Below are 418,284 nucleotides of genomic sequence, written 5' to 3'. Positions count from 1 at the left end.
CTAGTCTAAAAGCTTTCAAGAGTGATCATTAGCTTCAGCAATGACATCTTTGTCGAATATAAAAGGTATGCAAGATTTGGTAGCAGATGATTTGCCTAGTCCATAATACCAGAGGACCCACAGTAACACATTATGCCTTTCCTATAACATCCTCATGCAGGTGCATCAAGGACTGGGACCAACATAAAATTATAAGAGGCACTTCAACCCGCTGCTGTTTACTGTGTATATCAATCTGCGTAAAACTTTTATGATGAAATGAAACACTGGCTTCCATTATCTATTAAAATGAAGCCCCACCCACTAATTAATCATTGGGGTGATCCTTTTTGTCGAAGCACTATTCACTTTTCTATTGCCTTTAAATACCAAGTCTACTAGCTATTGCTGCAAGTCTAACTAGTGTTTAAGCTGGCGCTGTGCTAATGCCTCTCGCCATGATTTGCTTTCGCTCAAAAGTATAGAAGAGGAAGTATAGAAGAGGAAAAGTGTATAAAATAATCTGTCTAAATGCATCTATTCATTATGGTGTTATAGTAGTTTCTATAATGAATTTTATATTAAAGTTAGCTTATCTATATAAAGTCACTGAGAAGAAAAGACTTATTAACATGCATCTATTGTTGTTGTATTATGTGGCTAATTACCAGGACCTCAAGAAAGAAGAAAATTGATTCTTCCAGGATCTGTAGTTCAATGTATATAATATCTAAGACCTGTGTACATGCATATTGTTATCTATATTGATATATGGTAGTGTTTTGTGGCTTACCAGGCCCTCAAGACAAAGATGATTCTGCCAGGATCTGGATATTATTTTCTCACACATGGGGAATGAGCGCGCATGCGCATTACATCCACAGGAATAATTAAAGGGTGTGTCCAAAGAGATAAATGGCTACTGCTAGCTAGCTGTTTTAACAGATATTTTCTGAGTATTGTAGCTAACAAAAAGCTAGCGCTTTAGTGCAAGGCTAACTCATATGTTGAATAGAAAGTTTGTGCGGACAGATGATGCTATGAAAGATTCTGAAGAGACTTGCAACAGCCTTCAATGTGAGTCAAACTAGCCATAACTCGAGAAAGAAGCTTTAGTTTGCTAATCCACGAATCAAAATCCAAGAGAACGTGGCTAGAAGCCTATAGAAGCTGTTAGCTTTCGTCGCATTGCAACCGTTGAGCAGTTACAGCTGGAACAGACACACACATACAGTCAGCTTTACCGTATCCCTCCTGCGGCTACGCCTCGAGGCATAATGAGCAGCATGCTGCTCATTAGACTTGTGAGTCTGTTGCCTACAGTGTATATATATAGGGGTAGCTTATCTCTTAATGACTTCGCTTTACACAATAAAGGGTGTAAGTCAAAGCAGGACTCCGTCATCTATGCACAAAACTTCTAATGATGTAACATCATAAACTATAACTTCAGAATTAATTTTACTGATAGAACCCTCGCTAATCCGGACCTCCTTTAGTCCGAAACCTCGCAAATCCGGACAAAATGGCAAATGAAAAAGAGGAGGGGCTGTCAATAGATTAGACTACTGCGCTGATCAGCAATAATAATTCCTCGCTCAATACAATGGCCACAGCGAAGAAAATGAAGAGAGCTGACAAAATTCACTGTATTGGAGAGAAAGTTGAGATAAAAGACTATTCTAGCTAGCAGCTTCCCTTCTGGCGACAGTAATATCATAATACATGTACACAAGTGTCTTCGTCAATGATCACTTAATGACATCCGTTAATCCGAAAGTTTCATGTATTCGGATGGGGTCTGGTCCGGCTCTAGTGAGGCTCTACTGTATCCACAAATATACGGATTACCCCCTTTTTGGGGGTAATATACGCCATACGCATATCAGGCAGCAATTCCAAGTTAGCCTGTAATCGAGGCTAGCATGGACTAGGAGTATACATTTTCGGTCCATGTGATTTAGAAGCCCTCGGGATGCTAAATCAGTGCCTTTGGGCTTCTAAATCCAATACACACCTACGACTGCGCGACTCATTGGTGTACTGTACATGTGCCAAGTGTAGTAGTACAAATGTAGTAGAATGTATTGCAGATAATTAACAAGGTTCTAGATTGTGTTAGATACGTAGCCTCGATTAAACCCCGGCGTAACGCGGACATAAATCGAGGTAACTTCCATTTCCAATTCCCCTCCTCTTTAATCTTATAGCCTCGATCCCAGGCCCCACTTCATCAGGGAAGTGGGCCTGGTATCGACTGCTTGCCCATGCACTAATATCCCCCCGGATAGGGGGGAGCTTTAGATATCATCGTTTATTGCTTTTTAATAAGTGCTGACATCAGCGTTTTACATTCAAATTGCGCAGGAAGCGACTTATCACCAAGTTTGCAGATATTTTTCCATATCGCACACCCGGAAGTATTATTGCACACTTGTTATTGCACACTAGGAAGTGATTCTTATTTGGAATGAAACGTTTTTCAGCAGTGAGAGAACAAGAAAAACAATAAATTTACACACTTATGATCATGCAATGCAATGTTTATCCGTCTCTTTTCATGTTTTCTGATGCTCTCTGATGCTCTGTATAACTTCTTTGTTCCAGTCATATTTAATGCATCTAACAGGCATCAGTGTTGGGAATGAGTGCTTTGAGCGGAATATTGCACATGTAGAAGTGTACTGCACCACCATTTTAAGCCTGTTCAGGCTCTTGTAAGTAGTTTTTGCTTCAAAACGGTTGTCACACTTTCTTTTGCTATAGCAGTCCACGTTTCCTCTTCTGATACACTGGAGCATGATAGAAAGCAAGCACACGCTGTTTATCCTTCAGAACTATCCATTTTCAAAACGGGTTGCTGGTTGTCAACGTTTTTACAAAATCTTTAGTAGCCTTCTGCAAGCTCTCCTGGTGTTCTAGAGTCTTTATTTCTTTGTCTTTTAGCCGTTTTCGTTCTCATGAACTCGTCTTCAACTGGGAGAAACTCAATTTTGTTGCTACGCATCCTTCTGGTTGACAAAGCAACCGCATGTCGCGCATGCGCAGATTTAACCTGCATTTAGGTTGCTTAGCAATAAGTGCATTATCCCATGGATAATATTATATGCTCATGCAGTAAAACAATGACACACAACAAACGGAAGTGGACTGAAGGAAGTAGATAGAAATTTCGATTGAAGGTTTCTAGCCCATCGAATAGCATTTTCTGATAACTATATATACCCTTAGCTTGCTATGTTAACAAAAGACTCACAGCCTTCAACAGTGTGGATGACAATTGTCTGAACAGAGTGATACGCTTATAGTCAAGTAAGCGCTAATAATCCAGTTTCTACACGGTACACACAAAACCAGATATAGTTTTAACTCTAGCACACAATATTTGCTGCCTAACTGTAATGTAAATCATACCTTGTACAGTGACATTGTTCTTCTGACGCTTTGACACAGTTTCACCTTCTTTATCTGCTGGCAATAATCTCGTGTGCTGTCCTGAGGCTAGAGGATCTGTACGTATGCAGTAGGAATAGATACAGGCTATACGTAATCTATAGTGAGCAATGAAATGGCAGGTTAGCGAGATCAAATTACCGAGTTGTTACACTACCGAGATGACTAGCTAGCGGACACATTTTATGTGCTACGAGAGACCTAGGTACATATGGTATAGAATATTTACAGTACAGGTAAGCATTGTTTCACCTTTGAGTTCACAAGCAGAGACCCAATCTTTATGACCATCTTCTAGCCTATACGTCATCTCCTTGCATAGAGTACACCTCATAACATTGTCCTCAGACATAACACAAGCTGGGTGGTGGGGCACTTGGGGACTTGTTTCAGTTGAAAGTGGTTGAAATTCGAGAAAATCATGGGGACACAAAAATGATACTTTAGGATCCTCATATGTGTATTTTAGGGCTCGGTAAGCAGATCGAAGACCAGAGTGAACGTTTTCATATATCAAAGACAACATTTCTTTTTGATTGTTACTGGAATGAATTTCGAGGAATGAAAATCCGTCAATTAGCGTGATAAAACAATCTTCCTCTCGATGAACGAATTGTACAAAGTTTCTACTCAACTGGTGATCCTCCATTTCAATTTCCCATTCACATTCTTTAATCAGGTACACTTGGAGACAACAAAACACTCCACAGCACTGCCAGTTATTTTTGAAGTGTAAAACGAGTGGGATCAAACCTGTCTTAAGCAATTCAGCTCGTTTGTCATTGACTTGAGTTGGTGGGAGCAAGGATAGAAGTGATGGCATATAGAAACGCTTATCTTGCCTTCGCGAGAATATACCAAATGGGGTGGCTATCAGCAAGTGCTTGAATATTTCAATGAGATGAGTGGGTGCAAAAAGTCCATCGACATAATGTTTTTCAAAATTCTTATCAGATAAAAGTTCAATGGTAATAATTCCTTTATCAGTAAAGTTTAACCAGTTTCCTAACCCATGTATTGAAGTGGTACTTCCTCGCGAGTATGCAGCAAACTCGACAACTTCCGTTACCTTATCAAGTAGCACTTGAGTATCACAGAATACCACATTTGGAAGAATAGCAGGATAGTAGTGAAAGATGTGATGCTCATGGAAGAATTTTAAGGCTTCACAAAGTGCATCTTCGTGAAAATTATGTAATGCTTTTGCAATTTCTACACATTCGGTCTTGCTTAAAACTTGTCTGTTTTCATCGTTAGAAACTTTCTCGACTACAATTTCCAAAACAAACCACCAAAAAGGGACCAGGACTTCATTATTTATATTCAGATTTTGAGAGAGTTTATGAATATATGCACGGATTGTTTGTGCCACATCGTTACTGTCAGGATCGCAGTGCTTGCAATCCATAGGAAATATGACATCTTTTTTCCCCAAATTAAAAAACGCAGTGAAATTCTTCTCCACAAAGTTTAACAAAGTTTTATTCTTCTCAGATAATGTTTCCTTGCATTCAGATTGATGGTCTTTGTGAGTACCAATGCATATCAGCTTGCAGTTTTCACTGTGAGATTGAATTGACTGCACGAGATATTTGAAGTTATCGAGAACTGAGAGATGTGACTTGAAACATTCACCAACTGGCTTACTGTCTTTGTAGTATTCAACCAGTGGATGGTCGTCTAGGCAGTCAGAGAGACGAAGAATGTACAGAGCTACAGAAATCTTCGGCATGAAGAGTGGCAGTAGATTATGAAAATGTGGTTGGCCACCACTATCGATCATGTAGATCCAATGAGATCCAAACTTTTCTTGAACAGCAGTATGATCATAATCAGAAAACCGCTTAATATTCGCCATTACATTCGAAACAGTGTTGAGAGATTTACTCCTTTCTCTTTCTTGTGTCATTTTTGCTCCAGCTCCAGCTGAACGAATTGTGTCAACTTCCATATCGGATTCATTGATAGCTTCAAGTTGCTTTAGAGCAATGCTGAGTTCTTGTGGGATAGCAGATAATTCAGAGTTAGGATCTGAGCTGGATACATAATATTTAATAGCATCAGCAACAATGCGTTGTAGGTCATCACTAGTCACTGGTTTCCATGTTCTTGAGGGATCTTCTTGAGCTACCATTTTCAGCGTTGTAGTGTCACGAATTTTTCTATTAATACGTATCCTCTCTGCTGTGCTAGCTAATGGAGTGCTATTTCGATCTTGATAAGGAGGCACTCCCAGAAGGAGATGCTTAGTGGAGGTTTTACCAGTACCGGCCATTCCAAAGAATAAGATATTAGTAGTGTTCACATGGACAAATCCAGCCTTCATGGCTTCATTAAGGACTTGCTCAGAGTTTGATGATTCATTGACGGCCTTTGCTTCTGAAATAGAATGAATTTTTGCTCCAGCTACTGATACTTTAGTTGAACCAGCTAAACGAATTGCGTCAACTTCGGTATACGATTCATTGATAAGTTCAAGTTGTTTTAGGGGTTCTTGTGAGGCAGCTGTGTCACCTCTTAGTTCTCTTAGTGGTTTGAAGATAACAACGTGGTGGTCCTTGATGAGCTTCCCTTGTGCCCAATCAATGCATATCTTCCTGCTGAGTGTGGTTTTGCCTACTCCTGGGGCTCCGTCCATTACAAAAATGTACCTGTTTGGTGCAGCTATTTCAGAATCGCCACTTAAAGGCTCGAAGATCTGTTCTAGCGTAATCGCTTTCTTTCTCTCAACAATATTGTCCACATTACCAGTAGCGTAATCATACTGGATTGATGGTTGGTGTTTAGCTTGAATTAAGCGAATCTGTTTCTTTCTCGCTAGTTTTGTAAACTTCTCTTTCAATGGTGGTGGCCAATCGTCTGGAAAAGGTGACATCTGTTTGTACCTGGTTTCACACTCTTTATTATCGTGTTTAATGGTAGTAGAAAGTGTGACAACCACTTTGAAGCAAAAACGACTTACAATGTAGTGGCCAGTAGGTCTAATTTTTTCATTCACGCTATCTTTTTCTGTCTGTTCCAAGGAGACTTCACATCGTTTTGGTTTGAACTCTTTTGGTTTCAATGCAAGTATCGCAGATGTCAACAGCTGCTGGCTTGTGTCTTGCTCATTAATTACATTATAGTCTCGAGTACTTGTCTGGTTATTTCTGGAAATGGCCTGGTTCGAAAAATTTTCCTGAAAAATTGTGATACTGAAGTGTATTACAGGCTCTCTCTGCAGTTCCATGAGGCTAGGATTATTTGGAGTATCTTCATTTCTGGAGTCACTAGCTGCATACATGTTGTTTCAAGATGACTTGTCAGTGTCAGACGTTACCACGTCACAGTAGTAGAATTAGTTGCTGTTATGATAAGCAGTAATCATAATAATATAATAACGATAAGCATAATACTAATGCAGATGATGTAGAATCAGTATAATAACAGCATAATAGTTTACTACAGATGATGCATGCATGCAGAATCAGGCCATAATTATATAACAGCAAATGCAGATGGTGCAGAATCGTAAGTAATGCAGAATCAGCCATCAGGCCATTCATGTAATGAGATTCATGCATTGGCGTGGCCTTTTAACATTCCTGTTCTGCATGGGTTTCTTGACCTTTGCTGTAAAAATTATACCGTATGGGGAGGTGCAACATTTCGCGTTTTTCGAGGGCAGAGCTGTTAACGAGCAAATTAAAACTGGGATAAACTTTCTACGCACCAGTATTTCACAGGCAAATTGGTGGGTGTGGTTTCTTGACATTGAAACGCAAATATTAGAACCCACGAAAATTCTGCTAAGGGCTCTTGAGCCATAGTGAAAATTTTCCGCTATACGGTAGCTAGCGCTTCTGTGATTGTTTATTTGCCTGCTTGAAAGCTATCCAGTGCAGCAAACCAGTACGTTTACCACAGAAGCTAGGCTAATGTTCCTTGTGGTTTTAAAGAACGCAATAAAAGGCATCCCTCAAGCTGGTTTGTCTGCGAGGGTGAACTCAGTTTTATATGTAAAACATACGGCCACCACGTAGTTGACCCTGGCATGCATTCCTCCTCTGGACTATTTGTGACGAGTGTCCGTCCAATTGTCTAATTATTGAGTGTTAACTGATGAGTGACCAACACTCACGGACTAGTGGGTGGTGCTGCTAGCAATAGCTCACAAAAGATCTACAGCCTGCTAAATAAAAACCCATGCAGTCCCAAAGTATTACTTACGTCAGGCAGTACTGTGTTGGTGAAGAAGAGGGAAGGAGGGGGGAGGGAGAGAGGCGATTTTTATACAGGATTTGTAGCTGGGAGGAGGAAACGTTTAATTCAGGGGGGTCTGATGGGGGTTGTTCCCCAGACAAACTTTTTATGAAATGATTATGTGAAGTGCAATTTGGGTTTTTTTTTTCAGAAATTTGAGAAAATTATTATGACATCATTAATTTTTCAGATTTCTATAGGGGGGAATCCCAGGGCGCCCCCCCCCTCTCTATGAAAACCCTGATTATAAATATCTTTGACACTTGGCATGGCGTAATTAACAAACGATATAATAGGTAGACTATATCTAAGCTTCCTCTTATGGGGAAATACAAATTAATCAGTGCAAACTAGCCAGCCGACCGTTGAGAGATTAATACATGTACCATTGTGCTCAATTATTATATTGCCTTCCACTGATATCACTACAGTATGCAGGTGCTAGGCGTAGACTGTATGATATGCATAAAGAGTTGCGAGATCTACATATAAATATTAATAATTGTTTATGTATTAGATCTAGCATGCATGCAGGTTTATACAAAAATATACTACTAGATCTAAGTAAAATTTACATACAGCCTGCTGTGTAGAATAATGGTGATGATCCTGTGGTTGTTATCCTAGCTGGGGATGATGCAACAGTTTCGCTAGGTCGATCTCCGGCTCCGCCATGATTAAGCTGTGTTAATACGGTATATACCCAGGAAAGTCCCCTGGAAGACCCCTCTAGCAGCCCTGGGAAGCCCCTTCTAAGCGGTATATACCCAGGAAAGTCCCCTGGAAGACCCCTCTAGCAGCCCTGGGAAGCCCCTTCTAAGCCCATAGTATCTATGATTAAATCATAGATACAATAATCTACATGCAGTCTAATTGTATGTCTCTAAATGACGCTCTTTATAATTAGAGAAAAATCCGCCTGGGAATGGTCTGCCAGAGGTCTGTACTGTACTGTATAATCGATCATAGTCAGTACAGTATTAATTATCTGTAGTCTAAGTTAAGTTGTGGGTCTATCATTTATGGGTCAGTCTCAAGGCCATGAACTTCCATTTGACATTGGGGACAAGTTCAGTTGTCTCTCAGGAAAGAGTGTATGGAGTGTCCATGTTGGGAAAAGAAAGGTAAATCCTTCAGTGTGTTCGAGATCTCATGTTTAAACAATTCTATTCTCGCTCAATAATATTATTACACGTGTATCCAGGTCAGTGGAGATCCAGTGACTGTATTTGTGTTTGATTACACTGACAAATCTCCTGAGGAAGTGAGTATACTTATTAAATACTATGACATTTCAATGCTTTTGGATTTATACACGCTCGTTTAATACAGATTAAGTGTGCCCAGTCGGCTCACCTCAGACTAAAGACCCTCAGGCACCCGAACGTGCTCAAGTACATTGATGGCATTGAGGTCAGTCAACTGTCTGCTTTTTGCTGTCTCGTTTAATTTTATTGTTTTCTTTAGCTGTCGACTACTATTTACATGGTGACGGAGGTGGCCACACCCCTTGAGGAACACCTGGATATACCTGAGGGCCGCTCCAACTTCAGCACCTCGTGGGGTCTACACCAAGTTGTTGTAAGTAATTGTGGCTGAGGGAGACTATCGTTAGCCTTACATTATATTAAAGGGGAGGGGAGATAAATGATTTAACTTGGCTACCTATGCACATGGTTAATGTGATAATATGAGTGGTGCTTAACTAATTAAATTTATGATTTTAGAAAGCGGTCGGCTTTCTGTCTAAGGACTGTGGTCTGGTCCATCGCAACATCTGCCTCTCCTCGGTGTTTGTGGACTCAGCGGGGGAGTGGAAGCTGGCAGGGGTGGAGTTCATGATCTCCCACAGTGATACCAGCCCCCCTCCCAAGAGCCTGGGGGCACTGAGGAGGTACGACCCCCCAGAGGCAGGAAAGCCTGGGGCAGCTAAAAGAGGAGAGAAATGGTGAGACTATAATAATTAACCAAAATGACATTGTATACGTCATCATCAGGTGCATGGTATGTATACTGCTTCAATGTTTGGGTTTACTTTGAGTTTGTGTGCATTTGTGTAGCCTTTAAACAATTTCTGTTAGTGTAACCAGGAGTGCATGAATATTCATGCACTCCTGGTGTAACCCATAAATTAAGCTGCCTGTTATGAGAGATGCTCAAAAAGCCACAACACAATCAGTCAATGGAATGCTTTACTGTGTCAACATTTTTATTATTGCGTCTCCAGGTCGACTGATATGTGGGGCCTTGGTTGTCTGGTGTGGGAGGTCTACAATGGACCTTTGTCCCAAGTCTCTGCTCTCAGGAACACTGCCAAGGTATGTGTAAGGCACTGTATGCTCTGCACTGGCAGAATATATGATTTTTCAGCTGGTGTTTTGGAGGCGTGTATTTTGACCATAACTATCAGCTAAACGTATCATTTTATTGAAGAGTTGCATGAAATTGACGTTAACTGCACTTATTATGTTAACTTGAAACTATGTTTTTCATACAGGTTAAAAGTTTCCTTTGGTCGTCTTAGAATGTTTACGTACGCCTGCCATATTGTTGCCTTATAAAGGAACGGTAGACCTCAATGATAATATTCCCCCACTGCAGCTCCCCAAGAACCTGATAGCCCACTATTGTGAGATGGTCAGTGCCAACCCAAAGTCTCGGCCCAACCCGTCAAACCTGCTCAGCCAGTTGAGAGAGCATGGTAGTTTCCTTGCCAACCATCACGTCAGCATCGCACTCAGTATCGAGGAGGTACAGGTGAGAGCTATGTGACATACCGTATATCTTCTAATTTATCGGACACTTCTAATTACCCGGACACTCTTTTGGGCAATTTTCGTTGTTCTAATACAACGGACACTCCAGTACTTTAATATTACATTTGTTCTAAATATCCGGACAATACCTTGAAAAGTTGAGTTACCATTCATAGACGGCAAGTAAGACTTAGAGTGCTGCACTTAGATAGCCTTTGAGTAGCTAGTTTTAGATAGCTAGTGCAACTATTCAGTCGTACCCTGTTCTATTAAACTTAGCTAGCTCGCATGCAGCTGCTTGCTTGTTCTAATTATTCCAGACACTTCGCATGCTCTGTTCCAATTATACCCGGACAATTTCCAAAATAATTATTTTTGCTGTCCGATAAATTAGAAGATATACGGTACTCCGGGTATAATTGGAACAGATTTTTATAGAGCATGCGAAGTGTCCAGAATAATTAGAACAAGCATGCAGCTGCATGCGAGCTAGCTAAGTTTAATAGAACAAGGTACGACTCAATAGTTGCACTAACTATCTAAAACTAGCTACTCAAAGAGCTTTCTCTCCTCTTTTAGCTGCAGTTAGATAGCTCTATCTAACTGCAGCACTCCAAGTCTTACTTGCCGTCTATGAATGGTAACTCAACTTTTCAAGGTATTGTCCGGATATTTAGAACAAATGTAATATTAAAGTACTGGAGTGTCCGTTGTATTAGAACAACGAAAACTGCCCAAAAGAGTGTCCGGGGTAATTAGAAGTGTCCGATAAATTAGAAGATATACGGACCTAATCCTGCATCTAAAAAAGACGATGTCATTTACATGTACATTCTGTAACACTAGAGTGACGTAATGCCTAGAGCTAGATCATGTTACATAATCTTATCAAGTGAAGAATGCTTACTGTACTTATGCAGAAGTTTTGGGCAATAGTAAGATGCAAAAACAGCTTGAGAGATTGTAAAGTACATTGTTTGTACATGTATCAAAACTATGTCCTAAAAAAGCATTGATGTTTATACAAGTCACCTTTAAAATCATGATAAGATTAAACATTGTTGCTTTTAGGAAATTGCCCGGAACAGGAAAAGTGAGCTGCAAAACACAGTATCTATGTTACAGTTGTGCGGTTGTTGTACCACCAGCTACTAATTGATAAGTGAACTGGTTCTGAATATAATTATGGTGTCAAACGAGATATCTGGTGTGACCTTTGTACTCTCTCTCTCATGCAGATAATGGAGCCAGCTCAGAGGAATGATTTCTTCACTTACCTCAACAAACACCTCGACTCCTTCCCAAAGAGCTTCTCAAAGTGCAAGATACTCCCTCAGTTGATCAACGCCTTTGAGTTTGGGGGGGCGGGGTCATCGGTCCTGGCCCCCCTCTTCAAGCTCGGCAGTCTGTTGGACGAGGGAGACTATCAGAAGAGAATCGTTCCGTGTGTCGTTAAGATGTTCTCCTCGACTGATAGGGCCACCAGACTCAATCTATTGAAACAGGTGAGTTTTTCCCAAGTATGACATGTCAACTTATATGAAGAGTTTAACGTTTGCATTGTATTAATATGCATGCGTAGCTACATATGTATAAAACCCTATTTATTATTCTGTCCATATCCAGGATTTGTGTAGGCGTTCTACTGACTAATGGGCCCAAAAGTCGGCATACTATTGTGGGCATATTAGTTGATATATACAATTATTGTTATTGTTCAACCCTCCCCCTCCCCCCCCAGCTGGAGCACTTTATTGGTCACCTCCACTCGTCCACAGTGAACCAGATCTTTCCCAAAATTGCTGACGGCTTCTCTGACACGATACCTGCCATGAGGGAACAGACTGTCAAGGTGAGCAGAGAAGCAACTGCACTAATGCTGCACATTGATTTTTTTGAATATTTCTACCCCTCACAGCCTTGATTCCCAAATTAATGTCTTTTCCACAATTTTTTTATTATGATGTCTGCTGTATTTGTTCTGTCCCTCTCACAACTTCACCCCCCCCGCCCCCCAGGCGATGGTATTAGTTGCTCCCAAGTTGTCCGGAGCTGCGGTGTGTGCTCAGCTGCTCAAGTACCTGGCCAAGTGTCAGATGGACGATGTGTCCGCTATCAGAGTTAACACTAATATATGTCTGGGGAAGATAGCTCCTCACCTAGAACCAGGGGTAAGTCAGTGTGTGTGTGTGTATCATTTCATTTCAACGTAGCTTGCCATACACTCCTGCTTGCACTGATAGTTCAGTGGATACAGAGAGTTGCATCAAGGGCGTATACAGAGAATTCTCTGTATATGCCCTTGGTTGCATGTTGCATGTTTGAGCAAAAGATTAAAGAAACCACAGTACAAATATTTCATATAATTATAATGCTTTGATGTTCCTTATCATACAAGATGTTTATTGGCAATAATAATTATTGCATGGTAAAGCCATAAACATCAAAGCTGGTGAGTAACCACAGTCAAAATAGATAAGAGTACATGTAAGAGTGTTGAACCGGAAAGAGAGGGAGGATCTGTGTTTCCCTGCGGTTTTAATCGTGGCTTACTTCTAACGTGGGAGTTTAAATATGAATAATTCATGAGAATTGTTTTTGCTGTCTGTGAAAAGTCTACGAGCAGTTCTGCTGCTAAACATCAACTTCACCTTATTTTTATGGCCATTTGGGACACAGCACACTACTTAGTAACACAACCTTAGCTATATATCATAGGTGCTATATAGGGATACAATATGAAAAAGCGCTCTGTGTACCTCTAGCTACTTACGAAAATCAATATTATATTTTCTTCATTTCCAAATGATACGTACCATCAGGGGGCATGTGATTTAGTGTTGGCAGGATCTTTGAGAAGCGTGTATTAGACACAATAAGTTTCCCGGGTTTTTGCAGGAGTTTTAGAGGCGAAACACGGATGGTTTCAGAGCTACTACGTAGACTTCATTGTAGAAGCATCATGCATGTGAATCGATTCCGTTACCAATCCCTCTCTCTTCAATCTATGGTTTGCAAAATGTTATGGCTCTGAAAACATAATGCACTGTAAATGATGGGCCTCGAATCAATAATTGTGCCATACATAAGTGTGCGAAATGATTTCCACTGACATAAATAGTATCACCCATTAATTTCTAGCTCTACGGTATATGATTATTACGCCTCGGTGCGCATGCGCAAGCGAGGTATACTGAGGTATACTGTAGTAGTGTGTTTGTGTGTGTGTCTGTCTGTCTGTTGTCAACAAGTTGCAATACAACAGATTGTAGGCAATTTGTAACATACATACACGAGGTAATTCATTACCTACAACCATTGTAGGCACAATGCCTGAAAGTTGCCTGGTGTTATGGTAGCCTAGGCGCTTATTTGTAGCTAAAGTAATCCCGTATCACAAACAATGGAAGAAGGTCACTAAAAGGGTACAGCTAATAGCTACATTGTAACTTGTATTGTTGTACATTGTATTGTTCAACAATACTTGTCTATTGTGTGGTGTATGGTTTGTATGGTCAGGTGCTACAGACCACAGTCATACAAAGGGTTTCCGTTGTATTGACTAATGCAGTTTAGTGGTTGTTTGGTTGTACTTTATAATGTAAAAACTGGATTATTATGCCTCGAGGCGTAGCCGCACGAGGGATACGGTAAAGCTGACTGTGTGTGTGTGTGTGTGTGTGTGTGTGTGTGTGTCTGTTCCAGCTGTAACTGCTCAACGGTTGCAATGCGACGAAAACTAACAGCTTCTATAGGCTTCTAGCCACGTTCTCTTGGATTTTGATTCGTGGATTAGCAAACTAAAGCTTCTTTCTCGAGTTATGGCTAGTTTGACTCACATTGAAGGCTGTTGCAGTCTCTTCAGAATCTTTCATAGCATCATCTGTCCGCACAAACTTTCTATTCAACATATGAGTTAGCCTTGCACTAAAGCGCTAGCTTTTTGTTAGCTACAAGACTCAGAAAATACCTGTTAAAACAGCTAGCTAGCAGTAGCCATTTGTGAAATTGATCTCTTTGGACACACCCTTTAATTATTCCTATGGATGTAATGCGCATGCGCGCTCATTCCCCAGATCCAGATCCTCCTGGCAGAATCATATTTTTCTTGAGGGCCTGGTAAGCCACAAAACACTACTATAGATAACAATATGCATGTACACAAGTCTTTTCTTCTTAAATATTATAATTATACACTGCATGAACTACAGATCCAATTTTCTTCTTTCTTGAGGTCCTGGTATTAAAGCCACATAATACAACAATAGATGCATGTAATAAGTCTTTTCTTCTCAGTGACTTTATATAGATAAGCTAACTTTATGAAATAATTATGCACTTCCGCTTATAATTAATTGAAAACAAAATCTTCTTCTTTGTTGCTTCCTAGATCCTTGAGGTCTTGGTATAAGCAGCCACAAAACACAACAATGATACCATAATTATACAATTGCAAGTCAGTTTTAGACAGATTATTTTATGCACTTTTTCCTCTTCTATATTTTCTCTTCTATACTTTTGAGCGAAAGCAAATCATGGCGAGAGGTATTAGCACAGCGCCAGCTTGAACACTAGTTAACCCTTAACTCGATTATAAGCGTAATTTTAGCGCATGCTCAACTGCAGGTTTTTTGACTATAGAATTGAAGCGCTCTTCCAACAAGATGCTCATGGAGTATTCACCCGTGCGTTGGGCTTCACCGCACACAACGGCAAAACGGATACGATAACTTTTTACTGTAATAACCTCATTATCATTATGAGGAATGATCGTGAATCTATAAAGCAACGATAGAAAAAAAAACACTTTTTTGTGGCCTTCAAAGATCCCCTACAAGTCTCAACTACCGTATAGAGCGGAATTTTCGACTCATTAGCAGTTAAAGCAGTCCATGAAAGTGTCCACACACACATGCTGTTACCTTGTCTGGTCATGCTGAGAGAATGTGAGACATAGATGAGGTCCTTTTGTTCCATTTCCTTGTCAATATGAATGATTTATAATAATGTTGTAAAATGAACTGTAGCATATATATATAGTGTCTAGTTAGGGTTGCCTGCTTGCCTAGCTTGTTCACTTTCTAGCTATGGAGTCATTACTCGTCACAGAGATATCCGGTTACTGGGTGGGGCTCAAAATGACTGCATTATAAGCGCATCCTCGAATATAAGCGTATAGAGCTCTGCTATTGATCCCATTAGTGCATACGCTAATAATCCAGTTTCTATGGTATAAATGTAGCATATATCAACATCATATATCTTTGAACACTATAAAATGAGTATCTGTTATCACTGTGTACCCCCTCCTCCTCTCTAGACTCGACGGAAGGTCCTAGCAACAGCCTTTATCCGAGCTCTCAAAGACCCATTCCCAGCTGCCCGTATCGCGTCCATCAACTCAATGGCTGCCACTCACCCATTTTACTCCACTGCTGACATGGCGACCAAGCTCCTCCCAGCTCTGTGCGCCATGACACTAGACAAAGAGAAGGAGGTGAGGGATCACGTGTTCAAAACTCTCCATCTCTTCCTGGACAAGCTTGAGCGAATATCAGATGACCCGGAGGCAGCTGAAGAGCAGGAGAAGACAGAAGGTACGTAGGTTTAGGAGTTAGTAGATCTATATGCCCCCATGCAGAAAAACCGTGGGTATTTATTGCGTATGCTCTTGATACAAACTAGGATGTTGTACTGTAGGCACTAAAAAGTAGCTGTGTCAGAATTGACTCCCTGGTTCTCCTGCTGTCTAGTTTTAGTTGACCACTTGTTAATAAACTCCCTGAGGGGAGAGGAGGGGCTGAGAGGTGCACCAATTTTTGCATTGGGGCACATGGATAAGCACTTACTGATGCTATTATTAATCCACGGCCAGCGGGTTATAGTGGTCGTTTAGTTTGTTTGAGTCTACTCACCTGGATGCCGTAGCGCTGCGTTTACAGTTTACAGCATGGATAGCCTCTAGACAACAAATCAAATTGTTAAAGCTTCGTTTATAAAAGAAAGTTTGAACTTACACGTTGGCTACGTAGTCTTTATTCAAGGTATGTATTTACAGCTGAAGTGATCCTGTACCAGGAACTATGGAAAAGGGTCACTTAAGTAGAAGGCTAGAATTATTGCTTCTCTAACCCCAGAACATACCAGGAGCCATAATTCTAAGTGGCAGGGTTAGCACTTCAGTGTTCTAGTTTGTCTGTTTGTGATTTCTCACCTGGATGCTATAGTTTAGCATGGATAGTAGCCTCCACACAAGTGGCAGATTTTGTTTTGTTGTCAAATAAAAGCGAGCAAAAGCTTAAGAAGCTTGAACTTACTTGTTGGCTGCACTTGGAGGAGGATAGTTAAAATCTGCTTCCGCAGGATTAGTACTGTTTGATTGTCTACTCTTTCTTTATTACGTCCAACCACAATGACAGGGTTGGAGGTAACAAAGAAAGAAATTAGACAATCAGAATGCGTTTAATTAAGAACTTTTGACCCTATTCTCCTCTGGGCTGCTAGCTTCCTGGAGAAAAGGTATACAGTTGATCTTTGTAAAATGACAATGATAGGCTAGCTACGCGCACCTTTTATTCGCAGCTAAAGTGATCCTGTACCAAAGGAACAATGGAAAAGGGTCACTAAAGTAGAAAACTAGAATTGTGATTGTAGGTTTGTTGGAAGGCTTTCTGCTGGAGCCATATTTCAGCAGGCTTCTTTGCTGTGATATCCTAGTCTATAAAACAGCCGTGGGTTTAGCACTTCAGTGATCTAGTGTTGTACATGCATGTAAGCGTTAGTAGATCCACATTAATGTATCAATGGTGCTTATGAAATTATGTACAGTATGACAGTAGGATCTTTGCCTTATAAAAAAAATGTTCTGCTGACTCAGCTCATTTTTGCAAAGAAACTTGCTCGCAAAATGTTGTAGTAATATGGTGTACGATGAGACAATCGCATGTCTCTTTGCTCATCTGAGGCCGGTAGCTGCATGAATACTTCTCTATTGTAGCTGCTTGTAAAGTTTATGTTTCTCCTCACAGCTGCAGGCAGCACCAGCTGGACTGGATGGGCCGTGAGCTCACTCACCTCAAAATTCTACAAGGCACCCACAACCACTGCAAGCCAGAAGCAGCCAGAAGTAAAGCCCAGAGGTGATTGGCGTATGTACATTTTGTGATACGTTTTGTGATACGGTTAGCTGCACTGGTGAATTTTTGGTACACTGCAAAGCATAAATAATTGTGTTTGTACATTTAGTACATTAACTGCAATAGTTATTCCCTGTTGTCATATCTTGCTGCTTTCATCACTTCAGCTCCTGAGCCTACAGCCAAACCAGATGTGAGTGGAGGAAAGCAAGAGAGAGAAGCTGTTTCCTCACCCCAGAGGCCACCACCTGATGAAAGTGGGTGGGATGACGACCAATGGGAGGTGAGACCAATCCTACTGATACATGTAGCTAAAAAATATACATAATGTAGCTATCCTGTAGAGTATCCAACCTTGACAGGAGGATTTCACTAGCTAGCTTTAGATGCGCATAACTCGGCCTAAAGTGGGCAAAATTGGGAGCAAAATTTTGGCCTTTGTACAGAGGCATAGTTATTTTGTACACAAACTTCTCAGTTGACCCTTTTTTCAGGGGGTGGTGATTTGGAGGGGTTCTTTATCCCTTTTATTTTCACAGGACTTCAATACAGACAGCCAACCAGTTGGTAACCAGGGTCAACCCGAGTTCAGTCCCGATATTGAAGCTAAAGAGGACAGTGACATGGAGGGTTGGGACGATGACGAGTGGGGTGATATTGAATCATCAAACACCACTCAGACTGTACCCAGCAGTGGGGCTGACTTCTTTGATGCGTTTGACAGTAAACCCTCTAATGCTAAACCGAAAACTGAACAGAGTGGTGATTTTTTCGACAACGTTCCAGGGCACTGGTCAGCAAAGAATACTAGAACTGAGAAAACACCACCTCCTCCTGTGTCGGCATCGCTGTTTAGTGGAAAGGGCGGGGCTAGTGAGGGTGCTGGTGGGGGTGATGGGTGGGACAGTGGTGGAGGTGGTGATGGATGGGGAGACTGGAATGAGGACTTTAAAGAACCACAAAAACAGGTAATTGTTTTGGGATTTGAAATAATTTATTCTGGAGTGTGTCAGCTTAATTAAATTTCTTCTTGTAGGTTTCCAATGCACAATCGGGGGGATTAGAATCAAGACCAGCAACAAAAGGTACCGTATAGCGGGCAGGGCTGCATTGAGGGGGGTAATTTACCCCCCCCTGGGCACAGTTTCGCCCCCCCTAGGATCTGGCAGATTTATTTGTACTGCTATAAATAATTCTGATGACTTCGCCCCTCCTATCGCCCCTCCTACATTTTAATTTGCCCAATTCGCCCCCCTGATCCAAAATCCTGCATGCAGCCCTGACGGGTAACTTTTGTTGGTGCAAATTTGCGTATGAACTGCCCTATTAAATAGTTTTATTCGTACAGCTCATGATAGTGTTGTTATTGTAGTTTTAATTTTCGCTACAATACGAAAATTTCCACCATACAAAAATGACCCTCTATACGGTAACAACTGCACAATTACTATGTATACATTGATTTCTCCACCAGGAATTTCACCATTCAGTGTTACTAAACCTGCTGCTGCTAGCTCAAGAGGTGATGGTGACGGATGGAATGACTTTGATGAACCTAGTTGGGGGACTATGGATGAAACTCCATCAAAAAGTGAAAGCAGTGGCTCTTCTAAACAAGAACAGTTACAAAGAAAGAGAGAAGAGAGACGATTAAAACAGCAAGCAGCTCGTGAGAAAAAGGCTGCAGGAGTAGGACTCAAACCTAGTGGATTAGGAGCAGTTAAAAAGAATTGATTTGTGCAGTATAATTTTATGTGGTTGCAATCGTTTTTGCGTAATTTTTCGATTAATAAAGTATTAGTCTACTGCTGCGCATGCTCAGATCTGGTCACATGATAGTCACATGCCAACACAGTGCACGCAACGACAAAATTTGCAGTGACTTGGCAAAATCAGGAGAACAAGAACGCAAATTGTAAGTAAACAGGCATGTTTAGTAACTTTATGCTGTTGTAACCTTTTAACCACTTCAGATTTGACAGCTCAAGACACTCAGTGCAACCACAAGTGTGTGTATGTCGTTCTTCCAGATACAAAGTAAGAGCACTTTTTCATGTACAGTATACCACTGTTTAATACTGTACCTCTCTATTGCAGACTCAATTCTGGCCTTATCTGACCACTTACCTAGAGAAAACTCGGACTCAACTGTAGCTACAGATGCGGATATAACTTCTTTAGTAGTTACGTCCAACCGACCTTCATCAACCAGTACTACACTGAAGTCCATTTGTATGACGTCTAATCCCTTGGATAGCAAACAAGTGCTTCAAGTTGCTCCCATTTCATGTGCAATCCCCCAAAAACACTTTACGTTAGACACTTCTAGCTCTCTCTTCTCCCCTGAAAGTTAACCACCAGGCTCGCAAAGATGGCAATGGTGAATGTGAACAGAGAAAACCCCGACCAATTTTATCGTTATAAGATGCCTTTAATCTTGGCCAAGGTAGGTTCACAACCATGTTATCACGCATTACAATAGTTGTTATACTTTACTGTCCCCATACGTGGATACCTAATTATCTATTGGACTCTCTCCAATTCCTAATGCTAGAATATTTAAAGGTCATACATGTCAGTGTGTACGTGACGCTTGAGTGGAACTGGTGTTAAGAACAATGTACTGTAGTAGATGGTATTATCAATGTGTGCACTGTCCAGGGTAATTTACAGTAACTGTGTTGTAACTGTGTTGTTGCTATCCACAGGTTGAGGGAAAAGGTAATGGAATAAAAACAGTGATAGTCAACATGGTGGAAGTTGGGAAAGCCCTCGGCAGACTACCATCATGTGAGTTACCTTAGTGACTGGAAGCTAACAGTAGACTAGTGCATCAGTCATGTATATCCATGGCAATTGCTGGAGCTTGGTTGGAATGTCCCCATAGAAAGTCTGGCGTATTCGCCTGTCACTGTAGTATGGATTCTTTGGAGGGATTGAGTCTATTGTTTAGTGTATGCATGTACATGTAGTGTATTGTGTGTTAATGTGCATGTAACCAATTTCTAGACACATTTTTTCCCCACAAAAGCATGTCTTTCCGTGCTTGTCTGTCTGTTATTTACAGCTACAATTGCATTAGCACCTTCTATTAGTTACACTGGCATATGAATTGTGATGTGAACGCACGTCCTCTGTAGACCCTTGCAAGTACTTTGGCATTGAGCTGGGAGCACAGACCCAGATGGATGCAAAGTTAGGCCGCTACATTGTCAATGGCTCTCATGAGGGCCCCAAACTTCAGGACATGCTCGACGTGTTCATCAAGAAGTTTGTACTCTGTCCTGAGTGTGACAACCCAGAGACTGACCTGGTGAGTGTGTTTCAATAGCTAAACAGTGCTAAACAGTACAGTACAGTGATTAATGGTGTGGATTTCCTTTGTGCTTAAGTGTCCATTCAACTTCATTGCGTATGGGAAGTTGTGGAAGTTGTATTCGTGGTGTATACCTGTAGTATGAATAATTATCTGGAGTCTCTTTTCTGGAAGCATTAGATGAATATTAGTATTGCATAATGGCTGCAAAGAGAGATAAATTTGTGCAATGTATAATTTGTATGATTTCTGTTTCTTTGCAGCATGTCCAAGCGTCCAAAGGCAAGATCCAGCAAGGCTGCAGGGCGTGTGGTAACCTCAACATCATAGACACTCGTCACAAGCTCTCCACCTTCATCATCAAGAACCCACCCAATGCTACCACTGAGGACAGCTCTGGGAAAAAGTAGGTCACTTGTGTAGTTAATAGTGCCCTTTTGACAGTTCGTGCTCGTGTTGTAACCTTTTAGTGTTAGTTGATTTATCTACTTGTTCTTTTACTTAAGCTTGAATACGTTCACTGTTTCGTGTGTTTGAGCACAAGTCTAATCATGTGTATAATTTAGAATACACTATAGAGCAGTCCAGTGATACTATTATGCCTCGGTGCGCATGCGCAAGCAAGGTATATGGTAGTGTCTGTGTGTGTAGACTGCTACAGCCGCTCAAGGAAGTTAACGTTTCTATAGGCTTCTAGTCATGTTTTCTTGGATTTTAATTCGTGGATTTGCAAAATAATACTTCGTTATCAAGTTATGCCTAGTTTTGCTTACTTGGAATGCCATTGCAGCCTTTTCAGAAGAACACGTAGTCAAACTTGTTTACCGAGTGTTGCTACTCTGCTTAGTAGTTAGCTCTGCACTAGAACGCTAGCTATTGGTAGCTGCTGCAAGAGTGAGAAGAGAGCTGCAAGGCTCTGCTGATGGCAGCCATTAATTTTAGACTTGAATTTTGGCATCGATCGTTTTTAACAATGATCATGGTCGTTCATTACCCACTCTTTGAGTTTACATGCAGCAAATTAATTAATGAAAAAATGTTCATCATGTGTAAGCTATTAGTAGCTTTATGTTATGTAGCTTTGGCATCTCCACCGAGGCATCAGCACCGCAGGTGCTTTCATGTATTTTGTTCCCACAGAGACAAGAAAAGAGGTCGTGATAAGAAGGGAGGCAAGAGGGACAAGAAGCAGGACTCACCCACACACACCACCCAAGATGGAGCCACTGAGAATGGGGACGATGACTTCTTGGATGATCCCCCCGTACAGGTGAGAACACAGCGACTTATCAAATAGGAGAGCATGAGTTTTACTGTATGCTTCATGTTTCTACTGGCTGTGATATCCTTTTTTTTTTTTTTATTGATGCTATCATATAATGGAGAGATGGATTGGAAACGGAAGTCAAAACGCCTACTGTGAGTGGTGTGTGGCTTAATTCGAAACTATCCGCGTTGCCAGCCCTAATGGGGAAAACAAGTTTATTTAGCTGTTAAAAGCAAATCCAGACCCTTTCAAAGCTTCGATACAATGCCCCTCCATGGTAGGCTTGGAAATCAAAATTAGATAGTTGTGAAGTTGCTAGAGGATAAAAAGTATTTTGGTCTCTATACCGTATAGCGGGTAAGTTTCATGGGGTAAAAAATTCGTTCAACTCGAGAAAAGGTGGTTTTCATGAGTAAAAATTTCGTTTAATCGCGTGGCTGCAACGGCATTCTTACGTTCCGATAAGCCACACCTACGTAAAAATTTTGTGGAGGTCAGCCTGCCCACGAAAATAACGAATATATTTTACCCCACGAAAATTACCCGCTATACGGTAAGTACTCTATAGCTAGAGCTGTAAGTCCACGAAAATTGTTCTTTAATTAGAATTATTATGTGCAAAGATATTAAGGCGTGGTTTCCGATAAGCAGTCATTCCGCGAACATTGTGCAACGAAATGCTATTAGAGGCCAATCCACGAAATATAAATGCCTCGAAATTTTCGCGCTTTACGGTATGTAGTGTACTACGTCACATAATTATTGTCTCAAGTATTGCAAGATATGCAGCAGATGGCAGTAAGACAATCGTTTGTCTTTTTGGCTATTTTTTCCAACATTAAAAACAGCGGCCTCGATTAAAGAATTGGCAACGCGGTTGTTTATTCAAAGGTATTTTCCTTTCCAATCCCTCTCTCCTTTATCTGTGATGCCGCGGACCTGATTGTAAATGTAGAACTGGATGTATTGATCTTTACCTAGTTTGTAAGTATGTAATGTTTATGTCCTCCCCTAGAATGGTGATGATGGTGGTGATGACGACTGGAGTGCTGATGTGACGGAAGATGCAGTGAAGGCTCGGATTGAGGGCTTGGCTGGTCATGTGACCAACATCACGCTCACTAGTGACCTTGAGAAGACCATGGTGGACAGGGTTGACAGCTTCTACAAACTGGTGGAGGTGAGTAGCATCATTGCGGGCAGTACTTGCAGTATATTACCAGAAATGTTCCTTTGTTACAATCATAATGAGAGGTGACCTTACATTGTACCACGTACTATATTGTTTCAGAGGAAGTCAGACACCACTTGACCTTTCTGCTAATAATTATTATTATGACCTTTTAATTAAACCTTTTATGCTACTCAAGTTATGCTACATGTAGATGCGCCCAACTAGTACAATAGTGGTCGTGGCAACACTATCTAGACTCTGGAGACAACCAAGGTAGCCTAGCCTAGCCTCTCGATCTTCTAGCTCTGTCAGTTCCTTTAATCACTGTCTACTGTCAGAATATAGCACACGACAGGCTATTGTTTGGAAATAGAATCCAACAGACAGGAAATACTCAAAAGCTATAAGATCGAGAGGCTAGGCTCTTGGGTAGTCTCCAAACACTAGATTTAGTGTTGTCTCAGCGTGCTGATACAGAGCGTGGGTAGTATAAGCATGGGGATTAAAAGGTCATAATTAATAAGTGGGATCCTGGTAATTAGTGTTGGGAAAAGGGTTACCATAAAAGGTAACTCACCCTGGAATGTACATATTCACTTGTCAGTATACCACTGGTCCTGTTTTGTCCAAATATGGTGATGGCCAGGCTTTCTTGTACTGTCACGTTTTAGCAATTAATGTTCTTATACATGCATGAAGACAAGGTATATTGTATAATTAACAATTATGTCGGTCTGTACAGTAAATTGTGCATTCATGTATGCTATCTTGTTTCCTCCCCCTTCTCCAGGGCTTCAAGAACACTGGTGGAGCTAGTGCAGTGGGGTCCAACGTGGCCAAGATCAAGGCTGAGGCTGAGAAGTTGGACCTCATGGACAAGGCCGCTGGGATAATGGGGGAACTACTCTTTACTGAGCAGATGATCAATGAGATCAGCGAGTACCGCATCATTTTGCTGCATGTGAGTGAGGAATGCTTTTGGGGCTGGTTTGTACTACGTGACATGTTTATGTTAAATTTATGTCATATCTACATCACATGTACAAGTAATTATGTAAACTTTATATTGGCTAAGTAAATGACTTCACGTATGGGAAACTTCGTCTCATCCTTTGGGTTTTCACGGTGATGTAATATAAATAGTAATCTAATCACGCATAGTTGGTGCATGACCAATATACAACATAGCATTTGTAATGTCCCCTGACTGTAGTCACAACCATATTCACCTTTCCCTTCAGTTTGTTGTGGAAAACCGCAAGGGTCAGAAGTACCTACTGATTGGAGTAGAGCGTCTAGTAGGGGAAGTGTTCCCTTCTCTCCTTCCCAAAGTAGCCATCATTCTCAAAGCTTTCTATGACAATGACATTCTCGAAGAGGAGGCCATATTGGAGTGGGCTGACAAGGTAATAGCCATTCTCTAAACTAGCTGTGTAGGACAGGTGTTTAGTTTGTCAGCCATGATTTTAGTGCAGGTGCACGGGCTTTTTCCCCACACGTGCATCTTTGATACAAGATATCTTAAGGAGTGCGATATTGTATTTGTATTGATGTGTGGCTTCAGTGTATGTACGCTTTTCCAGGTGGCCACCAGAACCTACTAAATCACTATCCCTTGTTTATTCTAACTTCATGATTAGGTACCCAAAAAGCATGTCAAGAGTGATCTTGGCAAGTTGATCCGTGAGAAGGCTGCCCCATTTGTAACGTGGTTGCGTACAGCCGAGGAGGAGGAGTCCAGTGATGAAGAGGTGGAGGTGGTCTACTCTGAGGCTCAGGCCGGGAATTCGCTCATTGTGCAGGAAGAGAAACCACCACAGCCAATACTGGTGAGGGGTGATTACATTGAAGTGTTTGAGGCAGTATTGTATTGCGTACTGTGCTGATGCTGATGCTGATGCTGATGCTAGCAGTTTTTGAGTGATGGGTGTAGCATCGTGTCTACATGGAGGTCAAAACTTCTTAAGCTTACTTGATGTTTGTAGTTTGCATGTAGCATGGTTTAATATTCTGATATAACTGTGTCTTTTTTCTTGTTCCCTACAGGCTGAGGCTAGCGGCATTGACATAGATGCTATTTAATCCCCAATCCTCAGTCATCCACAATATTCTAAAAACTGTTGATATACATAATATATTGCCTTAGCTACCGAGATACACTGTGTAGATATTGTTTATGTAGGTATTAATAATATGCACACTAGTACACTAGTATGTGCTAGTGTAGTTTTGACAGTATTCTTGTTAAACTGTCTGTGTTCATTCATTGGTTGTGTTTTGACATGTACAATGCAGTATAACAGGAGTGCATGAACTCCTGAGTATAATTAATTCCATGGTGTTTGGTTGGTAATAATCGTTAAATAAACCTGAATGCTCAATTTGAAACAAAATGATAATTATGCATGTGAACTTTCAGGGCCTATATTATACCTGCATGCATGCATGCAAGCTAGTTCAGTCCTTTGAGTGTATGCACAGTAATTATACAAAATATCAGTATGCACACTAGCTAGTCTGTTAATTAATAATAACAGCAATTTGAAAGTATGATCATGATCATGATACGAAAAGAATTACAAAATAATGTTAAGAGATCAAGTGACAATATCCTACTAATATAGTCTATACATTCTCAGTTCTTCACATATCTCCTAACTGCCATATCATCAGTACCGTTGGAAACCAGGTTAAATACAATATAGAAAACGGTCCACAATGCATAGAACCACCAGTAGAAATACGATGTAGCCAACGAGTAACCAACCCAAGCAAAAAACACCACCCAAAACCCAAGCAACCATTTCATCTCCCCGTAGGCCTCAACAATACTGGCTGCACTCATATAAGGTGCATTGAATCTGTTCTTTGAGTAAAATTCCTTCAATTGATGTTCTTTCTTCTCCCATACATTTGTCAGCCAGTTTTCCAGTTCTGTGTTGTCTGTTGGAATATCGCTAGGGGGGATTTGCTCCGAGAAAAAGTGGATCTCTGATGGCCAATTCCCAAAAGCCATGTCACTTTCATTCTGTGGAATTCCTCCAACATAGCCAACTGACATGTTAATTATTATAGGGGCAACCTTGAATTTCCTCATTTCGGTCATACAGTGTACAAATCCTTTCGTTCTCGGGTGGAGCACACACTCGTACGGTGATAGTCCATTCTTTTTGGCATATTTTTGTGATTTCTCCTTGTTTGACTGAGAGAGGTCGGTACCCTCAGGGAAGATGAGCAGCTGTAGGGGGTAGTCGAGGGCCCTAAAGTAGGAAAAATTATCCGTGAGATATTTTTGGTCCTTAGCCCAGTCGCGAGAGATGAAGAGAAAGTGAGCAGCTTGCATCGCCCAACCTGCAGGGGAGAGAGTGGCATGAAGAGCCCATAAATAGAGAGAAGAGAAAGAGAGTTCTATAACTATAAAATACGGGGAACACGTTCAGTAAATGGTTACAACTGCATTGCCATATATGGAGAGTGCGAAATTGTACAAAAAGTGGTTGAATTTTTACAAGTTATACAAAATACAGCGCTGCAGTTTGCAAGCACTTGTGGCTTTCCGTGTAAGGAAATGCGATTTCACCGGTAATTATGAAACGTAAGCCTCGAGTATACGAAGTTAGACGCTCCTTTTCCATATTTAGGGGATCATGAGGGCATGCATATAGGTCATCTATCGACTATATTCGGAGGCACATGTTATGATAGTTTAGTTCCAGTTCCAGTTCTAGGGGATCATGAGGGCATGCATATAGGTCATCTATCTATATTCGGAGGCGCATGTTATGATAGTTTAGTTCCAGTTCCGAATAGTACATGAAGTAATAGATGTTGTTACTATTATGAATACTGTTACACATGCGCAATATATAGACAGATTTGCATGACTATGAATAAGATTGCCTCACAAGAGATCATATCAACTTTCATGAGATCAACTCCCATGAGATAATTATGCCTCGAGGCATAGCCGCACGAGGGTTACGGTAAAGGTGACTGTGTGTGTGTGTGTGTGTGTGTATGTGTGTGTGTGTGTGTGTGTGTGTGTGTGTTGGAGGGGTTGAAACGAAAAAATAAATTGCGAGGAACTGCCTTATCTGACCGTAGAATTGGGTAACCACCTCTCCTATTTCCTTATAATGCATTTACAAATTAAACTTATGAGACATGAATGGTTGCAGGAATAACTAATTTCAAGCTGGTAAGCTAGCTAGCTATTATTTATATTCATGCTTCTAACTATTATTATACTAATATGTAGTTTTATTTATTTGTACTTTATTACCTTCAACTCTTGTGATCTAGTCTTTACTTGCATGAATTGTGTTTTTTGGGTCTAATCTGCTGGTTTTAACTACTCTCAAGGGAGGCCAGGGGGGGGGGTTTGGGTAATTATATGTACATGTAGATGTAGTAATTGATAGAATTTGACCTGTTACATGTATGTGTCTTTCTGTGCTTTTTTAAGAAAAATGCTGTCAGCGCTGTGCCTTTTCTTTATCCTTAGTATTACTTTACATTATTACACATCCTACTATATTTATAGATTACAGTACTGTACTCATAATTAGTTATCTATGTACACATGTATGTTACTGGGGGGTGGTCATGCTGATCTGATTTCTTTAATTGACTAAAGGTACACACAACACAGAAACAGACAGAAACAGAAAAGCACACAGATGCTCGGCCTGGAGAGCCGAGAATGATGGGTTAAAGAGTCTTTAATGGTGCACCAACTCTCCCCATTCATCTGTTGCATTCAGTCACATACACATGCAACTACAGTGCTATATAACACCCAATAGTTATTGTACATCTATTCACATTGGGGCCATGCTGAATAATTATTGTAAAGCTGTAAAATGTTGAGGTCAAGCTGACATAAATTATAAGACTTATCTTCTAACTTGGACTTGATATTGGTTGCTGTGATACTTCAAGTTGGCTTTTAAAAGAAAACTTCTGAGGGGGGCTTAGGTATAAAGTACAACCCTGTATTGTCTGGGTCAGGTTTTGTGGTACATGTAGTTGATAGTGGGATTGGGGAATGTGGGTTCTTCTATGTGGTTAAACTGAAGCAAGCATACAACAAACATTAACCTCAAATTTTGGTTCTTAGAATTAGCAACAGGCATCAAATAGATAGTAGTGTGTGTGTGTGTGTGTGTGTGTGTGTGTGTGTGTGTGTGTGTGTGTGTGTGTGACTTTACCCACAAGGGTGGGGGATTGGGACCCCACCCTTGTGGGTAAAGGTCCCAATCCCCTACATGGGGAACGGTACGCGCATGCGCAATCTCAGTATCTGTTTTAGATTTTGCACAGCTATCTTTTTAAATGGATCGAGGTGTATTTACTGCAAGTCATGTGACTTAATTAAAAACACGTGGATACATTATGATAATACATTTAGTCCATGTGGAATAATTGTTCTAAGTGTAGCTATCCAGTAGTGTTCTAAAGCTTGGAGTTCTGTGAAGGACGTTGTTGCGTCAATACACTGTACTTTCAGGTTTCTGACAGAGTGATCGGTAAAGTTGAAGTGGTTGCTTATATACGTTCTTACTTTGTTGAAAATATTGCTACGATGATGATTGATTCTAGTTCGAAGCGTTTGAGTGGTGTAACCCACATACTGTTTCTTGCAATGTGAGCATGTAATTAGATATATGAGATATCTTGAATTGCAGGAAAATTGGTGTCTGATTGGATACGTTTTTTCTGATTTCGATGATCTGAAAAATCTATTACATACTAGGTGTTGACATGTTGCACAGCTCGGTTTCATACACTTACTTATTCGAGTGTGTTGTGTGAGAGTGGGAACGCTTCTTGTAATTGTGTGTTGGTGGACTTGATCAAAGGTTATTTCAGTTCTGAGCGTTTGTTCTTCGTTTAAACTGATTTTGGCCCTAACGAGTTCTTTACCGAGATTTTGGTGTTTCAGATTGATTATTCTGGGACTGGGTAATAGTAAGCCTTTGTAGTGCTGTAGTGTGACACTTTTTAGTAATTGGAAATTTGGAGGCGAGAGGCACTTGAAAATGGGTGGTCTTACTCTGGCAGGAGGTTTTTTCATTTTCCGAAGTAACTGAGGTCTTCTCTCATATGACACGGAATTGATGGTTTTGTCAATGAGGGTTTGGGGATAGTCTCGTTTTTTAAGGCGTATGCTAAGGAGCTGAGTCATGGTTTGAAACTCCTGGATGGTGGTGTTTGTGCGCACAAGTCTGGTACATTCTCCGGTAATGATGGATTTGAAGATGTGTTTCGGATGGTTTGATGTATAATGTAGGTACTGGTAGAGATTTTGTTGTTTTTGGAAGGTTTTTGTGTCTAGTTTTCGAGATTTGTGGAAGTGGGGACCTTTGTAAATTGTCATATCTAGAAACGAGACTTGTTGAGATGAGTAGGAATATTTGTAACTTAATTTTTGGTGGGATATATTGAGTTCGGATAGGAAGCTGATTAGCGAGTTTTCATCATGCTGCCACACTATAAAAATGTCATCTATGTATCTTTTAATCAGGAGAGGTTTAGCTGGTTGTTTTTCTAAAAATCTTCTGATGATTACCGACATGAATATGTTAGCGATGGTGGGTGAGAACGGGGCTCCCATTGCTGTACCTTGTATTTGTTGGAATGTAACTGGTCCAAACTCGAAATAATTGTGATTAACGCATATTTGTAGAAGTTGGATGATTAGATTTGGGTCTAGCAGCGACGTGTACCTATGACTTAACATTTCGGTGTATATTATCTGCAGACATTCCTCTTGAGGAATGGAGGGATACAATGAGTCGACGTCAATTGCTACTAATAGCGCATTGTCGGGAATTTGTAAGTCTTCTAGAATTAGTGACAAACAAGCGGAATTTTGTAGGTAATCTTCGTACGTTTGAGCTAGGGGTTGAAGCACATGATCTAAGAGCTTACTAGCTGGCGTTAGTGGAGAATTACAGTTTGCAACTATGGGTCTGACTGGTGGCAGTTTTTTGAATTGTTTATGAATTTTCGGAATGCCGTAAAATTGTGGAATTTGGAAAATGTCTTTATTGGGGAGAACGAATCGTTTTAGCCGCTTATCGGTACTAGTGAGTGTGGTATGGTATTTTGACAGAACTTCTTGGAGTTGGTTGGTGATTTTGGTGGTGGGATACTCGGCGGTTCTTTTATATACCTTATCGTCTAGTAAGATTAGGAGGCATTGTTGGACGTAGTCTGTGGTGTCCATTATAACTACGCCTAAGTTCTTATCTGCTGGCTTAATGGTGACTCGATTTTTTTGTTTTTTGAATTTTTGTAGTGCTAAAGATTCTGCGAGTGTGACATTTGTTTTGGGCTTGAAGATTTCGTGTAACTGGTCATTGATATTATCTTTTGTGACGGAAATGTATTGTTCGACATTTCTGTATCCACTATTGTATGTATCATTAAAAGAAGAGTATGTGGTTGTTGGTAGGAATCGCATTGGTCTATGTACTTTTTCTGTCGTTGTGGGTATACCACTTTTTACTGGTTTCGGCGTGCGATAATATATAGAGTTAGTGTATATTCTTCTAAGTGACTTTGAGTATTCGTTAAACTCTCGTAACAGTTGTAATTTGGGTTCCGTACTACATAAGTTTTTGGTGAGTGCGAAGCTTAGGCCTTTATTTAGTAATTGTGATTCGGCAGTGGTGAGGGTGAGTGAGCTCAGATTGTGGACGCACCTGGTGGGTTGTGTTTCGGTTGGGGGCCTTCCCATAAAAAAGGAGTTTGTGATGTTTTGGGAATTTTTTGGGCTATTGGGTGTTGAGACATTTCTCTACACCGTTTTCTGCGAGTATTGCGTTTCGCACCGAGAGAAAGCCTTGGCGGCCGATGTTTTTTATTTAGTCTGATTTGCAACTCAGGTGTGGGGACGTGTCCGTGGATCTTGTTTTCTTTTAGGAATTTTCTGTATTGTATTTGGATATCTGTGTCACGTATTTCAAATTTAAGTAAATCTCGTTCTGTGTCATTCACAAGAGATTCTAGTGCCGTCTTTGTTTGGGCCAAACTCTGGTTGTTGCTGGTTATTACTGCTTCTAGATATTTTGTGAAGATGTGGGAGTATTCTGATAGAAATTGTTGATGGAAAGTGTCGTTTTCGCAGGTTAAGTTAGGTTTCGGTATGAATTCTTCCGGGATCGCTCCTAATTTCAGTTGGTTTTGCCTTTGAATGTTTTCCTCTAGGATAGAGACAGCTGAGCGAAGTTTCTGATACTGAGCCGATTTGGCTTTTAGGAATTCTTTAGCTTGTTTATTCATGGCTGTGAAAACATTTAAGTGTTGAAATTCAGTATGTATATAGCCGATATTCAAGTAGCCATTCAGTCTCTTCAAATTAATTGGTTTTCAGTTAAATAAATTTCAGTTAAATAACCTAGGGTTGTGAGAAGTGGACCACATAAACTAAGGGCAGTGACTTCATATCGAAACCAGATTCCTCGACTGAGCCCGAAACGAGAGGCCCAGCCACATAAGGCGCAATGCCAGAGGGCATAGACCCAACGCCACAGACTCAGCCCCGTACTCGAGGAGCACGTGTGTGTTGGAGGGGTTGAAACGAAAAAATAAATTGCGAGGAACTGCCTTATCTGACCGTAGAATTGGGTAACCACCTCTCCTATTTCCTTATAATGCATTTACAAATTAAACTTATGAGACATGAATGGTTGCAGGAATAACTAATTTCAAGCTGGTAAGCTAGCTAGCTATTATTTATATTCATGCTTCTAACTATTATTATACTAATATGTAGTTTTATTTATTTGTACTTTATTACCTTCAACTCTTGTGATCTAGTCTTTACTTGCATGAATTGTGTTTTTTGGGTCTAATCTGCTGGTTTTAACTACTCTCAAGGGAGGCCAGGGGGGGGGGTTTGGGTAATTATATGTACATGTAGATGTAGTAATTGATAGAATTTGACCTGTTACATGTATGTGTCTTTCTGTGCTTTTTTAAGAAAAATGCTGTCAGCGCTGTGCCTTTTCTTTATCCTTAGTATTACTTTACATTATTACACATCCTACTATATTTATAGATTACAGTACTGTACTCATAATTAGTTATCTATGTACACATGTATGTTACTGGGGGGTGGTCATGCTGATCTGATTTCTTTAATTGACTAAAGGTACACACAACACAGAAACAGACAGAAACAGAAAAGCACACAGATGCTCGGCCTGGAGAGCCGAGAATGATGGGTTAAAGAGTCTTTAATGGTGCACCAACTCTCCCCATTCATCTGTTGCATTCAGTCACATACACATGCAACTACAGTGCTATATAACACCCAATAGTTATTGTACATCTATTCACATTGGGGCCATGCTGAATAATTATTGTAAAGCTGTAAAATGTTGAGGTCAAGCTGACATAAATTATAAGACTTATCTTCTAACTTGGACTTGATATTGGTTGCTGTGATACTTCAAGTTGGCTTTTAAAAGAAAACTTCTGAGGGGGGCTTAGGTATAAAGTACAACCCTGTATTGTCTGGGTCAGGTTTTGTGGTACATGTAGTTGATAGTGGGATTGGGGAATGTGGGTTCTTCTATGTGGTTAAACTGAAGCAAGCATACAACAAACATTAACCTCAAATTTTGGTTCTTAGAATTAGCAACAGGCATCAAATAGATAGTAGTGTGTGTGTGTGTGTGTGTGTGTGTGTGTGTGTGTGTGTGTGTGTGTGTGTGTTTGTGTGTCTGTTCCAGCTGTAACTGCTCAACGGTTGCAATGAGACGAAAACTAACAGCACACCTATGAATACATGTATGACTAAAGTTGAGAATTAACAAATGTACAGGTACAGGGTTAATCACTGACCAAAGGGTGGGATTTTCTTTAGTGATTTCTTGAGGATAATTTTGTGCTTGGTAAGATTACCCATCCTCAATATGAAACTCCACAAAAACAGCCAATCAAATCGTGTTCGATGATTTAAAATAATCAGGCATGGCCCCTCCAACCGCTTCAAGTCTCCACAGATTTTCACCTTCACACCAAACACAACCTCTGTAGTGCATGAAGAGAGAATAATATAGTTTATAAAAATGCAAATTTTAGCATTCACACGCTATGGTCCATGAACAATTCACTAAAGATTATATATAAGTACAGTTATACCTAATAGAGCCTGATTCAGTCATATGAGGTCCATGCATGCAGTCACGACACATGTGAGGAGAGATGGCAAAGGTCGAACAACCACATGATATTGGTATGATAATACAAAAGAATAATCATTATTATAAGCTATAAGCACGAGGAAAGGTGATACATTCCTGTGCACAGTAATAGCAATACACATTATAGTTATTGCTTGGGCCTGAAACACTACACTAGCCATTGCATGAGTCATACATTACAAAAGTTACGATGCAATAGAGTTGATTTATTCTGCACTGTGGTTACTCTACCTTTGATGCGTAAATATTTGCACTGTGGTTATACTCACTACCTTAATGTGCTTTTTCACAACACAAAAGGGAATATTGTTATTAACAGGGCTAGGGAGTAAACTAAAAACCACTTGGGAGAAAGGGACTGGCAAGCTGCCGTGTTGAGAGTTGTCCCAGTGCGTGAAGAATGTCACTTTTTTATCAGCCTCGAGTATTAAGTGCATCACTGGCGATCCGTTATCGAGGCTAAAGTGATATCACCCACGCATTACGTTTGTTCTAATTGCATTCCAACGGGACAACTCTCAACACGGCAACTTGCCAGTCCCCAGGAGCCCAGAGCGAGGGGAGTGGTTTCCAGTCTAGCCAGGGAGAGGATAGAGTGATACATCCTAGTATGTACAAGATAATGATTATAGATTTACGCTTCAAGTTCCTTTGCTTTTTTAATAGCAGGAGTGCATGTGTTGAAAGAGCACATGTTGTAATCGAATGGAATCCTCTATGCCTGTTATGCACTTGTCAAAGTAATGCCCCACCTCCCTCCTACCGGGGATAAGTGGGGATTAGTTGGGGATTAGACTTGAATTTGCTCCCCTACCTAGGGGACTTAGACAGATCACTTAGAGATCACCTGATGCATACATTGGGTCAAAGGTCAATTAAAGATCACACGATATCTGCCCACACTCTTCCTTCCAACACGTATACAGTGACAGCAAAATTTAATCCTGAAGCAATCTCTGCCTCGACTTCACTAGCTCTATAGGAGTAAGCTTATAGCTGTCAATGTAAAAACATATTTATATAGTGATTCTGTACTTGTTATCTTCTCGCTACAGTGAAACCATGAAGAAATAGCTATAGTGTGATACAATGCCGGTCTAATCCCCACATAACCCCCATGTTGCACCAGGGGATTAGACCAAATAAACATGCCCAAAGGTAGGGGTATTAGATCATGTGATTGGTCTAATCCCCACCTATCCCCGGTAGGGGGGGGATGGGGCAGTGCATTATTTGTCATACTTCAACTTCGGGTCATAATAATTATATGGGGGGGACTCACAGGCACTAGCCGTAGCCATAGTGATACGGTATAATCATTGATCCTCTGGGAGAGTCTGCCACAATAAGGACTGAGCAAGAAGAGAAACCCAGGGAAGAGAAAAAATATTCCACCAACATAGGCCACAAGGAGGAGGACCAGAGCAAAGGCAACACCCTTTACCCTCTGGAACAACATCATGGCATGACAGTGACTCAACTAGCCTCGACCTCGTTCAATTCACAGAATGAGAAGATGCTAGCGCTAGCGCTGCATACCGTATAGCGCGAAATTTTCGAGGGGCTTAATTTTCGCGGATTTCGTGGGTTAGAATTCTACACGAAAATTAGGTCCACAAAAAGTGTTCTTTAATTAGAATTACCTGCTATCATGCAAAGATTTAAAGGCGTGGCTTCCGGTAAGCAGCCATTCCGCGAACATTGTGCAACGAAATGGTTTTTAGAGGCCAATCCACGAAATATAAGTGCCTCGAAAATTTCGCGCTATACGGTATACTATGCTTTAATAGTTGGATCTCCCTATTCGGGTTGAAGGTCGATCAGGGACGGTCAAGCCACGCCCAACTACTGCACTATACAATGTACTGTGGTCAAAGGAAGGGAAATCCCCCAACTTTGAATTTGCCAGCTAGCTAGCTAGCTATATTTGTTTGGTCTATAAAAGAGGATGCTCTTACATGGTATGTATGTAGTAGAACTAAACAGTTAAGATTATTAGGGCCTGTGAGCTCAAGTAGGTAGTCAAATTCATAAAGTTAGATTATTAAACTGGAATGTTCTCGTTGATACAGGCCCCATCCACATAATTAGTAGCCAATGATGGTGCTTGTGACAAACGAAAATAAAGAATCAGACAAACCAAGTAGTGTTAACTTCAAGAACGTTCGAAGTCTTTATCAAACAAGAGCTCGAAAGTACACCTTCACACTTGTTACCTTGGCTACAATTTAGTATCGTGATCAGCAATGACGGAAAATTTGAACGCTAGTAAAGCCGTCAAACCAGATACGTCAGATTACAGTGGTGAGTTTGATATACTATAGACTGAATGAGGTATAGGTAGACAATAATTAATAATAATCTAGTTCCATTTGTACGTACATACATGTGTGTTCAAATAATTATCGGTCGGCTATAGATAATAATTATATCTATATATCGATAATCATAATAATTCATGCACTTTTGATAGTGAATATAAAGTAATTAGTTTCAATTGCCATGGGGAAGGGGTAGTTTGCTAGATATATTATACATGTACATTGTGCATGCACTTACTGTACATTTATTTTATTCTTAGCTCAAAATTAGCCTCGGTGTGCATGCGCAGCGGGGTATACGGTAGTGTGCATGTGTGTGTGTGTATTCCTGATGTAACTGCTCTACCGTTGCATTGCATGCAGGTGCAAGTGATACATGCATGTAGCTTCTATAATTATAGGCTTTTTCTTGGATTCTAATTCGTTAGTTCTCGAGTTATGGCTAGTTTTGGAGGCCATTGCGGTCTCTTTAGTCTCGGTTTAGACTCTTGCGTAGCAAAATCTATACTTTGTAGTTGTCTCTGCATGCAGTAGAGCACAGCTACCGTATAGCAGGTTATTCTCGTATGGTGGAAATTTTCGTATTTTTCGTATTGTAGAGTGTCATACGGAAATTATTCTATACAAAAAGGATACCCTTGATAGAGGGTTCTTCAAAACAGACCAAGGTGGCAGGAAGAGGTACCTGGAAAGCTATAGATCTCATCAGTGGGCTTAATCCTTCAATATGAGATCTGTTGGCTTATGATTCATGACATTCTCAATTTTGTATGAAGAAATTGCAGAACAGCAAAACACCAAGATATTCAAGCCTTTCTCGATGCATGTATCCGGCTACTCAGCTCAGATGTTACTTGGGATTCGCACAACCACGCCTTCTGCAAGGGGTCTATGCGTTATATTTACAATGATAAAAAGATAAAAGAGTTGCAAAAGTTTCAGCAGCCAGCATCAATTAGTGCATCATTGCTGCACATACCGTATACTTAGTCTACTACATGTTACTTTTAGCATCCTAATAGCAACAATCACAGTCGATAATTTCCTACTCATTCCCTGCATGCAAATTATTCAATTCCACCGAGGTATTAGTCTCCTTCACAAGGCCTCAACAAGGAGGCCTGCTAGCGCATGCGCAAAATTATTGGACAATTTCCCCGTAAAGTTTCCCATTAAACAGAAATTTTACCAGAAAAAAATATCCTGAATACAGACAAAGAATACAAATTCTAAAGTCATACGCAGATCTATAATTATAGCTAGCTAGCTAGAGACAGATCTGTACGTCAGCTATTTCTTTCTGATAGAGTCTGTACATGTACACTTTCACCAAGGTTAGTATAGCAGATGGGCGTGGCCTGTCCATATAGGCTATTGTCAGCCTTCACTCCGTTCCGACAATTGTCATCCACACTGTTGCAGGCTGTGAGTCTTTTGTTAACATAGCAGGATATTAGAAATGCTATCAGATATATAGGCTAGAAACCGAACTTCTATCTACTTTCTTCAATCCACTTCCGTTTGTTGTGACGTCATTGTTTTACTGAGCATTATACAATGTTATCCAATTCCCCAGTTTCTTGGGAATAGGTAGCGCATGCGCAAACAGTCGATACCAGGCCCATCTTCAGTGCGGAATCGAGGCTACCGAGGTATCAGCACCCGTGGTGATTTATTATATTGATTTATTATGTTTTATTATATTATTATGTTTGATGAAAGGATGTACATGTACGTGTACCTATAGTCAGACTAGAAACCACTACCCATGAAAAGGACTTGCCAGCTGAGCTGCAAATTTACAATACAATATAAACTGCGTGGGCGGTGACAAACAATTGTAACATCTCTCAGTGACCAATCAGATTGCATGACAAGCATGATAATCGATGATGTGCTATTAGTGACTGGAGAGTGTACAGCCGTATCACATCCGATCTAGCATGTTGTCACAGCGTGCAATTACCTGTCAAGCTAATTACTCACAAGTGGATTTAAAACCACTGCATCTTGACTTTAGTTTCCCGTCAGGAAATTTTGATGAAAACGAGCTGTCTATTACCATTATGAATAAACAATACTCTCACAAATAAACTGCAGTCAGCATTAGCAATTAAGAAGGCCCATTTTTGACATTACGTAATGCATAATATAAATTCATGAGGTGATCAAGCTACTGAGCATGAGGGAGCTGGACGGGAGTTCAAAACTAATGTCAAAGTTGCAGTGGCCTAATGCAATTTCCAATTATCTGCGAGTACAAATTTTTGCGATTTTATTCAAAATAGCAGAAAGAAAATAATTATGTCACTATTATTTATGCTAGGGGAATCCCCAGGGTATTTCAGCATAAAAGATGCACTTCAAACACTGTTGCTATATTTCACTGTTTCTGTATCATGTTTGCATCAGTGTCTGTTCAAGAGAGCCATGGACCGGAGGAATCTAATTCGAAATTCGTGGTTGGTGCTAGCGTCCTCATCCCTTCTCCTCACACCAGGCCAACGATCTCACCTGGAAACTATGGATACATCCACGTAGTCACCTCAAACGTCAGGAGAGAATCAACTCCAGGAGAAAACAAAGGTAAATCATTGTATGGTCAGGAAAAACTGGCATTCACTGCTGTCGTTCCATTACTGCAGGTTCAACTTCAAATTCGTCGAAAGCCTCACCCAATCTTCAGACAAATCAGAACGTTATAGCTAGTAGTAATGTAGGTAGTGACGTAAAAACTTTATGTAAACATCATAGTTCACCAGATTCAAGCAATAGAAAACACTCCAGCAACTCAAGGAATAGGAGCTCAACCAGAAGCCACGATGTATCTTCTGAAGGAAAACACAATATTCCAGAGCCTCAACCAATGAGGGTGTCAAGCGATTCCCATAAATATTTCAAGCAACAGCTCGTGCTCCCTCGCACTCACGATTCTTCCTCAACAAGAGATACTACATTAGTCCATCCAGATGACATTCCTGAACCAACTTACTCCGTAGCACACTCCCAAAATGTACCTACTAACACCTCTCTTTCACAATATTCCAACACATTCGATGTTACTAATCTTCATCATCCAACTCAAGCACAGAATGTAGAACGTCAGCCACGATCACAGAGTTCACACCAGCCACAGTCGTTACAGCAAGCTTCTCACTCCACCACCTCCATCACCACCCCTCTTCCTCCCCCTCGCCCACTGATTTACAGCGAAAGTGATCCAGATTATCAAGCAGTGAAGAGCGCAGCTGAATGCCTCCACGCTCACGATTACACCAAGATGGCTAATATTCTTGAACGGGCACCAAATAATTCAATTCCAGTATTGTTTGGCAAAGGATTGGCCTATTATAAGCTAACCAAATACTCTGCAGCTAATCGAGCTTTCGAGCAAATGCTCCATGAGTCGGAAAATGACCCTGAGCTGTTAGGAAATGTGTACTTGGCTCACTACTACATCGGTGAGATCGATCTAGGTCATGGTCGCTATGAGCAAGCTTCTCGTCATTTTGAGCAAGCTGCAGATGCTTTTTGCCCTCTCACCCTAGCCAAGAGATATCGAATCATTGCTCCAAGTCTAGCCATCCTCTACTCGAAAAAAGGCTCTGCACTAAACCACTCTCATAAAGTTATGGCTGCTGTCAAGTCGTACAAGAAAGCTATTGAATTAGGCATCACTGCTAAAGACAAGCTGGCAGCGTGTACTAGCCTGGGAAATCTTTACCAGAGTTTGGGAGATAACCAGAATGCTATGAAGCAGTATGAAGAAACCATCCAATCGGCTGAAGAGCTAAATGATTTTGTGTACCTCGGCTGGGCCCATGGAAACATGGGCAATGCTTACCTGGGTCTTAATCAGAAAGACAAGGCCTTGTTCCACTTGGAGAAGAGTCTTGAGTTAACCATTAACAACGAACCTTCACCACAAGCCATTGGCCGTGCCTACAATAATCTAGGTGAGGTTGCATATACATGTATGTCAGTATCAGGTGTTTGACAGTATCATGTGTCAGCAGTCAGGTGTTAACTAGGTGTGCATAATGGTTTAATTTTGCCCACATATGCAGTGCTAACACTTATGGTTTGCAAGTTAGCAGCAGTGTCACCATGATGACACTCTTGTCAGCAGATTCTTTCTTTTATGGTTTTGTCAGCAGATATGGTTGCAATTAATAATAGCAACTCTGCATGTGATATGTCTGCAAATGAGAGTAAAATGGATAATACAATGAATAATTTACCCCTTATTTTTTATTGTGCTAAGCCAGAAAAGAGTATATGTCACCATTACGTACATGTAGGTATGTATTTTGATATGGATCATCCCACACAGGTACTGCTCATCAATCTCTGGGTGATGTTACGAAGGCAGAGGAATATTATGACCTCGCTTTGAGCCAAGCCATCTATGGAAGAGACGTAGGTGGACAGGCCCGAGCTTATGGAAATATCGGCAACCTGCTCATGATTCAAAAGAAGTTCGAATCGGCCATTCTCCACTACACTGAAGCCATGACCATCAGCAAAGACCGTGCTACAAAGTCAACTGCTTTCCATAACAGAGGCTGTGCAAGCTACGAAAAAGCCGAATCCGACAACAAAAAGTTTTTTGACCGACTGCAAAGTCAGTCAGAGGGTACACCTCACAATGGTTTGGCCCTGGTTACGTACAAAGGTCCGAATGTTAATCGCTTGCCCCAAGCCCCCTCCCACCTTCCCTCGTCTATCAATGATCTTTACGAGCAGGGGCGGAATGATTTGTTGAAGGTGGTTGAGCATCACGAGGAGACGATTCAAACCATCAAAGGCTCTACCCAGGGACTGACACTGTCTGTATCGCTGTCGGAGACCAACTCAAGAAGTTTCCATAGATTGCAGGACTGCCTGTACAACCTGGGAGAGTGGGGCAAAGCATTGGAGTGTGCTGAGCAAAGCCGAGCCCGATCACTGGGTAACCGTTAAACATTGACCGAAATGTCAACCGTACTTAAATTGCGTAATTTCTAGTGTTGTGTGCACTCCCTTGCAACGGAAGTGTATGCTTTGGAATGTGTTTTCTCAGTGCATGGGTGTGTTATTTAATATACATTCTGCATTTTTCTGATCTACCTACCCACTGATACATTACATGCACATAATATTATTATACAGTATTATGTTCTGTAGTCATAGCACCACTTTTCTCTTCCAGGCGAGCTGATGCTGGAGAGAAAGGGTCGCTCACTGGACCTCCCCCTCACTTCTCCACTCAACACCCAACAGATTAACCAGATAATCGATCGCGTTGGCACCACGGTGGTCTACATCTCTTATACTGGCTCCAGGCTACTCATTTGGGTCTTCTCCCCTGTACATGGTCACATGACCACCAACATGCTGCAGGTGACCCTCTCTGACGACCAATTCGAAGGTAAATCATTGGATTATTATCTCCGCTATTCACTCTCTGAGATACTCATTGAGAGCAACATGGAGATGTACTCTGTGTCAACATACGAGGAGACATCACCGTTGACGATGCTGTTTGATCTACTGGGCAAGCCACTTCTCGATGTTTTGGAGTCAGTTCATTCACAAACCAACTCACCAGAGCCAAAAGATATCATCTTGATTCCAGACAGCTATACCAACCTTATGCCTGTGCTAGCTTTCTTGGACCACGCCAACCAGAAGTTCCTCGGTGACAAGTATCGATTCCGCTACATGCCCTCACTACTCACACTGGGAATTCTCTGGCAGCTGCCGGAAGTAGTTGTTGAAGTTCTGCTAGAGAGTCGAAGCTTCTGTATCGTAGGTAACCCGACTATCCCCACTTTTAATTACCAAGGAGACACATGGAGCCTGGGTAAACTTCCTCATGCCACGAAGGAAGCAGAATGGGTGGCTCACATTCTCAAGTGTAACCCCACCCTCCACGACCAAGCCACAAAGATGCTTGTTCTATCGATGATGAATACTGCTAAAGTCGTCCATCTTGCTACCCATGGAAGTGCCGTCACTGGGTTCTTAGCGTTTGCTGGCCGAGGCTCAAGTCGGAGTAAGGAGGTTGTAGACGACAAGAAGGTGTTGCTGTACCCAGATGAGGTGGAGAAGCTGAGTATCTCACCGGCACTCGTCGTTCTGTCCAGCTGTGACTCGGGAAGGGGTGTGGTCAAGGCTGACGGCATCCAGGGAATGGCTAGAGCATTTATATTAGCAGGTATGGTAATATGGTAAAGCAAATGTTATGTATTTGTGGTCCTTCTATTCACTTTCTACATGTACAAGGGGTAATCTGTGGTTTTACCCTCCGAGTTTGTGTATGTGTGCTTTTCTTTTTATCGTAAGGATACATGTACCTATGCTAATTTTGTAGTTACCAGATGGAACATAATACCATGTATGCTTATGTTATGAATCACTGTATGTATCATATGACTCTGACGTTTCTCGTTTGGGTATAATTAGTTTGCAAATACAGCAGTGCATGTTAGACAAACACAGTGTCGTATCACATGTTCGATGTTGGTTCCCATATTCAGTAGAGTAACTATATATAGGATGTACTGTATCAATCATTCCAAGCAAGAATGGTGTTATCCCACGTTAACAGTATGTCTTTAATTGTACCTGTATAGTCTAAACTTGTTTTGTCTGAATACTGGTACACTGTATATAGCCAATGCAGACATATACAATAATTATATACACCACTTTAACTGTCTATACACTCAACACAATAGCCTATTCTCTAACTTCTAACTTTGGCTAAAATCCTAGTGTGAATACAAAGTATTCATATAACCTCCCATCACCACCACCACCACCATTTCAGGTGCCCAGTCTGTGCTGACGTCCCTGTGGAGGGTCCCCGATGAGTCAGCCTCTACCTTCATGCAGTTCTTCTACCAATATCTCATGGACGGCTTTAAATCGTCCAGTGCTCTGCAGAAAGCTATCTTGAGTGTTCGAGCGTTCTCAAAGTACTCGCGATACATTCACTGGTCAGGGTATCAGCTCACAGGACGAGAGGTGTGTCTGGTCGCTAAGAAAACAGCTGCTGACTTGGAGATACGAGAGAAGGTGGGAGTTACTGCTGTGTTCCCACGGTTGAATGTCATCAAGAAATTGGAGGCTGCTTTTATGAAGGAGCCACGCACACCTACAGATGTACAGGTGAGTGGGCCTACTTGGTTGTTGATATATGTAATGTACATATGCCGTATTGAAACTATGTGTATGTAACAACATAACTTTTATTACCGTGTGTTCTGTAATGGATACATGCTGGTACTCTCATGCTTGTTGTGATACAGCATATGTTTGTTGTGTGGTAACCAGTACTGTAACATAATATCCATAGCAAAATGTGTGTACATGTAAGTCATGTACGCATACAAGACGTTTTGGCTAAGTCATGCATACAAGTTATGACTGACTACGGGGAATTAGTTGAGTGATGACTTCTTTCCGAGCAGCCCTATCATGTGCACTTCCTTAATGTTTGAAGTAGCATACACTGAGCTATGTGTGGAGCATATCTCCATTTCTGTTCTTCCTGCTAATATCCCCCAGGAAATCCAGGACAAAGTTGTATGCCCAATTATAGACTATTAGGCTGCAATTAGGTTGATACCCCTATTGTGGTAATAATTTTATTGCTGTACACAGTAATAAAGCTCATTACTAATGTTGTTGTCAGCTGTGAGTCAAAGTTCGATCACTACCTGGTACAAAGTTTATACCCTGAGCTGTCATAATTATTGTTATAGTACATATTTTTATTGATCCCCACAGCTGATTCACGGAGTGCATGGACTGAAACCCTCTGAACCGGTCATTGACTTCATCACTAAGTATCACATTCACTTCTCGGGCGGAGTGTTTTGGGTCAACGGGTCATCACCTGAGTTCATCAGAGCAGCTGAGCTCCTCATACAGAAGGTCAGCATAAATTATTAACCCGAAGCCGCACCGGGGCAATTCAGAATATAGTAGTCGGTCAGTCTGTCTGTCTGTTGTTCTGTGTATTCTAGGTCTGCTTACCTGGATACGATAGCGCTGTGTTTGTACCTGAACACAACAAGGTAGTTGTTACAGAAAATTTTGTTGTCGAATATAAGTGAGCAAAGGCTAAGAAGCTAAGAATTTGAATCTGCACATTGGCCTAGATGTACACGCGGCTTTGGTTCGAGGCTGTAGACTACACCAAATTAATGGGTTTGCACTTTAGTGCTCTAGTTGTTGATATTTTGATATTTTACCCAGTCATGCAATTCCCCAGATGTGTTTGTGCTGCGTTGTTGTTACCAAGTGCTGATAGATCACATGAATATCTTTGGCAGTCTCTGTGATGTAATATTGTTGCCAATGTTTATAATGTTGTGTACACAAAACAGATCATTACCACCCCCCCCCCACACACACACAGGCCCTAGCGATAAGCTCCTCCCCGCTCATGGAGCCGACCCTGGTGGTTCTGGACAACCTCTTCAGTCTACCAGAACCTGGTTCCCTACTGACACTACTACGATCAAACCACACACACATCATCACACTCAGCCACACCCTCTCACCTCCTGAGAACCTCCAAAGAGAATTCGACCTGCAGCTGATTCGAGGACTCAACGTGATTGCTCTGAAACCGTTGTCTCGGTTACACTCGACACAGAGAATGGTGCACTCTGTTGCTCTAGAGCACGATTTCGTACCGCACACAGGGGAGCAAGAAATATTGGCAAAGATTGCCGATAACGTAGGTGGTTCACCCCCTGTGGTGGACATTAGCTCCGCCCTACTCAAGCGATGCATACAAGAGTGTGAGGCTGGCAGGGGAGAAGAGGAAGATTTTCTGCAAGAATTTGAAGGAAGAGTTTTCAAAAAAGACACAAATTCTCTCACACAAAAAAACGATCAGTCGATCACTGAATTCACCTCTAACCTGATTGAAGGTTTCAAGCTCACTCAGAGTGAACAGCTGTTACTGACTTCCCTGGCCATGTTTGGGCCCGTTCCAGTGCCAAAATCAGTGGTTGAGAAGGCACAGTCTTTCGTGATGATGGCCAAACCCAGTACTGAAAATCCCGGCAGTCTCATGCCCATTTCCAACTTGTTGTCTGCGAAGCTGCTCCTGGTTTACCCATCTCCAGTGATCGCTGCACCTAGCAACAACTCTACCACAAGAACAGCTGCCCCTCGTCTTACCAACAGAAGAGGGAGCACAGATTCGGCACAACTCGACGAAGAAGCCGACTACTTCTACGTGCCACAACTAGTGAAGGATTCATTATGGGAGAGCATGAGGCCATTGGATCAAGAAATTGCTATTACAACGTCGTATAAATGCTTGGAGCAATTAGATTTCAGTAATAATTCAGGAGATCTAAACGTGCTTTTTGGAGGTGGACTTACACGTATGCTGATTGAACTACTCGAATCTAAAGGAAGAAACGTTGAGGATAAAATTCTTCTAAGCTTGAGTTGCTATCAGGAACTAGTAAAACTATATGTAAATTTTAGAATCGGAAACTATGGCAGCATTTAACTTTGATATTAGGGTTTGTTTTGAGCAAACTTTAATGTATTTATCACAGGACCATTGGATCCTAACTTTGTGTACCTTTAACCTTAACCACCAGCTAATTTTTATTTTGAACTGTGTTGTAGTTCTGTTGACTCTGCATTAACTTATTATTTTGTTCCTATTATCCATACATTGCAAATGCACACACGTGGTCATAAAAAATTGAACTCAAAAAAGATTTGATATTGCTAGCTATAGCTAGTTTATAAATAAAAAAAGCACAATCCTCTGTACAGTCATGTCTGAGGCTCCCGTAGCTGCTGAAGGAGGGGGTGAACCAGCAGCAGCCCCCGCCGCTAGGACAGGATGGGGTACATTCAGATCCGTTCTACTTCAACTAGCCATCTTCTACTTCATCAGTAGTTACTTCAGAGGAGGCAAGCAAACTGCTGCTCCACCCACTAACCCTGATGGTACCCCATCCCTTGTCGGACGAAACCTTTTCTTCAAAGACGAGAAACTGGTATGTACATGTAGGGTACCAAAAGATTATGATGATCATGGTGTTTCTGGTGGGACCGATTATTAATGTGCATGCGCTAAGATCTAGGTGTAATATCGTAGTACTGTCTCGTTTCAAGGGGTTAAGTTTTAGTGTACTAGGATTATAATTAGCAGACAAATAAGGTATTATGTTTGTATTTCTAATGTGGTAATGATCATCTTCTTCAGAATATGTACGTGTTCTTGACTGAGGAAGAGGACTTTGACTTCAACGAGGACATGAGCAAGATGGTATGGAACGAGGACATTGAGTATGGGAACTGGTACGATGGACCTAACAGTGATGGAACCTGGACCAGAGAAGTGACGGTCCCAGTTCCAGACGGTGTGCAGCAGAATGGAACCTGGATTATTCATGTATTTATAGCCAAGGATGGATACCCCCTAAACCCCAGTGATAGCGGATACAAAGAAACCACTATTACCTACCAATCTAAATGTAAGTGGTACTAGCTGTGCTTGTCAATTAATAGCTGCGTGTCTTCCATTTTTCTGTGCGGTAAATGCCATTGTGTTTCATATCATTGGATGCGTGCATTGTGCAACATGTAAAACTGCAGTGTTGATAAATTCATTGTTTTAAATTCATTGTTTTAATGTTTATTCAAACACTCACTGAACACTGAATCTATTTGACACTGAATTGTCACCCATGCAGTATTCAATAGATATCGTAAGAGACGAGTCCACAACACAGCCAATCTACTCACGGGGCAATCTGACGTTGCCCCCGGCTCGTTGAAAGTGGAGCAAGGGAAGACAAACGCAGTGCCTGAGATCATCTCCTACTGCCACCCTAACCTCACCATCAACCTTGTGGATGACTACACAGTGTGGACCAGGGGCAGCGTACCTCAGCCTGTCAACAAGTGTGAGTGCAACGGGTAGCTAGGGTAGCGATGAAATGTTAGTCTCATAGTAGTATAAATTATAGCTGTACATAAAATAACAGATACCTAATAGAGTGCATGACCATGATAATCCGATTGAGTCACCCGATTCAGCATTGGCAACGATGAGGGTGGGGTTGTCATGGGAATAGTGTTAAGAGCCCTTAGCAGGTGTGGAATGATCACTAGTCACTGCTGTGTTAAGAAGCAACAGTCGGTGGAGCCCGTACATTTACAAGCGTTTCTGAAGAGCTTATATGTGCAGTCAAGAGTTCATTATGAACTCTTGGTACAGTGTATATATATAGTTACAGCTGTACTGATGACCTTTTACCTAATCCATAGATGTTGAGTTTGACGATGAGACAGGTGGCTATTATCCCGTTCTGTACATCAACGAGTACTGGAACCTGGCGCAGGACTACATGCCTCTCAATGACACCGTCACGTAAGCTCCACCCACTGTAGACTCACTGCACGAAGAGACTTAACTGTTATTAATATGAATGTACTTATGCTTTATAATGACTGTACTGTACATACCACTGGTGAGGTTTATTATTCTTGCAAATAGAGCAGGCTGTAGTTATTTGTGAATCTAAAGCAACCCGCTCTCTTAGACTATTGCGGTCCATTACCGCTTAGAGGCTATTGTATGCAAGTGAGTGTGGCCCATTAATTCATCTAATCATGCATGAAAAAACCAGTTCTGCAACAATTTGTCTGGTGAGTGATTCCTCTGCCTTTATTGGGAGTCACTCATGCATACGGCTCAATAATATCAAGATGATCGGTATCACATACGACCGCTAATGCAACCCCCCTTACAGAGAGTTGAATCTGACGTTGACGTACGAACCCCTCTCCCTGTTCCGGTTCAACATGTATGCCTCAATGACTCGAGATAACCCGTGGGCGTCCATGATGGGCGGAGTTAACGACCAGTCAGACGAGGACCAAGACACTATTAAGGTGTGTATCAGCTGCTGTTGTCCCGAGAAATAATTGTAGCTATTCTTCTATAACTTGATGAGTTTTATACTTACTGATGTTTACCGTTCTCATGACTGCCCCTCCCCCTTCTCAGACAACCCTCCTAGACACCAACCCTTACCTGCTGGGACTAACGGTGGCTGTGAGCATACTACACTCTGTGTTCGACTTTCTAGCATTCAAAAATGGTAAGTTATTTTACCTGTGAATACAAGTCCAGTGTAGGAACCTAGAATGACCCTTTGTGCAACATACCCATGTGATATCCAATTACATTACCTAACCAGTGTGTAATAGCTAGCCTACATACCGTATGCAACCCAAGTGATAATTGGTTTTGTACTGATGATCCTTTACCAGCTTGAGGCAAGATATTCATGGATTATCCTTTACCAGTTGCCAAATTCAGCCGCAACCATGTTTCAGAGGCACCAAGATATCCATTACCTTTGGCCTACAGTGTTATCATTAATCCTCCCTGAGTTTAATCACACAAACTTTATTAGGTTGTGTAACTCCTTTAATTAAAACCTATGAGCTAGCTGATGCATGTCCCTATTACATTGATAGAAGGTCACAGAATACAGTATGTAGGTTACTGTACAGCTAGTACGTGTACGTGTACGTGTGTTGATGTAACGACTGTTTTAGTGACTATCTTTGAGCCCGGCCACTACATCACGCCATTATACCTACATGTTCCACTTTCCCCAGATGTTCAGTTCTGGCGTAACCGCAAGTCACTGGAGGGTCTCTCTGTTCGCTCCGTGTTCTTCAACGTCTTCCAATCGTTTGTTGTCCTCCTCTACATCCTTGACAACGAGACCAACTTTGTTATCATCGTCTCTGTGTTCATTGGTGAGCCTGTCTGATTGTGAAGACCAATTAAGTACTGCCTGTGTAGTCTAACTGGCTAGGTGTGTGTTGTTGGGCCATATTTGGGTTAATTGTTTTTAGTGGGTGTTCAAACTCTGGTTTCTGTGTGTGTGCTTGTAACACATGCAGGAATGCTGAGCTGTATACAGACAATAATGCTGAGCTGTATACAGACTATAATGCATGCAACTATTAAACTACTGTACGATCACCAATCAAAGTGTGGGATTTTTCAGACAAACATGCATGCAATAACTATAAATGCACTGACCTAATAGAGCCTGATTCAGTCATATGAGGTCCATGCATGCAGTCAAGACACATGTGAGGAGAGATGGCAAAGAGTAACCACATGATATTAGTATGATAAAACAAAGGTGCGTGGCAAGACCACAATGTAAATATTTCGTATATTGCACTGATGTGCGTGGCATACATGTATATAAAATATTTGCACTACAGTTCTTTGATCTTTTGCTCAAACATGCATACACGGGGATCTGTTTGTCTGTGTATACTATTGGAATTAAGTATTTACAAGATTACGAAATAACTTTCAAGTTCCGTTTGAAAGTGTGTGTGTAAGCAAACTTTAAGTATTGAATGAGAGTGTATGTGTTTGCTATAGTGTAAGTATGATTGAATTCCTGTTTATAGTAGCCAGACCAACAGTGGCTGTAAATAAAGAGGTGGCCTGTTGGCATGCACATGAGGTGGGGGGGGGGGGGGGGGGGGGCTCACTGGCACACCAACAGTGGCTGTGAATAAAGAGGTGGCCTGTTAGCATGCACATGCTATGGAGACTTGTGGTACCTTTTTAGGGTGATCTGTTGATGGGGTGATGTACGTACCACGTCCAACAGATTATGTTTCACTGTATTATGATAACATTTTTCAGGGTATCTTAACGAAACAATTAGCTATCAGACTATCAATAACAGCCTAAGGCCAAATAAGACTATACATGTAGCTAGTTGCAGTCCACCAGGAACTGTCGTTAATTAGTAGTGTCTGCATGATGACTTGTTTGCCCTAGCTTGACAACTGACAGGTTTTATTGGTATGTGACCATGTGATGTTGTTTTGGTTCCACTCTTCATATATTCTTACAGAAGATGTGCTTGTAACGTAATGTTGTGAAACTGGAACACCAGGGATGTGTACGTGACAGATCACCACTAAAATACGTTTTACGCTTTGGTAGTAGCAGCCTAATACCAGTGAATTATATCAACACACATAAAACTGTCATTGTGTACTGCTCAAGAAATTTCTCTCCAAAAAATCCCCCCCCCCCATCTGAATGCTACAATTAGTCCACCCCCTGTCACAGTTTTCTCATACCCTCTCCTCACCATGCAGGTTTGCTGATTGAGCTGTGGAAGATCACCAAAGTGGTGGACATACGTGTGGACTGGAGCAGCCGAGTGTTGGGACTACTGCCCAGAGTGAGGTTTGTGGACAGAGAGTCTTACACGGAGTCATCCACCAAGAAATATGACATGGTGAGGATAGGGGGCTTACTGGCTAGACAGTCGATTGGTTGCAGTTATATAGGACATCACAACATCATAATGTTGTCGTGGATTAGCTGAGGTCATTTAGTGCGCACACAGTTATAACAAGGGCTTCTTTAGGTTGGAGTAGTTCAGTGCGTACACAGTTAAAACAAGGGCTTCCTTAGTTCAGTGTGCACACAGTTATAACAAGGGCTTCCTTAGGTTGGATTTGTTCAGTGCCACACAGTTAAAACAAGGGCTTCCTTAGGTTGGAGTAGTTCAGTGCGCACACAGTTATAACAAGGGCTTCCTTAGGTTGGAGTAGTTCAGTGCGCACACAGTTAAAACAAGGGCTTCCTTAGTTCAGTGCGCACACAGTTATAACAAGGGCTTCCTTAGGTTGGATTTGTTCAGTGCGCACACAGTTATAACAAGGGCTTCCTTAGGTTGGAGTAGTTCAGTGCGCACACAGTTAAAACAAGGGCTTCCTTAGTTCAGTGCGCACACAGTTATAACAAGGGCTTCCTTAGGTTGGATTTGTTCAGTGGCACACAGTTTTAACAAGGGCTTCCTTAGGTTGGAGTAGTTCAGTGCGCACACAGTTTTAACAAGGGCTTCCTTAGGTTGGATTTGTTCAGTGCCACACAGTTATAACAAGGGCTTCCTTAGGTTGGATTTGTTCAGTGCGCACACAGTTATAACAAGGGCTTCCTTAGGTTGGAGTAGTTCAGTGCGCACACAGTTAAAACAAGGGCTTCCTTAGTTCAGTGCGCACACAGTTATAACAAGGGCTTCCTTAGGTTGGATTTGTTCAGTGCGCACACAGTTATAACAAGGGCTTCCTTAGGTTGGAGTAGTTCAGTGCGCACACAGTTAAAACAAGGGCTTCCTTAGTTCAGTGCGCACACAGTTATAACAAGGGCTTCCTTAGGTTGGATTTGTTCAGTGGCACACAGTTTTAACAAGGGCTTCCTTAGGTTGGAGTAGTTCAGTGCGCACACAGTTATAACAAGGGCTTCCTTAGTTCAGTGCGCACACAGTTATAACAAGGGCTTCCTTAGGTTGGATTTGTTCAGTGCGCACACAGTTAAAACAAGGGCTTCCTTAGGTTGGATTTGTTCAGTGCGCACACAGTTATAACAAGGGCTTCCTTAGGTTGGATTTGTTCAGTGCGCACACAGTTATAACAAGGGCTTCCTTAGGTTGGAGTAGTTCAGTGCGCACACAGTTAAAACAAGGGCTTCCTTAGTTCAGTGCGCACACAGTTATAACAAGGGCTTCCTTAGGTTGGATTTGTTCAGTGGCACACAGTTTTAACAAGGGCTTCCTTAGGTTGGAGTAGTTCAGTGCGCACACAGTTATAACAAGGGCTTCCTTAGTTCAGTGCGCACACAGTTATAACAAGGGCTTCCTTAGGTTGGATTTGTTCAGTGGCACACAGTTTTAACAAGGGCTTCCTTAGGTTGGAGTAGTTCAGTGCGCACACAGTTAAAACAAGGGCTTCCTTAGTTCAGTGCGCACACAGTTATAACAAGGGCTTCCTTAGGTTGGATTTGTTCAGTGGCACACAGTTTTAACAAGGGCTTCCTTAGGTTGGAGTAGTTCAGTGCGCACACAGTTTTAACAAGGGCTTCCTTAGGTTGGATTTGTTCAGTGCCACACAGTTATAAAACAAGGGCTTCCTTAGGTTGGAGTAGTTCAGTGCGCACACAGTTAAAACAAGGGCTTCCTTAGTTCAGTGCGCACACAGTTATAACAAGGGCTTCCTTAGGTTGGATTTGTTCAGTGGCACACAGTTTTAACAAGGGCTTCCTTAGGTTGGAGTAGTTCAGTGCGCACACAGTTTTAACAAGGGCTTCCTTAGGTTGGATTTGTTCAGTGCCACACAGTTATAAAACAAGGGCTTCCTTAGGTTGGAGTAGTTCAGTGCGCACACAGTTTTAACAAGGGCTTCCTTAGGTTGGATTTGTTCAGTGGCACACAGTTTTAACAAGGGCTTCCTTAGGTTGGAGTAGTTCAGTGCGCACACAGTTATAACAAGGGCTTCCTTAGGTTGGATTTGTTCAGTGGCACACAGTTTTAACAAGGGCTTCCTTAGGTTGGAGTAGTTCAGTGCGCACACAGTTTTAACAAGGGCTTCCTTAGGTTGGATTTGTTCAGTGCCACACAGTTATAACAAGGGCTTCCTTAGGTTGGATTTGTTCAGTGCCACACAGTTTTAACAAGGGCTTCCTTAGGTTGGAGTAGTTCAGTGCGCACACAGTTTTAACAAGGGCTTCCTTAGGTTGGATTTGTTCAGTGCCACACAGTTATAAAACAAGGGCTTCCTTAGGTTGGAGTAGTTCAGTGCGCACACAGTTATAACAAGGGCTTCCTTAGTTCAGTGCGCACACAGTTATAACAAGGGCTTCCTTAGGTTGGATTTGTTCAGTGGCACACAGTTTTAACAAGGGCTTCCTTAGGTTGGAGTAGTTCAGTGCGCACACAGTTAAAACAAGGGCTTCCTTAGTTCAGTGCGCACACAGTTATAACAAGGGCTTCCTTAGGTTGGATTTGTTCAGTGGCACACAGTTTTAACAAGGGCTTCCTTAGGTTGGAGTAGTTCAGTGCGCACACAGTTTTAACAAGGGCTTCCTTAGGTTGGATTTGTTCAGTGCCACACAGTTATAAAACAAGGGCTTCCTTAGGTTGGAGTAGTTCAGTGCGCACACAGTTTTAACAAGGGCTTCCTTAGGTTGGATTTGTTCAGTGGCACACAGTTTTAACAAGGGCTTCCTTAGGTTGGAGTAGTTCAGTGCGCACACAGTTATAACAAGGGCTTCCTTAGGTTGGATTTGTTCAGTGGCACACAGTTTTAACAAGGGCTTCCTTAGGTTGGAGTAGTTCAGTGCGCACACAGTTTTAACAAGGGCTTCCTTAGGTTGGATTTGTTCAGTGCCACACAGTTATAACAAGGGCTTCCTTAGGTTGGATTTGTTCAGTGCCACACAGTTTTAACAAGGGCTTCCTTAGGTTGGAGTAGTTCAGTGCGCACACAGTTTTAACAAGGGCTTCCTTAGGTTGGATTTGTTCAGTGCCACACAGTTATAACAAGGGCTTCTTAATACTGTTACTGTAACAGAATTTCATAGGAATAATTTGCAGAGAAGCCTTTTCAGGGAATTTTTTCCAGCAATGCACTCTTGATATAATATAGCTACTAAATGATACCTGCATCATTAATCCACTACCCCCCACCCCCCAATACCTGACACACACACAGCTGGCGTTCAAGTATCTGGGGGTGGTGTTGTTCCCACTGTTCCTCTGTTACGCCGTCTACTCCCTCCTCTATAACGAGCACAAGGGATGGTACTCATTCATACTCAACTTGGCCTACGGGTTCCTGCTAACCTTCGGTGAGCCTCCATTGCCAGAAATTGATTATAACCAAGCTGTGTGTGTCTTTGACTTGTTGGCTTCTTTGTCTAATGCTCCTCATTCCTTCACTCTGGGGTTTATTAGGTTTATTATACTTTCCTTCTGTTGCTGAAATAATGCTGTTGCTCATTTTGGATGCATGTTAGTGTAGGGCTTATTGAAATAATTATTTGAGTGCATCCTAGTTTGGATACGTCTGATACTTTCCTTCATCTTAATGCATGCACGTACAGTATGGTGGTACCTTGAAATCTGTTTGTTGATTAAATGTTTGTGCCATGTGATGTACACACTACAGTACAGGCTCCTAGCAACTGGAACTGCATTATGTGTCAAGAGACTTGGCAATTAAATAAATTCCCAGATTGCCAGATTGCAAAACTCTTCATGAACTTTTGATCAATACAGTACTGCTGTGTTGCTAGGCTATTAAGCCCTATTCTTGTCATGTCAATGCATATGTGACCTTATTACTGTGTGATACCCCAGATTGTTTATAGTTGTTGTATATCTCACTTCAATTTGTTTACTAACAACGTCTATGGTAACAGCAAGTGCATGTTTTCATCATTTCATGCTGTAGGCTAGGGAAACTTACAAACACTGTGTGTTAGTATTATTGCTCATAAAGCTGTCATTACTTAGCAAGATGACAATGTGGGTTCATCTAGCTATAATAGTACAATATGACACATGAATTTCCACTCCATGTATATAAACACAAACCCACACTCACGCGCGCGTGCACACACACACACACACACACACACACACACACACACACACACACACACACACACAGGATTCATTGCTATGACTCCCCAACTGTTCATCAACTACAAGCTCAAGTCAGTGGCCCACCTCCCCTGGAGGATGCTCACCTACAAGGCACTCAACACCTTCATCGATGACCTCTTTGCCTTCGTCATCAAGATGCCCACTCTATACAGACTGGGAGTGTTCCGAGACGGTGAGGGTGTGGCCTACTTATATAGCTCCTTGGTAACAATAAGTCACTACACTGTATGTATGGTCACAAAATAGTATACAGGTGTATTATACAGTACACTCTCGCTATTCCGGCTCTCCTGAAATACGGCCATTTAGTTTGGCACGGATTGCTAGCTAGATGTTTGCTGCACATGCAAAACTCGCCCTGAAATGTGGACACTCGCTGTTCCGTGTACTGGCTGCCCCAAGCTTGGTATTTTATATTACGGTCGGATATGACGTTTTAGGTGTGGTTTGGCAGATAAAACAGAATGATTCATTATCCTCGAGACTAAAATGCAAAATTAGTCGTTAGATTCGAGGTAGGGTCGTTTTTTAGCCATGGCTATTTTCTGAAATACAGCCACCTTGCTGTTTCGGCCAAGCTACACTATCCCAAAGGTGACCAGATTAACGAGAGTCTACTGCACACCACCACCACCACTCCCAGCCCCCGCTATTAATTATTACATGTAATCAATTTTTAATTTGCAAGCACTGTATAACTTAAACATTGTATAACTTTAACATTTATTTCAAAATCATTTCCACACACAGATATTGTGTTCTTCATTTTTCTCTATCAACGCTGGATCTACCGAGTGGACCCAAAACGTGTTAATGAGTTTGGAACGACAGGAGAGGGCTCTGAGAGGGTAGCTGAGCCTCTGGGGGGCAGTGAGGGAGATGAAGATAGTGACCCTCCGATTACAGAAACTGGTGAAGAACCTGTAAAAAATGAACAGAATAAGAAAGATGATTAGCAATGTGTTCATTTGTACCAAATCAATTGTTGCAGGTTTTGTAAAATATTGAAAGCTCAATTGTATTAATACACTGACCTATTATTGTCGTCTCCACTTGGCGATGACATCTTCAAACTTCAAATACCTGTGTGAAAGTAACGTGGAATTGAACTGCACAATGTCTGCCATTTGTTAGCCAATTATGTATAGGGCATTAAATTAACATAACTATAGTATAATAGCATATGTACATGTAACTAAAATTAATGCATGCTTAACGAACTATTGGTCATAAATGTAGGGAACATCTCGCTGTGCGTACATTTTCAAGGAGTGTGGTATCCAGAGGTGCTGGACTTGAGGTAGCCAGTGGGCGTGTACCAGCCCCACCACCCGGTGTCTGGTCAGGTGGAGCAAAGTGGGGACAGTCTCACCTGTGTGTGTGTGTATGTGTGGAGGGGGGAGGTAATTGATCATTAGTGAGTGTTGTGAGCTTTAATTCCAAGATTGTAGTTTGCTTTGTTTTGCTTTCAAGCAAAAGCTTAGAACTTAGAACTCCTAATAATTATTGTTTAACTGTTTCAGCTACCGGTTATACAAACACTTTATTTGTATTATGTTAACCTACAACGAAATTAAGATTGTAATGGGCTTACAATAAATGTTCATAGCCTCCAAGCACACACTATTGTTCTGCCTCTGTGCCAGATCCCTGGGTGTGCATCGTGAATTCGTCTCGGCTCTGACATCAGCTCCGAACTCTATCAAAGTCTCGACACACTTCAGAACACCATCACACCTCTCCACTCCTGGACTGTATATTTGACATACATAGTGTAGCGGTGTGTACCCATCTTCATCTCTAGCATTCGGATCAGCCCCGTACACCAGGAGCAGTCTAATGGAGTCCAAGTGGCCCTCTTTGGCTGCATAATGGAGAGGTGTTCGGCTTTGAGACGATGACGCCCCCCTCAACCAGCACTGGACCCCTCCATGAAGGTTGGGAGAGTTACCCTGCTTCAGCAGCTGGTGGAGACTGTCTGTGCTGTTCTCTGAGGCAGCCTGGTGGAGCTGGTGGGACCAATGGTAGACAGATCTGTCTGGAGAGGTCATCTTCTTTCGTGTTCTTTGTACAGTACGCGGTGTTGATGAGTGGGTGTGTCTACTGCACTGTACATACACAGCCTAGCGCCTATAAAAACTCTTGTCTGATTGCGCAATATCAGTTGTCAAAAAAAATGTAACAAGATTGTAATAGTTGTTAGCATACAGTTCTACAAAACTGTGTCTTATATCTCACATTGAGACAATTTACTCGGAATGGATCAAGATCAGGATAGAAGACTGTCCATGCAGTTTGCTCAACCTGTGACCGCGAGCGATCTAGAAGAAGTCGACCAACCTGATGTTAGCCACGGTTTGGCCGGTTATGTTAGCGGACCCTCTACTCCTCTGTCCCTCATGGAGGACAGAAAAAAAAGCCACGAAGAAGCTGTTCGTAACATTGATGATCCTGTGGATGTGAAACCAAAGCTTCTAGTCGCTGTAACAGACAAAGATCAGGATGGTGAGGCTTTTGCACAACTAGATCTAGAGTGGTGTACGTACGTACTTTTAGTATAATGGCTGGTACTTAATAATTATACTGATATACCATAGATACTATTATAGTATCTATGGATATACTGCCTTTACTTTTGGCTTTTAATTTATAGTGCCTGTAGAATATAGCGTGTGTACTGCTGTCAAAGTTGCAGTAACAATAGCTACTGACACAACAAACAAGTGCATATGGAGAGACAGTATTAGGCAATGCAAAGTTGATGTAAGTTTTCTCAGGTTACAATGCCTAACATGGCATATGGAGCGGCATGCGTCAAATGATAAACATTAGGGATAATGAGAACACACCCGATGTTTTACTATGGTTGCACCAAAGATCAAAGGCTTCAGTTGTAGTTTATACTACTTATACAACCTGTCTGACCACAGCCATGGTATATGGCAGTTATACCCTAGTGTATAACTGCCATATACCGTGGCTTGTGGTCAAACTACATGTACAGCTAGAACTGAATACAGTATCCCACCTTTGCAACAAAATTGACACAATTAAAACAATGACACACTACTCAATTCAATCAATATTAGAGCTAGAGAGAATTTAATACAAAACAGACTACTAATGATTTTAGTAAACATAAAAAGAGCCAAGTTTGAGCGATGAATAGTTCCAAAAATAGAGACAAATTTGGAAGAACTCCGTGAACGATACTGGTTTGTTTGTGTTGCTTTTTTTCAACTTTCAACATTGGTTGTCACAACCTGCTTATTACATTGCTGCATGGGACCAGGAGCAGTAAGAAGGGTCCAGACTGCCAAGTGTTTATCTGGTTCCTTCACAATTCCTCAGACTAAAGAGAATGCACTGCACTGGGCCAGTACAGTAGGCTTGTGGAATGATATTTTCGGGTACATTTGCACTCTTTGTAGACAAGTAGCACCAGTGTACTTTCTTGAAGTGCCTTCTATAAAGATGCAGAAACACAGCCTTCACAATTGCTTGCTTGAATCATAGACGCTTGCTTGAATCAGCCATCGCTTTTTTAAAAAATTAATAATGATAGGCAAATTCATTGCATAGCTATAGCAACAGTGCCTGCAAACAGTAGTTATACCCCATATTCATAGAAGCATGACAGGAAGTAGCTAAACATAGTAGTACAGTTCTAAACATAGTACAAGCCAGTTAAACTATGGCCTCTCGTGGTATATTTGCTTTACATGCTCGAGTAATCATAACCCAACTTGGCTGCGCCTTTGGTTTATCAGATTACTCTCCCGGTTTATCAGATTACTCTCCCCAGATTACTCTCCCGTGTAAATCAAATATACCACTCTGAGGCCATTGTTTAACTATAACTAATAATATGATCGGTATTTTCTCCCACGTGGTTATTCTTTTCTATTGCTTCTAAATTGGATATTTATAAGCAGCCAAATGTGTGATGCAGGCGGCATTAACTTTGCATGGCTTTATATCTTGTTCATTTTTGCAGATGGTGGCAGTATGAAAAGCTTCGGCTCGCTAGAAGATCTGCTGGTTAACGAACTCTATGAGGTTGGATCAGCCCCCGAACCTCAAGAGAGTGAGCTGACCGAAGTGTCTACTGCAGACCATTGTAGTGAAATTTCTGAAATAACCGTAGACTCTGCTCCAATAGACAATGGAGGTGAGCTAACAACTGCGAGCCACTGCATTGAACCAGGAGACCAAGTGGAAGCTAGTCCGCAGGATAAGACGTTAATAGCGGACAGTAAGAGTGATGACGAACTGAATGCCACAGTCGTTGCTGCTCAAGGAGCTCAACCAAGTGTTGCTGATACAAGTGCCATTGGAACTATGTGGATTGTTCATCCTCATAGGGAGCTCAACCAAGCCGTCGCTGAAACTTCCGATGAGCTATTGGAGGTTGTAGAGGAGCGAGTACCCCACACTAACCTTTCCCCTGAGGCTATCGTCAATGAGGTGGAGGCTGTGCAGGTGGCAGTCCCAGTGGAACCTCACGGAGTCTTTAGTATTGTGAGTTGTTTGAATAACACTTCTAGTTACCAATATGCGTTTATGGGATCGCACACTCTAATTTTCTGGTGTTATACCTTTGAATTTAATCTCACGCAAAGAGAAGCAATTGTCTCTTTACTAATTTGTTTTGTTATGTGTTTGTGGGGGGAGGGGGTCAACTTGCTATGAATTTACTTCTTACATGCTAAATTTGGCGAATACCAAATATGACCTATCATATCACACGGTTGTCATTATAATCATGCATAGTGTCTAGCTTAGGGGAACGATATCGTGTGTTTAGAGACGCTGATTTTGTCCTATACAGATGATTCTTTTCGGGAAAAATCGGTATCTTCTCACGAAAGATAACGGCACTTCCCTAAGGTATGTTGTTTTAAGTGTACAAATTAGTCATTTCATGTAAGCCACTCTTTTGAGGTTTCCGAGTTAAGCTGTAATTTCATTCATGCCTAAGAGGCCTGGAGCTGGTACATTACTATAATTATGCCTCGAGGCGTAGCCGCACGAGGGATACGGTAAAGCTGACTGTGTGTGTGTCTGTCTGTCTGTCTGTCTGTCTGTCTGTGTGTGTGTGTATTCCAGCTATAACTGCTCAACGGTTACAATGCGACGAAAACTAACAGCTTCTATAGGCTTCTAGCCACGTTCTCTTGGATTTTGATTCGTGGATTAGCAAACTAAAGCTTCTTTCTCGAGTTATGGCTAGTTTGACTCACATTGAAGGCTGTTGCAGTCTCTTCAGAATCTTTCATAGCATCATCTGTCCGCACAAACTTTCTATTCAACATATGAGTTAGCCTTGCACTAAAGCGCTAGCTTTTTGTTAGCTACAATACTCAGAAAATATATGTTAAAACAGCTAGCTAGCAGTAGCCATTAATTTTGTGAAATTGATCTCTTTGGGACACACCCTTTAATTATTCCTATGGATGTAATGCGCATACGCGCTCATTCCCCACGTGTGAGAAAATAATATCCAAGATCCAGATCCAGATCCTCCTGGCAGAATCATTTTTGTCTTGAGGGCCTGGTAAACCACAAAACACTACCATATAACAATATAGATAACAATATGCATGTACACAGGTCTTTTCTTAGATATTATATACACTGAACTACAGATCCTGGAAGAATCAATTTTCTTCTTTCTTGAGGTCCTGGTAAGCCACATAATACAATAAATAACAACAATAGATGCATGTAAATAAGTCATTTCTTCTCAGTGACTTTATATAGATAAGCTAACTTTAATATAAAATTCATTATAGAAACTAATAACACTCTAATACTTTAGAGCGAAAGCAAAAACATGGCGAGAGGCATTAGCACAGCGCCAGCTTGAACACTAGTTATATAGAGCATTGTTTTGCGAGTGCTAATGGCTTTGCAAAGATCAATACAGTACTTGAATGAGAGCAGGATCCTTAATTGCCGTAACACAAAAATTTGATCGCAAAGTTATCAAATTAATGTTGTACTGATTGGGCTCATTTGAATACTTTTCACTCGCTAAACGTTACACATGTACTAGTAATAATCATGGTAATTTTTGTGTGTGTATGCATGTGTTGACAGACTTTATTATTTTCTGCAGACTTGTGCACACTAACGAAGATGACACAGTTAGAATGATCATGCAAGATGATCAAGAAGTGCCCTTGACAACACCGTTTCCATTCGATACCACCTTCGTTGGCAATGGAACTTTCCCTCAGCACTGCACTTCTGGCACAAATGACTCTATGCAAACTCTGCACGAAAACGCTGCAATCACACAACCACAAAACCAAGAAGTCGCCAAGTAACGAACCGATACCGGAGGAGGAAGAACGCACTTGGGCCTGGCACTAATTACAACCTTTCAATTAAATTCTTTTATCGTTTCATATTTTATTTCTTTATAACTCTGTGTATTGGACACACCCACTCACTTAACCAAAGTAAGGAGACATCCATATTTCCCACGTGTTGTATAAAATATACAGGCACAAGCCCTGAGGGCGAGCTGTCTGTATATTTCATACAACACGTGGCAAATATGGATGTCTCGTTAAGTGAGTGGGCGTGTCCAATACACGAAGTTATAAAGAAATAAAATGTGAAACCTTAAAAGAATTTGATTGAAAGGTCGTAATTAGTGCCAGGCCCAAGTGTGTCCTTCCTCCTCTGCATAAGACTGTCCATAGTAACAAGCTAATAGTAATAACTTTTGCTCATTGAAACATTTGCATATTATCCATATTCGTATCTAGTATTATATGTTCATTATACCTTTATACTTTGTGCACTGTACGTCTTCATTATTATTGGTATATACGTTAATTATAATTATTTATGCACCAAAAAACGTATCCTTGGCATAGTAAAATCATACTAAATAGAATCAGCCTCGATTGAACTTATGGAAATTCCCAAAAGAGTCTCCTTAATTGTTTTTACAGCACACTCCCTGTGGCCGCGGCCCCACAATAATCATTGGTTGCAAATACAGGTTCTCGTGTGATCACTACAAAATAACTTCCACATAATTATTGTGTTTCTTTATCAATGCTGGATCTACCGAGCAGACCCGAAACGTGTTAATCAACAGGGAGCAATTATTAAAGATTGTCGAATGTTAAATACATGTATCTATAATTATACTGTACAAAAAGCGATTGTGTTAGACACAACCTATAATCAACAAAGTATAACAACATAATATACTCAGTTTCACATTCTGTGGTACTATTAGCATGAAGAGGCTTACAGCTGCCACTATAATGATGTCATCATTTGGCAACATCTCGCTGTGTGTACATTTTCAATGAGTGTGTGGTATCCAGAGGTGCTGGACTTGGGGTAGCCAGAGGGCGTGTACCAGCCCCACCACCCTGTGTCTGGTCAGGTGGAGCAAAGTGGGGACAGTCTTACATGTGCGTGGGCGTGTGTGGAGGGGGGAGGTAATTGAGTGAGTGCGTGTCTGAAGTATAATTATATAGATCTAATATACACACAGTGAACATAACCTATATACCGGGGGTATTGCTCGGTTGTGCCACCGTACACCAGAAGCAGTCTAATGGAGTCCAAGTGGCCCTCTTTGAGACGATGACGCCCCCCTCAACCAGCACTGGACCCCTCCATGAATGTTGGGAGAGTGCTTGCTTCAGCAGCTGGTGGAAACTGTCTGTGCTGTTCTCTGAGGCAACCTGGTGGAGCTGGTAGGACCCATCAATGGTACATGGCAAGGTACCTCTGCATTCTAGTCCTAGTTGGGCAGAGTCCAACCACTTGGCACTGCCAAGTGGTTGGACTCCGCCCAACTAATCTAGTCCTTGATATCTCAGCTGCTAGTTGGGCGGAACCTAACTCCACGCTCCTCCCAAACTACTCCCGGAGGCGGCTGAAAGGTGTAAATTTTTAAGTAGATAAAGTAGATCTAGACCATTGTAAACTCTAGTCAAGACACTTCTACAAAAGGTTTCTCACATTGATATTGAGACATACCAGTTCATACATTTTCCTCAGCATGGATCAAGATAGAATACAGTCTAATCAGTTTGACCAAGCTATGGCCACCAGCACTCTAGAAGTGAACCCGGCTGACGTTGCTACTACTACTAGTCGACCCACCACTCCTTTGATAGTGGAGGACATAGGAAGCAATGATGATGCTCGGGATGTTACTGCCCCTGTAGCTGTGGGTATTGAGGCGACGCTTCTGTCTGCATTAAGAGACAAAGATCATGATGGTGATGAGGATTTTTGTTTCTAGATCTAGCTAAACCTAAGCAGACACTAAATGGCTAAATGACTAAAATGTCCACTAGATCTACTTACTACCACCCATGCTGTAATAGTAAATAGAGGTAGTCTTCACGTGTTATAAGATTCTAAGCACAGGCAATACTTATGTTTTTTCACAGATAGCAGCAGTGTTCGAAGCTTTAGCTCTCAAGAAGATCTGCTTGACAGACTCGGTGACCTGGAATCGGACCCTGAACTTCAAGAGAGTGAGCCGCCTGAAGTAGCTGACCACAAGATTTCTGGTAGCAAAACTTCTGAAATAACTGTCAACCCTGCTCCATCAGGCGATGAAGAAGCGCTAACATCTGAGGGCCACGAGATTGAGCCAGGAGACCAAGCTGAAGCTAGTCCGCAGGATGAGACAATAATAGATTATGATGCAGATAATGAGAGTGATGACGAACTGAATGCCACGGTCATTGCTGCTCAAGGAGCTCAACCAGGTGTTGTTGATACGGGTGCCATCGAAACTATGCACATTGTTCACCCTAACGGGGACCTCAACCAAGCCGTCGCTGAAACTTCCGATGAGGTATTGAAGGTTATAGAGGAGCAAGTACCCCACACCAACCTTTCCCCCGGGGCTATTGTCAATGAGGTGGAGGCCGTGCAGGTGACGGAACCTGACGGAGCCTCTAGTATTGTGAGTTGTCCAATTAAATTTAATTAAATTTTCTCACACAAGAAAATGCCTACATGTGTTTTAGGCTATGAATATCTTATGACCTGTTTTAATCGGAACTAATTAGTGCTGTACTGTGTATGTTTAGGTTGCTTGTGATTGCATTCTATGATTATTAACCCTGCTAAATTTGGTGAAGTTGTACGTTATCCACAAATACCATTTTAGTATGACCTCTATCCTCTGCTAAGTATTAAACGCACTCTTGTAGTTATTTATCGTCAATTCTAATGTTTTAGAGACTGGTTTTCCTATACAGATAATGGTATCCGGGAAAGACTGGTACCTTCTTACGGAAGACAACGGCACTTCCCTAAAGTATGTTTGTTATGTGTGTGTATATCTATACAGATCATTTAAAAGGTTTCCGAAGGTTAATTTCATTCATGCCTAGTGTTCCATAAGAGGCTGTTTTAGCTAAGGAGGCCAGGCTAAATATTTAGGGTTACTATTTATAGAGCATGCACGGCTAGTAATTATAATTATTCCACAGTTTGTTATGTGCATGTTGACGGAAATTCTGCTTTTCTGCAGAGTGATACAAACTAACGAGGATGGCACATCCAAAATGGTCTTGCAAAACGGTCAAGAAGTGCCCTTGACAAAACCGTTTCCATTTGTTACTACCTTTGTTGGCGAAGGAGATGGCTGATGTCTTCTATCTTCATCATTAATCTTCATTTGATTTCTGCGCTCCTCTCTATCTCTGCGTGTGTGTACTATCCAAACACACACTGCACCTTTTGCACACTCCGCACACTGCACTTTCTGCACACTCCGCACTCAGCACACTCTGCACACTCCGCACACTACACTTTCTGCACACTCTGCACGCCAACTCAAAGAGCAAAGGTCGTGTGCATGTGCAATGTTTAGTGCCAGACGAATAGCAATGCTAGTGATGTTTGGTTACTGGACGTACCTTCTGCACACTCCGCAAACTACACTTTCTGCACTTTGCACACTGCACACTCTGCACTCTCTATTGAAACCGCACTTAGGACGAAGACAAGAAGATGCCAAGGACAAGGACGAAGACAAGACAAGAAGATGCCAAGGACAAGGACTTCCCTTCAACGTGAAGGCGAACTGACATTGGGTGTATGTGGAAAGCATAACACAAAAATTAATGTAATGCTGATTGAATGTACTATAGATATCTTTTCTTTTTCGACAAAAAGTCATCACTTGCCTTTCTTCCAGTTTTCGAGGAACTCACGCATAAAATGGATTTTTGTTCATCGAAACATTTGCCATAATTATTATTTTGCATCCAGTACATTCCCATTCATTATACACTCATTCTTTTTAACTTTTATGCTAGTCATTTGATACATGTCTGAAGTTTAATGCATTATATTTTTACCTCAATACTGCTTTGTGGTTTATGTGGCTTGTTATTGTGAGTATTTTGTATTGTCTCGAATTGATCCTAGGGAAATCCCCATACATTAGGGGACCCACGCCGCCATAATGCAATTATGTCCACGTGTTTTCTCCACAATAAAACAGAGTGTTAATATTAAATTATTAACATTAATTAAGGTTACGGTATACTGTTCCACCCACGCTCAAATTTGCGTGGGTGTTCAATGCAGTACACTAAGTAAAATGGCTCTCATCTGGCAATGGTCACTTGGCGTCAATTATAAGCATCAGGAAACCCCTCCTTACCGTATAGTCTGCTGTTTCTTATTATACGAATAAAGGGGCAGGGCGACTCGAAGAGTTTTTCTCAAGAGAGTAAGTTGAAACAAAGTTACGGCCATTTCTAGCTGTTTTTGTAGGCCAATATGGCGACTGTAGAGTAGTAACACGGATATATTTTTTGCTGTAAGGTCTCTATGAACAAGATCTCTTCGAGTCGCCCTCCAGTAAGTCTTTAGGCATCGAATACTGGTCAGAAAGACAACCTGGAAGCTATGCAGTCAACAAAACTTGACGCCAAAATTTTCAGTTTTTTCCAGCTGACCTCAGACCACTTCATTGGATTACAATACATAGATACTTTTAGCTACAATAAAAGCTAGCATTGTTTCATGTTCTCTTTTCATTGATAATCATTGAAAGTAACAAAAATAATGTTGTGATGAGAAATAAAGAAAATAAATATCTTATGAATTATTCATGAGCAATTAGTATACCGCAAGATTTTGAGTAGAGATCGATGTCCGAGAAGGAGGTTCTGAGCAGAGACCAGAACAACATCCCCTTTGAGGGGGGCCTGGCCGCCTTCCCTCCCGCCAGTCACCAGGAGGTTGGGGTGGGAAGCGCCCAGACAGAGAACCGTGGAGATCGAGAAGAGCCTGAACCAAGTATGCAAACATGTATAAAAGCTAGATCTGTTGTTTGTCCACAGTCTAGTCTTGTCATATTAACTTTCTATTATTAACATAACAGATTTTATCCAAAAGCCTTTTTCCTTGCCTCCTGATTCTCCACACTCCAACACTGACTCCCCTTTTAATTTTTTGGATCATAACGAGATTGTAAGTGTACAAGGTGTACTCCCATACTTACAGCACTTTTTGCAACGTCTGTTTTTCAAAGACAAGGTATTACGAACACGTCATACATACAGGAAGGAGACGAAGAGCTTGATATTGAAAAGTCTCCTCTGCCTTCCTCAGGGGATGCTGAGACAACCTTGTCCAAGGTAGGTGGAATCATTATATAGAGAAGCTTGACAATTCCTCTCTCAGTAGACAGTAGATTTAATAGCTCACTAGATTTAGGTAGATACGTATATACATGTATGTAGATGTCGTTACGAATAGTAGTAATTATGGTCATTGTTTTCATAATTACATTTTGCCTAAGTAAATTGGCCCCATTACGTGTTACATGCATATGTGTCATGTGTGTCACTTTTGGATCGACATTATGGTGCCATGCTGTTATTGTAGTGCTCGCATTATTTCCTTACAGTTGGTTACTGGCAGTAACAGAAACTTTGGTCTGTCTTCAGACTGCCATGAGTGGACTCAAGTGGAGCCGTAAGTGTACACCCCTATTAGTGCAGTCATAATTATATGCAGTGATATGCCCATAATTTTTGAAATGGTGACTATTTTCAATGTGCCCTTTTATGTTAGTAAACAAGGTGGTTATTTGAGTGGTTAAGTACCAACCAGTGCGGGCACATCCATGTGTATGCTGAGGAAAACTGCTATGTATATTCCATGATTAAACATCTCCCCACACACACAAATCATTAGGATGGTGTTTGTTCCAAGTTTCGGGAACAAGGTGTTCCAAAAACAGGTACTCCTTCACGAGTACTGACGTTTATTATTATAATCAGATCTTTACTGGTCTTTAGCAAGTACGTACATGTAGTGTCAACAAAATGAATTTTGTCATTTCCCCATATCAGCATTTTGCTCGTTAGTCAGCTTTATTGTACCATTAGCTAAACTTGACTGTTGGTGGTGTATTTCAACACTGAACTATGTACTTCTAGTGTTTGATTTTTGTAAATCTGCTAATAATTATAAATCGTTGATTAGAGTTTGTATTGACATGCATGTATTTGTTGATTGTTTTGTTTTGTTGCACAAATTTACTGACAACTGTACATAGTTCCAATTTCCCATGTCAAAGTGAGCGCTTGTGAACTAGTACTTAGAGTAGCTGCATTCCTTTCATTACCTTTCATGACATGAATATCGTACATCCCATAGCTTTCTTATGAGACATCACATGTAGTCTGTTTTCTAGCAGTTTGAATCCCATGCAGATGACCTAGCTGACACAAGGCAGATAGTGCATTGTTAGTGGACTTCATTAGCCGACCATAGAAGATCGACGTTTATTATGCCTCGAGGCGTAGGCTAGCTCTACACGCGACCTTTATTCGAGGTAGAAGAGGATCACATTTGCAGCTAAAGTGATCCTTTACCGTCTCTAAAAGTAGAATTGTAGTTTGTATTATTGTATAACTGCAACACTCCTCTGGTTTTGATCTAGCTGAGGGTTAGCACTTTAGTGCTCTAGCTATTCCACCTTAACTAGATCTAGGTATACGCACGCACATGATTAGCCTCTCGCATAGTTACAATTTTAGGAGAAAGAAGAAGAGTAGACTTGCTAGAGAGTATAGAGAATGAGATTTGAATGAAATAGCAAGTGCATATACATTTTTGATTAGAATCAGTATCAAGAACTCTGCTATCTCTTTTTCCAAGAGAGTAGTGTCGTTGTTGGCTTTGTTCATGTGAGACTCTTAAATGCTAGAGTTAGAGAAGAAGATATGTTACGAAGAGCGCATTAGGGAGATAGAACACGGCTCGTTCACCCCACTGGTTCTCTCTGCTGCTGGAGGAATTGGCCCAGCCGCAACCATCGTCTACAAGAGGTTGGCATCTCTAATATCCGAGAAGCAAGGAAGACCATACAGTTCTACCCTCCATTGGGTGAGATGCAGACTAAATTTCTCACTGCTAAGATCGGCTGTAATGTGCATCCGTGGCTCCCGATCTACCTTTGCTTCCGAACCCAACACAGTCAGTTCTGACTCTATTGACCTGGCCGTCCACGAAGGCCAGGTGCAATCTTTTTAACTCAACCGTATAAACATATATAACTTTCCTTTACAATGTATCGTCACACGTACATGCATTATCATTACTCAGCCCTCGGGGCTTATGCAAAAAAATATAGCTACAGCCTAAGCTAGCTCTTCCCAGCTAATACGTAGCTTTTATTCTCTGCATAATTATCCCAATAGTAGTAGTAGATCAGTTTGGAGGTACGAATGTAGCCACACCCAATTCCGCATTCCTAAAGCGTGACATTCCTGACATACATACAGTTTTCTGAGGCTCTCGGCTTGTTATTATTGTTTGTTTGTTATGTGTATATGACATGTGTGACGGAAATGTTCTGCTTTTCTGCAGAGTGATACAAACTACCTTAAGGTGACATGTTTTCGCGTGTATTAATTTCTGCTATTTCTGCGAATGAGAGTAAAATCGCAAAAATTAGTACTTGCAAATAATTGGCTGCCCTCTTGTTTAATGTATCCAGATTGACATTTCGCAAAAATTATACCGCAAAATGTACAAAACTGTAAAAACGCAAACAAATCTACCTGTGAAAATATGTCACCTTAAGGTAACGAGGACGACACGTTCAAAATGGTCTTGCAAAACGGTCAAAGAAGTGCCCTTGACTAAACCGTTTCCATTCGTTACCACCTTCGTTGGCAAGGGAGATGACTATGGCTAACTGATGTCTTCTAATTTCACCATTACTCATTGTTTTGACTTCTGCGCTCTCTCTATTCTATGTCCAAACACACTACCCTTTCTGCACACTCTACGAACTGCCCTTTCTGCACACTCCGCACACTGTACCTTCTGCACTCTCTGCTGCAACCGCACTAAGCACAAACACAAGAAGATGCCAAGGACAAGGACTTCACTTCAATGATGGCGAATTGACACGGGCGTATGTGGAAGGCATAAGTGGTGTCCACAAAAGAGGACTGTATGCTGTAGTGAATGTACTACTCGTAGATATGGACAATGTTCTTTTCTGGTGTTCGATTAACAAAAAGTTATCACTTATCTTTCTTCAAATTTTCGTGAAGGATGTTTTTTAAGAAATAGCAGCATCATGTTGTTATCAAGCGAAGGAGTTGCAGTTTTTCGTAGGATCTCCTTTAGAGAAAATTTGAAGAAACACGAGTAATTTTTTGATCATCGAAACATTAATTTGCTGAAAATCACATTGCTCAGGACTTATGCTGATCATTATACAAAAATTGTTGTACGTTATTATGATGGTACCATGGGTTAGACTCACAAGCCATCACTGTTACGAGTCTTTTCCTTAGCCTCCATAATTTATTGTTGTAATGCACAGATATATACATGTATGCATGTGAAGGATTGCATGAGTATATTCTAGCCTCGATCCCAGGCCGAGTTTTCGCTTTTATAACGGTTAGGCGAACAACTGGGCCTGGTACTAGTTGTCTGCGCATGCGTCAGTCGTTCGTCAGATTCTGACGAATGGATATTCTCGTTCACTTTTGTGACATTTATATTCGTGTACTATCGTGTACTAGAAGTCAGTTCCCGTTTTATCATTATTGGAATCGATTGGAATGGCTCTTAGCTGAAGCTTCTCTCTTCTCTGAAGCTTATTCTGAAGACTGAACAACAAGGGAAGAGGTATAAAGCTTTGTCAAGCTTGTTAAGGTCAGATATTTTTGTGTGGGCCCTATGGCCGGCTATGCTATCAAGTCTTGTTCATGTTTGGCAAGAATGTAGGTAGACTATAGTTTCATCATTAATATGGTGGATCAAGTGAAGAGTGTGAGCTAGAGAACTTGGTGCTGCCATCATCAGCTCGTCGACAATGACACTATAACCGAGAAATTTAATATGTATAGATCTACACGTATTTAAAATGTCTACTTCTCTGCAATGGCTAATATCCAGCTATCCCAACAGTGCTCCTCTTGGCTATACTAACGGACGAGACTGGACAGTTTGAGGTAAGGGTTTAACCGTCTTTGGTTTCTTTTAATATTGTCCTATACTCACAGACACAGGACTGGAGTATGACCTGCTCATTCGAGCGTTGCTGGGTAGCTCAGAGACATCAAGAGAATCTACATTTTCTCAAGCAATGAGTTACGAGTTGGGGCCTAGAATCAGAGAAGTCCAGCAGCCTGCTGAATCTTTTTGAAACGTAATTTGAAGGCATTCAATCATCCTGAAGTTGCCCTGGGTCACTGTAATTGTGCTGCAGCACAACTGGCAACTCCCCAGGCCTTTGTGAAGCAGCTCCCTATGTGCATCTTTTGTGTACTCACTCTGTGCATTTTCTGTGTAGAAATTTCGATTATTGATTTATTAAATATTTTTGCCGACCACAAATATACAATGAAAATTTGACGCATGCGCAGACAACTAGTACCAGGCCCAGTTGTTCGCCTAACCGTTATAAAAGCGAAAACTCGGCCTGGGATCGAGGCTAGAGTATATTCGTGATTGGCTAATAAATGAAAGCACCGCAAGTGCTAGTGCTGATGCCTCGGCGCGGTGGAGATGCCAAAGCTAATAGCTTTGAAAATGCTTGCTTTTTGTCAAAGAGTAGGTAATGATCGAGACCATTATTGTTGTTAAAAACGATCTATGCCAAAAGTTCAAGTAATGGCTGCCATCATGTCAGCAGAGCCTTGCAGCTCTCTTCCTCACTCTTGCAGCTAACAATAGCTAGCGTTCTAGTGCAGAGCTAACTACTAAGTAGAGTAGTATAACACTTGGTAAAACAAGTTTGGCTACGTGCTCTTCTGAAAAGGCTGCAATGGCATTCCAAGAAAGCAAAACTAGGCATAACTCGAGAACGAAGCATTATTTTGCAAATCCACGAATAAAAATCCATGACTAGAAGCCTATAGAAACTCTTACTTGCACTTGATTCATCCTTGAGCAGCTAGCTGCATGTAGCAGTCCACACACACACATACACACTACCATATACCTCGATTGCGCATGCGCACCGAGGCATAATTAGAAGTGTATGAATAAACTCCTATGTTGTGTACAGGTTCTTTTGGTAAGGGAATTCCCTAGGGAGTCCCCTTATTGACGACAGCTATTAGCTACCGCGCCGTACCCGCGAAGATAGTAACAGTTAATGTTTAATTAATAATAGAACCACATTATTATACTCAATACTATAGCTACGTCTGAAGGTTAAGATTGTAGATATTGTTCTAGTTAATGTGTAGATCTAATAGTAGCAGCAAGATATTTCTAGTCCAGGTCGATGTCAGAGAAGGAGATTCTGAGCAGAGTCGATAACAACATCCCCCTTGAGGGGGGCCAGGCCTTCCCTCCGGCCAGTCACCAGGAGGTTGGGGTGGGAAGCGCCCAGAGGGAGAACCGTGGAGAAGGGGATCAGCCTGAACCAAGTCCAAGTAAGCAAAACATCATTTTTATTGGTCTATTGTTTTGTCTACATAATTATTATAGATCTACATACATACATAATACGTACATAATAAATTGCTGTTTATTTAATAGTTGCTTTCTCCAGATATTATCCAGGAGCCGCATATCTTGCCTCCTGATTCTACACACTCCACTCCTTATTTCTTCGATCAAAAGAATATCGTAAGTGTGTACTATTATCATGTTTTAATATCACTCCTAGTTGGGCGCGCAGAACCCAACGCTGTACACGTGCGAAGGATTAGGAAGCACTGCTGTATTTAGGGTGTGGCTATAATTAATCATGGACAGAAACCAATAGAATGCTACTGCAAGAGTCCATCTAACTTGATTTGGCGGGCTTGTCTGTCTATCTAATGATTTGACTAAGACATTCATTAATGAGCTATGCCTTTAATACTTGAGCGCTGAAATCTGATTGGGCTGCAACATGTCTTCAGTAAGAACCCACACATACAGGAAGGAGATGATGAGCTTGATTCTGAAAAGTATCCCCTACCTGCCTCAGAGAATGCTGAGCCGGTCTTGTCCAGGGTACGTGGTTTGTATGAACATGTATAATTATGTGTATCAGATGTATTCGGAAAGTAACGTGACTTCCTGTTTGATCAATAATGACAATTGGCAATAACATTATTGCTGCCTCGAGGCAAGTGGTGGCGGCTCCAGGCGCTTGGATTGGTCAGTTACCAAGCAAGGAAGTCACGTTACTTTTTGAATGCATCTGATGCAAGATATTGCTTTGTTCGATACTCTTTCTCCTCTTGCCTGGTGTATTGGATTTGTAAGAGGGCAGTTCTATGTATTCCCGAGGGTAAAATCCAATAGCGTATTGCGGGTAATTTCGTGAGGTAAAATATTCGCTATTTTCGTAGGGCTTGCACATATAATATATGTGCAAGCATATATTATATACAATTATAGAAGCATTCTAGTTTGTGTTGCGGTAGAGATCAACTCCACCCCCCCCACTATTGTAGGCAAGCTGACCTTGCCAAAAATTTTACCCACAAGAACGTAAGTGTGGTTTACCGGAACGCATGCAATGCAGTGCACGTAATGAAACAAACGAAGTTTTCACTCACGAAAATTCGCACCCTACATATAACAGGAGTGCATGAATTGACAACTCCTGATATAATTATGGGCATGCCATACATGCATTCTTTTGCTTCCCACAATAAATATTTGAGAGTGGTGGGGTGATACGCCTTGCAAGGCCATGCATGTACCCTTGCGTATACAATCGATATTCCATAGTATCTGCACATCATGGTAGAAGTACATGCATGTCATTTGGTAATTTGGGATTGATATTATAATTATGATTGGTGCTTTATGTACGTACTCTACTGCTATCTCCTTACAGTTGGTTACCGGTAGTAGCTTTGGTCTGTCTTCAGACTGTCGTGAGTGCACTCAAGCTGAGCCGTAAGTGTATACCTCTTAAACTTTAGTGCAATCATACAGGAAATCTAAGTAAACAATTTATTGACTTAATTAGCCTCATTACCAGCCGGCCCGACTTCTTAATTGAACGCTAGGTTTGAAAAGAGAGCCTGGTACCCATTGCATGGATGCTAGAAAATCTGCCTGGGAGCGAGCCTATATTATTTTTGTGTGAAGTGGTTAGTACTGACTAAGTGTGGGCACAAAACTGCTATTCTATGATTTAACCCCTCCTCACACATACACACACCGTTAGGATGATGTTTGTTCCAAGTGTTGGGAACAAGGTGTTCCAAAGAAAATTATGCCTTCACAAGGATTGATGTTATCAAAATTAATTAATTGCTGTGCAGACGTGTAAAGACTTTACTAATTATAAGATCATTACTGGTCTTTAGCAAGTATGTATACGTAGTGTTAACAAATGAGTTTTTATCATTTCCTCCATATTAGCATTTTTGCTGTTGGTCAGTATGCTGTATAGTGTGTTTCAACACTGAACTATAATTGTTATGTATGTCCTTGATTTTGTAAATCTGTGTTCTTATTATTACGATCGGAGTTTAATATTGTATTTGTTGATTGATTGTTGCATGACCCTATGAATACACTTTAGCATAAAAACATAATTATTTATTACATGTTACATGCAGATATCACCTTAGCCAAATCGAACTCATAGTGCAACTATAATTATTTATATGATGATTATTGAAACAGCATGAAAATTATACCAAACAACAATAATTACAAATGATAATAATTATCATAACTATGCTCCAACAGTCACACAGTTCTCTTGAAAGGTAGCTGTTTCCTATCCCTGCTAGCATTCTTTTTTCTTTTCTTAGCAATGAACTTGTCTAGCTTTCCAGACTTCTTCAGTTCAGTGTACTTCTTAGCCAGCAGGAGCTTCTTCTGAGTGGCTGTATGGGAGGAAGGGAACACATTGTACACACTCAACATAATTTGCTTTAGTCTGCAAGATAATGGTTTGTTTCTGTACAGTTTTCATGTGACATGACCACACCATGTTGGGAAGTAGGAAGGTTACTGTATCATGTGTGCATACTGCATGACAGATATAACTTGGCCTACTAACTCAGCCTTGTAGTGTACATTGTGTCTCTGTGCTGCTGTGTCATTAGCTATTGCGAAATCACACCAGAGTTTTGTGTGTACATGTATGTGTACAGAGGTGGCTACCATTAACGGGTTGGTTTGTACGCAAACTGTTCATTTGTGCCTGGTTTATATTTTATATCACAGTTAATCTTTTGGCCATTTAAAAAGGGTTCCACTGTACAAATAACACTTACATTTCTTGATGTGGAACGCTTTCTTTCCACTCTTCATCCTTTCCCTCTCACTCTTCTTGTGCTCTCTCATGAGGTCATCTTTCTCCTTCTGTTTCTGCTCAGCCAACTCACGGGACTCCTGCGCAAAAGGAATAAACGCTGAGCTGTTACATATAATTATGATTTTACACACTACAAAAGAACACTTCAGATTAATTAATGCTGATCTGTTACACATGCATATGCGCCACACTTGCTGATTACACACTTGCTGATTAGTCAGTGACAGAGACGAATGTGACTACCATGATATCAGCAAAACCTTTTTAAGGCATTACTAGTAAGACAGTCTTGAGAGTGTGATGACAGGTGTATGTGCACGCAATGCTAACCATTTTCTGCAATAACTTTTTTAGCTGTCCCTTTCTTTCTGGGTTTTTAACTCTCTTCGCCTCTTTAGTGATTTTTTCCTTCTCTTTCTTCTTTATATCCTCCACAAATGAATACGTCTTCTTGAAAAGGTCGAGGTTCAGGTTCCCCGCCCTGTCATTGAAACGTGGGTCTGTGACGCTGCTCTCCGCCTTGGGAACATGGATCACCTCCCGGTAGCGAGACACTGGCCTCTTGGACGACACCTCACTAGGTCTGGGGATGGGAGCAATATGAACAATTATGTAACTGGTCTAGCTAGTGTACATGTGTAGTCTCGAGGAGTGCGTTTGTATCATCATGTACCTGTTCTTGTTCACTCGCTTGAAGCTCCGCTTTTCTTTCTCCTCACGAGATTTTTGTAGCACTATGTCAAACTTTTTTGTGCCAATTTTCTCTCTGAGAGCCTGCAGCTCTCCTAGCGGAATGTCCGACAGTTCTGTATTAAATGGATGGAAGATATTTAATAAAGTCAACACTAGCCACATTCATGTGCTGTAAATCAGAAGTAGCTGCAGCCTGTAGAGACATATGCTTACCATTCTGGATAAAGCCCTCTGCTTCACTGTCTTCAGAGCCACTCTCATTCGCCACACTACTCTGGTCTTCTTCATTCATGATGTAAATTTTTTTAGCCCACATGTGTATATTCGGTAAAGATCGACTGGTCATAAAGTTATTTCAATACTTACAATAATAATGCAACACTGCTACGATCCTTTACCCAATTATTAGGCAACTGCCATTTTAGGCCCCTCAAAAGGTAAAGGATCCGACACGATTGCATGTTGTCCCACTAAAACAACAGTAGTCAATATGGGCGTGGCACCTAACTCTATCCCTAACCCTAACCTAGCTCATTATTTCGTTTTAGTGGTGTTTCGTTTTAGTGAGACTAAAAGCGCAACATTTTCGAGGAGCTTAATTCACTGTTTTCTCAAGTTAGCAATCCTACACGAAAAATTATCTGTTCAGTAGAAGGGTAATCTACGAAATTTATTCAACAAAATGCTTAGAGGCCATTCTAATTAACCTTTTCCCAGTTGATTCCTACATGCAGCCAAGACCCCACCATCATTACCTAGAAACTGGTCACCCACTGATTAGCAATTGTTTACAAACATTCACAATTAAATGAAGGCACAAAGTGACTAAAGATACTACCAATGTTCTCACGGCGACAAGGTTCAATCATAGTAGAGAAACTTGCATTGTGAGGTACTACGGCAGACGCTTTTTACATGGGGAGCACCTTTGTAAGGCAATATTGCCTATGTCCCTTTCCCCTGTGGATAAACTTCAATTCAATTATAATCTCACGCTCTCTAATCAGGGCTGGTGCGAGACTACTCCTTACCCGGGAGTTTTTTTCACCTACATACAGATTTACAAGTTCAATGGTGGGTGGCTTCATGAAGTCAACTGCTGAAACATATACTATTAGAGTTATTAAGGCTACAAATATTAAATATACTCTTACCATGGCAAGTCCAGGAATATGGTCAATCTCAAGAGCTTCTTTTCTGCCTTTTTTCAAGCTCTATACTAAAAATGAACGTTCATTGGTGCTGACACTTCTGACGAGGGGATCGACAAAGTTGTTGTTCAAACAATAAGACAAACTGCCAATTATTCAGCCATTGATTTTCTGAGGAAGGGGAGGTGGGTGACTGGTGACATCCGAGCAGTCTACCAAGATTGACCTCCTGTCAAGAGAAGCTCGCGAAGACACACTGGACTAGTGTTCGAGTTTGGAGAGTAGGATATTCAAGCAGAACTCTACAGAATAGACCAGATTTTTTAATGATAAACAATAATTTTGTACATTCCATTGTCAATTGATAATTCTACATACGTACATACAATCGTATAATACTATAGTAACTTATATATACCGGTATAGTAACTTAAATCTTGAATGTAAAGTCTAATCCAGTTCCTTGCAATTTCTCTCTGCACACTTTGTCCATCTCCGTCGACTGCTCAGCAGTGAAGTAATTCTCCCAATCTCCCACTTCTCCCTTTCTCATGAAGTCAGTTGTGCCAGGATTATTCGTCTTGATCCATGAGTAGTTAGCTGCAGCGTTGGCTTTCATTGCTTTGAAGGTGCTTTTATCTGTCACTTTTGCAACAATCTCATCTGAAATATCCGCTCCAATGAACTGTGCTATGCGTACAACAACTGCTCGTAAATCTCTCTTCATATCTTCAAATTTGAGGAAGAGAACATTATCATCGTTTCTGTGAGGCCACCAGCTCAGAACATGATCAAAGAAGTCTCCAAATACTACATTCCCATTAAGAAAGTTGCAAAAAAAGAGATTCCAGTCTATCTTTTTGTCCGGTAGAGCATGCATTTTGTGGTAATGAAAGTACAGCGATACAGCCACATCTTTTGGATTGCGTGCAACATAGATGTACTTACAGGGAGTGGTGTTCGGAAGGCCACAGGGCATTAGATTGTACGGCATATGACTCTTAAATGCACGAGGCTTTGGCAGTGAGGGTATGTCTATATCAGCATAATCGGAGTTGTCCACCCAAGGAACACTCTTTGTGATTTGTACGTCATCTTCTTCACCTTGATTGCGAATCAACTTGACTATCTGTTGTGTCCAAGTTGTTCCTGTCTTGGGAAATGTTGAGATCCACACATCACTAGAATCAAGTTGGAGGGTGGCTAGAGATTCGAAATGATCTGCCTTCATATATCCTGGAACTAGAAGACCGTACAGCTTATGAAATGGTTTGACAAGTTGATACATTTCATCAAACGCATTCTCTTTGGAGGTACACATCTTGCTTGCTTACACTGAACAGTTTGTTGATTTAGGGACCTTTTTGAAGAATCTTTCCACGAATTTATACCCCTACATATATGTGGTCTATGCATGTGGTTGTGTGGTTACTGACAATGTCCAGCCCCACCCTCTTTTGGTTTGCAAAGCTTTGAGCTATACCGACCATGCATGCTAAGTAAAGATGTCTACATATAGAAGCAGACAGCAGATCCAGTGGGAGAACCCCCTGGTTTTCCTATTTACATTATCCCTCTACCTCTTATATCTATGCTATTATCAAAAGGTCATCGAGTCAGCATAATTAATAATACCACGTGAAAGAGCAGCTCAAGGCGCCATGTGCAGGTATACCTACAGTGTGCACAACGAATTTTTGAATTCCAATGCCGCCTCAAGACGGCTATGGCTGGGAAAGGGCTAAGTGCCTCGAACATTTCGAGTTACATGTGTATACAGTTTATCTGTGGCATACCTGCACCCAGAAAGTTGTCAAAATTGTCAACAATAGCTCTTCCATGCCTATCTTTTTAAAGCTGCGTAAATGAACAAATCAGTGCATGTACGTATAAAACTTCAACTTACAAGCTAATTGTAATATCTGATTGAGTAAATCAGTTGATTTCCTCCCCTCTCTCAGTGGCATCGATTCTTGCCTCAATTTATCCCTTTCCATCTTCATCTTCATCATTGCACACATCATTTCTTGAATCTCTCTAGTTTCTACTTACTGAAAGGGGACAAAAATTAACAATATGAACTCGATAGAAAAAACAATATTAATAAGCAATGTGATGCCTCATAAAGACAAATCAGTAATAATTGTGCCCTGCATGTACGTATGACAACCTACTATCATAAACATGGGGATGCTGTTTACAGGGCTTTATACAGGCCATCATTAACTCTCCAAAGAAAGTAGTGTAAGAGCTCACTGAAGCGGCCAGTAGCATATCTAGCAGGAACTTTAATGAGCTTGTTAGCCTTCTTGCATGCGTGCATGCATGCATGATAAGAAACATGCAAATTTAAAAACTGCATACAGTAGAATTGGTTGTCTGGTACATGCACATCGAAAAGTGTGCAATCATGTTCCACAATAATATCTGCATGGTGAAAGGTGCAGTAACTTAAGTAGGGGGACCGGAATGTTTTACACACACGATAAATATTCTGATAAGCCAACTCTGTATACCCATGACTTCACTCCCTCCCATAATAATTATGATAATAGTTAAGAGTTCAATATGGGATTATAAAAGGCTTCTAATTGCACGAGGCGTAACCGAGTGCTATAACCTTGCCGCGGCCGTTATTCGAAACAATACATTGACAGCGTGCAATGCTGTACAAACTCTAGTCACTAATAGTACATGTACATCATACAATATAATTATAGAGGGGTTCATTTATACTTTAGGAAGGGGACTCTGTTTGTGTATATTTATAGGCAGACACTGCATGGATTTACTGATCATAGACAAGTGTATGTTCTATAAGTGTATACCATTAAAGATCTACTGCATCACAGCTCCACTTACTAACAAAAGGCTTATATTAGCTCATGCAGCCAGGTGCCACGTAGTCTCCATTACATAAAAATTGGAGCAGACATGTTGGAATTCTATAGCATTGTATATAAATTAGAGTTATCCACATAGAGTTCTAAAGAGCAACTTTAACACTGAGAATAGCAGTGCTATAAATTATATAGAAATGCAGAGTTCATATAATGCTGGGAAGAAATAGTAAGCTATACTATTATGTATATGATATACGCTTAATTGCTGATCATGTGACTGACTTACAGCTAATGAAATTCAGCAAATGTAGTCATGTGACTGTACTTTAAGCTTGCAATAAGTTTACGCCTCAGTGTGCGCATGCGCAAGTGAGGTATATACAAATGCGTGTGTGTGTGTGTGTGTGTGTGTCTGTTATGGGTTGTGCTGCTATAATGCTGCTCAATCAATGAAGTGCAAGCATAGTGAGATTATGCATGGGCGTATATAGCACCATAAAAGTACAGTGCACAAGTGTATGTATGCATGACATAGGAATGAATTCAGGTTTTTTCCCCACTAATGATAATCATAATAATTACTGAGCACAAAAGGTCATATAGTAAATCCCAAGAAGCTGTATGCAAAACCTAAAGTTAGTTGCAAAAACAGGTCATTCATTCATCAAAATTGGCAACAAACACAGCTAAACAACATGGCAGAGCAAATGGTAGAGCGAGTGGATGATCAAGTGGAGCAGAAAATGGAGGAGGAGCAAGTGATGGAAAACCAAGTGGTGGAAAACCAAGTGGAGCACGTGGTGGGCCAAGTGGAACAGCAAGTGGAGAACCAATTGGAGGATCAGGTGCACGTGGTGGAGCAAGTGGAGCAGCAAGAGGAGGGGGACCAAGTTGTACATGTGGTGGAGCACCTAGAGCAAACAGAGGACCAATTGGAGGATGATTTTGAAGACGAAATGGAGCACGTGGTGGAGCACCTAGAGCAAGTGGAAAACCAACTAGAGGACAATTTTGAAGATGAAATGGAGCACGTGGTGGAGCACCTAGAGCAAATGGAGAACCAATTGGAGGACGAATTTGAAGACGAAATGGAGCACGTGGTGGAGCACCTAGAGCAATTAGAGTACGTAGAGGAGGACCAAGTGGAGCAAATCGGGGATGAGGGGAAGGATAATTTGGTAGAGCAAGTAAAAGAGGAACTAACTATTTAGAGAACACCTCAACCCAATATTTTTTACGTCGGACCAATACTGTGAAATGTATCTAACAACTGTCACCATGCATGCACTACTTCAGAAAAATAAGTCATTTTAACTAAAGAGCTCCTTCGATCTCTACAAAGCTCGGCTCTGTCTATAGTGTACGGTCAGTTAGTTACAAAACACACATTTATATCTATGAAAATGAATGCTCGCAAAGTACACATAAATTATGTTTGATGCTCACAAAACACTCTAGTAATACGGTATGTAACAATCCAGATGCCAGGTGCATAGAAACACAATGCAAAATGCACAAATACAGACCCAAGATTAAGAAAAAACATACCTAGTGCTATGGTGACGGTACACACCATTTATATCACTTATAGGTCAAAAGAGCGCGCACTTTTATTGAACCATCATTTATACAACGTGTATCAGTGCTTAATTGTAACCCGAAGCACGTAGATGACTGCAGGTTATAGTAGTCTGCCAGTGTGTCTGTCTGTTTTATGTTTGTGATTCTGAGTCTGCTCACCTGGGTGCCAAATTAAAGTGCTGCGTTTATAGCATATAGAAAGACCCAACATAACAAGTAATTAGCTAATTGAGACATGTTATAGAGATCTACAACGACACTTCAAGCCAAGGGCTTAGCTCGGTAACTGTTCTGCTAACTCAGTATTGTCCTTTCAGTTAGAGTTGCGTATAAAATGTTCATGGTTTTTGCTGATTAAGAAAACTAAATCCACAAACTAACGGTCTTTCTGCAAAAGTTTATACCCTCAAAATACACGGTATAGTCCTCCCATACACACCACCACTCTTTTTGTGTAAAGTGTAAAACCACTGCCATTAATTATTACAGTAGTTCAATCTGTCACTACTCTACATTATGGCTTATATCGGATGCACGACAGCGCTCTGCCCTTCTCGCAGCTCTAAAAGAGGCTGCCAGCAACTTGACTCTTGAGAGTAGTGCCATTGCAATTTCTTCCTTCTTCCCATGCAGCCAGCTACTCTAGATCTGATGAAGCTGCTTTACTACTGGCTGTATCTATAAAAAGTACACAAGTCTACGTTCATTGCTAAAAATAATTTTATGGAAAACGGTGTTTTAATAGTGATAGTATAAGTTGTTTGCTAGCTATGTTTTTTGGTAGCTTTCATATAATGATCTCATTGATGTGTCTGTCAGTGTACGTATGGAGCCTGTGTAAAATTATGTATGCATTATATCATGTACATGTATCACAGTTCAATCAGAATCGTGCCAATACAGTAGGTGCAAGCAATACTCACCATTCTGCTAGTTCCCTTTTTCTCTCATCGGGTATTGTAACACAGATTGGTGCTTTAATACGGCTGAACGATTACAAAGCAATACTTATCTTTAAAAATGCTTATAATTTATTATCCACAGTATTTTCTCTGAAAACCCACAATTTGCAGCGCAATTTTTCCGGCAAATGGAATGCTGACAGTTCGGACCGACAGTTCTGTGAATGATGATGGGAAGAGTCACTCACATGCCTATACATGATGCATTACTACTTAATCCATACCTTCATCAAATAATATTTATAGTGACCAGACAAAAAGAACTTCATTTTCAGATGGATTAGCCTCGATTCCAGGCCAGTATTTTAATCGGCCTTGAATCGAGGCTACAGATGGATCAATGTGGCATGCTTGGCAAAGATCCATCATTTTATAAGCTAAACTCTATTGGTGTTTCCATACAGGCACAGGGTCGACAATATACAAAATGAATTATAGTATACACCTAACACAAGACACACAAATTCTCCACAAACATGTCCCATGAGTTAGCGAGCACACTAAAAACATCCACAATCACTATAGATCTACATGTTCTTTACAACATTCACTAATGCTTGCATATTCTCATTTTCCACATATCTTCACACTCTAGATCTGCAGATAATATCTTCCCACGAGTGGCTTTAGTGTTCAAAAAATAAAGCTGCTCTTTCGCAAGCCACCATCATACAGCGTGTGTGTGGGAGAATGGTAGACCTATAGAGGTATCATGTGATAAGGCTATAATAGTATTGAGGTCATCACTATGTCCCCACTGTTCAGTAGTTGCCTGCTCTGACCTCCAATCGGAACACCGCCGACTGACCTATAGGCTGTGTGTGTGGAGAAGGACAGAGAACTGGTTACTTGCAGTGTAAACGTGTATATAGTACTATAGCCCTATAATTAAGATCTATATGGGCGAAATAAAGAAAAGATTGGCGCTGTAATAATTACGTCAACTATGGTATACATGCAATTGATGCGTTTATTTACACAGTCTGTGTGAATAAAGTTTTGTTGCACGTGATCATGTACAACCTCCTCTGGTTCTGATGGGTGGCCGGGTGTCAAGCCTATCACGAATTAACCTCGTTCCCAGGCCGAGTTTTAGCTTTTATATCGCATGGGTGAACAAACTTTTTGTCGCATGTAAGACACTTTATATTGTGCCTGCTTGCACTACCACTTGCGCATTGTATGTTGGTTCTGATCGCTTGCACGAAAAGTCGTATGAGCTAATTCAGAATGAATTTGATAACACATTAGAGCAAGCCAAAACTGAAAGTACTGTATACAGCTGTAGTTTGATAGGGCAGTTGCTAAGCAGTAAGGGGACCATATAAGTACTGCATGGTGTCATAAGCATGAATGTTTTACCACGCTAATGATAATCACGACAATAGTAGGTCTACTGAGCATGCTCAAAAGGTCATAGCAAGCATATAAAGGCTTGTACTCATATCTTAGAGTTCATTGCAGAAATTCGAAACAGTTTATGCATAAAATTTGTAACAAGCACAACTAAACAACATGGCAGAGATAGAGAAAGTGGAGCATGAAGTGGAGCGAAAAGTGGAAAAAAAAGTGGAGCACATGGTGGAGCACGAGGTGGAACACATAGTGGAGCACAAGGTGGAGAACTTGGAGGACCAAGTGGAGGACCAAGTGGAGCATGTGGTGGAGGACTTGGAGCAAGCGGGGGAGGAAGTGAAGGAGAAAGCAGAGAAGGAAGGGGAGAAAGCAGAGAAGGAAGGGGAGAAAGCAGAGAAGGAAGGGCAGAGCTTGGTAGAGAAAGTGATTGAAACATTCGTAAACAAAATCATTGAAGGTTTAGTGAAGACTATTCCAGGTGGAATACCAGAGCTAAACATCCCTCCATTTGACCCACTCGAGATCCCAGGCGAACAAGACATGGATATCAACACTTTCTTTGCTAAAATGCAAGGAAATTTCAGCGATATCGTCGTAAAAGGACTCACTTCGATGGGTGCCCCCAAAGTTTCGATTAAGGACAAGAAGTTGACAGCCACCACCACTACTAAGCTAAACATCACGGGAAAATACAGAATGAATGGAAGTGCTTTGCTATTTTTCACCATTAATTCAAACAGCACGTTCAAATGTGTGATTGAGGCACTATCGATGACAATTGGACTCTCGCTCAAAGATTCCAAAGATTTGAAGGCAATTGTGGAGCTCAAATCTGGCGATGTAAAGTTGGAACTAGACGAATTTGAGCACCCAAAACTAGCCAGTGGATTACTTAACCCGATATCTGGCCTTATTGCAAAGTTTGTGGAGGATAGTATTGGACCACCTTTGCAGAAAATGCTGCAAAAGTTCATCGACCAGTTCAAGGAGGAACTTATTATTTTATAGAGACGAACAATGATAACAATAATTTTTTTAAGTATGACTCTGTGATTTCAATATTGTGAAATGTATCTAACAACTACCGTATAGCGCGAAATTTTCGAGGCACTTATATTTTGTGGATTGGCCTCTAAAAGCCATTTCGTTGCACAATGTTCGCGGAATGACTGCTTACCGGAAGCCACGCCTTTAAATATTTGCATGATAGCAGGTAATTCTAATTAAAGAACAATTTTCGTAGACTTAATTTTCGTGTAGAATTCTAACCCACGAAATCCGCGAAAATTTCGCGCTATACAGTATACTGTCAACACTGCTTTGGAAATAAATAGACATTTATAGTTAAAGGGGCTTCCTCTCTACAAAGCTAGTTACAAGGCTCATGCAGTCAAGCTAGTGTACGTCTAGCTATAGATGTATTGTTCATAAATACAAGGAGTCTGACATGGGCCAGACAGGATTGCTGGCTATAGCTCATAATATAGCATCACAGACAAAATGGCATTGTGGACAAAGTAGCATTGTGGACGTAGCCTCTCGACAATTGGGCTGTTACAAACCTTATTGTTCTCAGGTACAATCCCTATCATTGCAGATCTACAACGCAACATCTGTAACACACAGTTTTCACATGCTATCCTTATCTAAGATCTTGGCTCTAAGGTTACAAGAAAGAAGCTTTACAATGTAAGTAGTTGGTCAACAGAGATTTCAGACACCCCAGGTCAACATAAGTTAGTTAATTTAAGACTCATGAATGTTTCATGAATGGCGGCTGATTCATGAGACTAAACATAATTATGAAAAAAGTTTGTACAAATTAACACACTACAGAGCACACTATATATATAATATATATTAGGTGATGTTCAACACAATGAACAATGGCTTTATATAATTATATTGACCGACACATCAATGAGATAAGCTATACAGTACTAGTAGACTCTCGTTAATTTGGCCACCCTTGGAACAGTGCAACTTGGCCAGAATAGCAAGGTGGTCGCATTTCAGAAAATAGCCGCAGCTAAAAACGACCCTACCTCGAATCTAATGACTAATTTTGCGATTCTGTCTCGAGGATAATGAATCATTATGCTCTCTATTAAAGTGTAATCCTGCAAACTACACCCAAACCGTCATTCCAGCTGTATAAAATTACATAGTTTGGGGCAGCCAGTACTGCCCAGTATATAGAATAGCGAGTTACGTGGCTGCATTTCAGGGCAAGTTTTGTGCAGCAATTGTAGTGGCACTCTTAAGATGCTGGCCACTGTCGTTTACTAAGGTACCATAAGCCAATAGCAATTGAGACGTGTTAAACACAGGTACATGAGTCATCAGAAATCAGTGTTAATGGAGGTACAAGTATGGCTATCTAGGGGGCATTGGGTTTGTACACAAGGCAGCTTCAGTCTGATAGGGCCTGGGGTATATCCTCTACACCTTACATGTAGAAACAACAGGATGTACGATAGACCACTACTCGCTTGTGGGTATGGGGTTTTTACACTGTAGTATTTGGTGCTTTTCCTCACGTATGTAGAGTCAGGTAAGTTTGCAACAGAGATAGTAAAACCACAATTAGGCTGGCACCTATGAATATTATTAAACTATAGCCCCTGGTTATGCTGTGGCTTTGCTAGAGTCCTTGTTGTGTTGCAAGGAATCATACAATAATAAAAGCGTAAAACAAAGCATACTTGCATCGGAAAATAACGTGACTCCCTGCTTGGTAACTAGTGCCTGAAGCCCCCACATCTCAAGGCAGCAATTAATAATGTTACTGCTAAATTGATCACAGGTTTCAGATAGGAAGTCACGTTACTTGCACAGTATGCATGCAATCGGGCTCCTGTTACAATATAACTCAAGTACGAAGATTTCAGCCTAGGAACTAGCTGCAGAATGAAATGCAGGCAGCCTCTTAATGCTGTAAAAGGGCTGTAGCGGATTAGCTATTCCGCACCACATAAAACAAACAATTTAATGTTTAATGGTGAGAGTATGGTGGAAATTTTCCGTATTGCAGAGCATCATCCGAAAATTAACTAGATTCAACGTCACTATCTTGAGCTGTACAAATTAATTGAGCAGCTAGCTCATACGAACATTTGTATCAGCAAGGCTTTGAAGACAGCATAGCCTTGCGAGCACGACGTTTTCCTAGAGGGAAGGTCTGGTCACTATTGCACTGGTTCCGTGGCCCTTGCCGGAATGTTGGCAGTGCCAATCAGATATATGACTACGTTTTTAGTGGGCGGTAACACCCCATAATTTGAATTATAGCATAAGATAAACATGTGAAAAGAGGGATAATAGACTCTATGAAGGCTACTTCAATGTTGCACCACCTGGCTGCGAAGGAACTTGGTTACAAAGAGCTCAGACCCAAGCAGGAGCTAGTTAGCTGCAAATAAAAACATTTTGTGTAACATGTGACTATGGTTAACGAATATTTTGCACGTGACTGACATGACATTCTATACATGTATATCGGGAAGGTGATGGCACTCATTTTTGATGAGCAGTGGTTGAAAATGTAATTTTTTCCGTGGGAGATGGCTCAGTGAATGTTGTGCTGAAAAAAACTAACCAAAGTGGTTAGCAATACTACAGACCTATAAATACAATAGTAGCTAGGTTACTCTGATAACATTACAGGATTATAATAAGAACTACATGCACCTGTGATCTGAGAAGCCAAATAGAATACAACTACAAGGTCAATGTTAACTTATGCAGTTTGAACTAGCTAGGTCCAATAAGAGCACCCTCGACCTCCTTACTAAAGTATGGTTGTATAGTATGTTGCATTGCATATGTCTTACAAAAGGTGGCGAGATCATCCAACAATGGAAGCCAAACTACTCAACTCTTGCTCATACTACCCCCAAACTGAAAGTAATCGGTAGCCACACCCATCCCCTGCTACCCTCACTTTCGAACCCCGGGTGTCAATTGAATCATTAGCTCACACATTCCTGTCAGTACAATCCTATTTTTAAATCGCCCTTTATATCAAAGCACTTGTTGTTAGTACCTTTCACAATCTTAATTTCTTTCTCTCCGAGGGCCCACAAGTACGTACATACGTTGCAGCAGCGCAATTCTCCAGGCCAGTGTAAGGCTATAGTTGAGTCTCACGAGCTCAGTACTGGAAAAGCTGCATGTGAATGGAAGAGTAGATTACTAAACACATTCACTCACATGCATACGCCATGCATTCTAATACAGTCATAATATTACACCTTCATCAATGTCTTCAAGGATCGAGGAGTGGAGCAGGCTATAGATTTTCATCTTCCAATGTGGCATATTTGGTAAAGATGCATCATTAATAAGCTAAATTCACGAAACTTTTTATTAACTGTATGGCTTCAATATAATCTCATGTTCCAAACTTGAATTTTTCAGACACAACTTGCCTAACATTGATATTGATACGAGACACACACAAATACTCCACAAAAGTGTCCCATGATTTTGCCAACTGACTGCAGACTGAACACACTACAAGTGCACAATCACTGTCTTCGGTGGAAAATTGTCCATCGTTCATCCCCTTAGTAATGTCTTCATCATTGATTGCATTCCCATCTTCCTTTCTAGCACCTTTGCATACGGTCATGCTACTCTCAAACTCAGACAGTGTCTTCCCAGGTCTCACTTCAGTTCTTGAGCACACACAGTTCTTCAGCTGCTCTTTCTCAAGGCACCAAGGTACAGCGTGTGTGTGGGAGGGTGGTAGAACTCGTGGTACACCGTGATAGGCCAGTCTTGAAGATCCTGACATGATCACTATGTCCCCACTGTTCAGTAGGAGAGGAACTGGAGGCACTTGCTTGCTCTGACCTCCAATCAGGAACACCGCCGACTGACCTAGGCTGTGTGTGGGGAAGGACGAAAAAATACAGTACAGTAGAACCTCGATTATCCGGACACCTTGGTTCCAGAAGCAGGCCGGATAAGTGAATATGCCGGATAATCGAATAGATAAACCACGCCTTGATCCACCCACTTTATTAATAAACAGCAGTGCCGCATGGTGTCTGCGCATGCGCAGAAGATAAGCAGGCATGTTTCCATGGTAACAGCTGCAACGCGCATGCGCATTTGAGGGACACGCCCATTTTCTAATCTGATAAAAAGAAAACTGCCAAGCCGGATAATCGAGGTTCCGGATAATGGAGGGCCGGATAATCGAGGTTCTACTGTACAATCACATGTGATTTAACCATTATTATAGATATAACATTTTTATCGTTGGATTAATTTTCACTACACGCCTCATACTAAGAAATTCAAAAAAATGTAATGTTTGTTCTTAGTAAAGTGTCTGCATATTGAATGTGTTTTGGTTGCCTAGCAACCTAAATTGAAGTGAAGAGATGTCTCTAAAACCGAGCGAAGAGATTTCAGGCAAAAAGAACGAAAAACTCTTTCTACACCGACCTTATGGAGAGCAGTGGGAGAGAGAGGTCCTTCTCTGAGTGGTCAGTGTGTCCGGACAGTGTGGAGTCAAGGTGGTAGTAGTTGACAATGCCAGCCTCAGCCGTGAATCTGCACAAAAGGAATTAAATCACATGTACCTACAAAGCTCATAGGAAACCCAAGAGTAAATACGTAGATAGGGTATAAGCAATTAACATCTACCTACCCAGAAAAGCCGACTGCCTCCATTACAAATGAGGACAGCTGCCCTAGCTCCAGTGGGAAGGTGGACCTGTGCTGTGGGGAATACTCCTTACTGCTCCAGTCATAATGGTAGCCCAGTGTCACCCAGCGCAGCTTGTATAACATGGTGTCCCTGGACAGCCAGGCAGGGAGGGGGGCTTGATCACACAACTTCCTCTTCTTGATAGGTGGCTTCTTGTTCAAAGGAGAGGTTTTCGAAGCTATATCTTTTAGTGAGCTTTGGTCCTGGTCGTGTGTTACATCGTGGTCATAAGGTTTCTTGCGGTGCTGTGCATTCAATTTCCGTACTATGTCATGTGACACTTCATAGTCCTCTTCTACACAAGAACTATTTGCAGCATTTGATGCCTGAGGGTCTATACATGAAGGATGCAAGTTGGACTTATCAGCAGTTGGCCAAAGTTGACCATTTCCAGGTCTAGTCATGTGAGCGTCAAGGTTGCAGATGTTTGGTTTCAAGGGGTAGTCCCTCAGGCACCTCTCGATCCAGTGATGCTGGCCACAGGGCTGGAATGGGTTGGGAATCACCAGCAAGCCTGAGTGAGAGAGTAAGGTTGTGGAGAGAAGGTGACAGGGTTGTAGGTTGTACAAACATTTTGCAGCTACGTTTACAGGACTGTATAGAAGTTAAGCATTGTATCAACAACGTACCACCAGCTATTACGGAGAGTACCTATCCATGTGGTGTATGCACTACACACACCTGGTACCCTCTTGAGTGTGTACACCCTCCACTCCTGAGGAGGCCTCAGTCCCAGCACACTTGCCTCCTCCCACACAGACGCTTCACTGGAGGGGCCCTTGCTATGGACATCCAGTACACCGACCTTAGTAAAATAACCTTAAGGTGACATATTTTCACAGGTAGATTTGTTTGCGTTTTTACAGTTTTGTACATTTTGCTGGTATAATTGTTTGCGAATGTCAATCTGGATACATTAAACAAGAGGGCGGCCAATTATTTGCGAGTACTAATTTTTGATTTTACTCCATTCGCAGAAATAGCAGAAATTAATACACGCGAAAATATGTCACCTTAAGGTAGTCTTAACACGATGATAAACAGCAAACAATAATAATAATGTTGGCCCCTTGCTGGCATGTGCTGGTGTGAGCTCCATGTTCTTACCTCACTTGGGTGCTTATCAGAGTCTCCACTGCTAAGATCAATAACCTTATCCCTCAGATCCTGGACTGACAGTTTCTTGAGCAGTTTGAAAGACTCCTTGAATACATCAACCTCTCCATTAGCCATGAGTTCCCATTCAGCTTCTATGACCCGAATCACATTAACACTTTCTAGTACTTTGACCCTATTTAGTTTAGATCCACCCTTTTCTCATTCTCACATTTTATATTTTTTGACAGACACATGATATGATATGGCAGATTGACAATGAGAGTACATAGAAAATCACAACAGATGCAGCAGAACATGTACATGTATATAATAGGGATAAAACTGATCACAACAGAGACATGATAGCAGCTACTCCACGAGCAGTTCAAACTTGTCCACCTCGTCAAATTGGCGATTCATTTCAGTCACCCACTTCTTCACTTCACACTCACTCTGTGTGGAATAAAATACACAGTGACAATAAATAATTACAGCACAACAATAAGGACTACGTTGTATCAAAACCATTGGTATAAATTAGCATCCTGTTTCTATTGTTAGTGCCAGGTGAGTGTGACCAATCTGTCCTCTCATACTGGCCGAGTTGAGAGGCACAGATTGGTCCCAGATGCCGGGGGGATTTAACACCTTCGTCATTATGTTGGAAGTTAAATCCCCCCGGCTATGACTGGTAGCTCTACTGCGCAAACAATTTAGTTGGGGCACTCTTTGAAGAGTTGTCCCTCATTTTTGTCCTACGATAACGTGAGGCTCTGCCACCGGCAGCAGATTATAGAAGACAATAAGGTTATGAGCCATAATAGCAAATTGTGTGTGTCAAGCTTTTTAACGCAACGATCACTAGCTTTTGCATGTAACGATCAATGTACATCTCAATTAGTTTAAAAACAGTGTGGATGAAACTGATACAGCTCAACAGTGAGTGGTGAAGGGAGAAATTGAAACTTCATATCAAAGAAAATCTCGACAACAAGCAGGAGCTAACGAAATGACGGATCAAAGAGAGCAGAGGCACACAATACTACTACTACTCATGACTGACCACACCCAGTAAAAAGAGACATTCCAGTAAAGTTTAAGTTGCTGAGTCTGTTTTCGAGCTAGTGGAACGTGTAACGTGTAAGCGTGCTGGTTATAACTTCTACAATAGGTATAGACCTTGAAATAAATTATAGCACTGGCTGTATAAATAGGTATTGTTGTGATGGCCTCGATTAAGCTACTGCAGCGTTGCACAGACGTTACTCGAGGGTACATTCGTTTCCAATCCCTTTAACTCTTCAATCTATGGTTATATACACCTACAGCGACTGTCACCATGCATTCAATACCAACTTCTCCTCATTTAACAAGACCTACGTAGTTAACAATCAGAAGCACCTTGCCTAAATCAGCACGTGTAAGCCAATACAACAGGGAAACACCTTACACCAATAATCAAAATCAAATGTTTGGATCGTCGCCCGGTTTCCGTGAAACTTTGAGTGGTCCACGTGTACAGTACAGTACATGTATGTAGTAACAAACTTACGAATCCAGCTTTCTTTGACTGTTTATTCCGACGCTTCTTGTTAGGAACAGTGTACACTCGTGCCTCCTCCTTGACTGACTGTTCCTGGCCAGATTTGTGTGGGCTACCACTAACCAATTCAGACATGGTGAAATCATCAACTTCAGAGGTTACAGGTGACAGCCTGTGAGGTGTTGGGAGATCTTCGAAACCAAACAGAGAGTTCTCTTTCCTGCTACTAGTAGTGGGAGTCTCACTAGGTTTAGAGTGCCCTAGCCTGTGTCTTGGGACTTTGATACGAGGGCTCATAACTTGCAGACTTAGATTGCATTCCTTACGGAGGTTTAATACTTTTTTGGGGGTATCCTTATTTTTAGTGAGAGTGGGTTTTGATAGTCTTTTGGGCTTGGCTTTTTGAGTGTGACAGAGACTGAACATTTTTGTTTTGTTCGATTCCTCGCTGGTGGCGTCGGAGGTGTTGGGAGAGTGTGTGGGTGGAGAGGAGTCGGGCAACTCAATCACTCCTCTGTCATTAGCAGAAGCATCTGGTGACTTATGCTGTGAATAAAATTTTAACAATTGACCGGATAACACATGTTCTCACAACAGTAATAAATTCTTAGCCTAAGCATATTTAATCAACCATAGCTACAACACATACTGGAAAAACTATACAAAAACCACCCTGCGTACCCTACACTTCTCTATCAAATCTCCATCACGTACATGTAATAATGCAATTATAATGCATACCAAATACTTTCTAGACAGTCGTTGAATCGTCAACATAGCCTCCTCGCTTTCCAACACATCTGAATTGGGTACATGGCAAGTATTCAATATAATTGTAGTACTGGTCCATACAGTACAGGTACAGTAGGCCTACAGTGAGTAAACTCGTGATATCTGCTGCTGCATAATTAATTACATTCAACTTTCTTATTTCCTTTAGCCATTTTCTTTTTTCTCTTAGGTGGTGCCATTATAGTGCAGTGGTTCAGCCGCGCCGGCCACCAGCCAGCCTTTGTACTTGTGATAGCAACTCTTCAGACAAGATATAAATATAATACAGGTGAACCCAAAAAGCAGGTAAAGGTCACCAACACATTAACATTAACTTGTTTTACTCCCCTCAGGCTGTCTCATAAATTAACCGCCCTCATTGTCCCCCCTGGCCGGCTAGCAATGGGTAAGCTGAAAGTACTGTGTGTTCACGGCTACAGACAAAACGACACGGTATTCAGGGAGAAAACTGGTGCCTTCAGGAAGCTAGTTAAGAAGCATATTGACTTCCACTTCATCAGTGCTCCACACGTTATTCCTGAGGAACACAATGAAGCACGACCCGCACCAGAGCAAGAGAGAGGATGGTGGTTCTCCAAGCCGGAAAAAAGCTACAGAGCTCTGGACGAAACAGACGTGTGTATTGGTTTTGACGACTCACTTCAACTAATCGTAAGAGAATTCGAGACAAACGGTCCATTTGACGGTATCCTAGGGTTTAGTCAAGGAGCTTCATTCGTTTCACTACTTTGCACCTTGAAAAGAAATCCGAAATACAGACTGGACTTTAAATTCGCAATCATTGTAGCTGGATTCAAGTCGCTGCTGAGTGCTCATCGACCCATGTATGAGGAGCCCATTGACTGTCCAAGTTTCCACACAGTTGGCGAAAGTGATGCAGTCATTCCGTCCCAATCGAGTGAAGATCTGCAGTCAGCCTTCATCGGCCCAGTGGTGTACAGACACAGCGGTGGACACTACATGCCAGCTTCACCTCAACTTAGAACTGCAATCACTGAATTTCTATCTCCTTTTTTAACATAAATTTATGCAATATCTAACTCGATTTGTATGACATTATTACATGTACATGTACATGTACCAGCAGGAGTGTATGAATACATGATAATTACACAAAAAATGTATATGACATCTGATCAAACTTTATGAAAATTAATTTTCTGATTTTTCAACAACAAAAAGTAGAAAACAAACCCAATTAATATAAATGTATAATTGTACAGACAGGACCAAAGTACTATAAGTTTCAATACATGTAAAGTTTTGTTACGGGGATATATACGATTAGATTATCTAAAGTTAAATCTTGAGTGGTTTTACGCCAAACATGGTCAAGTCCTATAGGGAGAGATAAAATAAATAAATACAAGGTACAGTATGAAAATATTTTGTGAGTACTTACTTGTAGTTTAGTGTCCTTTCATCATCCTCTCAGACAGTGGAGAATTCTTTCGTATCTGTCTCCCCGGCATGGCCTCCGATCGGCTGGAGTTGAGTAGAGAAGGGCAATACAACATTGGCATATTAACATTGCACTGCATGTACAAACAGTGGTCACTATCGATTGATTGTGTAGAGCATTTTTGACCTCCACACCTAGATATATACGAGTTCATATTCTCAACATAGCCTTTCCATATCATCCTCTAAGTCACGCTCGTGTTACTTTGGTTAATCGAATCGAAAACATTATTTTGATTCAGGCCTACCTGTATTAATTTTAATTATACGTACCATATCAGAATTTGGGTTCGATTTTGTGACAAAATACTTCGACATTTGCCATGAACATTTTTGAAGAATTCTCATTTTGAGTACTGCTATGTTTTTGCAGAGAGTAGCATATACTGTGTGTGCAATTGTAACAAAACGTTGAGAGAGCTGGATTGATTAACTGGGACGCTTAGTTGACGTATTATTTATTTTGAGATCCTTACTAATCTGACGAATCAGAATCCAACATCACTGTACTCGTTGATTGCAATGCGCACTTTGAGGTGCCAATTGGCATGCAGATACATAGCATGATCGACCCATTGGTCAGAAATATCACACTCTTTTTAAAGCTTCTCGACATGAAAATTACGAAAGTTAGCCTGGGGGTGTTATTATGTACTGAAATACAACAAAAGCTCAATGAAAGGAAAAGCGCAAAGCTGAAAGTACACATGCTCAGTTAGTGAAAATCCCCACAATAATAATTGAGTCAACACAATGGCTGATATACACGAAGTTGTACTTAGTCGTACTATTCAAATCACACATTATTTAGACAACATACTCTTCCTTGTGAGATGACCTTTTCCTCTTCAAATCACCATGGGGCCTTCGCTGTGGAGGAGGGGACGAGTTCCCACTGCTGTGGGACGATCCAATCATATCAAACGATTCACTGAGTGGTCGAGTGTGCTGCCTTTTGTCATCGCGTTCTTGAATCGTTCGAGTATCGAGCTCAATATAACGATTTTTGTTGGGCTTTTCCTGATAAACAATCTGTCGATCACGATCTCGATCACGCACTTCTCTTTTCATTTTCTTGTACTCGTGCTGTTTTTTAGCTCGCTCATATTCCATTTCTTTCTCACTCTCAAATCGATCACCATGCTTTGGAGACATCACATAAGCAGGTGAATTTGAGGCATACGTAGGGGAGGAGCGTCGATCGTACGGCGGTAGGGGTGGTGGAGGAGGTGGGGGAGGTGAGGAGAATTTAGAGGTTTCCAAATATTCAGGGGAAGGAGAACGGTATCGAGCATCTTCTTGCGGAGATTGTGGGTGTGAGTACTTGCCACCTGCGTACACTTCGGGCAGAGGAGAAGCAGATCGACTCAACGATCTAGAGGGAGTGCGATAGCGGTTCTTGTGACGAGGTGGGCTTGGGCTGGCACTGGGACCTCGGCTCGTGTCACTGGTCTGACTAGACACAGATCGTGATCTTGATCGAGACGACGAAGGGCTGCCGTCTGGGTAGCGATATCTTCGAGGGGGTGATCCATACTCTTTGGAAGGCGAGAGAGGAGAACGGCTTCGTAACTCTTCCGATTTCCAGTACTTTGAGCCAATATACTCTTTGTGATGAGATCTGTGTTCAGCGTGACGCTTGCTCGGGTGTGGATGGCGAGAGTCCTTCTCTTGGATATAGTCTCTTTCTCTGGGATCATACATTTCTTCCTTCGTCATTCTTCGACTGTGGCGATATTCCATGTCATGACGTCTGCTCTCTCCACTTCTACTGCTCCCACCAAAATCAGTTTCTCCTCTTCCATTCTTCACGTGTTTCATCCGGTACTGCTTGGCTACATACTCGCTATCGACAGGGGGTCCTAGCCGCCTCTTGTGGGGACTATAGTCAGAGGGGTGTCTCGAGGGGGGAGGTGGGGAGTAACGGCCAGAGTTGGATCTAGAGCGTTCGAAATAAGGTTTTTCTTGGTAGTAACTCCTGCCACGACCACTGCTGCTGTACTGGTCTTGTCTATGAAATTCTCTCGGTCTGAATCCCCCACCACGATCACCACGGTCACCACGGTCTTGTCCACTGTAATACCTGTCAGGAGCTCCTCCTCTGTCACGCCCCCTTCCCCTGAAGCTGCCACCATGGTAATCTCCGCGACCTCGTCCTCTAGGCCGATAACCGTCCTCGTATCTGTCTCGATGATCGCTCCAACCCCGTCCTCGTCCAAAACTGCCACGTCTATCGGGATAACTGTGCCTACGTTCATCACTCTGACCACGATAGCTGGAGGAGTATCCTCTCGATCCCCCACGTTGATAGGGTCTCCCCCTACTTTGATAGCCCTCTCTGGGGTTCCTGTCACGATAGTCACCTTTTTCATGTCGTCTCTCTCGCTCGTAATCACGCTTTGCATCTTCATCAGAATCGTAATACTTGTCACTTTCATCGCTGAATGACCTTGTTTCGTCATCTTTTTTTCTTTCGACAGGTTCTAAACGTCTCGGAAGAGGTTGCCTGAACCGCATTTTGTCCTCGATTGGTGACAGCTCCACTCTCACTGTCATACCACACACCTTTTTACCATTGTAATAGTCGACAGCTTTCTCGGCATCTTCGAAAGTCTGGAAAAAAACATACGCAAATCCGGGTGGTTTAGTTGCTATCCAAACGTTCTTGAGGGGACCGAACTTGCCGAACAAATCTCTAATTTCTTCCTTGTCTCCACTTTCCCCCAACCCTTTTATGTGCACCCTCGGAACAGTCACTGAAAAATGGGATGTTTTAATTAAAAGTGCATATAAAATTAAAAATGTCGTACATAGAGTGCATGTATATATATGACTACAAGTACAATATCTACTTAAAGCATGTTCATTGCCTCACTTGCTTTGATCCCTGGCTGCACACCCAATCAATGCACCTCACTTTTATCAGGAGTACTCCTGCTTTTTTATCAATGCAAATGCTTCGCCCCAGTTTTTTACTTTGCACATGGCCCACTTGTAATTGTCATGTGACCACAAAATTATAATTACATCATTAATTTTAAAAAAAGAAACAACAACGGATTTGTACAGGTAAGGTGACCTGTTTACGTTACATAGTGCTAGTGCAATTTAATACATATCTATTAAACAGTTACAGCTATGGAACCAATGGAGACTGAGCCTAACAGAAGGGTGCCAAGAGGTTTGAGTGTCGGCAGAGTGGTCAACCTGCTTATGGGCTTTCTTTTCTTGTTGATCATGGTCACTGCACTCGTTGTAGTCGGTGTTCTGGGAGGCTTGAACTTATCAGTGAGTTAATGATGCGTTGTTAGTAGAGTGTAGAGTGTAGATCTACTATAATGAAACTCACAGTCGTGCAATTTGAAACTAGGCTATAGGCGCAAGGCTACGCGTAATTTTATACATGTATGTGTCTATCCTTTCATGCTTAAAAATTGTTTCTCTTGTGTAAACTGTGCATGTGCACTGTACTAGAACATATCGTTTTGTACAACAATAGAGTCTCTATCTATATTAGGTGTTACTACTTAGAATGATCCTTTTGTTGACACATTGTGTATCACTATCGCTATTTGTGTTTGGCAGCTCTCTCGTTTTCCGGATGCTTTTAAGAATACATCTGCTTGTCCTCTCTTTATGTATCTCGACTGTGTTGCTGGCGATACTGGCTGTAATGTAGTGTACGGACCTGTGTCTGTATGCTATTTTGTGGAAAGTGCTTTTGGAGCTATTGGTTTTGCTTCTCTGGCTTACTTTGTCGTGCAAGTTTTCCGAGTGGTTTTTAAATTTAAGTAAGTGTGAATACTATAGTTACGTGACTGCACACGGTGTCACCCTAACCCTTTCACTCGCACACTCTTTCACTTTGCAGCCTGTGGTTCACTACTATTCTGGATATGATTTTAGTTGGTATAACTGGTTTGGCCTGCTTTGCAACTGCTATTACAATTTCAGTTGGTCTTGCTGTCACCTGTGAGAAAGTTGACCAGAAGTTACATTCGGGGTAAGTTTTGTTACCTTCATACACGTCAGCATGTTTGACAGAATACTCTGTCATCCTTCCACAGTTGCAATGTGCTTATACCATATAACAATCGCGAAACTGGATCAGAATTTTATACCTTAATGAATGCTGTTCAAGTAAGCTTAGCATAATTATAATACTGGAATTCTCTTCACTCATTATTTGTACTCACTCTAGGGTGCAGCATGGATGTGCATGTTGTTCATCTTCGTGATGTTTGTGGTTACCATTCTGAGGTTGGTGATATTTATAAAGCGCCGCAGGGCAGGTACACCTATTGACATGGACGGAACACTCCTCTCTGATGACTTCGATGATAAGCCGAGTAGAGCTGTTTGAGACGAACACTTACCACATACCATGATGTGTACACTGTTATTGTTTGGACTGCTCCAGTTGGTTTTTTTATTAGCTTTGTGAATGTTGATATATATCCTTTATATTATATACATGTACTGTGTATGGTTTTATATTTTATGCCATTCTGATTTACAATCTTCCCAAGACCAAAGCTGACCCGCCTCCTCTCAATAAATCTGGGCGTGTGTGCACGCGCACATCAGCAAAGCATGTGACTTGATCCTCTACCACATGCACAAACACAGCAAGCTAGCTAGCTAGCAGAGTTATATTTTTGGTGCAGTAGCAGCATGGATACCACTTGTTCCCCTCCACAAGACAGTGAGCACCGCAGAGAAATGAGTGCTTCTCCCATCTCCCTCAATGCAAACATCATCTCCAACCCTGCACCCCCTCCACAAAGGATTGAAAGCCGAGCAAAGCAACGATGCTTCTACGCTGTATCCATTGTTTTACTTCTGGGGGTGCTTCTAGCCAGTGTCTGTTCGTTTACATTCTTCATTATAATCGATATCGAGATCAAAAGCAATCGTTCATTCTGGGAGACATGCATATTATTTGTAAACCAGGAGGACTTGAGTGCTGGTACATGGTCATGTGATGCAGTGCTGGGAGTGAAGAGTCTGGTGATGCTTGTCACCTTGATAATGGTCCTGTTGTACCTCATCCTGATGTGCAGAGGAGATCCCATGTAAGCGACTATAATTATGCCCTGTAGACTATATTTAACCAAACAGTATAGATCTAATCAAGGGCGTATACAAAACAGAATGTTTGGCAGCTACATGTACCAGCAGTCTAATCGAATAATGCAAGACTGTACACGTACACGTACTCACTGAATATGTCTCTTTAGATTATCCGGATGCCGTTTTCTTGACATGATTGTGTTTGTACTGCTAGCTGTGCTCTCTGGTGTCGCTGGTATCATCCTGAGGATCGGTCTGCATAGCACATGCACTAACAGGTTAGCTTGAAGTATCTCCTTTAATAGCGAGCTAAGTGTACCACAATAAGCTAAATATTGTATTCTTACACAAGAGCTTGTACAACAAGATGATATAATATAGAGCATTCACCCTGTACTTCATCGCACTGGCGAACCTATATAACTTTTACCGTAATGACCTTAAAATTATGGGGAATGATGATGAATCTATACAGCACGCATGTGAAATAAGTTGGTCTCAACGCTTACAGTGACAGATGCAGGGTCAAGAAACCACTGGATTTCAATACATTTCTTACAGCTTCTGAGGTTTGTCAAACTCCAACAATAATGCTTCACCTATTAATGCAAAACCCATTTGCAGTACATCTCATTTGGAGTGGCAGTTGTCTACCTACTGCTCTTCTTCTGGGCACTAGTGATGCTCTTCATGTACTGCACCTGCTCGAAGCAAGCAAGTCCTCCTAGTGAAGAACGAACTCGACTCATTAACGTGTACTCTTCAGTTAGAAGTCCTTTTAGTGATACACACAGATAATTTCATTTGCATTGTTTATCAAATGATTTTGTTGCTTTGTGACTGTCAAGTATGGCTATATAAGAGGGCGTTTTGCATGTCCATCATTCAGCTGTTTGCAAACTAGATTCTAGTTTAATATGGAAAGTTCCTAATCCTCTTGGCAATCCTCTTGATAACCTGGATCACTCAGTTACTTATTCTGGAGGTCAGATGACGAATGGAAGAGCTAAGCAGAAATGCTACTACATGACCCTGGCCATTCTCTACTTTGTGGCAATTGTTGCCAACATACTGTCACTCGCTTTCTTTGTGGGTATTATAAAAGATAAATGCATCTTGTTCAACCAGACTGAGAGTACTGGTCAAAAACAGTCGATTTCTTGCTATACTTTGCTGGCTGCAGATTCAGTGGTTATCTTAGCTACCATCGTATTGTTCCTCGGATACGTTGTTTGCATGGTCAAAGGAGCTACGTAAGGGATACGGAGTCTGTATATTCAACCTTTTTTGCATGCATTATTTTAGACCGTGAATCCGTGACCATGCATGATTTGGGTGCTTTGTGTACAATGTATATATTAAAATTGGGAAGGTGGTGATATCCACTTTCAATTTTTTTTATGTATAAGTGGCTCAAAAGCAGGACATGGCCCAACAGTAAAATTCTAGAGGGGCTAACAGATGTCTGTCATTCGCCTCACATGATCCTAACCTCTATCAATATACAGTGTGTCTGGATTCCGTGTCATTGATGTGATGATCACTTTTATTCTGGCCCTAGTCTCCGCTATTGTTGGTTATCACTGTGAACATTGGTGTACACACTACCTGCAAGGGGTAAGTCCATTTAGTCTTTTTTTTTTTTTTTTTTTTTTTTTCATAGCTCTCCCATCTCGGGGCTAAGAAGAATTACATGTACAAAAGAATAATACCTCGGATCCAGGCCGCGCTTTACGTAAAGTCCATTATGATGATACTATTCAGTTGTACATGCGTATACATACCTGCACATCACTGCAAGCCTATATAGATCTCCCAAACAATGCGAAGACTACACAGTCATTTATGCTTCTGAGGTATGTTGTATTAATTATATGCACATGCAGCTTTAATCTTCCTTATTCTGTAGTATTTGTCACTTGGTGTGGCTGCTTTCTACTGTCTCTCTTTTCTTTTTGGAATGGCTATATTGTTTTCATATTGCATCTGCACAAAGAGAAGGAGGCGGAGTAGTTATGAAGAAACTACCCCTATTCTCATCGCCACTACAGTGAAGCCTGACAATAGTGACAATCCATTTAATGATGATGCCCACATGTAACTCCAATTCAATATCGACTGTACCATATTTTCCTTGCTGTTGTATGGGTGCACAGCACACATTTAGTACATGCATGTGTACATGACTGTATTGAGTCATGAATATATGTACTGCTTTTTTGTTTTTCTACTTTGAAACATGTATTTTATGGTGGTGGTTTTTTCTCTTATTTGGATGTGATATGTAACATTTGTTATACGTGTAAACATATTAAGTGAAGACACATGGGCATAGTGTGCACATAGATCTACACACGTACAATTCTACTATACTATGACTTATTTCAAGGATATGAGTAAAGGGACCACAATCTGGTTATGTCAAAGGTTACCATAGCCCATCAACTTGGGATGGTCCTTTAATAGAGGGTGACTCAAATCTGAATGCACTAGCAGCTGCATGTATACCCATGCATGAATGATGATGGATGACAGTAACTACACTGAAAGTAATCAGAGTATTCAGCAAGAGCTGCAGAACACTCCAGCTGCAGGTTCTCTCATGGCCACTGATGCAGGAGCTACACCAGTAAAGCACAAGAGGAGAGGATGGGCTAAGCAAAATTGTTATTACTTGACCCATGCTTTGCTCTTCTTTGGAGCTGATTTAGTCAACATAGTGTCACTTATTTTGTTTATGACGGATGCTAGCACCTACAACTCTACCGATGGAGGAAAATTGAACTTGTGTTCGAAATCCTTCTTATTTTCAGCTGATGGTACCTGTAATGGCAGTGAATTGTCTTGCCATGTTGTTGTAGGTGCAGAATCAATAGCTTCCCTGACTACTCTTGCAATGTTTGTGATGTACATGGTCTGGGCGGTTAAAGGAGCAAAAATGTGAGTTGACTTATTAAAAGTTGATTGTGTATTGATAATAATTGGCGTCTCCCTGACGGGAGGTCGGGTTTTAAAGCTAATGTCAGGTTGTAGTTGCAGCCCAATCAGATCATAGCATTTCTAATGTGGTCGGTGTGTCACGTCCGGTTGCGCAACCGCAATTAAGCAAGGTAGTATTGGTTAACACCCACTTCAAAATTATTTGTAACTCTCATAATGCAGCAAGAAAAATCCTGACCTCCCGTTAGGGACAGTCGGGCCACGCCCAACTACATTGATATGTGGTTGTATGTTTAGAAATTCAATTTCCCTATGTATACAGTGTATCTCGGTTCCGTGTCATTGACCTGGCCGTGGTGTTTGCTCTGGCTCTACTTTCGTGCGCAGTCGGTATTATCTTGAGCTTGGGGATTCTTCAGGATACTCCCGTCCAATGTGCTAAAAAGAAGTAAGAGTTGTCATATACCACACTAGCTAGAGTACACACGTGGCGTTATAGTGGTGCCACAAAATTACTTACTATTAAGAGTGACTATCAAGTCTAAAGAACTATACCCACATTGATGGTAAAAAAAATGGCTCCACAACCAATTAAGATTACATGGTCTAGCACAAACCGCTTGCTCTTTTTTTACAGGTGCCCTCAAACCTGCATTACTTTCCAGTCCAATTTGGCTTATACGGTACGTGTCAATACGACAAGTACTGTAAGTTTAAGCTTATTCTCATAATTTAACCATAATAATTATATATAATTATATACAGGCTCGGTATGTATCATTTGCTCTGGCTGCTTTCTACTTCCTCATCTTTGTTTTGGGGATGATACCAATAGTCATTCGCTTCATTTGCTGCAATGAAGTCGGGCGTGCTACCAATGATGAAGCCACCCCCATCCTCCCCGATGCCAGTCGCCGCAAGACTCTTTCTTGACTGCAATGTACTGAATGTGTGTATTATATTGAATGCAGAACAACATATTACCTACAAAGCCAATTGGCTATAATATACTGATTCAATATTCCTTTGAAAGCTGCACACTGAATGTTAAAATTGTCAAAAGCATGTTTTTACAATTAAGTTAGACAGTTTACGGTTACGGTTTATTTAATGCAATACACACTGACGGCATGTGACGTTGATTTTTTAACCATACAATTATATAATGGAAGCTAGAACAAAAATATAATGTGATAAAAAGATATGCAGCCATGAGCATCAAATCTTGAGCAAAGGTTTGTCACAGAAAAAAGGAGGACATTGTATATACTCGCTACATGACAGAAAAGGTGGGGAAAAGTTATATGAAAATGACACTTTTCTCGAGTTGACATACACATGTAAGTGACAAACATGAACAAACACAGAATGATAACAAAATATATACTAAAAGTTTTGAATAGCTTTTCTTCTCGCTTTCGCAATTGCTAAGTCCAACAGTTTTTCCATTTTTACAGACAGTTCACTAAACGATGGTCTTTCTGAAGGTCGGCAGTTCCAGCACTCGTTCATAAGAGCGTACACCTCTGTCGGGGTGTTTATTCTCTTGGGGAGCCGGTTACGTGGATTCTCCAGGTGGTCAGCCAGCTGTAGTGGAAGAAGAGAAAATAAGTTAGTTGTTGAATTTACAGTAACTACTTTAAACTAGAGCACTAAAGTGCAAACACGGCTGGCGACATAGAAAACCTCTAGCACAGCAACTCGGGAGCGATAAAAGTAAACCAGACTGAATAAAGTTTATTAGTGCGTGAGACAAGCATTGTGCACTAGGATCACAGCAAGAAGCCTGGTGGTATGTTCTGATGACTAGGATCACAGCAAAGAAGCCTGGTGGTATGTTCTGATGCTAGGATAAGCAAAGAAGCAACAACCACGATCATAGTTCTAGCTTTCTGCTTCAGTGATTGTTCTTGGTACAGGATCATTTCAGCTGTAAATATACCTAATACCTACTACCGTATTGCTAGTTATTTTCGAGGCACTAAATTTTCAAAGTTTTCGAGAATTGGTTTACTTCCGACCTGAACTTCCATCCTCGAAATTAAATCCGCAAAAATGTATACCGTATAGCAGGTAAGTTTCGTGGGGTAACAAATTCGATCAACTCGAGAAACGGTAGTTTTCGTGAGTAAAAATTTCATTTAGTCTCGTGGCTGCACGGCATTCTTACGTTCAGATAAGCCACGCCTACGATAAAATTTCGTGGAGGTCAGCCTGCCCACGAAAATAACGAATATTTTACCCCACGAAAAGTACCCGCTATACGGTACGGTACATATGTACCTTGAATAAAGGTCGCCTGTAGCTAGTTAGCCAACGTGCAGTCAACGTGCAAGTTCAAGCTTCTTAGTTTTTATTCGACAACGAAGCTTTAACATCAAAATCTGCCACTATTAGCAGTTGTGTGGAGGCTATCCATGCTGTAAAACGCAGTGCTATGGCAGCAAGACTAGACTCAGATGTCACAAACAGACAAACAACAAACGACTACTATACCCGCTGCCCGCGGCACGGCCTCGGGTAATAATGACAACATCTTTTTATCAACTATTATAATTAGTTGTACATGTATTCAACTGACATTCATCACCCATTGAAAGTGGATGCAATCAAATAAGACTAATCACACAAAAAACCTTTCTTTCCTCATTCAACTCTACAAAAACCACGATGTCGTATACGTGTAGCGCGAAATTTCACTGTTTTCGAGAGTTGGCAATCCTCCACAAAAACAGTTTCACGAAAATAGATAACAGCGGATGCAACGTGCATTAACATACTGTATAGCGCGAAATTTTTTTATCGAAATGTTTTTAAAGGCAATATATTCCACGAAAGTTAAGTGCCTCGAAAATTTCACGCTATACAGTACATTGTATATAATTAATGAGTGATGGCACCCACCTTTTTGAATGCTGCCTGAGCGCTGGTGACGCTGGAGTCCTTGATGACTCTGCTCAGTATCTGGGTGGGCAGTTCCCCGTGACTAAACATCTCCCACAGAGTCACCCCATAACTCCACACGTCACCCTTAGTGGTGAACCGCAAGTTATGAAGACACTCTGGAGCATACCTGCACACGGTAGAACATACAATAATACAAGCTGGAGTCCATACGAACATATAAATATGATATCGATATAAGCAGACAAATGATACTAAAACAGAAACCAGTCGAGGTCATCTCAAATCCATATTAATATCAAGGTGTATTGCATAATTATGCATATGGAAAAGGGTCTACATGTTGTATCAGGAGTACATGAAGGGTTGCATGTGTGTACTAGTCATCCATGTGACACTAGCTGTTTATCAAGTTTTGCCATCCAATTTACCAGAAAATAGGCAGTCCATTCGAGGAGTTCTGGCCGATGTAGTAGGCGTAGTCCTTGGAGCTATTAGTACTTTGTCTGGCTAGACCAAAGTCTGAGATCTTGATCTGCTCAGTCTCTTTGACTAGGAGGACATTCCTGGCGGCTAAGTCACGGTGGACAAGCTTCTCTTCTTCCTGCCGGTGTAGGGAGGGCATATCAATTAATTGTGAATTGATATACATATACAAAATTGATAGGCGCAAAGTGGAGCATTTTTATGGTGTAATACACACAGATGTACATTCACAGTTGTGACTTAGTTTAGAACTCTTAGGACATGACCAAGATCAAACATTCCAACAATTGAAAGAGGAGCTATCAAAGCCCACCACTATAGATCAGACCAAGAGTACTACTCCTGAATTAGCATGACCTATTGGGTACGTACCAAATACTTCATCCCGTCAGCCATTTGCTTTCCAAACGAGAGGAAGAGTTTCAGGCTAGCTAAGGCAGGGTTCTTCTTCACTTTGTCGAGGAATCCTCTCAGACTACCTCCCTCAACGTACTCCATTATCACTACGGGAAGCTCACCAATGTAGCTGATGAAGTGTTGCACTGTGTGTGTGTGGGTGGGTGGGTGGATGAATGTAAAATATCTCCATACAGAATCATTGCACTAAATATGGCAAAGCTAAGGTAGGAGAAATAGTTTGTGAGCGGATGGGGCGAACAGTGAGAATTGGGTTATAAGCTAGCAGTTGAAACTGACAGTAAGACGTACTACTTCAATAAGAGCACATTATACACACCTTCAGAGATTCCGAGGAGACGCACGATGTTAGGGTGGTTTAGGGCGGCCATTGTCTCTATCTCTCTCTGGAGCTCCTTCTTGACCTCATCTACTGTGTTGGGCTTGGCCGTGGGAATCTTGACTGCCACTTTGACCACCGACGACTGCCCTGTGCTCCAGTTAGCCAGGTGCACCTGACTGTAGTTACCCTGTGGGTACATACAACACAGTCACAGGTTACACACAACACAACAGCAATGCCCGTAGGCTATTCTATGGCACTCCTTATTAGCACCTGCAACTAGCAGTGAGAACTTGTCACAGATACTGTAATGGATAGTATCACAATTGTATGTACCTCTAACCCAGGGCTATATACACTACTGCAGGTACAAGTCCTATATAATTATTATCATATAACTTTGTCTAGGTAAACCCTAGAGGACCTCACAAAACATTTTACATAATTAGCATCAGAACTTTTGCTGACTTAGACTTACCGATCCAAGATCACCAATGATTTTGAGCTCTCTAAAGCTGATGTAGTTCACGCCCACATCAACTAGCTCTTTAATGAGAGGGTTCTGGGGGCATTCTGGTTTGGAAAGAACGGTACTAGCAGGAATCGGATTAATGTCGATTGTCGGTATCCGAGGGGCTATCTGCGATAAGAACTCTGTTTCTGAGGTATTGGGTGATGGGGAGATAGATGAGGGGGTACGAGATATAAGGGGTTTGTGGATAGAGCCGGGGGATTGTGAGAGGGAAAGAATCGATGGTCGTTCTGACGGGAGGGGTACTAATGAGCTGTCGTTAGTGGGAAGGGAAGGGGTTCCTGAAGTGTCACTTTGAGGAATGGAAGACGTGTTTGAAGTATCAGTTGGAATATTAGATGTGAGTGAAGAATTAGGAAAATTTGACGAAGTGTCAGACATAGGATGGGGGAAGGATGATCTGAAGCCAGGTGTGGGGGGCGTGTCTTGTGAGTGGGGGGTAGAAGGGGGCGTGGAGTTGGGGGAGTGTTCAGAGGAGGAGCTCACATCCGAGAAGCCACGACTAGTTGACATGATCACAGAAGCTGCACAAAGAGACATAAAAGTAAAGTGGACATGCAAGGCTCAGTTTTTAGAGAACAGCTCGAAACTGAACAGACTACAGTGATCAATAAGGATTTCACCTTTAGGGAAATATTGTCTAGGAGGTAGGTTTTCCCTGAATGATGGATTTTGCCTATAAGCAATCTGTGATCTAGACCCTACAACAACTACATGTGCGTACCTGAGTCTATACACCACCTAACAGAGACTCACTTGTGCTGGAGGATGTGTCGGAGTGAAGAGAGGAGGCGGAGGGTATGAGGGGTATGGGGGCTATGTTTGGACAAATGTTGGTGCCCAGTCTACACGGGAGCCCATTCTGTAGAGAACAGTGAGTGGGCAGAGTATCATTCCAGGGGATAGATATTATATACACAATCATGGATGACATTGACGCTGATTGCAGTAATTGTTTTCGACATGGTGGACATATTTCTACGTGAGTTATGTCCACCATAATTATGGTTCGTGAAACACTTGTAATAGCATACTGATAGTAGCATATAATATACTACATAATTGAGTTTAATTGTTTGCATAATTGGGCTAGCTACCACACACCTGAATCGAACTGTAGTGCTCGATAAGACCCTTCAAAGTTTTGAACATCGAGTGTCCATTGCTGCCATTATCACCAGCTGGACCCTCAAAACAATATTCCCCGTCGGGTGAACAAACTACCCGATAGTTAAATATCTGGCCAATGGCGCAGAGAGAAAGAGTGTAAGCTTTTGTTACATTTCGGCTCTCACGAATCAGATAGTTGCCAGTTTTTTTGTTGTCTAGTCTATTGAGGACTTTGTTGACGTCGTGTGGCGTTATGGGTCCATGACAAACATCTCTACGGAAGCCATCTGTACGTGAGAAAACAAAGCATATTCAGTGCATAGCTCTAAGGAGGCCACTAAACGTTAAAAAAACAAAGACATTAAGTACATACTTGTAATCGATCCTATTACATTACATGCGCCCCGAGGGCATTAGATTGTTCCAGTGCCAAAACTCAGTAAACTATTACGCAACACTAGTTACAGGTATGCTTAGAAGGTATTATTAAGTGTTTACACAGACTCTAACAAACTGATCATCTTTCAAACTGACCATCTTTCCCGATTCGAAGACACTCGTCAGGGGGAGTTAGATCTCCAGCCAGAATGGTAGCAGTCACATCCACCAGGATCTGATGGTAGGTGTGTACTACCACTGAGAACGAAATCAGCTCCTTCCTGTCCGTGAAATGCTACAGATTAAAATAGAGATAAAGAGAGACCATCTTAAGAGCACTCGTACTGTACACATGCACATGCACATGTTTGAGAGGGGTCAGTAGGTGGAGGAAAGGGAAGAGCATGTGACACTGCATGTGGACGCTCTCACAACCACGCAGGACGCTCAACCAAGTACAAACTCAACCCCTGACCCTAATAAATAGGACACCTTAGTTAGTGAATCACATGTGTGAAACCACATCCAATATAAATGCCAATGTACAGCTATACAGATTATATTTTCGCAGACTACTGGACAGTTTCAGAAGAGAAACAAGTACATGAAAAAGTGTTATCCAAATATAATTTTAACAGGAGTAGCCATGTATACTACCCGAATTCTTATCATTTCGTGGCTTTTGACCTCAAATTAAGGCATCCCAAATTAGAGTAGGAGGACCACACGACATGCAAGTAAGTGCTCAGTATTCCAACATGCAAGTAAGTGCTCAGTATTCCAACAATTCTCTAGTTAGCTCACCAATGTTTCAATGGACTTTGTACCGCCAGCTCCTGGTTTCTCTGTCTCTACGGTAACAGAGAGGGCAGTCAGATCTACTCGCAAAGCTCGTACATCCTCGATATGCCACAACGCAGGCTGAGGGTGGAGTAGGGTGGGGGAGTGAACAATTAATAGATTAGAAACTTTATGAAAACAAGAGATTAATACATCGCATCACTAGTAAGTGTTTAAAGGATAAGAATGAACAGCAAACCTTATAACGTACCACTACGAAACCTTTCTAGACGAAAACATTAACTTTTGATCATGCACACAAGTCATTAGTCTCGCACTATAATGTATATACATAGCATTATAACGTAGATGGTCCCACCCACCTCCTTCTCTTCTGTGGGGTCGTCCCCACTTGTCTTGTAGACACCGTCCTTGGCGGACACAACCAGCAAGAACTGTACCCTGTGACGACCACCCTACAAACAACAAGGGAACACTATCACAACTGCGTAATATAGAGATTCTTGCTGAGTAACCTGAGTAACCACAATGGGATATCTGTTTACACACATGATACTTTTATAATAGCAGCTGCACACCTTTCATCATAATGGATATCGTACATGCAAACATGTTGTAACTTAGAGGGTGGGCACTTCAAGGCTCTTGCTCTATCAGTATACGATATTGAGCCAAAAGTTGCTAGTCACACAATTACCATAACTACTTCAATATTTGACGCCACACGGTAGTTACAAGCTCACTTGTCTCAATCTGTAGATATGGCGTCCACACATTTTGTCCTTTTCATACACTTCGATGTACTTGCCCACAAAGTGGTTGGGAGTGATGTTCTCTTGAATTGCGTTGAAACGATCAAAGGTGCTCCTCAATTTCTGTCTCATTTCAGGATCCTTTTGATATTTCTCGACTAGAAACTTGGGCATGAATCGCAGCATCTCTCGTGCACTCTTCCTGCAAGGGTAAGGTTTCGTGAGTGCATGACCTTTCTTGTTGATATGGTATAACCTCACAACGAAATTATAGCAAGTTTATACGAATGGCGAGATTAGTGTTCAATTCAGTTCCCAAAGAATAGAGTTTTATTATGAGATTTCAACGTATAATCAAGAATTCCTCAACATTAATGAACGTTATAAGTGATAACTCTTCACAATATTCATATGGTGTCCTGGAATTTCATTTATCTGGCCTAATAAATATATTTGTTGCCTACGCCCTATAATAGCCTGCCTAGATGCCAAGTAGCACACTAGAGATTCAATTAAACATACACGCCATTCAGTACACATCCTGAATCCATGTGACCTTTGACTGGCAAACGAACAGCTTCATTACAGTACACACCACCATTGTGCGGGTGCTTTGAAAGAGCCTCCAATAATATTTACACTACAATAGCGTGACTACTTACGTGAGGTCATTGAAATCTTTCTTTTTGTCCAGAGCTTCCCTGGCCATGTCGATGGCTGCCATCCACACGGCCGTGTTGATGGTGGCTCGTGGGAACAGACGGTCTTGAATGAAGTCCTCCTTCAACTGCACATGAGTGGAGAATGAAAATAAAGCGATAATGCATACGGTGAACACGACATGTGCATTTATTTAATTAATCACATATGCAGTGTTGAAGGAAATCAGTGACGAGGTAACTTTCACTATTCAACCTAAATACACAAAATGGACTGTGCTGTATGTACATGTATGTATAGTGTTTACAATGCATAACTTTGGCGTGGGGCTTGTGTCAACATATTACATTGACACATGCTGTATGTGTAGGCATGTCACTTGCGCAAAACATTTAAAACTTGGCTACGACAAAATGTCCATTGAATATGTTGAATATCTTATACAATAAGGACATATACAGCCTCAGCTACACAATGAAGGGTCCCGTGTACACATTTTATGTGGAATGCTGGGCAACACCACATGCACAAAACAGCAGCATCATGAATACACTCACAATACCCACAAGCCTTTGAAGTACAGATAGTTAGGGGGAGTGTCTAAAGCATGCGCTATTATGTGGTTCCAAAGAAAACACCCTATTTTAGGACACAGAAAAACAAGTACATACCTAATTATACAGGCTAACTAACTGTTTTAATTACATAAGAATTTGAACAAGAACTGATTTACAAGTGTAATGATATGCACTTGTACACAGGGATAATACCCGCTAACGTGTGATGTACAAAGAGTAGATAGCTGACATTTCAAAAACAAACATCTTTTTAGCATAGGTATCAGTTAGTTCCAATTTAGCAGCCATAGAGACTAATTACCTTATAGACAAGTGTAACCAACAACATCCTCTCAACTGGGCATACCAAGCCCGAGATCACACCTTCAAGAGTGAAGACCCCCCCCCCCACCCCCATCCCCCCCACTCTGTCAGCAGCAGTACTACAACTATATGTAAGATAGCAAGTGTGCTGTTCAACAGCAACACCACACAGAGTGTGGGATATGAATATCCATCACTCTTCAAAGGGCTGATATCCTTTTTATAGGGTTATATAATCATGGTTTTGCTGTATACTAGGGATCTACACCAGAGCGTGTGTCTTTAACACACACATTCCGAACTTTGACCTAAGGAATATGTATCTAAAACGTTTCCTTTGACACGCGGATGTCATACCTCCTCTGGATATACACTGTTAAACCAATATTATGATACATTAAAGGAGCTCACCCATTCATTATCCAGTATTAATCTAGCTAGTACATGTGTGTGTATATTAGCTACTATTATGATACGTTATTACACTCTAGTTTGGACTGTGAGACGAAATTCGGTTTCATTTTCCTTATAAATAACTATAATATTGTGAGAATAGTATTGTGAAAATAGTATAATTATAGTATATAATAGTGTGTGTGTGCTAAAGCAAAAACGAAAACCTTATAATCTATAATTATGGTAACCTACAATAACCAAATGGCATCAGTGACAGAGCTATTATAGTGCAATCAATACGTGTGGTAGGTTAACACCATGCCAAAGCTATTCAGCAATGTCCAATTACATTCTACATCACTACTGGTACATGAAGCTAAGTCATTATACAGCTTCGTAAAGGCAAACCATTTCACAATGTCAGGCAGGTATGCAGTTGGGAAGGAATGCATGTGAATGCATGCAAAAACATTCTAAGAGATTAAATGTAATTTAAGGTGTAGTACGTAGCTACTTGCACAAGGGGAACGATAAGAATGTTTGCCAGTACAGCAGGTCTCTTATATTTACCAGGAATAGAAAATGGAAGTATCTACTACTTCTCAGGTCAAGTTTCTACACAACAACGTACAGACTAGCTGCCATAGCAATAGAGAGGGACAGTCCCTAATGTAACACCACTATAGCCAATTCAATAACTGTCTGATTATGCAATAAATTTATTATAAACCAGACTGATAAGCCCTAATGTGACAAACTCAATAACTGTTTGATTACGCAATTATAAACACAGACTGATAGGCTCAACAGAGATTAGCAGTCCTAGGCTATTTTGCAATAATTATTTTGCAATAGACATTAAAACAAAGCTCTAGCTATTATAGTAAACACACCCACTTACCTGTTTATGATAGTAGGAATAGGTCGACTTGCTCATCTTTTGGAAATGCATGCTGTTCCCTCCAGTGTTCACAAAGATCCTCAGTTGGTATTGTTTCTTTAAGTCTTCAGCATCCATCTTTCTATACGGGCTTACAGGGTGAAGAGAGAGTCTGTCGCACAGTGCAAAAAATGGTTGAGCCACAGGTGCTACCTGAAGATCATGAGTGGAGCACACCTCAGCAATGATGTCCTGGGGGAGGAGGGGGGGTAATATGATGTGGGTGCATCGTTACACACTACGCACTACAAGAGATAGTTGTAAGATGAGCCTGATTTTTGGCATCAGGTATACCTACCTACACATAATAATTATTAAGTGGCAAGTAATCAAGGGTTAGGCTGGCAAAGCGTGACACTTCATATAGTGGGGGTGTGCAGTGAATCAATGCATTATTAACTAGCATACGGTTTCATCATCAAACAGTATTTCTACATGCTATATACAATCAAAGGAAGAAAACTACAGGTTTGGCTCCAATGCTATTCAATGTTAATTGTTCACTGGTGTAACACATGCACTGGTGTAACACATGTAAGTAACATACACTTTATTTCCATGTGGGAAACATACTGGAAAATGTATCAGAAACAATATGCTTACATAACACATGTCAATGCATACACACACACCACATGACGGGACATTTTCATTGTTTAACTTTATCATGCACACTGACTCAGCAGTATGCTCCTTTTTGCTTTTTGCTCGTTTAAAATACAGCGGGCTGAAAAGGAAGTAATTAAATTACAGAGTTAATCAAGCCTACAGTGACTGTGGGCACATCAATCCACCACAAGCGCAACTTTTACAGTTTTAGTTATAATTTTACCTTACCGACATTCATAATAACAAGAGTACATAAACATACACAGTGTCCTGAGTCGTACAATTTATATGCTTCACCAGACAGATGCGTGTATGAACATTCGATTCATGCACATCAGATGTCTGGTCCTCAAATATGAAACATTGATTGTACAGCTGTAATTATACTGAATTTTTACGTTTAATAATATCTTGTAGTTTTTTATGTACCTGTTGTAATTATGTTTACATAAGGATGTATTTCACAAGCTACCTACATCTACATAATTTAATATAGCTGGATATGCTGGATGCAAAACCCCAACTCCCAACTCTTAACTCTAACCCTAACCTTAGCATAGACTCCTTCTCGACACACCACGCTCCTACAACGGGTTTTACCATCTTCTAGAGTAATGATTCCTTGAGGTCCTTTAACTCTGAACAAAGCTCTCATCATTCTCTCAAACTGGATGAACTCGGGCATTACGTATCACAGTCTGGGCCAACAAATGGTCGTTTATACAGTACATTCAAAGCTACCTTCTCTAGCTAGCTAGCTAGAAACAACTAAGCCCAGCTTGTTGCATGCATGTTTTTAATAATCATAGAAGGTCAACCCTTCAGAATTCTAATTTGCAACGTCACTTCTGGTCTGCCCCACAAACACGTACAGGAAACCTCTAATATATTATATAGCCACATCCGTCCGCGTTGTAACAGTACACCAGCAGTCTTAGCACATCAAAAAGCAGAATCACAATTTTATTTCACAACATAAATAATATCCAACAATTATTATAGGAAACAATAATTAATTTATAATGCGTATAATGTAGATGAAATAGAATAAAACAATTAAGTGAATAGTTTAATGTTCATTTTTGTCTAGCGGACCTCCGACCCAGTTTCCCCTGTCCACTGTTTGTGTTTTTCTCTCCCTCGATTAATCCGAGATCGTCAAACCCAAGATCAGAGCATCTATTCTCAAAGTAGGTCCTCAGAGTCACGCTGGCTTTGCCAATTTGTGAGTGCCGCTTGTGGTAGAGAAGGCAGTTGGAGAAGATGAGATGGACATCTTGAACGAAATCACCGAGGGACGTACACTTTCCATTCTTGATCTTTTGTTTGATTGTGTGCAAATCCATTGGACTGGAGACAACTTCATGATAGTGTGGATACTGGAATGAAAAGAGTTAAATGGCATCAAAATACAACCTTAGAAATACGAAAATAATAGATAAAAAACATAAATATACGAGCATAGATCTACATACACAATTCATGTGTACACACAACAATCATAATCGCATGTACATGTACCTACAACACTGTGCATGCACTTAATTGTGACAATTAAGTTATGAAAACAGTACTTTTGATGTAAGGATGCTTTGAGAACACAGTATTTCCTGTGCCCAGAACCTAATTACATAACAACTGAGGACATGGTTTGACCCCTGTACAAATGTACATGCAAGCTTTGATACAGTACCTCTTTTTTGTTCACAGGAGCTTCAAAGTAGCTGCTCTCCCCTTTCTGCCTTATTTCTTGCCAAATGGCTTCACAGAGCTGCATCTCAAGACTTTTCTGTTCCCTCCTAGACGCATTGGTGTGAGACTTTGTACCTCGGGAACACTTGAGTTCGATTATGGATGCAATCAAAGACTCTGATTTTGAGGGTGTAGAGTCTAATTTAAGCTTCTTACGAGCACGGCTGTTTTCTACTACAGCTGTTAAGTTGTTGCACTGCCTTTTAAGTTTGTTTGAGGGTTGCTTTGGAGTCTTTTTAACACGTTGTGTTTTCGTAACTTGCCGTTTCTCAATAATTTTTTTCTTAGACGGTCTTCCTCGCTTCTTCTTTTCTGGTACGGGCACCTCATTGGTCACTCTGGAGCGTGTGACCATCTTTACGTCTTCTTCATCATCCTCTTCACTTTCCTCGCTAATCTCGGCCTCACTTTCCATATCCATCACGGGCTCTTCGTCTAATTCAACTTCGCTATCACTTGATTCCACTTCGATCAAAACCACCCTCCGCCCTCGTCGCGATTTCACCGGAGTAACAGGGTTACAGTAATAACAATACCAGTCTCCATCAGGGATTTGCTTGAGGGGGGGCTTCAGGCAGTACGTATGGTAACCATGGTCACAGCCATCACAGAGAAGAAGAAACTCGTCACCACATTTTCGACGACAGATTCGACAACGAACATTTAGAAGCGACTTACTCCACATTACAGCACGTTCGAGTGTGGCCAGATGAACGAATATCTGAGAGAAACTTGTAGATTGTCCTAGGGAGTCTTTCCACTGCTCGATACACAGATCGCTTTCCTTTATTGTATCCTCCTTCTTGGTTTTGCGTGATTGCTTCTTCGTGTCTACAGCAGTGCCTAGAGGAGGCATGAGAACTTTCTTTTCGATTCCGTCATGAATTTGTAGCAAGGCAGTAGACAGCTGAGAAGCTGAGAAGCTTATGTTGTGAGCCGTGCTTCCACTGGGTATAGGAGCACCCCCTTCTTCAGTGGTGGGATGAGGTGTTTCAGAAGTTTCTTGACTATTTGCAAGAATTGCCGCAGCTCCAGAATTTTCGATAGCTGCTCTCCATTCGATACGGTTGTCTGATACCTTCAAATGACCAAGGTTGCCCATTAAAATCTTGTCTTCAATGTCAAGTATCTGCTCTCTGAGATAGAGTTCCAAGTACTGATCCGCATTTTTAATAAGACCTTCACGAGGATTTCTTGGGCTGCCATCTGGATAAAATGGGCATTTACGCAACGTGCGCTCCAAATGCCTTCGATGAGTTTCGATTGCTTTCTTAAGTGCAACTTCTCGAGTCCCTCTTGGGTTGAGAGAGGCCAGTAGATTTTCGATGCCTTCGAGTGTGGCATAGTAGTACCACTTGGGAGCTGTGTCCGTTGCTTGATTAGTCATCTCAGTGGGTGTGGCTCCAACAGTAGTGTTTCTGGGCAAATAATTACAACATTTTGTACACGTGTGTAAAAGTACAAATTTAGTTACGTGTACATAAGCAGCCTGATTTAGAAAATGAATTACCAAAAGAAGCCATATACAACTGTACATAATATACATTGTACAAATTTAGTTCCGTGTACATGTACATATATAGCAGCCTGATTTAGTCTACTCTAGTGCAGGTAAAACTAGTCTACATAATTATAGACAAGAACACTCACATATGTGTAGAACACATAATAGCTGGTACAGGGTCAAATTTCCCAGCCAGGGTAGTATCACAATAGGCAGTTGTCTCAATTGCATCGTGGGATTCAACTCCATTCTCCAGCATAGTCTTCTGAATGGTGTCCGGTTGAGGTGTGGGTTCGACTGTTTTTTGATCCGACTCTTCAACAAAGAGTCCGGGTAGATTAGAGAACACCCAGTACTTGGAGTGATGTCTGTCCATGCCCAGTGGTTTGAGATTCACACCAGCAGAGGCCTCAAGCAGTTCTTCTCGAAGCTCAGCTAGATCTTCATTGATTCGAGCCATTCGTTCTTCTTCTGTTTCTTTTTCCTCCTCCTCTTTTTGTTTGCTCGATTGCGGACTTGGGGATTTGCTAGTTTTTCTCTTTGGTCTAGGAGGATTGTCCGGGACTTTGCTTGGATCGGCATTATTAGGAATCGTCTCTTCTTGACTCCTGTACGGTGATAAAAGTGACAATGAGTAAACATCTGGAATACTAGAAATTGAGCGTGGTAGCTACTGTTACACCATTCCCTAAAGAGAACCCAAACAACACCGTGCACTCTCATTTTTAAGTTAATTATGGTTAGACAGTTAATTAAGTGAGTGGACATACAATTATGGTTAGACAGTTGATTAAGTGAGTGGGCATACAATGCAATTATGGTTCACCAATCTATCAATAGATGGCACTTGAACTCAACCTCCGTTAACAGTATTGGGTTTTTTCTAAGCCTTACAATTATACCACACCATCGCGGACATTACATGTACCTATACATCAGAAGATATGACTATGTACAGCAATGGCATAGCGGCCTAATGTCTTTTAAGGCAAAAGTAGTGAATAGAAGAGCTCTCTAGTTTAGACTTGGGCTCAATATTGCTAAATCAGCATAAGCATGTACGGTTACTCACGTTTTATCTTCTGTTTCCCCCTTGTCAGCCTCCCCTTTAATTTTCTCCTTCTCCAACTTCGCCTTTTCTTTCTTCTCCTTAAACAGAGCAGACTTCTCTTCCCTCTTTCGTCTCTCCTCCGAGAACAGTATTTCTCTGATCTTCTTTCGAATACTCTTCACTCGAGCTGTTGTCTCTTCTATAAACTCTCTGGCATCCGCATAAGTGAGCAGCTGCATACACAGGGTCGACAGAATCTCCAGTTTGTCTTTGGCAGAGAAACCGTATATGGACAACTGACCGAGAGCCTCGACGACTTGGGGGCATCTCAAACGGAGACCAATCACTGGGTCGTCAGAATCTGTATACCCACCTCGACGGTAAACCCTGAATCTCTTTCGGCCCTCCGTATCTGAGTAACCTCCACTGGAGAGTAGGTGGAGCCTCAGTACCTCTGTACATGTGTAAGGGTCAAGGGTCATATCCTTGAGGTGGACTCTCTGGTTGGAATAGGACCAAAGTGCTGACTTTGCAGCGGATGCTTTGATGGTCTCAACACGAACATCGAGCGACTTTGGCTCGTCTTTTTCGACCTCCATCTCGTCATCATCAATTTCCTCGGGGGCCTCCTCTTTGGATTGCGATCGACTCTCTCGCTGCTCCATTGGTGACCCTTCTCCTTTAGAGGGCTCGGTTTTGTCTTCAGCAGTTTCTCGAGGGCTGATAAAACCTTTCTTGGCAGTGGCAACTCTGACATTGATCTGTCCTTCATGTTCCTCGTCCATAGTGGCAAAGACGGCCTGAGGGGAGTAACAACAAGAGTGTTTATGTAACATGAACACTAATAGGGGAAACACAATACAACTGGATATGTTATGCAGAGAGCACACGCACAGTGGGTACACAAACAGTGTGTGTTCTGAAATGTATCTTAGTAGCCATGCATGTGATACAGGGTCTAGTGGCAGGAAGAATGTATGACTCCAGGATATGCAATTCTTTCGTTATGCAGTACAAAATTGAACTCAGGAAGCACTTTAATAATAACCTACATGTAATGCTCACTAAAGTGTAGGGCAACCTCTGACATGTTACTGTTTCATGTGCCTTCACTACTATACAGAGACTTTCATTAGGGTTAGGGTTACGAATCAAGTAGGGGTACGTGGTACTAAAACAAAATAACGTAGCTGTATACATGTACACACACACAATAGCAGAATACACATGTAAGAGAGATCTTCTTACCTGGAGCAGAAACTTGACCATATCAAACAGCAGACTATCAATTTCATGGGTGGTGAGAGCAAACTCAATTTTATCTGCAACAAGATAATTTAATATCAAGACATTACACAGGTGTTACAATTAAGGGCTAATAAAATCAATTAGTTAATTTCCATCCCCAGCAGGAGGGATTCATAGGTTGGGCAGGTGAAAACCTGCAATTACTATGGTGGCCCAGAGAGCTCGCAGAGTTGACCTTCACTAGTGGACAGTATGATTAAGGTTAGAGTATTGTGGTCCCTCATGAATCTTGGCAGATTCAAAGAAGTCTGCTGTGCTTATATAAACATCAATTCTGCCATGATTATGAAGATGCATGAATGAGACAAGAGGGCAAAAACCGCAAGTATACACATGTAGACTTATAAGAGCAGTAAGTACTTGAAGCAAGCTTGCTTGGCATCTATACGTAGCTAAGTACCGAAGAGATATCCGTTGTAGAAGTCCATACGGGCGAGTAAAAGCTAAGAGTAGACGGTAAGTATCTAAAAATACGCAAGAGACATCTGCGTCTTTTTTTTAGTCTGGCCCTGCTGCTATCTTTCTTTAATTAGATAGATAGTTAAGGGTTTATCCACGCTAAAATTGGACGCAAGAAAACTCCAGTACAATGTGTATAAAGTTCCACTAAAAGCATACCGTAGAAACTGGATTATTAGCGCATGCACTTTTAGGGTCAATAGCAGAGCTCTACACGCTTATATTCGAGAATGCGCCTATAATGCAGTCATTTTGAGCCCCACCCAGCAACCGGATGTCTCTGTGATGAGAGCTGACTCGCAAGCTGGCTAGAAAGTGAGCAAGCAGGCAACCCTAACTGGATCTATATCATACTATTATGTTACAGTTCATTTTACAGTTCATTTACATCACTCATTTATAAAAACATTCATATTGCATATTGACCAGGCAGGAACTTGGAATAAAAGGATCCATGTCTCACATTCTCTCAGCATGATCAGACAAGGTAACAGCATGCCCAGAGAGTCCTTACAGATGGATATCACCAGCTATATAGCTATCATGCACTGTACAAGCTAACTAGCTCATAGATAAACAAAATTAGCTGATCAATTCTAAAATTTCACTAATAACCTTCGCATAATTGGAAAAGCGCTTCAATTTGAGTATAAAAAGCCTGCAGTTGAGCAAGCGCTTAAAATAAAGAGCCGAGTAAGCGCTAATAATCCAGCGATAATGATATTCATATTCTATACCTTCATGTGGGTGAAACACAATTCCTGACCTTAGCAGGGTGTCATACAGGGGGGATATCCCCCCCTTTTTTGCATTCAGGTACGACTGAGTGTTCATAGCTGGAAATTTTTACATACTATAACAGGGTATAAATAACAGTTGACCTTTTTTTAGAAAATGTTCTGGTTACTTTTCTTATTTCCCCCCTATACTTCAAAATCCTGTATGACACCCTGCTTACCCTTTGCTAGTAGAGAGTGTAGTAAAAGCTCACCTAGCTACGTAGCAAGGTGCTGACCTTTTTAATTGTTACACGCAGATAGCTAGTATTATAGAGCAACATGGACAGCAGGCACAACACTAGGCTACGGTTAAACAGTAAGCTGGTTGAGCTTGTTTGTGTGCTGATGTTTGTTCCTATCTACAAGTACATATACGTTGATCTAGTCGTAGGTTGAATACAATAATTTATACACGTTCTACTCAACGGTTGGTCTCCAAAAATAAGAATTGTTCACTAAACAGCTGTAGAGTAGATCATGTATATAGCAAGACTACGAATTACATGATTGTAGGCCTATTAATGACCGTATTACTAGAATATTTTGCGGGTGAAAAACCTTTGCGAATGAGCCAAATCAGCAGAAAAGTTGACCCTTTGCGATCTAACTATTGCGTTCTGGCAAGGATCGTGTGTATTTATTTACTAGTAATAATTGGATTTTATTGTTGTGAATTGATCAACCCTCGCAAATCTCGCAAATGTTTGATTCTCTCAAAACATTCTAGTAATACGGTACATGTAAACCTACAACTACATGTAGACTCAACCAGCTTACTGTTCAACCGTAGCCTAGGGTTGTCCCTGCTCCATGTTGCTCTATAATAAAAGCATCAGTTTTGAGTGTAGCAAAGATAAGGTCAGCACCTCGCTGCGTACCTAGGTGAGCTTTTACTAGAAAATGAACCTTCCACTAGCAAAGGTGATCTTCGAAAAATTAGACCCCTCCCCCGCTATACAATGACTCTCTACCAGTGAAGGTCAATCTCTCTACTGGCGAAGGTCAACTCTGTGAACTCTCTGCGCACCGTAAATTACATCAGATTTGAACAGTATGTAAAATGCCTAATGTAGTACGCCTGATGCCTAATGCTGTGATGCTCTTTTCCAAATCCACCCATCTTGGCTCATTTTGATGATCTTTACCAGAAAATTCATCAGTACGATAATTACGCTGCTGCTAGTAGTAACCACACAAGTCATGTATATGCCTACATGTACATTAACTGCAGTACCACAATGGATTTGGACTCGCCAAAAAAACTCAAGCACAATAATTACATGTAGCGCTAGTATATGTTTAAGCATGCCAATTATTCAGTCGAGCAGGCATTTTACTAGCCCCGTTCCCACCCGACGTTTCTCTATTGTAACGCTAGGTGTCGAAAAGAGGGCCTGCTACCTATTGCATGGGTGATAGTGTGCATGCGTTTCAAATTACCCAGAATATGGTTTCAAATTACCCAGAATATGGTTTCAAATTACCCAGAATATAGTTACAAATTACCCAGAATATGGGTAATCGTACTACGAAGGTAAAACTATAAGTAAATTATACATAATAGTTAGATACTGTTTAGGAGGTATCTATGGGAATTATAAGCCCAAAGGCCTGCTGTAGTATCCCGAGCGAAGCGAGGGTACTACGAGTGCCTGCGGGCTTATAATTCCCATAGATACCGACTAAACAGTATCTAACGAGTTTAGTTGCTAGGTTCATTTCAAAAACTAACCGAAAGAATGGACACGGACGAAGACCTAGGCCTAGACAAGCTCTTTTCTGAAGAAGTACTCGGCTTAATAATGACCGAGCCCATAGACCCCGCCCTCTATGACATAAATGTGGAGGCGGAGCTGGCTACTCTTTCTACAGAACAAAGAAAGGAGGAGGAGCTGGACGAGCCAACAGAACCTGCACAATCTTCTCTACCTAACTCAAAGCGAATGAAGCTTTCTTCAAGCAGTGCCTCTACCTCCAAGCAAGTGCGTGCATTTGCACCTCAATTAACAAAATATGAGATGGAAAAATTGAAGAAGAGTGCTATTCCTAATAGCACAACTTCAGATACAAAGTACTGCTTCAAGCTATGGAATGACTGGTGTGAGTACCGATTAAAGTGCCATGGGGATGTTATTCCACTATTGAGTGACCTGAAATCCGAGGAACTATCGGAGAACCTGAAATGCTTCATTTTTCAGATTCGGAAGAACGATGGCTCAGAATTTCCCCCTGATACACTGCACCACATTGTGAGCGGCATACAGAGGTAACTAAAGTAAATTAGTCTGTACTAGGAATAATTATGTTTTGTAATACTTAATCTCCATGGCTGAGTTCTGTGAAGCTGTGGCTTATGCCATCTATTGCGTGGTCTAGTAGACTTCCACACTAGTTTGAAGCCAGAAGAGGCTCGCATCTACCTCTACGATAGTCGTACGTTGGGTTGTCTTCACAAGCAGCAGTTGGAAGCGCCACAGCTTGTACGGGATCAAGCTCAGACGTTCCGATCATACGACCATCGTAGAGGTAGTCTAGATGAGAGCCTTTTCTGGCTTCAGACTAGTGTGCAAGCCTTCAGTTCTAAACCAACGCAATAGAGAGTTAAGTTGTTTCACATAGATAGAAGCATATATTTGGGAAACGGGGATTCTCCAGATTCAGATTCCGGAAAATAAATAAGCGCATGCGCACTATCAATATATACCAGGCCGTATACTTCTCCTTCCAGAAAAATCGGCCTGGGATCGAGACTAGCAGACTCACCAAAGGTGATGTCTCCTCTGATGACCTCCCTGATGTTGAAGAGTGGTCCAAATGTGTGCAAGAACTCGAGCAACATTACGGCATCTCCAAACAGCTCTGGAGAGAGCTCTGTACTCACTGGCACGGGGGAGGGGAGTGGCTGTGTGTGTGTAAAAACAGTAAAAAAATTTTTGACCCATACCTTATGTACAATTAATGCAACACACTTTAAAGCATAAAAATTATGTTCTAATTAACACACACACACACACACACACACACACTTTTGTAGATCACTGCTGCTGCGTCTTAACACCCACCTTGCTATCTTCACAGAGAGTGTCTTCACGTGGCCTCAGCCATTCTTCTTGTTTCAGTCTCTCCCGTCTTTTTTCTTCGTGGAGCTCTCGCAGCTTCCTCAGACGCTCCTCCTTCCTCCTCTGTTTTTCTGCCTCCCTGAGAGCCAGGGTTAGATCTCTTTCCTCCTCCAAGCGTTTCTTGAGTGACTTCCATTCCTCGGCCGACATACTACCTTTAGGGACAGTGCTGCTTTTGAGATCAAGCTGCTTGAATTTCTTTGCCCTATTGAGGAGCTTTAGTGCCTCTGCAGTGCTGCGTGGAGTTTTAGGGGACTTCAGAAATTTGCTTCTCTTATTTGGAGTGTTTTGTATAGAAGTTGACTTGCGAATTTTAGACTTCTTGGCTGACTTTGACTTGCCCGGAGTTTTTCGTCCAGATATTGATACTCTCTTTTTGGATGAGGAGGCCAGAGAAGATGGACGAGGTTTTTTTGGTTTGGAGCCAGACATAAACGAAGGAGAGAGAGCAGATGAGTCAGGACTAAAGAAAGAGTTGATCTGGGACTGAGAGAGGGAGCGTTTCCTGGAGGAGGGAGATGGAGTGGGTAGAGTAGAGTCCACAGTGGAGGGACCAAGGTCAAACTTCCGAGCAAAATCTTCCTGCGGTGACACACAGAGAAATTGTACATTAATTGTCATGAGATTTCATAAATACCATGTACATGTTCATGTATGCCTTTAAAGCCATTGGTTAACCTAGATTTGGTCCGAATTACAAATACGTGTAGGTACGTGTGACATAAATACTTTCTCGTGAATAACCTGAGGGTGTATTGGCATATTTTGCACTATAAATAGATGGGTGTATGGGCCTATGGATTTTGCAGAAATAGCCCAGGGAAAGGTTGAAGTTGTGCAACATACATTACCCAATACACCATCAGAATTATACTAAAGCTGCTCACTTTCACAGTAAATGGATGTTTGTCACTCTTCCTGACCAGGACGCTTCTCAGTAGCAGCTTGAGCTTGGCCGAAGTGAACAGTCCTTTTGGTCTGCTTAATTCTGCAGCTTCTACCTCTCGTATCTTCTCGGGGTTAGCCTCATCTTTGACAACATAGCGATAGTCATCTGCGTTGAGCAATATTTCCGGGGTGAGGGGGATTAGTGGAGTGCGGGGCGTCTTAGGGATCTTGAAAACTGGCTTGACTGACGGTGTCACTGGTTTGAGGGTAGCATCAGAAGGCGTAGGGGTTACCTCAGAGATACCATTGCTAACCACATCGATGATCTCGCAATTGCTTGCTTCCCCATTTTGGGTGACTGTTTCAGGGCCTGTTTTTGTGGCGAGTTGATCAACGCTAGGAGTAGGGGGCTGTATGATTGAAGGACTGGTGGGAGGGGCTGGGGGAAGCACCTTGACGATTCTCACACTAGTACCAACTCTGCATGGACAGTATCTCAATGAGCTCAGTATAAAGTGTACTGTACTATGATATACCGTACAGCTCTCAAACAAAAGCATAGATAGGTTAGCCATCAGTTAATATTACCCACGCAGTATTAACAAACATATCGAAGGGTGTTACAATAAATTAATATAATTATATTGAAAAATGTGTGTGTACATCCTTCATCTACTGTACAGCACACAGTTCCTCACTTGATTACAGCAGTTTTGGTTTGAAAGTGGTCCACAATCTCCCCCTCTACAAATCTGTGCTTATAGAACGAGATGATCTCCTCGCAGAGGGTCTTGAGGTTTGTCCTCCGCGTATGGTGGATTAGTGAGAGGGCAGCCTTCTGGTAACAGGCCGACAAACTATCCAAATGTTTCTGAGCTTCTTCTTCGCTCTTTAGGGCTTGGCCATACGTGAGGTTAGACTTGCCAGAATGCTCACAGGTCCAAACCAGGCTCTCACACAGAAAATGGCGATTGAAAAATGACCTGTAGTGTGGAAACAAGGCGAAAAACGGGTGCAAATGTCAGCTGGAGCAGTCATTGACAACTACAATTTTCACGAAAAGCAGAGCATGCAAACATAAGACACCCTAAATAATGAGCTCCAATTATTGCCCTCTAGCTGAGGATGAGCTTGTATCCTGAGCATGTTGAATGCTTCTAAACACTAAATATACATTCTGCACACTCACTCATAATCTCTGAACACTTCTTTAGTAGCTGGACACACAAAAACCTCTTCGTCTGGTCGCAGGTCTTTGGGAACTGGCTGCAAATGGAAAGTCTTCTTGTGCAGGAGGGGCATTTTGTTGAGCTCAGCAGCTACAGGGGGTGTAAACTTGTAGACTGGTTTTTTGCCTCTTCAGATGATCTTTCCTCAGCAATTAAACGTCATAGACTGTGCTATATAACTATAGAAGCTATCAACAAGATCCCAATTGATCTTGAGGCTTTTGTAGACAGAAAGAAGAAGAAAAGAATCTCAAAGCTTATCAACCTGTCATTGAATTCCACCTCCTTCCCGCGACTACAGAATTTCTGTGAACCTCTCCGGATATTAATAACCAACAGTCTGACTTCCGGATACTAATAACCTTTGGCTGACCTTTGAATATAACATAACTTTGCTGTACATGTATCAGCACTTTAGTCATTCTTTGAGAACAGAGTGCTCTTTGAGAATTCTGTGAGCACAATGGCGTCCGGCTCCTCAAGTCAGGACCACCAGTTTCCCTCACATGGAGCTATCACAATGCCCTCACCGCTCCCAGAGCCAATGACACCTCTCACACAGTTCATTGATGTATGTAAGATTTTGCTGTGTTTGTGTATGTGTACCACATGTATAATTAATTATGTATGTGTAGCATGCTCGACTCAGGTGTGTTTTAGCTGCACATGTAGTCCATCTGCTGAGCAGTTGAATAGAGTTCCGACTACGTATGACTGAGAGAGGCACAGCGTATCTGAATATGCTACCAATGTAGACTGTTCGTAATTATACAGGGTTTCATCTTAGACGTATAGCTCCAGCGACAACAAAAGTAATGTTTTGGCGCGTGTGGGATGGTGTGTGTACTCTGCATGTGGAAGCTCGTGACAAGGTAGAGAGGTCTGCGGACACCCTCCCTAGGAAATGTTTCGAGTCTCTGAGATTGTCCTATTGAATCAAAATTGTTGGGTCGTTTTATACGAACTTTATAGTTACTGTTAGTATAAGTTTTGGTTCTTCCATCCCGTGGATTATGTCCATTGTTATTTATTTGTTACACATAATTATCTGCACCAGACACAACTGTTATACTTCATCCTTTGTTTTATCCCCCATAGCAACAACAAGCTCCACCACAAACACCTCAGTCCAATCACCCTCTTTCAAATGCTCCGGCCTCGAGTCTCATGCCCCCACCTTCGGCACCTCCCTCACACCATCCCCACTCTTCTGGTCCCTCCTCCTCTGGCAGCAGTTATCCTTCACTCGGAAGTCCTGCCTCCCCACAAACACCCATGTCCACACCAGAAAGCCTGGGCATCATCCCACAGCTACAGTGAGCCCCCCCCCCCCCTACACTATAATATCATATACATGCAAATAATTATACTCTGTCACCATTGGTAACTATTTGCCGAGATTTCAGCCCCCTCCCAATATTTTGGGCTCGTCGCTGGTCCTACATGTATATACACACGTATTAGGTCGCTAACCCCCAGAGTGGAAGCTGCTAGAATCCTTTAGCTACAATAACTTAATAATACGGTTGGTACATGTTCGAGTACAAGTGAGTTACTAGCAGGCGGAATGTTACATTTACTCATGATTTTCTTATTGCTGTACAGGAACATTGTGTCGACTGTGGATCTGGGGTGCAAGCTGAACCTTAAAGAGATTGCACTACATGCCAGAAATGCAGAGTATAATCCCAAGGTAAGACGTAGTAAGTATGTACATGTAGGACAGATGTCTGTAGTATGACAGAGTACAACCTTTCACCTCACTTAAAACATAAGTCAACCACATGCTTAGCATTTCTGCTTTTTGCTTTTAAAATTCCAGTGAGGCAAAGAGGGTTGTACCAATGTTGTATATAATTTATGTACAGTATATAGTGACATGTTTTTGTTGTTGTCGTTACTACATGGTTCATACATGTATCATGATCGTTTTGTGTGTGTCTTTGTAGCGTTTTGCTGCTGTGATCATGAGGATACGAGACCCACGGACCACTGCACTCGTGTTCAGCTCAGGCAAGATGGTGTGCACTGGAGCCAAGAGGTGAGCTCTTTATGTCTCTTTCTGACGTGTATTCTCTTAGTTAATGAACAGTTACTATTTGCACTGTGTCAGATTGTGTTCAGTAGCGAATAAAAAAATTGTATGTTTATCCTTTAACCATTAGTTTTGATATAATTGTTTGTTCCTTCAGTGTGGCACTGTCGAGACTGGCTGCCAGGAAGTATGCAAGAATAATTCAGAAGCTTGGTTTCCCAGTAAGTGCATGACCCCACAATGTGATGTGCGTGTTAGGTATGGCAATGTTACTTTCACATACAATGTATTCTGTATGTAGTGCTCAGTGTGTGTACTGTACACAGCTGTAATAGTAGACTTACAAATCCTTGTGTTCTCTTAGGTACATGTAGCACTGGGATTCACTTGGGCTACATGTACAGTCATGAAAGATAATTATGTACAATTTAAAGTAACACTGTAGAATATTATATTTAATTCACTCCCCCCTCCCTCCGCCTTCAGGCCCGGTTCACAAGCTTCAAGGTGCAGAACATGGTAGGCAGCTGTGACGTCAAGTTCCCCATTCGCCTGGAGGGGTTGGTAGTGAAGCACGGTCAGTTCTCGAGCTACGAACCGGAGCTGTTCCCGGGTCTCATCTACCGTATGGTTAGACCCAGGATTGTGCTACTAATTTTCGTGTCTGGGAAAGTTGTCCTCACAGGTGGGTAGTCCCTGAATACTTGGCTATTTGTTGTGGGCGTCATACTCCGTATAATTATATACATACATGTACAACCCAGAGGAGGTCTGACATGCGTGCAGCATGAAATATAAGTTCAGTCTTTGGGGTCACGTGATATGTCCAGGCCAAATGCACTAGCACTTGTAGTGATTTGTGCACGCATGTCGGACCTCCTCTGTGTACAACTACTAGAGGTCTAAACAGGAAGCTTATGGGAAGGACACTAGCTCTTTTGTCTCATATCCTTAAACATGTAGCACTCATTAGGCCAGCGTATATAGGACAATTAAAGGGCAGACTGCCATAAGCCATAAATTTCTGGATACATAATCAGGGTTTCATCTAGGATTAAAAGTTTAGGGGGGAAGGTTACGCACCCCGCAAAATGTTTGGCCACTCCCACATTTGTTGACCACACCCCCTATTACATGCTAGTGCATCATAGTTACATATTGCACATCATGGACAGTACTAATGATGATGTCATTATTATACAACAATTTTGGGGGGGAAGGTTCACCCCAGCCCCCCCCCCCCTAGATGAAATCCTGGTAATAGTGGGGCGGAGGGAGCATTCACCCCCTGGCCTGTGTTTTACTCCCCCTAGATGTTTGGTCGGTTATGTTACGCAATTGACAAGCACGTATAAACAAATCTTCTTATTGTTCCACATACTTCCAAAATGGTTTCATGCTAAGTCAGCTGAAATTGCGTCAGAAACGATGTCAGGCCAAATTTTCAACCTTTCATTTACTTGTACATGTTTGTATAATTATACACAATTTGCTCCCCCTACCCATAAATCCTGGATGCAGCCCTGAATAGTATACATGTGTGTGCTTAACGCTGTACACATTAGTATGGTCTTCCTTGTAAATACAGGTGCCAAAGAGGAGAGTGAGATCATGGAAGCATTCAACAACATTTACCCCATCTTGAAGAAGTTTAAGAAGTCGTAGCCACTGGCTAGATCACTAATGACACTTAATGAACTCCATTGGGATATTACTCTCCAAATTGCAGCTATCTTATTGTTTGTTTGTTGACATGCCTCTGTTAATTTATTACATGTTTGACTTGTTTCTATTATTATAATCTCGAAAACTTCAACAATGACATTGTCTTAATAACAATACATTGACATGTAGCATGAACTAATAAGAAATAAGTGACTACAAACCGAGAGCATTCTTGACAATAGAGTCTAACCTCTTCTCAGCCAAAAACTTCACTACTTTATCGGGTACTAGCAATTTACAGTCTCCCTCCATAAGCCTCTCCTTGAAAATAAATCTTAACACATCCACTGCCATGATTCGCTGAACAGTGACCCTCTCAGTAGCATGCTCCCTTGCACACTGCAGCAGCAGAGCTATCAGGCCTGTCACTGCAGACGCTGCCAAACTCGACCCACTTGTAACTTGCACATGATTCGGATCGTCCACACAAGCACACACGATATCATCACCCAAAGTAAGAGCATCGATTCTTGGAGACACATCACTGGACGTATTTGAAGAAACTGATAGAACATTTCTATATGCTGCAGGATAGGCTAAAGGCGATGAATCATCAGAGCTGGCAACACACACAACACCTTGCCTCTTTAAATCATCAATGAGATCTTCGATAGCTAGGACATTTCTTTCAAATTTAAATGACAAGAAAACGATCCGAATTTTGTTCTTTTCACGAGTAGCTTCGTCTTGGCTGTAATGGTTGAGCCGACAATCGCAGCAATTTTTCTCCTTCTCAGTGGTAGAGTTATGGTCAAATATCCACTGCAATGCTTTCTCTACAGCTTGCGCATTATTATCGCACCGTTTATCACCAACTCGACACACAACCAAAGAAGCATTAGGTGCAACCCCTACTGGCAAAACATCTCCACGATCGACAAACTTTTTTGTATCAGGGGTACATTTGATGTGTCGGCCAGCAACCACACTAGCAACAGTAGTACCGATAGCCTCGGAGTCGGAATCACGATAGTCACTCAGATTTTCACCAACAAAGTTTATAGCGTAGGCCACAGTCCCAACTGCAAATACAGGGTGATCGGAGAGGATACCAGTGCCCAGAATGGCGATGAGTGTGTTGTCTCCTTTGGGGCTGTCACTGAGAGTGTCCAACTTCCAGTGGTGGTAGGCAAAGTATGTGGGCAAGGAAGAAGTGGCTGTGTAAAAATACATAATTATCATTGCAGAGCCTTGCAGTGTGTTGATATATCAAAGGACTGACCTACCTACATACCTGTTTATATGATTGTACATGCAGTAATACCTAATGCTTCAGTCTCCTCATTCTGTGGTGCGTGAAGAACTGTACCAACTCTTCCATCAGGACCATCACTCTCTACAGTGCAGCAAACACAAGAGGTTTTTATAAAGTATTGCAAAGAGAGTGGGCATGTACATATTTATTAACATTGCCTGCGTTGGTTGCTCTGAATAGCCTGAACACTATACAGGTGGTTACTTACAACTAGCAACAATAATTAAAGTATACCTCCATTACGAGCAAGTGGGTCTGGATCAGGAACTAGAGCAGCTTCTTTCACTGTAAGAGTAATTTTATGATTGCATGGATTGTATTTATATGACCTATCTACATACACTAACAGTCCTGTATAAAATTATACACACCTACGTAGCTTGCGTTATTTGATTGTATAGTAATACGTACCTAACGTTTCAATCTCCTCATTCTGTGGTGGGTGAAGAACTGCACCAACTCTTCCATCACTCTCTAAAACAAACACAAGAGAGGTGTGTTAAGAGAGTGTATATAATTATTAACATTGAGCCCACGCTGGCTGTTACTAATACATTTTAGTCCAATGCAACAATTTGAGCATATAAGTACCTCCATTAGGAGCAGTTGGCAGTTGGTCAGCTTGGTCTGGATCAGGAACTAGAGCAGTTTCCATAATGACTGTATATAAGCATTGTAAGAGTGATCTTGACTGCAGTATAGAGGGCGTGCGCTTCACTTACTTTTTTGATAGGTACCAAACGAAGCACACAACATACCTTCAAGGAGTGAAAATACAATGCCATCAAGCATATACCGTAATACACATACTGCACATGCATTCCAACCTATAACACTACATGAAACGGGAGTATGCAGTAGCTGAAGTACATGCTATAGATGCAGGTGACAGAAAATGTTATAGCTACACTAACTGGGGCGGCTTTCATTTACTATAGTACCAAGGTACCATAATTACAGCAGGTTATTTTCGTATTGCGTAAATTTTTTTCTAGAGTATGATACGAAAATTAAAACTGTGAATTTTTTCTGGGCACAATGGAATATCCTGAGTTGTACGAATGTTTTAAACAATAATTATGTGCACCAACGCAAATTACTGCATGTATAGACATTTTTTCGGCTTACTTTATACTCCCATCAACCAACCAGCCTGATAGACAAAAATGGCGTAGAACAAACTCACTATCTCGGCGAGAGCTTTTCATGATTTTTTTGTTGATATTCAAAGCGAGGTTGCCCTTGTTGAGCACATCTCTGAGCACAGAGGCAATACTGTCCCAGGTGATATTCAATCTCTTGTGGTTGCTGGCAATGTACGAGAATAGGGCCATCTTCTGGTCCTCAATGTCTGCACGAGGGGCGTGTGTATATAACATGCAACATGATTTCAAAGGGATGATGGTACAGAAATTAATGTCAACAGCTGAACAGCGCACTCATTTAAAAGGGGCCAACATTGGAAAATACTGCACATAGATTAACGCTGATACTAATAATATTGTGTGTGAAAACATTTACAACTGAGCACATTTTCGATGTTCCTTGTCAAGACAGAACTCACCGAGTTTGTTATTATCCAGGATGTGCTCAATTCCCAGCCCTACCCCTAACAAATGGGGTTCCGTGACCGTGAGTAGCTCTTGGGTCAACACAGTCAGGGTGAGAGCTGGAAACTCTGAGCCTCCACTACCTACACAATAATAAAAAGGTGATCAATTCGCATTTAACTTACTTGATTCAATTGCAGTTTCTTTTTGTGATTCATGTTCACCTGTGTATAGAACAAATACAATAGTCCTATTCGTTTAAGAGCCTGGAATTTTGATTGCTTTTTAAACGCCCACTAACTACTTCCTGTATAGCTTCCGCAGTAAAATTGTGCTGAGCTGGCACACCCTTTTACATTGAAGTCATTGTAAAACAATGCGTTTTTGCAGCCTCTGCATTCTGCAATGCATGCGCTATTATTCTAAATAAAGGAAGTTTGTGAAATATTGAAGTAAGAGCTACACAATGGTTTTTGTCCCAGAGAGTGTTTGTCAACTATCAGTGAGCTAGCTGGTCTTGAAGATACCTACTATATACACAGTAAGTGCAGTATAGTGCAGTAGTAGTAGATCTAAGAGGTAAACTAATGCTCCAAGATGGTGGAACATCTCCTCTACACACTTCTGCAGATGCCTACTATGTATATAAGATGTTCCATCATCCTTGAGCATTAGACTACCTCTTAGATCTACTACTATTGCACTTACTGTGTGTATAGTAGGTATCTTCAAGACCAGCTAGCTCACTGATAGTTGACAAAAACTCTCTGGGACAAAAACCATTGTGTAGCTCTTACTTCAATATTTCACAAACTTCCTTTACTTAGAATAATAGCGCATGCATTGCAGAATGCAGAGGCTGCAAAAACGCATTGATTTTACAATGACTTCAATGTAAAAGGGCGTGCCAGCTCAGCACAATTTTACTGCGGAAGCTATACAGGAAGTAGTTAGTGGGCGTTCAAATAGCAATCAAAATTCCAGGCTCTTAAACGAATAGGACTATCATACAGCCAAATGAACCTGCAATTGAGGCAGTCGAACCGGATAAATGCACAAAAAAGCTTAATTGAAGCTGGATTATTAGCACGTACTTGACGTACTATAAGCGTATCTTTATTTTAAGCGCATGCTAGCTCAACTGCAGGTTTTTTATACTCGAATAAGTACTGAAGAAGTGAACAAAGTTGAGAGTGAACGGTCAATCCTTATATTATATCATAGATTAAAAATTAGAGGGATTGGAAACAGATGTAGATGTCATAGTTTACTGCAGTTTTCCAGGTGCGGTTAAGCATCCCTTTGATCTTATCCGCGTTTCGCTTTTTAATTAGTGAAAACGATAGCATTTACTTAGCTGCTCGAAAAACTTTGCTATAAGAGACGACCATTCAGGCAGGTATTGTTTATAGACAGTCTTTACCAGTGCCTCGTGCTGTTATTGGGGAAATTTCGAGGTAAGCCGCCTCCTACAGCTGTTTTTGTCTTGATTTCACAGCCATATAGTGCTAGCATAAATCCAGCAAGAACGTTTTATTAGCACTACATTTCCTTTCTAGACATGGACTGGTGATAAATACTTTAGCTAGATTAGGATTGGCTGACAGAAAAAGGCCCCCCCTAGACACAAGACAGTAATTTCGGTCTTGCATCCAAAGGTCCTCTATGTAAGCCATCATACAGCAGCATCTCTAACAACGCTTCTCGTCCTCACAGACACTACTGTACTGGTTCTAGTCTTGTTACTACAATTATTTATTCTTTGTGTAAGAACACAGCCTCGGTCGATTAAACCGCGGGGAAACACGGATCGTACTTTGAGGGTACTTCCGTTTCCAACCCCCCTCTTTCCTATATACGTATATCTATGCTTATATTCACTCACACTTCCTCCTTGCTTTTTGGAGCAAAGTCACAAGATCTCCAGTCCACAACCCAACACTTGTGAATATACTGATGAGTATATCAAAATTCCCACTGTTTTGCTTCACTAAATCGGGCATAGCATCGACAACCAAACGTGCTTTGGCTTGCTTTGTGAGCGTCTGCAGACCAAGCTCGTCTCGCAGGTTCTCGGAGATGAGAAACTTTACCATCAGCATGTCGGCTACGCCCTGAGGGTCTTGACTAATGGTGTTCACCAGAAGATCTCGATACTCTGTTATTACTTGATACTCAGGAGAAGCCATGTTTAGCTGCTGTGACAGGATTCGTGGTCAGATGCAAATTATAAATCTTAACTTACCTAGATAGCTGGATTTCTGGCAGGGTTAGGTAATCCACCCTTTGACTTGATAAATACAGTACTAGTAAGCATGAAGCCTCTGCCTAGCGCTCAAGACATGTGAAATCAGTACATCCTGTATCCTGTATTTTGGCTTACCGCTCTTTACCAGGTTCAATTTCATGTATAAAGTTCTTTGATAATAAATTATTGCATGCAGACTATCATATAGCTAGATCTAGTATAAAGGAATTAGTGACTACAAACCAAGAGCATTCTTGACAACAGACTCTCCATTAGCCTCTCCTTGAACTCAACACATTCACTGCCATGATTCGCTGAACCTCTCGGTACGGTAGCATGCTCTAAGTTATATCACTAAGCGCCACTCCAATATAACCAATAAAATTATAACCACCAAACTGCATTTTTCTCGTTTTATTTATGCATCACAGGAAAATTATATTTCTTTTGGCACTGTATTTAGAAGACGATAATCATTAAAGAAAATGCATGCATGTATATACAAAGTGATGTGTAAAAAAGTACTAATATGTGACAGGCTCTGGGAAAACCAGACTATTGGAGCAGAATTTAGTATTGAGCTACAGCTAAATTTATGCCTACAGTATAAATCTCAAATAATTTTTAAGGAAAATACATGCATGTACAAAGTGATGTGTGAAAAAGTACTAAATAATAATAATTATAATAACTTGTTTAAGCAACAATTCTGTTTTCAATAGATCTACTGGTCACATAGTCCTAATGCTTCAATTTTCTCGGCTACATCGTTTTGCATGTTGGTTTTTGCTAGGATGCTCCTCTGGTGACGCTCCTATATAAACACATATATTCCGTAAGAGCTGACCTACCTACCGGTATAGTACATGAACGTACATACACCTAGCTTGCATTATTCGATTATACAGTAATTACATGCAGTAATACCTAAGGTTTCAGTCTCTTCATTCTGTGGTGGGTGAAGAACTGCACCAACTCTTCCATCAGTCTCTACAATGAAATAAGCAAACACAAGAGAGGCGTGCTAATAATTATTATTGGAGTACAGTAGAACCTCAATTATCTGGAAACCTTGTTCCAGAGGCAGGCCAGTATGTCAGATAATCAAAGATAATCGAGGTTCCAGATAATCGAATTCCATAATTATTAACCTTGAACCCACCACGCTGGTCGCTCTTAATACATTGAGCCGGCACACTCCAATTTATAACTGGTAACAATTTGAGCATAATTAAAGTACCATTAGGAGCAGGTGGCAGTTGGTCAGCTTGGTCCGGGTCAGGAACTAGAGCAGCTTCCATCACTGTATAAGCATTGTAAGAGCTAGTGATCTTGACTGCAATGTAGAGGGCATAAGGTTCACTTACTTTTATCATAGGTATCAGGCGAAGCAAAACACGGAAAATCTTCAAGACCTTCAAGGAGTGAAAATAGGACACAATCAACGCTGCAAATATACATAATAGGAGCATGCAGTAGCTGAGGCATAATGATATAGACACCTGGACTGGTGCTTGATACCATGCAGATATAACGATGTGAGAGAACTTTTATAGCTACACTAACTGGGGTGGCTTTGATTGAACAGATTTACTAGGTATAGGAATTCACTTTATACTCCCATCAACCAACCAGCCTGATAAAAAAATGGCGTTATAACAAACTCACTATCTCGGCGAGAGCTTTTTATTTTTTTCTCGATGTCCAAAGCGAGGTTGCCCTTGTTGAGCATATCTCTGAGCACAGAGGCAATATCGTCCCAAGTGATATTCAATCTCTTGTGGTTGTTGGCAATGTACGAGAATAGAGCCATCTTCTGACCCTCAATGTCTGCACGAAGGGCGTGTATATAACATGCTACAGAGCTCAAAGGAACGGTAGTACAGATACTGATGTAGACAGTTGAACAGTGCACCAAATAAAAATGAGATAACTTCAGCCGTTGGGTTATTCTACGTACAATGACAATGAAATAAAAACGCCAACACTAAGATTGTCACAGTGACAAGGTTCTTGAAAAATTACAACTGAGCACATTTACGTTCCTTGTTAAGACAGAACTCACCGAACTTGTTATTCTTGACGATCGTCTCAAGGATGTGCTGCTCAATGCCCAGCCCCACCCCCAACAAATGAGGTTCAGTGACCGTGAATAGCTCTCGGGTCAACACAGTCAGGGTGAGAGCTGGAAACTCTGAGCCTCCACTACCTACACAATAATAAAAAGGTCAATTAGATCTATATGACTTTGACTTACTTGATTCAATTGCAGTCTCTTTTTGTGATTCATGTTCACCTGTGCATGTATGGAAAAAGATAAATACATTTCAAGAGATACGCCAAGTTGAGGCTATTAGATTACAATTGAGGTACCATAGAGTCTAGTGGATAAATCCACTGAACAAGTGAATAGTAAAAAATCAATCTTTAAATTCACTCACACTTCCTCCTTGCTTTTTTGAGCAAAGTCACAAGATCTCCAGTCCACAACCCAACACTTGTGAATATACTGACAAGTATATCAAAATGCCCACTGTTCTGCTTCACTAAATCGGACATGGCATCAACAACCAAACGTGCTTTAGCTCGCTTTGTGAGCGTCTGCAGACCAAGCTCGTCTCGCAGGTTCTCGGAGATGAGAAACTTTTTCACCATCATGTCGGCTATGCCCTGAGGGTCTTGACTAATGGTGCTCACCAGAAGATCTCGACACTCTGTTATCGCTTGATACTCAGGAGAAGCCATGTTTAGCTGTTGTGTTGTTTACAGTAGAATAGTCCAATAGTTGAGTTCGATATCTATACGATGCAACCAACTTGAATAATTGGGTAGACTCTACAACATATAAATCATGGCAATGATATGTACATGTAGATCTACTATCTATGGTTAAAAGGTCCCCTTGATTTGGTAAAGCATCCATAATGTAGAAAGTCAAATGCATGCATATTAAACTTACCTCTGCCTATGATTGTCTTTACCTTAGTTTTTAAGACACTGACTCACTTCACATACACATGCTTCAGAGTATATACTACGGTCATGTACAATGGATTGCAGTGCACTTGCAACAGAGAATTGCCAAGAAGCAAAACCACAATAATATAGATAAGCCTAAACTTGCACCAGGACCTAGGAGTACATGAAGGGGAGTAAGCAATACACACGTACACCATATGAATTCATTATTGTCTTATACGTCGCAAACTAAACTTGCACCAAGCAAGAGTACTCTTTCTTGCACTTCATTACAGGTCTGTATAAAACGGCCCCTCAACAAAGGTGACCTCTGTATAAGGCCAAAACATTGCTCCCCAAAGGTGTCCGTTATAGAGGGTTCCACTGTACTGCCTAAGGTAACATGTAGAAAGCAAACTGAACTGATAACCATTTTTCAGCAGACTCTCTTTGAACCTCCCTAGGCATGGGCTTGCCCCCCACCCTCCTCTCCTCAAAAACAGAATCTACAAATCGTTGTAAGCATCTTGAAATGTATTTCATGCAGATAGGTAGATCTATATCTATTCCAATTTGGCCCTAATCAGTATAAAAGAGAGCAAGCTTAGGCTAGAATGATAATGATTTACGTACATGGCAATTTTCTTTTGCAAGTGCACTGACTGCAAGTCTGCAATCCACTGTATGACTGTAGATATGTGTAGGTGTATATGTGATGACTAAGAGATGTGATGACTAGAGACACAATAGGTATGGCTTAGTGGTTAGGGTGGTGGCTTAGTGTATAACTTATTAATTAAGGCGTGGGTTCGATTCCCTCTTGGGGGACTTTTCTTTACAAATCAATAACCTTGAATTAAATTTTGAATACATACTCTTTCTCAAGTGCATAATCAAGTTTTTGCCCCAATTATGTAGATTAATCTAATTGTGGTTTTGCTGTCATGCAATCTCTGCATGCAATCCACTGTAAGTACATGTAGATATACATATAGCAATTATGGGGAAACTTATGTAAATGAAATTTTTGTCTATAAAGCTGAAACTTGATAAATTATTGCCTATAGCAGATCTAGCTATAGATATACACTAGCCTCGAATTGTAATCGGCCTGGTCTCGAGGCTAGATATACACATGCAGGAGTGGATGAATAGTGCATATTTATGCACTCCTGATATACATGATTGTGCACAATCTCATTGTTAATATCAGCATACACGCATAGTTAGGCACTACAAGCTTTGCAACTCACTTCGGTAGATAGGAAGTTTTTTAGGGTATTCCACTAAATCTAGCTAGAATTTCTTCCCAACAAAAGTGTCCTAGAGTAAAGACGAGAAAAGATGTGCGAAACAAGCTGATTTTTCACCCGACTATAGGCTGAAAAATCAGCTTCTTTCGCACATCTTGTCTGATTAACCAGACCTAGTATATATTATGTCTTAATCAGACATAATATCAGACACACAAACCCACAATCACTGAAGAGGCAGAGCCACAAGAATTTATAAGGTGCTTTTGATAGCTATTAAAGTCTCCCCTACATTAGTAACAACATTTACGCCCTTGATATTCATACAAAACAATAAAGCTATAGGTACTAGGTCTGGTTAATCAGACATAATATCAGACACACAAACCCACAAATCACTGAAGAGGCAGAGCCACAAGAATTTATAAGGTGCTTTTGATAGCTATTAAAAGTCTCCCCTACATTAGTAACACTACACTAGTCTACAGTCAGTGTACACACATCATAGGCTCTGTACACTAGTCTACACACATGAGAGTAGCTTTTTTGCTTTTTTCATGAAAAGGTTGTAACTCTTCAATCTATGATAGTACCCAGAACATTATTTTACGCCCTTGATATTCAAGTGGGGTCAAAGGTCATGCTCATGCGCACTGCATGCACTGCACACAAGATTAAGAACCTTCACGTACCTAAAATCTAGATCTATTATAGCCTCGATTCCAGGCTAGATCTATTTATATGTTATAGGCACTGCATCCTATAACATTATCTGTGATCCTAGCTAGAAATACTGTCATTCCTCAAACTGACTTTTGTATACAGGTTCAGCAGTCCAAGAGTGGCATGGATGCTGAGAGACCCTGTTATACCATTCATAACGGCCCTACCACCATTAATACCATTCACATACAAGCATTCTTGCATATAATAAAGGTATTGTGAGTGTGCATGAGCATAACCTATGTCATAGGCTATAAATTATGACCCATGCACTGCATGGTGTAGTGCAGTTAGTGGTTTTGTAACTGCTGCTGTCATGCATAGGATAGATAACTTTTTGTTTTGTGATACATTGTAGAGCAGACTTTTAGCTACTTAAATCTTGTGGCTCTGCCTCTTCAGTGATTTGTATAGGTTCCTGCTACATATATATAACACATCTGATCTACACAATTGTAATCCAATTTATCTGCCAAACCACATCCAAAACGTCATATCGGGCCAATAAAATTACATACAAAACATAGTTTGGGGCAGCCAGAATTGACTAGTACATGGAATATACTAGTCAGTAGATCTATATTCCGTATACTGCGGATACAGCGGATACTACGCATTACAATATTTTTTGTCCACGTCCGGTCCAGTAATTGCACGTCGTCATTGATCGAATCTGATTCTCAATAATAATTATAGAAATGCTATAAAAACAGAAGACCAACAGTAATGGCTGGCGAGGAACAAAGCCTAACAATTATTGTGAGCAGCTAGTATATGGCTTGAAACACTTTTGATTCATATTTATGACGACACACCCCTTACATGCGAATAATAAAACTAAAGCAAAGCTATCATATAATTATTGTTCCTTTTTAAATAGCAAGTTCCCCCTTGTGCTGATCGATAAGCTTCTGCACAATGTTCTGCAAAGTTGGTCCCATGCTTTCCTCCACAAATTTTGCAACAAGGCCAGATAATTTGTCCAGAATTTTACTGGCAGCTTTTGCGTGCTCGAAATCGTCTAGCTCCAACTTTACATTGCCCGACTTTAGCTCCACAACTGCCTTCAAATCTTTAGGATCTTTGAACGAGAGCCCAATTGTGATCGATAGTGACTCGATGCCACATCTGAAAGTGCTGTCTGAGTTGATAGTAAGGACTTTCATTGCCTTTCCATTCAGACTATACTTTCCATTGACCTCTAGTTTAGCGGTGGTGGTGGCTGTCACTTTTTTTTCTTTGATGGAAAGTTTAGGAAGAGTCATTGAACCAAGGCCTTTTACGACAAATTCGCGAAAGTTTCCTTGAATGCTAGCCAGAAAATTCTTGATCTCAATGTCTTTTCTGCCTGGGATCTCCAGTGGATCAAATGGAGGGATGTGTAGCTCTGGTATTCCACGCTGAATACTTTTCATGAAAAGATCAAGGATCTTGTTTACGAATTCTTCGATTATTTGCTCCATAATGTTGTTAGCTGTGCCTTTGCTGCCAATTGATGGAGAAGCTGTTTCTGCAATTGACTCAATTATTTTGCATGCCCCCTTTTATATAATCAATTTTGCTGCATGTATGCTATCTGAGCATGCCCAGTAGATTTATAAGAATGACTTATCATTTTAGTATGACAACATTCATTCACTTTCATAGTACACTTAGCCTCGATCCCAGGCCGCTCTTCCTTGCACTTAGCCTTGAAGAGAGGCCTGGGATCGAGGCTAAGTGTATACTATTGAGGCCTTGTGAAGGAGGCTAAGTATACACTATGCAGTACAGAGTGTGCCATAAGAATTAATTTGAAAGTGAATAGATGAATTATCATGGTGCTATGTCCAAAATTGATTGAACGCTTGGAATACTGTGATCATAATTATGCCTTCAGCAAGAGCATACAAAGTTTCAAAAGTGGCTGAATCCAAGCTTTTAGGAAACCATTATATCCTTCAGTTCGATACTGCATGATTACATCACCTTCACTATAAATAATATATATAGGTCTCAGCCTCACAGGTATTAACAAATTGTTTGCTAAAGCGGTTAGACAAACATTCTACCACTAAATGCACATAACAGTCACCCAAGGGAATTTATGTATACGAGTCTCTTAGGGACAAGTAAACTGTGATATAGTGGTTTAGACTCTGGTGTTTTCAAAACTGCTACTGACCATGTATATAGAATTTGACCCTACACCTCTATTTCCATATAGACGTATACACAAGCTACATGTCAACTGTCGATGCTCAAATATGTACTGTTACATGTGTTTTTAAAACATGATCCCATCCCCAAGAGACGTTGTTACTATAAACACATTATAGATTCAGTACTGCTTATCTCTCATTAATTTTTATCTCACCTCAAATTTTGGGAAAATTTGTCATTGTTTAGTCATGGACACAATTTCAATACACATAGGTGTAGTAATGAGATTACCATTTAACAAAAATGAAACGTGCTACAACATACTAGGTTAAAAATGAGCAATAGCAATTACAGAACAGGGAAGAATGTCTTATTATCCAAAGAAGAAGTTCACTAGATGAGAGATGTGCGTAGGTAGATACAGCATCATTGTGTACAGGGTCATCACGAGAATAATCATCAGCATCACATCTAAGCACAGTCGAGTCAAGGTCAACAAACACATAACAAGTGATACACTACTTCAAATATAGTAATGCACAGCTTGTAAGGCACAGCTTAGTATCTTAGTCAATGGTACACAGCTAACCCTCAGAAATACCATTGTACAAACACTCGTAATCAAAATTAGAGCAATGCATTGTTGTAGCTATGCTTGTGAGATCTACTATACCCATGCTCCTTATAGAGCTCTACAATCAATCACATACCCAGCCTCTTTTTTTTTATAGTGGGATAGTCTGGGGAACTTCACTACCAAGACGTGTGTCAGGCCTTAAGTGCCACGGTTAGACAATTGAGTGTTAGCCACTGTGGTCAGATTTCACGCTACCATGGTTAAAATAATTATTGGAAGAGGGTACTGTTAGCAGTCGAACAGTAGAAAGTATGTTCTGATACTGACAATAATATGAGAATCACTGGCAGTTACATAGACATATAGTTATGCCTCGAGGTGTAGTTGCACGAGAGATACTGGTAAAGCTGTGTGTGTGTGTGTGCCATGGTATTCCAGCTGTAATTTTTGTTATTTTTTGCATGTGTCTATAGCAATTAACTCTGTTACTCTGGTCTTTTAAACTTCCTTCAGCTGTTCAGGAATTCTAGGCCACTATAGCTCCAATTCTAGCTATAGTTTATACTCCTAACATGCTCTATACAGTGTCTCGACATACTCTAGTTATTGAGCTCACCCTGCCCATCTAATCAGTAGATGCACGTGATGCTGAGTTTACACAAACTGCCCAGCATGCGGTTTCACACCCTAGAAATTTGTCGGCATGAATATACATGTATAGTTGACATCCAATACCATAATTAATGTAATTACAGCGCCACCATAATTACAGCGCAACGTCAGCATCAGCATAATTTTTGAGGCCCTAAAAGAAGCGCTACCGTTGCTGGAATTATTTTTTTCTGGCGCTTATAAAAAGGTTTGTTTGAGACATCAAGACAATCATCCTGCATCTTTGACTTCCTTCACACTTCTAAACAGTTGTCTAACCCATAGCTACAGTCAATTAATGTTGTTCACGAGTTACTCAGCTCTCAACGGTGCAGCTAGCAAGTGAAACTGAGCTAAACCACACCCATTTTCTCTATACTAGCTCGAACATAAGCGCCACCATTATTTAGGCGCCAGCTGGGCTGCTAAAAGATGCGCCACTTAGAAGTGGAATAAATTTTTCTGGCGCTGTATTTAGTGAACAATATACAAAGATTTGGGAGGGCGTGGCCAAACTAGTGATCAATGGGTAAATAGCCCATGCTATTAATACATCAATAAAGTTATCTGTTTAAAGTAAGTGAGGATACAGATAGTTCCTTTCTCTGCTGGTTCCAACATGCCCACTGCTGTGTAGGCCTCAAACTGCAGCTTCTTCAAGCTCAGCCACTTCATAACACCACCATCCATGACTCTGCTGGTAGATTCAAGCACTCAAGTGATTGTAGTTGTGTGTAGTGAGCCTCTCTGTACTCCACAAGGCTTACAGGTAGGCTAGTAGGAGCTCTGGGGCCGGCCGGCTAGCAAATGGGGAAGGTGACCTTTTGACCTTCCTTTGCTGACTCCTGCTGCTGAATCAGCACATTTGAGCATGCTGCACTGTTCCACGTGATACTGCTTCAGCAAAGAGAGGCTCTAGAGGGCCAAGGGAGAGTACAGTACAGATATCTGCAAGGCTACACTTCTACATACTGTTCGCAGAAATGAGCTCTATTGGAACAGGGGTAAAAATCTCGTGAATCATGCTCATAGTTCCTTCATATTTATTGAGTATACGCACACCTTCCCACCTCGTATTCTAGTATGATCTGTCAGCGGCCCAGTTCTCTCCCGACGGGAGGATCTTCCAACTCGAGTACGCTATGAAGGCAGTAGAAAACAGCAGGTGAGCTGTTGTGCTTCTTATTATGACTGTATTGATACGATATGTAGTTGTATAGTGGTCGAAGAAATTCACGTTCAGTTTTCCCAAATATTGATATTACTATAGGATGCCATTTGTACCAAAACTAAATGATTCAAATAACCACCCTACTTCATAAAGTGCAATTATAATTCATAAAATAATAACCGCCTTATATGCTTTATAAAGTAGAGTGGTTATTAGCCTCGAATAAACGGCCTGGTATCTATTGCATGGGTGATAGTGCACATGCTCAACTGAGATTTTTTTTCCCGTTTAACAAATACTTTATCTCCTGTGAAGCTGTGGCTTATGCCCTCTATTGCGTTGTCGAGAAGGCTTGCACACTAGTCTGAAGCCAGAAGAGGCTCTCATCTACGTCTACTATGGTCGTATGGTAGGGTTATCTTGCAGTAGAAAGCACAAAGACTTGCCAGAGCCTGTACAGGAACCAAGCTCAGAGACATCCTGACCATATGACCATTGTAGAAGTAGATGAGAGCCTCTTCTGGCTTTAGACTAGTGTGCAAGCTTTCTGGACAACGAGAGGGCAAAGCCACAGCTAGCTAAGCTGATAGTAGATGAGCAGATGGGCGCGGACAGGCCACGCCTATGTCAGGCTGTGACTAAGCACATGTGTACTATCACCCATGCAATAGATACCAGGCCATATTTTAATTAGCCTTGATTCGAGGCTAGGTGGTTATTCGTATGGTAAATACTGTATGCTGTCAAACTGATAGAGTGTTGTCAATTAATTGCCTGTCGTGCGCATAAGATAATTGTACCCTAAAAGCATGGTATGGAATTTAGTTACCGTATAGCGTGTAATTTTCATGGGGTAAAATATTCGTTCTTTTCATGGGCAAGCTGACCTCTATGAAAATTTTCCCCACAAAAACGTAGGCGTGGCTTACCGGAACGCATGCAATGCAGTGCAAGCAATGAAGTCAAACGAAATTTTTACTCACGAAAATCACCGTTTTCGAGTTGAACGGATTTTTTACCCCACGGAAATTACCCGCTATACGGTATAGCATATACAGCATACTTTCGATTCACACTATTATATAGGATTTGTTTGGGTGCATGAAGTATAGGGTGGTTATTGGGAGAGCGAAGCAAGCCCCACACTAGCGACTTGCACGTGGACTTTTCTGTATGTATGTGTATGTTCGTATATATGTATCATATATCGCTTAATGGAATCATTACGTTCTTTACCTTACTCAAGTGAAAATGTACGTACATTATCTATTACTCGCTTCACTCACTCTCAATGTTCAACATTCCTCCTAGTTTTATAAAGTATGCACATTATTGAGTTTTGGTACAAACGGCGCCTCCGTCCCTCCCCCCTAGCACTGTGGTGGGTATTTGTGGCAAGGACGGAGTCGTGCTGGGAGTGGAGAAACTGATCACCTCAAAGCTCCACGAGGTCTCGTCCAACAAGAGGCTATTCACTATTGATAGACACGTTGGAATTGTGAGTCCTAGCTACATTGCTAGTAGCTAAACATGCAGTACATTCACATATCATTATTGCATGTTCTTAAGTTTCTATGACTGGTGTGAGTTTTCCTTTGGTAGTGAAGGTCATACTTTAATAGCGATCGTTAACAATTGTACTTGGTATTGTATTCCGTCTACATGCAACTTTGTATGTCCCATTAGGCAGTGCTTTTCAATGTCCCTTATTCTTTAGGCATCTCAGCCCCTGAAACTTATGTTCGTACGAAATCCAATTTTGTATAGCATACATGATTGTATCAATGTTAATAGCTTCCCTCCCTGCTGTAGGCCATCTCGGGTCTGATTGCTGATGCTCGTCAGGTTGTGAGCAGAGCCAAAGACGAGGCTGCTGACTATAGAATGACCTATTCTCAGTCTATACCGGCAAAGGTGTGTGTGGGGTATGTGGGGTAGTGTGTACAGACAGGCGGGAAAACGCACTCAAAAATTGTCAGTTGGGCGGATTATTTTTACCTACACAGGCACTTCAATATACATGACAGTAACATGTATAACGATATTTATAGAAGTGGCATGACATCTGTTCCATTGTTCCACTGTAAGTTTTTATTTTTGTCTCTCCCCCTATGCAGCATTTGATGAACCGAGTGTCAAGCTTCATGCATGTGTACACACTGTACAGTGCAGTGCGACCATTTGGCTGCAGTCTCATGATGGGCTCCTACGGACCTGAGGGCCCCACCCTCTACATGGCAGACCCTTCTGGGGTATCATGGGTGAGGGGGGTGGTGAATGTTGCATGCTAAATATGAGTCGGGATTGTGGGGATACTGCATGTACGGGGAGTATTGATACAGTATTCATGCCTATATGTACGTGGAGTCTTTATACTCTCCCTCTATAATAATTATGTTCTTAATGGGATCCTTCTCTTTTTGTCTGACCTACTTTGTTGAAATTATAGTTATCCTGTTATATATAGACGTAGCTACTATAAACATTAATTACAGTTAACTCAAACAGTGTGTGTAATGTCTGTGGCACCATAGCCTGTAATTTGCGGGTGAATGCTGACACTCTTCATGCTCATCTCATATGATATATCCGCCTCCGTTTCATCGTCCCTGTTGATCAGTGGTGCTCTAGAGTCCGTTCTGTTCTCACCACGATCACTCCATCGCTGCTTCTGATCAGATGACATGGGTGGCAACTTTTCAGCAGCAGCGTAACTCGGTGGGAGGCTACCTTCTACATGAATCGAGTGATGCCAGTCGAACGTCGCTGGGACCGGCTCTGTTACACTGGGTCTGGACCTTTGTCTTCCTGTCTGGTGCTGTAGTATTCTCTGAGTGGCTTGAGCTCTTGCTTCTTCCTGCTCTCTCCTTTCTCGTTTAGCCTTTCGTCTGTCTCTGATTATTCCTCTTAGTAGCAAGATAACAGGTATTGCGATTACTATGACCACGGTTGTTGCTATAACCACCGAAGCTGTGATGAACGCGATATTATCTGGTTCTTTTGGATTGTACGGAGTGTCGGTTGTACTGTTAGTTGAGTAGGTGACCCTGCGGTGTGTGCATGTGTATATTCAGGGTGAAGGTTGAGTATAGATATTGCATGTACATGTATTTTGTCTTGCATGGGATACCACTGAATAGCGTAGAATCTATGTGAATCAATGATTATTGTTAACTATATACAAGTAAGTATCTAAAGTCTAGTTTAAATTTGTCACTTACATATCTCTCAGTTGCTGTCCTCTTTCTTCTTGACTTTGCTTGCTGCTTGTCTTTGCTGTGAGCTTTAGCACAATGCCTTTCCTTTTATTGCAAGTCTACTATGTAGTCACATGCTCTTCTGTTTCTGTACTCATTGAACTGGGTCCCTTATAGCTCACATAGTGGTTGTTATAGTATTGATTGTTGTGTTGCTTTCGGTTGTATTTATACAAAATTAATGTTTGTACCTCTACAGGGCTACAATGGCTGTGCCGTGGGCAAGGCTAAGCAAGCAGCAAAGACTGAACTGGAAAAACTCAAGGTCTGTTTGATTTACACGTACAGGTGTGCTTATGTTTTTTGAGACGATTCTATAAGTATGCATTCATGTAGCTCAAGTGCTTTTGTACGTATCTGTAACTACGTATAGTATTTTGTAAGTCGCCGTGACATTAATCTCTATTATGCTTCCTGTACACAGATGAAAGACATGACATGCCGAGAACTGGTCAACGAAGTGGCGAAGATGTGAGTTGTTATTGCAGCTCTGTAACTTAACTCCATTGATACAGTGAACTTTCTTTACCTAAACTTAGTCCACTAGTTCAGTATTTTGCGAAAGCACTCCAAATGTATTTTTTAGGTTTACACATACTGTTGCCCTCCCTCCCTTCTCTGTAGTATCTATACAGTACATGATGAGGTGAAGGACAAGGCCTTTGAGTTGGAGCTGAGCTGGGTAGGAGAAGGTAAGTGTTGAATTATATCAGAGTTCTAGGGTTAAATTAATTGTGTGTGCTTGTGTAGGAGACAGAAATTGATATAGTTGGTGACCTTTAAACTCTAGATAGAGAATGTGTCCATTGTTTATTCCACTAAATACCGAGACTTGCTGGCCAGTCCCATGCACATCTGCAAGGGAAGGGACTGGATAGCTGGGACACTTCAGCCATTTGTGATTTCAACTTTAATCCCCTTCTCCCTATTTGTAGTGAGTGGTGGTGTGCACGAGATGGTTCCGCAAGAGATTAGAGAGGAGGCCGAGAGACTCGCTAAAGAGGCACTCAAGGATTCAGACTCTGAGGACGATGATTAGACAATCAGTAGCCTGTCATTATAATTATAGTATCACAATTATTATGCTATTACTGGTACCAAGATCAAGAGTACTCGTATCTATACTCTTGCTGGTAGATCTACCCTATTTGAATTAAAAGTCGCACTATTAAATAGTTGGGCTAAAAGTTGTGTGGTATCTAGGGCACCAAGAGGTACAGGATGGGAAGGGAAACCTGTGGAATGAAGCAAAGTGGTGAAAGAATCCTGTTGCAGCCCAATTTCCTTGTGGCCTGTCCCCACTTTTGTGGCATCTCAGATCCAGAAGTGGGTGTGTGGCCACATTTTGATTTCCACTTCCAAGTGCAGTGGGAGTTGGAGGAAGTTTTAAACCGCTTAATTAATTAATTAAAAGGGTTTAATAAATAATATAGCTAGCTATGGAACCAATGGAGACTGTCAGTGTGCCTGATCGAAGGATACCAAGATGCTGCAGTGTTGGAAGAATAGTTAACTTGTTCATGGCTTTTCTTTTGTTGGTGATAGTGGCCATTGCAGCTGGTGTTATCGGAATGCTGGGAACCTTGATTAGACTTCTGTTGCATCTTCAACATTGTATTACATGTAAGTATGTTTATACCTCATCATCATCCTCGTAGTTTATATCCTGATTGCTCCGACAATCCTCCGTGTCCTCTCTTCATGACACGCGATGATAGGAGTTTCTGTGAATTGGGCTATGGAAGTATTTCTGTGTGTCATTTCATGCAAATTGGTTCGGAGTTGTCAGTATTGTTGCCCTTGTTTACTTCATTGTTCAAATCACAAGAGTGATATTCAATTTTGAGTAAGTTTCTCTACTGTTCAGTGTTTAGTTTATGACAGCATTTATAAACATTTCCCATGCCTCTAACTTTTAGTCTCGGATCCAAGTCGCGATTCAGAAAAGAACATCTGGTCAAGCTCCTGTGAGAAACTCGTGCAGTGAGAAACTCGTGCAGAAGTCCAGAACTGGTAATTAACCGCACCGGACGTGTGCGCCCACGATCAGCCATAATTATTGATTGCGTGACCTAATTCTGTAATCGTGGTTCATAATAATGATCGTAGGCCAATGCAGTTAAATGCCGGGTCCAAGAAATTCACGAGTTTCACATATAGGGACTTGACCAGACATTCTTTTCTAAAGTGCGGCCGGACCCAAGACTATAGTATACCTTCAACAACAATAGATAGTATTCTGTAACCTATATCAGGGTTCTATCCAGTGAGGGGGGTAGGCGGGGGAGCTTTTCCCAAACACTTCAGCTTCCCCCCAAGCAGTCCAGCTTCACTATAGTCTAACCTAATGGCATTCAAGGCATTCAAATCGCATTCTGAGACCCCCGAATAATTCATCTTCTCCCGACTATAATTAATAATAATAATTATGTGCGTTGACTTCATTGAACTAATTTTTCGGATTTACAGCCTCTCTTTTACTGTGATAATGGACCTGCCTGTGGTTGTGGTGATGGGACTGGGCTGCATTGCTACTGCTGCCACCATTTATATTGGTCTGGCTTTTACCTGTCAGAGAGTTGCTGAAGAATACCAACACATCGACTTAGTCAGTCAATAGCTATTTATATAGCTGACAATTTATCAAATTTGATTGCTTGTATATTTGTTCTCAGTAGTCATACCACTGCTGCGTGATGGAGGAGGGTTTTACGATTCTGTCAATGCTGCCCAAGTAAGTTTAATTCTTGTTATCCCGCTTAATAATTAGTTGTATTTTATGCAGGCCACTGCGTGGGTATGCCTACTTACTATTCATCCTCATCGTTTTAGTGGTGGTCATCGTCCGAGTGGTGCTGTACATTAAACGTCGCAAGACAGTCACTGTGGATGGCAATCGGCTCCTCTCTGATGGCTTTAATGACAAACCAGATAATATTCAGTAGAGCTTCAGGCTTGGAACAGAACGTTAACGACTATGTGACTTTTGGAAACAATTGTTTCATTTTTATAATTCCATCTGCAATCTATAGCTCCTTTCATGCAAATGAAGATTATTATAGAAAAGTGTTTAGCATACTTTGTTTTAGACGCAACAAATCACATAGATATGATATGTGACAGGCTCTGGGAAAACAGACCAATTGGCGCAAGCTATAATTTTTGCGATCTATATAGCAGATGATAGAGCAAAGAATTGCCTACGCATTGATATGCAAGAAAAATTTTTATGAGATTATACACTGCAGTCTATAAATTTGGCTATTGCTCAATACCAATATCTGCTTCAATTGGGCTGTTTTCCCAGAGCCTGTCACATAATTATTATATTATAACACAAATCACAGCCACTTGCACAGCAATTAATCTACCAACAACAACACAACAGTGCATGTGTTGGGGGGGAGGGGTTAAGGTTCTCTATAATCGCTGTTTTCCTTGTGTTATGCAGATCTGTGTTGTGTTTTTCTTGCAGACACTTTTACAACAAGTGATAGAACTCAGAAAGGAATTGGCGTGAAACTTAAACGAAGAATGAACAAATGTCAGAAGACAAACTCCCCACCCAAACCAAATAAAGACCAAGAGCCTGGCACACAAAAAGGAGAGAGAATCGAACAATCCGAGACTAGAGGAACGGTCAGATGTGCTGATTTGTGTAGGCGATGGACATGCAGAGAACTGCTAAAACTGGTGGTGAGTATTGGCAGGATGTTTACGTTTCTTACAGTGATTCTTTTCCAATAATGTTGTGCACTCATTCCTGCACATGTGTAGATCGTGTTTAGTTTTGACGATTGTTTATAAAGCTGCAGTATTACACTGATCTGTCAATGTTTACGATAGAGTTCAAGTGCATGTAAGATCTATATGCATAGTGTACATAGGTTCAGTTTTACTTTCAGTATTGATTAACAAAAAGTAGATGCACATAATATTAGCTGAAGCATGTTAGTTGATCAAGGCACACTTGATAAGTAACTGTAAATATCAGCATGACAGATATAGATTCAGTCAAACACTTTGATATCCATGAATGTCAACTGCTCTTCGTGGAAAGCCCTCCAGAAGATAATTTCTGCTCGCAATGTAAGAAGATACTTAAAGAACCGATGCTAACAGAATGTTGTGGAGCACACCTTTGTAAAGTATGTGCAGAGCCAAATATTCAAAATAACAAGCTCTTGACATGTCCTGCATGTGAGCAGACATCTGTAGCATGCATTCTTGATAGACCGAAATGGAAAAAAATTCTTGACCTCAAAGTGATATGCCCAATGCATGTGAAGGGGTGCCAGTGGACGGGAGATATCAAAAATTGCCACGATCACCTGATTGGTGATTGTGTACACACACACGTTGAGTGCGGTGAAGAAAGGGTGGACAATAACATTGCCGAGAAATGCCAGCTCTGTGGTGAATACGATGGTAGGCACAACCGTAAGTGCCCCAATCGCAATTTTACTTGCCCCAATGGCTGTGGAGAATGCTTCAAATTTGAACATTTTGATGAACATATGAGCATATGCTCTGAGTGTATTACACAGTGTGAATTTGAATATGCTGGATGTGATGTGGTTCTGAAACGAAAGCAAATACTCGACCATCGCCAAAAGAGTATTCAAAAGCACTCTCATCTTATTTTGACATTCATACATGGGAAACGAATGCTGAGTCGTTTTAAGTTTGAGGACTGCGAAAAAATTAATGAAACAAAATTTATGCAGCAGCTGAGAGATAAAAAAATGATAAAGAAAAATGCTAAACAGAGCAAAAGCATCGACTTTTATAAAGAAGAGATTAGCGACATAATTAACAAAACTGAAGAAATATTGAACATAAGTTTTCAATACAGAGAAAATACGGTAAAAAAAACATTGGTAAAATTACCTGGTCTGTTTTGGGAGCTTGATCCCGACACCGTTCAACTCGATTCGAAACTAGTGTCAGGTCAATTCAATGAGATATGGAAAGGACAACAGTACGGAAAATATCAAATTGCTATTAAAATGCACAAAGTAGGATCAATGACTTCATCCAAATTTCTTGGGGAAGCTTCTGTGCTAAGAGATTTTGATCACATAAATATTATCCAATTATGTGGAGTATGCACAAAGAAAGAACCTTATCTGATTGTCACTGAGTACATGATGCACGGAAATCTCGCTAACTACCTCAAAAGCAATGGCAAAGCTTTAACTCAAAAACGACAGGTTGACATTATTCGACAAGTGGCCTCTGGAATGTCTTATCTTGAGAGATTGAATTGCATACACAGGGGAATCACATCTCATGCTGTTTTAGTTTCAAACACACTACAGTTCAAAATAGGAAGCTTCTCATTAGCAAAAATATTGAAGCAAGGTGAAACGGAATATAAAGTCCCACAAGGAGAGAGAGCACCTGTCAAATGGTCTGCACCTGAAGTTCTTATCGAGAGCAAATGTACCACCAAATCAGATGTATGGTCGTTTGGAATTGTGCAATACGAAATCATCACAAAAAGAGTAGTGAAAATGTCAAATTCGAAAGCAGAAACATTCATCACGAGAGGACCAGAACTTGACCGTCCTCTGGAATGTCCTGAACACATACACCAAGTTATTCTTCAATGCATGAGCAGAGATCCCACTTCTAGACCTTCGTTCAGTGTACTCTCTGGTATCATGCATACAAAGCTCTTTGCAAGAACTAACTGAACAGGCACAAGCGTAGATCTATAATAGGCCTAGCAGATTTTGCTGAAATTTACATTTTTTAGTTACATCTATTCACCCATCTTTTTCTATCTAGTTTTCTGAATTATACACGAACGTATCTAAGTTTATGTTATATAATTTATGTACAAAATTATTATTATTCTGCAGTGAGTCAAAGTTACTCAAATTAAAGGAATTCTGGAAGCCATAATTGCATAAAGCCAGTAGAACTAACTTTCAACACTATGTAGCCTAGCCTTTGATTCGTGTGGCTGTGACAGTGTTTTTTGCTCTCTAACTCTTATTTGATAAAAGTCGGACTATGCTCAAAAGCAAAAGGCATCTAAATTGTGGCGGACAGTGCTATAGTGAAATCCGCTAAGTTAGTTGAAAGTGATATTAAGCAATTGTGACAGCCTGCAATCACTGTGGAAGCACAAACATTGAAACCCTATCTAGTAATAATAAATAGCTGCATGATATAGGGTGTTGACAGTTTGTGATCACTATGGAAACACCAACATTGAAACATAAATAAATGTTGTCACGAGTTGACAGTTTTCTATCACTATGGAAACACAATTACACAAAAACATAAACTGTAAAACCAAACAGACCATACACCTATATCAATATCGACTTAAATAATATTAGAGACAGGCAAGCATGCATGTATATAATACTTATAAAGAGTTCGATCTGCCTTCAGTGTAATAGACCGTTCAAAATGGATATAAAAAACCTGCACAGAGACATCTTACGACACAGATGGGACTTCATAGATCCTCCACAAAATGAGTATATCTGTGGACACTGCAAGGAAGTTATGAGAAGGCCAATGTTAACCGAGTGCTGTGGAAATCATTTCTGTGCATCTTGCATAGAAAAATCTTACGGAAATGAGTACGAGTGCCCCAAATGTGAACAGAATAATATCACTGCTATACTTGACAAACAAAAATGGGGGAAAATTCTTGAACTTGATGTGAAATGCCCATTTACAAATCGAGGCTGTCTTTGGACGGGAGAGCTAGGAGCACAAGGAGCTCATCTTGACTCTTCCAACGGAGATTGTGAATACCTTAGAACTGTCTGCGTAAATGGATGCGGAGAAAAACTAGAGAAAAATGAGGTGGAAGAACATTTGGAGCTTCTATGCCCATATCGACTATTCACCTGCCCTCACTGCAACGAGAAAGCTAAAAAGGAGGTGATCACTGGACAACATAAATCCGAATGTCCTCAGCTGCCCGTTGATTGCCCCAACAGCTGTGGAGAGCGTGACATTAAAAAAAATTACTTGCAACAACACTTTGTAGAATGTCCAAAAGTAGTAGTTGAGTGTGATTTCCAATGTGCTGGCTGTACAAATCAAGTAGAGCGAGGAAACTTACTTGAACATTTAAAAGAAGATGCACAGACCCACTTATCGCTTGTAACGAGATTGTTTGCCGAAGAAATTGAGAAAAAAGATGAAGAAATTGCACAATTGGTGGAAAAACAAGAACTCAATTTAAAAAGATTAAGGGAGTTGCACACACATCAGCTCAAGAATAAAGATAGAACAATACAGGAGTTGAAGGATCAATCAGAAAAACATTTTAAGGATTACAAGAAACTCATTGAAGAACGACTAGAGAAGATAACAAACAATTTTATGGCTAGATTGAAGGATCTGGAAAGTAACTCTAAAAAATTGGATGATGTGCCTGTTCAACAAGGTACAAATCTATTACTGACTTCAATACTTCATAGCAAAAGCACAAGAGAAATTTGGAAAGGCACATATAACGACAAGGAAGTTATAATTAAAAAGGAACACTTGTCAACTGGTTCTACTAAACACATTTTGGTAGAGGCAGATATTCTGAAGAACCTTAAGCATGAAAATATTGTTCAACTGTACAATTTATTTGTAACGGAAGAAACAGTATGCATGATTTTGGAGCTGGTACCAAATGGAAATCTGCAAAACTACGTGAAAACAAACCCTCTCTTACTGCACCAGCATGTATTGATATGCAAGCAAGTAGCACTTGGGCTTGACTATCTCCAGCAAAAACTATGTATCCATAGAAAAATACGAGCTGCAAATGTACTCGTAGGTGAAAATGTAACGTGTAAGCTTAACGATTTCGGTTCAGCAGTAAAACTTGATGATTATGAGCAAACTGTCAGTACTCAAGGTTTTAGGGCCCCAATAAAATGGTGTGCTCCAGAAACATTTGTTAAACAGCACCAATCCTTGAAATCAGATGTATGGTCATACGGAATGTTAATTTGGGAAGTCATAACAGGCAAAGAGCCATTTTCAGACAGTACAAACGATTTCGCCATACAGAGAATAAAAACAGGATTCCTGATGCCTCGACCTGAAAATTGCCCAGAGACATTCTATGACATCATGCTGGGTTGCTGGAAACAAGAACCCCTAACAAGGCCAACATTTGAAGCAGTGGCTGACTTACTCGATCATGTCAGAGACCCACACAAATACGCACTAGTAGAGTAACTATTGTAGTTTTTGCTTATGTATGCTATAATTATATATAAACAGTATATAAACAGTAAATGTGAATACTTATTTAACATGTAGGGATGCATTTAGAGGGGGGAGGGGCAAAGTGGATAGTATTACGACAATGAAGGGATGGACACAGTCATGAATTAGTGTGACTCGTCTAAATTTGCTCAGTTATAGATAACTGGTAATCTATTCAAAACTCAAAGCTAGCTTCTCATTTGGGGGGGGGGGGGAGTGCCAGTGTATAGCTTTTGTGACCAGCAAGTAAATCAAACCTATATATAGAAATATCTACAGAATGCATTGTTCAGTTTGGTAACTAGGTAATTATATGCTCAAATTTTACAGGCCATCAAAGCTAGCTCCAAAAACAGCACCCCCTATAACGAGGGCAAAATCTGGGCGGACCAAATCTTTCAGGAAGCATGGATTTATATTATTTAGAACGCACCTAGCGAATATTATAAGTGTTTTAACTCGAGTGCACCACGTTAACCTTGAGTCCATCCGAGTGCACCAGCATTAAAATACGCAATTTTGGCTATAGGTGTGTTCTAAAGAATTTAGTGCTGTTATGTGATCTCTATAGCCTTGCGTACAGCTTGACCTGTTAAACCACTTTTCTACCTGTTCCTTTAATGTCTCAATCATAGCTTCGAATAGCCGCTGTATTCAATATTGGCACACAATTCTGTCTGTATATATAGATCTACTGATATATATACGTACTGACACTACGGCCTGGCAGGTCAGACCAGCTCAGATAAAAACTTCTGAGGCCACACAGGCACGCTTACAACAGGTCAGAGTAGCTTACTAGGATTGTTTACACTGACAGTATAGCCTTTGTAATTTGTTCTAATTTGGGTCCAGCAAAAAGTTATAATATCTCCTTGCTTAGTTTGTACAGCCAGCTCTTTCATGCTGAACTTTCACTCATAGATAATTATGTTTCACTCTAAGTCAACTTGATGTTACACCATGCACAGTCAAAGACCACAACAACCCTACACCATGCACTCAGAATAATTGTCACGGGTATACATCTGGCACATGCAGCGAAGTCGTATCTACATCAGACTACTCGGTTATTCACAATCACGATAAACAATAATAATAATAATACTAATTTCATAAATAAATAAACAATATAGACTACTTAAAATTACGACATTGTATAGGTACAATGATTAGGCTAATCACTGTACAACAAATACAAAATTGCTCGCTCGCCCTAAACATGCTCTGCATACTCCTAAATTAATGTGCCTATTTTTACTTAATTATTTACAAGATATATGTATGTACGTCATACCTTTGTTTTGACAACTGTACACTGTATAAGTATTCCTTACATGTTCTGGCTGTTACATTTTGCTACTTGTTTTCGTTACCAAATCACGTCCACCCTTTGTCCAGATGAGGCCACAGCTACAGGTGGTGACATAACTCTCAAGACTGTCAAAGATGCTACTTGGGATGCTCGTGCAAAGTGGTACCACCTGGCCATTAACTTGGATGTGGACAGTGGAACTATTGATGTAAGTATTGCATGCATGCATGCTTGGGTTGTGTGAAGTAGTATATCCAAATCAACTGTATTAATTTGTTATAGACTGTGTTAGGTGAATTGATCGGGGGGGGGGGGGGGGGGGGGTAACCTAACATGCAGTCATTATAAATATTAATTATAGATAATCGCTCTAATCTTGTATTAGTATATCAATCCTATAATCTTCTATACTCGCTTTTTATACAGAGTATCAGAGAGACTAACTACAATAACACAGAGAAGTGTTTTGTTGCAATGCTGGAGGCATGGTTCAAGAAAGGATCTCCGAGCTGGTCAGACATGGTGGAGGCTTTGAGAGGCCGTGGGGTGGAGGGAGGGGCCCTAGCTAACAATATCGAGAGGAAATTTATTAACACTTCTACTAAACTTGTCCATTATAATTTTTATTTTGTTGATTGTCATCATCCATACATGTATATTTTTATATGCAAAATCGAAGAGATGAACAGAGATCGATATCGATGAATTATAAAGTCATAATTATTGTAGGGTCCATGGTATATAGTGTTTGATGATGGTGAAATGGTCCATAAAAGTGCCATCCTGCATGTAGAAACGAGAAAGGGAAAGTGAAGCGTAGGCAAAATACACATATCATATAGTCGTATATTATTGGTCTACAATGCTAGTTGTGTGGTTACTAGTACAGTGCAGCTGCATTTGGATTAGGTTGGTTGACTGAAGTTGAAACATGACTAGATCTATACATACACTGTACATTAATCAATCCTTTGTTAATGCAATTATAGTGGTCATTGCATAAACTAACAGTCAATCCACTTGAAATCCTTTGTAATCTTTGCAGACACATAATTATATGCGACCCAAAAAAGACAAAAAAACGTAACATGAGTCAAACATGCAGTATCACTATAATTATATCTACTAATTTTGATTCATTCATGACCTAGAGTTAAGGTCCAGCACTGCAAAAAAACAAACAAAGGCTGCATGCAAGACACATCATGCAGTATATGACACACCCACAATGCATACACACAAGTGCTATCTATATACCGTATAATAATATAGTGGGACGGTATATATAAACTTTTGCGGAATGACCGTTAAAAAGGTTTTCGCGGATTATTTTAATTTTTGCATAATAGCAGCCTTTCTGCAGCATGCATTGATGCGATATTAAATTCGTGGGTATAAATGTTCGCGGTACATGTTTAATAGCAAAAACCGCAAACATTTATACCCTCGAAATATACACGCTTTATAAATGGGTTAGGGTTAGGGTTATAGGGATAGCTCCTTCATGCATTATATTATCATGCAAATGAAGATTCTTATAGCAAGTATATACTTTGTTTCTGACGCAACAAATCACTTAGATGATATTATTATAACACAAATCACAGCAATTAATCTACCAACAATAACACAACAGTGCATGTGTTGGGCCCGGGGGGGGGGGGTTAAGGTTCTCTATATAATCGCTGTTTTCCTTGTGTTATGCAGATCTGTGTTGTTTTTTTCTTTTGCAGACACATTTACAACAAGTGATAGAACTCAGAAAGGAATTGGCATGAAACTTAAATGAAGAATGGACAAACGTCGGAAGACAGACTCCCCACCCAAACCAAATAAAGACCAAGAGCCTGGCACACAAAAAGGAAAGAGAAGCGAACAATCCGAGACTAGAGGAACGGTCAGATTTGTGTAGGCGATGGACATGCAGAGAACTGAAGGAACTGCTAAAACTGGTGGTGAGTATTAGCAGGATGTTTACGTTTCTTACAGTGATTCTTTTTCCAATAATGTTGTGCACTCATTCCTGCACATGTGTAGATCGTGTTTAGTTTTAACGATTGTTATAAAACTGCAGTATTATACACTTCTATATCAATGTTTACAATAGAGTTTAAGTGCACGTAAAATCTATATGCATAGTGTATACATAGCTTCAGTTTTACTTTCAGTATTGATTAACAATAAATAGTAGATGCACATATTAGCTGAAGCATGTTAGTTGATCAAGGCACACTTGATAAGTAACTATAATTATAATAAATATCAGCATGACATATATAGATTCAGTCAAACACTTTGATATCCATGAATGTCAACTGCTCTTCGTGGAAAGCCTTTCAGAAGATAATTTCTGCTCGCAATGTAAGAAGATACTTAAAGAACCGATGCTAACAGAATGTTGTGGAGCACACCTTTGTAAAGTATGTGCAGAGCCAAATATTCAAAATAACAAGCTCTTGACATGTCCTGCATGTGAGCAGACATCTGTAGCATGCATTCTTGACAGACCGAAATGGAAAAAAATTCTTGACCTCAAAGTGATATGCCCAATGCATGTGAAGGGGTGCCAGTGGACGGGAGATATCAAAAATTGCCACGATCACCTGATTGGTGATTGTGTACACACACACGTTGAGTGCGGTGAAGAAAGGATGGACAATAATATTGCCGAGAAATGCCAGCTCTGTGGTGAATACGATGGTTGGCATAACTGTATGTGCCCCAATCGCAATGTTGCTTGCCCCAATGGCTGTGGAGAGTGCTTCAAATTTGAATATTTCGATGAACATATGAGCATATGCTCTGAATGTATTACTCGGTGTGAATTTAAATATGCTGGATGTGATGTGGTTCTGAAACGAAAGCAAATACTCGACCATTGCCAAAAGAGTATTCAAAAACACGCTCATCTTGTTTCGAGATTCATACAGGAGAAACGAATGCTGAGTCGTTTTAAGTTCGAGGACTATGAAAAAATTAGTGACACAAAATTTATGCAGCAGCTGAAAGCAACACAGGATACAGGAGATAATAAAATGATAAAGAAAAATCCTGAACAAATCAAAAGCATTGACTTTTATAAAGAAGAGATTAGCGACACAATTAACAAAACAGAAGACATGCTAAACATATTTTTTCAATACAGAGAAGATACAGTAAAAAAAACATTTGCAAAATTTCCTGGTCTGTTTTGGGAGCTTGATCCCGACACCGTTCAACTCGATTCGAAACTAGTGTCAGGTCAATTCAATGAGATATGGAAAGGACAACAGTACGGAAAATATCAAATTGCTATTAAAATGCACAAAGTAGGATCAATGACTTCATCCAAATTTCTTGGGGAAGCTTCTTTGCTAAGAGATTTTGATCACATAAATATTATCCAATTATGTGGAGTATGCACAAAGAAAGAACCTTATCTGATCGTCATGCACTGAGTACATGATGCATGGAAATCTCGCTAACTACCTCAAAAGCAATGGCAAAGCTTTAACTCAAAAACGACAGGTTGACATTATTCTACAAGTGGCCACTGGAATGTCTTATCTTGAGAGATTGAATTGCATACACAGGGGGATCACATCTCGTGCTGTTTTAGTTTCAAACACACTACAGTTCAAAATAGGAAGCTTCTCATTAACAAAAATATTGAAGCAAGGTGAAACGGAATAGAGTCCCACAAGGAGAGAGAGCACCTGTCAAATGGTCTGCACCTGAAGTTCTTATCGAGAGTAAATGTACCACTAAATCAGATGTATGGTCGTTTGGAATTGTGCAATACGAAATCATCACAAAAAGAGTAGTGAAAATGTCAAATTCGAAAGCAGAAACATTCATCACGAGAGGACCAGAACTTGACCGTCCTCTGGAATGTCCTGAACACATACACCAAGTTATTCTTCAATGCATGAGCAGAGATCCCACTTCTAGACCTTCATTCAGTGTACTCTCTGGTATCATGCATACAAAGCTCTTTGCAAGAACTAACTGAACAGGCACAAGCGTAGATCTATAATAGGCCTAGCAGATTTTGCTGAAATTTACATTTTTTAGTTACATCTATTCACCCATCTTTTTCTATCTAGTTTTCTGAATTATACACGAACGTATCTAAGTTTATGTTATATAATTTATGTACAAAATTATTATTATTCTGCAGTGAGTCAAAGTTACTCAAATTAAAGGAATTCTGGAAGCCATAATTGCATAAAGCCAGTAGAACTAACTTTCAACACTATGTAGCCTAGCCTTTGATTCGTGTGGCTGTGAGAGTGTTTTTTGCTCTCTAACTCTTATTTGATAAAAGTCGGACTATGCTCAAAAGCAAAAGGCATCTAAATTGTGCCGGACAGTGCTATAGTGAAATCCGCTAAGTTAGTTGAAAGTGATATTAAGCAATTGTGACAGCCTGCAATCACTGTGGAAGCACAAACATTGAAACCCTATCTAGTAATAATAAATAGCTGCATGATATAGGGTGTTGACAGTTTGTGATCACTATGGAAACACCAACATTGAAACATAAATAAATGTTGTCACGAGTTGACAGTTTTCTATCACTATGGAAACACAATTACACAAAAACATAAACTGTAAAACCAAACAGACCATACACCTATATCAATATCGACTTAAATAATATTAGAGACAGGCAAGCATGCATGTATATAATACTTATAAAGAGTTCGATCTGCCTTCAGTGTAATAGACCGTTCAAAATGGATATAAAAAACCTGCACAGAGACATCTTACGACACAGATGGGACTTCATAGATCCTCCACAAAATGAGTATATCTGTGGACACTGCAAGGAAGTTATGAGAAGGCCAATGTTAACCGAGTGCTGTGGAAATCATTTCTGTGCATCTTGCATAGAAAAATCTTACGGAAATGAGTACGAGTGCCCCAAATGTGAACAGAATAATATCACTGCTATACTTGACAAACAAAAATGGGGGAAAATTCTTGAACTTGATGTGAAATGCCCATTTACAAATCGAGGCTGTCTTTGGACGGGAGAGCTAGGAGCACAAGGAGCTCATCTTGACTCTTCCAACGGAGATTGTGAATACCTTAGAACTGTCTGCGTAAATGGATGCGGAGAAAAACTAGAGAAAAATGAGGTGGAAGAACATTTGGAGCTTCTATGCCCATATCGACTAGTCACTTGCCCTCACTGCAATGAGAAAGATAAACAGGAGGTGATCACTGGACAACATAAATCCGAATGTCCTCAGCTGCCCGTTGATTGCCCCAACAGCTGTGGAGAGCGTGACATTAAAAAAAATTACTTGCAACAACACTTTGCAGAATGTCCAAAAGTAGTAGTTGAGTGTGATTTCCAATGTGCTGGCTGTACAAATCAAGTAGAGCGAGGACTCTTACTTGAACATTTAAAAGAAGATGCACAGACTCACTTATCCCTTGTAACAAGATTGTTTGCAGAAGAAATTGAGAAAAAAAATGAAGAAATTGCACAATTGGTGGAAAAACAAGAAATCAATCTAAAAAGATTAAGGGAGTTGCACACACATCAGCTCAAGAATAAAGATAGAACAATACAGGAGTTGAAGGATCAATCAGAAAAACATTTTAAGGATTACAAGAAACTCATTGAAGACCGACTAGAGAAGATAACAAACAATTTTATGGCTAGATTGAAGGATCTGGAAAGTAACTCTAAAAAATTGGATGATGTGCCTGTTCAACAAGGTACAAATCTATTACTGACTTCAATACTTCATAGCAAAAGCACAAGAGAAATTTGGAAAGGCACATATAACGACAAGGAAGTTATAATCAAAAAGGAACACTTGTCAACTGGTTCTACTAAACACATTTTGGTAGAGGCAGATATTCTGAAGAACCTTAAGCATGAAAATATTGTTCAACTGTACGATTTATTTGTAACGGAAGAAACAGTATGCATGATTTTGGAGTTGGTACCAAATGGAAATCTGCAAAACTACGTGAAAACACACCCTCTCTTACTGCACCAGCATGTATTGATATGCAAGCAAGTAGCACTTGGGCTTGACTATCTCCAGCAAAAACTATGTATGCACAGAAAAATACGAGCTACTAATGTACTCGTAGGTGAAAATGTAACATGTAAGCTTAACGATTTCGGTTCAGCGGTAATGCTTGATGATTATGAGCAAACTGTCAGTACTCAAGGTTTTAGGGCCCCAATAAAATGGTGTGCTCCAGAAACATTTGTTAAACAGCACCAATCCTTGAAATCAGATGTATGGTCATACGGAATGTTAATTTGGGAAGTCATAACAGGCAAAGAGCCATTTTCAGACAGTACAAACGATTTCGCCATACAGAGAATAAAAACAGGACTCCTGATGTCTCGACCTGAAAATTGCCCAGAGACATTCTATGACATCATGCTGGGTTGCTGGAAACAAGAACCCGTAACTAGGCCAACATTTGAAGCAGTGGCTGACTTACTCGATCATGTCAGAGACCCACACAAATACACACTAGTAGAGTAACTATTGTAGTTTTTGCTTAGGTATGCTATAATATATAAACAGTATATAAACAGAATACTTATTTAACATGCATGGATGCATTTAGAGGGGGGGGGGGGGGGGCAAAGTGGATAGTATTATGACAATGAAGGTATGGACACAGTCATGAATCAGTACAACTCGTATAAATTTGCTCAGTTATAGATAACTGGTAATCAATTCAAAACTCAAAGCTATAGCTTCTCATTTGGGGGGGGGGGGGAGTGCCAGTGTATATATAGCCCTTTGTGACCAGCAAGTAAATCAAACCTATATAATATAGCATTGTTCAGTTTGGTAACTAGGTAATTATATGCTTAAATTTTACAGGCCATCAAAGCTAGCTCCAAAAACAGCACCCCCTATAACGAGGGCAAAATCTGAATTTTGGGTATAGGTGTGTTCTAAAGAATTTAGTGCTGTTATGTGATCTCTATAGCCTTGCGTACAGCTTGACCTGTTAAACCACTTTTCTACCTGTTCCTTCAATGTCTCAATCGTAGCTTCGAATAGATCTAGTCAATATTGGCACACAATTCTGTCTGTATAGATCTACTGATATAGATCTATATACGTACTGACACTACGGCCTTGCAGGTCAGACCAGCTCAGATAGAAACTTCTGAGGCCACACAGGCACGCTTACAACAGGTCAGAGTAGCTTACTTTATATCACTGACAGTATAGGTTTGTAATTTGGGTCCAGCAAAAAGTTATAATATCTCCTTGCTTAGTTTGTATACAGCCAGCTCTTTCATGCTGAACTTTCACTCATAGATAATTATGTTTCACTCTAAGTCAACTTGATGTTACACCATGCACAGTCAAAGACCACAACAACCCTACACCATGCACTCAGAATAATTGTCACGGGTATATACCTGGCACAGCAAAGTCGTATCTACATCAGACTACTCTCACAATCACGATAAACAATAATAATAATGTCATAAATAAATAAACAATATAGACTACTTAAAAGTATGACATTGTCTAGGTACAATGATTAGGCTAATCACTGTACAACAAATACAAAATTGCTTGCTCGCCCCAAACATGCTCTGCATGCTCCTAGTTATATGCAAATTAATGTGCCTATTTTTTACTTAATTATTTACAAGATATATGTATGTACGTCATACCTTTGTTTTGACAACTGTACACTGTATAAGTATTCCTTACATGTTCTGGCTGTTACATTTTGCTACTTGTTTTCGTTACCAAATCACGTCCACCCTTTGTCCAGGTGAGGCCACAGCTACAGGTGGTGACATAACTCTCAAGACTGTCAAAGATGCTACTTGGGATGCTCGTGCAAAGTGGTACCACCTGGCCATTAACTTGGATGTGGACAGTGGAACTATTGATGTAAGTATTGCATGCATGCATGCTTGGGTTGTGTGAAGTAGTATATCCAAATCAACTGTATTAATTTGTTATAGACTGTGTTAGGTGAATTGATCGGGGGGGGGGGGGGTAACCTAACATGCAGTCATTATAAATATTAATTATAGATAATCGCTCTAATCTTGTATTAGTATCAATTCTATAATCTTCTATACTCGCTTTTTATACAGAGTATCAGAGAGACTAACTACAATAACACAGAGAAGTGTTTTTTTGCAATGCTGGAGGCGTGGTTCAAGAAGGGATCTCCGAGCTGGTCAGACATGGTGGAGGCTTTGAGGGGCCATGGGGTGGAGGGAGGGGCCCTAGCCAACAATATCGAGACGACATTTATTAACACTTATACTAGTTAGTGAACAAACTTCAACAATAATTATAAACTTGTCCATTATAATTTTTATTTTGCTGATTGTCATCATCATACATGTATATATAATTTTTTTTTTAATATGCAAAATCGAAGAGATGAACAGAGATCGATTCGATGAATTATAAAGTCATATTGTAGGGTCCATGGTATATAGTGTTTGATGATGGTGAACTGGTCCATAAAAGTGCCATCCTGCATGAATGTAGAAACGAGAAAGGGAAAGTGAAGATAGGCAAAATACACATATCATATAGTCGTATATTATTGGTCTACAATGCTAGTTGTGTGGTTACTGGTACAGTGCAGCTGCAATTGGATTAGGTTGGTTGACACATGACTATAACACACACTGTACATTGTGTTTCCTTTGTTAATGCAATTACAGTGGTCATTGCATAAACTAACAGTCAATCCACTTGAAGTCCTTTGTAATGCTTGCAGACACATAATTATATGCGACCCAAAAAAGAAAAAGAAAAAACGTAACATGAGTCAAACATGCAGTATCACTATATATCTACTCATTTTGATTCATTCATCATAAACACCATGAACTAGAGTTAAGGTCCAGCACTGCAAAAAAACAAACAAACAAAGGCTGCAAGACACATCATGCAGTATACGACACACCCACAACGCATACACACAAGTGCTATCTATATACCGTATATATATAATTTTAATATAGCAGGTATATTTCGACGGTATATATAAACTTTCGCGGAATGACCGTTAAAAAGGTTTTTGCGGATTATTTTAATTTTCGCATAATAGCATGCAGCCTTTCTGCAGCATGCATTGATGCGATATTAAATTCGTGGGTATATATAAATGTTCGCGGTACATGTTTAATAGCAAAAACCGCAAACATTTATACCCTCGAAATATACACGCTTTATAAATGGGTTAGGGTTAGGGTTAGGGATAGCTCCTTCATGCATTATATTATCATGCAAATGAAGATTCTTATAGCAAGTATATACTTTGTTTCTGACGCAACAAATCACTTAGATGATATTATTATTATTATTATAACACAAATCACAGCAATTAATCTACCAACAACAACACAACAGTGCATGTGTTGGGGGGGGGAGGGGTTAAGGTTCTCTATAATCGCTGTTTTCCTTGTGTTATGCAGATCTGTGTTGTATTTTTCTTTTGCAGTCACATTTACAACAAGTGATAGAACTCAGAAAGGAATTGGCATGAAACTTAAACGAAGAATGGACAAACGTCGGAAGACAGATTCCCCACCCAAACCAAATAAAGACCAAGAGCCTGGCACACAAAAAGGAAAGAGAAGCGAACAATCCGAGACTAGAGGAACGGTCAGATTTGTGTAGGCGATAGACATGCAGAGAACTAAAGGATCTGCTAAAACTGGTATCTAGTGGATGTAAATTAGTAAATTAGCAGGATGTTATTAGTAAATTAGCAGGATGTTATTAGTAAATTAGCAGGATGTTATTAGTAAATTAGCAGGATGTAATTAGTAAATTAGCAGGATGTTTACGTTTCTTACAGTGATTCTTTTTCCAATAATGTTGTGCACTCATTCCTGCACATGTGTAGATCGTGTTTAGTTTTGACAATTGTTATAAAACTGCAGTATTACACTGATCTGTCAATGTTTACAATAGAGTTCAAGTGCATGTAAAATCTAGTGTATACATAGCTTCAGTTTTACTTTCAGTATTGATTAACAATAAATAGTAGATGCACATATTAGCTGAAGCATGTTAGTTGATCAAGGCACATTAATTCGAAGTAACTGTAGTATAAATATCAGCATGACAGATATAGATTCAGTCAAACACTTTGATATCCATGAATGTCAACTGCTTTTTGTGGAAAGCCCTTCAGAAGATAACTTCTGCTCGCAATGTAAGAAGATACTTAAAGAACCGATGCTAACAGAATGTTGTGGAGCACACCTTTGTAAAGTATGTGCAGAGCCAAATATTCAAAATAACAAGCTCTTGACATGTCCTGCATGTGAGCAGACATCTGTAGCATGCATTCTTGATAAACCGAAATGGAAAAAAATTCTTGACCTCAAAGTGATATGCCCAATGCATGTGAAGGGGTGCCAGTGGACGGGAGATATCAAAAATTGCCACGATCACCTGATTGGTGATTGTGTACACACACACGTTGAGTGCGGTGAAGAAAGGGTGGACAATAACATTGCCGAGAAATGCCAGCTCTGTGGTGAATACGATGGTAGGCACAACCGTAAGTGCCCCAATCGCAATTTTACTTGCCCCAATGGCTGTGGAGAATGCTTCAAATTTGAACATTTTGATGAACATATGAGCATATGCTCTGAGTGTATTACACGGTGTGAATTTGAATATGCTGGATGTGATGTGGTTCTGAAACGAAAGCAAATACTCGACCATCGCCAAAAGAGTATTCAAAAGCACTCTCATCTTATTTTGACATTCATACATGGGAAACGAATGCTGAGTCGTTTTAAGTTTGAGGACTGCGAAAAAATTAATGAAACAAAATTTATGCAGCAGCTGAGAGATAAAAAAATGATAAAGAAAAATGCTAAACAGAGCAAAAGCATCGACTTTTATAAAGAAGAGATTAGCGACATAATTAACAAAACTGAAGAAATATTGAACATAAGTTTTCAATACAGAGAAAATACGGTAAAAAAAACATTGGCAAAATTACCTGGTCTGTTTTGGGAGCTTGATCCCGACACCGTTCAACTCGATTCGAAACTAGTGTCAGGTCAATTCAATGAGATATGGAAAGGACAACAGTACGGAAAATATCAAATTGCTATTAAAATGCACAAAGTAGGATCAATGACTTCATCCAAATTTCTTGGGGAAGCTTCTGTGCTAAGAGATTTTGATCACATAAATATTATCCAATTATGTGGAGTATGCACAAAGAAAGAACCTTATCTGATCGTCACTGAGTACATGATGCACGGAAATCTCGCTAACTACCTCAAAAGCAATGGCAAAGCTTTAACTCAAAAACGACAGGTTGACATTATTCGACAAGTGGCCTCTGGAATGTCTTATCTTGAGAGATTGAATTGCATACACAGGGGAATCACATCTCATGCTGTTTTAGTTTCAAACACACTACAGTTCAAAATAGGAAGCTTCTCATTAGCAAAAATATTGAAGCAAGGTGAAACGGAATATAAAGTCCCACAAGGAGAGAGATCACCTGTCAAATGGTCTGCACCTGAAGTTCTTATCGAGAGTAAATGTACCACCAAATCAGATGTATGGTCGTTTGGAATTGTGCAATACGAAATCATCACAAAAAGAGTAGTGAAAATGTCAAATTCGAAAGCAGAAACATTCATCACGAGAGGACCAGAACTTGACCGTCCTCTGGAATGTCCTGAACACATACACCAAGTTATTCTTCAATGCATGAGCAGAGATCCCACTTCTAGACCTTCATTCAGTGTACTCTCTGGTATCATGCATACAAAGCTCTTTGCAAGAACTAACTGAACAGGCACAAGCGTAGATCTATAATAGGCCTAGCAGATTTTGCTGAAATTTACATTTTTTAGTTACATCTATTCACCCATCTTTTTCTATCTAGTTTTCTGAATTATACACGAACGTATCTAAGTTTATGTTATATAATTTATGTACAAAATTATTATTATTCTGCAGTGAGTCAAAGTTACTCAAATTAAAGGAATTCTGGAAGCCATAATTGCATAAAGCCAGTAGAACTAACTTTCAACACTATGTAGCCTAGCCTTTGATTCGTGTGGCTGTGACAGTGTTTTTTGCTCTCTAACTCTTATTTGATAAAAGTCGGACTATGCTCAAAAGCAAAAGGCATCTAAATTGTGGCGGACAGTGCTATAGTGAAATCCGCTAAGTTAGTTGAAAGTGATATTAAGCAATTGTGACAGCCTGCAATCACTGTGGAAGCACAAACATTGAAACCCTATCTAGTAATAATAAATAGCTGCATGATATAGGGTGTTGACAGTTTGTGATCACTATGGAAACACCAACATTGAAACATAAATAAATGTTGTCACGAGTTGACAGTTTTCTATCACTATGGAAACACAATTACACAAAAACATAAACTGTAAAACCAAACAGACCATACACCTATATCAATATCGACTTAAATAATATTAGAGACAGGCAAGCATGCATGTATATAATACTTATAAAGAGTTCGATCTGCCTTCAGTGTAATAGACCGTTCAAAATGGATATAAAAAACCTGCACAGAGACATCTTACGACACAGATGGGACTTCATAGATCCTCCACAAAATGAGTATATCTGTGGACACTGCAAGGAAGTTATGAGAAGGCCAATGTTAACCGAGTGCTGTGGAAATCATTTCTGTGCATCTTGCATAGAAAAATCTTACGGAAATGAGTACGAGTGCCCCAAATGTGAACAGAATAATATCACTGCTATACTTGACAAACAAAAATGGGGGAAAATTCTTGAACCTGATGTGAAATGCCCATTTACAAATCGAGGCTGTCTTTGGACGGGAGAGCTAGGAGCACAAGGAGCTCATCTTGACTCTTCCAACGGAGATTGTGAATACCTTAGAACTGTCTGCGTAAATGGATGCGGAGAAAAACTAGAGAAAAATGAGGTGGAAGAACATTTGGAGCTTCTATGCCCATATCGACTATTCACCTGCCCTCACTGCAACGAGAAAGCTAAAAAGGAGGTGATCACTGGACAACATAAATCCGAATGTCCTCAGCTGCCCGTTGATTGCCCCAACAGCTGTGGAGAGCGTGACATTAAAAAAAATTACTTGCAACAACACTTTGTAGAATGTCCAAAAGTAGTAGTTGAGTGTGATTTCCAATGTGCTGGCTGTACAAATCAAGTAGAGCGAGGAAACTTACTTGAACATTTAAAAGAAGATGCACAGACCCACTTATCGCTTGTAACGAGATTGTTTGCCGAAGAAATTGAGAAAAAAGATGAAGAAATTGCACAATTGGTGGAAAAACAAGAACTCAATTTAAAAAGATTAAGGGAGTTGCACACACATCAGCTCAAGAATAAAGATAGAACAATACAGGAGTTGAAGGATCAATCAGAAAAACATTTTAAGGATTACAAGAAACTCATTGAAGAACGACTAGAGAAGATAACAAACAATTTTATGGCTAGATTGAAGGATCTGGAAAGTAACTCTAAAAAATTGGATGATGTGCCTGTTCAACAAGGTACAAATCTATTACTGACTTCAATACTTCATAGCAAAAACACAAGAGAAATTTGGAAAGGCACATATAACGACAAGGAAGTTATAATTAAAAAGGAACACTTGTCAACTGGTTCTACTAAACACATTTTGGTAGAGGCAGATATTCTGAAGAACCTTAAGCATGAAAATATTGTTCAACTGTACAATTTATTTGTAACGGAAGAAACAGTATGCATGATTTTGGAGCTGGTACCAAATGGAAATCTGCAAAACTACGTGAAAACAAACCCTCTCTTACTGCACCAGCATGTATTGATATGCAAGCAAGTAGCACTTGGGCTTGACTATCTCCAGCAAAAACTATGTATCCATAGAAAAATACGAGCTGCAAATGTACTCGTAGGTGAAAATGTAACGTGTAAGCTTAACGATTTCGGTTCAGCAGTAAAACTTGATGATTATGAGCAAACTGTCAGTACTCAAGGTTTTAGGGCCCCAATAAAATGGTGTGCTCCAGAAACATTTGTTAAACAGCACCAATCCTTGAAATCAGATGTATGGTCATACGGAATGTTAATTTGGGAAGTCATAACAGGCAAAGAGCCATTTTCAGACAGTACAAACGATTTCGCCATACAGAGAATAAAAACAGGATTCCTGATGCCTCGACCTGAAAATTGCCCAGAGACATTCTATGACATCATGCTGGGTTGCTGGAAACAAGAACCCCTAACAAGGCCAACATTTGAAGCAGTGGCTGACTTACTCGATCATGTCAGAGACCCACACAAATACGCACTAGTAGAGTAACTATTGTAGTTTTTGCTTATGTATGCTATAATTATATATAAACAGTATATAAACAGTAAATGTGAATACTTATTTAACATGTAGGGATGCATTTAGAGGGGGGAGGGGCAAAGTGGATAGTATTACGACAATGAAGGGATGGACACAGTCATGAATTAGTGTGACTCGTCTAAATTTGCTCAGTTATAGATAACTGGTAATCAATTCAAAACTCAAAGCTAGCTTCTCATTTGGGGGGGGGGGGGGAGTGCCAGTGTATAGCTTTTGTGACCAGCAAGTAAATCAAACCTATATATAGAAATATCTACAGAATGCATTGTTCAGTTTGGTAACTAGGTAATTATATGCTCAAATTTTACAGGCCATCAAAGCTAGCTCCAAAAACAGCACCCCCTATAACGAGGGCAAAATCTGGGCGGACCAAATCTTTCAGGAAGCATGGATTTATATTATTTAGAACGCACCTAGCGAATATTATAAGTGTTTTAACTCGAGTGCACCACGTTAACCTTGAGTCCATCCGAGTGCACCAGCATTAAAATACGCAATTTTGGCTATAGGTGTGTTCTAAAGAATTTAGTGCTGTTATGTGATCTCTATAGCCTTGCGTACAGCTTGACCTGTTAAACCACTTTTCTACCTGTTCCTTTAATGTCTCAATCATAGCTTCGAATAGCCGCTGTATTCAATATTGGCACACAATTCTGTCTGTATATATAGATCTACTGATATATATACGTACTGACACTACGGCCTGGCAGGTCAGACCAGCTCAGATAAAAACTTCTGAGGCCACACAGGCACGCTTACAACAGGTCAGAGTAGCTTACTAGGATTGTTTACACTGACAGTATAGCCTTTGTAATTTGTTCTAATTTGGGTCCAGCAAAAAGTTATAATATCTCCTTGCTTAGTTTGTACAGCCAGCTCTTTCATGCTGAACTTTCACTCATAGATAATTATGTTTCACTCTAAGTCAACTTGATGTTACACCATGCACAGTCAAAGACCACAACAACCCTACACCATGCACTCAGAATAATTGTCACGGGTATACATCTGGCACATGCAGCGAAGTCGTATCTACATCAGACTACTCGGTTATTCACAATCACGATAAACAATAATAATAATAATACTAATTTCATAAATAAATAAACAATATAGACTACTTAAAATTACGACATTGTATAGGTACAATGATTAGGCTAATCACTGTACAACAAATAAAAAATTGCTCGCTCGCCCTAAACATGCTCTGCATACTCCTAAATTAATGTGCCTATTTTTACTTAATTATTTACAAGATATATGTATGTACGTCATACCTTTGTTTTGACAACTGTACACTGTATAAGTATTCCTTACATGTTCTGGCTGTTACATTTTGCTACTTGTTTTCGTTACCAAATCACGTCCACCCTTTGTCCAGATGAGGCCACAGCTACAGGTGGTGACATAACTCTCAAGACTGTCAAAGATGCTACTTGGGATGCTCGTGCAAAGTGGTACCACCTGGCCATTAACTTGGATGTGGACAGTGGAACTATTGATTGTAAGTATTGCATGCATGCTTGGGTTGTGTGAAGTAGTATATCCAAATTAGTTTGTTATAGAATGTGTTAGGTGAATTGATCGGGGGGGGGGGGGGGGGGGGTAACCTATAGCATGCAGTCATTATAAATATTAATTATAGATAATCGCTCTAATCTATCCTATAATCTTCTATAATATACTCGCTTTTTATGCAGAGTATCAGAGAGACTAACTACAATAACACAGAGAAGTGTTTTGTTGCAATGCTGGAGGCATGGTTCAAGAAAGGATCTCCGAGCTGGTCAGACATGGTGGAGGCTTTGAGGGGCCATGGGGTGGAGGGAGGGGCCCTAGCCAACAATATCGAGAGGACATTTATTAACACTTATACTAGTTAGTGAACAAACTTCAACAATAATTATAAACTTGTCCATTATAATTTTTATTTTGCTGATTGTCATCATCATACATGTATATATAATTTTTTTTTTAATATGCAAAATCGAAGAGATGAACAGAGATCGATTCGATGAATTATAAAGTCATATTGTAGGGTCCAGGTATATAGTGTTTGATGATGGTGAACTGGTCCATAAAAGTGCCATCCTGCATGTAGAAACGAGAAAGGGAAAGTGAAGCGTAGGCAAAATACACATATCATATAGTCGTATATTATTGGTCTACAATGCTAGTTGTGTGGTTACTGGTACAGTGCAGCTGCAATTGGATTAGGTTGGTTGACTGAAGTTGAAACATGACTATAACACACACTGTACATTGTGTTTCCTTTGTTAATGCAATTACAGTGGTCATTGCATAAACTAACAGTCAATCCACTTGAAGTCCTTTGTAATGCTTGCAGACACATAATTATATGCGACCCAAAAAAGAAAAAAAAAACGTAACATGAGTCAAACATGCAGTATCACTATATATCTACTCATTTTGATTCATTCATCATAAACACCATGAACTAGAGTTAAGGTCCAGCACTGCAAAAAAACAAACAAACAAAGGCTGCAAGACACATCATGCAGTATACGACACACCCACAACGCATACACACAAGTGCTATCTATATACCGTATATATATAATTTTAATATAGCAGGTATATTCCGACGGTATATATAAACTTTCGCGGAATGACCGTTAAAAAGGTTTTTGCGGATTATTTTAATTTTCGCATAATAGCATGCAGCCTTTCTGCAGCATGCATTGATGCGATATTAAATTCGTGGGTATATATAAATGTTCGCGGTACATGTTTAATAGCAAAAACCGCAAACATTTATACCCTCGAAATATACACGCTTTATAAATGGGTTAGGGTTAGGGTTAGGGATAGCTCCTTCATGCATTATATTATCATGCAAATGAAGATTCTTATAGCAAGTATATACTTTGTTTCTGACGCAACAAATCACTTAGATGATATTATTATTATTATTATAACACAAATCACAGCAATTAATCTACCAACAACAACACAACAGTGCATGTGTTGGGGGGGGGAGGGGTTAAGGTTCTCTATAATCGCTGTTTTCCTTGTGTTATGCAGATCTGTGTTGTATTTTTCTTTTGCAGTCACATTTACAACAAGTGATAGAACTCAGAAAGGAATTGGCATGAAACTTAAACGAAGAATGGACAAACGTCGGAAGACAGATTCCCCACCCAAACCAAATAAAGACCAAGAGCCTGGCACACAAAAAGGAAAGAGAAGCGAACAATCCGAGACTAGAGGAACGGTCAGATTTGTGTAGGCGATAGACATGCAGAGAACTAAAGGATCTGCTAAAACTGGTATCTAGTGGATGTAAATTAGTAAATTAGCAGGATGTTATTAGTAAATTAGCAGGATGTTATTAGTAAATTAGCAGGATGTTATTAGTAAATTAGCAGGATGTAATTAGTAAATTAGCAGGATGTTTACGTTTCTTACAGTGATTCTTTTTCCAATAATGTTGTGCACTCATTCCTGCACATGTGTAGATCGTGTTTAGTTTTTTGACAATTGTTATAAAACTGCAGTATTACACTGATCTGTCAATGTTTACAATAGAGTTCAAGTGCATGTAAAATCTAGTGTATACATAGCTTCAGTTTTACTTTCAGTATTGATTAACAATAAATAGTAGATGCACATATTAGCTGAAGCATGTTAGTTGATCAAGGCACATTAATTCGAAGTAACTGTAGTATAAATATCAGCATGACAGATATAGATTCAGTCAAACACTTTGATATCCATGAATGTCAACTGCTTTTTGTGGAAAGCCCTTCAGAAGATAACTTCTGCTCGCAATGTAAGAAGATACTTAAAGAACCGATGCTAATAGAATGTTGTGGAGCACACCTTTGTAAAGTATGTGCAGAGCCAAATATTCAAAATAACAAGCTCTTGACATGTCCTGCATGTGAGCAGACATCTGTAGCATGCATTCTTGATAGACCGAAATGGAAAAAAATTCTTGACCTCAAAGTGATATGCCCAATGCATGTGAAGGGGTGCCAGTGGACGGGAGATATCAAAAATTGCCACGATCACCTGATTGGTGATTGTGTGCACACACACGTTGAGTGCGGTGAAGAAAGGGTGGACAATAACATTGCCGAGAAATGCCAGCTCTGTGGTGAATACGATGGTTGGCATAACTGTATGTGCCCCAATCGCAATGTTGCTTGCCCCAATGGCTGTGGAGAGTGCTTCAAATTTGAATATTTTGATGAACATATGAGCATATGCTCTGAATATATTACTCGGTGTGAATTTAAATATGCTGGATGTGATGTGGTTCTGAAACGAAAGCAAATACTCGACCATCGCCAAAAGAGTATTCAAAAACACGCTCATCTTGTTTCGAGATTCATACAGGAGAAACGAATGCTGAGTCGTTTTAAGTTCGAGGACTATGAAAAAATTAGTGACACAAAATTTATGCAGCAGCTGAAAGCAACACAGGATACAGGAGATAATAAAATGATAAAGAAAAATCCTGAACAAATCAAAAGCATTGACTTTTATAAAGAAGAGATTAGCGACACAATTAACAAAACAGAAGACATGCTAAACATATTTTTTCAATACAGAGAAGATACAGTAAAAAAAACATTTGCAAAATTTCCTGGTCTGTTTTGGGAGCTTGATCCCGACACCGTTCAACTCGATTCAAAACTAGTGTCAGGTCAATTCAATGAGATATGGAAAGGACAACAGTACGGAAAATATCAAATTGCTATTAAAATGCACAAAGTAGGATCAATGACTTCATCCAAATTTCTTGGGGAAGCTTCTTTGCTAAGAGATTTTGATCACATAAATATTATCCAATTATGTGGAGTATGCACAAAGAAAGAACCTTATCTGATCGTCACTGAGTACATGATGCATGGAAATCTCGCTAACTACCTCAAAAGCAATGGCAAAGCTTTAACTCAAAAACGACAGGTTGACATTATTCTACAAGTGGCCACTGGAATGTCTTATCTTGAGAGATTGAATTGCATACACAGGGGGATCACATCTCGTGCTGTTTTAGTTTCAAACACACTACAGTTCAAAATAGGAAGCTTCTCATTAACAAAAATATTGAAGCAAGGTGAATCGGAATATAGAGTCCCACAAGGAGAGAGATCACCTGTCAAATGGTCTGCACCTGAAGTTCTTATCGAGAGTAAATGTACCACCAAATCAGATGTATGGTCGTTTGGAATTGTGCAATACGAAATCATCACAAAAAAAGTTGTGAAAATGTCGAATTCAAAAGCAGAAACATTCATCACGAGAGGACAAGCAATTGACCGTCCTCCGGAATGTCCTGAACACATACACCAAGTTATTCTTCAATGCATGAGCAGAGATCCCACTTCTAGACCTTCATTCAGTGCACTCTCTGATATCATACAAAGCTCTATGCAAAAACTGACTGAACAACAGGTACAAGCGTAGATCTATAGCCTTGGAAGATTTTGCTCAACTTTTAGTTACATCTATTCACCTTTTTTATCCATCTATTTATAATTGCTTTTTCATTAATAATATTCTGAAAATTATACACAAATGTATCTAAGTTGATCTAAGTTTATGTTATTCAGCAGTGAGTCACAAAGTCACTCAAATTAAAGGAATTCTGGAAGCCATAATTGCACAAAGCCAGTAGAACCAAATTTCAGCACTATATGTAGCCTATAGCCTTGATTCATGTGGCTGTGTCAGTGTTTTTTTGCTCTCATTTGATAAAAGTCAGACTATGCTCAAAAGCAAAAGGCACCTAAAATCGTGGCGGTGCTGTGAAATCCGCCAAGGCCTATAGTTAAAAGTTTGCCACCTATACAGTAATCGTGACAGCTTGCAATCACTGCATGTGGAAACACAAACATTGAACTCTATTAAAATAGCTGCATGCAGGATATAACTTGTGTTAGGGTGTTGACAGTTTGCGATCACTATGGAAACACCAACATTGAAACATAATAAATGTTGTAGTTAACAGTTTGCAATCACTATATAGAAACACAAACATAAACTGTAAAACCAAACAGACCATGCATATACACCTATATCAACATCGACTTAATATAATAATTATTAGAGACAGGCAGCATAATTATATAGATTGTTGAAGATGGATGTAAAAAACCTGCACAACAGGGACGTCTTACGCCACAAATGGGACTTCATAGATCCTCCACAGAATGAGTATATCTGTGGATACTGCAAGGAAGTTATGAGAATGCCAATGTTAACCGAGTGCTGTGGAAATCATTTCTGTGCACCTTGCGTAGAAAAATCTTATGGAAATGAGTATGAGTGCCCTAAATGTGAACAGGATAATATCACTGCTATACTTGACAAACAAAAATGGGGGAAAATTCTCGAACTTGATGTGAAATGCCCGTTTACTAATCGAGGCTGTCTTTGGACGGGAGAGCTAAGAGCACGAGGAGCTCATCTTGACTCATCCAATGGAGATTGTGAATACCTTAGAACCGTCTGCGTAAATGGATGCGGAGAAAAACTGGAGAAAAATGAGGTGGAAGAACATTTGGAGCTTCTATGCCCATATCGACTAGTCACCTGCCCTCACTGCAACGAGAAAGATAAAAAGGAGGTGATCACTGGACAACATAAATCCGAGTGTTCCCAGCTGCCCGTTGATTGCCCCAACAGCTGTGGAGAGCGTGACATCAAAAAAATGTACTTGCAACAACACTTTGCAGAATGTCCAAAAGTAGTAGTTGAGTGTGATTTCCAATGTGCTGGCTGTACAAATCAAGTAGAGCGAGGAAACTTACTTGAACATTTAAAAGAAGATGCACAGACCCACTTATCGCTTGTAACGAGATTGTTTGCAGAAGAAATTGAGAAAAAAGATGAAGAAATTGTACAATTGGTGAAAAAACAAGAAATAAATTTTAAAAGATTAAGGGAGTTGCACACACATCAGCTCAAGAATAAAGATAGAATAATACAAGAGTTGAAGGATCAATCAGAAAAACATTTTAAGGATTACAAGAAACTCATTGAACAACGACTAGAGAAGATAACAAACAATTTCATGGCTAGATCAAAGAATCTGGAAAGTAACTCTAAAAAATTGGATGATGTGCCTGTTCAACAAGATACAAATCTATTACTGACTTCAATACTTTATAGCAAAAGCACAAGAGAAATTTGGAAAGGCACATATAACGACAAGGAAGTTGTAATCAAAAAGGAACACTTGTCAACTGGTTCTACTAAACACATTTTGGTAGAGGCAGATATTCTGAAGAACCTTAAGCATGAAAATATTGTTCAACTGTACGATTTATTTGTAACAGAAGAAACAGTGTGCATGATTTTGGAGCTGGTACCAAATGGAAATCTGCAAAACTACGTGAGAACAAACCCTCTCTTACTGCACCAGCATGTATTGATATGCAAGCAAGTAGCACTTGGGCTTGACTATCTCCAGCAAAAACTATGTATGCACAGAAAAATACAAGCTACTAATGTACTCGTAGGTGAAAATGTCACATGCAAACTGAGCGATTTCGGTTCAGCGGTAAAGCTTGATGATTATGAGCAAACTGTCAGTACTCAAGGTTTTAGGGCCCCAATAAAATGGTGTGCTCCAGAAACGTTCATTGAACAGTACCAATCCTTGAAATCAGATGTATGGTCGTATGGAATGTTAATTTGGGAAGTTATAACAGGCAAAGAGCCATTTTCAGACAGTACAAACGATTCAGCCATACAGAGAATAAAAACAGGACTCCTAATGCCTCGACCTGAAAATTGCCCAGAGACATTCTATGACATCATGCTGGGTTGCTGGAAACAAGAACCCCTAACTAGGCTAGCATTTGAAGCAGTGGCTGACTTACTCGATCATGTCAAAGACTCACACAAATACACAAACACGCACTAGTATAGAGTAACTATTGTAGTTTTTGCTCATGTATACTATTAGCCTCGGTCCCAGGCTGATTTTTTTTTAATAGAACGAAGTTGTCGCCCTAGCTAGAAACAACTCGGCCTGGAATCGAGGCTAGTATACTACTGATATGAACAGTAAGTGATACTTATGTCAAGGGTGTACAAGGGCGTATAAAAGAAGAGAGGGCATGCAACTCCTATATGAGCAAATTAGTGCAGATCGGTCTATAAATTTGCGATAGAATTGGTCATCAATTCAAAACTACCTTTCAAAACATATCATTTGGGGGGGGGGGTGTGCCAGTGTATGCAAGTATCAATACCTAAGCACGCCAAATTATAGAAATATCCATTGTTCAGTTTGGTAACTGGGAATCATATTATACGGCCATCAAAGCTAGCTCCAAAAACAGCACCCCTTATAATATAAAGGGCAAAATCTGGGCGGACCAAATCTTTTGGGGAGCATGGATTTATGTATTAAAACACATTATTTAGAACACACCTAGCGAAGATTAAGTATTTTAATCTGTGTGCCGAGTGCACCAGCATTAAAATATGCAATTTTGGCTACCTGTGTTCCAGTGCTGTCATAATTATGATCTCTAGCCTTGCATACAGCCTGCCATTTTTACAGCTTGACCTGTTAAACCAGTGTTCTAGGCAACTGTCTTCCTGTTTTGTGAAACAGAAGCAGGACCGTCAACAAAAAAGCTAGAATGCAAGGATAGGTACATAAAAGTAAATTCAGAGATAGCAGTTATGATTATAACTATTGGGAGACATTGTGCTGTGACGTTAATAAATACAAATTGTCTCCAAACTAATGGTAAGCCATACTTCATGAAATTCAATTGTTTTAGCAAAACAAGTAAACATATCGTATAATTATTAGACTGGAAACCCATAGATACTATAAATTTATAGTATCTATGGGAAACCACTCCCTTCGGTCTGGGCTCCTTTCTCCCGAGAGAAGGGGAGTGGTTTTCGTATATTGTATTACTAGAATATTAATTTGGTGAGTGAAAAACCTTTGTGAATGAGCTGAAAAATTGACCTTTTGTGACCTATTGCTTTCTGGCAAGGATCGTGTGTATTTTAGGTTTTGCGATTTTATTGTTGCGAATTGATCAACCCTCATAAAACATTCTAGTAATACGGTAGAAGATGATTTTAGGGAGGGAAATATTACCCACGATTGAAGCGCTCATTGACCACCCTGGCCTGCAGTGCATGCAGCAACCACGAAATTAATATATATCCCATACACTAACTGCACGACTCAACCACGAATATTTTGACCCCATTACTGCTATACGGTATACAAAATCACCTTTATGATATTCATATTCATGTAACAGAGGCATTTTCACAGCAATTAATTGATAAACAACAACACCGCCTGACAGTTTAGGTACTGGAAGGATGACTGCCCCAGGCGGACGACCACAAGCTGCTCAGAGTACCAAAGAAACCACCACTGCTCTCAGAAATGTCACTTGTCTTGGTACTCTCTGTCGAAACCGTAGAGCTCCTTGTACTAGCCATGGCAGCAGTGTAGTCTAGGTAGGTACTGTCATAGTCCAGTCTTCTCAGTCTGTCCCTGCGAGCCTCAATCTCACCGGTCATCTTCTGTGATCCAGTTGCTTGGGTCCTCTCTGTCAATTGGGCTCGAATCTGTTCCTCTTCAAACAGTCTCAGCTCTTTGATATTTGGTTCCAAATATTCCCAATCGTACATTTCATCAAATTCTTCACGATCCTTTGAGTAGAAATTATCCTCGGGATCACTGCTGCTCTCGGCTAGTTCAATGTCCGGTTGTTTTGATTGGTCGGATGTGTACACAACGGCAGGTGGTTCGCTATCTTCCAGGTCATGTGACAGTGTAGGGAGGACAGGTGACCCATGACGACCTCTGTATCGCATCATCTCAGGGAAACACTCAAAGGCACCAGACCTGTAGAGTAGAGGAATTTTAACAAATAATTAATGAGTAGTATAGTACAAGCACATACAGTAATTCTCGTTAATCCGGTCACCCTGGGGCAGTGCAGTTTGGCCAAAATAGCGAGGTGGCTGCATTTCAGAGAATAGCCGTGGCTAAAAAGCGATCCCTACCTCGAATATAATCACTAATTTGCCGTTCTGTCTTGAGGATAATGAATCATTATTCTTTCTATTTAAGTGTAATACAATTTTATCTGCCAAGCCACACCCAAAACGCCAAAACGTCATATCCGCCCATAATAAACGTATAGGATTACATTAAAAACCTCGTTTGGGGCAGTCTGAACTGGCCACTATACGAAATAGCGAGTGGTTGCATTTCAGGGCGAAACTACCGGTATATCAAGAATCTACTATAATTCTTAGTTAGTAAGAGTACATGTATCATGTGACACCTTACACTGCACTTGTAACTTAACATAAACTGCTGAAAAAATAAAAGCACCGCGGGTACTGATGCATGCCTCAGTGGATGTGTCAAAGCTAACAGCTATTGCTAATACATAATCATGATAAACATTTTGCATTAATTTTGCTGCATGCAGGCATAATCACAGAAAAATCGAAGAGTAGGAAATGATTGTCGCTAAAAAGGATGCCAAAAGTAATGGCTGCTGCATCAGTAGAGCCATGCAGCTCTCTTCTCACTCTTGCAGGTATATCAATAGCTAGCGTTCTAGTGCAGAGCTAACTACTAAGTAGAGTAGCAATACTCTCCATGGACAATTTTTGCTACGCACTCTTCTGAAAAGGCTGCAATGGCATTCCAAGTATAGGCATAACTTGAAAACATAATTTTTGCAAATCCACAAATTAAAATTGAAGAAAACGTGACTAGAAGCCTATAGAAACTCTTACTTGCACTTTGAGCAGCTGTAACAAACAGTCCAGACACACACAAATACACTGCTGTATACCTCGCTTCGCATGCGCAGCCGAGGCATAATTAATAGTATCAGGAGTGCATACCTGGTAGAATACATACTGTTAAAAAACAGAAGCCCTAAAAATTAAATGCATGCATAGACCAATGGTCAACTACATGTAGGTTCATTAGCTTCGGTTGCTCACCTGCCTAACTGTGTGTGAGTGACGAGGGCCAGCAGATTTTGGAGGGTGTGGCCTGGAGTCAGGGCACTCAACGGCACATTCTAGAAAGAGGGTGAATGGTTGGTGCTTAATGTGAGTGCATGTGTGCACTTAGTAGCATAATTATAGCAACAATATTATACTTATACATAGGTACAGTACATTTAGGTGTTCCCTATACTTATGTTGATTGATGAACATAAAATTATACATAAAGTTTGAGTTTTGGGCAACGCACTAAAATCTACACAGTACTTATTTGATACACCTATACCTGTACTTGTATGTACATGTATAAGGCCTAAGGACATGGACAAAATTAATACTCTCAATATACTAGTAGTATAGCAATATGTGTGGTAGGAGTACCTGTGCAAAACAGAGAAAGAGAATGTTGTCATCCAGCTTAGCAACAGAGTTGAGGAAGTCTCTCTTACGTCTGCTCGGGGTGCCATACTCACTGCATGGTCGGGGGGTTATATATTATAGACAGCCAAATACAAACACAGGCAACACTACTACTAGGACTGATCGATTGCCTTAGGCCAAGAAATATCTCTGTGGAGACAAACGTAAATATAATTATTAGCCTAGGCCACATTTGAGCAGACAAAGCTATGCATTTACTCTATGCAGATGACAGTAAAAGCCTATGCCACACACACAGTGATGTGACCAGAATAATCGAAGTGGTGGCTATTTCAATCCTCAACTCAACACACATTTAATTGTCTCCTTTATATGTAGTAAACTAGGCATAAGAGGTGGTTATATTTTGTCTAGAGGTGGTTAGTACAAACAACCACCGACCAGTGTGGGCACATCCCTCACAAGAAGTGAGCATAACTATACCCAGCTAGTGTGGGATCAAACTCACCCGATGGCTGTCCTCCGTGAGAGAGGGTATGGGAGGGGTTGGTCAAGGGTGGTGGCCAGTATCTCTGTGAGCAAGGCAGTGAACACCAATCCTGCTGGAGTAGACTGGTATGAATTCTTGAGGGGATGAACTGACTTGTCACCATCTGGGGTTACCGCAGGCACTGCTGAAGGAGAAACGAGAGAATGGCTATATAGACTGTAATTATGGCAATGTACACTGTACAGCTAAATATGGGCATCAAGTGTGACAATGTGATGCTTTAAGACTCACCTCCTTGTTGCATGGTCTCTTGTCGAGCTTTCCTTTTCTCAGACACTGCATGGGGGGATATCCCAATAGAGCATTAAAAAAATAGTCTCACAGACATGTATACATTCCAAGCATTCAGGTTTAGTGTTGAGGGGGAGAAATCATAAAAATTTAATGCTATATTCAGCATTGCATATTGTATCGATACAGTGGTTCTAATCATTAATCAACTATTTACATGTAACTCACCAGCCTTGAGGAATGAGGAGTAGTTACCGGCGGCAGGCATGGAGGCGGTGACAATGCGTATGTTGGGGAGGGTGTGTTGATGCACTCCACTGAGCATCCAGCCGTCGTCCACCTCCAACACAGAGTCTATGGTCACAGAGGCCTCATAATCTGCAGGAAAGAAAGAGAGTTTCATGCAGAATGCAAAGAATAGGTCCACCCTCTCCCTCTAAGAGTGCTGTCACAGAACTAACTGACTCACAAGGAGCACAGTTTGTTTGTCAGAAGACTGCACAAACTATAGTATAAAATGAAACAGATTGTGTGTACTTCCTAACTGTTGAGATTAAGAAGGCTATTTAATCCTCATAGTTTGAGATAGGTCTGGAGCGGTACACTCCATAAATACTAGTACTCTCAGGTTGGTTATTGAGAGCATCAGAAGAAATAAATGTTGAAATTCCGCACAAGCTAGTTGCCATACCCACTCACCATCGTCACCGGCGTCGGCTTCACTCAATGGCTCCACCTCTATCGGGAACACCCCCCTGAAAACATCCGTCACCAGCCGTCTACGCAGCACCTAAAAACATTAATTAGTGTGAAGTGAGCAGTTAGAAACGTAAGTCAGTCTAGACGTTTGATTGCACTGATATAAAGAAAGCAGCATAGTTATAAATAAACTGCTGTCACAATTACAAAAACTCAACTACAGTAATAATTATTACTATACTACATACCTTTAGCTCCACCATTTGTGAGACGGCCAAATTGCGTGTATCAGCGTACTGTCGTTCAGCTGTGACCTCCTTGCTGCGGAGGTTCTTGGTTCGTACGCGAGCCAAACGGTCATCACGACGAGAGTTGGATTTCTTCAAAACCTTGAGTTCTTCTAACTCTGTAAAATGGAGTAGATTAGAGTGAGTTACCACAGTACACAAACTTTATGAAATGACATTACCGTGTTGTTGAGAGGTCTTTTCTGTTTCATAGGCTTGTCTCATCAGCTTGACCCTTAGTCTCGCCATTAGAACTTCCCCCCACATCTTAGCCAAAGATTGCTGACACTTCATCAGTTCTTTTAGTCTGCGCACGTGTGTGTGTGTGTGTGTAGGGGGGTGTGAATGCTGATTATTAAAGGGAAGAAATACTGACAAAAGAAAATACATTGATATACACTCTGTTACTTTTCTTTCTTGACAGTTATATCTGCATTCAATCGATCCATCTCAACCTGCTTCTCTGCCACGATTCTGGAGTTAGGAACACCATCAGCTAGTGGCACATAAAGCAACACTGAACCACTCACTTGTGTATCTTCTCCTCCAGCTCTTTCTCCCTACAACTCTCACACAGCTGGTGCTCCAGACAGTCCTCTATTGGTTCTGGTGAACACGGACCCTCCATCAAACTCAGAAACTCTGGCCAAAGACAATAACAAACATAAACATAAAATTTAAGCAACTTTTCTGAGAATGCTTTAGGGAATTTCCCTTAATTTTGTCTGCAGATGGGCGTTGATTCATTGATCCTAGGCCTACTCTTAGCTCTTAGCACACACGATTCTTACCAGAGCCTAGGAACAAAAGAAATCACCTTCAACCTAATTTATATACCACAGTCGATCCCCTTACAGGAGGTCTGCGTTTCTGTCAGCTGTTTAGCTGCGGTTGGCTGTCTGTGGGAGCGTTGAATGGGCCATTCTCCTGACCACCAATCACAGAGCACAGATCACTTGAACCCTGACAATATGCCCATCAACATCACACCACCCCGAGGTTTTCTGGGACGATGCTTCTCTTGGAAGGCTGGGACTCCCCCTAAATGGCTTGTCATAATGGCAACCATTGCACTAAACGTGTGTTGGAGTACCTGCTATCTAGCTAGTCGAGTCTAGGTCGCCCATTAAAATGTCTAACATATGATATTAGTCTATGTGTATAAAATGCCGTAAACTGAGTCCATAAGTATAGTTGGAGGTAGAGACTACTATTAATTGTGATATTCTCCACATCCCTTCCAGATTGCATTCGGCTTCTACCCAGTGATCATCAAGATATTTGCTGGTGGTCAATCTACTCACCACATCAATCCCTTCGTGTTCACCTTATATAGGTACATATTAGAACCTGATTACATTTCTCGGAAAAACTTCACTGATATCATAATTATTGTATTCACTTCTATGTTTGTGACTGATTAGAGGTCTTGGGGCATTTCCAGTTCTGTTCCTAGCCTCGTACTTTGTTGAAGGTCATTCCTATTCCAGACCTGAGGATGAGTGGGGTGAGCAAAAATAGTCATTATTTAAAAATTCCTGTATATCTAGCTATTAATGCTTTTAATTAGAGCTTTGTTGAAGCATTTAGGAACCTGTGAACTCAGTCAATATGTAATTGTTGTTCATAACCACAGTAGCATGTGCAGTATCTTTTATTGTAGTGCTGTGTGCTCCGCGACCACTTGCTGTGTGATAGCCGTCGTCCTGGTACTGTGTCATGTGGTGTGTGCTCTGGTGAGCTTATTCTTTCTCTTTCAGGTGTTTTTTGGACTGGGCTTGACTGGAATAGCCGGAGGCCAAGTGAGTCTGTCATCTAGTCTAGTGAAGTCTTAATCTATTCTCTCATACACATACACCATTATAGGCTGTGTTCAATTCACTCAAGCGATAGACTATACTTTATTGTACAGTACATCTTATTTTGCTTAATGGCTTTACCCATAATTGTATTGTACCGTTCAGTTCTATAATTTACATACACTTGAACTGTATAATGACTTACAGTTTCTCTACATTACTGGAGCTTATATCCTTCCTGCTGATATCGCCAGTGCTTTTCAGGTATGTCTATACCACCTCACATCACATCACATATGGTACTAGCTGAATTAATCAGAGGCTGTAAGGCCTTACCTCTTGCTGTACATTTACTGTGAGAGCTTGTTCTTGTTACTTGTTCATGACATATCATGCACATTAGGATTGTCGAGTACCTCGCATTTGTGTCACTATAATTATAGTGTTAGGAGGGGAAAATATCAGATGTTGTGATTGTTTTCCCATACAGCCCCTCATTCCAGTTTGGACAACTTTGATAGCCATAGCCACATGCACAGAGAAGATGCCCTCACTATGCATGGTATGTTTCCATAGAATTATTGGAAACCGGTAATTTAAGTTGTTGTTTTTTATACGATGGTAGCTACACTCTTGGGCAAAGATCATTGGAGTCTTTGTTGCCACAGGTTAGTGAAGGAAAAACAGTGGTGGATTTTCGTGAATACAGAGTGTCTATTTGATGCCATGTTTGATTTCAGTCTGTGAATCCTTGTTTTGTGCACATGACGTCATAAAATGGGCTTCAGTTTTTAGGGCCATTGATATTTTGTCTCTCTCTCGATCTCTATATATCTTTCAGGAGGAGCAGTGAGGCTGGCACTAGCTGGGTACGAGCCAGAGGCTGAGCAAATAGGTGTGTTACGTAGTTATGTGTGTCCAGCATACAGTTTTAGTTTCTACAATATTACCTGTTCTGCCTGATGCATGTACATGTACACACCCTCAGGTGTGCACGTGAGCAAGCAAGCAGTGGGTTACCTGTGTCTCGTCATGGAGACCATGTTGGGGGTAAGTCTATTCTCTACTCTATAGCCGACTACTATGACTCATTTCCTACAGGCTATGTATTACATCATACAGAAGAAATTCGTGTACCAAGTTGAAGATTGTAAGATATTTTCCACCATAACGCCGTCATTAAATTCTCCCTCCAACACAGGTAAGTGGAAAGAGTACCCTATGGCTATGACTGGATACGCATATCTTTTTGGATGTGTGTACGAAGGTCTGTTCTGTCTCTACTTTGTTGTCACAGGGCAGTTTGACGCCTTCCATCTGCCACGTCAGGTGAGTCTCTTTTAGCGGGGTCAGAAGTTAGTTGTGGGTTAATGAAAGAAGTGCCCTCTTTAATTTGTCCTACATTGTACCTGGAGGAGCAGACACAGCTGAAGTTGTGTGGCTCACTATTTGCTGCATCTGTGCTATCGTTAATGTCCCTATAACACCTACATGTACATGGATACCCTGTAAAAATTGTCTATCCATCGCCATAGTTAATTGATACTCCACTTTAAAATTCCACTTAAAAGAAGGTAATATCCCTCCCCTTACAGTCTGTTCCTGCGCTGGTGTATGCTGTATTCATGACTTCAGCTTTCTGCTACTTCCTCATCTCCTGGTCCAACAAGTACCTCCCCTCAAGCGTAATGACAGCCTTCTGGCCCGTGCAGGTATGTAATTGGGGGAGGGGCTTGTAGAGTAGAATCAGTGGTTTTATAATTATAGCTCCCCCTTGCTTCATTAGGTTGTCACCACAGCTGTGACTGCGTATGTACTGCTTGGAGATACTCTCACTCCTACAGTAAGTATTTCACTTTCGTTATGGTCTAGTTGCCAATGGAGTACATATTATTATATACACGTGCAATTGAATGTCAATAACTATGCTCTGTCTCTTGCGCCCTGCTCAGCAATTACTCTCAGCATCAGTCATCATCGCAGGTCTTGCTATGGTGATCTACTCAAACAGAGTTGTAAGTGACATTCACATTGCTTACATTCAATGCTCAGTGTTATTTTTTGTGCACAAGCCAAAAAATTGCAAACATCATCTATTTACTTTGACTGTATCTATGTAAGAATACTACCGCATATGTTCTAATTTATCAGACAGCAAAAATTAATAATTATTTTGGAAATTGTCCGGGTATAATTGGAACAGATCTTTATAGAGCACGCGAAGTGTCCGGAATAATTAGAACAAGCATGCAGCTGCATGCGAGCTAGCTAGCTAAGTTTAATAGAACAGAGTGCGACTGAATAGTTGCACTAGCTATCTAAAACTCAGAGCTCTCTATAAACTTGTAGCACTCTTGCTTGGAATGTATCTCAACTTTTCAAGGTATTGTCCGGATGTAAAATTAAAGCACCAGAGTGTCTGCTGTATTAGAACAACGAAAATTGCCCAGAAAAAATGTCCGGGCTAATTAGTAACTGACTTATTTTTGTTGTGTGCAATAGTTAATTTTTTTTTTGTTCATATAGGATGAGAAAATCTCTAAGACTGGTGAAGGTGGAATACGATTGGATAGTTGCTATGGACACCACAAATCTAACGGATCTTAGCAGCAAGTGCTTGACTTATAGCATGGCAAATTGATTCATCTCCATTCAGTTATTCTCTATTCAGGCATTTCATATTATTATCGATTCATTCCACTGTCCACCTCTGTAGTTAGGGGGTGCATATGTTTACATTGTTTGTGGTTGGGCTCATCATCAGCACATCATTTACCAGACACACCCCACAGTTTGTGCTCATGGATACTGTAACTAGAGAAAGCATGCAGCTGCATGAATAGACAGGAGAGAAGTTAAGTACGGTAGTACATAGTATCGTAGATATTCTAGTGTCTGCAGTAAACAGTTTGAGTTATGGCTGTAAGGGGTGGAGCTCCTCCCAAGTGGTTTGTGCTGTGTGGGCCACTTCTGCTGAGTGTGAGTTACTCCAGGCAGGCCCCTCTACATTAATACTATGCCAACTACATAGTCTATATGGTATCTCCCTGCAGTCTGGGTTCTGCCTTTACCCTGTGGTTATCAAGTATTTCCTGAGCCAAGCTAAAGAGAAGGCAAATCCATATGTTTTTACCTTTTACAGGTCTGTTAATGATAATACCGTAGTTTATGTAGTTACCGTGCCTCCATTATGAATTTTAAGCGCCAGCTCGGACTAAATGCAACTTTTTAGGTCCTAAAAAAACGCGCCAACTATTACTGCAATTCATTTTTCTGAGGCTTTAATAGGCGTGTTTGTGAAGTCGCCTTTATGCATTTTGATGCATATAGCTGTAGTGTATGTGTATTACAACTGTCTGAATGCAGCTGTAAATACAGAAACCAAGTATCGAGTGTACCTATGAGATTGCACTTCAACACTAGACCATAGCGCCACCATGATAGTTTAAGCACCAGCTCGGACTGAACAAAATGTTGGGGTTCTAAAAGATGCGCCATTGATTAATTATGCCTCGGTGCGCATGCCCAAGCGAGGTACACGGTAGTGTGTTTGTGTGTCTGTCTGTCTGTGTAGACTGCAACAGCTGCTCAAGGATCAATGAAGTGCAAGTAAGAGTTTCTATAGGCTTCTAGTCATGTTTTCTATATAGGATTCGTATTTGTGGATTTGCAAAATAAAGCTTCGTTCTCGAGTTATGCCTAGTTTTGCTTACTTGGAATGCCATTGCAGCCTTTTCAGAAGAGTCCATAGCAAAACTTGTTCACCGAGTGTTCCTACTCTACTTAGTAGTTAGCTCTGCACTAGAACACTAGCTATTAGTAGCTGCAAGAGTGAGAAGAGAGTTGCAAATCTCTGCAGCCATTAATTTTAGACTTGAACTTTTGGCATCGATCGTTTTAACAACAATCATCGTCGATCATTACCAACTCTTTGAGTTTCCCTGTGATTCTGGATTTTGCATGCAGTAAAATTAAAAATATTCATCATGATAATTATAATCAATGTGTGTATAAAAGCTAGCTATTAGTAGCTTTATGTTATGTAGCTTTGGCACCTCCACCGAGGCACCAGCACCTGCGGTGCTTTCATTTCTTGATTACATCAACTATGGTAGCTCTACATGCTCTACAGTACATACTGGATGCATGCATTGATATGTAAACACAGTGTACCAGTATAATATGTTTCATATTATGTTATGTGTATATGTCTGTAGGGATGCAGGAGCAGTTCCAGTTCTGTTCCTAGCATCGTACATATTTGAGGGCCCTATTCAAATCCCGGACAGAAAAATGGGAGCAGTAAGCAAATCTATACGATTATACTGTATGTGTTGTTGAAACTTTCCACAGATTCTTGTGCTGCTCGGATTTATAGGGACTTTTGTTAGCCATGTAAGCTTCTTTTGTTATTGGTCTATTTGAATAACTCACTTTTTCCATAATAGTTTCTTTATATTTCTGGTGCTTTCAACCTTGATCCAGACATTGCCACAGCCATCATGGTTTGTTCTGCCGATACCTGCCGCTAACTAATTCTTTATTGCGTAATCTCACATGCAGTCAATTCTTCCAGTATCTACTTCTATCGTTTCCGTTCTAATGTGCACGGAAAGCCCTCCATCCATTTATAAGGTGAGTGTTGTCCTGTATGTAGCTATCTTTTATATTGGACTCTTTCAGCTCCATTCTTGGGCCAAGTTTATTGGAATTACTGTGGCCGTGGGTAAGAATATAATAATATCGACATAAATTGTGCATACTAAATCAATTTCTGTACCTTTCCAGTTGGAGCTGTTTTCCTCAGCCTGTTTGGAAGTAGCCCACAGGATAATGGTGGTGGTAAATTACATTTATTACGATGCACGATGCTTTAGACTTAAACCGTGTACAGATACTGACCAATATCATCGGAAACAGCAGTTTGGATCCATCTGTCTATTTGCTGACACTGTGACAATGGTAAGCCACCTTGAGTATAATTATACTCATATATACATGACTGTATACTATATGCATGCAGGCGTTGTTCTATTCACTTCAGAAGAAATGTATTTTCAGAAAGAGAAACTGTAAGTGCAAGTTTACCGATAATTATTCTTGTCATGATTTGATTTGTATATTCAGGTAAATGGAAGAACTACCCCTTAGCAGTTACCGGTTATGGCTACCTTTTTGGCTCAGTATTTATGTGCATCTTTGTTCAATATTACACACTCACTGGGCAGACTCACCTCTTCAGGATTCCAACAGAGGTATATATCTACTTGTTTACAAATTCTATATCCTAGTTCTTCCCTCTACAGTCCTACCCAGCCCTTCTCTACGGTATTTTCATCACCTCTGCCCTGTGCTACTTCCTCCTGACCTGGTCAAACAAGTATCTCCCTTCAACAATAGTGGCTGCTTTTAGACCTATACAGGTGAGTACTATGGCCGGCCGATGGCTAGCATTCAATAGCATGCTTGTCTTTGCCTCTAAATGATTGAACAATTAGTACACAAGTAAACTCAAGTATAACATAGAAAGATAAGTAACGTTTTGTGTTGTTACTTTGCAGGTTATTGGGACGTTTGTTGCTGCTTACCTTGTGTTTGGAGACACCCTCACACCCACAGTAAGATGATTCATTATTACTTACTAACCCTCAATGAATACGTTCACCTCCTGACAGCAATGCCTGGCCGCGTTCATTGCAGTGTGTGGAGTCGGACTCGTACTTTACTCAAATTGGATGGTGAGTTGATGCTTCGAACTCAATTTGACAAGATCTAGCTATCGCTGTAATCTTTTTATGTGCAGGAGGAGAACCGATCATCAGAGAGCACAGCCTTGGGCTTAAGAACTTGCTGCAGGAAATTAACATTGTTATTTAGTACCAGTTCAATGTTGAGTCTTCCCAAGTAAACCTGTATTTGTTTTGTTTCTATTAATGATCATAACCCAATAAAAATCTAGGACAATCACATAATTAATACAACAGATCTCAGATCTGCTAGTACTACATGTAGACCTAGCTGAGTTCTTTAATAAATATAATGTCTTGTAAGTCAGGCTGTGATGAGTTTGAGAGGAGGTGGTGCTGTAAGTGCTGGGTCACTAAGATTCCTCCTCTGTGGGTCGTGATCTGTGCTGCTATTCTTGTACAGGCAAGCTACATGTACAAATTCTGATCATGAAATTACGAGTGGACTAGATCTGTACATAGATTGTATACATTCAATCTACTATCTATCTAGATCTACTAATCAGAGAAAGTGTATCAACCGCTGATCACTGTTAAATTGGGCGGAGTCCCATCTCTGCAAATAATACGTTAATTTTGTTTTTATCTTATCATTGTTTCTTTCCTCCCCAGATTGGTTTTGGTCTCTACCCGGTTGTAGTGGAGCTGTTTGCATTCAACAGCGCTAAGAAAGCCGACCCATACATCTTCAGCTTCTACAGGTGAGTGAGTGCAGCTAGCGGGAATGAAGAAGAGACGGTCAGTTTGTTGTAGTATACATAATTATGTGATTTAGTTAGTGCTGTTATGATAAGCTAAAACGGACACCAGGGTAGAAAAGTTTAGAACTCTTCATAATGACACACTATTTGTGAAATAAGTCCTTGTGTATGTTTACATACGAGTGGTACTATGCTGTGCTGTTGACTTCCACCATGCCCCTCCCTCGAATGCAGAGATGTAGCTGCTTTTCCAGTTCTCCTGCTTTGTACTCTTGTGGCAGAGAGAAAACTCATGATCCCAAGCTGGAGAATGCTACTGGCGAGTTGAATAATTGAATCCATACTCTCGTCATTCAGTGGATATAACGTCACAAATGTGTTTTATTCTGCAGTTATTTGCTGTGCTGGGCTTCACAGGAATGTTTGCTGCACAGGTAACTTTATCACTATATATTTCCATATCACTGATGCTGGTAATGTAGGCCCTTATAGAACCTAACCTCCATGTAGTGTTACAATGCGGTTTTTGCCTAATGTATTATCTTGACTGACTGTACCTCTCCTCGTTTGTAGTTGTTCTATATTTCTGGAGTGAAGTTTCTGGGAGCTGATATAGCATCAGCGTATCAGGTACACTGTGCTGTTGTGTGTAACGTGAATCAATATGAGCGGCTACCACTCTAACACAGTGGTAGCGCTTTTATGTTTCAGCCTTCTCTTCTATATATGTGTCGGCCTGTTTACATGTAGTTGTGTGCATGTGTTCTTCGTATTGTTACACTGCTTATACAGGTGTTCTTAGCCATTGTCGTCCCTGGTTACCATGTACATATTTGTGATTAGAAGTTTAGTAAAATTGGAGTGTTGTAAAAATAATTAGAATGTATAATAAAATATTGAAGAGTCACATAAGTGTGGCACTATTGACTAAAGGTACATCATTTATCTCGTCCCCTCAGCCAATAATGCCAGTGTGGGCAGTACTACTGAGTATGGTCACATGCACCGAGAAACTGCCCAGGGCTGTACACGTGAGTGATTATCATAGTTGATCATGTGTCCATGAAAGACTAAATCTCGAGCAGTAATTTCAAATTCCCCGAACTGCATAGATTGTTTGCTAGGTATTTCACCTGTATGTGCATTTTCGGATTTGAGTGTAACTATTTACACGCTAAATTTCACTCGCTTTTCTCTATTGTACAGTTGCACTCTTGGGCGCGGTTTGTGGGTATCCTGCTGTCAGTGGCTGGGGCCATCGAGGTGGCACTGACGGGGGCGGATGATGAGTCATCGTACATCACACCCGCCAACGGATCCAACTCCACTGACCCAGGTGAGAGTACCCTCTGTACAAGATGTGTGTCTATAGTATTGCATGCTACCGTATAGCGTGTAATTTTCGTGGGGCAAAATATTCGTTGTTTTCGTGGTTGGAGGTCTGACAACGAATATTTTACCCACGAATGAAGCGACCTTGCCTACCTTTACCTGCAGTGCAAGCTCCAACCACGAAAATATTACCCACGAAATGTCTCAATATTGCTGAACCACGAATATTTTGTCCCCCGAAAATTACCCGCTATACGGTATATACGAGACACAACACGATATTTCAACCAGGTTTCTGGCATCAAAGTATTAATGTGGTGTACGTGTGAAGAATTTCAGTTGTTTCACCAATAAGCTTATAGCACACGATTCTTTTGACTGCTTCCGTAGTTTTGTTGGTCGAAAATCTCATAGTTTTCCATTGCAGGTGATAGGGGGACCGGACAGAAATTTATAGGGTACATTATGGTCTTCTTCAATACGTTTCTAACAGTGAGTGTGTACTTACTACTACAACACATACATGTTGATTTCATGCATGCTTCATTGTCTACTATGAACTGTATGTGTGTATAGGCGACCTACGTCATTCTGCAAAAGAGATTTATCTTCAAGAAAATGGACTGTGAGTTAATTTATGCATTAAATCTACAATACCATAATTTGTTGGGATGTCGTCTGAATTTATTGGCATGTGCATGTGAATATACAGTCACATAGCTAGGTTATACAATGTACACCCTCTTTTTACCATGGACCCAATTCCAAATATTGACCTCTCTCCTCTAGGTAAATGGAGAGAGCATCCGGTTGCCGTGACGGCATATAGCTATGGATTTGGAGCATTGTTCATGGCAATAGCCTCACTCTACTTTGTCTTCACTGGACAAACTGATGCCTTCTACCTACCGCCAGATGTGAGTGGACATTCAACCCACAAGAATTAACATTATGTCTTTTGCCATAGTTATAGTGAATGTTTGTTTTTCTTACAGAGTATCTATGCTCTAGTGTATGCCATCTTTGTGACGTCTTGCCTCTGCTACCTTCTCCTCACATGGGCCAATCTCCATCTCTCCTCGGCCATCGTGACAGCATTCTGGCCATTGCAGGTACACACACTCTTAGATTACTCGTACGAGTTGGATTTACATCTATATTACATCACATGGAGCTCCTGAGAGCTGCAAAACACACTTATGATCCAAACTTAATTTAAAAAAGCACTCAAAATTAGCGAGCCTCTTGTGTAGCTGTTCTTGTTGACTATTTGAGATTTACAAGTGTTGTACGTTTGTATCCCCTGTACCATAGGTGTTGGTGACTGGTATTGCTGCGTTCCTATTGGTCGGAGAGTCATTTGCCCCCTGGCAATATGTAGGGACAGTGGCCCTGCTAGCTGGGCTGCTCATGGTACTCTTCTCAAGCTACATGGTGAGGGGTGTAGCTTATGGTGTACAGTTACACACTGTACTGATATACCGTATATAGTGGGTAATTTTCGTGGGCAAGCTGACCTCCACGAAAACGTAGGCATGGTTTACCGCGAAACGCATGCAATGCAGTTAAACAAAATGTTTACTCGCAAAAATCACCGTTTTTGAGTTTAACGAATTTTTTACTCCACGAAATTACCCGCTATACGGTAGTTGCTTTGCTTTTCAGATAGTGTACAAGCATTAGAGATAGATAGTAGATCATCATTACATTACTATAATGTATTAAATGACACCTTCCTCTTGTGAAAAATATATCAGCTCTTTTCTGCACCCAATACAACCCACCCCTCACACACACAGGATGATAGACTGAGTTCGGGCAAACGAGTCATCAGACTGGATGTCTGCTGCCTTAGGTGCTGTCCTAAGAGACGAATGGCCAACAGACGACTGGTCAACATTGAAGACTTCGTGTCTGTCAACAGAGGTAAATTGTATTCTAGCTCGTTTGGAGATCGACATCAATTATCTTAATATTATAATTAATTATTTATACAATTATGATAATTATAATTATAATTATAATTAATTTATTATTGCTTGACGCTAATGGTTAACACTGGATATACCAGCATGTGACAGTTTCTTTGCTGTGGCATTAAATTGGTAATCGGTGTTGGGTACATAATGTTGTGACCCTATAAATAAATCATGCATAGGTGACGATTCTGAGGCCTCCACCAAGTTAGCAGAGAGCGAGGGATTACTGGGGACGAGTGGGATAGGGTACGGGGCAGCCGAGACTGGTCGTAGTCACGGTGACAAAGACAACAAGAGATGACAGACGTACGAAAGTGTAGTTGTGTCAGGACTGTTTGTGATTTTTAGTTAATTTTCAATTTCGATCTTCTTGTAATCAATCATCTCTCAATGTAATAATAATTATGATTGTGTTATCAATTGCCATAATTCTTGCTCATATACGATGAAAAGTTAAGGCATGCATACAAATAGACCAGGAGTTAATTGATTGTACATGTACAGTCAGTGTCCACAAGCACCCTTCTCAAATCTGACCGAGCTTGGAAAGCTGCATGGGAAGAAAAGCATTATGTAATGGACTGCTTATCAGTGCTAGCCATAATAGGGATCACATGAATTAATACCGAGAGTTTAAAATGCAGCTGGTATAATAGTTATCATTTTAAGTCACTACGCCCCAGTCGTGTAAAAGAAATTGCAATTACAAAATTCACACACACACTATTGTACGTGCATCAAGCATGTACGTAATACTTTACATAGATGTAGTTCATCATAGGCAGCTGACTACTGTATAGCGGGTATATTTAGAGGGTATAAATTTGTGAGTATAAATGTTTGCAGTATGTGCTAAATCAGCAAAAACCACAAACATTTATACCCTCGAAATATTATACCCGCCACCGATTGCTAAAATGTTTTGCGAGCATCGTTTATATGCGAAATTTGCGAGGGTTGATCAATTCGCAACAATAAAATCGCAAAACCTAAATTAGTACTAGTAAATACACACGATCCTTGCCAGAATGCAATAGTTAGATTGCAAAAGTTAAATTTTCTGCTGATTTGGCTCATTCGCAAAGGTTTTTCATCAGCAAAATATTATAGTAATACGATATACGGTATGTACATGTAAGAACAAAACAGTATACATTTTGAGAAGCTGAGACCCACCTGACTGAGGAACTGACTGGCGTTCATGAGTTCACTTGTTCCATACGTGACATTCTTGATCCCCTGGCCTCGCCGACAATACTCCAACAAATTCTGGTACTCTATGTAGTTGCCCCCGCCAACCACAAACACATATGCCTGCGAGGGAAGCATAGTCACAATAATTATAGGTACATCGAAATGGGAGCTGAAAAAAATCAGTTGTGTATCATCAGACTGCAAAGTATACAGTGCCTATAAATATAGTGAAATACTAAAGGTTCATCATGAACAAAATAAATTATTACACCAGCACAAATGCTCACTTCTTGGAAAGGTGTTTTACTCCTAGGAATTGATGAGCTGGACGGGAAAAATGTGTACAAAAAAGTCACATTTTCTTCTTCACGGTAGTACATGTACATGTAATACCACGTACCTGTCAGTTACTCTTAGAATCTTAGGGTCGAGATAACGATAGTCGTCAGTTGTCTAAAGAAAAGATAAACAATTGCGTGTACATACAGATGCAGTATTATAGACTCTCGTTAATTCGGCCACTCTTGAGACAGTGCAACATATGGGATTGAGAGCTTTAAGCGAGCCACTAATACTGACCTTCGAACTCTTGAGCTCCATGAGCTGATCAACTATCCGAGTTACAGGCAAATTCTAAAGAAATATAATGGTACCACACATAATATATATACAGCAGTCTCTGATATTAATAAAAACTCACCTTTTTCCCCACAACAAAGCTCTTGACACCCTCCATGACGAGCTTTGACCCAGTGCTCATCATCTTAGAGAACATGGTGCTCATGGAGGAAGTGGAGGCGGTCTGAGAGCCGAGACGCTGTGCCTGCGGGTTGGCGGCCATCTTGGTGTATGCCCTGGGGGGATACGATGTGAACACAGTCAATAATAAATTTGTCAAATATTGCCTGAGCAGATATAATTATATTTTGAGTGTAAAAGGGCGTCCCCGACTTTTTTAATTACACTCAGAATTCCGGAACCAACTAATGCCGTAATTAAAGCCAACACGTTCGTTTAATGTCCTCAAATATATACAATCCTTTTCACTCACTTTAAATGAAGAAATAAATAGTTGTGTACAAAGTTAGGACAATGAGCAATGGTTCCAATGTGCAAACTTAGTGGTCAACTTCTGTTTTGTAACAACTCGGTGTATTTCAAGTGAGGTGAGGTGAAAAGGGACACGAATCATAAGAAAGGTAAACATTGAGCTAGCTCTGTACAGTCCATGCTCAATCTATACACACAGATCTAAGTGTATTATTGCACAGTTGTACAGTTGTATACACTTCTGCTAAGATGCGATGTAATACTGTCAGTACACAGACTATCACTCACTTCCACTTCTTGAGGTACTCCAGTGGCCGCACATCCGCCCCCACACTCTCCAGGGCAGCCGTGTACTGAGTCAGCTCTCCCTCTGTCATGTCAGGGGAGAGGAGGTAGTAAATAACGAAAAGTCGCATCTTGTCCTCGGGTGTACCGGCGGAAGGATCAGAGACTATGTCCAACACTGACTTGTCCTATAGAGTCAGAATGGTTATGCTAGTCCTTCATCATCGTGGTACGAGTCATTTGAGCAAACTCAAAAATGCTCTAGACCTACGTACTGTACACATGTACTCCAAAAGTAACTTGTAAGGGCACCAAGTTACTACTACAAGGCATTAAATGCATCTAAATTAAGAATGCAGAGCCACTAACCAGTGATGACTTTGTGATCATCTTGTCCTCCATTTCAAAGAAGGTGTCCAGCTTGCGCTCCTGGAAATAACATAAAAATAGTGTTCACTTTAGACAGATATTTAACATCTGGTGTTAAAATAGAGGTTACGGTACCAAGAGAAGGGTCAACAAACAATGTAAGGGGATTATGGGGATCAGATTTCTGGACAACACTAACTGACTCAGACGTACTGCTCTAAAGCTAGCCTAAAAGAACCTACTTCCCAATTCAGTGCGTATAGCAAGTAGAAGTGAACATGAACTTAGCAACTCCTCAGATCATAAGAATTCACAGTGCTAGCTGCTGTGTACCTTAATCTCCTCGAGTAGAGCTGTGGCTATGTTGGTGTGCATGTCGATCCTCTTCTTCTGCTCCAGCAACTCAGGTAGAGAACTAAACAGGTATTGACGATTGATGGTGTGGTGGAGATGTGTGGGGAGAGAACAAACAGTAACTAGAGGATGGTGTCTTCATGCACACTGCCAGTTAGGGAACCCAACTAACTTAATAACTAACTGGTGCTAGTACATTTGCAAAGAGAAGAGCTTTGCTGTATGTGTTTTAGTGAGTACCCTCAGCCACACCATACATGCACTGTACACATACGTACTACAAGTACTATGACTCACTCACACACTCTAGATTACCATCTGAAGAGCATACGTTTTAAGGTTAGCCACACTCCTCTAACCATAAGCTATGTTATTCTACACACACCTGATTGCTGATGTGAGCTTGGCTGTGTTGTCAGTGAGTGCCCCCGCTACTACATCAGGATCATCTTCTTCGGACACTCCCATCACAGACTTGAGTTTGAGCACTTCCTCCTCTGACTTTTTGTACTCGTCTAGTTCCCCCTGCACTGCATCCGCCACCGTCGGGAATGGGCTGTGAGGATGGGAGGAATGTGGGTGGGAGATGTGACATTGTGGGTGACTAATGTACCTTCTACAACATTAATTTACATCAATTTAGGCTTAAATAATAAATGTCAATTGGAAATGCGAATGCAATGTTTCAACACTATAGCTGCACATGTTCATGACAGTAACAGATTGCTGTACAGCTCTTCCTGCTTTCTGCTTCCCCCAGCAATTTTTCACATTGCATACAATGTATGTGGAAAGATTCCCTTTATTTCTTTTACATGTAGTCTATCAGTAACAATATTAATTTTTATGCTTATGCTACAAAAGTATTTATGCTTATGCTAGCCAGCCAAATAGTTTGTTCATTCACTCCAGACATGTAGATCTAGCATTCGAGGTTGAGTAGCCATGATACTACATGTTGTACATGTGTATAGTCTAAATATAGAGCAGTATATATACTATTCTATAATTATTTTTGAGAATATACCTGTCAGTGCTTTCTAACATAACAAAGAAGGAAGATGTCAAAAGGTAAGCGAGTTGCTACATGTTTGTGGTCCATTTTTAATATAGTCAACAATCCTAGACCCCCTACATGTATAAAAGTGGAGAACAGCTTGGGCCAGGACAGTCCTCAGCAGGTCTTGCCATCCCCGACACAGTCGGAGTCTAGTCTCGAAGAGGAGGATCTGCCTCCTCCTCCAATGAAAAGTCGTCGAGGCCGCAATACGGGTGGAGGTGGAGGGAACTGTGGTGCAGGTGGCGGGGGTGGGGGCAGAGGCCGTGGTGCAGGTGGCGGGGGTGGGGGCAGAGGCCGTGGTGCGAGTGGAGGGGGCAGCCGTCATGTCTACGTACGTAAGCTTGACTCTGAATATTAGTGTTGTTTTATGACATTCCATAATTTTCTCCGTAGATCTTCAAAGGGCCAGTAACTTTTATAGGCTACGATATACTGTACGTCTGTACAAATGACGATGTTACTGTTCTTCACAAACCTTAGTATCACTACATGTGCATGTAATATTTAAGTGCATGACTCCCACTCACCTTCCTCTGTGGCCCATCCAAAAGTTATCAGCTGGCGAGAGGTCGTACGTCTTCTCTTGCTCGAGTGAGGGCTGTCCCGGCTCTGTCGAGGGGGGAATGGTCACACGGTTCAAGTTCAGGCTCTGTGAGGGGGGTTAGATATTATAGTACGCAAGAATGCCTGGACTACATGGACTACAGCTGGACATGCAGTATGGTGTATACAATAAAATACAATACATGCATGAAGTATTCGTATGTGCCTATAACTTGCTATGGATCGAGAACATTATGAATGGGAAAATCAATCAAAATTGTGTAGTGTATACATGTACAAATGCATATTTGTATACGTATCACTAAAAATTCTCTAATCGGTAAAAGAATCCCAAAGTACACACATGACGTCGTACGTGGGCAGCCAGCACAATGAAAAGTACACATGAAGTATCACACCAATACTCAAAGACATGCACAAAGGTGGAGGTGTACATCTCTATAGTAGTCTGACTTGCCACTCACAAGTACGTCGTGTGTGAGGGCCTGATAGGTCCAGGTGTGGTGGAGGGGCGTGGCCAGGTCAATGTTCCGGTCCAGTATCACCAAGAGGGGGCGAGTGAAACTGCACAAGGAGCAAAATAATCAATACTCATTGGTCACTTTAGAATGAGATTGTCAGGAAGTGACATTATCAGGAATGTGGTTAGCCTCCTTCACAAGGCCTGTGGTTGGTTGCTATAGTTATGCATCTTCCCACATTAATTACCACTCAATTTTAGTACAAATGCCACGCAAGAGTAAGAGACAGCTGCAGTGTGCTGCTGCTAGAGCAGCTGCTATAGCTGCAAAAAGAAGAAGAAAAGAAGCAGAGAATCCAAACATGGTGGCAACAAATACTGCCCTCTCATCTTCTCATACTGTGAGCATAAGTTGTCCCAATCAGACTAGATCAACAGCACGAGGTCTTGCTTATTCTACCTCCTCTAAGCCAGAAATATCCGCAACGTCTACGAATCCCTCTACTGCAAGCACACAAGAACACACAGACTCTGAACCAGATAGTGACACAGATTCAACTGATAATGGCAGCGATCCAAGAACAAAGGATGAGATTTTGAGACAATTTTGCAATGAGTGGATGGCTAAGCTGAATCATCATGATCTTCAAAGCTTGGGTGTTTTTCTCTGTTACTTGTTCACCCAACACTTCAGCATGCAGGCGACTGACGCAGCCATACTGGTTTCTAGTATTATTGGAAAGTCAGACAAATCTGTCAGGAGATGGAGGACGCCTGTGATCAGAAACAAAGGTGTATTGCCTAGCAGCAAACAGGGAAAGTACGAGAGGAAAGGCCTTGGAAAGACAAGCAAGAATTGAGTATGAAACTCTAAACTGACAATCACGATTCTGTTAAATTTCCTTCTACGTACATGTATGTGTTATTGGGTGAGACCGGTTAATTGTCTTTCCTTATATCGCTTAATAATTGTACATTATCACGAAAAGCTACTATAGGAGCAAAAAGAGAACAGAAAGAGAACAGTACTTTAGCAAATTAATTACACGTCTATAAACAATTCTAGTGAATAGGTACAGGGTTTTGCAGAATCTTTGCAACATCAACAAAAAGCGTTGAGGGTTGAATGTTTTAATATGGAACGCTCAACCCTCAACACTTCTTCCATAATTATAAGAAACGCCACGCTTTTGTTAATGTTGCAAGGATTTTGCAAAACCCTGTACTAGTTACTGAATTTACGAGTCATACCCAAAACGTTTGTGTCGTAAGTGCAGAATTGGGGCACACAGAGAGTGTGCACACACCACCCTGACCTTATCTGTGCCATATTGTCCCCGGTGAACATGCTGCTCCTGGGGTCCCTCAAGTTGTCTCGTATCTTCTTGTCTAGTCCCATTGCCACCATCTCTGCAGCATTGCCCTTGGGGCATCGGATCACCGGGATAGAGCCTGAGGGTGTGTGGTGGAATAATAATTATGAGTGCAAGATAAATAATTATAGCGGAACCGAAAAATGCAGTTTCGGACCTACATGTATGGAAAATACTGCTATGGTGTTGAAATTTCATAATGTATGTGAATGTCAGTATTAGAAGTGATGTCTACTCAACAGTAGACTACATGTACATGTAGAATGATCGAGTGTGGTTCGAGGGGTACATGAGAGCGTGATATTTAGGAGGGCTTGTAAGAATCATAAGGAGGTATATGCAGGAAGGCAGAACTATGCAGTAAAATACTGACCACACCCACCTGCAGTGACAAAGACGGAGAAGAGAGACTCCACGAGTGTGTCACAGATGCTCTGAACGTCAGTGTCCTGCGCATCAGTACGATTTAGAGCTGCACAGGGAAAGAATATCATCATTTCCTCTTGGGTACACAAAACACGCACAGTGTAACACTCCTCTGATTAATACCGATAGCTCAAAGTTACGCACGTGTGTAACATGTGAATCACGTGGTACTTTCTTTGCCTCGAATCAGGCCTGGATTGCTTTCTGTTCACATTAGTAAAATTCTACAGCAAGGTCTACACGTACGGTCTTATATACACATGTAGGACTGGTGCTAACAAACTCTGCCTGTGGCTCTTGTAAACTACGACAACCAAGTCTTGTAATGTAACAAGCCACCATCTTGAAACTCTTGTTGTAACTTAAAGCCAGCCTCCTTTGTATTTACCACTCTTGTAAGCACTCTAAAGTATCATTCTGGAGACACAAGTTTATGTAGCATTTACTGTGTCTACCAAACACTGGGCCCACAGTACAGGTCAGCCATGCTACATACAGTCAGTGTGAGCACTAACTTACCGTAGTAAGAGAGCTCTCTAGTGTCATGGTGTCGGGAGACAAACAGGTCCTCCTCCAAAGATATAAAGTTCAAGTACTGGTCATACACCTACACGAGAAACAGCATCATAAATCTTACCAATACAGCAGAGGAATGAATTGAATATTGCAACTGAACGTGGGAAATTTTGTAGCCTAGAATACTGATTCTCACTCCCAGTTAGTCCCCCCTCCCCTCTATAACACACTCAGCAGCAGTATAGTTTAGATATCTGTGCTACGCAGTAAGAGCACTCCTCCCCCCTACACACCCAGCTAAGTATACTTGGATATTTGCATTACACAGTTGCTATTAGTGACCCCCTCCCCCCCCCCGACACTGTTAGCAGTGTACCTTAGATATCTGTACTACACAGTCTTAGTGCCCCCCTATCCTACATACCCAGCAGTATACCTTGGATATTTGTACTACACAGTCTTAGTGCCCCCTCCCCCCCCCCCTCCTACATACCCAGCAGTGTACCTTAGATATCTATACCACACAGTCTTAGTGCCCCCTCCCCCCCCTACTACCTACTCAGCAGTATACCTTGGATATCTGTGCCACACAGTTGATATTAGTGACCCCCCCGCCCCGACACTGTTAGCAGTATACCTTAGATATCTATACTACACAGTCTTAGTGCCCCCCCCTGGACACTCCCAGCAGTATACCAGTCTTAGTGCCCCCTCCCCCCCCTCCTACATACCCAGCAGTATACCTTAGATATCTATACCACACAGTCTTAGTGCCCCCTCCCCCCCCCCTCCTACATACCCAGCAGTATACCTAGTCTTAGTGCCCCCTCCCCCCCCCTCCTACATACCCAGCAGTAAACCTTGGATATCTATACCACACAGTCTTAGTGCCCCCTCCCCCCCCCCTCCTACATACCCAGCAGTATACCTTGGATATTTGTGCCACACAGTTGCTCTCAACAGCAGCCTTGGCCAGGTCCTCCAGGAGGGAGCGTGAGATGGGGGTGATGAAGTTAAAGTAATAGTTGTCATAGAGCTGGGCCTTGCAGTCCTGACAGATCTTGGCTATGTTCTCACGATTTGGGAGGACAAAGTACACTGCCACAGCGTCTCTGATCTGCTCACGGGGGGAGTCAATGAGTCTGTGGGGTGTGTGCAAATGTGTGTGTGTGTGTAGCGGGGTGGGTGGAGGAGTGGACTATAAGTGTTAGTGTGTATGGTGGGGGGGTGCAAATGTGTGTGTGTGTGTAGCGGGGTGGGTGGAGGCGTGGGCTGTAAGTGTTAGTGTGTGTGTGTGTGTGGTGGGGGGGTGCAAATGTGTGTCTGTGTGTGTGTGTGTGTGGGCTATGAAGTGTTGGTACATAGTATGTAAAGTAAGTTCTAGTGCATAGTTACGATAAAGTTAAGGATGAATGGAGGAGAATAAAATGAGGGGAGTTGAGGTGGGGGCGTGGGCTATAAGTGTTAGTGTGTGTGGGGACGTGGGCTATAAGTGTTAGTGTGTGTGGGGGCGTGGGCTATAGGTGTTAGTGTGTGTGGGGGCGTGGGCTATAAGTGTTAGTGTGTGTGGGGGCGTGGGCTATAAGTGTTAGTGTGTGTGGGGGCGTGGGCTATAAGTGTTAGTGTGTGGGGGCGTGGGCTATAGGTGTTAGTGTGTGTGGGGGCGTGGGCTATAAGTGTTAGTGTGTGTGGTGGCATGGGCTATAAGTGTTAGTGTGTGTGGGGGCGTGGGCTATGAAGTGTTGGTCTACATAGTACTACAGTACAGTAAGTTCCAGCGCATAATTAATTGGGATGATAAAGTAAGGTTGAATGGAGGAGAATAAAATAAGGGGAGCTGTAACACTGACGTTTGCACAAGACTTAGCGAGTGCCTAATTAAGGGTTTTGGCTCAGTCGAAATAAGAACAGTCACTATCAGGTACCAAGGATACATGTACATGTACACAAACGTCAACATAATTATTTTCCGGAAGCAATGCTCACAGATGTAGAGTGACTCCTAAGCTACGTAGCTCTTTGACAGTGAGAAGAGGAGAGATGATGTCAGATCCATTCTTGTCATAGATAAGTACCTGCGGGGGAAAACGAATTTTTAAATAAATAATATACGTGCTACCCTCACCTTCCACACTGGTTCCACGGCAACTGTCGACTTGGAGACTGTGTGCTCGTTCAGATTGAGCATCCTCTGTAAGGCAGCTGTGACAAGCCGTAGATTATTAATATAGATAGTTTGTATCGGAAAGCTTCATCCATAGCTAGCTAGGTAGTTCTATTTAGCTCGATCTAGCTCCATATTATATATGCATTTCATACAAGTAAAGCTCAACCATGTGGGATTTTAACACAACAGATGAGTTTTATACCTATCTGCCTGTTTCTAAGGCTGTTCTGTTGAGCAGAGCGTCCACCATAAGCTGAAGACGTAGCCATACCCAATGATGATGAACTCCTGAGCTGCTCTCTAAAAGGTCTCTCAATTCTGGTAAAGGGTGTTGAGCTGACATATCACATGTGGTGATTTTGACCTAGTCTCATGAATCAGCCGCTCTCCCTCAATAAAACTCACTCATACAAACTTTTTTTGAAGAGGGTTTAAAAAAGAGGTGTAAGGGTTGGGGTTTGCACATGTACATAGAAAGAAAATTCCACAAACTGACACAGTAGATCAAACTAAACCTATATTAAAGTATTGCTATTTTGTGCCCTGGTGATCTAACGAGTTGTTGGGATTCTCATGAGATTCAAGTCCATTAGATACTTCAGGGGATGGTCCATTAGATACCTCAGGGGATGGTCCATTAGATACCTCAGGGGATGGTCCATTAGATACCTCAGGGGATGGTTCGGGTAGTAGTGCATGCTCAGTGTCGTCACTCACATCGAGGTTAGGTGTGGGATCCATATCAATACTCAAATTGTCGGGAGAGTTGAGTGGAGACTCGTACAGGGAAGCTGGGAGGGAGGCCTCGTCTTCACTGGCCTGGGGTGTTAGAAATGGCAGCTCACTAGTGTTCGTTTTTGGGGCAGTATACTGACTCAAAACTTCGTCATCATCTTGTTTGGTCTCCACGTTAGATTCATTGCTAGTTTGGTCACTGTTTGGTTTCTTAAGTAAGTCTGGCTTCCTCTCATTTGATTTCCACAGTGAGCTGTCAATATGCAAACCACTGGTTGGAGGGTCAAGTGCCGAATGATGCACTGCTTTGGGAGTTGACTGAGAATCATCGAAACTACTTCCTACATGCTCCACATATTCATCAATATCCCTATCCATAGATTCACCATCATGGGAATGCGATCTCCGCTTGATAGACTCATCATCATCGTCATACGAAGATGCCAGATTGAATGGCTCGGAATTGTTTCTTCTTAAACTGGGTCTGTTTCGTAAGAAATCTCGAACGGAGAGCTGCTGGTCTGCAAGAAATTGTCGCTGATACAATTGTGCGCTGTTGGCCTGCAGGGTTTCCTGACGTGAATTTTGCTCATTCAAATAGGCCAGGTCACTTTCAGTGAAGGTGTCTGTGGTGGTTCTCTCAACAGGAGGTGCTTTCTCGTACTTTGCGCGGTAGACAGGGTTGGTGAGAAACTCTCTGATGTGATAGACAGTCATTGGAGAGCGACGGGCGGCACGGTTGATGATGAGAGGAGGGAGGTTCTTCAAGTCAGTCTGTATGAAGTAGAAAGTTTAGTTGAGGTACTGTAACAGTGATATGCACTATATAATGTACTGTCCCGTGTATTACCCGTACTCCCATATATTCAATGAATGCAAGTTCATAAGTTAACTCACATGTGCAAGGAAATTGATCAAAGTCTTGTTACTCTCATACGGCTCCAGCACCCAACCAGTGCCTGGGAGTATCTAAAGGAGGGGAAAGATTCACATAATGCATGACATCGAGTTACTACGAAAGCACTGACCTGGGCTCTTGTGATTCTTGAAACTCTGGGAAATTCTGGAAGGTCAATAGACAATGCCGACATCACATACTTGCCTTCCTACAAAATTAATTATAAATGCGAAGGAACGGATTGAAAATAATATAATGCTACACCCAATGCACACACTGAATGTACGCGGACACTGAATGTACACGGACAACATAAGATGCTGGGGCTTATGAAGTGGCACTTCAGCTAAAAACTCACCACATAGCCAATTCTCTCATAGTAAGTGAAGTCTCTATGCTGTTTGACTAGACACTGAGTGGCCACAAGGTGTAGGTAGACTGTATTTAACAAATGGGGGAGGAGGTATTGTGTTTTTTGAATGGGACGCGTAAATGTACAGTGTGTGAGTGAATGGGTGTTGGTAAAAGAAACTTACAGATGAAGTCGGTGTCAGATATTTGACGATCAACACGAATTTCCTAGAGTAAATAAATGCCACTAACACACCGTTCAATATTCAATTGCCAGATGAAAGCTCACCGACAGATACTTGTCCCAGTACTTTCTGGTTTCGAGATTTGATACAAACTTGGCTACATCCTCCATTGGGAGATCAATCACACATCGACCCATCCACCTGAAGTAAAAACACACACCTGTAATAATTTGTACGTGTACAAGCAAGTCCGAGCTCTATGGTGGCTTAGTACATCACACATGTTAGTTACTGAAACAACTGTGGATAATAAGCTAGTACAAAGATAATTATGTATACATTTCTGCAAGATGTAGCGTCAACATTTATACTCTAAGTAGTGGCTACTGATTAAATTTGCATACTAGCTCGTGGTGGTGCATATAACTCACGCATAGATAGGTGAGTCTGAAAACCGTTTCCTAAACACCATCACATCGTGTTCCTCATAGAAAAATCTGCAGGAAAGGAAAGTAGACGTCGACTAATAATTTTGAAAACCACATGCACCGACGAGAAAGGGGCTCAAAAGTTGAGGTTCCACCTCAAGCAAATGGCCCATAATTATATACATAGCTAGCAAGGTAAATTATATACATAAGCTTAGCAAGGTAATCACAGTTGGTCACAGCAGTTTTGGGAGATAATTTAAACAACAGAGACACCTGCTCAAATTATTTTATGAAGACAGAATGTGCGTTAGTTTAGCGTGGCTATTTGTCATTTCACTTACTCCCAGTCCGTGGCTGCCTCGAATTCACTGGTCTTGCGACCATATTTGTAGTCTACATACGAAGCTTGCAACACCTGAGTAAACACACAAATGGGTAACAGTGCAGTGTAGGGATAGTGGAGAGAAGAATAAAGGAGGAGAGATTGTAGAAAAGCACCAAAGGTTACTGTTCATAGCTATAAGCACTGTCGGTACCATAAAAATGTACTAGCTTGAATTTATATACCTCCATGCATGTCAATAATGCCATTGTTTAATTTATCGAGACAATTGATACGTACAAAACAATGAGCATGCATACTTTTTAGGAACAGGTGACACGATCTAAAGCAAAGGTTATATCACCACGCAGATATAAAAAAAGGTTATGACTGCTCATTATTTTCTACAGCTAGAAGCTTATGTAGAGGGCCAGGGCATGTCGACATTGTACATTTTGTATATACACAAAGTGTAAGAAACCCTATAAGCGTGTATCCCTTACCTCTCCTAAAATGTGAGCTGAAAGCATGTTTCCAAGAGTCTTCCAGTCAATCTCACTTGCATCTGAATGGGGAGGGAAGGGAAGAAGTGGTACATGAGCAAAAAACACACTTTACCTAAGTGTAAGAGCACTCACAATGTAAGGCCACTACGGGTTAGATCTACACTTTAACTTACTGTGAGGCAGCTCTATCTGAAGCCTTGGGGAGCTCATATCTGCAGATATCCAAAAGCTAGCTAGCTAGCACAACATGCAACCCAGAACCCAGTAGCTACCGGTACGGTGTGCAGTGATAGCTAGTTACAGTCAGTCAGTACCTTGACCTTATAGCTCCTCTACCAGCCACTCCCCCTCTTTTCCTTTTCTATAAGGAGGCAGAAGGATCATTACCAATTCTGAGTAGGACACATCATGGCTGAACATGCTCAAGACTTAGATTTTGCTTTGGCTCTGTCCCTCCAGGAGCAATTTTCCAGAGAAACTACTTCAGAGGAGCTCAACAGAGTGTGTCAACCATCTTCATCCCGTGATCACAGAGCACCAATCACTCAGGGCCTGAAAGAGTATGACCCTAAGACTGTTGTCGACAGTAGTTGGGAGCTGGCTGATCCCAACCCTGACATTCATAACCTGTTTATCCAGTTTGATCTGATGTTTTTTGAGGGGACACTTGTATCTAGAGGGGTAGCCGTCAGTTGGAGCAACAGAATGACTTTGTAAGTACGTATCTGTAGGATCTAATCCTTGTTGTCTACCACAATACTAAGTATCTATGGTACCGCCTTCATCGATGCAGGTGTGCTGGAGTGTGTTCTTACAGGGGGCGAGAGGGTTTCTGTTCCATTAGACTGAGTGGGAAACTCTTAAATATGAGACCAAGGAGAGACCTCGTACAGACTCTACTGGTTAGTGCCACAACCACCAATTCAATATTCTCGAGCTTTTGGGCATTTTCTATTACAACACGAAGTGTTTATCTTCTACTGTACTACTATAATATAGCTACTTGTGTTTCGCTCCTCCCCCAGCACGAGATGATCCATGCCTACCTCTTTGTAACCCATAACAACACTGTAAGTTGAAGCACTCATACTATAATACAGTCTATACTTACCCGTGTTGATTTGTGTAGGATCATGATGGACATGGACCCAACTTCCAGACTCACATGCACCGGATAAATCATCTAACTGGGGCCAAAATCACAGTGAGTTGTTCCCATAATTATGGAGCCTACATACCTGTACCTACATGTACTTGTACACGCTCTTGTGCATATTTTGGGTGTCTAGTTTAATTCGTTATTGTTTTCCTTCTAGATATACCACAGCTTCCATGATGAGGTAAGACTTACTTGCAAATCAACATCACACGTTCTGTGATTAAGAACGTGAAAATTATGACGTTTGTGACGAAAAGCAATTAGCATATAATTATATATTGCATGGAAAGTCTGTTTTTCAACCAGCAAGCTTGAATAACAATTATTTTCCGACTTATCACAGGTGAGGGAGTGCCGAAAACACTGGTGGAAGTGCGATGGTCCTTGTCAGAGAAGAGCACCATTTTTTGGAATTGTGAGGCGATCCATGAACAGAGCACCCTCCTGCCGAGACCCCTGGTGGGCGGAGCATCAGAAAACGTGTGGTGGCTCCTACTCAAAGATTAAAGAACCAGAAGGCTACAAAAAAAAGGGAGAAAAAAAAGTAAAAGAGGACAAAGGAAATATACTTAATGGTGAAGCTAAGAGCAAGAACAAACGAGGAAAACAAAAAAGTCCTCCCATAATTGATCTCGACAAAAATAAGAAGATTGATGAAATGTTCCCAAAGGCAAATGCTAAAGACAAAGTAGACTTGATACACGTAGGGGACGATTCAGAGAGTAGTCTGTCAGACTCTTCTACTAACGAGCGCAGGAGTAAAATACTGGCAGCTGTCGAGAAAAGATTGGCACAAAATGAAAATCGAGGAATGAAAACAGAGAAGAGACTTTTATCACACGGTTCTCCTAGGGATATCAGACAGTATGGAGGGCCTATCAAGAGACGTAAACTGACCATATCAGAAGGTGGTCCAGAAAAAACTCAAAGTTCATCTCCGACCCTAGTAGTACCTGAAGAGTGCAAAATACTCGACCATTCTACTACTACTACTACACCGACAGTCATTGACCTTTGTGAGGATACTTATGACCGTTCACCAGGGCCTTCTCAGAGTAGCTCTACTGAAACAACGAAAACAGTCGTCCAAAGTGATGATAAGAGTAGCCAAGAGGTGTTTGTCGATCGCAATGGAGTAGTTGTGATTGATGAACTAATGATTGAGGGTGGGCTGGACGATGAAGTGGTGGTGGTGGATGGGGTGGAGTTTAAGACGTGCCCAGTGTGTGGGATGAACACAATCCCAGCAGTTATCATTAACGCTCATGTTGCATTCTGCTTAGAGGAAGAGGACTGGGACGACGAGTGATAACCCACCACTTTTTAATTATTAATGACTTCTTCAATCATCACAATTACATTATTGAAACATGTTAAAACAAATTTCTTACATGTAGATCTACTCAAAATAATTATTTTGAGGATGTGATTTCAATCTTGAGTCAAATTTTGAATAGCTACTTATATGGACCCCCCCCACACACACCAGATAATTATGCCTTTTGTAATTGTCGACCTATACCAGTCTGTAATTATTGTCGACCAATACCAGATTAGTGTTGGCCGGCCCTTTTGAAGTGACAAACTTTCAAGTGGATTGTATAAGAGAATAAACAAGTAAGCCTTTTAGTTTTATAATAGCCTCACAACATTAACATACTATAGCGTGGTGTGCTTCATTTGGACATATTACCATACCAAACAACCCTGTGTACGTGTGTATATTAAATGTGTGTGTTATCTATCTATGGTCATGCAATGCAGGATGTACAGTGAGTGGAAATCTCTCACCGAAGCCGTCCAAAATGAGCCAAACCCTAACAGTGTTCTCACCACCTTCCCTCCCACGGTTGGTAGAGACGTGGTCCACGCCGTCCTGAAACCACTCAGCGAGACGACCAACTCCACTAGGGTCCCTTCCCCTAACCCGTTGTCAACGGCTGAACAAGTCCACTGGACCATGCAGGTTATTGGATACGGTCTCACACTACCACTGAATGAGCAGCAGCTCATTGCCAGTTGTATTGACGTCTATGACATCTGGTTGAACGCCTTGACGACTAAGAAAGGTTCAATACCTGCACCTGTTTTGGCTGACCCGAATCACTATGCCCAGATAATATTTGAGCAGTTATCGCTACTTTTCATGCCGAGAGTTCCTGAGCTTCCACACACAGGGATTGGTTCGAGTTCGAGTGGATCTACAGGATTTCATCACAGTATGGGTCCTCACAACCATGCTGTGTTGGGCAACAGAGCATTGCAAATTACACACTATGTCATCCGTAATGCTAACGCTGTGTTCTCTCGAGAAACGTGGCAAGCTCTGCTCAAATACCTCCTCAAAGTATTGGACACACTTCTCTCCCCACCCCCTGAGGCGAATAGCCTTGGGGTCACTCTCTGTAGTCTTCTCATTCACGTTCTGTTTGAGGCATGGCTATGTGCCTGTAACACCTGTTTCCCAAGTCCTTCTCTCTGGAAGACACTTCGAGAGCTTTTTGCCAACTGGAGACATCACCATTGTGTAGTTGAGCAATGGAATAAAGCCGTCTACTCACTATCTCTGCGTGTCATCGCTCACCTCTACGGACCGAGCTACCTAAGTGGCATCAAGCAATCACTGGAAAAACAAGACAAAGATTTCAAAGCGATTATCGATGGAATGCCAAAAGACGTGCTTGTCCAGTGCTGGTTTAGAATGCTACACACAATCGGGAACCCTGTGGAATTGTCCTACCCTAGCAGAATTTTTCAATCCCCTGCCTTTCAAGCAGCTTTCAGTGAGTTCGAGTCAAGCAAACCCAAGCACAAGATCCATTCCTCTATCCAAACCTGCTTAACCGACCTCCCCAAGATATTCCAAGAAGTGATGTCTGGTATTGCAAAGCTTGTGTATCTGTTTCTAGCTGAGCGGATGCCAAGTCGAGTGGTCAAGAAGGTGGAGCTCCCTGTGGTTAGGACTGCGCATGGCTCTCCGGGTGTCAGGGCTATACGGGATGGACTCAGACAAGGTGCAGTTAGTATACGCTCATCTTTATGTCATGATGGGAAGCAATGTAAATACAATGCATTTGTGTAGATCTATCACACATTTTCAAAGGTGTTTCTATTTTTCTTCCTCCCGCACTTTTATTTAATTTTCTGTATTTACTGTTCATCTCCATATTTTTAAGATTAGCAACATGTACATACATGTAGCAACGATTCGGATTTCTAACAATTTGGATTTCTCTCAGCCACAGGCAATCGTGTGAGCACCTGGTATGTGACTCCTGTGTCACCTGGTTCCTCGGCCTCTGTAAGCTCCGCCCCCTCCACCCCCTCCTCTGCTCCCCGGGCCGTTACTGTACCCTTATTTGGGGAGGTGGGAAAGCCGAGAGGAAACACACTTCTCCACTTGTTTGGAGAGTGGCTCTTTGAGGCAGCCATCTGGCCCTGTGAGTTACATTAGTACTTTGGACTCAGATTTAGATCTCCATCCGTGTTGTGATGTGTATACAGTAGAACCTCGATTATCCGGACACCTTGGTTCCAGAAGCAGGCCGGATAAGTGAATATGCCGGATAATCGAATAGATAAACCACGCCTTGATCCACCCACTTTATTGATAAACAGCAGTGCCACATGGTTGTCTGCGCATGCGCAGAAGATAAGCAGGGATGTCTCCATGGTAACAGCTGCAACCCTCATGCTCGTTTGAGGGACACACCCATTTTCTGATCTGATAAGAATAAAACTGCCAAGCCGGATAATCGAGGTTCCGGATAATGGAGGGCCGGATAATCGAGGTTCTACTGTATTTAGTACTATGAGAAATTATCCCATTGTGTAATAATGTCTCTGACGCCAATTATTATAATACACGTAGAATACTATACACTGTACATGTGTACATGACATTCTAAACATTCTTCCAATAGCTGAAGAGAAAGAGAAGAAGAGGCTTAGTCATGTGACTTCAGAGCATTCCCATGGTGCGTCAGCTGACCTGGTGAACATTGGGGACTATGAGGAGGGTCGTGCTGAAGCCCTTGGTGCTCTCTGTTCTATCTTCACCTCCCAGCAGTGTGGTGAACCATTTCTGCCCGTCTACTTGGGCAGGTTCTATCACGCCCTCACAGTTGGGCTGCAGTTCAACGAGGCGGTGAGGGACAGTGTAGTGTGATTTAAGAACAGTCTCCAGAATGTATTGTATCTTCTTTATACTCAATCTACATGTATGACCTCTTAAAATTAGCTAGCTGTTTTCGTGAACCAAAGTAGAGTTGGTCTACATGTCTTTTTAAGTTGTGTGACCTCTCTAAGTTTACAGTAAATACCCCTGTTTCTATCCAGATACCAAGTATAACAACTGTTACTCTATCCTTAGATCTGCCATGGTCAAATGCTGACCAAGATCATCTTGAACTCACGTGGCCTACTCAGGAAGGACATGAAGAGCATCAACATGGTGGTGCCCCATCTCATAGAGGCCCTTGAAATCATTCTACCACCCAACGAAGTCTCCTTCAGGTAAGTGCATGCCCACTTGTACTGTACCGGTATTGTGGTCACCCTGAGAGCAGATCTCACCCTCTGTATAATACAGCCTGGATACTTGCCTACATGTAAGCTTATAAAGTGTGTATAATTATTTCGATCTGTGCTGTCAGAATTTTACAGTCATTATTGGTTTGCCTAACAGGTTCCACTGTTACTGTATGTGCTGTACTACTCCTTGTTATTATGTATATTGAATGTTAAGTTAATGATCCTTACCCAAGTGTTACATTGCACTGTTACAGTAGTAGCAGTTAAGTGTGACGTATAATGTTAAAGCAGTTTCTGGCTGTGTAGTGCTTATTAATGTTTAATGTCCATATGACTTTTGTTATAGTGTCCCTCTAGGTACAGCAAATGAGCCTACATATACATGTATGTATATTCACATGTACTTATATTCACATGTACTGTTGTTTACTAGGTGCGCTGTGGACAGTGTTGAGCTGCGTAACTGTTCCATTGATCTCCTCCTCTCCATGCTCTCTCTGCCCCTGCACTTCCTCGACCAGCCTCTACCCGGTGAGTAGGTGTGGGTGGGCGGCATTGCTTGCAACAAAATTTATCTCTGTTTTCAGTGCATATATGTCTATATAAGGTAAAATGGGTGCATGGGCACATGACAGCACCGTGCACCGTGATTGGGTGGCTTCTCTTGGTGATATTGCTCATTAAATAGACTATATAAGTAGTGTGCATGAGGTGGAGTGGCCCATTACCTAGCAACTCCTGTTTTCCCTAGCCAGTGTGTAGCCAACAGAGGCGGCAGTGTTTTGTGGTTTCAAAGATACTACAGATGTTGTATGCAATACATGTGGCACATGTGGCACAAAATACCCTCTTTTCATGTACGCTAGAAGCCTACTGGCATAATAGGTTTGTATGATAAATATAACAGGTCCTTGTTGGGATGCTGTTGACCCTCCTCTCTAATGATCTTTTTCTCTCATTTATTAATCCGTACATGTATGGTCTGTATGCGGCTTCTCCCGCCTATGTTAAGTTATCAACACAACCCCTCCCTCAGACTTGTCCAAGGTAGTCCCTGATCTCCAAGTCCCACCCACTCCTTCCCATCGAGGCTCCTTGTCTGCAAATACCCTGACCTCTGACCCCAGCTCCACCCACAATACCACGGACGGCCCTCCTCTCACATTTGTCTCACTGAAAGACAAGCTCCTCAACATTCTCTTTAGAGCAGTGGAGAGTGAGAAGGATCCGGTTAATGTGCAGATGCTGCTCCACGCACTCATGACCTTCATGCAGGACATAGGTGAGGGGGTGTGTACTGCTGTTTACTCAATAGCTAGTGTACCAGTGTGCAACTGATGCAAAGGATGTGATGCAAATTAAGGTTAAAGTGCTGCCACCCATGACCATGTCATTCGATCACTGTACGTACATGTACGTTGTATGTTTACCAGACTGATTTAATTAGTGGCGATGAGTGGCTGCACTTAACATTCAACCACCTGAAATCCTACATACCTGCAATACTGAAAGCATCCTTGTTGCTAGTCTTCTATACAAACTGAAAACAAACTGAAATGCTTTGGGAGAGCAGCAAAGAAATATGAATATCCTGTTTCTTTTATCCCACTGTATTAATTGTCTGTCTATTGCACTTTTCTCTTGCATATTGCACACATAGTGAATAGTTTGCTATGTATTGAGAAAGTTCCCATTCAGTTTCTTGTTCTACATTGTACTTCCTTCGTTTTGTCTCGTGTTTTAATCGTGGTCTATACATTCTTGTTTAGCTGAGCTGCACTTTATTGTGTTATGTAATTTGCCCTACAGTGTGCTATGAGAATGCCGTGTCTCGGATGATCTCTGTTGAGAGTGAGGAGGATGTGGAAGTGTCATCCATCAATGCCCCCCATCGTCCCCTCGGTGCCACTCGGAGTGACGCCTCAGTCCAGTCACAGATCACCCTCTCACCAACTGGTCAGTTATCACCGAGGTATAGAATAAGGAGTGTGTGCTTTGGTTGGTCGGTTAGTGCTGGTATGTAAGGTTGTTGTAGGCAATGATGTTTGAACAGCATTATAAAGAAAGTAAGCCCCAAAACTGCGACTCTGTATTCGTTTTGTGTGTTAGAGGGCTGCTGCCTCTCTTCATAGAGTGTTGGCAGACTTCTGTCTCCTTCCTTCAATTTCTTACAGTGCAAGTAATTATATGATGTAAGATTAGGGTATCTCCCTAATTATGCTGGGAAAGCTGTACGTGTACCAGCGATGCAATTTATTTATTTGATAATCGTTTTGTGTAGTATAAATTTATAGAAGTTCAAAAGGGTGCAGTACTGTACAGTATCTGTTTTTCTATTGTGGTTTACACTTCAATCAGAGCTATCACCAAGGGAGGAAGGGGAGGGGTTGTACACATGTACATACATCCTGTAGTTATATACACAATGTATACCTCCCCTACGTTGTTTCTAGTGGCTGATATTACTCTTCAAATACTTCCAGACTTGTTTGTGTACAGTACACTGTGTGTTTGGTGTGTACACTATGCTGAGGGCCCATACCTCAGCAAATCCCGAGTACTCTTGCCTTATTCTATTCTGATCTGAATGACGAATTAACCTATTAACCAAGATAGTACAAGTTCTGTATTCTTCCAAATGACAGTATTCATTCATTATAGATTATAATATCAGACATACATACACAGAAAAGGCTAAATAAACCTGTCCAGTCCGTTTTCAGATCAAGCCTTTCTCTGCAGAATCGAGATACATTATAACAGTTTGAACATGAGTGAAAATAATTATGTCTGAACACCTACGAACCCACTGCCAATCTACTAATAATTGTGTGTGTGTGCGTGCTTGCACTAGTGCTGCTATCAATTGATAAATTAAACCATCTTATTGAAATTGGAAGTTGGAACTGTGGATAAAATATCAAGGTGTATGTTAGATTGGGGAGTGAATATTCTGTTATAATTATGGCTAAATGGCACCGGTATGTCCACTGAACGCCCACACAATGTTTCATGTGGCATGTCTTCATCCTGGAACTATCCATGGATTGTTGTTACTTTGAAAATCTATGCGTATCTTATTAGATACGTATGTACATGTACGTATGTCCTGGTGCACCCATATTATTTAATTACTTAATTGCTTAAAATTAAAATTCCATACGCTCATTCCAAATAAGGCCCGTTTGAAAGCAATTATGCCTCTTTGTTGACTAGGTGAATTGTTGGATGTACATGTACATGTACATGTATGTAGTGGTTACTACAGTGATACGTTTTATCACATAAATCAATTCATGCGTGTTAATGTATTACAGGCCTCTTCCTAGAAATATGAGGGCGTCCAAAATGCAGAAACCTTGCCTGTTTGTTGTAGTTGTAGGTGCCTGTTTGTTGTTGTAGGGGAAAACATTTTATTCGTGGGCGTACAATCAGGCTCAGTCATGAATAGCTACTGTTTGCCCCTTACCTATGTTCAATTACCCACACATCCTCCCCCACCCACACACCCTCCACCCCACACATGCATCCCCTACCCACACATCCTCCCCCACCCTCCACCACACACATGCATCCCCTACCCACACATCCTCCCCCACCCTCCACCACACACATGCATCCCCTACCCACACATCCTCCCCCACCCTCCACCACACACATGCATCCCCTACCCACACATCCTCCCCCACCCTCCACCACACACATGCATCCCCCACTCACACATCCTCCCCCACCCTCCACCCCACACATGCATCCCCCACCCACACACCCTCCCCACATACACACATCCCCTCCCCCCTCCACACACACACAGTCTATTCAACGTCGTCTCTGTTCCAGCAGGCTGTGACATCGGGCAACTACTGTCTGACTGAGTGGGGAGAGACTAACGTGCAAGTGGCCTTGGCTGCACTAGAGCTCTTTGGGGGACTGGCAGAGCTGCAAATCGAGGACATTAGTACGGGGAGATGTGTAGTTAGTTGTAGGGCTCCTATTAATAATTGTACGGGGTAATTATACCAAAGATACCTGTAGATACGGTTTGATAAACTACTTATCAGCACAATCTTTTGTTAAACCTGATGCAGTCTGTTTATTAGCAATTTGTACAAATACGGTATTGTCAACGTTTTACAATCTCTACTCCCACAGATCGCAGTGACTGTCAGCATCCTGTGCTGCTGGTGTGTAGCTTTATCCAGCACCAAGCCATGAAGGACAGGCCTCAACACAACAAGGATCTCCACACGTCCATAGTGGCTGCTCTCAACACCCTGCTACGCTGGATCAATGCACACCCCTATCTCCTAGGTTACAAGGTGGCTCACACTAGCTTCATCTGTGTACACATGCATGCACACAGGTTTCAAGATGTCGATCTGATTGTTACACATTGTGTATTTTCTGTTGTTTAGACTGTGTACTATGTGTGTGGGCGACCTGGTAATAGTTCCAATGAGTTGTGTGACTAAATTTGTATGAGGTCTACACGTACATGTACATGTATATGTATTGTATCTGGTAAATCCCCTACGTACTGGAGACAGTATACGTGTATGTGGGTACTGAATGAAACCCAGGCAACCTAACAATTTATCTAGGGTTAATCCGTTTGCTAAGGACATTACTACATTCCTGATGTAATTACTTCAAAGGTCGTGGTCCCCCTCTCAATGGCGGCAGGAACACAATTAAGTGTAGTATAGCAAACACAGTGGGCGGTGCATGGTGATCTATAATAACAGAGGCTGGTGTTGGGAACTGTGATCACTGTGTGTGAAATAACTGTACACGTACAGTTCTGGTTCCGAGGACGTACATTATGGCAACTGCATGCATGAGCTAGTGCATATAATATGTTAAACGATGGTGCTCATAGTGCAACCTCCCTTGCAGGAGTCACTGACAGCTGTAATGGAGGTGATAGAACTGGGTGTGTCAGGCACAGTGTCATCTGTGAGTCTGAGTATAGATATTCACTGTACTCTTGACCTCTGTAATTATTATAGCATAATGCATATGTACATGCAGTTTTAATATCGATAATACCGATACATGATTGGGACACATGCTGTGATCTTTTGATTAGTTTCTCTGCACTAGAAGAGATGGTACATGCCCGAGTTGCCTGATTTTAATCACTGCACCTTCCCTTCTTTTCTGCAGATGGCAAATGGGGAGAAGGTGTACAAAGGTGAAGAAGGCCTCAACCATTTAGAATTATGTATTCAGTGTTTTTTTTGTGTTTTTTTGCTTTATTCTTGAAATAGGCAACAAGGAGATGAAGCCAATTTCTGGAAGAGTGAAAGAAATGGCTGAATTCATACTCTCCTGTGTCATGGAGAAGGCTGTAGGTGTTTTACTGTAGTAGAAATGAGTTTTGAGGTGGTTATAAGCAAAATATGTGTCCATAAATGTCAGCTGGCCAAGGTCGCGTGTGGCTGTAACTGGAGCTTCCAGAGCTAGAGTTGTTGAAGGGTTTGAGGTCGGGAATCCTGGTGGTTGATATTCTATGTCGATCGGGTGTCCGCTCTAAGTCTAGCATCAACATGGGTGTTTCAGATGAGTCTAAAATGTCCAGGTTGAATAATGAAAATCGTACTGGCCCAGGGCTGAAAAGCAGCAGGCAAAAGGTTTCGTGATAGGCAGTAGGGGGATAGCATCTGTGAATAGGTATCAGTTAGCAGCCCGAGCAATATAGTCTGACTCAACTCTATTTTTTCTTACAGCACACACTTATTTTATTTATTATTTTTCTTCAGTCCATGTCCTCCTCCTACTGACCCATTCTTTTTTCAAGGTTAAATAATAGGGATAGGATAGCATTATTCATTTCTGTGTCACAATTTCATGTTTTTTTTTTTTTTGCACATGGTATGTTTATTCCATCACAGGGTGCATTCCCATCACCGTGTGGAGCTGAGGCTTTATCTTCTTTGCTCTCCGAAGAAGACATTATATCGAAGCTTCGGCCTGAAACAAAGGTACCATCTACAACTTTGCGACCTGTTTCAATTGTCCTTGCATAACAGGAAAATGCAAAGTTCCAGTACTTCATCATGGACAATTCACTGGTGCTTGGTCTATTGGAGGGTGCATTCCATGACGACGATGCAAGCTCACTGCCTACAGTGACAGCTGTTGTCCGCAGCCTCACTGGAAGACACGTGTGGAGCATGCAGCTGCGGAATAACCCTCGATCACAGCAGGTAAAACTGGCTCCCTATTAAAACATATGCACTCGGTATGCACATCGGAAATACCATAGATTAGGAATTAGGTATAACAATAGTGGAAGGCAGCTATTTTTGCCTTCCTTCCATTGACAGTAGTTTTCTCGGAATAGCTTAAAATGAGACTTGCCGACACCTAATGTACTATAACATTATCATGCATACGTAAGTGTGCAGCTGTGACAGTAAGCATGTTTCATGATGATGTAATGGGAATGAGAGGAGGCAGCTTGGCTCCTAATATTATTGGTTGCTAAGTTTGTTTGTATTTGTACTTGCCTGTGGCAAGCGCATTTAGTGTGAGAAGGGAAAGTGCATCGTCCCTTATCTGTTTGGGTACACACATTCCCTTTCAATACCACAGATACCACAGGGAAGGGTTTCCTGACAGCTTCTATATAGTGATGTATCCATTAATAGATAGCAGTGTACAATACATGCATACATTGGTTTGTTTACTTCCTTTGATTATAGAAGCATTTCCTTTATAGAAATGCACCACCATTCTTGTATTTTCCCTATTTTCCCATTTTCCCTGTCCACCCCCACACTATGTGATATGTCAGTGTAAACTCCTTTGAGTGAATTCTCCCTTGAGCTGCCATGTAGACAGCAAGACTATTCACCTTAATGAGGGTGTTTTGATGGGCTACCAGGAGTGCATGAATATTCATGCCTCCTGGTAGTACAGGAAACTCATAAACGCATCTACCTAGTAGAAATGTACCCCTGTTAAAGAGTATCTTTTTGGTCCTGCAGGTTTCCACTGATCATATGATCAGCAAGCCCCGCCCACATCCAAGGACCCCTCGCACAATACCTCAGTCAGACTTGGAGCGGAGGCCATGGCCAGAACAAGTCGACCAGGAGCCCATCATGAAAATGTGAGTTAATACGTATGTGACTTTCTTTGCAATGAAATCCTTTGAGACTATTTGCAGGACATCATTGTGATTGCCGTGGTACTAGTCTACTCGTTTTGCCCTAACCTCTGCAATCTCAGTATTTTGATGCTAGCTAGTGTACTGACATGGTATCTGATTGCGACACAGTTGAATGGGTGCAGAGAAGAAACGTTGTGTCTAAGCTGTAATTACAAAGCTGTGTGTTGTGGTAACATCTATTCTTTGTGACATATGGATTACATGTAGGTTAGAGCTTTAATTGAGTTGCACTCATATTTCCCAGCCGTTAATACCATTAGCTATGTCTGTCAACTACTATGTCTGTCAACTACTATGTCATTGTTGACTGGCACTAGAGTTTCACTAGGCTCAGTCAGCAAAATTAATAATGACTGTGCCTGATTTTGATTATCCGTATATATCCGTACATGTATAAGAGAACTCCCTATAAACTACAGCTCATTAGCTCTAGTGTGTTTACATCCTATACATGTAGATCATGTTGTTTACATTCTCGTGCATTTGTTTTGATTCCCGTCGTTTTCCTGTAGGATGGGGAGGTGATTTCACCACCCATGAATATTGTCACTAGTCATGTGACTCAGCTATCATTGTAAACAGGGTGTTACATGTATATGTGGGTGTTGTGTCAATAGTGCAGTGTACATGTTAGCCTCGATTCCAGGCCGCGAAGAGAAAGGCCGCCTGGTATGCGATAATTGACAGCAATTTCATAATACAAATTGTAAAAAAACGAACAAAGAGGAAGAATACATATGACAATGTGACCACAATGGCAGCTTTCAGAGACACTAATCAAAGTAGAATAATTATGCTGCAGCAGTGTTGCTTCTTCTAGCTCTGTTTATCAAAGAGACAATAACAGCACATCCCTTGTACATGTATTTGGCACTTCTATTTACTAAGTTGTCGGGAGTGCTTGGTTAGCTCTAGTGATTAGGGCTTTCTGGGTATACACCTGTCAGGGTGTCACTGTCAGTGCAGTGCATGGAGGTCAAAGTGTGTACTGTAGCCTAAACAGGAAACCCACAGGGGATGTATGTACAGCTATAGGGCATGATTAAAATGGAGCTTCTTTACGTTAGATTACGTATGAAGATCATACCTATGATTGACTTGATCCTGATTAGTACTTTGTTTTGGGCTGTGAACTTCTCTAGGGGCATTCCGTCTCTCTTCTAATGCTTCTATGCCCAACATATCTATAGCTCCATTCTCTGTATTTGATTAGGGCTATATTCGATTACTTTGTGTACCATTTAATGTTTGTAAATAGTCTGATTAAGACATAAATTGCTTTGAGAATACCCTCAACAACACAGGTACTCATGTTGACATAAACATTATCTGATATTGGGTTTCCGTCACTTTATTGTGTGGTTGTAAGGGTCACCTTCAACCTGACACTGTCAGTAGTAACTAAACTGTTGCAGTAACCTTCCTAGTGTTGAGTGGTTGTTCTTGTAGACAATGCTCTTGCAACGGATCTACAAGTACTTACCCGTTGTTTAGGGTTTCCGTCACTTTATTGTGTGGTTGTAAGGGTCACCTTCAACCTGACACTGTCAGTAGTAACTAAACTGTTGCAGTTAACCTTCCTAGTGTTGAGTGGGTGTTCTTGTAGACAATGCTCTTGCAACGGATCTACAAGTACTTACCCGTTGTTTAGGGGTCATTAATTGCCCTGAACACCACCATAATGTTTGGTACTGTAGGTAGTACGGACACGAGCCAATCTCAATCAACCTGAGCATGCAGTAGTCCCACAATCTTTAAATGGTGATGTGATGTCTCCAGTTATCAATGACCCTTCCTGTATACGCGTGTGGTTTGCCCCCATTACAGTAACCAGAGTATCCCTGACCTGGAGGAGGTGTTAGACGATATCTCCCTGCCTCTACACACGGCCATTGCTGCACTCACCACTCAGCAGGTCAGCCATTGCTCTTATTCTCACACGACATGCCTCAATTTCTCAGAGCAGGTTTCAACACTACCTAGAGCTAAATTGTATGTATTATAATATACTTGTCTAATTCTGGAATCCAAAAGTTTATTTGTTTGCTTTCCCATGATCCAGTGACTGCACATATCGTATGCTATGTATCCACGGTGATTACTTGCTTTCCTGTGTAGATTGAGGAGGAGGTCAAAGTTCACAATAAGGCTCGTCTCCGTAGAGACAGTGTGACATACCCTGACCCTACGATAGCTTTGGAGCCTACCAGGTTCGTGTGCACTTTTTGTTGACTATACATACATGTACATGTACCATACAAATGTGCATGCTTGTGGATTAATTAATTGACACTAATTGGATTTCTGGTGGTGGGTAAATATTGTTTCATTTTCCTAGTTTCATAAAAGAGGTACATGTATAGGAAATTGTTAGGTTCCCAAACTTTCAATAGGGGAAGAATTCAGAAATCAAGAATTAATGCATCGTTGCTATGCGTATGGTACCTACTGTCAAAGTATTTCATCAAGTAAAAACGAACTGCATACACACACACACACACACACATTCCGGCTATACTGCTTTGCTCTAATATTAGGCAATGCAACCTCTAAACGAAGAGGTGTGATTTTAGGGGGCTGCAGATTACTACAACAAAAATTGCGAGCATCAAACATAATTATGCATACTTAGCGAGTTCCAATGGCTTTGCAAAAATATACCTACATATTCCCCACTTGGGGTCTGTATCATAGCAACTGGGTGGGGTTTAACTACCATAAACCCCAGCCCTGGAGCACATTCCTCATAATTCCCTTGCGTTGAGGGCGCACTGATTTTATACTAGATCTACACAGCCAAAAAGAAGCTAGACACTTGTTGACAAGGGCAGGACAGATGGGTGGGGCTCGCTAAACATGAGGAAGGGTGGGGCTCACTGCTTGGACATTGACGAGTTAGTGCGTAGAGCTAGAAGCTTAGCACTGGCTTCAAGCTATACGCACAAGCTTTTTGTTCGTTTTCAATAGTTTTTGAGACTGTTTGCTAGTTGTATCCAAGGTGAGGTAGCTTAGGTAGCAAGTACTTTTCATTCAAGTGGGTATATAACACTTATTGTCCACTACATTCGAATTTTATGGCAAACGTAAACTATCCTTGGCCTCGGGGCTTCGCCCTCGTCCTCGGAGGTTTACTGCCATAAATTCTGATGTAGTGGACAATAAGTATAACATGTATACGAGCACGTGTGCAATGGTCAAAGGTTGTTGGCTCGCGAACCGGTTCACCAGTAAAAGTACTGATGTAATGATATGACTTGGTTGAATTTTCTGGTCTGACTGTTTTTATGCATGTAAGAGGTTCCACTGTAAAGTAGGCCTGGGTTGAATATTACCATAACTTCCTCCCCCGCACACACACAGGGTTCAAGAGTGCGTGAACACGGCACGGCTGTTCTTGAATCACATAGGAATGCTGAATATTGAGAGTGTTCAGGTAAACTTTTATAGCCATGTATAATTATATTCTATTTATATTTATGAGTATAATATTAGTAACAGTGTTATTGTTTACAAGGCAACTATTGATGGTATGTAAACTGTGTCCTGGCTGTGGTGGATTTATTCTGTCCCAATTAAATGTACGTAAGAATTCTTATAGGGGGTCTGTTGTGTGTGCTTGTGCAAGCTTTTGAAGACTTTGTGAAGAATTTTCATGTTTCTGATGACGTATGTCCTGTTGTAATTAGGATGTGGTCTAGGCTAGGTCCAGAAAGGCTGCACTAAATAAGGTCATTACTGGTCCTATACATCTGATGAAATCATGCACATGCTGTACCTGCCTAGTACATGTAATATACGCAATAACCAGGGGGATTATATACATACATGTATGTGGATATATAAATAATTATTGTGATTGGTTTTACTGAACTACTGAACTATGACATTGCTTTTGCACAGTTCAATGTTATTATAATTATAATATAGCTTCTAAATATAGACCGTAAGTTGTGTCATCCCTCTTTATTTGACCTTTGTCTTCTGACTGTTTCTCCTACCAGTTGTAAACATTCCCTCTTGCTAGTGAAACTGGTTGACTCGTATTGATTATGTTTATTGGTTTACATACACTGATACGGCGTAGGTTATACAACTGTAACTTAAGCACATGGGTGTGCATGCGGTATATATTATATGCACATACACATACATGTATAGCTACGTACTTAGGGTGCAAAAGTTTACATTGTATGTTTTCAAAACACCCTATTGTGAGTAAACGTATACAAGTAACATGTTGATATTGTATAGTCCGCAGGCACTGCATTGAAGAACACACGTACAATATCTTATATGATGGCTGGTTGTTTTGCAGTATTGTGTATACTTTTGAGACGTACGTGACTACGACACATTAAGGAATTAACATCTTTGATCTTGTAGCGTGCGCATGTGCGCAATTCCCCACTATTCTCAGTTTCCTAGCTCAATATTCCCAGCTGTGTTTTCCTAGTGTTCAATTCAAAGCATACTCTTAATTAATGAGGTAATGATTCCACTTAGATGTTAATACGTACGTAGTTAGCTCTACCATGATGATTATCGAATGCATGACTTCCGTATTTATTTCAAGTGATGTTTTCGTGTATTAAAATGGGGATTATTGTACAAATTAAGCCCCTTCATGTAATGTTAAAGTATCAATTACTGTTCATAATACTAGCTATCATTTTAGGCCCATGCACTATTTCCATTGCATACTTAACTATCCTCTCCCACACAGCTGCATATGCTTTCCTTGGGGTCATACGTACATGTATGTATACTACAATTTATAGAGATCACCCTTGGGCCAGGCTAACGGTGGCTGTAATAAGGAGATTTCCTGTGTACAGTTTACATGTACATGTACAATGTAGGTGGACGCAGTGGACACGTTTAATTGCACAAGTATGTGTGGTACATATACAACATGCTACACATTTAATGGATGGTTGATTAAGAAGTAATCTAACACCATATGCTGTGGTAACTAGACAAAGCTCATGCACTTAATTGTCACAATAGTTTAATTGTCAAGAGACTCTCCCCTGGTCTAACCAAGGGGCTAGCCCATACACTATCTTCCCCCCATACAACCCCCCTACACATTGGTTGTTCCCCTGGGTGAATACTTCAGTGCAGGGAGGTGCCCTGTTAGTTCCAGAGTGTAAGTTCCCTCTTGGCACAAGGACTGCAAATAATACACTATCATACTCATATCTGTATCCCCTACTCTTGAGGGGTGCTGCCCGCCTATGTGTCTGGTGTAGTCTTACTCTCTAGGGGTGCTGCCCGCCTATGTGTCTGGTGTAGTTCCCTACTCTCTTGCTAGGGGTGCTGTCCTATGTGTCTGGTGTAGTTCCCTACTCTCTAGGGGTTGCTGCCCTATGTGTCTGGTGTAGTCCCCTACTCTCTAGGGGTGCTGCCCTATGTGTCTGGTGTAGTCCCCTACTCTCTAGGGGTGCTGCCCTATGTGTCTGGTGTAGTCCCCTACTCTCTAGGGGTGCTGCCCTATGTGTCTGGTGTAGTCCCCTACTCTCTAGGGGTGCTGCCCTATGTGTCTGGTGTAGTCCCCTACTCTCTAGGGGTGCTGCCCTATGTGTCTGGTGTAGTCCCCTACTCTCTAGGGGTGCTGCTCTATGTGTCTGGTGTAGTCCCCTACTCTCTAGGGGTGCTGCCCTATGTGTCTGGCGTAATCCCCTACTCTAACTTACTGTAGAACTGCCTTTGAGTTGTAAGGTTACTGGCACCACTTATACACCTTATATAAATTAAGGGAATTATCCATTATAGGGCTGAGAGCTGGGAGTAGCAAAGTGAGAGTAGCAAACTTAATTTCAATCCTTGCATAATGACGCTTAGGTTTAGGCTCATTGCAGAGAACAGCGTAGAGTATCTGATCCGGGTCAGTTTGATCAGACTTGGTAGAAAATACATGGAGAGTACTACAATGTACAATGTATATACCCAAAGTGAAATCGTTTCTACTACATGTCGTTTCTACTACATGTACACAAAATACTGAAATTACAACCTGTTTTCAAGGGGTATACATTCTCACTCTAAGGGAATTCATAGTGAAACCACCACCAATTAAAACCTTATTTTAAACCCACTCAGTTATTCACATCAATGTATTGTCTCACATATCCTTGAAACTTCCTTGTATGGAACCACAGCAATGTTTTTCATCCCCTTTTAAAGCTCATTGCGAGTTTTTAGTTATTTTTTCCCACGCTATGAAATAATCTGTGCCCCCACCTACTGAATTCTGAGTCATACATACATGTATATACAACCATGCAACTGTGTATACGTGTGTAAACATTCACAGTGTATACAAGGAGCTAGTGTTGATAGGTACAACAGCTTGCAGTAGCCATGCAGCATTCACAATGTGTATAGTGGGGGTGTTAATACAATGAGCTGAATGTGTGGGACTTTTGCTGTTGTGTGGTAATTGCAGCTGTCAATTAAAGTGTGGGTTGTCCACCTGTCCTGTGGTACTCCTGCTATTGTCCCCATAGCCATAACAATCGTGCTCACACAGTACCTTGAGTAGTTTACTGGTATATATGGAGGTGCATATATTCATAATTATCATAACCTAACTACCGTATAGCGGGTTATTTTCGTATTTAGAGCATTAGTTGTAAATGAGATATTGAATCTACGTCACTATTCTGAGCTGTGCGAATATTTAGAAAACGTAGTTCACACGAAAATATGCACTGCAACGGAAATTACCCGCTGTCCTATTGATTACATGGCTGTATTAGAACGAGCACACTATTCTAATGATTCAATTGTGTACGTGTTTCTCGTATAATAATATCGCATTTGTCATTATTATTTTTATGGGCGTGAAAATGATGTAGACTTGACTTGTAGACATATCATGTTACTGTTCAGCTGGCCCACTAAGCTATTCATTTCAAAGACCTGGAAGTACGTATGTGTGCATATTTCCTTCATACATTTTATTGCTCTCTTCCAGGGAATATCTAACTGGAACGGTGTTACTAAATGTCTGTTGGATTGTATGTAGTCTGTTTGGTACTGTAGCTGGGTTTCTTGTTCGAGGAAAATAAATAGTAGGTTGTAGAGGAAGTTTCTAACTGACAATTCCCACTAACGGTGTTACTAAATGTCTGTTGGATTGTATGTAGTCTGTTTGGTACTGTAGCTGGGTTTCTTGTTCGAGGAAAATAAATAGTAGGTTGTAGAGGAAGTTTCTAACTGACAATTCCCACTCTCAGCAGTATGACTCCATGCAGCTACTGCCTGATTATGATGCAGCCCGAACCATACGCACTATATTCCACTGATTAACGTACGTATGTTGATGTTTTACTTTGTCATGCGTACGTACTTACACATGCAATAAATGGATAATGGGTACTAAGTTTTCCTTGGCCTTGGTAACCTAATTTCCTGCATTTACTCATGCACAACTATAACAATTAGCATGGAATGATGTGTACTGTCAACGTTTCAAGGTGGGTAGCTCCAATAATGAATATTCAGGTAATGAAATGAGCTCAACTACTTGTAAGAGGGACACAGCATGGGACTGTCATTATGACCGTGATGATATAAATATGCGTATGACATCAACCTTAGATAATATAATCATGTACATATGTACATAAATAGCTATCACCTGTTGCTCTGACTCAGTGGAAAAGAAAACAAATACTTTGAATACTTTAATACGGGCTGAATTAAATCATTGCATGTAATTCTTCATTATGGTAGTTTCAGGAATTCAAAGCTACTTTAGATCATAAGAAACCCTTCAAGGAACCAGGACATGGATATGAATGATCTGTTAAATTCTGGTGAATGGGGAAGGTAGAGGAAATAATGAAATGCAGTACAAAGCTTTGTACGGAGAAGCCTTGTTCGCTATGTGGGCAGACGATGTGATATGTAGGCTACTTTATGTCATGTTAATATTATTCTTTCCTTCCTCTCAGGAGTGAAGTCACTAGATATATGCACTAATCCTTTCCTGACTTGGTTACAGCCACACAATTTGCATTGTGTAATAAATTATTTTATTTACATAATCATATAATTATACGTTACGTACTACCTGTATCAGTGTACATAATTTATGAAACATTTATGCATAAAAATAAAAGGCTATAATTATAATTATGTGCGCCCTGAATGCTTTGCTAAAATAATACGTTAACTTTTGGTTATTTATTCCTTAGCATTGCATAACTTAACGTTGTTATGGTGATCCTTCAGCTTCATAGCAATGCTGTTAATACTCTGCTTACAATTAACAGTGAGTTTTGATATTCATAATCGCTAGGTTGTTCTCAAAATTAAAGTTTAAAATTCCCCCACCCAATGATCTCATGATTATCATTGTCCACTGCTATCTCATCTGCTGGCTCCAATAACGGAATCCTGTCCAGTGCAGTAGGTCATAATGGGATGTTGCTGGGTGACCCAGTTGCTAGCACTTTGTTGTGGCTATGATGTGTATGATAAATCGTTTGAAGTGCATGCCAACCCTTAGCCTTGGAAACATTCCCACACCATGTATGCCAATACCTTTTACTACTTACATTGTTGAGTGTGTGGTAATCTACAAAAAGTAAAGTCAGAAAATTAAAATACCAATACTGTTACAATGGAGCCTCTGAATATGGTTTCAGAGCAGGCGCCTTCATCCTTTATAATTCTTTGTCAGTAGGTGCTTGGCTAAAAGTTTTGGGATGATGTCACTGCATGTACACACACGCTCACACACGCACACACACACACACACACACACGCTCACACTCACACATACACACACACACAGGAACGTGCTGACAGCCAACAGTCTTCCCTGACTATGCTAGAGAACAGTCCGAACCTGCTGAACAGCCTCTGCACTCTGGACCGCCTTCCCTCTCGTTACTGTAACACAGTGTTTGTACTCTACCTCAAAGAGGGGATCTCTAAACCTGAAGATATCTTACTCACACAGGTGACCTTTGTGCTTGTTTTTTAGTGGCCTATATATCTGCTGTTTCAGAATTGTAAATCAGCTCCTAATTCCTAAGTGTCTAGTATTACTGTAAGATTACCCGGCCTGTACGTACTATTGTTACTACTGTACTTGACATGTGTTATAAGATCATGTTCATCCAATTATGCCAATCCCACCAAGCATGTTGCACACATGTGCTAAGTCCCTTTGTCAGTATAGAGTATGATTATCAATTGCGAATTGCACTAATTGTTGTTAAACACTGTCACAACTTTCTCACAATTAGTTTCATGTGTTCAATACACAATGCTTAATAAGCTGAGTTGGCAGGTTACTATTTTTTTGTGCAACACCATCAACAGCCAAAATGATCGTTGTGAACTTGTGTGTAAAGGTTAACTCATGAACACTTAGCGATTTCTCACGTAACACATACACATGTACACCACACAGAAACTGATGGATAAGCCTGCCGAGTACATAGAGTTTCTACACGGCCTGGGATGGATAGTGGACCCCATCTCACACCCAGGATTCTCAGGTCGTATCCGTGAGGCAAAATCCTTTGACCAATCTCGACCTATAGGGTTATCCGCTGAAATCCCACTAAAACCGTTCCCGTACTATGCCGACGCTATCTCTGAAGTAGCCTTTATAATGCCAACTCTTAAACCTTCGTCGAGTGATTCAGCGTTGAGTATTCGAAGCACCGAATCATCTGACTCCGGTCAAGACACCAACTCCCTGTCCAGCCATCAAGGAGAGCTTCTATCCTCTATGCAACCCCCTATGAAGGACACACAGGGCAGTGGTGTGGGCGAATCTGCAGTGACTGCCGATGGTGGTGGCGGTACTAGTCGTAGACACAGCAGCAAACCGGAGATAGTCGCGCTGGACACACCACGTAGCAAAAGAGGAGCAGTGCCTCAGGACTGTGCAGCTATTGTTGTCTGGCTGGAGAAGTTTGAGGATCATTCGACGTTTCCCCTGGAGACACTGAGTGGTATTCTACACAGTGGAGGTGTGACTGGGAGTCAGAAGTTTGTCAAGAAGGGGCTACCGGTAGTGTTTATTCACATGCTCTCATCTGGGCTCTTTCAGATCATCACAAAGAACCCAAAAAGCAGGTGTGCTAGGAATCCATAGGTTGTGTGGTAATTACAGAAGCCCTCTGAATGCTGGGCACCATAGCTAGTGGTTGTACAGAAGCCCGCTGTGCAGTCAGTCTGTAAGTCCTAAGGGATGTGGTACAAGCCTTAATGTGATTTTGGTCAAGCCTAATAGTGTAAACACTAAGCTTTTAACTTGATGTATACCTGAAATACATGTACACTCTTCTTTTGTGCTTGTGTTGTTTGCACCCACCATGTAATACTTCAAATCCTCTCTGGGAGGAAGGTGTCATTGTGTGTATTCACTGTAGACCTGACACCATGGCTGGGCCACTCATTGATGGGATGGTGGTCAGTCGACGCTCACTCAGTATCCTAGTACGTCAGACAACTCTCAACATGTGTCAGCGACACAGGATGGAAAATGAAGGGTGAGGAAGAAGCCTAAATGTTATAGTTCTGATTTCCATACCGTATTTTGCTTTTGGGATTTGTAATTCTTAAGCTATTTCTTGGGATTACCCATGCAACATTAGAGCTTGATAGAATGCTAATACTGTAGAGCAACATCATGCTGTGTTCTAATTAATGTTGATTCACTGTTTGCTCATCGTGGATCAGACCTGTATTCAATATGTGTTGCACTGCTTGTAACAAGTCAGCACTCTTGTGAACCACTAAAGTACCCCAGGGATAGTCCTATTGAGATCACTGGCACTGGCTACTATATTCATTGGCTTGTGATTTCATCCAACCTCTTAAAGAATGGGGGTCTCTCCCTTGGTTTATATACTCCATTCTTGTCTGTTAATTGGAATGCAAATATCTTATTATATCATACCCATGAACCCTTGATCATGGGAAATAGAATGGGTGAAAGTACATTCCTTATAGCTGTGCACCTAATGGTATTCTTGAAAGATTTGAGGTTTCAGTTTGTTTGTACCTGGACAAATCCTTCCCTGGTGTTTGGTTTATCCCGGCTTTGTTTGTTAGTATAGTACACCAAGCAAGATATAAAATTGAAAGTGAAATATTATTTTCAGTCAAAGATCACGGTTGGGGCTGTTATCAGGGTGTGTTGTGGTGTCCTAGAGATGGAAGGGATACTTATGTTTGTATCCCCACATGGTCATGCACTCAGTCGAATTAAGTCAGCAAATGTTGGCTACTCCTTGCGGGAATGTGTCTGTAAATTGCTTTTCATAGTCATTGTTTGTGCATGGTGGACACAATTGTGTGTAAATTGTTTGCCAATAATTTACCCATTGTAGGTATTGCCCTCCTCATGTAAAGCGCAAACGAAAGATTGAAGAGATGGCTGCTAACTTTGGACTCAGAGTGCCAGTAGCTGACTTTTATTGCAGACTGTTCTCACAAATGGACAATAGACAAGACAATGCACATATGTCAGTATTGTGAACTTCATTGTAATTACGTACATGTAGACATGCAAACGTCAATGTAAAAATAAAAATTTTTGTTGTGGTTTTATATGCACAGCTTTATTTCCCGGATGTTTTCTAATGTAATGTAAAGTGTGGCTTTGTTGGCTGTCGCATGGGACTTTTTCTTGTCAGAATATTCCCCTTGGTGTACGTGATATATAGCCAACAAATTTGCTGTCCAAGACAAACTGACAGCTAGTCAAACAGTACAAGCCAGTTTAATAGAATCTACCAAGCAAGTAAAAAATGAGCGACCGTATAGTTCCTCGAGGTTTGATGTCAAGAGGTGGCCCAGCACCAAGCGGCGCACAGTATGTCAAACCAATGGGCGCTGTGAGACTTCCCGACCCAGGCTTGAATGAAGAGCCAAGCTACCACGGTACAAGAAGTCGTGGCCTTATCTTTCCTCAAAATGGTTCCCATTTTCAAGGTGGAGACGACACAGTTGCTACAGACAAAGTTAGAAAAGGTCTCACAAGAGCAGACTCCGGAATATATTCTGGAGGACTTGATAGTTCAATGAAGTCTATGACTATTTCTTCACACCCCAAATTGCAACCATCTCATAATCACCATCAAGGCAACAATAAAATCAGGCGACCCACTGTTGGACAAGCCAAGACTACAAGAATTGTAGAAATGAGCAAAAGCAACAACAGCAGCACAGTACAGGCTCCAAGCCTGAGATCAAACAGTCCATCACTAACCTATAGTTCAACACAACCTAGTTACGGACAATACCCTTCGAGTTACAGCACACCAATGCATCACTACACCACCTACACACAGCAGCCACAGCAGCAACATTTTGTTGACGTGCGTTCCATGCTACAAGAAAACCTGCACTTTTTCATGCAAGACAAAGAAGGTGACACGTAAGTTGCATGCAGTTGCATAACCTACACACACTGTGTGCATGCCTCAAATTCATGGTGATTTACACTTTTTTGTTTTGTGCAGAGGACTGCATTTGGCAGTTATACATTCCCAACCTGACGTACTGGATAGACTTCTTTACCTCATGACAAAGGAGCCAATGCTACAAGCAGTTATAGATGAGCAGAATGCCTTGTATCAGGTATGTTTTGATCAGATAGGGAATGTAATTAAAGATGTGAGCCAGTAAGGTGATATGCTACGAGGAATGATGTACTTAGATGTTATCATGAAAGCAGTTTCACCTTTGTGCTAACATTACCTGGTTATTTCCCTCCTTTGAATGGTAGCTGGGCAAGTGCTTCAATCTATTCACTAACATATAGGCATGCAGTAGGGTAGGTACCGTTGTTATTCATGCCCATACTTTGTTATGCTACCTTTAACCACTGTTATGAATACTGGTTGTACAGAACCCTTGTTTAGAAAGACTTGAAAGGTCATGATCTCATGTGACTTGAAATCATGGGGAAACACTGTAATTATCATAATCATAATATCATTTCTCTGCCCACAGACTGCACTACATCTGGCTGTACACACCCAGCAAATAGACATTATCCGGAAACTCCTGTTGTCAGGCGCTTCTCTGAATGTGCCAGACCACAAAGGAAACACTGCCTTGCACATAGCTGCACAATTCAGCTCTACCAAGTCGTTAGAAGAACTCGCTCTGTACGTGCCCATGCAGACACTGTTAGAAGTGGCCACCACGAGAAACAACGAGGGACAAACTTGTGTACATGTTGCTGCTCAATACGGAAACACAGACGTGCTACGAAAACTGAAAAGCTATGGAGTCAATATTGATATGCAGGTCAGTAAACGAGGAGTAGAGCTTATTTTGGGAATGTTGGTTTATTTTGCAATAAGCCGTGTGGTTATGATCTAAGCTGCTTCTGTAACTGAGTATGTGGGTTTTGTGTATACAAGAATTGTATACAACACATTTTGCATGCTATCAAAGCTTCAACTTCCTTTTTAGTGTATGATTTAGTACATAGGGTTAGTCCAGTATAAAATCCCTGTTGCAAAGGTTTTGATAGGTTAGTACCCCGTTATGCATATACACCACCTGCATGGTGTAGTATGCAACACACCCCCACCTGTTGGTATTGCTAATGCGATTTATTGGACTGTGAATAAATTCTGCTGACAGTCGGTGGTTAATTTGGGTGTCTCCCGCTTGCTAGTGTGCACATAACTGTAGAAGTGCCAGAGTAAACAATCTGTAGATACAGACGAAGCATTCATCCATATCATGTGACCATGCTCAAACACACGCACGCACACACAACAGGATCACAAAAGTGGAAGAACTGCTCTCCATTTATCAGTTGAGAACGCGTCTCTAAGGGATGTCCAATTTCTCCTTGAAACTTGCCACGCTGACGTGAATGCAACCACGTTTACTGGATGCACCTGTCTACACATAGCTGCTGGACGAGGCGATATCTCAACAGCTGCTTACCTCCTCTCCCAAGGAGCTAACCCAGACCTACAAACAGACGAGGGTGACACTGCCCTGGAGATAGCAGGCTCTGCTGAGGTAAACATTTACTATAGTTATAGCCTTGAAAAGTTTTCATTAGCTGCATTTAAATAATAATGTACGAATGTTCATACTTGGCCATGGCATAATAGTATATCTTTTGTCTCCCTACAGGTCAATTCTCTTCTCGCAAAAGCTGCTGCTCTGAAATGGATATACTAAAACTGTGTATACATGACTTGTGTTGTTTGTGTGTCGTGTGTCGTGTGTTTGTGATTTTAAATTTTCTGCACTCTTAACCTTGCATGCCTATTTTGTTCTCGTCAAACTTTCATTCTATCTGTTTTCAATAAGATTTAGAGCAATACTGATACACTGAACATGATCACACTATAGTTAGTACTGCATGTGTTATGCTATATAGAGGGATTGCAAGTATATGTCTCTAAAAAAGGTCATTATATATAAAAGAAATTCCGAGCTATAGATTATTATCTATAGGCCATGGGTGCAATTCTTGTTGCACATATGCACGTATACATGCAGCATAATAGGAAATTTCGAGCTATATAGGCCATGCATGCAATATTCTTGTTCCACTGCATGCACGTAAGTATATGAAAAAATAGTATTATTATAGACAGGAAAGGAAATGATCAACAAACATGCACCATGAGGAATTTGTGGATGATGATGACCAAAGTGCAGTGTTGTATACACACCATGAGAAGCACTATTAAAGTATCACTACATGCATGTGATATCTACGAATGTCCCTCTGTGTTTGCATCCAGACAGCTCGGTGAATCTTTCGTATCATCCACTCTCGCAGTAGCATCATCCCCTCTATGGCAACCACTAGCTGTCGGAGGAGTATCGTCAGAAGTCTCAGCTTTAGGTGGAGCTATTTTGGCTCTGTGCAGTGGCCGTGGGTTACCGTTTTGTGCTCGTTGTGCTTCATTGCTATGGCCAGAAGCTCGTGCGACCGGTTTAGCAGAGTTAGCAGCAGGTTTGGTGGGTTTCTTGATGAGGGGTTTGCTGAGGATTGAGTACGTGTAGTCTTGTTCGTTGAGAGGGTCGGTAAAGATGGGTGATGTGTCATCATCAACATATCTGTACAGAGAATGTGTATACTTAAAATGTGCGTCACACACAATGTTCACATACCTTGAGAACAAAAACAAAACAGGCTAGGGTATAATAAATTATAATGACATACATGTAGGTACATAACACACTATGCATGTTTTTATGATTAGAAAACCAAAAGTACAAAACGAACGTAGACTTCAGAGCTTCATTCAACAAGGTAATGATTATGAAAGCATACACAAAAGTATTCGGAAACACACTTACTGAAATAGAAGGGTAATGCGTAACCTTCATACAGATACAAAATGCTACAATGCAAGTTATGGTAAAAATACCTTTTCTAGCTATTAACCAAGTGAAAGTACCGCCTAGATTGATTGAGTGCATGAAACCAGTAGACTCAGGAAATATACAGCAGACCCTTTACAATAAGAGGCATGCATGGCACATGCATGGCAGATCTGGTGATATAATTGACATGGGAAGACAACCTTACATGTGTTGATACCTACCACAAACCAAATGCGTAAGTCCCTTGGGTTATAGTACGTGATAGACCATAGAAGTAACACACCTACTGGTATAGTTTTACCCACTGAATACACCACCTAATTAGCCAATAAAACATGATCTTCTATACCCTGTGGTCAACGGGAAGCGAACTGCATGAGGCCAATTTTAACACAATTTCAAAATTCCCTACAAAAATAGCCATCTGTCCCCATAGCCCGACTCCCTTCATTATGCACGTCTTATTGACCAAATCAGGTTTGTATAATTATTATAATTATAGAAGCTATTATACAACACCTTACAATCAATAATTACGATAACTCACTTCATTCGGTCTCTGAAGAAAGCATTAGATACTCCATTGTCTGCATATGTGGGTGTGTGTGTTACTGAATTAATGGCTAAATAGACCTACAAGAAAACACAGGACGAATACCATGTACATGTACAGCTATACTCTGGTTAGAGAACATTTTCTGTGTAAACAAACCTTTAAAAACCGTCAGCACAACTTTCGTCATGTTTGCTCTGTATTTGGTACAAACATTTGATAAAACAAAAAAGTGAGAAAGTAGTATAGTCACGCGTTGGCAGTGTGACCAATGCTCAGACCACACACTAGATCATTCCAGCACATGATCTGGTCACCTGTCACAAGATTAATCACACAATGAGGCAATACGCTTACTTGTGTCCAATTAACTCCACAATCTGCATCAAAAATTTCCCCAAGCCCTTTCTTCTGACCTCAGGGCACATGTGAATCTCATAGCTGCAAAAAAACACTCATAGTAAATGCATTCTGGAGGTAAGAAGGTATAACTAAAAAGCCATCTACAAAAAAGTTACAAGTTACTTTTTCGAACATTGATGACATCAGTTTTTGTATGACTGGTTTCAGAGAGATGGGGTTTGTATTATACAGTTTATGGGTTACATTCACAACAGATGCTAGGGAAAAAACATCTACAAATTGGGCCCTACAAATTGGTTATTTTAGCAGGGGAAAAATCCCCAATACGTATAAGAGCATAACCACACCTGGTGTTTACTACATGTAAAATATCAGTCTATACAACTGCAGCCAACAATTGCTGCATGTGCATTCAACCATTAAATTCGTCCTTCATGCTCTACCCATGCACCCTTAAAAAAATAACCTGCAGTTGTAGTGATCGAGTCCCAGGTAATTGTATCTACATTTTCAGCATGCCCCAGGAAGGAAAGGTCATGTGCAGGACTGATCACTTCCTTTACTGATGACCTATAGCAATGCAAAGGTGGGCAGTTGCCAGGAAGTTGAAACTTAATTTAGTACTCGTGCAGTTGGTATAGGTGCAAGGTCAAATCACTATAGAAACATGTGAAGAGCTACTTACAGCTTTAAAATGTCCCAAAAAGGAAAGAGTATATAGAGCTAAAAGTGTGTCAGTACACCACGTAGCTGTACTCATATCACCTCAATCCCCACAAAAGGCTAGACTCACAATGAAGACTTGCCGAGTGCCTTAATAAAGTAAAACTCAAAATACATGTTATTTGAAGCCCAATTATTTTAGTGCATATGAGATAGTAATTTAATTAACGCAAATCGCACCTTTATTCGGCACATTCCAAATTCACCCTAATTATGGGTTTGGAGCTACATATTACGTATCGTTTCAACCGACTCGTAGTAAACAAGTACACCCACACATGAAGGCACAGACAGCGCTTCATGAAAGGACAATTAAATCACTTTCACATACGTAACTCATTGTGTTGGAAGTGTCACTAAAAGCAGTCCAACAAATCTTAATTTTTTCGAGCCCCAAAAAGTATGCCACGTACGTAGACTACGTATGTGTAGGCTTACCAATATATCACTTCAACATTGTCATCCAAGTCAAATCTGAAGTTGACGAAACCAACAGGTCTATCAGAATCAACCTCTCGAGCCATCAGGAAACTGTGTGTGTGTATGTGTGTGTGTGTGTGTGTGTGTGTGTGTGTGTGTGTGTGTGTGTAGTGAAATAGCAGTGATAGGCACTTAATTATCACATATCCAAGTATTTTAAGCTTGTGCCATGAAAATTAAAGAGTATGGCTATCGATTACAAACTTAACACGTCTGTCATGTTGTCTCAGGGTTTTACAACTGCTGGCCCATAGATACTATAAATTACATGGATATGAAACGGCTCTAGATTACAGTGATTCTAGATAGTATCCAGAGTTTTGCTGGGAGGAGGATTGTCTCGCAGCTACCAGAAAATGAAGAGCTACTGGCAAGCAAAGAATCTGTTGTCACAAGAGTCTACGATTGAAAGCTGAAGTGATACCACTATGATTGGCTTTAACTAGGTCTGTAAAGTAAGTTTTAGTTATGATTGTTTCAGTTAGAACGTTGCATGTAGCTGATTTGTGGAGCTGAAAATGGCTATATTCACTCTTTTAATAACTTTGTGTCAGTTGATCTGCTATTTGAAAAGAATTGCTGTGTTTATTTTTTGTGTAGTAGTTAGCCAGTAGGTATAGTTACTGGGTCCACTTACTTCTGACCTTGTGTATACTTTAACTATCTGGTTACAAACAGTTGAAGGTGTTTTCAAGTGTCCTTCTTTAATTTGTGTCAGTTGATTTCTTGAACCACATTTATTGAATGTCTGTACTAAGTTTTATTACGCAGAGTAAGGGCATGTTCACTGGGTCCACTAAGTTTTATTGATGCACATGTCTTAAAATCAAGTTTAAATGTACGAAAAATTCACGCTCTCAATGAATTGTTGTTGATTATTTATTATAGCTACATAATTATTATTCGTTTGTATAATTATTATAGTAGTTACAATGTCATACTTGACTGTTTGCTTATGTTATGCAGCCAGACTACACCTCAGACAATGCCTCGCGAGAAGAAAGAAGGAACCATTCATTGACTGGCGAAAGAACGATACGAGAGTGTGATGTCCACATGTCTATGTCAAAGCCTCTACTCCACATCAGCTATTATAGCCAAGCATTATCATGATTCATTCATTTCTAATCTATCTAGACACATAGTTGTTGGTTATTAAATAATAATACTATTTTGTGCTATATTAAATCCCAGAATGCACATGTAAAGCGTATCCTTGTTATTGTCAAGCCTCCATCATCATCATTCTCAGTCAGAAATTTCAAAAGTCATCTGAGACGCTCTCAGAGCTGGAACTAGAGACACACTTTCAGTAGCCATTTTTATTTGGAAAAATTCGTATACTAGACCGTTACATCCGAGGCAACCATCATCCCAGCCCAAACGTCCGTTTACGGAGGCGTTTCATATCCATGTAATTTATAGTATCTATGGCTGGCCTATGTGGCACCTAGCTGTTTTATCGTCACCTCAATGATTTCACCTCAATGATTCAGTTATTGTAAAAATCTGTTCAAATCTCAAATGATGTGAACGTCCAATAAAGAAATGTCTAGTGATTCAATCCCTCTACCATATTAGGACAACTGAATGTACAGCACAGTGAACATGTGGCTAAATCAAGTACACCATATAAACGAGTGTTGCAAGCTGCGCTGTGCTAATGCCTCTCGCCATGTTATGCTTTGGCTCAAGAGTGTTATAGTAGTTTCTATAATGAATTTTACATTAAAGTTAGCTTATCTATATAAACTCACCGAGAAGAAAAGACTTATTTACATGCATCTATTGTTGTTATCTATTGTATTATGTGGCTTACCAGGACCTCAAGAAAGAAGAAAATTGATTCTTCCAGGATCTGGAGTTCAGTGTCTATAAGTACATGCATATTGTTATGTGTACATGCATTGTTATCTTTAATATTGTTATCTATTGCATATGGTAGTGTTTTGTGGCTTACAGGCCCTCAAGAAAAATATGTTTCTGCCAGGAGGATCTGGATCTGGATATTATTCTCTCATGTGTGGGGCTAGCGCTTTAGTGCAAGACTAACTTATAAGTTGAATAGAAACTTTGTGCGAACAGATAATGCTACGAAAGATTCTGAAAAGACTGCAACAGCCTTCAATGTGAGTCAAACTAGCCATAACTCGGGAAAGACGCTTTAGTTTGCTAATCCACGAATCAAAATCCAAGAGAATGTGGCTAGAAGCCTATAGAAGCTGTTAGTTTTCGTCACATTGCAACCGTTGAGCAGTTACAGCTGGAACAGGCACACAGACAGCTTTACCGTATCCCTCGTGTGGCTACGTCTCGAGGCGTAATTAATACTCTTCAAAATGGCCAAAAAATTCTGCAGTCAGTGCACCTAAATACTCGCAAACAAAAAATTAATACACACAAACAACTAAGGCATTGAAGCCACAGTGAGAACACTTTATGTATGCATTTGAGATTCATCAAGGCCATACTAGTTACAAACACAATGTACAAATATGTGCAAAGGGTATTTTACAAACTAAAGAAACAACAACGGCGGTCGTAGTTAGTTACAAAGAAATCATCTATTAGATCACAATGGCCACGGGAGTATCTTCAGTTGATGAGCCCTTCAAGCCTGGTAAAGAAGAGGGAGTACAACCGTCAGCTCCAATGAGAGATGAAGGTACGTATCAGAGGTATAGACAGTATCTATGGTTACCCTGCTGTTCTGTGTGTAGGCCCACCCCTGTACCATGAAGCACCTCCAGACTACTTTGCATCCGTGGCTGAGCAGCCTCCTCCTACTAGCTATCCACCCCCGAATATGAGTCACATGGCCTCAGTCAGTGGGCAGCCATTTTTCTCAGCCCCTCAGCCCAGTCAGCAGTTCATACCGACACCAGGTATGGCTCCGCCTTTCCTGCCACCACCAATGCTGCAGGTACACCAGCTTCAATGTACACATTTCCAATGCTAGATTTCGGTAATATATTTAATTATGTTCTCATAGAATCCTCAAGATACTGAGCCGCCTCATCCTGGTCCGCACACGTTCGAGCCAGCTGCAATCCTACTGATGGTGTTTGCAGCATTTACAATTTGCTTGACATATGCGTTCTCAATACTTTGTGCTGCTCCAGCTCTTCACTTTGCACAAAGAGTAAGTATACTAAATTTATAATACAGCCATATACCGGTTTCTCGTCGTACTCACACAGAGCAAAAACATTCAAAAGAAAACGAAAGATTTTCCCAGAGCCCAGAAGAAAGCCAACTATGCTCTCGTGTTTGTTGTGATAGGAGGACTTATTATCAGTTCTTTGTGGATAACCCTCATCCTAGGCCTGGTGGTGGGCGTGTCCACACGACCTTGTTTATCCCTCAGCTACTCAACATCTGAACGGAGCTATGTCTGTCGTACATAGACATTTAACATTCAAATTTGTGATTTCTATATAACTTAATATGCCACTTTTGAAACGCATGAAGTATAGCACTGCTTACAAATATTGCTTGGTATTAGCAGGACACATGAAAGAAGGAGCGTCTAAGTTTAGGAATCGCATCTCGTGTGTTTTCCTAATCGCCGCATTTCATTATAAAAAGTACTGTGTACATAAAATAACTACAGACCGCAGTCATCCTGTGATATCATTATGAACGGATTTTGTATGTAGTGCAGCAGCAGGAGAGCTAGGTTGAGCCAGAAAGAGCTAAAATGAATAGCTAGATCTTTGATGAATGTTGATATACATCATGGAAGAGACTGTCATTGGTGAGGTACAGAAAGTTCTGAAATAGAAGCATATCCAGTCACTTTGTAAAGAGAAAATTTATTAGATTTGCAGTAGGGAGTCTTACTGGGGTTCTTAGAAGAGAGAGCTTACTACCAGGCCTATAGCTAGCTACACTTTTTATTGACCTATGAAAATGGTATTAGCTCAATTAGCACTTGCCCGCAGATGATTATCACCCACTTAGCGGTTTTATAAGGTCTGACGTCATGCTTTAATTTTTGTAAACTTGCACGAGATGCGATTCCCAACGTAAGACAATCCTTCTGTAATCTGCAGAAAGCTTCTTAGAACTATTAATGTGCTTAAAAACAATTAATTAATGGTGTTAATTACTAACACATTGGGTCAGGAATGCAATTCGCAACAATTTTCTACCGTTAGCATAATCCTTGAGCTCCTTTTGACCCTGCCAAACCTCCTTCGATGCAGTACTAGGAAACAACTTATATTAGCTAGACAAGTATAGGATATACCACACCTAAGAGGAGGATATATGGGGTGCATATCCTCCGAGTAGGTGTGACTTATACCATGGACCGCAGCACTATAAAAGGACCTCCCCCTAGCAACAATTCAATCCACAATACAGACTGCGAAAAAACAAGACTATATGCCGGATTTTGCAGCCGTCAAAGAGCTAGTTGAGTAACACGTTGACTCCTACAGATACTCAAGAGCTTCCTTGGTCCTTCTTGGTTAAAATGTGTCTAAACCACGCCCATTGACCTATGGAGGTTTAGCCATCTTGTTGGAGAGCAGTTTCCGTGTTTCTGCCGTCGTTTTGGAGTCTTAGTACCGTCAAGCATGGCTCCTTTCTCTTAGCCTCGATTCCAGGCCGCGAAGAGAAAGGCGAAGAGAAAGGCGGCCTGGTATACCTTGTATGCGCATGCGCGAAATAATTGACAACAATTTCATCATACAAATTGTAAAAAAACGGACAAAGTTACAAAAGGGAAGAATATGTATGACAATGTGACCACAATGGCAGCTTTCAGAGACACTAATCAAAGTAGAATAATTATGCTGCAGCAGTGTTGCTTCTTCTAGCTCTGTTTATCAAAGAGACAGTTCAAGAAAGCCTCCCAGACAGCTAGAGCTTCCAGCTAGGAAGAGTGGTGGACTCTTTAATACATCAGTAGATCTTGAGTGAATAACTTCCTGAGTGTCGAGTTAAAGCTTATTAAAAGCTTTCAGGAGTCATCATTAGCTTCTTTATCTTCAGCAATGACTTCTTGTCAAACATAAAGGCAAGATTTAGTAGCAGAAGACTTGCCTGGTCCATATTACCACAGCCTCATCAGGGGACCCATAGGAACACATCATGCCTTTCCTATAACATCCGTAGTAGGGTGTCGTTAAGTAGAGACTTGGCTTGATACAATAAAGGGAGTAAGAACTCAGTCATCTTTGCACAATACCTCTATGTAACGGACTATAAAATCAGAATACAAATAGTATACGGTTTATTTTACTGACAGTATCCACAAATACACGGATTACCCCCTTTTGGGGGTAATGTACACGCATGCGCATCGCGGCCTGGAATCGAGGCTACCTTTCTCTATGCTTACTTTCTTGAACAAATGAAAAAACACCTTGAAAACTGTGCATCCCTGGGGCTGTATGTTATTTATCCTATATAGCTATTGACCAATGAGATCAATTAATGGTGACATAAGTGTGGTTTAAACATATTTAGAAGGTAGTATTTTAATCATCATTAGTCTTATAATGCTTGTTTCACACAATACATGGTTCACGTACAGATAATACTCAGAGAAAAATACAGAACGCCATGTTATCTAACTGTAGGACTGTGAAAGCTCATGCATGCATGATCAATCTGCAAATCTATGATCCCATTACAAAGTAGCCACACTTTTTTAAACAGCAGCTGCTCTACATTGCCAGATTATTGCAGGCGTAGGTCTGTGCAGAGCCTTTGAAGGGTTGAACTAATGGACTACAGATTTCAGACGCCACCACTGCACTAGTGAAAGTGTTCTGAGGCTTTTGTAAATTAATTAGGGTTATACCTCTTACCAATTGGTGGCTGGGTGCATGCATGTAACAACAAATGTGCCACAACCTGTTTCCCAACACAAGGCTCAAACCTAAGGTTTCACTAGTATATAAATAAGGACATTCATCTCATAATCATAGCCAGCAGCTTCATCTATACATCACTAGAGCGATGTATTCGAAGACACGTGCTATCGTTTTGTGGCTAGTAGCAGCCGCCCTAGTGATAGCTACCCCGGTCTTATCAATCAATGAAGAGGCTACCTCGGCACTCAGTCGCAATGACGCACTGAATAGTCAACTGGACATTCTTGCATCTGACGGTAATGAAGAAAGTGATTCTGAAGCAATATTTGGCAGTGGGAGTGGAGAGATGGACCCACTATCCAACACAGGTGAACTCCTGGACAATCCAGAATAATTTGAAGGTGATCTTAACATTCCACGAGAACAGTTTATGGAAGCATATCATCCACCAGCAGCAAATGTGAGCCATTGGTAGTCTGGAAGAAATTTATTTGCACAAAAGTACATCTTAATGTCAGAATTTACAAGCCTATTAGTGTTAGAATTAATTTAACTGTTAGTAATTGGTGTTTCACCAAGTACATTGACATTGCTGTTTATGTGTATAAGGTGCGAGAAAAACGTGGAGCTATTAACGAGAGGAGATGGCCTGGTGAGATAATTAACTATGACTTTCATTCGAGTGTCAGTTCATTTCTTAGAAGCCAGATCATGAGTGCAATCACTGTTTATGAAAGAGAAACATGTTTACTGTTCAGAAGAGTAGGTGTTGCTAACTGCATTCAATTTACGGCTCAAGGTAGCGGTTGTTCATCTGATTCTATTGGTAGGAAAGGCGGAATACAAACTATAACTCTGCCAAGTGGATGCCAATCCATTAAAACAATTATTCACGAGATTGGGCATGCTATTGGACTGTGGCACGAACAAAGCAGGCCTGACAGAGATTATCATGTGAACATACACTTGGAAAACATACAAAGTGGAAGGAGTCACAACTTTGAAAAACGTCAGAATGTTGACTATCAGGGAGAGTCCTACGATTACAGATCAATTATGCACTATAAGGATACTGCCTTTGGTATAAATGGGCGTAAAACAATTACTCCCAAACAATCATTAAATTCAATAGCACCTAGTTCAAGTCTCAGTTACAGTGATATTCGACAAATAAACAGAATGTATAACTGCCCTGAGGCAAGCCCTGGTTATAACGGTATACTGAAGGTGAGGATGATACGAGCATGGAATCTACCAGATACTGACGGGTGGTGGAATGAGCCGGACCCCTATGCCGTTGTTGTGGCTGTCGATAAGACAAACTATCGCCGCGAAAAGCGCACTGGAGTTAAAAGTGGCACTACCAATCCACAGTGGAACCAGGAACTAGACTTTGGAAATAGAAATGAGGAGTGGCGCTACTTCACTATCACAATATATGATAGTGACAACGATGGAGATGACAAGATGGTTGGCACACAGACAATTTGGGTATACCGTAGTTGTTCTACCCACACGAGGAGGTTTTGCTACAGTCTCACACGATGTGTTGACTACAGCTACAGACTTGAAAATGTAAATAACTGCAACCCGAATCCCTGTGTAAGAGGAACTTGTCAAGACAGGTTTTGTGACTACTATTGCAGCTGCCCAAGAAACTACTCTGGAAAGAGATGCGATCGGTACAATCCACCTCGACCTTATCCCTCTGGTGGTACAGGACCTATTCCTTAACACATTAAGTTTTTGGACTGAATTCTCTAGCGGTCAAGACAAAGGCACAATAATTGTGACCAACGAAGTATAGTTAATATTCCTTTAGCATACACATTTATGTATAAACTATACTTACATATTAACATGCAGTAAACACACAATGTCCTGAAATTATGATGTGAACAGTATGCTCAAACAGTTCAGCTTGCTTTTGACTTCCTGCCAATTTTCTGTTGTGCCAAAGATAGAAACGGTCGCCTACTTTCCTTTATACAAAAGCTTGGCCTAGGGGTAATAAATAACAAACCTAAACATACGATTTGTCCAGCTACAACAAATGAAAGACATAACAGAATTATATGTACTCCTGAATAGAAAGAGTTGTGAAAGCTGCGCTGTGCTAATGTCTCTCGTCATGTTTTGCTTTTGCTCAAAAGTATTACAAGAGGTTCGCTTTGTATAATATTATGTTATGTTGTTATTATTGTTGACAATAAACCACATTGTCATTAGGAGCTGAATGGAAACATAAGTCTATCTGATGGCTTGATGAATGGATCTTTAAGTATAGAAGCTTGTAGATCTACAATGTAGAAATTTTTACATAAAAAGGGGGTGGATCTGCAATGAGGTTTACAAGGGCTGCTAATCCACGAATCAAAATCCAAGAGAACGTGGCTAGAAGCCTATAGAAGCTGCTAGTTTTCGTCGCATTGCAATCGTTGAGCATTTACAGTTGGAACACGCACGCACATGCACACACACAGTCAGCTTTATCGTATCCTCATGCGGCTACGCCTCGAGGCACAACTAGTCAAGAGCACTGAAGTACTAATCTTTTGCCCCTTGGCTTGAAGTGTGGCTGTATTAGCCTTATAGCATGTCTTACAAATAGCAGGAGTGGTGTAAAAATGAGGAATAAGCCACCAGAGGTGGTTCGACATGGCTAAAAAGTCACTAATTGCAATTTCGCGTTTGATCACGTGCATTATAGTAAAATTATAGTCAGGTAGTTCTTAACCAGAAGAGGGAGGACACAATTAACATTAGGCACCTTTTAATAAAATTCGTTGAACGTTTCATCTTTTCTTTCTTTATAACTCCGTTATTGGACACGCCCACCACATGGCCAAAGAAAAAAAACGTTAGTGCCTAAGGTTAATTGTGTCCTCCCTCCTCTGGTTCTTAACTGTACCCACTAGTAGTGTTTTACAGGGTTTTTGCAAGATCCTTGCAACAGGGCTAAACAGACACAGCAATATGACTTCCATATATGGACGTCAACTGCTGACTATAATATTTTGTGTACATGCACATGTATGCAGTATACAGGGATATATGATTATCCCCCTCTGGCTCCAATCCCCCCCTCCCCCCCTAAAATTTGCATTCAGGTACTCAGTCGTATGACTGACAGTGGCGTAGCCAGGATTTTGGGAAGGGCAGGGCTCAAATTGTTGAAGCATAGGCGCTAAAGTTCATTCACTAAAAAAAAGGTCATCACTTTTCCTCAGCATTAAGCATGCGCATCAGATGGCCCGGCGTATCCAGGATTTTGGGAAGGGCAGGGCTCAAATTGTTGAAGCATAGGCGCTAAAGTTTATTCACTAAAAAAAAGGTCATCACTTTTCCTCAGCATTAAGCATGCGCATCAGATGGCCCTGCCCACATATCAATTACATGACATCATTCTAGTAACTATGCATGCAGTACTGCAGAATACATTGACAGATCCAGAGTGATTCAAGCTAAGTTGCATGGAGTTGACAAAGCACAAAAGGGGGGAAGTTGGTGAGATTTTGAATGTCTGAAGAACTGCTGCTCTTTTCAATGATACCGGAACAGTTGATAAACGAAACACCCTCCAAACAGTGGTATTGGCTAATATTGATAAGCTTAAAGACAGGAGGCTTGCCCCTTAGGCGTTATATTGTAACCAAATCTCCTCTGGCAATTTTTTCTGTCAGCCTGTCTCATCAACCAAAATCAACATTTCAGGATAACCATTGCATGTCTTGAAGGTATGCTCCTCACACTTCTTTGCTTTGCAACAAGAACCATCTTCTGTCTGGTCACGAGTTATATTTTGAAGAACGCAAAAACCTCCAAATGGTACTAACATCAACTGATAATGATAATAATTGTCAGTCAATACACAGCTATATGCCAACAGTTCTAGTTCTGCACACACCAACTTCACAACAATATTTGCCCTGCATTTTCACCTGGTGCACCATCCACCACTTTAATTAAATCTTGTGAATAAGCTGATGCTCTCTTAGGCTCACGGGACATCTTTCAACCTGGACTTGTACTATAATATTATTATAAGTCAGCAGTTGACTTCCATATATGGAAGTCATTGTCGTGTCTGTTTAGCCCTGTTGCAAAAATTCTGCAAAACCCTGATTCTGAAGAGACTGCAACAGCCTTCACTGTGCATGTGAGTCAAACTAATAACTCAGGAAAGAAGCTTTAGTTTGCGAACCCACGAATCAAAATCGTGGCTAGAAGCCTATAGAAGCTGTTAGTTTTCGTCGCATTGCCAGCTCATCAGTGGTCGAAAACACAAGAGAAATATCAAAAATCGTATCAAGCTGCAATTCGAATGTATTTACACTCCACCGTAAAGTTGTCAATGGGGGCAGACAGTAGAGTGGCCCCAGCTCTATAGAACAAGCAATGGAAACTGTAGCCATAGTATTGAGTTCTAAAATGTACCTTTGTAAGTGTGGGTATGAGTGTTTTGACATTTGACTTTTTGCTTTTGGAACGCACAACTATATAGCACTGCTGGTAAGCGTTAATAGCTTTCAAAAAACGTTGCTTATAATTGTAATGTATTCATTGATGTATATAGTTATACTTACGTCACCACTGATTGTCGTTTTATTATCTATATATCTCGCGCACGTCAGGTGACAGTGTCAGCCACGTGTTATAAATTATAAAAAGTGTAGTGTATACGAATCTAAATAGCAGGTATAGACAGCTATACTAATAACATAGAGATCCAGTTAGGAATCCTAATAGTTATTTTACATTAACGAAAGCTTTCATTTCAATAATGCGTTATATCAGGAGTACATGAAGGGGAGTGAGCAACTACTATACACACTATATAAATTCAGTGTTGTCTCACTACGTCACAAACACTTGTAGTAATGTAAACTGTGTGGATTGACATGACCATGTATGTATGTCTAAGGCAGGCGGCTACAATTGGAAAATCTACGCATGTGCTTGCGCAATACATGTAATTTATTAACCATAGTTCGTTTGTACAGCCACTTAAAATGTGCAGTTTACAACAACAGGTTTGTATGGGCTGTATAGTAGTTACTTACTTCCCTTTATGTACTCCTGGTTGTAATACTAGCTACGTATAGGGCAGTGAAAACTTACAATACAACTGAAAGTTGGAAAGATAGTAATACAAAGCAGCCACAATCATTTCAACTGTAGTTGCTCTACATTGCAGACCACAGCAGGCGTATAATCGTGTGAAGTGTCTTTGAAGAGGGTTGAAAGTAATAGATAAAGATTTCAGACGCCACCACTGCATCTAGTTCTGAGGTTGTTGTGAATCCATGATGGTGGTCTACCAGGTGGTGGTTGAGTTATGAACACATGCTACAAAATACTTTGATCCTATTAGCTTTCAAAACAGAAAGTTTATGGCAATCATCTCATTTTATAGCCAGCAGCTTGATCTAGATACACACTAACTACAGCGATGTACTCCCTTGTTATTGCTTTGATGGAGGTTTAGCCATCTTGTTGGAGAGCAGCTTCCGTGTTTCTGCCGTTGTTTTGAAGTCTTAGTACCATCAAGCATGCATGGCCCTTTTTTTTTATGCTTACTTTCTTGAACAAATGAAGAAAAAAAACCTTGAAAACTGTGCATCTCTGGGGCTGTATGTTATTTATCCTATAGCTGTTGACCAATGAGATCAATTAATGGTGACATAAGTGTGGTTTAAAAAACATTTAGAAAGTAGTATTTTAATCATCATCATTAGTAAATAAAATTATAATGCTTGTTTCACACAATACATGGTTCACGTACAGATAATACTCAAGAGAAAAATACAGAACACCATGTTATCTAACTGTAGAACTGTGAAAGCTCATGCATGATCAATCTGCAAATCTATGATCCCATTACAAAGTAGCCACACTTTTTTAAACAGCAGCTGCTCTACATTGCCAGATTATTGCAGGCGTAGGTCTGTGCAGAGCCTTTGAAGGGTTGAACTAATGGACTACAGATTTCAGACGCCACCACTGCACTAGTGAAAGTGTTCTGAGGCTTTTGTAATTAATTAGGGTTATACCTCTTACCAATTGGTGGCTGGGTGCATGCATGCAACAACACATGTGCCACAACCTGTTTCCCAACACAAGGCTCAAACCTAAGGTTTCACAAGTATATAAATAAGGACATTCATCTCATAATCATAGCCAGCAGCTTCATCTATACATCACTAGAGCGATGTACTCTCTTGACTTGAAGACACGTGCTATCGTTTTGTGGCTAGTAGCAGCCGCCCTAGTGATAGCCACCCCGGTCTTATCAATCGATGAAGAAGCTACCTCGGCACTCAGTCGCAACGAAGCACTGAATAGTCAACTGGACATTCTTGCATCTAACGGCAATGGAGAAAGTGATAACGAAGCGATATTTGGCAGTGGGAGTGGAGAGATGGACCCACTATCCAACACGGGTGAACTCTTGGAAAATCCAGAATATTTTGAAGGTGATCTCAACATTCCACGAGAACAGTTTATGGAAGCATATCATCCACCAACAGAAAATGTGAGCCATTGGTAGTCTGGAATAAATTTATTTGCACAAAAGTACATCTTAATGTCAAAATTTACAAGCCTATTAATGGAAGTTAGTGTTAGGATTAGGTAAAGTGAACTTATATATGTTTTACCAAGTACATTGACATTGCTGTTTATATGTATAAGGTGCGAGAAAAACGTGGAGCTATTAATGAGAAGAGATGGCCTGGTGGGATAATCAACTATAACTTTCATTGGAGTGTCAGTTCATCTCTTAGAAGCAAGATTATAAGTGCAATCACTGTTTATGAAAGAGAAACATGTTTACTGTTCAGAAGAACAGGTGTTGCTAACCGCATTCAATTCACGGCTCAAGGTAGCGGTTGTTCCTCTGATTCTATTGGTAGGAAAGGCGGAATACAAACTATAACTTTGCCAGGAAGGTGCAACTCAGAGCACGTCATTATACATGAGATTGGACATGCTATTGGACTATGGCACGAACAGAGCAGGCCTGACAGAGATCGTCATGTGAATATACACTTGGAAAACGTACAAAGTGGAAAAAGTCACAACTTCAAAAAACGCCAGAACGTCGACTATCAGGGAGAACCCTATGATTACCGATCAATCATGCACTATACTGATACTGCCTTTAGTAAAAATGGACGTAAAACAATTACTCCTAAAGAATCATCAAATTCAATAGCACCTAGTTCAAGTCTCAGCAGCAGTGATATTAAGCAGATAAACAGAATTTATAACTGCCCTGAGGCAAGCCCTGGTTATAAAGGTACACTGAAGGTGAGGATGATACAAGCATGGAATCTACCAGATACTGACGGGTGGTGGAATGATCCGGACCCCTATGCCGTTGTTGTGGCTGTGGATAAGACAAACTATCGCCGCGAAAAGCGCACTGGAGTTAAAAGTGGCACTACCAATCCACAGTGGAACCAGGAACTAGACTTTGGAAATAGAAATGAGGGATGGCGCTACTTCACTATCACAATATATGATAGTGACAACGGTGGAGATGATAAGATGGTTGGCACACAGACTATTTGGGTATACCCTAGTTGTTCTACTCACACGAGGAGGTTTTGCTACAGTCTCACACGATGTGTTGACTACAGCTACAGACTTGAAGATGTAAATAACTGCAACCCAAATCCCTGTGTAAGAGGAACTTGTCAAGACAGGTTTTGTGACTACTATTGTAGCTGCCCAAGAAACTACTCTGGAAAGAGATGCGATCGGTACAATCCACCTCGACCTCCTCGACCTCCTTCCTCTGGCGGTACACGACCTATTCCTTAACACATTAAGTGTTTGGACTGAATTCTCTAGCGGTCAAGACAAAGGCACAATAATTGTGACCAGTTAGTATTCCTTTAGCATATACTACTATACTTACATATTAACATGCAGCAAACACACAATGTCCTGAAATTATGATGTGAACAGTATGCTCAAACAGTTTAGCTTGCTTTTGACTTCCTGCCAATTTTCTGTTGTGCCAAAGATAGAAACGGTCGCCTACTTTCCTTTATACAAAAGCTTGGCCTAGGGGTAATAAATAACAACACCCCCTAACATACGATTTGTCCAGCTACAACAAATGAGACATAACGGTATCACTAGAATTATATGTACTCCTGAATAGAAAGAGTTGTGCAATTAAGCTGCGCTGCATGTGCTAATGTCTCTCGCCATGTTTTACTTTAACTCAAAAAGTATTAGAGTGTTATAGAAGAGGTAAGTACTGTATAAGCTCTATTTAAGGCGCCACATTAAAATAATTACGCTGGTAAAGGTAGCTGTATTCAGAGGTGGAAAATTAGTTTTGAGGCTGGATGGCGTTTTTTTAGAGGGCCGCCTTCTAATTGCAGGTAAAAAACGGCTTTTCCAACCTCCTAATATGGCCATTTTTACCAGCGTAATTATTTTAATGTGGCGCCTTAAATTAGAGCTTATACAGTAGTTTGCTTTGTATAATGTTATTATGCAATTGTTGACAATAAACACATAGTCATTATAAAAGAGGAGCTGAATGGAAACAGAAGTCTATCTGATGGCTTGATGAATGGATCTTCAAGTATAGAAGCTTGTAGATCTACAATGTTAATAAGTTTTGCATAAAAAGGGGGTGGATCTGCAATGAGGTCAGAGTTTACAAGGGCTGCTTCTGGCAGTACAGTGTAGGCATGCAGCTTTTCAGCTCTTTTCTGACTCTGTAGCTAACAAATAGCTAGTGCTTTAGAGCAAGGGTAACTCATGAGTTGAATAGAAAGTTGTGAGAACAGATGATGCCATAAAAATGTTGTGAAGAGACTGCAACAGCCTTTTCACTGTCAGTAAAACTAGCCATAACTCAAGAAAGAAGCTTTAGTTTGCTAATCCACGAATCAAAATCCAAAAGAACGTGGCTAGAAGCCTGTAGAAGCTGCTAGTTTTGTCGCATTGCAACCGTTGAGCATTTACAGCTGGAACAACACAGTCAGCTTTACCGTATCCTTCATGAGACTATTCCTCGAGGCACAACTAGTCAAAAGCACTGAAGTACTAAACCTTTGACCCTTGGCTTGAAGTGTGGCTGTATTAGCCTTATAGCATGTCTTACAAATAGCAGGAGTGGTATAGCATGTATGAGGAATAAGCCACCAGAGTTGGTTCGACAGGGTCAAAAAGTCACTAGCGTTTGATCACGTGCATTATAGAGTAAAATTATAGTCGTAGTTGTTAACCAGAGGGGAAGACACAATTTTGAACGTTTCATCTTTTGTTTCTTTATAACTCCGTTATTGGACATGCCCACCACATAGTGCCTAAGGTTAATTGTGTCCTCCCTCCCTCTGGTTCTTAACTGTACCCACTAGTAGTGTTTTAGAACAAGCAGTGGAAACTGTAGCCATAGTATTGAGTTCTAAATATACCTTCGAGGTACAAGTTGTAAGCGAGGGTATGAATGTTTTGACCTTTGACTTTTTGAGCCAAAGGCTTTTGGAACGCACCAACTATATAGCAGTGCTGGCAAGCGTTAATAGCTTTCAAAAAAACGTTGCTTATATTACATTAACGAAGCTTTCATTTCAATAATGCGTTATATCAGGAGTACATGAAGGGGAGTGAGTAACTACTATACACACCATATAAATTCGGTGTTGTCTCACTACGTCACAAACTGTATGTCTAAGGTAGGCGGGCTACAATTAGAAATTCTACGCATGTGCTTGCACAATACATGTAATTAACCACACTGTTTTGAGTGCAGTTACAACCACTTGAGATGTGGGCGTTTTACAACGTAGTATGACAGAGTTAGACAACAAGACGCTCAGACGCCACATGTACAACTGCACTAATAATTAAATGGTTGTAGCTCTATTTTATGGTGGTCTTACGTATCAATTTATGGTGGTCTTACGTACCAATTGGTGATTAGATGTAAACAAACACAAAATAGCTCAATATACCGCATACATGGGTTTCGATTGGTTTTTACATAAGTTAATTGCAAGGAGCATACAATTAGAAAACGCAACCAGGCTTGCATGTACAGTACGTATTATTCACAATTAATTACATTCGAAACCTAGAATACGGTATATTCAAAGTTCAAAACTAAAGTAGAACGTTTATATATACGGACATTCATGACCAGCAGCAGCTTATATACTATAATGTAGCACACTACTCAGGGTGTCATACAGGATTTTGAAGTAGAGGGGGGAAATGAGAAAAGTAACCAGAAAATGTTGCTAAAAAAAGGTCAACTGTTATTTCAATACCCAGCTAAACACACAGTCATAATTGAAAGGGGGGGGGGGGGATTGGAGCTAGGGGGGATATCTCCCCTCCCCCCCCTGTATGACACCCTGCTACTATATATAGTAGCAATTTACTGCCTTGATTGGAAAACACGTGTTTTCGTTTTGTCATTATGATCGAAAAAGGTACATGTAATACGGCTACCTCGATCATACAATACCTAACATGGTCATATACAGCAGGCCATGTTATACAGTTCTAGCTATAGGACACAGTGAGCGTTCATGATTATAAAACTGAAAGTTAGAAAGATCCCATACAAAACAGCCTCAATCATTTCAACTGTTGCTGCCTACATTGCAGACCACAGCAGGCGTATAAATCGTGTGAAGTGTCTTTAAAGAGGGTTGAAAGTAATGGATACAGATTTCAGACGCCACCACTATACCTGTACTTGATTGTTAAACTGCATGGTTCTGAGGTTGTTGTGAATCCATGATGGTGGTCTACCAGGTGGTGGTTGAGTGAACACATGCTACAAAATACTTGATCCTATTAGCTTTCAAGACAGAAAGTTTATATATAAGGACAATCATCTCATTTTATAGCCAGCAGCTTGATCTACACACTACTGCAGCTTGATCTACACACTACTGCAGCTTGATCTACACACTAACTACAGCGATGTACTCCCTTGTTATTGCTCTGTGGCTAGTGATAGCAACCCCGGTATTAGTGATCGGTGAAGAAGCTACCCCGGCCCTCAGTCGCAACGAAGCACTGAATAGTCAACTAGACAAAGGCGATTTCAACATTCCAGGAGAACAGAATCATGTTATCCTAAGAAGAAGTCCTGGCTATAAAGGTACATTGAAGGTGAAGATGATACGAGCGAGGGGTCTACCAGACACTGACGGATGGTGGGATGAGCCAGACCCCTACGCTGTCGTTGTGGCTGTCGATAAGTCGAACAATCGCCAAGAAAAGCGCACTGTAGTTAAAAGAGGCACTTGCAATCCATATTGGAACCAGGAACTAGATTTTGGACACAGCAGTGTAGGATGGCGCTACTTCACTATCACAGTATACGACAGTGACAATGGTGGAGATGACAATATGACTGGCACAGAAACAGTTTGGGTGTCTCCTAGTTGCACTACCAACACTAGGTTGTTCGCACCATGTGTTGATTACAACTACAGACTTGAAGATGCAAATGTAAATCACTGCAGCTCGAATCCCTGTGTAAGAGGAACCTGTCGAGATCAATTTTGTGGCTTTTCTTGTAGCTGCCCAAAATTCTATGTAGGGAATAGATGTGAGCGGTACATGTACAATCCTCCTCCTCCTCCACGTCGACCTTCTTCGTCTGGTGGTATAAGACCTCTTCAACCATTAGAAGAAGAATTACACCCATACTGAATTCTCTAACGGTCAAGACAATTAACTATTCAAAGGCACAATAATTGTGACCATTACGAAGTATAGTTAATATATACACCTATATAATTATACAAAACTATACTTACGTATTAACATGCAGCAAACATATAAATGTTTTGAAATTAATGATATGAACAGTATATCTCAAACAGTTCAGCTTGCTTTTGACTTCCTGCCAAAGAGAGTTTCTCTGTTGTGACAAAGAGACAGAAACGGTCATTGAACTGCTAGCTATATATACTGAGACATTTTGCCTACTTATACAAAGCTTGGCCTAGGGGTAATACATAACAACCCTATAACATGCGATTTGTCCAACTACACTAAATGATGAAGACATAACAGTATAATATACCCCACTTGGGGTCTGTATCATAGCAACTGGGTGGGGTTTAACTACCATAAACTCCTGCATTCTTCATAAACTCCCTTGCCTTGACTTGTTGACAAGGGCAGGACAGATGGGTGGGGCTCGCAAAACACCCAGGAAGGCTGGAGGAAGGGTGTGACTCACTGCTTGGACATTGACAAGTTAGTGCGTGGAGCTAGAAGCTTAGGACTGGCTACAAGCTATACGCTCAAGCTTTTTGTTCGTTTTCAATAGTTTTTGAGACTGTTTGCTAGTTGTATCCAAGGTGAGGTAGCTTAGGTAGCAAGCAACTTTTCATTCAAGTGGGTATATAACACTTATTGTCCACAACATTCGAATTTATGGCAAACGTAAACCATCCTTGGCCTCGGGGCTTTGCCCTCGTCCTCAGAGATAAATTCTGATGGTTACTCCCACTGCCAAATATTGCTTTTCTTCATTGCCATTAGATGCAAGAATGTCCAGTTGATTCAGTGCTTTTAACGTTTCATTTTTTCTTTCTTAATAACTCCACGCCCACCACATAGTGCCTATGGTTAATTGTGTCCTCCCTCCTCTGGTTCTTAACTGTACCCACTAGTAGTGTTTTATAACTGTAAGCAGTGGAAACTGTAGCCATAGTATTGAGTTCTAAAATGTACCACTCGAGGTGCAAGTTGTAAGCGAGGGTATGAATGTTTTGACCTTTGATTTTTTGAGCCAAAGGCTTTTGGAACGCACCAACTATATAGCAGTGCTGGTAAGCGATAATAGCTTTCAAAAAACGTTGCTTATAATAGTTATTTTACATTAACGAAAGCTTTCATTTCAATAATAATGTGGGTTATATCAGGAGTACATGAAGGGGAGTGAGCAACTACTATACACACCATATAAATTCAGTGTTGTCTCACTACGTCACAAACACTTGTAGTAATGTAAACTGTGTGGTTTGACATGACCATGTATGTCTAAGGTAGGTGGGCTACAATTAGAAATTCTACGCATGTGCTTGCGCAATACATGTAATTAACCATAGAAGGTTAGCAGTGTACGTGCATGCTGCTTTGTAGTTTTTTCTGACTCTTGTAGCTAACAAACAGCTAGCGCTTTAGTGCAAGGCTAACTCATAAGCTGAATAGAAAGTTTGTGCGAACAGATGATGCAAACAGATGATGCTATGAAATATTTTTAAGAGACTGCAACAGCCTTCACTATGCATGTGAGTCAAACTAACCATAACTCAGGAAAGAAGCTTTAGTTTGCAAACCCACGAATCAAAATCGTGGCTAGAAGCCTATAGATGCTGTTAGTTTTCGTCGCATTGCAACCGTTAAGCAGTTATACAGCTGGAACAGACACACACACACACACACACACACACACACACACACACACACACACACACACACACAGTCAGCTTTACCGTATCCCTCGTACGGCTACGCCTCGAGGCATAATTAATTGAGGTTTCATACTCGGGGGGTATATGACTTAGTGCTATAATTATAACAAGCTACATTACTTAGCAGCAAGTGTATAGACCCATTGCTCATAAAAGCCTACCGAACTTCAAATTATAGACTCTTGTTAATTCGGCCACGCTTGGGATAGTGCAGCTTGGCCGGAATAGCGAGGTGGCTGTATTTCAGAAAATAGCCGCGTCTTAAAAACGACCTTACCTCGAATCTAATGACTAATTTTGTGGTTCTTGTCTAGAGATAATAAAGGATAATGAGTCATTCTGCTCGCTGGCAAAGTTTTTAAAATGGGCAAATTTGATTGTTCAAGTACTGTATATATGAAATAATGTTTCAAATGTTTCATTTTGCTTGCAGAGGAAGCTACAATTCGAGAGAGGCCACTGTTCGAGACAGGCGTTTTTTAGGCCTACAGTAGAACCTCGATTATCCGACATGGCAAAAAAATGGCGATTATCCGGACTGCCTCTGGAACCAAGGTGTTTGGATATCGAGGTTCTACTGTATATATACCAACACCCCAGCTAATTCAATTATGGAAGCACCGCGGGTGCTGATGCCTCGGTGGAGGTGCCAAAGCTACATAACATAAAACTACTAATAGCTTTTATACACACATTATAATTATCATGAAGAATATTTTTGCATTAATTTTGCTGCAGGCAGGCAGAATCCAGAAGAGTGGGTAATGATCGACCATGATGGTTAAAAACGATCGATTCAAATCTAAAATTAATGGCTGCATCAGCAGAGCCTTGCAGCTCTCTTCAGCTAGCATTCTAGTGCAGAGCTAACTACTAAGTAGAGTAGCAACACTCGGTGAACAAGTTTTGCTACGCACTCTTCTGAAAAGGCTGCATTGGCATTCCAAGTAGGAATAACTCGAGAACGAAGCATTATTTTGCAAAGTCCACGAATTAAAAGAAAACATGACTAGAAGCCTATACTTTTATTTCATTGATTGAGCAGCTGTATATGTAGCAGTCTACACAGACACACTACCCAGGGTGTCATACAGGGGGGGGGAAAAGGGGGGATATCCCCCCCCTATCTCCAATTTCCCCCCCTTTTTTGCTGACTGAGGGTCCATAGCTGGCAATTTTACATACTATGAAATAACAGTTGACCTTTTTTTAGCAAAATTTTCTGGTTACTTTTCTTATTTCCCCCCTCTACTTCAAAATCCTGTATGACACCCTGCTACCGTATATCTCGCTTGCGCACGCGCACCAAGGCATAACAACCTTTAGTTTGTCATCAAAAGTTCTTTTCACCTGCACCAAACTTGATCTCTGCTACAAAAATAAAAAGTGTAAAAAGCACTAACAAGTTGGTACCTAGCTAGCTCCAGTATCAATATAGCTGCCACGTGTAGAGACATAGCCTCAAAGGCTACTATTTGAATATGCAGCCTTTATACAAGAGCGACCTCTGATCAAGTATAAACGGTAAACGTAAGTCTGCTAAACAGTACTGTGCGTCTACTGAATTGATGACATTACCTACATGCAAATTAATGCTGCATTATATACAGTTATAATTATTACCAGTATACTGAAGGGCTACATTTTCTGCTATGCAAAAAACAATCCTCAGAGTGTCAGGCTCAGTTACAATGGAGGCAATATTTTATTGCACCAGTGTCTATTTACATGTACACAAGATTCTAAGAAGCCCACACATTTCAACAGCACCACGTGCTAGTTAGTGTTGGGTTACATGTACATGCAATGTGCATTAGCTATGAATGGCATTACCAACCACTACGACCATAATATGCAAGCCTGAATAGAATTAAGTTGAGCCGTACAAACCATACGTATTTGCTTGTATACAGCTGGTGTTTAGATTCAAATGCACATACACGTACACAGTAGCAAGTTGTTTATCACTGAAGCCTTAACAACAGTTGTTATTGGGTATATAAATGGCATGTGCTAAAAAGGTAAATGTAAGTGTAAGACTACATATATTCAGTATAAGATGCTTTTAACAATGACTTTGTGGCTACTACTAGCTGCCCCATTAGCTAATTCAGCCATTGCTCGTAACAGAGAGCTACAGAATCAACTAAACATTATTGCAACAAGTGAGGAGAGCCGAGAGCAAAGAGAATCCAACGACAGGAGTAGTAGAGCCATGAACGAAGACTTGTCCACAATTGATATCATAGACATTGTGGATCATCAAGAGGTTAGTTACTTCACACAAGGTATAACAACAAAGCATGCACTATAATTATCCAATGATATGTGTTAAGGCTTAGGAAATTGTAATTTCTATAAAATAAATGTGTTGCAAACAAACCAAACGATGATTACTACCCACTAACTGCAATAATCATTTATGTACATTGTAGGTTCGTCAAAAGCGTGAAGAAAGTTACAAGGGAATACTAAAGGTGAAGATTGTTCAGGCCAAACACCTCCCAGACAGTGACGGCTGGTGGAACGAGCCAGACCCGTACGCTTGTGTGGAGGCTGTAAATAGATTGAACACTCGATACAGACAGTGCACTAAAGTGATATCAGGGACAAAATTTCCCGTCTGGAACAAAGAGTTGAATTTTGGGGAGAGCTGTAGCGGGTGGAGGTACATCACAATTATCATCTATGATGAGGACCCGGGGCGGCATGACTTAATGATGCACTCTCCCAGGATACTGATAAGACCAGGAAGACTTTCAGAGTCGTACTGTAGCAACTCTATAGAATGTGTAGACTATGAAATTAATATGACAGTGCAGGATTAGTAGCTCTAGCTAGTTAATTTTCAGCATTTTTTTAGTCATCATAACGATCAATCACTAATAATTACGTTCTCACTATAACCGGCAATGATATTATAGTCTAGGCTACATATGACCAGAGCATAATTATGTACACAGGCCATTACTCTGAATCACTACAAGATCTTTTTTTAACATGGACATGGTAGTAATAGTAAGTAGCTGTATCCCTTTACCGTTCAAAATGTTGTAAATTTTACAACAACAATCTGGGAGGGAGCGTGCTATCAACTTGTGAATGTTGCATGATATTGGATTCTGTGGCAGATTGGATAGTATCATGAATGCGATTATCCTTTGATGTTCTGCTGAGCTGTTCAATTAGGACACTTAAAAAAAAAAAAAAAGGTTTAAAACAAGCTATACAGCATGTAGGACTGAGTAGTATCCATTGGTAGAACCTCTGGACCATCTTGGTAGCCATAGAATATTTTCGAAGAGGAAGCAGCAAGCCATTTGTGTACACAGGCACTTCACAAGTGGACACAAGCTCTACAATAGCTACATGCTTGCTAAGCAGCTTAGTTGACCAGAGTGCAGCTTTTAAAGGCCACACATACTTCCATCGAGGCAGCAGCAAGGCATAAAATCGATGGTTAGTTTGTGCACAGCCATTGACCCACGCCCATCTCTACAAGCCACTTCATTGGGGGCGGAGATAACATCAAGCTAATTTGGTGGGTTGGGCTCAGATGCAAACTAGCAAACTAAAGTGATGGAACTGTTCCAGACTGTGTGCGGCCGGCTGAACGGGAAAGGATTATAATAAAAGCTCAGCACTTGTACATTAATGAGCCCTAGTTGAGCTACTGTACAAGTTATTGTGCTTTAGCTGAGCTATACCGGGGGAGAAGAGGGGTATTATATAAGTTCTGTACCTGCTTTCTGGGCACATTGTGAGCAGGTAAAACAGATAAAAAGCATATATTAAGTAGACACATTATAGCAGTGGTTAAATATCCACCATTTGAGTTGTTAGTTTATATGGTTGAATCTCAGTAATAATTGATTCACTCACCATGCAGAGTCGTGTGTTAACTCGTCCCACTTCTTCCTGTCGTTCCAGCCCCACCCACCACTGACGTACCTGCACATAAGGAACAAGGGTAAATCAGTGCTCAACAAAGGAGTGATGAGAACATACAGCTCCTCCACACACTCCTTCATCAGGTCAAAGGCCCACTTGACGTCGTCCTTTGTCAGGTCTGCCATTCGGTAAAGAGAGACGGCCACATCAAGTCTACGTGGTGTGAAATCATTAGCACATAGACGTATCAAAAATTACAGTTGACAACAATTAACGTTATGTGTACTAAATTCTAAAACAGATCAGAATCAACTTGTAGAAACCATAACATTAAATGCTTACTCATTTCTAGAGTATTTCTGGAAAGCAGGTAGACTCTCCATATACTCGTTCACCTCCTAAGAAACGAACAGTACAGTATAATACACCCACACACATAACGAACAGTACAGTATAATACACCCACACACGTACACAGTGAACAACACTGATCGACTCACATCATAGGCCACCTTCACTCTAGAGAGGGACGCAGCTACCTCGGCTTGCTCCTGATTAAAGCATAGGGTGAGTGCAATGCAACGTTAGGTGTGCAATCATTTACTTGCTTCCATTTGAGCTTTTTTTCTTTGCTCTTTGCAGATCCAGATTTTTTCTAGTGGGATTATCAGATCAGTATAGATAGCTTGCAGCAATTAAAAAAAAAAGCTTGCATGTATTGTAGAGACAGATTTTTGTGCAATTCATTACAGCAATGCCTGATTTACCTTCAATGGACTATGTGTACAATGCAATTTAGTACAAGTACATGCAAGTAGCTTACTTTAGGTGGCATGTTGATCATCAGTTAGTTCCTCAGAGAGGTTTGCTGCCACGTGGGTGCTCCTAAACGGGTCGTTACTACGAAAAGTGAAAATGAGTACTAATAGCATGCAGCTGGAGTTTTCTCATAGAGATTTTCTCTCTGTCATTATCAGTACGCAGTATATGCTAGTACTAGTGGAGAATACTATAAAACCAAGTACCTGCCTGCAGTGTGAGGTTGAGGTTGAGAAAAATGGGTGAGTTTTAGACGTTGTGCATGTGAAAAATATGAAATAGAATTACACACCTGAAGCAAGCAGTTTTGTACACATGTGTTTACTGTACTAATTATTTTAACATTACTATCTCTTGTACTGTCTCGAATGTATTTAACTACATGGTTTATTAATTACATTGCCGTACATTTAATATGGGTGTTAGCCTAATTCACCAGTTGTCCGAGCCAAGCTATCGCCTCGTACATACTTGGCAGCAATGGACGATAGATACGGCTGGGATATATACCGTATTAGTAAATATAAAGCTCAGTGATGCAATGTAGACCTAGCATTGTAGATATTCATGTTGTGTTGCTTATTTAGCTACCTCCTTTACATCCTTGTAGAGAACAAGCAATCAGCGGAACCTTCCTGTGAAGATACAAAGTGTGCTACAAGATCTACACCATCAGTTACAACTGTCAGCCCTTGGACTTCTGTTATTGCACAAAGCCGCAGCATTCCATCTTCTCTACTGCTGACTGATCGACCCTTGATCATACTGAGTGACTCCATGTTTGCAAGGTGTCTAGCACAGGGCAATGTTCCTGGAAACAGCTACCCTCCAATGAGCTTACTCTCTCATCCTCCAGAAATTACCGTCTTACCGGATGAACCTTATAAAGTGCAACAACTCTGCTTACCTCCTGTGCCACCAGTGACAGTATCTACCGATGAGGCTGTACCTAACCCATTGATGGTGACTCCTGAACTTGATGCAGCACAGAGTGGAGGCTGCTCTGAAGTGTGTGTAATACCAGACTCTCCCTCGTGCTCGAATATACCCGACATCGACGTACAGAACACGCTAAAACCACCTGATGATGGTACTGGATTTGGAGAGGAAATTATCAATGCTTTGGCTACTAGCATCGTGTCTCTCTCTAAGCAGGAGACAAACGACCTTCCTAGCAACCCTGAACCAGTTGAGATGCTTGCAACTCCAGTAACCGAACATAAATCAAAGCCGTTGTTCGGCTGCACCTCGCAACTTAATCTGCCAACCGTATCACAGAGCTGTTTTCAGAATCCGTTTGTCGACTTTGTGGCTGAAAAAGAACAACTGCTAGAGGATTCAGACAGTGAACTTGAGATACATATACCTTCTCTACAGTACAATGAAGATATTGCCCAGAACAATAGCAATTCAGGAAGTATTGACCAAGAACAATGTGTTGAATCATCACCCCCTATGAATGAAACGGCAGATTGTGGTCCAAACACAGATGAAAGCCGTAAGAAATCAGATCAAGTTGAACAGTGTGAAGAGCCTTTAGCTAAAAGGCAAAAAATGGAGATAACTGAGCCTGTAGAAGATAGTGTTATTCCTCTCTCAGTACCATTGAGTGAATTTCAACCAGGCCTACCCATTGTTCGAATGGATGTTATTGACAAAAACAATGAAGTGACGCAATGTGAAGCTATCCACATGAACGACATCTCAACTCTTCCAATGATGATTGAGCCTGCCTTGCCTGTACCCTACCCTCAAGAGCCCAATGAGTGGGTTGATGATGGCCTGGACACGGTAGAGGCAGCTCTCCCCATCGAGTGTGCCCGAGAACACGCCCTCATCCCCAACCTACCACGATGTGCCCAGCAGGACGACCTGGACTCTGATGACAGCGATGATGAGGAGAAAGACGAAACAGCAGCCATTGTAATTATTGGCAACCTACCTGACCATTCTTCTCCAGTACGAACGTATGACATGACACCGAGCCCTCAGCAGACAAGTCTCAGCCCCGTGTTGGAATATCAAGTCGTTCCCAATGTGCTACCCCTGGATTCTTCGTTCTCGTCTCTCTACCCAGATGAGCAGGATGATAAATTGGAGCAAAAAACTACCTCTTTGGATGGTGTCAACATTGAGAATATGGACAATACTTCTGTGATAGAGTTTGCCCTAGAAAGAATGGAGTCTCAGCAGAGCAAGACGACCCAGACGACCCAAACTGTGCGCCTGATTGATCTTAGCGATGACGGCGACAAAAGCATGAGGGTGGATTCTAAACGGCAAAATTGCTTCTCTTTCAGACACAACGTTAACACAGGTATGTCTTGTTCGTTTGCCTAGTGTGTGCCTCTTGGTTTTGTATTACATTCACAGTATTATTATACACTAGCGTAATTAAATATAAACGTGTGCATGTTGGTCAACAAACCATTATTTCACACTGTACTTCATTCCCCCGTGCAGGTGTGGTGTCAGAGCTTTGCCCTACTACTAGACTCAATCTGAGCAAGCCAAAACTTCGACTGGGTCTCTCCAAGAGAGGCAAGCCCGATAGATTCAATTAAGCAACTTGTTAGAGCATCGATCATCGCAGCTGTACTGCTGTGTATCGCATCACTTCCTCATGCCTCTTATGTTATGTGTTCTACATGTAACATGTATCTAATACATGTATATTTATTCCATGCTGTACGTATTATATAAGATTGTGAAATATTCTAATCGATAAATATTATTGTCGTGTATCAATTATTCAATAATTATGGGTATCAGATGAACAAATTAATGCTGAGTGAAAGTGATTTAGAAAGGTTTGCATGATAGGCAGTTTGTATCAGAGGCACCACACACTGTAGTCCAGTGTTCATTTGTGTCAGGCGTGATTGGTGCTCTCAGATTGTGGGTACTGCTTGTTGGGTTGCTGTCCAAACTCATTGGTAGAGTGATGTATTCAGCCATTGCTGGCTGTGATCTGCATGGAAGTGTAAAAAGTGTTACGTAATATTATTAACTATATACACGAAAACGCTCCATAACATGTTTATATATACAGTAGAGTCTCGCTTCCAGCTCTCTGAAGTACGGCCAGCTCGATATACCGGCCATTTGGTTTCACAGATTGCTAGCTAGATGTTTACTGCACAAAACTTGCCCTGAAATGCGGCCACTCGAGCTCGCTATTCCGTATACTGGCTGCCCCAAACTAGGTTACGGCTGGATAATATGTTTTGGGTATGGTTTGGCAGATAAAATTGGATTACACTTGAGAGCAATGATTCCTTATCCTGGAGATAGAACCGCAAAATTAGTCATTAGATTTAAGGTAGGGTAGTTTTTTTGGCCGCGGCTATTTCTGAAATGCGTCCACCTCACTATTCCAGCCAAGCTGCACTGTCCCAAGGGTGACCAGATTAACGAGAGTCTATACTGTAATTATACATACACGGGTATAAAAATGATGGCGGAGGAATCTTTTTATTAAAATAACACTCTAACATAGGAATAACACATCATACAGATCGATTGCATGTATAGAAACTGGGTGGTTCATACCTTGATAAGTACAGTTTGTACACCCTGGTATGTGTCTCTCTCTCTAGGAGGTTTTCTCGTGCTAAAGGATGAATTATTTTGCAATGTTCCTTTGCATCGTCAAACACCCACTTCCCAGACTCCTGCATGTAAATACAGTAACGATGCTGTAAATTAATGTTGATCTGCATGCATGATTGTGCCAGAAATGCAGAGAATTATTAATCTATGCACTTGGCTTGTAACAGTACATTCCACAAATTAAATGTATAAAAACGAGCAACCCCCTGCCCAGCTATGCTAATAATGCATACCTTAAAGTTGGCCCTATTCTAGCAGTACTTATAGCCCATACTATTATCGTACAGCAGGGTATTTTTGAGGCAATAAATTTTGAATTCGCAGTTTTCACGGATCGACTTTGAACCTCGAAAATTTATGAATCATTGTTTGCTTTCGGTATTGAAAGACTTCTCTACTGTGGGGGTGTGGTCATTTGAATATCTATATCCTTGAAATAAAATCGGTGAAATGTTTAGTTAAGTAATATCTGTGAAAATGTAGTGCCTTGAAAATAATATGCTATATGGTGGTATAAGCTTACAAACCTTTTTCCAGCAGTAGGGTGTGTCTGGCTCATAACTCAATAGGTTACCCATAGAGAATATCACAAGGGTGCTTCCAAAGTAGGCATGATCTTGGACAGCGTTGGGTCCATATCCAACAATCACATTCACTCCCAACTGAGCCAATTTTCTGATGATAGGTAGAACTGTTTCGCCTGCATAGGTACCACTGTCTCTTCCCCAGGAAAGTAGCACCACCATCACTTCAACTCCATACTATGAATACACAGTTCCATATAGTTATGCTAGGGTTCTGTTCATTGCTTTTGAACCATGAGTATAATTAGGAATGTGACAAATGATAGGGGATTTCTCTCAATGCAACCATGCATGCAGTCTATATTATTTACCCCTTTTATGTTGTTCACCACGGAAGTGGCTACTTTAGAGGTGTACTTTACTGGAGCAAACGGAGTTTGTGAAGACTGTAAACACTGTCCGTGACCAGCACACATTGCTATAAATCCCACCCTCTGGCCGCCCACAACAGCAATGTGGTGACACTTGGCGTTGAGCCCCAACCAGTGGATTCCAGAGGCTTCCATGGTATGCACCATTGGCTGCACCAATTGTGTGGTTACTAGAGAGGAGACCTGGGGGTTGGCTATTGATAGCAAATTCACTCCTCCATCCACCAGTAATCTGTACAATAAAGTGCATGTCAGATCAACCTAAGAGACAACTTGAAGTTTCATCTATGGAAACAGGAATTCGTGTACGCTAAGCGTCCGAGCCAAGGTATACAATGTACACAGGGGCTATAGTAAACAAGCATTTAAGCTGACAAACAGTTCCATATGTAAAACAAACACTGTCCTATACAACCCCCAGCCCCTGTATGCATAATATACTAATTGCTTATAGCTCACTTGAGTGCTTCCAAAGCGATGTCATCCTGGTTAATATCTCCAGAGAGGGAAGAAAAAGCTGGTCCAGCTGTCCTCACTATCTTTGTGATGTTACTAAGAAGTTCAATTGCTTTGTTGAGCGGGTTTTTCTGTGAGTTTGTAATGCGGAGGTTTCCGAGAGCAACAAGAGTTCCAAAGTAGTCATACTTGTTTTTCAGCTCATCTTCTGATATTGAGTATGACTCACGGCTTCCAGACAGAGCCTCTACAGGCAGACACATTGACTGTGTCAGTGACTCGAAGTTCTTTGTCACTTCTTTAGAGAACCACGTTGAAACATCTATAATTATGGTAAAACAAACAACATGCAATCAATTATTATCAGAAATAAATTATTCTAAAGTAGCTGATCTTACTGCTGATATCTTGTACCACCCCTTTGTCAGAGTAGTGAGCTCCAAGGCCTCTGTCCAGTGATATGGCACAGGTCACATTGGAGTTTACAAGATAGTCTACTGCCCAAAGCAATACTGAGAGGACAACAAAGACAATTGACAGTCGCTTGAGCCTTCTTTGACCAACCATGATTGAACAACAGTCCTTTATTATAGGTGGCTGCATACCAGCCCCACCCCTATTTAACTGCAGGCAGTGCAGGGCTTCATATAACTGTTTAATAGGTTTTCATAATTATAGATGTAGATCTACTGTAAGTTACCATATCATTTTGTACATCCCTGTATATGACAGCACCTTAACTTTCCCTGCATGCTAGCCAGAATAGCACAACTGTAATATAATGGGGTGCATACAGTGCACTGTTATACAGGGTGAGGAGACTAAATCTAGCTAACATACAGCTCTGAGTCCAGCCCACGGCCGTGTCTTCAAAATGTAATAAATCTTGTGGCACTCGGTTAAAGTTTGTTTATATATGTACAAACGTTTATTCAAGATATAAGCTTAGGGTAAAATTGCACATTGAAAGTCAATTCAATTAGAGTTAGAATAATTGTGTTTGTTTGTTATTAAGCGAGATAAGCCTTGTAAGTGTCGAACACTAAAAAGATCCATTTGTGTAACAGTCACAGTATCATAATTATAAGTTAATTCCCTCCAGTATAGATCCAGTTACCGATCTTTTCTTGGGTGGCCATAAGAAGGCTTTCATTAGTCTGAAACAAATCTGCATGTGCCGTCCCCAATAAGCAAGAATCTTATACAGCTATCCGAAGTAAATGTAAATGCATATCGAAAAACGGTGCTTAGTAGATCAATTAAGACAAGTACCATGAAATAATTCGATACTAATTCACAACTCCATCATTCGAAGCTTTTTTCGATGAAAGCAGTAGTTTTCCCACAACCATGTATTCTGAATCCTGCATAGAGATTGACACAATCTGGTATGCACACACATTAATTCATAGAATTCTTCACTTGAGCATAATGAAGAACAACTAGGATCCAGTCCTCAGGTATGATGAATATGCCATACAGTGGGTGTAGCATATTGCAAAATCTTTTCTAAGGGTCTTTCCAAGTTTATAATCTTGAAATAAGTACGTAAAGCTGTGAAAAAATAAGACATCGTTCACAGCACATCAGAAATTTTGTTTTGTGATTCGACCACCGTGGTGGTCTCCAAAAATTGCAAATGCCGACGGTATTTCACGTCGTCATTGCGGGATATTGGGATAAGTTTTCAACTAGCAATAACCACGCCTCGGTAAAACCTCATTGGCTATGGTACTGCCACTGCGCAAAGCTGACTTAGAAACGTCAGCTGCCTCCTTTTATACACACGTCTGTTTACAACATCTTATGGTAAGTGACCGGAATGTTATAATTATATTCACGACATCACTTTGAGGGACTCCAATCGGTAAATCAACTTACGCAGAAGGGCGATCTTTGGATGTGAGTAGACACCACTCTCCCTCAATGCCAGCTGGTAGGTACTTCTGATGGTGGGTAGGTAGGTCAGAGATGCTGTCTGTCTTGGTGAATCTATCCTGACATGTGATTGGCTGCGGCTGGTCTTTTAGCGACAAGCTGTTGATGTCTGGTCCCAGAAATAGAGATTGATTTCTTGTCATGTTTGTGCTTGGAGGGCAAGTCTGTGTGTGGAAGGGTGGATGTAGATGTGTGTGTGTGGGCGTGAGTGTGAGTAGTGTGTACGTGCAAGCTGTCTAATATCAAGAGTAGATACTCCTGAAAAAATAATCATGAATACCTGATATTAAAGTGAAAGGTGCAATATAACTGTGGAGAATATAGATCCCATACGATACTCCAGTGCAGATGACCAAGATCAAACGTAAATTGACCATATACCCCTCTGGGACGGACAAGCCAAACTCCACCTAGGTTTACATAGAATACAGAATACGTAATTTACGAGAGACTGAAGCATCTGTATACAGAGGTAGAGAACATGCTTGCATGCAGTTCAACAAGGTCAATTGTTGAAGACCCCTGACTGCATGAAGAGAGATACTTGCAAGTATGTTTATTAGCTAGCGCGGTTGGGGACAACTCAACTTTGAACCCTCTGACTGTGCCACTTTCTTGAGATACTCAAGATACACTGGTTTGCCAACTATCGCAGCCACCTATAAATTATTATAAGTAAACTCCAGCTATTACGAAGATAGAAAAAAATAACTGCTTTCATCTAATTGTGATCTGAACACATCTCAAATAATTATAGCTACCAAATCGGCAGAAATTTTAGAAAAAAGTGCAAGGCTATAATTATATATACACTTGGCTATTGTTAAAATTGCTGGATTTCGACTGATCACGAAAGTATAATTAAGCACAATTGGAAAGGTGTTCTGAGAGCTATTTTTGACTACTGATCACAAATTACATGCTCTCAAAGATAGCTACCATATCGGCTGAAATTTTAGACTTGCCCATACGCTAATCTTGTTTAGGGAAAGACACATGCAACTAGAGAAATCAAAACTGAAAGTCGTATGCTGCAAAATATTGAACACTATATAGCTTTGACTAATCACATTGGAAAGGTAATTCTGAGAGCTTTGAAATTGCACAATATACCGCTCCAGCTACGTGCACAGCTAGCTTCAAACACAACTCATCACCTTAGTGGTAGTGGCCCTGTTGCTGTGAGGTTGTAGTGTACTAGACTGTGATAGTCACCTGCATGACTGCATCGTGGGACAGCCATAGACTGCAGGCTTGCTGGGTGTGGGAATGTGAAGTGCATATGAGGGTAGGGAGGATGGTGGAGGATGGTGGAGATGTGCCGGGGTATCACAATACCATAATTTCTCTGTAGGGTGATATCAGAGGAGGTACGACATCCGCGAGTCACATTCCTTATTATATCCGCGGGTCAAAGTTCAAAAGTCAAAGTTTGACATCAAACAAAGTGATACGCATAGCAGCAACTCCAGGCATCCCTCTAGCCTCGATCCCAGGCCGAGTTTTCGCTTTTATAACGGTTAGGCGAACAACTGGTTGTTCGCCTAACCGTTATAAAAGCGAAAACTCGGCCTGGGATCGAGGCTAGGCATCCCTCCTGAAGATTCTGAAGCTGATACGATGGTTGATTAAGCTATGCTAGTAGCTATAACCTATATCAAAACAGTGCGCATGAATCAGACTCTTGGCAGCTAAAAATAGCGCAGTGCTTGTGTTTGGCAGGTAACACGCAGTTGAATTTTTACCTAAGGAAAGTGAGTCTAAACACTTCCTTTGACACGTGGATGTCATACCTCCTCTGTGGAGATATGTATTCCCCAAAAAATCTTCTTTTATAGTCTCAAAGAGCTTTGGCAACCACAAACTATGTAAACAGAGCCTGATAATTAGCAGAGCATCTAATAGAGGTGAACCAAGAAGGTCTCTTCTTCACTCTTGTATTACAGTACACTGACTACACTCTTGTAACATCAACCATGACCACACACTGTATGTCTTGCTACTATAAATGCATTAGTGGTCATGTTGACTGCACTTAACTTTTAACCAACTGTGTAAGGAGCTCTGAAAAATTTGCTGGAAACACCTCAGTATTGAAGGTAATGTTTTGTAGAAACTTACAACAGTGTGTGTGTGTGTGTGTGTTTGCATATTTAATAAAGCTTGCATTGGCAAGGGAGAGGTGGTAGCATGTGGCAGATACACAGTGCAGCATTGCCAGCACACGTGCATCCCGTACAAGTAGAAAACTGCGTAACTCTGCGGTAGAGAGATAATAAATACACATCACAGTAGTATCATCATGGGATCAACTGGCATGTACGGCACTGGCATGTCCTTTGCTGTTTTGACTTCACAGCAGGGAAAGAGAAAAGTTGACATAGAGTAATTCAACAAAAATTGGAAACAGAGTAAAGACAACGGACTTAGAGCTTGTCAGTGGTATAAACTTACTTCCTCTCAGCTTCTGCATGAGTGATCGCTAGTGGATAGGAGAGCTAGAAACAGTTAAATACAACACAGAACGTTCAATCACGAAAATATAACATGGAGTGTTTCAACCATTTACACAGGGAGGTCCGTTCGTTTCCAATCCCCTTCCTTTGATTGCATAGCACCAAGGGCGTATAAGAGAAGAGGGCATGCAACTCACTATTAGTCCAACGTGCGAGCAAAACTGCATTCGATCTATTTATAGCTATCAGCTACCTGTACTTTGCACCAAACTCCATTTAACAGAAATCTATTTTTAGATATTACTGTACTTTTCCAGTAACATTACTCCGCCCATTCAGTTTTTGCTCGTGGACTGTTGCATGCCCTCTTCTCTTATACGCCCTTGATAGCACTACATTACTAATTACTGTACTGTAACATGTTTCACTTGAGTAATTTCTCTGGGACAGTCCCAGGGAAATCACCTACAGTGCATACCACAAATGTGTGAGTGGTTGTAGCATAATAACACTGAAAACTACACATACTATTTTCTACTGTTTTGATGACAGCAGCTGCATGCTAACCACAAACCATAGATAAACAAAAGAAATTTGCTTATTTTGACACCAAGGAAATATATCTGAAAACCAGTAAATCATGAATTATATACACTGTGAATATATATAAGACTCATAAAAGAATAGCCAGGATACCTAAACCATTCAAAAATTATCTTATGAAGTCTGAGACCTTAGCTGTTTAAGGTTTAGTGTTTTATTACTCTAACCGATTACCCACTATACTACAATTTGCTGTTTTATTAATCCCCCCAAACCCATGCACCACCTCATGTTTTCATGGAAATTTTTTGGGACATGTTATTCATTCACCTACACAATATACACAATGGTATCAGCACCATTTCTTTGAAAGGTTCCAATCAATATTTAAGTACAACCACTCACACATTTGTGGTAATCTACTCTCTAAGCTGGATGCACTGTACTCACTGGCAGCATGCAGCTGTCAACAGAATTTATGGCTTACCTCTAGACAGAGTGTTTTGCTCCGATGGTGACCACGTCTAACAGGTAATATGAATGGAGGGGGCGGGCACACACTTCAGGATGTAGCAGAGATGGGGAAGGAACTTCTGTATGTTCAAATATCACAATAAAGCACGCAGTAACTAAACTATCCGTATATCGGGTTTTGAATGCGAGGTAATCGATTGCAAATGACACTGTACAAGCTTGATTGTATTTTAAACTAAATTGCGAATTGCATGCTCATGCTCACTCTTTGCGTGTCTTTCGATGCGATTTATGCAAAAACTCACAATTTGCGATCAAAAGAACCTGATACACAATTAAGTCACCATTTTTCAACTAAAATACAATTACACATACATTTACACATACATGCACGTGGAACTAATGCGTATTGAAATATTCTCATTCTACAGACCCAGCAGCATGAGAAACATCTTCATTCAAGTCTTTCCAGCAGCATGAGAAACATCTTTGTTCAAGTCTTTCAAGTTATTGTAGTAGTCCTTCTCTTGGTACGGACAGTTCAACCCAACAAAAACTCATGTAGGACTGGTGTAGAAGAGATTTTCAACACAGATTCTAACCAAGTCCTGTTGTCAAAATGGCTCCAACACCACTGGTCTAACCTCACATCAACTGATTTACAAATAGTGTTTAGAGGTTGTATATTGGAGCAAAGAGACAGCCTATTTGGAGGAACTATCCTTTCGCAAATTGCACGGTCCTACCAGGTGTTCCCAATCAACCTAATTACACGAATTCTGCACTATTTGAAGGATGAAGGGTACGATGTTTATCTAATTATGATGGACAATGATGGGGACATTCCCCTACACTCGGCAATCAAGGGAATGGCTGATCCAGCTTACGTGTCAGTTTTCGCAAGCACTATCCCAAAATACACCCAACATTCTCTAAAGGCAAAAAACAACAAAGAATATGTGCCACTGGATCTGGCATTCGAGTTAGGCCATTTCCAAGCAGTTCAAGTATTACTTGAGCTCTCAATTGAACATGGAGTACTAGCACACCTGACAGGGGTCCATGCACTCAGTGGTACAACTCTTCTTCACAAGGCCTTTAAACGTGGTCACCTTGAATACTTTCAAAGTCTACTAACAGTTTGTGCAAAGCTTAATACATCCGTGCTACCAGTACTTCTGGTACCGGATAGTAAAGGGAACACACCATGGTACTACCTCATCAGTAGAAACAAACACCATGAGATTGAACAGGTGATGTATATGTGTCAAAAATACGAAATCGATGTCAATCAAGTATATCTGGACCCTCAAAGGAAAACAACAATGTTACATGAAGCAATCCGCAAAAATGATAGACAGTGCGAAAAAATACTCCGAAAATGGGGAGCAAAAGACAAACCTGACAACAAGGGACTGTGGCCATCACAAAGAAACCACCAACTCAGCTCAAATGGTATTCAAAGCCATCTAAATTACCATCCAATTACCAGTGTCAAGGATCTGTACTTAATGCTTGAAGACGTTGGTAACTGGGAGGCACTGTGTGTTAACCTAGGGATCAGAACTGGCCTAATAGATGAACTAAGGCACTCCCGATTAGAAGTATCAGTTTTAAAGCTTAGATGTATTGAGGCTTACGTCAACGACGGAGAAGCCTCTTGGGAAGATGTGGCATTGGCTGTCATATTATACCCAATACAAAACATAAAAGTAAGTAATAAAATAAGATTGATATATTTAGACAATAAACATTTCTTATGTTTGTTTTATGTTTCCATATGTCTTGCTGTAGTTGCTATACATAATTATGTGAAATGTAACTACTCCTTTAATTAGATAGAGAGATAGATAACTTTTTATTTGGGCAGGAAATGTTGCGTAGGTCCTGTAAACGAAAAAACAGTCAAACAAAACAAAAGACAAAGAGTTTTAGAAAAATAATTATAATTATATGAGTTGCAGTCAGACACAGTTTGCGTACACTATTCTTGAACGCTGCATGGTACTGTTATTATTCTCTTGAGCTCTTGTGGAAGCGAGTTGTACTTTAGAGCTCCTTGAAAACAGAAACTTTTCCTGAATAGCTCAGTGGATGGTCTTGGGTGGTGGAGTTGATACTTGTACTTGTGTATGTTCAGAGTTCTTGCATGTATTTAGGTGCAGGTTTAATGATGCTGCAGTGGACTAGTACTATAGCATTAGCTCTTCTCTATGCTGTTCAAGAGTATATAATCCATCCTAGCTGGCTACGCAACGAAGTTCTAGGAGACTTGCCCAGGATGACCCTCATGCCATAGTTCTCAACTTGATCTGTGAGCTTGCTGCTGCAGGCATGCCAAACTACTGAGCAGTAGTCCAAGTGGGGGCGAACCAGGGCATTAAAAGAGGAGTTTCCGTGTGTTGATGGAGATACTTGGGCTTATTCTGAGACAGGCAATTCCAGCTGATGCTTTTTTCCTTACACCACTGATGTGTGAGGTCCATTTAAGGTCTCTGTCTACAGTGACTCTTTGATTGAGTCCATTTCCTTAACGCTTTCACCCTTTAACTGAATGGTAATCTTTCCTGTTTTCTTCCTGTTAGTGAGCATCACGAATAGTAACACCTTTCATCATGAATTATCCTTTTATCTACTAACTTGCAGTAGTTGCTTATGTATGTAAAGTATAACTATTTACAACAACGTGTAATGAAAGCATCGCAGGTGCTGATGCCTCGGTAGAAGCACCAAACTGCCAAAGCTACATGTACATGTATAAGACATGAAGGTAGATTGCAAAAAGTGGGAAATGATCAAAATGATCGTTGCTAAAAAGGATACCAAAGTTCAAAAAGTCCACACAATTAATGGCTGCATGAACAGCTACGTATACAGCAGCTTTGCAGCTCTTTTCTTGCTCCTGCAGCTACCAACAGCTAGTATACCTCACTGTGCATACTCACCCGAAGCATAATTAAGGGTGTTCCAATAACTATTTTGGCTTCGTGATTTCCTTACATGGTACATGCAGTGTATATATTATAGGTATCTTACCAATGTAAATGTCACGATGTAATATTTCAGTTTCGTTTCCATCCTCCTTCTCAGTTTGTTTGTCATGTGATCTGCCATGTGATCTCAAATCCGGCAAAAAACATCCAGAGTAACAGAGCATGTATTCCTCCAACTATATATACCTGCATGCAGGAGATAGATAATGTACACCAGTTCTTGACAATACCAATAATTATAATATAGCCCAGCAGCTGCTGCAAACATCACAGAGCTTACATTGTCGTCCAAAGCGTATTTTAGCAACAGCGGGACATCAGTTGCAAGCATGGGACAGTGCATGGGATCTAAAGCAGGAAGAACTACTGTCAGCATCTGGCCTTACAACTCTAGAGACAAAAAGATTAATTGCAAAAATGTGTCACTTGTACTTAATGGTCTCTCCCTGGTACCAATTAGATTTCGAACATCAATGTACCAATACTCATTCTTCCCACACGCTGTAATTTTTATATGGAACAAACTTGTTAGTACACACAATATAGAATTAAGATATATTGTTACTGTCAGTGTGTTTAAGTACACATTCTTTAAGATGCACTTTACATCTAGCTACTAGCTAATTGTGTATATCCTATGGTGTTATGCTGAATTGATAAAAAAATAAAAAATAAAAGCAACTGGTCAAAAGTCACTATATCCGGACCTCACACGTCACGAGATCAACTAATCATGCACACAAGTATTCTTGTGCCTTGCTCTCTGAATTACCTTTGCTAGCAGCTGTAGACTAACGGTTCACTGTTGTAGCACTCTACTTCTACACAGAGACAGCAACTCGTTCAAAGTGTGACCAGTAGCCTGGGGCAAAAAGTAACAAAAAGATATCTGTACAGTAATTGTATGCACACTAGAAGACATATTTATAGCTCTACCTGAGGCTCGTCACCATGGTGATGTAACCAAGGTGGGTGGGTATTACTATCGAGCGTGGAATGACATGTAGACCCAGGAAGTGGGTTTGGTCGCATCACCTTAGATACATGTGTCAGCCAGGAGCCTTTTTCACTCTTTGTAGCCCCAAATCCAGGCAGATTTTAGAACTGAGGCTACTAGCTATATCTTTGTGACGTTCCAAAAATGTTTGTTGAGTTAGTTCTTCTGTGAGTTTGTAATGCAGAGGTTTCCGAGGGCAACAGTAGTAGCTCTTGCTTTTGGCCACCACTCACCTGGACTTTTCTAGTGTAATCAACCTTAAATGAGGCAGCACTTCTTTAATACTGTCTCCTTTATTGTACAGTATATTATATACCACTCCTTATTTAACTGCAGGCCGGGCTTTAGAGCTGTTTCAATGTAGCCTTTTCCCTTGGGTGTTCAAGTTACATACTGTTACCACAACATTTGCAATTAATATATCTGAGCACCTTAACTTTCCCTGCATGTGGATAGTACGACTGTAATACTGTTCACAGCTTAGATGCATGGGGAGACCAAGAATAAATCTAGCTGACCTATTAATTATATAGCTTAATTGAGCTTGAATAATGTGGAGTTCAGCCGTGCTTTCGAAATTCATATCATATGTAATTACAACACCAAAAGAAGAAAAAACTTCTGAGTGGCACATTTTCAGAACCCTGAAAATTGCATTCAATCTGCATGAGCTGGCGCTTTAATACAATTATGCGCTACAGCTATAGTCTAGTGTCGAGTGCAATCTCTTAGTACGAAGGTGGATCTACGGTTAAATTGTATTTACAGCTGCTTCTATACAGTTAACAGTATACAGCTCTGCATCAAACACATGCGCATGCATAATGGGAAATTAAGCTGACTGCTTTGGCATCACAAACATGCCTTTCTATAAGCAGCAAAAGAAGCAATGCCGCTTTTTAAGACCTGCGTTTCACCTGAGTTGGTGCTGTAATTACATGCATCAACTACCGTATAGCGCAACATTTTCGAGGCACTTATATTTCGTGGAATGGCCTCTAAAAGCATTTCGTTCGTTGCATAATGTTTGTGGATTGACTGCTTACCGGAAGCCACGCCTTAAATCTTTGCACGTTAGAGTAATTATTTTCGTGTAGGATTGCTAACCCACAAAAACAAGCCCCTTTGAAAATTTCGCGCTATATGGTTACAGTAATGAAAGCTTATAAATAAAGAAAATATTTTTATGGTGAAATTCCACGGTAAAGTCAATTAGTGTAGCCACATAATAGTTTGTGACTTGTGTTTGTTATTTTTACCGGTACTTGATTAAATAAGCAGGATAAGCTTTGTAAGTGTCATAAGTCATGAACACTTGAGATCCATTCGTGTCACCAGTCACAGTATCATAATCCATCTTCGGGAAAAGCACATTCCCTCCAGCAGATCCAGTCACCAATGGTTTCTCGGGTGGCTTACGAAGGCTTTTATTAGGAGCACATCTGTAGCTCTCCCCAGTGAGCACTTTGACCAGAAAGATTTCTTTACAGTTATCCGGAGTGCGAAAGGCATATCGATTCGAATAGCTAGCATTGACAGCAAAGTAGTTGGCCATTCCCCACATTCCTGTATTGCTGTAACGCATATCGAAACCGTGCTCTCCTTCGTAGATCAATTTAGGATCATTAAGACGAGTACCATGAAATAATTCTATTTCATTCACAGTCCCATTATTTTTCTGGTGAAGCTTTTTTCGATGAAAGCAGTAGTTTTCCCACAGCCATGTATTCTGAATCCTAGAGATTGACACAATCTGATATGCTAAAGTGGCTTTAAACTTCTGCTCCACTCTTGTCCATTCAGTACTTCCTTGGGCTACAGAAAACACTTCTGTTGTACGTGAGTCGCTTTGCTTTTGCCAATCAGGAGGTTTTTGTATGGGATCATCCACTTTTGTATTCGTTTGATTGTCAGTAGTTAGTTGCTGTGCCTGTTGAAGTTGGAGCTGTTCTGCCAAATATCTGTCTCCCATATCATTACTAGTATTAGGGACTGATACAGATGTTGCCAGTTCCACTTGGTGCACGTAACTATCAATGGTTGGACGTGGCTTTGAGGATGAGCCATCTTCCTGTTTAGATATTTTGTCCTCTTCCTCCTGTAGTTTCAGAGCCATTGCTATGTCACCATCAGTACTTGGACGTGGTTCACTTATCTTGTTTCTGAGATTTTCTTCTTCTTGTAGTTTGCGAGCTAGCTGTAAATCAGAGTCACAAATTCTGTGCTTTTTTTCTTCAGCCCGAAGCGTCTGCAAAAGTTCACTTTCGTTGTAGGCAGTGTGTGCATGCGGGGTCTCTCCCTGCTGAAGTTGTTTCGCCAGAGTGTAGTCCAAATTAAAAGTTTTGCCCCTACTGTTTTCTTGCTCTTGTAGTCTGCGAGCCAGTTCAATGTCATCCTCATATGTGCAAAATGCAGCTCCTATAGGGGGACAAATACTGTGTGTATATAGTTTACTGTATGCCCTTTCCAAAAATTGTAATTGAAAGAGTCTCTTATAATATACCTGCACTGGTTTGTATATAGGACATATTCTGAGGAAGTAGCGAGTCTACCCATTCACTCCCTGTAAGCTGCTGTCTCTCATTCCCAGTTTGAGTAATTTGGCTAGTCAAAGCGTAGAAGGATGGGGAATTTTCCGGAGTGCATTGACGTTCAGTGCGTATACGTTCACAATTCATGGTTTGATGTTCCTGTATACACATGTATGCCAAGACCACAGCATGAACATACGTAGTATACATGGCCCAATGCATGCAAGCAAGAACTCACCTCCATATCACGTAGTCTCACTTTACTAAAGCACAGCTGACAGACCTCGGTTCTGCTATCACAAGAATGCATATGACCTTGTAGCTCTCTCCTCCTCTTCTCCAGACCACAGTACTCGCAAAACATAATTTCCTCAGCACAAATATTCTGTTATTATACATGTATAGTACCGTAGCGGGTATATTTTGAAGGTATATAAATATTGGCGATTTTCACTGATCAAGCATGTATTACGAACATTAATTTTATACCCACGAATTTAATATCGCATGCATGCTGCAAAAAGGCTGCTATTCCGCGAAAGTTTACACCCTTGTGAAATATACCCGCTATACGGTATAAGGTAGTAAGTTACGTAATAAGTCAAGTACATGCTAGCTAAGAATGTGACAGGGCTTGGTAATATTCCATCACAGTTCACTAACTGTATATAGAACTGTGGTGGAATATTAAATAAAAAGCAGCAAGCAATAAAAAAAAATTAAATATGTCCAACAAAGCTGTAGCAAGAATGCTTAGAGGCTCCTCGAGGATCATACTGATGATCCGTTAATCAGAATATAATTATGATGCTGATTATTCAGTATAAGGATTCAACATAAGAAGCTGGTCCATGTCGGCGGGGTGCTTCGAGAAGAAAGGCTTAGAAATACAATCAGAGACCGTGCCGAAACGCCACGATTATCTGTTGCTCATTGCAACAGAACAATACTTGTTTGTGTCTAGACTGGAAACCACTCCCTTCGCTCTGGGCTCTGGGAAGGACTGGCAAGTTGCCGTGTTGAGAGTTGTCCCGTTGGAATGCAATTAGAACAAACCACAAAAATTAATGTGTAATGCGTGTGTGATATTATTTCAGCCTCGATAACAGACCGCCAGTGATGTACTTTATACTCGAGGCCGATAATAAATTGTTCAGTAATAGTTAGCGTGTGGGCGGTGGCACATGACTATTTGTGACGTTTACATTCTCGTGGCAGCGTGACATTCTTCACGCACTGGGACAACTCTCAACACGGCAGCTTGCCAGTCCCTTTCTCCTGAGAGAAGGGGAGTGGTTTCCAGTCTAGTTTGTGTCATGGTTCCTCCTTCTATTTTTCAAGTTGTTAGTCTAGTTCTTGATTGATCAAGTTTGCACAATGTATATGTATGCCCTTCTCTTCACACAGATAGAGTATTGTTATTAACAAAGTCTGATAGCAAGGAGACATGTGTTCCAAAGATATAATAATAAAAAGTGTGGACGAATCTCAAAAATAGTGGTGGGGGGAGGGAGATACAGGCACACTGGTTCATGGGGGAATACATGTACTAGATCTATAACCACCTCTCAACACACGTACACCGGCCTGCTTACCACAATCATGTAGAAATAACCAACACTTAAAGATTCTGGGTGTATTTACATGATTTATGAGGTTGACAAACTTGCTAAATACATGTAAGTTGCTAGCCTGGATACCTACTCCTGATCCTAGCCCGACTAACCTTGTGCTCATCCGTCAGTTGTGTAGGAACACTCTGACAGGGTCTCGGCTGGTGGAGTTCCTCTCTGTGCTTAGCCAGCTCACTGTTGCGTACTGCTGTGCTACACTCAAGGCAGAAGGTGATGCGATGCTTACAGGTGCTCTCATGAACATCGAAGTTTGCTGAGGGAATTGCTTGGCGGCTGTATTATTTATCACAATCAGCAGAAAATGAAACACCGGTGCACCTACCAGTTGGGGCATATCTTCAACTTGTCCATTGCAACCTAAATCATAGATAGTATAGTATATGCCTAAACTCATTTCAGTTTCAACATGTGCAATTATTGAGAAGCCTGCCACTCCTTTTTTGTCAAACGTCCTGTATAGCAGGATGTATCAGGGAAACAGGAAATCTTGGGTCATTAATTATACCTAGTTGAGCGGAGTCCAACCAACTGCATAGGGTTGGTTGGACTCCGCCCAACTAAATTATACCTATAATTTATTAGAGACGCTTTTTCTAGTTCTCTGAGGCTTTCTCTGCTACTGCACTGAGTGAAGTTTTCGGCTATGGCTACTAGTCTGAGTAGCGGTGTCACTGTGGTGCTGGGAGGTCAGTGGGGAGATGAAGGCAAGGGCAAGCTTGTGGACATTCTGGCTCAGCAGGCAGACATTGTTGCAAGGTGTCAGGTATGGAATTGGTAATCTCTTGGCACCCTAACCCTAAGCATCTTGCATCTTGCAGTAAAATACATGTAGCTGAGATATTTAATCTATAGTACACTTATGCGAAGCTAGTAGTCATAAAAACTTAAATGAACCCGATTCCGATGTACGAAAAAAGTTGACAATGAGTCAGATTGACTATAAATAATTATTATGGTCTTCTTTCGCTGTGCAAATGTTCCCCATTCTACATGTAACAATTAATTAGTTGCAAAAATGAATTACAGGGTGGAAATAATGCTGGTCACACGGTGAAGATCGGGTCACAAAGCTATGACTTCCACTTACTTCCAAGGTAACCACTGAACATCCTGTCCATCATATTTTGCATTGGATATACCTGTAGTCTTTTTTGTTGTCTCGTGTGTTGTGGCACTTTTAATAGAATGCAAACCAAATCCTGGAATCCTGGTGGTGGTGTAGCCACTATGCAAATAGTGTTCATTTGTAATTATAGTAACGACCGCTAATATAATATTCATTTTTCCTCCCCCAGCTGAACATTGTATAGTTTCCCAGAATGAATAACAGTTTTAGATTACTGATCCAGCCTGCACATAGTGTACAGGTCGGGGTGTGGACTACCACATTGTCTAGTACTCGTACATGTGCATTGTTGTATTTGAATAATTATTGTTGTGAACTGGTTTTACTACTTTTATCACAGTGGGATCATCAATGCTAACTGCAAGTCAGTAATAGGTGAGCATTAAAGCACTATTATATGCTAATGTAAGCACACAATCCAGCTAGCTGTTCTTTTGAATTTCAATGTGTGGTTACGTAGTATGAATTATCCCTGTTACCCAGGTAACGGCATGGTGGTGCACCTGCCTGGGCTGTTCGAGGAGATAGAAAAGAACGAAGCAAAGGGACTCAGTGGCTGGCAAGACAGGCTGGTGGTCTCATCACGAGCACACATAGGTCAGTGGTTGTTTGTGTGGCGGAATAGGTTCAAATTTGGGTTGTAGAGTGAATATCTACTCTAGTAGTTAGTAAAAAAAAAAACATCTGCGAAGTACATTCCCTGAAGTATTTAGTACTACTGTTGGAGGTGATTCTTGGACCTAGACTTCCCCCTTGAATGTTCCCATTAAGCTCTTTGGGGGCTATAATTATGTTACAGTATGTGTGGTGTACCAAAAGTAATTTATCCCCCTCCATTGATCTCCGGCCCCCATAGTGCTAGATGTCCATCAAGAAGTGGATGGACTGATAGAGGCTGAGAAGGCCAAGCGCCAGTCCAGCATTGGCACCACCAAAAAGGGTATTGGACCCACCTACTCAGCCAAAAGCTCTCGCATTGGTCTAAGGATTTGCGACCTCTTCCTTGACGATGACACACTCAGAGACAAGTTAGTTCCATTGGCAAATTGCATTGTCAAATAGAATTTCACTGTGTATGCTGTGTTCTCACTACTGTATGCGTTCCCTTGTAACTACAGTACCTTGTACCAGCTGTTAAAGTTATTAATAGCTCACCTTGTACAGCTAGCAATGAGTGTATTTTGTAAATAATAACGATACCCACAGGTGCTCACGTGTTATTGTTTCTTTTGTCCACAGAGTGCACACTATGTTCGATGAGTACAAACGCAGGTATATATATATATATATATATAACTAATTACTTTCCATGTGTTTCAGTTCTGCTAACTACAATCAATATCCATGATTGGAGTAATATCCGGGTATGAGACTAGGAGCATTCCCTGGGAAACTACATGTGCATTTGAGTTACACATGTACTGTACTAGGCTAAAACTCTGTGTCTGTGTCAAACTAAACCCAGATTTAAACCCAGATTAAAAGCAGCATCATGGTTTTTGTGTAAATAGAGTTTAAGTCACATGTAAAGCTTGGCCATTGATATGAATGCAGGGGGTGATAAAACAGGGAATGAGAAATGAGGAAATGAGGAAATGAGGAAATAAGAAATAGAATAAGAATAATTTATGGTTACGATCATCACCATGGCATTAATTTTCATCAAAATAATTATGACATTGATAATAATAATTATTATATAGATGCACAAAAGTAATGACTGATATCAGCCAAGAAGCTAGTAGGTGACTAAGTATTTAGTTATCAAATATATATAGTGGCACCTCCACACAGTACAGGTTGTCAGACACATTGTAAGAATTAAATTTTACCAGGCACAGCAGGCTGTCTTCATTAAAGGTAGCATCAGCTTTCACTAGGCATTGCTTGTGAGAATGGTAATGGGAATTGCTTTCTTCACCCTGTAGCGAGATTGGATACGATACCAGTACAGTGTACTAATGTCATTACTTCCTGCAGCTTTACGACAGGACTGGCAGATTAGAATTTGCTTGGTTTGACAAACAGTTTTGGAAGTTTCTTTGCTGTTACTTACATGTAGATGTTGACATTGAGTCCAGTCCATTGACTATCACTTGCCCACCGGATTGTGAAATCGGTGAATGTATTGCCAGTATAGCCATGCATAGGTAAATTGTTTGAGACTGTGGGACTGTAGGACAGTACATGTAAGTACCGTTATGTAGGTAGATCTGATGTCTGAACCATGCCAGTCGTACATGGCACACAAGTAGATAGAGGTAGAGAGTGTCACACCGTGTACCAGAGGAACATAAGTTCTGTATGGTGGCAGAGCACCAGGAGACTTGTCACCAGGAGGTACCTGTAGCTCAGTAGATGTTAGCTTCGTCTTCAGACTTGCTCTGACCATAGATATGCTCTGCCTAACAGCTTGTTTCTCATTTCTCGTTCTCATTTCTTCATTTCCTATTTCTTATTTCCTCATTTCCTCATTTCTTATTTCCTCATTTCTCATTCCCTGTTTTATCACCACCCATGAATGCACTAGCTAAGAGGTCAGTGAGTAGCATTGTGCGTGCAGTCTAGCTAGCATCTCAGTAGAATATAATATGTTTTTGGTCACCTAATGTGCAGGTTAGTTTTGAATGAGATGCGATCGAGACTGCATTATTTATTCAAACTTGAGCCTACTCCTCCTCCCCCCATTTTCCAGATTCCCCCAGATGGTACAGGATGAGGACTCAGAGGTCAAAAAGCTACAGGAGTACAGGGAGAGACTCAAACCAATGGTCACCGATACAGTGCTCTTTATGAACAAGGCGATAAAGGAGAACAAGAAGATTGTCGTGGAGGGAGCTAATGCTGCAATGCTGGACATTGACTTTGGTACGGACTATTGTGTACACATACTTATATAGATGAACAGTTGAACAGTTAAACTCATCTAAATTGCAAGTGGCCTCGATATGTCTCTTAACTGAATATCCCCTAACACTGTACCATAATTATGTATATCAGGTTTCGAATGTGAGGTTCTTACGATTGCAAATTGCTGGTTTTCGCATAAATCGCAATTGTCCCAGGCTTGTGCTGTGTCATTCGCATTCGATTAATAGTGCATTTGAAATCCGATATACAATTATAGTCTTTAATGGTCTGTTAAATTCGTTGTCACTTCAGGAACCTTTAAATTAATGAGCCAGTGCATGTGCTTTTTCCTCTTGCAGGAACTTATCCGTATGTGACCTCGTCCAACTGCACTGCGGGGTGCGTGTGCACTGGACTGGGGATTCCCCCTAGAAACGTGAACACAGTGTATGGAGTTTTCAAGGCCTACACCACTAGAGTGGGGGCGGGGGCTTTCCCTACTGAGCTCAACAATGTGAGTATATATACAGTGCGCTTCAGTGTTAAATCAATTGTTTCTGTAACTGTTCTATGAGTGCAGTGAATTCTTGTTCTCGTATATCAGGTTTTGATTGAGAATTGCGAGTTTTCGCATAGATCGCAAGTGAGCAAGTCCTGCAGTAATTAAAAACGATAGTGCTTGCACAGATTCGCAAATGATATAACTATCCATTTGAAACCTGACATACGGTAACGGATTATGACTGCGATACGTTTTACTCAATATTATGCAGACCATTCTTGCTTCTTGTGTAGGAACTGGGTGAGAAAATTCGTGAGATTGGTCATGAGTACGGGGTGACCACTGGACGTCCCAGGAGGTGTGGCTGGTTCGATGTTGTCGTGGCAAAGTACAGTGCCATGATCAACGGATTCGATAGGTTTGTGTGCATGTGAATGTGAGGAATTGTGTAGGCATTGTTTATTTTTTGTTCTGTACAGCATTTGTCTGACCAAAATGGATATTTTGGACACCTTTGATGAGATAAAAATTGGTGTGTGCTATAAGCTGGATGGCAAGGTTCTGGACTCAATGCCAGGTCAGCATAATCAGCAAGTTATAGATAGGCTCACTGAATCTTCGTGTACAGTTGTGATGTATCTTGATTAAATAATTTTTATCGTCTTTCCCATCCCATGCACACCCTCACAGTCTTCCACCCCCTCCACCCACACACACAGCCACACAGGCTCTATTAGAGAAGGTGGAGGTGGAGTACGTCTCGATGCCAGGCTGGAAGACCAGCTTAGCTCACATGAAGTCACTGGAGAAGCTACCCCCCAATGCTAGGGCCTATGTGAGCAGACTTAGCGAGCTGACAGGAATGAAAGGTAAGTAAATTGCACTGCCTGCAGTGTTATACATGCATGTTAGGCATACATGTTAGGCATACATGCATGTTAGGCATACATGCATGTTAGGCATACATGCATGTTAGGCTCCACAAAAAGAATCCATTGTGTACTCTTGTCAGTTCAGTGACATCTCTAATTAGCCGAGTAAACATTTTAGGCGTTGATATTATACGTTCTGGACTGCTGGTACATTGCACCCTTTTGTTTTAAACTTATGAGAATTTATTCTCCTTAGCTCTACGTGCAGTTTCCTAGTAGGCACTCTTGCTTTTATTTGAATCAGCTACCCTACCCACCGATACACCTGCATGTCATGCACAGCTGCAGTCTCTATAATTATTTACCCTGTGTGTGCGCAGCAGGGGTAGGTAGGTAGGGTGATTGGTGTGTGTGGACACAAAAAGGAGCTGTTTGAGCGAACTAGACACTTTCATGGACTGCTTTAACTGCTAATGAGACAGTGGTTGAAAAATAATAGGCTATTTTATAGTTGAAACTTGTAGTGAAGGCGATAAAAACACACTGTTTTCTAATCGATGCTTTATAGATTCACGATCATCCCCATAATTATAAAGGTCATTACAGTAAAAGTTATCGTGTTTGTTTTGCTGCTGTGCAATGAAGCTCAACGCACGGGGTGAATGCTCTATGAGCATCTTGTTTTATATTCTTTCCTCTCCATCACAGTTCAGTGGATTGGCACTGGTCCTGCTAGAGACGACACCATCAGAGTGTTTTAGCTATAGAGAGCTGAACACTTATATATAGCAATACCCTAACCTCTATATAATATATATTCTATTTATGTGTGTCCTAGTTTCTATGTATGACAATGTGCAATGTAAAAAAATGGTGATACTGGAGTGGTTTCATTCAAAATTATAACTATTAAGAGTCACACAAGTCATCAGTAATCAGTTCACTCTAGCATTCAGCATTTTTCTCTTCTCATCGTGATTCTGCATGGGAATTTTTTAGTAACATCATTTTACATATGCAATGGGGGCGGGGGGCAGGGTGAGGAAGGGAGGGGGCATTGCACAGAATATGTTACTCACCTTTACATGCATGAAAACTAGCTGTTTGTGTGTACATGCTAAGACTACTAGATTAGTACACCGTACGGCTGGTAATTTCTTGGGGGGAAAATATACGTGGTTTTTGTGGTTGAAGCTCTGACCACGAATAAAGTGACGATGACTACCTTTACCTGCAGTGCAAGCGAAGTGATTATAAATATTGGTCAACCACGAATGTTTTGCCCCCCCCCCCGAAAATTACCGGCTATACTGTAGTTAAGATGTCCTAAAAGTGTTTCCTTTGAGATAGAGATCATAATCAAAGTATGTGGCCTCTTCGCTATAATTTTAACTGAAGCTCTCATGCAATTATACAAACGAGACTCACCTTGCTTCCAGTATGTCCGTTCTTAATGAGGGAAGTGTGCTCATTGTATACTCCACCTACTTCTTTCTCTCTCTCGGAGGATATCGACTCTTGTCTCCTGCGCTCTACGAAACAGGCTTTCAATCGAATTACAGATTTTCCTTCAGCCAACCGTTCGTCCATGTGATTGGACACCAACACCAGGAACAGTGCGACAATTAACATGACAACACCCAAGTATTGCTGGAGGGAAGATTGTATTGTTTACGGCACAAAGACTGACTCTTAATAAATCGCATAATAGTTCTATTATATAATAGCTTGTATTACGGCTATAATACAGTACATCATAGTAGCTAGAGATTAATGCGTGATACAAGCGGCCACCATGTCGCATAAATTAATTTGTATGGCACAAATATTTTTATTCGAGGCCTGCAATCCCCATTGAAATTGTGGTGTTTAATCGAGGAAATAATTGCAAAATCGCATAACCTTTTCGTAGCCTTAAAATTGGCCCAAGACAGCAACATTTTATGCTTCTAGCACTACGGTAACCACGCGAACACAGGCAGTAAAAAAATGTGTTGCTGTTCTTACCAATGGAGCTAGAACATCTCCAGTAATGAAGTACGACGCCAACACAGCCACAAGTACCTGAATAAAGTAAAAGTAAATATTGTACGTTACTATAGACCACTAAATAATTATAAGCTTGTGGTAAAGAGAACCAATACAAGTAGATGGACCACTCTAGTAAACCTGATTCCCAGAAAGATGTAGGGCCAAAATAGATTTTTGCGAAGAATTTATCAGTGAATGCATCCACACAAAATACATACAGGTACGTAGGTACCTGGAATGGCCAGAAGGCAGTGACTATGGTAGCAGAGAGGTGCATGTTGGACCAGGTGATGAGGAGGTAACAAAGAGCCGATGTGATAAACACTGCATACACCAGGGCATACCAAGCCTGAGAAGGGAAAGAGAATCAGCACTATCTTATAAACACTCCTTCTATCAGTCGAGATACTTAGTCAGTCTAAGGGTGATGTGAAGGCAGACATAAACAGTTATTTAATAAAAATACCTTACCATAGGGCTATGAAAATGTATTGAAGTTTAGACTTTTTGTAAATAAGACGTAACTATACATGCATGACTGCTGATTGAACATTGACATCAGAAGATTTTACTAACTCACATTGCTTGGCAATATAAAGTGGTCGGTCTGACCCATGGCTGGGAGGTAGATGGTGGCGGCTAGTCCCATGAACATAGCACCAAATACGTATGAGTACGCGGTCACTGACACAGGATAATCTCGCCATCGACCTGTGTGTTGATAGAGTAGGGTCTGGTGTCAGTTGACCTTTGCAAAGCAACAGTAACTAAAAAGAGAGCGAGTATCAAACAATGCACCTGTGCATCAGATGTATTCAGAAAGTAACATGACTTCCTGTCTGAAACGCGTGATCAATATGCAATAACATTATTGCTGCCTCGAGGCAAGTGGTGGCGGCTCCAGGCGCTCGGATTGGTCAGTTACCAAGCAGGAAGTCACGTTACCTTCCAAATACATGTGAGGCAAAGTAATGCTTTGTTCGATACTCTCCCTTTTTTATTGTGGACTCTTGCTAAAAGTGACGACATTAAACTTGAAATTAAGCTTTTTATAATTCTGGTTAACCAGAGTTCCTGTGCATTTACAGATTACGTGGAGAAAAGTGTCATGAACTCACAATTTAGTTTGTTGAAGATGAACTTTTTTTGCAAGAGAACATAAATAGCCTGTAAATAACAAACGAGTTATCATTTCATTATATAGGACTAAAGAGCAAACAACGACAACTGTAATGTTTTGTGAAACAGATTTGTGCAATTACCCAATAAGTTCCCCAAAACTATGTAGGGCCCACTTTACGTCACTCAAGGTATCAATGCACAGCAAAACTACCTATTTGCAGGTACTATTCTCTGCGATAAATATAAATTTGGGCATCAGAGTATTATTATATACTAGTAATACTTTATTCATAATGCTAAAATTAATAGGTTACCATAAGACAGTAAAGTAACGCACCATACAAAAGGTGTTACCAAAGAGAGCAACATAGCCCATCACATGTAAGTTGATTCCAGAGTCAGTTGAGTTGGAGTGAGAGGTGTGGTTGTTGGAGGGAGCATCACCCTTCTGACCGGTCACAGTCAACTCTATAGCCCCGCCTACAATGTGGGAGGTAACGGTGACAAGGATAATTATTGGGAACATACACATACCTACTGCTAGCCCTATTCCCAACAGCTTTATCCAGGTGTGAAGCTGCAAAGATGGAAAAAAGCATGTAACTAGATGGTGGTTTGTAAAGGTCGACGACATTTTCTTATTTTATTTATTTTATAATATTATTATTATTATTATTATTATTATTATTATTATTTATTATTATTATTACTTTATTTTCATTAATAGCACACACATTTTGATTTTCTAATGGAATTCGAATGAGTCACTCACATTAAATGGGGAGGGTATTTTCTCTGTGCAAGTGAGCAGTGCGAGGATGGCTGTCCACACTGGAATGATGGGCTGGAAAGCACTGGCAATGTCTGGCCCCGCCCAGTACACCCCAAGAATGTACAACAACTGCAGAGTGAGTCGACTATAAGTCACTAGGTTGGTCAAACTTGAGTAGATTTACGATTACGTTCATTAGATTGCACCACCACATTTCAAGTTTGTTACCTGATTTCCGAACATTCCTACCAAGCCCAGTAGAATAAGGACCTGAAATGTAATACAGTAGATGAATGCAGTCACTTTAGATGAATAACATTAATTTAATACCGTATTACTAGAATGTTTTGTGAGCATCAAACATTTGCGAATTTTGCGAGGGTTGATCAATTCGCAACAATAAAATCCTAAATTATTACTAGTAAATACATACGAGAACGCAATAGTTAGATCGCAAAAGGGTCAAATTTTCTGCTAATTTGGCTCATTCGCAAAGGTTTTCACCCGAAAAATATTCTAGTAATATAGTAAGCACAAGAGGTTGACAATTTAATAATACACTCACAACAAGCATTTTGAACCCTGGGATGAGAATCTTTCTCTCAGCAATGATAGCACATAGGAACAGCACTGGCGAACACAACGCATCTCTGCGATAGGGAGAACATAATCAATTCATACACTAATTGTACAGCAAAATTGGGATTCTGAAGAGTTAGGCCAAAAATTTTGTTTGGGATTTGCCCCCACGGGCTCACCTGTAAAAGCTCAGCACTAGCGGATCGGCTTTCACTCCAGCGGCAAACTTCTTCACAATTACAGGATACAGCCCGAACCCGACCTGTAGGAAACGTATTACCTGACACTGCATGTGACTGATTATTATGCCTCGGGGGGGGGGGGGCAGTCACAGGGGAATACGGTAAAGACAACAGTGTGTGTGTGTATCCCAGCTGTACCTGCTCAACACTTGGAATGCGACTAAAAAAACGACCAGTTTCTATAGCCACGTTTGCTCGGATTTGATTCGTGGATTAGTAATTATTATTATCATTTATGGGAGGTTTTACATATTAAAAAGGCTGTCGCAGTCTTTTGTATACATGTAGCAATTGCATAGCAAATCTTCTTACGAAGTTGATAATTGATTTTCTGTGGTTACCGGTAGCCTAATATATACCAGAGTGAAAATAGCTGCAAAGCCGGAAGCAGAATTGAAAGCCATTGTGAAATTCGACCTCTCTGCCTTTTTTATTATTAATTGTCAAAATACTGTATTCTCAGGGAAATAGTTAAGGAGAGACTGAATAAGTCTGGACTCTTGCAACATTTATAGTGGAATGTGGATAGAGCTAAATGAAATGCGGCGTCATCAAAAATTAATGGAACCAGCTGAGTAACAATTCGATCTACATTAGTAAGCTGAGTGGCCAATCATATCACATGACATGCTCTGAAAAGTTGTAGTGTGTGCACTCCAGATCTTTTTGCCCCCCAGAAGAAGATCCTTTCTAGCCATCAGCTCTAGAGAAAACATGCCTTGAGGTATTCTATTAGCAGGTTTTTGTTAGTATTTAATTATTAAATAAATGGAGCTACAATATTAAACCACTGATCTGTACCTGCACAATCAATGCTCCAGTGATGACCATCCAAGTTGGAGGTATCTTACTGTACCACCATCCATACAGGCTGTAGCAGGGCTTCTTGATCTTAGGTTTCTCCATTAATTTTCCTGACCTCTAGCTCTTACACAACACTCCCCCACGACCCTTACCCATTATTAAAATTTTTATGTCTTTGATTTGTTTATGGCATGCTGTTTCATTTATACACATCAGAAAAAGGTACAACAAAAAATCTTCACACAACAGTTCAACCAGTTCATTCTTTCTTGCCTGAATCAGCCGGTACCGTGCGTATGATGTCAGAGTCCCCGGGGTCAATTATGGAGAGGGTGCTTACACGGAAATACTTGCCACAAGCTGTTCCCAGTGACACATTGTCACCACTGTAATAATGCACACCAGTCTTGGCCAGCATAGCATAGTACTCTATCTCACTCTTCCTGCAGTGGATGAAAGAACAATTATTATTTTGGTAATTGTCTGGGTACAGATCTTTATTGAGTACGAAAAGCGTCCGTAGAACAAGCATGCAGCTGCATGCGAGCTAGCTATATAGAACAGTGTGCAACTGAATAGTTGCACACTGTTCTATATCTAGCTATCTAAAACTAAAGCTATCTAACTTGCAGCACTCCTGCTGGCTATAAAGTCTAATTATTGAGGTGGCCGTACTTCAAAGAGCCGGAATAGCGAAAGTCGATCTGTGACAGTTGGAGATTAAAAAAGTAACGTTACTCAGCTGGCGTTCAGGGGGTGTTGTGTGTGGCTGGATTGGGTTATCAATGGGGAAAAAGGCGCCAAAATTCAGGTCAGTGGGTGAGAGCTTGTTGCAGAAATCTGCACAAATCAGCAGATTATAGAGAGAAGGTAAATTTGTGTTTGAATTTGTTAACCCTCCTATGAGATACACGGCTTTAGGGTGGAAACAATTGTGGGCACGGTCAATGGTTCTGCGGTGGAACCCCCACTTCTGCACAAGCTTCTCTACCTTTCGCATATTCTAAACTGTTAGACCTATCAAAGAGACCCATTTCTTTTTAAAATGGATAGTCACTCCCCACCACCACCACTCTTTTACACCCGGCCATACCTACGTACCTGAGGGGAGGGGCGTTCGAAGCAAGGATGACCAGTTTGGCTTTGCCCAGTCGAAGACTCTTGATTGTCGAGCGATATCCAAGAGTATATTTACCACTCTTCATGACCAGAGCCAAACGAGAGTTGATGCTCTCCATGGCCTTTTTCTAGAGGGAGGAAAACACTCTCAAAAATTAATACGATTTCAGTAGATACAGATTACAAAACTTAAGCTTTATTATCAAAACATGACAGTACAGAAATACACGCACACAAAGGTTCTAAGAAGAATAAAATAAAATAAAAAAGGTTACCCATTATATATTTTCAGCTCTGGTGTGAGAGTCGATCACCACCTAGTGCAGTGTGGGTGAGGAAGATTCATACCTGTTTAGAAACGCCTGGTGCCATCTCAGTACTCAAACAACTGTACTCCGGCTTTACAATTCAAACACTATAACACAAACACACAAGAGATGTTCTTCACTAGTAGCTCACACGTGGTGGTTGTGAAACTTGATGCGCATGCGCTATTCTGCATTAGAGTTCAAAGTTTATTGATTGTCTGTATAAAATTATTAACTTTTAACGTTCATTAGATGTAACTGAGCAAGTACTATCACTAGATTTGTTCTTATTAAGTCTATTCACTGACTCAGCACATAGCTCGGTGGTGGAGGGTGCTTCTTCTGTTGGGGAAAGAGTGTCCACAGTGGCTCGCTTGGCTGGTTTAGCTACACCCTCATCATCACTGTTCGGAGCAGACCTCTTTCGAGTCTATGAACAAAATGAGAAACATCGTAATGCTACCTAACCATACACCCACAATTAATTATTGCATTGCATTGCAAAATGACAGATTATGTTAGAGTTTTGACACCATTTGCCATAATGTTGTACATGTGCTATAGGAGGGTTAAGGTATATAGCTTGACTCAGTTACAATGTACATTGTAGCCCTACAAGGATTAAAATGCCTGTCAACTTGTCTGTTACATGTACTAGGGGCTGTACAAGAAATGTTGCTTTTACTAGGGTAGGGTTCGTAAAAAACTTGTGCTTGAATGTATGTTTAGGGAAATCTTACAGGAAAACGACTGCATGGAAAGCATTCGTCGTAATTATGAAAATCTGACATAAACTAACCGCAGGAAGAGCTGGTGGACACATGCTAGAGGGTTTAGCATTGGGTTTGAAGTTACAACGGCTCATTAGCTTCTCAGCCTTGGCAATAATCTCTTCATCCTGTAGCCAGGGGTGCTCAAGAGCAGCTGCACTTGTGATACGAGATTTGGGATCGAGCGTCAGTAATCGCTTGATCATGTCAATGCCATCTTTCGAGACTTTCTTCCAGAACTTATCAGGGAAAGAATAGCGACCTTGGCAGATTTGATCGTGTAAAGTGTACTTATCGTCTGAGAAAGGAGAGTAGCCTCCCAACCTTTGTGTGTGGGGGTGAGACGATGAGAGTGAGGCTATAATTCAAACACAAACAGTCGTTGCTTCCTATGAGATGTTTCTAACCGTCTCCATGCACTCACATGATGTAGAGGATGACACCCACACTCCAACAGTCCACTTCCTTGGTGTATCCGCCAGTGCCAGCTGTCTGCAGCACCTCAGGGGCTAGGTAGCTAGGGGTACCACACAGTGTCTGCATGAGAGAATTTTCTCCCACAAATTTTGACAGGCCAAAGTCGGTCACTTTAATCAACGTCTCGTCATCATCGTTGGCAAGAAGCACATTTTCAGGCTGGAGAACATAATTGTAAAGAAGTAAATCTGAAGAAGGGTAGTGTATACAGATCAGTTTGATTGCTATAATGCTTTTGAAATGACGCATGGCACAAAGCATTTTTGTTGAACATAGCCAATGTTGGGTAGCTATTGAGTAGCAGTGTGTGGTGTGATACACACAGCTGTTTTAGAGCCGCCCGTCACTATAGCACACATGTCCCCCAGGGCCCACCACGGGAGAGAGTGGGATCTGGTCTATTAGTGTGCCTTTAGATTTAAATATCTCATAATTATATACATGACGACGTTATTTGAACTGTAATACTACATCAGATAGAACCATTGCATACGCCCTGCTACGTATACAGTGTATCAAAACTTACTTTAAGGTCTCTATGAGTTATTCCCTGGTCATGGAGGTACTGTGAATGGAGATAGCATGAAACCAAAACCATTATTACAATGGCAACTATATACTGTACCTTGACAGAAGATATCAGCTGGTAAAAGTATAGCTTGGCTAGGGGCTCGCTAAACGTGCCACACTCTATCACTTTTTCAAACAATTCACCGCCCTCCGCCCTGAGGATGGAACAGCTTCAAACAAAGACACAAACAGCTCATTCTACGCCAAGACTCATTCAATTGAGTAAAGGGGCATAGTATTGCTCACACATATTCAGTAACACATTAAAACGATCTTCTGTTGGCACAAAATAAGTTTAATTGCCGTGCAGATTGCCATAATACCAATTTGCACGTCCTTGGAAGCTTTTGCAATGGATGGTTTTACCATTTAAATGAAATAACGCATGGCACAAGTCACAAGTCAATGTTGGATAGCTATTGAGTAGCAGTGTGTGGTGTGATAAACACAGCTGTTTTAAAGCCGCCCGTCACTATAGCACACATGTCCCCCAGGGCCCACCACGGGAGAGAGTGGGATCTGGTCTATTAGTGTGCCTTAATTAATAAATATATCAGGAACATACCTACAATCATGTATATACAATGTACCGGCCACTTATGGGGACAAAGAAGGGGACACTTACAATTCCAGTACGATGTAGAGTGCATTCGGACTGTCGATCACGTCCTCTATGTGGATCACACACGGCTGCATCGGAGGAACAAACTGTAACAAGACAATTGCCACCACCAGTAGTAGTCTCTAGTCTTTTTTGGTGACCTTTACCATACAATGAAGAATTGTTAAGACTTCTAATTTTAGGGGAATTAAAAGTGCAATAAGGTACACTACACTGTCAACACCTAGTCGTTGATAGGCTTGAGGCTATTATGCTCCAAATTTTACCGATTATTCTATTCTCTAATTCCCAAGCTACAGCCTATTATTCTCAGTGATTCAGCCCATTATTCTCATAAAAATATTATTATTCTTCATTGAAATCATAAAAATCATCTTTTATTATATTGTAACATGAGTGAAGATTCAACATAATCTTGAAGGGCATTCTCTTGTTGATCACCAAACGAATTATTTAGCAAGGAAAAAACCCTTTCTGATGCAGCAGATGACGGCTGTATTAGGAATATTCTTCTTGCTGCAGCTGACCACTTGGGTAAGTGAGATGAATTTCGTTTCCACCACTCTAAAATGTTAAACTGTTCGTCAGTATCTGCTGCCCTTGCTATATATGCTGGTAACTCTACCTTGAGTTCATTTAGCTGTTGCATTGAGTTCAAGAAGGGTACTTTACTAAGAGCTTGGTCGACTGCTGAGGCGTTGGGCTGCATAGTATGCACTTTTGAGGGTGAAAACAGACGGCAACCGTTGAATACCTCTAAAGATCTTTTTAAACTCGTATCCAATTGCCTTTGAAAGTAATCCAATCCTGGTTGAACACAGTCTTTAGCATATGAGACCCAGGCTTCATGAGCAGGATCAGTAGGAGGCTTTCCAGACAGCAACTGAGCAACTGCTCGGACATTGGGGGTGTACTCCGTGCGTATTCCGATTATGATTTTATCCATAGCTTCGTAACAATCGACAGCTAATGGGCCATCTCCTTCCAGATAATAGCACGCCTTAACAAACGGCTCACCCCAGTCCACTGTAGCTGCTAGTTCAATGCGAAGGCAGGTACATTTTTGTGAAGTGTTCAAAACGGCCAATAGCTTGGGTCTTAGAGCCATTCCAATGTCTTCGTTTTCGGTTAAAAATGGTTCAATATCACCAAAGAAGAGCATCATTAATTTTGTTTCATAACTTCCCACTTGCTCCACCATCGAGTACTGGAATAGCTTTTCATGCTCCTGCCAGTACGAGTCTTCCATAGCAGTCTGCATTTAGGGCTATGGGAAAAGAGAGATATCCATGAAGAGGTAAAATCCACTAACACAGGTGTTTTGAATTTGCTGCCAACATGGTCAATTGTGTGAGAAAAGCATCCAATGTCCACTACATTGGGATAGATAACAGACAAGGTTCGCATGGCAACATTGTTGGTTGAAGCTCTGTCTCTCATAGCGGCTAGGAGGTTGTTTGGATGGATACTATAAGTGACTGAAAGCACCGTGAGTAGCTCTCTGGCTATTTCCTCTCCTGTTAAAGACTTAGACAGCATCTGTACTCTTATAAGACGTTGTTGTAAGGTGAATTCATCATCCATATATCGCAGTAATACAGCCAGGGCTTCCCCAAGACGAGAGGTACCATCAAAGATAACAGACACATTCTTTCCTTTAATCTCCTGGCGAATAGTTTTTTCTTCATCTTTGAGTATGAATGGTACGTAATCAAGCATATTTCTACGATCAGTGAGACGGTATGCATTCTCTTCGAGTAGATCTCGAAATAGCTCAATCTTGCTAAGGGGTACACCAGCCTTAAGGAATGTAGTGACTACCTTAACCCGATACACCTGCTGTTGCTCAGGTAATGTCTCTCCCCTGAGGTGTTCTTCTTGGTTGTGCTCTATCAGCATGTCAGCAATATGTTTCTCTTTAAGTTCTTTGGTTTTCAACTTCTCTATACCATTGTTATGTTTCCCTGACTGGATATGGTTGTTAATAACACTGCGTTTTAAGCTTAGTTCTTCTCTACATGCAGAGCAAAAGAGTCGAGAGTTTGAAATCAAAAAGGGTTCCTCACTATATTCTTTTATTCGTTGGGCTGGAGAAACTCCCTTGGGGTCAGAATGGAGAGTTCCCATACATCTACGCTTTCCTTTCGGTGGTGGATTACTTTTTGTCTTGCGAGATCTTGAGATATCAGCCAAAGTAGGTGCTCTGAGTCTATCCAGCATGGATATAACAGGCCTTGGGGGGTTGGAGCTTGAGCTGGCTTCAGTTTCAGTGTCTGTTGTGCCACAAGTGGTAGTACTGGGCCTGGCTGTGCTACTCTCTTGATCAGATAATTCAGATTCCATGACAAAGATAGCTTTAGTGCTTTATTTAGAATGCTAGCCACGTGGCATAATTATTCCCACCCACTCTACCGTTTATTCCAGTATAATTCCCAATGCTGCAAGCTACCTATTATTCTCAAAATTATGCTCGCATAATCGCCGCATCCCTAGTCGTTGACCTACGTTACTATAGAAACAACTTGGCCTGTAGTGGTAGCACAGTTTTTCTAACACACAGTGTAACCGTTACACAGGTTCTTACATGCTTTAAGGCTTGGAGTATCTTGACTTCATCTTTCACTGATCTACCCAGCGGCTGAAAAAAAGCAAGTAAAAAAATACACACACTGAAACTAGTGGACTTACCCCGACAGAAAAGGTATTTTTATTAATTATCTTGACAGCGTACTTCATACACGTCTCTTTTTCAAATACTAGCTTCACCTCACCACACGCACCTCTGGGGTAGGGGGGGGGGGTCACATGACGTATGTACAGTAGAGTTCTGTCAGTGACCAATACTGACCTTTTAGTGTATACAGAATCATCAGTGGCGTACAAAGTAATATTGTTGGCAAAGTAAGACAATTGTTACAAGACTCTGCAGGGCTGCATTGAGGGGGGGGGGGGCGAGGGGGGTAATTTGCCACCCCTACGATCTGGCAGATTCATTTGTACTGCTATTATTATGATGACTTCGCCCCTCTTACATTTTAATTTGCTCATTTCGCCCCCCCCCCTGATCCAAAATCCTGGATGCAGCCCTGCACTGTTATGTAGCTAAGCCTACAAACTACATAGCCTCACTGAAGGTGTGTACAATACATACCTGCCTAGTTGTTTCGACATTGTGTATTTCTCTGTGAGTTCCTGCAATGGAGGGAGGTATTGTCGAATACACCACACAACAGAGGCCACACCCCTTACTTGTGGTAAAGAGTCTGAGGTTGAGGTGACAGCGCAGTCATTAAAGATAAAAGCTGCAAAACAATAGTATAACGAAGTTGCAAAAAAATTCCACCGCCAACAAAGCATACTAATTTGACCGGCAGTTCTTAATTACTAATAATAAATGAAAGCACCGCAAGTGCTGATGCCTCGGTGGAGATGCCAAAGCTACATAACATAAAGCTACTATATCAATTTTGCTGCATGCAAATTCTAAGAGTGGGTAATGATCGACCGTGATTGTTGTTAAAAACGATCGATGCCAAAAGTTAAAGTGTAAAATTAATGGCTGCCTTCAGCAGAGCCTTGCAGCTCTCTTCTCACTCTTGCAGCTATCAATAGCTAGCGTTCTAGTGCAGAGCTAACTACTAAGTAGAATAGCAACACTCGGTAAACAAGTTTGGTCTCTTCTGAAAAGGCTGCAATGGCATTTCAAGTAAGCAAAACTAAGCATAACTCGAGAACAAAGCTTTATTTTGCAAATCCACGAAATTAAATCCAAGAGAACATGACAAGAAGCCTATAGAAACTCTTACTTGCCACTTCATTGATCCTTGAGCAGCTGTAGCAGCCTAACTACACACACACACACACACAACTGTATACCTTGCTTGCGCATGCGCACCGAGGCACAATCACAGGAATATGTAAAAAAAAAAATCATATTAATAGCACATAAAAATACAGTATATATACCTTTATTCTTCTTTAGTGCTAGAGCAAGTTCATCATCACTGTTCACCACTTGCTTCTTATTCTTGCCTACAAGACAATAATAATTATTATTATAATGTAAGGTCAATTCTATCTTTTACCAATTTTTTCTCCTTTTAGAAACGTCCCATTAGTGCTGCAAAACGAAATGATGCACAAAGGCATACGGGCAAGAAATGTTTTTACCTTTTATCTTCCACAAAAACGATATACTTAGAAGGATTATTTTTCTCTTTCTCCTACAAAGGAGATTGCATTGAATTATAGAGGTTACAATGGTGAATTCCTTAATACCCTAAAGATCCTGAAGTGTGTCTTGCTCAACTGTTGGTAGTGAGAGTTTGACTTACCGTGGGTCTCAAAGCAATAGTCACATTCCTCACCCCTTCCAAAAGTGTACTCATCTTTCACCATGTCTACAATGGGAAGCAAGCTGGGTAACCAGATCATCAATAAATAATAATGTATGGGTTCTACTTTTCCATGGTGAGGTACACACTAGGCATATCAACTGATGTTTAGCACGAAAATTGCATTTAGAATTTCAGTTTGATAAGTTTGGGACTAAGTGGCATATATACGGCACCAGATGTAATTGGGGAAGAGAGGGGTTCAGGTTAGCAAGGTATACAAATTAGGGCGTTTCCACATCCAATCCCGTATCATGAGATTCGTCCTTTCATATGTACATGTAGATACCCATATGAAAAGAATGCACATAACTCACTCAGAGCCACAAACTCTTTTCTGAGAGGGAATAGCCGGCCCCACACACCCTCATCATCTTCACAAGAGTCCTCTTCCTCATAAGGACCGTCTACTACGTCTAGAGTTTGCATCACATCCATTGTTAATGTTCTGAACTCCTCTGAAATGCCACGTGTTCACAATGTCTTGATTATAACCGCGACTATTTATGGAGCCATAATCAAAACACAATAATAACTAGTGTTCAAGCTGGCGCTGTGCTAATGCCTCTCGCCATGATTTGCTTTCGCTCAAAAGTATAGAAGAGAAAGTATAGAAGAGGAAAAAGTGTATAAAATAATCTGTCTAAAACTGACTTGCAATTGTATAATTATGGTATCATTGTTGTGTTTTGTGGCTGCTTATACCAGGACCTCAAGGATCTAGGAAGCAACAAAGAAGAAGATTTTGTTTTCAATTAATTATAAGCGGAAGTGCATAATTATTTCATAAAGTTAGCTTATCTATATAAAGTCACTGAGAAGAAAAGACTTATTACATGCATCTATTGTTGTATTATGTGGCTTTAATACCAGGACCTCAAGAAAGAAGAAAATTGGATCTGTAGTTCATGCAGTGTATAATTATAATATTTAAGAAGAAAAGACTTGTGTACATGCATATTGTTATCTATAGTAGTGTTTTGTGGCTTACCAGGCCCTCAAGAAAAATATGATTCTGCCAGGAGGATCTGGATCTGGGGAATGAGCGCGCATGCGCATTACATCCATAGGAATAATTAAAGGGTGTGTCCAAAGAGATCAATTTCACAAATGGCTACTGCTAGCTAGCTGTTTTAACAGGTATTTTCTGAGTCTTGTAGCTAACAAAAAGCTAGCGCTTTAGTGCAAGGCTAACTCATATGTTGAATAGAAAGTTTGTGCGGACAGATGATGCTATGAAAGATTCTGAAGAGACTGCAACAGCCTTCAATGTGAGTCAAACTAGCCATAACTCGAGAAAGAAGCTTTAGTTTGCTAATCCACGAATCAAAATCCAAGAGAACGTGGCTAGAAGCCTATAGAAGCTGTTAGTTTTCGTCGCATTGCAACCGTTGAGCAGTTACAGCTGGAACAGACACACAGATACACACACACACAGTCAGCTTTACCATATCCCTCGTGCGGCTACGCCTCGAGGCATAATTATGAAAAATTTATGTGAAAACTGATATACAACATTTACACATTTCAGAGTTTTGATTTGTACGGTCTGTAGTAGGATTCGTGGACGACCATCTCAGGTTGGATTTCTGTCAAGCTTTTGCAACCTGTAATTAGAGAATAAGGAAATTTTACGCTACCGGGTAATTGGTGCATATATTAAACTACCCATTTCAGCTCAAGGTAGTGACGTTGAACATAATTATTGCAGTAGGTAATTTTCGTACAATACGAAATATACGAACATTTCCACCATATAAATATAACCCGCTATATGGTTACATTGGCGAAATGTTCTAATTCAGATGTTTGGTTCACCTGTTAGTTTCATTGTCCTCTGGAGCTCATCTTTGAGAAGTTCCAGGACTCTCTCCACTCCAGCCTGTCCGTCATAGGCCAGTCCCCACAAGATGGGCCTACCTATGAACACAGCTCTGGCTCCCATAGCCAGCGCTTTAAATACATCAGTGCCGTGTCTCACACCACCGTCCAGGAAGACATCCAGCCGCCCCCCCACAGCCTCCACCACCTCAGGGAGGGCATCAATCTGGGCACAGGGACGTATATTTGCTTACATGTATAATAATACAGATTTTTTGACCAAACCAACAGGTTTGTATAACGTAGAGGCTTATTCTATTATCAGGAGTCCATAATAAAAGAGATAGAGTATTGAACGAAGCGTTACCCTGCATCAGATATAGTTGGAAAGTAACGTAACTTCCTGCTGGTTAATTAACTAATCTGAACGCCTGGAGCAGCCAAATTCTCATCAATTGATCACACGTTCAGATAGGAAATCACGTTATTTACTTTCTGATCCGAGGCTTCGTCCATTATTTTTATTATGAACTCTAGTTATTATGTATCAAAGATTTCAGTACATGTACATCTACGTGCCATTACTCAGACAAATAAGCTGCATTGGACCATACTAACCAATGGACGTGTACACACTCACTCACAGTGGCAGGGACACCATCCAACTGCCTAGCTCCGTGGTTGGACACTATTATCCCCTGTACATTGTGTCTGAGTGCTTCCTCTGCATCTTCTCTGGTCACAATACCCTTCAACACGATCGGTAAAGAAGTGATACCTCGCAACCAATCCACTGTCTCCCAACTCAGAGTTGGGTCAATCAACGATTGAGTGTACAAATGTAAACCAGAGTCCTGCTTGTCAGTTTGGAGATTGGATGACTGAAAAGCAGAGAAATTTGCTAGTTTTAGATAGGGAGGTAGGGTGAATCGATTTTCAACATCAGCCAATCTTCGACCTAGTACAGGAGTGTCCACTGTAAGAACAAGAGCTTTATAGCCGGCTTTTTCTGCTCTTTGAACCAGAGACTTTGTGAGGGCTCTATCACGGTATACATACAGTTGAAACCATCTCAATCCAGTGTCTCCGGTAGCCCGAGCAACCTCTTCGATGGACGCAGTAGACCACGAGCTGAGAGTCATACAAGTTCCCAACTTAGAGCAAGCTATGACGAAGGTACAGTTGCTCAATAGAATTGGAGGTAAGTAAGACTACTGTACAGTCATGTATTGTAGTCTATCAAATAACATTTTATTTAGACATGGGAACAACACTGAGATACAAGGGAAACTCGTACAATCATCATAAAGTGAAAGGGATGCTAAGGCAAATCAGGTTTTTTTTTAACAATCTACCGTAGAAACTGGATTATTAGCGCATGCGCTTTTAGGGCCAATAGCAGAGCTCTACATGCTTATATTCGAGAATGCGCCTATAATGCAATTATTTCGAGCCCCACCCAGCAACCGGATGTCTCTGTGATGAGAACTGACTCGCAAGCTGGCTAAAAAGTGAGCAAGCAAGGCAAGCAGGCAACCCTAACTGAATCTATATCATACTATTATGTTACAGTTCATTTTACAGTTCATTTACATCATTTAAATTCATAATTTATTATAAAAACATTCATATTGACCAGGAACTTTGAATAAAAGGACCTCATCCATGTCTCACATTCTCTCAGCATGATCAGACAAGGTAACAGTATGCCCAGAGAGTCCTTACAGATGGATATCACCAGCTATATATAGCTATCAGGCACTGTACAAGCTAACTAGCTCATAGATAGTCTAAAATTTCACTAATAATCTTCGCATAATTGGAAAAGCGCTTCAATTCGAGTATAAAAAGCCTGCAGTTGAGCATGCGCTTAAAATAAAGATACGCTTATAGTCGAGTAAGCGCTAATAATCCAGTTTCTACGGTATGGCTACAGTTTCAGTTCTAAGGCAATAATGTAATAATCCTACAGTATTAGTATTACCTTTAGCATTAGCAATCTCCCCATCAATGTGAGCCATTTTCTGCATGGCTGTGGGTGCTACACATATCGGGAACTCTGCCCATCCTCCAAATAGCTCCACCTGGGTGTCAACTTTGGACACATCAACTAGCACTCTGGGACGGAGACGATACCTAGAAAATAGAGCTATATAATTATAGGTAGTACCGTCTTTGTTCTAATTACAGAACCATGACGAACCAACTGTCAGTTTGGCACATTCTGAGGAATTCCCCGGAAATTCTAATGTACCGTACTTATTCGATTTGAGGCGACACTTAATTATGAACCAAGGTCGTTTCTTTTTGAGGTTGATAAATGATGTTGAAGTCCTGGTGTCGCATATTTAGAGGGTCGCATTTAATTGGAGGTAGGTCGAGGTTTATACTAGATCTACAATCCTCAATTAATACAAGCTGCTGAATATTTCTAACGGCCTGGAATCGAGGCTATAGTTTGACCTATTTACGACGCGGCATAAAAAAATGATTATCAATGCAGCAGTCGCTATTTTTAGAGGTCAGAAGGCATCAGAAATTTAGGGAGTCGCCTAAAATTGAATATAGTAGAACCTCGATTATCCGGACACCTTGGTTCCAGAAGCAGGCCGGATAAGTGAATATGCCGGATAATTGAATAGATAAACCACGCCTTGATCCACCCACTTTATTGATAAACAGCAGTGCCACATGGTTGTCTGCGCATGCGCAGAATGTAAGCAGGCATGTCTCCATGGTAACAGCTGCAATGTGCATGCGCATTTTAGGGACACGCCCATTTTCTGATCTTGTTATCAGTGATAACAAGAAAACTGCCAAGCCGGATAATCGAGGTTCCGGATAATGGAGGGCCGGATAATCGAGGTTCTACTGTAAGTACGGTATGCAATTTCACCTGCTGAATGCTTCTTGGTTGTCCTCGAGTGTTTGTTCAGCATCTGCTCCTGAAGAATAGTATCCCCAGGCATTTCTGTCGAGTACCTCCTTAGCATGGGCTTCCAGATCGGCTAAACAAAGCATTTTGCATGTTTTGCGAATGAATTCTTGATTGGCAATGATCATCAAAGTAGCAACAGCAAGCTGTAGACTCTACTCCATTAGCCTCGATTACAGGCAGCAGTAAAGGGCCAGAATCGAGGCCATACTTCCAAGCCTGCACATCATTTTAACTTTCACCTAGGTCCATGCATGTTATTACAGTGCTGTGTAGATCTACATGTGCAATGAAAATTTTGGTTTTGTTGCTTTGTTATTCAACTTATTGTATCATAATTATTTTGTAGTCTCGCAGAAGTTGAAATAAACAGCTGGCTTGCAAGACTAAATAGTTATTATAATTATGGCTATGGTTTACTCAACACAGATTCTTCATATTCTATCAGTATACACACTTCACACCTATAACCCATCAATATGTGGGCTACTGTAAAGTTAAGCCGGTCAGCAGAAATTAATCCATATAGATCTAGATCTAGATACATAATAAAAGTATTGCTATATATATTATTATACGTACGTGTTACAGCCTTAATTAATTTAATAGCAGCTCCATAAATTATAGTATTAGTCAATAAGTATATCTATAGCAATGTAGCAAGTCAGTTGTGTGTTATCACTAAATATGAGCAAATGGATTGCTATTTAGCTCTCCATCAGTTTGTATGTATTCACCGCTTTCTCTCCCACGACAATCTTGATCATTAATCAATGCTTCCACGTTCTCGATAACAGAAGCACCACCTTCCTCAGCATTTAGCTTTCCATCAGTTTGTATGTATTCACCGCTTTCTCTTCCATGACCATCTTGATCATTAATCAATGCTTCCACGTTCTCGAAAACAGAAGCACCACCTTCCTCAGCATCCATGGGTATAATAGGACTTGTAGTAGGGCCGGTTATGTAGCATTCAGTTTCAATTTCGGTATTCTCATTTGCGAATATGTATTCATTATTCAGTTCAAGCTCTTCAGCAATGGCAGGAGGCATGCTACTCAAATGTTTGTCTGTTCTGTTGAGAGTACTCACAACTGAGCTTGTGCCTAGTATACCGGTACTGGGCCTCCTCTCTAATGTTCCCATCATGCTGTCTGCTCCAGTGTATCTTCTTTCCATTGTAGAAGTAGAATATAACATAGTATTACCATGGCGGCGTCTAGCGAGAGTACTTGCTGTTTTATCAGTATGACCACTGCTACTTTGCTTGTTAGTCGACTTACTTCTTGGTCTTCCTCGACAAATGATTCCTTTCCAAGCATCTCTTGAATCTTTACTAATAACGCAGAAGAAGATGAACAAGAAAAACCCCTGGAGAGAGTTTAGTACGGTGAAGATTACCTGAAAGGTATAGTTTGCTGTTCTCTCCTGTGTGGCTACCAAAAACGCAGAGAGCCAGGTGAAACCATACAAGGACACAATGCCAAAGATGTTGATTACGAATTTCATTACCAATCTTCGTGGGTTTACAGCTCGTTTATACTTCTTCTTTATATGATTGGAAAGAACCGCAAGTATGCAGAAAAATATGACGAAATTGAAGACAATCACCACAAGTATGGGACCGAGAAATGTTCCGTACAATATCCCTGGGTCACTAGTAAAGCAACTGTGTGCAAAGAGATAGACAATTGAGATTACTTGGAAACTGCCCAAATTGTAAAGCACTATGTTTATGGAGGACATAGAAAGCCAGCACAAGCTAAGGTCATTTGGAATTTGGGTCCTCACGAGAAATACAACGTCCTACAAATTATACAATACACAAACACCGTATAGCGGGTTATTTTCGAGGCACTAAATTTTCTGAGATTGCTCATTTCGAGGATTTTATTTTCAAGGATAGAGGTTCAAATGATCACACCCCTACAGTATAGACATTTCAATACCGGATGTAAACCAATTTTCAAGGCATTAAATTTTCGTGTTTCTGGGTCAATCCTCAAAAACCTCGAAAGTAACCAGCTAGAGACTATTGGTATTAACACTAACACTTACTAATGCAGCATCACAGTAAAGACTTACGATCTAATAGTTTTGTTTTCCGTAGGTTGCTTTGTACAATTATCCATGTCATTAGTCACCGTAATCATCAGGTCTCCGCTTGCTGCTGTCAGAGGGATAACCAGTAATGCAGGAGCACCTGCATGATAGGGAGAATACCATATAGCTGGTGAAAAAACATTTCCCCGCTACATGTATATATGGTATGCAGGTACCGTAGATAGAGCAACATTAACGAATATGCAACGTACAAAGGGAAGCCAAGTGCTGAATTACTGCTGATTATGCAGTTTACACTCAATTCAAAATTATATATAGCTGCAAATAAACTTACCCCAACAAATTAAGGAGATGATCACTATAAACCTAGTTGTGATATTCCCAAACACAATAACCAACTTCTGGAACATCAGCAATGCAACAGCACCCATCCACATGAATGAAACCAGGATGAAGTACTGTACTAGTCCTGCTACGGCAACACAGGTGCCTGTATATATTTTTGCCTCAATTCCAATAAGAAAGAAAATGAGCGATAGCAACATTGCAAGACACAACTGGATGTGATACTTGGAAGCATCTCTCTGACGCAGTTTCCTGCTCGTGAGGACAGTAATGTCAATATGCATGAAATTTAACTTTGCTTACTTAAATCCAAGCAATGTTATTAGAGTAAGAATCAATCCAATGATAGACAATGAAGCTCCAATCCAAGAAAAATAGTCTAATGCTAGTTGTAATTTTATTGGCAGTGGTTCACAACCTCCAGGATTTGGGCAGAAATCCTGAATTTAAAAGATAGAATTACTGTTAGTAACGATTCATTGAGTCGCTATATAACACAACTAATATAATTATAACAAGAATATACCACCAATGCTCCAAAGTTAGTAAGATGGTCGCATGTGCAGCTGACTATGTTACTGCAAAGGTCACTATTAACAGTGCATCCTTTCGTGGTCCAGTTTCCTCTACCGCCTGCAAGAAAAATTGTGTAAAAAAGAGCATTCAATATGCCAAAATTGAATACCGTTTCCAGAGAAATCCCAGCTGACACAAGCAATTGTTGAACGGTTGTATGCAGCCGGCTGTATAAATACACATATTCTTAATATATAATACTGTATAAATACACATATTCTTAATACATAATATACATAACACATCCTTACCGACAAAAGAAATGGAAGAATGATGGTAACGTTTCCTGTGTGATTGCCTCCCCCTACAATAGCTCCAATAACGCTTGTTCCCACCACTGTGGAACTGTTAGAGTTGTTTTTGTCAGCAAGGGGGAATAAAGAAGGGCTGTTATAGTACGTGAAGACAAGTCCAACATCTTTCTCACTGTCTTCAAATACTAATGGAGGCAACGCTATGCATGCTTCATCTCTATTCCTCATTTCGTCACTACAGTTCACAATTGCTGCAAATGTGCATGTGAACGAATAATTATAATGGCGTCATGACAGACGTATGCAAACATGACCAAATAAGATGCATGCAGCCTTACATGTTACTCCGTTCTGACCAGTGGTCACACTAAATCCTTCGATGGATATCATTTCCGACTCGGCCTAGCTTAGAAAATAATTACAGCAGACTGTGGACATAGTTATCTTACCCTTAGTGCAAGTATTGCTGTATCATTTCCAGTGATGGATATATTGCTTGTCAGATTCTCACGCCCAACAAAACTTGTCAGAATCCTTTCAAAGGAATCTACCACCCTAAAAAAAGACAAGAATTAGTAATTTTTGCATACTGAAAAAGAATTCATACATGGACGATCCTTCGTTAATAACTTCCTCAGGCCAGTTAGTGACAGTGTCAACCACATCAAGAACTTGTGTAACAACCTGCCATTTATAGTATAGAAGTCACAAGTCACATGAAAGCAATGTTTGTCAACTCACTTCAATTTCTTCTTTTTCTTCTAGTTTTGTGCCAGTGGTGGAGTCCAGCATGTTGCTAGTGATATTAAACAGAGTGACTATAACACCAAAGTTCAGACTGCTCTGGTCTTCAGGAGCAGTCGACAGAGACACGACATCACTAAGGTTGGTGAGTGTCTCAACAGCAGTCTCAAAAGTCAGCTGTAGAATTAATGTACATAGTGAAATGCAACAACCTGCATCAGCCATGTTGTTAACTCACATTTGAGTTCAGAAGTTCCTGGAATCTTTTGGTATTCCGTGTGAAGCAACCCGGTTCATCCACTGGCACATACACAGGATCGTCCCATATAAGTGGTGCTCGACATACTCTGGACGCCACTCCCATGCCATTAAGACTTCCATACACACAAGGGTGTGAATCATTTTGACCCACTTCAACCTCCTCCCATACATATCTTCCATACAAGATGGACATATTAACATCCATTGAGCAGAATCCCATTTCTGCATTTTAAGTGTTAAATGATTAATGCAATAGCAGTCACATGCATACCAGATTGTTTGAAGGACATGGACACATTGGTAGCAGGGAGACCGGCCATCTCTAAAGCATCAAGAGAATCGTTGATGCTGAAGGCTTGGATGAACTTGAACCCAAATCTTCTCACTCTTGTCTCCATACGTGCCATTATCAGATCAGTGTCACTAAATGAATGCAATATATAGATTGCATAGACTTTTTTGCAGTGCTCAAGATTTGCACAGCATGCATGAGTTTACAGGGCATCATAGTTTTACACGTACGAAAACAAACCTTGAAACTGTTAACGATTCGATTAAGTAGAAGCCTTCAACGTCCTCTTTCAGCCCCCTCAGAAACTGATAAAGCAAATCATCATTAGCTCAAGTGAAAATGTACACAACCTCACCGCTGTGTTCAAATACTTGAGAGTCACATTTCGGGATGTCAGATTTCTTTGCGCCTCAATAGCCTCAAGTGAACTGATGTTAAGATCATACCTGATGTAAGTAGTCTTATTCTCTATCTTGACTGAGGGAGCTGTATATAGTTATTAGTAAGACACAATACTCTAGTACACTAATTCTTTACCGTTAATAGTGATTGAAGTGTGATTGTTTGAAGTAGTGAGACCATTGTTAGCAGTGCATGTGTACAATCCACTGGAGTCAGGTTCCACACCAAAATCTTTCAGTGTCACCAACTCAGCAAAATAAGTCGTACGATTGATTAGCTCCTCACTGAAGGTGGATTGATAGAGGCGAGTTAAGCTGCCCAAACTGATCGAACGCTGCTCAATATAATCTGTAGAGTGCGTAGATATGAAGTGTGCATTAGAATGTCTAAACAAATTATTTTGTTTACATATACCTATGCTCTGTACAGGTATTCCATTGTTCCATTTCCATGAGACAGGACCAGAGAATTCTCCTTCAGAGAAACACAACATACTGAATGCTCTTCCAGGGTCCACTGAGTTGTTGAAGCTGATACCCGTTACATTTATCTCAATATTTGGTGGTATAGCTGGATATAAGATATAAGAACGATCATCATGCTAACTGCAAATTAAAGCATTGTGAACATACGCTTGCAATTGAGAGGGTCTCCTCTCCAAACTCCCACTGTATCTACTTGGTTGTCTTGGTCACAAGTTCTGTTCACACTCCCATCGATACGGTACCGATAGTCACAAGAATGCTTGGCTGTTGTTCCAATGTCAAAGTTGGCTATTTCATCTTCTCCATAAACGATGCTTCCATTGACAAGCTCATCAAGAGGAGGACAAAGGATTTCTGTGAAATAAGTGACTTTCTGATTTTACTACTTATTATATAGGAGTCTTACCAAGACAGAGTGGTACTATTCCATTCCAGTTTCCAACAGTGTCTATCTGGTCATCCTGAACACATTTTCTCACAGCATCCATTCCATTGAGTGAGTAGCCATAGTTACAGTTGTAGGTGGCATTAGTCCCAAGATCATAGTCAGGGGTATCATCCACAACGTATGTAACGCTGCCATTTGGATGATTACCAAGCTTCATACATAGTATGGCTACAATTGTGAAGAGACAGTAAGTGTGATAAAAATGGCCAGGAGAAAAAAAAATCTAGAGTGATGATAAATTTATTAGCAAACAAAGCACATGCACAATCAAACAATGGCTTACACTTTATAGATTCAATGGTCTATATATTATATAGTGCAAACCAAGTGCAGGACTTACGTTCACAGGTTGGCATTTTCCCACTCCATTTTCCTGTAGTGTCTGTCTGGTCGTCCTGTTCACATATTCGGGTGTGGCTACCATTTTGAAGAGAGAAGCCGTCCTTGCAACTTATATTCGCAGTGGTCATCACACGAAGATCAGAATTATTGTAATATACATTTCCATTCATGCCTAGTTGTTCATTAAGTGGCTCGCATACGATTCCTAGAAAGATTACATACAGTGAATGCATGGCATGCACTGATAACATAAAATATGCAGTGCTACATGGTAATTATACCTTTACAGTAGGGACTATCATTGTTTCGACCATATCCTGCATTACACGGGCAATCCTCCCCTGTGCTACAGTTTGCATTTGGGTCACATCGTTGTGGAATAGGGCACTATAATTTTACATAATGAAAAATCAGCATGATGAGTATTACGTAACTGGTTACACACGTACACTCACATATTGAATTGCGAAGTTTCCCGCATGATTACAGCTGCAAGTAATACTCCCATGAATAGGTTCAGTAAAAGAGTCCGATAACCTACAACCACTACTGTTCCAACCACCATAATCTGTTGACAATAATAATGTTTGGTTAGTATTTTTATTAATACAATTATATTATGCTTATATAAATTACCAAATTTCCAGGAAACACATGTTACATTGTAGTACTGTGAGGAAAACAACAACATAATAATAACCCAATTATGCATTGAAATATTGCACTTACTTCATTTTGTAGCTCATAATTGATGGAAATGCACATCTCTTGGTCGCAGCTGCCCTCCGTGGGTTCTCTGGCTCCCACTATTGGAGTAGCAACCATGAACTTATCATCCAACAAGGGAAACATGACTGAAGTCTTAAAGAGTGTGAATATAACTGCTCCAGTACTGCTGGCAGAGAAGAATGAAGGTAGAAATGTGACACTTGAAAATAGTATTTGAGATGAAACTTGTCTCTTTCGAGAAGTTGTTGAAACTGGTGAGTTGAATGCTATACCATTATTGCGAAGCTCTGACAGAGATTTCTGCACACAATTACATATTAGGTCTGTTAAAACTGGATTGCATGCAAGTTCAAAATTACCTTTAGTGCACGCAATGAAATCTGCTCGTCAAATTGTTCGATCTCCTTAAACATATCTTCTGTAACTATCAAATTAATCAAAGACTCGAACTTGGAGATGATGCTGTAACCAAATCACGCACAATGGCATATGTAAAGAGACTATTATAATACAAACCTTGCTGAGGTCATAGAGTGAACGTCTGATGGCCAACCAAGAAGAGTGTTCACAACTGAGATAAATGCATCTATTGTCTGGAGGAAAAAATGATGTGCTATATTAATTACGTTGGTAGGACCAATTTGCAATGCTTAATGCAGGAATTGGTTGTTGACATGTGTTTATTTGACTTTACCATTTCAATGTTATCAAAAGTGCCTTCAGACGAGAATGTTTCAAGGATCTCTGCAAGAGAGTTGTCAATGGAAGAGATAGAATCAGAGGACTGTGATATATTCCGCACAATATCCGATAACATGAAAAGAACGGTGGAGATGGAACCATTCGGAAATCCACCCTGCAGTGCAATATGGAATGACATTTCTGAATGATGCAAAGATAAGCTTACTATGTTTAGAATTGAGATTCGGATCAGTGGCTGTTGAAAACTAATATTGGGATCCATTATCCTTAGCTTCACAAAGAAATACTCTGTAGGCTCAAAAGTGGCGTCCTTGGAGGTATTGATGCTGACACATGCCATCATGGGTGGAGAATGCGCATTGATTATGGTAGAAATGTTTTCGAAGTCTTCACCCACTATAAAAGGAATGAGAACATACTTGTATTTTCAAGTCTATTGTCTGCATCATCACTTCTATAGTCAGAGGGTACACTAACTAACCTGTAGCAGTGTCTGTTGTGGTATACAGAACAACAGAGGTATTAAAGTTGATGCAAACTTGAGCAGGAGAACCTTCCGATACCGAGTCGTTCCAATGGATTTCTGTATGAAGTAATGTAATAGTTATTCTAGTGGCGAACGAACACATAATTAAATCATAAGCAGCACACAATACGTACAACAACTACAGGTAAAAACAAGGTTTTTTGTGTTTAGTTTTACATCAGTCCAAATAATCCAGCTCCTAATTAATTAACATAAGGCTAGCTCACCATTACAGGTTGGTTCTGATTTTGCGTGAGTAATATTCCACACACCCTTTCCGTCAGCCTGGTTATCATCTATACAAGTTCTGTTCGTATCACCAAGCAATGTGTAACCAGGGAGACAGGTATAAATGGCAAGGGTTCCTATCTCAAAATTAGCCACGGTGTCCTTGGTGTACATAATTTTTTCACCATTAGCCGGAAGCACCAGTTCTTCACATTCAATAGCTGCAAAGAACGGAAAATAAGACACAATATAGGGGTAAGTGTGGATTTTACCTTCACAAAGTGGCTCTGGACCACTAGTACTCCATACACCACGCTCGTTAGGTTCATCGTTAGTGCAATTCCTCAATAGTGTTCCGTTTAGAAAGTACCCAGCATTGCAATTGTATCTGGCAACGGTGCCAATGACGTATGGAGGACTTTCAGGATCATACGAGATGATGCCATCAACAAGGGAAAGACTTTCCTGACATTGTATTGCTAGTGCATATGGAAGAAGTAAAAGTCATAAGCTTAATTAACAAGTGACTACAAAGGACTTAGAGTGATAAACTTACGATCACATTTAAGTTCGACTCCACTCCATACTCCCATCACACCGAGTGAATTACTCATCATGCAAATTCTTACTGCACTTTCATCACTGAGCTTGAAGTCACGATCACATGAATATCTTGCCTCGGTTCCGAAGCTAGAATAGGTTCTAAAGTCTGCAGCATTGTGAATACTTCCATTTAGAGGAGCATTTAATGGTGGACACTTGATTGCTACAAATAGAGAAAAAGAAGTGTATAAAAAAATTCAAAAGCCAAGTGGTCATTCTTACGTTCACAAGATGATTCATTGCTTGTCCAAACACCAAAAACATTATGGCCATTACCAACGCAAGTTGCATTGACATTTCCAACTAAGGAAAATCCTGGATTGCACTGATATGTAGCTACTGTTCCTGAAATTATGGGCTCAGAGAGGTTTGAATATAAAACTGAGCCAGCGCCAGGACTTGGGAGCATTCGACATGTTATTACTGCAAAACATCATACAGTCAAATCGTTTTTGCGGTATAAAGTATACTTACTTTTACAAACGGGTTCACTTCCATTCCATTGACCCAATTGAGCGTCACTTATCCCCACACACACTCGTACATTTTTTCCGCCAGTGAGAGCATAGCCAGTGTGACAGTTGTATGTTGCTACTGTCATTACACCAAAGCTTGGCATGACACCCATTGAGAAGGTGATATTTCCATTGGAAGGACGAGCCAACTCGTCACACATGATTACTGAGGGACAGTATAAGACTATCAATGAAAGAAATGTACAGTGCATGTAGTAATACTCACATTCACAACTAGGAGCAGTTCCAGACCATTGCATATCAGGTCCACATGTTCGACTGATTGCACCGTTGAGTACGTAATTTTCACTGCACAGATACGTGGCAACTGTTTCCATCATATAGTTATCATTTGCATTAGGAGCAGAAGAATATGTAACACTGCTATACAACACTTCTTCTAGGCTCGAGCAAACACCTGTGAAATTAACAAATGATAACACATGCGAACCAAAGCACTACCGGTATGCAACATATCAGGGGTAGAGAATTAAACATACTTTGACATGAAGGAGCGTTGCCACTCCACAAATCATCACCAACACACACTCTTGTAGATTCCCCAAATAGCTCAGCTCTATCGTCACAAGAATAGGAAGCTCGAGTTCCAAGGATATACTCCATATTGACCTCTCGGAGTAAGTTGTAGCTCACCCAGCCATTTTCGATACCAGAAATAGGAGAACAAGTAACTGCAAACAAACGAGATAATCCACAATCATCTAAAAAAATTCAACTTATACCATCACAGGTTGGATTATCATTGCTCCACATTCCAACGACCCCCTCCTGCTCACACGTTATGCTGACATTGCCCAAAAGAGAGTAACCAGGATCACATGAAAAGACCACCACAGCTCCAACGGTGAGATTTTGGACATTCAAGCTTACTTTGCCATTAAAAGGATCGCTTGGTGTATCGCAAAGTATTTCTGTGGAATAGGGCATTATGGGGAATGCATTCAAATAAAGACACATAATAACTGCGACAAAGATTTGATGCATGTACATTAAAGTAACATCAGCTTACCAAAACAGGTGAGAGCAGATCCGCTCCACGCTCCCATCCCCTCAATAGGGCCTTCCTCACATGTCCTCTCTGGGTTTCCACCAGACAAAGCAAAACCTTTGTCACATGCGTACGTGGCCGTGGTTCTAAAGTCGAATGTGGCTGTTGTGTCAGCTACGAATGATATGGTTCCATTCAGTGGAGCACTTAGGCTTTCGCACATGATCACTGACGACAAAAATATTGAATGTGAGAGAGATTGCTTCAAATTATACATACCTGAGCAGGCGGGGGAACCATCACTCCATTCTCCTTCAGCATTTATTCCGTTTCCCTCACCACACTCTCTAATGCTCACTCCCACCAAGAAGAAGCCTTCTTCACAGGAGTGGTGGGCCTCTGTTCTAAAATCCACCAGCTCAGACACATTACGATTGTAGACTATCGTGCCATTTCCCGGATTCTCCAATAGGGCACACACGATTCCTGTATAATGTAGTAATGTGTTTCATGCAAAAAAACAACTAGAATAGTTTGATTCATGGGTAGTTTACCCTCACAAGCAGCATTAGATTCACTCCACACACCCACAGTGTCGAGCTGGTCGTCATCTTCACACACTCTCACATTGTCTCCGTCCAGAAAGAATCCATTATCGCAAGAAAGTGTCGCCACAGTACCAAACTCAAAGGGTGCCACAGTGTCAACACTGTACATCACTGTTCCATTGGGCAATGCATTCACCATTGAGCACTCTATTGCTGTTATAGAAAAACAAATGAATCATAACTACATACCTTAATAATGATGCTTTTCTTACCATCACAGATTGGAACATCATTGCTCCACATTCCAACGACCCCCTCTTGCTCACAAGTTATGCTGACATTGCCCACAAGAGAGTAACCAGGATCACACGAAAAGGCAACTACGGCTCCAACGGTGAGATTTTGGACATTCAAGTTTACTTTGCCGTTAAACGGATCGCTTGGTGTATCACACAGTATTTCTGTGGAAGAGGGCATCCATGCATTCAAATAAACAGACACACATAATAACTGCGACAAAGATTTGATGCATGTACATTAAAGCAACAAAAGATCAGATTACCAGAACAGGTGGGAGCAGATCCGCTCCACGCTCCCATCCCCTCAATAGGGCCTTCCTCACACGTCCTCTCTGGATTTCCACCAGACAAGGCAAAACCTTTGTCACATGCGTACGTGGCCGTGGTTCTGAAGTCGAATGTGGCTGTTGTGTCAGCTACGAATGATATGGTTCCATTCAGTGGAGCACTTAGGCTTTCGCACATGATCACTGATAATAAAAATAGTACCTCAACGAATGTCAAAGAAATTGCTTTATTATTACACGTATACATACCTGAGCAGGCTGGGACACCACCACTCCATTCTCCTTCAGCACTTGTTCCGTTTCCTTCACCACACTCTCTAATGCTCTCTCCTACCAAGAAGAAGCCTTCTTCACAGGAGTGGTGAGCCTCGGTTGCAAAGTCCACCAGCTCAGACACATTACGATTGTAGACTATAGTGCCATTTCCCGGATTCTCCAATAGGGCACACACGATTCCTGCATAACATAGTAATGTGTTAAGTGATGCAAAAAAACAACTAGAAGAGTTTGCTTCATGGGTAGCTTACCCTCACAAGCAGCATTAGATTCACTCCACACACCCACAGTGTCGAGCTGGTCGTCATCTTCACACACCCTCACATCATCTCCGTCCAGAAAGAATCCATTATCGCAAGAAAGTGTCGCCACAGTACCAAACTCAAAGGGTGCCACAGTGTCAACACTGTACATCACCGTTCCATTGGGCAATGCATTCACCATTGAACACTCTATCGCTGTTACAGAAAAATAAAATGAATCATAATAATACCTTAATTGATGCTGCATTTCTTACCATCACAGGTTGGAACATCATTGCTCCACATTCCAACGACACCCTCCTGCTCACAAGTTATGCTCACATTGCCCACAATAGAGTAACCAGGATCACACGAAAAGGCCACTCTGGCTCCAACGGTGAGATTTTGGACATTTAAGTTTACTTTGCCATTAAACGGATCGCTTGGTGTATCACACAGTATTTCTGTGGAAGAGGGCATCCATGCATTCAAATAAAGAGACACATATAATAACTGTGACAAAGATTTGATGCATGTACAACAAAATCAGCTTACCAGAACAGGTGGGAGCAGATCCGCTCCACGCTCCCATCCCCTCAGTAGGGCCTTCCTCACACGTCCTTTCTGGATTTCCACCAGACAAGGAAAAACCTTTGTCACATGCGTATGTGGCCGTGGTTCTGAAGTCGAATGTGGTTGTTGCGTCAGCTTGGAATGATATGGTTCCATTCAGCGGAGCACTTAGGCTTTCGCACATGATCACTGATGATAAAAATATTACCTCAACGAATGTCAGAGAGATTGCTTATAATTACACGTATACATACCTGAGCAGGCGGGGGCACCATCACTCCATTCTCCTTCAACACTTGTTCCGTTTCCTTCACCACACTCTCTAATGCTCTCTCCCACCAAGAAGAAGCCTTCTTCACAGGAGTGGTGGGCCTCGGTTCCGAAATCCAACAGCTCAGACACATTACGATTGTAGACTATCGTGCCATTTCCCGGATTCTCCAATAGGGCACACACGATTCCTGCATAACATAGTAATGTGTTAAGTGATGCAAAAAAAACAACTAGAAGAGTTTGATTCATGGGTAGCTTACCCTCACAAGCAGCATTAGATTCACTCCACACACCCACAGTGTCGAGCTGGTCGTCATCTTCACACACTCTCACATTGTCTCCGTCCAGAAAGTATCCATTATCGCAAGAAAGTGTCGCCACAGTACCAAACTCAAAGGGTGCCACAGTGTCAACACTGTACATCACCGTTCCATTGGGCAATGTGTTCACCATTGAGCACTCTATCGCTGTTACAGAAAAACAAAATGATAATAACGTAATTGATGCTGCATTCTTACCATCACAAGTCGGAATATCATTGCTCCACATTCCAACGAGACCCTCCTGCTCACAAGTTATGCTAACATTGCCTACAAGAGAGTAACCAGGATCACACGAAAAGGCCACTACGGCTCCAACGGTGAAATTTTGGACATTCAAGTTTACTTCGCCATTAAACGGATCACTTGGTGTATCACACAGTATTTCTGTGGAAGAGGGCATCCATGCATTCAAATAAACAAACACACATAATAACTGCGACAAAGATTTGATGTATGTACATTAAAGCAACAGAAGATCAGCTTACCAGAACAGGTGGGAGCAGATCCGCTCCACGCTCCCATCCCCTCAGTAGGGCCTTCCTCACACGTCCTCTCTGGATTTCCACCAGACAAGGCAAAACCTTTGTCACATGCGTACGTGGCCGTGGTTCTGAAGTCGAATGTGGTTGTTGCGTCAGCTTGGAATGATATAGTTCCATTCAGCGGAGCACTTAGGCTTTCGCACATGATCACTGATGATAAAAATAGTACCTTAATGAATGTCAGAGAAATTGGTTATTATTACACGTATACATACCTGAGCAGGCGGGGGCACCACCACTCCATTTTCCTTCAGCACTTGTTCCGTTTCCTTCACCACACTCTCTAATGCTCTCTCCCACCAAGAAGAAGCCTTCTTCACAGGAGTGGTGGGCCTCGGTTCCGAAATCCACCAGCTCAGACACATTACGATTGTAGAATATCGTGCCATTTCCCGGGTCCTCTAATAGGGCACACACAATTCCTGCATAACATATGTTAAGTGATGTAAAAAACAACTAGAAAAGTTCGATTCATGGGTAGCTTACCCTCACAAGTAGCATTAGATTCGCTCCACACACCCACAGTGTCGAGCTGGTCATCATCTTCACAAACCCTCTCATCGTCTCCGACTAGAAAAAACCCATTATCGCAAGAAAGTGTCGCCACAGTACCAAACTCAAAGGGCGCCACAGTGTCAACACTGTACATCACCGTTCCATTGGGCAATGCATTCACCATTGAGCACTCTATTGCTGTTATAGAAAAACAAATGAATCATAGCTACATACTTTAATTGATGCTGCATTTCTTACCATCACAGGTTGGAACATCATTGCTCCACATTCCAACGACACTCTCCTGCTCACAAGTTATGCTCACATTGCCCACAAGAGAGTAACCAGGGTCACACGAAAAGGCCACTACGGCTCCAACAGTGAGATTTTGGACATTCAAGTTTACTTTGCCGTTAAACGGATCACTTGGTGTATCACACAGTATTTCTGTGGAAGAGGGCATCCATGCATTCATATAAAGAGACACACATAATAACTGCAACAAAGATTTGATGCATGTATATTAAAGCAACAGAAGATCAGCTTACCAGAACAGGTGGGAGCAGATCCGCTCCACGCTCCCATCCCCTCAGTAGGGCCTTCCTCACACGTCCTCTCTGGATTTCCACCAGACAAGGCAAAACCTTTGTCACATGCGTACGTGGCCGTGGTTCTGAAGTCGAATGTGGCTGTTGCGTCAGCTTGGAATGATATGGTTCCATTCAGCGGAGCACTTAGGCTTTCGCACATGATCACTGATGATAAAAATATTACCTCAACGAATGTCAAAGAAATTGCTTATAATTACACGTATACATACCTGAGCAGGCGGGGGCACCATCACTCCATTCTCCTTCAACACTTGTTCCGTTTCCTTCACCACACTCTCTAATGCTCTCTCCCACCAAGAAGAAGCCTTCTTCACAAGAGTGGTGAGCCTCGGTTGCGAAGTCTACCAGCTCAGACACATTACGATTGTAGACTATTGTGCCATTTCCCGGGTCCTCTAATAGGGCACACACAATTCCTGCATAACATATGTTAAGTGATGCAAAAAACAACTAGAAAAGTTCGATTCATGGGTAGCTTACCCTCACAAGTAGCATTAGATTCGCTCCACACACCCACAGTGTCGAGCTGGTCATCATCTTCACAAACCCTCTCATCGTCTCCGACTAGAAAAAACCCATTATCGCAAGAAAGTGTCGCCACAGTACCAAACTCAAAGGGCGCCACAGTGTCAACACTGTACATCACCGTTCCATTGGGCAATGCATTCACCATTGAGCACTCTATTGCTGTTATAGAAAAACAAATGAATCATAGCTACATACTTTAATTGATGCTGCATTTCTTACCATCACAGGTTGGAACATCATTGCTCCACATTCCAACGACACTCTCCTGCTCACAAGTTATGCTCACATTGCCCACAAGAGAGTAACCAGGGTCACACGAAAAGGCCACTACGGCTCCAACAGTGAGATTTTTGACATTCAAGTTTACTTTGCCGTTAAACGGATCACTTGGTGTATCACACAGTATTTCTGTGGAAGAGGGCATCCATGCATTCATATAAAGAGACACACATAATAACTGCAACAAAGATTTGATGCATGTATATTAAAGCAACAGAAGATCAGCTTACCAGAACAGGTGGGAGCAGATCCGCTCCACGCTCCCATCCCCTCAGTAGGGCCTTCCTCACACGTCCTCTCTGGATTTCCACCAGACAAGGCAAAACCTTTGTCACATGCGTACGTGGCCGTGGTTCTGAAGTCGAATGTGGCTGTTGCGTCAGCTTGGAATGATATGGTTCCATTCAGCGGAGCACTTAGGCTTTCGCACATGATCACTGATGATAAAAATATTACCTCAACGAATGTCAAAGAAATTGCTTATAATTACACGTATACATACCTGAGCAGGCGGGGGCACCATCACTCCATTCTCCTTCAACACTTGTTCCGTTTCCTTCACCACACTCTCTAATGCTCTCTCCCACCAAGAAGAAGCCTTCTTCACAAGAGTGGTGAGCCTCGGTTGCGAAGTCTACCAGCTCAGACACATTACGATTGTAGACTATTGTGCCATTTCCCGGGTCCTCTAATAGGGCACACACAATTCCTGCATAACATATGTTAAGTGATGCAAAAAACAACTAGAAAAGTTCGATTCATGGGTAGCTTACCCTCACAAGTAGCATTAGATTCGCTCCACACACCCACAGTGTCGAGCTGGTCATCATCTTCACAAACCCTCTCATCGTCTCCGACTAGAAAAAACCCATTATCGCAAGAAAGTGTCGCCACAGTACCAAACTCAAAGGGTGCCACAGTGTCACCACTGTACATCACCGTTCCATTGGGCAATGCATTCACCATTGAGCACTCTATTGCTGTTACACACAAATAAATGAATTATAACTACATACTTTAATTGATGCTGCATTTCTTACCATCACAGGTTGGAATATCATTGCTCCACATTCCAACGACACCCTCCTGCTCACAAGTTATGCTCACATTGCCCACAAGAGAGTAACCAGGGTCACATGAAAAGGCCACTACGGCTCCAACAGTGAGATTTTTGACATTCAAGTTTACTTTGCCGTTAAACGGATCACTTGGTGTATCACACAGTATTTCTGTGGAAGAGGGCATCCATGCATTCATATAAAGAGACACACATAATAACTGCAACAAAGATTTGATGCATGTATATTAAAGCAACAGAAGATCAGCTTACCAGAACAGGTGGGAGCAGATCCGCTCCACGCTCCCATCCCCTCAGTAGGGCCTTCCTCACACGTCCTCTCTGGATTTCCACCAGACAAGGCAAAACCTTTGTCACATGCGTACGTGGCCGTGGTTCTGAAGTCGAATGTGGCTGTTGCGTCAGCTTGGAATGATATGGTTCCATTCAGCGGAGCACTTAGGCTTTCGCACATGATCACTGATGATAAAAATATTACCTCAACGAATGTCAAAGAAATTGCTTATAATTACACGTATACATACCTGAGCAGGCGGGGGCACCATCACTCCATTCTCCTTCAACACTTGTTCCGTTTCCTTCACCACACTCTCTAATGCTCTCTCCCACCAAGAAGAAGCCTTCTTCACAAGAGTGGTGAGCCTCGGTTGCGAAGTCTACCAGCTCAGACACATTACGATTGTAGACTATTGTGCCATTTCCCGGGTCCTCTAATAGGGCACACACAATTCCTGCATAACATATGTTAAGTGATGCAAAAAACAACTAGAAAAGTTCGATTCATGGGTAGCTTACCCTCACAAGTAGCATTAGATTCGCTCCACACACCCACAGTGTCGAGCTGGTCATCATCTTCACAAACCCTCTCATCGTCTCCGACTAGAAAAAACCCATTATCGCAAGAAAGTGTCGCCACAGTACCAAACTCAAAGGGTGCCACAGTGTCACCACTGTACATCACCGTTCCATTGGGCAATGCATTCACCATTGAGCACTCTATTGCTGTTACACACAAATAAATGAATTATAACTACATACTTTAATTGATGCTGCATTTCTTACCATCACAGGTTGGAATATCATTGCTCCACATTCCAACGACACCCTCCTGCTCACAAGTTATGCTCACATTGCCCACAAGAGAGTAACCAGGGTCACATGAAAAGGCCACTACGGCTCCAACAGTGAGATTTTTGACATTCAAGTTTACTTTGCCGTTAAACGGATCACTTGGTGTATCACACAGTATTTCTGTGGAAGAGGACATCCATGCATTCATATAAAGAGACACAGATAATAACTGCAACCAAGATTTGATGCATGTATATTTAAAGCAACAGAAGATCAGCTTACCAGAACAGGTGGGAGCAGATCCGCTCCACGCTCCCATCCCCTCAGTAGGGCCTTCCTCACACGTCCTCTCTGGATTTCCACCAGACAAGGCAAAACCTTTGTCACATGCGTACGTGGCCGTGGTTCTGAAGTTGAATGTGGCTGCTGTGTCAGCTTGGAATGATATGGTTCCATTCAGCGGAGTACTTAGGCTTTCGCACATGATCACTGATGATAAAAATATTACCTCAACGAATGTCAAAGAGATTGCTTATAATTACATACCTGAGCAGGCGGGGGCACCACCACTCCATTCTCCTTCAACACTTGTTCCGTTTCCTTCACCACACTCTCTAATGCTCTCTCCCACCAAGAAGAAGCCTTCTTCACAGGAGTGGTAGGCCTCGGTTCCGAAATCCAACAGCTCAGACACATTACGATTGTAGACTATCGTGCCATTTCCCGGGTCCTCCAATAGGGCACACACGATTCCTGCATATAATTTATAACATATAGTGTTGTAAATTCTTACGGCAAGCTTACCTTCGCAAGTAGCATTAGATTCACTCCACACACCCACAGTGTCGAGCTGGTCGTCATCTTCACACACTCTCACATCATCTCCGTCCAGAAAGAATCCATTATCGCAAGAAAGTGTCGCCACAGTACCAAACTCAAAGGGTGCCACAGTGTCAACACTGTACATCACCGTTCCATTGGGCAATGCATTCACCATTGAGCACTCTATCGCTGTTATACAAAAATAAACGAATCGTAATAATACTTTAATTGATACATTTCTTACCATCACAGATTGGAACATCATTGCTCCACATTCCAACGACACCCTCCTGCTCACAAGTTATGCTCACATTGCCCACAAGAGAGTAACCAGGATCACACGAAAAGGCCACTACGGCTCCAACGGTGAGATTTTGGACATTCAAGTTTACTTTGCCGTTAAACGGATCACTTGGTGTATCACACAGTATTTCTGTGGAAGAGGGCATGCATTCAAATAATAAAAGCGACAAAGATTTGAGGCATATACATTAACGCAACAAAATCAGCTTACCAGAACAGGTGGGAGCAGATCCGCTCCACGCTCTCATCCCCTCAGTAGGGCCTTCCTCACACGTCCTCTCTGGATTTCCACCAGACAAAGCAAAACCTTTGTCACATGCGTACGTGGCCGTGGTTCTGAAGTCGAATGTGGCTGTTGTGTCAGCTTGGAATGATATAGTTCCATTCAGCGGAGCACTTAGGCTTTCGCACATGATCACTGATGATAAAAATAGTACCTCAACGAATGTCAGAGAGATTGCTTATAATTACACGTATACATACCTGAGCAGGCGGGGGCACCATCACTCCATTCTCCTTCAACACTTGTTCCGTTTCCTTCACCACACTCTCTAATGCTCTCTCCCACCAAGAAGAAGCCTTCTTCACAAGAGTGGTGGGCCTCTGTTCTGAAATCCACCAGCTCAGACACATTACGATTGTAGACTATCGTGCCATTTTCCGGGTCCTCCAATAGGGCACACACAATTCCTGCATAACGTAATGTGTTTAGTGTTTCAATGATAATAGACGAACAACTAGAAGAGTTTGATTCATAGGTAGCTTACCCTCACAAGCAGCGTTAGATTCACTCCACACACCCACTGTGTCGAGCTGGTCGTCATCTTCACACACCCTTACATTGTCTCCGTCAAGAAAGAATCCATTATCGCAAGAAAGTGTCGCCACAGTACCAAACTCAAAGGGTGCCACAGTGTCAACACTGTACATCACCGTTCCATTGGGCAATGTATTCACCATTGAGCACTCTATCGCTGTTATAGAAAAACAAAATAATTACATACAATAAATTGATGATGCATTTCTTACCATCACAGGTTGGAATATCATTGCTCCACATTCCAACGACACCCTCTTGCTCACAAGTTATGCTGACATTGCCCACAAGAGAGTAACCAGGATCACACGAAAAGGCCACTACGGCTCCAATGGTGAGATTTTTGACATTCAAGTTTACTTTGCCGTTAAACGGATCACTTGGTGTATTACACAGTATTTCTGTGGAAGAGGGCATGCATTCAAATAAAAAAAGCGACAAAGATTTGAGGCATATACATTAACGCAACAAAATCAGCTTACCAGAACAGGTAGGAGCAGATCCGTTCCACGCTCCCATCCCCTCAGTAGGGCCTTCCTCACACGTCCTCTCTGGATTTCCACCAGACAAGGCAAAACCTTTGTCACATGCGTACGTGGCCATGGTTCTGAAGTTGAATGTGGCTGCTGTGTCAGCTTGGAATGATATGGTTCCATTCAGCGGAGCACTTAGGCTTTCACACATGATCACTGATGATAAAAATAGTACCTTAATGAATGTCAAAGAAATTGGTTATTATTACACGTATACATACCTGAGCACATTGTAGCAGATCCACTCCACACTCCAGTAGAGTCATTTCCCTCACAAAGTCTAGTCACTTCACCCAACAGGAAGAAGCCATCATTACAGGTGAGAGTGGCATTGGTTCCATAGTCAATCACATCTCCAGAGCTGATCTCGTTGTCCCCACTAGTTCCAACATCATACTCCACGTTACCATTGGCAAGGAGCAGAGCAGGACATACTATATCTATGAATTGAGAGTTGTTGAATTAAGAGAGCTGTTGAATTAAGAGGTAATTCAATTTACGTTGACAAATTGGTGTCTTCCCAGTCCACATTCCAGATGCACTAGACCCATTCCCATCACATGTTCTCATGTTTGTACCCACAAGGGAGAATCCTGGGAAACATTCATGTGAGGCCAAAGTACCAAATCTCAAAGGGAATTCTGTGTCTGGTGGTGAGTATGAGATCACTCCATTATCCAGGGAAAGCAGATCACAGGTAATGGCTGAGAAGGGAATCAGTTGTAAGTAAACACAGTCAGGGCAAATATATCGCATACGTTTACAAGTGGGAGGCATGTCACTCCACACTCCAAATACATTGGCTCCATCTCCATCACAAATCCTTTCCACAACCCCAAACAATGAGAATCCTTCATTACAAGAGTAAGTAGCCACGGTACCAAATAAGAAGGGGGCCAGATTACTCATTGAGTACTCAATAACTCCATTCTCAACAGTCACCAGATGACAAAAAATTGCTGCAAAGATTGAAGTAAAATAAAAAGCAGTAGCCTCAATGTTAAACATCGCTGAGAACTCACGTTCACAAAACGCAGGCTCTCCACTCCAAATACCAGTAGAGCTGACTCCATCCCCTTCACATATCCTTGCAACACTTCCATTCAGAGCAAATCCTTTGTCACATCTAGGAATGGCCACAGTGTTAAAATCAAAAGGAGAGTCAGTGTCAGGTGAGTACAAGATAGAACCATTGCTGAGGGTCAGTGAGTCACACAGGACGGCTATGTGTAAGATATATATAAGTATTTGTTAGTTGTGATGCTAGTTTGCAAACATACAATCACAGGTAGGCTCCCCTCCGCTCCACTCGCCCTCATCACTACAGGTTCTCAAAGCATCACCACCAGTCAACACATAACCAATGTTGCAAGTGTAGGTGACCACAGTGCCGTACTCAATTACATCTCCAGAGCCGGCAGGGCTTCCTTCACTGACCCCAGAGTATGCACCACTTCCATCACCATGTTCCACATAGCCATTGGTAAGGACCAGAGCAGGACAAAATATGGCTATGAATAGAGAGAAAAGTGGTCAAAAGACAAAAATACATTCATTGCCATTAATTATTTACGTTGACAAATTGGTGCCTCCGCAGTCCACATTCCATATGTATATGTTCCATTCCCACCACATGTTCTTTTTCCAGTACCAACAAGGGAGAATCCTGGGTCACATTGATGTGTGGCCACAGTGCCGAAACTGTAAGGGAGCTGTTCTGTGTCTGGCGAGTATGTGATCACTCCATTCTCTAGGAACAGAAAGCTGCACACAATCGCTGAAGTATAATTGAGAGTTGTTGAATTAAGAGTTAATTCAACAAAATATTTAATTTACGTTGACAAATTGGTGTTTTCCCAGTCCACATTCCAGATGCACTAGACCCATTCCCATCACATGTTCTCATTTTTGAACCTACAAGGGAGAATCCTGGGTCACATTGATGTGTGGCTGAAGTGCCAAATCTCAAAGGGAACTCTGTGTCTGGTTGTGAGTATGAGATTACTCCATTATCCAGGGAAAGCAGGTCACATGTAATGGCTGAGAAGGGAATCAGTTGTAAGCACAGTCAGGGCAAACATTATAACGCATACGTTTGCAAGTGGGAGGCATGTCACTCCACACTCCAAATGCATTGGCTCCATCTCCATCACAAATCCTTTCCACAACCCCAAACAATGAGAATCCTTCATTACAAGAGTAAGTAGCCACGGTACCAAATAAGAAGAGGGCTAGATTACTCATTGAATAGTCAATGACTCCATTCTCAATAGTCACCAGATCACAAAAAATTGCTGCATAGGTTGAAGTAAAGTATAGAAAGCAGTAGCTCCAATGTTAAACATCGCTGAGAACTCACGTTCACAAAATGCAGGCTCTCCACTCCAAATACCAGTAGAGTTGACTCCATCCCCTTCACATATCCTTGCAACACTTCCATTCAGAGCAAATCCTTTGTCACATCTAGGAATGGCCACAGTGTTAAAATCAAAAGGAGAGTCAGTGTCAGGTGAGTACAAGATAGAACCATTGCTGAGGGTCAGTGAGTCACATAGGACGGCTATGTGTAAGAGATAAGTATTTGTTAGTCGTTATGCTAGTTTGCAAACATACAATCACAGGTAGGCTCCCCTCCGCTCCACTCGCCCTCATCACTACAGGTTCTCAAAGCATCACCACCAGTCAACACATAACCAATGTTGCAAGTGTAGGTGACCACAGTGCCGTATTCAATTACATCTCCAGAGCCGGCAGCACTTCCTTCACTGACCCCAGAGTATGCACCACTTCCTTCACTGACCCCAGAGTATGCACCACTTCCATCACCGTGTTCCACATAGCCATTGGTGAGGACCAGAGCAGGACAAAATATGGCTATGAATAGAGAAAAGAGTGGTCAAAAGACAAAAATACATTCATTGCCATTAATTATATACGTTGACAAATTGGTGCCTCCGCAGTCCACATTCCATATGTATATGTTCCATTCCCACCACATGTTCTTTTTCCAGTACCAACAAGGGAGAATCCTGGGTCACATTGATGTGTGGCCACAGTGCCGAAATTGTAAGGGAGCTGTTCTGTGTCTGGCGAGTATGTGATCACTCCATTCTCTAGGAACAGAAAGCTGCACACAATCGCTGAAGTGTAATTGAGAGTTGTTGAATTAAGAGTTAATTCAACAAAATATTTAATTTACGTTGACAAATTGGTGTTTTCCCAGTCCACATTCCAGATGCACTAGACCCATTCCCATCACATGTTCTCATTTTTGAACCTACAAGGGAGAATCCTGGGTCACATTGATGTGTGGCCGAAGTGCCAAATCTCAAAGGGAACTCTGTGTCTGGTTGTGAGTATGAGATTACTCCATTATCCAGGGAAAGCAGGTCACATGTAATGGCTGAGAAGGGAATCAGTTGTAAACACAGTCAGGGCAAAACATTATATTGCATACGTTTGCAAGTGGGAGGCATGTCACTCCACACTCCAAATACATTGGCTCCATCTCCATCACAAATCCTTTCCACAACCCCAAACAATGAGAATCCTTCATTACAAGAGTAAGTAGCCACGGTACCAAATAAGAAGGGGGCTAGATTACTCATTGAGTACTCAATGACTCCATTCTCAATAGTCACTAGATCACAAAAAATTGCTGCAAAGGTTGAAGTAAAGTATAGAAAGCAGTAGCTCCAATGTTAAACATCGCTGAGAACTCACGTTCACAAAATGCAGGCTCTCCACTCCAAATACCAGTAGAGTTGACTCCATCCCCTTCACATATCCTTGCAACACTTCCATTCAGAGCAAATCCTTTGTCACATCTAGGAATGGCCACAGTGTTAAAATCAAAAGGAGAGTCAGTGTCAGGTGAGTACAAGATAGAACCATTGCTGAGGGTCAGTGAGTCACACAGGACGGCTATGTGTAAGAGATAAGTATTTGTTAGTCGTGATGCTAGTTTGCAAACATACAATCACAGGTAGGCTCCCCTCCGCTCCACTCGCCCTCATCACTACAGGTTCTCAAAGCATCACCACCAGTCAACACATAACCAATGTTGCAAGTGTAGGTGACCACAGTGCCGTATTCAATTACATCTCCAGAGCCGGCAGCACTTCCTTCACTGACCCCAGAGTATGCACCACTTCCTTCACTGATCCCAGAGTATGCACCACTTCCATCCCCATGATCCACATAGCCATTAGTGAGGACCAGAGCAGGACAAAATATGGCTATGAATAGAGAGAAGAGTAGTCAAAAGACAAAACACATTCATTGCCATTAATTATTTACGTTGACAAATTGGTGCCTCCGCAGTCCACATTCCATATGTATATGTTCCATTCCCACCACATGTTCTCTTTCCAGTACCAACAAGGGAGAATCCTGGGTCACATTGATGTGTGGCCACAGTGCCAAAACTGTAAGGGAGCTGTTCTGTGTCTGGCGAGTATGTGATCACTCCATTCTCTAGGAACAAAAAGCTGCACACAATCGCTGAAATGTGAAAGATTACAAGCACACAGGTAAGCAATTGGCAAAGAAGCAATTAAAACTTAGTAAAGGTAACTCACGTTGACATGTCAACTGCTGTCCGCTCCACTCTCCATCGACTCCAATGCCACAACCACAGCTTCTCACAACATCACCACCAGTCAAAGCAAATCCAGTGTTGCACGTATAAATAGCAGTAGTTCCAAAGTCATACTGGGCTCGTTCACCAAAGAAGAATCCACTAAAAAGTATGCTACTATTGTATTCTATAACTCCATTTTGAATTGACAAAGCAGAGCAAACGATGGCTACAGTTGCCAGTGAAAAATATTAAATACATGCTCCACAAAAATTTTTACTAATCACCTTCACAAGTTGGAGCCAGTCCATCAAAAGCACCGACCACACTGCTGCCATCTCCAGTACAAGTTCTAGTCGTCCCACCCACCAGAGTGAACCCTATGTCACAACTATAGCTGGCCACAACATTAAATGCATACGAGCCGTCATCTCTATTGTCATCATAGAACACAGTTCCACTTGCTGGTTCGGGCAATGCCTGGCAGGTTATTGCTACAGAGAGATAGAGATGCATATGTTATATACAATCATTATGACTCACAGTTCTCACCTTCACATGATGGTTCTTGTCCATCGAATTCCCCATTGACAGTAGTGCCGTTACCAGTGCATGTTCTTGAAGTATATCCATTTAGTAGTGCAAATCCATCCATGCAGCCATAAGTGGCTACTGTTCCAACTGTAAGACTGCCATTGGGCAACCGAGCATGGTCATAGGTCACGTTCACACCATTGGATATATCCACGAGTGTAGGACACGTAACAGCTGGAAGAAAAACATCGTCCTATAATTATACATATACTAACTGAAGGGGTGCCGTCACAATACAGACACACACAATTATATACGTATCTCATTCTAACCATGACAAAGAGGCGGACTTCCACTCCACTCGTTCTTCCCCAAACACTCTCTCATAGAATCTCCTTCAAGTAGTGCAAAGCCTGAGTTACAACTATATGTTACAGTCGTCATGAACTCAAAGTCAGCTGTCATGTCCTCAGCATAAGAAATAGATCCATTACTGGGAGCAGTTAGCGATGGACACATAACAGCTGAAGCAAAATAAATAAAGGCGGTAACATTACTTACATTACAAACCTGAGCACATCGTAGAAGAGCCACTCCATACTCCTGTAGAACCACTTCCTTCACAAACTCTAGTCACGTCACCCAACATAATGAAGCCCTCATTGCAAGTGAGAGTGGCATTGATACCGTATTGAATACCATCTCCAGAGCCGACATCTTTTCCCTCACTGTCCCCAGAGTATACATGACTTCCTCCCTCACTGTCCCCAGAGTATACACGACTTCCACCATCATACTCCACATTGCCATTAGCAAGGAGCAGAGCAGGACACATAATAGCTGTGGAATGCAAATGAATTCATCGTAAACAATAAAACAATACAGTACTTACATTGACAAATCGGTGCCTCTCCATTCCACATTCCAGATGTACTAGACCCATTCCCATCACATGTTCTCATTTCTGTACCCACAAGGGAGAACCCTGGGTCACATTTATGTGTGGCCGCAGTGCCAAAACTGAAAGGGAAGTCTGAGTTTGAATCGAACGAGATGATCCCATTTTCCAGAATAATAAACCCACAGGTAATGTCTGAATTGTGAAAATCATTGCATTAAAAAGGTGATTTTACATAAATGTTCTTGTTAAATTACTGACAAGCAAAACTCACCTTGACAATCAGGCTGCTCTCCGCTCCACTCTCCCTCTACTCCTATACCATTATCACAGGTTCTCGCAGCATCACCGCCAGTCAAAGAGAACCCAGTATTGCAGGTGAGAGTGGCAGCAGTGCCAAAATTATATCCATCATTTTGCTCAGCAAAAAAACCAGACCCACTACCAAGTTCTACATCTGAGCTATAGTCGATAAATCCATTTTCAAGAAGTAGAGGATTGCACCTTACACCTGAAAAAATTAAAAGTGTTAAAATGCTGTGATACGTACAATAACAGAGACATTGTAGTATAAAATGTACCTATAATTGTTATATGATAGAGACTAGCAACAACTACTAAATCCTCGGCCGTTATAACGTCTCACAACCATAAGTGTTGTACTGGGAATCAGTAGAAGAAAATCTAGTAGCTATATGTATGAATATGGAAACCTATCAGCAACTACAGAGGGCAATGAAACAGAGAAAAATCAGATTTGAACGCTATGACAAGGCTTTGAAAATGGCTGTGGTGTTGAAGCTATATCCGTGCTGTAAACTGTAAACGTAGTGCTATGATAGCCAGGTGAGCAGACTCAAAACAGACAACAACAGACTATTATAACCCGTAGTCGCCTTCGTACCTCAGGTAATTATTCTTTCAACCTTTGATGTCAAGAATTTTCTATCCAAAAACGTGCCAGCAGGTCACTAACTAACTATTATTCATTCAATTTGATGTCAAGAGTTTTTTATCCAAAAAACGTGCCAGTAGGTCACTAACTCACACGGTAGAATAAATAAGCCAGATAGCATGTGTATAGTACTGCTTCCCGCGTTGAACTAATTAATGAGTTTGTTGACATAGTTTCAGTAGCAAGCTAGATAACAGTAAACTCTCGGGAGTGATTACCGGTAGTGCATGGCTTCTGCACATCACTATACACTCCCTCACGTTGACTAAACTTGGTCCAAAAACTAATACTAAATCATGCTATATGCAATTTCTGTTGCTGAGTGTACTATATCGGTTTGTGCTATACTATACTCTCCTATATGACTGACCTTCCAGTAAAATTCAATGGTTGCAAATTTTTAAGTGGAAGACAAAATATACCCCTAGCTAATAGCAGCCCTTATAACAAGCAATGTGTGCACCATTGAGTCATAGCAACACCAACTACAGAAGCCTATATAAACCTAATTTCTGTAATCTGAAGCAAAGGAAAGAATACTTTAGTAAGACAGTTGTCATTCTGTTACCATGGTGGCCAATTTCAACAAGTTTCAGTATGAAATATGTGTGCACCATTGAGTCATAGCAACACCAACTACAGAAGCCTATATAAACCTAATTTCTGTAATCTGACACAAAGGAAAGAATACTTCAGTAAGACAGTTGTCATTCTGTTACCATGGTGGCCAATTTCAACAAGTTTCAGTATAAAGTATCCATAAAGCCATGCATGTGATTTGTACATAACTAATTCTACCCACAATCGGAACCTTGATTGAAAAGTTAAAAACCTAGCTAGAAAATGCATTAATATATAAAATTGTTGGGGAAATTTCATTCAAAAAAGTAACTCACGTTCACATATTAGGTTGGTCCCAGTCCACACTCCTTGTCCAGACGTTTCCACATTAAAACAGGTCCTGTTGGTCCCACCAGACAAGTCAAAGCCAAGTTCACACTGGTGAGTGGCTACAGCACCAGGCTGTAGGTTGCCTTCTTTAGTACCAATAGAGTATGTAACATTTCCATCTGTTAGAGTCAGACCAGGACAATATTCTGCATGGAAAAGAGTGAATATGGTTTAACAACACTATGCGCATCTTTTTACAGTTATCAAAATGTTTGCATCAATATTTCTGTTTATCATCTCCTTAAGGTACTTGATTCTCACCAGTGCAGCTGGGTCCTACTCCACTCCACGTCCCATCATACTGACACACTCTTATCATATCACCTTCAAATATCTGGCCTCTGATACAATTGTATGTCACAGTACTTCCTAGTGGGTAACCACCACTTGGAAGAGAACTCATGTTAAATGTAATGCCACCGTTCATAGGAAGAGGTAATACAGGGCACGTAACTGCAAAGAGAATTTTTGAACCATCATGCATACAAACACATTAAAAAGCACTTACGAACAGTCAATGATGCAGATGTAGAAATAATACCATCTTGTTTGCCCATGCTTGTCACTGTCACCTGGTACAAGCCTTCATCATCATCATCAGTGCTAAGCACCACCAAAGTGGGTGTGCTTGCTCCCAAGTAAGCACCAGGTGTGTCGGTAATGTCTACTCCATCCTTTCGCCACTGGTAAATGAGGGAGTCCCCAATTGTTGCCACAGTAAGTGTGGCATTCTCTCCACCAGCGACAATTATACTCTCAGGGTCCTTCACAATGGCAACTATTTGAGTGTGCATGCATGCATATGAACAAATTATGTCTTGTGAATGATATAATTGTTAGCACTATGCAGTAGCATATGAGAACTTGGTAAGAGCGATTTATATCGCTAAGTAACCACACTATGCATGTCTATATAGTGCAGTTGATAACCCCTTGCTATATCACTATTAAGGTGTTCATTAAATACTGCATGGTAGCCGTATGAGGTATTGTTTTCCTGTCATTCCTAGCAACTGAAGGAAATTGAAAATGTATGGTGAATAGATGAATTTTCAAATTCCCTACATTTCCGCTGTTAGTCAATTAAGAATAATTACAAGAAAATTTCCCACACATAATAAGGCTGTATACCTGACACCTCCATGCAGGCACAATAATGGATCGGAATATACAGGTGGTGTGGACTTACCAATGGTGAGCGAAGCTGCATTGGATACAACAGCACCAGCAACATTGGTAATAACCAAACTATAGAAGCCGGAGTCAACTGGAAAGACAATATCAGTAACTCTAATAGTGGGGGTGGTGGTTCCAGTGTATTTGTCTGTATCGCTAAGCACAACTCCATCCTTTTGCCACCGATAGGTCAGTCCATGTCCAGTAGCCACCACACTGAAAGAAGCAAGCGCTCCAGAGTACTGGTTCAACATGTTGGATGGATGAATACTGACAACAGGAGGGTCAACTGTATAAGGGAGTGTAATTATAGTACAGAATAATCATCTGAGAGTTAGTTATTATAATTATGGAGACTACAAACCTGCCGCTTCTAATGAGTGATATACTCACCGACATTTAGAGAAACTGTGCTTGATACAGCAGTTCCAGCTGAATCATTAACTCTCACATAATACATATCCCTATCCATTGTGTGAGTAACACTACTAATGGTCAATGACATGGTCTGTGTACCACTGAAGGTTGCCGAATTCATAAGAGGCGTATTTGGAATTTGAAACCACTGTATAGAGCTATCTCCAACAGAAACAACTGAAAATGTAGCTGTTCCCCTGACAGGAGCTTCAACATTCACTGGGTGAGTCACGATAACAGGGATAGTGAGGTTTTGCTCATTTGCTGAACGGGGAAAACACTGGAATCATGCATGCTCAGTCCTTCAGGCACAACATAATTATATAGTTACAACCAACAACAGAATGTATGTCTAGCTTACAAACAGTTAGAAGGCTTTGGCTGGATGTCATAGAACCAGCAGCATTTGAAATCATTACACTGTAGAATCCGTCATCATCTGGAGAAACAGGACTGAGTATTGTCAGCGTAGCTGTTGTAGCTCCTGAAAATTTTGAAGTATCATTGAGTGCATAACTGCCTTTCAGCCATTGATAACTCAAGTTTTGACCAGCAGCAACAACCGAAAAGGAAGCATGATGTGTCGAAAGTTGTGGGTGGATGTAGATTACAGGAAGATGTACTAAATTGGAAAAATGCATGAAAAGCACATTCATGCACATTTAACTAACACCACTCACCAATAGTAAGTACTGCTGTAGTAGACAGCACATCTCCTGCAGCATTACTGGCACGAACGTAGAATGTTTTTCCTTCATCATTTGCAGTAACACCGATTAGAATTAAGGTGTCTGTATTCGTATAAAGCATGGTGGCAGTATTAGTGAGAGCACTTCCATCTCCAAGGGGAGAAATAACCAGCCATTGGTACGAAATACCACTTCCAACTACCACTACCGAAAAGTGTGCAGTGTCACCCAATGCAGCTCCCAGATCCATAGGTTGTTGTGCAATAACTGGAGGGTACACTGCACAGAAAATTAGTATGAGTATGAGTGTGTAAAAACATAGCTATTTACAGGTTATTAGTGAAGCACTGTTGGAAGAGATCCCATATGGTGCAGCTGGATTAGTGACTAAAACGCTATATTCCCCTTCTTCGCCAGCAGTCACAGTAAGTGTAGCCGTGTTTGTACCAGAATAGGTGCCTGGTGTGTCAACAATGTTAACTCCATCTTTATTCCATTGGTACTTGAGGAACTGACCGGAAATCACTACACCAAAAACAGCATTTCTGCCCTGCGGAACATTGATCTGGTCTGCCGGCTGAGAATTGAGTACAGGTACATCCACTGTGCATACACGAAAATTACACAGCATTTAAAGGAAATCTTCATTATGTATATAGCTGTAGTAATCATTATACCACTTCTTTCAACTTACGAACAGTGAGTGAGGCTGGATTGGAAAAAAAATTTGTTTGCTCAAACACAGCTACACACACATAAAAGCCTTCGTCTTCCTCATTAGCACTCAAAACAGTTATTGTGCCGGTGTCTATTCCACTATATTTAGGAGAATGAGTAAGCACTTCGCCATCTTTAAGCCAGTAATAGTCAAGAGAACCAACTCCATCAGCTACAGTTACTGAAAACACAACGTCTGTTCCAGGCAAAATATCCAGATGATCGACTGGCTGTATTTCAATACGCTGAGAAGCAGCTACACCACAACAAAATAACAATGAATGCAATTATTGTGAGCATCAATACAACTTACCATTGGCAAACAGATAAAAGCACACCGATAGAAGACAATAATTTGTACTAGCATACATTGCTAAAGAACTCTCAAGTTAAATGAACTGCATGTAGCTAAATCTACTCTATATAGACTAAGTCTGAAAGCTGAAGATAATCTGAATTGTCAACAAAGCATACATGTATATATTAGTCTAATTTCTAAGGTTTCGAGATCTAATTGATTCAATTGAGTTCTTGTTACATTTACTAGCATACCACAGAGAAATAAATAGAAGCCAATCTGGCTAAAAAAGATTCAATTTCATTACCATAGATATAGAACTATGGTACTGTACCAAGTTGAGTAGAGAGCCATTAATTTGCACTGCACTCTCAGGTACGGGTTAATACTAGAATAACTAGAGCGGAAAATGTTTATGAGGTGCAACATTTCGCGTTTTTGTAGATACAAACTGATCATCATAAGATAAACTGTCGTCACTAGGCCTGTGCCAAATTAAATTTTTTTCACCTATTATCTCTAGGTCCCCATATCCCATATGAGCTGGAGTCTCTGTATCTTGTCCATGTCTGAGTGAGCTTCATTGCCGCATTAGCTAGAGCTATAGATCTAGCTAGTTATGCCCATGCGCAGCATTCACATAAAAGTTGGTAAAGTCGATTTTATAACGGTTAGTTGTTCGCCTAACCGTTCTAAAAGCGAAAACTCGGCCTGGGACAAGGCTACTACGTATGTAGAGACAGTTCTTTTGTGTCTGTAAGCGTAGATACTAATGCTGTAATAAAATGTTAGACTAGACAGAGACAAATTGCGTAATTATACAGATTTCACGCCCATGAGACTAGATCTACCCGGGCCAAATCCATGACTTATCAGTATCTGAGGAGTAAACGGCTATAATGATATAGAGCACACACAGAGACACACAAAATATCAATTTTCCGTTGCATTGTACTCGGTATACTGTGAGCTAAAGCCCTGGATAGTTTCTAAGCTCAGGTCATGCGATTTTGTGGTAGCCATTAGAGGTGCAGTGGATTCCTTTCTCATAGATTTCTTCGACACTAGCTTCATATCTTCTCCGACACTGTTGGGCGTGGACCTTTTAACCTCATCCTCAATGGGGGGCAACTTCTCAGCTTCAACATAAGTGGGGGGAGGGGTTCCTTCAATTCGAATAGAGTGGTGCCAGTCAAAAGTGGCCGGAACTGCCTCTGTCACACTTCCTCGTCTTCTTCGTCCAACCTGTGCTCTTTGTAACTCTTGCTCCTGTCGCTCACGTAGGGCTATTCGTTTTGCTCGGAGTGCAATGCATTGTCTCACCAGGATGATGATAAGGATCATAAACACAACCACCAGAATGAGGGTGACGGCAGCACCAATAAAAGCAGCTGCTGCATTCGGTAGAGAATCTTCGCCGTTTTCCATGGTGTTCTGCGCACATTATAATACAGTGACAAATGAACCTCCAATATAATATATAAGGGCATTTGAAAATGGATCACACTGAATTATTGTGGCCATCCCCTAATGGCCATGTCATAGTAAAGTTCCCAGGTTTGTCCTGACTTCTAAAGTCAGAGTAGCCTAGCTGCTGCCAAATACAAGACTCAATATGGTATGTTTATTATGGTATGTGGGAAATTAAACAATTAACAACACTCACATGACATGATAGCACTTACATGTCATCAACTAAGCACACTTTAGCTTGTTCAAACAAGAGTTTCAGCTCAAACACAACTTTTTAAACTGTCTATAGAGCACTTACTTAGCAGGTACACTAACTCTAAAGCTTGTTTATTGTTAAACAGTTTATTTTTCCGACAAGTAAACTGGAAACCTTGGCTATACAATGGTTTCCTTATATTGTGTACACTGTCACATGCTACACATGTCAGGAAAGGTATGTAAGGTATTGATCCATATGATACACTTGATAGGAGAACAATTACAATATAGTATCTGCCCACACATGCCGCTGGGGCAGCTTGCTATGACAGTCTATTGCCTAGCAACCAGTTTCTTTATAAGTGATCGAATATCAAGCCAATGGAAAGTATCAGCATGTCTAAGGAGGCAAATGGTAAAATGTCTGTTTGCAGTTTTTATACCCACATTTGGCAACCTAGAATTCTTGTTAAGAGGTTACATAAGTATGCATGGTGGTAATATTGAAGCTGTACATGTAAGCTGTGTTATACAACAGAATGGAAAGCAAATTGGCGACAAAATGAGTGTGTTTACCATGTGAATGTGACAATGAAAGTAAAGTACATGTATTGAAAATAATGTGAGCAAGTATAAACTAGCTGTTCAAGGTGCGACATACTGAGTGTATGCTGTGCTAAATTCCATGTCACCTTCAGGACTCTCAGTTCTGGCTCCAGCCACACCGTGCCCCTGTGATCCATGTGACTGCGGGGATGTGATACCTGTGCTTCTAGGAGACTGTACTCCACTCGGCTCCACTGTTATCGCCACTTCTACCACCTCTCGTCCACTAACAGAATTGGACCGATTGTCTTCAAAGCCATTGGAAATGAGAGGAGTCATTCCAGTGTTGGCTATCTTCATATCCTGTATTACTTTGTTGTCCATGTTTCCCTCGATGGAGTCATCTTTTTCTATACTCTGATTTTTGTCTTTCTCAAGAGTGGGTAGTTTCTCGGCCTCGATATATGTGGGGGGCGGAGTGCCCTCTACTCGTATCGAATGGTGCCAATCAAAAGTGGCTGGGACAGGCTCTGTAACACTAAGGCGACGTCTTTGTTGAACTTGTTGCCTGACCTGACTCTGCTGTAACTCTTGCTCACGAATAATATTTCGTTTAGCTAGATACTGTAGACACTGTCGAACCAGAATCACCATGAGAATCATGAATACAATTACTAGAATGAGAGTGACGGATGCACCAATGAATCCAGCTGCTTCCACTCCTATTGCAGAACTAAATTGGTCCATTATGCCTGTCTTCTCGAAGAAAACCTATAACCATGATGATTGCATAGTTAATATAGAAGACAATCAATCTATAATGAAATTCATAGATAGAATAGAAACGAGCCCTGGATTATTATTACAAGGAAACAAAATGTACTCAGTACCTGTATAGCTAGCTACTTACAATTTTTTGAATCCACAACTAGACTTTGTATGTAGTTTGATAACAGCTAGTGCAGAACAGGCGAGTGCAGAACCAGGCAAGGGAGTAGAGGCTCTTTTGATACTTAGCTGGCTCAGCTCGTACATGTACATGTACAGTGAAAGGAAGTGCAATCATGTATGCACACTTAGATGGTATCTCAACTTAGCACAGTGGCCAATAACAAAAGGATGACATGCTGCATCTAGATATCTAGTCTACCAATGTCATGTCATAGAATATATAATAATTGTGATACAATACACAGATGATTATAGAAAACCAATAAGTATCACAAAACTTGAAACATTAAACCCTATAAATATGCAACACATGAGCATGTATAAATAGAATAAAATAATAGTCCATTTCTCTTAGCTACTGTTTAGGTCAAAGGGGCGCTACGCCAAAGCCAAATGTGTACTTAAGGGAGCTGAAAATGTGGCGTTTCCAGCCTTGCTTAGTTCGTTCTAATTCGGCTTCAGGAACTTCAGTTTGAGTGAGAATCAATTTAGAATGTGTTGGCTCCTGCTGGATTTCAATAGTCACCTTTGAGTGGTGGTCTGCAAGGAGGGTATACAACAAGAGAAATATTAAGAGTACATTCGTATCGTAAGTGTATGAATATTAAAAATGTATGTATATGTACATGTAGCGGTTTACATGACTGTACAAGGAAATGAAAACCTATGTGATTCAATCATTTAACTGTTTACTTTTGTGACTATATATAAACACTGAGAGAGAGATCAGCCACGCTGCAAATGGATCAATAGTTAGCTTGATACTTATCAAACTCTCTCCTATATACACATGGCAAATGTAAGAAGCACTGTGTGAGAGATGTTGAACAAGAGCATGGAGAAGCACACTCTTGTTTCAGTATCTTCACCTCATACTCTGGCACACATGTCCCCCAGGTCCCACCACAGAGTAAAAACATGGGATCTGGTCTAATAGTGTGCCTTAAAGCCAACTACAGTTAATACCGTATAGCAGGTTGTTTTCGTACAGTGGAAATTTTCGTATTTCTTATTGAAGAGCATCATCCGAAAATTAAAACTACGAAATTATTCTACCGCAATAGATTTAACGTCACTCTCCCTGTATGAAAATGGTCGTAAATTACCGGCTATATGGTACGCGACAGGGTTTTATCTATTGGGGGGGGGGTATTTTGTAGTATAAGGACATCATCACATTAGTACTACAGGACATCATAACTCAACTAAGCTAAACATTTTAACAAAATCTACCCCCCTCCCCCCGAATTTTATCCTAGATGAAACCCTGAACAGTGTTGTACAGACAAATGAGAAGTCATCGTCATCCACGAAAACTATTGCTATTTCCCAAATCCTCGACTGATGTTCCAGCTTGTGAAAAATCGAAACCCAACAGTACCAATAATCACCTTGTACATCTTACAGCCACACTTACTCTCTGGCCAGATCTTCTCCCTCCACTTCATGACAATTCTGGAGGGCCGTGCCAGCTCCACAAACTCTCCCGTGATTTGCCCGTTCATAATCGAGTAGGAGCCACCCTTCACACTCTCCACTACAGCTGCATTACGAGTGTAAGCCTCGACTCTCTGTGAAATGAAAAGACATGTTTTGTTGTAAGCCGAGACACAAACTTTTCCCCTAAGTTTTGACGTGGACAGCTGGGATCCACTGAACAATTAATGTATTGATTGAGTGTACATAGCAAGCACAAACCAAACTAGATATAGTGATGATTAAGTACAAACCGAACACGCCTACTCACCTGTTGCACTGTCAGGCAGTCATATAACTCCTCCACGGGAGCCATGAACGTGTCAGTGAGTGTGATTCTTGCAGTATAAATACGACAGCCAATGGGAGAGGGGGAGGATTGAGCGGCCGGGGTGTCTAGGTTAGGCCCCATCGAGCTCTGGCGGGAGGTAGTTATGTTATTGGGCTGGTCGTCACCAGTCTTGGGAAAAATAAGACCTTTGGAGAACTCTGGAGGCAAATATTCACAAATCTTACGAGATGTCAATTACTCAACAGCCCTGCCATATTACGGGTGATACCACAGATAATTATTGCAAAGGTAATGGTGATTATTACACTACAAATCGCTAACTACAAGCAATGCTCCATTAAACTCAACGAGAAAACATGCAGGCTACACACGTACCCTCTCTCATGGACTCAAGATACAAACTGAGTTGCTCTCTGACAATTTTTGGGGCTATTTTGTGAGCAAGCTCCTTCAGTTTGTTGGCCTCCCGAGACGATTTCTTGGCAGTGACTATGATATCCACATCATCTATGTCATTCTCTTCACTCAGGTTAGGGATCTCAATCTCCCCACTATACTCCTTGCTCTCGTCGTCACAATCCACGGTCGAATTTGGGGGGTTGCAAGAGCCTGGGGGAATGGGGAAGCGTAATGTACATGAATTTCTAGTATACAGGGCCTCTTTTCTATGAGCGATAATTATGCATCACACAAACGCACTAACTAAACACTAACTGTGCATATAACAGTACATCGATTTTGTACGAGATTTACCTGTCCACTTTAAGTTGATCTGCCATTCGTAGAAAAAGATCAGCTTTCCCTTTCGATTACTGAGAAGACATTCAATTACCAACAGTTTCTCGGAATATGCACACAGTGACAAAAACTTTACTGTTCAAGTTTGGGAGAGCTTCAAATACACTCATACAGGCCAGGGCTTTATCTAGTGGGGGGGGGAGGGGGCAGGGGTGAACCTCCCCCCCCCCCCAAAATGCTCAGCTTCCCCCCAAAATGTTTGCAGAATAATGACATCATCACATTAGTACTATGCAATATATAGATATACTGTGATGCACTAGCATGTAATAAGAGGTGTGGGGAACAAATGTGGGAGTGGACTAACATTTTGCGACGTGCTTACGCGCGCCCAAACCTCCCCCCGCAAATGATGAAATCCTGCAGACCCATTGAAAATCAAGCTTAGGGTTAAAGCAGTATACTAGATCACAGTGTGCCACAGTAGCCCCACTCACTTGGCAGAGGCCTCTCCCTTGCAGCTGACCACTTCAATTGTCTTGCAGGCCCCCTCTGTACCCTTGAACTCTAACCCCACGAGCAATTCCTTCAGCTTAATCTTGGACCAACCACTTGCATCACTTTCAGACCTACATGTATAGGGATCGAGTAACTGTTACCGTGATTGTAGTTGGACACAGTATATAGAGATATTGCAAAACTAATTTCTGGAAATTGATCCTCTACATTGGGCGCTCAAAATTACCACAACACAACAATAGTCGACTAGAGCACTAAAGTGCAAACCCTCGGCGGTAATTTGGAGTTTAGACGGACCTTGAGTCAAAGGCGAGTGCATCTAGACCAATGTGCAAATTCAAGCTTCTTAGCAACATCAAAATCTGTCAAATTTAAAACTATTACCTTGAGGCTATCCACAGTACAAAACACAGAACGACAAACAAACAGACAGACTGACAGATTATTAGAACACGTGGCGGCGTGGGGAGTAACTACTGTGGCAACTGGCAACCATTACCACTTTACCAGAGGAGGTCCAACAGGCGCGGTGCAGCTCAAGCAATTAGCCTCTGATTACTCTCCGCAAAAACATACGACGTGGGCGGATAATTATTGTTCAATAAAAGGCTAATTGCCTGAGCTGCACCGCGCCTGTCGTACCTCGTCTGCCACTTTACCACAGGGGAAGTATAGACCACACAGGATGTGCTGTCATGTACAAAAACTACGGTAGATACATGTGGGGTTTCGCATACTGTACACACAGCATTACCCACCCATTTCTGTGGAGTTAATGTTGTTGTTCATCAACACTGTGGAACAGAGGTAGTCTAGCTAAACAGTGCACTATGTACTAAAAACCCTCGGCTTGAAGTGGTTGTAGAAGATCTACTTGGTGTGAATCTTACCCAAAGCTGTGGCAAGGCTGAACAGTTGAATAGGCATGGTTTAACAAAGCTCAAACTGAGCTCAAAGAACTGAACTCTCAGTCTCAAGATCTAACTATCGATTATTATGCTTCAGTGCGCATGCGCAAGCGAGGTATACGGTAGCGTGTCTGTGTAGACTGCTACAGCTGCTCAAAGATCAATCAAGTGCAATTAAGAGTTTCTATAGGCTTCTACGTCATGTTTTCTTGGTATTAGTGGATTTGCAAAATAATGCTTTGTTCTCAAGTTATGCCTTAGTTTTGCTTACTTGGAATGCCATTGCAGCCTTTTCAGAAGAGTGCTTAGCAAAATTTGTTGACCGAGTGTTGCTACTCCACTTAGTAGTTAGCTCTGCACTAGAACACTAGCTATTGGTAGCTGCAAGAGTGAGAAGAGAGCTGCATGGCTCTGCTGATGCAGCCATGACTTACTTTGTTGGCATTGATCGTTTTTAACAACAATCGTGGTCGATCATTCATTACCCATTCTTTTGAGTTTTCCTGTGCAGAAATGTTCGTCATGATATAATGTGTGCTATTATAGTTATTAGTAGCTTTATGTTATGAGCTTTGGCACCTCCATCAAGGCATCAGCACCCGTGGTGCTTTCATTATCTGTGGTCCTACTTACATAGACTCCTAGCAACACTATTTAATGGCATGCATTCCTTCTGCATGTATGGTCCATGTGCATTCTAATTAGCTACACAAAAAAATAATTATTTCGAAATGGGTTAATTAGAACAGGAAAAAGTTGAATTCCACATGCAGTTGGTGCTAGTATTATATGGCTAATAACGACTGGCTACGGTATTGTATTATCTCACTTGAGACCACGCCATGAGCTTGAGTGGTTACATGAACTCTCCCTTAAGCCTGACCTTTTCAATCCAAAAAGCCACAACAATAATATAAATAACAGTTTACCAGTGCCAGTTGTTGACGTTCTTGGCATCAGGCCTCTCTTCGACAATCCATCGTGGATCACCTTCACCCCACTTGGCCATACTTAGGATTGAAAGTTAGTTTGTACTCAAAGTTCCCTCACTGGATATCAAGGTTGTTCTAGACAGATATGTAGTAGCAATGGTAAAACTCACCACACTACACTAGCTGGAGGAGCGCCCAGCACAGACAACAAGGTTCTGGAAACTTCTTTGTGTCACTAATTAGAAGCCACATGGCCTAGCGCCTTGGCATGCCGAGGGATTTCCCCAGACAAACTCACCTTTGCCCTTTTACCAATGTCAAGTCGAGCTAGTCTAGTCTAGTCTAGTCTCTGGTCAGATCATAAAGATGTCCACAGTTACTATAAATCCAGATGTGAGTCAGTGTGTGTTTGAGTTTCTACATGCTGAGGTGGTGGATTACTTCCTGGAGCAACAGTCTTCAGACAAGGTATAGATACTGATAGGAGGCCAAGATCTAGTAGTCTCGAACCAACCCCAATCATGATAATAAGTTCAGTGCTTCTCAGTAGAAATATACCATGCTCTTGTCTGTCATACTTCTGTCTGTCATGCTTCAGTGCTCCCAGCCTGAGGTCATAGAGAAGTTGGAGAGGCTGGGGCATCGTGTGGGGGAGAGCCTGGTGGAGAGAACGTCTCGAGACTCACCTCGATTTAGGACAGAGCTAGACGCTGTAGTGTTTATCTGTAAGCATTTCTGGTCCCTGGCGTTTAACAAGCCGATCGACAACTTGAAAACTAACCATCAGGTATCGTACGTGCTCATACATGTACTGTGCTTTGTATCTCACTGGGAAGTTTGGGGCAAATTGTAAATTGCAACTTGAGATAAGTGTACCGTATTTCTTCGAAAGAAGGCCCCCTTTCACCATTTATACTATTTGGGTTTGATGTGATTACTTTTTTCACAGGACACCTATGTCTTGCATGACTACAACTTTCGTCTTCTAACACATATGTCTCATTCAGAACAGTACAAAGATAAGGCTCCACTGGTAAGATGTTTGTTTAATTGCCAATGTGGTGATGTCATGCTCATATCAACCCCTCCTCTCCCCTCCCTCAGTATTTAGCGTTCAGTTGTGGACTGGTGAGTGGTGCGTTGACCAACCTTGGTATTCGATGTCAAGTGTCTGCAGAGGCTTTGCAAATGCCTGCATGTAAGTGATCATCAACTGTTGGATTGTTCTGATATTTTTGTTCTTCACGCAGGTATTTTCCAAGTCAAAGTACTGTCATAATGTCAGTTTGGTGTTCTCCACTGAGTCAATTGAGCATAATTTTTCTATCATTACTGTTTTATTGATTCTTTCCAACTAAATACTTAGCCAGAAAGTGAATATTAGATCTTAGCCTCGATTCCAGGCCGCAGGGAAAAGCCACTGTTGAAGGGGGCTGGAGTCGAGGCTAGTTAGATCTATGTACTCCATAGTGTAACTACACTTTGGCTACATCATGTAGTACATGTACTGGTCAGCAGGTAGCTTAGGTACTGAGACAAGGAGTGCAATTTTGATTGAATGATGGCTATTGTTCCCCTGTGCATGAGCCCCTCCCCTTAAAATTATGATCACGCCGCCCTCTCATATCCATGTAAAAAGGTGTGTCTTAGTTGGTTGGGCGGGCCCTAAAAGGTGTCAAGTCAGCACAGCCTTTGTAAACTTCATAAATAAAATATAAATCTTCATGTAGATATATCTACTGGTTTCACACATACAGGATTGAAATGGTTTGTAAGAAATGTAAGTTACAGTATTTTGTTGAGTATAAACTTTCGATTCGATTGTATTGTTTATTAATTGTGTCGTAGTGTATCTACGCATAGATGATCTATGGTCCGTGCCACAGGTGAAAGGAAGTTGGGTCGTGTGATATGTCCTGACCCCTGGAAGAGTGGTGCAAGAAACACTGTGGGTAAGTGTACATTAATTTATTCATTATTTTCGTTGTTTAACAATAATTATGCCTTGGTGCACATGCGCAAGCGAGGTATACGGTAGTGTGGGTGTGTGTCTGTGTGTGTGTGTAGACCGCTACAGCTGCTCAAGGATGAATGAAGTGCAAGTAAGAGTTTCTATAGGCTTCTAGTCATGTTTACTTGGATTTTAATTCGTGGATTTGCAAAATAATGCTTCGTTCTCGAGTTATGCCTAGTTTTGCTTACTTGGAATGCTATTGCAGCCTTTTCAGAAGAGTCCGTAGCAAAACTTGTTCATCGAGTGTTACTACTCTACTTAGTAGTTAGCTCTGCATTAGAACGCTAGCTATTGGTAGCTGCAAGAGTGAGCAGAGAGCTGCAAGGCTCTGCTGACTTGCAGCCAGCCATAATTTTAGACTTGAACTTTTGGCATCAATCGTTTTTAACAAAAATCATGGTTGATCATTACCCACTATTCGGTTGATTGCATCCATCCGCTGTATGGGACTTTCATGACAAAATTGTCCTCCGCCATTTTTGAATGCAGCAAAATTAAAGATGTTCATCATGATAATTATAATCAATGTGTGTATAAAAGCTAGCTATTAGTAGTTTTATGTTATGTAGCTTTGGCACCTCCACCGAGGCATCAGCACCCGCGGTGCTTTCATTATTTTTGTAACACGTATACTATAGATATATCCCCCCCCATAGAATGAAAGATTTACACTCGGTATTGTCATCCTCCTTTGAAACCAGAAGCCTCTAATAAGACATGTAACACTGTTATATATAAGCCTTAATTGCTCTATAAAGTCTAATAATTTTTACAGAAAGTGGTGGACGTTCTGTAGGAGAAAACAAGGCACTCACTGGAAAGAGAGCTAGGTGAGCTTACAACGCCTAAAACATAAATTTTATAGTGGCGCACAAATATAACACACAAAAAAAGAAAAACTACACTAGGTTGGGTTGGTGCTCAATTTAAATTGGACTTGGCACTTCTATTCGGGTGGCACTGTAATTAGAAAAAGACTCTACAAAATGGTGTATCATTAGCTCCTGGAATAAGGACCTTTATATTCCTATAAATTTAGTCCACACCAATGTTGTTGATGTCCGTTACCGGTTAAGACACTTGGTGTTATTTTATTAATGTGATATAAATTTAATGCTAGTAGTAGAATATACTTGTCACAAAATAATGATGCAATCTGATTGTTCACCGAGAGGCCCATTAGAGACCTGTTCAGACCTTCAGAGGTGTTCTTCTAGAGGTCTTCTTCTGAGGTCTATTTTGATTATGCCTACAAACCTCGCACATGACCAAATGATAAAAAGGAGCTCTATAGCAACAGTTGGATGCACGGTGTGCTACTGCATAAATAATGAGAATAGGCCAGATTTTGTAGACGCCAAAAGGCTAGTTGAGCAACACGTGTATCCTAAAGACTCTCAGGAGCTTCCTTGGTCTATATATAAGCGCTGTGCTTTCGACGTTTTTGCTAAGTAATTTTCTTCAAGTTCACGGACCACACCCATTGATCTTTCCCTTTGCGTTGCAGTTGCCTGGCTTATTCTAAAGCAGTTAATGGCCTCGTACAGTGTGTCTACGCTATTCGAAACCCTAAGGCCCTTAGTAGTTCCCTCGCAAGAGACCTTGGACTAGGCCTATAACTGGCCTATAACTATTTCTTAGAGGGGGTTCACGTCACTCTATTATTGAGGTTACCAAGAATGTTCCATATTTGATTTACTCACCTAGATTCACACCATACACAACAAAGTTTGAAAAGTGTCGGATATGCAAGCAAGTTGTCCACCAAGCTGGGAGCCACTACTGTCAGGGATGTGCATACAAGAAGGGTATTTGTGCCATGTGCGGAAAAGAAATATTGGACACCAAGAACTACAAACAAAGTAGTGTTTAGTTGTTCATTTCATTTTATGTTCTTCTGTTTCCCTTTCTTGATCTCTTACTTCCATGCACACTATCTGTGAGCAGTTGCTTTTAGTTAACCAATTTCAATCTATCGTTACAATAGACAATGTTCATTCAATCTATCATTACATAAGGTTGGCTCAAATCACACTCTATTGGGATCAATTAATGCATGTGGGACTGACCGAACTTTGGATCAACGAACAATAATTATATGTTAGGCCTGATTCTATATGAATCAGACACCTAGAATAACTGTTTCCCTAGCTTTCTTGATCTCATGCTTCTATGCACACTATGTGAGCAGTTGCTTTTAATTAATTTAAACCACTATCGTTACAATAGACAATGTTCATTCAATCTATCAATATTATAATAAGGTTGACTCAAATCACACTCTATTAATGTGGGACTGACTGAACTTTGGTGATCAATGAACAATAATCCTATATAATTATGGTTTTGTTAGGCCTGATTCTCCAATGCTCAAGATTCAAATTATACGTGTATCACATCAACACAATTATTACAAGCCATATAATTATTTGTTAACAGTGTATCAAAGCAAATTAGGTATGTATAATTATAATTAGATACACTCGCTATATAGAAAAGTCACTTCTATGTTCTATAGCTGGTTCAAGGCTTAGGTTTACCACCACGCCCAGGAACTTTCTGCTGCATGGGACGTTCTGTAACACTCAATGGTTTTGTCGGCCTGGGTCGCTGTGGTCTAGCAGAGTTTGGCTTCGTAGGTCGTTGTAGTGGTGCTCCCGTTGGCTTAGCTGTATTTGTCTGAGCATTTTTCATTGGCTTGTTATGTTGCTCTGGCTTATCATGTTTTCCAGGTCGCTTGGTCTTGTGAGATTCTGTACTGTTATGTGTGCCATTACGAGAGTTGTCTTTTTCAAGCTTATCAGGTTTTGTGCCATTTTTTATGTAGTTGCTGCAAGGCCTAAGACCCTCTCCTTTCGTGCGACTGCAGTTGCTGGTGTTGTTGTGTTGGCGATTAATCTGTTTTGACTTATCTGGTTGCTCGTGTCTCATATTGCCAAGTTTATTGCGACCGGGAAAAGCTCGTTTTGGTCGATTTGGTCGATTTGGTCGATTTGGTCTCCCAGATCGATCAGAATCTTTTTTTCCGTCATCGCTTTCAGGGTTGGGACTTTCTGACGTTTCAGGCTGCTGTGGTGTAGACTCAGCCGGCTTTTTTGGTTGCTGTGGTGTTGTTCCAGTTGGTTTAGCAGGTCTCTGTGGTCTAGCTGCAGTGGGTCTGGAAGGTCGCTGAGGTGTCAGTTCAGTGGGCTTAGGTGACACAGGTCGGATACTATTGCGAGAGCCTGACTGACCGAGTTTGCTTTTCTCCTCTGGTTTCTCTGCCTTTGTACGATTGCGATGGCTTGACTCCTCTAGTTCATCATCGTTCTTGTCTTTTGTCACATTCTGATTGCTGTCAGGCCTAAGCTTGCTGGGTTTCTCTTTCGTGTCCTTCATAGTAATTTCTGCAAATTGAAAAAGATTAACGAGATGATTTCTTTCGTCCATGAAATGTAACATAATTATCATTGTGAAGGGGCAGAAAAAAACTCACTCTGAGGCTGACAGAAAGTAAACTCGATGTTCTCATTGGAATACACCTTGCAGGTGCTGTTGCTTGCTTCACATTGCAGTTCTTCACAGGTTGCTGAGTAATCTATGCATGCATGTGCAAGAAAGGTATAAATAAAATAAAAAATGCTGTACATGTACATGAATGCATTTAATAGGTATGACATGAGTTGACCTCGACTCACTCTTTGGCACGCATTTTGCAAAGGTCTTTGCTCCTACTGTGAACATCTCACAGTTTTCCAAGTCACTGTCACAACCAAGCTGGTCACAGAGACGTGCTTTTTTGCATTTCTTAGCGCCTGAACATCCATCCTTTTTGCTGTCAACAGCACCAAGAGCAAGTACAATGCAGGCCAAGACGAGAAACTTCATCTTTATTCAATGTGAAGTTAGAATGACAATATCTACAGAAGGCATATTTTATAGTATCCACTTGTTCATACCACACCTTTAAAATGATAGTGGGCAACAGTCAGATTTCCATATAAGTTATGCTTGAGAGATCTAAAGTATGTCATTGTGTAGCATAACAGGTGACCGTAATGCATATCATTATTTCATGTGGTCTGTACACGTGCAAGGTATACGTATATGTAGTGAATAGTCGCAGTGGAGCCTCCAGATAAAGACACGTACACCTCAATGATAACTTCTCTAAGAATTAACTATAGACAAGCGTGCTCAGTACATGGAACAGATGTGATTTTATATTGACCTCAAAGCGTCCTTTATTTGGGGGTTCCACTCCATGTTTAACATTATGCCGGTACTGTAACCCTTTAAACGTTATTATAGTCTCCGTTTACACAGGGTGACCTGGTCGTTTTCAATCCCTTTTTTGTTCTATCCATGGTTTAATAGAGTGGCCATTTTAGTAGCTTACCTTTGCTTGCCTACTCATGTAGTATAATATAAGTAGAGTGAAAATGCACTGCCACACAACTGATGCAAGCCATTCACCTTGGGTCTCGTTTCTTCCTTTATGCACATACACAAAATGTTCATTAATATGCGCTAGTAGTTGGCCTACATGCATGCAGAAGTTATGCATGTAGATCGCGTTTTAATCCTAGGTAACACACCACAATAGTTTTACATGTGTCTCATAGCTAGCCCACACAATATTGCATGACTGACAATTTAGAGCCCACTCATTCACTGACAGATAGTAATAATTATGTCTTACAACTGTATACCCACATCATTGTTATCATGCGCGCCCACTTTAACTAGGCATTGTACACTAACCCAATTGTTCACAAGTAGAGTATCTACCCACTCACTAGCTCGGGACGTTTCCTTTGGGAGTTGAATTTTCATCACATGCCACAACTGTTAGTCCACGACACCCACACATAGCATTGTTCTTCGACTTAATTCTTTCCCCACTGAAATACAATGGAGAACACCTGCAAACTCACCCACTTGAGGCTCACACAATTAAAATGATTTACACAGCTGCATCTGACAGTGTTATGGGTCATGCATGAACAATCAGGGCCGTAGACAGCGGGGGGACAGGGGGGCAGTTGCTCCCCCCCTAGCATTCTAGATATGCAGAGGAGGTATGACATCCGCGACGGCGTGTCAAAGGAAATGTTTTAGATACACATTCCTTAGATCAAAGTTCAATATAATAAGAAATGTGTGTGTTTAAGACACGCGGATGTCGTACCTCTTCTGGATCTGCACTCTACGCCTCTGGGAAGCAAGAGCATCTTCTTAGTACAATCTACCTTGTTTTAGTTGCTTCATGAATAGCTAAGTTGGTGCCACGGCAGCAAGTTAGAAGTTGCCATATTCAGAGGATATGGAAAACAGTTCACTTAGTAAAAATTTTCAGCTGTTATTTTGCCACCCCTGCAAACCTAAGCTATCTACGGCCCTGACAATGCTACGTGTGGGTATGGCGCATGGGCAACTAGTTGTGGCTTGTGAACAGATGAACATTCAACTCCCAAATACATCCACTACACATGTGCATAGTAGCTAGTCTCCTTCTCTGTATAGGAATGCTAATGAGTGGGTAGATATACTCTAGCTACTGCATGATGAACTTGGTATTTATAATACAACACCTATTTAGTAAGTGGGTGCATAAGAACGGCAATGGTGTGGGGTACAGTTATATAAGATATGCATGTGATGCTTACACTTATCGAGGTACCGTGTACTCCACACCTGATTCAGTTATTTCTGTGTACATGCACATGTGCAGATTCAGCAAGTCCTTGGCAAGAGCAAATGAGACGATAACCAATTATATCTTCAAGCTGCTCCTATTTTACTTGTTAAATCACATGCCACAACTGTTTGTCCACGACACTCGACGACACCCACACATAGCATTGTTCTTCGACTTCTTTCCCCATCCTGAAATACAATAAAGAACACCTGCAAACTCACCCACTCGAGGCTCACACAATTAAAATTATTCACACAGTTACATCTGTTATAATTATTATAATAATTATGCATGAATTTGAACTGGGTGAGTTTGCTTCATTGTATTTCAGGGTGAGAAAAGAAGTTAGATATACAATGCTACGTGTGGGTGTACAGTTGTAAGACATGCATGTGATGCTTATACACTTATCACAGGTGCCATGCATGCATGCACGCCACACCTGATTCAATTTCTGTGTACACATGCATGTGCAGACTCAGCAAGTCTTCCTGTGTATACCAGGCCAGGAGCAAATGAAAGGATAACCTCCCAAATTCAATTACATCAGCTGCTCGTATTTTACATTCGTAATAATTATGGTCAACCCTACATGCAGTCATGGTTTTTGGCATTGGTGGGAAGGGATTATTTGAAGCACAGAAGAGATGTGAACAACCTATAACATTCATACCAACAACATCAAGCGCTCGGCCACTGTTGAGATGGTGGGACAAAGTGTGCATGTTCTGGAGGGACATGCACCGAGGCTCACCTTCTCTCTCAGTGCACCCACAATGAGGTAAGCCAGGCTTTTTATTCCTCACAGTTTTTTCCTTGCTGGTCAAATAGTGTATCTAAAATTAACAACACTTGCCATGGACTAAATAATAATAATTAATGGTAGTCAAGGGTACCAATTTTCAACATCAACCACATTTTATTTAACAAAATGTTTTTAGAGGCCATTCTATGAAATTTAAGTGCCTCAAAAATTCCCGCTATACAGTATAGGTACTTGTTCAAGGCTTTGATAAGGTAGTAATTTATTAGAGGACGTGGATACTATCACAGTATCCGCCATGCGCAGCAACATGTTCATTATTTGTAGCAAAATCAGTTTAATATGACATAACTATTACAGAACAAAAACTAATAATGCATATTGAAAGAGCTCACGGATAAAAAGTTTAAACAAAGGCAATGCTCATATCTGGTCTCAAGATTTCACTAACTCCATCAGTGGTACAGCAATCTGGGAAGGGCGTGCAGCCAGGCTTAGCACAGGGCTCGTACTGAGGATTGAGCCCTCGCCCCATCTGACTCTCCCCCCACACCATGCCAGCCTCAAATGCACTCTTTGCCTGTGCAAAAAGTAACAGTGTTATGTAAGTCAGACATCCATGAAGCATACTCTACAGTTACAAATGATACCGCTCTTTCTACAAATGTTTTCGAGATAGACTTCGGAATAATAGTGTACAGGTATTAATACTAAGATTACCATGCCAGTGTTCTGAGGGTCAAAATAGAGATTTGATACTAGCACTGAGAGTAGCAGGTATAATTACCTAAACTTATGGTAGTATGATTCATCGCCAACAATGTTACAGAAATGGAGTGACTTACATCATCAATCTGCTTCATAACGTTACTGTAGTCTTTAACGTTGAGTGCATAAATCTCCCCGGGATCATTGTGCAGGTTATAAAGAAGAGGTGGGTTGTACTTGTGTAGGGAGTAGTTGCCACGACATACTTCATCAGGGTAGAAATCTGGAGCTAGGCCACTGCACAAGGAAAACAGTCCCATAATAATTATTTATTGCATGTTGTAACAGTGCGACCAGCACCTACATGGTTATTTAAGCAACTATTGTACACATTTACAACAAGAACTTCATTGTTCTGAACATTATAGCTAACGTACATGTAACAGTTACAAAGAGTGAACTAAGTCTTTCCACAGATTTCAAAATCAGCCTCATTTTATTCTGCCTCAATACCAACACTCATCAATGATTACGAGGTTCCACTGTATACCTAATGAGCCCAACAGTTCATGGCCAGGCCTCATTGTCATAATACTGACAATAATAATATGCAGCTCACCCATTAGAATAGTAGTGAGCCTTGTACTGGTTCCACCTTACAGCGTAAACTCCCAGCTTCGGATCAGGGCTGGAAGGATAGTAAATGTAGACACTTCTGCCGCTCTGCATGTCAAAACATAGTTGAAACATTACTTTCTTGCTAACGTTTGTTAAGTATGATCTAGCCTGAGTATACAATGTACATATTGCTAAATGAAAAGTACCATACACACTAGTACTCACACATAAATAGTCACCTTCTTATTGCCGAATAGGATTGGTGCCATGTCGACACCGTCCATGGTGACATTGGGCAGCTTTCCTCCGGCCAGACTCATCAGAGTGGGGAACACATCCACTGTACCAGCCAGCTGAGCAATTAACAAGACTAACATTATACACAGTACTGCGCATTAAATCTAAGACAACCTCTTCACCCATAAGTACACTGTACCGGTACACATATATTACGCTGACATTTATTAATAGTCTATACCGTATAGCGCGAAATTTTCGAGGCACTTATATTTTGTGGAAGGTCTCTCAAAGCATTTTGTTGCACAATATTCATGGAATGACTGTTTACTGGAAGCCACGCCTTTAATCTTTGCACGTTATAGCAGATAATTCTAACAATTTTCGTGGACTTAATTTTCATGTAGGATTGCTAACCCACGAAATCTGTGAAAATTAAGCCCCTCGAAAATTTCGCGCTATACGGTATACAGAAAGTGTCAAATTCAAATAACATTCTTCACCTCCATTGTTCGTCCTACTCTGATCTTGTTGGGCCACCAAGCGATACCGGGCACCCTCATTCCTCCTTCCCAGGTAGTTCCCTTACCACACCTCAGCAGACCACCATTACCACCTCTGATCTGCCTCACAAAAGAGGGGCTGGGAAGTCAACATCGTAACACAATAATGAACATGCATAGTTTTACCCATTATCAGAGGAGAATAAAACAAAAGTGTTGTCATCGATTCCTGCATTCTTGAGGAACTGGAATATCTGCCCCACCCCCCAGTCCATCTCACTTAGGGAGTCACCGTACGGCCCTCTGATACTGGAATTGGTGAACATCTTGCCAGCAAACTGAGGGTGATGGTTGTGCTGGAAGGACATGTACAGAAAGAATGGTGACTTCTGATCTGGGGGAAAAGAGTGAATTATATATATGTTCCTATAGTTCAACAACTGAATAACTCAACTAGCAATGAAGACCGGTAATTAACCATGCAGCTACCTTTGCATGTATAATGCTGATACTGAGCAACAACGTATTTGAAACTTACCAACTGCTGAATTGATGAAGGATTCTGCTCCCTTTACTAACGTAGCTGTGATCTCAGTAAGGTCTACTGGCTGTTGAACTATCTCCTCATTGTGGAACAGTGGACAGGGAGTGGTGCCTGCAAAAGCAAGGGTTTCATCTAGTGAGGGGGAGGCAGGGGTGAACCTTCTCCCCAAAAATCTTGTAGAATAATGACATCATCACATTAGTACTGTCTATGTTGTGCAATAATAGATCTACTGTGATCGATGCACTAGCATGTATAGGGTGTGTGATCAACACATGTGGGAGTGGCCAAACCTTCCCCCCAAACTTTTAATCCTAGATGAAACCTTGGCAATGATACGTTAAAAATTCATGATGCGTACACATGTGATTCTTACAGCTATGCATCAATTATCTTACATGTACATTATTATTATGGTGTGAATCTGTTTCACACTTATCCATGTTTAGAACGGCTAAGAATACTTCTTACACATTGTAAGTCCATGGCTATGCATGCAGAAACAAAGCCTATATCTCCGACACTGACTAAAAAACAATCTATTCAATTCTACAAGTTGTAGCTTTTATTTAACATTCTGGCTAATACACGCGATCCCAATGCTTGACTTTAAGGGCTCATGGCTCACCTGTTTGGCACTGGTCAAAGCATGGTGCTTTGGGGTAGAAGCACACAAGACATGGACACATATCATGAGCAAACGGAATTCCCTAAGATCAAATATTTATCACACAGATATATTATATCTACATGTAAGAAATTTACGCTCACCATGTAAGTATCAAATCCCTGTCTGGTAGGTAGGTATTCGTTGTCCTTTCCTACACCTAAATGCCACTTCCCAAACACACCAGTTTTGTACCCGACATCTTTCAAACTTTCAGCAATAGTGGTTTCGTTTAGAGGCAAACCTGCAGAACAAATACAGCCATGTAACGTGTCTTATATGTGATGTGAATCTGCTTCACTTTTCCATGTATATAGGAGATCTTGAGCGGTCTATTAAATATTGTATGATCTTGAAAGTCCATTACAATCTATCCCAAGTATCACTTGTCACAAAGCCTACCTCCGACACTGGGACTGAAGAACACTCCAGGCCACACCCCATTGCGTGTCTGGTAGCGACCAGTAAGGAGAGCAGCTCGGGATGGGCTGCACACAGGACTGGAGGAGTAGAACTGAGTGAAGAGGAGGCCCTCGGAAGCCATCTTGTCTAGGTTAGGAGTGCTGGACGTCGGGTGACCATACACTGAAAGATCTCCAAAACCAACCTGCAAGGGTGCAAAAAATAGTCAATTAATAATTTGGAAAGTGGTATAGATCTACATACACGTACACCATTAGCTAGCTGACTGTGGCAGCCATTCAAGTTACAGTGTATTTAGTCTAGATCTAGACATCATTTTGGTGAGCTACGAGATGCTAGTTACAATGAGCTAGGTGGTGCAATGAGCTAGGTGGTACATGGTGCAATGAGCTAGATGGTGCACAGCCGGCCAATCATATCATAGCAGCTTCACATCATATCCCACTGCACTCACGTCATCGGCAAAGAGGATAACAATGTTGGGTTTAGCCTGTGGAGTGGCAGAGCCTTGGACCAGCAAATATACTAGACTAGCAACACACAACCTTAGCAGCTTCATCTTCTTTCAAAGGTATGCTTCTTTATAAAGTCACATCATCAATGCGTGGGAGGGGCTCTAGGTGTGGTGCACTTTAATTGGAACGTAATGCTTCTACCTGGCCAGTTGAACAGTCTACCTAGGTACAGCTGGTACAGCATTGAGAGGACCGAGTGCAATCAAGGAGGATCTCTGAGGATGAGGTTTAAGATCAGGCACTTAGTAAGCATTCTATTAGTCATCTGGGTGCTGGTTACCTTCTATTTCCTGGCTCCCTCCCTATTTGGACCATCCAAACAAAAAGTCGTAAGTAGCTAGTGCATGTGTATTTATAGCACTACCGTAGTGAGACACTATTAAAGTGATGAAATCATAGACAGTATTTTAAAATGTCATTGTACTAGTTTCGCGAGTCTGCTTGCAACACTAGCATTGTACCTCACGCACCAATCGTTTTTGTGTGATACATATACTAACTGACTCTCCTTTAATAGTATGATCATCGCTCACCTAATGAGAAAGTCATTCACAGTAACGAAATTTTGAGCCATGAAAAACCGCTGGAAAAACTACCACTGGAGCGTAGTGAACCCCATTCGCCTAATCTGGTTGGCTTCAATGAGACACACTATATGCTGACTGCTCCACGGGACCACGATGCATACAAAAAAAATGCGTTCAATCAAGAGGAGAGTGATAAACTGGCCAGCAACAGGGCTGTACCAGACTCAAGGACTAGAATGTGAGGACAATAATGCTTTCACAAGGACTAACAAGCTCTAAATGAGCCTATAGAGGGTTTATTTTTAGATTCTGCTCTCCTCTACATGTACATGTACTTGTACGCAGATCTAATTGGCAAGGTTGTAAGATCGAAGCACAAGCTTGTGTACATTGACATCACAAGATGACAGTTACAACTGTATATTTTGCACTGTATGGTATAAGCTGCCAGGAAAATTTCCCATTTTTCCTTGGCAAATCTCATTGTTGTGTATTTGAGTCGATTATCAAATGCCCACAAAAAGGTATCTAATCGGTCTCTTGACACTTTAATAAGTCCCTCTCTTATTGCAGGTGTCGTTCTGTGGAGTACGATAAAGACTTGCCGGACACTAGCGTCATCGTCACTTTTCACAATGAAGCAAGATCCACTTTGCTCAGAACAGTTGTCAGGTACACGACCGTATTGCGGGTTTTCATGGCTGTTGTAAATTTGGTTCCTCGAACCCTAGTGCATGTACTTTACAGATTCTAGTTCAGATTGTTTCTTATACCACACTTTCGTCATCACTAATTGATCTCATTGGTCAACAGCTGTACGATATATAAAAAAATAACATACAGCCCCAGGCATGCACATTTTAAGTTTTTTAAGAAAGTAAGCAAAGAGAAAGGAGCCATGCTTGACGGTACTAAGACTCCAGCGACGGCAGAAACACGAAAGCTGCTCTCCAACAAGATGGCTAAGCCTCCATGAGTCCATGGGCATGATTTAGATACATTTTATCCAAGAAGAGCTTGCGTCTCTAGTAAGGAACGTCGAATGGCCAATGCTTGGACCAAGGAAGCTCCTGAACATCTGTAGGAATGATATGTTGGTCAACTAGCTTTTTAACGGCTGCAAAATCTGGCATATAGTCTTGCTGTTTTTGCAGTCTGCATCGTGGATTAAATCCTTTATAGTGCTGCAGTCACGTGGTATATAGGTAATCTATAGATTACCTATATACGTATTACCATAGATAGTAGATGAAGGGTTAGGGTTATCTATGGTATTACTAGCCATTACTGGCATTATTGGCTGCATGTAGTGAGACTGTTTTTGGTTGTTTGTACAGTGTCCTGAATCGAAGCCCACCTGAGCTGATTCGAGAGATCATTCTTGTTGATGACTACAGTGACAATCGTAAGATGTTCTTCAGTGTGCTGTACATTGTATTGCTAATCGAGGAATGGAATGTCAATGTTAATAGTATTCATTGACATCACATAGTCGTACAAACGTTTTCTACATTCCTTCGATAACCACAAATGCCAGTAAGTAGTGACCGCTATAAAAGCAGCTTACTGTGCAGTTACGATCAGCTTTGCGCAGTGGCAGTACCATAGCCAATGAGGTTTTACCGAGGCGTGGTTATTGCTAGTTGAAAACTTATCCCAATATCCCGCAATGACGACGTGAAATACCGTCGGCATTTGCAATTTTTGGAGACCACCACGGTGGTCGACTTACAAAATGAAATGAAATGAAATGAACTTATGGATGTTTTACAATTGAGGACCCTTACCAGTTTTGAATTGTAAAGCACACATAAGATAGAAGAGGGATTGGTGGTAACTGGAGTAACATCCGTGGTTTAATTAAGATGGGCTTTACCTGTGGTTTAATTGAGATGGGTGTTATCTCACTCATATTTAAATATCTATACTGCAGTTATACCAACCAGCACGCTTATACGTTTTAGCAATACAAAGCAGCTGTACGCTTATAACTTTGGAATGTCCCTTTTTACTGGGTGTGGTCAGTCATTAGCAAGTACCAGTTCTACCATTGCTTCCTGAAGCCGAATAGTGAAAATTCCCCGCTGTACAGTAATTCACTTTCATGAGCAATGAATTGGAAATGCTGGATAACCCTATATATAACTGCTTTCATTTACGTTGCGTCAAGCATCTAGGATGCAATCCTCAATACTTGCATGGTTTTCTGCTTTTAACTCTGAACGCTCACGGCATTTGCAATACTATCTTCCATCACCAATAGTAGAGGCAATTTTCACATTTGTGAAAAGCAACACCATTTGACGGATGCGGACTACATTTGGCATTGCAACCTTGTTGTTGGAACACAAGAACATACTTTCCATGATTTTCGGTTATTAAATTGATGTGAGAGGCTAACAATACCAATTTTAGTGTGACAGTCCTCATACACAGGCTTTTCTACTAGTTTTATGAACATGTGTTCTCCCTGCAGCTGATGATGGTCTCATGCTTGAAAAGCTGCCTAAAGTGAAAGTGCTTGCTAACAGTCAAAGAGAAGGTAGGCATTACCATACCTCCATTGCAATACAAAGTACGTCTCTTGCCAAGGTCTTGTACGGTCGAGGGTAAAGGGTGCTGACTTTGCAACTGGTGACGTACTCACATTTTTGGACAGCCATTGTGAATGCAACGTGGGCTGGTTAGAACCTCTTCTACAGCATGTGAAGAATGTGAGGAATTAATGTAACAACCACTACCTTTATTCACCAACTTGCAGAATCCCCTAGCTGTGGCTAGCCCAATTATAGATGTTATCAATATGGACAATTTTCACTACGTTGGAGCGTCTTCAGACCTAGTAGGAGGTGAGTGGTGTATTGGACAGGAGTACATTGTATTGATATTTCATGAAAAATCAATGTGTGGGTGTGTAGGCTTTGACTGGAGCCTACATTTCAAGTGGGATGGATTGTCACCTGAACGCAGAGCAAAACGAGTCTCCCCAACAACTCCTATTCAGTAAAGTCACCCAGTTAGTGTTGATACTGCTCACAAGTTTGTTTGGCTTCCAGATCTCCTATGATAGCAGGAGGCCTCTTCTCTATGAGAAGACAGTGGTTCATTGACAGTGGGAAATATGATACAGATATGGACATCTGGGGTGGAGAAAACTTTGGTAAGAGCAGTTTTTGCGGCGTATTATATGTAGAATCTCAAATTGCAGAGGTAATGTACATGTATATTTTATTTGTGTGACCCTCACTACCTAAAATAACTAAATTGTGCTTTGGTGTTTCCTATAGACTTTGAGAGTTTAAGTTGGGACCATTCACTATTTTCCTTGCAGAGATCTCTTTCCGTGTGTGGATGTGTGGAGGCTCTATGGAGATTGTACCATGCTCACGAGTGGGTCATGTATTTAGAAAGAGACACCCATACAGCTTCCCAAAAGGAAATGCAGTAACCTACATCAAGTAAGTCTAAATACCAGTAAGTGATCTGCATGGGACTAGCATGCCAATTTCCTGGGTTTCTTATCAGGTTATGTTTGAAACCTTAACAAAGCAAAACACTATGGACTAACGCATTTCACAATGTGTTTTTGTCACGCTTTCACTATGCTACATGTAGGTTCTCGTATACATGAGTACAGTGTTGCTGCATTCCACACACTGTACCACCCCCTCTCAGAAACACCAGACGTACTGCTGAGGTGTGGATGGATGAGTATGCCAAACACTACTACGCTGCTCGACCGGGTGTTAAAGGAAGGGATTATGGAGAGTAAGTTATACTAGGCTTAATCTGAGCATGATCTATAGACTAATGCACTGTAGTAGTTGCAGCATCAGAAAGACCTAGCTTTGAGAAAGGCATCATGGCGTAGCATAATTATATAGCAATCCACTAACCTTTCACTGAAATTGTATGAAACCAATTTGCTTTCTGTTCAGCCCCACAAAGGCTAGTATACAGCCAATATACTAGGGAATCTGGCGCAGGCTTATATTGTCACCTTAAAAACAGCCTGTGCATGGCTAGTCAGATTACGTGATCATGACTCTTGAAGTGAGTCATCAAGCTTGTAAGGCCTGCTTTGTGTTATTGTATAGCGGGTATTTATATCCACAAATATTAAAATCACATGCAAAAGGCTGAAGTCCACGACAATTAAATCAGCGAAATCCTCCCCAATAGTCTTTGCGCGAAATATTATACTCTAAAAATACACACGCTATACTCGGTATTTACGAATTAAATTATCCATTTTGACAGCAATGAGGAGTGCCTAAACGCTTTTATGTTGAACCAGGACTGGTTGAACACATAAATAAGCTCACATGATCCAGTTTCATATTCCTCTTCTCATTAAATCTTTGTTAGCCAGCAACATCCATTTTCTGTGTACATGGATAAGACTACACAAAGAAAGTTTTTAATAATTATGGACAATGTCCATTAAGGTGACATTTGCTATGTTTGCGTATTATAAGAGTGTATTCGCAGATAATTGATATACAATAAAATAAAAATCACTCACTCTGAAAAGTTATATGACTATCATTATTTCTCACAATCTTGAGCAAAATTTAACCAGTAAAAGTTACATAACGGTAAAATCACTGAAAATACGTTAATAATTTCTTTGTCACCTGAAGGTTACTTTATTCCATGTTATTTATATTGCATGTATAGTTGTCATGGAATAGGCCCCCTGAACAAATGTACATTCATAGCCATTCAGCCTAGTTCCCAAGACTGCTGTACATGTATCTAACCTGGCCCATTGATTTCTACAGCGTATCATCACGGAAAGCTTTACGAGAGACACTACATTGTAAGAGCTTCAAGTGGTACCTGGAGAATGTCTACCCTGAACTAAAGTGAGTGTATACACTTCACATGAGTATGAATTTCTGTCCCTGATTTTGACAATGAAGTCCTTGTATAAACTTAACGTGTATATTGATGTTACAGTCATTTTAGCAATATTCTGGGTAACTTGGCTGTAACCACAGTTGTAACCACATACATGTAGCTAATGATGAATATCATTAAGCACCACAAACATCCACCACTCAAGCACTGTGCAGTGTACACCATGATGCTTTGCACAGCCTCAGAGCAGCTCCATATGCCAATGAAACTCTTAATTGAAACTCTTAATTGAGAATGGTGTATCAAAGTGTCTGGGGTTTTTATTTCGAGATAACCCATAATTATCATACAACTTATTCAGTGATACTGTGCAGTAATGCATGTTGCTTTTCTTCCCCACTGCATGGCCTACCACACTGACACCACTTGTTTGTATATAATTATAGGAAAACTCCCAAAATTATTGGGGCAAGCAAGGTCAATTAATACACCATTTAGATTTCTCAACCGAGTTTTCATTGGCCGGCATATGAACAGGGTCATTTTTGTTAATTATCTAGTCTTGGGTTCTTTGACCTTTGCTTGGATTATAGCAGCTACCGTTTCTGTTGCTCTTTATCGTTTATTTGCCTGATTGGAAAGCTTGCTATACCTAGATCTATCCAGTACAGCAAACCAGTGCACCGAACTTTATACCCTTGCTACAGAAGGCTAATTTTCCATATCTTGTGGTTTTAAAGAATGCAATCAAAGGTCAAAGGTTTAAATCTGGGATTCTTCTCTCAAGCTGGCTCGTCTGGGGCGCGATAGCTCAACTGATTTTTGCTATGATTATGAAGAGGATGAAGCTATAGTGGTGGTGTATAAACCCATGCAGGGGCGCGAGGGTAAACTCAGTTTTACATGTAAACATAAGCCCACGTGATGCTTTAATTTGACATTGGGTACCTCCTCTGTGCTTGCTGTTACATGATTTTATAATTGATGCTTGCTGCTTACTGCATAAACATGGTTTAATAATCATTATCCTTATCTGTGGTTACAAATGTGGTTACAGCCAAGTTACACAGAATATTGCTAAAAGGACTGTAAATTGTAGTCGTTCTCTAGTGAGCTCAAAGTGTAGTCGTAAATTCTAGTAAGCTCAAATTCACATAAATATACTATGTGAAGTCTGTGGGGTGCATCTGTCAGTGTTGTACAGTGTATGAGATGATGCCACTGGTACAGGGTCCCTGATACTGATGTGTTGGCTGAAGGCCAGTTGAAGCACACTAACAATATGTGTATGGACACTCTGGGAGGCAGGGCCGGGGGCAAACTAGGCCTGTACCAGTGTCACGGAGAGGGAGGAAATCAGGTCAGCGCTTTGTAAACACACTTATATAGTACAATGTAGATGAGTTGAGCATTAATTTACAGTCATACATAATTATACATGTATATCTCTCGACAGGCCTTCTCTCTGACTAAGAGCAAACAGATCAAACATGAGAAGCTTTGTCTGGGTACTCAAGGAGAGCAAGTGGTATTGTGGAGCTGTATCAGTACCTCCTCAGATCAACACTGGGAGCTCACACAAAACGGGATGCTTAAACACATGTAAGCAACCTTAGTATAAACCTTAGTACCAGAGGGCAAACTTATGCTGTACATGTATCTATTGTGTGTGTGCGGGTGTGCGCATGTGCTTCTTGGATTTTAATTTGTGGATTTGCAAATTGGTTTTCGAGGGTTACCAGTTGAAAACAATAGTTTAAAAAAATGGGTTGATGTGTGGCATGCACCAGGCAGTTCTGCCACTATTGCATGTGCATTCTAGATGTGATTGCTCAACGATTGCAATGCGAGAGGCTTTCTATGTAATTATTTAGGCACATTTATACTTTTCGTGGATGCCAAACAAAGCTTCATTCTCAAGTTGCAGGCCCAGCTATAGTTTCAGTTGCAGTCTCTACACAGAGTCATACGTACAGTGCATCCAGTCTTCTAGAGAGTAGATTACCACACATTAAATAGTAGTAATGTAAATATCTTATGATTGGAACATTCTAAAAAAATAGCGCTGATACATGTGTAGGTGAACGTATTTAAAAATGTTTCCCTGACAACATAAGGTGGTGGGTTTGTGGTTATTAATAGAACTGACAGAATTTGTTGATATTATAGTGAGAAGAAAAAACCGACGGTTTTCGGCTAAGGGTCAGGGACTTTGTCACATATAATTTATAAAATTATAGATACATGTAAAGTTCGATGTTGCTTACATTGTAGACATCCTCCGCAGTGCTTTTAAATTTTCTATTTTTAGTGCAGTTTCGTTAGGTGCATGAGTATCTCTAATGGCTAAGGTCCAAAAATTACACACTGCATGTATAGAATCATTGTCCTATTCAAAACCACCAACTCACTTCTCACTTTTCCCATACAGTGCTGATGGTCTTTGCATTGACAGTATAACCGGAGAGGTCCATATTGTGACGTGTGAACCTGGTAGACAGTCTCAAGCATGGAATTTTAATAAACTATAATTTATAGCAATAGCAATTCGCACGAATCATTTTTTGTAGAAAATTCACCATCATTCATATATATTTCTTGATGATTGATCATTGACAAGTGATTACTGTCTTCATGCAGTCTTGCTGTTATACCATGGTATAATTATATGAAAGAAACAAGTTATACGATAATTATATGCACAAGTCAAACAAAATAATTCTAATTCTAACAGTCAAAATAGCTAATAAACTCATACAAGTATTAATTATAACTTCTATAACTATATAGATCTTATTGTAGTATTAACCATAATTATAGCAATCAAATCCAAGTCTCAAATAGTAATACTGTTTGGGATATTTTCAGGCAACATTGCAGTGTACTGCATATCAATAGGCAAGCCTTTGTTTCGGGCTTTAATACTTTCGGAGACCTCCGTCAGGGCTGTCTTGAGGTTTTCTAGGCTTGTTCTGGCTTTTTTCTCTGAAAACATCTGCATAGTATCTCCAAGGAACCTCTGTGCCAGATAAAGAACAGAGTGAATTGTTTGTTATTGCATGGCATATATAATCCCACACATTCAATTAGTAAAGTAGACTCTATATGATTATTATTAGGATGTACTATTACTGCATAACAACCGAATGATATACCTACTTATGCAATGAGTGATGCAAGCTGCGCTGTGATAATCAAATGTCTCTCGCTATGTGTTTTACTTTGCTCCAAAAGTATCAGGTATTAGAGTGGTATAGTGTGTTTGTGTCTGTGTGTAGACTGCTACAGCTGCTCAAGGCCAGGATCAAAGAAGTGCAAGTAAGAGCTTCTAGTCATGATTGCAGTTCATGAATTTTAGACTCGAGCTTTTGGCATTGATCGTTTTTAACAACAATCATGGCCGATCATTACCCACTCTTTGAGTTTGCAATGCTCATCATTGTGTATAAAAAAGCTATTAGTAGCTTTATGTTATCAAGGGCGTATGAGAAAAGAGCGCATGCAACTCACTATTAGTCCAACGTGCGAGCAAAAACTTTATTTGATCTCTATCTGCTACATGTACTTTAAAATCAGACAGCCTACAATCTATTTTTATAATTACTTTCCAGTAAATTCCACCGCCCACTGACAGTTTTTGCTCGCAAGCTGTTGCATGCCCTCTTCTCTCATGTGCCCTTGATGTTATGTAGTTTTGGCACATCCACCGAGGCATCAGCAACCGCGGTGCTTTCATTACATAGGCGTAGGAACCAGGGGGGCAAGGGGGGCAGTTGCCCCCCTCAGCCAAATATTTTGCTTTTTCGCCCCCCTTAGCCAGCACTGCTCTCTAATTGAAAAATTGAGAATTTTAAATTGTGTCTCAGTGATATTGGTATAACATATTGTTTGCCCCCCTTAGGTAAAACATCTTCCTACCCCTATGCATTATAGTATTAATTATTGTTATTTGCAATAAAAGAGGAGCTTAATGGAAACAAAAGTCTATCTGATGGCTTGATGAATGATCTTCAAGGATATAGAAGCATATTTATCTAGATACAATGTAGAACTTTTAAGGCGCGCCTATAGGGTTAATTATACCGGACTTAATTATGAATAGGGCATGGCATTCCATTCCTTTCGTCTACATCTCCAAGCCAGTTCATATTACATACCTCATTTTGACTGTACTGAGAAAGGAGGTGAGTGGTGCCAACGCATTTCATGGCTGTTTCTTCCTCTGGTAGCGTGTTGAGGAGGGACTGATAATCTGCAATGCCTTTCTTGGTGAGTGGTGGTCGGCGAACACCAAATGGAGCATTTGGCACGAATCGATAGTAGTAATACTGCATGAAGTTAACAGAAGCATGCTGGGCTGATCCAGTGAACATGATCAGAGTGCAGTAGAGCCTCAGCTCTTCCTTGGAACTCATTTTATTGGGGAAGCCATGTCCGACAGGAGCATCACGGTATGCTGGGAAGCCATGGGTGTGAATATCTTCTGCCCATGCTTGCAGCTCCTTGTCTTTTATAACATCATCGTCTGTCAGGTAAAACTCGTTGATGATATCGTCGACATAGCCCTCCAAAGCATCCCACACTTTGATCCCATCGTCTCGATAGTAGTAGCCAGGCAGCTGCTCAGCATTGTCCACTCCTCGCTCCTTGGCCGAGCGCTTGATGTTGGCAGTATGAACGTTGTAGGTTGCTCCACATCTCTTCCATGACTCAATTAATCCCTCACCGCCAATGCCAAAAAACGAGTCAATGGCACCTCCGGGGTTGATAAGAGTTTTTCGAGCACGAGAATTGATTGCTATTGTGTAGCGAAGGTATGGTACGAGCAGCTTGAAAATAGGATGTGGATCTGGGAGGTTACGTTGAGTGCCCATAGAATATGCTTCCATGGTAGCATGGCAAGAAGTGTAGTGTGTGAAGGCTTGATGAATCTACACATGTATATACGCAGTAATAAATAGAAAATGCATGTTAACGTAAAATCTTACCTGGCTGTGTGCACTCTGATAGTAGATTTTAGCCAGCAGCCAATCAATCCAGCTGTCATTGGGCAAAAAGATTGGATTATTTGTCTTTTCTTCCTCCCTTACACCTTGATTCAACTGGATAGCAATGGGAACCAGTTTCTTGGCCTTATTCACATAGAGTAGGCAGATGGGGGCAACGTTGAAATATCCCACTCTCGCTTTGAGCCCGTCCATGACTTTCATGTCACATATGTAAATGTGTCCAGCCTGCATGTGAGTAAGATATAACAAACGAGTGTAATTATACTGCCTCTTTACCCTTGAGACAAAGAGACCTGCACCTATTATAGGAATTCAAACTGAAGCACCACACATGCTGATGTCTTGGCGGAAGCTACACTAGATAGACCTAATGCAAGACTTTTTGTCTGCATCCATCAGAGATATTTATACCGTCTTATAACTATGGAGTTATAAATATAGGTGAAATCACACACCTTCATTTCTTCTTCAAGAGATAGGCTCATAAATGGCTGAACCATTTCGTTGGTCACAGGGAAATTGGGTGGTACAGCCCTGCACCTCTCGATGAAAATTGGATTGACTCCATTCATCATTTGTCGTCCAAATTCCACATCTGATGTCCAACGCCCAGCCTCATAGAGCTGCCTCTCGCCCCCCAACTTTCTTGCAAGTACCTCATAGCCATGGAGATCATCACAATCGACAAAGAAGCTTGCGATCTTTAGGGTGCCAACAATTTTCATACCATCAGTCTTAAAATTGATACTTTTGACTGCTCGAAATTGCTCATCAGCAGGTAGCTTCGCAACGGTGTCATCAATTCCAGATGGAATGCCACTAGCCTCATCTTTACTCCACCTATAAACCTCTCGGCGGTGTAACAGCTGGTGAACTCTCTGTTGAAGCAAAATTTTGTTCCCAGCCACATCCTTTTCTGTAGCTACAATTAATGTATAAGAAAGTGGTTAAGGATTTTCTATTAGATTACGCTATACAAAAATACGAGTGTCAAGCACTGCGATGCTAAATGTTATGACGAGGCGGCCTTAAAAAATGAAGCATCAGATAGTACTTGTGCCATTTCCGTCATGCCCTCTTAATGCTTTGTCATAGTTTATTTACTCCATTTCAAAATGTTCGTTTTCTTTGTTACAAGCGCTTCTATTTAGTGATGATAAGCTGAAAGAGTCCATGTGCAGAAGTCTATAACTATGGAATACCAACTACACCTGTAGCCATGGAGATCAAGGGAAAAATACGCTAAATGTCATAGACTAGGATCTACAACTGTAGTAACCACACAGACCGATTCTGTGGTTGGAATAAAAAGCACCCAGTTCTCGAAGCATCGAAGCTACAACTGCTCCATGGTTGAAATGCATTACACAGCTACATTTATAAGTGATCTATGCTACAATTATCTTGCCAACAAAAGATTTGTTTTCGAATAAGCTATAGTTGCTTAACAGTCATTGCATGAAGTCTAGCAATGCTACATCTTGCAAACGAACTCTTTGTTCTCGAGTAAAGGCTATAGTTTTGTAGCCTCATCCCCAGGCTTTACTTTTTTTGCTCTTGTCTATAGTTCTCAATATAAAATGAGTTAGTGATGGGAGGCAGTAAAGAAGGAAATGATGGACGTGAAAGAAAAAGTAAAGCCTGGGACAAAGAACAGAAAAAGAAGAGCCTGGGATCGAGCCTCACCGAGGCTAATAGTTTTTCCTATCAGTACATTGAAGGCCATTGTAGTCTCTCCAGAATCAAAACTGATCTGTTTATAGAATTCTACTTAGAAGTTAGCTCTACATATTAGAGCGATGCTAATTTGGTAGCTATAAGAAGCTGCAAACTACGTATACAAACCATGCAGTTAATGCACCGTTTCACACTCGTGCTCTATGGCCTCGCTGAAGTTCTTGAAGCATTATGTAAGCACTCGGCTTTGCCTCGAGCTATTAGCTACATGAGGCGAGGCCAATAATATCCATCCATGAGCACTTGCAACGGTGTATTAACAAGTACATAAAGCATTAATTAATGAAACCATAATTGACCACATACTATAATTATATTGAAAACTTTTGTGAATGAGCCAAATCAGCAGAAAAATTGACCCTTTGCGATCTCATTCTGGCAAGGATCGTGTGTATTTACCAGCTAATTTAGGTTTGGCGATTTTATTAATCAACACTGCATATGTTTGATCATGGCGCTCGCAAAACATTATGCCTCGGTGCGCATGCGCAAGCGAGGTATACGGTAGTGTGTTTGTGTGTGGCTTCTAGTCATGTTTTCTTGTATTCGTATTTGTGGATTTGCAAAATAAAGCTTCGTTCTCAAGTTATGCCTAGTTTTGCTTACTTGGAATGCCATTGCAGCCTTTTCAGAAGAGTCTGTAGCAAAACTTGTTCACCAAGTGTTGCTAGACTGCAACCAGAGAAAGCTTTAATCCAAGAATCCATGCAAATAAGAGAACATGCATGCATGGCTAGAAAGAGCTTGTAGCAACTGTTTGTTTTCAACTGTTGAGCAGTTATATAATATATATACAGGCGTCGCCGCCCTCTACCGTTGCACAGAAGGAGGGCACGGGACTCATGCAGGCCATCTATACAATTTTGTTCTGCTGATGGAATTCCAATCAGATTGCACGTGTGAATTAAGAGATTAACTGAGAGGCATGACCAACCCACATTATATTAAAAACTGATAACGCGTAACAGGCCAGAACAAAACTGTAGATATAGGCTTGATTCACATCCTCCTTCCATGCAGCGGTCGGTTCATACATCATATATTGATTTACATGCATACATGCAGTTAGCTTACCGTATCCTCGTACGGCTATATATATACGCCTTGAGGCACAACAAGCAACTCACTGGTAGTCGCAGTAATAGTGACGTGGCTGTCTCCATCAATCCAATGGTTGCAGGGAAATTGGTCGACTTCTTGCAGCTGTAAGTTGACTACAGTGACAAAGCTCACATACCAGTGATCTTCAAACCAACCGGAGTCACAACCGACTACCACAACCAACACCTTGCCCAAGTCATCATCAGTCACAATTGTCAAGTTGTTCAATGAATTTTTCCCAACTCGAAAATCAAACCAGCCTCGCAATGATAGTTTTTCAGTCTTCCCTTTGTCTCCCACCAGCATCACATAGGAATCACCAGTAGTTCCAGCATCCATTTGCTTGCCAGTAACAATTTGTACACCATAGTAGTACTTTCCATCTGGAATGGAAGAAAAGGAAAAATCATCCAAGTTGTCTGTTTGTATATAGATCTATAGTTTACCTATAGTACATAGTAATAGCTGAATATTTACTGTGTAAAGGACTGCATGTACAGCCATGCATGTCTAGTATATAGATGTATACAATGTTAAAATCTAACGTGAATTCTGCAGACTGACCTTGCTTCGATAATAAATGCTCAAAATAAGCGACAGTGACTACTTCTTCTCCATCAACAGATTCACCATAGCCTTCACTCTCTCGCTTCTGGATAGTGGATGACACCTTTTGAACTTCATAGACATCGGCCATTTCTCTGCATGGAAAGTTTCTTGCTCACTATAGAATCAGCTGCTGCCTGCATGTACATATGTGAATACAAGAAAAATCCGGTGTGTTTTATGCATGTGTAGCCAGACAATTGCATGCATTGTTCTTGGAATTTCAAATACAAAGTTCTTGGAATTTGGAAATACAAATACAAAGTTCTTGGAATTTGGAAATACAAATACCACTTTAATTTAATTAGCAATCTGACCCATGCATGCATGCAATAGTTCTTTGTTGTAAAGAGGCCCTGTGTGTCTTTGTGCACTACCCTGCATGCATGCATGTTCTGTTTTGTCAGTGTGTCTTTCTGTGATCTCTATTGTTACCTGAAACTCAACTCGCTAGCTATTGCTGCATGTGCGTGCATCATATCTCTTGCCAATAATTATTCTCTGTGTGTGTGCATATAATGTGTGCATTGTTGACTTAGTAAATTAATTTTGTACTAGATCTATATAGTTTTTATGTAAAGAGGCCGGCCCTGCACGTCTCTCTTGTTGTTTGTTGTTGGTGCATGTTTTATCACTATTATGTGGTGTTTGGATTTTGGATATAATTATAGAGATCTATAGCTACATATAATAATATGTAGCTATAATTGAATTCTGTGGTTTTTCTTTAAATAGTTAATCATGCATTAATCCTTGCATGTCTCTTGGAGCTGACTCTGGGGCTAGTTCTATAGCACTCACTTCTGCCAACATGCACTATACTAATATCTTAAACTCGTGCACATGTACACTGGATAGTGGTTAGGAGTTGGTAGATTTACCTATTCTTTATGCTCAAATTATCTTTTCAAATATTATTCCCACATTATTCTTCCAAAGCATAACATATACCCCATGTTGTCGCACAATTAAGTAACATCAAACTTGCAACATGACTAATACTGACCTGTATTTCCGTAAAACCTCTGCGGCAGCCTTATAAAGGTGCCTATATTTAGCATAATCAAAATTATGCTAGCATATAATCTACAAAAGGTGGTGGAGCCTCACAGTAAAATCTGTTATATATATATATAATTATCGGTTTAATATAATTATATCGGTACATCGGTAGAATATGTTACTTCGGTCTACGATACCCGATTAGCTTACAAACAAGTATACATGTAAACATGCACAGTTAACGGAAAGATTGTGCATGTGTACACAGTATAGCTCCTCTTTTAACATCATAATTATACCATAGCACTTCTGGGAAATCTATATAAGGAATGCTTATACAAACAATAATGGGGTATATAATTTACTTCGTTATGTTATGTATACCGTATAGTGGGTAATTTTCGTGGGGTAAAATATTCGTTATTTTTGTGGGTAGGCTGACCTCCACGAAATTTTAACGTAGGCGTGGCTTATCGGAACGTAGGAATGCCGTGCAGCCACGAGACTAAACGAAATTTTTACTCACGAAAATCACCTTTTCTCGAGTTGAACGAATTTTTTACCCCACGAAACTTACCCTCTATATGGTACTGTATAATTATATACCTGTATGGATTTGATAGTGTGCACAGGTGGGTCCCTGTGAACATTAATTTTAAACCACGAAACACAATAACATGCATACTTGCAAATGTGTGAACATTAACACAATAACATCATCATGCAGGAATGCATGCAGACCTTATCATAACCTTCCTGCATGTTTGTGGAAGCTGTGGTGCATGTGTATACACATGTTGGGAAGATGGTGAGATATATAGACGGCTGCTGGAATAACCTTCCTGCTTGTAGAAGCGTAGTGCATGTGTTACACATGTTGGGAAGGTGGTGAGATATAGACTGTCTGTTGGAATAACCTTCCTGCTTGTATATAGAAGCTGTGGTGCATGTGTATATACACATGCATGTTGGGAAGATGGTGAGATATACTGTATAGCGCGAAATTTTCGAGGCACTTAATATTTCATTGAATGACCTCTAAAAGCATTTCGTTGTACGCAATGTTTACACAGAGAAAAGAGGTGTGCTATTTTAGACCCTGAAGGTGTGCTAAACAGTGACAGCACAGTAGATGCGCTGACGGTTTTGTAGGCATAATTATAGCACAAGCCAGTGTGTTGTATTGCATGGTGTGCAATTTCATGGGTTGTAATTTTGATGTTAGATTACAAGTGCTAAATCGAGTGTGCTGAAACACCTAAGGTACTAATTCAGCACGGCAGTGTGCTTTTATTCAGTACAAGTGTGCTGTTTTCAGTACCAAATAATCAGTGACGTCACGGGGTTACACCCCCACATGTATAGCCATAATTATTGGTCATAATAGTCACATGCACCTTTTTTCAGTTACACCCCCACCATGCAGGGAAGCAATTATGGAATACAATTATGCATGGGACTGTTGCTATAATCTTATTCCCTTGCAGGTGGACGGACTATCATGACATGATGTATGTCGGGGAACAGAGCAATAACTTCCACTTTTCAAGTATTGTTAACATTTTTTATTATAGGCAAGTAATATAAAAATCGGTACATATAGGGCTACACAAAACAAGCAATAAGTAAAATAATACTGAATAATGATGCAACAATAGTTGTGTTGTGTGTAATTTTGTAGTTTTTTTGCAAAGATCAAAGGAAAAACTATGCTAACAAATGCCATAGACTAGGATCTACAACTGTAGTAACCACAGACCGCGCTCTATTTTTCTGTGGTTGGCATTCTTGGAACAGTTTGGTAGTTAGAGCACGGCTGGGGTAGTTATAGCCTCGATACCAGGCTGAGTTTTCGCTTTTATAACGGTTAGGCGAACAACTATATTTGTATGCCTACATGTAGGCATACAAATCCAATGTGTGTATGTGTTATGGCCAAAAATGTGGTAAAATGATTATGTATAGCTACAAATTAAATTGATAGGAAACATACCCAAGTACACACATTGGTATACTATGACAGGATCCGGTATATAAAGAATGAGACAGTTCACTTGGAGGGTGGTTATAGGATGGCCTACGTGCAGAATATAAATTTGTGACCAAAAAATTAATATGCTACAATAATTAGTACTCAAATTTGTGTAAATGCCTTAACAAGTCAACGACCATTATAATGAATCCGCCAGCAAAAAAACAGAAGTTTGAGCAGTTGGTGGAGCGCCTACATGTAGCCATACAAATCCAATGTGTGTATGCGTTGTGGCAAAAAATGTGGTAAAATAATTATAGCCTACAAATTAGGACTACCAATAATAACTCACAAAATGTGTGACCAAAAATATGCTACACGTACTCAAATTTGTGTATATATAAATGCCTCGACATGCAACAAGTAAAAAGAATCAGTCTGAAAAAAGGGTGTACCGGTATACATAATTATAGTTCCTATGGCCACAATAACTGACAATGCATGTCCGGTGTTGGGATTGTAATATAATAATTATATGTGTGCATGTATATATACGGGTACATGTGTTTGTTAGCTAATTAAATGGCATGAAAATAATTAATACCCGGCACACACTGTAATTGTGAAACTATTACAATTGACTTATCAGATAAGATGCACTAAATGTGGCAACTGGACTGGACATGCTGACAGACGTAAGCCAGTGGTGTTTTAGCGCATGCCATAGTACATTACGTCGTTGTTGCCGGTGCAATGGTTCTGCTAAGTGTCTGAGATGTGCCTGTGTCAGCTGGCTCCCCATGCTCTCATTGTCTCCCTAGGAAGGCTGGGAGATGCTCTACCTCAAGGCACATCCTCGTCTTCCTCTGGAAACTCAATCCCTGATCCCATCAGATCTCACACACTGGGCTCTTTTCCTGATTCTCAATCACGCCAGCCCCCGCCCAACCTCCCAACTCTAGATCTGGTCCTCAGTACCCACATTCCCACTCTCCATCATGTCCCCAAAGGCGCCCGAGACTCCTGGGCTGCTTCTCTGAGTACCTCTCTCTCATCCACTGTCGCCAACCCAACTGACTCTACTCTCTGGCTGAAACTTCTTATGCTAGCAAAGTGTGTCCTAGCAAGCCCTGCTTCTGGCTATCACCTCCGCTGGAGAGAAATCCTAAGCTAGTAAAGTCTCGCCTCAACGTTGGGAGGATGGCGACTGCCTAGGACTCTGGACTGAAGCAGTGGAGAGCAGTCAAGCTCAAGCCTCTCGTCGCAAACATCCGACGAACCTCCGTAAACAAAATGCCTTACATGCCACTCAGAACGGCCAATACAGAAAAGCCATGAAGGCTCTTGGAGCAGCCCAGCTGACGAAACGGACATGCTAAGCAAGCACCCCCAGGTTCCTTCTCCTGGGATTCCCCCTGGCCCTACCCCCATCACCAATCAAATTGACCGAGTCAACTGTCTCGAAAGGAGCTAAGTCATTCCCCCCTGGCTCAGCCCCGGGTCCCTCCGGTCTCCGCCCTAGCCACCTCCGTGAGGCTGTCCTTTGCCCGTCACCCGATCATGCGAATAGGCTGCTATTCTCTCTAACTAGCATGGTAAACCTGCTAGCTTCTGGCCGTGCTCCACCCACCATCATACCTCATCTCTGTGGGGCAACTCTGATCGCTATTAGGAAGAAGTGTGGAGGCGATTGCCATGGTGAGTGTCTTTGTAGGCTCACTTCGAAATGCCTCGCATTTTCGACCCGACCCACTGCTCTTCCCCACTTTCCTCTTCCCCACTTTCTCCCAAACCAGCTGGGCGTTGGCGTAAAAGGGGGCTGCGAAGCAATCATCAATGCAGTATCCAGCCACTTCTCCTCAAGCCCCAGCGACAGGTGCTGGACTCTCCTTGTCGATTTTTCTATAGCATCGATCGGGGAAGATGTTTCACGAGTTCCGAAAGCACATTCCCTCTCTCTCCCCCTAGATAGAAGCCTGCTACTCCAGCCAGCCCAACCTTTTGTTGGGAAGCCACTCCCTACTCAGCTGCAGCGGAGTTCAACAAGGGGATCCCCTTGGTTTTGCCCTCACACTCTAACCTATCATTGATTGCATTCAATCTGAAGTCCCAGGCCTGGCCCTTAACGCGTGGTATTTGGACGATGGTACCCTAATCGGATCACCCAACGACCTCCTATCTGCTCTCGCGATCATTGAAAGAGAATGTCCGAGAATTGGCCTTCACTTGAATAAAGCCAAGTCCCTCCTCTATATCCCTGCTGACGCTGATGAATCTGTCAACCCCCTTCCTTCGGCTATCCCCATAGTCCGTGAAGGCTTCTCACTGCTTGGTTGCCCAGTCGGACCCCCTGATTTCTGCGAGGCTTCATTTCAAACTCGTTTATAGACAAGATCAAACTCGTTCCTCCACACCCTTGAAGACTCCTAAGCACAAACCACTCTGCTCCGCTCATGTCTTGCATTTCCCAAAGTTGTCTCAGTCCTCCTGGCCTGCCCCCCGGGTCACTGCACTACTGCTCATGATTTTGACTGTTCCATTCGGAGGGCTCTTGAGAGTATTCTGGGTGAACCTTTATCGGATTGGTCGTGGCAGAAGGCATCCCTCCCTTGTAGTAAAGGAGGGCTTGGGCTGCGTAGCGCCTCACTGCATACTTGGACTCATCTCTTTGCTCAGCTCCCTTGGTTGAAGGACTTCTAGGCCGCTCTCCTCCCCCTTCGATCTTCTTAGATGAAAGTGTCAGCCATTGCCTCCTCCTCTGCTCGTCCTGACTGGCAGACTCTGAACAATATCGATATTCCCCTCAGACAGGGAGCTGCCATAAGATGAATCCGTGCTGAAGAGCCTGTTAGCATCAGCCCCCACCACTAGGTCACGAGCACTGGCCCTCTCCACTGGACTCCCTCATGCTCATGACTGGCTAAACGTAATCCCCTCTCCCTCACTTGCACTTCACCTCCAAGATCGTGACTTTCGCTCATGCCTGTGCTACTGGCTAGGGGTCCTGCTGCACAATGACCAGTTCACCTGCCCTGAGTGTCATGGTGTTGCTGACTCCCTTGGTGATCACCAGGTGGTATGTGGGGGCAACAGCGGCCGTTACAATGCTCACGTTGTTTTCAACGCTGCTCAGTCTGCTCCTCTGGGTTCCAAACTCGGTTTCTCGCCCTGCTGACGTACTCCTTCCTAATTGGATCAACGGCCGCCCGGCCGCTCTTGGCATTCATGTTATTTCTTCCCTCCAGTCTCTTACATTGTCAGAAGCCGCAAGGACCCAGGGCCACGCTCTCCAAGTGGGTGTCCAACGTAAGCTAGCTTCCCAGCTGTCGCTCTGTGGGTTTGACTTGCATCCCTCTAGTGGCCGAAACCCTTGGAGGCTTAGCTGAGGACTTCGTCTCAACCATCAGGGATATCGGCCGATCGATTTGTCTCCGTTCAGGCACCGACCGTGACATAGTTACGACTAAACACCTCTTTGGGAGAGTCAGTATAGCCCTTTGGCGAGGTAACGCTACAATGCGGATGGGCATACCTAGATCTACTAACTCTTCTTCTCGTTTGTACGAACTTTAACCGTTGATCAACTTGCGTTCATTATAATTATTTATGAGTATATACATGCCATAACAGTACACTCTGTACTTTATTCTGTCACAGAAATTCCTTGGGGATTTTAAGCTGATGTTCTCAGAGAAAAAAGCCAGAACAAGCCTAGAAAACCTCAAGGCAGCTCTGACGGAGGTCTCCAAAAGCATTAATATGCGGAACGAAGGCTTGCCTAGTAATATGGAGTACACTGCAATGTTAGCCAGATACCGACTAACGCAGGATAACAACGTGTATGCTCAGTAAAACAACAACGTCACAATGAACGAAGTGGATTGAAGGAAGTAGATAGAAAGTTCGATTGAAGGTGGTTTCTAGCCCATTTGAGTGATAGCTACCCGTAGCCTGCTATGCTTGCAACAGTGTGGATGACAATCGTCTAAACGGAGTGAAAGCTGACAATAGCCTAATGGACAGGCCACGCCCATCTAATACTAACTTTGGTGAAAGTCTACTACCGTAACACCTCGATTTAAGGCGACCCTCCAAATATGCGACACCCAGGAGCTTCAGCAATTTTCTGACCTCTAAAAGTAGCGACTGCAGCGTTGGCAATTATTTTTTAATATCGCGTTCTAAATAGAGGTAAATGTAGCCACTCCCTAGCCTCGATTGTAGCCCACTGGAAAATCAGTGTTTTTAAGCGGCCTGAAATCGAGGCAAGTAGACTCTGTAAAGTTAGATGCGACCCTCTAAATATGCGACACCAGGACTTCAATATAATTTTTCAACCTCCAAAAGATGCGACCTCTGGCTTCGTAATTATTAAAAAGTGTCGTTTTAAAGATGGTGGAATTGTCTAGGTAAGAGAAATAGAGACTGAGAGGTCATCTGCCTCGTGGAAGCAATCGCAAATCTGAAGAAGCGCTTTGTAATCCAGGTTGTAGCCGTTTGGAAACCCTGTGCAGAATGTCCTGGAGAGGGCTGTACTTGGAGTAAATGCTGGGCAAGAAACTTACTCACTTACTTAGTCAGTCAGACAAAGAGTGGTGAAATGTCGAAATTCTGTCCATTCAGTTTCTTGATGTGGCCTTTCCCTGCAGAGATAGAACAGTTTGAACAGTCAAAATAATTGAAATATTGCTAAACACCGGCAAACCCACTGCCAATCCTATGTAAAACCTACTGGTTTTACTAATGGTACATGCAACCATGCATGCATAGCGCATGCATATAATATTATAATGATAGCTGCATGGTTTTTCGGTACTTACTCTTGTAGATCTACAGTAATAGAGCAGCTAAGTATTTCAAACTGACAACTTGATGATTAACTTTCCGTGTTTCTCTGATTCCAGATGGAAAGTACTACTATGGTGTACAAATTGTTATGAAAGCAACTGGACGCTGGAACTACTGATGATTCCTATGTCATTCTGGTGGGAGACAAAGGAAAGACAGAAAAACGATCACTGCGACACTGGTTTGATTTTCAAGTAGGGGAAAATTCATTTAACAACCTGGCATGCAATTGTAACTGATGATGACTTGGGCAAAGTGCTGGTAGTGGTGGTCGGTTGTGACTCCGGTTGGTTTCAAGATCACTGGTATGTGACTGTAGTCAACTTACAGCTGCAGGAAGTCGACCAATTTCCCTGCTACCATTGGATTGATGGAGACAGCCACGTCACCATTACTGCGACTACCAGTAAGGTTATTACTACGAACATGTATAACACCTCAGAATTAGCTGTTTGTGCTTACTCACAGCTAAACCGCTTCTGACACAATCTGCACCACCTCCAGAAGTGGGTTGGCTAATCCGGATTACAACCCGGATAAGGCCGTTTACACGAACGCGGTTAGGTTTAATCCGGATTCCAACCAGGATTAAAGGCCTGGTGTAAACGGGGCTTAGTAAATTTACAATACTTTATCACGTGCGAGTCATGCATGCATGTTACTTTGTGCACAGTGTTTGTGTAGAAGTATCAGTAGTTTGACACTCTTCTCTTCTTATGCACTCTTGGTATAATTCTCTACATAGTGTGACGTCACTGATGTGTGAACCTGGTAGACAAGTAGTATGGACTAAAATAATAGTGGGTTTGTAAAGATATTGGCAAATAATCATCATTCACATCCAGCATAATTATACTCCTGATTGTGATAAGTGCATGATTATACCTTTTCCAGTTTTGCAGTGCTCCCATGCATGCTTTATACTGAACAGAGTCTAGGTAGTATATATGTAATGAGTCATCAGATTCTATCACAGTCAAAATATAAACCAACGCACACAGCGTTCTAATTAAGTAACTATACTAGATCTAATTGTATTACTATACATGTAAGTTTCAGTCACTAATATAACGGTAAATCAAGTCTCAAATAGTAATACTGTTTGGGATCTTTTCAGGCAACATTGCAGTGTACTCCATATTACTAGGCAAGCCTTCGTTCCGCGTATTAATGCTTTTGGAGACCTTCGTCAGAGCTGCCTTGAGGTTTTCTAGGCTTGTTCTGGCTTTTTTCTCTGAGAACATCAGCTTAAAATCCCCAAGGAACTTCTGTGACAGAAAAAAGTACGGAGTGTACTGTTATGGCATGTATATACTATATATGTGATAGTGTAGAAGTGCAATCTTATATATGAACGCAAGTTGATCGACAGTTAGATTTTTGGTCTCTGAATTTCGCAACCTGCATACCATACACTGTAAACGCAACACTTGGATATCTAGGTGAGCAGACTCAATAGACAAAACTGACACACACATGCACAGACTGACATATATACATACCCTGACTATATATACTATATACCCCGTGGCTGCTTACGCACCTCGGATTAATAAGGTATATATATAGCTACTCTATAATTATAGCAATATAGGGCATACCTCATTTTGGCTGTACTGAGAGAGAAGATGAGTTGCGCCAACACTTTTTATGGCTGTTTCTTCCTCTGGTACAGTGTTTAGGATGGACTGATAATCTGCAATACCTTTCTTGGAAGGTGGTGGTCGGCGAACACCAAATGGAGCATTTGGTACGAATCGGTAGTAGTAATACTGCATGAAGTTAACAGATGCGTGTTGGGCCGATCCAGTGAACATGATCAGAGTGCAGTACACCTTCAACTCTTCCTTGGAACTCATTTTATTGGGGAAGCCATGTCCGACAGGAGCATCATGGTATGCTGGGAAGCCATTGGTGTGAATGTCTTCTGCCCATGATTGCAGCTCCTCGTCTTTCACAACATCTTCGTCTGTCTGGTAGAACTCGTTGATGATATCGCTAGCATAGCTCTCCAGAGCATCCCACACTTTGATCCCATCGTCTCGATAGTAGTAGCCAGGCAGCTGCTCGGCATTTTCCACCCCTCGCTCCTTGGCCCAACGCTTGATGTTGCTGGTGTGAACATTGTAGGTTGCTCCACATCTCTTCCATGCCTCAACTAATCCTTCCCCACCAATGCCAAAAAATTGGTCAATGACTCCTCCAGGATTGATGAGAGATGCTCGAGCACGAGAATTGATAGCCATGGTGTAGCGAAGGTGTGGTACAAGCAGCTTGAAAATAGGATGAGGATCTGGGAGATTACGTTGAGTTCCCATAGCATACACTTCCATGGTAGCGTGGCAAGAAGTGTAGTGAGTGAAGGCTTGATGAACCTGCACATGTACATGCACAGAAAATGGAAAAAACATTTTAACCACTCAAAATCTTACCTGGCTGTGTGCACTCTGATAGTAAATTTTAGCCAGGAGCCAATCGATCCAGCTGTCACTGGGCAGGAAAATCGGATTATCTGTCTTTTCTTCTTCCCTTTTGCCTTGCTTCAGCTGGATAGCAATGGGGACCAGTTGCTTGCTCTTGTTCACATGGAGCAGACAGATCGGGGCAACATTGAAATATCCATCTCTTGACTTGAGCCCGTCCATGATTTTCATGTCACAGATGTAAATGTGACCAGCCTGTGGGTAAGAAATAACAAATATAGAGTAAACAAGTACTGCAAAAGGGGCAACAGTGGTGCACTATATACCAACTTCAGTGGCTAAGTAAAGTGCACAATATACCGTATAACGGGTAATTTTTGGGGGCAAAACATTCGTGGTTGAGCAATATTTAATCACTTCATGGATAATATTTTCGTGATTGCTGCTTGCACTGCAGGTAAAGGTAGGCAAGGTCGCTTCATTCGTGGGTAAAATATTTGTGGTCAGAGCTCCAACCACGAAAACCACGAATATTTTGTCCACCGGAAATTACCAGCTATACGGTAATTACTATAGTTATGAACTAGAGCACTGAAGTGCTAACCTTCGGCTGTTGACGTGGTGGGTTTGTGGTGATTAATAGAACAGCAAATTGTTACAGTGGGTAATCAGTTAGAGTGAAAAAAGATTAATAGTTTTCGGCTAAGGTCTGCGACTTGGTCACAACATCTATAATAGTTTGGCTATCTTATGAAATTCAAAGATGCATGCTATACACATCCTCTAAAGTGTTTAAAATTGCTGCTTTTTCGGTTAAGTACTAATTCTAATGGCTAAGGTACACTGAGTAAGCTTTTCTAATTTTGGTAACAAAAAACTTGTCTAGAAACACTTTACGCATTCACGATCACCCCGTTTTCACCTAAATAATTTTGTGGGAAATTTTTGAACACGTATAATTATGTTGTAGCTTATTCAATCTACACAAGCTCCAATCTTAAGTACAACTATATTTACAAATGCATGATAATCTACTCTCTAGACTGTACGCACTGCACTGTAGATTGCGAGCTATGAGGGACTGGAAGAAAAAATTCGAATTGTCCCTTGACATACTGACAAATTATGACGCGTGTCCAACCTCCTCTGGTTTTGGGGCTAGGACTACAACAGAGTCAGCAAAGAAGCTTCCAAGACAACAAACCACAATCATAATAAGTATAACTTATACAAGCCGCATGTCCCTGCGCCAACGTGCAAGTTAGTTTCTTCGACAAGCTATAATATTAAAATCCGCCACCATTAACACTAATAACGAGGCTATCTATATGCTGTAAATTCAGTGCTATGTCAGCTAGGTGATCAAACTCAGAAAATAAACAACTAACGGACTACTATAACCTGTGGCCACCCACGCGCCGCCTTGGGTTTAACTATATCTATTGGTCACTTAATTTGAACTCACACACCTTCATTTCTTCTTCAAGAGAAAGGCTCATAAATGGCTGAACCATTTCGTTGGTCACTTGGAAATTGGGTGGAACAGCTCTGCACTTCTCGATGAAAATTGGATTGACTCCATTCATCATTTGTCGTCCAAATTCCACATCCGATGTCCAACGCCCAGCCTCATAGAGCTGCCTCTCTCCTCCCAAGTTTCGTGCAAGTACCTCATAGCCATGGAGATCATCACAATCGACAAAGAGGCCTGCGATCTTTAGGCTGCCCATACTTTTCACAGCATCAGTAGTAAAATTGATACTTTTGACGGTTCGAAATTGCTCATCAGCAGGTAGCTTCGCAACAGTGTCATCGATTCCAGATGGAAGGCCACTAACCTCATCTTTACTCCATCTATAGACATCTCGGCGCTGTACCAGCTGCCTAGCTCTCTGTTGAAGCAAAATGTTGTTCCCAGCAACATCCCTTTTTGTAGCTACAACGAAAGCAGTTATATTAACGATTTTCCTGCTTCGACTCATAGTAAAAACAACAATAAACTTACTGGTAGTCGCAGTAATGGTGACGTGGCTGTCCCCGTCAATCCAGTGGTAGCAGGGAAATTCGTCAACTTCCTGTAGCTGTAAGTTGACTACAGTGACAAAGCTCACATACCAGTGATCTTCAAACCAACCAGTGTCACAACCGACAACCACAACCAGCACTTTACCCAAGTCATCGTCAGTTACAATTGTCAGGTTGCTCAATGAATTTTCCCCTACTTGATAATCAAACCAGCCTCGCAGTGATAGTTTTTCAGTCTTCCCCTTGTCTCCCACCAGTATCACATAGGAATCACCAGTAGTTCCAGTGTCCAGTTGCTTGCCAGTAACAATTTGTACACCATAGTAGTACTTTCCACCTGGAATAGGGGAAAAAAGGAAAAGTCAATCATCAAGTTAAATAATTACTGTGCGGGAGTAAGTACAACCAGCTGCATACTACTGTGCTGGAGTAATTACAACCAGCTATATACGCATGTAAATTTAATCATGCACACTGACTTTGCATCGATAATGATTGCTCAAAATAAGCGACAGTGACTACTTCTTCTCCATCAACAGCTTCACCATAGCCTTCACTCTCTCGCTTCTGGATAGTCGATGACACCTTTTGAACTTCATAGACCTCGGCCATTTCTTTGGAAAGTTTCTTCTTGCTCACTGTGAAAGAGCTGCATGCGAAAACAACTAATAAGCAGAAAAATCCATTGCATTTATGCTCAAAGACCAGAACCCATACTCGTTCATGGAATGTGTATATACTGTGTTAAGGGTTCATGGAATGTGTACTGTGTTAAGACACGAATTACTATTTCCTTAAGGAAATATACACTTTCTAAAGGCTAGGATTCTTGGAACCTGTACTTTAAAGTCATGCATGGTGTTTCCTAGGTCAATTAGTGGTCAACCTCAGCCATAGCCTTGATCCCAGCCCCTCGTCTTTCTCAATTGAGAGCGGCCTGGAATCGAGGCTACCTCAGCCAGTACACTCTCCTCTGATTCTCAGAAGTACTCTGCCTGGTCTATATATCTGGCTTAAAAAATGGTTACTTCCTGTAATAAATAGTTAATCATGCAATTGTTAATCCTTGCATGTCTCTTGGAGCTGACTCTGGGGCTTATAATTAGCTAGTTCTATAGCACTCAACTCTGCCAACATGCACTATACTAATATCTTAAACTCGTGCACATGTACAACTGGATAGTGGTTAGGAGTTGGTAGATTATGCTCGAGATAATTATTACCTATTCTTTTATGCTCAAATTAACAATTCTTTTCAAATCGCCTATTATTCCCACATTATTCTTCCAAAGCACAACCATGTTGTCGCAACAATTAAGTAACATCAAACTTGCAACATGACTAATACTGACCTGTATTTCCTGTATTTCCGTAAAACCTCTGCGGCAGCCTTATAAAGGTGCCTATATTCAGCATAATCAAGATTATGCTAGCATATAATCTACCAAAGGTGGCGGAGCCTCAGTAAAATCTGTTATATCGGTTTAATATAATTATCGGTACATCGGTAGAATATGTTACTTCGGTCTACGATACCCGATTAGCTTACAAACAAGTATACATGTAAACATGCAGTTAACGGAAAGATTGTGCATGTGTACACAGTATAGCTCCTCCTTTTAGCATCATAATTATACCATAGCACTTCTGGGGAATCTATATAAGGGATGCTTGTACAAACAATAATATTTACTTCGTTGTGTTATGTATACCGTATAGCGGGTAATTTTCGTGGGGTAAAATATTCGTTATTTTCGTGGGCAGGCTGACCTCCACGAAATTTTAACGTAGGCGTGGCTTATCGGAATGTAGGAATGCCGTGCAGCCACGAGACTAAACGAAATTTTTACTCACGAAAACCACCTTTTCTCGAGTTGAACGAATTTTTTACCCCACGAAACTTACCCGCTATACGGTATATACCTGTATGGATTTGATAGTGTGCACAGGTGGGTCCCCCCCCCCCCCCCCCCCCCGTGAACATTAATTTTAAACCACGAAACACAATAACATGCATACTTGCAAATGCGTGAACATTAACACAATAACATGCAAATGCATCATCATGCAGGAATGCATGCAGACCTTATCATTTATAACCTTCCTGCATGTTTGTGGAAGCTGTGGTGCATGTGTATACACATGAGACTGTCTGCTGGAATAACCTTCCTGCATGTTTGTGGAAGCTGTGGTGCATGTGTATACACATGTTGGGAAGATGGTGAGATATATAGACGTCTGTCTGCTGGAATAACCTTCCTGCTTGTAGAAGCGTAGTGCATGTGTTACACATGTTGGGAAGGTGGTGAGATATAGACTGTCTGCTGGAATAACCTTCCTGCTTGTAGAAGCTGTGGTGCATGTGTATATACACATGCATGTTGGGAAGATGGTGAGATATACTGTATAGCGCGAAATTTTTGAGGCACTTAATTAATATTTCATTGAATGGCCTCTAAAAGCATTTCGTTGTACATACAATGTTTACACAGAGAAAAGAGGTGTGCTATTTTAGACCCTGAAGGTGTGCTAAACAGTGATTCAGCACACTAGATGCGCTGTTTTGTAGGCATAATTATAGCACAGCCAGTGTGTTGTATTGCATGGTGTGCAATTTCATGGGTTGTAATTTTGATGTTAGATTACATGTGCTAAATTGAGTGTGCTGAAACACCTAAGGTACTAATTCAGCAGATTTTGATGTTAAAGCTTCGTTGTCGAATAAAAGCGAGCAAAAGCTAAAAATCTTGAACTTACACGTTGGCAGCTTAGCTATTACTACACACGGCACGGCCTTTATTCGAGGCACCCTACGTATGGATCGTTCACGCCTTTGGTTTTCTCTGCTGTTGGAGGTACGGGTCCGGCTGCAGATATTGTCTACAAGAAACTAGCTTCAATGCTGGCAGAGAAACAGGACAAAACATACAGCACAACTCTGAATTGGATGAGATGTAGGCTAAATTTCTCCCTCATAAGATCAGAGATTATGTGCATCAGAGGCTCTAGGAAGTCATTCACCACCACCACACCATGGAAGGCCTTAGACACTGGCACTATTGACCTAGCAACTCAAGAAGGCCGGGTGCTATCGGTCTGAAACATGTGTTTTCACCCAGGAACTTTATAAAATTATGTCACATGTTTTTGTTGTTTTTTCTTGGTTTGTTTTTTTGTTTTGTCTTTTGTCTTTTATCTTCTCACTTGCAATAAGAAAAAAAAAAAAAAAAAAAAAAAAAAAGTATTTATAGCTGAAGTGATCCCGTACCAGGAACAATGGAAAAGGGTCGCTAAATAGAAAGCTAGAATTGTGTCTGACTTGCTGTCTCTGTAGCACACTACCTACTCCATACTTCTCTGAGACTCCAAGCTTCTTTGCTGTGATCCACAGTGCATATAACTATGTACCACTAAAAACTCAACATCTGTTTTATTGCTCCTGAGGCTGAGTTGCTGTGCATGCTAGACAGCTCAGTCATACATCATATCACTCTTCTGGTTTCTTAATCATGTCACCAGCCCGCCGAGGGTTTGCACTTTAGTGCTCTAGTTACATCAAGTTTTGCATAACGATGTTCTCATGGCAAAAATGGCTGAAGGTGCATGAATATTAAAGTGAATATCACTTCAAGTCAAGATAACAATGAGAATCATGATATATTAATTTTGTCGTTGTGTGTAGCCTCGATCCCTATAGTTGTTCGCCTAACCGTTATAAAAGCGAAAACTCGGCCTGGGATCGAGGCTACGTTGTGTGCTGTGTTTATGTCTACGTCTTATAATCTCATTTTTGGGCCAATTTTTTATGAGAATAATCGGATTTTTTTATGAGAATAATGGCACAATTTTCAAGAATTAGAATAATGGGTGAAAAAAACATAATTTATCTGGGCCTAACAATGTTCGTGGAATGACTGCTTACCGGAAGCCACGCCTTCAATCTTTGCACGTTATAGCAGATAATTCTGATTAAAGAATAATTTTCATGTAGGATTGCTAACCCATAAAATCAGCGAAAATTAACCCACTCAAAAATTTCGTGCTATACGGTAATCTGCTGGAATCAATTTTCATCTTTTTGCTACTGATTTGTGATTACAATGCATGTCCGGTGTTGGGATTGTAATAATTATAATAATTATGTGTGCATGTATATATACGGGTACATGTGTTTGTTAGCTAATTAAATGGCATGAAAATAATTAATACCCGGCACACACTGTAATTGTACAACTGTTACAATTGAATTATCAGATAAGATGCACTAAATGTGGCAACTGGACTGGACATGCTGAAAGAACGCAAGCCAGTGGTGTTTTAGCGCATGCCATAGTACATTACGTCGTTGTTGCCGGTGCAATGGTTTTGCTAAGTGTCTGAGATGTGCCTGTGTCAGCTGGCTCCCCGTGCTCTCATTGTCTCCCTGGGGAGGCTGGGAGATGCCATAATACTCTACCTCAAGGCACATCGTCGTCTTCCTCTGGAAACTCAATTCCTGATCCCATCAGATCTCACACACTGGGCTCTTTTCCTGATTCTCAATCACGCCAGTCCCCCCCAACCTCCCAACTCTGGATCTGGTCCTCAGTACCCACGGCGCCCGAGACTCCTGGGCTGCTTCTCTGAGTACCTCTCTCTCATCCACTGTCGCCAACCCAACTGACTCTACTCTCTGCATGGCTGAAACTTCTTATGCTAGCAAAGTGTGTCCTAGCAAGCCCTGCTTCTGGCTATCACCTCCGCTGGAGAGAAATCCTTAAGCTAGTAAAGTCTCGCCTCAAACGTGGCGACTGCCTAGGCCTGTGGACTGAAGCAGTGGAGAGCAGTCAAGCTCAAGCCTCTCGTCGCAAACATCCGACGAACCTCCGTAAACAAAATGCCTTACATGCCACTCAGAACGGCCAATACAGAAAAGCCATGAAGGCTCTTGGAGCAGCCCCAGCTGACGAAACGGTCCTGAAAGACATGCTAAGCAAGCACCCCCAGGTTCCTTCTCCTGGGATTCCCCCTGGCCCTACCCCATCACCAATCAAATTGACCGAGTCAACTGTCTCGAAAGGAGTCAAGTCATTCCCAGCCCCGGGTCCCTCCGGTCTCCGCCCTAGCCACCTCCGTGAGGCTGTCCTTTGCCCGTCACTCAATCATGCGAATAGGCTAGCTGCTCTTCTCTCTAACTAGCATGGTAAACCTGCTAGCTTCTGGCCGTGCTCCACCCACCATCATACCTCATCTCTGTGGGGCAACTCTGATCGCTATTAGGAAGAAGTGTGGAGGCCTGCCCCCGTTTGCCATCGGTGAGTGTCTTTGTAGGCTCACTTTGAAATGCCTCGCATTCTCGACCTGACCCACTGCTCTTCCCCACTTTCCTCTTCCCCACTTTCTCCCAAACCAGCTGGGCGTTGGCGTAAAAGGGGGCTGCGAAGCAATCATCCATGCAGTATCCAGCCACTTCTCCTCAAGCCCCAGTGACAGGTGCTGGACTCTCCTTGTCGATTTTTCTATAGCATCGATCGGGGAAGATGTTTCAGGAGTTCCGAAAGCACATTCCCTCTCTCTCCCCCTGGATAGAAGCCTGCTACTCCAGCCAGCCCAACCTTTTGTTGGGAAGCCACCCCCTACTCAGCTGCAGCGGAGTTCAACAAGGGGATCCTCTTGGTTTTGCCCTCACACTCTAACCTATCATTGATTGCATTCAATCTGAAGTCCCAGGCCTGGCCCTTAACGCGTGGTATTTGGACGATGGTACCCTAATCGGATCACCCAACGACCTCCTATCTGCTCTCGCGATCATTGAAAGAGAATGTCTGAGAATTGGCCTTCACTTGAATAAAGCCAAGTCCCTCCTCTATATCCCTGCTGACGCTGATGAATCTGTCAACCCCCTTCCTTCGGCTATCCCCATAGTCCGTGAAGGCTTCTCACTCCTTGGTTGCCCAGTCGGACCCCCTGATTTCTGCGAGGCTTCATTTCAAACTCGTGTATAGACAAGATCAAACTCCTTCTCCACACCCTTGAAGACTCCTAAGCACAAATGTATACTGTAGTTGCTATAATTATGTGATTGTTTGTAGTTCTTTATTCTCAGTGACCAGTAATAAAACTGGACAATAATATATATATACCCATGCACACACTCCTATACGGTTCATACATAGATTTAACGTGTAGATCTATACTGGCATAATTACAATTGTTTGTTATTCTTCAATTAGACAACACAGACGACAGTCTGTCGTCTAATTGCACAGTCATACTATATATGCACTGCAGGAGTGTGTGTGGGTATATTTTCCGGCTTTACAAGTCACTGAGAATAAAATGCAGTGGATTTTTGTTGTTGTATTCACCGGCATGCAGCTAGGGGTTGGTATAGATTATGCTGGCATAATAGGCACCTTTATAACAATTATGAGAATAATAATAGGCAGGTTTTGGAAATGCAGGTCAGTACGAATCATAACATTTGTAGGCATGTGATTATCTCCTTGGCATTTTATATTATAGTGTCATGTGACCATTATTTATAGTTTGATGTTACTTGTGCGATGACATGGGGTCTATGTTGTGCTTTGGAGGAATAATGTGGGAATAATAGGCGATTTGAAAAGCAATTTAATAGGCTGTTAACTCGAGCATAAAAGAATAGCATCATAGGTAATATCACAAGCATAATCTACCAACCTCTACATGCAGCTCGTTTATTGTGAGCAGGAAACTTTCCAGGAAATGGCCGATGTCTATGAAGTTTAAAAGGTGTCATCTACTATCCCGAAGCGAGAGAGTGAAGGCTATGGTGAAGCTGTTGATGGAGAAGTAGTCACTGTCGCTTATTTTGAGCATTCATTATTGAAGCAAGGTCAGTGTGCATGATTTACATATAGATTACAATGTACAATAGATACTATGGTACATGCAACCATGCATGCATATAGTATTATAATGATAGCTGCATGGTTTTTCGGTACTTATACTCTTGTACAGTAATAGAGCAGCTAAGTATTTCAAACTGACAACTTGATGATTAACTTTCCGTGTTTCTCTGATTCCAGATGGAAAGTACTACTATGGTGTACAAATTGTTACGAAAGCAACTGGACGCTGGAACTACTATGTCATGCTGGTGGGAGACAAAGGAAAGACAGAAAAACGATCACTGCGACGCTGGTTTGATTTTCAAGTAAGGGAAAATTCATTTAACAACCTGGCATGCAATTGTAACTGATGATGACTTGGGCAAAGTGCTGGTAGTGGTGGTCGGTTGTGACTCCGGTTGGTTTGAAGATCACTGGTATGTGAGCTTTGTCACTGTAGTCGACTTACAGCTGCAGGAAGTCGACCAATTTCCCTGCTACCATTGGATTGATGGAGACAGCCACGTCACCATTACTGCGACTACCAGTAAGTTTATTGTTTGTTATTACTACGAACATGTATAACACGTACCTCAGAATTAGCTCTTTGTGCTTACTCACAGCTAAACCACTTCTGACACAATCTGCACCACCTCCAGAAGTGGGTTGGCTAATCCGGATTACAACCCGGATAAGGCCGTTTACACGAACGCGGTTAGGTTTAATCCGGATTCCAACCAGGATTAAAGGCCTGGTGTAAACGGGGCTTAGTAAATTTACAATACTTTATCACGTGCGAGTCATGCATGTTACTTGTGCACAGTGTTTGTGTAGAAGTATCAGTAGTTTGACACTCTTCTCTTCTTATGCACTATTGGTATAATTCTCTACATAGTGTGACGTCACTGATGTGTGAACCTGGTAAACAAGTAGTATGGACTAAAATAATAGTGGGTTTGTAAAGATATTGGCAAATAATCATCATTCACATCCATGCATAATTATACTCCTGATTGTGATAAGTGCATGATTATACTTTTTCCAGTTTTGCTCCCATGCATGCTTTATACTGAACTCTAGAGTCTAGGTAGTATATATGTAATGAGTCAAACATCAGATTCTATCACAGTCAAAAATATAAACCAATGCACACAGCATTCTAATTAAGTAACTATAGATCTAATTGTATTACTATACATGTAAGTTTCAGTCACTAATATAACGGTAAATCAAGTCTCAAATAGTAATACTGTTTGGGATCTTTTCAGGCAACATTGCAGTGTACTCCATATTACTAGGCAAGCCTTCGTTCCGCGTATTAATGCTTTTGGAGACCTTCGTCAGAGCTGCCTTGAGGTTTTCTAGGCTTGTTCTGGCTTTTTTCTCTGAGAACATCAGCTTAAAATCCCCAAGGAACTTCTGTGACAGAAAAAAGTACAGAGTGTACTGTTATGGCAGAGATGCAAAAGAAAGGGGATTGGAAACGAAATTTTTACAAAATTTTTGCGTGAAGCATTCCGCGTTATAGGGCGTGGCTAAAACTACAAAGGATTATATTTATAGTCAGCATGCTCATTACCTGTCTTGACTGCTCTACAATGTGCTGTACATAGAAACAGTGAAATTGATCATTTTTAATGTTGATTTTTCTAAAAAGTAAAGAGAATTTAGCTCTAAAAAGTCGACTAAGCCATGCAGCCACTATTACTAGACAAATAAATGCTATGCAAGAAGAAATAGCCTTTACTATGAAGTCGTAGGAGGGACAGGCCCGTGGTGTGTCTAAAAGTATTCTAAAGCAGTTTGAAGGACTATACTGCAAACGTTTATGAACAGTACAGCTTATTTATAGCATGAAGCCATTCTATGTAGCACTTAGATACATAATAACCAAGTCAAGCAATGTCCTTTGCTGTTTTGACTTCACAGGAGGGACAGAGAAAAGTTGACATAGAGCAATTCAAGCTAAACTCAAAAAAATTGGAAACAGAGTAAAGACAACGGACTTAGAGCTTGTCAGTGGTATAAGAACGTTTATTTAACGTTTATGAACAGTACAGCTTATTTATAGCATGAAGCCATTCTATGTAGCACTTAGATACATAATAACCAAGTCAAGCAATGTCCTTTGCTGTTTTGACTTCACAGGAGGGACAGAGAAAAGTTGACATAGAGCAATTCAAGCTAAACTCAAAAAAATTGGAAACAGAGTAAAGACAACGGACTTAGAGCTTGTCAGTGGTATAAGCTTACTTCTCTCAAGTATCTCCCAGGCCCTGAGTGATCTCTAGTGGATAGGAGAGCTAGAAACCAGGGATACAAAACCGTAGCGCAGTCCTCCATGTAATTATTTGCGAGCGCAATAATTACACGGAGTGCTTCACTGGATGTCAGTCCTTTTACATAGGGCGTGGGCGGTCGTTTCCAATCCCCTTTCTTTTGTATCTCTGGTTATGGCATGTATATACTATTATATGTGATAGTGTAGAAGTGCAATCTTATATATGAATGCAAGTTGATCGACAGTTAGATTTTAGGTCTCTGAATTTCGCAACCTGCATCTTAACATTGATAGTTAAACACTCATGCACTCTTGATATTATTGCAGTGGTAGGTCATGGACTGGCACTATAGGATCACAATAGAGTCAGTAAGGAAGCCTGGAGTCTTTGCATGGAAAACCAAAAAGGGCCCTATGTGGTTGTATAGTGCGCATTTGCTTCTTCGACAACTAGATACCGTATAGCGTGAAATTAAAAATGTTCTAGGTACTTAAATTCCTGGAATGGCCTCTAAAAGTATTTTGTTGAATAAATGTCTTGGGTTGACTGCATGCTTACCAGAAACATTCCCAGGTCATCACACCAATTCTAACAATTTTCGTGTAAATACAGTAGAACCTCGATTATCCGGCCCTCCATTATCCGGAACCTCGATTATCCGGCTTGGCAGTTTTCTTTTTAAATAATTCAGAAAATGGGCGTGTCCCTCAAATGCGCATGCGCGTTGCAGCTGTTACCATGGAGACATGCCTGCTTATCTTCTGCGCATGCGCAGACAACCATGGGCACTGCTGTTTATCAATAAAGTGGGTGGATCAAGGCGTGGTTTATCTATAAAGTGGGTGGATCAAGGCGTGGTTTATCTATTCGATTATCCGGCATATTCACTTATCCAGCCTCCTTCTGGAACCAAGGTGTCCGGATAATCGAGGTTCTACTGTATGAAGATTGCTAACCCACGAAAACAGCGAAAAATTAAACCCTTGAAAATTTCGCGCTATACAGTACATATGAAAATATGCTACTTAAAAACTTGTTAATGTTACCATACACTGTAAACGCAACACTTGGATATCTAGGTGAGCAGACTCAAAATAATGAATAGACAAAACTGACACACACATGCACAGACTGACATATACATACCCTGACTATATATACTATATACCCCGTGGCTGCTTACGCACCTCGGATTAATAAGGTATATATATAGCTACTCTATAATTATAGCAATATAGGGCATACCTCATTTTGGCTGTACTGAGAGAGAAGATGAGTTGTGCCAACACATTTTATGGCTGTTTCTTCCTCTGGTACAGTGTTTAGGAGGAACTGATAATCTGCAATGCCTTTCTTGGAAGGTGGTGGTCGGCGAACACCAAATGGAGCATTTGGTACGAATCGGTAGTAGTAATACTGCATGAAGTTAACAGATGCGTAATCAGAGTGCAGTAGAGCTTCAACTCTTTCTTGGAACTCATTTTATCGGGGAAGCCATGTCCGACAGGAGCATCACGGTATGCTGGGAAGCCATTGGTGTGAATGTCTTCTGCCCATGATTGCAGCTCCTCGTCTTTCACAACATCTTCGTCTGTCTGGTAGAACTCGTTGATGATATCGCTAGCATAGCTCTCCAGAGCATCCCACACTTTGATCCCATCGTCTCGATAGTAGTAGCCAGGCAGCTGCTCGGCATTGTCTACCCCTCGCTCCTTGGCCAAGCGCTTGATGTTGCTGGTGTGAACATTGTAGGTTGCTCCACATCTCTTCCATGCCTCAACTAATCCTTCCCCACCAATGCCAAAAAATTGGTCAATGACTCCTCCAGGATTGATGAGAGATGCTCGAGCACGAGAATTGATAGCCACGGTGTAGCGAAGGTGTGGTACAAGCAGCTTGAAAATAGGATGAGGATCTGGGAGATTACGTTGAGTTCCCATAGCATACGCTTCCATGGTAGCGTGGCAAGAAGTGTAGTGAGTGAAGGCTTGATGAATCTGCACATGTATATACATGCACAGAAAATGGAAAAAACATTTTAACCACTCAAAATCTTACCTGGCTGTGTGCACTCTGATAGTAAATTTTAGCCAGGAGCCAATCGATCCAGCTGTCACTGGGCAGGAAAATCGGATTATCTGTCATTTCTTCTTCCCTTTTGCCTTGCTTCAGCTGGATAGCAATGGGGACCAGTTGCTTGGTCTTGTTCACATGGAGCAGACAGATCGGGGCAACATTGAAATATCCATCTCTTGACTTGAGCCCGTCCATGATTTTCATGTCACAGATGTAAATGTGACCAGCCTGTGGGTAAGAAATAACAAATATAGAGTAAGCAAAAGGGGCAACAGTGGTGCACTATATACCAACTTCAGTGGCTAAGTAAAATATACCGTATAGCCGGTAATTTTTGGGGGCAAAACATTCGTGGTTGAGTAATAATTATTTAGTCACTTCGTGGATAATATTTTCTTGATTGCTGCTTGCACTGCAGGTAAAGGTAGGCAAGGTCGCTTCATTTGTGGGTAAAATATTTGTGGTCAGAGCTCCAACCACGAAAACCACGAATATTTTGTCCACCGGAAATTACTAGCTATACAGTAATTACTATAGTTATGAACTAGAGCACTGAAGTGCTAACCTTCGGCTGTTGACGTGGTGGGTTTGTGGTGATTAATAGAACAGCAAATTGTTACAGTGGGTAATCAGTTAGAGTGAAAAAAGATTTTTAAAGTTAGAGTGAAAAGAGATTAACAGTTTTCGGCTAAGGTCTGCGACTTGGTCACAATATTTATAATAGTTTGGCTATCTCATGAAATTCAAAGATGCATGCTATACACATCCTCTAAAGTGTTTAAAATTGCTGCTTTTTCGGTTAAGTACTAATTCTAATGGCTAAGATACACTGAGTAAGCTTTTTGGTAACAAAAAACTTGTCTAGAAACACTTTACGCATTCACGATCACCCCGTTTTCACTTAAATAATTTTGTGGGAAATTTTTGAACACGTATAATTATGTTGTAGCTTATTGAATCTACACAAGCTCCAATCTTAAGTACAACTATATTTACAAATGCGTGATAATCTACTCTCTAGACTGTACGCACTGCACTGTAGGTTGTGAGCTATGAGGGACTGAAGAAAAAATTCGAATTGTCCCTTGACATACTGACAAAATAATTATGACGCGTGTCCAACCTCCTCTGGTTTTGGGGCTAGAACTACAACAGAGTCAGCAAAGAAGCTTCCAAGACAACAAACCACAATCATAATAAGTATACCTTATAAAAGCCGCATGTCCCTGCGCCAACGTGCAAGTTAGTTTCTTTGACAAGCTATAATATTAAAATCCGCCACCATTAACACTAATAACGAGGCTATCTATAATAAATTATGCTGTAAATGCAGTGCTATGCCAGCTAGGTGATCAGACTCAGAAAATAAACAACCAACGGACTACTATAACCTGTGGCCACCCACGCGCCGCCTCGGGTTTAACTATATCTATTGGTCACTTAATTTGAACTCACACACCTTCATTTCTTCTTCAAGAGAAAGGCTCATAAATGGCTGAACCATTTCGTTGGTCACTTGGAAATTGGGTGGAACAGCTCTGCACTTCTCGATGAAAATTGGATTGACTCCATTCATCATTTGTCGTCCAAATTCCACATCCGATGTCCAACGCCCAGCCTCATAGAGCTGCCTCTCTCCTCCCAAGTTTCGTGCAAGTACCTCATAGCCATGGAGATCATCACAATCGACAAAGAGGCCTGCGATCTTTAGGCTGCCCATACTTTTCACAGCATCAGTAGTAAAATTGATACTTTTGACGGTTCGAAATTCCTCATCAGCAGGTAGCTTCGCAACAGTGTCATCGATTCCAGATGGAAGGCCACTAATCTCATCTTTACTCCACCTATAGACATCTCGGCGCTGTACCAGCTGCCTAGCTCTCTGTTGAAGCAAAATGTTGTTCCCAGCAACATCCCTTTTTGTAGCTACAACGAAAGCAGTTATATTAACGATTTTCCTACTTAGACTCTTAGTAAAAACAACAATAAACTTACTGGTAGTCGCAGTAATGGTGACGTGGCTGTCCCCGTCAATCCAGTGGTAGCAGGGAAATTCGTCAACTTCCTGTAGCTGTAAGTTGACTACAGTGACAAAGCTCACATACCAGTGATCTTCAAACCAACCAGTGTCACAACCGACAACCACAACCAGCACTTTACCCAAGTCATCATCAGTTACAATTGTCAGGTTGCTCAATGAATTTTCCCCTACTTGATAATCAAACCAGCCTCGAAGTGATAGTTTTTCAGTCTTCCCCTTGTCTCCCACCAGTATCACATAGGAATCACCAGTATATAGTTCCAGCATCCAGTTGCTTGCCAGTAACAATTTGTACACCATAGTAGTACTTTCCACCTGGAATAGGGGAAAAAAAGGAAAAGTCAATCATCAAGTTATCTGTTTGAAATAATTACTGTGCGGGAGTAATTACAACCAGCTGCATACTACTGTGCTGGAGTAATTACAACCAGCTATATACGCATGTAAATTTAATCATGCACACTGACTTTGCATTGATAATGATTGCTCAAAATAAGCGACAGTGACTACTTCTTCTCCATCAACAGCTTCACCATAGCCTTCACTCTCTCGCTTCTGGATAGTCGCTGACACCTTTTGAACTTCATAGACCTCGGCCATTTCTTTGGAAAGTTTCTTCTTGCTCACTGTGAAAGAGCTGCATGCAAAAACAACTAATAAGCAGAAAAATCCATTGCATTTATGCTCAAAGACCAGAACCCATACTCGTTCATGGAATGTGTTGTGTTAAGGGTTCATGGAATGTGTACATGGAATGTGTATATACTGTGTTAAGGGTTCATGGAATGTGTACTGTGTTAAGACACGAATTACTATTTCCTTGAAGGAAATATACACTTTCTAAAGGCTAGGATTCTTGGAACCTGTACTTTAAAGTCATGCATGGTGTTTCCTAGGTCAATTAGTGGTCAACCTCAGCCATAGCCTCGATCCCAGCCGTTTATGAGTCATAGTAGTTTAACACTATATGATTGCTATACCTGCTAAACACAAAACAAAGGCAAGTGCAGCAACAACTCGAAGTTTGTGACTAATCTAAGTTTTGGCTCATTGCTTCATTGCTTCTAGTATGACTATGCTACTCAGTTTCTAGTTTCACTGGGTATTTTTAGGATCACTTACTACTAGTATAGTGCTAAAATGGTTTGCAGTCTTTTGGCTTAGCTGGATAGCTACTGTTCTCTGCAAGTGAACAGAACTTTGGAAGCCATGTACACATGTTGTTTTATACAATGCAGATGAATTATACATAATCTATAAAATTATACGGAGCCACAAATCTGTTATGCATTAGCCTGAAGGGAATTAAGTAGCCTGACACTCCTACTGTGTAAGTTGTCATTGTTCAGTATGGTAACACAGTATCGAGCTGCAAGCTTTCTTAAATTTCAGGATATACATGTATGACAAACTTCTGGCTATGTACATATACATAGATCAAAGGATATAATGTTCAAAGGGCATATCCGCCAATGGAATGCTTCTGGAATCACTATTGTTTTACCAGAGGTTTCATTGCGTAGATGCACACATTGTGTTTTATAGGATGCATGCAGATGAAGTTATAGTTATAACACGGGCACGAGGGATGTATGGAATATATTGCACTGAAGCATGAGGGCGCCAGCCCCGAGGGCTGAGTGCAATATATGCCATGCAGCCCGAGTGCACGTGTTATAACTAGTTTATATCCCGAGGGCATAGCAACATAACACTGTCCTAGTAACACAATATAAACAGCACAAAAAAAAGACAGAGACAACTCTAGACACAGCTCCATCTCTTCTCTCTTCTAGACGCCAGTATCTGCAGCGTATAAGATTGGCATGACCGACAAATGGCTTGACACAAAATTGTTGGAGTTCCAACTGAAATCTGCAAAACAGCCCCAACCTACTTCTGGTGTTGCAAAACAGCCCCGCCCCACTTACTGCTGCAAAGAAAGAGCCCCACCCCACTACTCAGTGAATACATGTATTAGCTGCTGGTCAACGCTCGGCCTCATAACCAAGCCAAGAAAGCTCACTTCTATACTGCTGCAAAACAGCTCATGCCCTCAGCAAAAAGAGCCACTTCTAGTGCTACGGTGAAGCAGAATTGACATGCATCACGAGGTCGAGGACTAGGTCAATCTAGGAACACAGAATCTTCCACAAAATGAATCTTGGACAATTTTAAAACCTGCATGGTTGCAAGAAGAAACTCCAGCAGTGCTGAACATTCATTCCTGCATGGCTGGACATACTTTGATACTCATGCGTATTAATTTAATTTTAATTTAATTGTCTGTCTAATCGCCAGAGGGGCGTTTTGTGGTTAGTGCATTATGACTTTGCGGTCAGTGCATTATGACTTTCAGCAGTGCATTATGCTGCATTTTGCACTTGGCAACAACGTAGCAACGGGATATAATTATAAATAATCTGGTATGTAAATAAAATAATAATGTAAATAATAATGTTAGTATATGTATTAGCTATTGCCCAGCACAGGTATATATATTATATATAGGCATATATGGTTGCTATGGTATAGTGATGCAACATGCCATATATACAGAGCACTGAATTGCTTTGATCTGCCCACTCACTGGACAACAAATAATTATACAAAGCCACAAGTCTGTCATATAATTAAAGACGGCGGAATTGTGCATTAGCCTTAAGAATGTACCAACAGCTGGGAAGCCTGACACTCCTACAGTAACTGTGTAGGTTGTACATTGTTCAGTATCCAGTGGTACATTAGCTGCCAGCTGTTGGGTACTTTCTTAAATTTCAGGATATACATGACAAACTTCTGGCTACGTACTAGCCTCGATCCCAGGCCGCACTTCCCACTTCACTTAGGGCCGGTGAAGGAGGCTAGCTACGTACATGCAGTTCACATACAATTATATAGATGAAAGGATTTGGAATACTATATAGGGGTTCAAAGGGCTTATCCGCCAATGCAACGCTTCGCTAGTTTTACCAGAGATTTTATTGCATATAGATGCATACATTGTGTTATTGCGTTTTATAGGATGCATACAGATTAATTATGCATGCATGGTATGTACATATACAGAGCCACAAGTCTGTCATGCATTAGCCAGAAATGTATTAAGAATGTACCAACAGCTGGGAAGCCTGACACTCCTACAGTAACTGTGTAGGTTGTACATTGTTCAGTATGGTACATTAGCTACCAGCTATTGGGTACTTCCTTAAATTTCAGGATATACATGACAAACTTCTTATGTACATGCAAATCACATATAATAATAAATTATTATATAGATAAAAGGATTTGGAATGGAACACCATGTTCAAAGGGTTTATCCGCCAATACAATGCTTTGCTAGTTTTACCAGAGGTTTTAATGCACACATTGGAATACTATTTTCAATGGGCTTATCTGCCAATGCAATGTTTCAACTGCATGATCAGACAGTGATTGAGCATTATACACTAGGGTTTCATTGTGCAGATGCACACAAAAGTACGGCTGTTGACCACCAAGTGATGCATTAGCTGTAACAGAATCCAGAGGAGCTATGAATATAGATACATTAGAGAGTGCCTGTTAGTAGTCAGAGTTACTGGTAAGTATTTAGTATAGTCATAGTAAAGTATTGAGACCACACTATTTGGATACAACCATTTAGGTGAGATCCAGCAATAGAATGAAGTAGAGTTCAACCATGTGGTCAATTATGGCTTCATCTATGCTTTATGTGGTGGACAAGTTATGCCTGGGACATTTCTATATGGAAAATGCTAACTTTTAGCAGGTTGAACTTACCAGCTCTACAGCATATAGATATAGAAGAGCTTTTTAACAAAGAATCCAATATTATATGAAACTTTAAATTTCAAAGTGTGACAAAGTTATGACAACTTTATGAAGGTCAACCTCAACACAAATACACTTTAACTTAAAACTGCTACCAGTATACCTCCACTTCAAAGTGGAATTTAAAGCTCAAAGAATACTGTAGAAATTGGATTATTAGTGCTTACTTAATTATAAGCTGCATCTTGATTCTAAGCGCATGCTCAACTGCAGGTTTTTTGTACTCAATTAACTATTTTTCTAGAATTGATTCAACTAGCCAGCTTAGTCATACAGTGATTGGTAGCTATATAGATCTGGAATAACTCTTTTGGCATATCGTTATCTTGCTGATCATGCTGAGACTTACATTAATTACAAGTTTGAAATTAGTTATAATAGTAACAATAAGGTAGATGAAGTGGACTGGGACTCTTTTGTTCCAGTTCCTGGTCAATGTTTTAAAATATGAATTTAAATGTTGTTAAATGAAGTGTAACTAATTACCTACTTGCACTCACTTTCTAGATGTAATCGTGCAAATACTTATCAGGTCAGAGATGCACTAAATGTGGCAACAGCCTCAGAAAATTAACCTATAAGCCTGTGAGTGCATGTTTCAAGTGCATTGGAAATCAATACATTATGACCGCACCTGAGAGAATCTACTGAAACAGATGACTCGAACAACTCGTTTGTAAATAGCCACGTGGGATAGAATTAACCACTGTGCTGCATATCCACGAACCACTAGTCATTCCTAGTATAATTATAGGTACTAACAATGCATGGACATCTAATATAAATCAGGGTACTATAGACACTGGTGTCCATGTGATTTAGAATCCCTCAGCCACTTTAGTACCCTCGCTACGCTCGAGATACTAAATCAGTGCCTTTGGGCTTCTAAATACCATATAGACACCGACAAAACAGTGTCTAGATAACTAGTGCGCATGCGCAAACCGCTTGACTACAATACAATTACTTGACACCGGAATACTAGGTATACTAAGTAAATTTGCAGGTATACTAAGTCCCATAGTATACCTGCTCTGAGGCACTTTTCCCATGTACTTCCCATGTAGATCTTATCAACTAGTGTCTAATTAATGGGTATATGGATTTACTTTGTTTTTAAACTGGTATTATTATTTCGATTTGACGATGTGCACAAGTGTTTACCTTATTGTTAAACATCAAACACATTGCTAATGCATCATCAACCCTATATAGTTTCCCACAACTAACCTCCCTTGTGGAAGCTGTGGCGTGTACACACTGTAATTTTACAACAGTTCATTTATCATATCCACAAACCACTGGCCAATCCTAGTATAGGTACAATGGAACCATTAACGACCACTTAATTCTGAAGAGAACCATTCGCTACAAAACGGCCATAAACTCAGATCCGGATTGAAACTACAATGACTTTGATGTAAAGCAACCTCTCAGGAACGACCACTTCTCTATACCGTACAACGAGCAGCTGTCTGTCCCCTATCAGTTTTAGCAATAGAAAATAACTTCCCAGAACGGACAGCCACACCCAGAATCGATCAGCAGAAAATTATTGCTGAGATAGCATTATTTTGCACAATCGTGAAAACCTATCTGTAGCTTGTCCCTACAGCCTTTTCAAAGTTTGTACGAGCTAGAGAAGCAGTTATAGCAAAGCTCCAAGATTCATTTAGAGCAGGAATTGACTCAGAGCATACATGTGGTTGGCAATTGAAATCTCTCAACGAAGACCACCTCTCTATAGTGGCCAAAAGGCTGTTCCCCAATGGTGTCCGTTTTATGGAGGTTCCACTGTGACATCTGATTGTTTAATTATAATTATATGGATTTACTTTTTTTAACTGTATCGATTTGACAATGCATATGCACAGGTGGTCTGTGAACGTTAAACATCAAATACATTGCAAACAGGATGGGAAAACCCTATAGTTTCCCACAGCTAACCTTCCTGTGGTGTGCAAACAGGATTGGGAAAACCCTATATAGTTTCCCACAGCTAACCTTCCTATGGTGTGCAAACAGGATGGGAAAACCCTATAGTTTCCCACAGCTAACCTTACTGTGGTGTGTACACAATGTTGGGAAGACGGTGACACTTTGCGGCTGATTTGTGACTACTACATGTACTCTGTGTACAGAGGATTTCAGATTAGTTGGCAGCAGAGGAGGTACGACACCCGCGTGTCATCTGCATGTCTTTAACACACACATTCCGAACTTTGACCTAAGGAATGTGTGTCTAAAACGTTTCCTTTGACACGCAGATGTCGTACCTCCTCTGGGTTGGCAGAAGTTAAAAGTTGAAGTGCACTCAACCATGACCACACACAGTGTGTTTCTTCCTATTAATGTAATTAGTGGTCATGGTTGACTGCACTCCAACTTTTAACTTCTGCCAACCAACCTGAAATTCTTTGTATAGGTTATTATGGTTCGGTGCACATGCGCAAGCAAGGTATACGGTAGTGTGTTTGTGTGGGTGTCTGTGTTCTGTGTAGACTGCTACAGCTACTCAAGATCAATGAAGTGCAAGTGAGAGTTTTTAGTTATGTTTTTCTTGGATCTTATTTTCTCGGATTTTAATTCGTGGATTTGCAAAATAATGCTTCATTCGAGTATATGCCTAGTTTTGCTTACTAGGAATGTTATTCAGAAGAGTGCATAGCCAATGGAGTATTGCTACTCTACTTAGTAGTTAGCTCTGCACTAGAACGCTAATGTCTCTTGTGTTGAGTTTGACCTTCATAAAGTTGTCGTACCTTTGTCATACGTTACTGAAATTCAAGTTTCGTATACCATTGGATTCCTTATTAAAAATTGCTTCTATCTATATGCTGTAGAGCTGGTAAGCTCCAACTAGCACATTTTCCATGTAGAAGTCCCAGGCATACTTGTCCACCACATAAAGCATAAATGAAGCCATAATTGACCACATAACTTCCGGGGTCGAACTCAACGCAAATAGACTTTAGCTATTGGTAGCTGCAAGACACGGTGAGAAAAAAGCTGCAAGGCTCTACTGATGCAGCAGCCATTAAGTTTAGCTTTTAGACTTAGTACTTTTGGCATCCTTTTTAGCATTAATCATAATTATGGTCGATCCTTTGCCACCCTTTGAGTTTCCAGATACAAAGAAACTATAGCACTGAAGTGCTAACCCTCGGCTGTTGGCATGATCTACAGGTGTATAGCAACCAAAAAAGTGCTGGCTAAGCAGCAGTAACAGGAGCTAGAGGCATGTTGATTCATTGTAGACTAGAATCACAGCAAATTTGCAAAGGCAGCAAAGAAACCTGGAGTCTTAGAAATAGTTTAGAGCTCCTGTGGGCTCTGTGGGGAAATAAGTAAAGAAGCAACAACCATAAATCATTATTCTAGCTTTCTATTTTAGTGACCCTGTTCCATTGTTCCTGGTAAGGGATCACTTCAACTATAAGTACGTAGTTTACATCGAATAAAGGCTGCGTGTAGTTAGCTAGTAGAACCTCGATTATTCGGCTTGGAAGTTTCTTTTAAAAAATGGGCGTGTCCTTGAAATGCGATTGCACATTGCAGCTATTACTATGGAGACAGGTCTGCTTATCTTCTGCGCATGCGCAGACAGCCATGTGGCACTGCTGTTTATCAATAAAGTGGGTGGATCAAGGCATGGTTTATCTATTCGGTTATCCGACCTGCCTCTGAAACCAAGGTGTCCGGATAATCGAGGTTCTACTGTATAGCTGCCACCGTGCAAGTTCAAGCTTCTTAGCTTTTATTCGACAACGACGCTTCATCAAAATCTGTCACTATTAAAACTAATAACTTGTTGTGTGAAAGTTATCCATGCTGTAAGCGCAGCGCTAGAACATTATGATATCAGCAATAGCTAGTAGCTTTATGTTATGTAGTTTGACACATCCACCGAGGCATCAGCACCCACGGTGCTTTCATTACTTATGGACGAGGGCTGTACAGCTAACTGTGTAACTTGAGGGGATGATATAATAACCGATGTATTAAAAATTTCCTGCTATATCCCTTTCCTTGCCATTCGTGAAATCTGGAACAGGAGCGTCTTTAGGTCGATCAATTAGTGTGGATCCGGCCTCACCACGCCTCCATGTCATTCTATTAGTCTAGATCCGGCTAGCAATTCTAGCTGGGACTCCCAGTTCTAGCTCCTTTTGTTTAGCGTGTCAGAGACTGGGAGAAGATGATTGGCACTCCCTGGCTCCTTTGGATGTACAGCTGTCCAGATCCCTAGAACATACCCTCCATTCTGACGAGTTATCAGTGCATAGGGTGCTTACTAGATTCTTGCCAGCCAGTACAGTTCAAGCTACACACAGCACCGCTCAACTATTCTCTACCCCATTATCTAGCTAAATCTGGTCCAACTAGACAGCAGACACAGCTAGTTAATTCAGTAAAGCCAGGGGTAGCCCTACTTCTACGGTTGTTCAGTACCCACGGTAACAATTCCTCTGGGCTGGGCTAACTAGTTGAGCCACGCCTCCCAATTCTCAAGGCTAGGTACATGTCTCTGTCTAGCTGCTTCTTCAGCTTCTTGCTCAGTTTTGTGGCTTAGAGAAAGGCCAGCTACTCAGGGGGAAGAGTCCAGATGAAAGTCTGGCAGCCAGGTGACGTCCAAACGGTCAGTTATTCTTTCCACCAACTTTTTAATCTAGTCTAGTCCTGCTTGCACTGCTACTACTACTGCTGCTACTCTTCCTAGCTAGTCAAAGGTTTCTTTTTTTTTTTTTTTTTTTTTTATAACTACATATGCACAAAGAGACATCAAAGCTTACATCAAAGGACACAGATTTTTAGCCTACTTGACTGATAAGGCGGTTACCTAGACTACAGTTTGTTTGTCAGGGAGGAGCTCACATACAACTTCATCTAATTCATCATAACGATTCCTTACCCATTGTTGTAATTTCTACAACAGATTGCCAAGGAAAGAGATAAGGTGTATGGTATCATAGCAGGAGTAGATAACGGTTTACTAAGTACAGGGCAAACATTTATTATGATGCATGGCTGGATTATTCAACAACAGAGTGTATAAAAAGAACAAAACGCCTGACTCAGATACTGATAATTTATATTAACAAGCAAGTCAATAACTGTCAATAACTAACTTATCTATAGGCAAAAAAAAACAATACAGAAGTCTCAAAAAGCACATAACATCTACTGTTGTTATCCACTGTTTTCTTGGCGTGTACATAGCTTCTAATAGATTTATAGTAAATACTAAAGCGTATAAAACTGCAGGCTTCGCTAGCGAAACTCATAGTGTTCCCTGGTTTTGTGCATAGCAACTAGCATTGACGCCATTGTAACCGCGGCTAGGCTCGAGAGCCCTCAAAAAAAATGTTCGCGGTTGTAACATTCGCATTTAAATGCCAAGAAACCACACCAAGAGCTTGCATGTGAAATACCGGTGCGTGGGAGTTTCTCCTAGTTTTAATTTTCGCGTTAACTGCTCTGCCCTCGAAAAACGCGAAATTTTGCACCTCACAAAAATTTCCCGTTACAATGGTAGCGGGTAATTTTCATTGGAGCAAATGTTCGTATGAACTACCATGCACGTTTTAATATTTCGTATTCTAAAACATTTGTACCTGTAGCTCAGAATGGTGACGTAGAAAACATTAAACAACCCGCTCTAATGCTGTATTCAGTTTTTTCTAATTAGTCGACAACCAGATAAATGTAACGAGGCTATAAGCTATCCAAGGACGTAATTTGTGTGTAATGGACGTGGACTTTAGAGTGGTGTATGTAATAGATACAGCATGAAGCCAGCTGTTTTATGAAATACACAGGCACAAGGATAAGGGCGCAGCCCCGAGGGCGAGCTGCCTGTATTGCAAAGAATGTCATGCTATAATTATGTGTTTTATGTTACGACAACCCCTTACCAAACAATGCCTCATGGCTACGCGACCGAGTAAATAACACGGAAGGGACTGTATGACTGTTATTACAGCCTTGTTATCTTGACACCGTGATATAATAATTATAATGTGTAGAATTAGCGGTATGCAATCAGTACTTTGTGCTATAGGTGTTTATCTAGAGGAAGAACTGTGAATGCATGTAAAAACAAACTGTGATAGTTTCCTAGTGGTAGAAAAGAGAGGAGTTATCTCGGATCATAAACATTAACCAAGAAGATCCAATGAAACAGTTACTAGCATTGTCCCTTCAAAATGGTCCCCTGTATCAGTATCTGTTGAATATTGACTGAAGTAGTACTTGACGCACCACAGATTTTAATGGAACTTAGCAGCTATCCCGGCCTGCCTACTGTGATATAAAGGCCAGGTTCCCGGGTCCCAAATGAGCAATTTGTGTACAAGAACACAAAATAAACACCACCACTGTATAATTTGCTCCCCACAAATAGTATTAGATTAGCTGACTCAGCAATAATATACCACACGAGCGGAATGTAGATTAATTGCTATAGCTGCACCGTGCCTGTGTACCTCTTCTGAGTCAGAGGTATAAATAACAGTCGGGTATCGGTCAATTTCCGAGCTATTAACCTATTTGACCGGCCATTTAGCTACTTGCTAGGTCATAGTGTCCAAGCGTGCAAAGATTGAAGGCCAAAGGTCACAGTTATATGATGCGCATGCGTGCTAAAATAATAATCTCATAACAGCCATGTGTCTGTGTTCATTGCACAAGAGGAGGCCTAGATATGTATATAGCTATGTAGCGGAGTGACAAGACGACTTAGGTAAGCCTCTATTTTATGTGCTATAAGCATTACCTCATCTTCCCTAAAGCCTCCTTTTAATATAGAGATTTATTTAGTATCCGACCAATACAACTTGATGGCAAAACAAAATGTATTATGCTAGGACAACTAGGACAATCAAGATGTGTTATTTACTACATCTCTTGCGAGTAATGAAGTAAATTCCATCGTACACGACTTTAATCTTAATTCCTAAACCACGTTATCTTTTCATTACACTCTCCAATGTGATAATATTTCACAATCATAAAGGTGCATGTGCTAAGTAATAAATGTCACTAATTAATAACCTGTGCACTATGAAGTTCCATTTGGAGCATTGGTTTGTTGCATTTGTAAGTGTTCCTGCAATCTCATAGTAATCCGTTGACTCATTTTCACGTACTTGTCCACACAGTTCATGCAGCACTCATTCTGTTAGAAGGAAAACAATAAACACACACTGACCATAAAAATTAACAGCTCAAAACTGATGCTATGAAAGCACCTGTGCTGATGGAGGCACCAAATATGAAATTACATACGATCTTGCTAAAAAGGATATCAAAGTTCAAAGTTCAAAGTCCATACTATTAATGGTTTCTGCATGAAGCAGCTAAGAAGTGCAGTCTTACAGCTTTCTCACTCTTGCAAACTGCGCTGTGCTAATACCTCTCGCCATGTTTTGCTTTCGGTCAAAAAGAATTAAATCTATCTGATGGCTTGATGAATAAAAGCACCACCGGTGCTGATGCCTCGGTAAATGTGTCAACGCTAAGCTACTAGCTATTGCTAATACACACAGATACTATAATTTTCTTATGGTAATTTTGCTGCATGCATCTGCATGTATTATCACAGGGCCAGGGAAATTCAAAGAGTGGGAAATGATCGACCACGATTGATGCAAGCAACGCTGGTGCTGATGCCTCGATGGAGGTGTCAAAGCTACATAATATAAAGCTACTAGCTATTATAGCAATAGCACACATTATATCATGATGAACATTTTTATAAATTTTGCTGCATGCAGGCAGAATCCAAAATCACAGAGAAACTCACAAAGAGTGGGTAATGATCGACTATGATTGTTGTTAAAAGCGATTGATGCCAAAAGTCCATGTCTAAAATGAATGGCTGCATCAGCAGAGCCTTGCAGCTCTCTTCTCACTCTTGCAGATACCAATAGCTGGCGTTCTAGAGCTAAGTAGAGTAGCAACACTCCATGAACAAATTTTGCTACGCACTCTTCTGAAAAGGCTGCAATGACATTCCAAGTAAGCAAAAGTAGGCATAACTCGAGAACGAAGCATTATTTTGCAAATCAATGAATTAAAATCCAAGAAAACGTTATTAAAAGTCTATAGAAACAGTTCATTGATCCTTGATTAGCTGTAGCAGTCTACACACACACACACACACACACACACAAACACACTACCGTATACCTCGCTTGCACATGCGCACGAGGCATAATGATCTTCAAGGATAAAAGCATGTAGATCTACAATGTGGAAGTATTTTGCATTTCCTGCCAATGAAAAAGGGGTGGATCTGCAATGAGGTCAGAGTTTACAAGGGCTGCTGACAGTGTAAGCTTTGCCGCTCTTTTCTGACTCTTGTAGCTAACAAACAGCTAGGGCTTTAGTACAAGGAACTCATAAATTGAATAGAAAGTTTGTGCAAACGATGATGCTATGAAAGATTCTGAAGAGACTGAGTCAAACTAGCTATAACTCGAGAAAGAAGCTTTAGTTTGCAAATTGAGGAATCAAAATCCAAGAGAACGTGGCTAGAAGCCTATATAGAAGCTGTTAGTTTTTGTCGCATTGTAACACAACACAGATAGACAGACACACACACAGTCAACTTTACTGTACCCCTTGTGCGGCTACGCCTCGAGGCATAATCACTAAGTAGGTAGCAACACTTCATGGACAAGTTTTGCTACGCACTGTTCTGAAAAGGCTACAATGGCATTCCAAATAAGCAAATGTAGCTATAACTCAAGAACGAAGCATTATTTTGCTAATTCACAAATTGAAATCCAAGAAAATATCGTAATTAGAAGCATATAGAAACTTTTGCTTGCACTTCATTTACTATTGAACAGCTGTAAGCAGTCTACACACACAGATACGAAAACATAACCGTATACCTCGCTGTGCACGCGCACCCAAGCCATTATAATCACTGTCCATCTTGGATTAAGACCATACCGTAAAAAATGGATTATTAGAGTGCTTACTCAATTATAAGCGCATCTTGATTTTAAGCAATGCTCAACTGCAGTACTCGAATAGACTATTTAAGCGCTTTTCTATTATGTGAGAAATTAGTGAAGATTTAGCTTGTACAGTGCACGGTAGCTGTATAGCTTGTGATCCATCTGGAAGGACACTTTGGGCATATGCTGTTATCTTGTGAGACTTAGACAAAGTGAACTTAGACACTTTTTGATCCAGTTCCTGGTCAATATGAATGTTTTTGTTTAAATGTTGTAATAATTATATGAAATAGTAATAATAATTATGTATGATACTGATCTAGTTAGTGTTACTTGCTTGCCTAGCTCGCTCTCTTTAATACAGCTAGCTAGCTAGCGGGTCATTACTTGTCACAGAGACATCTGATTACTAGGGTGGGTCTCGAAAATGACTGCATTATATAAGCGCATCCTCAAATATAAGTGCATACAGTTCTGCTTTTGATCCATTAGCGCATGCCCTAACAATCCATTTCTACCGTAGTACATGTTAGTATGAACAACAATCGCTCATTACCTCGTGTTTTGATAGCCTTCTCGCAGTGAAGTCATTCACACACTCTGTGAAGCAATTCTCAGTGACATTGTTATATGTCGTGAGAAAGTCTTTGAACTGCAACCAACACAAAGACACTTATAATTATAAGTTATAAGTGAAACATAGCTTGTAAGAAGCTACATGCACGAGTTGAAACATGTGATGACGTACTAGCTATATGCATGTACCGTATAACCTCTAGTTAAGGTGACCCTCTAAAGATGTGACACCATCACTTTTCTTACCCCTCTAAAAGTAGCGACAGCTGTTGACAATAATGTAGCACCCAAAATTGAGGTAAATTTAGCCACATTTAGCCTCGATTCTAGCCCACTGGAAACACGTGTTTTTAAGCGGCCTGAAATCGAGGCAAGTAGACTAAGTAAAGCTACCTACGACCCTCTAAATTCCGATCTAATTAAGGCAACACTTTTTAGTCGCTTCTTTTGGGATTGAACAATTATGTTGAAGACCTGGTGTCGCATATTTAGAGGGCCGTATCTAATTGGAGGTAGCTCTAATCAGTCTACTTACCTCGATTTATAGCCGCTTAAAAACGTGTATTTTCCAGTGTGCTAGAATCGAGGCTAGAGTGGCTACATTACCTCCATTTAGGACACGACATTAAAAAATAATTGTCAACGCAGCTGTGGCTACTTTTAGGGTGTCGCATATTTGAAGGGTCAGCTTAATTAGAGGTATTACGGTACGTGTATAATTTATAGTTACGGTTGGTACGAGTGTATAATAATATACGCTAGTTTACAAATTATTTGTAGAGTACTGAGCACCGTTGATCATACACCCAATACATTGCGCCTATATTGATTAAGCAGACCAGCATTTCAAAGTGTGATGTAATCATTAAATCATTGTGCATGTGTGAGATATCTATGAATTACAAATAATACAACGCTTCAGTAAAGACTTCTCTGATTATTTGGACTCTTTCTGCTAACCTGGGTAACCTCCAACTGACTTCTTTGTTCTGGTGTCAAAGCCTCCATCACCAATACCACGACCATGTGGCAGATGTTTAATATTAATTTTTTTTAAACTACCATCATTACCCATTAAAGTTATACAAAACCCTGTGACACTGTGAACAAGATCATAGTAGCTAATCAATATTGGATTCTGTTTGTTTCACTTCTTTCTTCTCCACACAGACGCGTGGGCTACAGTCCACTGGTGTTTTCTCACAGTTTCTCGTATCAGGAACGGCATGTTCTCCTGCTCCACTAGCTCAAAATCTGGGCTGAGAATACGGCAGAGGGCATCAAATCCTCTCACTTCAACACCATTCTTATCTACATAGCCACCAAGCCACTTGGACTGCAACAAGGGGAAAAAATTAACAGATTCAGCAGCAATTTCTGAACAGATTAAAAGGACACTGAATACAACTTGTCGTCCATGTACATATTATAGGCTGCTGGTAGAAAGGCCTAAGGCAGGGTGTCATACAGGGGGGAGGGGGAAGAGGGATATTCCCCCTCTGGCTCCAATCCCCCTCCTCTAAAATTTGCATTTATGTATGACTGAGTGTCCATAGCCGGGGGTATTGAAATAACAGTTGACCTTTTTTTAGCAAAATATTCTTATATACAAGCATGCCTTATTTTCCCCCTCTACTTCAAAATCCTGTATGACACCCTGTAAGGGTAAAACAGATCCAAGAACGTGAACTACAGATAAAACAGTCTTGAAGCCCCCACCACCTATTAAAGAATATGATGTTAGATGACCTCATACATTTAAAATAGGACTGTACCAAATAGAGGAAAGCTTCTGAAGTTTGGGCTTCCAACCACGTTATGGACACTCGTCAGACCTGGCATAATTATGACACTTTACTTATCCAAAAATTGGCAGTCTAAAATATGGGCTTAGTAACTACATGCACTGAAGTTAAGTGGCTGTCCTAAACTATTCCTCTGCTTGCAGTCCTCAACTCTCTCTGCTCACCTTGGGTGTGTACTGCTCAAGCCAGGTGAAGGGATTGGTGAACACCACTATACCACCAGGTATCACCATCCCAGGCAGCCTGTTCAGGAATAGGGTGCAATCAGGGAGCCGACATATAAGGTTAGCGGCTAGCACACAGCTGAACTGGCCTAGCTCAGGCAGGGAACAAGCATCCTCCACCATGAAATGAGCCCTCGTTCGATTCTGGAACAAATAAGAGGAGTAATTTGTACTTACGTGCAAGTACAAAGTTGGAGGTACATTTAATACTTAAAACCAGCATATTTATTCCAGGCTAGAAGGTTATACAATATGAATACAACATCATGTAGCTAAATGGGCATTCAATGCGTAGCTCTAAAACTTACAATGTTTGGATGAACCTGAGCATTTTTCTTCTCGACTATATCCCCCTCCACAGTGAGTGAATACTCAGACTCTCCAGTGATCTTGAGCTGCTGACACTTGGCAATGAATGCAGAAGAGTAGTCGATGCCCACTACCTCTTCAAACTCTGTGGCCAGCTCAAAGGTGGACCGCCCGACAGCACAGCCAATGTCCAGTGCTCGACTGGGGACATCTTCCTGCAATGTTTGGGTGGGAATGTTGTTTGTGCACAAAGAACACCTGATGAAAAGTTAGGGATAAATACATAGAACTTCAGCTTTCGCTACTTTATGGAACTCAGGGCATTGTTTTGTCCAATCTTTCGTCTTCTGGTCAGGGTATTAACTAGCTAGGACCAATACTGTAGACGTACCAACTAGCAATAGCTGGACAGAAACAAGCAGCCACTCTAACTTAACTCACGGGTTTATGCTTGATACAAAGCTGGGCACAGCGTAGAGGAAAGTCAAGAGCACTCTTTGGCCCTTCTTCATAGCTCATATACTCCTCAGGGGGGCAGTAGTGAAGACCCAGGTACTCATTAACCATCTTAGAATCTTCATAAGGATTCTGGAAATGGCAACGAGACAGGAAAATTATTAGAATAGAACAATCAACATAGTCTACACAGCTACTTGTTACTCGTGCAACGTGCAACCTTTGAGCATCTTTGCAGCAGTTTCTTTCTGAGAAAGTAGACCCCAGTAGCTGCTGCAGTGAGACCTACGGCACCAGCAAAACCATAGATGATCACCTCACGATTCATCTTGTTCGATTTCACCTTTTAATTAAGTTTGCCGATTTTTATCTGTTTATAGCGCCTAGCGCCTGACAATAAAGAATTAGATTAGACAAAACACGGCCTGATGACAAAGCTGTGACATGCGCACTAGAGACTCTGTCTCTTGGCTCACCTACTTCACTCTGTCTCTGCTCACGACACTGTACTATTATACATATATCTAGTATTAATTAATAGATCCAGTAGATCTAGCTAGATACATACATTATACAATGATACATAGATACACCCTACTGGATCTACTGAACCTGAAGAACCGAAGGAATGGATAGCACAGTGACACGTACACCGGTCTACCTGTTGTTCCAGCTCGTACATGTAAGTTAGGTATTACACTATAAATCTATACATCAGAAAATGTGTAGTGCAATGACTTCTGTACCCTACAAGGCTTAGGCTTTCAGCTTCACTGGAAACTAGATGTGCATGCTACCATTAATAGCAAGTAAGGTTGATGTCTCAAGGTAGACGTAGGTTAATTCACATTGGGCTCTTTTTATCATAATTAGATCTATGTATGTAGAGTACTGTCACACCGTAGATGGATTCCCCTAGATCGATCATACATGGCAGAAATTATATGATCCCCATGAGTGGATTGGTGGATGGTTCTAACTTAAGCCACCCACCAATCCACCATGGGGATCATATAATAATTACCCGAGGCTGTGCCACAGCCAGCGGATACAGTAGTCTGTCTGTCTGTCTGTCTGTCTGTCTGTCTGTCTGTGTATTCTGAGTCTACTCACCTGGATGCGATAGCACTGTGTTTATGCCATGGATAGCCTCAAAACAACAAGGTAGTAGTTTTAATTTGGCAGATTTTAATGATAATAAAGCTTCGTTGTCGAATAAAAGCGAGCAAATGCTAAAAACTTATTGCACGTTGCACGTTGGCAGCTGCTAACTATACACGCGGCCTTTATTCGAGGCACCCTACGTATTTACAGCTGAAGTGATCCCGCACCAGGAACAATGGAAAAGGGTCACTACAATACAAAGCTATAGAATTGCTGTCTCTGTATAAGCATGACTCTGGGTCCTTACTCCATGAGGAGCCATACTTCTCTGAGACGCCAGGCTTCTTTGCTGTGATCCACAGTGCATATCTATGTACCACTAAAACTAACTGTACATAATTATGAATGACGTTGTAACGGATTGGAATTATGCACTCGCCGAATTTCTTGTTTCTTTGCTTTTTCGTGCTTTTTCTGGCAATCCTAGCAACATTACACCTTGCAAATGTTTTTTCAGTCTACTATAGACATTCTGTGAGAGAAGCGTTCAATAACATTGCATAGACACACGGGTCGTAAGTGAAGAGACTATAATAACACTATTAAGTGAAGCTGTGCATTTGCTAATAGGCAGTAATTGTTGGTGATTTAGATGTACATATAAATTTCCTATGATAATGAGACAATAAACAATGGTATTTGATAATTTTAAAGAACGTTTTCGTTTTCACATCTTCAACTTGCTCGATATCAGGTCCATTCTTGAAGAAATATCTTCCTCCCAGTATGTGAGAGCACTGCAATTGAGGGGAGCTTTGTACTTGGCTGCAAACTTGAGAACTTGATATATGATTTTGAGGGACTGAGTTGATTTTGGCTCTCTAATTAGCCATTTTACTTAACTACAGCATAAAAATAATGGTCATAGCCAACACTGGATATAGAGACTGATAATTGAATCTACAGAAGTACATACAGTATAGATAATCCGAATATAGAGCCGGATCAGACCCCATCCGAATACATGAAATTTCCGGATTAACGGATGTCATATTGATTATGAATATCATTAGGCTAGGTAAACTAGATTAGTAGTTTCTCATCAGCCCCCTCGTCACTTTTAGCCTTCCCCCCAAAAAGTTCATTATTCATTATTTTTAGGTATGGTCTAAATTAATGAGCCACACCCACTGTATATTAGGGAGTGGCCTATAATTAATGAGTTACACCCAGCCCACATGGCAAATTATTACAGTAGAAACCAAACAGTTCAATTACTGATGACGTAATGTTGTTTGTGTAACGAAATATTGCACTGTCAGCATAATGAATAATGAATAATGACCTCATGACCTCAATTTTTAAAAATCATGTGATGAGAAACTACTAATCTACTTTGCCTGGCCTTAATGAAGACACTTGTGTATGTATTATGATACTACTGTGGCCAGAAGGGAAGCTGCTAGCTAGAATAGTCTTTTATCTCAACTTTCTCTCCAATACAGTGAGTCTTGTGAGCTCTCTCTTCGTTTTCTTTGCAGTGGCCATTGTCAGAGCAGCAGTTTAGATTATTGCTGATTCAGCAAAGCAAGTTTGCTATACTACTGACAGCCCCTCCTCTTTTCAGTTTGCCATTTTGTCCAGGTTTGCGAGGTTTCGGACTAAAGGGGTCCGGATTAGCGAGGTTCTACTGCATGTGCTAGATTTACCGTATAGCGTGTAATTTTAGTGGGGTAACATAATATACGTTATTTTCGTGGGTAAGCTTACCTCTATGAACATTTCCCCCGCAAAAACGTAGGTGTGGCTTACCGGAATGCAGTGCAGGAAATAAAATCAAATAAAATCACAGTTTTCGAGTTAGACGATTTTTACCCCCCCCACCCGCTATATGGTACTGTACTTCTTATGATCACTTCACTGATCCATTCTCCAAACAGAGCTGAAAAAATGAACCACTTGATATAATGTTGTCGGACGAAGCATCTGGCATCTGATCCAAGCCTATAACTGTTACTGCATGCGCATGCACTAATTCCAAGATACGCAAATAATACAGCTGCAGTTGTAGCAACCATAGTAAACAGTCGGATAAACTCCTTCTTCTTTACAAATGTAGGTCATTATACCGTTGAAACAAATAATAGTAGTGTATACCGAAACTAAACACTTTGAAGTTCCATACCGAAATCAGCTAGCCAGCCCGCTATGGCGATATAAAGGCAATCATCGGTATCAGAATAAATGTTTGATCATTGTGGGGATGATAGGTTTTGATTCTCCATGAATTGTTAAGCATACAAAATTGGAAATTCATTGCTGATGTATGATAAGCATTATCTACACTACAAGAACTAGAAAAACTCCGTAGCTTGTACTTCATGTTTTTCTAAAAGTGTACATGTAGTATTTTACTTAACCCTTTCCTTACCATTCGTGAAAGTCTGGAACAGGAGCGTCTTTAGGTCGATCAATTAGTGTGGATCCGGCCTCACCACGCCGGCTCCATGTCATTCTATTAGCCTAGATCCGGCTAGCAATTCTAGCTGGGACTCCCAGTTCTAGCTCCTTTTGTTTAGCGTGTCAGAGACTGGGAGAAGATGATTGGCACTCCCTGGCTCCTTTGGATGTACAGCTGTCCAGATCCCTAGAACATACCCTCCATTCTGACGAGTTATCAGTGCATAGGGTGCTTACTAGATTCTTGCCAGCCCGCAGTACAGTTCAAGCTACACACAGCACCGCTCAACTATTCTCTACCCCATTATCTAGCTAAATCTGGTCCAACTAGACAGCAGACACAGCTAGTTAATTCAGTAAAGCCAGGGGTAGCTGTACTTTTACGGTTGTTCAGTACCCACAGTAACAATTCCTCTGGGCTGGGCTAACTAGTTGAGCCACACCTCCCAATTCTCAAGGCTAGGTACATGTCTCTGTCTAGCTGCTTCTTCAGCTTCTTGCTCAGTTTTGTGGCTTAGAGAAAGGCGAGCTACTCAGGGGGAAGAGTCGAGATGAAAGTCTGGCAGCCAGGTGACGTCCAAACGGTCAGTTATTCGTTCCACCAACTTTTTAATCTAGTCTAGTCCTGCTTGCACTGCTACTACTAACTGCTACTCTTCCTACTACTACTGCTGCTACTCTTCCTAGCTAGTCAAAGGTTTCTTTTCTTTTTTTTTTTTTATAACTACATATGCACAAAGAGACATCAAAGCTTACATCAAAGGACACAGATTTTTAGCCTACTTGACTGACAAGGCCGTTACCTAGACTACAGTTTGTTTGTCAGGGAGGAGCTCACATACAACTTCATCTAATTCATCATAACGATTCGTTACCGTTGTTGTAATTTCTACAACAGATTGCCGAGGAAAGAGTTAAGAGAGCTAAATAATCTATCTATAGCTATGCTATAAGTCTACTCCCAACTGTGTATACAGCTATAGCTATAGTTTAACATTTGTACTGTGATTGTTTACTCAAGTTGACATTATTTCACTTTCCATGTAAACAAGTAGAACTATAATTATTATTGTGTATATAAAAGGAATCTTCCTAACTATACGTCTTCTGTTATTTTAACCACCTGTGAATACAATAACTCAATGGGACAGTGTGGATGAAATTGATAATTATTAGGGATTTAAAGCAGTAATTCCATCAAGCTTGAGAGCGCAACGCTGCATGAGGGCAACATTGGCTGTAATAATCTCGATTTAAAATGACATGCATGACTGTACTAAGAGACAAAATAAACCTAACAAAGTATCAGTTCTCTATATGAAGAAAATAAACATGTAAATATGCATAATTTTAAGTTAATTGTTCAATGATACATGTCGTTGGAAAGGTATCGATCATAGACCTCCTCCACCACTCTGTGTGCATTGTATTCCTCGTCTCTAACTCTCCTTTTGTACCAGCAAGCCAGGAGGCAGTACAGGATGAATCCAAACAATGTAATCGCTACCATGACTGACGAATATATTATATAGTTGTAGCATTTGTCGCAAAGCTTGGCCGTGATACTAAAGACAAGTTCACCAAGAATTAATGATGAGGCGTGAAGTAATAATGCAAATCCCACCAAGAGACCACGCATGTTATATGGAGATTGCGCACAAGCAAACAATAAAATCAAGTTTGTCAAAAATGAAACATGAACAAGACCGCCAATTATTGAACTAGCTAATTCAATCCAAATTTGTATATCATGGAAATAGCTCACAATTTCTGCACTCAATATCCCTATATTTTCTACCGCAATGATGAAGCAAGCAAATCCAATCTGTTTCAAGATACTTGGTGGTTCCATTTTAACTAGAGGATAGACTATAAATTCTGAGATAAGTGTTACTAGTATTGCAC

General features: G+C 41.0%; 66 protein-coding genes, 6 long non-coding RNA genes, 2 other non-coding genes and 3 pseudogenes across 93 annotated transcripts in view; 43 read left to right on the top strand and 34 right to left on the bottom strand.

The window, feature by feature from the left end:
- Positions 1-2,035: 2,035 nt before the first annotated feature.
- LOC135348379 (uncharacterized) lies at positions 2,036-8,391 on the bottom strand. Its single transcript, XM_064546564.1, has 4 exons — positions 8,254-8,391; positions 3,685-6,776; positions 3,394-3,489; positions 2,036-3,034 (listed from the first exon to the last, which is right to left on the bottom strand). Exons 2-4 carry the CDS (start codon positions 6,713-6,715, stop codon positions 3,030-3,032), a joined length of 3,132 nt encoding a protein of 1,043 aa, XP_064402634.1. The 5' UTR covers positions 6,716-6,776; positions 8,254-8,391; the 3' UTR covers positions 2,036-3,029.
- A 174-nt stretch (positions 8,392-8,565) lies between these two features.
- LOC135348375 (N-terminal kinase-like protein) lies at positions 8,566-19,366 on the top strand. The gene is made up of 16 exons (XM_064546558.1): positions 8,566-8,798; positions 8,879-8,938; positions 9,007-9,087; positions 9,142-9,255; positions 9,402-9,622; positions 9,902-9,992; positions 10,276-10,431; positions 11,669-11,935; positions 12,172-12,282; positions 12,449-12,601; positions 15,751-16,027; positions 17,459-17,569; positions 17,734-17,849; positions 18,106-18,534; positions 18,603-18,651; positions 19,041-19,366. Exons 1-16 carry the CDS (start codon positions 8,697-8,699, stop codon positions 19,298-19,300), a joined length of 2,598 nt encoding a protein of 865 aa, XP_064402628.1. The 5' UTR covers positions 8,566-8,696; the 3' UTR covers positions 19,301-19,366.
- A 21-nt stretch (positions 19,367-19,387) lies between these two features.
- LOC135348376 (eukaryotic translation initiation factor 5-like) lies at positions 19,388-25,604 on the top strand. Its single transcript, XM_064546560.1, has 12 exons — positions 19,388-19,481; positions 19,540-19,603; positions 19,664-20,012; positions 20,275-20,356; positions 20,707-20,879; positions 21,146-21,288; positions 22,023-22,152; positions 23,165-23,329; positions 24,114-24,284; positions 24,565-24,729; positions 24,964-25,152; positions 25,370-25,604. The coding sequence occupies exons 3-12, from the start codon at positions 19,938-19,940 to the stop codon at positions 25,403-25,405; spliced, it is 1,329 nt and encodes a 442-aa protein (XP_064402630.1). The 5' UTR covers positions 19,388-19,481; positions 19,540-19,603; positions 19,664-19,937; the 3' UTR covers positions 25,406-25,604.
- A 259-nt stretch (positions 25,605-25,863) lies between these two features.
- Positions 25,864-33,754, bottom strand: LOC135348374 (lysocardiolipin acyltransferase 1-like). The gene is made up of 3 exons (XM_064546557.1): positions 33,479-33,754; positions 33,179-33,367; positions 25,864-26,674 (listed from the first exon to the last, which is right to left on the bottom strand). Exons 2-3 carry the CDS (start codon positions 33,240-33,242, stop codon positions 25,959-25,961), a joined length of 780 nt encoding a protein of 259 aa, XP_064402627.1. The 5' UTR covers positions 33,243-33,367; positions 33,479-33,754; the 3' UTR covers positions 25,864-25,958.
- Positions 33,755-35,514: 1,760 nt separating this feature from the next.
- On the top strand, positions 35,515-45,553 carry LOC135348367 (uncharacterized). The gene is made up of 8 exons (XM_064546550.1): positions 35,515-35,844; positions 38,274-38,447; positions 38,507-39,817; positions 40,195-40,812; positions 41,053-42,060; positions 42,676-43,016; positions 43,638-43,784; positions 44,272-45,553. The coding sequence occupies exons 1-8, from the start codon at positions 35,787-35,789 to the stop codon at positions 45,382-45,384; spliced, it is 4,770 nt and encodes a 1,589-aa protein (XP_064402620.1). The 5' UTR covers positions 35,515-35,786; the 3' UTR covers positions 45,385-45,553.
- Positions 45,554-45,661: 108 nt separating this feature from the next.
- LOC135348368 (putative lipid scramblase CLPTM1) lies at positions 45,662-55,483 on the top strand. Its single transcript, XM_064546551.1, has 11 exons — positions 45,662-45,886; positions 46,096-46,366; positions 46,586-46,798; positions 47,163-47,265; positions 47,648-47,789; positions 47,905-47,998; positions 48,525-48,668; positions 50,049-50,191; positions 53,448-53,583; positions 54,408-54,575; positions 55,154-55,483. The coding sequence occupies exons 1-11, from the start codon at positions 45,662-45,664 to the stop codon at positions 55,357-55,359; spliced, it is 1,845 nt and encodes a 614-aa protein (XP_064402621.1). The 3' UTR covers positions 55,360-55,483.
- LOC135348371 (serine/threonine-protein phosphatase 6 regulatory ankyrin repeat subunit B-like) lies at positions 55,185-56,504 on the bottom strand. Its single transcript, XM_064546555.1, has 4 exons — positions 55,998-56,504; positions 55,664-55,775; positions 55,438-55,486; positions 55,185-55,324 (listed from the first exon to the last, which is right to left on the bottom strand). The coding sequence occupies exons 1-3, from the start codon at positions 56,452-56,454 to the stop codon at positions 55,441-55,443; spliced, it is 615 nt and encodes a 204-aa protein (XP_064402625.1). The 5' UTR covers positions 56,455-56,504; the 3' UTR covers positions 55,185-55,324; positions 55,438-55,440.
- Positions 56,505-56,540: 36 nt separating this feature from the next.
- LOC135348369 (uncharacterized) lies at positions 56,541-61,252 on the top strand. The gene is made up of 4 exons (XM_064546553.1): positions 56,541-56,908; positions 58,401-58,924; positions 59,235-59,293; positions 60,525-61,252. Exons 1-4 carry the CDS (start codon positions 56,662-56,664, stop codon positions 60,733-60,735), a joined length of 1,041 nt encoding a protein of 346 aa, XP_064402623.1. The 5' UTR covers positions 56,541-56,661; the 3' UTR covers positions 60,736-61,252.
- A 265-nt stretch (positions 61,253-61,517) lies between these two features.
- On the bottom strand, positions 61,518-62,217 carry LOC135348373 (uncharacterized). The gene is made up of 2 exons (XR_010398735.1): positions 61,947-62,217; positions 61,518-61,838 (listed from the first exon to the last, which is right to left on the bottom strand). It is a non-coding gene; the product is annotated as an uncharacterized LOC135348373 (long non-coding RNA).
- Positions 62,218-62,299: 82 nt separating this feature from the next.
- Positions 62,300-64,822, top strand: LOC135348370 (uncharacterized). Its single transcript, XM_064546554.1, has 4 exons — positions 62,300-62,664; positions 62,839-63,362; positions 63,661-63,719; positions 63,936-64,822. The coding sequence occupies exons 1-4, from the start codon at positions 62,442-62,444 to the stop codon at positions 64,051-64,053; spliced, it is 924 nt and encodes a 307-aa protein (XP_064402624.1). The 5' UTR covers positions 62,300-62,441; the 3' UTR covers positions 64,054-64,822.
- Positions 64,823-64,954: 132 nt separating this feature from the next.
- On the top strand, positions 64,955-66,916 carry LOC135348372 (uncharacterized). The gene is made up of 5 exons (XM_064546556.1): positions 64,955-65,716; positions 65,802-65,890; positions 65,983-66,057; positions 66,330-66,397; positions 66,620-66,916. The coding sequence occupies exons 1-5, from the start codon at positions 65,569-65,571 to the stop codon at positions 66,684-66,686; spliced, it is 447 nt and encodes a 148-aa protein (XP_064402626.1). The 5' UTR covers positions 64,955-65,568; the 3' UTR covers positions 66,687-66,916.
- A 2,391-nt stretch (positions 66,917-69,307) lies between these two features.
- LOC135348463 (uncharacterized) lies at positions 69,308-70,291 on the top strand. The gene is made up of 2 exons (XR_010398753.1): positions 69,308-69,906; positions 69,958-70,291. It is a non-coding gene; the product is annotated as an uncharacterized LOC135348463 (long non-coding RNA).
- A 704-nt stretch (positions 70,292-70,995) lies between these two features.
- LOC135349103 (uncharacterized) lies at positions 70,996-73,402 on the top strand. The gene is made up of 5 exons (XM_064547588.1): positions 70,996-71,337; positions 71,457-71,533; positions 71,831-71,905; positions 72,741-72,802; positions 73,077-73,402. The coding sequence occupies exons 1-5, from the start codon at positions 71,187-71,189 to the stop codon at positions 73,141-73,143; spliced, it is 432 nt and encodes a 143-aa protein (XP_064403658.1). The 5' UTR covers positions 70,996-71,186; the 3' UTR covers positions 73,144-73,402.
- A 123-nt stretch (positions 73,403-73,525) lies between these two features.
- On the bottom strand, positions 73,526-75,757 carry LOC135349096 (ribosomal RNA processing protein 36 homolog). Of its 2 annotated transcripts, XM_064547579.1 has the most exons (6): positions 75,724-75,757; positions 75,087-75,155; positions 74,854-74,986; positions 74,511-74,763; positions 74,140-74,257; positions 73,526-73,746 (listed from the first exon to the last, which is right to left on the bottom strand). In XM_064547579.1, exons 1-6 carry the CDS (start codon positions 75,740-75,742, stop codon positions 73,607-73,609), a joined length of 732 nt encoding a protein of 243 aa, XP_064403649.1. In that variant the 5' UTR covers positions 75,743-75,757; the 3' UTR covers positions 73,526-73,606. The 2 variants fall into 2 exon arrangements, with proteins under 2 accessions (XP_064403649.1, XP_064403647.1); XM_064547577.1 differs by lacking the exon at positions 75,724-75,757 and having other exon boundaries at positions 75,087-75,639.
- A 114-nt stretch (positions 75,758-75,871) lies between these two features.
- Positions 75,872-81,717, bottom strand: LOC135349094 (sulfotransferase 1C2-like). The gene is made up of 4 exons (XM_064547575.1): positions 81,635-81,717; positions 81,372-81,568; positions 76,028-78,075; positions 75,872-75,969 (listed from the first exon to the last, which is right to left on the bottom strand). The coding sequence occupies exon 3, from the start codon at positions 77,343-77,345 to the stop codon at positions 76,455-76,457; it is 891 nt and encodes a 296-aa protein (XP_064403645.1). The 5' UTR covers positions 77,346-78,075; positions 81,372-81,568; positions 81,635-81,717; the 3' UTR covers positions 75,872-75,969; positions 76,028-76,454.
- Positions 79,432-80,188, top strand: LOC135349102 (involucrin-like). Its single transcript, XM_064547587.1, has one exon. The coding sequence runs from the start codon at positions 79,563-79,565 to the stop codon at positions 80,076-80,078; it is 516 nt and encodes a 171-aa protein (XP_064403657.1). The 5' UTR covers positions 79,432-79,562; the 3' UTR covers positions 80,079-80,188.
- Positions 81,718-81,817: 100 nt separating the features above from the next.
- Positions 81,818-89,809, bottom strand: LOC135349091 (nucleic acid dioxygenase ALKBH1-like). The gene is made up of 7 exons (XM_064547573.1): positions 89,596-89,809; positions 89,170-89,293; positions 88,429-89,002; positions 88,224-88,331; positions 87,020-87,655; positions 86,812-86,934; positions 81,818-82,225 (listed from the first exon to the last, which is right to left on the bottom strand). The coding sequence occupies exons 1-5, from the start codon at positions 89,719-89,721 to the stop codon at positions 87,160-87,162; spliced, it is 1,428 nt and encodes a 475-aa protein (XP_064403643.1). The 5' UTR covers positions 89,722-89,809; the 3' UTR covers positions 81,818-82,225; positions 86,812-86,934; positions 87,020-87,159.
- On the top strand, positions 82,849-83,839 carry LOC135349095 (uncharacterized). The gene has a single exon (XM_064547576.1). It carries the CDS (start codon positions 82,926-82,928, stop codon positions 83,772-83,774), a length of 849 nt encoding a protein of 282 aa, XP_064403646.1. The 5' UTR covers positions 82,849-82,925; the 3' UTR covers positions 83,775-83,839.
- Positions 89,810-89,837: 28 nt separating the features above from the next.
- LOC135349099 (uncharacterized) lies at positions 89,838-92,205 on the bottom strand. Its single transcript, XM_064547582.1, has 4 exons — positions 92,046-92,205; positions 91,871-91,929; positions 91,139-91,675; positions 89,838-90,039 (listed from the first exon to the last, which is right to left on the bottom strand). The coding sequence occupies exons 1-4, from the start codon at positions 92,098-92,100 to the stop codon at positions 89,956-89,958; spliced, it is 735 nt and encodes a 244-aa protein (XP_064403652.1). The 5' UTR covers positions 92,101-92,205; the 3' UTR covers positions 89,838-89,955.
- Positions 92,206-92,262: 57 nt separating this feature from the next.
- Positions 92,263-93,085, top strand: LOC135349101 (esterase OVCA2-like). Its single transcript, XM_064547585.1, has one exon. It carries the CDS (start codon positions 92,303-92,305, stop codon positions 92,942-92,944), a length of 642 nt encoding a protein of 213 aa, XP_064403655.1. The 5' UTR covers positions 92,263-92,302; the 3' UTR covers positions 92,945-93,085.
- LOC135349088 (serine/arginine repetitive matrix protein 2-like) lies at positions 93,058-96,407 on the bottom strand. Its single transcript, XM_064547570.1, has 4 exons — positions 96,258-96,407; positions 94,203-96,138; positions 93,324-93,406; positions 93,058-93,259 (listed from the first exon to the last, which is right to left on the bottom strand). Coding segments are annotated over exons 1-3 (2,013 nt in total). The 5' UTR covers positions 96,259-96,407; the 3' UTR covers positions 93,058-93,259; positions 93,324-93,330.
- Positions 96,388-97,903, top strand: LOC135349100 (uncharacterized). Of its 2 annotated transcripts, XM_064547584.1 has the most exons (6): positions 96,388-96,451; positions 96,513-96,670; positions 96,968-97,173; positions 97,254-97,385; positions 97,450-97,522; positions 97,584-97,903. In XM_064547584.1, exons 2-6 carry the CDS (start codon positions 96,521-96,523, stop codon positions 97,743-97,745), a joined length of 723 nt encoding a protein of 240 aa, XP_064403654.1. In that variant the 5' UTR covers positions 96,388-96,451; positions 96,513-96,520; the 3' UTR covers positions 97,746-97,903. The 2 variants fall into 2 exon arrangements, with proteins under 2 accessions (XP_064403654.1, XP_064403653.1); XM_064547583.1 differs by lacking the exon at positions 96,388-96,451 and having other exon boundaries at positions 96,458-96,670.
- Positions 97,904-97,966: 63 nt separating this feature from the next.
- LOC135349098 (uncharacterized) lies at positions 97,967-99,292 on the top strand. Its single transcript, XM_064547581.1, has 4 exons — positions 97,967-98,457; positions 98,623-98,733; positions 98,967-99,024; positions 99,080-99,292. The coding sequence occupies exons 1-4, from the start codon at positions 98,057-98,059 to the stop codon at positions 99,251-99,253; spliced, it is 744 nt and encodes a 247-aa protein (XP_064403651.1). The 5' UTR covers positions 97,967-98,056; the 3' UTR covers positions 99,254-99,292.
- A 1,605-nt stretch (positions 99,293-100,897) lies between these two features.
- On the top strand, positions 100,898-102,435 carry LOC135349159 (uncharacterized). The gene is made up of 4 exons (XM_064547655.1): positions 100,898-101,395; positions 101,718-101,843; positions 102,033-102,078; positions 102,161-102,435. Exons 1-4 carry the CDS (start codon positions 100,974-100,976, stop codon positions 102,326-102,328), a joined length of 762 nt encoding a protein of 253 aa, XP_064403725.1. The 5' UTR covers positions 100,898-100,973; the 3' UTR covers positions 102,329-102,435.
- Positions 102,436-102,528: 93 nt separating this feature from the next.
- LOC135349154 (uncharacterized) lies at positions 102,529-113,413 on the bottom strand. The gene is made up of 15 exons (XM_064547646.1): positions 113,134-113,413; positions 111,936-112,166; positions 109,760-109,884; positions 109,089-109,299; positions 108,708-108,800; positions 108,349-108,465; positions 107,701-107,839; positions 107,161-107,453; positions 106,813-106,918; positions 106,003-106,580; positions 105,522-105,711; positions 105,158-105,327; positions 104,731-104,903; positions 104,300-104,468; positions 102,529-102,982 (listed from the first exon to the last, which is right to left on the bottom strand). The coding sequence occupies exons 1-15, from the start codon at positions 113,266-113,268 to the stop codon at positions 102,782-102,784; spliced, it is 2,931 nt and encodes a 976-aa protein (XP_064403716.1). The 5' UTR covers positions 113,269-113,413; the 3' UTR covers positions 102,529-102,781.
- Positions 113,414-113,525: 112 nt separating this feature from the next.
- LOC135349153 (bromodomain adjacent to zinc finger domain protein 1A-like) lies at positions 113,526-124,985 on the bottom strand. Its single transcript, XM_064547645.1, has 10 exons — positions 124,633-124,985; positions 124,142-124,426; positions 123,443-123,923; positions 122,499-123,137; positions 122,200-122,338; positions 118,139-118,212; positions 116,912-117,690; positions 115,986-116,447; positions 114,277-115,753; positions 113,526-113,962 (listed from the first exon to the last, which is right to left on the bottom strand). The coding sequence occupies exons 1-10, from the start codon at positions 124,743-124,745 to the stop codon at positions 113,660-113,662; spliced, it is 4,752 nt and encodes a 1,583-aa protein (XP_064403715.1). The 5' UTR covers positions 124,746-124,985; the 3' UTR covers positions 113,526-113,659.
- A 55-nt stretch (positions 124,986-125,040) lies between these two features.
- Positions 125,041-128,526, top strand: LOC135349158 (uncharacterized). Its single transcript, XM_064547654.1, has 7 exons — positions 125,041-125,243; positions 125,771-125,988; positions 126,278-126,365; positions 126,622-126,713; positions 126,865-126,928; positions 127,194-127,392; positions 128,296-128,526. The coding sequence occupies exons 1-7, from the start codon at positions 125,136-125,138 to the stop codon at positions 128,370-128,372; spliced, it is 846 nt and encodes a 281-aa protein (XP_064403724.1). The 5' UTR covers positions 125,041-125,135; the 3' UTR covers positions 128,373-128,526.
- On the bottom strand, positions 128,485-133,633 carry LOC135349155 (uncharacterized). 3 transcript variants are annotated; one of them, XM_064547648.1, is made up of 11 exons: positions 133,483-133,633; positions 133,123-133,432; positions 131,423-131,461; positions 131,252-131,380; positions 130,874-131,038; positions 130,410-130,445; positions 130,279-130,347; positions 130,099-130,161; positions 129,922-129,972; positions 129,697-129,768; positions 128,519-129,589 (listed from the first exon to the last, which is right to left on the bottom strand). In XM_064547648.1, the coding sequence occupies exons 2-11, from the start codon at positions 133,424-133,426 to the stop codon at positions 128,586-128,588; spliced, it is 1,932 nt and encodes a 643-aa protein (XP_064403718.1). In that variant the 5' UTR covers positions 133,427-133,432; positions 133,483-133,633; the 3' UTR covers positions 128,519-128,585. The 3 variants fall into 3 exon arrangements, with proteins under 3 accessions (XP_064403719.1, XP_064403718.1, XP_064403717.1); XM_064547647.1 differs by having other exon boundaries at positions 133,123-133,435; positions 133,483-133,620; XM_064547649.1 differs by lacking the exon at positions 131,423-131,461 and having other exon boundaries at positions 128,485-129,589; positions 133,123-133,435; positions 133,483-133,620.
- Positions 133,634-134,092: 459 nt separating this feature from the next.
- Positions 134,093-136,410, bottom strand: LOC135349156 (uncharacterized). 4 transcript variants are annotated; one of them, XM_064547650.1, is made up of 8 exons: positions 135,927-136,410; positions 135,743-135,781; positions 135,551-135,694; positions 135,154-135,315; positions 134,853-134,900; positions 134,726-134,788; positions 134,413-134,475; positions 134,093-134,299 (listed from the first exon to the last, which is right to left on the bottom strand). In XM_064547650.1, the coding sequence occupies exons 1-8, from the start codon at positions 136,228-136,230 to the stop codon at positions 134,235-134,237; spliced, it is 888 nt and encodes a 295-aa protein (XP_064403720.1). In that variant the 5' UTR covers positions 136,231-136,410; the 3' UTR covers positions 134,093-134,234. The 4 variants fall into 4 exon arrangements, with proteins under 4 accessions (XP_064403720.1, XP_064403721.1, XP_064403722.1 ...); XM_064547651.1 differs by lacking the exon at positions 135,743-135,781; XM_064547652.1 differs by lacking the exons at positions 134,093-134,299; positions 134,413-134,475 and adding an exon at positions 134,499-134,660.
- Positions 136,411-140,776: 4,366 nt separating this feature from the next.
- On the bottom strand, positions 140,777-142,625 carry LOC135349105 (uncharacterized). The gene is made up of 2 exons (XR_010398865.1): positions 142,380-142,625; positions 140,777-141,032 (listed from the first exon to the last, which is right to left on the bottom strand). It is a non-coding gene; the product is annotated as an uncharacterized LOC135349105 (long non-coding RNA).
- A 10-nt stretch (positions 142,626-142,635) lies between these two features.
- Positions 142,636-147,392, top strand: LOC135349097 (proteasome subunit alpha type-3-like). Its single transcript, XM_064547580.1, has 9 exons — positions 142,636-142,793; positions 142,872-142,954; positions 144,335-144,458; positions 144,773-144,874; positions 145,078-145,221; positions 146,417-146,482; positions 146,642-146,688; positions 146,842-146,909; positions 147,153-147,392. Exons 1-9 carry the CDS (start codon positions 142,773-142,775, stop codon positions 147,254-147,256), a joined length of 759 nt encoding a protein of 252 aa, XP_064403650.1. The 5' UTR covers positions 142,636-142,772; the 3' UTR covers positions 147,257-147,392.
- An 886-nt stretch (positions 147,393-148,278) lies between these two features.
- LOC135349106 (uncharacterized) lies at positions 148,279-149,248 on the top strand. The gene is made up of 3 exons (XR_010398866.1): positions 148,279-148,825; positions 148,893-148,951; positions 149,003-149,248. It is a non-coding gene; the product is annotated as an uncharacterized LOC135349106 (long non-coding RNA).
- Positions 149,249-152,561: 3,313 nt separating this feature from the next.
- Positions 152,562-154,449, top strand: LOC135349090 (TNF receptor-associated factor 3-like). The gene has a single exon (XM_064547572.1). It carries the CDS (start codon positions 152,587-152,589, stop codon positions 154,426-154,428), a length of 1,842 nt encoding a protein of 613 aa, XP_064403642.1. The 5' UTR covers positions 152,562-152,586; the 3' UTR covers positions 154,429-154,449.
- Positions 154,450-157,958: 3,509 nt separating this feature from the next.
- On the top strand, positions 157,959-159,966 carry LOC135349104 (tyrosine-protein kinase-like; annotated as a pseudogene).
- Positions 159,967-160,409: 443 nt separating this feature from the next.
- LOC135349089 (TNF receptor-associated factor 3-like) lies at positions 160,410-162,338 on the top strand. The gene has a single exon (XM_064547571.1). The coding sequence runs from the start codon at positions 160,435-160,437 to the stop codon at positions 162,274-162,276; it is 1,842 nt and encodes a 613-aa protein (XP_064403641.1). The 5' UTR covers positions 160,410-160,434; the 3' UTR covers positions 162,277-162,338.
- Positions 162,339-165,716: 3,378 nt separating this feature from the next.
- LOC135348366 (activated CDC42 kinase 1-like) lies at positions 165,717-167,770 on the top strand. The gene has a single exon (XM_064546549.1). It carries the CDS (start codon positions 165,811-165,813, stop codon positions 167,566-167,568), a length of 1,758 nt encoding a protein of 585 aa, XP_064402619.1. The 5' UTR covers positions 165,717-165,810; the 3' UTR covers positions 167,569-167,770.
- A 447-nt stretch (positions 167,771-168,217) lies between these two features.
- Positions 168,218-170,101, top strand: LOC135349411 (TNF receptor-associated factor 3-like). The gene has a single exon (XM_064547939.1). It carries the CDS (start codon positions 168,239-168,241, stop codon positions 170,078-170,080), a length of 1,842 nt encoding a protein of 613 aa, XP_064404009.1. The 5' UTR covers positions 168,218-168,238; the 3' UTR covers positions 170,081-170,101.
- Positions 170,102-173,634: 3,533 nt separating this feature from the next.
- Positions 173,635-175,720, top strand: LOC135349412 (fibroblast growth factor receptor-like). The gene has a single exon (XM_064547940.1). The coding sequence runs from the start codon at positions 173,777-173,779 to the stop codon at positions 175,565-175,567; it is 1,791 nt and encodes a 596-aa protein (XP_064404010.1). The 5' UTR covers positions 173,635-173,776; the 3' UTR covers positions 175,568-175,720.
- Positions 175,721-176,216: 496 nt separating this feature from the next.
- LOC135349413 (tyrosine-protein kinase Fyn-like) lies at positions 176,217-178,205 on the top strand. Its single transcript, XM_064547941.1, has one exon. The coding sequence runs from the start codon at positions 176,244-176,246 to the stop codon at positions 178,029-178,031; it is 1,788 nt and encodes a 595-aa protein (XP_064404011.1). The 5' UTR covers positions 176,217-176,243; the 3' UTR covers positions 178,032-178,205.
- A 1,166-nt stretch (positions 178,206-179,371) lies between these two features.
- On the bottom strand, positions 179,372-184,011 carry LOC135348676 (beclin 1-associated autophagy-related key regulator-like). 2 transcript variants are annotated; one of them, XM_064546959.1, is made up of 11 exons: positions 183,805-184,011; positions 183,683-183,748; positions 183,457-183,581; positions 183,236-183,393; positions 182,988-183,078; positions 182,517-182,666; positions 182,289-182,333; positions 182,016-182,181; positions 181,508-181,598; positions 181,121-181,200; positions 179,372-179,999 (listed from the first exon to the last, which is right to left on the bottom strand). In XM_064546959.1, exons 1-11 carry the CDS (start codon positions 183,900-183,902, stop codon positions 179,453-179,455), a joined length of 1,617 nt encoding a protein of 538 aa, XP_064403029.1. In that variant the 5' UTR covers positions 183,903-184,011; the 3' UTR covers positions 179,372-179,452. The 2 variants fall into 2 exon arrangements, with proteins under 2 accessions (XP_064403029.1, XP_064403030.1); XM_064546960.1 differs by having other exon boundaries at positions 182,016-182,178.
- Positions 184,012-184,053: 42 nt separating this feature from the next.
- On the top strand, positions 184,054-187,773 carry LOC135348687 (uncharacterized). 6 transcript variants are annotated; one of them, XM_064546975.1, is made up of 15 exons: positions 184,054-184,353; positions 184,519-184,610; positions 184,699-184,781; positions 185,035-185,076; positions 185,281-185,337; positions 185,564-185,635; positions 185,699-185,741; positions 185,915-185,968; positions 186,062-186,123; positions 186,175-186,223; positions 186,275-186,402; positions 186,669-186,785; positions 186,860-186,916; positions 187,026-187,088; positions 187,600-187,773. In XM_064546975.1, the coding sequence occupies exons 3-15, from the start codon at positions 184,773-184,775 to the stop codon at positions 187,678-187,680; spliced, it is 834 nt and encodes a 277-aa protein (XP_064403045.1). In that variant the 5' UTR covers positions 184,054-184,353; positions 184,519-184,610; positions 184,699-184,772; the 3' UTR covers positions 187,681-187,773. The 6 variants fall into 6 exon arrangements, with proteins under 6 accessions (XP_064403045.1, XP_064403046.1, XP_064403048.1 ...); XM_064546976.1 differs by having other exon boundaries at positions 186,175-186,274; positions 186,341-186,402; XM_064546978.1 differs by adding an exon at positions 184,938-184,983 and having other exon boundaries at positions 186,175-186,402.
- On the top strand, positions 187,600-191,128 carry LOC135348684 (uncharacterized). 2 transcript variants are annotated; one of them, XM_064546972.1, is made up of 16 exons: positions 187,600-187,686; positions 187,866-188,052; positions 188,127-188,215; positions 189,291-189,375; positions 189,427-189,468; positions 189,522-189,578; positions 189,637-189,708; positions 189,757-189,799; positions 189,862-189,915; positions 189,968-190,035; positions 190,097-190,145; positions 190,201-190,328; positions 190,380-190,496; positions 190,635-190,691; positions 190,749-190,811; positions 190,877-191,128. In XM_064546972.1, exons 2-16 carry the CDS (start codon positions 187,990-187,992, stop codon positions 190,979-190,981), a joined length of 1,092 nt encoding a protein of 363 aa, XP_064403042.1. In that variant the 5' UTR covers positions 187,600-187,686; positions 187,866-187,989; the 3' UTR covers positions 190,982-191,128. The 2 variants fall into 2 exon arrangements, with proteins under 2 accessions (XP_064403042.1, XP_064403041.1); XM_064546971.1 differs by lacking the exon at positions 187,600-187,686 and having other exon boundaries at positions 187,853-188,052.
- On the top strand, positions 191,000-195,261 carry LOC135348682 (uncharacterized). The gene is made up of 14 exons (XM_064546969.1): positions 191,000-191,223; positions 191,433-191,521; positions 191,756-191,840; positions 191,914-191,955; positions 192,095-192,151; positions 192,481-192,552; positions 192,728-192,857; positions 193,281-193,345; positions 193,430-193,478; positions 193,643-193,770; positions 193,849-193,965; positions 194,168-194,287; positions 194,653-194,779; positions 195,012-195,261. The coding sequence occupies exons 1-14, from the start codon at positions 191,113-191,115 to the stop codon at positions 195,131-195,133; spliced, it is 1,314 nt and encodes a 437-aa protein (XP_064403039.1). The 5' UTR covers positions 191,000-191,112; the 3' UTR covers positions 195,134-195,261.
- On the bottom strand, positions 195,220-205,005 carry LOC135348673 (sec1 family domain-containing protein 1-like). The gene is made up of 19 exons (XM_064546955.1): positions 204,853-205,005; positions 204,609-204,685; positions 204,470-204,558; positions 203,412-203,625; positions 202,487-202,574; positions 201,924-202,013; positions 201,485-201,620; positions 200,173-200,272; positions 199,672-199,793; positions 198,470-198,640; positions 198,064-198,145; positions 197,731-197,790; positions 197,365-197,549; positions 196,727-196,880; positions 196,606-196,659; positions 196,427-196,479; positions 196,314-196,350; positions 196,009-196,146; positions 195,220-195,382 (listed from the first exon to the last, which is right to left on the bottom strand). The coding sequence occupies exons 1-19, from the start codon at positions 204,917-204,919 to the stop codon at positions 195,359-195,361; spliced, it is 1,941 nt and encodes a 646-aa protein (XP_064403025.1). The 5' UTR covers positions 204,920-205,005; the 3' UTR covers positions 195,220-195,358.
- A 45-nt stretch (positions 205,006-205,050) lies between these two features.
- LOC135348677 (uncharacterized) lies at positions 205,051-208,423 on the bottom strand. The gene is made up of 10 exons (XM_064546961.1): positions 208,252-208,423; positions 208,076-208,137; positions 207,592-207,665; positions 207,251-207,316; positions 206,924-207,020; positions 206,820-206,862; positions 206,642-206,721; positions 206,414-206,491; positions 206,283-206,354; positions 205,051-206,159 (listed from the first exon to the last, which is right to left on the bottom strand). The coding sequence occupies exons 1-10, from the start codon at positions 208,286-208,288 to the stop codon at positions 205,182-205,184; spliced, it is 1,587 nt and encodes a 528-aa protein (XP_064403031.1). The 5' UTR covers positions 208,289-208,423; the 3' UTR covers positions 205,051-205,181.
- Positions 208,424-208,431: 8 nt separating this feature from the next.
- Positions 208,432-210,674, top strand: LOC135348678 (DNA-dependent metalloprotease SPRTN-like). 2 transcript variants are annotated; one of them, XM_064546962.1, is made up of 6 exons: positions 208,434-208,791; positions 208,872-208,980; positions 209,104-209,148; positions 209,208-209,282; positions 209,395-209,418; positions 209,581-210,674. In XM_064546962.1, the coding sequence occupies exons 1-6, from the start codon at positions 208,487-208,489 to the stop codon at positions 210,544-210,546; spliced, it is 1,524 nt and encodes a 507-aa protein (XP_064403032.1). In that variant the 5' UTR covers positions 208,434-208,486; the 3' UTR covers positions 210,547-210,674. The 2 variants fall into 2 exon arrangements, with proteins under 2 accessions (XP_064403033.1, XP_064403032.1); XM_064546963.1 differs by lacking the exon at positions 209,395-209,418 and having other exon boundaries at positions 208,432-208,791.
- A 30-nt stretch (positions 210,675-210,704) lies between these two features.
- On the top strand, positions 210,705-232,532 carry LOC135348672 (ral GTPase-activating protein subunit beta-like). Of its 2 annotated transcripts, none has more exons than XM_064546954.1 (23): positions 210,705-210,854; positions 211,002-212,251; positions 212,483-212,677; positions 213,161-213,384; positions 213,610-213,752; positions 214,204-214,301; positions 214,807-215,052; positions 215,580-215,726; positions 217,585-217,728; positions 217,923-218,089; positions 218,667-218,726; positions 218,937-218,964; positions 219,041-219,120; positions 219,665-219,754; positions 219,803-219,979; positions 220,763-220,887; positions 222,775-222,862; positions 223,066-223,157; positions 224,308-224,380; positions 229,754-229,921; positions 230,378-231,051; positions 231,348-231,467; positions 232,311-232,532. In XM_064546954.1, the coding sequence occupies exons 2-23, from the start codon at positions 211,003-211,005 to the stop codon at positions 232,456-232,458; spliced, it is 4,536 nt and encodes a 1,511-aa protein (XP_064403024.1). In that variant the 5' UTR covers positions 210,705-210,854; position 211,002; the 3' UTR covers positions 232,459-232,532. The 2 variants fall into 2 exon arrangements, with proteins under 2 accessions (XP_064403024.1, XP_064403023.1); XM_064546953.1 differs by having other exon boundaries at positions 212,477-212,677.
- A 68-nt stretch (positions 232,533-232,600) lies between these two features.
- On the top strand, positions 232,601-235,283 carry LOC135348680 (NF-kappa-B inhibitor epsilon-like). Its single transcript, XM_064546966.1, has 5 exons — positions 232,601-233,359; positions 233,445-233,562; positions 233,938-234,237; positions 234,721-234,969; positions 235,087-235,283. Exons 1-5 carry the CDS (start codon positions 232,731-232,733, stop codon positions 235,132-235,134), a joined length of 1,344 nt encoding a protein of 447 aa, XP_064403036.1. The 5' UTR covers positions 232,601-232,730; the 3' UTR covers positions 235,135-235,283.
- A 247-nt stretch (positions 235,284-235,530) lies between these two features.
- On the bottom strand, positions 235,531-262,506 carry LOC135348686 (N-alpha-acetyltransferase 40-like). The gene is made up of 11 exons (XM_064546973.1): positions 262,432-262,506; positions 262,213-262,263; positions 262,109-262,159; positions 261,951-262,006; positions 261,726-261,821; positions 261,600-261,668; positions 238,373-238,465; positions 237,206-237,289; positions 237,008-237,045; positions 236,843-236,882; positions 235,531-236,025 (listed from the first exon to the last, which is right to left on the bottom strand). The coding sequence occupies exons 1-11, from the start codon at positions 262,450-262,452 to the stop codon at positions 235,677-235,679; spliced, it is 948 nt and encodes a 315-aa protein (XP_064403043.1). The 5' UTR covers positions 262,453-262,506; the 3' UTR covers positions 235,531-235,676.
- Positions 240,873-241,860, top strand: LOC135348688 (uncharacterized). Its single transcript, XM_064546981.1, has 4 exons — positions 240,873-241,079; positions 241,135-241,337; positions 241,407-241,556; positions 241,615-241,860. Exons 1-4 carry the CDS (start codon positions 240,992-240,994, stop codon positions 241,819-241,821), a joined length of 648 nt encoding a protein of 215 aa, XP_064403051.1. The 5' UTR covers positions 240,873-240,991; the 3' UTR covers positions 241,822-241,860.
- LOC135348683 (zinc metalloproteinase nas-4-like) lies at positions 244,347-246,162 on the top strand. The gene is made up of 2 exons (XM_064546970.1): positions 244,347-244,702; positions 244,852-246,162. Exons 1-2 carry the CDS (start codon positions 244,673-244,675, stop codon positions 245,974-245,976), a joined length of 1,155 nt encoding a protein of 384 aa, XP_064403040.1. The 5' UTR covers positions 244,347-244,672; the 3' UTR covers positions 245,977-246,162.
- Positions 250,401-252,245, top strand: LOC135348679 (zinc metalloproteinase nas-8-like). Its single transcript, XM_064546964.1, has 2 exons — positions 250,401-250,777; positions 250,936-252,245. Exons 1-2 carry the CDS (start codon positions 250,454-250,456, stop codon positions 252,067-252,069), a joined length of 1,458 nt encoding a protein of 485 aa, XP_064403034.1. The 5' UTR covers positions 250,401-250,453; the 3' UTR covers positions 252,070-252,245.
- Positions 256,818-260,640, top strand: LOC135348689 (uncharacterized). Of its 2 annotated transcripts, XR_010398802.1 has the most exons (3): positions 256,874-257,534; positions 258,151-259,986; positions 260,153-260,640. It is a non-coding gene; the product is annotated as an uncharacterized LOC135348689 (long non-coding RNA). The 2 variants fall into 2 exon arrangements; XR_010398801.1 differs by having other exon boundaries at positions 256,818-259,986.
- On the top strand, positions 261,929-265,178 carry LOC135348674 (uncharacterized). The gene is made up of 3 exons (XM_064546957.1): positions 261,929-262,669; positions 263,038-264,744; positions 264,891-265,178. Exons 1-3 carry the CDS (start codon positions 262,666-262,668, stop codon positions 264,989-264,991), a joined length of 1,812 nt encoding a protein of 603 aa, XP_064403027.1. The 5' UTR covers positions 261,929-262,665; the 3' UTR covers positions 264,992-265,178.
- Positions 265,143-270,860, bottom strand: LOC135348681 (uncharacterized). Of its 2 annotated transcripts, none has more exons than XM_064546967.1 (9): positions 270,546-270,860; positions 269,669-269,798; positions 269,332-269,552; positions 267,849-269,004; positions 267,454-267,772; positions 266,935-267,226; positions 266,567-266,800; positions 265,980-266,101; positions 265,143-265,398 (listed from the first exon to the last, which is right to left on the bottom strand). In XM_064546967.1, the coding sequence occupies exons 4-9, from the start codon at positions 268,051-268,053 to the stop codon at positions 265,230-265,232; spliced, it is 1,341 nt and encodes a 446-aa protein (XP_064403037.1). In that variant the 5' UTR covers positions 268,054-269,004; positions 269,332-269,552; positions 269,669-269,798; positions 270,546-270,860; the 3' UTR covers positions 265,143-265,229. The 2 variants fall into 2 exon arrangements, with proteins under 2 accessions (XP_064403037.1, XP_064403038.1); XM_064546968.1 differs by having other exon boundaries at positions 267,849-267,962.
- LOC135349457 (U4 spliceosomal RNA) lies at positions 269,062-269,202 on the bottom strand. The gene has a single exon (XR_010398921.1). It is a non-coding gene; the product is annotated as a U4 spliceosomal RNA (small nuclear RNA).
- Positions 270,861-270,999: 139 nt separating the features above from the next.
- On the top strand, positions 271,000-274,668 carry LOC135348691 (uncharacterized). The gene is made up of 2 exons (XR_010398803.1): positions 271,000-271,487; positions 273,293-274,668. It is a non-coding gene; the product is annotated as an uncharacterized LOC135348691 (long non-coding RNA).
- A 1,228-nt stretch (positions 274,669-275,896) lies between these two features.
- Positions 275,897-281,497, bottom strand: LOC135348675 (uncharacterized). Its single transcript, XM_064546958.1, has 7 exons — positions 281,339-281,497; positions 281,109-281,289; positions 279,621-279,767; positions 279,355-279,541; positions 276,627-279,269; positions 276,135-276,202; positions 275,897-276,040 (listed from the first exon to the last, which is right to left on the bottom strand). The coding sequence occupies exons 1-5, from the start codon at positions 281,365-281,367 to the stop codon at positions 278,107-278,109; spliced, it is 1,707 nt and encodes a 568-aa protein (XP_064403028.1). The 5' UTR covers positions 281,368-281,497; the 3' UTR covers positions 275,897-276,040; positions 276,135-276,202; positions 276,627-278,106.
- Positions 281,498-281,548: 51 nt separating this feature from the next.
- LOC135349442 (adenylosuccinate synthetase isozyme 1-like) lies at positions 281,549-287,255 on the top strand. Its single transcript, XM_064547974.1, has 12 exons — positions 281,549-281,779; positions 282,043-282,110; positions 282,483-282,517; positions 282,626-282,739; positions 282,999-283,170; positions 283,382-283,414; positions 284,838-285,010; positions 285,352-285,506; positions 285,788-285,912; positions 285,974-286,071; positions 286,214-286,363; positions 287,075-287,255. The coding sequence occupies exons 1-12, from the start codon at positions 281,660-281,662 to the stop codon at positions 287,125-287,127; spliced, it is 1,296 nt and encodes a 431-aa protein (XP_064404044.1). The 5' UTR covers positions 281,549-281,659; the 3' UTR covers positions 287,128-287,255.
- Positions 287,225-292,073, bottom strand: LOC135349445 (uncharacterized). The gene is made up of 13 exons (XM_064547976.1): positions 291,914-292,073; positions 291,050-291,132; positions 290,857-290,941; positions 290,520-290,561; positions 290,292-290,420; positions 290,054-290,096; positions 289,857-289,999; positions 289,516-289,564; positions 288,978-289,108; positions 288,630-288,746; positions 288,374-288,430; positions 287,795-288,016; positions 287,225-287,346 (listed from the first exon to the last, which is right to left on the bottom strand). The coding sequence occupies exons 1-13, from the start codon at positions 292,016-292,018 to the stop codon at positions 287,302-287,304; spliced, it is 1,251 nt and encodes a 416-aa protein (XP_064404046.1). The 5' UTR covers positions 292,019-292,073; the 3' UTR covers positions 287,225-287,301.
- Positions 292,074-292,080: 7 nt separating this feature from the next.
- Positions 292,081-293,518, bottom strand: LOC135349450 (large ribosomal subunit protein eL30-like). Its single transcript, XM_064547982.1, has 3 exons — positions 293,384-293,518; positions 293,018-293,163; positions 292,081-292,359 (listed from the first exon to the last, which is right to left on the bottom strand). Exons 1-3 carry the CDS (start codon positions 293,405-293,407, stop codon positions 292,176-292,178), a joined length of 354 nt encoding a protein of 117 aa, XP_064404052.1. The 5' UTR covers positions 293,408-293,518; the 3' UTR covers positions 292,081-292,175.
- On the bottom strand, positions 293,384-305,070 carry LOC135349430 (serine/threonine-protein kinase Chk2-like). The gene is made up of 18 exons (XM_064547962.1): positions 304,894-305,070; positions 303,982-304,133; positions 302,642-303,162; positions 301,995-302,223; positions 300,061-300,182; positions 299,953-300,005; positions 299,868-299,902; positions 299,749-299,814; positions 299,032-299,084; positions 298,934-298,974; positions 298,471-298,564; positions 298,367-298,420; positions 295,786-295,850; positions 295,216-295,315; positions 295,117-295,155; positions 294,538-294,749; positions 294,143-294,437; positions 293,384-293,773 (listed from the first exon to the last, which is right to left on the bottom strand). Exons 1-18 carry the CDS (start codon positions 305,058-305,060, stop codon positions 293,582-293,584), a joined length of 2,490 nt encoding a protein of 829 aa, XP_064404032.1. The 5' UTR covers positions 305,061-305,070; the 3' UTR covers positions 293,384-293,581.
- Positions 295,857-298,358, bottom strand: LOC135349436 (uncharacterized; annotated as a pseudogene).
- A 441-nt stretch (positions 305,071-305,511) lies between the features above and the next one.
- LOC135349429 (uncharacterized) lies at positions 305,512-336,742 on the bottom strand. The gene is made up of 107 exons (XM_064547961.1): positions 336,587-336,742; positions 336,251-336,529; positions 335,887-336,159; positions 335,548-335,835; positions 335,229-335,489; positions 334,844-335,131; positions 334,464-334,739; positions 333,783-334,052; positions 333,536-333,727; positions 333,220-333,420; positions 331,643-331,879; positions 331,363-331,563; positions 331,041-331,310; positions 330,803-330,994; positions 330,489-330,704; positions 330,224-330,430; positions 329,938-330,165; positions 329,657-329,860; positions 329,335-329,595; positions 329,081-329,281; positions 328,815-329,015; positions 328,557-328,760; positions 328,294-328,497; positions 327,971-328,231; positions 327,717-327,917; positions 327,451-327,651; positions 327,194-327,397; positions 326,931-327,134; positions 326,638-326,868; positions 326,380-326,580; positions 326,116-326,316; positions 325,858-326,061; positions 325,579-325,797; positions 325,307-325,513; positions 325,037-325,225; positions 324,775-324,981; positions 324,491-324,697; positions 324,219-324,425; positions 323,949-324,137; positions 323,687-323,893; positions 323,429-323,635; positions 323,165-323,371; positions 322,874-323,062; positions 322,607-322,813; positions 322,336-322,542; positions 322,064-322,270; positions 321,774-321,962; positions 321,507-321,713; positions 321,236-321,442; positions 320,964-321,170; positions 320,674-320,862; positions 320,407-320,613; positions 320,136-320,342; positions 319,864-320,070; positions 319,574-319,762; positions 319,307-319,513; positions 319,036-319,242; positions 318,764-318,970; positions 318,474-318,662; positions 318,216-318,422; positions 317,937-318,143; positions 317,665-317,871; positions 317,385-317,573; positions 317,119-317,325; positions 316,841-317,047; positions 316,568-316,774; positions 316,278-316,466; positions 316,012-316,218; positions 315,737-315,943; positions 315,479-315,685; positions 315,192-315,380; positions 314,949-315,140; positions 314,675-314,866; positions 314,408-314,614; positions 314,156-314,356; positions 313,887-314,096; positions 313,603-313,809; positions 313,330-313,551; positions 313,058-313,159; positions 312,782-312,972; positions 312,569-312,730; positions 312,391-312,467; positions 312,234-312,336; positions 311,875-312,174; positions 311,782-311,815; positions 311,601-311,713; positions 311,427-311,532; positions 311,144-311,350; positions 310,762-310,971; positions 310,503-310,709; positions 310,285-310,440; positions 310,006-310,218; positions 309,824-309,954; positions 309,709-309,773; positions 309,448-309,599; positions 309,154-309,398; positions 308,913-309,092; positions 308,779-308,855; positions 308,621-308,726; positions 308,510-308,573; positions 308,169-308,422; positions 308,027-308,084; positions 307,868-307,974; positions 307,645-307,781; positions 307,331-307,593; positions 307,018-307,135; positions 305,512-306,601 (listed from the first exon to the last, which is right to left on the bottom strand). The coding sequence occupies exons 1-107, from the start codon at positions 336,642-336,644 to the stop codon at positions 305,614-305,616; spliced, it is 21,582 nt and encodes a 7,193-aa protein (XP_064404031.1). The 5' UTR covers positions 336,645-336,742; the 3' UTR covers positions 305,512-305,613.
- A 3,209-nt stretch (positions 336,743-339,951) lies between these two features.
- Positions 339,952-344,905, bottom strand: LOC135349447 (activator of 90 kDa heat shock protein ATPase homolog 1-like). The gene is made up of 8 exons (XM_064547979.1): positions 344,775-344,905; positions 344,602-344,721; positions 342,743-342,874; positions 342,261-342,319; positions 341,883-342,116; positions 341,487-341,704; positions 341,157-341,310; positions 339,952-340,279 (listed from the first exon to the last, which is right to left on the bottom strand). The coding sequence occupies exons 2-8, from the start codon at positions 344,679-344,681 to the stop codon at positions 340,107-340,109; spliced, it is 1,050 nt and encodes a 349-aa protein (XP_064404049.1). The 5' UTR covers positions 344,682-344,721; positions 344,775-344,905; the 3' UTR covers positions 339,952-340,106.
- A 23-nt stretch (positions 344,906-344,928) lies between these two features.
- On the top strand, positions 344,929-345,963 carry LOC135349449 (trafficking protein particle complex subunit 6b-like). The gene is made up of 5 exons (XM_064547981.1): positions 344,929-345,072; positions 345,203-345,391; positions 345,554-345,637; positions 345,709-345,802; positions 345,855-345,963. Exons 1-5 carry the CDS (start codon positions 344,971-344,973, stop codon positions 345,881-345,883), a joined length of 498 nt encoding a protein of 165 aa, XP_064404051.1. The 5' UTR covers positions 344,929-344,970; the 3' UTR covers positions 345,884-345,963.
- Positions 345,964-346,092: 129 nt separating this feature from the next.
- LOC135349451 (cysteine-rich PDZ-binding protein-like) lies at positions 346,093-348,622 on the top strand. Its single transcript, XM_064547983.1, has 4 exons — positions 346,093-346,384; positions 346,491-346,556; positions 347,394-347,448; positions 348,326-348,622. The coding sequence occupies exons 1-4, from the start codon at positions 346,369-346,371 to the stop codon at positions 348,489-348,491; spliced, it is 303 nt and encodes a 100-aa protein (XP_064404053.1). The 5' UTR covers positions 346,093-346,368; the 3' UTR covers positions 348,492-348,622.
- A 366-nt stretch (positions 348,623-348,988) lies between these two features.
- On the bottom strand, positions 348,989-350,574 carry LOC135349446 (sporozoite surface protein 2-like). The gene is made up of 3 exons (XM_064547977.1): positions 350,296-350,574; positions 350,094-350,195; positions 348,989-350,004 (listed from the first exon to the last, which is right to left on the bottom strand). Exons 1-3 carry the CDS (start codon positions 350,483-350,485, stop codon positions 349,142-349,144), a joined length of 1,155 nt encoding a protein of 384 aa, XP_064404047.1. The 5' UTR covers positions 350,486-350,574; the 3' UTR covers positions 348,989-349,141.
- A 2,804-nt stretch (positions 350,575-353,378) lies between these two features.
- LOC135349441 (arylsulfatase A-like) lies at positions 353,379-357,388 on the bottom strand. The gene is made up of 11 exons (XM_064547973.1): positions 357,216-357,388; positions 356,741-356,945; positions 356,443-356,582; positions 356,300-356,381; positions 355,666-355,782; positions 355,314-355,521; positions 355,128-355,266; positions 354,627-354,740; positions 354,389-354,492; positions 353,907-354,066; positions 353,379-353,641 (listed from the first exon to the last, which is right to left on the bottom strand). Exons 1-11 carry the CDS (start codon positions 357,318-357,320, stop codon positions 353,468-353,470), a joined length of 1,548 nt encoding a protein of 515 aa, XP_064404043.1. The 5' UTR covers positions 357,321-357,388; the 3' UTR covers positions 353,379-353,467.
- On the top strand, positions 357,380-365,289 carry LOC135349438 (polypeptide N-acetylgalactosaminyltransferase 2-like). The gene is made up of 15 exons (XM_064547971.1): positions 357,380-357,605; positions 357,794-358,041; positions 358,377-358,475; positions 359,141-359,208; positions 360,280-360,345; positions 360,396-360,517; positions 360,565-360,652; positions 360,722-360,806; positions 360,860-360,963; positions 361,135-361,261; positions 361,479-361,571; positions 362,588-362,671; positions 363,897-364,026; positions 364,123-364,268; positions 365,098-365,289. The coding sequence occupies exons 1-15, from the start codon at positions 357,408-357,410 to the stop codon at positions 365,195-365,197; spliced, it is 1,758 nt and encodes a 585-aa protein (XP_064404041.1). The 5' UTR covers positions 357,380-357,407; the 3' UTR covers positions 365,198-365,289.
- LOC135349456 (U4 spliceosomal RNA) lies at positions 359,386-359,526 on the top strand. The gene has a single exon (XR_010398920.1). It is a non-coding gene; the product is annotated as a U4 spliceosomal RNA (small nuclear RNA).
- A 21-nt stretch (positions 365,290-365,310) lies between the features above and the next one.
- On the bottom strand, positions 365,311-371,361 carry LOC135349434 (polyunsaturated fatty acid 5-lipoxygenase-like). The gene is made up of 6 exons (XM_064547966.1): positions 371,078-371,361; positions 370,540-370,896; positions 368,131-368,597; positions 367,655-367,900; positions 366,824-367,597; positions 365,311-365,685 (listed from the first exon to the last, which is right to left on the bottom strand). Exons 1-6 carry the CDS (start codon positions 371,208-371,210, stop codon positions 365,503-365,505), a joined length of 2,160 nt encoding a protein of 719 aa, XP_064404036.1. The 5' UTR covers positions 371,211-371,361; the 3' UTR covers positions 365,311-365,502.
- An 8,533-nt stretch (positions 371,362-379,894) lies between these two features.
- LOC135349433 (allene oxide synthase-lipoxygenase protein-like) lies at positions 379,895-384,082 on the bottom strand. Of its 2 annotated transcripts, none has more exons than XM_064547964.1 (6): positions 383,869-384,082; positions 383,370-383,726; positions 382,834-383,300; positions 381,374-381,619; positions 380,543-381,316; positions 379,895-380,209 (listed from the first exon to the last, which is right to left on the bottom strand). In XM_064547964.1, the coding sequence occupies exons 1-6, from the start codon at positions 383,999-384,001 to the stop codon at positions 380,027-380,029; spliced, it is 2,160 nt and encodes a 719-aa protein (XP_064404034.1). In that variant the 5' UTR covers positions 384,002-384,082; the 3' UTR covers positions 379,895-380,026. The 2 variants fall into 2 exon arrangements, with proteins under 2 accessions (XP_064404034.1, XP_064404035.1); XM_064547965.1 differs by lacking the exon at positions 383,869-384,082 and having other exon boundaries at positions 383,370-383,445; positions 383,535-383,679.
- Positions 384,083-391,339: 7,257 nt separating this feature from the next.
- LOC135349453 (allene oxide synthase-lipoxygenase protein-like) lies at positions 391,340-397,315 on the bottom strand (annotated as a pseudogene).
- A 7,891-nt stretch (positions 397,316-405,206) lies between these two features.
- On the bottom strand, positions 405,207-411,120 carry LOC135349454 (mitochondrial import inner membrane translocase subunit Tim9-like). The gene is made up of 3 exons (XM_064547986.1): positions 410,982-411,120; positions 410,002-410,097; positions 405,207-407,653 (listed from the first exon to the last, which is right to left on the bottom strand). Exons 1-3 carry the CDS (start codon positions 411,045-411,047, stop codon positions 407,537-407,539), a joined length of 279 nt encoding a protein of 92 aa, XP_064404056.1. The 5' UTR covers positions 411,048-411,120; the 3' UTR covers positions 405,207-407,536.
- Positions 411,121-411,159: 39 nt separating this feature from the next.
- Positions 411,160-413,196, bottom strand: LOC135349448 (uncharacterized). Its single transcript, XM_064547980.1, has 5 exons — positions 413,036-413,196; positions 412,801-412,947; positions 412,359-412,574; positions 411,991-412,194; positions 411,160-411,357 (listed from the first exon to the last, which is right to left on the bottom strand). The coding sequence occupies exons 1-5, from the start codon at positions 413,141-413,143 to the stop codon at positions 411,169-411,171; spliced, it is 864 nt and encodes a 287-aa protein (XP_064404050.1). The 5' UTR covers positions 413,144-413,196; the 3' UTR covers positions 411,160-411,168.
- LOC135349444 (sterol carrier protein 2-like) overlaps positions 413,044-418,284 on the top strand; it is a 46,192-nt gene continuing 40,951 nt past the window's right edge. Inside the window, exon 1 of the mRNA XM_064547975.1 lies at positions 413,044-413,054. The gene's annotated coding sequence lies outside the window, so the exon portion shown is untranslated. The remainder of the gene's footprint in view (positions 413,055-418,284) is intronic.

The sequence above is a fragment of the Halichondria panicea genome, chromosome 15 (genome assembly GCF_963675165.1).
Source record: "Halichondria panicea chromosome 15, odHalPani1.1, whole genome shotgun sequence".
NCBI lineage: Eukaryota > Metazoa > Porifera > Demospongiae > Suberitida > Halichondriidae > Halichondria > Halichondria panicea.
The sequence above is the reverse complement of the archived record's forward strand: the minus strand, read 5'-3'. Positions and strand labels throughout refer to the sequence as shown.

Excerpts from the sequence above, each read along its gene's own strand:
- LOC135348374 (XM_064546557.1), bottom strand. The coding sequence starts at position 33,242 with ATGGGTAATCTTACCAAGCACAAAATTATCCTCAAGAAATCACTAAAG. Across the intron at positions 26,675-33,178 it reads AAAGAAAATCCCACCCTTTG|GTTGGGCGATGCAAGCTGCT; the intron begins GTCAGTGATTAA and ends TCTCCCCTGCAG.
- LOC135349446 (XM_064547977.1), bottom strand. The coding sequence starts at position 350,485 with ATGAAGTTTCTCGTCTTGGCCTGCATTGTACTTGCTCTTGGTGCTGTT. Across the intron at positions 350,196-350,295 it reads TGCAAAATGCGTGCCAAAGA|ATTACTCAGCAACCTGTGAA; the intron begins GTGAGTCGAGGT and ends ATGCATGCATAG. Across the intron at positions 350,005-350,093 it reads TACTTTCTGTCAGCCTCAGA|AAATTACTATGAAGGACACG; the intron begins GTGAGTTTTTTT and ends TTCAATTTGCAG.
- LOC135349454 (XM_064547986.1), bottom strand. The coding sequence starts at position 411,047 with ATGGTCGTGGTATTGGTGATGGAGGCTTTGACACCAGAACAAAGAAGT. Across the intron at positions 410,098-410,981 it reads GTCAGTTGGAGGTTACCCAG|TTCAAAGACTTTCTCACGAC; the intron begins GTTAGCAGAAAG and ends TGTTGGTTGCAG. Across the intron at positions 407,654-410,001 it reads GAAGGCTATCAAAACACGAG|AATGAGTGCTGCATGAACTG; the intron begins GTAATGAGCGAT and ends TCCTTCTAACAG.
- LOC135348681 (XM_064546967.1), bottom strand. The coding sequence starts at position 268,053 with ATGCAGCCACCTATAATAAAGGACTGTTGTTCAATCATGGTTGGTCAA. Across the intron at positions 267,227-267,453 it reads ATCGCTTTGGAAGCACTCAA|ATTACTGGTGGATGGAGGAG; the intron begins GTGAGCTATAAG and ends TTTATTGTACAG. Across the intron at positions 265,399-265,979 it reads TACAAACTGTACTTATCAAG|ATCACAGCCAGCAATGGCTG; the intron begins GTATGAACCACC and ends ACTTCCATGCAG.
- LOC135349097 (XM_064547580.1), top strand. The coding sequence starts at position 142,773 with ATGAGCTCTATTGGAACAGGG. Across the intron at positions 144,459-144,772 it reads TTGATAGACACGTTGGAATT|GCCATCTCGGGTCTGATTGC; the intron begins GTGAGTCCTAGC and ends TCCCTGCTGTAG. Across the intron at positions 146,910-147,152 it reads GCTGAGCTGGGTAGGAGAAG|TGAGTGGTGGTGTGCACGAG; the intron begins GTAAGTGTTGAA and ends CCCTATTTGTAG.
- LOC135349411 (XM_064547939.1), top strand. The coding sequence starts at position 168,239 with ATGTATATAATACTTATAAAGAGTTCGATCTGCCTTCAGTGTAATAGA.
- LOC135348371 (XM_064546555.1), bottom strand. The coding sequence starts at position 56,454 with ATGACCTCTCCAGACAGATCTGTCTACCATTGGTCCCACCAGCTCCAC. Across the intron at positions 55,776-55,997 it reads GGAGGCTATGAACATTTATT|GTGAGACTGTCCCCACTTTG; the intron begins GTAAGCCCATTA and ends ACACACACACAG. Across the intron at positions 55,487-55,663 it reads ATACCACACTCCTTGAAAAT|GTATTTGAAGTTTGAAGATG; the intron begins GTACGCACAGCG and ends ACTTTCACACAG.
- LOC135349101 (XM_064547585.1), top strand. The coding sequence starts at position 92,303 with ATGGGTAAGCTGAAAGTACTGTGTGTTCACGGCTACAGACAAAACGAC.
- LOC135348366 (XM_064546549.1), top strand. The coding sequence starts at position 165,811 with ATGTTAGTTGATCAAGGCACATTAATTCGAAGTAACTGTAGTATAAAT.
- LOC135348375 (XM_064546558.1), top strand. The coding sequence starts at position 8,697 with ATGGGTCAGTCTCAAGGCCATGAACTTCCATTTGACATTGGGGACAAG. Across the intron at positions 9,623-9,901 it reads GCTAAAAGAGGAGAGAAATG|GTCGACTGATATGTGGGGCC; the intron begins GTGAGACTATAA and ends TTGCGTCTCCAG. Across the intron at positions 17,570-17,733 it reads GCCAGAAGTAAAGCCCAGAG|CTCCTGAGCCTACAGCCAAA; the intron begins GTGATTGGCGTA and ends TCATCACTTCAG.
- LOC135349445 (XM_064547976.1), bottom strand. The coding sequence starts at position 292,018 with ATGGAGAAACCTAAGATCAAGAAGCCCTGCTACAGCCTGTATGGATGG. Across the intron at positions 290,942-291,049 it reads CTAGTGCTGAGCTTTTACAG|AGATGCGTTGTGTTCGCCAG; the intron begins GTGAGCCCGTGG and ends TCCCTATCGCAG. Across the intron at positions 288,747-288,977 it reads ACTTTATATTGCCAAGCAAT|GCTTGGTATGCCCTGGTGTA; the intron begins GTGAGTTAGTAA and ends TTCCCTTCTCAG.
- LOC135349412 (XM_064547940.1), top strand. The coding sequence starts at position 173,777 with ATGTTAGTTGATCAAGGCACATTAATTCGAAGTAACTGTAGTATAAAT.
- LOC135349447 (XM_064547979.1), bottom strand. The coding sequence starts at position 344,681 with ATGGCCAAGTGGGGTGAAGGTGATCCACGATGGATTGTCGAAGAGAGG. Across the intron at positions 342,875-344,601 it reads AACGTCAACAACTGGCACTG|GTCTGAAAGTGATGCAAGTG; the intron begins GTAAACTGTTAT and ends CTATACATGTAG. Across the intron at positions 342,117-342,260 it reads GATCAACTTAAAGTGGACAG|GCTCTTGCAACCCCCCAAAT; the intron begins GTAAATCTCGTA and ends CCATTCCCCCAG.
- LOC135349433 (XM_064547964.1), bottom strand. The coding sequence starts at position 384,001 with ATGGCCGAGGTCTATGAAGTTCAAAAGGTGTCATCGACTATCCAGAAG. Across the intron at positions 383,301-383,369 it reads CACCATTACTGCGACTACCA|CTACAAAAAGGGATGTTGCT; the intron begins GTAAGTTTATTG and ends CTTTCGTTGTAG. Across the intron at positions 380,210-380,542 it reads CTCAGTACAGCCAAAATGAG|AAGTTCCTTGGGGATTTTAA; the intron begins GTATGCCCTATA and ends TTTCTGTCACAG.
- LOC135349096 (XM_064547577.1), bottom strand. The coding sequence starts at position 75,219 with ATGACCAGTCGATCTTTACCGAATATACACATGTGGGCTAAAAAAATT. Across the intron at positions 74,764-74,853 it reads AAGCGAGTGAACAAGAACAG|ACCTAGTGAGGTGTCGTCCA; the intron begins GTACATGATGAT and ends TCCCATCCCCAG. Across the intron at positions 74,258-74,510 it reads AAAAGTTATTGCAGAAAATG|GAGTCCCGTGAGTTGGCTGA; the intron begins GTTAGCATTGCG and ends CCTTTTGCGCAG.
- LOC135349088 (XM_064547570.1), bottom strand. Across the intron at positions 93,407-94,202 it reads AGGTCATCTCACAAGGAAGA|CCGATCGGAGGCCATGCCGG; the intron begins GTATGTTGTCTA and ends ACTCAACTCCAG.
- LOC135349158 (XM_064547654.1), top strand. The coding sequence starts at position 125,136 with ATGGCGTCCGGCTCCTCAAGTCAGGACCACCAGTTTCCCTCACATGGA. Across the intron at positions 126,714-126,864 it reads GTGTGCACTGGAGCCAAGAG|TGTGGCACTGTCGAGACTGG; the intron begins GTGAGCTCTTTA and ends TTGTTCCTTCAG. Across the intron at positions 127,393-128,295 it reads TGGGAAAGTTGTCCTCACAG|GTGCCAAAGAGGAGAGTGAG; the intron begins GTGGGTAGTCCC and ends TTGTAAATACAG.
- LOC135349095 (XM_064547576.1), top strand. The coding sequence starts at position 82,926 with ATGGCAGAGATAGAGAAAGTGGAGCATGAAGTGGAGCGAAAAGTGGAA.
- LOC135349154 (XM_064547646.1), bottom strand. The coding sequence starts at position 113,268 with ATGCCCGAGTTCATCCAGTTTGAGAGAATGATGAGAGCTTTGTTCAGA. Across the intron at positions 107,454-107,700 it reads TCTTCGAATCGGGAAAGATG|ATGGCTTCCGTAGAGATGTT; the intron begins GTCAGTTTGAAA and ends TCTCACGTACAG. Across the intron at positions 102,983-104,299 it reads CTCAGGCAGCATTCAAAAAG|CTGGCTGACCACCTGGAGAA; the intron begins GTGGGTGCCATC and ends CTTCCACTACAG.
- LOC135349429 (XM_064547961.1), bottom strand. The coding sequence starts at position 336,644 with ATGTATGCTAGTACAAATTATTGTCTTCTATCGGTGTGCTTTTATCTG. Across the intron at positions 314,615-314,674 it reads AACTGCTCCTAGTTGTGAAT|TAATCATGTGTGACGAGTTG; the intron begins GTGAGTATTACT and ends ACTGTCCCTCAG. Across the intron at positions 313,810-313,886 it reads AGTCGAACTTAAATGTGATC|CAATACAATGTCAGGAAAGT; the intron begins GTAAGTTTATCA and ends CATATGCACTAG.
- LOC135348368 (XM_064546551.1), top strand. The coding sequence starts at position 45,662 with ATGTCTGAGGCTCCCGTAGCTGCTGAAGGAGGGGGTGAACCAGCAGCA. Across the intron at positions 46,799-47,162 it reads ACCTCAGCCTGTCAACAAGT|ATGTTGAGTTTGACGATGAG; the intron begins GTGAGTGCAACG and ends CCTAATCCATAG. Across the intron at positions 54,576-55,153 it reads ACTGGGAGTGTTCCGAGACG|ATATTGTGTTCTTCATTTTT; the intron begins GTGAGGGTGTGG and ends TTCCACACACAG.
- LOC135348684 (XM_064546972.1), top strand. The coding sequence starts at position 187,990 with ATGGCTGTAAGGGGTGGAGCTCCTCCCAAGTGGTTTGTGCTGTGTGGG. Across the intron at positions 189,376-189,426 it reads CGGACAGAAAAATGGGAGCA|ATTCTTGTGCTGCTCGGATT; the intron begins GTAAGCAAATCT and ends AACTTTCCACAG. Across the intron at positions 190,497-190,634 it reads CTGCTTTTAGACCTATACAG|GTTATTGGGACGTTTGTTGC; the intron begins GTGAGTACTATG and ends GTTACTTTGCAG.
- LOC135348674 (XM_064546957.1), top strand. Across the intron at positions 264,745-264,890 it reads CAGACACAACGTTAACACAG|GTGTGGTGTCAGAGCTTTGC; the intron begins GTATGTCTTGTT and ends TCCCCCGTGCAG.
- LOC135348370 (XM_064546554.1), top strand. The coding sequence starts at position 62,442 with ATGGATCAAGATAGAATACAGTCTAATCAGTTTGACCAAGCTATGGCC. Across the intron at positions 62,665-62,838 it reads AAGAGACAAAGATCATGATG|ATAGCAGCAGTGTTCGAAGC; the intron begins GTGATGAGGATT and ends GTTTTTTCACAG. Across the intron at positions 63,720-63,935 it reads GACAACGGCACTTCCCTAAA|AGTGATACAAACTAACGAGG; the intron begins GTATGTTTGTTA and ends GCTTTTCTGCAG.
- LOC135349413 (XM_064547941.1), top strand. The coding sequence starts at position 176,244 with ATGGATGTAAAAAACCTGCACAACAGGGACGTCTTACGCCACAAATGG.
- LOC135348676 (XM_064546959.1), bottom strand. The coding sequence starts at position 183,902 with ATGGAGGGTCCGTGTTCACCAGAACCAATAGAGGACTGTCTGGAGCAC. Across the intron at positions 183,582-183,682 it reads ATAACTGTCAAGAAAGAAAA|ACTAAAAGAACTGATGAAGT; the intron begins GTAACAGAGTGT and ends ACACGTGCGCAG. Across the intron at positions 183,079-183,235 it reads CACAAATGGTGGAGCTAAAG|GTGCTGCGTAGACGGCTGGT; the intron begins GTATGTAGTATA and ends TAATGTTTTTAG.
- LOC135349094 (XM_064547575.1), bottom strand. The coding sequence starts at position 77,345 with ATGTGTACCTCCAAAGAGAATGCGTTTGATGAAATGTATCAACTTGTC.
- LOC135349449 (XM_064547981.1), top strand. The coding sequence starts at position 344,971 with ATGTCCACAGTTACTATAAATCCAGATGTGAGTCAGTGTGTGTTTGAG. Across the intron at positions 345,392-345,553 it reads ACTTGAAAACTAACCATCAG|GACACCTATGTCTTGCATGA; the intron begins GTATCGTACGTG and ends CTTTTTTCACAG. Across the intron at positions 345,638-345,708 it reads ACAAAGATAAGGCTCCACTG|TATTTAGCGTTCAGTTGTGG; the intron begins GTAAGATGTTTG and ends CCCCTCCCTCAG.
- LOC135348372 (XM_064546556.1), top strand. The coding sequence starts at position 65,569 with ATGTCCGAGAAGGAGGTTCTGAGCAGAGACCAGAACAACATCCCCTTT. Across the intron at positions 65,717-65,801 it reads TCGAGAAGAGCCTGAACCAA|ATTTTATCCAAAAGCCTTTT; the intron begins GTATGCAAACAT and ends TTAACATAACAG. Across the intron at positions 66,398-66,619 it reads GAGTGGACTCAAGTGGAGCC|GATGGTGTTTGTTCCAAGTT; the intron begins GTAAGTGTACAC and ends ACAAATCATTAG.
- LOC135348682 (XM_064546969.1), top strand. The coding sequence starts at position 191,113 with ATGTCTTGTAAGTCAGGCTGTGATGAGTTTGAGAGGAGGTGGTGCTGT. Across the intron at positions 191,956-192,094 it reads CAGGAATGTTTGCTGCACAG|TTGTTCTATATTTCTGGAGT; the intron begins GTAACTTTATCA and ends CCTCGTTTGTAG. Across the intron at positions 194,288-194,652 it reads TACTCTTCTCAAGCTACATG|GATGATAGACTGAGTTCGGG; the intron begins GTGAGGGGTGTA and ends TCACACACACAG.
- LOC135349089 (XM_064547571.1), top strand. The coding sequence starts at position 160,435 with ATGTATATAATACTTATAAAGAGTTCGATCTGCCTTCAGTGTAATAGA.
- LOC135349442 (XM_064547974.1), top strand. The coding sequence starts at position 281,660 with ATGGCTACTAGTCTGAGTAGCGGTGTCACTGTGGTGCTGGGAGGTCAG. Across the intron at positions 282,518-282,625 it reads TAACTGCAAGTCAGTAATAG|GTAACGGCATGGTGGTGCAC; the intron begins GTGAGCATTAAA and ends CCTGTTACCCAG. Across the intron at positions 286,364-287,074 it reads CGAGCTGACAGGAATGAAAG|TTCAGTGGATTGGCACTGGT; the intron begins GTAAGTAAATTG and ends TCTCCATCACAG.
- LOC135349098 (XM_064547581.1), top strand. The coding sequence starts at position 98,057 with ATGGATACCACTTGTTCCCCTCCACAAGACAGTGAGCACCGCAGAGAA. Across the intron at positions 98,458-98,622 it reads ATGTGCAGAGGAGATCCCAT|ATTATCCGGATGCCGTTTTC; the intron begins GTAAGCGACTAT and ends ATGTCTCTTTAG. Across the intron at positions 98,734-98,966 it reads CATAGCACATGCACTAACAG|TGACAGATGCAGGGTCAAGA; the intron begins GTTAGCTTGAAG and ends CAACGCTTACAG.
- LOC135349100 (XM_064547584.1), top strand. The coding sequence starts at position 96,521 with ATGGAACCAATGGAGACTGAGCCTAACAGAAGGGTGCCAAGAGGTTTG. Across the intron at positions 96,671-96,967 it reads TGGGAGGCTTGAACTTATCA|CTCTCTCGTTTTCCGGATGC; the intron begins GTGAGTTAATGA and ends TGTGTTTGGCAG. Across the intron at positions 97,386-97,449 it reads GACCAGAAGTTACATTCGGG|TTGCAATGTGCTTATACCAT; the intron begins GTAAGTTTTGTT and ends ATCCTTCCACAG.
- LOC135348376 (XM_064546560.1), top strand. The coding sequence starts at position 19,938 with ATGGCAATGGTGAATGTGAACAGAGAAAACCCCGACCAATTTTATCGT. Across the intron at positions 22,153-23,164 it reads TGGATGATCCCCCCGTACAG|AATGGTGATGATGGTGGTGA; the intron begins GTGAGAACACAG and ends GTCCTCCCCTAG. Across the intron at positions 24,285-24,564 it reads ACCGCATCATTTTGCTGCAT|TTTGTTGTGGAAAACCGCAA; the intron begins GTGAGTGAGGAA and ends CTTTCCCTTCAG.
- LOC135349450 (XM_064547982.1), bottom strand. The coding sequence starts at position 293,407 with ATGGCACCAGGCGTTTCTAAACAG. Across the intron at positions 293,164-293,383 it reads CACCAGGCGTTTCTAAACAG|AAAAAGGCCATGGAGAGCAT; the intron begins GTATGAATCTTC and ends TCCTCCCTCTAG. Across the intron at positions 292,360-293,017 it reads TCGAACGCCCCTCCCCTCAG|GAAGAGTGAGATAGAGTACT; the intron begins GTACGTAGGTAT and ends CATCCACTGCAG.
- LOC135349099 (XM_064547582.1), bottom strand. The coding sequence starts at position 92,100 with ATGGCACCACCTAAGAGAAAAAAGAAAATGGCTAAAGGAAATAAGAAA. Across the intron at positions 91,930-92,045 it reads AGGAAATAAGAAAGTTGAAT|ATGTGTTGGAAAGCGAGGAG; the intron begins GTAATTAATTAT and ends TACCCAATTCAG. Across the intron at positions 90,040-91,138 it reads AGTCAAAGAAAGCTGGATTC|AGTGAGTGTGAAGTGAAGAA; the intron begins GTAAGTTTGTTA and ends TATTCCACACAG.
- LOC135349441 (XM_064547973.1), bottom strand. The coding sequence starts at position 357,320 with ATGAAGCTGCTAAGGTTGTGTGTTGCTAGTCTAGTATATTTGCTGGTC. Across the intron at positions 355,783-356,299 it reads CTTTGACCAGTGCCAAACAG|GCACCACTCCCTGTCCACTG; the intron begins GTGAGCCATGAG and ends TTGCTTTTGCAG. Across the intron at positions 355,267-355,313 it reads TTATTCTCCTCTGATAATGG|CCCCTCTTTTGTGAGGCAGA; the intron begins GTAAAACTATGC and ends TTGACTTCCCAG.
- LOC135348672 (XM_064546953.1), top strand. The coding sequence starts at position 211,003 with ATGTACAGTGAGTGGAAATCTCTCACCGAAGCCGTCCAAAATGAGCCA. Across the intron at positions 218,727-218,936 it reads TGTCAGGCACAGTGTCATCT|ATGGCAAATGGGGAGAAGGT; the intron begins GTGAGTCTGAGT and ends TCTTTTCTGCAG. Across the intron at positions 223,158-224,307 it reads ATAGCTTTGGAGCCTACCAG|GGTTCAAGAGTGCGTGAACA; the intron begins GTTCGTGTGCAC and ends GCACACACACAG.
- LOC135348687 (XM_064546974.1), top strand. Across the intron at positions 186,124-186,174 it reads TCATGGAGACCATGTTGGGG|GCTATGTATTACATCATACA; the intron begins GTAAGTCTATTC and ends CATTTCCTACAG. Across the intron at positions 186,917-187,025 it reads GAGATACTCTCACTCCTACA|CAATTACTCTCAGCATCAGT; the intron begins GTAAGTATTTCA and ends CGCCCTGCTCAG.
- LOC135348369 (XM_064546553.1), top strand. The coding sequence starts at position 56,662 with ATGGATCAAGATCAGGATAGAAGACTGTCCATGCAGTTTGCTCAACCT. Across the intron at positions 56,909-58,400 it reads AACAGACAAAGATCAGGATG|ATGGTGGCAGTATGAAAAGC; the intron begins GTGAGGCTTTTG and ends TCATTTTTGCAG. Across the intron at positions 59,294-60,524 it reads GATAACGGCACTTCCCTAAG|ACTTGTGCACACTAACGAAG; the intron begins GTATGTTGTTTT and ends TATTTTCTGCAG.
- LOC135349448 (XM_064547980.1), bottom strand. The coding sequence starts at position 413,143 with ATGAATCGTGAGGTGATCATCTATGGTTTTGCTGGTGCCGTAGGTCTC. Across the intron at positions 412,948-413,035 it reads TGCTGCAAAGATGCTCAAAG|AATCCTTATGAAGATTCTAA; the intron begins GTTGCACGTTGC and ends TGCCATTTCCAG. Across the intron at positions 412,195-412,358 it reads CTCAGGTTCATCCAAACATT|AATCGAACGAGGGCTCATTT; the intron begins GTAAGTTTTAGA and ends TATTTGTTCCAG.
- LOC135349438 (XM_064547971.1), top strand. The coding sequence starts at position 357,408 with ATGCTTCTACCTGGCCAGTTGAACAGTCTACCTAGGTACAGCTGGTAC. Across the intron at positions 359,209-360,279 it reads TGATGACTACAGTGACAATC|CTGATGATGGTCTCATGCTT; the intron begins GTAAGATGTTCT and ends TTCTCCCTGCAG. Across the intron at positions 362,672-363,896 it reads AATGTCTACCCTGAACTAAA|GGTCCCTGATACTGATGTGT; the intron begins GTGAGTGTATAC and ends CCACTGGTACAG.
- LOC135348683 (XM_064546970.1), top strand. The coding sequence starts at position 244,673 with ATGGAAGCATATCATCCACCAGCAGCAAAT. Across the intron at positions 244,703-244,851 it reads ATCATCCACCAGCAGCAAAT|GTGCGAGAAAAACGTGGAGC; the intron begins GTGAGCCATTGG and ends TATGTGTATAAG.
- LOC135349451 (XM_064547983.1), top strand. Across the intron at positions 346,557-347,393 it reads TGGTGCAAGAAACACTGTGG|AAAGTGGTGGACGTTCTGTA; the intron begins GTAAGTGTACAT and ends TAATTTTTACAG. Across the intron at positions 347,449-348,325 it reads CTCACTGGAAAGAGAGCTAG|ATTCACACCATACACAACAA; the intron begins GTGAGCTTACAA and ends TTACTCACCTAG.
- LOC135349091 (XM_064547573.1), bottom strand. The coding sequence starts at position 89,721 with ATGGCTAATGGAGAGGTTGATGTATTCAAGGAGTCTTTCAAACTGCTC. Across the intron at positions 89,003-89,169 it reads CACACTCAAGAGGGTACCAG|GCTTGCTGGTGATTCCCAAC; the intron begins GTGTGTGTAGTG and ends TCTCTCACTCAG. Across the intron at positions 87,656-88,223 it reads CTCCCACTGCTCTCCATAAG|CCTAGGTCAGTCGGCGGTGT; the intron begins GTCGGTGTAGAA and ends CCCCACACACAG.
- LOC135348688 (XM_064546981.1), top strand. The coding sequence starts at position 240,992 with ATGGCCACGGGAGTATCTTCAGTTGATGAGCCCTTCAAGCCTGGTAAA. Across the intron at positions 241,080-241,134 it reads AGCTCCAATGAGAGATGAAG|GCCCACCCCTGTACCATGAA; the intron begins GTACGTATCAGA and ends TTCTGTGTGTAG. Across the intron at positions 241,338-241,406 it reads TGCCACCACCAATGCTGCAG|AATCCTCAAGATACTGAGCC; the intron begins GTACACCAGCTT and ends ATGTTCTCATAG.
- LOC135349155 (XM_064547648.1), bottom strand. The coding sequence starts at position 133,426 with ATGGCTTCTCCTGAGTATCAAGTAATAACAGAGTATCGAGATCTTCTG. Across the intron at positions 130,348-130,409 it reads GTTTGGTACCTATCAAAAAA|TCATTATGGAAACTGCTCTA; the intron begins GTAAGTGAAGCG and ends GCTTATATACAG. Across the intron at positions 130,162-130,278 it reads GCCAACTGCTCCTAATGGAG|AGAGTGATGGAAGAGTTGGT; the intron begins GTACTTATATGC and ends TGTTTGTTTTAG.
- LOC135348678 (XM_064546962.1), top strand. The coding sequence starts at position 208,487 with ATGGCTGAACATGCTCAAGACTTAGATTTTGCTTTGGCTCTGTCCCTC. Across the intron at positions 209,283-209,394 it reads TAACTGGGGCCAAAATCACA|ATATACCACAGCTTCCATGA; the intron begins GTGAGTTGTTCC and ends TTTTCCTTCTAG. Across the intron at positions 209,419-209,580 it reads ACCACAGCTTCCATGATGAG|GTGAGGGAGTGCCGAAAACA; the intron begins GTAAGACTTACT and ends GACTTATCACAG.
- LOC135349153 (XM_064547645.1), bottom strand. The coding sequence starts at position 124,745 with ATGCCCCTCCTGCACAAGAAGACTTTCCATTTGCAGCCAGTTCCCAAA. Across the intron at positions 118,213-122,199 it reads CAGAGGAGACATCACCTTTG|ATAAAATTGAGTTTGCTCTC; the intron begins GTGAGTCTGCTA and ends ATCTTGTTGCAG. Across the intron at positions 117,691-118,138 it reads TGGTCAAGTTTCTGCTCCAG|GCCGTCTTTGCCACTATGGA; the intron begins GTAAGAAGATCT and ends TACTCCCCTCAG.
- LOC135349103 (XM_064547588.1), top strand. The coding sequence starts at position 71,187 with ATGTCAGAGAAGGAGATTCTGAGCAGAGTCGATAACAACATCCCCCTT. Across the intron at positions 71,338-71,456 it reads TCAGCCTGAACCAAGTCCAA|ATATTATCCAGGAGCCGCAT; the intron begins GTAAGCAAAACA and ends TGCTTTCTCCAG. Across the intron at positions 71,906-72,740 it reads CTGAGCCGGTCTTGTCCAGG|TTGGTTACCGGTAGTAGCTT; the intron begins GTACGTGGTTTG and ends ATCTCCTTACAG.
- LOC135348673 (XM_064546955.1), bottom strand. The coding sequence starts at position 204,919 with ATGGCTACGTCTTCAGCTTATGGTGGACGCTCTGCTCAACAGAACAGC. Across the intron at positions 204,686-204,852 it reads CCTTAGAAACAGGCAGATAG|CTGCCTTACAGAGGATGCTC; the intron begins GTATAAAACTCA and ends GGCTTGTCACAG. Across the intron at positions 196,351-196,426 it reads ATTCTAAGAGTAACTGACAG|CTCATCAATTCCTAGGAGTA; the intron begins GTACGTGGTATT and ends TTTCCCGTCCAG.
- LOC135348675 (XM_064546958.1), bottom strand. The coding sequence starts at position 281,367 with ATGGACAAGTTGAAGATATGCCCCAACTG. Across the intron at positions 279,542-279,620 it reads TGAGACTACGTGATATGGAG|GAACATCAAACCATGAATTG; the intron begins GTGAGTTCTTGC and ends ATGTGTATACAG. Across the intron at positions 279,270-279,354 it reads CTATATACAAACCAGTGCAG|GAGCTGCATTTTGCACATAT; the intron begins GTATATTATAAG and ends GTCCCCCTATAG.
- LOC135348680 (XM_064546966.1), top strand. The coding sequence starts at position 232,731 with ATGAGCGACCGTATAGTTCCTCGAGGTTTGATGTCAAGAGGTGGCCCA. Across the intron at positions 233,360-233,444 it reads CAAGACAAAGAAGGTGACAC|AGGACTGCATTTGGCAGTTA; the intron begins GTAAGTTGCATG and ends TGTTTTGTGCAG. Across the intron at positions 233,563-233,937 it reads AGCAGAATGCCTTGTATCAG|ACTGCACTACATCTGGCTGT; the intron begins GTATGTTTTGAT and ends CTCTGCCCACAG.
- LOC135349434 (XM_064547966.1), bottom strand. The coding sequence starts at position 371,210 with ATGGCCGATGTCTATGAAGTTCAAAAGGTGTCATCCACTATCCAGAAG. Across the intron at positions 370,897-371,077 it reads GCATTTATTATCGAAGCAAG|ATGGAAAGTACTACTATGGT; the intron begins GTCAGTCTGCAG and ends CTTCCATTCCAG. Across the intron at positions 367,598-367,654 it reads ATCAGAGTGCACACAGCCAG|ATTCATCAAGCCTTCACACA; the intron begins GTAAGATTTTAC and ends ATACATGTGTAG.
- LOC135349102 (XM_064547587.1), top strand. The coding sequence starts at position 79,563 with ATGGCAGAGCAAATGGTAGAGCGAGTGGATGATCAAGTGGAGCAGAAA.
- LOC135348367 (XM_064546550.1), top strand. The coding sequence starts at position 35,787 with ATGACGGAAAATTTGAACGCTAGTAAAGCCGTCAAACCAGATACGTCA. Across the intron at positions 38,448-38,506 it reads AACTCCAGGAGAAAACAAAG|GTTCAACTTCAAATTCGTCG; the intron begins GTAAATCATTGT and ends CCATTACTGCAG. Across the intron at positions 43,785-44,271 it reads CTGAGCTCCTCATACAGAAG|GCCCTAGCGATAAGCTCCTC; the intron begins GTCAGCATAAAT and ends ACACACACACAG.
- LOC135348677 (XM_064546961.1), bottom strand. The coding sequence starts at position 208,288 with ATGAGCTCCCCAAGGCTTCAGATAGAGCTGCCTCACA. Across the intron at positions 208,138-208,251 it reads TCAGATAGAGCTGCCTCACA|ATGCAAGTGAGATTGACTGG; the intron begins GTAAGTTAAAGT and ends CTCCCCATTCAG. Across the intron at positions 206,492-206,641 it reads ATGAGAGAATTGGCTATGTG|GAAGGCAAGTATGTGATGTC; the intron begins GTGAGTTTTTAG and ends TTAATTTTGTAG.
- LOC135349090 (XM_064547572.1), top strand. The coding sequence starts at position 152,587 with ATGTATATAATACTTATAAAGAGTTCGATCTGCCTTCAGTGTAATAGA.
- LOC135348379 (XM_064546564.1), bottom strand. The coding sequence starts at position 6,715 with ATGTATGCAGCTAGTGACTCCAGAAATGAAGATACTCCAAATAATCCT. Across the intron at positions 3,490-3,684 it reads CTCTGCTTGTGAACTCAAAG|ATCCTCTAGCCTCAGGACAG; the intron begins GTGAAACAATGC and ends GCATACGTACAG.
- LOC135348686 (XM_064546973.1), bottom strand. The coding sequence starts at position 262,452 with ATGATCAACATGCCACCTAAA. Across the intron at positions 262,007-262,108 it reads GAGTGAAGGTGGCCTATGAT|GAGGTGAACGAGTATATGGA; the intron begins GTGAGTCGATCA and ends TTCGTTTCTTAG. Across the intron at positions 236,026-236,842 it reads TTCTTCAGAGACCGAATGAA|ATATGTTGATGATGACACAT; the intron begins GTGAGTTATCGT and ends TTCTCTGTACAG.
- LOC135348679 (XM_064546964.1), top strand. The coding sequence starts at position 250,454 with ATGTACTCTCTTGACTTGAAGACACGTGCTATCGTTTTGTGGCTAGTA. Across the intron at positions 250,778-250,935 it reads ATCATCCACCAACAGAAAAT|GTGCGAGAAAAACGTGGAGC; the intron begins GTGAGCCATTGG and ends TATATGTATAAG.
- LOC135349159 (XM_064547655.1), top strand. The coding sequence starts at position 100,974 with ATGATGATGGATGACAGTAACTACACTGAAAGTAATCAGAGTATTCAG. Across the intron at positions 101,396-101,717 it reads GCGGTTAAAGGAGCAAAAAT|TGTATCTCGGTTCCGTGTCA; the intron begins GTGAGTTGACTT and ends CTATGTATACAG. Across the intron at positions 101,844-102,032 it reads GTCCAATGTGCTAAAAAGAA|GTGCCCTCAAACCTGCATTA; the intron begins GTAAGAGTTGTC and ends CTTTTTTTACAG.
- LOC135349156 (XM_064547650.1), bottom strand. The coding sequence starts at position 136,230 with ATGGCTTCTCCTGAGTATCAAGCGATAACAGAGTGTCGAGATCTTCTG. Across the intron at positions 134,901-135,153 it reads AAAAAGCTCTCGCCGAGATA|GTCTTGAAGATTTTCCGTGT; the intron begins GTGAGTTTGTTA and ends CACTCCTTGAAG. Across the intron at positions 134,789-134,852 it reads GCCTGATACCTATGATAAAA|TGATGGAAGCTGCTCTAGTT; the intron begins GTAAGTGAACCT and ends ATGCTTATACAG.
- LOC135349430 (XM_064547962.1), bottom strand. The coding sequence starts at position 305,060 with ATGATCATTGCCAATCAAGAATTCATTCGCAAAACATGCAAAATGCTT. Across the intron at positions 298,421-298,470 it reads AAAATACCTTTTCTGTCGGG|CCGCTGGGTAGATCAGTGAA; the intron begins GTAAGTCCACTA and ends GCTTTTTTTCAG. Across the intron at positions 294,438-294,537 it reads GGTGTCATCCTCTACATCAT|GTTGGGAGGCTACTCTCCTT; the intron begins GTGAGTGCATGG and ends CCACACACAAAG.